This window comes from Ischnura elegans, chromosome 8 (genome assembly GCF_921293095.1).
Source record: "Ischnura elegans chromosome 8, ioIscEleg1.1, whole genome shotgun sequence".
Taxonomy (NCBI): domain Eukaryota; kingdom Metazoa; phylum Arthropoda; class Insecta; order Odonata; family Coenagrionidae; genus Ischnura; species Ischnura elegans.
This window is the reverse complement of record NC_060253.1, coordinates 84,580,108-85,011,920: the sequence shown is the minus strand read 5'-3', so window position 1 is coordinate 85,011,920 and position 431,813 is coordinate 84,580,108. Positions and strand designations below refer to the sequence as shown.

At 39.0% G+C, this 431,813-nt stretch overlaps 1 protein-coding gene across 1 annotated transcript; it reads left to right on the top strand.

Annotated features, from left to right (window-relative positions):
- Nucleotides 1–3,526: 3,526 nt before the first annotated feature.
- On the top strand, nt 3,527–411,928 carry LOC124164103. The gene is made up of 12 exons (XM_046541275.1): nt 3,527–3,599; nt 46,198–46,597; nt 50,901–51,446; nt 365,305–365,411; nt 366,475–366,517; nt 368,500–368,959; nt 370,643–370,736; nt 378,802–379,082; nt 390,173–391,645; nt 395,054–395,380; nt 405,640–406,008; nt 409,436–411,928. Exons 4-12 carry the CDS (start codon nt 365,378–365,380, stop codon nt 409,805–409,807), a joined length of 3,453 nt encoding a protein of 1,150 aa, XP_046397231.1. The 5' UTR covers nt 3,527–3,599; nt 46,198–46,597; nt 50,901–51,446; nt 365,305–365,377; the 3' UTR covers nt 409,808–411,928.
- Nucleotides 411,929–431,813: the final 19,885 nt, after the last annotated feature.

Sequence of the window (431,813 nt, the reverse complement as noted above, 5' to 3'; positions counted from 1 at the left end):
GCCCAGAAATTGATTAAAAGTGCAATGAAGTCCTTAAGGTTTTCCTGGTATGAATTTAAAAGGTTGTGATTTACATTAGCTGCCATTTGAACATAATCACAGTTGACATTTACAGTTTATTTGATTCATTGGATAACGAATAGCCTTCCCTCTTCTATTATTGATCAGCCGTTAATGTTAACGAGAAATACTCGTCTTTTATTGCAGCCATTTGGCATCCTTTTATTTGAAATACTTTGACGTATCCTCTTGCTAAAAAAATACTTGATATCCTTCCCATTTAGCCCGAACTTTACAAGAGATATCGCTATCGCAGATATGGTTCGATTGCAACCGATGTTCGAGAGACAAGTAAAAGCATTATAACATGGTCGACATTTACTGTCTTGACGTAGCATAGCTGTGCCTTACGGAATCTCCTCTGATATACGTTCCATTTTTGGCACCCTGGTGATAAAAATTGTCGTGGTAATATATGTGAAGTACATCGTCCTGTGAATCACACGCTTGGAAATAGTGTCCCGTATCGGAGAAGGAGTTGATGAACTGTGTACGGAGTGACCAAGGAATGCTGAAATCCCTTGGGGTGGTAGAGATGTCAGTGAGTTGGTAAAGGGTTATAATACATCTAGAAGAAAGAGCTTGTGCTCCTTAGATTGCTACACATTGTCTAACTTATGCTGAAATTTAGTTCAATAGGCGTCAGAGAATATAAATTGTGTCTAATTTTTATCGCATGAAAAAACGTATTTTTGGGAAGCTCAGTGGCAGATTATGGAATATCTAATCGCGGCAATCTCTGGAAAAAATTTACTATGAACCTTCCCAATATTGAATGTATATGTTCAAATAAGATTTTAAAAATATAGGTATGGGTGCTCAGTCAATGAAATATTTTCTTTTATGCAGTATTCAATTGGCATACACTCCTTTCATGAATGCAGTGCGTACCGTTTAGATGATTAGAGATTTTTTCCTGGTATTTCAACATTTATTTAGCAGTGTTGCATAAATGTGCGCCAAACCGAGTTCATTTAACCCATTTACTAATAAACTGGGCTAATGTCTCCTTCTACCAACCTAAAGGTCGTGGGTTCGAATCCGGCTTGGGTGGATTTACCACCATCAGGACATGGATGATTGTGATTTTCAAAGAAGTAAATTTTAAGAAAAGACCATCTACTGCTCTACTATATGATCATCTACACTAAATTTGCTTGTAATAAAGACGACGTCATTATTAGGATGGATTTCGCCTACACAACACTTGCACAAAGCAGATGAGGTCGTTTTTCTTCGTGAATTCGAGAATATTTCGTCGGTGACTCAGTTTCTGTTAAAATCTACTAAATCTTGATTTACTTTGTGGTATTCCATTATAAGTTTCCCTGGATATCAGACAATTACCTATACCACTTATTTTTTATCAGAGCGCGACCTGGGTTTCAATGAATTATCATCATCAGGCGCAAATTATGATTTGTTTATCTTGTTATTTTTACCTAATTACTTTTTCAATTAAGTTTTTTAATTTTTTAGTTAAGTAATTTTAAAACGGACGCCAGAATAGGGTAAAAGGATGGATAGAGAAATTCATTTATAGTCTCCCAGTTTCTGATACTTATCTGAATAAAACTGTTAAAATTGCTTTAAAAATTTTAGTTTTCCTTCGTGTGTTATTGTTGGTGAGAGTGATGTACCACGGAACATGTTTTCAACTTTTTTTTAAATAAATCAATATATTTAATGAAGATTCAGTCTAATATTAACAATTCAATCCATCAGGATTACTTCACATAAGTTTACACTTTTATACTTGTGCCTTTACTATTAACGGATCCAATTAGAATTTCTAAATGTGATTGCAATTGTTCCTAGGTGTACATGATGTTCATGTACCTCGGAATACTACCTATTGTACCAAGAAACACAAGTTAGATTGGAGGGAACAGCAACGAAATTCGTGAATAATGACATCAATTTGTATTATGTTTATTAAATTTGAAAGTAAATTAAAATTTTGCATAAAGAAAATTAATGTAGTTGGTAAAAACCCTCCTTAACTCCTCTCAAGAACAAGAACATATATCTTCCGTTGAAGGTGTCGATTATTAATATATGGTGGCATAAAGTCGTCGTCTGTGAATACACCACGATACAGGGGGAAAATTCCAGGAGTCTTAAATCCACTGATATTGTATTTGATTGTATATGTAACAGATACATCCCATGAAAATATTCTCCTCATGTGCTTGGGTCCCTTGATACAAGAGGTAGCCATTTTGAATTCCGGCTGATTTTCCAGGTTAATATTACGTATAAAATACCAAATAAGTAACTAATCTTACTCACCATTTTATATCAATATCACTTGTGATACGATAACTACTGCTGGTGTGATAGATTTTTGGTAAAACAATTCGATATGCCGATATTCGATAGCGGGAACCAGAACGACGTCACGCGGGCTTTTCCCAGCATTCATACTTAGCCGTCGCGTTTTCGCGCGCTTGAAAATTTTCACTTTTCATTGAATCGCGAAAAATAGGTATCGTCATTAAAAAATCTAAAAGCGTGAAATACGTACTTCAGGAGTAATAATCTTTCATAAAAAAATAGAAGGAAACCACCCTATTGACGAAGAATCGCCAAATTCAGCGGCCTGCTGCCTCTTCTCCTCCCGTCTTTCTTACGCCTGAAAACGCTATCCCTTCTCTCGCATTTCATTCCTCTCGTGTGTCACCTCATCATCATCTTTCCCCCCTCCTCTCCTCCCCGCTTGCGGACGAGCTGGAAGCAGAAAAAAGTTGAGCGTCGCGCTCCGCATGTCTCGCGAGATTTCTCGAGCCTTAGCTCTTCAGAGTCGCTTAAAGTTTCCAGCGCGCGTTGCGTCAGTGTCCCTCAGGGCATTGTGCTGGCGCTTCTTTCCTCCTGTCTTGGCTTCCCGTTCGTTTTCCGCGCGGTCTTCGGCGGTCAAGTTGGGAAGACTCCGCGGTAAAATACGAGTTGGGGGCTTGTTTTTAAATATTCGTGAATATTTACCGTAAGGGGCCGTATCTCACCGCCTTCGCGTGTATTATGACTAGTGGAGAGCAGTGTCATCTCCGGCGGTGATATAGCTTTTTTAGGAGGGCTAGAGAAAAACTTAAAAAGAGACGTATCCAGATGAGTTTTATTGGTAACGGACGATTTGGGGTATCTTTATTATTCATGAACCTTTACCGTAAGTGGCCGTATCTCAATGACCTCCCTTATATCATGACCCGTGGGAAAAAGTGTCGTCTCCGGCGGTGATAAGCTCTTTAGAGAAGTCTAGAGAAAGATATAAAAAAGACGAATCCAGAGAAGCTTTTTTATGCTCCTATCTTTCGGATGGAATAGGTCATTGTGCCACTTGGATGTTGAAGAAGTGTGTGGAGTCGCCAGTGTTGTGGTCCACCTTTATTCGCTAACACTGTAATAGCCCTTTCACCTTTCTGGAGACTTGCCTTTGAAGGGCGGTGCTGCTTCTCCAAGCCGTTGACGGGTGCGTGTGAATCTCGATTCGAAAGACATCGCTTTCCTTCACACCCAAGCTGCAGGACGAGACATAGGAACGGGTAAGCGAATTGAGTTCGTTTTTTTTCTTTTGGTTGTAGATATTTCGCCGTGAATCTGTCCTAATTTTGTGAATGGAACTGAAAAAATTGCTAAAAATATTAAGTTTTCTAATTAGTCATTAAATTTTCTTCTTGAAAATTAATGTAAAAATTTGATCTCCAAACTTAGTTAGCATTACTAAATAATGCTCCTTTTACTTGTGACGTTCTGTGATGTTAATAGTCAATGCTTGGCTGTTTGCCATGCGGATTATTCAGTTAATAAATTTCCAGTTGATTGAATAGAATGCACGATATTACCTTTTAACTTTTGCATTTCTCCCTAGATGCGATTCTAATATCCAACGATTCTTAAAAAAAAAGCAGTCAGGTACCCATGTTGTATCTTTCGTTATAAATCTAATGACACGACGTACTTCTGCAATCAGTTATTTTGATCAAATTACATCATATACGTACAAATATTACAGATTAATGTTGTTATTGATATTTATCGCTGACAAGTATTATTATGTTTTTTGTCTTTCTATTTTTTAATTAATTTCCGAAAAAATGAAGACTGGAAAGAAATTAAAATTATTTTCCTCAATATTTCGGCGGGAACTCCATGATATAAAGTTTCTTTTTTCGAAAAGCACTTGAACGAAACTTGCTGTTTTACATGACATCTACGTCTCTGTTTTATCAACCAGTGCGTAAGGAATCATCAGTAATCCAGTATGTAAAAAGAAGTATGGAAAGTTGTAATGAATTCAGTGGTCAAATGATTTATGCCATTTTCTTTGAAAGTTTTTTTAATAGATAGTTTGGAGTTGAAAAGAAATAGTAACAGAAATAGCGATGTGCTGGAAAACACTCAGAGCATTAATTTCTTGAGGTATCACATAGCTGAATAAAATAGATAATTTGTAAAAATATTCCTTATGCGCACGAAATTGCTTATATCACTGTGCTGAAGTTCATTCATATTGTGTTGTAATTGTTATTTTTTAAATGAGGCAATTTGATACTTGGTGAGTGAAATGGATTTAATGAATATTTATGAATTATACCCAGGATTACATTCGATGAAGAATATTGCTTACCTATTTATGTTTTACTGGCGTTAATACTATGTATTCAGGACGCAAAGGAAAAGAATGCGTTTGTATTAAAATATAAGCTGATTTGAGAATTAAGTGGCTAAATTATAAATGTAGCTTATTTTAGGCAAAAAAAAATTTTTGACCTAAATTTTTCCAATAACAGATCTAACTTTCCTGGTTGGAGATTGATCTTCAGATTATGTAGAAGTCGGTGAAAAATTAGGCAGCTTCAAAATTAGGTACCATTGGTTTTTCAATAACGTTCTGGTCACCAATGGACACGTTGAAGAACATTTTCGTCTGGTGAATTTGAGAGCCTAGGGACATTTATTTAGTTTTTAGCCTTGTAATGGCCTCACGTACCGATTCCCCAGGTTCCGTGAAGCAACAGTTAGCTTATGATTCATCTCGCTTTTAAGTCTCTTATGCGGCTTCGTTTTTTATTGGAGGACTTTACTCTCTGCCCTCATTCTTCTATTTTCCTAGCGCGTAGATGAATAATGTGCGAGGCGGTATAGGATGAAAACGTCATAGATTTTAGACACTGTTTGCGTTTCAATTAATGCTATATTCTGTGCGCTTTGCCTCCAGTGATGTATTCGCAGCCACGCTCTTCTTTAAAGGAAATAAATCTCAATATAAAGAGGATAATATTTGTGGGATATAATATATCGAACCACGTCTCCGAAAAAAAGGGTCACTTTGCTGGTCGTAGTATTAAAGTTTTTAAAAGCTATATTTACGAAATGCGTTATAGAGAACAGCGGAGTTTCGACAACGTGTTGGAGACGTAGATAATCTAACGATTGTTTTAAATTATTTTTTCCTATAGGATATATTATTTTTCCCTATAAAATCATATATAATTCCATTTTTCTCCTGCTGTCACGTTAGTAATCGTGTCGTTGGTGAATATTTTAATCGTCAAAGCTTGATTTCGATTATTAATCTATGGAGGACATTGAACCTTCCTCATATTTCGATTTTCATTTGGAGATTTTGATGGTTCATGGTTATGGTACCTCTTAGGACGTGTCATTTAATATTTTTAGCCATTTTACTTTAATGAGATCGAATTACTGCCTAAAGAATGGACGCATCTTTTCGAATTTGTTGAATCAAAGGGGTGTTGATATTTGTAACAGTAGTTTTCTCCTATTGGTTTATTGGGGAAATGGAAAACCAGAAACTTAATAGACTCAGAGACTCATTAGCTGGTTGTTTGAAGCCATTTCAAACATTTCTTTTATATTTTAGCGGTCTAAGTTCTCCATTTAAGCTCACTCTAGTGACATACGTTAAGCAATCGGCGACTGTCATCCCTTGACTTGTAAAAAAACAATTTTAGAATCGTAACCATCGCATTCCTCTGTAGTTAACTGCCTACCATCTTTATTTTTTCCGTCGCGTCGCCTTGGCTCAGTTCTAGTCTTAGCCTTGGCGTTGCCTGATCCTTCACTTAAACAAAGTAATTTCTATCTATTTGATTAAAGAAATGAAGTTATTATTTTGTGTTCTGTTCGTTTTTGTAACATGAGCCACGATATGAATCATCGTATGAACCATCATATATCTTGGAATGTGCTTACAATAAAAAAAATAACATTAAAATATATTGTGATGCGTTTAAATATTAATTCGTGAATGTTGCTACCGTTATGATGGTATAAGTATTTTATATACTTACCTTTTCCTGTAATAAATTTAATCCACCATCAGTAATTTTGCCCTTTCTAAGGCTATTCATTTGGATTTAATGCTTTAGCGCACCTTAATGTAACTCATGTCAACTTGATGTAATGCATTTCAAGGGTGATTGTTGATTATTGGTATTGCTTATCGCATCAACTTCGATCGTTAAAAGAACCATTCTGACCGAGGTGGAATCTATTGGCTGGCATATGGATCATAGTGAAGGTTTCTGTGACTGGGGCCAGATTACATGATCTCTTTGCCCGATCTCCCGCCTTGAATTTGAGATTGATTGTGGATGCTCAAAGCGACTTGTCAGAGGAAATCTTTTGAATTAACCCCGAGCGTCACGTGTGACCCAGGGATGAGCTGATGTCGTGGTTTGTGGCGTACGCCAAGAATTACCTTATCCCTTGCATTCCCTCATTCGTATTCTGCATGTATTCGTGTGTAGTAAACCTCCAGTCTCAATTTACTTCATCGCCTTCGCCCAGTTTTAGTCGCAGCCGCAGCGTTGCCAGATTGCTCACTAACAGCAAGGTGATCTCCCTTATATCGACTTATGAGTGAGCATATTAAAGTTGTTGTTGCTTTGGAAGAATTAACTACGACATCAGCAGTTAGTTTTCCGTGGAATTCTGGATTCATGGATTCTTCTATGTTTCGGGTTTTTAGCCGCGTTGGGTGTCAGGAGTTGACGACGGCTTCATGTGTGGAGTCAAGAGTAGGGAATAGAACTTAGTATGATGCAATTCGCGGCGGTATATTCCTCACGTAGATCGTCCTACTATCCTTGTGCATACATCAAAAATGGTGTCAACACAAAGGCGGCAGATGAAGAGAAGTATCTGGGAGTTATGATAACTTCAAACCTACCATGGAGAACACATCAAAGAAATATTTCGCGAGGGTCGAACATTTCACCAGGCGTCGTCAACCTCTTACAAACAACGCGGCGAGAACCCGGAAGTTGGAGATCCACGAATTAGCCGCGATATCACATAATATTTCATTAAGACCCGGTTTTATAAGGTCTGATTAACGTTAACCATTAGATGATACAGCCTTCAACTTTACGTGACGGTAGCTGAAATTTTTTGATAGCTTGAAGGCTAATCATGTACAGAAGCTAACCTGAACATAAAACCTCCTTTAGTTAAAGCTTAAGGCTTTATCATGTTATGGTTAGCGTTAACCAGACGTTTTATTACCGGCCCTAAGGTTCTTGTGATGTCCACTGGTTTGAATTCCTAATCTCCATGTTTAGGAACGCCAGGGACATTGATCCCATTGTAGGTAGGATGGCCAACTTAGCTTAAGTACAGAAGAGCCGTCATGAACAATGCGAAGTGTCGAATGATATGGTTAATGTATCCGTCTCCTATATGCGTCACTATGGCGAGTGGCTGGAGCAGTGGCAAAGCGAGGGGGGAGGGGATTTGGGGAATAAATCCACCCCCCCCAGAATTCAGAGAAATTTTTAAGTCAAATCCATTTTACTTAATTGGATTAATATTACTAATTTTATAGTGTAAGGATTAATAAAATACCCCTCAGAAAGCCGTAAAACTCACCACTTTGAACCATTCATCTTACAATTTATCTGGTAGAGGACCCCTGCATCTCGCGCTAACCCTGGTGGGTATTCCGTACCTCTTAGGCCCCCAGTATTAGTTGCTTCTAAAACCCCCACAGCCTTAACTTCCAGCTGCGTCTGTGGGCTGGAGGCATCCAAAGATTTTGTGGTCGTGAGGAGAATTTATAAATTTGGAACGAAAATCGTAAGCACAATCCCGCCGCTACTACCGTTGTTCCAAACTGATTGTAGAGAATACTCCATTCGGTTCCAAAAATCGTTTATCGCGCAACGCAGAAAGATTTCACTGGGGCTCCTCAAGATGTTTTCAGAAAATATCGGGAATTTCAGTTTTAAAAAATTTAGTCGTCTACATTAATTTTTTCGTCTTAAAAATAGTCCCCGATACAAAATTATGAACTTGTACCTGAGCTTCATCCAATCCTGGATAAGTACTTCTCAAACTCGATCTTTGGGATAGCCTTTAGCACTGTCAGCGGTTTCTTTCACTGTCATCCATGTCTGTGAAGCGACGGGTTCTTTAAAGTTCTAGGAATTTTTGTAAAATAGAAATATTCACACGGAGTTATGTCTGGCGAATATGGAGGCTGGGACATCGTTTCATTGTTGCTTTTGGCAAAATATTCACAAGAAAAAGCAATGAAGTACTAGCCGAAAATCGCCGAGCTCATAAAAACACGTCTAACCTCAGCGGCTTACACAGACAAAATAAACGATAAATGCAACTGTAAATTTTATAATACTTAAGAGGTTTGTATACCAAAATAATAAAGAAAATTGACTGCCCTACTCCCGAAACGCGTGAGAAATTTAAAATTTCCCGTTATTTTCGGAACACTCCTCGTACTTCCCGAAGCAATCCTGCCCCGCTTACCACATTATAATTATTCTGAACAGTTATGCAGTTTTCCTCGCTGTGTTCCACTGCGTTTTCAACGAAATACGCGAACATGGCCGGTGATGAACTTCTGCGGTTTCAACTCTTTTTTTTAATGCTATTTTATTGTGCATATTTTTGTAGTAGAATCTGAGTTTTTCCCGGCGTATGCTCTGCAGGAATATTTCTCGGGTTTCCCACCGGGTGTCGTATCGGGTTGTAGTTCCCAACGTTTCCATGACTAAGTCCGTCATCGTCATCAGGGGTTAATGTTGAGACAAGTTTTTCTTGCGGTGGCAGCGCATTGCCTGGACCTCTGTCACCGAGTAGATTTTAAAAGTACCAAAGTGCTATGCCGCACAGACAACTACTGGGATCGAATTGTCAAAGAAGCCATACAAATCTACATACACCAAAAGAACCTAATCAGAGACAAAGGATTCCAGTTAAGTAGTACGTTGAAGTCAGTGATCAATCACTATAAATCACCCCAATTCAGAAAGGACCAATCAGGGCCCACTTGAACGGCCCTCATGAGTATAAATACCGGAGAAAAACTTGGCTCAACATTAACCCCTGATGACGATGACGGACTTAGTCATGGAGACGTTGGGAAACTACAACCCGATACGACACCCGGTGGGAAACCCGGGAAATATTCCTACATATTTTTGTTTTTTATCCTTTTATATTTTATTTTTATTTAGAATTTATTCAAGTGAATACATGGAGATGGAATCCAATGAACTCATTTGATTTTAAAACTGCTCGACGCCACCAAGTTTTTTCAATGGCCTCTTCCATCGCGCGGTTCGTGCTTCTTTCTTTTTAGTCGACTTTATTTGCGAATGCCGATCGGAAATTTCCTCGCGTTGGCTCGCCCGAGTGGGGAATTGACTCAATTGGTATTTATGCGCCTCGCTTGCCTGTCCGAATCCGTCTTGTCTTGTGCGGCAGCGATGCCTCATCTCGGAAAAATGAGAGACATTGATCCGTCGGATGAAGAACGCAGAATGGGGGTCAAATGCAGTTTGAGTTTTGAACCCTCAAAAGGGGCCCCATTAAACACACACAGCCGGTGGGGCTGCGTGCACTTTTCCCTCCCCGCCATGTGTGCTGAATTGAATAAAAAGCGGCGAATTGATGAAAATAATTTTGTGCTGATCAGACGTAGCAAAGGAGGGGGTTTATACCAGGTTGTACAGCGACCGGGAAAACCTGGACAAGCGTGAAGTTTTTGTCCCGGGATTATCTATAAATTATTCTTGATTTTTTTTCACCAACCTTGCATTTCATAATCTTTTATTTCAAATCCATTTCACAATAATTTTTTTCCAGTACAGTACCCAATTTCCGGCATTAAATGTTTTTGTCGTAATTTTAAGTGCAGTATCTTAGTGGAAGTTTTACAGCCGCATCGAAACGTGGCTTGTCAGACAAGACAACGGAATTGAAATGTCACACTCAAATGTTCAAACTCCTCAGCACCAGAAATTTGTCTGGGGTTGTTTGTACTTCACCACACTTCATCCAACCGGTAGTAAAGGCTTTCTTTCACTGATTGGATGACTTTGCAAGAGTCAACTTTCGACTTATAGGTAATGGTTATAATTTAATGAAAATTTTTTCACCCAGTATTTAGGTATTTTCATTTTATACAACATTTTAGTGAAAACTTAAGGTATTATCAGTGTTTGAGCGAAAAAATATCTTTGTAACTCGAGAGTCGCTTGTCAGAAATGTATAAATTCATGGCATGATACTTTGTTTCAATTGTTATTGGTAGATGTTATAATTCGAAACTGCTTTTATTTTTTCATGCGTGTTGGTTTTCCCTTGAAGTATTCTTTCCACGTGCATGAAACGAGTCCAGACTCCGTCCGCTTGAAAATAATGCTGGAAGGGAAAATTGCCAAGTAATGGGTCGCGTATGAGCCATAATTATTGCGTTATGATCAATCGTTGGATGAGGCGTGTTAAATACGGAGATGTTGGCTACGTTGAAGCGGCCTTTTAATTTGCCGATGCTTTTAAAAGAACACACTCTGCAGCCAGCCATCAAGATGATTCAGGACTGCCGAGTGGTATTGCTTGATCATAAAATGCAGTTACCTCTTGTGGGGAAGGTCCACTTATTTATGTGTGCGTTCATGGCATTAAAGTTTCATATCCTACGACTTTCTGGAAGGGCGTCTTCAAGTTTATCTATTCGTGTGTAGTCGTGCATAACAACGTTTTCTCAGAATGTACCCTATGGAGCGTGAATCGTAGGTGTATGGAGATATTATTTTTCTTTTATTACCATCTCCTATAGTATAACGGTTGCGTATTTTAATTTTCTTATCATTATCTGCGGTTGAAATCATATGTATAAATATTTTTGTAAAAAGCACTGGAAATGATGGAGACAAAAGTTGATGTATTTGAACTTGGGGTCCATTCAGTATAATTCCAATCTATCAATCACTTTTCGATACATCTGCAAAGCTACAGAAACCATTATTTCGAAGTATGCCGTTGAAAATATTAATTACTATGTTGAATATCTACGAAAAATGAATGACTAATTACTATGTTGAATATCTACGAAAAATGAATGACTAATTACTATGTTGAATATCTAGAAAAAAATCGCTAACTAAGATAAGCTAAACTAAGCGCCAATGGTGAACAATGAAAATGTTAATTCCGAATCCCTGCCAAGTTTTCTGTTACAGTTTTGAAACTGGCTCCAAATGTTTGACTGGAATGCTAAAAGCCTACTTTGCTCAATATGTATCATATTAATCTACCTCCATCGCAATTTTACCTATTCACTCTCCAAGAATCTAAATTGCACGGTATATCCTCCGTGTTTATATCCCCGTTTGTATTTTTGTGAGCACTCATTTGCAAGCGCTTCGAGTGTATTCCCGTCCTCTTTCATCTGAATTTTACAATAATTCCTCGTACTACGCGATTATCCATAAATTAGTGCATTGTTAATATTTTGTTTTCATTAACATTTCTTTCTTTCACATATTTTGAAGATAGTATTTAAGGATGAAGAAAAATAATAACCATTAGTGCAATGTTAATATTTTCTTTTCATATTAAAAAGCACGTTTACTTTTGCAAAACTTTATCTCCGAAATCATCTCTGGAAGTTTAAAATATTCCTATAAACTCGAAAGAAATAGGAAATATATGCACGTAGGCGGTATTTTTTCAAACATATATTCCGTTAACTTGAAATAGTAGTATTTGAGAGAGGGTAAGGAGCATCACTAGGCTATTTCCAAATCTTATGCTCAGTGTATGTTGTCGTGACTTACTTTATGGGAGAAAAGTTTTCCATTCTGTGCCAAATACTTCGTGGGTCAAAATGATTCACGCCCGTTTAATGGGCTGGGAGACATTCCCGTCTTCATTGGGTAAAAGCGTTGGAGTGATTCGTCCTCAAGGATTCGGTGCGAATTTCTGGGGGTAATGGGTTCGTGTCAGTTGAGGGCAAGTGGTGTACTAAGTATTTTGTGGAGTTTTCGCTATTCACAAATCTATAGGATGTTTCAGGAGGAATCTGCAATACTTCAGGATGTGGTATGGGATACCATTTTAAGCATTACTTGTCCGTAAACATGGTGTCGCAACTCCTTAGTTGCCGAGCTATGGCAACGCAACGCATTGTTTTGGATGCACTGTGCAGTTACCATGGAAACGGTGTTTCCATGGTAACTGCACATTTAACTTCTTTGTAATTTAACTTTTAATTTAACTTCTCACTAAAGTAATTTAATAGTATTAGTTTAATTTAAAGTAGTTTAACTTCTTTGGTCAAAACAGAAAAACACCCTATTTATGCATAAATTTTCTTATATTTAGGCTGTGATAGTTGCCAAGTCGTCTGTGCCACCTAGTGATTAAATTAGGTCGTTTATAATGATTTAAGAATCACGTCTCCCTGAACGGTGTTTCCATGGTAACTGCACCTAAATGCAAAAATGCTTAAATTTGTCTCCCCTATCACCGCCTGCAGTAGTATCGCAGATTCCTCCTGAAACACCATGTATAAGCTTCCTGACTGCGTGATTGTTTTATTTCTTAAATTATTGAATGCTGGCTGTATCCAATTTTAATACTCTCTTCGCTAACATGTAATTGTGATCGTACATTTTCGTCTAAGCATCATAGTTTGATATTCTTAAAAATCCAGAGTATTAAATAAAATGTCTAAAAGGCTTGAAACCCTAGAAACACCGTTTTCATGGTAATTGTGAAGTTCATAAAAAAATGTTTTCGTTGCCATTGTTCGGTAACTAAAAACTTGTGACCCCATGTTTATGGACAAAAAATGGTTGAAATTGTCTCCCCTGCCACCTCTTAATGTATTGCAGATGCCTCCAGAAACACCCTGTATAAAAGGGGATTTTGAAAAAACCGAGATCAAAATACTCTGACACTATTCCACCCATCGTCATGGAAATTGGCATAATTACGCATTTTTTCAAGGATAAGTCTTTTATTCTAGCTACTTAATCGTATACAACTTTCTCGGAAGGCTCCCTCGGTCGGTTCATGTTCAGAATTGGGTTAATTCCATTGATTCAATGTTTTGAAGCTTTTATAGTTTTTTCGCTCTCGAACGAAAAAAAAATGTTTTCGTTGTCATAGCTCAGTAACTAAGGAGTTGCGACCCCATTTTTATGGACAAAAATTCTTAAATTTGTCTCCCCTATCATCGCCTGTAGTAGTATTGCAGATTACTCACATGAAACACCATGTATAAGCTTCCTGACTGCGCGATTGTTTCATTTCTTAAATTGTGTTTCAGGAGGAATCTGCCTTACTTCAGGATGTGGTACGGGAGACCATTTTAAGCATTATTTGTCTTGTGAACATGGAGTCGCAACTCCTTAGTTACCGAGCTATGGCAACGCAAACATTTATGGATCCTCTGTGCAGTTGCCATGGAAACGGTGTTTCTTGGCTTTCCAGCCTTTTCTAATTTTTTTTAATAATCGGGATTTTATAGACATTAAATAATTGAGTTCAAGTTTTTTCACTCGTACTCTATATGCATTGCATATAGAGTATTAGTGAAAAATGGTGGCTGTATCTAATTTTAATCCTCTCTTCGCTTACGTAATGTCGCCTACCTTCACACGTGACTTCACTCTGGTAACTCTTTGCCTCTCTGCTTGACGGGTTTTCCCGCGTTTAACGGAGTACCTATGTCGTGTAATTTCCCCCGTTCTGCTTTGGAATTACCTCATGGTCAACTACCAACTCGCTGTTGGTATTCTGTTGGCTTGGGAATATACCATTGCCTCAACGGAAATTTGGTGGAGAAATCAAACGTTATAAATCTCAATAAATATCTTTGATATTGACGGTATTGTGTTCGGAAAATAACGGAAATTTTTGATGAAAAAAATTATTTATTTATTCGTCTTCATCAATGCTGTCGTCTTCGAAATGGTCCCCATTAGATATTATGCACTTGTGCAAATGCTTCTTCCAATCCTCGAAACACTTCTCAAAATCGATATTTGGGGTAGCCTTTAAGCTCTGCCAGCGATTTCTCTTAATGTCGTGAATGCTTATGAAACGACGGTCCTTAAAGGATATCTTTATTTTTGGAAACAATAAAAGTCACACGGAGCCATGTCTGGGGAATACAGAGGCTGAGATATCGTTACAATATTATTTTATTACAAAACATGAACGAGCAAGCAATGAAGAGTGAGCCGAAAATCGCTGAGCTCATAAAAACACTTCTAACCTTATTGGCTGCCATAGGCGGATATAGGGGGGGGGGGGGGGCACGTGCTCCCCCAGACGCTCAAAACATATACAATATTTTTAATTCCGGCTATCATTACACCCGTTTTACTTTGTGTATCACGGAGCCTAAATCATTTAATTTAATATTAATGACTTTCATATCAAAATAAAGAGGATATTACCTAAAGTAATTGTTGTATTTTGTTTTCAATCTTAAATATGAGAAGGCCTGTCAGACACTTGTGCCCTCCTGAAAAAAATCCTGGATCCGCACCTGGTGGCTGCCATGGACAAAGTAAACAATGAAGACATCAAAATTTTATCGTACTTGAGGGGCATGTATAAAAACGTGATAAAATAAAATTTGACAATCGGACTCTCAAAATTCGCGTTTTGAATTTCAGATTTGCCCGAAAAATGTTGTATTTGACCCAGATGTATTGAACTCTGATCTATGTGGTAGGTGTAGTTATACGTTTTTAGAAATGATAGAGAAATTATCTCCAATTCAGAAAAAATGTTGAAATATGGCCGGGGGCAGGGTATTATTGCCAGAAAAAGTTGTAAATGGTGAATATTAAGAGGTGAAATAGCAATAATTGGCTTACTGTGTACGAAAGGTGGCTAGAATACTTTCAAAATTTTGCGGCACTTAAGGAAAAGTTCTGGAAAGTTAATAACTGTCTGTGGTCGATGCAGTTGGTCCCTGCCTGGGAATTCTATAGAATTATCAGAAGAATTCCTTAATTCCATTCAAGTATGGAAACATATTTTATTGTAGTATAAAATCCACATATGTCAATACTTTTCTCGCGAACTAAGTTGACTCTCTAAGGGAGACTTTTCGGTTTATAAGGATTTATGAGGTCCAAGCAAATTCCCGTCGTTCATTAGAAAATATGTTAGGGTTATCTGCGCTTCGGGGAAGACAAATATGGAAGGGACAACAATGGTGTTTCTTTTCTTGGCGCGATTAAGATCCTTTGCCATGCTTTATTCTTCATGTGTGTTGAATGAGATCTCATTTTAATGAAGATACCTACTTTCATTTTCATTGGCTTTCACTCGTTTTTTTATTTAGTTGCAAATCTTTTCGGTGTAAGCGCAGTCTTTTGAAGACAATTTTTGCCGTGACATTGAAGCGAAGGTTGCAAATTTTTCGGGAACGTACGATAACAGTTCTGAGATAGGAGGAATGTATGATAACCGATGGGTGACATGGATAATAATCCGCATTTTTTCCCACCCACGAGAATGGGTGGACAAGAAAAGCGGTGAAATAAATATGAGTTCTATTAATCTCAATTGTCCTTTATTCAATCATGATGCCCTCACACATCGGGTTATAGGGTGAAAAGAAGTTTCAGTGGGTTACTTGTGCTGCGAAGACAAAATGCATGTCAGTTATCCCTCATGGTTTGCTGCAGTCCATACCGAATAACACATTTTCATATATATTTTGCTTGATACATTTCCATATTCACTCACTCAATATGTCTCTAATGGTTCGTGTACAATGATTGATTTATGGTAAATTATCGTGGTTGCTTTTGCGTAACCATTTTCAGTATTTTATTCTGAGTTTATAACTGATATAATTCCAGTTATTATAAAAATTGAATAATTAAGGGCATGGTTGAAGAGATGAGAGTATTTGTTTATAAGCATGCGCTCTGAAGTGTTAAAAAATGTTGGTAATACGTTTTCGACACCCTTAATGATAGAGGAATTACTGTGGAACACAGTATATGCGCGGCCATCGTTTGAAATGCTTCGGTGAAGATGTCGAAATTGTAGGCTTCGCTTAAGAAGCTATGCCGACCTTGGACTCGACGGTTGAAACGGACGCTGAGTTCCCTGTTGATTTGCCCGTCTCTAATTGGCCGCAGGGAGCAACTCTTCATAAATCTTGTCTCATTTGGAAGAGTTTCCTTATCCCATCCTGCATGTCGCTTCTTCTACTTATTAGCCATCAGTGCCAATATTTCGCAATCTTATTTGGCAGTGATCACTCGCGATTTTTTTAATGGTGATTTTTTTGTCATACTTTCTATTTGCTACTAATTGTTTTCGGTGAATACGGCTCAAGTATTGGAGAAATTTAAATTATATATTTATGGTACATACTGTGTATACTTTCCGAAATCAGATCACTATGGTTTTCAGTATGCTATAAATAGTCATGATTATTCAAATTTAATTATTTCTCAGATTTAGAATTTAGAGGCACAGCCTGGGTATTAGGCTGGGAACTGAGTCAGAATTCGTCGTAAATTTTTCTTCGCTTCTTTTCGTAATATCGATCAGAATTTAAGCTGGAATTTGTCCTAAGAAGTCAGTCAGTTTATCTCGCGATTAAAAATTTGCTTTGCCAGATAGCTTTTTTTCTCATACCTGCCAATTTATTTCGTTAAAAAAATGGGAAATACAATGGAAGAAATTTTAATGAAATATTGTTGGTAATTTACCAATGTTAACTTCGCTTTTTCTTCAGCGTTTCTACCCGTAGGTCGTGTGATATCACACAGTAATGGTGGGATGGGTGTTCCTTTCGATGGCCAAGCTTGCTATTCGATTACTTTTTTGCTTATTTAATACAACTTCGCTTATTCTCCATTAAAAAAAAATCAATCCTCCCTTAGACATATTTTCACATCGTTTATCATTCAAACAGTAATAAGCACCGTGTACACTTATTGGTTATAGTTTTTTGTAGTCTTTACCTCACGTGGCACTAATTTCTTCACTATCTTAATGTGTAAAAGATTTATTGGGGAAGCTTGGTCACACGAGCTGTGGAAAATGTGATTTTGCTGACGGATGTATGTAATCAATTAAAAAAAAATGGTTTCTTGGTTGGAAGATATTTATCCACTTTAAAAGGAATCCATGCTGCACTTTGCATAAATCTTTGGAGTTTCAGCTTTTGCCTCATTGCGTTGTCGTAATTAGATCGTTTCCTTTTTCTTGCTCCCTTGAGGGCAGTTGAAGTTTGACCGCACCAGAGATAGTGGCATGTTAATAATTATTGAGTGTGAGCAAGCGCGTTTGGAGGAGGAGAGAGTATTTGTGCCAAGTCAAGAGGAGTTTTTTAATCGCCTAACTTCTGCTCGCAGATCCCTCTATCGTGCGATGCGTAAATTATCTCGTTGGCGGGGTCACGTCAGATGGCGAACTCTGCACGGATAAGCGTATGTTATGTATGTGCGCTCAGTATCGCTTGTTTCACGGTGATAATTCGGAGCTGGCAGAACTGCATAACTTCTGTCGTTAGGGTTTACATAATATAATCAGAAACCCCTATAAATCTTGAAAGCAATGCAATATATGAAATACCATGCCTTGACTTAATAGAGGACAGACATCTTAATAATTCATGAACAGAATTTCCTAACTTGAATCATCTTAAGAAAAGAACAAAAAAATGTGCCCTTAAAACCACTGTATAAACAATAGGCATACTTTCGACGTTGAAAATGCCAACATTTATGTACTGGAAATATTTTATCCAAAAGATTATTTTAAGAAATTCTACATATTTCCGAGACCAAAAGTAGTTGTAGCTAAACATCAGACAGTTATTCAATCAATCAAAATTGTTAGGCAACCATGATTTGTGTTAGCTTAGCAACCATTAATGATGAGCATTGCAGAAAATGTAGGTGTTCTTCTTTTTTCTTAATGTACTACCGATTAAAAACATCGTTGTAGCCCTTTATTTTTTAAATATTCAAATATTATGTATCCATTTCCATTTCAAGCCCTGATAAAGGTTACATATAAACCGAAATGTTTGCAAAAATGCTTCTCAACGTTTTCAAGATCTACACTCCAAGATTCAAATTTAATATAAAATATAGGGGTTGAGAAAATGAAAAAAAAACTCATTTGAGTTTTCTGTTATGTAGTATTTTACTTTAGCGTAGTTTGATATCATAATGGATAGAGCTTTGGCTCTCTTGCAGAAGGATCTTGGGTTAAAATCGCGGACCTTTGGTCACCCTCCAAAAGAGGGAATTCTCGAGGTGGCCCCAAGATTATAACTGGTAGCCTCTGCTCCGCAGGTGGTGAAATTCACCCGCCTATGGCTTATTGCGGGGTGAGCTCTGCCATTATCTTCTACCCGCAAAAACCCTCGCGTTGAATCACTGAGTGACTCTAACCTTTAAAGTCTCTTGTCATCATTTTTTTGCCGCGTTTTCTTATGCTCGCATTCTTGTTTGTTCTTCCGGGCAAAATCTTGCAACTCATATTTCGACCGCTACCTGATTAACTAGAGCCCTGAAATTTTCAGGATAGCTAAGAACTGGATGACAATGCAATATTCTTGCACTTTTATCACGATTGAATGAGTACCTCGAGTAATATTCAGAAGTAAAAATTAAATATGGAGTTACTAAAAACGCCACTTAAATCCAATGGAGGCGCTGCAATCACAGTAGGTGCAGAGTCCTCTAGATTGCTCTCTCAACATTACTAACTCGTAGTTATTATATGGCAATATAGAGGACTCTGAGTAGGTGCAGTGAAGTATCTAATTATAAAGCGTTAAGTACCTGTATATTTTTTCTGTTGTTTACCTTCAATACAAGCCTGCGATTTACCATTCCTTTTATGTCTTCGTTTGTATGAATGTACACATTCTTTCATGCGCTCCACGTTTTTCGTATCTGATAAACGAAATGTTCTTCTAAAACATATTTTACTTCCTCATCAATCATATTTTAAATTTTCGATAAATTAAGTTATTTTCTCCATTTTAACAAAACGTGGATTTTATAAAAATGTTATTTTTATACTTTAATGTTATTAAAAACTAGTTATACATTTTTGTCGACGACCTAAATCTGAAATTCTTACATCTTTCCGTTAATTACATTGTAATATATTTAAGTTGTATTATTTCCTCAAATCTTCAGTCCTCAAATATTGTATCAATCTTCTAGTTTTTTTCCTTGGGAATGTCTTTGCAACCTAATTGCGACATTCAGTCTTCCGGAATATTTTGTGAGTCAATGCGTGTGCATGTTTGCAAAAGGCGTATAGAAAAGAAAATTTAATCGGGTTAACGTGTTTTTCGCAAATTTTCGGGCTAGTGGAGGCGTCTTTGTTCCATAATTTGTGATATTTATGCGCTTGTGGCTAAGTGCGGTGTTAGCTCTACCTTGTACTGCATAAACCAGCTTTCGGGTTAAATCATTGAGTGTGTGAAATAATAATTGACACCATTTCCATCGTCGTTTTATTATTGCATGCATTCATCCAGGCTAGCGCTTATCTTGCGAAGAGAACAGCGCTGATGTGTATTCATGCTAGGTTAGGGTGAGTGCCATGCGGTTGCCAAGGGAACGAAGTAACACGGCGGATGTTTGAAAACAGATGCAGATGTAGGTGTGGAACAGGATACGCACGGAGCATACCATTGCAACCAATTAGGGATCACTGCTAAATTCGCGAGCCTAGGAAGATTTTGGTACTGAAAATGTCATTCAAAACCAAAACATCCGAAAAGAATTAGAATTTACTCACATTCAAATTCGCGAGCTCAGGAAGATTACGGTACTGAAAATGTAGTTCAAAACCATAACATCCGAAAAGAATTAGAATTCACTACAATTCTAGCTAAACTCAAATCTGCTCTGGAAAATTCTTTCCTTCAATTCCTCCCTGCCATTTCATTCAATAGAACTGATAATGAAATTTTGAAAAACCTCTAAACTGTCAGCCTCTAAAAAAACCTTAACACCGCGTACCTAAATGTGCCTTTGACTCATCCCATATCTCTATTCCTTAACCCCTCTTCAGTTTTTAAAATGCCATGACTCAAAATCATAAAAATATGATAAAATATTTGCACCTGAAACGGTATTATAACGAACCGCTCAGGAGACAGCTGAAGCAACTTGTAACTGCGGCATTTAGAACAGTCACATCTACTTGGTCTTGGCTGTAGAAAATGGTGTCCGCTGGAGGTAGCGAACTCCTTAGCTTAGCAGTCAATCCTGAGTAGCGCTATCCGCTAGCACAGCGCTAGCCTGGACGAACGCTCCCATTGAAATACCTTTTTCATATGTCAATCTATTTTGAACTCAAATTTCAAGTTTCTCCCATGACTGTAATCATACCCTGCCACCATTTGTCCCCTTTAAGTTCGATGATTGTTACACATTTTGTGGAATTTGCGTGAGTTGGTGCAACTCAAATGAATATGATATTGTTTTGTTATTTTTTTTAAATGAATACCCCTTGAGTCGTAGTGGGGTAGGATAGAATTTCTCTGCCCTTTTCTTGCTATGCAAATTTTAGCAAGCGGATGCGAATATAACCCTCGTTGCCATGTCGTTGTGTAGCTCTATTCTCATTCTAGTACTTACATCTATAAATATCTGCATACATTCCTGTTTCAAATGCACTCGGAGATAATTTAAACAACTTTTCAACTCGCTGGGGATTTTCTCATTTATATCTTGTATTGAGGTACTTGTTCGCCCATGTTTATAATGCTGCTACGTATTTAATTATTTTTTATCTCCTCTCGATTCTATGGTGAGAAGGCATTGTCTTATTTCTCATTAATGATGCGTATTTTTGTTAAATTATTTTTCCTGGTAAGCCACTGTGTAATTTTTTCTTGAGGAGCACCGTAACGCTACAAGCTCTCGCAAACTCGTATTTTTTTGTTTAATCCCCAGGCATTAACTTTGTGCGCCAGTGAAAATCGATTTCAGTTTTTTTAGATCTTCTTGGTGGTTAGAACTTGTACTTGGAAGGTAGCAAAAAATTCCGTTCTTCACTGTAACATATTCCAGGAGTGGTGACCGAATACGGTGTGGTGTGCTATATTTTATATTATGTGCTATATAAACTATATTTTTGTTATGACACTCCAAATGGTGATAAACATTACATCTCCTGGGTATATGACAGTGCGTAAATGTCGATGGTGAACAAAACTTATCAGTAGTCTGTGTATGATGGGTATCTTCGTTAGTATCAAAAATTCAACTAACAATTTTACCAAATTATCAAGTCTGCTTAGATACCTTGGCCATTCTATTTTTATTCCCATAGGTACGGAATTCATTTTTTGTATGTAGTTTATAGCGTATATATTATACAAGTTATTGTGGATTTTTTCCACTTTCTCAATTACGTCATTTAATGATGTATAATTTTTACTCTGGCGATGCTGAAGTTAATTAGCGAAACTTAAGCGCAAGGAAAGATATAATAATTTATATTGACCAACCCTCCATAAAAAATACCAGCTGTATTAATATTTTATTATTATTCCATACCAATATTTGTACTCGCACGCAGCTTTAGTGGAAGAAATATTTATACCTACTCCTTTTTGGCGGTAATAGATTGAAGTATCAGTTAAATATTTATTATGAATCCAAAATTGCTCTCAATTTGCTTTTAGGATGAAGCCTTTGTGTTTTACTCTCTGTTGTTGTTGCTTGGCGATCTATTTTGTCATCTGTGCGTCTATAAAAAAACTGTTGCAACCGTATTTGATGTTTCCGCTTGCCTTCATTCGCGCGTTTTGAAAAAAAAAAGAAGGTTCACTTGCTTTTTTTTCTTCACGCCCGCACCGTTGTTACAACGCCGCGAAAAAATTGTAATTGTTCGCTTTTATTCCATGGCGCTTGAGCCCATTGTTCTCTTCTTTCCATTTTTTGACACTCTGCCCTTTCGAGGAAACTTGGCCATTAAGGTCGACGCTACCCTCCCCTTCTTCTTTTTTTTCGTCTTTCGATTCAGCTGGTTCGTGTTCCTCCCGAATAATTGATGGCCCAAAAATGCCTGGCGCTCCCATAGTGTGCGGAACAATTTGAGGAAGGAAGGAAAGAAAGTCGATGGTTAAAGTCACGAAATGTCCTCCATAGTTTCTGCCCTACGGTATTGTGATTTCAAATTTATTATTATTGTGGGAACAGCTGTATTATTTTTAAACACGCTTACCATCTAGTTTTTAAAACTGTACATTCTCTCTTTGAATTGTACTTACCTATTTTTTAATATTCAAATTAATTATAAATGTATCAAAACTGTTTGCGTTTTTTACGTATAATTTGCAAGATTTTTAAACAGTACAATCTATCTTTTAATTTTACTCACCTATTTTACCATAGTCAAATTAATTATAAATGTATCAAAACTGTATTATTGAAAAAAATACGTTTGACATGAAAGTTTTAAAACGGTACAATCTCCCTTTTTAACGTACGAGCGTGATGCGCCCGCTCCCAGCGGGCTTCCCCCGCTCTTTTCAATGCAGGTCCACAGAGGGATAGGCGCGTTTCTAATTTTAAATGTAGAAAAATAAGGCAGGGTCTTATGTACAAATTTAATTGGAATGTTCATTTACAAATTGAGGTCAGAGGACCTCTTTAAACACAACATTGGAAGTAATTACACTATCCTCTGTTAAACGCACATGATGACTGATACTTACGTATCAACAGGAGACTTGAATGCGGAGTCAGTCGCATTTTGATAAAAGTTATTTAAAATGCGAGATATTGTTGCAAATGAACAAATGTATCAGTTTGTGCGCAGTTAACGCCAGGAATATATACCGGTTTTTGTTTTCTTTTTTGTTTTTTTTTAATTATTTAAAAACCAATTTTAGGAAACAATAGCAATATTTAGGAAGTGTAAGGTATGCCGTCGCATGTTTTCTGATAAATTCTGTGCATTTTGGTTCCTCATTTGTGGAGTTTGGTTGCGTATGCGTCGAGAAAAAGGTATCTATACAGTAGAAATAATATAGAAAATTTACCAGTGTGGCGACCGTAAATAGTGCCATCATCTCTTATATTGTTTCCAAGGGGGCTTTGCTGATTTTTTTATGTATCTAAGATTGAGTCATGGACTGAGATTGTAAAAATGCTTTGCGCTCCCATTGTGTGCGGGTGAACATCAATTTGAGGAATGATGGAAGTTTACTCCTTAAGGTCGCGAAAAACCCCCCGTAGTGTCCTCCCCCCAGTATACTTATTTCATATCAAATATTATCACATAAAAACTGTATTATTTTTGTAAACATTTAGCATGCAAATTTTTAAAAGGTGGTACAATCTCTCTTTTAATTGCGCTTATTTCAGACCTTCATTTCACCGCCTTTAGAACTATTACATACCGTCAATCCTTCCTGGCCAAATCCACCACATTATAGAATTCCTTCCCCGAAAAGCTGATATTATGCAGTAACTTATTTAAAAACCACACAGTGAATCATTTTAGTAATAAAAATAATTATGCGATTCAGCATTAAAAAGAAAAATCTTTAAGATTGTTAATTTTTTTCTGTTGTGGTTATTTAATACGTCTTTGTTGTTTTTTTAATTGTCCATTTTAGATACCTTTATGCTATAGGTTTAAATTGGTACTCATAGGGGTACTATACCGTGAAGTAGCCGTAATATTTTTATTATTCCCTTTTTTCTCTTTTGCCTAAAAGCAGCGTCATCGCGATTTTTTCTCCGGTTCCGCGCGCATCACATTTTTTTCCTAAGACAGCCATTCAAGTGCTGATCTGCGAAGGCATTTCTTATGCATAATATGACACCTACCCTTTGGTTTAAATTCCATTAGCACTTCCAGTGATTACCTGCTACTCCGCGGGCTCCTCGTGTCGTTCATTGATTTTCTATTTTAATGTCAACTTTTTAGGCCAATTTTCTGGTCTAGGGATTCTTTAACGCCCTTGAGCACTTCTTTCCATCTGCTTACCCCAAGGATGCGAAATCACTGTGAAAAAGTATCCTATTCCACCCTGTCGTTTACCGTGGCGTTGGTTTGGTACAGATTTCCACTTTTTGATCCTAGCGCCTTATTTCCTCTTGTCTTACTAGAAAATTTCGTTTTTTCCGTCTCTCATCATTTACTCCGTGTACTATGAGGAGGAAGAGGTATCAGGGTTCCCACTCAGCCGTGAAAACCTTAAAACCGTGAAGAAGCCGTGAATGCCGTCTACCGTGAAAAAAAACCTGGAAAAAGCCGTGAAATTCTTCGTAAAACCTTTAAAACCTCTCAAACTTGATTGTAGATCTGCGATTGAAGGATAGAAAGAAAAATGGATATGTCGATCATATTTTGCCGGCCTCGGTGGCGGAGGGGTAACGTCCTCGCCTGCCAAACTAAAGGTCGCGGGTTCGAGTCCCGCCTGGGCAGGTTTCCCCTGTCCAGGGCATGGTTGTTCGTGAACTTTTACTTGTTAAAGTTGTTGAATACCCCGATTTAAAATGGCCAATGTGAGCTGTATTCGGTGGATTGAGAATAAAATAAAATAAAATAAATAAAATATTTTAAGGTCAGTCACTCGCAGACACTGTCCACGCCTTTATCTGCACGTGTATATTCGAAGCGCAAATATTGGTCCGTGTGCCATGGGCCTTAGGGCTGTGATTGGAAGACAGTTAACCAAAGTGATCATTAACCCTGGGGAGAAATCAGACACCTCTTTACTTTTTAATGTAATTGTTCCGATAGATTTCTCCATCAATGACCTGGGTGTTACTTTCGACCCCAAACTAACTTTTCTTCCGCACCTAACCAAAACTAAATCCAAAGCCATGTCAGTCGTGGGAGTTCTTTATCGACTTACCACTGTTACCGATCCAATCGCCATGAGAGCTATTTTCACCAGTTGCGTTCTCCCAATCCTCGAGTTCTGCTCCGTTATTTACTCCACTGCCTGTCCCTACAACCTTAAAATTCTTGAACACCCAGTTAATTTCTTTATTTCAGTAGTCCGACACCGTGTTCCTCCCCTCCGTAATTCTTCTCGCTCGACGTCATAAGAGCACTTTCATTGCTGCGTTTTGTATCCCTGACGTTTTACGCGTTTGCTATATTTTTAGTCAACGTGTGGCCTGTGATTGTTATGTGATCAATATTTCTTCCTAAAATGGCTCATCAACAGACCGTGAATTTGACGCAAAGTAGAACATGAAATCCTGGAAAAAAACTTGAATTTTATAATTTAGCTAAGAGTGGGAACTGTGGGTATCCTCAGCTGAGTAGTGAAAAATAAGTATGTGATTCAGCATTAAAAAGAAAGGATCTTTCATGATGATACTTTTTGTTACTTGATTTTATTGAGTATCTTTAGTGTTTTTTAATGTTTAATTTTAGCCCGCAATGTTTTCGGTCGAATTCTATTTCGACAGCAAAGTTTTTATGCAAACCGTTTACTCTGCTTAACTTTTTGGCTACAAAAGCTATCACCTAAACTTCTCCACTCTAATAGATACATTATTGTCATGTGAAGTATTCTACCGGTTAATCTAGGTTTATGTGTTACCTTTGAGAGTTAGCTCTGCGCATAACCCTTCATAACTTAACCATGTCGCCTATTAATTTTTGATGGAAATTTTGGGTCTAAATCTCTTTAGTTATTTATTTTTCTTAAAGGGTTCATTTGCATATCTTTTATTAATATGAAATTTTGTGACAAGATTCATATGTTTATTATTTATTATTTATAAGAGGATAATTTTATTATTTTAGGTACGTAATATTTTAAAGTATACCGGGACTAGCCGCGGTGATAAATTTTACGGGAGTCACCCGCAATGCACAATCGTGCGAAAGATCCACACAGAGAAAAAAATCATTCGCCTTGACCGGGATTCGAACCCGGATCCCCCGATTTCCGGTCGAGTGCTTTAGCCAGTTAGGTAAATATACATTTATTTCAACTTTCAAGCAGCAAAGTACAATTCTCCACAACACACATTAATATCTTTCTTCTAACACTAATCAGTGTCCAGTGGTTCTTTTAACACAAATCAGTGTCCAGTGGTTCTTTTAACACAAATCAGTGTCCAGTGGTTCTTTTAACACAAATCAGCTTCCAGAAGCTGGCTCCTCTCCCGCCAGTGACGACGATGACACAGCATCCGCACCATCCTCCGCCAGTGCTTTGCGGAAGACAGAAGCGAGGAAAGAGCGCACCTCGGCTGGCGCACCATGCACCGAAATGCTATCAATGAAGCAGAGGAGTCCTTTCCCTACTGCCTTATGTTTTAATTTCAAAAAAATATATTTTGATATTAATGTGGAAAGTATTACATTCTTAAAATTGGGAAAGAGCTTAAAATTTAACATAATCAAGTTTTCATTCGTGATGGCACCACCACCAAAGGCATCCCAGGTACGATAAATGTTTCTAATGGCTCCCCACACTCTCCCACCATCACCGCAGCCGAGAATGTAATGAGGAGCGGAGTCAACCCGACCGCATGCGACGCAAGCAGAAGAATCGGCAAGCCTCATTCTCGACATCACCTCGCGCGTAGGAAGGAGGCGAGCAATAGTGTCAAACATGGCGCTCGCCGCCCCCGCGTCCCCCCGGCACGCAGCCCAGTTTCTCCATGGGTTAATGATAGAAGTGGGAGGATACTTCTCCCTCTCGATGAGCCTCCGGTAAACAGTCTTTACTACAAATGTTTCTCCTGTTCGCAGGCATTCCGTTATTTTTCGGCATTCCTGAATGCATCTCCTAAACGGCGTACTTTTAAAGCTGGCTTCCGTCCACGCGGAGTGGAGGAGACCCCGCCTGGCCTCATCAACCCCCCCCAAAATTTTGGTGGATACTTTCGAGAAAATAACATTGGCTTTTAAAGCAATATTCGTTAAGTTCAAACCACCTCTTGTCGGAGGGTTGTAAAGCTGTTGCCTTGGAGCCTTTCTCAAATAACCATACCAGAGGAAAGAATTAGTGTCCCTAACCATCTTTGCATGCACTTCTTTTGGCAAAGGCCATACATGAGCGAGGTACCAAATTTTTGGGAATATTACCTGATCGAGGAGGCGGACCCGAGCGGTGAGAGGGAGGGAGGGGAGCTTGTAGCGACCCGAACCCCCCGATACTGCGCCCCTAACCTCCCCCCAGTTCTTCTCAAGAGACTGTTTCACATCGGAGCCCCACCATAATCCTAGAATTTTTACAGGTGGGTTGCCTAATTCCCACACGTTAGAGGCTATATCACCCTTTAGAACTCTCAATTTTGATTTAGTTTTATTCACTTCTAAACCACCGGGAGCATAGGATTGAATTAAGTCATTGGCCAAGAGTAGTTGGCTTGGATGCCCAATGAATAAAGTCAAATCGTCAGCGTATACAATATTTGAATAAGTGATTCCTTGTCTAGCTATGCCAACTCCGGCAGCTTCAAGTGCCCTTGTAATAGGGTCCATTGCGACGGCAAATAGAGCCATAGATAGGGGACATCCTTGCCTTACAGAATTCTTGATAAGAAATTCATGTGAAGTTTTCCAACCTATCCTTATGCATGCTTTTGCTTCATTGTATAGATTTTGAATTGCCCGAAGAAAGATGAGGGGGAAAGCCATTTTTTTAAGAATATATAAAATATATTCAATACGAATATAATCAAACGCTTTTGTAAAATCTACGGGTAAAATGGCAAAAAAATCTTCGGAAGGAGGAGACGGAGTCAAAAAAATATCCCGTAATAATACTGAAGCGTCTGGAATATTTCGTTTTTTCGAAACCGCGTACTGTGTTACAGATAATGTGGATTCCAGAGAATCCGTAAAACGAGATTTTAATATACGCGTAAAGATTTTATAGTCTGAATTCAATAAAGCAATAGGCCTGAAATCATTTAAGGACTGAGGCCGATTTACCTTTGGTAAAAGCGAGATAATTGCGGTATATTGACTTGAAGTCAGTGCCTCGCCTTGGCAGAAAATCTGGTTGAAAATAGCTAATAAAGTCGGGGTCAGAAGATCACCACAAATGGAGTAAAATTCATAAGATATACCATCTGACCCTGGGGCCTTGCCTTTTGGGAGGAGGCGAAGAATTTCCTCTACCTCCTCTCCTCTTATCTCACCAGCAAGCAATTCAGCGTCTTGTGGCGAGAGAGTGGGTAAATTAGGAAACGGAGGGAGATCGTCTTCGTTCCAGACCCCGTATCGAGCAAATATTCTCTGAAAATGCCGTGAAGCAGTATCAAGGAGATCACCATCAGCGCATTCTGCCGGCGGTAAAGTGGTTGACATGTCTTTGCGGAGTCTGATCACCCTCCGGAGCTCAGAGAGTGTGAAAGGGCCCCACGTGTCAGGATTCAGTTCTCTCTGCCACCGACTTGGAGCGTAACGCTTCATTTCATGCATTAAAATGGTGTTTTTCAAAAGGGCTGTCTCCTCATAAAAATTTTTTGGACGGGGATTGAGATTTAGTAATTCTCTTAAGGCGGTTCGGTAGAACATGATTGTGGCATCCATGTCCCTCCGCCACTCATATGTTGAGCGTCGTAAAAAGGATTTAATCTTTGGTTTAAAAGTAAATTCCCACCTGGTTAGAGCATCGGTGCCCGGACGACGCATGGAGATAAGATCCGCCACCCGTCGCCGGACAGCGCAACGAAAATCCTCGTCTTGAAAGGGTCTAGTGTCCATCCTCCACATGGTTGTTTCAGGGCGGTGGGAGTGAGGGGTGGAAGGAAGCGAGAGGTCAAGAAGGAGGGCACAATGATCAGAAAGAGAAACCGGTATAGTATGAGTGGTGTAAGGGATTTGTTTAAGTAATCGGGAGAGAAATATAAAGTCAATGCGTGTTCTAGAACTTGGACCAACACGCGTGAAAGGGGCGGGGCCCAAAGTGCTGCGTAAAACAGCGTCAGTTGCACAAAGCGCATCAATTAGAAAAGATAAGGCTCGGCTCGGTCGGTATGAAATTCTTTGATTGTTGGATTCCGAGTCCTCCCTTCTATAAATTGCATTGAAATCTCCAGTTAAAATTGCTTTCCCAGTGAAAGAAGTCACGTAAGGTAAAACAGTTTCCGAATAAAATGTTTCCCTGTCTACTCTATTTCTCTCACCCGGCGGCGCATATATGTTGATAATATTAATTTCGCCATAAATAGTTAGGCTAGTTATCCTACCTGAGGCGTGAAATCGTACATTAGAGACTGGGATACCTTTCTTTACGAGTATAGTGGTGCCCGCACGCGACCCTCCGCAATTTGCAAAGGCTCGATAAATAGAATTAGGCCAAATGATTCCCTCTGTTGTTTCTTGAAGGCAGACGACATCTGCCCCGTAATTTCTAAAAAGTGCCAAAAACAGGTTAATCTTAAGTGGGCTAGAAGACCCGGCAATATTTAAAGAAAACAGGATCATGATTGAAGTAGTGGGATAGGGCTTAACTTGAGTCTTTCCTCTTAGATGCTCCACCGTGGCTCTTCTTCCTGTGTCCGCCCCTTTGTTTACCCGGTCGACTGCCCCGGCGTTGAGACCCCCGGACTGCCATGACCGGTTGCCAGTCGTCGTCCTTGGCGTCCAAATGGCTGGAATGGTTATCAGATGACTCTCCGTCTTCGTCACTCTCTGATTGTGGAAGCGATAAGGTGAAGGTGCTGGGGATTACCTCCATGAGGCGAGGGGAGGGAAGGGAGAGAGTTTCAGGGGAAACTTTTGACTCGGAGACGGATCCAGCCGTCAGCAGTGATGTTTCTTTGACGTCGCAGGTAGGAGGTTTCGGAGTCAGGGAGGTGATATGTGCGAGGGCCTCGGAGGGTAAACACTCCGTATCCATAGCCGCAGAAACATCCCCTTCCCCGATTGCACTCTCGTCTTCACCAGTCAAAATAGCTCTCGTTTCCTCTCTCTTTCCCTGCTTAGGCGTCACCTCCTCTCGCCTTCGCTGATGTTCTATCTCCTCTGCGACCTTCACTATGGGATTCTCCATGTCCTCGGTGCTTCCGGCGATGAAAGTGTCAACTGCAGTTCCCTCAGTCTTCCCTTTTTTCTTAGGAGTTTCCTCTTCTCCACTCGAATGGCGGCGTGCTTTTTCTTGATGGCCAAGGGTGTTTAGTAGAGGTGGGAGGGGTGGGGATAATGGCGGGGGCGGTGGTCGGGGGATGGTAGGGGAGGCTCCAGGGTATATCCCTCCTTGGGAGATACGCTGCTCAGGGGCGGTCGCGGACTGCGTGGTTCCTTCGAGTCCAAGAGGAGTGAGGCCACACTCCTCATCCACGGCCTCGCTCAATTCGACTGTTTCTCCTGAGGTCGCCTGGGCGTAGCTCCTACTAGCGTAATTACGTGGGCACAAACGTCTTTCATGACCCTCCTCTCCACAACGGGCACAGGTTCTTCGTTGTCCGTCATAAATAATAATGGCTCTATTCCCTGCTATATTTACATAGCTAGGTATATTTTTCTCAACCACCATTCGGGCAATTCTCGTGCCGGTTAGTACGCCGAACAACTGATTTCCTGACCACTTGTCATCTGACATTCTTATAACTTTCCCATAGCGAGATAAATGATCACGGATGTCCTCTTTACTAACCTCAGGTGGTAGACATGAAATTTTCACATTCACTGGGGAGCCGGAGGTCCTTTCTAAAGTTATGTATCCCCTTTTCGTGTCCTCAGATGGGAAGGGGAGACGTTTCGGGTGTTTCTCGATAATTTTTTCCACAAGGCTTTCATTCGTCAGCTTCGCGAAGATGTCCTTCCGGTTCAAGCCAAACTGGATGGCAACGACATCCTCTGCCGCGAGGCCCAACAATCGAATAAACGAGTGGACTTCGAGCGGCGTTGCGTTTTTCACTTCTTCTTCTAGTTGAATCAGTAAAGTATTAATCCTTTGCACCGCCATTTTAGGTGAACGGGAAGATCAATACAAAGGGATATGGAGATATAGGGGTCAGGGGTCACTTAGTTCTCGGAACCGCATACAGACCACTAAATTAACACCGGTGGAACAGCTAAAAAAGTAAATTAACGGCCGCATAGCGGCCGCTAACTAAGTCAGACAACTAGAAAACTGCCTCTCCACCTATGCAAGATTTCACTTCACACACACGAAAAATAAACACGGGACTTCGTCGTCCCAACTCCCGGCAAGGAGAGGCTTCTCCGGCCGGCAAAAATTCAGCCTTGGGGCTCACTCGCAGCGATCGAGAAACACGTCCGCTCAGTTAAGCTACCGAGGCGTCATTCTTCCCTGTGGATATTTTTCGGACACTACGGGACAATGTGTTACGGAAATCGGGGGATCCGGGTTCGAATCCCGGTCAAGGCGAATGATTTTTTCTCTGTGGATCTTTCGCACGATTGTGCATTGCGGGTGACTACCGTAAAAGTTATCACCGCGGCTAGTCCCGGTATACTTTAAACTAGTCTAGAGCGAACACCTCTATGTGTTCTATGTGCGGGTCTGCTCTCCGGCTGTGGCGCTGTGCGCACGATTTGGACTGCTTGTGGCATCATATGCTCAGCAGTCCAGTAACACCTTGTCCGGTAGTGTCCGAAAAATATCGACAGGGAAGAATGACGCTTCGGTAGTTTAACTGGCTAAAGCACTCGATCGGAAATCGGGGGTTCCGGGTTCGAATCTCGGTCAAGGCGAATGATTTTTTTCTCTGTGGATCTTTCGTACGTAATATTTATTTTTAGCATAAAATTAATTTTAAAATGCTAAACAATTTTAATATGTAGCAATTAAACCATGCTATCGGCGGTTCGATGGCTTCTTACCGTAAGGAAAATCGATGTAGGCCGGCGAATCGCCAGCTATAAACCCGAATGTGTTAAACTTCTCCATTAAAGTCACACATTTTAGTCTGTCTGCCACATGGTGACTTAAGGCAATGTTTCAAACGGTCATAGTCAACAAATGGCAATATTTGTGGGATGAGACTGATAAAAATAAGCTCCGAGGTATAAAAGCGATAGTATCAGCATGAGCCTCTTCCATCTGGAGTAATCGGAGAGAAGAAGTCTTAATCACACGCCTTAGGGTTGGGCACACTACTCTCACGTACTCATACCTCTTTACAGAAGAGAAGAACCCACTTTGGTGTGAAGAATGCTATTCACATTTGTGTGTGGAACACATCCTGGCGGAGTGCGATCTATATCGATTCCCTCAAGACAAGCACAAGGGGAGCGGCACCTTAAATCATACCCTTGGTGACAGGGTTGATAAAAATCATGATAAAAAAAAAAATCATTTTTGTTGATTTTTAAAATTTAAATCGGATTTTGTTGATTTAAATAAGATTTTTATGATTTCTCCATTCATCAAAAATTTAGTTATTTGCAAAACTAACTATTTGGGCAGCATATTGGAGAATGATCGTTTGCAGAAACAACAAGAGGCAACATACTCTAAACTCAGTACAACATTTAGTCAATCAGGGGAGAGAACTATGGAAATGCCAATGGTATCAAATTAAAAATTACACCAGCAAAATATAAAATTGCCATTGGAAGTATCAAATGTACTATATTCTGCGGTTCTAAAGCATATGAAGTTTAGAAAAATTCTGTAATTGCAACTTTGTATGGTGCCTACGCTTAGAATTCAAATCAGAAAACATTTTTTTTTCAACGGATACACTAGTATTCTAACCAAAGCCATTTTTTTAAATTTTCATGTTACATGCATTCCTACAGTATCATTTATATTTAAGAGCCACCATTGTGCTGATAACTGTCGATTCATCGTATTAATTAAGAAATAAAAATCAAAATTATGCACTTACAGCTTCCTTTTCTTGACTCTTTAAAAATCAAACATATAGATCACATTATGATTTAAATCAATCAACCCTGCTTGGTGATCCTCTGGAGCGTTTGTAACGAGTAATTGCCTTTTTAAACGAAATCAGTTCTTATAAATAACTGTAAATTAATTTTAACAGATACACACATATCTTTTATTTTCAATATTAATACCCTTAGTAATTTGTCATTAAACACTTAAAATTTGCTTTACACAAGGTCGGTTGTGGTGCAAAATGACCTTTGCTGTCGACATACCCCAAAAAGCAAACTAACTAACAAACTTATGTATATCAATCCTGTTCTGCTGTCTCCTCCGTATCTAGTCTACAAGTCTATCCACCCTTTCCTCACACACCTTGTCCAGCACTTCGTCGTTGCTCTTCATTGTAGAATTCATTTGTAGAAAAAACTCAAATCAGCGGATTTATTAACCTCATTAGCATAATAACTTAACATGCCATATTCCTACCTATGGAATCGTGCCCCTTTCGAAATTGTGGATTCAGTCATCAGTACAAGCATAATTAATCTACTTCGGGAAAAGGTAGGACGTCCCTATTAATGCCGCCTCTGTCACCTGAATGGTAAAACATTAAATATTAGAGATGTAATAAGTAAGCACTACTTCCCACGAAAGGTTGGCTTTAATTATATTGGTGAGGGGAGAGCCCTACACGGAATAAGCCAAAGTCTCGTGAAATTCACTCATTCAGGTCAGGAGAGACTTATTATCACTAGGCCACCTCGCACCTTGACGGCTTGCGTAGCTTTCAAGATTTGCGGGGAAATATGTTTGTCGCAAAACTTTTTGCTATATTTTCTGCTTTTGGAATTCAATGCTTAAATTTTTCCGAACTATATTCAACCGGCGCGGATGAGTTGTGTGCTAATACACCGAACCTCTTATAAAAAAGCTGCACAGAATCTTAGTCTTGTGTTAGTAAGTTTTATGAAATTCAGACTGTTCTTTTTTAAACTAACTCCAATGTAGACTCAGGTAATTAAATTAATGTTGTCATAATAATAGTTTCATGAAAGCTCTGAAAAATGTCCAAAATACCTCTTTGGTGGCGAAATAATAAATAATCGTCCTTATGGCAAACTGAAGAAGTTCTTGTGAAAACCGGGTGGTTAGTAAAAAGTTCCTTTTAATCCAATCCAATATTCTGGCGGATCATTTTGTTTGTTACGATAAAAATAGTTGAGGATTCTCTTCCTCTCGTATCCAATGCGGAGATTGGTTGACAGCATCCTGACTGGCCGGCATTCCTTATGTTTCTCCGCCTTCCATCTCATTTCCTCGCAGCTCCTGCATCCGACATCCTTCATTATATAATATGTACATTGGAGCCGTGTCTTCTTCCTGGGCCTTTTTCCGATAGCTTGGCCGTCCAGGACTGTCTGTCCTCCAATGCCTCAATTTATGCCCCATCGTTTGGACTCTACTGCTTTCGACCGTTTTCCTTCCATAAGCGTCTGTTGTCACTCATTTTAACATGAATTAAACGAGGTCAAGATAAGGAAAAAATAATTTATTTGTTTCTTCTTCATTCGGTATTCCGCATCGGGAAGACTATGGCGTTAAAACAGTTGTAGGAAATAGATAAACCAGCCAAACGAAGTAGTGAAAATTAAGAAAGAGAGGAAAAAAAACATTAGACTTTACTAACAGTATAATCAAACATGTCAGAAATCAACAAATGGTGAATGAAAATCAATCCCAAAAAGTAATATGAAGTGAAATGTAATGAGGTAGTGGGCTAATTATAAAATTTTATAGGATTAAATATAAACTTGTGTTAATATTCTGGAATGAAATATTTTGACATAAATAAAAAATAGAGATTGATGTAGATTTTAATTACAATAATAGTGTTGCTTTCAGTAAAAAGAACCTTCCAACTGACTTTTTTTGTCGTTTATCCAAGTAATAGCAAACTTTGGTCCTTCACCTTCAATGGAAAACATTAATCATTGCTGCATATATATATTTTTGCTATAATATCTTTTATAGATTACATGTAACGAGTTTCTACCTTCATTTTCTAAGGCTTAAGTATAACAAACGTCCTAATAAGGTACCTTTATCCTTCATTTCATTCAGTATTTCATCATTTTATATATTCTTTCCTTCCGCTCAATTTTTAGCGTAAATTGATAACACATCAGTTCAAATGAGCGTAGTCATATAGAGGAGGCACGTGTTAAGATATTAGCATCATGTTCAATAGCATTATCATTCGACTGAGTTCCACGTGCTTGGCAGTTAAAACGATTTGGCTGTGCACTCCTCGCGGCCACGATTCCGACAAAAATTATTCAGAACTACCCTTCTTCACGCAGCACCAGTTCATTGGCTATGCGATCCATCAATTTGATATTCAACATCCTACTTAAGCTCCTTATTTCACTGGAGGAAACTGTATAATTTCAGTGGCGTACCGTTGGGTTGAATCAGCATTACAAAAGTGCTGGGCGAGGTAGGAAAACGGGACCAGCTGTCAGCGGCACTTGCAATCCGTTTAACTTGTGGATGGATGTTGCGAAGGTTTCTTAAGGCCGTTTTACACGGGGCACGGAATTGCGCAGGTTATAACTGCATTAATTTCTAAAATGGCGTGGAATTGCGTGAATGCATGAACGAAATTGGAACAGGAGCCATTTTGCCATCTCACGTCCACGCATTCTCGCATGTGTTCTAGCAATTCATCGCTTGAAGGCCGTTTTACACGGTACACGGAATTACGCAGTCTGACGTACGTGTGAAGGCGCAATCAAAATTGCGTCGTGTAAAGCGGTGAATTGCTAGAACATATGCGAGAATGCGTGGATGCGATACGGCAAAATAGCCTCTGTTCTAATTTCGTTCATGCATTCGCGCAATTCCACGCCATTTTAGAAATTAATGCAGCTGTAACCTGCGCAATTCCGTGTACCGTGTAAAACGGCTTTTACACGACGCAGTTTTGACTGCGCCTACGAGCACACGTCAGATTGTGCAAGTACGTGCCTCTTGTAAAACGGCCTTCAGAATCGTTTTTTTGGCCCAGGAAGAAACCGGAGGAAATGCAACGACATATCCTTTAATTTTTGGGCTCGTTAGGTTCGATTGGGTTCGTCTTTTTTTATGATTGTACACGAACAGAACAGTTCGACGAAAAACAGGATCCACCATTTTGTATCGTATCGACGATAAATATCGCAAGGAAGTGAAGGAATTGGGTTGTATGAAATAAAAAAAAAATTGGGACTTATACATTACAGCTTTTATACAATTAATGTGCTTGAAAAGATTCAATTTCCAGCATCCGTTGAGGACGATATTCCCCGTGGCCAACAGCGAGCTGCGGACTGTGCCACAGGTTCGAAAATCGATCTTAATTTCGGCGTCGCGGACGGTCGCATTTCATCTTTAGGTGTACCTCTTTACAATCTTTGTTGTATATCTGGTGTAAATACCTCGAGATAACTTAGTGATCGTTTTTTTATAATCCTACATAAACACCAAATATCGATGAAAAACAGGGTCCGCCATTTTGTATCGTATAGGTCTTAAATACTACAACTAAGTCGTGAAAGTAGATGAAAATTAACAATAACAGGCATTTTAATAATCTTGTGAATTTTTGTTGCTATTGAATCACTACAAAAAGCGTGGCATTAGTATTAACATGCTGAATTTAAAAAAAATTCAATGCTGGCAATTTTTGCGAAATATGTTCAACTTTGAGGCTCTGTCATTTTGTTCAAAAAAGCATTCTATGAAAAACGGTTACGTCAAAAAATGCAGTCATGTATTGCCAAAAACAGTGCAAATTTTCGAATCCTTTACTCAAAAAAACCAATTTTGAGGTTTTGTACAGTTTTTTTTTCGATTTCTGCCCACAGTGGGCCGGTTTGATAATGACTATCTAAGTTTCTCCAGAGCATGTAAATCAGAGATAACGATGTCGTCCACTTTAGATAATCTGTTTATCTAATCTTAGTTCTGAACTACTTTTCTAAAATTATACTGTCATAAAGTTTACATTACCACTATATCATGTTCCATTTAACGCGAACTAGACGTTATATAACCGGCCCTGAATTGCATACAATCTGGCTCAGTAGCTACATAATACTGTGACAAACGGAAATCGAGGTTAAGGGTAAGGTATTGCATTTTGTTTAAAATGTTTTAGTAATCGAAGATCTAAATCGAAGGTACTGCTATCTAAATCGGGATATTAGTGTGCAAGACTACGAAAATTACTTGGAAGCATTGATAAAATTTTGAAATCGATCACAAAATTACAGCCGAAGTTAGTGCACGAAGAAAATCCTAAGCACAATCCCGCCTGGTTTATTCTTCGACCCGCGACTACCAGTTTCCAGGGATTAGCCTATTCCAATCCATAAATAATGCACTCTTATCCGTAAATCATGCACGTAAATCATGTAAATCTTCACTAGAACTGTAATCGGTAATCTTCCTTCTGACTCCTTTACTCATGCTCTCTTCGGTAATGGACGTCTAAAGCATTTTAATAGAATAGAAAACAAATTTATTGTTCAAGGCAAAACCTATGGAACATGCATCCAATACACAAAGAAAAAAAACAAGCTCTGTGGTATTACAAGAGATATATGCAAGTCACCTTGCTATAACAACAGGATCATTGAAACACAAACATAATATGAAATCAAATACAATGACAGAATTTACCAAGGAAATATCAAGCCAATTCAATAGAATAAACAAAAAAAAACGCACAAAAACCTTTAATGAAATTAACGTAGATTCTTTGAAAGGAAGAAAAAAAATCAATAAATGATTGAACGGTAGAGGTACACGCTCAATCACCATAACATTCATTAATCAGGTACGCAAACATTTTTATTTTGAATTGATTTATAGTTTTAGCTTTCGATATGTAGTCAGGAATATCATTCCACACCCATATACATGAATTAATGGTGGACAATTGGTATACAGTTGTTCTACATTTAGGAACTTTGAATCGTTTTCTGACTCTAATAGATCTATTTAATACATTGATTAGGTTTGCAATTACCTTTTCATAGAGAATTCAACATAGTTTGTAATTTATTTAGTAAAGCATTTGGTATTGATGTTGAATACGTGGCTATGAATATAAATGACCGATATCTGTTACACTATTGATTTTTAAGGTGGAAATCTTAAAACTCAAGTGGTCGTTAACTGAAGAAATACATGTACTTTTTGATGCTTGCTGTTGCTTTTGAATCCGTGAAATAATGTGAATTAAGTTTTTCAACGTGTGCTTTCCTCTACTGGTAGATTAAATCTTTTTACATCTTTCCCCTTGAATGAATGGCCACTTCCATTTTAATGCAGCAAGGATGTCTTGTAAGAGCTCGCATCTGTTTCACTCGACTGGCCATGTTTTATTTTTTTCGTGACGTTTTGGTGGCTAGGGAACGATATGGGATGACAATCAACACGGAAGCATTTCGTTGTAGATTTACGCTATCATGTTGAAGTTTTCACTTTTCAGGTTATGTAAAGTTGGAAATATATTGGATAAAAGGTTCAGTTTCCGGCTTCAATACGTGAAAATTAGTAATATTTAACATAATGAAATCACTTACTTTCGTTACCTCACTCTTTTATTTCGATCGACCAAGGTTTCAGCACAAAATCCCGCTGTCAACGTGAATCTTTGACAACAGCATATATAGAATTTCAAAGGGCGGGGGATGGGTTGAGTTTGAGGGAAGAGGCTTAATGGATTTGTGAGATGAGGAAAAGGGATAGGGGAGGGGATTTACTGTGAAGGGTTTTCGTTGGTATTGTGGGAATGAGGGAAGCGAATCCATTCCTTCACCGAAACTCTACCTCCACCCCTTGCCCATTGAAACGTGTATGCAGGCTGTCATCAAAGGATCCTTGATCCTTGGACCTTGAAAATGGCACTTTGTGCTGAAACCCATTCGGTCGAAATAAAAAGTGTGGAAGAAGGACTTCATGATTCCATTATGTCAAATTGAAAACTTTTGCCTCCATCTCAAATAGGGCATATTTTCATCTCATAGTATACAGGATGTCCCATTTATCTTGACCACCCGAAATAACTTTTTGTTCAGATGCAAATTCCAAAATGTGTCAAGCAAATGTTCATTAGCCGTCAGGGGGACATTAATCAGCGTGATAGTCTTCCTTGTAGCTTTGTTGTTTACAAAGATATGAACAGCGGTATGTCTTTTTTAAAGGGCACCCTATATTTTTTATTCGGTAATTCATTTCCTCTCCTGAAGACTTTTTCAAAAATGTAGCACAGTGGACCATTAACATAAACACAAAGTTATGAAAACATAAGCAACTCGTCTACTTACTGTGGACGAGTTTATTATGACTGGTGTGCATTTTACTATGTTTTCATTTGTTCACCGTCAACGTCTGCAAGTGGAGTAGTTCCAATACCCGCGTACATGCACTAAGCGCTAGAGAGTCAGTCATTTTTCATAACACTGAGTGAATGAAAAGAGTAATTTTGCAAACGCTTAATATGCAACTGCCATAGGAGCGATTTTAAAATGAATATTTTAAAATTTTGCTATGACCGCCGTGTACTGGACTCTGAGGGAGCAGTTAGAAATTTTAAAAATTATTGAAAGTCAGGAGAGTACTCTTATAAATGAATATCTCTACCCATTTTTTTCCCCTATTCTGGTGTCCGTTTTAAAATTCATCAAGAAACTAGGTAACAATAATAAGATAAACAAATCATAATATGCGCCTGAAGATGATGATAATTCATTGAAGCCCGGGTCGCGCTCTGATAAAAAATAAGTGGTATAAGTAATTGTCTGATATCCAGGAAACTTATCTATCCTATTTAACTCATCGGAGGCCGTCCCTTTCCCTTCTTCCCTTCCACCTGTCTTTCTGCGATTGTGTTCTTCCGGCCATCATGTGTCATAATGTGACCAAGTAAAGGCCGTATCACACTAGCGACTGCGGCCGGCGCTGCGGCTGCGACCGCGACTGCGACTAGCCCGTCGACCAATCAGAGCGAGGCAGTCGACGTTGCGACTGCAACTCCGAAGAATAACCGACCGGCTATTCTTTTGAGTCACAGTCGCAGCCAATCAGAGAGCTCAATTTCAATCTCGCGCGCTTACGGCAGACGTGTTTGTTTGTTTTGCTTACCGTAGCGAGGGAAGTTCAAGAAGGTTATGAGATAACGCTGAGATAATTTCTGTTTTTTAAAGTGAAGATATTGCACCCGAGTACACAGGTGAATGAAAATGAAGTACGTTTTAACATATTTTATTAGGAACATTTTCAACAATTGCTGCTCTCTATCTATTCTTTGGGCTTTCGTAAACAAACAAGCCACAAGCAGAAACGTTCATACGTGCGCATGCGCGATCGTGGCGTCGGCCGCAATGTGTGATGGGGTGTAGTCGCAGCCGCAGTCGCGGTCGCAGCGGCGGTCGCAGTCGCTAGTGTGATACGGCCTTTAAGTGGTCCCATATTCTCATTGAGGTTTTTAGAAGAATTTTCTTTTCTGCTACTCTTCGTAGCATTTCCTCAATACTTTCCAATTCTCTTTCTCCCACTCTTCTTAGCACGTTATCAATACTTTCTCGATCAATCCATTATCATCTTCATCATTCTTCGGTAGCACCACATTTCGAATGCTTCCACTCTTGACTTCTCTGCTGCTGTCTACGTCCAAGCCTCGCTTCCTTTGAGAAACATACTCCATGTATACCATCTGCTGAATTATTTCCTTACTTCTATGCTTGTTATCTCAGCTGTAAAAAGGTCCTTCTTATTGTAGAAAGCCCTTTTCGCCTGCGCTATTATACTGACTAGTTCTTTCTTGCTGCGTCCATCGTTGGTAATTCGGCTTCCCAGATAAGAGAACTCTTTCACCTCTTCAAGCTTTCCTAGGTTAATGTTAGTCTTAGCCTCCTTTCTTTTGCTGCAAACTAATATCTTAGTCTTCTTTTTGTTGATTTTCAGCTGATAACTGGCCATTGTCCTTTCCATATCTGTCAAAGTCTTCTTCAAATCCTCCTCTGTCTTGGCTATGAGTGCTATGTCGTCAGCACATCGCAGTAAACCAAGGATTTATTATATAATATTTTTTTGTTTTATTGTCATCTAAATACTTCTCGAATGTGATGAGTTCAAACAGAAACGACTATAACCAAATTCTTCACGAGACTCTTATTAGATCTGAGACGCGAATGTGTGGGGCCATCATGAAGCGGACGGAACGAGAGATCGCATCGGAATGAAAAATAGGACGAACTCTTCGGAAAAAAATCCACAAAGAAGATGTAAAGGGGACACACAGCGACGCAAACAAACGTACCCAAACACAGTGCGGCCAAGTCGGCTAACCTGATTACAAGATCAGTGAGTTCTGGAAATCGAGTTACACAGCAGAAACCTACCAGTCCCTAAAATAGATTCTCTCGTCTCCAAAAGGCGAAAAAGCTTTGAAACGGACACCCTTGGGAGGACACGGTTTCATGAGTGCGGAAAATCATCACCGAGGATAAATGGGAATTGGCGTGACTTCTTCACTTCTAAACTTATCCAGAAAAATGAGAAGCCAACGTCTGGCACGATGGTTCTTTGATGGTAATTGTCTGTAAATTTTTCGGAAATATGGAACTCGGAGACCTTTGAAGTCACGAATAGCTACGTCATTTTTGTACTTAAAAGCCAGTACATGCTCTTGCAATGTTTCAACGATAGGCGAAATGACCGAACGTCGATTATTTGGGCTATTATTATTAAACTAATATAGCTTATTCCAGTAGAGTAACTAGGAATAAATAAATAGTTAAACGAGTGTATAGGAAAAATAAATAAGTTGAATAAATAAATTTAGAAACCTGAAACTATAGCATGGGTTTAAATCATGATAAAATTTTAAAAATTAAAACAAGAGGGAAGGATAATATGGTTCTGCCATATTTTAAGAGGGTATGAGGAGTGTGCGGGGAATTGAATATAGGAGGGAAGAGAACTAGAGGTTGGCCAAAGGGAAGATGAAGAAAATGTGTCTTCAATGAATTGAGGGAGAAGGGCTTGACTGAAAGGCGATACCCAGGATCGAATGACTCGGAGGCGAAAGGATAGGAACAGCGACCCCTAGCGGGAATTTGGGATATTGACAAATTTTGACATATATCTACCCTATCACCACTTGAGTGACTCAACCGCAAGGTTGGTTTGTATTGGTGAGGGTGGAGCTCACTCCAGACTTGGGCACAGGCGCGTGAGTATCACACGTTCAGGGTAGGGTTCCTTTCCCTCTGCCGCCATACGCTCTGCGAATGGCCACCTAAGTAAACCCCTGCGCGGTGGGTGATAATTCAAATAAAGGCCGACCTGAGAATCCTCTCTTGTCATATTTGTGAAAGAAACAATGTATTCGGGTCACTGAAATGGAGTGATCGTCTCAAGTAAGAGCCTTTTATTTGGAGGCCAGTTCGGTTCACTCAACCGTACTTCCTCTCCGGACTGGTACAGTAACCCTTTCCATACACAATTCTCGAGACGTTATTCCAAAGCTTGGAATAATTCTGCATTTGGCAGATAATCCTCCGCCTATAGCACTTAATAAAACCATTGAAATCTCTCTTCCATGGTTTGAGATAGTTGATCATATCAATAAGCGTTTTCATATACGTATTCTCGATGCCATGAATTCTGTTTTTATGTTATAAATAAACAATTATCATGTAGTGAATGCACATGGAAATTTATAGGCAAATTTAAAATTTTAGCATGAATGGCACCCTGAAAAAAACGCTTTATTTCACTAATGCACGTTGATCAAAAAATAATTGTAAAAGAATGGAGGTAAATATTAATCTGCATCTATGCATGTTAAATAAAATGATATTAATATAAAACATAATATTTCCCCTTTCAAATACTTAGTCATTTACAGTGTTTTTCGTATGACGGTCATCTTTGTGGAATCTAGTGTTTATTGATTCATGTTAATGGAGTAAATTCAATTTCTCGGATTTTGCCAATTTGTGGCATACTTTTCACTGTTGGTGTTACCGGGTGGATTATTTAAATTTAACCATGTAATTGTCGTATTTACCTGGCTACTGGTGTTGGGATACCGCGCCTAAGCCACAGTTACGGTTAATGTTTGTTAAATTACCTTCACGAATTCACTAATTTGAGTAGTGTCAATAATTGTTTCAGGAGTTTTTTTAGTAGGTAATTACATTTTTTAACGTACAGACATCACAAATTACTCTTGCATTCACCAATGAGTGTCTATTGGCTAAAGACCAAAAGATTATTTGCATCGTGTGTCTTGTACATTTTTTTGGAGACGGTATTTTTTCAATTCATACCTTTCAGTGTATTTCATAGTTCCTGGAGATAGTTGTGGGTGGAGATAGTTGTGGGTGGAGATAATTGTGGGTGGGTTGATATTGAACGTATCCTGCGGGCGCTTGGAATTATCATTGTTAGGTATTACGACTATGGCCTTGGCAATGAAATCGACCTGGTTGCAGGGGATAGGTAGGTAACCCTTAAGGGATAAGTGAACGGCCGGTTGCAGCAAGTGCAGGATAGGTTGTGGATAAGTCGCCTGAGAGCGACCCTTGGGGTGTAATGTTCAATTTAAAATTAGGGCTCGTGTATTTGTACTTATAACTAATTTTTGAGAAATATTTTTATTTCATTCACTAATTACGGTATAGTTTTCATTTCTAAAAATGCGCAAATTCGTTTTCACAGACTTAACCGTGTAGATACTTTTAATATTTTTTACGCAACTAGGCATTATTCTCGACTAAACCCGATGCCTAAATTGCATTACTCAACGTATTTTATTGCTCTTTTATTGCTTAGAAAGTAATAATTATTAAGGTTTAACATCACACCAACTTTTAGGCAAGTATTGTCTGACGGGAATAACTCATAATTTGGCTCTTGTTTAGCTACTTTCGCGTTTTTATATTTGAATTACCTCCATTATTTCTCAAATGGCCGCCAGTTATCATAGTTATTATTTTAGGAGCGAAGTAAAATCTGGCTTTTAATTGCAGACTGAGGAATATTAATGTCGACATTGTTTTATACTATTCGGAAGAATGTTATTACTAGATATTTCTCTCACATTACCGATTAAATAAAATGAAGGTTGTCCATGCATGACACACTAATTTAAAGTATCCCGAAATGGACATTATTTCCGCGCTTCATATGTTTTAGAATTGATTTAGCAAAGGAGAAATCCGAGTTTATGAAGAGCTAGATTTTTATTTTCACGATCAAAAGCTTCGTTCTAGACCAAATTGAGGGCTTTAGAATCCTCTTGTTATCCCATAAACGCATTTGTTTCAAACACTAGAGAATTATGCAATCCTGGGTATCGTTGGATTTTAAGTGTCAACCTCGCCGGCGGGTGGTTCTAGATATTGCTTGTTTACTGATTTTTTTCCGAAGAAGTGATAAAATGGAAGTAGTACTTAGATAACCTTTGCCACGATGAGCCGCGACTTTGGTTATATAGAATTGTGAACGCTAAGGATTTCTTTTGTTTATCGAGACGGGATTATCTCGATTTATTGCTGCCTCTATAGAAGGTCGGTAGAATTTTCACAGGAGCCAATCGCCTCATTCTTCTGAATCTGGTGTGAACGTGGACGTTTGCATGGCTAGGCCGTGAAAGAGTTTGATTGGAAAGACACCACCGCCCCGCCGAAATTAATAACAAAATAATGCCAGCGTTTTTCATTTTACATGGGCATATTCCTCTTCCTGAGATTATTGGCCAGGTTATAGTGATAATTAGTTAATGATTCATTCAAATACTTACGAGGAAATATTCTTCCTGCTCAAATGGTATATTTGTCAAATGTGAAAAATTGAAAATAATATCACTTCTGAAAATTGATAAATAGTGATAGTTTCATATTTCATCACTATATTTATTGTGTTTCATACGTATTTTTTTCAAATCAAAGCGAAGGAAGTTCTGATAAAATTCTTCTAAATACATATTATGACCCATAAAAGCTCGTATCAATGAAATTTAAGACGTGAAAGGTTGTCATTTAATGAAACTTTTTGGGATAACCCGCGTCTTATTGCTTAAAAGTCAACGTTTCTTCCACTATACCGGGGACCTCTTAAGGAATAATGCCCTGTTCTGAAGAGGTCCCCGACAGAGGGAAAGAAATGTTGATTTATAAGCCTCAAGACGGGGTTAACCCAAAAGTTTTATTAATCGACAGCAAATGGACTGCGAAAGTTTAAAAAACTCCACATGAAAGGTCGTTAAGGAAACGAGTTTTCATTTTGTTTTGCGGCAAAATTTTTGAATTATTGACTATCGTATTCCCCAAGGTAGTGTGTTACTCCTAAAGGGGATCGGGTTGGTGCGGTAGCTAGAGTGTTGGCTTCCCACTCCATGGGTTCGGGTTCAAATCCTGGCGATGACAGAGAATTTTCAGACTGTCCAATCCCTGCTTGAATGTTGTGTGGAGGATATTTCAAGCGCAACAATCCGTCCGTTGGATGGGACGTTAAGCTGTGGTCCCCTTGGTGCCTTTCGTTAAGAGCAGGCTAATGTCCACGCTGGGTTTCTCTCCACCCTTCCTTCCATACCCTTCTCTCAAAGCGCAAATGACCTCAGCTGTCGGTCGCCTCCTCCTTGAAGATTAACTTTAAAGAGAAAAATGTGGTGGATAGGAGATAGGAGTGCGATATTCAGAAAAGAAATTGAAGGGGGAGGGTTTAGGGTAGACTGTCCGATCGCTGCTTGAATGTTGTGTGGAGGACATTTCACTTGCAACACTCCATCCGTCTGATGGGACGTTAAGCCGTGGTCCCCTTGGTGCCTTTCATTTAGAGTAGCCTAATTCCTATGCAGGGTTACTCTCCACCCTTCCTTCCATACCCTTTCCGTCGGTCGCCTCCTTCAAATACCATACCATACCTTTTACTCCTAAATATGAGTGATAGCGTGTTAATCCTATTCGTTTTCCTCTTTGCAGAGCCCCAACGCGAGGCCTCCGCCGCCTCGGCCGGCGCCACAAATGAGGAGCAGTGCCCTACGCCTCCGCCACAGGGCCCTCCCGCAGAAGACCTTCCGTCCCGGCTGCAGTCGATCGTTCGCACCCTCCAGGCGTCCCCCCGGGCCTTCCGAAGGGCCATCGACGCCCGCCTGCGTCTCGGCGACGCCTCTTCCGTCGGCGGATCGTCCTCCTCTCCGGGCTCTCCGTCGCTGGGTCGCCGTCTCATCTCCCGCCTATTGCCCGCCTCAGTCGCCGCCACGCCGTCCTCGGTGGCCTCGAGTGGGGCCGAGGAGGAGAGTGGAGGGCCCTACTCATCCTCCTCCGCCTCCTCAGCGCCCACATCCTCGGGACCGCACCACCACGCCACCGCCAGAGATGGGTGAGTTCGGAGCGTTATATATATATATAAATTTTCAAGCGCGCGAAAACGCGACGGCTAAGTATGAATGCTGGGAAAAGCCCGTGTGACGTATTTCTGGTTCCAGCTGTCGCCGTGTGAGGTGACCTTGGAGCGAGGCTTTGAGCGCTGATACGATGCAGGGTGCTACCAGGTAGCAGAGTACCATGGTAGCTGGTAGCGCTTGGCTTAAATAAGGATTATTATTGCCCTATCAAGCGAAGGAAACTTTCTGACCTTAAGCAATTTTAATAAGTGATTATTAAGAGATGTTTCCCTGAGCTCTGTGCCTCATACGTGCATTGGTAATCTCAGACGATGTAAAACTCATATCCTCTCGTGTAGAAACTAGGTCCCTATGACGTCACGTAGAGTGGCATCGCATGGGCGCCAATCTGGCCTTTTTCAAATGAGGTTAAAATTGACCTTTAACATTCGCCTAAGTTGGGATTTCTAAAACCAAATAATTTGTATATTATGAATACACTAATGGTGGGTAACGAATCGCAATCAATGCCTTTCGTTTTCTTTGATGAAGGGTACTACCCTATTACTAGCGATGTTTTGTTCGAATAAGCATTTAATACGCATACAATAATATCTTAATAAGCATCAAATAGAGTAGAAATTGAAGCAAGAATCCAAGCTGCCAATGCAGCATCATATGCTTCAAAACCATTGTTAAGCTACAGAAACTTGTAGTCAAGCGCCGCGATTGGCCGTGAGTTCGCCCTGTTGCCGGATTTTCTGAACAACTCATGACTTGGAATGCTTTGCCTGCCGGAGATGGCGATACATCCAAGGCATATGGCAACAGGGCAAGCTCGCGGCCATCTGAGCGCTTGTTTAAAGTTTCTGTTTTGTTTAAAAATTGTGTGTTTTCGACCTAAAAATCATACGTAAATTTGGTTAATGCTGTCATCGGGTATCCGAGATTAAAATTTCGTGACTAAGCTTTTCTCCATCCCTTATGTCTTGGTATAATACTATCCGAAGAAGCATCAAATGGAGTTAAATTAAAGCAAGAATCCAAGCTGCCAGTGGGTCATTCCATTTCAGATCAACACAGAAAATTACAATTTCCAACCTGACCCTCTTCAATTTTCATGAAATTTGGTGTGTTCATTACACATGACTAGAGAATGAAAAATATCTTTAATTAATTATAATTAATTTATATCTTCTGATTCCATGGTCATCCCAACTTGAATTTTTACTATCTTGTAAAGAGTATCATGAAGAACCAAATATATTTTTTCATAAATTTTGGAGGTGACATGTTTTGAGATATTCGAGGTCAAAGTTCAAGGTCTCTGTCCTTAACTACGAGATTTCCTCTAAATATGGCAAAATTGAGTATCATTGCAAAGATTGTTTCCAGACCTTTCCAAAATTATCTGGTTCACCGTTCTATCATTATTATAACTGTCAACAGCCGTTTATGTCATGGGTGTTGGCCAAATTTTTCGCACATTTTTAGTACTTCAAGTGGCCATTACTCTTATGATACTTGTGATAAAATTCTGTAATTTGGTATTTTTCATTATCTTGTCATGTGTAATGAACACACCAAATTTCATGAAAATCGAAGAGGGTCAGGTTGGCAGCTGTGTTTATTTCAAATGGAATGACTCCAATACAGCATTATATGCTCTGAACGGTAACCTGAATGTGTCACATGCTGGCAGTGCCGAAAGTGCGAATGATCAATCTGTACCGGTGAGTCAGTCTCACCTCAACCAATCAGAAAGCAGAGGTACAAAGAGGTGACTTGTGCATATGTTCTGTTGTCGTCTGTATTGTTGTTCGTGTGAAGATGAATCTTAAAAACTAAAAAAAGTTGAGGAATTTGAACTCATGAAGAGACATTAAAGAAAATCTTCCTCTCTTTTATTTATTATCATTATTTTTTGTGTTGAGACAACTAATAGTATGACTGTACAAGTCACCAATTCCCCCTGTAGTTCCTTATGGCTGACAAAGCTGGATCACAAGAAAACAAGACTTGAATAAACTATTAGTTTGTAAGAGGCGGATGTGTAGAAAAATGTATGATCGAATTAAAAGGACCAATTAACAGGATCAGGACAATGGGATAATACCCGTGCCATTTACCACCCTCGTATATTGAGCTGAAGCTGAGCCGATGTTTAATAGGAAAGGTTTACGGTTTTTGAACCCCATATAATTAGGATAACTGGCATGTATAGATTAGTATCTATCTTCTCCTAAAGTGACTCACGGCATTGAAGTGACATTATAACTGATCTTTTAGCTTGTAATTTCTATCCAACGAGTAATATTTAGGCAGACAGGCTTATGTTTACGACTGAATGGGAAGCAATTTCCCGGGAAGACCTGGAGATTTTTCAATTCAATTCAGTGGACACCCCGAATTAATCAATAATTTTAAATATCCCTAATTTATAATTTGATACGAAAGTAAATTTTATGACATCAATCGGTGCATAAAAATTTGTTTTTAATAGATCAATCCTAAAAATTGGGAAATTTTTCTAAATTTCACCATCATTCTATCGTGTTGAGGGCCTTGAAAACGAGTATTTAAAAAAAATACCTCTCTTGAATGAAGAAATCTGCCGTGTATATTGAAACCTTTATTTTGTCGGAAGAGAAATGTACGGCTTTGCGCTAGTAGCTACGCAATTGTTTTGACGTCATTTTTTTAACATCGTTTTAGCCGGGGCGGATTAGAGACGGGCAGTCTAAAGCCATATGAAAGCAACGATGAATGAATCGACGTCAGGGGAAAGAAGGGAACAGTTTTTGCTGGCTATTGAATTTGCATTTTTTTCAACAAATGAAGACCTGGAAACAATATTGACGTAAGGAGACGCCAGAGTCTTTGGAAAATCATAGCATGAAGTTCGAATAGCTGAAGAACAGGATGATTGTTTGGTTTCGTTGGTGCTGAAAGTGGCAATAAATAAGGCAAATCCTGTATCACCAGGTGATTCACCCTACCCTGAACCAGCTTTAACATTGTTAATATCCCCGTGAAGTTTTGATATCTCTATACTCAGCGTGGAAAGTGGCGTCTGTTTGAACTAATTTAGGTGCCCGTTGGATGAATACACGTGTAATGGATGACTGAAGAACAGGCTCTTTCACTAACTTTTCTTTTAAATTTGTCAATTGCAATAGAGTTTGAAAAGTGATGAGACCCATGTTTTTCCACCTCTCGATCCGCCGCCTATTTCTCGAGTTATTCACGACTAAAATAATGACGTCCTCAGCCCTTTAGTTAAGTTGATGACGTCACAAACTCTTGCCGAGTGTGTCTCGTCCTCGCGTGGTTCATTGTCGTTGAAACTGTGGTAGTGACTCTTTCTTTTGATCTCAATGAATAGCTCACTCCGAAAGAGTGGAATGAGCCAAAAACTCCAATGACGTCACCAACTCGTGAAAAGTGGGCGGCAACTTTGCCACTTTCCTATTTGACACTCAGGAGCGAATGACTGAATGGGAAGGATGTATTTTTTACACGTTTTTCCTAACTTGCTTCGTCTGACTGTTTCATCAATGTAATCTTGTAATTGACCCCCTTCCCGTTGTCGGATGGGCTTGAAGTTTTGCGCCCTTGCTTGTTTCGTATGGGAGTACAATGTGCAGTAATCAGACGTATGGATTTTTTCCATTGTGATCCAATTGATTCACTTAATTTTCGTTGGGAAAAATTGTTTAAATCTTCTCAGCTTTCTCTAGTGGCATTATTTACATTTTTTTGGCAGAAATTTCTATAGCTGCTCTGGGTTTACATGATTCTCCATTGAAAAATTCGAAAAAAAAATTATAAATATACGCTTTTCCAAGAAGATATAAAATGCACTAAAAAGTAAAAAAAATAAGGAGAATTTACATCCCTCGGAGAATAAAGTGTGGGCGCTGATTGTGTTTAGAAATTAATATAACTTTCACTTACTGGCAGCGCCCTAGGCACTAATGTATGAACTCTACCCAATCACACCTCAATCAGTCAGATGGCAGAAATACAAAAAAAAGGCTTGCGCATATATACTGTTTGTATCTGAAGTGTTGCACCTATGATTTATTCTCCAAGTGATGACAATCTTATATTTTTAATTAGCGATTTTTTTTGGTAAAGCGTGTTTTTTATTGTATTATTTTATTTTTGTTTTAATGATTTTTTCTTCTATCTAACCAATTATTTTTGTCTATTTCGATATCTGGTGAACGAACCCATTCTACGCACATTCTGTTACATTCGTTCTGATAATACTGAGCGGTATTTTTGTTTTCCCAGTGGTCCCTCACCACCCGGGACATCGCGGCCGGGACCTCCCCGCGACCTGAGCCTCGACTCCCCGGCCGCACCCCAGTCTTCCTCCGGCTCCCCGACCCACCTTTTACCGGTCCCGGAGATCGTCTTGCAGGCACCGGAGGCCGGCTCTTCCGTCGGCGGCGGCGGTGGCGGCGATGATGAAGGCGGCGACGGCAAGGTGGGAGTGGCGCCCTCCCCGCCTCCCCGCCCCACCGGCTTCTCGGAGGCGGTTACGTCCTCGACGGCCTTATCCGCCTCCTCGCAAGCCAAGCTGTTGACCCTCGTGGTTTGCGGAGGAGGAGGCGGTGGTGGGGGCAGCGGGGGCAGTTCCACGGTGGTGGACGGGGGCGGAGGGGTCGGAGGCGACGGCGGGGAGGCTGGGGGTGGTCCGGAGATTAGCGTGGTGCCGGCCGCTCGCAAGTCGCCCGTCACCGTCCAGGAGTGGGTTGATTCGCTGCCTCAGAGCGCCCCGTCGCAGCACGGAGAGGAGGAGGCCAGCCGCCCAGAGGACCCGCTGCTTCTCTGCAGGTGAGTGAGTGAGTGAGTCAGTGGGGAAAGCCGCTCTACGGTGCCCGCCGAGGGAAAAGTCACCGTCCACTCGCCGCCGATATCTCCGCGGCCGTTATAGTGGCCGTGGACGGTGTTTGTCGACGGATTTGGGGTTGATGTGGAAGGCTGGGGGCTGGGGAGGGGCTCTCCTCTTCCGTGTATATTTGACAAGTGAACAAAAATACCATTTTTATCAAGTGTAAATTGGATACCGGATTGGATTGGTTACCCCTCTCTGCATTCGCCACTTGTGAAAGGTATCATCAAAATTTATTTAACACGCAAAGTGGATTCGCAAGTCGAGTTTCACATCAGGTGCAAGTAAATGTAACCATGCAAGAACGCAGATGTAAATACGAATTCTAGGAGTCGCGCAATGCGGTGTTTTGCTCCGATATCGCCGCGGCCGGTGTGGTGGCCGTTGCGCTGTAGTCGACGAATTGAATACCTAAAGGGGGCATTATTCTCATTCAGTGCACACACTTCCAGTAGGGAAATCATCAACCGTCACTACTTCCGCGATATCGTGCAGCGAATATCCATCTTATTTAGTACTTGAATACGACACAGGAGTACATCATCTGAGGTGAAATCGTTACGCTGGAGCGGGCTTCACCGGGGACACTAGCGCAAACACAAAGCTCCCCTTAGTTCACTGAGTTGGACATCAGGTGCAACACCATGTAATCGCGCAAGAACGCAGGTATAAATACGAATACTTGGAGTCGCTGAATGCGGTATTTTACGCCCATTCCTCCGCGACCTTTGTGCTGTTACCGGCGGTGTTTATCGACGGATTTGTGCCTGATGTAGTGGAAGGTATCCACAAAATTTGTGCAAAACACAGCATTTCGACGCGCCGAGTTTAACATTAGGTGTAAGACAATGTAATCACACAAGAACGCCGATGTAAATACGAAATCTAGGAGTCGAGTAAAGCGGTGTGTGCTCTTTGTCACGTTGCCAAACTGGCTGGATCTTAAGCGCAAGATAGCGCGGCGTTCGTTTATGTGCGAATGGTAGATTTCCATTACGTGTGTGTATCTACGATGATTTTCGATGTGACTTGGTGAAATGGTTTCGAGGAAGTTCGGAGGATTCTGGATTTGATGTTAGCAAACGTAGCATCACCATTACTAATTAAGCAAAAACTCTTTTACCTATTCCACAAAAAAAAACTTTAATTTGAACAGAGGTTTCGCTTACTGTAGACCTGACGATGCTGTAACAAGCAAACCCCGGCCAAGGGTACCGCGGCTTCAACGTCCCATCCGGCGGACGATGTGCCCTCCTCAAGGCACTCAGTCAAGGATCTGGCGGCCTCTGAATAATCTCTGCCACCGCTCATGAGCCTTATCGGCAATTTGTAGGGGTCTATGCACGTTTTTGCTGCTCTTGTTGTATTAAAAAAAACTTCTACCATATTTTGTGTAAAGTTACCAACTGGATTCTCTTTCTGGAACAGAAAAGCTAAGGATTCGACTTTGGCAGTTCCCGTCACCTCGATTGTAACGCGAGAGATCCTTCCATACCTATTCTAAACCTGGGACATCGTCGTGTTCATCACGGCGGTTCCTCTTCCCTCTTATCCTTCCCGAAATATAAATCTAGATCCTCCTTCAAACGTGTAGATCCTCCCAGGATATACATCTGTGGACGCACTCTAAAAAGTGAAATTAAATAACATTTTTTTAGAAAGAGTGCTTATCTAAAAACATTATAAAATGCACTTAAAAGTTAAAAAAATAAGCATTTCATCTCTAGGAGAATGAAACTAGAGTTCTGATTAGGGTTTATTAGAAGTGAGTGTAGACGAGCCTAGAAGAGTGAAGGTAAGAAAGAATTGGCTCCCACTCTTTATTATCCGGGTGAGGAAAAGCTTATTTTTTTTTACTTTTCAGTGAATTTTACACTTTTTAGAAAAGCATGTTTTTGTAATTAGTTATTTGATTTTTATTATTATTTTTTACTAATAAATAGTTGTGAATTATAAAAAATATCAAAATTTTGGTATGGATTTGACTTGAACTCGTTGCCTCCGACCACTTTCTGTGACGTAACGATACCTCCACTGCACAAACTCTCAACAATCGCTCACCGGGTCAAATCCACTCATCTAGGAACCTAACAATAGGAGTACGCTCAGCTGGCAGTTGCCGGAGTGCAAACACTCTCCTCCGATACTAGTAGAATTGGAGGTGAGCGTTTGTGCTCCGGCTACTGCCAGCTGAACGCATACGTATTACGTAATAATACGTATACGAACGTATTGTTAGGTTCCTTGATGAGTGAATTTGATCTGGTGGGCGATTGTTGAGCGTTTGTGCAGTGGAGGTATAGCTAAGTTCTTGAGGAAATGAACACCATCTATTGCCAAAACTTAAGAATATTTTTCCATATGGAAATTTTTGTAGATTAATTACCAAATTATTAGAAATACCGTAATGGATCAAAATTCCAAATGTCTGATAGTTTAATATTGTATTGTAAGCAGAAGTAAGCAGTTGTGCAAATTTTTGAACCGATCCGACAATGAGGAGTGGGGTTCAATCACAAGATTCTATCGAAGAAACAGAAAAACGGACGGACGAAGGAAGTTAAGAAGAAGCAGCGTATAAAAAGTCCGTTTTTTGGTAGATCCTGTGTCTGAAGAGCAACCCGCGAAGTCGGAATACTTTATGGTTTCCGTCGTCCTCATTGGTGCTGCGAGCGAGCCCCGGGAGGGCGTGTTGATTTCTCCTCCGCCCCGAGATAGTGTGCTGTTTTCACCGCGGATGGCGGTGGTCGTGTCGGTGCTGTGTCGCGTTTTAATCGGTGTCACGCTGCGCACGGGAAATACCAGTGCTTGGATGACTGCGGTCGCCTATCCACTTGCGTTCGTTGCGGCTAAGTCCCAGTGATCCCTACACCTCACCTGTGATATATATGTAGTTATAATATCGACGCCATGTACCATACGGATATCTCCTCGAGATTGTGCATCGTATCCAGATAGTGTTGTGACAGTGACCACATTAAAGAAGATCTATGGAAACGGATTATTTCCATTGTTGGATTTCGGGGCAGATCTTCTGTTGGTGACTAAGAGGACAGATGTCCGGGTGTCTCTGTTTCCGGCCTCGAAAGCGTTGTTCCTCGCTACGGTGAATACCTACTCTTGTTTTAAGTTTTACTCGTTACTACTCTTGTTCAGAAAAATCCTTCATTCTCCCTCACTTATGGGCCAAACTTCTCTCTGTTCACCCAGTGCAACCTGGAAGTTGAGGTGGATTGGTGTGGGTAAAGCTCACCGTGGAGAAAGCCAGAGTATCTCGTATAATCAGTGGCCAAGCCTTACTCGGTTCACACAATCACTCTGTGAGCGCTACAATCTAAAATTCGCGTTGCATAATGGGCGTAGAGCTCACCTCACTATAGACTTGCGTATTCCGTACGTTCAGGGTAAGGTGGAAGGTTCATTTTCACATCGCACTTAGCGAAGATTTTTGTTTTGAGGCTTACAGTGCTTCCCCCAGATTTCACCCTGGGACTTTTCAATCAGGAACCAAATGTGCAGGCTTATGGAGATTAAATAAAAGATTTTCGTGTGTAGTTTGTTGTCGACACGAGCATATGTGCTTAAATGGAAACTTCGATCGCCTCTGTACCCATTCGTCGTACGAAACACCGTCTGTAACTATGTACCCAGATTCGTTACCTACCAGTTTCTTACTGGTGTTTCTACTGTTTAAAGTGGATTTGTATCACCATGTTTCAATCTTTCGGCGTAGTAAAGTCTGGGTGTATAAGCATCCAGCTTCGAAAGCGAATTTCTAATCTGTGAAATTTCATTCATCTCTGCTCCGTGTTACGTATATTGAAAATGCTGAGGGAGGCTGATGGACCCCGAAATCATATCTGCCTGGCTCCATGTAACATTCAAGTTGGGAGCATTCGAATTTGTTTCGTTGTGTCCTTGTAGCTTTACGTGTTTGTGTGGAAGGATAAAACTTTCATTAACCTTATTCACATATCGTGTTCGAACAAAAGTAATACGTTGTGGGCCTAGTTTAATATTCCATCGTTTAATTTTTGTGGTAGGTGGTCTCTTCGGAAATATAATCGCAATTTGAAGTGTTGAACTTTCGTGTTCGTGTTGAGAATTAAAGTGGTGGAATCGGTAGTTTCGCATGGGGCCTGTGAAGTAAATTATTTGGTAAAATGGAAGTCAATTTCTACGTAATACTTTATTTTGCACTGTCGATTTAACAGAGGGAGGAATTGCAGTTTACCGATGCGTGAAAAATCTTTTGCATTGGCTAGAATTGCCATCTGGTTTTCATGTGGCGAGTTAATAATTTTCTCTCGCTTCTCCCGTGGCGCCGGTCGTGTGGAGTCACGTCGTCGTCACAATGAAAGCGAACTCGACTTTCGTTTCTTAGCAGCCGCCCTTTCCCATTCCAACCTCGCCGGAAACGGGTAAGTTTTGAGTGCCAGTTCCAGGATTATATACATAAACATACATGCGTGAGAATGCCGTGCTTGGGTTTCGCGTTGGGGAAATGACGACGCGTGGTGGTAGCCACGTTCGATTATTGTTTTCTTGAAAGTGGAGCATAGCGACGGGGTCATCGAAAGTGAGATCATTCAAGAGTGAAGTCCTGATTTCCTACCTTAAGAGGACGCACCACTCCCTATCGGCTGGTTGTTTTTTTTGTGAAGAATCTACGGAGGATTCCTTTCCATTATTAGCCTGTATCTCAAATCTTAAAATATAACGTCAATTTCTGCTCAGATGAAATATTTCTGAACCGACTGTACCAATGATCGTTTGTCTGTTTTGATCTCAAATTTTAAACACTCAATATCGTGGGATTTTGATGAAATTTGGCACGTGGATAAAAAACGGTTGTAAGATTTGTTTGACTTGAATTTTTTTTTTATAATTTTGACCTTTAGACGTCATAATTTGTTCCCGAACGCAAGATTTGATTTCGCCTTTTGAGGTTTCTACGTTAAAAATTTGGAGACACTAAAAGGTTCAATTTTCTTGGTGAAAATGTGATTTCGTCGGTTTATGGACGAGGAAAAAACAAAAGAATTACTTTTATTATCACGAAATCCAACCTTGACCCTTGGTGGGTAATATGGGTGATCGCCGCCATGGTCAAAGGTGTGACAAAAGAGAAGTTTGTCTACCAAGGTGTCGAACCTTAGGTTTTCAAGGGTGGCCGAGTCAATGCGCAATCCACGTCATGCGGGAGTCAAAAATCGCTGAGGCTTCTTCCGCATTATCTGAGGCTTCATCGCTGAGGCTTATTCCACAACTATCATACCTGAAGTTAAGGTTTTAAAGTTGTCAAAGTACACATATTCCTCTTGTCAACCAGTTGACCTCCACGTTTTAAGATAGCAAAGCGTCACGAATTGAGGCAAAATTTGCCCGTTGGAGCTAGAAGATTGCGCTTTTTTGAAAGTTATCTGCCATTATTGAATAGGGCTCATATAAATGCCTGGATTGAAAGCTTTGTTGCTGCGGGCTTAAATCGTTTCATTTTAAGTTCATTACATAACTTTGGCCGTGGTGCGCTTAAGTTTTTCATCATACGCTAAGGTATGAATGGATTTTTGCAGTAATTTCAAGACATATTTCATATTTAGCGTGTACATGAAGGAGAAATCGCCTTCAAATTAAAAGTTTCCTGCGCAAATTCATTCATTTTGGCACAAAAATGTAGCATCACTGAGGAATTCATACATTGGTCCTTTATCGTTTACTGTAAACAGAATACATTGTTTCCTTTATGAATTATGAACTGCATTACTGAAAACACTCGCGAATATTTCGATATTTATCGCTGATGCTTGCGCGGCGTTATCAGCATAACTTCGAACATGTATCAGTGAATCTACTACTTTGCATTTATATAAGGTATAAGTGCAGTTTTGTATAGAGTTTCAACGAATAAATTGATGGTCAATCGCAATATTAAACTTCGATCGTAAAGCTTTCCACCGAAGTAGTTTGCTCCTTGAGAAAAGATGCTAAACCAGTCCCATTCATACACGCAAACCATACTTTTGTCACGACTTGTTTTAGGTTAGTCGCGTACTGCTTCATTGAAAGTGTGCTTAAACTCACAAATAGGCATTTTTTGTTAGATTTAAAGCGTTTTCTTTAGAAGCCCAGCGTTCTTTTCGCGTGAGAATTTGTGTTTAGACACGGTAATGTAATCTAAAGCGCTACTTCGTGCCGATGGTCGAGTAGCCTGGCCCCAGGCGTTGGAGTGATGCAATTGGCGACTAATCTGTTGGATGTTGGCCTTAGTCCTTGGAGGAAGTGATGTATATTCCGTGTTCACGGACGGTGAAACAAGATTGCTTCATTTCGTCGACACTTTTTTTTCTATTCCAGCTGTCGCATTAGCGTCGTGAACAAAGTTTTGTTTGTCGATTTAAAAACCTTCGTTATTGATTGGGGAATCCAGGATCTTTGTTAACTGATTCGTCGAAATGAATGGCAAAATTAGATTGACGCCCAGTTATGAATGGCTGGTAACAATACTTTACGAATTAGCGAATAAATTATGTATTAATATTTTGCTCGAATTCACTATTTAATCTGCAACAATATCTTGTTCAGGTCATGCGTCATGTAACGAGACTTTTGTGATGGATTTTTTTTTCAACCTATTCCTTTCCTCATTTTAAAGTGAACTCATTGCTACATATATGTATTGGATCCCACGGTCTGGAAGTTGTGGACGCAAAGTTCGACTTTTTCCTTTCGGTTTCCCCAAAAAAAACTCGATAGTGTGCTTTCTAATATTTTATACTGTTCATGAAATTCATAAATATATTACATACGCTGCGTAGTATTTTCATGCAAAGGAAGAGCGCGATTCGCAGCTACTACTTTACAAGCTTTACGATCCAAGCCGAGGTTGTGATCTCTGAATCTGAATTGCAGCAACCAGTAGAATTTGTTGTTAAGAGGTTAAAAAACACTGTAATTATTCACGTTTAAAGTTTATTCACCTTCATCGGTTTCACCCGGTTAGCTTGCCCTTTTAATAAATGTTTCAGCTTATTAATATTAAGTTTTTAAAATCTCCGATCTCCCAGTAAACTCCATAGATACCTTTTACTGTTTCATATTTTCCCGGGTGGTTGTTAGGTTTTTTATACCTCAAGGGCGATGATCAATTAATGCCTAGGGGAATTTTATTTCCATGCGACTAACTGACCGCCTCGTATTCGCTGTAGGTCACATGTTTATTCAGTTAAAGGGCATCTAGACGAGTAAAAAAAAGACTAGATCTTCGAGGTTAGTCCTTCAGCCTTACCGTTTGTTAGGATCTTGATTGCCTTGGCTTAGCTGCACATTAGCTCTGTAGCACCGATTCAAAATCTTTGGAAAATGTAACGCTAATAGCAAGGAGTAGTGAATGTAACGCGGTGTTGGTAAATTAGGTCAGGAGGCTTTAATATTGCAACCTTTTTCTCCTCAATAAATACTTGCTATTATTTTTTCATTTCGTCGTTTTTAATCGGCAAATATTATTAGTTATTTGTGTGAGCTTGTCTGAATCTCATCCTATTTGAATGATCATTATAGCTAGTTCTGTATCAATGTATTTCATGAGTAATGATTGAAAGTCAAATGATTATCATGTTCAACGTAGGTTACCCTTAATGTAGTAGTTCTACTGTGAAAGGTAAATTCCGGAACAGAGATGCACGTTTCTTGTGTGTACATTAGAATAATTGTGTAATAAAACTAATTTTTGCTTCCCCGCTGTTCAAAAGCGGATTTACAGAATCTTTCCATGCATTATTCTACATTAGGGTGGATAATAAAATAAATGTATGAATAACTTGAATTGTATTATGTGAGTATCGTCTTGAATAGAATTATTGTTAGAAGTATTAACTGCTGGAAATAGTCCTATATTCGGCCACTTGTCTCCATAGTTCATTTGCTTTGTCCAGGATTTGATTAAATGTCACAACTATCGAGTATTTATTAAGAATCAAACACCCAGCCTCATGTACTGATTTTGGATAATCCTCGCTCGAAATTTCTTAGATATGGTTGAATTTCAAAAAAATATTTCAGGTGATTATGTAAATATCTACAAATACAGAACTGTCTGAAATTTTTCCTATGGATATCGGCGCTTTTGATCTGCTGTCTCGTTGAATTATTTTGCGTTATTATTTTGCGTAAATCTTTATCTTATGAGGATTAATGCTAATAGCTATTTATTTACACCGAAAATTTTCATGTTCCCCAACTCTCTCGTTGAAAATCCACAATAAGTCGTGTTGTTATAAATGAAATGTGTGTATGAAGCACATGAATATATGTATGCTTTTGTCGCGAAAAGTCTAAATCCGGGATCGTAAAAACGTAATGAGATGAATAGTTTAGTGTGCCTCTTCTCCAGTAGATACTAAGCACTACGCAGGTTGCTAACACCAACGGGAATTTCACCGTCTCTTCCAATTTGCGTACGGGGATGTTACATAAAATAGCCTTAAAAAGGGAGGGAAGGGCACTCTCTCATTTCCCGTTTCTCTTCGAGCCTCTACTCGAATCGGATGAAGTGGGGACGAAAATAAACTCGATTTGGTTCTGCGGCGGAACGTGTATGCATAAGGAGGGGAGTTCGCCATGGCTAATGCTCGCTTGGAGAGTGTTCGCGTTCCTTGGAGGTCTTCAAAAGCGGTAAAGGGGTCTTAACCTCTGTTTTTACTATTTTTATCTCCTCCACGGGACTTTTCATTTTACCTCTCGGTAGTGTGTACACGTGTGCGTGGGCGATATATCGAAGTATCGGATAATATCGTGATATAATGTATCCTTACTCCTTGGTAGTGTGTACACGTGTGCTTGGGCGATATATCGAAGTATCGGATAATATCGCGATATTTAAATGTATCCATACTCCTTGGTAGTGTGTACACGTGTGCTTGGGCGATATATCGAAGTATCGGAGAATATCGCGATATATTCAAATGAATCCTTACCCCTTGGTAGTGTAAGCGGTAAAGGGGTCTTAACCTCACTTTTTACTACCTATTTTTATCTCCTCCGCGAGCCTTTTCATTTTACTTCTCGGTAGTGTGTACACGGGTTCGTGGGCGATATACCGAAGTATCGGATAATATCGCGATATAATGTATCCTTACTCCTTGGTAGTGTGTACACGTGTGCGTGGGAGATACATCGAAGTATCGGATAATATCGCGATATTTAAATGTATCCATACTCCTTGGTAGTGTGTACACGTGTGCTTGGGCGATATATTGAAGTATCGGATAATATCGCGATATATTCAAATGAATCCTTACCCCTTGGTAGTGTGTATACGTGTGCGTGGGAGATATTTATTTTTATTTATTTCAAAAGATTATATATCGAAGTATCGGATAATATCACGATATTTAAATGTATCCTTACTCCTTGGTAGCGTGTAGGTACACGTGTGCTTGGGCGATATATCGAAGTATTGGGTAATATCACGATATTTAAATGTATCTTGAATCCGATGTTGAGTTTTCAGCATTGAAGATAAGTGGTTGACCGTAAAACATCGTGATAAATATCGCCCGTTCGGAAAAAAATCAAAATATCGCGCCCTTTTAAATAAATATCAAAACTTCGGAAATACGATGATAAGTTTTGACCATTGAAGGTAAATTGGATGAGTCTAAAACATCGTGATACATATATCAACAATCATCATATCAAGAAAACAGGGTTCCCACTCAACCGTGAAAACCTTAAAACCGTGAATAAGCCGTGAATTTCGTCAACCGTGAAAAAACCTGGACATAGCCGTGAAATTCATCATGAAACGTTAAAAACGTCTCAAACTTGATTTTAGATCTACGATTGACGGATCAAAAGAAAAATAGGTCAGTCACTCGCAGATACTGTACACGAATTTATCTGCACATGTATATTCGAAGCGCAAATATTGGTCCGTGTGTCATGCCGACACAGACCTTAAGGCTGTGATTGGACGACCTTTAACCAAAGTGATCATTAACCCTGGCGAGAAATCAGACACATCTTCACTTCCCTGTCACCCTCCATTTTCCCACTCACAACCTTTAGCCGGCCCTAAATTTTGCTAACGATAGGAGACGTCATAAGAGCACTTTCATTGCTTCGTTTTGCATTCCCGGCGTTTATCGCGTTTGCTAAATTTTTAGATAACGTGCGGCCAGTGATTTTTAAGAGATTAATATTTCTTCCTAAAATGGCTTATCAAACAGACCGTGAATTTGACAACATTTAGACCGTGAAAACCTGGAAAAAAACTTGAATTTTATAATTTAGTTAAAGTGGGAACCCTGAGATATCAAAGAATAAAAATATCACGTTCTATAAAATAAATATCACGATAAATTTGAAAATAAAATATCGTGATTTATATTAGGTACAATAAAAAATTGGCGCCCGATAAAATGTCGCAATATAGCATCCGATGAATGTCTAATATCACGATATGTAATTTTATGCATGGTGATACATACTTTGATCTAGAAACGATATTTATCGTGCGAAACATCACCGTATTTTATCGTGACATTTTTATCGGGCCCGATAAGACTATGATTGTGGTCCCGAAATTGACTGTCGTAATCCTCTGTTATCGATGTTAAAAAAATCGTCGTTTTCCGATGTTGAGTTTTCATTGTTGGCAAGGCTTTCGTTGCCCGCATGGTGGCGAGGGGAGGAAATTGTAATGAGGAGGGAAAAGTGAGCCTTGCGTGTCGTAACACCCACGTTTCGTGTGCGTGCGCGCGTGATTGAAATTCCGGTACACCGACGGCCTTTTACTCTCCTGGGGCCCGTGCACGTCCGTATGTGAAAGGTGGTTCACCCACCGCCGTGTTGGTGCGAGCGAAAGAGTGGGTGATTACATATGCTGATATTGGCCGAGATGTAACAGCAAGGTTTCATGCACCGTCTTCTGTATATTCTTGCATAGCGGAGTGACTATCTTGAACTATTGTACCTTCATGGTACGCGCTAATTTTAGGTTTCTGAAGAACTTCGACTACCTACCTAAATGGATATCTCAATACGTTTCCCTCGATGCTGTATACTCTGGTCCCAAGAAATTCGATTTCCTACCTAAATAGATACATCCATACATGCCTTCCTTCAACGCTTTAGTGTCTAGTCCTATCTTCTGCTCCAGTTTTAGACATCACTCTGTTGCTATTCACGCACTGTTGTTATTTATGTTTGAAACTCGTCATCTCCGTGTTTGAATACTTCTTTTTCAGCGTGGGAAACATTTCACAACATTTAATATTTATTGTCACAAACATATATTTATATGCTCCCAGATGAAGTCTCATTTAGTTCCTTAGAGACGATGCAAGCCGACATAAAAGTCTGTTGACCATGATTTTTACCCATATTATTAAGTTGAAAGCACCTCATGAAACCTCTTTTATTTTCGGTGTGATGTCGGTACGAAAATTCGAAACGCATCTAGCCTTGGATTGGTAGTCAATCCCGTATAATTTGCTTTTTTTGATAATTGTGGCAGCAATTTAAAAATTCACTTGATGAAGTGAACTTTTTAAAATTCCTATCGTTATTAAATATACAAATTAGTCTCTTCCAAAGAATACTTTAGGTACGTACTGAACAAAAAATGGTAATGAGGGATCTACCCTTGAGGCAGAAGAAATAGAGTCATTGATTGATAGGAGGCTGTGATTTATCAGGTGACTACGAATGATACTAGGTCATTGACAACATATGTCATTATTTTTTTACTTGGGACGAATCCGATTGAATGCGAATAAATACAAACATACCTAATCTCTAAGGATCAATCTCTGAGAAGCCCTACAACTCTATGCGCCTGATAAACCACTTAGGTTTTGATGTTTCCCCCCAGAAACCAAAGTGGTAATGACTGCCTACAATTAACTCCACATTTGTTGGAAAATTTTAAGTCCGAGTTGGATATTTTCTGTTCCACCCCATACATACGTATGTTTACAACCATAAATATAGGTCAAAAAATGTTTTGGTGCTTAAGCGTGTTTTTTTTCCCTTTGGATTCTGCATTTGGGGTCTAACCTCAATCTTTATGTGATTACTTACCTATCATACGTAATTTATGGCATTGAGATAAATATTTAGAACGTTGCAGCCGTTTGAAATATCTTGAAACATATTAGGGTCATAATAAAACTACCTACACCATTCACCGGAATTCAAAAACAAATATCTCACCCTCTAAAAGCAGTAAGAGCATTTTGAGTCGTTCGCTTGGCCATTTTATTTGTGTAGTCGTCTAGCGTAGTAAAATCGTATATGGCTGTTTGCGAAAGTCCTAAATCACTATTTTATTTTCTTAATTTTCATCCCGATAGATTTCACATCGCAAAAGTTTCTAATTACCTATCATACGTAATTTATGGCATTATTTGCTAATTTATTAATTTAATTATTTACTAATCGTATACGAAAGTTTTACGCAAAAGTTATTATTATTGGGTTGATACTTTTGGAGACTCGTTATTGACATAAAAGTTTCCCCTTGCCAACTGCTTCTATACGATTAGGGTAAAAAATTAGCGGTGAAATTTAAAACTGTTCTTTGATTCATTGAATGGCAGATATTAAGTTACGCAAGCAAATGACGTTCACAATATCAGAAGAGATGATCAGTTAACTTAGTGAGTATGTTTACATTAATACTACAGTTTTGTAGTAAAGGCTTGCTTGCCTTGAGACATCTTTTTATTTACAAGGTTTTACGTCGATTTTTCATGAGAAGTGGAAATATTAAATAAATTATTATACAACCGTCCATCCTTCAACCTACGAAGACCACGCATTACTTTACCAAGGCCTAATCTTACGTTGTGTAAACGTTGTTTCTTGTTTATAGGCCCAAAAGTGTACAACTTATTACTTGATTCATGTCTGAAAGCAGAAAATAATATCGTAATAATGTTTCAATATTATTACAAGTTAAAATCGGGTCATTCATTTTGGGACTCACTGTACTCTTCTATCCTTCTTCGCACTCGTATTTAATCATAAATCGGGTCTGAAACTCATCTACGTGTTGGCGCCTCTGCTTGAACGCAAAACGGTCATATTTTTTGGTGAAATATCGTATGCGAGAGTTTTAATTAGCTGAAGTGTCCGATTTACGAGATACATTAACGTCTCGTGGACATGATAATACTACTACAATTGATCGGTCGCTGGATTTGATGTCCAAATGATTTCGCATTGACAATTTTTCTCACCACGGATAAACTCAATGCACATCGGTCAGAGGATCGGGTTGGTGTAGTGGCTTGAGTGTCGGCTTCCCACCCCATGGGCTGGGGTTCAAATCCCGGCGGTGGCAGAGAAATTATCAGAGACTGCCCGATCCCTGCTTGAATGTTGTGTGGAGGACATTTAAAGTGCAACACTCCGTCCGTCGGATGGGACGTTAAGCCGTGGTCCCCTTGGCGCCTTTCCTTAAAGGTAGGTTAATGCCGACGCCGGGTTTCTCTCCACCCTTCCTTCCATACCCTTCCCTCAAGGCGCAAATGACTTCAGCTGTCGGTCGCCTCCTCCAAATACCATACCATACCATGCTCATCGGTCTATACGGACTGATTTTGTCGCAAGCAAAGTCGATTTAATATCCCAGCTCATCATTATTCATTACCATCGATCGCCGAAAACGGCATTTGCACTTAATTTCAGTTTTATCCCTTTTTTTCCGATCGTTCATGGCATATTTACATCTCATACCTATAACGAACGCTGCTTGGATTTTAAGTAATTTGTAAACGTGCAAAGTGTGTTTACCATAAGCTGATTTAATTTGTGAGCATTGAACTGGAAATATGGAAAGTGAGGTTTCCGTCCGAAAACCAGGCTTCCCGGAACTTACATTCAAATCAGCTGTCGGTATTTTTTGAATGTAGGGAAACGGTATATTTTATTTTGATTGAATCGATTGGAAAAATTAAAAACGACCAAATGATAATGGAATGTTTTCTGAGGAGCCATAATTTCAGCTGTGATTGTTGGTGGGGTGGGTAATAGTTCTTATTAAATTAAGGGGATTGACCATTTGGGAAAAAAGCTATTCTCTCAGTATTTCTCATGTCGTTGGTTAACTTTTATAATGGTACACGGTAATGTTTCTGTACATGTATTATTACATTAAGGATGAGTTTTTTCAATCATTTCGAGAAATTTTTCATTTTAGTGTTGACATCGAGGGAAAATAAACTTAAACCTAATGTTCTCAACCAGTTTCCCAGCATAAAATTTCGGCAGTATCGACCCCAAAAATGAAGAACTCAAGTAATTGCTGAAAACGTTGATCCTGTATCGTCGAATAAAAAAAGTATGCATGACTTAATTTATGAATAAAAGCTACGCAATATAACATGCTCAGGGGTTTATTGAAATATTTCACTCATATCAGCAAGGCGTTACCTTAAGGAAAACTCCAAATATAAATTACTTTCTACTATAACTGCTTCTATTATTTTTCATGCTTTCTGAAGAGGTAGTGTGCTCCCTTTACAAAAACAAAATAAATTCAATCAATTGATGCGTGATGCAGTTGATGTTCGACGTATTAAAATGACACGCGTGCCTTTCTTTCATCCTGACCATTCTATTCTTCTCCACTCTTGGCATTCCTCTACTCCCCGATTTTTTTTCCCGTATCGTTATTCTACAACTATTACTGGAGTCCTCTTTCTACCCCTGTTTTTTCCTTATTACCTTGGTTGAATTCTTTCTCACTGTCTCCACACTCTACGTCTACGAGGGTGGTTTTTTTAACCTCTGATTGCTCATCAAAAACACCATGCAAGTGACAGGCGCAGGTAGGGTAATATGGTAGTTTTTTTTACTGCCTTAATCGAAAGATTATTACTCCTGGAGTACGTATTTAACGCTAATAGATTATTAAATGGCGATATATTTTTTTCGCGATTAAATGAAAAGTGATTTCATTTTAGTCTCGGTAGCTTGGCTAAAGCACTCGGCCGGAAATCGAGGGATCCGGGTTCGAATCTCGGTCTAGGCGAATAATATTTTCCTCTGTGGATGATTTTTCCTCGTCTGCCAAACCGATGGTCGCGGGTTCTACTCCCGGCTGGGCATGTTGCCTAATTATATCAAAATGATCGTTATTGGGGAACCTGTGATCATTACAGGCATTATTGTTTTTCTTATTATTATTTTTTTTGATAAAATAGTCATAATAATAGGAAAATGGCCTTAACGAGTGTTATTATCAAGAGCAGTTGCGAAGCTGTAATTTCCTCAAATTTATTATTTTATTTTATTTAATTAAAAATTAAGTCACAATTTACCAGAAGACGTACCCCATCACTGAACATATTACCCCTACCTTTTCGTGCTTATTCCCCATTGCTTGTTTACATGCCTTCTCTCTCGTCTCTGCGGTGAATCAATTAGACCCCTCTGCTTTTCGGCGCGAATTAGTGTCACGCGGGTGTTGTCTGTTGAGTCCTTTTTCCTCGTGAAAAGGGACCGAGTGTCTCGTGCTAACACGACCATCTTTTGGTACCAGTGTCGCCGCCGCTCGTGCTAAGGAGTTTAATGAAGTCGTTCGATCGAGGTTTTCGCCACTCAAAATAGAAGCCCAATTTCTTCAATATCCACATGTCTGTCTACATGTATTATTTGAAAAGTTTTTAAGGAAGAATACGAAACGACTTGTTTTAATCTGGCCATCATGACTCATTGTTAGAGATGCGTGAAAATCGCAAATGCGATAAATGCGAAACAGATGCGATGTGCTCAAATAAATGCGACATAGATGCGATGACTGGGCTTTTATGATATTTTTACGCAAATTTGCCTTTTCGACGGCAAAATTCGTACATTTTGTCCCGAGCGCAGTTTAAATGCTCCCCCGACACTCACCGCTTGAAGCATGTGAGCGACTGGCCAGCAGCTAGTTGGCTGGGACTCTACGTGGCCGCGAACTACAACTTGGCGCGGGCAAACTACACCTCCGCCACTATATGTCTTATTCCTTAATTTTTTATTGTTCTGCAACATAATTATTTAAAATATTCTGTATTTTGTCATATAACTGTGTTTCATTACATTTTATCGTCATCTACCATATCATTAAAATAAAAAATAGACGCTACAAAGTGCGATAAACTGTTGTTATTGAAAGTGCGATAAAATAAAAATGAAAGTGCGATTTTCACGTATCTCTACTCATTGTGTTTACAAGTTTTCTCGTCTTTTCTTTAAGTTTTTTTTTGGAAAACTTCTCTTTCCTCCAACTCTTCTAAGCACTTTCTCAGTACTTACTCGGCTCATAATTATTCGGTTGCCCACATTTCGAATTCTTCCACTCTTTACTTGTCTTCTTGTAACTGTCAACTTCCAAGCCTCATTTTTGAAACGAATTCTTCGTTTAAAACTTCTAAATCATATTGACGGTTTCAGGTTATAACTAGTGGACCCTCACTGAAAAGTTCTTTGAAAATTCTCTCTTGAGAATTACAGGGAAGTGTTGAAATCAGTTGGACAATGAAGTTTTTTCGGTGCTAAGGACTTCCACAAAGTCACCTCTAATGTATACGTGTAATGTGTTATTCTATTGAAATAAATGATGGAGGCTGATACTCTGTGGAAGCTATTGTAATGATAAAATCCACTTTTCCGCATAAATATTTACCTAACCCCTAGGAAGGTGGCAGGTTACACCGAAAATTTATTTAGTTTTGTGAGTCTTTTTATTTTTAATAGTGTCTTTTACTTTGTGTACCCAACCTGGGATATTTTCGTGTTGTACACCTCATCGAGGAACTTCCTGAAGTACCTATCTATTTATTAATTTAATCCCAAGTCCTGATGATGCTGCCGTTCAGTCAAGCACGTTGACTCATTTTAAAATAAATATTTATGTGGAAAAGTGCAAGGTATCTTTGGTATTCGAGTTTTTATATCAGATTTCTCTTAATTGGCAGCTTAAGTCGGTTAATGGTATGGTAACTCGCGAATCTTGGCAGAGATTGGACTCGAAAAGAAAAAGAAAATCAGCGAGTCGAGGGATTGAGGAAGGCGAAAGTTGGCCAATGTTCTCTTAGTTGCCCGATGATTGGGTGGCCATTCACCTTTCTTCGTACACATTCAAGTCATGAAAATACTCTCTGTTGAGGTACGCTCAACGCTGAGTGAACGACTTTCGTGGAGAACACAGCCTTCGGCGTTGCTGTGCCGACTGACACACTAAAGGGTCGTCGAACGATCAAATAGCGGACGGCTGAGGAGGGGAGGGGAGGGAGAGGAGAAGTGGAAGGGGAGTTTAGTGACTGACTCGTCGACGTCGTGTTTAGACCTTTGCCTGGCCGTGCGTGTCCGTGGAAACGTAAACAAGGCGACTTTTACGACATGGCACTTTCTTGCTCTTCCTCTCCTGTGTTACTGGAGGACGATTGAAAATTCTATAATGCGGGTCTACTTACACTTACCATTTGTTTAACATTAAATATTTGAATTGTAATTATGGAATACATTTAATTATGGATCACGTGGTCAATTCGAATATCGTGTTTAATTAAAAAAAACAAATTATCATTACAATTTTTTTCTTCTTATCTTGACCTCATTTAATTAATGATAAAATAATTCTTGGAGTATAGGTCAAATAAAAAAATAAATAAAAATAAAATAAAAATATTAATATCAATAAATATGTGCAAATGTAAGCCCTGATGATGGTTTTTAATAAACTGAAACGTCGGCTAACAACTTTTTTTTGCATTATATACATTTGACCTATACTGCAAGAATTATTTTATCATCGATTATCATTTTATCACCGGCTTATTTTATACAGTTGCTGCATCCATTGTTTTTCCTGTGAAATGTTCATTTGATTTTTATTAAAAGTATTATCTTCCTTTTTTTTAAACCTTGTTTTCATTTTTATCATCGATTACGGACGATTGAAAATTCTAAAATGCGGGTCTACTTACACTTACCATTTGTTTAACAGTTAATTTTTGAATTGTAATTATGGCATGAATTAGCGTATCACCTGGTTGATTCGAATATTGTGTTAAATTAAAAAAAAACATTATCAATACATCAACGGCGTATTTTCTGCAGTTGCTGCATCCATTGCTTTTTTTCTTGTGAAATGTTCAAGTGATTTTTAATAAAAGCCTTATCTTCCTTTTTTAAGCCTTGTTTTCATTTTTTATGATCGTACGTATTTAGTCATCGTTGCTCATTATCGTTATTTTAGTTTGAGTAGTTTGACTAATTCCTATTTATAATTTCATTGCAGAATAATCAATATATTTCTACACCAAAGCTTCTGAGAATGTATTGCTATCTATCAGGACTGTGAAATGTAAACTAAGTTGACTAACAGGGTGAAACAGCTACTTTACCTTAGAACTTTCGAAGTGACAAATTATTGTCCTTCCCTGATTTTAGTGGACGGTATAATTAGTGTATTGCACAGGCATACGGCCTTACTAGTGAAGCCATTGGTTCAAGGTACCGCATTGATGTGGATAATTATAATTAGCTGTTACGCGATAAATCTCACGTTATGACTGACCTCCTGAGGCCTTCCTCATCCAAGGTATCCCATGTTCTTATGCCTTGCAGTTCGCGGAATTTTAGCCACGGAACCAGTTGAAAGTTGCCGCTAAAAAACTTTCTCGCGTAACCGTTCGTTGGTCTTGCCGTGTCGTATTAATTTCTGTGCTCTCTTTCCATTTTTCATTCGCCATCAGTCCATTAGCAAGTTTTCATCCAATTTGTCAATTTGTGTTGTCACCGTTAGTTCATTAGCAAGTTTCCATGCAATTTTTCAATTAGTGTCGTCACCATTCGTCCATTAGCAAGTTTTCATGCAACTGTTTAACGTGTATTGTTACCGTTAGTTCATTAGCAAGCTTTCATGCAATTTTGAAATGCGTGTTGTCTCCGTTTGTCGATTGGCAAGTTTTCCTGCAATTTTTCAATGTGTGTTATCACCGTTTGTTTATTAGCAAATTTTCATGCGATTTTTCTATTTTGTTGTCGCCGTTAGTCCAGTAGCAAGTTTTCATGCAATTTTGCAATTTTTGTTGTCACCGTTACTTGTCGCAATATACAGGTTGTCGCAACTACTTAAAACTTAGATAATATGCCGAGGAAAACTTATATTATACCGCCTCTTTATTGCATTACTGGCTGCGTGATTGCCAGGTGTGTTGGGCTACTGATCAAAGTTTCCTGGGATTGAATCCTTGAGGCACCCTTAACAAAAATCCTCGAAGTGCGCGGTGGACCAGGGAAAGGAACTACTCTGCTCCGAACATTTGAATGAATTCCACATTGCTGTGGCCTAATCTAGGGTGAGCTCTACCCTGGCGTATCCGAAACAACCTTTGCTTTGAATCACTAGGTGAATGATATAGCCAAGGAGACAGCATATAGGAGGCTCAATTCCATTCCGTAGAAGACTGATTTCAGCAGCCACTTCGGTCGTATTTTAATCGGCTTTCAAAAATACCCTTGTTTGTAATTGTGAGGAATAGTGTTGAAGAGTATAAATTTGGTAAATAATGTCATGATGAATGTAAATTTCGGTTGACGCCCCGTAATTATAACTTATTTCCCCGTGAAGCTCGGATCAATTTGTCCGTCAGCGACGCGAGTGGCGACTTCTGTAAACCCATTTAGATACGCGGTGGTCGACAACTTATTATGAGGCCGACTTGAGGATTAACAATTGATTGTTCAATATTTTGATTTTTCATTCGGAATGCAATTACACGACGAAAGGACTACAAGGCGAACTTAATTTGAAGTTTCCATGGAAATGTATTTGACTTCGTTAGTTGATGGGGTGGAATTTTTCCATATTGAAATAAATACTTGCGATTTTCCACCATTAGTATGAAATTTATTACGTCCAATGTTTCATTGCTACTAACATCACCTTCAAGGTTAGTACTCCTACACCATTTGTACCGTGTCTACGCCTTTTTTACTCTGAAATGGTGTATTAGAATTGAAAACTTGGCCGTAATGAATTTTATAATCGTGGAAAATTGTAAGTATGTATTTCAATTTTGTCAAATGATCTCCCAATCTCCTTTTTTATTTTACTCAATTTATATTTTCATTGTTTATTCCATGCTCTCAATTCTTATTCAAATTAATTGTTTATTAGTGGTTTCTGTTTTTATATATTTATGTTGGATCCCACCGAGGTCCGATCAATCACTTTTTTTATCTTAGTAGAATTAATTATTCGTCCTCAAGTGGCCTTTTTACCGAATCAGTGCTTTTTTCGGTGCTAGCGAGCTCCTTGGTGTGCCTTTTTATGGTTAATACCTTGATATCTTGATCTTTTGCCTTCTCTGTTGGACCTTCCCTTGTGCACTGTTCTGAAACATCTATTTTATCGCTGTATGAACTTATTTCCTTAAAGTCTATGCCCGTGTCCTTCATGTCTTCCACGCGCCGTTCTACATCCTCGTTTTTACTTTCTCTGCGGTCAGGCGGACATTTCTGCGGAGAGGTAGTGGTCTTGATCTTTTTTATAAAGGCACACAATTTTTCTTTGCACTGTTGCATTTAAAGGTGATGATAGATAGCTCCTTCATATATTTTACTGTATTTTCTCAGGCCTTGCACTATCCTCGCGATTTTTCAAATATCGTTAATTTCAATTTGAAAATATCATGAGTTTCAATTTTTTAAAACTTTTTATTTGTGATTTAATTGCCCAAATATCATAATTTCAGTCAGTTTAATCACAACGCCATACCTTCAGAAGTGCCTATTCTTGGAAACAACGGGTGTATATTTGTTACAGGAAAATTACGTTATTGAATGTGTGCTAAATAATACGTCATCATGGTAATAGATTACGTCATTATGTGTAGTAATAAATACAAATAAACATTTTATGGTACATTAGACTTATTTGTGGTGATCCGATGACAACGATAAACAAATAAGATACCATAGAGAAAGAAACAAAGGCATAGTGGTACATTGTTGTGGCCAAACTGGTGTAACTTTCCTTTTTATGAGAACTACCACATTAGCGATTTACTTCATATTATGTCACCTGGTTTTACATCTAATTGTTGCGTTCAGAAAATAACGGTAACTTAATTTGTTAAATTTCTCGTGAGTTTGGAGAATCCGATTGGCAAATTATTTTTTTATGTCGGTACCTATGCCAATGAAGTATAATATAGTTTTTCAACTGTCTTCATTGTTTTCTTTGTCTTTGGCAGCCGCTAAGGCTAGACGTTTTTTTGTACGAGGTCGACGATTTTCGGCTAACACTTCATTGCTTATTCGTGCATTTTTGGTCAAAAACAATATAGTAACAATGCCTTAGCCACAGTATTCGCCAGACATGTCTCTGCGTGACTTTCCCCTATTTCCAAAAATGAAGAGAATCTTAAAATTGCTGTCTTTGACAAGCTTAGATGACATTAAAAGAAATCGCTGTCAGGGCTAAGGGCTATCCCAAAGATCGAATTTGAGAAGTGTTTCGGGGACTGGAAGGAGCGCTAGTAAAAGTGCATAATATATGATGGGAATTAATTTGAAAGATACACTTATATAAACGAATAAGAAAATATTTTTTTTCCCAAAAAACTAAAATCCCGTTATTTTTTAGGGCACCTACTTATACAAACTGATCACTCTTCATTTTCTGTTCTAATAACTTATATATTCTTCATTCTTATTTCCCTTCCGTTGAGAAACGAGGTAATTCAGATGATTTTGTGAAAAAAAATTTTTGGGCTCACGCATTGACTCCACTCACAGTTTTCACGATACAGTCATATCTCGTATCATTTGGGCCCAGTATTGGACACAACGAGATAAATTAATAGTGCTTTGACTCCATTCCCTGAAAACCAACAAAAAGAAGACTGAAATATTAATATGAAGAAAAAGATTGTAGGCGAGGACAAACCTTTAACTAGGAAACAAAAGCTTGAAGATGTGAAAGAGTTTTGTTTCCTAGGAAGCCGAATTACCTGCGATGGACCGAGTGAGAAAGAAATAAACAGTAGAATAGTTCAGGCAAGGAAGGCTTTCTACAAAAAATAGGATCTACTTGCAGCTGAGAAAACAAGTGCAGAAGTGAGGAAACAATCAGATGCTACATATGGAGCATGTTTCCTTATGGAAGCGAGGCTTGAACATCGGCAGCATCGGACAAGTCAAGAGTGGAAACATTCGGAATGTGATTCTATCGAATAATGATGAATATGTAATGAATCGACCGTTTAAGTATGAGGAAGTGCTGATTAGAGTGGGCGAAATGAGAAGTCTCATAAAAACCTTAGGGAGAATACGGAACAACTTAGTTGAACACATTCTGATTGTGATATATGATGGCGTGATGAAAACAATCGTAGAATGACAGGTGGAAGAGAAGAAGGGCAATGAACGGCCCCGAATGAGTTACATAGGGTAGGTTATAAAGGATGTGGAAGAGAATAAATACGTCACTATGAAAAGGCTATTGGATAGGAGAAAGGGATAGGGAGCTGCGTTAAGTCAATCTTGGGATTTTTGACTTATGATTATGTCGATAAGTGTATTAGTATGTGGCTTCAACTTTCTCCGAATAAATTACCTTGATTTTCCAGTTTCTTTCCAAATACTTAAACTCACTCTCAGTAAAATTTAACCACAGTTTTTGTTAATTTTTATATATTCCGTTTTCTTTTTTGACGAGAATATAACCATATTCCACAATGTTACCCATATATTGTTAGAGGTAACTCCGCTACATTTTTTTTTGTATTCCGAAGTAGTTTTTTTCCGTTCGTATTATAATTCCGTTGGTAGTTAATCTTCCGTATTCTTTTTTCGACGGGAATCTTATATATTATTTCTAATACTTTATAGATACCTTTTTCTCAACTTATGCGCAACCAAACTCTACAAATGAGGTACCAAAATGCACAGAATTTATCAGAGATCATGCGACGGCATATCTTACATCCTAGATATTGCTATTGTTTCCTAAAATTGGTTTTTAAATAATAAAAAAAAAACAAAAAATAAAGCAAAAACCGGTAAATATTCCTGACGTTAACGACGCACAAACTAATACATATGTTCATTTGCAACTATATCTCGCATTCTTTAAATAACTTTATCAAAATGCGGCTGATTCCGCATTCAAGTCTCCTGTTGATACGTAAGTATGAGTCATGTGCGTTTAACAGAGGATAGTGTAATTACTTCCAATGTTGTGTTTAAAGAGGTCCTCTGACCTCCATTTATCCATGAACATTATAATTAAATTTCTACATAAGACCCTGCCTTTTTTTCATTTTAAAATTAGAAACGCGCCTATCCCTCTCTGGATCTGCATTGAACAGAGCGGGGGAAGACCGCTGGGAGCGGGCGCAGCACGCTCGTTTAGCCATATTCCTCAAAGTTAGCCTTATAGTCTTTATTATTATATGTATTGATATGGTGATCTCACTTGACTACATGAGAACCCTTCACCCGGAACTAGATACATTTAAATCGGAGAGGGCGTGATGGATATGAAAGTTTATGAGCGGCGGCAGAGTCACGTGGGTAGCTTGCGTTCATTGGTCACCTTGTGTCAGATCAGTTGTGATAGGTGGAAGGGAAGAAGGGCAAGGGACGGCCCCGAATGAGTTACATAGGACAGGTTATAAAGGATGTAAAAGAGAAGAAATACTTCGCTATGAAAAGGTTTGCGGATAGGAGAGGGGAATAAAGTGCTTCTTCAAGACAATCTTAGGATCGTTGGCTAATGATCACTTTGATCCGTTTATTTAACCTATTCTTGTACATATAAATATTTTTCCTATCATCCAGGTTTCTCTTCGCATCGGCAGCTGTTTTCTTTTTAGCCGTTTCTTTTTTAAAAAGGTATCTTAATATGAATATTGGAGTAAGGATTGAGTGTTGGATTCGATGATCTCTTGGTGGCCCGTAAATCCCTCTTTCCTCCCCATATCACGAGGCTTTTATTGCCAACTCGAGGGAGAGAGGGCCATCAACATCTCTCCTCGGCCTCTTTAAAGGGAATAAGACTACGACGATGTCCGAATGAGCGCTCTAGAAGACGTTATCTCGGGGACGCGCGTGTGTGTGGGTGCGTGCGGATGGATGGCTTCATTTGAGTTTCTGCCATTCGTTTTTCTCCACCCGCATTTTGGAACCTTTCCCTTTCTGTATTCTTTTGAGTCTTAAGGAGGACGCTTATCGAATTTTCACTTTCTCTCGACGGGGCGAATTTATGCATACCATAACATACTATTTATTGATTACGGATGTCATCGTGAAAAGTGCAAGATTTTCCCCGTAAGGTTCCGATGCACTTCAGATAAATCGTATTTCCCCTTACGTTGTGATTCGCATCAAATGGAGCTTACGGAGTTTTTTGATGTGGTGCCGTAAAATTGGCTTCAAACAGGCAGTAGTACATTGATCTTATAGACAATAATTAGGCTACCTATTATGCAGGTTTGCGATAGAAATATTTTTCAGTGAACCCGTTTTTCCAATACTTCGATCCGTCTATCTCTTGAATCATTATGGCTTATATTACGCCGTAAAATGAATTGAATAAAGGATGTGATATATGTCTACATTAATGCTTTCACGCACTACAAATTTCAACTAGTGAAAACAGTTTAGTGGACATATGCTGCATCCTTGACGTATTTTACATCCTTATGTTCCACAATATCTGGAGTCACACCGTTGATTGCAGTGACGCCGCTAATTTGGCAATAACTCACAATTTAGCATGATGAGGTTGTCCCTCGTGTATCTTTTTTTATCATAATTCTCATATTTTTATGCATCTCATATTATTTTCTTGCCGAAACAGCATTAATATTCCGGCAGTAATGTGCTTATCATACGCTTAGACTAGCGTCTCCATGAAAACTCGTAGTAGTTTCGTGATTTTCGTCCGCTATGGTATGGTATGGAAGTGAAACCTGGCATGCTGGGAAACCCCACGAGAAGAAAATGGTTGTGGCGGAGATGAGAATGCTGAGATGCATGATGGGAAAAACAGGAAGAGATAGGATTAGGAATAAGACGATAAGAGATATGGCAGGAGTCGTTGAGATCTCAAGAAAGGTGCAAAAGGGAAGGAGGCGCAGGATCGTGTAACTGGGAGGCGACCAGCTAGAAACAGCGACCCCTAACGGGAAACAAGCTGCCGATAAAGAAGAAAGGAAATAAATAAAAATCTTTAGTTTTTTTCATATTTTTAATCGAAAGAGCGCCACTGGAAGACGATATTTTGAAATTGCAATGAAAGTGACAGTTTTCTCGTTTCTCGATCCAACCTCCATGGAGGTTGTAGGGCGGATTAAAATTCGACGTAAATGTATCCAACGAAAATTTCAAAGTATCTCGTATTCATCGCTCTATTTCGTTTTCCTTAAAATGGAATTTGAGAGCCCTGATATAATTTTTGGAAATCAGGTTTGAAAGCTCTCAAATTTTTGTATACATATAGGCCAGTGGCATAGCCAGGAATTTAATTCGGGGGGTGTCCGAAACCAGGAGGGGGATTTTTTGAAAAACAGGGTACTAATTAGAGGGTTTTAAACTAATTTAAACACTTTTCATTATCAAAAAAACTTTATTTTTTAAAGAAATCTTTTGTAAATTCATGATTTTTCAAATATTTTGTTTTCTTTTATGAGAAAAGTGTATGTGTTTATATATTACGGGGAGTCCGGACCCCCTGAACCCCCTCCCCTTCGCTACGCCACTGAGATAGGCAGTATCACGAGTTATTTACCAAGGCGTTTTTCTGTGAATCACTGCGCGTCTAGATGTTTTAGTGTATACCTAGGTACGCTTTACCCCCACTACAGAGGCAAATAGCAGTACTGTAACGCAAGTGAACCTATATTTTTGTGATTTTATTTGGTTACCAGTGAGACGAAAACCATGCAAGAAATATAGCATGAATCGTCGTTGTAATGAAAGATGTTAATTGCAAAACATCGCAATCTAATAAGCGATTTTTTATGCAAATAGCTTTATCTCTGTATTCTCGAAGCTACTAAAGCGATAACTTGAACTTTTCCCCATATGTTAATGTTTATGCTTCCCATTCATCGCTAAAAATTGAAAACACAGCCATAGTAGTACCAAATATTTACGTAATAACTGTTCATCAGAGATTCGTGCGTGGTGGACTTGCGACATTTTGTATATCATGGCAACAATTTCTTACGGGACTAAGCTTCAATTCAATTCTGGCACATTCTCAATGGAAGCTTAACTATCTTTTTTATGATTCATAAAGTTGATATCCTTTTCAGTTTTCGAGGTAGTTTTCATACCTTCTTTGGGAAGGGGAATACTTTCTACGTTCTCGCTTGGTAACTATCAAGGCTGAAGAAATCTGTAGTTAATATATCTCAGACGTTTCCCCTTTATTCCTCGAGAATGCGATGATATTCTCGGAAAGTTTCCTATGGCATTTTCTTACATTTTTTCGCGAATAAAAGTGTCGCCGCAGGCTCACGAAGGAGAATAGTCATTTAGTTGTCTCCATCTTGTGTCACTCGTCTTAATTGAAAGACGTCGCCGGCTCCTTGAAAAAAGTTTCCGTCCTCTTCCATCTCCGGAGTAATTACTTTTTCCGTCTCGGATGCTGCGAGTGTGGTCGTCGAGATATTGCGAGAATAACAGTCTGGTCGTTGAAGATGGGAAGACGGTAGTCGAGGTTCTTGGAAAGGTCTTGTTCCATACGTTACCGTAGACTGAAGTCGGCCGACGCGACGACTTTGTCCTAGAAGAAACGTCATTCTTTCGTCATAATCTTATCCTTAAGACTTGAATCCAGTTCCATGCGTTAGATTTGCCGTATTTTCTTCTAGAAATTTTCGATGCCTTTCTTACTGAATTTGTAAATTAAACGTAGAACTTCGGGCCAGAGCCGGCCTTAGGGCGGGGCGACCGGGGCGACTGCCCCGGGCCCCGCGTTCGTGAAAAAAATTAAAATATACGATAGTTTGAAAACGCATTTTCAACTATTACTGTATTGTTAAGTCCGTGCTAGACAAAAAATAATATTATTAAAAAGGAATAATAATGCAGTAATTTAAAGTAAAAAGCGCGCTTTTTATGTTTATTTTACGTTATAATTTTATGAATAAATATAATTATAAATTTAATTTGCATTATACTATTTTGAACTCAACTGCGTGATGGTATCATAACGGCGTAATTACGAAGTCTGAATTTGGGAGGGGAACACATACTTAGCCAGAGAGTGGTAGGGATTCAAAATGCTCGAGTTTGTACATGGGGTATAGAGTTTAATATTTTAAGTGAAGGGCCCCGCACTGAAGGTTCGCCCCTAGCCCCGCACCTGCTAGCGCCGTCACTGCTTCGGGCTTTACTTGGAAGCACATTAAGGCACTGACGAAAATCAACCTCTGTTTCAGTATATGTCTGTAAATTTCACCTGTACTTTACTTTCCTAAGAATCATAGACGCTTTATATACCGCATGTGTAACGGACTTTAAATATTATCCGGGATAATCTCAACGCCGTCAAGAAGGCGACGTTAACTACCAAGAGCGAAACTGAATTTGATGTGCCCTGAGAAATGAAAGACTAGTAAAGTAATTTTGCTAAACACTTAATATGCAACTGGTATAGGAGCGATTTTAAAATTTTGCAATGACTGCCGTGAATTGGACTTTGGAAAAAAGTTAGAAATTTTAAAAATTATTGAAAGTCAGAACAGTACTGTTGTAAATGAATATCTTTACACATCCTTTTACCCTATTCTGGCGTCCGTTTTAAAATTTATCGAGTAACTAGCTAACAATAATAAGATAAACAAATCATAATTTGCGCCTGAAGATGATGATAATTAATTGAAACCCGGGTCGCGCTTTGTAAAAAAGAAGTGGTATAAGTAACTGTGTGACATCCAGGAAAACTTGCAATGCAATACCACAAAGTTAATCAAGAGTTAGTGAAATGGAAGACTATTTCGTAAAGGAGATTAACCCCGAGATTTTTCTCTTCATAATGAAATGTAATTGCTATAGGTAATAAAATTAAATTGGTGAGCGAGCCCGCTGTGGAACATGTAAATGTTATTGCATTATTTCATCATGCCGCGTTTCCTCCGTGTGACGCCACGAATTATCGATTTTAATCTATGTTACCATAAAATTTTAAGGAGAAAACATTGTCATTATAATAGGTTATCGGTTTTGACCATCATCATTGTCATCTGCAGCTCTACAACTCTGTGTGGGCCTTGCATTCCTTTATTAAATGCCTCCATGTAGTTCTTCTTGCTTTTTCCCTCCATCATGTGACTCCCATTGCCTTCAAATTATCCTCCACACCCTGTAACCATGGCTTCCGTGGTGTACCTCTTCTTCAGACCCCTTCCATCCTACTATTAAATGTTAAGAATTGAGTTAAGAATTCAATCCTTTTCCATCCTCTCTACATACCCCAACCATTTTTTAAAAGTATACTGGGACTAGCCACGGTGATAACTTTTACGGGAGTCAACCGCAATGGGCAAATTGTGCGAAAAATCCACAGAGAAAAAATTATTCGCCTTTATGCGGATGCTTGAAGGCGAATGATTTTTTTCTCTGTGGGTTTTACCCCAACCATGCCAGCAGATGTGACTTGGCAAAGCTATCTCCTCCTTATTAGTAAAATTAGACATTTCAATATTTCCACTGAATTTTATGACACTACGCGTTTCGTCGTTACAAACAACATTATCAAGTGTAACACTACACTATTACACTTGATAATTTTGTTTGTAACGACGAAACGCGTAGTGTCATAATAAAACTCAGTGGAAATATTGAAATGTCTAATTTTAATAATATAAAGAACTTCCACCATATCGTGCCTTACATCATGCTAGACTATCTCCTTCTCTTATATGTTTCACTTTTCTCCATATTCTCTCAAATTCTCCATTGCTCTCCTTCTCTAATTCTCCGCAGATTCTCCTAATGATCTGTCTTTCAAATTTTCTAAAGGTTTCTTCATTCTGATTATTCTTCATAATGTCCATGTTTCAGCTCCATAAGTTACAGCTGATCTAATGAGAGTTTTATAAAACTTCAACTTTGTACCGCTTGATATTAGAGTTGATTTGAGTAGTGTTACACAAGTAAGGAGTGTTCCGTTAGGATATGATGGCAAAATGCGATCAAATGTTGCGTTCTCATATTTCCGAAAACATATTATTATTTGTATGATCTTAGGTTTTCCCGACGTATCAGTTGGAGAAAGGTTTCTCGGGTTTTCCACCGGTTGATGTCGTCCATGTTTCCCGACGTTTCGATCCGCGACTTGCTGTTCATAATCAGGGGAACTGTCGAATCACTTCAAAAGATCCCCTGAGGATGATTAGCAAGTCGCGGATCGAAACGTCGGTAGACATGGACGTCATCAACCGGTGGAAAACCTTTCTGCATATTATTATTTCCTCCCCGAGATCGACCACGCCCCCCCTGATCCCCTCAGTTGAAGTTGAAAGCCTTCTCCTCGCTGCTTCGTCGAGAGAAGCACCTCGCCTCAGTCGTCAGTCGCGCGCCCCGCATGGCCAGGCGAAAGGAAACGGACTCAGACTCAGGGGAAGGTGTGTGATTGGAAGAGTGGAGGGGAGGAACGGGGGCGAGGCCATTTGGGAAGAGGGGGGGCGTGCCGTCGCACGGCTCCGTGAATTGGCAGAAAACGTGTCAAGACTCCCTCTGGTGGAGATGAGACCGTAATCAAGCGGTGGCTGGAAGGTGTTTACTTCTTTGCTTTTTAAGCGTTTTTAATTCTTCGTCTGTTAAATAAAATCGATACCACCACTGCAAAAATGCTCAAAAATCGCCCACCGATTCAAATCCGCTCGTATAGTAGCCGAACAATACGAATCCGCTCAGCTGGCAGTGTCCGTAGCATAGACGCTCATCTCGTATTCTCCAAGCTTGGATGTGAGCGTTTATGCTCCGGACACTGTCAGCTAAGCGGATTCGTATTGTTGGGCTACTAGATGAGCGGATTTGATTCGGTGGGCGATTGTTGAGCGTTTTTGTAGTAGTGGTATCGAAATATTCGACTGAAAACGCTAAATAGAAGACATTCCGCCCGCTATGGAGGCCGAGCGGTATAAGGCGCTTGTTGAACCTATTATAACCCAGTTTTGCTTCTAAGCAACACCCAAACTGTGTATATTTTCAGCTACATTTAGGAAATATCTAAACTACGTATTATTTTGTGGTGTAAATTCTAATAACAAAATATTTATCAGCAACGATAATTATGATTGAGTGCAAAATATTCAAGAAAAATTTTCAAATTTGATATCTAATAAAAGCAGCTCTGGGTTAGAAAGGATTAAGGCGCTGGTTTATGGCGATTGTTTAAGGTACTTGCTTAACGCTAAAGTTTCTTCGGAGGCGTAGATTCGAATCGCACCACTATCTTATATTTTTATTTCTCTCTTACCTTTTATATTATTCTGTCGCATCCCGCGGTTTCTTTGTTATTTTGATGGTTCCGTTTTAAAATTAGTTAACTGATGATATTGTGATTATTTTGATGATGACACGTTTTTTCTTAACTTGGCTTCGTCTGTCTGTCTGTGTGACCGAAGGCATCTTGTGCTTTATTTTTAGCCCACATCCCATTGTAAGATCGGATTGAAATTTGGAATATTTGCTTGCCTCGGATGACAATACAATATTCAATAATGAGGCAGGATAGGGCAATGAGGGTAGAGCTCACTCCGAACTAAGCCTCAGGCGCGTGTATATTACATATTCAGGGTAGCGGGGAAATTCTTTTCTCAGGGTCACTTAATAAGTAGAGGATTTTTTATTTGGGTCGTTCGATGTGATATTCTTTCAAAAATTACTATCAATAATAGGCATTATGATTGAAGGCAATCAACCCTTAATTTTACTTCTCTAATTTAAAGAGATATTATCCTCTCCTACGTAGAACTGGGAATGCACTAAGAAAGCAATGTCAATGGTGGCAAAAACCCTTGAGTTTTCTCCCTTGCCTTGCTGTAATGCATATTTCTTATACTTCCCGTAATTTGATCCATGGGAAAAATTCGCGACTTGACGAACAATACTTCCTCCCTTAAATTCTGTTATTGTTATTTTAGCTGCAAGGCTAAAGAGGTAATTGCAATTTAATGTAGTTGGTATATTTGGATGCTGAATAACAAAGTTTAACTCTTCGAATGAAATACTGTAAACATATTATTTTATTTGATTTCATTCCTGTGATATGGTGATAAATGTTATCTTTTGTGTGCTTTAAAATACTTTTTGCATTTTTTTAAATGATTTTACACTTCCCTAGCGTAAAATATAGATGAAATTGCTTCTGATTCGTCATCGGGTTAGAAATTTGAAATCAGCCGACGTTTCGGGCTCCGACTCGTCTCGCTTTCTTTAGGCTGCTATAGTTACCGAAAATAAGATATTAAAGGTATACCGGGTGCTGGATATTGTAGCAGAACTGAGCTAAAATTAATTGTTGTATCATTTGGAAAATGATAACGGGAAATCATAGAAATTAAGTCAAGAGTTGGCTTCGGGTGATCAAGACAAGGATTAATAGAGAAAACGTTGACTATAATGAAATAAAAGGTAGTTGAACTTTTCCACAATTTTTTTAATCCGTACGAAACGTTTCGGCTCAAAGAGTCATTATATGGTAATATATTAATGGCTCTGTGAGCCGAAACGCGTCGTACGTATTGAAATAATTGAGTAAAAGTGCAACTAACTTTTATTTCATATATATATGACGAACTTTAATTATATCACGCATGAATCGGTTGACTAAATTCTTCACCCCATGGCAAGCCTTAGGAGATTTCCCTTACACTTGTTACATTAATTAAATCTTAAGATGTAAAATTCATGGAGTGCATGAATGTTAAATGAATGGATAGGATGTGAAGCCTTTGCATAGACTTATTTCTGTTCATTCGTGACCTGAGGCTATATTAAGGCTTCGTAATTTCAACGCGCCCTTCCCTCAGCAATGCCCTATTTTTTACGATAAAAAATATTTTTTCTTACTTATTTTCTTGCGCAGATCCAAGTTTTTTTTGCAAGGTGACACGGTGGAGGATATTGATTTTTTCCGCACAAAGGGACTCCTTCCGATGTGCGAGCCAAAGTCTTCGCCCCGGATTCTCAATGAAGACGAGGAGATTAGTTTGACCTACGCTGCTGCTTTCAATACTGAAAATACAACTCCAGCCTAGAAATTCTTCGGTCATATTCGGATTTCCATAGAATGTGAGTTGAAAGATTTCTTGATAATATGCAGATTTATGTGTAAGTTCGTACCCGTATTGTACTTACGATATCCCAGGATAAAATCGAATATAAACTACACTCAGTTTTTACTTACGTTAGTTTTATGGATGTTCAATCGAGTTTTCATACTTAATGTTGTGGAGAATAACGTTATTGTCTCGATAAATCAATTATAAAAGTACAAATCTACTTCTAAAGTATAAATTAGGGGTCAAATATGACTGCAAAGGATCCTAAGGGAGATAAAGGAACCTTGAGCCTTAAATATCAAGAAAAAACACGTTTTTTGATAGTCATTCATGCTGACGTCACGGCCCAGATGTCAGTCAAATTATGTTTTAAAGATGATGTAAATTGCAGATGAAATTCCTTCGTGGCTTTCACTGCTGCGATATCAATATGTCTCACATTCTATTTATCTATCCTTACGTGCAACTAGGAGCTTGTATTTAATGAACTTACCGGTGTAATTGAACCTTCAGAGGCCAGAGATTAGAACTTAAATCGCCTTTAATCGACGCGTGGATAGTGTGTAGATAGTTTGTTTACATTGTGTGCGCCCAATCGTTTCTGCCAATGTGGCCTCTAATAAAATGAAAAGATGAATGTTTTTTTTCGCGATATATATGATAAAAAACATTTTAAAGGGATATTTAACGAGCAAAGTTTCTTGATGTTGCTTAAAATTCTTCATAATAATACTTCCCCTTTTTATTCATCCCTTACCAGTAGATTTGTACATTTTATAATTGATTTATCGAGTAATTTATATTAATCTCCATAGCATTGAGCGTGAAAACTCGATTGAACCTTTATAAAACTGACGCAAGTTAGTAAAAAATAAAGTATAGTTCATTCCCGTTTTTATCCTGGGTAGTTTTCAAATACACACGTGTGAGAACATTCATTTAAAGCTGCGCGTGATTAAGAAATCGTTCCAGCCACCTTCAATGGAACTTTGAATGTGGCCGGCGAATTAGTAGACAGGAGACATTCAACGTAATATTAATGGAGGTTTTCGGAAAAAGATGACTGTATGTATCTTTCGAATTACCGGGATGCCGGTGTATTTATTAAAGTTTTTATATATCCATTTGTAAAAGGTTTTCGAGAAGTACTCGAATTTTTATTTTTAATGTAATTTTAGGATATATATTTAAGTCACCCTTTATTCATACATATAGATTCAATTTTACATTTTTGCATAACAGGAGAATCCCGTGAAGAAATAAGTCATTTATATTAATAATAATGAGAAATATATACGGATATGAAAACAATATGAGACTATCTTTTTTATGTAGATCTCATATTTTATTCGTTCCAAAGGCAGCAACGGTGTTGGCAGCCTTTGGAACGAATAAGTAATACTGACCAGTGGCGGCTATATGGGGGGCTAAGGGTGCCTCCCCTTGGATATCCAATTTACCCTAGAATGAATGGTAATTTCGTTCGGACCCCCACTACTGCTGGGAGGTTACCCCATACTCAGCCCCCCCTGTTGTCACTATCCTGGATCCGCCACTGATACTGGGCGTACACTACGTAAAGAAAACTTTGATCTCTCAAGGTTAGAAACGTTACAAAGGTAAGGTTTCTTGGTTTATTTTTACCCATCCTTTTCCCCTATTTTGGCGTCCGTTTCAAAATTCATCCGTTGGGTAACTATTATCGCAGCGTTTATCGTATTTTTGATTTGTTTTAAGTAAGAGGAACAATATAAAAATTTCCCTACGTGAAAAGTGTAGAAATATTTTTTACATGTAGAATACATAACTTCAATATTCATGTCCTCTTCTTAACGCCAGAAATTGAAATCTATCTTTCGGTCATTTAAGGAATTCAAGGAATGGGTAAAATTTAATTTTAAAAAGCTATTTGTAATGCGAAGATGTCGTTCTCTCTATGAAATATACAATGAAATGCACCAATAAAATATTTTTCCCGTGACGAAATGAAGAAGACGATCGTTTCGCCGTTTTCATAGTTTTTCGCGTGTTCTTCTTCACTCTTTCGACCGTATAAGCTAAACGTTTACGTTCAAGCGATGTTTAATGATTCATTGTCGTAGTCGAATAAACTATGAGTAAAACGATATATGACACGACCCTATGGAGCTTCGGCAGAATTTCATATAAATGCTTTAAGTTCAGCGTTCTACCTTTTTTGCGCCGATAGTAGGTTACAATCTTCTATATTATTTCTACTGTATAGATACCTTTTTCTCAACTTATACGCAACCAAACTCTACAAATGAGGTACCAAAATGCACAGAATTTATCAGAGGACATGGGACGGCATATTTTACTTCCTAAATATTGCTATTGTTTTCTAAAATTGGTTTTTAAATAATTAAAAAAAAAAACAAAAAAAAAAACAAAAACTAAAACAAAAACCGGTAAATATTCCTGACGTTAACGGCGCACAAACTGATACATTTGTTCATTTGCAGCAATATCTCGCATTCTTTCAATAACTTTTATCACAATGCTGCTGATTCCACATTCAAGTCTCCTCTTGATACGTAAGTATGAGTCATCATGTGCGTATAACTGAGGATAGTGTAATTACTTCCAATGTTGTGTTTAAAGAGGTCCTCTGACCTCAATTTGTACATGAACATTCCAATTAAATTTGTACATAAGACCCTGCCTTTTTTTCTACATTTTAAAATTACAAACGTGCCTATTCCTCTGTGGACCTGCATTGAAAAGAGCGGGGGAAGCCCGCTGGCAGCACGCTCGTAGTAATATAATTGCATAATAATTTACCCCTGATGGTGACGATTTCTCATCGAAATCCGGGTCGCTTTTTGTAAAAAAATTAGTGGTATAAGTAAAAGTTAACTTACCAGGAAATCTTATAATGGAATACCTCACAGTTATGAATGAGTAAGTGAATATTGTTTTTCAAAGAATACCAACGTGTAATGGTCCCATACGTTGTCTGAATCTCTCGACGAGAAATACGAACGAGAGAATTCTCAGTTGTCCTCGTTCGAAACCTTTTTCTCGATAAGATGAATGACCATCCGGAATGGAAGTTGATGATTCACCGGTCAGTTCCTTGCATTGAACGGCCTTTGGCCCGTAGACTTTCCAGCCGCACGTCGGAAGTGCCTTAACCCGTGAGAGCTTTATGAAAATGTCCTTGCTCAAACCCTCGCAGAAGCAGGAAACGCTCTGTATCAGCTGTTGAGTATGCTAATTTACCTTACAGCCATTTTCATAGGTTAACCTCCGTATACGTTTCTCTGAGGATGTATTACTCCCGCTAGACCCGTCATTTTTCCTGACGGTTACTCTTTCTCGGTCTATCTATCATGTAGCAACTTTCCCGATGCGTAGAGTGGGCTTTTTAAAAAACATTTTCCTCGATGCCACATTTGCAAATTTACCCTAAGTATTTTCGCAATTATAATATATTTCATGTTTGAGATGCAATGAAATAGCTTAAAAGTGGTCTTTTTCTTTTGAAACTTTCATTGTGCTAACGTTAGTTAAAAGTTAAGTTTTAAATGAGGAATTCGTCGCGAACGCGACAAAATACGAAAAGTCGTAAAGGAGCTATAAAGGCCAGTAGACGGTAAAATATTGTATTCTACGAATTTTTTAAAATATGCCTTCGAGTGATGCCCGTGGTATGCGTATTGACGACCCTTTATTTCTTCTAAAGTTTTTTTTTTATTCATTCCGCCGAAATGCCCGACGAAAGTTCATATTTTGAGTATAAGCTATGGGGTAGAGAAAGAGATTATTGGTGAATTGTTAAAAAATGAATCATGAGTAAGTACCTGTGCGATTTTTTTGGACTTGAATGGAAATTTACATATGCACATGGGTGCTAAATCAATAGTTTCGTTTGCATTAATGTTTTAATATATACATATGTAAGAGATTTTGTGGAAGTATTCAAGTGTTTATTTTTCAATGTAACTATGAGGAAACCGTCTCAAAGTCGCCCTTTTTTCCACAAAAATCAATTAGGCCGTACATCTTTGCAAAGTAGGAGAATTTCATGAGGAAATATGCCATTTGTTTAGTTAAGAAAGAGAGAGATGTACGGAGAAGAAGACATATAATTATTAAATGTATAAATATACCTGCTTGCCACGTCCTCTTTTCCTCAACTTCTCATATCGTTGCTGTCATTGTAGATGATCTGTCGATCTTATGCTTTGATAGATACACCGCATTATGCACTTCGTAATTAAGGCAGTTGGTCTGAAGACGTGGTTGGACTTTTGACGTTATGCTAAATAAATATTCACCCGAGGTGTCATTCACGGCATGACGACCCTTTTCAATATGGGTGTGAATCTGGTATTTGGAAAATTAACGACGGAAAATACGACCGGCAAAGAGGGAGTGAGGCGTCCCCTTAAGCAGTTCTAATTGAGGACGCTTGTCGAAAATTTGAAATTGTATTTTCAAGGGGTTCCCCATCTTCTCAGGTCAACAATCCTAAGATTCGTTCGACGCAGCCCTCCTATCCGCCAGCCTTTTCATGGTGACGTATTTCCTCTCTTCTACGTCCTTCACAAACCGTCGTATTTAGCTCATTTGAACCTTCCCTTGTATTTCTTCCCTCCCACCTGATTAATCAATACATTTGTGGGAAAAGTGCCATCTCTATTTTTCATTGACTTAGAATGATATTCTGCGCTAAATATCGACTGTCTCATTTATTTTAATGCAAACTTAAGTTTTAATCGAGTGAATCGTCGCAAAAAAGGCAAATTACGGTCAGTTACCTCGGTCACTGCCTGCACTTACCAGTTGAGCTTAAGGGTGTTCTATACCTCCGCGAAAAACGGCTCTGCAGACTTCAGGTTGCTCGCCATTTGCTCGCTTATTATACACTCTGGAGAGAACTTGTTTTGGATATGGTTTAAGCTAAGATTATTGTTCTCGGCAAGCGAAAAAAAAAATCTGAAAAGCATTTGTTAATTAGTTATTGGCGTTGAAAAACACTATAAAACGCCTGTTTTCTAGATGTAATTCTACCACGTAGAAAGCGCGATTTGAATTTTTTTTTTGGGAAATGAGAACATTCTCCCTTCTTCTTGGAAATCAGATACGTTTCATCAATGTGATCTTTGTAATAACCACGCTATAGCCCAATTTCCCGAGCGTGTTTTCTCAACGTCAAGCGCCTACGATCTTTTCTTCCATGGCGCTGCTGTATGACCCCCCACTCTCGGTGAAAGAGCTTCTCACCCCACAGCAGTCTCTCTCACTACCTCCCCTCCATCGTCTCTTGGGTCCCCTCCATCTGTTTTTTTTCCTCTATGCTTTCCTCGACCTAAGAAGCCCGTCTGACCCAGCAGGCCAACAGTTTTCTTTTCGTTATTATCCGAAGCCCTGTGTTCTTGTGTTGCGAGCGGCATGTTTGAAACGGGGCTATGGCGAGTTTTCAAGTTTTCTGTTCTTATGCATGGAAAGTGAAAGGAATTCAAAGAGGAAGCATATCTTATGTGGGAAGGTGTAAAAGAAGTACTAGGAATAATGGTGAATATATAAATCCTTTTGAAGTGTGCTTCATTAATAATAATTTGTATATCTTTAGACATGTATTTTCATCCACTTAAAATCTCTAATAACGTGATGCAGCTAATAAATAGACTATCAAATTATTTTAACCATTTTAGTCATTACAAACCTGCAACAATAGATGTTATTTACACTGCAGAAGGAGAAACTGCTTTTAAGTAAGTACATCTCGATAATGAATTGGCTATGACTATAATATATTAATTTTTTGTAACCAAGCATTGAAAATAAGATGAATATAGAGAATATACTGCACATTATCAATTAGATTATAGGTTACACCATTGCCTTTTAAGTTCTCGCAGACGATAATCAAGAATAAATATTTCACCGAGTAGGTAATATAACGTGCATATCTTCATTTCGTGTCTAAATATTTTCAAAAGTAACCGTTATGTCATCAAAACACGATATGAAAAGTATCACGCTGGTTTATTTGTCTTGCATTTCCGACATATATGTTTCTCGATAACTTGCAACCGAGGGGGAAAACTTCGAAAAGTTATTTTCTTATAAAAATATTCTTATCATTAAAATTACTATTACTAATTATTACGTGAGTCACCCAAAAGAAAGAATTTGAACTGGAACCACCGTATCACTAAGCAGGGGTTGATGTTTGGTCGATGTAATACAGCGATGACGTCAAGATAACCGAATTTAATCGTTAACTATCTCCTATTTACGTAAATGTGCTTGTTGTATGCAAAAAATAGATACTCGAGAACCTGCCTGCGAACCAGTATTACAAGTATAAGGCAAGAATTTTACTTGTGTAGCAGGAATGACGAGGAAACAAACAATACACACGGATAAAACTTGAATGTGTGATATTTATTTCGCTCGAGTGAAGTTATGCAAACTAACTTCGCGGTATATCTCTCACCAACAACCTGTTTCACGTGCTGCTTACACTCTTCTGAGCTATTGATTCTCTCAATGAATGGTTCTCACTACAGGTCGTAATGAACCGAAACTCTGATGATGAATGCAACATTTCTCGGAAGTGGGCGGCAACTTCCGCGATTTTTCAATTCTAATTTTTGTGAGAATGACTGAACGAGGTAGTTAGTTTTTTTGCCCATCCATCGACCGAATTATTAACTAAAATTACGATTTCGTGTCAGAGTAAACGACCACATTGCGATATAAATATGCGAGACTTCATATAAAATACTAGTGCACAGGATCAGGTAGACTCATTATATTTAACTGTTGAAATTCTTCGGCATAATAATGCGTCTAGAAATTTATGACAAATAAATGTAATTTCATTAAAAATTCTTCAGTTTATAATGATACTAACATCACCGCAGCGCGGTTGTAGTCTATGGGAAGAAACTAAAATTTCTCAGGAGCATTACCCGATCAATTTTTCTCTACCCCTCAGTACACTGTATGACCCTTCCGGGATGGAACCCTGCATTGAAGTTAGGTCTTCTACTTGATATGTTTCCCATTTTATTAATTCCGAAGGGAATTTTAGTTCTTATACTCCACTATTATTTAACATGAATGAGAATACATATATACCAAGACTGTTATTTGCCACGAAAAAAACATTTCGCTTAGCCGCGATTCAAACCCAGATCCTCCCGATTTCCGGTCAGCTACATTACCAAGTAATTTTTTCTAGGCGAATCTTAGACACAAGTAAAAGGAGAATTTCATATTCAAGGAAAAAGGTTGCTTCGAGGTATAATTGGTAGCATATTTGACCGGCCATCGGGGATATCCGGGTTCGAATCCCAGGTTAGTCAAATGATTTTTTCATGTCGATTATCATACTTATTTAACTATGCACTAGTGTATTTAACTATGCACTCGTGCGCGTGACTGCGTACAAAGTTGCTTTTTCGACGCAGTACTTTGTATGAATGAGAGCACAAAACCTTTTGCATGTGACGCAGGAGTATCCTCTTTCACAAATAACTGTAACCACTGTACGATAGATAATATTTAGTTGCCGTTCCATGCTTAACAACTTCATTTGGTAGAATGATTAATGATTTTCAAACGCTCTACATAAAAACATATACTTAATTCAACTTACAAATAAAATCCGAAGATTCAAACGTTATGGAGCGGAATTTTTCCATATTGAAACAAACACTTGCAATTTTCCACGATTATAAGAAAAGTTATTGTGACCTAGATTTCAATGATATAACAACATCTTCAACGTACAAATGGCGTGTTATTCATTCAATGTATCTTCTTGGGACTAAGTTATGTCTGATTCCGAACTAATGGATTCGACTTTGCCAATATTTGGCCCGCTTTAATTTCGTAGGGGATAAATTATTTCTAATGGCTTTACTAATTTACTTTGAAAAATTGCGAGAAATATTCCTCCTTCCGTTAATTATGTAAAAGATAAGGAGCATACGATAGAAATTCAGGGAAAAAGGTTCTGCCCAAAATAAAAGGATAATTATGGTAAAGCTAGAGACTAAGCCGGTAGATACCGTAGTGGTACATGTTAACATACCTACGACGGACTACTAGGATGAAGAAGTTTAAGGCATCTATGAAGATATCACCGCAGTAATCAAACAGGTAAGACGTGAAGAAAACCTTATAATTTTAGGTGATTGGAAGGAGAAGGGTTTGGGTGTCAATATTGACTGAGAAAAATAGTATTCTATGATTCGCTGACGACATAGCAATCATAGCCGAGACAGAGAAGAATTTTAAGAAGACTTTGACAAATATAGAAAGGAAAATGGCCAGATATCAGTTGAAAATCAACAAAAGGAAGACTAAGATATTAGTATGTAGTAAAAGAGAGGAGGCTAGGACAAACATTAAGGTAAGAAATCAAAAGCTAGAAGAGATTTTCTTACCTGGGAAGCCGAATTACCAACGATGGACGAAGCAAGAAAGAAATAGTCAGTAGAATAGCGCTGGCGAAGAGGGCTTACTACAAAAAGATGAATCTTCTCACATATGAGAATACAAGCATAGAAGTAAGGAAGCAATTCATCATACGCTACATATGGAGTGTGATTCTCTAGGGAAGTGAGGCTTGGACGTTGATAGCAGCAGAGAAGTCAATGATTGGAAGCATTCGAAATGTGGTGCCACCGAAGAATGATGAAGATAAAATTGATCGAATGAGTAAGTAATGAAGGAGTGCTAAGAAAGTGGGAATTAAAATAAGTCTTCTAAAAACCTAAAAGAATTTCTTCCTTGGTTTTAGCCTCACTAAGACAAGGAATTTTAGTTAAAAATTGAAATTCAGCTCCTGTCTTGTCGATTGCTTTCACAAAGTATTCCATCTGTCCTAGTTTTATGTGCAATGGTGGCAAGTGAATATTTTCTGTCGGAACCAGGGAAACATGGGTGAGATTTTCATAACCATGAGTGAAGCTTTCTCGCAGAGGCCATTTCCGTAAGATGTAATGTTTTCTCGGGCGCGGCTGTTTTATTCAAGGGAGCAGCAGTATTTCGTGAAGCCTGATTGCAGTCCCGTGAGTAGAGCGACAACTTTCAGATTAGCGCAAACTTACCAATTATAATCACGATAATTAGTATTCTCAAGGATTCAACTGATATATCGGTACGTCTCCTTCATATCAGCAGAGTATGCAGATAGGATAGAAGGTAACTCATTCCCATTGGCCAACAGGACCACTTCAAAGCTTGTCTTTGACGAATTCATAAACAGTCTCCATTTTTCTGGGTCACATGGCATCATAATTTCTATCAACAATGCATTTAATTACAGTAAAAAAAACCAAGCCTTCATCTTACGTAGAAATTAATTTCAGTGTTGGCGCTCTTGTCCTACTGGAAAAGATTTTTATGCCCTTTTGTAAGAGATTGGCATCCATATAGGCGCAACTTCGTACCATATGTTACATTAGTTTCTCCAAGTATTTGGTCAAATTACTGTAACAAGTGGTGCAGCAAACACTTGGAGCTTAATCCTAGCCCTGACCGCCAATTTGGCAGCCAGAGAAAAATTTATAAGCAGTTTAAAGAATTAAAGAAAGATATTATTGTTGCGATGTTTTAGTCAATTCACCGCAAACATAGCAGAAGCGATGACGATGATTTTACACACGTGTAATTTAATTACATATTAAATCACGGTAATATTCACAACTCAAGCCCACATACTGACATTCAACTGGAAAAAGCCGGAGTAAAACATTTTTTACTGTTTTGCACTATTTAAATTACTTGGAAAAAAAGGATCCTTGTCCAGAACACCGAAAGAGTTGACTCTGCGATCGCTAGAGGTATACCGAGGGAAGATGATGACAACTTCAATATACATAATTGATTTTAGAGGCTGATACTTTGCGGAATTCCATGATTAAGGAGAAAGAATACTTTTTTAATCCAATGAAATTATAAAATCTCAGTTTTACATTCTTCGTGGAACTAAAAAGTATTACTTTTCTTTATTTAGCTGCGAAATCAAGAAAATTGCCGTCCAAGCCTGAGCGGGAGAGGCACTGCGAGGGCCAGAGTAGTAAAGTGAATCTTCCGAGCTATTGCTACATATTTTAATTATTGCTGCTATGCTAAACAGCAAAATATTTTTATTAATACTGCTGTTTCTTGCTGCTTTGTATTATTATCTTTCGGGGAGGATGATGTGAAATAGAAGCTGGAAATATTTTTAAATACGTGAAAATTTGCGAAAAAATGGCAAAATTGGTCATTTTCAATGCGTTTTTACACAATTGACGGAGACTAATTCCCCTCAAATCTACATCTTTACCATTAATATTATTTTTTCAGAATTTTGCACCCCTCAAAACCCCTAGAAAAAATTTAAATGCTAAAATAATCCTTTTAATTTCTCCAAATGACCGAAAATTGGTAAAAATTGGAGGCTCTTCCGAAAATGGTGGGTGATGGAGAAAAACAGAGTTAATATTCGGATTTAGGAGGTCATTTTAAAAACGAAATAGCAGGAATGGTATCAGGGCCGATTTTCATGCCGTCCAGCGATAATTTAAGCAAAGCTGATCATTTGAATCCACACCCCCTTGATAGTATTGTAAAATGATATAAAGCCAGGAAGCATTTTGTTACCACTTGAGGCAGTAATACTTGCGTCATGGATAATGGCAGAAATAAATACTACTTACATGGATTTTATTGAAACGTAGGTATTACAACGCGGAAATGTCGGGAGTAAAGCAAAAAGGGAAGGATGTAAGACAAGGGCATACCCAGGGTCATAACTAGGGGGGGCAAGCCATAGTCTAGAAGGGGGCGCAAGCCAAGTTGTGACATTTTAGCATGGAAAAGGTGGATGAAAAAAATATTTTAAGAAAATTATAACAGCGCATTATTAGTTTCTGATATCATTTCATAGAAAAAATATTTTTATTTTAGTTAAGTATATATCTTATACCTACTAATGCACATCATTTTTCGTGGGTTTAAAGGAAATTTGTTTAATACTTTCGTTTCAATTCAGTACCGATTTTGCTTAAGGACTTCTGCGATTTTTGCTTCTGGAGGGGGTGCAATTGCCCCCCCCCCCCTGCCCCTCGCCTATGATGTAAGGTTCTATTTTTTCTTGGGGGAGATTCAGGAGGAACGTCTGCTTTGTTCTTACTCATCGTCCTTACCATATTCAATCTTTTTTTGATAAAGTTCTACTGTTAAAGGCATGCTGGTACACCAACTGTCACTGGTAATATTTCTTCCTCTGCAGTCAATGTGCTCTGCTAAGCGTTTGACAATTTCATGAGGTGAATTGGATTCTTTGAAAGGGCATCTGGCTACCTGCCCATATAAATTTCAATTTTTAGGTAAAATTTCCCAGCATCCACCACAGCAATGACTTCAATAACATATTTCTTTGGCTTTTTGATAGATACTGCGTTCAAGGACATCGGCCTCGAAATGGTATAAGCTGCTCAAGGATCGTGATGCACTCTGATGGTGTATTTGCAAATTCAAATTTGTTGGATATTTTATTAATGAACTCAGTAACTGCAGCTTACTAGTCACTTTTCTTACTTTCTAGTCTAGTGCTGAGGTCATAAAAACTAATGCACCGTAGAAAAAAAATCCGATAGTTCAGTGTACGGGAAAAAATTTGATAGACTTCTTTGCTCCAAATCTCCCTAATATCGACATGGGAAATTTTATACGCACCTGAGAGAAAAAGGAGACTAATAAGAGCCAGTTATTCATCTTCACTGAACTGCTTGTATCACGATCTCTTGCATAATTTCCAGAAACAGAATTAAAGTAGAGATTTGTGATTTTCACAATTATATCTAATAATTCTGCGCAAAAAGAGGCGAAATGCTGATGATTCATTATACACACTTTGCACATGGGTGTATTCCAGGAAGATGAGTCATCGGCGATTTCATCAAGCCAAATTCGAGCGAATGAATTTTAATCGTCTCCACGATGGATCGGTAGCGAGAATAAATTGTAGCACTTTCGGTCGCATCGGGTCAAAACGTCGGTTGCAGCAAAACTAGGGAACACTTTGAATATTAAACGTTACTTCAGTCAGAATTACAAGAAATTAGAGACCAGAAAAACTCTAGTTCGAACGGCATCATTTTGTTAAAAAAAACATCCAAGAAAAAGTCAATATTACCCGATGCGATATATTCAGGGTTATTGGCTTTATTAAAGCTGTATGTGATGTCTAATGCAATATGCAATTTATGATGTTCTTACCATATAAATCAATAAATATTAAAGATGATTGAAAATCAATTTTCGTTCATTCATTATTTGTCATATTTCTCATTAGTGTTCTCCCTGTAGCGCTATGATTACTGAATAAACATGTTTCGGAAAGTAACTGTATTGAATACACGTTTTCAAATGTACGTGGGTGATTACTATTTCATTCATACTGAGGAATAACGTAAAAATGTAAAGTTGTACGTTAAAAAAAAGTTTCACGAAGTACGCGCATTTCGGTTAGCGTAATCGACTTTTACGATGCTTTGAAGAACACTTAACAATTTTGAGATGAGAACGTTGACCAGCTCTCCCGTTCGAGGGGGAGTCGAATAAGGAGAGAACAATGCAAGTAATCGCCTTTCTTCATAGAAGCCGGCCGTACTTACCAGCCTCGTCGAGAGCGTGCGTATTTGGATTCCTTCAAGAAACGTCAACCGAGTGGCTGAGATGGGACTAATGCCACCAGAGAGCAAAAATCAACCTCCGAATCCCGACCACTCTCAATATCGCACCTCCGCAGTGAAATTTGATACAGCGCTGGGTGTTTTTTTCGGTCGGAGCGAAGCTCGACCCCTCGTCTTTTCCTTTTTTTTCCTTCGGTCAGCGACTACTCCCCTCCGCCCAAGGAGGTTTCCCATTCCACTGGCCGTTGCGGCCGACTTCGCAACTAAAATCCGGCGACGGTTGAATTTGGATTTTTGAATTAGGATAGAACACCCTTAATAGTCGACTGTTAGAGCTGTCAAATTCGGAGTGTAAAACATGATTTAGTTCTTATTGAGATTTCGGTAACTGCACCAAAATGGCAACAGCTGTCATGTCAAGCGAACATATTCCGAAAGACCATGGATCTGTGTGTGCCAACTGCCGAAATTTTCACTGAAATGAAGAAAAATAATTGATGATATTTTTAAAATTTCTAGTTTTTCACGTTAAATTTTGAAAGTGAATTTTTTTCTCATCGAGGGTTTGGTAGCCACAATAAAATGTCGACAACTAGCTGTACTACCTAATCATACCGAAAAGTCATGGAATTCAAGTGTGCCGACTGACGAAATCTTTACTGAGGCGAAGAAAAGTAATTGGTGAATATTTTTCATTTCATTTTTCTACTTTTTTACGCTGCATTAAAAAAATGGAATTTAAAAACATTTTTTATAAAGCAAAGAAAAGAATGCCAGTATTTATTTCTTTGTAGCCAAGGAAAAAAATGTTCGTGTAGCGTTTGCGAATAAGTTGAGTTAGTCTTTCGTCTTTTTTCTTCGCGTTTTGTGAGTTATAAGCGGAATTATTCATCTCTCCGATAAAGGAAATTTGCCGAATCACTCAAAAAAAAGGATGATTTTCCTGTATTACTCTTAAAGCGCTTTGCGTGTTTTTCTACCGTGATTTTTCGCTATCGAGTGGCTTATCGGCAAGAGAGATTCCCTTCAAATCGATCCCCCAGTCGTTTGTATCTTCTTGCTTCTGTGGAGCGATTTAAGTGACGATATGACTAAAAGGTATAAAATTTAAGCTTACGTGAGAGATTAAAAAAAGTAATGGCTTGATAGAATGGAGGCCATTCCAATCCCGTTAGTTGTCTAAAACGGTTTTTATCGTATTATTGCCCCCGCGTATGTGTTTTATTATTATTATACATTGCTGCAAGTAGGCTATTGCCTGGTGGCAGCATTAGATGTACATGAATAACAAATTCTGAACAATACATAGAAACAGAATAGATATCCATGGTAAAAATAATACACTAATTATAATCTCATACAACTAAGAATTTAACATTATCCCAATAAACCAATTTAAAAAAATCCATTAAATACATTAATTTGAATATAATACAACTAAAAAATGAACATTGACCCAATTTCACACTCTCCCTTTTAAACCATTATGTAATTAGTCAATTAGTGATGAAGTTATCAATCAACGAATCAACAAATCAACGAATGTTAGAATAGGCGTCGTACTTTGGGCAGAATTTTTCACACTTTGCCGTGGGGAAAATCCTTGATTGCATTTCAAGGCACCGATTTTTTCTTACCTTTGGTTTTGCGGAAACGACAGCGACATCATAATTTCTCACTCCGGCGTTTCAATTTTGGGACTCTCTCACTGAGGGGTTACCGCTGACGGGCTCCATCTATGCATTCGAAAATGAATCATGCAATCATGAATCATGCTCTACGCAAACGAGAGCAAAGTTGAACTTATTTAATCAGAGCCTACATGTAAAGAATGTTATAAAATTAAATTCTTTATTTCCTTCTTATTTTTCTTCATTTTTGTATCATACGTCTATATCTATTTTTGCTTTGATCAAGAGCTATTTCTTTTTAATTTTTCATGTACCTAGCGAGCTTTTTTAGTGCGGCATTATTATAAATTGTTTTTGCTCCGAAGGTGATTCCCAGAGTACCATAAATATATATTCTATTCTATTCATGTTCCTGCATACGATGATATTTTTTCTGCGACGTAATACTCTTTCAACTTGCGCTATGAAATTGAAAACTTGAGGGTATATGTAGTCAAACCTACTCAACATTTGCCTGTATCCCAAATGCAAAAGTTAAATATTTTAGACTTAGTGAAAGTGTTCATAATTGAGGTTTAGGTTAATGTTATATACGGTCCCCTTTAAGCAATGTTAAAAAAATACAGATGATCACCCGAGTATTAAGTTTCGTTGCAAAAACAGATCGGTCAAACGAGAGCGATGCGTCGCCTTAATTCCCATTGTAAATTCATTTAGAAACTTGTCACTCATATTCCTTGCGTAGGTATCGTTTGATAAACCGCAAGGGTATAAAATCTATTATAGGACACTTCAATATAATTGCCATCATAATTAAGATACCTGTATTGTTTATTTCGAAGTGGACAGTACAGTGTTTCGATTACGTAACTCGGCTACGCATCACATGTCCATCAGCGTGTAATCCTAGAGTTCAAAAAGTTGTTTGCAAATTCATCGCAAGGCCTGTTGCGTTGATATTGTATTAATGAACGGTAATTCCCCAAATTAGTGTATAGTTACAGGAAAACTATATCACCCCGGCTTAATTATGAGTAGAGAGTAGTGTTCCGTTCCCAATACGTATATGCTTACTAGCTGTATTTCAGTGGCTATTCGCCAAATAACTGCTTATTATTACCAATGTATTAGACAATATCCTCTTCAGGCTAATAAACGTATGACTGAAAACAACTATGATTTAATACCCTTATGTGAAACGTTTTGTCCATTTACATGTGTTTCTATTAAACGCTTTCATTAGGTGAGATTCAAAAACTTTGGTGGGGCTTTTTGTTCATTCATAAGTTTATCATAGATTTATCATTCACTTTGGCTCTTAATTGATATCTTTAGACTTTCCTAAGTTCTCATATGTATTATTTTTTGTATCCGCTTATCAATGACATGATATTAATGATTATTTTCTTTCCTCCGCAGGTAAGCCCCGTCAATCAGCTGTGCGGTAGAGGAGTAACAAATAGCCGTGATACGGTTGTTGAAGGTTCCATCGTATTAGTATTAAATCCTTGTATCACCGGGGTGAAGGTAGGGTATCTTCTTTCTGTCACTTTGGTGGTCATTAATTTTAATACGTTGGTTAACCGTCCCAAGATGGGCAATGAAATATCATTTGGAAACATAACATAATTTTGGAACGCGTTCCTGCTGCAGGATACTGAAAAATATTTTAAGTTTTAAGTACAATTTATGTAAAGTCAAGTTTTGATGGTAAATTAGTTTTCAGAGACAAAGAGTAGTCTAAGAAGGACATATTGTGACTCTTTAACCCAAGTAACACTAATTTCGTTTGCCGTTGGTGCCCCCTTAAAAGTGTAATTACACGGTACAGCCGAGGTAAACAGTATTGCTAGTAATTAAGTGGCGCACTTTTTCCGCAGTACGGAAATGGAGTTTCGGTATTTTCTCTAGTACAAGTAGGAGGAAAATCTCAATAGCATTCCCATCTTCCGCAATATTTTTATCACTACTTCAGTAATGGGAAATGTATGCGGGATACGTGCTATGTATAATACGACTTGATCTGTGTAGCTCAAGGTAGATGATAAATGCATCTCCAGAACTTCAATTTACTTTCTTTCATAATTTGACTGAGCCGTCCAAGTATATTTTCTTACAATTAACGCTGTAGCCTTTTGATGTAAGGTAATGAAGGTAAAATTACTAATAGTTACGTCGCAACATCACTGCAAATAATGACACTGCGTGTTGAAATTCATTTTGGTTTATTTACACTAGAAGACTGGTTCTTTTCCGCGCGTGACTTAGGAAAAATCGTAACGAGACGCCTATGGAATCAGTGGGTGAGTTGGCATAGTGGTAAAGCAGCGGATATTGCATTGTAATGGGGTAGTTTCCTTCATCAAAGAAATCGAAATGCATTGATTGCGATTCCTTACCCACCATTACTGTATTCATAATATACAAATTATTTGATTTTAGAAATCCCAGTTTAGGCGAATGGCAATGGTCAATTTTTATCCTCATTTGAAAAAAGCCAGATTAGCACCCATGCGATGCCACTCCATGTGACGTCACAGGGACTTAGTTTCTATACAAGTAGATAGGAGTTTTACATCGTCTGAGGTTACCAATGCATGTAAGAGGCACAGAGCTCGGGGAAACATGTCTTAATAATCACCTATTAAAACTGGCTATAGTCGGAAAGTTTCCTTCGTTTGATAAGGTATTAATAATCCATAATTAAGCCAAGCGCTACCTACTAGTAGGGCACTCTGCTACCTGCTAGCAGCCTGCATCGCGGCGGCGCACACATACTCGCCCCAAGGTCACCTCACTTTGCGGCAGCGGGAACCAGAATGACGTCTCACGGGCTTTTCCCAGCATTCATACTTAGCCGTCGCGTTATCGCGCGCTTGAAAATTTTCACTTTTCATTTAATTGCAAAAAATAGATATCGTCATTTAAAAATCTAAAAGTATGAAATGCGTACTCCAGGAGTAGTAATCTTTCGATTTAGGCAATAAAAAAATAAAAGGAAACCACCCTTTTTTGAAGGCCTGGCCAAATGGTTACATGCTGATCTCCGCCTCTATTTCAAGTCTCCCCTGTTTGTGTGGGGTAGTAGTCTGGAATGAAAATCTTTCCTCTTTCCCCCCCCCCTCCCTGCAGGGGCTCTTTTATTTTTGTATTATCCTGATTGCGGAAAGTGCTCAAAAACTCATCTAATCTGAGTTCGCAATTTCCTAGCCAATCGCGTTATCGCTGTAGAGAAGGACGCCTCGATAGGCCTAAGACTTCCTTCATATGCTGTACAAGATCATCTTCCGTTTCCTCCTTGATATTGTCCCACTCCCTGGAAATGAATCTTCTTTTGAAGAAAGGTCTTTTTACGTCATACCGCATATGCTCCGTTAATACTGAACCCACAGTGATAGATGAGGTATCTTTTTTAACGTTGAATCATCGTCTTCTGACGAAAATTACAATCACAATCTCAAATTTCACGATTTGACCCATAATCTGACTTAAAAGTTTAAATTGTTGCATGTCGTTTACTCGCTCGAGGTATATCGAATCCACTAATTTCTTTATTCTGAACTAAAAATACAAGGTTTAAAAACCCATTAAATCCATAACTGAACCAAAGACACATAACATAAGCGGGCAAAAATATTTAGAATGGAATCTAAGAAGTATGAAGGGCAGATTCTTCAGAGAGCTGGATTGTACTTGTTAGAACCAGGTTTTTCCGCACGGACGGTTGTGTGTTGCGTTTTCTCGAGTTCGCTCTTTCCGTGATTTTTATGTTTGTGTTAAAGGAAACTCGTAGCCAAAAAGTTACGTACGACAACATTGTTACTTCTTACATTGTCTCTACAGAAGTTTTGTAAATTTCGTGCCATTATTCTGTTACAGGCGTCATGATTGTTCTAACTGGTACCAATCTCTCGTGCACGCATTTCATTCATATGTTTTGCATATTTTTTCAAGAAGTAAAGAATAAAGAAAGTACTTTATGATACACTTTCTTCACTATTTGAAACCCAATTACACCGTTCCCATAACATACTTATTCCCTGATAGAGTGAAAGCGTGGAATTTTCGCAGGGGTTACCTGGTTTTAAATAGGGCAGTTTCCTTCATCAAAGAAAACGATAGGCATTGATTGCGATTCGTTATCCAGTTGTACTCGTCTGAGTTATTCGTGTACTCGTCTGAGATTACCAATTCATGCATGAGGCACAGAGCTCAGGGAAACTTCTCTATCACCTATTAAAATTGCCTATGGTCGGAAATTCCCATAGTTTGATAGAATATTAATAATCCTTATTTAAGACAAGATCTACATAATAGTACAAGTCTGCATAGTAGCGGCGCTCATCGCCTCGCACCAAGGTGGCCTCACACAGCGACAGCCAGAAGCATAATGACGTCAGACGGGCTTTTCCCTGCATTGATACTTAGACGTCGAGTTTTCGCGCGCTTGAAAATTTTCACTTTTCATTTTATCGCGAAAAAAAGATATCGTAATTTAAAAATCTAACAGCGTGAAATACTCCTGGAATAATAACATCTTTCGATTTAGGCAATTAAAAAAATACGAAGCCACCCTATGAAAAGGGATTAAGGTCTGCAGAATTTGAAGGCCTGGCCAATGGTTCTACGTGCTGATTCTCCGTCTCGATTTCAATTCTTCCCTGTGTTTGTCTTGTTAGTGTAACTGACCTCTTAGATAAACTCGTATGGGAATCTCTGTCGGACCGTAGATTGAAAAATAGACTAAACCTTTTAGATAAATTCAAGAGCAGTGTCTTTTCTGACGAAGTTAACCATATCTTGCGGACGCCAACGTACTACGGAAGATCAGATCATATAAATAAAATAAGAGAGATAGATTGCAGAACAGACAGATTCCGAATGTCATTTTTTCCACGATCAATAAGAGATTATAACGGCTGCAATAGAACTCGTAAATAGATTGCATGACTTGTAGTGTAGCCTACTAACCTATGTAAAACTGAATGCATGTTTCTGAATTTCTATTCTATATTCTATTTCTAACAGCATATAGTAGTGTAGTTTGTTATTATACGGGACGTTTTTTGGACGGTGTGGTGTGCATGTGGGAGTCCAAATGCATGCTGCATGCTGGTGATTGATCACCCCCTGCCAAATACCCTAGAGGTGGCTCGCAGGGTATTATGTAGATGTAGATGTGTATGGGGTAGTAGTCTGGAATGAAAATCTCTTCCCCACCCCCTCAGGGACAACCTAGGTTCTAGAAAGGAATCTTTTCTCTTGGTAAATCTACTTTTTTCTTTCTATTATCCTAATTGGGGAAAGTGCGCAAAAAAACTCATCTGAGTTCGCCATGTCCGAGCCAATCGCGTTATCGCGATAGAGAATGACGCCTATATGGGTCTGAGTTTTCCTGGATGTACACAATTACTTATACCACTTACTTTTTATCAGAGCGCTACCCGGGTTGCAATGAATTATCGTCATCTTCAGGCGCTTGAAGATGATGATAATTCATTGAAACCCGGGTCGCGCTCTGATAAAAAATAAGTGGTATGAGTAATTGTTTATATCCTGGAAAACTTATAATGGAATACTACAAAGTAAATTAAGGAGAAGTGAATTTTATATAGGTCTGCCCAGACTTCCTATACGTGCGATACGAGATCATCTTCCGTTTTCTCCTCGATATTGTCCCACTCCCTAAAGATGAATCACCGTACATTTTCAATTAATAGGGATCAAGATCCTGAGAATTTGAAGGCCAGGCCAATGGTTCTACGTGCTGATTCTTCACGAAGAGCCTCTTTGTAAAGCCTTCCATTAGTATGGGGCATCAGACCGGCGCTTATTTAAAAAAAAAGATCCGATTTAAGAATCCGTGCGCCCACCGCACGCCCCCCGCCTCCCTGCCACCAGCCTTGCCACGCGTTTCTTGCTTCGCACGACACTCGTCATTCCCGTCATGTTTCCTCCTTCCCCTTATGCCTCGTTCACATTACGATTGTCGAAGCGATCGTCCTAACGATAGTTGGCCGAACTAGCCGAGTGAATGCATGTCCTGACAATAGTTGACGTAGTTCCGAACGTTGCCACTTTACGATGGTTAGGCGCTGGGAGACCGGAAACGGAAGCGACAAGAGATAGACGAAAAGCTCGTGATGCTCTATTTTTTCATGGATTTGCCCTAGGAAGGAAGAATATGGGCGGAAGAAAAATTATTAGGTAAATACACGTTGAACACAGTAATATATTGTCCCTGCATACCCCAACAGCTTGGCTAACCGTCAATTTCCCGTTCACTTTAGATGTCAGCACTAGAGGGCAGCACAGGTATTAACAATCGTCGTGTGAATACGCGATAGTTCCGACAATGGCTGGAACAATCGTAATGAGAATGAGGCGTTACATTAGGCATGAGAAGAAACGGGATCTCATCCAGTCGTGTCTACGTATTTACCTCGTGAAAATCCTAGTTTTCCTCATCCTTTCCGCTCAAAGTGTATACTTTTTTATGAAATTGCATTGACCAATGAATCATATTGCAGTGGCGGCTCGCCCATAAGGACTCTCGGGCGCCTCCCTCCCAAAGATTTGAAAAAGGAAATAAAATAAATACCCTGCAATTCAACTGCAATTATGCATCTAATAACCAAGGTGTTATTTTCAATCGCGTGCATCGAAAATGTTGGAAAAACACGCAAAAATAACGCGAGAAGTTCGCATTTGTAGCCGCGGGGCGCTGGCCAGAACGTCCCAATCCATCACCATGCAGTTACATGAAGAGTGGTAGTGGTGGGGGCTGCTGGTGCTATGACGCGTCTAAGCTTGTGCCTCATGGAAGTCTTGGGACGCCGCCCGAACATGCGCAGAACGAGTGAGTTGACATCGCCGCGCCGGCCGGCGGCCATATAATCTTGGTGTTGCAGCGTTGCAGATAACCTTGTTCTGGTGACCAGTTTAGTTATTGTGTGTAAATTGTTTTAATATATATAGGCCTAGTTGTAGTTGAGTTAATCGAGTTATACATATAATGTTGGTGTTTTGGTGTTAGTGATTGTTTTGTGCATTAGTGGTCTCTAGATTGCCTGAAAAACTCACTAAAATACTAAAAATATTCGAAAATTTTGACCCCCCGGTGGAGTGTGCCCCTCCCAGCATTTGACTCACAAGCCGCCACTTTCTTACTGTCCCCGATTTGTCATTATTACTCACTCTAGATCCAGTCGGCAAGCATGTAAGGGGAAGGAGGGGAGATCCGCGGGAATAAGTGTGGCGCGCGAATCAAGAAACGTGCTGCGCGATTGGTGGGAGGGAGGCGCCTTTGAGGCAGAGTTTCGGCATGAACGAATCGAGATACGGAAAAACCGTTTAAATTTTTGCCTGGAGTATTATAAAATATCTATTTTACTCTCGAAAACACTTTATAAGAGGTTGAAAAACGCAACATTAAAAATATTTGCATTTAGGCCCTTGAGGTGCCTCAGGCCCGGCTATCCGACCTCGCGCGAACCTGGAACTTAATTATAATTTTTCTCACCGATTCGCGCATTTTGAGAGCACGAAATCTAGAATCGGATCATTTTTGCGAAAAATAAGCGCCGGCATATTGGGGAAGTTGTCTGAAATAAAAATCACTTCCTCCACCTCGGGGACAAACTAGGATGGGTAAAATAATGAAAATTTTCTCTAAAATGCGAAGAACCTTGTCTGATACTTGGGGAGGGGGAATTGAGAGTACAGGGAGGAGGTATGAGGTTTGGAAATCGGAACGCAATCTGTGTTCCTATCCCTCCCACCCATCCATCTCCCCTACCCCTCCGCCTTTTTTTTACCGTCTCGACGACTGCCTCAAGATTGCCATTTCGCCGTCTTATCGCAAACACCTTCATACTTTTCCTCCCCCCTCCCATCCCATTATCTTCCTTATCGCTGTTTTGCATCGTCTCTTATAAACGGTCTCGGCACACTCCACACAGTTGGTTTCGTCGACTCTCGCGTGACGCGAGTGAATTGTTTCCGGGCGTCTTCTGGATATAGTCTTCTTTTTTTTACCGTGTGACACGTTGTGCTCGTTCGTTCTCTTCGTGTGCTCCTGGAATTATAACCTGCCCGGATTGACGTGATGATGTTGCCGATCGTCGTGATTCAGTCATCGGAAGATACCTCGTAAGTATCACAGGCGTGTGTGAAATGAAAACTCCGTGTGATTTCAGTCCGTTTCTACGAAATCGTGGAAGGATGCTTAATTTTTGTTGACTCGACACTCTCGGAGTGGTTGCTAAGCGATCGGATACTTACGCGGTGCTAGTTCCCATTACAACCATCTTGTCATCTTGATTCTCATCGTGAAAATTCAGGAATACACTAGGTACAACGCTATGCACAAGTATTCTACAACCTTAATATGCAACCTTAAGGAAAAGACGGGAAAATTTTTTTGTCCACAGTTTTTTACGGCCACTGTTTATTTTTACGGGAAGCTTATCACAAGTTTGAACTTATCGTTAAATTATTTTACTGCTGTATTGCTTGAGTTTTCATCATTCAACTACTTACGTCCATAAATTCTTAAGGTCACCCTTATCCCTGAAAAGAATTACTTACATATCCAGAAACGTTAGCAAACGTTGAACTTGCTTTCGAAATAATTTAACTTCATTATTTATATTAATCTATTTCTATAAAACTGAGTTAAAAGTAACGAGGAAATGCTAAGAAGAATTGTAGAAAAGAGTAATCATTTAAAAACTTAAGGAGAAGACGGGCCAATTTAGTTGGCCACATCATGATGCATGATATCCTGATAACACAATCGTCTAAGGATAGGTGGAAGGGAAGTAGGGCAAGGGTTGGCCCCGAATGAGTTACTTATCGGACAGGTTATCAAGGATGTAGAAGAGAGAAATACGGCACTACGAAATGGCTACTGGATAGGACACCGGAACGGAGAGCCAAAACTATCTTAGGATTGTGTACTTCTGATGATGATGTACAGTATCTGTCCTCCTAAGTTACAATGATTATCCCAGATTATAATATACAATATCTCCCATCTCCTAATATTGTAATTCACCTTATCTTCTATCTCCCATCACCTATCCTAAGCTCACCCTGGACCCATCCACATCTGATTGAATCGCGATGTTGAAATTCACGCTTTCGTGACAGGGAGCTAGTTCCTTTACCTGGGTCACCTCTAGATTGTACGTAGGCTTATCGGGATTTGAACCCGGTACTTCTCGATCAGTGGCCCAACCCTCTACTCCTTAGCCACCTATCTCGTAAGTTAATAGTAAGTTGTATTAATTGCGTGCATTATGTGAATCTTAGAGGTATTAACAGCGTAATCGTCGAAAAATCTACCTGTCTCTATTATCCTGTGATTATATTGCATTTTGTAAATTAGAAATTATCGCCTTGTACTGTGTAAACTTTGCGAAGACAAACTTAGGTTGAAAAATCAATGCTCTTTATATGGGGAACTATCGACGCTTTGTGGTTTTTTAGTTGGTACTAAGGTACCATTCCAACGTAATCTATGATCGTCTATTGTAATCTTGTAATATGTGCTATTTTCTCCCGTTGTTTAAAACCTTATCGGGACATAGGGATGTGGAAAAGATATTATGATTCCTCTAAGTTTTTTTCGCGTATTTTTTTTATTTTCGGTGCGAACCGCGTCTTGCTGATTCAGAAATTTTATTAATAACTCTTTTTTTCCTTTGCGGTGCCATTTGACGTCAAATTTAATTTGACTGCTGCATTTAAATGCTCTTTGTCGAGTTTTCCTCGAGTTCTTACATTCATTTATGGCGTCATAGTTATTGACGTCAAATTTATTTTATTGCTACATTTGCATGCTGCTTGACGTTAAAAAATATTTAAATTTTTGGTTAAGTAGTAGGTACTGAATTATTATGAACGGTTTGTTTTTCAGAAATGCTCATCTGCCGGATTTTATTTATGAATTGATTTTGAATGTTAATGTTTAAATGCTTTAACTGGTGTTAGTTGATATCGCATAGCATCAAAGTGTCCTTTTACTGTAGTTATGGTGAAATGGGGTTGATTACTATATTTTAACAGCGCTATTTGTAGGAGATTATTTGTTTATTTATACCAACGAGACAAATAAACAAAGAATCTAGTAGGCACTCTTCGTGCCTTTTAGGCTATATTCCTTGTCCTTGTAGAAATTAAATGTGCAATCATCTGATTGCCGCTTCACGATAACCTTTGAAAGCATGTGGTAAGTCTCAAGCGTGTACTTTTTCATTGCTCAGCTGTCGAATCCTTTGTATTTTCTATGCGGAAGTCTAGCGACCGAAGAATAAACAATAAACCATGGCCAGTGGCCAAGTATTTTAGTCTGCTGAACTAACACATTCTTAGTTATGCTGTTTTTGTTTGTAGCACGGACTATTGCTAGTTATAGCCACCCGTTATTGTCACGTGCTTGAGGTTGTGTCGACAGTGAAGTCATCAGAAAGGCATTCAGTTACCCATCTTTTACATTAAAATATCGCATTTTTTTAAATGTTCATCCCATATGACTTTAACACCCCCTCTCCTGTAGTTTCAGACTAAGCATAATTGATCAACTTGGCAAGTGAGTTCTCATATTTTATTTTTTCCACTAAGAATATTTTTCATGGATAATTTTATAAAAATATTTTTCTCAGAAGTGTTATTTTCCATTATAATAGGGTAGTTTCCTTCATCAAAGAAAACGAAATGAATTGATTGCTATTCGTTACCCAACATTAGGGTTTTCAAAATATACAAATTATTTGGTTTTAGAAATATCAGTTTAGACGAACGGGAATGGTCAATTTTAACCTCATTTGGAAAAGGCCTGATTGGCGCCCATGCGATTCCACTCCACGTGACGTCACAGGGACCTAGTTTCTACACGAGAGGATATGAGTTATACATCGTCTGAGATTACCAATGCATGCATGCGTCACAGAGCTCAGGGAAACATCTCTTAATAATCACTTATTAAAATTGTCTAAGGTCGGAAAGTTTCCTTCGTTTGATAAGGTAGTAATAATCCATAATTAAGCCGAGCGCTACCTGGTAGCAGGGTACTCTGCTACCTGCTAGCAGCCTGCGTCGTATCAGCGCTCAAGCCTCGCCTCAAGGTCACCTCACAGGGCGGCAGCGGGAACCATAAATACGTCACACGGACTTTTTCCCATCACTCCTACGTAGCCGTCGCGTTTTCGCGCGCTTGAAAATTTTCACTTTTCGTTTAATCGCGAAAAATAGATGTCGTCATTAGAAAATCTAAGAGCGTGAAATGCGTACTCCAAGAGTACTCGATATAGGCAAGAAAAAAGTAAGAGGATACCACCATATTGTAAAATCTTGCACTTACCCAATATATGAGTCTGTATTTAACGGAAAAGTCATTGGTAATTTCTGGGATCTTTTGCATATTAAAATATTTGTAATGACGCTTTAGTTTTTTTCATCGAATAAATTTATATTTTGGGCACTCCTTTCTGTAAATAAATTAAAGTAGTAGTTTTACGAAAAGCATATCACAAGTTAGAACTTATCGTTACATTATTTTACTGTTGTGTTGCTTGTGGACACCCCCGAATGAGTTACAAAGGAATGGTTATACAGGACTTAAAAGAGAAGAAATACGTCGCTATGAAAAGGCTAGCGGATATTAGAGAGGAATGGAGAGCTGCTTCAAACCAATCTTACGTTTGTTGACTAGTGATGATGATGATAAGTGTATTTATTATGAGGCCTCTACTTTCTCCGAATAAATTACTTTGATTTTCCAGGATTTTTTCCCCTAGTATTTAATACCATCCTTGAAAGAGTTTGACTGCAGTTTTTATCTGTTTTTTATCCCGTTTTTTTTTTCTTTTTTTCGACGAGAATATAACCATATTCCACAAAGTTATATGTACTTCGTCAATACAATTTAATAATTTATGATTACGAATATAACCATATTACACTAATTTATGTATAGGTACTCATAATTCCTCTAAAGTTTTTTGGAAGTTTTGTATTCCGTTGTATTTTTTGGACGAGAATATAACCATATTCCACGAATTTTAATTGTTTCTTCATAATTTTTATAGTTTATAATTAAGAATGTAACCATATTACTCAGAGTTGTGTATTTTTATGATTTATGATTGAGAATATAACCGTATTACACAGAGTCATATATAGGCTAGTTATTATTCTTCTACTGTTTCGGAAGAATTGTATTCCGTTTTCTTTTTTCCACGAGAATATAACCATATTCCACGAAGTTAAGCCTTATAGGCCTTATGATTTAGCGATATGGTGATCTCACTTGGCTGCATGCCCCCTCATCCGTAACAAGGTTCCTTCAAATCGGAGAGGGCGTGATGAATATGAATGTAGGAGCGGCGGCATCGTCACGTGGGCAGCGTGCGTTCATTGGTCACCTTGTGTCAGATCAGTTGTGACAGGTGGAAGGGAAGAAGGGCAAGGGACGGCCCCGAATGAGTTACATAGGACAGGATGTAAAAGAGAAGAAATACGTCGCTATGAAAAGGTTTGCGGATAGGAGGGGGAAATTATTCCACTAAGTTATTTATATTTAGCTATAATTAATATAACTTATAATTAAGCATGTAACCATATTCCACAATGTTATCTATATATAGTTAGAGATAAATCCGCTACATTTGTTTGTATTCCGAAATAGTTTTTTTCCGTTCGCATTATAATTCCGTTGGTAGTTAACATTCCGTATTCTTTTTTCGACGAGAATATAACCATATTCCTTAAAGTTAGCCTAATAGTCTTATGTATTGATATGGTGATCTCACTTGGCTACATGAGAACCCTTCAACCGGAACTAGGTACATTCAAATCGGAGAGGGCGTGATGAATATGAATGTATGAGCGGCGGCAGAGTCACGTGGGCAGCGTGCGTTCATTGGTCACCTTGTGTCAGATCGCGCCCTTGACCTCATTTTCCCTCTCCGAGAAACGCGTTGCCGTGCCCTGGCACAGATCGTGAGCCCAGCCCTTTTCATTGCCATATTTCTCGGAACACGACGTGGAATTACGTAGGCTCCATCGTAAACTACAATGTATAGCAAAAAATCAGTGCGATAATATATTGTAAATACTATAATTGTCTCAGGCTCAACTTTGTGGAAGTTCATTCTGAGAAAATTAAAAGAAAAAACTTTTCACTTTTCCAACCAATATATTTTCAAGGTAGGGGAGAGCGGGGCAATACCGTGCACCATAAATTTTTGATCCGCTGGAGTATGTAGCGAGCACTGGGAAGTGCTGCTGGGTAGCGGAAGGAAAGCGAAACCGATTAAGACAATCTGGGAGCTTCTGCATTGTAACTTTTCTTTACTTGTTCTGGGCTACCAAATCCATCACTTCGATTTTTCTCCCGTAAATAATCATTTTACTATGTGTTATATCCATTGATTTAAGAGATAGTTGAAGAAAAGCTTTGTTATGCATGCCTTTTGCAACAATCAAAATGCGTTGTAGTTCGAGAGAAATCGATTCGCAAATTAATTGTATTTTCTGTCACTTCCAACCGGTTATCTTTCTAAGCATTTCTTTTTGTATAACTTTTATTCATCCTTGCCATGGCGATCGCGGGATCAATGTTTTCTGGTGCTAAAGTTGAGAATTTTTATGAGTCATGGGCTTTATTGCTCCTAATCGTTTTTGTGACCTGTGATCTCCTCCTTTGTGTGGAATGAGCATGAGCACTTTGTTCGCGGATTCATGGAATGAAACTTTTTAATCGACTGTTAGGTCAACACATAGCATTGGAAAATGAAAAAAAAACAGACATACGTTGTCGCACATTCATCAAATTATTATTATTATTATTATTATTAAATTGTTACGAGTAGGCCATTGGCCTGGTGGTAACATGTACATATGATGCAAAAACAAAAGAAAACATTATAAAAAGGCCTTGGTCCCTACTTTTGGAACCGCTTTTTAAAACTATGTAAATTTTTCTGGAAGGGCTCAAATTGTTTTGCTGGTAGGTCGTTCCAGTCCCTTATGGTCCTATTCAAGATGGAGAACTGCTTCGCATTTGTCCTTTGTAATCGGCACTTTATCTTGAACTGGTGATAATTTTTTCCAACAAAGCTGGGTTTTGAAATGTCCTTCCCAAATTCTTTCCATGCTTTTTCCCCACTCATTATTCTGAACATGCCACATGCTTTTCAATGAAATTATAATTTATTTTCCTTAGGAATACTAATTTAATTTCTGAGTCTGACTTTAATTTGGTATTTGGCCGTAGGATGAAACATTGATATTGGAATTAATACACACGTTTAACTGTGAATTGAAACACATTTTGGTCAATCTCTCTATAAATGCAACACTAGCTGTTGTAGCTTGTATGCTTATTCGATTGGTGTTGTGAGTGTTTTTCCCATGAATTAATAGGTTATAAATTGTGAGTTGATCGGTGTACAATTAAAAATTGTGCATCGACTCCATGGGTTGAAAGAATATTACAACGACGTCGTGCTCTGTTTGCTTTCTTGAGCGTTCTTGATGGGGTAAGGTTTTTACCAAATTCTACGCGCTTAGCTTAATTAACGCAGACTAGAATGAAACATGTTGCTATGGTGAATGATCCCTATTTCAGCTTGATTTGAGGCATACGTGACAGAATGTATTGAATGTAGAAGTAATGAATGAGGAAGTGCAATGGAAGAATAACTGGCGAATAACTTTTGACTTTTCGATAAAATGCTGCTGTAGTAGTCTGCGGACTATCTAACCAATTCTTTGTAATTCGATGCACTGAATTGTTGAGACCTTTACTTTGTAGAATTCCATATTTTATGGTTGGAAGGAAATTTCTTAGCTTTTCTACAAAAACACACACTTTATTGCCGACTAGTTTCGGTTGCACTGTACCATTTTCAAGACTAGTCTTACTACTAGTCTCACTAGTCTTGAAAATGGTACAGTGTAACCGAAACTAGTCGGCAATAAAGTGTGTGTTTTTGTAGAAAAGCTAAGAAATTTCCTTCCAACCATATAATCTTTGTAACTCTGTTGCTACTGCAAACCTCTCACGTCATCTAAGAAAAAATGCTTGAAGTATGTTTTCTCTTTTTTTTAAACATTTTAACAGTTATCTTCTCAAGAGTCGAGTAATGGACTCTCCTCTGAGTTTATGAAAAAAAATGTCTGCCTTGAATTTACTTAGCAAGGTCAGCCTAAACATAACCCTTCGCTCGATATCTTCGAACGACTTCCAATAACTCGCGACGCTGAACACCCTGTTAATCGTTGCAAATCCTCAATAGTGTATCCGGTTTCCTCATTGAACTCTCTGTTTCTTGCCGTCTGCCTATTTCTTTCTTAACTTCTTCAAGAAGTTGCACTTGGCCTATTTTTCCGTCTCTGGATGACTGAGAACATTCTAGCCATATTTTAAGTCATGCTTATTCGATCGCTCCAAGGTGAAGCGAGGTGTGAATAATGTTGCGGTCGTAGAGAACCTGAGTATCTCTATTATTCTATATGCAGGCTCCAAGTAATTGTGAGATTAGGGATGGATAAATTGATTTCGATCAAAATCGGAGATCTAGTTTTAATAGTTAAAGGTAATCAAGAAAGCAGCTCATTCTATTGATATTCCTTAAAAATTTTAAGGAAGCCAAATGGTTCTTAGCGATCATCCCAAAAATACTTCTAATAATTCAAGCATTTATTCTATGTAGATTTTTTTCCTGCTACAAAAATGTGTATTTTACTGTTTTTGGGATGAATAATAAATATGTCTTTCTACAGACTATTTTTTATAGAATCTTGGATTTTTTAGATCAATCGATCTTTTGGTTCAACTTTCGATTTTTGTTGAAAAGTCGAGCTTTTCATTTCGATTAAAAATCGATTGTTCGAAAACTCGATTTCGACCGAAATGTTTCCATCAAGGTTGTAGACTTATTTCTTGGCAGCAGTTTAATCATCGGCGACGGTTCTGTGTTCTTTCGGTTCGTCATCATCTGTTTGCCTGACCTTGATACTCGCGTCGAGGTTCTACGGCTGGAGAAAGAGTTTACAACCTGTGTTGAGCCGACTCAAATGTATCCTTAGACTCTATTCCCAACCTTGTTATTCAAAAACTGCTACGAATGAGCCGAGAGCGTTACAAAAGCCTTAACCCTTAGGCCCAGCGCACACGGAGCGACTATTTTGAGACCACAGTTGGGAATCAGTTGCTTCTGAAACCAGTTTGCAACTGAAACAAAACTTCTGTCCGCACACGGGTGTAATGACAAAGGGCTGGTTGTAAATCAGTTTCGTCCATTGTGCAATCAGTGAAGGGTTTATTTAGTGTGGTACGTGTTGTTTTTTAGCCCTAGCCTTGGCCGTCAGCGCTTCCTATCACTGAGTCAGGCGAATAAGACGCTGTGAACTATTATCAATACCAAAGACGTTAAATAGTTTGTACTTTTTCAGGACGTCATGCTTCTCTACTGCTCCAACGAGCTTCATGTTGACTTCTTGATCATTCATTTTGAGATCGACACTATACGGCCGTCAAAATACCGCCAAAACACCACGTGGTCTCGTGCAACTGAAGTCTGCAACGCAACTGCAACCGCGGGCCCACGGTTGCATGTGACTGGTTTCGGACTGTTTTGAGATAGTCAAAAACCAGTCGCGTCGTATGCGCCTCCCCACTCAAATACATTGTCGAGGTCACAAAACGGTTGCGCGCGCGCAGTCTGAAACCAATCACATGCAACCGTGGGCCCGCGGTTGCAGTTGCGTTGCAGGCTTCAGTTGCACGGGACCACGTGGTGTTTTGGTGGTATTCTGACGGCCGTATAGTGTCGATCTCAAAATGAATGATCAAGAAGTCAACATGAAGCTCGTTGGAGCAGTAGAGAAGCATGACGTCCTGAAAAAGTACAAACTATTTAACGTCTTTGGTATTGATAATAGTTCACAGCGTCTTATTCGCCTGACTCAGTGATAGGAAGCGCTGACGGCCAAGGCTAGGGCTAAAAAACAACACGTACCACACTAAATAAACCCTTCACTGATTGCACAATGGACGAAACTGATTTACAACCAGCCCTTTGTCATTACACCCGTGTGCGGACAGAAGTTTTGTTTCAGTTGCAAACTGGTTGCAGACGCAACTGATTCCCAACTGAGGTTACAAAAAAGTCGCTCCGTGTGCGCTGGGCCTTAACCAGTGACGTGAAATATTTGCTACACTACCAGTGGCCTGCGGTCTTGGAGACCGCAATAAATCAAATATTCATGAAATGTTGCGACGGCATTTTGTTTGCTTAAGTTTATGTTTGTTTACCTTCTTAACTATTCCCAACTTTATATTTTATGCGTCACCAATACGAATCAATTTTTCGGCAAAAAAAAAATTTAAAACAAGATCGAAAAACTGATATGAAACACACTTGTGATATTGTTATCGTTTTTAAAGCGTCAATATCTCGCCATTGTTCAAAATAACGCCTTAAATTTCAAAGAAATATGGCTAACTAATAGGAAAATGTTGAATATATCTCGTTTATTCCTTTTCTTGGCGCATTCTGCAGGCGTGACGTGAGGTCTCTCAGATCGCTAATCGAATTTATTTGTAAATTTACGGAATTAAATAATAAAAACGTATAATTTTAATAGTGTTATATCCTTATTGTACAAAAATTCGAAGCTAACGATGATTTTAGATATTTAAAAACAGCCAATTTGAAAATATTCATAATCTTAAAAAAATACAGAGGTCTCTCAGACCGTACGTCACCGGTTGAGGGTTAACACAAATTAGGCTAGGAGTCACTATAGACTCGAAGAATATTCACCTGGCTGAAGTATATTTCTGGAGAAGTACATAATGGGCAAGGAGATCATCCACTAAGAACCACAATGTGTTTCCGGGTGTGACAGTAGCGTTAAAATGAGATAATACTGTGCCGGATGGTTAAGTTCAGGAATTCCCCTGGACAGTAATGGACTAATGGTGTAAATGCTAGAAATAATTGAAGCTGTTCAATACCAATAATTTTGTTGTCTCTGACGGTTTAACGGCCGATGACGTACCGCCGCCTGATGCATGCATTTTGAATCATGCCAAAAATATTTTTAATGTTGAGTATTATATTTTCGTATTCCTAGGGAACCGTAAACATTTTTTTACGGTTGTACTCTGGGGAAAATAAATGTAAATATAGTCGTTTCAGCTATAAACTGGTGGAGTATCATAATTATACTGTACAAATTTGACCAATCGGGAAGGATTTTAAATGTAGATGAGTGAAATTTATATAGGAATTAGTAGATTCCAACGGAAATGTGTCATTATTGGCGGAATTCAATCTTGGATAACGTAGCGTCACCTGGCTTTTGACAATGTGTTGTTGATGTCGACAAGTTGCTGATATCTTGACGTCTGTAAAAATCGTGGGATTTGCTTTGAAGTACTTGTTGACAGGTTGGTACTTTTTCTAGAAAAGCACGCAGCAACGGACTGCCAAGTCTCGGATAAAGCTGGTTCAAAGTCGATTGGATATTTAATGCCTCTTCTCGACTAATCCGTCATTTTTTTGTGGTGTTTTCGGGTTGCCATATGGTTTTGGCATTTCTCTTTATCTGTCGATGGTTATGCGATTCACGCGCTCAAAAAGTGCTGAACTCCGAACGATCGTCCTCGATTTTTTAATGCGGCCATTCCTCGTGTTATGAGATGGGGAGGCAGAGGTTGAGAGGAAGAATTTATTGTCTAAGTATTTTTCCTTTAACTTTATTGATACCATTGCATGCATTTTTATCGTGATTTTATTTTTTAAATATTCCCCTTGAACCATCTTTTTTATTTTTTTAAAATTATGCTTCTAATAAAAAATTAAATAATTAAGTATACAATAAAAAAATTAAGCATTTGAAAATATTTTTAGCAATGAATACCGTGATGACGTGTAATTTGACTATATCTATGTAAATGATCAATGGCCAAATAAAAAGCAATTGCTTTTAATTGCACGACCGTCCAAGGTTTTTGATACTCAATGCCACTATCGATAGTGCATAAATTGCCATAAAATGCGGTATTCTCTAGTATTTGGCGAGGAAATCGAAATTTTAATTAGTAAAATCTTCCTTGAGTATAAAATCAGAGGCAAATGTTCGTGTTTCTTTACCTTTATATGTATTTGTGGAAACAAAAGGATCTAATGTGCGACACAATTATTTTTTAGGAAGAAAGCTACGATGCCTGAGTGAAGTTACCTGAATTTGAATTTTGGAAGAAATTTGGAAGGCTAACATATCCTGAAAGTTAAAATAGTCGTAAAAAAAGTGAGTCGAAGAATTTTCAAACGTTTCGATTTTTTTCAAGGATGCCGAATGCTTGGTCGGTCAAGTAATATAAATTTGTGAGGATATTTTCCTTAGGCTTTTAGTTTTGACGTGGATATTGAACTCGAAATGAGCTTTTACGTAGTCCAACTCAGAGCAGAAACGATTGGTTTAATGTTTAATTGAATATTATTAATATTAATTATAAAATTGAAAGTTTTTTTTTGAGAAAAATGAAAATAGGATTTTTTTTCCATTTCTATTCGAAGTTTTCAATGTGAATGCCGTTAAAAATAAGTCGCTGATAAGTCAAATCTCTCCACATCATCAATATTGGACCATCGCGTGTTGGAAGGCGATGATGAGCATAAAAAAAGTAAAAATAAAACAGCTCCTTCAACTTCGCCAGATTTCCTTTTCCAATTCTCCCTTTCGTTGAATTAAAGGGATCCTTATCTCGGAGCGGAACTGCCAGAATTATCGACCGGGCCGTGTTCGGTGGTGGAAGAGTCGGAGAAATGAATAGCCCACCTGCCCCCGTCTGTTTTCAGCCACCACGAATATTTCAATCGAGGATCCCTAAGTCGGCCTCTAGATGTACTGCAACCCATTTAAATGGGTTGACTAATGCCACCACTCGCGTCGCTGACGGGCAGAGCGATCCGAATATTACGGAGAAATAAGCTTTGACGAGCGTGCTGCGCCCGCTCCCAACGGGCTTCCCCCGCTCTTTTCAATGCGGGTCCACAGAGGGATAGGCGCGTTTCTAATTTTAAAATGTAGAAAAAAAGGCAGGGTTTTATGTAAAATTTAATTGGAATGTTCATGTACAAATTGAGGTAAGAGGACCTCTTTAAACACAACATTGGAAGTAATTACACTATCCTCTGTTAAACGCACATGACTCATACTTAAGTATCAACAGGAGACTTGAATGCAGAATCAGCCGCATTTTGATAAAGTTATTTAAAGAATGCGAGATATTGTTGCAAATGAACATATGTATCAGTTTGTGCGTCGTTAACGTCAGGAATATTTACCGGTTTTAGTTTTATTTTTTGTTTTTTTTTTAATTATTTAAAAACCAATTTTAGGAAACAATAGCAATATTTAGGAAGTAAGATATGCCGTCGCATGTTCTCTGATAAATTCTGTGCATTTTGGTACCTCATTTGTAGAGTTTGGTTGCGTATAAGTTGAGAAAAAGGTATCTATACAGTAGAAATAATATAGAAGATTATTACTTTGGGTAAACTCTTTTCGGTATTTCCACCGGGTTAAATTCTCCATTTGGCCAACGTTTTAATCAAACAAAAAAACGAAATTATGCAGACCTGAGTATGATCCCCGAATCGGACCTTCAAACGTTGGCTAAAATGGAGACTTCAACCCGGTGGGAATCTCTATGAGAGTTTATCCGCATTATTCGCCGGGGAAGCATCAAATCTTACTTAATTAGGACTGTTATCCGGAATTTATGCAGAGAAGAGAAAAATTGTGTCACCAATTTTAAACCCTGGATAGCTGATGCCTTGAGGAACCAAAATTATAAGTGACGCTGAGGTCGAAAACGCTCAAACTTTTAACACGCACTAATTATTTTTAAACTACAGAAACTTTAGCTTCTCATGACTTCGAATGCTTTACCGGCATTTGCTTTTGCCTTTGTCGAGGGAATCCGGCAACAGGACAAACTGGCGGCCTATCGGAGCGCTTGGCTCGAAGTTTCTGTTGTTTAAAAATGATGCGTTTTCGACCTACACTTCATTGGTGATTTTGGTTCCTACTGGCATCAGTTATCCAGGGTTACAATTTTGGGACCCAATTTTTCTCCTCCCTATAGAATCCTCTATTGTCAAGGAGGTTGTGAATATCAGGAGGCGCTGTTTCCAATTTTTATGGCGTGGTCAAAGTTCCTCCATCTTGGTTTGACTGTTTTTAGACTTAGTCTCCGAATGATATTTTGAGGTGGCTAAGTTTTGTTCTGAAAATGAACTAAATTAAGTGAAAAATGCTACCATAATCATTAGTATTTCGCCGGTGATCGTCATAAGATTTTTCTCATTATTCGGGATACTTCCATGTACAAACTTCGTGTCTGTTACCCGCTTTATTGGTGGGGATATCGTTGAAAATATACTTTGTTACTGTAATTTTTAGATTTCCGTTGGCTATAATAAGATTAAATACCAGCGTTTGTGCAAGTAAATGGCTAGTTTACTCTCGTAAAATTTTGTTTTCAGCTGAGCTGGTTGTAGAACGTAACCGTGGTGATTGATAATAATGAGAAAAGGTTTAAATTTTGGGTTCCATAGGTTATTTTTATGTATTAACGAGTAATGACAAAACATTTCACCAAATAGTAAGCATTGACCCTTATGGGATTGTTAATGTTGTGGTCAAAGTGGGCGTGGCTTGTCCTACCCAAGCACCCCCATTCCGGCAACACTTCTCTCCACGCTCGAAACCAGTGGTGTCCCCTCCAGATACTTACAACCTCCTTGTCTATTGTACTTAATGTATTTACTCAGTATAACTAATAACTTCAGGCTTTACTTTGTGAAACTTTTCCTTATTGGAAGTAAGGAAATAAAACTTTGTAAACTTAAATAACAGTGAACCTTACAAAGTTTTATTTCCTTACTTCCAGTATTTATTCAGGTGTCAAGGGAGGTTGTATGGTCTAAGCAAGAGAGGAAAAAAAGATGAGCATCGAGAAGCGACACCAACGCTCGGAAAGTGGAATGAGAGGAGGAAGAGGGTGAAGCGAGATCATGGCGATGAGCGCACAAAATTGAATACCCGCACACTTTCACTTTCCTTTTTTTTTTCGTCGGAAAAAAGGATTGATGGCGAGGTTGAACGGCAGTCTGCCCCCCCTGTATCCCACGACCTCCCGCGGCGATATTGTGCTCCGCGATTTTCCTGCACGGTTAACCTTGAGATATGGGTGCCGGAGGAAAAAAAATCGCGAGGCCGAAAGAAAGTCTCGAGTGACGATGAATAAAACATATTTTTGCCCAAAATTTGGGATTCCCCGTAAAACGTCGCGCATCGAAGTGAATGAGTGTTTATACTGTCTGGAAAGAAAATAGTCAGAAGAGACTCTGACAGAAGTTATAAGCAGGGAAAATAATTGAGAAAATATTTCTACCAATCGTCTGCTTTTTTCTTACCACTGGTGATTACTCCTTCAGATATACCGTTCCGAAATTTATCCGATGAAGAGAGATTACAAGAGTGAGAAATTCCCATAGCCCATCCTTGCCTACCTGAAGCCAAAAAAATACAATTATGTCGTGGATGGTTTTTCGGGATTTCCACCGGGTCAAGTCCTCCATCACGGCCGACGTTTCGATTGATAGCGAATGGATGATAATGGGCAATGAATAGGGTGGTTTCCATTTATTTTTTTATTGTCTAAATCGAAAGATTATTGCTCCTGGAGTACGTATTTCACGCTTTTAGATTTTTAAAATTACGATATCTATTTTTAGTGATTAAATGAAAATTGAAACTTTTCAGGCGCGCGAAAACGCGACGGCCAAGTATGAATGCTAGGAAAACGCCGTGTGACGTCATTCTGGTTCCCGCTGTCGGCGTGTGAGGTGACCTTGGGGCGAGGCTTTGAGGGCTGATACTATGCAGGTTGCTAGCAGGTAGCAGAGTATCCTGCTAGCAGTAGCGCTTGGCTTAAATAAGGATTATTAATAACCTATCAAACGAAGGAAACTTTCCAACCTTGGGCAGTTTTAATAGGTGATTATTAAGACATGTTTCCCTGAGCTCTGTACCTCATGCATGCATTGGTAATCTCAGACGATGTAAAACTCCTTACTACTCGTATAGCATCTAGGTCCCTGTGACGTCACGTGGAGTCATCGTATGGGCGCCAATCTGGCCTTTTTCAAATGAGGTTAAAATTGACCATTAACATTCGTCTAAACTGGGAATCATAAAACCAAATAATTTTTAAATTATAAATACACTAATTGCGGGTAACGAATCGCAATCAATGCTTTTCGTTTTCTTTGATGAAGGAAACTACCCTATTATGTCGTAGACAGGAAAAATCAACATGGCATCCCCTGTTGATAATGGTCGACTCGATCTTCGAAGCATCGTCCGCGATGAACCTGACTCGGTGGAAATCCCGAATAACCTTTCATTAAAAACTTTGCATCTTATGACAGGAGGCTAATTTCTGGAATAGCTCTCGGTTTTTCCATCGGGTTATTGTTTTGGTTGCCTTGAACCAACGTTTCCACTGCTATGTCTGCCATCGTTTGCATGGTGACATATTCTACCCCTCAAGAAGATGGTATACGTAGCTGTTGAAATGTTGAGATCATGTGCCCAAAAAAAAAAAAAACCGGTGGGAAAGTGGAGAGCGATTCCTGCAGATCATATGCCGGGAAAAGGATTAAATCCTACATGAGAGTAATGGATTTGGATTTGTGTTAGAAATTGCCTATCCTCAGAATTGTTCGTAATTACATATCATCAACATAATTAGTCGTCATTTCGAAGGTTTTCTTGATTCAGCTCTCCGCTCAATTTTCCCATCAAGCCGTAGTTTCTTATTTATTTTAATTGACGTCCTCAATAACCTGTCCTATGTCACGCCTTCTGGTTCTACTTTTGCCGTTCTTTCCTTCGACTTATCCTTCCACGATTGTCTTCATCAGGCCTTCATGCCTCAGAATATGGGTGATTGAGTTTTACCGTTTTCTTTAAACATCACTGTTTTACTTCTATTCTGAAGACTTTGTCATTCGACCGATCCATTTTATTTCCAACATTTTTCTGTGGCATCGCATTTGCCCATTTTCAAAATATTTATCTTCCTGTAACCGATGCAATCGCAATCGACTTTAGGCGATCAATTCTCGATTACGATTCAGTGACAGAGAATCGCCAGAATCGAGAGTTGACGTTTATTATCGACTCATCCCTTGTTGTAAAGTTCTCTAAAAATGTGGATCCAAATTTGTCCGTGTTACAATGGCTTTAGCGAATGTAATATTGAACACTTTATTCCTCTCTCCTGGACTGGAGAGAAACCGAGAGAATGTCAATGAATGGCACGCAAGGACAAGGTTGGATAGTGGTGGCTGTCGACGTCACATCAATTCCGGCGAATCTACACGCCGCGCGTCGCGAGCGCTGCCTTGTGGGCTGCGCGTGACTCACAGAGGTCCGCTTGTTTCCGTTTGTCGAAGTTTTCCTGCTTAAGGCGTCTAACCCCCTTAATATTACCATCACGCCTCCCCTCCTGACCCAGCAGCGAGCTAAAAAAAAAAACAGATTTCGTAATTCATTCGAGGGAGATGCAAGGTGAGGCTCTAACACGCAAAGGGATTGACTAAAATATTATAGAGAAAGGCAAGTGACTACAACTAAGAGGTATCGTATTAGCCACCACACAGAATTTGTGTAGTGATGGAAAAATCGATTTCGATTACTCATAGAAAATCGAGTTTTAGTTGTCAAAGATAGAGGAAATCGAGGTCCAACCATGATCTTCGAGTTTCGATCCGAACTCGACTTCAACTTTTTCAACTTCGATCTTGAATATTTCGTTTGATCCCAGCAACGTCACTGCCGACTTACTAATAACGTCATCCGTACCTAGTGAAAAGCTTTTCTCCAAGGCCGTTACAATTGGAAAGGCACGCCTTCGATCTTCAAAATAGCATCTCATTCAGTTGATCTTCCTTAAAAATTTTTGGGAAGCCGAATGTTTCTAATCGGTGATCTTAAAACTAAATGAGCGTGCATTTGTAATTTTGTATTGTTAATAATTCAAACAATTATCACGAGTAGACTTTTTGGGATTATTTTTATGCTCCTCAAATGTGTATTAATATCGATTAATCGATCCTTCGGTTCAAATTTCGATTTTTTTAAGTATTGCTTTTTATTTCGATTAAATAACGATTGGTCGAAAAATCGACATTTTTACATCACCATATGTGTGGTACGGGGTGATTGCTCAACAGACATGCGGTCATACCGGAAACTAGGAGAGTGCTAAGGACAAGAACATGCTACCATGTAAAAGGAAGGACTCGAATCATGCTACCATGTAAAAGGAAGATTCGAAAGGACTAGTAGGCGAACGGAATTACCTGGTATATGAGGAACCCTTTAGGGTTATTTATTTACTCTAGAACCCACTTCCGACCACTGACTTATTGATTCATACAAATTTTTAGGGTGAACGAGGCGATGTAGGGCACTTAAGTCAATAATTGTTTTGGCCATAAATTCACGAGCAACCAATGAAGTGCTAGCAGAACATCTCAGAGCTCATAAAAACACCTATTATAACCTTAGCGACTGTCAAAGATAAAGTTAACATTAAATAGAACTGACATTTTTATGATACTTTAAGGGCACGTATACCAACATTTTAAAAAATTTGACAATCGAACTCTCCAAACCTGCGAAACGTAAAATTTCCCGTTGTTTTCTTTACTCGCGTCGTATGTCGGTACCAAAGTAGGGACGTCACGCGCCCTCAACTTCGAGATGCGACTATAAGTCAAAGAATCGACTTCTCCCTCTAAAATATTCTGAAACCCGTGAAAAAATTGCCGAAAAACTAAATTTTTTTATCTATTACAGTGTTTCCAACTGCCTCTTTGCCACTAATTTTTGGGGACATTTAGGGGTGAAAAAAAAATCGACGTAATGAAGAATTTGAACATCGCGGAGAAGATTGTTAATGGCAACAAAGTCATTGTGCCGGCCTTTAGTCCTCACCTTGCAATATTCGGAAAGCCTGGAAGATTATTCCTAGAATTCAATTTAAGTAGGTCAGATATCTCCGAAAAAAATTTAAAAAAAAATCCTTTAGGAACAAACGGCAGACAAAAAGTGTAAGAACAGGCAGTGTGACCAGAAAAGGCCTCAGGCCTTTCCCGGTCCTCTGCCCCCCTATCGAGCGGAAGAGAGTTATCGTATAAAATGGACCAGCTGAGGACGAAAAGAGGCCAACCTTGGTGTCCAATAGCTGAAGGTCGTAGTGGTCGGAAACGGTGGATGAACTTGGTTTTATTGAATCGATTTAATATTACCTTCGCTTATAAAATCGGGCGGGTGTTGTGGTTCAGGGGTTTGAGATTTGGGTTAAAGTAGGGTACTGGGTTCGAATCTTGGGTGGTATTTGTGGACAACCTTAAGTTTGAGTCCTCGAAGTGCGGGTTGGCCGAGGGAAAAGAGTTGGCCTCCGAAACCCGAATGTTTGAATTTACGCGACTGTATTTTAGTTTGGGGTAAGCTTTACTCTCACCTATAAAAACCAATCTTGTTTCAAATTTTGCCTTCGAATCTTGCTTAAAAGATAATAACTTCCCTCTCTCAAACGGTCCTTGGAATTTCTATCATTACCCGCGTTTTTCGTAAAACTACACAAAAAAATACCCTCTCTGAAGAATCTCCATTTATTTACTGGGAAACGTCTTTGGAAACTGTAGTTATACCTATTGTATTTGATTTGTAGCATGATGTGGAGGAATTCTTAATTGACTACATTTGACATTCCATAATATTTGCATTACATTTATCTCCGCACGACGCGTATGTTTGTGCATTGTAACATTCTCAAGTCATTTTCGAGTTGAGAATATTATAGTGTACAACAGAACGCTTTGTGCAAATCAAATGCTATGGAATTATTGTGGAGTGTCTAATTTAATGAATGTAAAATTGTGCACTCCGAATACTTAATAAATCTAAAGTGGTATCAAGAATTACATGGGCATGATTATCAACGTCTGGTCTATTACTTCGGCCCTCGAAATGTTAAAAACAGATTGTATAAAATTAATTACCATGTGGGTATTCCCGACTTTCCCAAATGAAAAAAATCTTATTTCCATTGAATTTACATCCTTCCTAAAATTGTAATCATTCACGTATAAAGTGTAGCAGGTAACGTAAGGTAAAAATAATGGAAGTACCTATGTTTAAATTAATTTTAATGTGACTTTCGCCTGGCTGCTGTTATTTTCTTTTCCAATCGTAGTTTTGTAATACGCAATATTCAGTATGTAAGCCACTGTACGGTGCAATTCCTTATTGCATGATCAATTGAGGAATTTTAATTTCCATCTGGAACCTTTTTACTCTTTTGTGGGGAATAGTAGTGTGTTTCCATTGATCAAAGGGTGCTTGACAGTTGATTAATTGGTATTTTCGTTCGTAGTTAACCATCTGCCCAGCAGGACATGGTATCAAATTCAATTTGGAGGAAAAATGGATTTTTTTGCCCGTATCATCGCACGGATGAGGTTTTTTTTTATTTCCTTCGTTGGTTGCCAGGAAGCGTATGAAATGACAGGTCGTTATATGGTTGATGAGGCGAGATTGGCTCTCTTTCCAACGATGTAATTTTGGGAGATATGGATTTTTCGCTGAGTTTTTTTTATCGTTTCCATGGACTGTCCTTTCCGCTGCCTGCCTCTGCAGTTCACGTCTACTTTTTTCCGTCATAATTTCTATCGATTGACCTGTCTTCCATCTATCTGAGCAAAATGCATTTTATATCATGAGCTGTATACCTACTGCAGTATTCTACAGTATACCCACTCATCCTAATAACTTGTAAAAAAAAGCTGTAAGATTTACGTCAGTTTAGCCTAAATACTACGCTAATTTTTCGTTTTATATTGATAACTGATAGTTTTATTTGTATTGTAGCATATTCATGTCTTTAGCACTCTCCTAGTTTCTGGTCTGACCGCGTGTCGTTGTCCTATGTGCCTAGCCTTTGTCCGGCAAGCGAATCTGCGTTTCTGATTAAGGCTAGGATGATTGCTTCATGCTTAGCGGTGAACCACCCCATGCCACATACCCAGAGGTGGCTTGAATGGTACCCTGCAGGTGTAGATGAAGTAAACGTAATGCTCAAAAACTTTACTAAGGGAGGCATGAAGTTTCTATTTTTTAGTGTTTTTCGCATTTCTGCTGTGCGTTAAAACATTTTGTTTCTCGCTGTTACTACGCTGTGACGTAATATTATTGTTAGTGTCTTATTCAATGTATTGCAAAACGAGTTTCTTATGCTTAAATTTTAATAGTCTGGGAGCATGCTAAAGTTAATTCTGTTTTCAATTTTGATGTCAGTGGACTCCTCCATTTTTAATGAATCAATTTCAATTGTGAATTGTGACAAATAAGTGAAAAAAAAAACGATTTTCGAGTTGTTTCATTTTCATTTCATCTCACACAAGAAAAACTTTCGTTTGAAAGAAAATATATCGCGACATCTTTTTAACCAGCCGGTGAGCTTTTTATACGGCAAGTTGTTTTACACTTGGTGGCCTCGAGGTAGACTAGGAATGTTCTGCGATATCATTTTTTGAGTTTTTTCCTCATTTTTAATCGTTTCCGCTGCGCGTCCTTATGTCGCCCGTGGCTCTCTCTCCCAAACATCTCTCCCTTTCACTTTATTCTTCCTCTCCCTTTCTCTCTACATCATCATCATCTTGTCCCTCTCTCTTCTCTTTCCGTTTCCCCATTTCCTGGCCGGAAACACGAGAGAACCTGTGAGGCTCTATCGCGCGAGGCTGCGGCGGGGTGAGATTTCACAGGGTCCCGGGTGGGGTGGAGTGCGTAGCCGGAGCTCCTGCCGACGGGATTTCCCCGTCCTGGAATTTATCCCTGGGATTTAAAGGTGCTGCTCCCAGCTGTGAATGCTCCCTCCCTGTGAAGCTGCGAGGATGCGGTCGTTTCGCCCGAAACCACGGGTTGAGACCATTAATTCACTCTACCGCACTATATGGAGATATCGTATGGTAAACCACGTGATTTTTAAGTGATCGTTATTCCAGTCCGTTGAAATAATAGTGGCCCCTGGATATTGGAAGGTTACTCGGGAATTCCACCGGGTCAGGTTCTCCAACTCCATCTCGGCCGACGTTTCGATGTACGAGTTGTCTATCTTCATCAGGGCATGTCGAATATAAACCAATCTAGACACATGACTGTATGAAATAATAATAACAACTTTATTTCACCGTCCTACGTTGATAACAAACTACAAAATATAATTTCATTACCCGCCATTCCATTTTAATAGAACTACAGAAAAAAATAGGGGATTGGGTTGCTGTGGTGGCTGGAGTGTTGGCTTACCACCCGGCCGGCCCGGGTTCAAATCCCGTCAGTGGCAGTGAATTTTCAGAGACTGCCCGATCCCTGCTTGAATGTTGTGTGGAGCAGGGGCGCCGACTTATAAAAATTATTGGGGGGGCCCATATCGGAGGTCTTTCCCCGGGAAGAGGTTAAATCCAAAGTGTGTCGCAGCACCGAAACACCACCATGATTCACTCTACTTGATTCAGTTAACCTGCTTAACCTTATAATTATTTGTTTCAACACACATTGTTGAATTTATTTAAAAGGTAACTATCGTCAAACATGGGAAATAAAAATTAACAATATATTTTTGTGATTTCACAAAGCATAATATAACTTAATTATTTTCCTGAATTATTGAGGGGGCTCCGCCCCCCCAAACGAATCTTTGAGGGGGCTCGGGCCCCCTCAAGCCCCATGGAGTCGGCGCCACTGGTGTGGAGGACATTTCAAGCGCAACACTCCTTCCGTCGGATGGGACTTTAAGCCGTGGTCCCCTTGGTGCCTTTGATTAAGAGCACGCTAATGCTAACGCCCGTTTTCTCTCCATCCTCCCTTCCATACCCTTCTCTCATGGCGCAAATGACCTCAGCTGTCGGTCGCCTTGTAGATTGTATCCTTAGATCCCTGTAGATTTACTTTACAGAAAAGATATATAGTGGATAGGAGCACGATATTCAGGAAAGAAATTGAAGTGTAAGTGGTTAGGGGTAGATTTGTGCGAGGTGAATAATTCCAATTGTAGCACAAGAGAAAAAAAATGTAGAATTGTTGAAGACATAAATTATGCTTCAAAATGAAATTGACGCATACCAATTTAAATGATAAGCTCGCATTTTGTTTTACGAATTTGCGCATTCGGAGCTTTTGTTGTGCAATGGTGGATTCGCATGGACAAAATTTAATTCGATAGCACCATGCTTTCACCCTGTCATTTACTCTACCGTATATAGTAAAGATGTCGTGTGGAAAACCACGTGATTTCAAGGGGGCGTCATTCCTGCCCGATGAAAAAAAAGTGGCCCCGTGGATGATTAGAGCCTTAAGAGTGGCTTCATGCAAGTTGAATAGTCCCAATCATAGCTTAAAAATTAGCGACATAAAAATGTTTAAATATGTACTTGCAATTTTCCACGATTATAATCGTGAAAATCTGAAATATAATCGTGGAAAAATTCCACTCCATTACGCTTGAATCTGTTGGATTGTACATATGAGCATTATAAAAGTTACAAAATGTTGAAAAATGAAACTCTCGCATGCCTTTTTAAATGTCAAGGAGGTGACAAATGTGCGCATTCGTAACTCTTGTCGTTGAATGGCGGGTTCGCGTTCGAAAAAAACTATCACTTTTTTATTCGATCGCACTATGTTTTTAACCAGTCATTCACTGTATCGTCAATTAGTGTATATCATGGAAAACATTTTTCTGTTTATGTCACCGGAACGTTAATCAGGTCCGTCAAAACGTATAGTGAATGACTGTGTGAATGAGTGAATTTGGATGACTAGATCGTGATGGGGAGAGGTAAATGAGAATTGGAGTAGTGCAAACCTTTTTTTACATTTTGAAAATTTCTAGTCCGTGCCTCATATACAAGATGAAGGCTATCATCTCGAAGTTTTTATATCATGTACAGTAGGCCTTCTTAGGAATTTGGGCGTATTTGAAGTTAAAAAAATATACCTTAGAACGTACTGAAGTAAAAGTTTCATATTTTACGTACAGGCAAATGTTGATTATGATCTACTTAATGCGTCCTGGAAATTTTTATGTGATATCATTACATTTTAACCAGTAATACGCCACAAATAGAGAGAGATAGTTGTCGTGAGGAATGTTAACTTTATGGTACTTTAAAAAGTGGATTTTTTGTATGCCTTATTAAATGAAAATCAGACATTCGTAACAACAATTTTGCTCATTCGTATATGTTGTTGTTGATTTTTGGGTGGTGAATTGTGCATAATTATATGGCAACAGCCCAATATGTTTCGTTTTCATTTGAAATATAAAAAAGAAATAAGTTCGGGTGTTCGTTGTTGACTTTGGCTTTTGGTTCTACCTTGAGCGTTTCTTTGTCAAAATATGCGCTGATAGTGGGTGATCTTTAGTTTGAGAAATTGATATCTCGTCTTTTTGTGGCTTCTGGTGTCCGTAGTAACTGAATGGAGAAATCACCTCCGATCCGTGTTGCCTCGTCTGCGCGTGTTTTTCCGACTCGTCCGAGTGAGTCTGGCTTCCTACAGACATGATACGCGAGGTGAAAGTTTTTTTTCGGGCCGTCGACCTTGTGGTCCAATGCTCAGCTCGTTCTCCACTTCTCTCGAACATTCCCTAATGGACGTGGAACAGTACGCGTATGTATAAAACGATCCATCCACTATGGAGCGTTACGAAAGGATTTTCTGCTTGCGTGCCGACGCAAATTTTTCTGCGATCACTTCCCTCAATTTATGCTGAATTCGGTAGCAGGTTAAATCCGGCGTTTGTATCCATACTGATTCATAAATATTCAAAGGAAATCGATAATTTAAATTGAGCTATCGATTATGAATTTAGAGGACGCGTTACACCCACTCGGCGTCGTATTTTGTCATTTTTGGTGAAGTATCACTCGCTAATAACTTAACGTTGACATTATTAGTTAAATAAGACATTGAAATACAGCGTATTTCAGGAGGAAATAGCTATACTTCAGTAGGTGGTAGGGGAGACAATTTTAACACGTTGCTTACCGGGGTATTTAAAGTCCTTGGAACGCCGATTTCGAAATATATGAGCCTATTAGGGCGTAATGCCTTTGGTTTAAACATTGTTAAAAAGCTAATGTTTAGAATATAACTTTACCCAATCAAAGGTTATGATGCATCAATTCATTATGAATAACGAGCAACAACTGAAAACGTACTAACGAATACGTATTTTACGCTTTAAAATTGTTTAGGTTGACGCGACTAATTGACGAGAATCATCGTAATCCGTCCGGAGCGCTCGGGGAAGAAAATGACAAGAAATCTCGCCATCCGTACGCACATGTTAAGCATTTTTGTTAGTAAACGTGGGGTCGGCAGCTCCTTAGTTAAATATCAAACATTTTGTTGGATGCTCTATGCCGTTTCCATTTAAATACATTTTTTTAATAATCTCGAATTTTAAGTACATGAATTAAATAAGGTAAAACGAAAATCTGCTGGTATAATTCTCAGAAATAATTAATCTCTTAGCTTCATTAATCGAGAGCTTTGAACGAGTATCAACTATACGATTGCACAATATCACCCATTTTGAGATTGCTCGTTTCATGTAATTATAATCGCACATTTTCGTACAACCTTAATCATTTAAAGTCTTTTAAATTCGGAGTATTTAATAGAATGTGGACAAGGCTGGATATCCCAGAAAAACCGTTTTCATGGATTATCCAAGAAAATTTTTGCGTTGACATAGCTCAGTAACTTAAGCCCTTGTGATACTTGCCAATTTATTGGCCAATCCGTTGTATATTGGATTGTGTGGTCCTACTGACACACACCAATTTATAGTCCAATATCCTTTTCACAATATTGGACACGATTTCTCGCCCAATTTGGAATTTAGAACATGTTTTATTTTCCCGCGGCCACCCTCCAATCAAAAGTCAGTTTTGTTGACTAAAGGAAGTGCTATATCGCTCTGAAATAAAGTCTACAATGGTCGAGTGGCAGGAGACAGAAGCGATTCATTATTAGTGATTCATTCTTATGTAACATGTTACACAGTGTAAACGCATCTGAAGGAACACAAGAGGAAGAGATATGAACACAGCATCATATCGTCAGCTGAAGACGATGGCGAACAAACCAGCCCCATGGCTGCTGACTGAAGAAGTCTTCAGCTTGAATAAAAGTATTTTCATTATTATCTCAAGCCATGTGCTTCCAATATTAGCCTCGGTTTTGGAATATTACGCAGTCCAGTTAAGCTAGCATTCTGTTATGCAGATATTTACTCGAAATTAAGCGATGTGCGACGAACAGTAAGTCTGCGTAACGTTTGCATGCCTTAAATGGCCTATTAAGATCGCGTGAGAGCAGAATGAGTCATTAAATGATCGATTCCCCTAGTCACCGTCTCTTGTGTGAGGAGACACGTGGCCCATGCTCATGCCTATGAATATATCATCCTCACTCATCCTTGCAGAATGATCCTACTCATTTTCTCAAGTGCACTAAGTGATGCGCGATTTACCGCTCGTTCACATAAATCTTTAGTAAAAATGTTACTTTGCGTACATGTATTAAAAATCCACCCTGGAGGTGGCTCGCAGGGTATTATGTAGATGTACTAACCGTTGGCAATTTTTCCTTTGCATGGATGTGGACGTATATTTTTATTATACGTAATATTTCATGACCGTGTGGTGTTCATGTGGGTATCGTCCATTATGCTGCATGGTGGTGATTGATCACCCCCTGCCAAACACCCTACATGTGGCTCGCAGGGTATTATGTAGATGTACTAACCGTTGGCAATTTTTCCTTTGCATGGATGTGGACGTATATTTTTTATTTTACGTAATATTTCATGACCGTGTGGTGTTCATGTGGGTATCGTCAATTATGCTGCGTGCTGGTGATTGATCACCCCCCTGCCAAACACCTACAGGTGGCTCGCAGGGTATTATGTAGATGTTGACGTACTAACCGCTGGCAATTTTTCCTTTACATGAACGCGTACGTATTTTTTTATTATGCGTAATATTTCATGACCGTGTGGTGTTCATGTGGGTATCTTCTATTATGCTGCGTGCTGGTGATTGATCACCCCCTACAAAAACAACCCTACAGGTGGCTCGCAGGGTATTATGTAGATGTAGATGCCGACACCTGTTTTCTCTCCACCCTTCCTCACCTACCCTTCACTCATGGCGCAAATGACCTCAGCTGTCGGCCGCCTCCTACGAATACCATACCATACCTTTCGATCACTGGATCACAAATGATTTTCCTATCGAGTGCACTTGAGCGTAATTGCTCGTTCAGGTGTGAGGCATCATTTCCCTGAGTACGTGGAGCGTGTCAACTCGCCCTTGCGGCGTATGTGTCGTGTCCCATTGTCTTCCTAGACTCCCCGAGGCTGACTCCTAGGATGTTATTGAACGACATGCTTTGGCAACAAACTCCCTCAGGCGTGTGTGAATTTGTGATGACTAAGGCTGGTCGTACATTGGAAGCGAATTTGTAGAAAACAATTAACCGTGCGATACCGATGTTATGAAGAGAAGAGTAGTGAGAAGTGGTGACCCGATCGATTTAAGTTCGTGACGTCATTGGAAGTAAGGAAATAAAACTTTGTAAGGTTCACTGTTAGGTTAACTGTTATGTAAATTAAATAACAGTGAACCTTACAAAGTTTTATTTCCTTACTTCCAATATGGAGAGGTTTCACAAAGTAAAGCCTGAAGTTATTAGTTATATCGTGACGTCATCATCGTATCTACAAAATCGCTATTTATTGAAAGAATTCGCTCGACGAAACGGAAAGGTAAAAGGCAACAATAAATCACCCTCATTCAGCCATTCTCTCGTGAGTTTGATATTAGTGGATACCAAAGTTGCCACCCTCTGTATAAAAATAGGTATATAAGTACGCATGAGTATTCTCTGTTCAGGATGAGTAACGAAAGAGCACATACTTCCTAGAATGGATGGACAAAAATCTCCTTTTCAGCCCGAGAATTTTACCCCCTCGCGCAAGGAGTTTGCAAGGCAAGGCGAGAAGTCTGGCTCAGTGGCGCCATTATATTCTTTCTTAAGATCAAAACCATGGAGCACCCTTCAAAATTAAGATAAGAACATAAATGATTGTATCATTAAATTAACTTTTTAGTTTTCTTGAAATTTGATACGCAGCATACAGGGACCTACGACGTAAGAAACGTGAGTGAGTAGGCGACTACTTTTTACCTAACAAAAATCCAAAATTTTCTTGTCCTATAGGGTGTTACCTCGGTATAACAACATTTGTGTTCAATAACCGTGCAATTGGTGAAGTCCTTTAAGAGACCATAGTTCGAAGAATTTAGCGTAGAAGATCCAATACAATGTAACCACCAGTTTGGCGACAATTGCGAGAAGAAGATAAAGTAAAAAATACACTCTTGTAAAGTAACTTAAAGGAAATGTTTTTTTATAGCCTTTTCAATAATTTTTATGTAAAATCTATCGACACCAATTAATGCAGCGTCTCTTTCTACATTAGAGTACACTGTTAAACAGTGCATAGCGCAGTATTAATTTTTATGCTGTTATTGACAACACCGCGCTCCCGGCCATATGGATATTAATGAACATGGGAACGAATATCCATAAGAACCCATACTGTCAACCTAATGTGCAACGCACTATAGTTGGTTACGTCATTTCAACAGTTCTACTTGATTTACTTGTTCTGCAGGGACCATTCATTAAGAAAAGGAATTTCTTGTAAGGGTGTAGGCAGCTACGGACCAAACTATACCGATGCGATGAAGAGAAAGGTGTTCGACATAATTCGACATAAGTTCGACCCGATCGACATAATCTCGTGACTTCATCATCTTATCTGTTGAAGGCCTTCTTTAAAGAATTTTCTTTGTGTTTGGCTCGTTTAGTAAGCGAGGAATCGGATACTGGAAAAGTACGGTTGTTTGTATTTTTAAAACTCTCCCAATATCGAAAGTTAGGAAGAGCTGGTGATCGAGACCAGTCTTGCTAGAAACCTGAATTATATAATTTTTATCTTGAAAAAAATATCGAGGTCATATGGGCAAACGTCTATGACTGTCGAGTCGCGACCCGGGCAAATCGTCCTCCTGAGTCATGTGGTACCTCCCCCCTTTCACAGATGGCTCTGTCACCGGAACCGCTCCTGGGTGATGCAAATAGTCGCATGGTGTCTCTCTCTGTCTCGGAGACAGTCAAAGCAATCGAGATGCGTTGCGACATCAAGGACGCTTTATCGCGAACTCCAAGCGCGCGTGGGGCAGCGCACGAAAAAAAATGGAAAGGCTGTAAGCGAAGAAGAAATTTATGGTGCTCGTCTCCCACAGGACAATGGCATTCGGCAGTGAATGCATTTCTTCCCTTATCACGAAAACCTTACGAGCATAAGGAAGAAAATTGAAACCAAAAGTAGCCCGAGTCCACTTTGCGCGAATTTGGGATGATTGTATGTAGGCATTCGTTTTTTTTTTTTAAAGATCACGTGTATTGAGGTTGCGATCTCAGGATTGTTGCCGATGTTGAAAATCAGTGACTAGTCTGGGGATTTGAATTGGGAGTATAATTGCATGGAAAAGTCGGAGACTTTCATCCATGGCATCAGGGAAAATTTACTTAATTTATATTTTAAAACAATGGTATGTTTTATCCACTCTTGATTTTCAAAAGTTATATCGAATGATCGAAAGCGGAGTGTGACAAAAAGTAAAGATTTTTGTCTTGTATTGGTCAGAAATTTTGAATTTAGGAATCTTATAACAAACCTGAAACTAAAATGTCGTGAATTATTTGCGGCTTTCGTGTTTTCTTTTGTTTTGTTTCTTTAAATTATTATGTCATGGAATAAAGTTTGTATGAAAGGTGGAAGTAATGGCTTTGGAAGCTTTTAAGATGTGCTGAGGAAATGGTTGGACTCAAAACTTAGCTGAATGAATTTGTGCTGCTTTGGAATTCACGGTGGTGATTTATAGGAAGTTTTCTGTATTGAGGAAAGTAGGTACCGGCGTAAATGACATGTACTTAATGTTTAAAAAAATTTGCCTTATTCTCGAACAGTTTGGATTGAATTTTAAATAGCAGTTAACTCAGTGCTTCAATTGGAAGGTAGACTTGAATAGGTAGAGCTCACCTCATATATAAATCGGTCTCATTTTCTCACATTTATATTAAGGAACGCAGATGTAGAGAAGATGGATTGAATGAACGGAAGACAAATAACAAATAAGAATGACACATTAAAATAGGGAAGACAGTAGTGATAAGCGAGTCAATAACAGCTTTTACATGAAGGTTGGCTTTATTATAGGTGAGGGTAGAGCTCGGTCCTAAATTAGTCAGAGGCTCATGAATGTCATACATTCTAGGTTGGGAAGACGGATTCTTTCCCTTTGCGGCCTCGCATCGCAAGTATTTTTTGTTAAGGATCCCATAGGCCTCAATTGATATTAGTTTGGTTTTGGTTTTGCAGTACCCTGCGGTATTAAACGCATTCTATCATTAACCACGATGCCACTGCGCTCTTTAATTAGTAAGTATGATCATATTTACTAGTAAGTAAGATCAATTTAGTCATATTCGGTTAAGTTTTAGGAAATTTCAGATTATAAATTATGAAAATTTCGTGAAAAAAGGCTTTTAAACCGCTCATTGCTCAATAGAGTAAGAATGAAAAGAAACAAGTTAAATTGAATGGAAATAATGGAAATACCACGAGAAATTACGCGATAATCGTGTGTTGCTGAGACAATTTACGTTGACTCAAATCGCACCGTAAAAATTTCGATGAAATGTTAATACAGTGACATCTTGACATACTAATTAATTATGATATGTGTTGAAAACGTGAATTCGAAGCATAAGATTCTGATACATAAACATGTGTTGAGTTGAGCGGAAATTTTAGACGTAGGCTTGGAAATGTTCAGCTTATCACGAAAAAAAATAAAACTATTATGGGTCATCCTGCGGCACTTTGGACTCGATTTGACCTTTGACCTATCGTATTTTGATGAAAATGTCTGATATTATATTCCGGTCTTTTCGAAAAATAAACATGTTCGACTAATCGGCAAAAACGGAGAAATGATCTCAAGAAGCTATTTTCACACCCTATTCAGTTTTTTAATGGTACGCTAAATTTTCATTCCATTGTATCTATAAATGAAATTGTTAGTCGGAAAATTGTGCCGTTCTCAGGACCATACTATCTTCAAGCACCAAGCTTTCAGCAGTTTAGTTGAAAAAATTTATTTAGTTTTGTGTAAAATTCAACCATTTGGATGGATGTATCTATATTAGTGTGGAAATCACGTAGTCAATATATCAGACCGGCTAATGAAGTGGAAGGTTTCGGATTGGTGTGGTTATTTAATCTAGCAGAATAAAATTCGAATATCCAACCGTGATAGAGCGGAATTTTTCCACATTGAATAAACACTTGCAATTTCCTTGGTCATACTACTTCTAGATTTCCATTGTAATAGTGGAAAATTGCAAGCGTTTATTTCAATATAATTGAGCAGAGACTAAATGTTCCTACTATGGTATAACTTTGATTTAGAGGATAAATATTTAATATAAAATTTTTCCTTCAATTGGTTAGTCTTTCCCTTTCTAAATTCCTAATTAATTCATTTACTTAAGGCAATAGAGGGCATGTATGTGGTAATTTAGCCCATCCTAAGTCTATCTTTGCCTTTAGTCGCGAATATGATTTCCACCCTTCGTGTCTGCCTTCGTCTGAGCCCTTAATGGTCTCTGACGGATACAATGTTTACCCATTAGGTAATCAACGCTCAAATATTCCGGCTTGAACCTCTTTTTGCTTTAATGAAGCATGGGAAATTAATGGCCGGCCTCGCCTTTTTGACTCTTGCATATTCAAAACCTTTCCCTTTATGCAAATACCATCTGGCTGTCGAAAGAAATAACCTTTTCTGTGTTTACTTATAACTATGTCGATATTGTCCGAATTCCGCCTACGGTTTCGATAGAAAGTGTTATTCTTTGCTCAGGTCACGTTGTGATAAGTTCTTTAATCAATGAAGATTTTTTTCGGGTTTTGTCAGGAAATTTGAATCTAGGAATCTTGTAACAAGCCCGAAAATACATTTTTCTGCGTGTGGACGTTTTTCTTTTTTATTGTGGACGGATCTCTTATCTATTCACACTTCCTTATTCTATAAACTACTGTTCAAAATGTGTTACAAATTTTGAATTTTTTTTTCATCCCTCAAATTTTGATCTTTTTATCATCCCTCAAATTTTGATCGTTTTTTTCATCCCTCCTCCGTCTTCCACCATCTCCAGAGATTCAAATCGTAATTTTCCCCCTACTCCTCGCACCACCCTATGAAGTCGACCATTCTTTGTTATTTATTTGTAAATGCTGTTGAATATCATTTTGTTCATTGTTGGTTACGTTTTGCTCAATATCAGTTAGTTGTTTTCTTTGTTATTTGAGTCCTCTGTAATTCGCGTCTTGCTGTTTTGGACTGTATTAAATAATTAAATTATCCCTGTAAAAGAATCTTAAAGAATGTATACATCTCAAGGCAATTTTTATATCAGAAATGAGGGTTTGAGAAGCTTAGGGGTACACGTGATTTTTTTTCTCAACAGAGTTAGGAAAAGTTAATTGTTGGAGTAAATGCAAAAAAACTTGGTTGCCAAAGGATACGTGTGAGTATCTATTCTGCGTTGACAGTTTGTCTGCGACGACAAAGTGAGAGAAATTAGCTACTTTTCCCTCGTTAGACCACATTTGGAATACGCTGCCCTTGTTTGGGACCCTCATGAAAAAGGCTTAATAACAGAGTTAGAACGCGTGCAAAGAAGAGCTGCCAGGTATGTGAAAGGTCGTTACGATAGTCTTGTTAGTTTAACTGACCTCTTAGATAAACTCGGATGGGAATCTCTGTCCGACCGTAGATTGAAAAATAGACTAAACCTTTTAGATAAATTCAAGAGCAGTGTCTTTTCTGACGAAGTTAACCATATCTTGCGGACGCCAACGTACTACGGAAGATCAGATCGTATAAATAAAATAAGAGAGATAGATTGCAGAACAGACAGATTCCGAATGTCATTTTTTCCACGATCGATAAGAGATTATAACGGCAGTGATAGAACTCATAAATAGATTGCATGACTTGTAGTGTAGCCTACTAACCTATGTAAAACTTAATGCATGTTTCTTAATTTTATTACATTTCTAACAGCATATAGTAGTACAGTTTGTTAGTATACGGGATGTTTTTTGGACATGTGTGTGTGTGCATGTGGGAGTCCAAATGCATGCTGCATGCTGGTGATTGATCACCCCCTCCCAAACACCCTAGAGGTGGCTCACAGGGTATTATGTAGATGTAGACATCTAGTGGAAAATCAAATGCACTCTTAAACATCTAAAAGATATCGTTTGCTTTCTTTACCTAATTTCTGTGCCTAACTCTTGTATTTGATATGTAATAAACTACATCGTGTAATATACCATATTCTTGGAGTATTTAGTCCTATGAAGTAGTAATTTGGAGTGTTAATATCTCCAAAACATTCACCGAAACAAGTACCTGCTGCAAATGCAAAAGTGTCTGTGTAGAAAAAAGAAACCACTTCTACCTCTTGGCTTCCAACACACTCAAATATCATAGCAAGCTTTTTGGCCGGCAATCGTTGAAATACAATTTAGATGTGGGGTATATTTTGACAATTGACGTTCACCTAGTTTCTCAGTGGAACTTCTTTAACCTTAAAAATATTCTGCCCCATGCTGTGGGATTCGTAATTGGTTGATTTTGGTCAAGATCGTTCACTTTTATAAACTGCCTCCATTCCGACGCCTGTCCATTCCATTTCTTTTTTTTTCATCCTTTCCCTGCGCCAGAGGGGCTTTTGTAGGACAACGGAGATCAAACTCCTTAGCTTCCCCGTGTTTCCGTTACCGTCCTTGCCGCAAGGTCGAATTCATTTCACGGTCGCGACTTCGTGAAAGTATAAAAAAAGAAACGGTTGTGCAAAAGCGTGAGCGAGGAAACGAATTCATTCCTTCAGGCTTCGCTTTCATATATTTAACCCTATCTAACCCAGAGCTTCTTCTGGGAGAAGTCAAATTTCAAGACTTTTCTTCTTGAAAACGTGAAAATTTTGCAATCAATCATAAATATCGTGGTAGGTGACTATTTCGTCATAAAAATTTCCACCACAAAATAATGCGTAGTTTATATATTTCCTAAATAGAGGTGAAAATTTGTATATTTTTGATGTTGCTTAGAAGCAACACTGGGCTATAATGGGTTAAAAACAGATTTTTTCGATCCTTCCGCAATGGTGATGGAAAAATCGATTTAGACTAAAACGAAACTCGAGTTTTAATAGTCTGCTGGCAGGCCACCAGGCGTTGCTCGGGAAGGAATGTACCCAGAGAAGTGGAAAACTTAGAATACATGGTCACATGGCAGGATTTTTAAGTAAAGGAACAAAGCAGGTATGATAGTGATGATGGGTCATATTTTGAAAAATGACGTTCATACGTAACAGAAAACAATAAAAAAAAACGATGTCCGTAAACCGCACACGGGGTCAGCTTATACCCGGTTCCACAACAACGATCATTACGTGTATCCTTATGCGTGTATACAAAGAACGTAGTGTGAAAGCATACCCCAGCAAAAACGTTTGCACCTAGACTATTAATGCATAGTTAAGTGTAGCATCTTTTGAGTTATAATTTCCCTTTTTAGCGTATCAATAGGTGTGCCAACCCGTTTTGTGGGCTGGCTGTTTTTGGTCCGTTTGTGCACGTTTTTTTACCTCAACTTTATGCAATGCGTAAAGAGCAACAATCTTCAAATAACTTTATGCAATGTAGAGCTACATCGCTGGGACCAAGTCTAAAATGTGCGTGTAGAGATTCTGCATCGTACTTAACCTAACCCCATCCTTGTAGCACGTGATGCGACTGAGGTGTACCCTCAAAGTGTGACCGCGCAAATTGCAGACAGACTGACGCGCTACAAACTCAATATATGTATAGAAGATCGATGAAATCAAAATCGAGGCATGACCTTAGAGTTTCGATCCAAACTCGATTTTTCAACTTCGATCGTGACCATTTCGTTGGATCTCAACAGCGTCACTATCGGTCTCCGATAACGTCATCTGTCCCGCGTGAAAGACTTATCCCTAAGGCCGGTAAAATTGGAAAGCCACGCCCTCGATCATCAAGAAAGCATCTCGATAAATTTATCTTTCTTAAAAGCTATTTTAGTGGAGCCGAATGCGTTCAAGCGACTATCCCAAAAATTGAATGTACTTGCATTCGTAAATTTTCACTATTAAGAATTCAATCGTGCATTCTCAGAAGATGCTATGGGATTTTTTTTCTACTGCTCACATGCGTATTTTGAGTGTTTTTCAAATTATTTGTAATTTTCATTTGTTAACTTGTTTTTTTTTTTTGTAATAATCTTCGAGTTTTTAGATCAATCGATCTTTTGGTTCCAATTTCAATTTTTGTAGAAGAGTCGAGCTTTTCATTTCGATTGAAATTGATTGCTCGTAAAATCGATATTGACCGAGATTTTTGCATCACTGCTTTTTGAATTAAAATGGAATATGTTTCCCTGTGATCCTTCTCCGTGGCATTGTGTTGCCGCTTATGTGCGGTTCGGCTCTTCCATATCGGTGTACGCCGAGTCATTAGCCATCCCAGACTCTTCTTAATGAGCTTGAATGTTAGAGTTTGAGTAGAAGTTGATGGCCTTTCAGTGCAAACAATATATTTTTTTGGAATTCCATTTCTGGAGATAGAGGTTACTGAATGCTATTATTTTCCTCTAGGACCTGTTATAGTTGCTGAAAATATTTTCGCAAATTGGTGTAAAATACCTTCTCCTGGAAACACAGTCCATCAATCTAGTTACCCAATTCTCATCGTATCTATTCGTATAATTTGATTTAATCGTGAAATGAGTTTATTTAGGCTTTTAAATTATTTTAGATTGAACTGAGAATATACGGACAATCTGGAGGGACACGCATGGATTCTTTTCCCGAAGTAGAGTACGAAATTTCATAACTCAATTAAGTCGTGAAATAATTCTTGCTATCAAAATTTTTGATAAGGTTTTGGACGTTTTGAGCTCAGTTTGAATGCGAATATAAAAATAGGTAATATGCACAGGTTAATAGTTGATTTAATTGCCATCTCTTGATGTATCTCTAATTTTGTCCGTTATATTTTATATTTTTGTCAAAAAGTTCTTTCGCGATGTTTTGACTGGGCGCGAATTTGTATTTTAAGTTGCTTTCGGGGTGTTAAAATTTAACCACTCCCTAAAACGCAGCTGCAGTGGCGCCGACTCCATGGGGCCTGAGGGGGCCCAAGCCCCCTCAAAAATTCATTATGGGTGTGAGGGAAAAATGTGTCAGGCTTGTCGATTTTCCCTGTAGTGTTCAAATATCGGGATTCGAGTTATCAGGGTTCTAAAGTTGATCATATAACTCTTCTAAAATGCTTAAAAAACTTAAAACTCACTACTTGTAAAATTTCGCGGGCAAGATTCCCACGTTTGGGCCCCCCCAATATTTTTTGTAAGTCGGCATCCCTGCGCAGCTGTGATCTTTACCCAGGTTTTTCAAGCATCCATCCTTAACATTATTCAAATCTCGCTTTTAATGATACCGTGAGATGTTCGTTGTCAACAATGTATTATTTTCTCTGGTGTTTTAAAACTGTGGTTCAGTGAAATAGTTGCCATACCCCGATGATTTTTGGAGATGCTTATCAAACCTCACGATGCAGTGAGGTGTGTTTCATATGGCATTGTGTATTCTCCTTGAAGAGTTGTTTATCAACCTTTCGTATGAAATTATCCCTTCCTTTTCGCTTAATCCGATTACTCCAAACATGTATTTTAGGAGATTGTGATTTGTGGAAAACCGAATATCATGCGACCCCCAGCTTTCTGTGGGAACTCAATGCCACGCCTGATTGGTGGTGCCTCCGGGGAAATCTGTGGAATTAAGGCGCCCATGAAGTAGACCGCTGTATCTGCAATTTGATCGTTATCGACTGGCCAAGTAAAGTGTTCCTTGTTGCCCTGCTATACTTGTCCTTCATTTTCATATCGCCGTAAGTTGTTAGAGAGGGGATATTTATGCATTACCACTGGATCATTTAACAAAGTCTTAAGGCCGTTTTACACGGTATACGGAATTGCGCAATCTGACGTGCGTGCGAAGGCGCAATCAAAATTGCGTCGTGTAAAGCCGTGAATTTTTACAACACATGCGAGAATGCGTGGATGCGAGACGGCAAAATAGCCCCTGTTCTAATTTCGTTCATGCATTCGCGCAATTCCACGCCATTTTAGAAATAAACGCAGCTCTAACCTGCGCAATTCCATGCCTTTACCAAAATATGTCGCAACAGTCGTCTTATTTTTGAATTCTTCATGTTAAATATGGACGTTATTCATTATCCCGTGTATATGAATTAGCTGCATCAACATAGTATCAAATAAATGGACAAAAATTTCCTTTGTTACCATAAAAAACCTGCTGAATCGGTCGCAACTAATTTTTCGCCCATGTACCTCCAATCCTTGAAGTCTAACATTAAATTTTATCTGGAATTTACAGTTACTTTAATTAGAAAAAAACATGAATTTAATTGGTTGGGAAAAGCATTAAATTCTGTTTAAGTCTACCAATTTCGCTTGTATTTCCCCCCTTTAAGTAGAGAGTTGCGTCATTCATTGTTACGTAGAAAATGATGTTGCCCTTTATATTTTCTTCATATTGCCATCACAGAAAAAACTTTCTACATTGCACTAGTTATATTTTTTAAAAGTATTAATCTGCATTCATTTATTACTCATTGTTTACAATTTTAACGATATTTTGCACCTGAGAATTGACCAAAATTGCATCTTTCGACGAAAATTCCCGTACCCACTCGCCTATTAATTTTTCATGGAAAATTTGAGCCTAAATCCCTTTATTTATTTTTCTTAAAGGTTTCATTTGCATATCGTTTGTATATAATATGAAATTTCATGATGAGTTTCATATATTTGTTTATGAGAGGATAATTTTAGTCTTTTTGATACATAATATTTATTTTTAGCATGAAAATAATGTAATAGTGTTAAAAATTTTTAATATGCAACGAATAAAACCATGCTAACGGCGGTTCACTGGCTCTTTACCATAAGGAAAATCGATGCAGGCCGGCGAATCGCCGGCTATATACCCGAATGGGTTAACCGTGAGATTACCTTCCTTAGACTAGAGAGTATATATGTTTTCCTAAACATAGGACCCAATCGTCATTTTGAACGCTCACTGCGAGATTGGTTCTCTCATTAACCACGATCCTCAGGAAAACTGCCTTAAACAATTTCTGCTCATCGATGCTTCCTATCCGAGCCGCGTGGTGGAGCGCGGATCAAGAGGACTTACAAAACCGCCGAACTGGCGAGAGCGTCTGTGGGAATGTTCCCAGCTGTTTAGCTCTTGCTAAGGAGCTTTGTGTTTCTGAGCGTGTATAATTTAGCGCCGTGTTAACGATATTAAGCTCGTGTGTTCTTATCGGATCGTTAATGAAAAAAGCTTTTTCTATTAAGAAAGATGCCGCTTAATTATGGCTAATGTAGGCGTCTTAGGCTAATTTAATCTGGAACAGAATGGGAAAACTTAAAGAAGAAAATTTTCGTGAAATTTTTTTTTCTGTCAAATGTTCAATTTGTTCTTGTGGTCGGAAACCATTTGGAATAGGAGATTGACAGGCTATAGAGCTTGCATGGATACTGACAAAAAATTTATATGCAGCATGTTTTTCTAAAAAAAGGGTTTAATTTCCATATATTTTATTCAAAGTCTTCTTTCACTCATTCTTGCCATTTTATTTGTCTATCAACGATTGCCTTAATCGGGCCATCATGCTTCAAGTTATAGCCGATTAGCTTGTTTTGTCTGTATATGTTTTCATAGGCTTTTTCACAGGCTTCCTTCTCGCCTACTATTCTTTACTTTTTGCTCACTTGGCCTATCCATCTGATTTTCATCACTTTAATGTTAAACCACATTTCGGATGCTTCTACTCCTGGTGGCTGACTTCGTCCATCCTGAAAATTTTAAGCATATAGCATAAGTTTTAAATCATAAATACTTCGCGAGAAAAATCATCGGTCATTGCTTCTTCTGTAAGGCTTCAGTATCTTTTGAAAGTTTTGGTCATTCCATAGAGTTACTTTGCATATGTTAATTTTCTATTTTTAGTGCCTAATTTCCTAAAAAAAATGTGGAAGAATATCCAAGGATGATGAAAATATTTAATCGTCGAGTATTTCCTTCAGGTGCACAGGTTTGCCCTAGTGTGATGATTAGAGATGCGAGAAAATCGCAAATGCGATATAGATGCGGTGTGCGCAAATAAATGCGACACAGATGAGATGACTGGACTTTTATGATATTTTAACGCAAATTTCCCTTTTCGACGGAAAAATTCGTACATTTTGTGCCGAGCACAGTTAAAATTCTCCGCCGACACTCATCGCTTAAAGCATGTGAGCGACTGGCCAGCTGCTAGTTGGCTGCGACTCTACGTGGCCGCGAACTACAAGAGGGCGCGGGCAAGCTATACTTCCGCCACTATATGTCTTATTCCTTAATTTATTATTGTTCTACAACATAATAGGGTAGTTTCCTTCATCAAAGAAAACGAAAGGCATTGATTGCGATTCGTTACCCACCATTAGTGTATTCATAATACACAAATTATTTGGTTTTTGAAATACCGGTTTAGACGAATGGCAAGGGTCAAATTTTATCCTCATTTGAAAAAGGCCAGATTGGTGCATATGCGATTCCACTCCACGTGACGTCACAGGGACCTAGTTTCTACACGAGAGGATAGGAGTTATACATCGTCTGAGGTTACCAATGCATGCATGAGGCACAGAGCTCAGGGAAACATGTGTTAATAATCACCTACTAAAACTGGCTAAGGTCGGAAAGTTTTCTTCGTTTGATAAGGTATTAATAAACCTTTTTTAAGCTAAGCGCTACCTTTCAGCAAGGTACTCAGCTACCCGCTGGCAGCCTGCGACGTATCAGCGCTAAGCCTCGCCTCAAGGTCACCTCGCCGGGCGGAAGGGGGAACCAGAAATACGACGTACGGAGATATTTCCCGGCATTCATACTTAAGCGTCGCGTTTTCGCGCGCTTGAAAATTTTCACTTTTCATTTAATCGCGAAAAATAGATATTGTCATATAAAAATCTAAAAGCGTGAAATACGTACTCCAGGAGTAATAATCTTTCGATTAAGGCAATAAAAAAATAATAGGAAACCACCCTATTATTTAAAATATATTATAGACGCTACAAAATGCGATAGACTTTTATTGAAAGTGCGATAAAATAAAAATGAAAATGCGATTTTCACGTATCTCTAGTGATTATTATCTGCTACTCATCCACCATGGTACATTATTGTCTTTATTTTGAGCGCATTGAATTAAATTGTACTGTCCGCAACAAGGTTTACGCCCTCTAGTTGCGCGAAATATGTAGGATATGCTGGGAAAGAGGGAAGGTGCGGTTGGATAAATGAGCTCTTGCAAAGGAGAAGGGTCGAAGGTGCAATTCGTTCCTCCAGAGACCAACGCTTTTAGAGTATATGCTCCTCCAGCCTATTGTCATGTACTACTTAAAGGCTCTAGCGTTGTGTTTTGTCAAGGAACAAAAGAATTATCGCTCGACGTTTTCTGAGTCAGACGCAGGGATGGCAAGTGAAACGAAACGAAAATATTTCGTTTCGACCCGGAGGGAAACGAAAATACGAGGCCTAGCTTTAGTTTCGTTCCCGCACGAAATCAAAATAACCAAGGACTTTAGTTTCGTATTCTTCGTACTTGATGTGTGGGTCGAAACTTAACTTGTTCGAGGTCGAAGCACGTGTTTCCTCCGGTGTGAAACATTATCTGCGTATCTTGTCGTCCCAGAGTTTTACTTTAGTTTTGCACCGAAGTAGTTTTGACTCCGATTTCGTGTCTATCCTGAGTTTAGCTCCCCGGGATTAAATCCATTCCGTTTCCTTTCTACATTTCGCTCCTGGGTACGAAATTGTTGAAATTTTATTAGTCTTGACTTTCGTTTGGTTTCTGTGGCCATCCCTGGACCCACGGTCATTCCCACCGTCCCATCTTCCATCCCTTGTTTTGTATCTGTCCGACTTTGCAATGATCATACGACTAAAATCCAAGCGTGGCGTTGCATTCGCTGTTAGCGGCCGATCGTTCTGATTGGCAGAAAGACGGTACCAGCGATGGATTCAGTGACGGAAAAAAGGACGTGCCGAGCGATGGAGAGAGAGAGATGAAACTTCCTATCATTGGAGCCATCGCTGAATATGATCGCGTTAAATGATCGTTTTTCAGCCTGGATATCTGGAGCTATCGCTTAAAAGGGAAGGAATAAATAGTTATCTGTTTCAGGTTTACCAAAGTGTTAAAAGTCGCGATGCAATTATCCCTTCAAATAAATCAAATCGTATTTCCATTTTTTTATGCATCAGAACCTCGAGGTGTTTGCGGAAGGAACTTTCCTATTACCAGAGACGATCCCAACTATCTCCATATATCCCATTATAGGTCCACAACCTTTCAAAAATCATTTACTGTTGCCGTTTCACAAATATGGAATAGCCTCCCTATAACACTCGAAGAATCTTCATGCCTGCAAATATTCCGATATAAACTATAGTTAATATTAATCAGCTCATCTTAATTGACTACTTATACACTACATAAACATGTTTTGTATGTCCTGCATTGTTGTTTGTATATTTTTCTTCCGTTGTATTTGATTAACTTGAAAATTTTGTAAATGTTCATTTCTGTTAATTGTTTCAAATTATTTTATTCTATTGTAGTAGATTAACCAGAAATTTTAGCATATGTTAATTTTTGTAAATTGGTTCAAATTATTTTCTTCTGTTGTATTTGATTATCTTGAAATTTTTGTATATGCTCATTTTTGTTAATTGTTTCAAATGATTATTATAGTTGTTAAACTGATTGCTGAGCTATAAACTGTTTATATAAAAATGTTCCATCGGATGCAAAATCTGAGAACGATAAATTATATTATATTATATATTATATTATGAAAACATCGGATATATTTCCGTTTTCCTCTATTTTTATCTCCAAAGATGGTTGATAATGAAGTTATATCTGTCGTCTGTTTTCCTCCGTTTATCTACCTTTAAAAGATCCTATCTCGTATCTTATCTATAAATCTTATATGTATTCTAAAAGTTAATCTAAAAAAATATCTTCAATCGTGTCAGGCGAAACATCCTCCCATGGAACTCCTTCATGATGTATCAGAAAGGAAAGGCAATGGCAGGTTCCACAATTTATTTATACTGCGACCGGTTTCGATTACATAGTATCATCGCGTAACAACGAAACGTGTCAAAAATAAAACTCAGTAGAAATATTGCGATGTCCAATTTTTCTTATGTTTATGAAAAAAAATTGTCTTAAAAGTTTATCTAATCAATCTTATCAATCGCTCGGGAGGGAAGGAAAAATGATCGTGAGATTCAGGCCTAATATTCGCACGCCTTTAGTTAAGCCTCGATTGAGGTCTATTCTCGCCTATCTATGACAGCCGGCATTACAATTTCTTTCATGTGGATCCCGGGGCATGAAGAAGGCACTTAGTAAAACCAACATCGATTTTGATATGATCTCCTCCGACGATCTTAAGAGCCGCACTGAATAGAATATGCACGGAGCAATGGCAAGAGGTGTGGAATAATATCGCTGGCAATAAACTGAGAAACATCAAAGTGGAGATGACCGCTTAGTCCATCTCAGCCGGGAATAGTCGTAGGGAAGAGGTCGCCCTCACTAGGCTTATAATTGGTCGTACCGCGCTCACACATGCATATCTCTTCACCGAAGAGAAGCAACCTCCCCACTGTGATAGCTGTGATTGCCTCCTTACTGTGAGACACGTTCTGGAGGAATGCACAAAATACTCCCTTGAACGTGGGAAACTTGTTGGAAACCAAGATATACGAACTGCTCTGTGTAATAATCTGGATAATATCAATAATGTAATGCAATATATCATCTTCACAGGCATAATTAAACTCTTGTGACTTCATACAATAGGAGACCCCTTTATATTGAAAGCGCTTAGTAGAAATCAATAAGCTTCCTTAATGTGAAGGAACTATGAGCGGTGCAAATGACCCTGTTGTCCACGTACCCCTAAAAAACGCATCTCTACTACTACTAAACCAGCCTTCTGGTGGATGCTCTTGAGTGAGTGTGCAACGTCACAAGCATGGTGGAATATAGATGAAAAGAGGCCCAAGCCTATTCCAGTTATGACGATTATACCCTTTCACTTCCAATACGGTGGTTTCCTAATATTTTTTTATTGCCTAAATCGAAAGATTAATACTCCTGGAGAACGTATTTCACGCTTTTAGATTTTTAAATGACGATATATATTTTTCGCGATTGAATGAAAAGTGAAAATTTTCAAGGGCGCGAAAACGCGACGGCCAAGTATGAATGCTGGGAAAACCCCGTGTGCCGTCATTCTGGTTCCCGCTGTCGCCGTGTGAGGTGACTTTGGGGCGAGGCTTTCAGCGCTGATACAATGCAGGCTGCTAGCTGGTATACCCTGCTAGGAGGTAGCGCTTGGCTTAAATAAGGATTATTAATACCCTATCAAACGAAGAAAACTTTCTGACCTTAGGCAGTTTTAATAGGTGATTATTAAGGCGTGTTTCCCTGAGCTCTGTGCCTCACGCATGCATTGGTAATCTCAGACGAATCTAAAACTCCTATGTACTCGTATAGAAACTAGGTCCCTGTGACGTCACGTGGAGTGGTATCGCATGGGCGCCAATCTGGCCTTTTTCAAATGAGGTTTAAATAGACCATTAAAATTCGTCTAAACTGGGATTTCTAAAACCAAATAATTTGTATATTATGAATACATTAATGGTGGGTAACGAATCGCAATCAATGCCTTTCGTTTTCTTTGATGAAGGAAACTACCCTATTTTAACTTGTGCGAAAAATCCGCAGAGAAAAAAGTCATCAAAAAAATCATAAATTCGCCTTGACGGGGATTTTAACCCCGGATCTCTCGAATTTTTGGTCTAGTGCTTTAGCCAGTTAACCTACGGAGGCGTCCTTTTGTGCATTGCGGGTGACTCCGTAAAGTTATCATCGCGGCTAGTCCTGGTATACTTAAATGAGGGAAGAGCGAACACTTGTATGTGTTCAAAGTTCGGGCTTTGCTCTCTGACTGTGGCGCTGTGCGCACGATTTGGACTGCTTGTTGAATCATATGCTAAGCAGTCCATGCCACCTTGTCCTGTATAACCCTCAAATTTACTCTGAAGAGAATGACGCCTCGGTAGCTTCACTGGTTAAAGTATTCTACCGGAAATTGGGAGATCCGGGTTCGAATCCCGGTCAAGGCGAATGATTTTTTTTCTCTGTTGATTTTTCGCACGATTTGTGCTATGCGGTTGACTCCATAAAGTTATCACCGTGGCTAGTTCCGGTATATTTAAATTCCTATATTTAAGTTTGTAAATTACTTGAGAGATGATGGAGTTCATCATTACTTTGATATTTATAGAAATATATTAAATTAAAAATGTTGTATTGGCACTTACCTATATTTGCCATCGCAATCAGTGAACCTATGAACTACACTTGGATGCTATCTAGCATACACGTACTAACAGACCCAATGAGTCAAACACGTTGATTTTCAGAAATATACTTTTATGTTAGTTGATAATTTCTCCTTGTTTTCGGTTCTATGTTTTAGTGTTCACTGTTTTTAGAATAATATAATTTTAATTTTTGCTAACAATTAAGATATGGTTGATCTTGATCTTGAGGCTTAAGCCTATTCTTAAGAAAGATAGCTATCAAATGCCATTATTTCATATGTGAAATGTGAAATACTTTACCTCCTTAGAAATAAGAACTCGCACGCTCCGCGCGCTCGTTAAGGGGCTCCGCCCCTTAAAAACCCCGGTTCCGGCTTCGCCGTCTATATTTGTGTTCGCTCGAAGACTTTTTAAGTTCGAATAATCTCACCACAGCTAGGGGCCGGCTTCGCCGGCCAGGGGGTAGGGAGGCGCCCCACTCATTCCTCGGAACGGCTTCGCCGTTCCTCGCTGAAGGGTGGCTTCGCCGCCCAGGGGTTCAGTGTGCCCCCCCGGGGCTTCCCCGCTTAATACTCGGAACGGCTTCGCCGTTCCTCGTCTAAGGTCGCCATAGCCGCCCAGAGGACGAAGGCATTTCGGAGCTGTTTCACCGTTTTTCGTTTGAGGGGAGTCCACAGCTTCTGCGCCGCTTGAACATCGGGGCGGCTTCGCCGCCCGAGGGTTACTGAAGCTCCTCCTCGCCTACGCCAGTTACTCCTCGGAACGGCTTCGCCGTTCCTCGTTCTTGGGCGGCTTCGCCGCCTTGGAATTGAGGATTTTTTTGGGTGATGTTCCAGGAGGTGATCGGGGGTTTTCTGGTATTTTTCCCGTATGGTTTACGGTGGGTCGCCCTCACCAAATATTCCGGATCTAGATCTCAGAGGGGACGGGAAGTGCGGCGTAATGTTTGAGAGAAGTTCCCAAATGGGAGACTTAATGGCACATTTTACATTTGGGGGGTATTTCAGGGGGACTCCGGGGGTTTATGTGTGTATTCCAGGTGGTCACCATCCGTTCAAATAATTTCCGTGGGGATGAATCGTTGGGGGCGGTGGTATACTCACGAAAAGTACCCAAAAATTAGAATAATATGCAAAATTTTATTTTTAGGGAGGTGTATGTGGGTTTACCGGGGGTTTATAGGTTTGTCCTACCAGGGATCATCAGTCGTCGACATCAATACCGTAGTGATGAGTGGCAAGGCTTGGGATAGTGGCGGAATCGTGACGAAAAATACCCGAAAAGGCTTCTTATATGCAAATTTTAATTTGTAGAGGGTTTCGGGGGGTTTAAATATGACGATACCATATGGTCACATTTATTTTCTGTCATATCTAACATTAGTGTGCCCTATGAACTCCATATTTCAGGAGTAATAAAAAAAAAGGAAACCAGTCCCCGAAAAAAGTGAGTAGTGCCCGCCATTTTTATTTTTTCGCGTTTAAATCCATTAAATCATTTCCTAGATGTTTATGTTTTCTGAAAGACAATTCATAGTTGTATGTAACTACAAAGTTTGAAAGAAATCAGTCGGGTAGAAATTGACAAAACCTTGTGTTAATCTTTTGGAAATCGTAATTTTCGGTGATTTTCGGAATACTTAAATTTTTTTCTGAGTAACCAAGCACGATGAAAGAAAATTGTTACCTACATTTCATAGACGAAGTGATGAGCATATATAATAATCATTTTCGTTATCCAACACCTTAAATTAAGTCGAGGGGAGGGGAAAGTTTGATATTTTTTTCGAAAAATCAATTTTTGGACGCCATTTTAGCTGTAACTTTCTCAAATGGAGACTAATAAATTTACTTAATTACGTGCCTACGTTCATCAGCTTTCAAAAAATGCATTAACGACTCGTGTGGCACGCACGGTTCGCGTGCAGTAAAATAAAAACCGAAAGACGGTCCCCGGAAAAAGCGCGATTTCGGCCATTTTGTCGTCCTAGCGGCGACACGTGGCGGAAACTTCCGGTTTTCGGATTTTTCCTCCGGATCATTTCGGGTTCCCCGCACGCGTGCCAAATTTCAGCTCTCCAGCACTTCTAGAAGTGGTCGGGAATTTGTATCCATCAGTCAGTCAGTCACCACAAGGGCTGTATATAGATAGGACTCGCACGCTCCGCGCGCTCGTTAAGGGGCTCCGCCCCTTAAAAAACCCCGGTTCCGGCTTCGCCGTCTACATTTGTGGTCGCTCGAAGACTTTTAAAGTTCGAATAATCGCACCTCAGCTAGGGGCCGGCTTCGCCGGCCAGGGGAAGGGAGGCGCCCCACTTATTCTTAGAAACGGCTTCGCCGTTCCTCCCTGAAAGGCGGCTTCGCCGCCCAGGGTTTAGTGTGAGTTGAGATGGAGGGAGTCTACAGCGGCTGCGACGCTTGAACATCGGGGCGGCTTCGCCGCCCGAGGGTTGCTGAAGCTCCTCCTAGCCTACGCCAGTTACTCCTCGGAACTGCTTTGCCGTTCCTCGTTGTGGGGCGGCTTCGCCGCCTTGGGGTTGAGGAGCCCCCCGCGGCTGCTCCGCTTAGTCCTCATTAATGCTCTTCTCCACCGAGAGGGGTGCCTAGGGGGATTCGGGGGTTTTAATGTGTTATGCATGCGGTCACTAATCGTCCACAGTGATCACGTAGCGATGATTGTAAAGGGTAGTGCAATGCGGAGTAATAGTGGCGACAAGTACCCATAAAAGAAGACTTAATGGCAAGTTTTTCATTTTTTGCTGGGGGTTCCAACGGAATACCGGGAGTTTTATACTTGTTTTAAGCAGTGGTCACAAATCGTTCTCATAAATTCCGTGCCGATAAGTCCTAGGGGTCCGGAACAGTGGTCTGACGATTCTTTTACCTGGAGAGGCGATTTATTACAGATTTTTTGGGAGATTTCACGGGGTTATCGGGGGTTTTAATAAGTGGTAGGGGCACCGGTTAAATTGTGACGAAAACTATTCGGAAAGGCGACTTTAAATTTTTTTATTTTTTTTCGGCGATGTTCCAGGAGGTGATCGGGGGTTTTCTGGTATTTTTTCCTGTATGGTTTACGGTGGCTTGCCCTCACCAAATAATCCGAATCTAGAGCTCAGAGGGGACGGGTAGTGCTGCGTAATGTTTGCGAGAAGTTCCCAAATAGGAGACTAAATGACACATTTTACATTTGGGGGGATTTCAGGGGGATACCAAGGTTTAAATGTGTGTACTCCTGGCGGTCACCATCCATTCACATAAATTCCGTGGGGATGAGTCGTTGGGGGCGGTGGAATAGTCACGAAAAGTACCCAAAAAGTAGACTTATATGATTTTCTTTATTTTTTGGGGGGTCTATGTGGGTTTACCGGGGGTTTATAGGTTTGTACTGCCAGGGGTCATCAATCGTCCACATTAATTCCGTAGCGATGAGTGGGATAACTTGGGAAAGCGGCGGAATTGTGACGTAAAGTACCCGAAAAGGGTATTTATGTGCAAATTTTAATTTTTTAGGGGGTTTCGGGGGGTTTGAAGATGACAATACTATATGGTCACATTCATTTTACTGTCATATCTAACAGAAGTGTGCCCTATGACATCCATATTTCGAGAGTAATACAATAAAAAGCAAACCAGTCCGAAAAAAGTGAGTAGTGCCCGCCATTTTTATTTATTCGCGGTTAAATCCATTGAATCATTTATTGAACGTTCATGTTTTCTGAAAGACAATAAAGAAGTGTATGTAACTACAAAGTTTAAAAGAAATTGGTCAGGTTAAAATTGATAAAACCTTGTTTTAATATTATGGAAATCGTAATTTTCGGTGATTTTCGGAATACTTTAATTTTTTTCTGAGTAACCAAGGACGACGAAAGAAAATTGTTACCTACATTTCGTAGTCGATGTTATGAGCATATATAATAATCATTTTCGTTATCCAACACCTAAAATTAAGTCGAGGGGAGGGGAAGGTATGAAAGTTTTTTTCGAAAAATCAGTTTTCACGCCATTTTGGCTGCATTTTTCTCAAATGGAAACTAATAAATTTACTTAATTACGTGCCCACATTTATCAGCTTTCAAAAAATGCATTAAATATCCGTATGGCACGCACGGTTCGCGCGCAGTAAAATAAAAACCGAAAGACGGTCCCCGGAAAAAGCGCGATTTCGGCCATTTTGTCATCCTAGCGACGACACGTGGCGGAACACATTTTACATTTGGGAGGATTTCAGGGGGGTAACCGGGGGTTTATATGTGTGTACCCCTGGCGGTCACCATCCGATTCCATAAATTCCGTAGGGATGAGTCGTTTGGGTAAGAACCAGCGGTGGAATAGTCACGGAAAGTACCCAAAAAGTTTTTTATACGAGAAATTTTTTTTATGGGGGGTGTATATGGGCTTACCGGGGGTTTATAGGTTTCTAAATCCAGGGGTCATCAATCGTTCACATCAATTCCGTAGCGATGAGTGGAAAGGCTTGGAAAAGCGGCGGAATTGTGACGAAAAGTACCCGAAAAGGCTACTTATATACAAATTTTAATTATTAGGGGGTTTCGGGGGGTTTAAGGATGACCTTATCATATGGTCACATGCCTAAGAGAAGTTGCCCCTATGACATCCATATTTCGATAGAAGTACAATAAAAAGTAAACTTCTCCCCGGAAAAAATTAGTAGTGTCCGCCATTTTTATTTTGTCGCAGTTATATCGACTGCAACAGTTATTAAATTCTTACATTTTCGGAAACCATATGCTCAGATGTATGTAATTGTGGAGTTTAAAAGACATCGGTCGGGAAAACATTGAAGAAATCTTGTGTCAATCTTTTGAAAATCGTAATTTTCGGTGATTTTGGGAACGTTTTTATTTTTTTCTGGAAAACCATGGACGACGAAAGAAAATTGTTACCTAGATATCGTAGACGATGTTATAAGCATATATAATAATCATTTTCAGTATCCTACAACTGCCATTACGACGAGGGGAGAGGGAGTTATGAAATTTGTTTCGAAAAAAACATTTTCGGACGCCATTTGTGCAGCAATTTATTTTAAAATTATCTAAGACCATTACATATTTACGTGACTACATTCATCAGCTTTCAAAACGTACATAAACTATCCACGTGGCACACACCGTTCACGCGAAGTAAAATAAAAACCGAAAGACCGTCCCCGGAAAAGGCGCGATTTCGGCCATTTTGTCGTCCTAGCCACGACACGTGGCGGAAACTTCCGGTTTTCGGATTTTTCCTTCGGAGGTTTCCTGGTATATTTTCCCGTATGGTTTACGGTGGCCCGCCCTCATCAAATATTCCGTATCTAAATCTCATAGGGTACGGGTAGTGCGGCATATTGTTTGCGAGAAGTTACCAAATAGGAGACATAATGGCACATTTTACAGTTAGGGGGGATTTCAGGGGGATACCGGGGGTTTATATGCGTGTACTCCTGGCGGTCACCAACCGTTCACATAAATTCCGTGGGGATGAGTCGTTGGGGGCGGTTGTTTAGTCACGAAAAGTACCCAAAAAGTAGACTTTTATGAAATTTTTTATTTTTTGGGGGGTGTATGTGGGTTTACCGGGGGTTTATAGGTTTGCACTACCAGGGGTCATCAATCGTCCACATCAATTCCGTAGCGTGAGTGGTAAGGATTGGAAAAGCGGCGGAATTGTGACGAAAAGTACCCGAAAAGGCTACTTATGTGCAAATTTTAATTTTTTAGGGGGTTTCGGGGGGTTTAAAGATGACGATACTATATGGTCACATTCATTTACTGTCATATCTAACAGAAGTGTGCCCTATGACATCCATATTTCGAGAGTAATACAATAAAAAGCAAGCCAGTCCCCGAAAAAAGTCAGTAGTGCCCACCATTTTTATTTTTTTAAGGTTAAACACATTGAATCATTTATTAAATGTTCATGTTTTCTGAAAGACAATAAATAAGTGTATGTAACTGCAAAGTTTGAAAGAAATCGGTCAGGTTAAAATTGACATAATCTTGTGTTAATCTTTCGGAAATCGTAATTTTCCGTGATTTTCGGAATATTTTAATTTTTTTATGAGTAACCAAGGACGACGAAAGAAAATTGTTACCTATATTTCGTAGACGATGTTATGAGCATATATAATAATCATTTTCGTTATCATACACTTGAAATTAAGTCGAGGGGAGCGGAAGGGATGAAATTATTTTCGAAAAACCAATTTTTGGACGCCATTTTGGCTACAAGTTTCTTTAACAGAAACTAAAACCATTACAGCATTACGTGCACACGTTTATTAGCTTTCAAAAACTGCATTTACTATGCATGTGGCACGTAAGGTTCGCGCGCAGTAAAATAAAAACCGAAAGACGGTCCCCGGAAAAAGCGCGATTTCGGCCATTTTGTCGACCTAGCGAAGAGACGTGGCGGAAACTTCCGGTTTTCGGATTTTTCCTCCGGATCATTTCGGGTTCCCCGCACGCGTGCCAAATTTCAGCTCTCCAGCACTTCTACAAGTGGTCGGGAATTTGTATCCATCAGTCAGTCAGTTACCCCAAGCGCTGTATATAATAGAGACTCGCACGCTCCGCGCGCTCGTTAAGGGGCTCCGCCCCTTAAAAACCCCGGTTCCGGCTTCGCCGTCTACATTTGTGGTCGCTCGAAGACTTTTAAAGTTCGAATAATCGCACCTCAGCTAGGGGCCGGCTTCGCCGGCCAGGGGAAGGGAGGCGCCCCACTTATTCTTAGAAACGGCTTCGCCGTTCCTCCCTGAAAGGCGGCTTCGCCGCCCAGGGTTTAGTGTGAGTTGAGATGGAGGGAGTCTACAGCGGCTGCGACGCTTGAACATCGGGGCGGCTTCGCCGCCCGAGGGTTGCTGAAGCTCCTCCTAGCCTACGCCAGTTACTCTTCGGAACTGCTTTGCCGTTCCTCGTTGTGGGGCGGCTTCGCCGCCTTGGGGTTGAGGAGCCCCCCGCGGCTGCTCCGCTTAGTCCTCATTAATGCTCTTCTCCACCGAGAGGGGTGCCTAGGGGGATTCGGGGGTTTTAATGTGTTATGCATGCGGTCACTAATCGTCCACAGTGATCACGTAGCGATGATTGTAAAGGGTAGTGCAATGCGGAGTAATAGTGGCGACAAGTACCCATAAAAGAAGACTTAATGGCAAGTTTTTCATTTTTTGCTGGGGGTTCCAACGGAATACCGGGAGTTTTATACTTGTTTTAAGCAGTGGTCACAAATCGTTCTCATAAATTCCGTGCCGATAAGTCCTAGGGGTCCGGAACAGTGGTCTGACGATTCTTTTACCTGGAGAGGCGATTTATTACAGATTTTTTGGGAGATTTCACGGGGTTATCGGGGGTTTTAATAAGTGGTAGGGGCACCGGTTAAATTGTGACGAAAACTATTCGGAAAGGCGACTTTAAATTTTTTTATTTTTTTTCGGCGATGTTCCAGGAGGTGATCGGGGGTTTTCTGGTATTTTTTCCTGTATGGTTTACGGTGGCTTGCCCTCACCAAATAATCCGAATCTAGAGCTCAGAGGGGACGGGTAGTGCTGCGTAATGTTTGCGAGAAGTTCCCAAATAGGAGACTAAATGACACATTTTACATTTGGGGGGATTTCAGGGGGATACCAAGGTTTAAATGTGTGTACTCCTGGCGGTCACCATCCATTCACATAAATTCCGTGGGGATGAGTCGTTGGGGGCGGTGGAATAGTCACGAAAAGTACCCAAAAAGTAGACTTATATGATTTTTTTTATTTTTTGGGGGGTCTATGTGGGTTTACCGGGGGTTTATAGGTTTGTACTGCCAGGGGTCATCAATCGTCCACATTAATTCCGTAGCGATGAGTGGGATAACTTGGGAAAGCGGCGGAATTGTGACGTAAAGTACCCGAAAAGGGTATTTATGTGCAAATTTTAATTTTTTAGGGGGTTTCGGGGGGTTTGAAGATGACAATACTATATGGTCACATTCATTTTACTGTCATATCTAACAGAAGTGTGCCCTATGACATCCATATTTCGAGAGTAATACAATAAAAAGCAAACCAGTCCGAAAAAAGTGAGTAGTGCCCGCCATTTTTATTTATTCGCGGTTAAATCCATTGAATCATTTATTGAACGTTCATGTTTTCTGAAAGACAATAAAGAAGTGTATGTAACTACAAAGTTTAAAAGAAATTGGTCAGGTTAAAATTGATAAAACCTTGTTTTAATATTATGGAAATCGTAATTTTCGGTGATTTTCGGAATACTTTAATTTTTTTCTGAGTAACCAAGGACGACGAAAGAAAATTGTTACCTACATTTCGTAGTCGATGTTATGAGCATATATAATAATCATTTTCGTTATCCAACACCTAAAATTAAGTCGAGGGGAGGGGAAGGTATGAAAGTTTTTTTCGAAAAATCAGTTTTCACGCCATTTTGGCTGCATTTTTCTCAAATGGAAACTAATAAATTTACTTAATTACGTGCCCACATTTATCAGCTTTCAAAAAATGCATTAAATATCCGTATGGCACGCACGGTTCGCGCGCAGTAAAATAAAAACCGAAAGACGGTCCCCGGAAAAAGCGCGATTTCGGCCATTTTGTCATCCTAGCGACGACACGTGGCGGAACACATTTTACATTTGGGAGGATTTCAGGGGGGTAACCGGGGGTTTATATGTGTGTACCCCTGGCGGTCACCATCCGATTCCATAAATTCCGTAGGGATGAGTCGTTTGGGTAAGAACCAGCGGTGGAATAGTCACGGAAAGTACCCAAAAAGTTTTTTATACGAGAAATTTTTTTTATGGGGGGTGTATATGGGCTTACCGGGGGTTTATAGGTTTCTAAATCCAGGGGTCATCAATCGTTCACATCAATTCCGTAGCGATGAGTGGAAAGGCTTGGAAAAGCGGCGGAATTGTGACGAAAAGTACCCGAAAAGGCTACTTATATACAAATTTTAATTATTAGGGGGTTTCGGGGGGTTTAAGGATGACCTTATCATATGGTCACATGCCTAAGAGAAGTTGCCCCTATTACATCCATATTTCGATAGAAGTACAATAAAAAGTAAACTTCTCCCCGGAAAAAATTAGTAGTGTCCGCCATTTTTATTTTGTCGCAGTTATATCGACTGCAACAGTTATTAAATTCTTACATTTTCGGAAACCATATGCTCAGATGTATGTAATTGTGGAGTTTAAAAGACATCGGTCGGGAAAACATTGAAGAAATCTTGTGTCAATCTTTTGAAAATCGTAATTTTCGGTGATTTTGGGAACGTTTTTATTTTTTTCTGGAAAACCATGGACGACGAAAGAAAATTGTTACCTAGATATCGTAGACGATGTTATAAGCATATATAATAATCATTTTCAGTATCCTACAACTGCCATTACGACGAGGGGAGAGGGAGTTATGAAATTTGTTTCGAAAAAAACATTTTCGGACGCCATTTGTGCAGCAATTTATTTTAAAATTATCTAAGACCATTACATATTTACGTGACTACATTCATCAGCTTTCAAAACGTACATAAACTATCCACGTGGCACACACCGTTCACGCGAAGTAAAATAAAAACCGAAAGACCGTCCCCGGAAAAGGCGCGATTTCGGCCATTTTGTCGTCCTAGCCACGACACGTGGCGGAAACTTCCGGTTTTCGGATTTTTCCTTCGGAGGTTTCCTGGTATATTTTCCCGTATGGTTTACGGTGGCCCGCCCTCATCAAATATTCCGTATCTAAATCTCATAGGGTACGGGTAGTGCGGCATATTGTTTGCGAGAAGTTACCAAATAGGAGACATAATGGCACATTTTACAGTTAGGGGGGATTTCAGGGGGATACCGGGGGTTTATATGCGTGTACTCCTGGCGGTCACCAACCGTTCACATAAATTCCGTGGGGATGAGTCGTTGGGGGCGGTTGTTTAGTCACGAAAAGTACCCAAAAAGTAGACTTTTATGACATTTTTTATTTTTTGGGGGGTGTATGTGGGTTTACCGGGGGTTTATAGGTTTGCACTACCAGGGGTCATCAATCGTCCACATCAATTCCGTAGCGTGAGTGGTAAGGATTGGAAAAGCGGCGGAATTGTGACGAAAAGTACCCGAAAAGGCTACTTATGTGCAAATTTTAATTTTTTAGGGGGTTTCGGGGGGTTTAAAGATGACGATACTATATGGTCACATTCATTTACTGTCATATCTAACAGAAGTGTGCCCTATGACATCCATATTTCGAGAGTAATACAATAAAAAGCAAGCCAGTCCCCGAAAAAAGTCAGTAGTGCCCACCATTTTTATTTTTTTAAGGTTAAACACATTGAATCATTTATTAAATGTTCATGTTTTCTGAAAGACAATAAATAAGTGTATGTAACTACAAAGTTTGAAAGAAATCGGTCAGGTTAAAATTGACATAATCTTGTGTTAATCTTTCGGAAATCGTAATTTTCCGTGATTTTCGGAATATTTTAATTTTTTTATGAGTAACCAAGGACGACGAAAGAAAATTGTTACCTACATTTCGTAGACGATGTTATGAGAATATATAATAATCATTTTCGTTATCATACACTTGAAATTAAGTCGAGGGGAGCGGAAGGGATGAAATTATTTTCGAAAAACCAATTTTTGGACGCCATTTTGGCTACAAGTTTCTTTAACAGAAACTAAAACCATTACAGCATTACGTGCACACGTTTATTAGCTTTCAAAAACTGCATTTACTATGCATGTGGCACGTAAGGTTCGCGCGCAGTAAAATAAAAACCGAAAGACGGTCCCCGGAAAAAGCGCGATTTCGGCCATTTTGTCGACCTAGCGAAGACACGTGGCGGAAACTTCCGGTTTTCGGATTTTTCCTCCGGATCATTTCGGGTTCCCCGCACGCGTGCCAAATTTCAGCTCTCCAGCACTTCTAGAAGTGGTCGGGAATTTGTATCCATCAGTCAGTCAGTTACCCCAAGCGCTGTATATAATAGAGACTCGCTGTAGCTCGCTAGGGGGCTCCGCCCCCTTAGAACCCCCGGATCCGGCTTCGCCGTCTAATTTTGTGTGTGTTTGGTGAATTTTTTTTTACGAATAATCTCACCGCGAATGAAGAACGAGAGCCAACCCTCGGCTACGCCACTGCCGGTTTCGGCGTCGCAATCTTCGCAACGGCCTCTTGATTCGTCGAAGTTCTTTCCATTTAGTTCAAAAACCCCTTTTCCGTCCAGGGGGAACGTTAGCTCCCGCTTGAGCCGCCTTCGTAAGCACTCGTTCGGCCGAAAGTACAATATATGTTTTCCGAATCTTTTATTTATCGAAATTTATGTGATTTTTGGAATTGTTCTACTTACATCTCTGTAGCAAAGGGAGATTCAAACAATCTGTTGCCAACATCCGGTTGAAGATATTGCCAGCATGTATGGTAATCATTTTCATTATTCAACCCACGAAAATAAGTCGAGGGCAATGGAACGTATTCACTTTTTCCGTAAAAGGTATTCACAAACGGATTATCTGCCGGCTTCGCAGAAACACCACTTGGAAGCTCAGTTCCCAAAATTACCGGGTTAGAGAAGGGCGCGGGTAAGGAAAACGCACCCTCTACAACGCTACGGTCTGCTTCACCGGCAATTTCTTCGGAACGGCTTTGTCATTCCTCGAATCTCTGTGCACAAAGTCCTCGGGGCCGTATTCGCCGTCCAGTGAGGAAGGATAGCGCACACCGACCCACCTCCTCCAGCACACTCCTTGGAACGGATCGCCGTTCCTTGTATCTTGTCCATATAGTTCTAGGTACCGGATCCGCCGGCCATTGGGTAGGGTTAGCACCCGCCACGTCCGTCGTGGCCAGCGAACTCCTAGTAACGGCTTTGCCGTTTCCTGATCCTCCGCTCCCAAATCCCCGCTGATCAGAGCGGAAGGGGGAGGGGCGCGGCTAAGTTGACTTATTCCGAACTGTAATGCATACTTTCATGTAACTGCAAGCTTTGTAAGAGATCGGTCGTACGATAGGCGTCAATTTTTAATATAGAATCCCCTTGTTCGGCCTCGCCGTCTTAGTTGGTGGTTGTCCGAAGAATTTCTATTCGAATAATATGACCAAAAATTGAGAGGCACCGTCTTCGCCGGCCAGGGGGTAGGGAAGCGGACCCTTGGCTGCTTCACCACAGGCATCGTCGGCAAAGTCTTCGGAACGTTATCGCTCATTCTCCTACCGCTGTCCACAAAGTCCTCGGGGGATATAGGGCTCGAACCTGAAGAACCCACTTCGCGGCCAGCTTGGTCGGCCGCCTCCCCGAACGGCTTCACCGTTCCCTGCCACGGTCAGTCGGAGGGAAGAGTCGTTAACCGCGGCTGCGCTTCGTAAGGAATCCCCCAAAGCTGCGCTGCCTAGACCTCTAGACGGCTTCGGCATTCCTCATTGTGGGCACCACGCCGCCCGGAGATTAAAGCAGTCTAACCGGGGCTGCCGCGCTCATTCCCCTGGACGGGTTCGCAGTTCCTCGCTTAGTGGGGGCCCCGCCACACCCGGGGGTTGAGCGTGCCCACCCGGGGGTTGAGCGTGCCCCCCCGGGGGTACCCCGATTAGTCATCGTAACTGTTTCGCCGTTATTCGTTAAGAAGCGGCTTCGCCGCCCAGGGGGGGTAGAAGCCCCCACCGGTGCGCCACTTCTTCTTCCGGATGCCTTCGCAGTTTCTAGTAAAGGGTGGCTTCGCCGCCCGGGGGTTACTGACGCCCCCCGCGCCCACCTCTGTTAGTCCTCGTAACGGCCGTCGCCGTCTAATTTTGTGGGTGTTTGAAGAATTTTCATTCGAGTAATGTGACCGAAAAGTGCTTGTGCAGAGAGGAGGGAAGCGGACCCTTGGATGTGCCACGACCGCCATCGACGGTGAACTCCTCGGAACGCCGTTCCTCGTACGTCTATCCACTAAGTCCCAGGGACCAATTTTACCGGCCAGGGGAAAGTAAAGCGCCCGCCGCAGCCAGCTTCGCCAGCACACTCCGAAATGACGTATAGTTGTACGCGGTACAAAATGCGTGAAATGAAATATTTCGTGAATTATAATAATGTCTGGATAGTATTATACTGCGTTACGTTAAATTGTAAGTTATCCAAACAATGATCATAGTGTACATACACGGAATTGCCGTTCTTGGAACGTAAAGTATGGCTTAAGTGTTTGTATTTAAAATGCGGGTTTAACGCAAGATTCCAAATACAAATATACGTAAATAGAAGGTGATAAGAGTTATTCATTTAATGTAAGCTGTACAGTGATTCCGAAAATGTTGGTGTTCTTTTACCTCAAAAATGCGACTAAACATGACAATATAGAGAAATACTGCATTTTCTCCCGTTATGTGTACGATTCGAAAGCTTTTCGAAATGTCTTACTTAAAAAACGAGTAAAGTAAATTGAAGAGAGCCTGAAAACATTCATTAACTTTCCTAGTAAACTGTAACCACCCGTATAGTATCCCAAGGTCGGGAGTATGAAATTAATAGCATGCGTATTTTCGGAAAATAGTAAAATTCAAAGATGGTTTAATTCTTTTCACTGGAACAAAGGTTGACGGAAAGAAATTGTTATTCATGTTAAGTGGAGAACATTTTAGGAATGCATAAGGTATTACTTTACTTCGTCTTACTGTCACAAATACGAGGAAGGGAGCACAAAGTATTGTAAAAAGTACAAATTCTGCGTTTGAATGATGCTATGTAAATTAATTTTCTGTCGAAATAATAATAACGCTGCTGCGTGCATCTGCATAAGGCATAATTTTATAGGCCGTAATAACTTCAATTCCATTTCCATGACAGATTAACTTCCACAGATGTATTTGATTATGCAGCCTACTATTTGGCTATAGGAACGCGGAATAAAGTGAAACAGAAATATCACCAGACCTGTAAGTTTAATGTTTTCTAACATCTTTAAAATTAGCAATTCTAAAACTTTTTCTTCTACGTTATGCGAGACATGGCAATAGGAACGCGACTTATCGAGACAAAAAAACTATCACCAGGCATGTAAGTTATTTTCATTAACATTATAAATAAAAATAGGTATTCTAAAATATGTTTTTATTTCTTACGGGATGCATGGCTTCACGAACGCAAATCAGCGTTAGACTTTAGTAACAACCAGTTGCGCAAGTTATTTTCACTATTATTATCCATAAAAATTTAAATTCCAAAACATGTTCATTACTGTTACGCGAGAGAGGGCAACATTAAGGAAAATCAGCGTTAGATGACACCCATAACCACTAACTAAAGATTTTTCACAAACATTTTCCGCATAAATTTACATTCAAAACAACATTCATCACTGCTACGCGAGAGATTGTGCCAGGAAGGTAAAGCAAAGTACATGGGTGCGACAACCAGGAGGGTTATTTTTCTACAATATTAACAATAATAATTTTAATTCAAACCATTTTCATCGCCGTAGCGCGAAATATTGTGGTCGAAATTGGTCGCTTAGGCTTTCTGTTATGTAATAATGCGTGAAACAAATAGGCAGTTATTCTGGTTGAAACAAAAGAGTGCATATTGCATTGAAATCAGTGTGTTATTTACCTACTTTAGTTGAATTAAGTTATTTAAACTCACCTCGAAAAGTTACATCGCTACATCAAAGTCGCTTTCACTTCCACTCCATGGTTGTAATCGATCGCTTGCCTGAGCGTAGAGGTACCGTCAACAAAGAATACCATACGTTTCCTGTGGCTCCATTAATAATCGGTTCAGTCTCCGGGATTCCTGTACCCCAAACACTCTTCCCTAACTCCTACGCATGAGTGCACGGAGGGTACCTTTCACCACCGCTTACGCTTTCCAGATTGGTCATTTTGCATTGTTGCTATGACGTAAGGCGTTGCATAAATAAATAAATAAATAAAAATAAATAAAGAGTTATTCGGGACGAAACAACAATAGAGTGCAAATTGCATTGAATTCAGTGTGTATTCAACTCTTTTATTTTAATTGAGTTATTAAAACTCCCCTAAGATCCCTTAAGTATATATTTTGAGAATGTATTGAAAACAGTACATGCTTGCATTCGTATCTTTCCTTGTTTACTATAGCTGTCGATCTGATCTTTCATCTGCCAAGATTCGCCATATTCATTAACCGCATGATTGCTGGCAGGGGCGCAGCTACGAAATAAGGCTAGGAGGGGTTTCAGGCACAACTAATACTGGGGGGTTTGGAGGTATATTGCATTACCACCAGGGTAAGCGGGAGGTGCGGAGGCCTTCCGCCGGAAAAAAAATTAAGGTAAAAGGCTCAAAATGGTGATTTTTACGGCTTTGTGAGGGATATTTTTATTAATTCTAGCACTATTCCGAAAGTTATATTAACCCAAGTAAGTAAAATATATTTAACTTATTTAGAGCCTTGAACCTATCCCACATAACCTCTCCCCCTCGCTGCGCCACTGGCATTCATAGCAGTACATATTTGCATTCATATCTTTCCCTGTACAGTATAGCTTTTGATCTTATCTTTCTTTTGCCTAGATTCGCCAAAATGGAACCCAGTAAAGAAGAGTTCACTGGTTTCTCATTGACCTTCTTGGGCCTATGAGGCCCTGGAAAGGGTCCGGAGTCGTTTCCATAAGAAATGCAGATAAAGCTACTTTTTAATACCTGCAGACGTTTTTACTTTTGCATATTTCGAAACGAGATTCGGCGAAGCCGCGGCGCAACCGCGGGTAGCGACTGTCCCCTACGACCGACCTCGTCAAGTCAAATCTATTAGTAATGGTTGAGGGGCGGCTTCGCCTCCTCGGTGGTTAGACGGGTCTCCTCCTCCGACAGGGGCTCCAGAGGAATGTAGGGGTTTTAATGTGTGTTATACGTGCGGATAACAAAAATCCACATTAATTCTGTTGCGATGATTGGAAAGGGTAGGGCAATGTGGCGTAGTGGCGGCGACAAGTACCCATCAAAGAAAAACCTATTAGGAAATTTTAATTTTTAAGGGGAGGTTTCAACAAAATACCGGGGGTTTCATATTTGTGGTCAACCAGTGGTAATAAATCGATCTCATAAATTCCGTGCCGATAGTCGTAGGGATCCGGAACAGTGGCGGAATTCTGGAGATAAATACCCAAATAGGCGACCTTTACTAAAAATTTTTTTTGGGAAGTTTAACGGGGTTGTCGGGGGTTTTAATAACTCGTAGGTTTAGGGAACACTGATGAATGGTGAGGAAAACTACCCGTAAAGGCGACCTTAAAAAATTAAAATTTCCTGGGGGGTTCCAGGAGGTCATCGAGGGTTTTCAGGTTTTTTTCCCGTATGGTTTACGGTGGCCCTTTATTGGCAAATATTCCATATCTAGAGCTGTGACGGGACGGGCAGTGCGGCGTAATGTCGGCCAGAAAGTCCCAAAAAGGAGAGTTAATGTCACATTTTACATTTTTGAGAGTTTCAGGGGGATACCTGGGGTTTATATGGGTGTACTGCTTGCGGTCACCAGTATTTCACGTGACCTCCGTAGGGATGATTCGTGGGGGTAGGGATCAGCGGTGAAATTGTGACGAAAAGTACCCAAAAAGTAGACTTCAAAATGAAAAATTCAACTTTTTTCGGGGTGTATTGGGGAAACGGGGTCACCAATCGTCCACATAATTTCCGTGACATGGTAGGGGTTGGAAAATTGGGGTAATTTTAACGAAAAGTACCCGAAAAGGAGACATATATGCATGATATAATTGTTGTTGGTGTTTCCGGGGTTCGAAGATATATGGTCACATTTATTTACTACCATGTGTAAGAGAGGATGCCCATATGGCATTCATATTTTGAGAGTAATACAGTAAAAAGTAAGACATTCCCGGGAAACAAATTAGTAGTGTCCACCATTTTTATTTTTTCGCGGATATATCGATTGAAATATTTCTGAAACGATTGCCTTTCCTAAAATCATTTGCATAGTTGTATATTATTGAAGAGTTTTAACTATATAGCCAGGAATAAGTTCAGGAAATCTTGTGTTAATCCTTTGTAAATCGTAATTTTCTGTGATTTTCGGAATATTTTAATTTTTTCTGAGTAATCAACGACGTTGAAAGAAACTGTTAACTTCATTTCGTAGAACATGTTATGAGGAAATATCATTTTCGTTATCCTTCACCTGAGATTACGTAACGGGGATCGGGAGTTATGATTAAGAAGAGTTGATTGGTTTCTTATTGAGCTTCTTGGGCTCATGAGTCCCTGGAATGTGCCATGAGTCATTTCCATAAGAAATACATGTAAATTAAATTTTTAATGCCTGCAGACGTTTTTGTGTTTGCACATTAAAATTAGTGGAAATGGTCACATTAAGTTAAGCCACATATCATTCGAAAGGAAAAGAATTGCACTTTCTTAATGCTGCAGTTCCATTTCGTTTTATACCTGATTTACTCTGAATTTAGAAATAAACATCCAAAAAAGGTTCAAGTTTAGCGTGTTTCGCTTACTGTCCCCTTGACGACCGTCAATATTGTTTATGCCGTTTGAAATATCTTTCTATCACACAAAATTATAAATGGCATGTTCCAAGGAAATATATTACTACCACGAATCCCTATTATTCCGACAGATGTGCCAATTGAATACATACGGGTTCAATTTCTAATTAGATTGGCAATCGCAATGACAATAAATAAGACCAAAGTATGTCTGTTTGTGGCTTATATATTGGAAAACTTTGTTTTTCACGCAGACACAATTTTACGTGGCATGTTTTATCGCGTGCGGTATAACATCCAGTTTATTTGTGTTGGCTAGAGATTGAAATACTATAAATATCGTACATTTCATCGCACTAATAGACAAAAATTTCGGTCAGGTACGGTTTATATGGTAGGAGAAAATGTCACCGACTGATATAACTTCATATCGATACATCTTGATAACAGGATGTAGTTCTGCAAAATACTTAATATGTATGAATACTACCTTGCCTTCAATCATACCATTAAAAGCCTTATCGCAGCCAATACAGTAACAGGTCTGCAAAAGCGATGTATAAAACGCACAATTTTTTCGATTAAAACTTCAACTGTAACTGCTGCATTACTTTTCTTTAACTTTTATCTCGTTTTGTACCTTATTTTTATCTACCAACTAGAGTTTCAGTCCCTTACCTAAATAAATAAAACAGATATAAGGGAGAAATACCTGCTGTGTATCTATTAATCTTATTCATAGCCCTGATTATTATTTAAAATAATTCGAAACGTTGGCTATAACTTGGTGACATAAATAGGCTGTTATTCTGGTCGGAACGACAATAGAGTGCACATTTCATTTAAATGAGTGTGTCATTTAACTACTTTATTTGAATTAAGTTAATTAAACTCCCCGCGAAGAGTTATATCGTTGATACAAAGTCACTTTCACTCCCGCTCGATGGTAAAAATCGAACGCTTGGTCAGGAATAGTTTCACGAAATGTTGTGTTAATCCTTTGTAAATCGTAATTTTCTGAGTATCGGAATATTTTAATTTTTTCTGAGTAATCAACGACGATGTAAGAAACTGTTAACTTCATTTCGTAGAACATGTTATGAGGAAATATCATTTTCGTTATCCTTCACCTGATATTACGTAACGGGGATCGGGAGTTATGATTAAGAAGAAATGATTGGTTTCTTATTGAGCTTCTTGGGCTTATGAGTCCCTGGAATGTGCCATGAGTCATTTCCATAAGAAATACATGTAAATCAAATTTTTAATGCCTGCAGACGTATTTGTATTTGCACATTAAAATTAGTGGAAATGGTCACATTAAGTTAAACCATATATCATTCGAAAGGAAAAGAATTGCACCTTCTTAATGCTGCAGATCCATTTCGTTTTATACCTGATTTACACTGAATTTAGAAATAAACATCCAAGAAAGGTTCAAGTTTAGCGTGTTTCGCTTACCTTTCCCTTGACGACCGTCAATATTGTTTATGCCGTTTGAAATATTTTCCCATCACACTAAGATATAAATAGCATGTTCCAAGGAGATGTATTACTGCCACGAATCCCTATTATTCCGACAGATGTGCCAAATGAATACATACGGGTTCAATTTCTAATTAGATTGGCAATCGCAATGACAATAAATAAGACCAAAGTATCTCTGTTCGTGGTTTAAATATGGGAAAACCGTGTTTTTTTACAACGAAACAATTTTACGTGACATCTTTTATCGCGTGAGTAAACCATCCAGTTTTGTTTCTGTTGGCTGAAGATGGCCTTAATATAAATACCGTACTAAAAGACGAAAATATGGGGTAGGTACGGTTAATATGCTAGGAGAAAATGACACTTATCGATATAATTTCATATCGACATATCTTGAAAAGGGTATGTACTTCTGCAAAATATTTTATATGTATGAATCGTAAGTTACCTTCTAGCATACCGTTAAAAGTCTTATCCCAGCAACTATAGTAAAAGGTCTGCAAAAGGAATCTCTACAGTACACAATTTTATCGAACATAACGTCAACTATAACGACTGCATTAGTTTATTGAAACTTTTATCTTGTTTTGTACCATTCTTTATCTACCGGTAAGAGTTTAAGTCCCTTTCATAATTAAATAAAAAAATATGTAAGCGACAAATCGAATTCCAGCATTTTAGATTCGATTTTTCTTGTTGGAAAACGGGTAGAGCGGGATGTTCATCATTGCTAAATGTGACCTCTATGGTAAGGATCATGTACTTATATTTTTATTAATCTCGCAAAAGAGGAAACTCGTATAAAACGATATCGATATATCCCCATTTACTTAACATTGAAAATATATTTCGCCATAAAGTTAAAACTATGGTTTTCCACGGAGACCAAAAGATAACAGAAATCTTATATCACCAATCACGTACTATCCTAAAAATTTCAGACATCTACATTCAATAACAAAGGAGAAAATGAGGCATATCGATATTATTTCATTTCGATATATCTTCATTATGAATCATTACTCATCAAAATATGTTACATGTACGTATAGTACGTTGCTGTCTAAGCAAATAATTAAAAATTGTATCCCCGTAACTATGTAAACAAGTCTGAAAAAGACATGTATCGAATGCACCCTTGGATCGATTATAACTTCGCTTCTAATTATTCGATCCGCATGATTTAACTTTTTCCAGATGGAGCACGTCAACTTTGGTATTGCATTTGAATTACGATTTCATATCTTGAATAACAAAAAAGTTATTAGCGAAGAAAGCGTATCCAAGGAGATTGGTATCGATATAACTCACACATTAATCGATCGAGTGGAATGGTTATCATTGCAAAAGTTGTCCTTTTTGATTATAGTATTACCCTGAAAATTTCATTCATCTAACTTGAACGGTTGCCAAGTTATTCAAGATCGTGTGCTTGTGAGGAAACTTGTATAAAACGATTTAGATATATCCCCATTTACTTTACATTGAAAATATATTTCGGCATAAAGTTGAAACTATGGTTGCCATGGAGACCAAAATATAACAGAAATCTTATATCACCAATCACGTACTATCCTAAAAATTTCGGACATCTACGGTCAATAACAAAGGAGAAAATTAGACCTATCGAAATTATTTCATTTCGATATATCTTCCAAAGGAATCATTACTCAACAAAATATTTTACATGTACGTATAGTACGTTGCTGTCCAAGCAAATAATTAAAAATTTTATCCCCGTAACTATGTAAACAAGTCTGAAAAAGACATGTATCGAATGCACCCTTGGATCGATTATAACTTCGCTTCTAATTATTCGATCCGCATGATTTAACTTTTTCCAGATTGAGCACGTCAACTTTGGTATTGCATTTGAATAACGATTTCATATCTTGAATAACAAAATAGTTATTAGCGAAGAAAGCGTATCCAAGGAGATTGGTATCGATATAACTCACACATTAATTTATCGAGAGAATTGGTTATCATTGCAAAAGTTGTCCTTTTTGATAATAGTATTACCCTGAAAATTTCATTCATCTAACTTGAACGGTTGCCAAGTTATTCAAGATCGTGTGCTTGTGAGGAAACTTGTATAAAACGATTTAGATATATCCCCATTTACTTTACATTGAAAATATATTTCGGCATAAAGTTGAAACTATGGTTGCCATGGAGACCAAAATATAACAGAAATCTTATATCACCAATCACGTACTATCCTAAAAATGTCGGACATCTACGGTCAATAACAAAGAAGAAAATTAGACCTATCGAAATTATTTCATTTCGATATATCTTCCAAAGGAATCATTACTCAACAAAATATTTTACATGTACGTATAGTACGTGGCTGTCTTAGAATATAATTATAATTTTTATCCCCGTAACTATGTAAACAAGTCTGAAAAAGACATATATCGAATGCACCCTATGATCGATTATAACTTCGCTTCTAATAATTTGATCCGCCTGAATTAACTTTTGGCAGATTAAGCACGTCAACTTTAGTATTATATTTGAATTTCGTATTCATACTTCGAATAACGAGAAAGTTATTAGCGAATAAAGCGTATCCAAGGAGATTGGTATCGATATAACTCTCACATGAATCGATCGAGTGGAATGGTTATCATTTCAAAAGTTGTTCTTTTTGATAATAGTATTACCCTGAAAATTTCATTCCTCTAACTTGAACGGTTGCCAAGTTATTCAAGATCGTGTGCTTCACAAAATAATGGCGACAATGATTTTCTCACGTGCAGGATATTTTTCGGAATTTTATTATGAATTAACCAAGAGGGTTATCGGAAAAACAGGCTAGGGCGTGAGGGTACGGAGTACCCTCTAAGGGTTTTCACGGAGATTCCAAATTTTCATATGCCGAAGTCTCAAAGCCGAAATCCGAAATTTAATATTCGTCTCCTCGACAATGGAAAATCGAAAATCGTTTATTCCTCGGAATTCTTTCGACTTGTGAATATTCCAAGATAGCCGAAAAATCAAGCAAAAAATCTTGTATCTTGCGTTTCAAGGAATTTGTCCTACCATTATTGTAAGTTGGTCAAAAAAAATTCCAAAGTTAGTCCCGTAAGAAAAGCATTGGAAATTTTTAAAAAAATGATAAAAAATAGTAAATATAAATACACCGTTATGACAACCGTACCAAAAAATCAATCAAAAAATCTTGTTTATGTCCATTGAATATCATGTTCCTACCACGTTTCAAAATACGAAATAAAACCGAAAAAGTTTTAGTCCCATAAGGCTCCCATGTTAATTCAAGTCGATATATCTGGAAAACTAATCGACTTTTTCGAGTTTTCAGATTTTTCCTCCCGATGAATTTTTTTTTACTTTTACGTCCAATAAGTCAAATCTCCACGACTATCACAGTTTTGGCTGTGAATTTGTATCCATGAGTGAGTGAGTATGTCACACATCCCGCTGTATATATAAGAGATGTATATAGACGGGACTCGCTGTAGCTCGCTAGGGGGCTCCGCCCCCTTAGAACCCCCGGATCCGGCTTCGCCGTCTAATTTTGTGTGTGTTTGGTGAATTTTTTTTACGAATAATCTCACCGCGAATGAAGAACGAGAGCCAACCCTCGGCTACGCCACTGCCGGTTTCGGCGTCGCAATCTTCGCAACGGCCTCTTGATTCGTCGAAGTTCTTTCCATTTAGTTCAAAAACCCCTTTTCCGTCCAGGGGGAACGTTAGCTCCCGCTTGAGCCGCCGTCGTAAGGACTCGGTCGGCCGAAAGTACGATATATGTTTTCCGAATCTTTCATTTATCGAAATTTATGTGATTTTTGGAATTGTTCTGCTTACATCTCTGTAGCAAAGGGAGATTAAAACAATCTGTTGCCAACATCCGGTTGAAGATATTGCCAGCATGTATGGTAATCATTTTCATTATTCAACCCACGAAAATAAGTCGAGGGCAATGGAACGTATTCTTTTTTTCCGTAAAAGGTATTCACAAACGGATTATCTGCCGGCTTCGCAGAAACACCACTTGGAAGCTCAGTTCCCAAAATTACCGGGTTAGAGAAGGGCGTGGGTAAGGAAAACGCACCCTCTACAACGCTACGGTCTGCTTCACCGGCAATTTCTTCGGAACGGCTTTGTCATTCCTCGAATCTCTGTGCACAAAGTCCTCGGGGCCGTATTCGCCGTCCAGTGAGGAAGGATAGCGCACACCGACCCACCTTCTCCAGCACACTCCTTGGAACGGATCGCCGTTCCTTGTATCTTGTCCATATAGTTCTAGGTACCGGATCCGCCGGCCATTGGGTAGGGTTAGCACCCGCCACGTCCGTCGTGGCCAGCGAACTCCTAGTAACGGCTTCGCCGTTTCCTGATCCTCCGCTCCCAAATCCCCGCTGATCAGAGCGGAAGGGGGAGGGGCGCGGCTAAGTTGACTTATTCCGAACTGTAATGCATACTTTCATGTAACTGTAAGCTTTGTAAGAGATCGGTCGTACGATAGGCGTCAATTTTTAATATAGAATCCCCTTGTTCGGCTTCGCCGTCTTAGTTGGTGGTTGTCCGAAGAATTTCTATTCGAATAATATGACCAAAAATTGAGAGGCACCGTCTTCGCCGGCCAGGGGGTAGGGGAGCGGACCCTTGGCTGCTTCACCACAGGCATCGTCGGCAAAGTCTTCGGAACGTTATCGCTCATTCTCCTACCGCTGTCCACAAAGTCCTCGGGGGATATAGGGCTCGAACCTGAAGAACCCACTTCGCGGCCAGCTTGGTCGGCCGCCTTCCCGAACGGCTTCACCGTTCCCTGCCACGGTCAGTCGGAGGGAAGAGTCGTTAACCGCGGCTGCGCTTCGTAAGGAATCCCCCAAAGCTGCGCTGCCTAGACCTCTAGACGGCTTCGGCATTCCTCATTGTGGGCACCACGCCGCCCGGAGATTAAAGCAGTCTAACCGGGGCTGCCGCGCTCATTCCCCTGGACAGGTTCGCAGTTCCTCGCTTAGTGGGGGCTTCGCCACACCCGGGGGTTGAGCGTGCCCCCCCCGGGTGTACCCCGATTAGTCATCGTAACTGTTTCGCCGTTATTCGTTAAGAAGCGGCTTCGCCGCCCAGGGGGGGTAGAAGCCCCCACCGGTGCGCCACTTCTTCTTCCGGATGCCTTCGCAAAGGGTGGCTTCGCCGCCCGGGGACTGACTGACGCCCCCCGCGCCCACCTCTGTTAGTCCTCGTAGCGGCCGTCGCCGTCTAATTTTGTGGGTGTTTGAAGAATTTTCATACGAGTAATGTGACCGAAAAGTGCTTGTGCAGAGGGGAGGGAAGCGGACCCTTGGATGTGCCACGACCGCCATCGACGGTGAACTCCTCGGAACGCCGTTCCTCGTACGTCTATCCACTAAGTCCCAGGGACCAATTTTACCGGCCAGGGGAAAGTAAAGCGCCCGCCGCAGCCAGCTTCGCCAGCACACTCCGAATTGACGTATAGTAGTACGCGGTACAAAATGCGTGAAATGAAATATTTCGTGAATTATAATAATGTCTGGATAGTATTATACTGCGTTACGTTAAATTGTAAGTTATCCAAACAATGATCATAGTGTACATACACGGAATTGCCGTTCTTGGAACGTAAAGTATGGCTTAAGTGTTTGTATTTAAAATGCGGGTTTAACGCAAGATTCCAAATACAAATATACGTAAATAGAAGGTGATAAGAGTTATTCATTTAATGAAAGCTGTACAGTGATTCTGAAAATGTTGGTGTTCTTTTACCTCAAAAATGCGACAAAACATGACAATATAGAGAAATACTGCATTTTCTCCCGTTATGTGTACGATTCGAAAGCTTTTCGAAATGACTTACTTAAAAAACGAGTAAAGTAAATTGAAGAGAGCCTGAAAACATTCATTAACTTTCCTAGTAAACTGTAACCACCCGTATAGTATCCCAAGGTCGGGAGTATGAAATTAATAGCATGCGTATTTTCGGAAAATAGTAAAATTCAAAGATGGTTTAATTCTTTTCACTGGAACAAAGGTTGACGGAAAGAAATTGTTATTCATGTTAAGTGGAGAACATTTTAGGAATGCATAAGGTATTACTTTACTTCGTCTTACTGTCACAAATACGAGGAAGGGAGCACAAAGTATTGTAAAAAGTACAAATTCTGCGTTTGAATGATGCTATGTAAATTAATTTTCTGTCGAAATAATAATAACGCTGCTGCGTGCATCTGCATAAGGCATAATTTTATAGGCCGTAATAACTTCAATTCCATTTCCATGACAGATTAACTTCCACAGATGTATTTGATTATGCAGCCTACTATTTGGCTATAGGAACGCGGAATAAAGTGAAACAGAAATATCACCAGACCTGTAAGTTTAATGTTTTCTAACATCTTTAAAATTAGCAATTCTAAAACTTTTTCTTCTACGTTATGCGAGACATGGCAATAGGAACGCGACTTATCGAGACAAAAAAACTATCACCAGGCATGTAAGTTATTTTCATTAACATTATAAATAAAAATAGGTATTCTAAAATATGTTTTTATTTCTTACGGGATGCATGGCTTCACGAACGCAAATCAGCGTTAGACTTTAGTAACAACCAGTTGCGCAAGGTATTTTCACTATTATTATCCATAAAAATTTAAATTCCAAAACATGCTCATTACTGTTACGCGAGAGAGGGCAACATTAAGGAAAATCAGCGTTAGATGACACCCATAACCACTAACTAAAGATTTTTCACTAACATTTTCTGCATAAATTTACATTCAAAACAACATTCATCACTGCTACGCGAGAGATTGTGCCAGGAAGGTAAAGCAAAGTACATGGGTGCGACAACCAGGAGGGTTATTTTTCTACAATATTAACAATAATAATTTTAATTCAAACCATTTTCATCGCCGCAGCGCGAAATATTGTGGTCGAAATTGGTCGCTTAGGCTTTCTGTTATGTAATAATGCGTGAAATAAATAGGCAGTTATTCTGGTTGAAACAAAAGAGTGCATATTGCATTGAAATCAGTGTGTTATTTACCTACTTTAGTTGAATTAAGTTATTTAAACTCACCTCGAAAAGTTACATCGCTACATCAAAGTCGCTTTCACTTCCACTCCATCGTTGAAATCGATCGCTTGCCTGAGCGTAGAGGTACCGTCAACAAAGAACACCATACGTTTCCTGTGGCTCCATTGATAATCGGTTCAGTCTCCGGGATTCCTGTACCCCAAACACTCTTCCCTAACTCCTACGCATGAGTGCACGGAGGGTACCTTTCACCACCGCTTACGCTTTCCAGATTGGTCATTTTGCATTGTTGCTATGAAGTAAGGCGTTGCATAAATAAATAAATAAATAAAAATAAATAAACAGTTATTCGGGACGGAACAACAATAGAGTGCAAATTGCATTGAATTCAGTGTGTTATTCAACTCTTTTATTTTAATTGAGTTATTAAAACTCCCCTAAGATTCCTTAAGTATATATTTTGAGAATGTATTGAAAACAGTACATGCTTGCATTCGTATCTTTCCTTGTTTACTATAGCTGTCGATCTGATCTTTCATCTGCCGAGATTCGCCATATTCATTAACCGCATGATTGCTGGCAGGGGCGCAGCTACGAAATAAGGCTAGGAGGGGTTTCAGGCACAACTAATACTGGGGGGTTTGGAGGTATATTGCATTACCACCAGGGTAAGCGGGAGGTGCGGAGGCCTTCCGCCGGAAAAAAATTAAGGTAAAAGGCTCAAAATAGTGATTTTTACGGCTTTGTGAGGGATATTTTTATTAATTCTAGCACTATTCCGAAAGTTATATTAACCCAAGTAAGTAAAATATATTTAACTTATTTAGAGCCTTGAACCTATCCCACATAACCTCTCCCCATCGCTGCGCCACTGGCATTCATAGCAGTACATATTTGCATTCATATCTTTCCCTGTACAGTATAGCTTTTGATCTTATCTTTCTTTTGCCTAGATTCGCCAAAATGGAACCCAGTAAAGAAGAGTTCACTGGTTTCTCATTGACCTTCTTGGGCCTATGAGGCCCTGGAAAGGGTCCGGAGTCGTTTCCATAAGAAATGCAGATAAAGCTACTTTTTAATACCTGCAGACGTTTTTACTTTTGCATATTTCGAAACGAGATTCGGCGAAGCCGCGGCGCAACCGCGGGTAGCGACTCTCCCCTACGACCGACCTCGTCAAGTCAAATCTATTAGTAATGGTTGAGGGGCGGCTTCGCCTCCTCGGTGGTTAGACGGGTCTCCTCCTCCGACAGGGGCTCCAGAGGAATGTAGGGGTTTTAATGTGTGTTATACGTGCGGATAACAAAAATCCACATTAATTCTGTTGCGATGATTGGAAAGGGTAGGGCAATGTGGCGTAGTGGCGGCGACAAGTACCCATCAAAGAAAAACCTATTTGGAAATTTTAATTTTTAAGGGGAGGTTTCAACAAAATACCGGGGGTTTCATATTTGTGGTCAACCAGTGGTAATAAATCGATCTCATAAATTCCGTGCCGATAGTCGTAGGGATCCGGAACAGTGGCGGAATTCTGGAGATAAATACCCAAATAGGCGACCTTTACTAAAATTATTTTTTGGGAAGTTTAACGGGGTTGTCGGGGGTTTTAATAACTCGTAGGTTTAGGCAACACTGATGAATGGTGAGGAAAACTACCCGTAAAGGCGACCTTAAAAAATTAAAATTTCCTGGGGGGTTCCAGGAGGTCATCGAGGGTTTTCAGGTTTTTTTCCCGTATGGTTTACGGTGGCCCTTTATTGGCAAATATTCCATATCTAGAGCTGTGACGGGACGGGCAGTGCGGCGTAATGTCGGCCAGAAAGTCCCAAAAAGGAGAGTTAATGTCACATTTTACATTTTTGAGAGTTTCAGGGGGATACCTGGGGTTTATATGGGTGTACTGCTTGCGGTCACCAGTATTTCACGTGACCTCCGTAGGGATGATTCGTGGGGGTAGGGATCAGCGGTGAAATTGTGACGAAAAGTACCCAAAAAGTAGACTTCAAAATGAAAAATTCAACTTTTTTCGGGGTGTATTGGGGAAACGGGGTCACCAATCGTCCACATAATTTCCGTGACATGGTAGGGGTTAGAAAATTGGGGTAATTGTAACGAAAAGTACCCGAAAAGGAGACATATATGCATGATTTAATTTTTGTTGTTTGATTGTTTTGTTTCCGGGGTTCGAAGATTTATGGTCACATTTATTTACTATCATATGTAAGAGAGGATGCCCATATTGCATTCATATTTTGAGAGTAATACAGTAAAAAGTAAGACATTCCCGGGAAACAAATGAGTAGTGTCCACCATTTTTATTTTTTCGCGGATATATCGATTGAAATATTTCTGAAACGATTGCCTTTCCTAAAATCATATGCATAGTTGTATATTATTGAAGAGTTTTAACTATATAGCCAGGAATAAGTTCAGGAAATCTTGTGTTAATCCTTTGTAAATCGTAATTTTCTGTGATTTTCGGAATATTTTAATTTTTTCTGAGTAATCAACGACGTTGAAAGAAACTGTTAACTTCATTTCGTAGAACATGTTATGAGGAAATATCATTTTCGTTATCCTTCACCTGATATTACGTAACGGGGATCGGGAGTTATGATTAAGAAGAGTTGATTGGTTTCTTATTGAGCTTCTTGGGCTCATGAGTCCCTGGAATGTGCCATGAGTCATTTCCATAAGAAATACATGTAAATTAAATTTTTAATGCCTGCAGACGTTTTTGTGTTTGCACATTAAAATTAGTGGAAATGGTCACATTAAGTTAAGCCACATATCATTCGAAAGGAAAAGAATTGCACCTTCTTAATGCTGCAGATCCATTTCGTTTTATACCTGATTTACACTGAATTTAGAAATAAACATCCAAAAAAGGTTCAAGTTTAGCGTGTTTTGCTTACTGTCCCCTTGACGACCGTCAATATTGTTTATGCCGTTTGAAATATCTTTCTATCACACAAAATTATAAATGGCATGTCCCAAGGAAATATATTACTACCACGAATCCCTATTATTCCGACAGATGTGCCAAATGAATACATACGGGTTCAATTTCTAATTAGATTGGCAATCGCAATGACAATAAATAAGACCAAAGTATGTCTGTTTGTGGCTTAGATATTGGAAAACTTGGTTTTTCACATAGACACAATTTTACGTGGCATGTTTTATCGCGTGCGGTATAACATCCAGTTTATTTTTGTTGGCCAGAGATTGAATTACTATAAATATTGTACATTTCATCGCACTAATAGACAAAAATTTCGGTCAGGTACGGTTTATATGGTAGGAGAAAATGTCACCCACTGATATAACTTCATATCGATACATCTTGATAACAGGATGTAGTTCTGCTAAATACTTAATTTGTATGAATACTACCTTGCCTTCAATCATACCATTAAAAGCCTTATCGCAGCAAATACAGTAACAGGTCTGCAAAAGCGATGTATAAAACGCACAATTTTTTCGATTATAACTTCAACTGTAAGTGCTGCATTACTTTTCTTTAACTTTTATCTCGTTTTGTACCTTATTTTTATCTACCAACTAGAGTTTCAGTCCCTAACCTAAATAAATAAAACAGATATAAGGGAGAAATACCTGCTGTGTATCTATTAATCTTATTCATAGCCCTGATTATTATTTAAAATAATTCGAAACGTTGGCTATAACTTGGTGACATAAATAGGCTGTTATTCTGGTCGGAACGACAATAGAGTGCAAATTTCATTTAAATGAGTGTGTTATTCAACTAATTTTATTGAATTAAGTTAATTAAACTCCCCGCGAAGAGTTATATCGTTGATACAAAGTCACTTTCACTCCCGCTCGATGGTAAAAATCGAACGCTTGGTCAGGAATAGTTTCACGAAATGTTGTGTTAATCCTTTGTAAATCTTAATTTTCTGAGTATCGGAATATTTTAATTTTTTCTGAGTAATCAACGACTTTGAAAGAAACTGTTAACTTCATTTCGTAGAACATGTTATGAGGAAATATCATTTTCGTTATCCTTCACCTGATATTACGTAACGGGGATCGGGAGTTATGATTAAGAAGAGTTGATTGGTTTCTTATTGAGCTTCTTGGGCTCATGAGTCCCTGGAATGTGCCATGAGTCATTTCCATAAGAAATACATGTAAATCAAATTTTTAATGCCTGCAGACGTATTTGTATTTGCACATTAAAATTAGTGGAAATGGTCACATTAAGTTAAGCCACATATCATTCGAAAGGAAAAGAATTGCACCTTCCTAATGCTGCAGATCCATTTCGTTTTATACCTGATTTACACTGAATTTAAAAATAAACATCAAAAAAAGGTTCAAGTTTGGCGTGTTTCGCTTACCTTTCCCTTGACGACCGTCAATATTGTTTATGCCGTTTGAAATATTTTCCCATCACACTAACAAGGGGAATACACGACCTTCGCATCGCCGATCGAGCTCAAATTTTGCGATTCGGTAGTTTATGGGTACAAATGTAAAATGCCGAAGCGAGACGACGCACTTCTCGTAAAATTCCGAGAAAAAAGCAATTAAAAATCGTAAAAAATGAAGGTACGATATATAAACTGTTTTGAACACCTACGTTAAACAATTGGGCGGCAGCCCAGTGGATACGGTGTCCGACTGTGGAGGTGAAGGTACCGAGATCGATGCTCGCTCAGGGAGCTTTTTTTGTGTTAATTTTTAAGAATTTTATTGTTTACATTTTTAAAGTTCGTTTTCTTATCTTCGTTACTACTATGGAATATATTTTTAAAAGAGTTTTTTTAAATATTTAAATCAGGAATGGATCAGCTTGGGATTAGGAACTGAGGATGAAGGGTGGATAGAAACCCGGCGTCGGCATTAGCCTGCTCTTAACGAAAGGCGCCAAGGGGACCATGGCTTAACGTCCCATCCGACGGACGGTGTACTGCACAACTAGTGTAATCCACATTACACGCAGGGATTGAATTTAGGAATGCCCCTTAATTCTTTACCGAGATTTGGATGTGGAAGGCCAGTACACTGCCTCACCACTCCAGTTAATCCTTTATTTGCAATTTTCAGGATGGAACTCATCATAAAAACATGCAAAGCAGAGTGATTTGCGGCACCACGAACAAGCAGAAAAGGCGTTTTTTCCACAACTGCAACGACTGTCCATAATTTTTGAAGGAAAACACGCGTCATTTACATTTACGAAAAATTGTCTCGTGCCAGCGAGCTGCGAAGCAAACCATGCATGTTCAATAATTTTCCCGGAAACATACAATGTTATGTGGGTACTTGATTAACCTTTAATAGAATAATTGAATATTTGGGGAAAGTGTTGCAAATTTGTTCCCTTTTTCGCGGCCGATGGGCATGAGCGCAAAGGGGTGTATGTGTATTTATGACCGTAACAACACTTGAGGAAACTCTGCAAAGTGCAGAGACGTTCAGGACGCAGATAAGATCCCTAATCCCCCGTTTCGATGCTGACCTGGTTATTAATACTGACCAAACGGGCTGCCCGTATCAGTCTTCATTTGATAGGTCTCTCGACCTGAAGGGAGTTAAAACGGTTCTGGTGAAGAAAAAAAGCTTGAATAAGTTAACTCACTCGTACACAGCCCAGTATGGCATGACTCTGTCAGGAAAGCTATTACCCAAGGTGTTTTTGTGCCTTCAAGAACCTGACGGAAAATTTGGACCAATAGTGAAAAGAAATGTCGATCATTTGACCGAAAGATTTAAAAATGTGTTTGTAACGTGCTCAAAATCGGGAAAACTGACGACGTGTATTTTTTCAGGCAGGTGAAAATATTTATAAAACATTTACAGAATTCCTCGGTTCTATTGGAGGAAAATCGGGATATTGCGTCAAGAGGAGACGCAATAAAAATACATGCGTTAATTCATAACCAATTAAGTGCTCCGATTTTCCAAAACATGTTAAAATATGCATGGTTTGCTTCGCAGCTCGCTGGCACGAGACAATTTTTCGTAAATGTAAATGACGCGTGTTTTCCTTCAAAAATTATGGACAGTCGTTGCAGTTGTGGAAAAAACGCCTTTTCTGCTTGTTCGTGGTGCCGCAAATCACTCTGCTTTGCATGTCTTTATGATGAGTTCCATCCTGAAAATTGCAAATAAAGGATTAACTGGAGTGGTGAGGCAGTGTACTGGCCTTCCACATCCAAATCTCGGTAAAGAATTAAGGGGCATTCCTAAATTCAATCCCTGCGTGTAATGTGGATTACACTAGTTGTGCAGTACACCGTTCGTCGGATGGGACGTTAAGCCATGGTCCCCTTGGCGCCTTTCGTTAAGAGCAGGCTAATGCCGACGCCGGGTTTCTATCCACCCTTCATCCTCAGTTCCTAATCCCAAGCTGATCCATTCCTGATTTAAATATTTAAAAAAACTCTTTTAAAAATATATTCCATAGTAGTAACGAAGATAAGAAAACGAACTTTAAAAATGTAAACAATAAAATTCTTAAAAATTAACACAAAAAAAGCTCCCTGAGCGAGCAACGATCTCGGTACCTTCATCTCCACAGTCGGACACCGTATCCACTGGGCTGCCGCCCAATTGTTTAACGTAGGTGTTCAAAACAGTTTATATATCGTACCTTCATTTTTTACGATTTTTAATTGCTTTTTTCTCGGAATTTTACGAGAAGTGCGTCGTCTCGCTTCGGCATTTTACATTTGTACCCATAAACTACCGAATCGCAAAATTTGAGCTCGATCGGCGATGCGAAGGTCGTGTATTCCCCTGGTAAGATATAAATAGCATGTTCCAAGGAGATGTATTACTGCCACGAATCCCTATTATTCCGACAGATGTGCCAAATGAATACATACGGGTTCAATTTCTAATTAGATTGGCAATCGCAATGACAATAAATAAGACCAAAGTATCTCTGTTCGTGGCTTAAATATGGGAAAACCGTGTTTTTTACAACGAAATAATTTTACGTGACATCTTTTATCGCGTGAGTAAACCATCCAGTTTTGTTTCTCTTGGCTGAAGATGGCCTTAATATAAATACCGTACTAAAAGACGAAAATATGGGGTAGGTACGGTTAATATGCTAGGAGAAAATGACACTTATCGATATAATTTCATATCGACATATCTTGAAAAGGGGATGTACTTCTGCGAAATATTTTATATGTATGAATCGTAAGTTACCTTCTAGCATACCGTTAAAAGTCTTATCCCAGCAACTATAGTAAAAGGTCTGCAAAAGGAATCTCTACAGTACACAATTTTATCGAACACAACGTCAACTATAACGACTGCATTAGTTTATTGAAACTTTTATCTTGTTTTGTACCTTTCTTTATCTACCGGTAAGAGTTAAGTCCCTTTCATAATTAAATAAAAAAATATGTAAGCGACAAATCGAATTCCAGCATTTTAGATTCGATTTTTCTTGTTGGAAAACGGGTAGAGCGGGATGTTCATCATTGCTAAATGTGACCTCTATGGTAAGGATCATGTCCTTATATTTTTATTAATCTCGCAAAAGAGGAAACTTGTATAAAACGATATCGATATATCCCCATTTACTTAACATTGAAAATATATTTCGCCATAAAGTTAAAACTATGGTTTTCCACGGAAACGAAAAGATAAAAGAAATCTTATATCACCAATCACGTACTATCCTAAAAATTTCAGACATCTACATTCAATAACAAAGGAGAAAATGAGGCATATCGATATTATTTCATTTCGATATATCTTCATTATGAATCATTACTCATCAAAATATGTTACATGTACGTATAGTACGTTGCTGTCTAAGCAAATGATTAAAAATTTTATCCCCGTAACTATGTAAACAAGTCTGAAAAAGACATGGATCGAATGCACCCTTGGATCGATTATATATTCGCTTCTAATTATTCGATTCGCCTGATTTAACTTTTGCCAGATTGAGCACGTCAACTTTGGTATTGCATTTGAATAACGATTTCATATCTTGAAAAACAAAATAGATATTAGCGAAGAAAGCGTATCCAAGGAGATTGGTATCGCTATAACTCACACATTAATCTATCGAGAGAATTGGTTATCATTGCAAAAGTTGTCCTTTTTGATTATAGTATTACCCTGAAAATTTCATTCATCTAACTTGAACGGTTGCCAAGTTATTCAAGATCGTGTGCTTGTGAGGAAACTTGTATAAAACGATTTAGATATATTCCCATTTACTTTACATTGAAGATATATTTCGGAATAAAGTTGAAACTATGGTTGCCATGGAGACCAAAATATAACAGAAATCTTATATCACCAATCACGTACTATCCTAAAAATTTCGGACATCTACGGTCAATAACAAAGGAGAAAATTAGACTTATCGAAATTATTTCATTTCGATATATCTTCCAAAGGAATCATTACTCAACAAAATATTTTACATGTACGTATAGTACGTTGCTGTGTAAGCAAATAATTAAAAATTTTATCCCCGTAACTATGTAAACAAGTCTGAAAAAGACATATATCGAATGCACCATTGGATCGATTATAACTTCGCTTCTAATTATTCGATCCGCTTGATTTAACTTTTGCCAGATTAAACACGTCAACTTTAGTATTACATTTGAATTTCGTATTCATACTTTGAATAACGAGAAAGTTATTAGCGAATAAAGCGTATCCAAGGAGATTGGTATCGATATAACTCTCACATGAATCGATCGAGTGGAATGGTTATCATTTCAAAAGTTGTCTTTTTTGATAATAGTATTACCCTGAAAATTTCATTCCTCTAACTTGAACGGTTGCCAAGTTATTCAAGATCGTGTGCTTCACAAAATAATGGCGACAATGATTTTCTCACGTGCAGGATATTTTTCGGAATTTTATTATGAATTAACCAAGAGGGTTATCGGAAAAACAGGGTAGGACGTGAGGGTACGGAGTACCCTCTAAGGGTTTTCACGGAGATTCCAAATTTTCATATGCCGAAGTCTCAAAGCCGAAATCCGAAATCTAATATTTGTCTCCTCGACAATGGAAAATCGAAAATCGTTTATTCCTCGGAATTCTTTCGACTTGTGAATATTCTAAGATAGCCAAAAAATCAAGCAAAAAATCTAGTATCTTGCGTTTCAAGGAATTTGTCCTACGATTATTGCAAGTTGGTCAAAAAAAATTCCAAAGTTAGTCCCGTAAGAAAAGCATTGGAAATTTTTAAAAAAATGATAAAAAATAGTAAATATAAACACACCGTAATAAAAACCATATCAAAAAATCAATCAAAAAATCTAGTTTATGTCCATTGAATATCATGTTCCTACCACGTTTCAAAATACGAAATAAAAACAAAAAAGTTTTAGTCCCATAAGGCTCCCATGTTAATTCAAGTCGATATATCTCGAAAACTAATCGACTTTTTCGAGTTTTCAGATTTTTCCTCCCGATGAATTTTTTTTTACTTTTACGTCCAATAAGTCAAATGTCCACATCTATCACAGTTTTGGCTGTGAATTTGTATCCATGAGTGAGTGAGTATGTCACACATCCGGCTGTATATATAAGGGACTCGCCGCGCTGCGCGCGCTCGTTAGGGGGCTACGCCCCCTAAAACCCCCCTGCATCCGGCTTCGCCGGCTGCCCCCACCGGACGGCTTCGCCGTCCCACCCACGGCGTCTCGGAACGGCTTCGCCGTTCCTCGTCAGGGGTCGGCTTCGCCGCCCAGGTATCGAGGTAGCCCTGTGACGGAGTTCCGCTTGTTCCTCGGAACGGCTTCGCCGTTCATCGTGGGAGGGCGGCTTCGCCTCACATGGGTTACCCGAGTCCCCCTGAGGCGTCGACTCCTGGTAACGGCATCGCCCTTCCTCGTGATGGGGCGGCTTCGCCGCCCAAGGTTTTCCTATGTCCCCCCGATCCATCGACTTCTCGGAACGGCTTCGCCGTTTCTCGCCCGTGGTCGGCTTCGCCGCCCAAGGTTTACCTGTGGCCCCCCGAGCCGTCGCCTCCACCGGACGGCTTCGCCGTCTCACCCGCGGCGTCTCGGAACGGCTTCGCCGTTCCTCGTCCGGGGTCGGCTTCGCCGCCCAGATATCGAGGTAGCCCTGTGACGGAGACCCTCTTGTACCTCGGAACGGCTTCGCCGGTCATTTTGGGAGGGCGGCTTCGCCGCCCAAGGGTTACCGGAGTCCCCCTGAGGCTCGACTCCTGGTAACGGCATCGCTCTTCCTCGTGATGGGGCGGCTTCGCCGCCCAAGGTTTTCCTGGGTCCCCCCGAGCCATCGACTTCTCGGAACGGCTTCGCCGTTCCTCGCCCGTGGTCGGCTTCGCCGCCCAAGGTTTACCTGTGTCCCCCCGAGCCGTCGCCTCCTCGGAACGGCTTCGCCGTTCCTCGCCTGTGGGCGGCTTCGCCGCCCGAGGGTTATTGGCGACCCGAATCCGGCTTCCCCTGCTGCCCCCGCCGGCCGGCTTCGCCGTCCCACCCCCGACGTCTCGGAACGGCCTCGCCGTTCCTCGTCAGGGGTCGGCTTCGCCGCCCAGATATCGAGGTAGCCCTGTGACGGAGACCCGCTAGTTCCTGGGAACGGCTTCGCCGCACAAGTGTTACCCGAGTCCCCCCGAGGCGTCGGCTCCTGGGAACGGCATCGCCCTTCGTCGTGATGGGGCGGCTTCGCCGCCCAAGGTTTACCTGGGTCCCCCCGCGCCGTCGACTTCTCGGAACGGCTTAGCCGTTCCTCGCCCGTGGTCGGCTTCGCCGCCCAAGGTTTACCTGGGTACCCCCGGGCCATCGACTCCTCGGAACGGCTTTGCCGTTCCTCGCCCGTGGGCGGCTTCGCCGCCCAGGGGGTATCGTCGCCCTCCCCCCTCGTAAGACACACGTTCGGGTGCTCCGCGTGTCGGGGCGGATTCGCTGCCCGAGGGTTTTCGGAGTTTTTCCTCGCCTCTGACTCCTCGGAGTGCGTCCGACGTTCCTGGAGCTGGGGGAGCTTCGCGGCCCGGGTTTTCACTCCTTACCAAGCAGTGAGAACTACCGGCTATCCCCTATCGTTTACGAAGGCTGCCGGGGGATAAAATTGGAGGATGTAGACGCATGCTAGCCGTGATTGTGGCATGTTTTTAATTTATAACGATGTTTTTAAGGCGGTCCTGGGAGTTTCCAGGGTTTTTTTTGTGAGTGTACTGACTACGGTCACAATCATCCTAAGAAATTACTTAGCGATGAGTCATAGGAGAAGGGAATTACTGCTAAAATATGCTAAAACACCAAAGAACATGCTATTTACAGAAAAAAAATAATTTTTTCCCTGGTCTTTAAGGAAGCCACGTAAAATTTAGTGGGGTTTTCTTGCATGAAAGGTCTTTGTCTACCTATAATAAAAATTCCAGCGATCTAGCTGTAGGGAAACAATGAATTTTCCCGTATTATTAATATTTAGATTTCCAATTCTGTGTTCTCCACATAGCGGTGCATAGGCGCTTTAATAAGGCATAACTCCTGTGAATTTCGTAGCCGTACCTTATGAGGAAGTGTTTTAAAAAATTCGCCTTTAGGTGTCCATGTCCATGAGCCCCTTTTATTACTCTACTATTTTGTTAAGAAATGTACATTTAAAAATTTGAAGTTTTATTGCGGGTGAGTAATTGGGGCAGGATAATTGAACATGACGCGTAAATATAGCCGATACAATTCCCATTCGGAATCAATAAAAACGATACACCTGGGATGAATGGTACACGAAATATACGACTTATTAGGTAATTGTTATTTTTTTGGGGGGTTCACAGGGGGTTTTCGGGGGACCTAAAGTGCTTGTTCTGTATAACGCGGCGTCGTTTACCTTGGATAAAAATTTCGGCTCTGTAGCTGTAGTGTAAGCATGCTTTTTCGACGGTGTCATCCGTTTAAATTAAGTATTCTGCGTTCTCCGGGTAGCGGCACGTAGGGGCAACAAAAAGACGTCACTCACGTTAATTTCGTGGCCGTATGTCGTCGGGAAGTGGCAGAAAAAAATTCCGAAAAATTTAAAATCGTGTGTTGAGGGAATGCAAACTTCACGGCGGATGTATTGTAAGTTACCAAACGTTGTAGGAGTCGCAATTTCAATGTAAATTCATAATCGTTAATAACTCGAAATTCGTTCGTCTTAAGGATACATGAAGATAGCCGAAAAATTGAATAAAAAATCTAGTATCTTGCATTTAAGTGAATTTGTCCTACGATTATTGCAAATTGGTGAAAAAAATTCCGAAATTCGGCCCATAAGAAAAGCATTGGAAATTTTAAATTGTTAAAAAAAATACTTTTAAACAAAAAATTGCAAAGGCGACCACACCAAAAAATCAACCAAAAAATCTAGTGTCTCATACGTTAGGGACTTATTCCTACAACGATTATAAGTTGGTTTTAAAAAAATCCAAAGATAGGCCCATAAGAAAAGCATTGGAAATTTAAAAAAATTATAAAAAATACTTTCAATCAAAATATGGGAAAATGTTTCGCATCAAAAAATCGGCCAAAAAATCTAGTTTCCGTCAGTGAAATTTCACGTTCCCGTTACGTTTGCAAGTAGGCGAAAAATGGAAAAAGTTTTAGTCCCATAAGGCTCCAATGTTAATTCGGATCGATATATCTCGAAAACCGATCGACTTTTTCGAGTTTTCGGACTTTTCCCCCCGATGAATATTTTTTCTCCACGACCCGTAAAAATTTCGTCTTCCCAGCACGTCCGGAAGTGGTCGGGAATTTGTATACGTGAATCAGTCAGTGAGCTATCTGTCACACATCGGGTTGTATATAATATAGACTCGCACGCTCCGCGCGCTCGTTAAGGGGCTCCGCCCCTTAAAAACCCCGGTTCCGGCTTCGCCGTCTACATTTGTGGTCGCTCGAAGACTTTTAAAGTTCGAATAATCGCACCTCAGCTAGGGGCCGGCTTCGCCGGCCAGGGGAAGGGAGGCGCCCCACTTATTCTTAGAAACGGCTTCGCCGTTCCTCCCTGAAAGGCGGCTTCGCCGCCCAGGGTTTAGTGTGAGTTGAGATGGAGGGAGTCTACAGCGGCTGCGACGCTTGAACATCGGGGCGGCTTCGCCGCCCGAGGGTTGCTGAAGCTCCTCCTAGCCTACGCCAGTTACTCCTCGGAACTGCTTTGCCGTTCCTCGTTGTGGGGCGGCTTCGCCGCCTTGGGGTTGAGGAGCCCCCCGCGGCTGCTCCGCTTAGTCCTCATTAATGCTCTTCTCCACCGAGAGGGGTGCCTAGGGGGATTCGGGGGTTTTAATGTGTTATGCATGCGGTCACTAATCGTCCACAGTGATCACGTAGCGATGATTGTAAAGGGTAGTGCAATGCGGAGTAATAGTGGCGACAAGTACCCATAAAAGAAGACTTAATGGCAAGTTTTTCATTTTTTGCTGGGGGTTCCAACGGAATACCGGGAGTTTTATACTTGTTTTAAGCAGTGGTCACAAATCGTTCTCATAAATTCCGTGCCGATAAGTCCTAGGGGTCCGGAACAGTGGTCTGACGATTCTTTTACCTGGAGAGGCGATTTATTACAGATTTTTTGGGAGATTTCACGGGGTTATCGGGGGTTTTAATAAGTGGTAGGGGCACCGGTTAAATTGTGACGAAAACTATTCGGAAAGGCGACTTTAAATTTTTTTATTTTTTTTCGGCGATGTTCCAGGAGGTGATCGGGGGTTTTCTGGTATTTTTTCCTGTATGGTTTACGGTGGCTTGCCCTCACCAAATAATCCGAATCTAGAGCTCAGAGGGGACGGGTAGTGCTGCGTAATGTTTGCGAGAAGTTCCCAAATAGGAGACTAAATGACACATTTTACATTTGGGGGGATTTCAGGGGGATACCAAGGTTTAAATGTGTGTACTCCTGGCGGTCACCATCCATTCACATAAATTCCGTGGGGATGAGTCGTTGGGGGCGGTGGAATAGTCACGAAAAGTACCCAAAAAGTAGACTTATATGATTTTTTTTATTTTTTGGGGGGTCTATGTGGGTTTACCGGGGGTTTATAGGTTTGTACTGCCAGGGGTCATCAATCGTCCACATTAATTCCGTAGCGATGAGTGGGATAACTTGGGAAAGCGGCGGAATTGTGACGTAAAGTACCCGAAAAGGGTATTTATGTGCAAATTTTAATTTTTTAGGGGGTTTCGGGGGGTTTGAAGATGACAATACTATATGGTCACATTCATTTTACTGTCATATCTAACAGAAGTGTGCCCTATGACATCCATATTTCGAGAGTAATACAATAAAAAGCAAACCAGTCCGAAAAAAGTGAGTAGTGCCCGCCATTTTTATTTATTCGCGGTTAAATCCATTGAATCATTTATTGAACGTTCATGTTTTCTGAAAGACAATAAAGAAGTGTATGTAACTACAAAGTTTAAAAGAAATTGGTCAGGTTAAAATTGATAAAACCTTGTTTTAATATTATGGAAATCGTAATTTTCGGTGATTTTCGGAATACTTTAATTTTTTTCTGAGTAACCAAGGACGACGAAAGAAAATTGTTACCTACATTTCGTAGTCGATGTTATGAGCATATATAATAATCATTTTCGTTATCCAACACCTAAAATTAAGTCGAGGGGAGGGGAAGGTATGAAAGTTTTTTTCGAAAAATCAGTTTTCACGCCATTTTGGCTGCATTTTTCTCAAATGGAAACTAATAAATTTACTTAATTACGTGCCCACATTTATCAGCTTTCAAAAAATGCATTAAATATCCGTATGGCACGCACGGTTCGCGCGCAGTAAAATAAAAACCGAAAGACGGTCCCCGGAAAAAGCGCGATTTCGGCCATTTTGTCATCCTAGCGACGACACGTGGCGGAACACATTTTACATTTGGGAGGATTTCAGGGGGGTAACCGGGGGTTTATATGTGTGTACCCCTGGCGGTCACCATCCGATTCCATAAATTCCGTAGGGATGAGTCGTTTGGGTAAGAACCAGCGGTGGAATAGTCACGGAAAGTACCCAAAAAGTTTTTTATACGAGAAATTTTTTTTATGGGGGGTGTATATGGGCTTACCGGGGGTTTATAGGTTTCTAAATCCAGGGGTCATCAATCGTTCACATCAATTCCGTAGCGATGAGTGGAAAGGCTTGGAAAAGCGGCGGAATTGTGACGAAAAGTACCCGAAAAGGCTACTTATATACAAATTTTAATTATTAGGGGGTTTCGGGGGGTTTAAGGATGACCTTATCATATGGTCACATGCCTAAGAGAAGTTGCCCCTATTACATCCATATTTCGATAGAAGTACAATAAAAAGTAAACTTCTCCCCGGAAAAAATTAGTAGTGTCCGCCATTTTTATTTTGTCGCAGTTATATCGACTGCAACAGTTATTAAATTCTTACATTTTCGGAAACCATATGCTCAGATGTATGTAATTGTGGAGTTTAAAAGACATCGGTCGGGAAAACATTGAAGAAATCTTGTGTCAATCTTTTGAAAATCGTAATTTTCGGTGATTTTGGGAACGTTTTTATTTTTTTCTGGAAAACCATGGACGACGAAAGAAAATTGTTACCTAGATATCGTAGACGATGTTATAAGCATATATAATAATCATTTTCAGTATCCTACAACTGCCATTACGACGAGGGGAGAGGGAGTTATGAAATTTGTTTCGAAAAAAACATTTTCGGACGCCATTTGTGCAGCAATTTATTTTAAAATTATCTAAGACCATTACATATTTACGTGACTACATTCATCAGCTTTCAAAACGTACATAAACTATCCACGTGGCACACACCGTTCACGCGAAGTAAAATAAAAACCGAAAGACCGTCCCCGGAAAAGGCGCGATTTCGGCCATTTTGTCGTCCTAGCCACGACACGTGGCGGAAACTTCCGGTTTTCGGATTTTTCCTTCGGAGGTTTCCTGGTATATTTTCCCGTATGGTTTACGGTGGCCCGCCCTCATCAAATATTCCGTATCTAAATCTCATAGGGTACGGGTAGTGCGGCATATTGTTTGCGAGAAGTTACCAAATAGGAGACATAATGGCACATTTTACAGTTAGGGGGGATTTCAGGGGGATACCGGGGGTTTATATGCGTGTACTCCTGGCGGTCACCAACCGTTCACATAAATTCCGTGGGGATGAGTCGTTGGGGGCGGTTGTTTAGTCACGAAAAGTACCCAAAAAGTAGACTTTTATGACATTTTTTATTTTTTGGGGGGTGTATGTGGGTTTACCGGGGGTTTATAGGTTTGCACTACCAGGGGTCATCAATCGTCCACATCAATTCCGTAGCGTGAGTGGTAAGGATTGGAAAAGCGGCGGAATTGTGACGAAAAGTACCCGAAAAGGCTACTTATGTGCAAATTTTAATTTTTTAGGGGGTTTCGGGGGGTTTAAAGATGACGATACTATATGGTCACATTCATTTACTGTCATATCTAACAGAAGTGTGCCCTATGACATCCATATTTCGAGAGTAATACAATAAAAAGCAAGCCAGTCCCCGAAAAAAGTCAGTAGTGCCCACCATTTTTATTTTTTTAAGGTTAAACACATTGAATCATTTATTAAATGTTCATGTTTTCTGAAAGACAATAAATAAGTGTATGTAACTACAAAGTTTGAAAGAAATCGGTCAGGTTAAAATTGACATAATCTTGTGTTAATCTTTCGGAAATCGTAATTTTCCGTGATTTTCGGAATATTTTAATTTTTTTATGAGTAACCAAGGACGACGAAAGAAAATTGTTACCTATATTTCGTAGACGATGTTATGAGCATATATAATAATCATTTTCGTTATCATACACTTGAAATTAAGTCGAGGGGAGCGGAAGGGATGAAATTATTTTCGAAAAACCAATTTTTGGACGCCATTTTGGCTACAAGTTTCTTTAACAGAAACTAAAACCATTACAGCATTACGTGCACACGTTTATTAGCTTTCAAAAACTGCATTTACTATGCATGTGGCACGTAAGGTTCGCGCGCAGTAAAATAAAAACCGAAAGACGGTCCCCGGAAAAAGCGCGATTTCGGCCATTTTGTCGACCAGGCGAAGACACGTGGCGGAAACTTCCGGTTTTCGGATTTTTCCTCCGGATCATTTCGGGTTCCCCGCACGCGTGCCAAATTTCAGCTCTCCAGCACTTCTACAAGTGGTCGGGAATTTGTATCCATCAGTCAGTCAGTTACCCCAAGCGCTGTATATAATAGAGACTCGCACGCTCCGCGCGCTCGTTAAGGGGCTCCGCCCCTTAAAAACCCCGGTTCCGGCTTCGCCGTCTACATTTGTGGTCGCTCGAAGACTTTTAAAGTTCGAATAATCGCACCTCAGCTAGGGGCCGGCTTCGCCGGCCAGGGGAAGGGAGGCGCCCCACTTATTCTTAGAAACGGCTTCGCCGTTCCTCCCTGAAAGGCGGCTTCGCCGCCCAGGGTTTAGTGTGAGTTGAGATGGAGGGAGTCTACAGCGGCTGCGACGCTTGAACATCGGGGCGGCTTCGCCGCCCGAGGGTTGCTGAAGCTCCTCCTAGCCTACGCCAGTTACTCCTCGGAACTGCTTTGCCGTTCCTCGTTGTGGGGCGGCTTCGCCGCCTTGGGGTTGAGGAGCCCCCCGCGGCTGCTCCGCTTAGTCCTCATTAATGCTCTTCTCCACCGAGAGGGGTGCCTAGGGGGATTCGGGGGTTTTAATGTGTTATGCATGCGGTCACTAATCGTCCACAGTGATCACGTAGCGATGATTGTAAAGGGTAGTGCAATGCGGAGTAATAGTGGCGACAAGTACCCATAAAAGAAGACTTAATGGCAAGTTTTTCATTTTTTGCTGGGGGTTCCAACGGAATACCGGGAGTTTTATACTTGTTTTAAGCAGTGGTCACAAATCGTTCTCATAAATTCCGTGCCGATAAGTCCTAGGGGTCCGGAACAGTGGTCTGACGATTCTTTTACCTGGAGAGGCGATTTATTACAGATTTTTTGGGAGATTTCACGGGGTTATCGGGGGTTTTAATAAGTGGTAGGGGCACCGGTTAAATTGTGACGAAAACTATTCGGAAAGGCGACTTTAAATTTTTTTATTTTTTTTCGGCGATGTTCCAGGAGGTGATCGGGGGTTTTCTGGTATTTTTTCCTGTATGGTTTACGGTGGCTTGCCCTCACCAAATAATCCGAATCTAGAGCTCAGAGGGGACGGGTAGTGCTGCGTAATGTTTGCGAGAAGTTCCCAAATAGGAGACTAAATGACACATTTTACATTTGGGGGGATTTCAGGGGGATACCAAGGTTTAAATGTGTGTACTCCTGGCGGTCACCATCCATTCACATAAATTCCGTGGGGATGAGTCGTTGGGGGCGGTGGAATAGTCACGAAAAGTACCCAAAAAGTAGACTTATATGATTTTTTTTATTTTTTGGGGGGTCTATGTGGGTTTACCGGGGGTTTATAGGTTTGTACTGCCAGGGGTCATCAATCGTCCACATTAATTCCGTAGCGATGAGTGGGATAACTTGGGAAAGCGGCGGAATTGTGACGTAAAGTACCCGAAAAGGGTATTTATGTGCAAATTTTAATTTTTTAGGGGGTTTCGGGGGGTTTGAAGATGACAATACTATATGGTCACATTCATTTTACTGTCATATCTAACAGAAGTGTGCCCTATGACATCCATATTTCGAGAGTAATACAATAAAAAGCAAACCAGTCCGAAAAAAGTGAGTAGTGCCCGCCATTTTTATTTATTCGCGGTTAAATCCATTGAATCATTTATTGAACGTTCATGTTTTCTGAAAGACAATAAAGAAGTGTATGTAACTACAAAGTTTAAAAGAAATTGGTCAGGTTAAAATTGATAAAACCTTGTTTTAATATTATGGAAATCGTAATTTTCGGTGATTTTCGGAATACTTTAATTTTTTTCTGAGTAACCAAGGACGACGAAAGAAAATTGTTACCTACATTTCGTAGTCGATGTTATGAGCATATATAATAATCATTTTCGTTATCCAACACCTAAAATTAAGTCGAGGGGAGGGGAAGGTATGAAAGTTTTTTTCGAAAAATCAGTTTTCACGCCATTTTGGCTGCATTTTTCTCAAATGGAAACTAATAAATTTACTTAATTACGTGCCCACATTTATCAGCTTTCAAAAAATGCATTAAATATCCGTATGGCACGCACGGTTCGCGCGCAGTAAAATAAAAACCGAAAGACGGTCCCCGGAAAAAGCGCGATTTCGGCCATTTTGTCATCCTAGCGACGACACGTGGCGGAACACATTTTACATTTGGGAGGATTTCAGGGGGGTAACCGGGGGTTTATATGTGTGTACCCCTGGCGGTCACCATCCGATTCCATAAATTCCGTAGGGATGAGTCGTTTGGGTAAGAACCAGCGGTGGAATAGTCACGGAAAGTACCCAAAAAGTTTTTTATACGAGAAATTTTTTTTATGGGGGGTGTATATGGGCTTACCGGGGGTTTATAGGTTTCTAAATCCAGGGGTCATCAATCGTTCACATCAATTCCGTAGCGATGAGTGGAAAGGCTTGGAAAAGCGGCGGAATTGTGACGAAAAGTACCCGAAAAGGCTACTTATATACAAATTTTAATTATTAGGGGGTTTCGGGGGGTTTAAGGATGACCTTATCATATGGTCACATGCCTAAGAGAAGTTGCCCCTATTACATCCATATTTCGATAGAAGTACAATAAAAAGTAAACTTCTCCCCGGAAAAAATTAGTAGTGTCCGCCATTTTTATTTTGTCGCAGTTATATCGACTGCAACAGTTATTAAATTCTTACATTTTCGGAAACCATATGCTCAGATGTATGTAATTGTGGAGTTTAAAAGACATCGGTCGGGAAAACATTGAAGAAATCTTGTGTCAATCTTTTGAAAATCGTAATTTTCGGTGATTTTGGGAACGTTTTTATTTTTTTCTGGAAAACCATGGACGACGAAAGAAAATTGTTACCTAGATATCGTAGACGATGTTATAAGCATATATAATAATCATTTTCAGTATCCTACAACTGCCATTACGACGAGGGGAGAGGGAGTTATGAAATTTGTTTCGAAAAAAACATTTTCGGACGCCATTTGTGCAGCAATTTATTTTAAAATTATCTAAGACCATTACATATTTACGTGACTACATTCATCAGCTTTCAAAACGTACATAAACTATCCACGTGGCACACACCGTTCACGCGAAGTAAAATAAAAACCGAAAGACCGTCCCCGGAAAAGGCGCGATTTCGGCCATTTTGTCGTCCTAGCCACGACACGTGGCGGAAACTTCCGGTTTTCGGATTTTTCCTTCGGAGGTTTCCTGGTATATTTTCCCGTATGGTTTACGGTGGCCCGCCCTCATCAAATATTCCGTATCTAAATCTCATAGGGTACGGGTAGTGCGGCATATTGTTTGCGAGAAGTTACCAAATAGGAGACATAATGGCACATTTTACAGTTAGGGGGGATTTCAGGGGGATACCGGGGGTTTATATGCGTGTACTCCTGGCGGTCACCAACCGTTCACATAAATTCCGTGGGGATGAGTCGTTGGGGGCGGTTGTTTAGTCACGAAAAGTACCCAAAAAGTAGACTTTTATGACATTTTTTATTTTTTGGGGGGTGTATGTGGGTTTACCGGGGGTTTATAGGTTTGCACTACCAGGGGTCATCAATCGTCCACATCAATTCCGTAGCGTGAGTGGTAAGGATTGGAAAAGCGGCGGAATTGTGACGAAAAGTACCCGAAAAGGCTACTTATGTGCAAATTTTAATTTTTTAGGGGGTTTCGGGGGGTTTAAAGATGACGATACTATATGGTCACATTCATTTACTGTCATATCTAACAGAAGTGTGCCCTATGACATCCATATTTCGAGAGTAATACAATAAAAAGCAAGCCAGTCCCCGAAAAAAGTCAGTAGTGCCCACCATTTTTATTTTTTTAAGGTTAAACACATTGAATCATTTATTAAATGTTCATGTTTTCTGAAAGACAATAAATAAGTGTATGTAACTACAAAGTTTGAAAGAAATCGGTCAGGTTAAAATTGACATAATCTTGTGTTAATCTTTCGGAAATCGTAATTTTCCGTGATTTTCGGAATATTTTAATTTTTTTATGAGTAACCAAGGACGACGAAAGAAAATTGTTACCTATATTTCGTAGACGATGTTATGAGCATATATAATAATCATTTTCGTTATCATACACTTGAAATTAAGTCGAGGGGAGCGGAAGGGATGAAATTATTTTCGAAAAACCAATTTTTGGACGCCATTTTGGCTACAAGTTTCTTTAACAGAAACTAAAACCATTACAGCATTACGTGCACACGTTTATTAGCTTTCAAAAACTGCATTTACTATGCATGTGGCACGTAAGGTTCGCGCGCAGTAAAATAAAAACCGAAAGACGGTCCCCGGAAAAAGCGCGATTTCGGCCATTTTGTCGACCTAGCGAAGAGACGTGGCGGAAACTTCCGGTTTTCGGATTTTTCCTCCGGATCATTTCGGGTTCCCCGCACGCGTGCCAAATTTCAGCTCTCCAGCACTTCTACAAGTGGTCGGGAATTTGTATCCATCAGTCAGTCAGTTACCCCAAGCGCTGTATATAATAGAGACTCGCTGTAGCTCGCTAGGGGGCTACGCCCCCTTAGAACCCCCGGATCCGGCTTCGCCGTCTATTTTTGTGTTTCTAGAGAATTTTTTATACCAATCATCTGACCGCAAATGGTGAGCCAAAACGAACCCTCGGCTACGCCACGATCGGCTTCGGCGTCGCAATCTTCGTAATGGCCTCGTTATGCGTCGAAGCTCTGTGCACTAAGTCCAAAACATCCCTTTTCCGTCCAGGGAGTATTGTAGCACCCGTTGTAGCCGCCATTGTAAGGACTCGTTCGCCGAAAGTACTATATATGTTTTATGAATCTTTTATAAATCGAAATTTATGTGATTTTTGGCATTGTTTAACATTTATCTCTTTAACAGGAGGGGATGAAAACAATCTGTTACCAGAAATCAGTTGATGATATGGACAGAATATATTGTAATCATTTTCATTTTTCAACCATCGAAACTACGTCAAGGGTAATGAAACGTATTATATTTTTCCATAAAATGTATTCACAGACGGATTTTCTGCTGGCTTCGCAGAAACACCCATTGGAAGCTCCGTTCCCAAAATTACCGGGTTCGGGAAGGGGGGGAGGGGAGGAAAACGAACCCTATTCTACGCTACGGTCTGCTTCGCCGGCATATTCTTCGGAACGGCTTTGTCGTTCCTCGAAGCTTTGTGCACAAAGTCCTTGGGGCCGTCTTCGCCGTCTGGTGAGGAAGGATAGCGCACACCGCACCCATCTTCTCTAGCACATTCCTCGGAACGGTTTGCCGTTCCTCGTAGCTCAGTCCATATAGTTCTAGGTGTCGGCTTCGGCGGCCGATGGGAAGGGTAGCACCCGCCACGTTCGTCGTCGCCAGTGAACTCCACGTAAAGGCTTCGCCGTTCCTAGAAGCTCCGCTCTTATATATCCAGTGACCAGAGGGAATGGGAGGACCCCGCGGCCAAGTTCACTTTTTTCCGAAATGGAATGCATAATTTTTTGTAAATGCAAACTTCATAAGAAATCGGTCATAAGGTCAGCTTCCATCTTTAACTTAGAATCCCCTGATTCGGCTTCGCTGTCTTAGAATGTGGTTGTCCAAAGAATTTCTATTAGAAAATTCTGACCAAAAAGTGATATGGGCCGGCTTTGCCGGCCAGGGGGTAGAGAAGCGGACCCTTGGCTGCTCCACCACCAGCATCGTCGGCAAAGTCTTCGGAACGTCATCGCCCATCCTCCTACCGCTGTCCACAAAGCCCTCCGGGGCAATAGGGCTCGAACCCCTAGAAGCCCCTTTGCGGCCATCTTGGTTCGCCGCCTCCCTCGACCGCTTCGCCGTTCCCTGCCGTGGACGGTCGGAGGGAAGTGTCACTAACCGCGGCTACGCCCATCCTCGTTTCAGAGATAGCATCGCCGCCCATGGGCAAGGGAATCCCCCGAAGCTGCGCTGCTCAGACCTCTGGACGGCTTCGCCGTTCCTCGTAGGCTGCACCACGCCGCCCGGAGATAAAGGAGTCTTACCGCGGGTGCCACGCTCATTCTTAGGGACGGCGTCGTAGTTCCTCGTTGAGAAGCGGCTTCGTCGCCTCTCAACGAGGTTAAGGTCAGGTTAAGTGTGCCCCCCGGGGGTACCCCGCTTCAAACTCGTAACTGTTTCGCCGTTATTCGTTAAGGTGCGGCTTCACCGCCCAGGGGTGTTAGAAGCCCCAAAGTTCAATGGGCGGCTTCACAGTTTATAGTAAAGGGCGGCTCTGCCGCCCGAGGGTTACATACGCCCCCGCGCCTACGCTAGTTAGTCCTCGTAACGGCCGTCGCCGTCTAATTTTGTGGGTGTTTGAAGAATTTTATAAGAGTAATCTGACCGCGAAGTGCTTGTACAGAGGGGAGGGAAGCGGACCCTTGGATGCGTCACGACCGCCATTCCCGGTTAACTCCTCGTAACAGCTTTGCTGTTCATCGAACGTCTGCCCACTAAGTCCTCGGGTACTCTAGGGCTCGAATCCACTTCGCGGCCAGCTTGGTCGGTCGCCTCCCCGAGCCGCTTCGCCGTTCCCTGCCGCGGACGGTGGGAGGGGAGAGTCGCTACCCGCGGTTGTACCGCGGCTTCGCCGATCCTCGTTTCAGGGATAGCTTCGCCGCCCAGGGACAAGGGAGTCCCCTAGAGCTACAATACTCAGACCTCAACACAGCGTGGTCATTCCTTGTTGGGGGCGCCACGCGCCACGATTAAGGGAGTCCTACCGCGGCTGCCGCTCTCATTCCTTGGAATGGCTTTGCCGTTCCTCGTTAAGAGGTGGCTTCGCCGCCCAGGGGAAGAGTATGCCCCCCAGGGGTACTCCGCTCAGTCCTCGGAGAGGCATCGACTTTGCCATTCCTCTACAGGGGTTGGCTTTGCCGCCTAGAGGGCAGTGACAGTTCAGAATATTTCAGAACTGATAAGGGGGTGGAGGAAGCCACCAGCGGCTGTGCCGCTTGTTCCTTGGGTCGGCTTTACCGTTTCTAGTAAAGGGCGACATCGCCGCCAAAGGGTTACTTACGCCCCCTAGCTTCGCCAGTTCGTTGAAGGGCGGCTTCGCCGCTTCGGTGGTGAGGAGGCCTCCCCGCTGCTGCTCCACTTAGCCCCCATTACGGGTCTCCTCCTCCGAGGGGGGCTCCAGTGGGATGCAGGGGTTTTAATGTGTGTGATTCATGAGGTCAACGATAATCCACATTGATTCTGTAGTGGTGACTGAAAAGGGTAGGGCAATGCGACGTAATTGCGGCGACAAGTACCCATAAAAGAAAACCTAATGACAAATTTCAATTTTTAGGTTTGTGTAATTGGGGAGGTTTCAAAAAAATACTGTGGGTGTCATATTTGTGTTCAACCAGGGGTCACAAATTGATCTCATTAATTCCGTGCCGATAGTCGTAGGGATCCGGAACAGTGGCGGAATTCTGACGATAAATAAAAAACCTTTCAGAAAATAATATTTTGGGAAGTTTCAAGGGGTTGTCGGGGGTTTTAATAACTCATAGGGTTGGGGAACACGGGCTGAATGGTGACGAAAACTACCCGGAAAGGCGACCTTAAAAAATTTAATTTTTCTGGGAGGTTCCAGAATGCGATCGGGGGTTTTCAGGTTTTATCCCGTATGGTTTACGGTGGCCCGCCATTAGCAAATATTCCATATCTAGGGCTGTGAGGGGACGGGCAGTGCGGCGTAATATCGGCCAGAAAGTCCCAAAATGGAGATTTAATGTCACATATTACATTTTTGAGGGGTTTCAGGGGGATGCCTGGGGTTTATATGGGTGTACTGCTAGTTGTCACTAGTCGTTCACATGAATTCCGTAGGGATGAGTCGTGGGGGTAGGGATCAGCGGTGGAATTGTGACAAAAAGTACCCAAAAAGTAGACTTCCAAATGCAAAATTCAATTTTTTTGGGGGTGTATTGGGATTAATAGGTTTCCACTGCCAGTGGTCACCAATCGTGAACATCATTTCCGTGGCGATGAGTGGTAGGGGTTGGAAAAGTTGAGGAATAGTGACGATAAGTACCCGAAAAGGAGACTTATATGCATAATTTAATCTTTTGAGGGTGTTTCAGCGGGTTTGAAGATGACGGTATTATATGGTCCCATTTATTTACTATCATATCTAACTGAGGTCACCCCTATGACATCCATATTTTGAGAATAATACAGTAAAAAGTAAGACATTCGCGGGAAACAAATGAGTAGTGTCCACACTTTTTTTTCTCCATATTTTAACTTTTTCTGAGTAATCAAGGACGTTGAAAGAAACTTAACTTCTATTCGTATAACATGTTATGAGCATATATAAATATCATTTTCGTTATCCTACACCTGATATTACGTCACGGGGATTAGGAGTTATGAAAGTTTTCCAGTAAAGAGGTGTTCATTGGTTTCTCATAGTCCTTCTTGGGCTCATGAGTCCCTGGAATGTGCCATGAGTCATTTAAATAAGAAATACATGTAAATTTAATGTTTATTGCCTGCAGACGTCTTTGCTTTTCGGTATTATGATTACTGATAATGGTCTCATTAAGCTAAGCCACGTATCATTTGAAAGAAAAATAATTGCACTTTCTTATTCCTGCAGTTCCATTTCGTTTTATACCTGATTTACACTGAATTTATAAATAAATATCCAAAAAAGGTTCAATTTGAGCGTGTTTTGCTTACTGTCCCCTTGACGACCATCAATAGTGTTTATGCCGTTTGAAATATCTTTCTATCACACTAAATTATAAATGGCATGTTCCAAATATTGAAAATCTTAGTTTTTCACACATACACAATTTTACGTTACACGTTTTATCACATGGTCAACCATTCAGTTTGTTTGTATTGGCTAAGGATGGATTTACTATAAATACCGTACACTTCATCGCACTAATAGAGAAAAATTTCGGGCAGGTCATGTCCCATGAGTCAATTCCATAAGAAATACATGTAAATTAAATTTTCAATGCCTACAAACGTATTTGTTTTTGCATATTAAATTTAGTGATAATGGTCTCATTAAGTTAAGCCACGTATCATTTGAAAGAAAAAGAATTGCACTTTCTTATTCCTGCAGTACCATTTCGTTTTCTATCTGATTTACACTTAATTTAGAAATAAACATCCATTAAATGTTCAATTTTATCGTGTTTCGCTTACTGTCCCCTTGACGACCGTCAATATTGTTTATGCCGTTTGAAATATCTTTCTATCACACTAAATTATAAATGGCATGTTCCAAGGAGATGTATTACTACCACTTTCTAGCGAAACTAAAATCTGTTCTAGAAAATTTTCCCTTGCATTTGATAAAACAAATAATGCACTGTTAAAAAATCTTTGGGACTACGAACCTCCGCTGAAACAAAAACACCGCCTCCCCAAATGTGCCCTCAACCCTTCCCATATCCCTATCCCCTTATTCCCTGTCCAGTATTATTATGCCATGACTCTTTTAATCTGTTAAACGTGATCAACTAATCTGCCTGCAAGATTACTAAACGAAACGCCCAGGAGACAGCTGCAAAGCTGGGAACTGCGGAAAACAATAACGAGAAAAATACTTGGACTTGGACCTACTACTACCACGAATCCATATTATTCCGACAGATGTGCCAATTGAATAAACACGGGTTCAATTTCTAATTAAATTGGCAATCGCAATGTAAATAAATCTGAAGGAATCTATGGAATGCACACTTTGATCGTTTATTACTTCGACTATATTCAGGCGAGAGGTGGCAATCGGAACGCGAAAAATCCAGACAGAAATTTAAACCTTAAAAATTTTAATTCAAAACCATTTTCATAACCGTAATTTGAAATATTGTGGTCCACTTTGGTTGTTCGGCATTGTTGTCTCTATCATTATCCATAAAAATTTAAATTCCAAAACATATACATCACTGCAAGAGCAGTGTTAGTTAGACCAAACCCGCAACCACTCACTGAAGATTTTTTCATAAACATTTTCCACATAAATTTACATTCAAAACCACATTCACCACTGCTGCGCGGGATATTGTACCAGGAAAGCAAAGCAATATACATGGGTGCGACAACCAGGAGGGCTTTTTTATCTACAACATTAACAATAACAATTTTAATTCAAAACCATTTTCATCACCGTAACGCGGATTATTGTGGTCCAAATTGGTCGTTTGGACTTTCTGTTATGTAGTAATGCGTGGAATAAATACGCAGTTATTCCGGTTGGAACCACAATAGAGTGCACATAGCATTGAAATCAGTGTGTTATTTAACTACTTAATTTGAATTAAGTTATTTAAACTCCCCTCGAAAAGTTTAATCGCTACTTCAAAACCGCTTTCACTTCCACTCCATGGTAAAAATCGAGCGCTTGCCTGAGAGTAGAGGTAGAGTCAACGGAGAGCTCCATACATTTCATGTGTCTTCATTGATAATCGGTTCACTCTCCGAAATTCCTGTACCCCAAACACTCGTCCCTTACTCCTACGCGTGAGTGCACGGAGGGTACCTCTCAGCACCGCTGACGCTTTCCAGATTGGCAGTTTTGCATTGTTGCTATGAAGTAAGGCGTTACATAAATAAACAGTTATTCGGGACGGGACAACAATAGAGTGCACATTGCATTGAATTCAGTGTGTTATTTAGCTCTTTTATTTTAATTGAATGATTAAAACTCCCCTAAGATCTCTGAAGTATATATTAGGAGAATATATTGAAAACAGTACATAGTTGCATTCATATCTTTCCTTGTTCAGCATATCTTTGGATCTTATCTTTCATTTGCCGAGATTCATCATATTTATTAATCGCATGATTTATGGCAGGGGATAGCTAGGAATTAAGGCTAGGGGGGTTTCAGGCACAGTTTATGCTGGGGGGCTTGGTGGTATTGCATACCCGCAGGGTTAGCGGGAGGTGCGTAGGCCTTCCGGCCGTCTCCGCCGGAAAAAATTAAGATAAATGGTTCGAATTGGCGATTTTTACGCCCTTCCGAGGGATAGTTTCTTATTTGTCACACTATTCTATCAGCAATATTAATCCAATTAAGTAAAATAGATTAAATTTAAACATTTCTGTGAGCTCCGGGGTGGGGGATGTTATCCCCCAAAACCACCTCGCTGCGCCTCTGATCGGTGGCACTCCTTGGCAGTGGTATACTGCACTTAATATGCATAAAATAGTATTAGGTACAGTAGTCCACATTTATTCTATAGTGATTATTGGAAAGGGTAGGGCTATGCAGCGTAATGTCGTTGATAAGTACACATAAAAGAAGACCTAATGGCAAATTTCATTTTTATGTTGGGTTTCAACGGAATACCGGGGGTTTTATAATTGTGATCAACCACTGGTCACCAATCGTTCTCATATATTCCGTGCCGATAAGTCGTAGGGATCTGTAACAGTGGGGGAATTCTGACGATAAATACCGAAATAGGCGAGCTTTCAGAAAATAATCTTTTTGGGAAGTTTCACGGGGTTATCGTGGGTTCTAATAACTCGAAGGTTTGAGGAACACGGCCTGAATGGTGACGAAAACTACCCGGAAAGAAGAACTTAATAAATTTTATTTTTCTGGAAGGTCCCGGAGGTGATCGAGTGTTTTCAGTTTTTTTTTCCCGCATGGTTTACAGTGGCCCGCTTTTAGCAAATATACCATATCTAGAGCTGTGAGGGGACGGGAAATGCGGCGTAATGTCGGCCAGAATGTCCTAAAAAGGAGAGTAAACATCACATTTTACATTTTTGAGAATTTCAGGGGGATACCTGGGGTTTATATGGGTGTACTGCTTGCGGTCACCAGTATTTCACGTGACCTCCGTAGGGATGATTCGTGGGGGTAGGGATCAGCGGTGAAATTGTGACGAAAAGTACCCAAAAAGTAGACTTCAAAATGAAAAATTCAACTTTTTTCAGGGTGTATTGGGGAAACGGGGTCACCAATCGTCCACATAATTTCCGTGACATGGTAGGGGTTGGAAAATTGGGGTAATTGTAACGAAAAGTACCCGAAAAGGAGACATATATGCATGATTTAATTTTTGTTGGTGTTTCCGGGGTTCGAAGATATATGGTCACATTTATTTACTATCATATGTAAGAGAGGATGCCCATATGGCATTCATATTTTGAGAGTAATACAGTAAAAAGTAAGACATTCCCGGGAAACAAATGAGTAGTGTCCACCATTTTTATTTTTTCGCGGATATATCGATTGAAATATTTCTGAAACGATTGCCTTTCCTAAAATCATATGCATAGTTGTATATTATTGAAGAGTTTTAACTATATAGCCAGGAATAAGTTCAGGAAATCTTGTGTTAATCCTTTGTAAATCGAAATTTTCTGTGATTTTTGGAATATTTTAATTTTTTCTGAGTAATCAACGACGTTGAAAGAAACTGTTAACTTCATTTCGTAGAACATGTTATGAGGAAATATCATTTTCGTTATCCTTCACCTGATATTACGTAACGGGGATCGGGAGTTATGATTAAGAAGAGTTGATTGGTTTCTTATTGAGCTTCTTGGGCTCATGAGTCCCTGGAATGTGCCATGAGTCATTTCCATAAGAAATACATGTAAATCAAATTTTTAATGCCTGCAGACGTTTTTGTGTTTGCACATTAAAATTAGTGGAAATGGTCACATTAAGTTAAGCCACATATCATTCGAAAGGAAAAGAATTGCACTTTCTTAATGCTGCAGATCCACTTCGTTTTATACCTGATTTACACTGAATTTAGAAATAAACATCCAAAAAAGGTTCAAGTTTAGCGTGTTTCGCTTACTGTCCCCTTGACGACCGTCAATATTGTTTATGCCGTTTGAAATATCTTTCTATCACACAAAATTATAAATGGCATGTTCCAAGGAAATATATTACTACCACGAATCCCTATTATTCCGACAGATGTGCCAATTGAATACATACGGGTTCAATTTCTAATTAGATTGGCAATCGCAATGACAATAAATAAGACCAAAGTATGTCTGTTTGTGGCTTAGATATTGGAAAACTTTGTTTTTCACGCAGACACAATTTTACGTGGCATGTTTTATCGCGTGCGGTATAACATCCAGTTTATTTGTGTTGGCTAGAGATTGAATTACTATTAATATCGTACATTTCATCGCACTAATAGACAAAAATTTCGGTCAGGTACGGTTTATATGGTAGGAGAAAATGTCACCGACTGATATAACTTCATATCGATACATCTTGATAACAGGATGTAGTTCTGCTAAATACTTAATTTGTATGAATACTACCTTGCCTTCAATCACACCATTAAAAGCCTTATCGCAGCAAATACAGTAACAGGTCTGCAGAAGCGATGTATAAAACGCACAATTTTTTCGATTAAAACTTCAACTGTAACTGCTGCATTACTTTTCTTTAACTTTTATCTCGTTTTGTACCTTATTTTTATCTACTAACTAGAGTTTCAGTCCTTAACCTAAATAAATAAAACAGATATAAGGGAGAAATATCTGCTGTGTATCTATTAATCTTATTCACAGCCCTGATTATTATTTAAAATAATTGGAAACGTTGGCTATAACTTGGTGACATAAATAGGCTGTTATTCTGGTCGGAACGACAATAGAGTGCACATTTCATTTAAATGAGTGTGTTATTTAACTACTTTATTTGAATTAAGTTAATTAAACTCCCCGCGAAGAGTTATATCGTTGATACAAAGTCACTTTCACTCCCGCTCGATGGTAAAAATCGAACGCTTGGTCAGGAATAGTTTCACGAAATGTAGTGTTAATCCTTTGTAAATTTCTGAATTTAGAAATAAACATCTGAATTTAGAAATAAACATCCAAAAAAGGTTCAAGTTTGGCGTGTTTCGCTTACCTTTCCCTTGACGACCGTCAATATTGTTTATGCCGTTTGAAATATTTTCCCATCACACTAAGATATAAATAGCATGTTCCAAGGAGATGTATTACTGCCACGAATCCCTATTATTCCGACAGATGTGCCAAAATGAATACATACGGGTTCAATTTCTGATTAGATTGGCAATCGCAATGACAATAAATAAGACCAAAGTATCTCTGTTCGTGGCTTAAATATGGGAAAACCGTGTTTTTTACAACGAAACAATTTTACGTGACATCTTTTATCGCGTGAGTAAACCATCCAGTTTTGTTTCTTTTGGCTGAAGATGGCCTTAATGTAAATACCGTACTAAAAGACGAAAATATGGGGTAGGTACGGTTAATATGCTAGGAGAAAATGACACTTATCGATATAATTTCATATCGACATATCTTGAAAAGGGGATGTACTTCTGCAAAATATTTTATATGTATGAATCGTAAGTTACCTTCTAGCATACCGTTAAAAGTCTTATCCCAGCAACTATAGTAAAAGGTCTGCAAAAGGAATCTCTACAGTACACAATTTTATCGAACATAACGTCAACTATAACGACTGCATTAGTTTATTGAAACTTTTATCTTGTTTTGTACCTTTCTTTATCTACCGGTAAGAGTTTAAGTCCCTTTCATAATTAAATAAAAAAATATGTAAGCGACAAATCGAATTCCAGCATTTTAGATTCGATTTTTCTTGTTGGAAAACGGGTAGAGCGGGATGTTCATCATTGCTAAATGTGACCTCTATGGTAAGGATCATGTCCTTATATTTTTATTAATCTCGCAAAAGAGGAAACTTGTATAAAACGATATCGATATATCCCCATTTACTTAACATTGAAAATATATTTCGGCATAAAGTTGAAACTATGGTTGCCATGGAGACCAAAAGATAACAGAAATCTTATATCACCAATCACGTACTATCCTAAAAATGTCGGACATCTACGGTCAATAACAAAGAAGAAAATTAGACCTATCGAAATTATTTCATTTCGATATATCTTCCAAAGGAATCATTAATCAACAAAATATTTTACATGTACGTATAGTACGTGGCTGTCTTAGAATATAATTATAATTTTTATCCCCGTAACTATGTAAACAAGTCTGAAAAAGACATATATCGAATGCACCCTATGATCGATTATAACTTCGCTTCTAATAATTCGATCCGCCTGAATTAACTTTTGGCAGATTAAGCACGTCAACTTTAGTATAATATTTGAATTTCGTATTCATACTTCGAATAACGAGAAAGTTATTAGCGAAGAAAGCGTAACTAAGGAGATTGGTATGGATATAACTCACACATGAATCGATCGAGAGGATTGGTTATCATGTCAAACGTTGCCCTTTTTGATAATAGTATAACCCTGAAAATTTCATTCCTCTAACTTGAACGGTTGCCAAGTTATTCAAGATCGTGTGCTTCACAAAAAAATGGCGACAATGATTTTCTCACGTGCAGGATATTTTTCGGAATTTTATTATGAATTAACCAAGAGGGTTATCGGAAAAACAGGGTAGGGCGTGAGGGTACGGAGTACCCTCTAAGGGTTTTCACGGAGATTCCAAATTTTCATATGCCGAAGTCTCAAAGCCGAAATCCGAAATTTAATATTTTTCTCCTCGACAATGGAAAATCGAAAATCGTTTATTCCTCGGAATTCTTTCGACTTGTGAATATTCCAAGATAGCCAAAAAATCAAGCAAAAAATCTAGTATCTTGCGTTTCAAGGAATTTGTCCTACGATAATTGCAAATTGGTCAAAAAAAATTCCAAAGTTAGTCCAGTAAGAAAAGCATTGGAAATTTTTAAAAAAATGATAAAAAATAGTAAATATAAATACAACGTTATGACAACCATACCAAAAAATCAATCAAAAAATCTAGTTTACGTCCATTGAATATCATGTTCCTACGACGTTTCAAAATACGAAATAAAAGCGAAAAGGTTTTAGTCCCATAAGGCTCCCATGTTAATTCAAGTCGATATATCTCGAAAACTAATCGACTTTTTCGAGTTTTCAGATTTTTCCTCCCGATGAATTTTTTTTTACTTTTACGTCCAATAAGTCAAATGTCCACACCTATCACAGTTTTGGCTGTGAATTTGTATCCATGAGTAGATCAGTCAGTTACACATCCGGCTGTATATATAAGGGACTCGCACGCTCCGCGCGCTCGTTAAGGGGCTCCGCCCCTTAAAAACCCCGGTTCCGGCTTCGCCGTCTACATTTGTGGTCGCTCGAAGACTTTTAAAGTTCGAATAATCGCACCTCAGCTAGGGGCCGGCTTCGCCGGCCAGGGGAAGGGAGGCGCCCCACTTATTCTTAGAAACGGCTTCGCCGTTCCTCCCTGAAAGGCGGCTTCGCCGCCCAGGGTTTAGTGTGAGTTGAGATGGAGGGAGTCTACAGCGGCTGCGACGCTTGAACATCGGGGCGGCTTCGCCGCCCGAGGGTTGCTGAAGCTCCTCCTAGCCTACGCCAGTTACTCCTCGGAACTGCTTTGCCGTTCCTCGTTGTGGGGCGGCTTCGCCGCCTTGGGGTTGAGGAGCCCCCCGCGGCTGCTCCGCTTAGTCCTCATTAATGCTCTTCTCCACCGAGAGGGGTGCCTAGGGGGATTCGGGGGTTTTAATGTGTTATGCATGCGGTCACTAATCGTCCACAGTGATCACGTAGCGATGATTGTAAAGGGTAGTGCAATGCGGAGTAATAGTGGCGACAAGTACCCATAAAAGAAGACTTAATGGCAAGTTTTTCATTTTTTGCTGGGGGTTCCAACGGAATACCGGGAGTTTTATACTTGTTTTAAGCAGTGGTCACAAATCGTTCTCATAAATTCCGTGCCGATAAGTCCTAGGGGTCCGGAACAGTGGTCTGACGATTCTTTTACCTGGAGAGGCGATTTATTACAGATTTTTTGGGAGATTTCACGGGGTTATCGGGGGTTTTAATAAGTGGTAGGGGCACCGGTTAAATTGTGACGAAAACTATTCGGAAAGGCGACTTTAAATTTTTTTATTTTTTTTCGGCGATGTTCCAGGAGGTGATCGGGGGTTTTCTGGTATTTTTTCCTGTATGGTTTACGGTGGCTTGCCCTCACCAAATAATCCGAATCTAGAGCTCAGAGGGGACGGGTAGTGCTGCGTAATGTTTGCGAGAAGTTCCCAAATAGGAGACTAAATGACACATTTTACATTTGGGGGGATTTCAGGGGGATACCAAGGTTTAAATGTGTGTACTCCTGGCGGTCACCATCCATTCACATAAATTCCGTGGGGATGAGTCGTTGGGGGCGGTGGAATAGTCACGAAAAGTACCCAAAAAGTAGACTTATATGATTTTCTTTATTTTTTGGGGGGTCTATGTGGGTTTACCGGGGGTTTATAGGTTTGTACTGCCAGGGGTCATCAATCGTCCACATTAATTCCGTAGCGATGAGTGGGATAACTTGGGAAAGCGGCGGAATTGTGACGTAAAGTACCCGAAAAGGGTATTTATGTGCAAATTTTAATTTTTTAGGGGGTTTCGGGGGGTTTGAAGATGACAATACTATATGGTCACATTCATTTTACTGTCATATCTAACAGAAGTGTGCCCTATGACATCCATATTTCGAGAGTAATACAATAAAAAGCAAACCAGTCCGAAAAAAGTGAGTAGTGCCCGCCATTTTTATTTATTCGCGGTTAAATCCATTGAATCATTTATTGAACGTTCATGTTTTCTGAAAGACAATAAAGAAGTGTATGTAACTACAAAGTTTAAAAGAAATTGGTCAGGTTAAAATTGATAAAACCTTGTTTTAATATTATGGAAATCGTAATTTTCGGTGATTTTCGGAATACTTTAATTTTTTTCTGAGTAACCAAGGACGACGAAAGAAAATTGTTACCTACATTTCGTAGTCGATGTTATGAGCATATATAATAATCATTTTCGTTATCCAACACCTAAAATTAAGTCGAGGGGAGGGGAAGGTATGAAAGTTTTTTTCGAAAAATCAGTTTTCACGCCATTTTGGCTGCATTTTTCTCAAATGGAAACTAATAAATTTACTTAATTACGTGCCCACATTTATCAGCTTTCAAAAAATGCATTAAATATCCGTATGGCACGCACGGTTCGCGCGCAGTAAAATAAAAACCGAAAGACGGTCCCCGGAAAAAGCGCGATTTCGGCCATTTTGTCATCCTAGCGACGACACGTGGCGGAACACATTTTACATTTGGGAGGATTTCAGGGGGGTAACCGGGGGTTTATATGTGTGTACCCCTGGCGGTCACCATCCGATTCCATAAATTCCGTAGGGATGAGTCGTTTGGGTAAGAACCAGCGGTGGAATAGTCACGGAAAGTACCCAAAAAGTTTTTTATACGAGAAATTTTTTTTATGGGGGGTGTATATGGGCTTACCGGGGGTTTATAGGTTTCTAAATCCAGGGGTCATCAATCGTTCACATCAATTCCGTAGCGATGAGTGGAAAGGCTTGGAAAAGCGGCGGAATTGTGACGAAAAGTACCCGAAAAGGCTACTTATATACAAATTTTAATTATTAGGGGGTTTCGGGGGGTTTAAGGATGACCTTATCATATGGTCACATGCCTAAGAGAAGTTGCCCCTATTACATCCATATTTCGATAGAAGTACAATAAAAAGTAAACTTCTCCCCGGAAAAAATTAGTAGTGTCCGCCATTTTTATTTTGTCGCAGTTATATCGACTGCAACAGTTATTAAATTCTTACATTTTCGGAAACCATATGCTCAGATGTATGTAATTGTGGAGTTTAAAAGACATCGGTCGGGAAAACATTGAAGAAATCTTGTGTCAATCTTTTGAAAATCGTAATTTTCGGTGATTTTGGGAACGTTTTTATTTTTTTCTGGAAAACCATGGACGACGAAAGAAAATTGTTACCTAGATATCGTAGACGATGTTATAAGCATATATAATAATCATTTTCAGTATCCTACAACTGCCATTACGACGAGGGGAGAGGGAGTTATGAAATTTGTTTCGAAAAAAACATTTTCGGACGCCATTTGTGCAGCAATTTATTTTAAAATTATCTAAGACCATTACATATTTACGTGACTACATTCATCAGCTTTCAAAACGTACATAAACTATCCACGTGGCACACACCGTTCACGCGAAGTAAAATAAAAACCGAAAGACCGTCCCCGGAAAAGGCGCGATTTCGGCCATTTTGTCGTCCTAGCCACGACACGTGGCGGAAACTTCCGGTTTTCGGATTTTTCCTTCGGAGGTTTCCTGGTATATTTTCCCGTATGGTTTACGGTGGCCCGCCCTCATCAAATATTCCGTATCTAAATCTCATAGGGTACGGGTAGTGCGGCATATTGTTTGCGAGAAGTTACCAAATAGGAGACATAATGGCACATTTTACAGTTAGGGGGGATTTCAGGGGGATACCGGGGGTTTATATGCGTGTACTCCTGGCGGTCACCAACCGTTCACATAAATTCCGTGGGGATGAGTCGTTGGGGGCGGTTGTTTAGTCACGAAAAGTACCCAAAAAGTAGACTTTTATGACATTTTTTATTTTTTGGGGGGTGTATGTGGGTTTACCGGGGGTTTATAGGTTTGCACTACCAGGGGTCATCAATCGTCCACATCAATTCCGTAGCGTGAGTGGTAAGGATTGGAAAAGCGGCGGAATTGTGACGAAAAGTACCCGAAAAGGCTACTTATGTGCAAATTTTAATTTTTTAGGGGGTTTCGGGGGGTTTAAAGATGACGATACTGTATGGTCACATTCATTTACTGTCATATCTAACAGAAGTGTGCCCTATGACATCCATATTTCGAGAGTAATACAATAAAAAGCAAGCCAGTCCCCGAAAAAAGTCAGTAGTGCCCACCATTTTTATTTTTTTAAGGTTAAACACATTGAATCATTTATTAAATGTTCATGTTTTCTGAAAGACAATAAATAAGTGTATGTAACTACAAAGTTTGAAAGAAATCGGTCAGGTTAAAATTGACATAATCTTGTGTTAATCTTTCGGAAATCGTAATTTTCCGTGATTTTCGGAATATTTTAATTTTTTTATGAGTAACCAAGGACGACGAAAGAAAATTGTTACCTATATTTCGTAGACGATGTTATGAGCATATATAATAATCATTTTCGTTATCATACACTTGAAATTAAGTCGAGGGGAGCGGAAGGGATGAAATTATTTTCGAAAAACCAATTTTTGGACGCCATTTTGGCTACAAGTTTCTTTAACAGAAACTAAAACCATTACAGCATTACGTGCACACGTTTATTAGCTTTCAAAAACTGCATTTACTATGCATGTGGCACGTAAGGTTCGCGCGCAGTAAAATAAAAACCGAAAGACGGTCCCCGGAAAAAGCGCGATTTCGGCCATTTTGTCGACCAGGCGAAGACACGTGGCGGAAACTTCCGGTTTTCGGATTTTTCCTCCGGATCATTTCGGGTTCCCCGCACGCGTGCCAAATTTCAGCTCTCCAGCACTTCTACAAGTGGTCGGGAATTTGTATCCATCAGTCAGTCAGTTACCCCAAGCGCTGTATATAATAGAGACTCGCTGTAGCTCGCTAGGGGGCTACGCCCCCTTAGAACCCCCGGATCCGGCTTCGCCGTCTATTTTTGTGTTTCTAGAGAATTTTTTATACCAATCATCTGACCGCAAATGGTGAGCCAAAACGAACCCTCGGCTACGCCACGATCGGCTTCGGCGTCGCAATCTTCGTAATGGCCTCGTTATGCGTCGAAGCTCTGTGCACTAAGTCCAAAACATCCCTTTTCCGTCCAGGGAGTATTGTAGCACCCGTTGTAGCCGCCATTGTAAGGACTCGTTCGCCGAAAGTACTATATATGTTTTATGAATCTTTTATAAATCGAAATTTATGTGATTTTTGGCATTGTTTAACATTTATCTCTTTAACAGGAGGGGATGAAAACAATCTGTTACCAGAAATCAGTTGATGATATGGACAGAATATATTGTAATCATTTTCATTTTTCAACCATCGAAACTACGTCAAGGGTAATGAAACGTATTATATTTTTCCATAAAATGTATTCACAGACGGATTTTCTGCTGGCTTCGCAGAAACACCCATTGGAAGCTCCGTTCCCAAAATTACCGGGTTCGGGAAGGGGGGGAGGGGAGGAAAACGAACCCTATTCTACGCTACGGTCTGCTTCGCCGGCATATTCTTCGGAACGGCTTTGTCGTTCCTCGAAGCTTTGTGCACAAAGTCCTTGGGGCCGTCTTCGCCGTCTGGTGAGGAAGGATAGCGCACACCGCACCCATCTTCTCTAGCACATTCCTCGGAACGGTTTGCCGTTCCTCGTAGCTCAGTCCATATAGTTCTAGGTGTCGGCTTCGGCGGCCGATGGGAAGGGTAGCACCCGCCACGTTCGTCGTCGCCAGTGAACTCCACGTAAAGGCTTCGCCGTTCCTAGAAGCTCCGCTCTTATATATCCAGTGACCAGAGGGAATGGGAGGACCCCGCGGCCAAGTTCACTTTTTTCCGAAATGGAATGCATAATTTTTTGTAAATGCAAACTTCATAAGAAATCGGTCATAAGGTCAGCTTCCATCTTTAACTTAGAATCCCCTGATTCGGCTTCGCTGTCTTAGAATGTGGTTGTCCAAAGAATTTCTATTAGAAAATTCTGACCAAAAAGTGATATGGGCCGGCTTTGCCGGCCAGGGGGTAGAGAAGCGGACCCTTGGCTGCTCCACCACCAGCATCGTCGGCAAAGTCTTCGGAACGTCATCGCCCATCCTCTTACCGCTGTCCACAAAGCCCTCCGGGGCAATAGGGCTCGAACCCCTAGAAGCCCCTTTGCGGCCATCTTGGTTCGCCGCCTCCCTCGACCGCTTCGCCGTTCCCTGCCGCGGACGGTCGGAGGGAAGTGTCACTAACCGCGGCTACGCCCATCCTCGTTTCAGAGATAGCATCGCCGCCCATGGGCAAGGGAATCCCCCGAAGCTGCGCTGCTCAGACCTCTGGACGGCTTCGCCGTTCCTCGTAGGCTGCACCACGCCGCCCGGAGATAAAGGAGTCTTACCGCGGGTGCCACGCTCATTCTTAGGGACGGCATCGTAGTTCCTCGTTGAGAGGCGGCTTTGTCGCCTCTCAACGAGGTTAAGGTCAGGTTAAGTGTGCCCCCCGGGGGTACCCCGCTTCAAACTCGTAACTGTTTCGCCGTTATTCGTTAAGGTGCGGCTTCACCGCCCAGGGGTGTTAGAAGCCCCAAAGTTCAATGGGCGGCTTCACAGTTTATAGTAAAGGGCGGCTCTGCCGCCCGAGGGTTACATACGCCCCCGCGCCTACGCTAGTTAGTCCTCGTAACGGCCGTCGCCGTCTAATTTTGTGGGTGTTTGAAGAATTTTATAAGAGTAATCTGACCGCGAAGTGCTTGTACAGAGGGGAGGGAAGCGGACCCTTGGATGCGTCACGACCGCCATTCCCGGTTAACTCCTCGTAACAGCTTTGCTGTTCATCGAACGTCTGCCCACTAAGTCCTCGGGTACTCTAGGGCTCGAATCCACTTCGCGGCCAGCTTGGTCGGTCGCCTCCCCGAGCCGCTTCGCCGTTCCCTGCCGCGGACGGTGGGAGGGGAGAGTCGCTACCCGCGGTTGTACCGCGGCTTCGCCGATCCTCGTTTCAGGGATAGCTTCGCCGCCCAGGGACAAGGGAGTCCCCTAGAGCTACAATACTCAGACCTCAACACAGCGTGGTCATTCCTTGTTGGGGGCGCCACGCGCCACGATTAAGGGAGTCCTACCGCGGCTGCCGCTCTCATTCCTTGGAATGGCTTTGCCGTTCCTCGTTAAGAGGTGGGTTCGCCGCCCAGGGGAAGAGTATGCCCCCCAGGGGTACTCCGCTCAGTCCTCGGAGAGGCATCGACTTTGCCATTCCTCTACAGGGGTTGGCTTTGCCGCCTAGAGGGCAGTGACAGTTCAGAATATTTCAGAACTGATAAGGGGGTGGAGGAAGCCACCAGCGGCTGTGCCGCTTGTTCCTTGGGTCGGCTTTACCGTTTCTAGTAAAGGGCGACATCGCCGCCAAAGGGTTACTTACGCCCCCTAGCTTCGCCAGTTCGTTGAAGGGCGGCTTCGCCGCTTCGGTGGTGAGGAGGCCTCCCCGCTGCTGCTCCACTTAGCCCCCATTACGGGTCTCCTCCTCCGAGGGGGGCTCCAGTGGGATGCAGGGGTTTTAATGTGTGTGATTCATGAGGTCAACGATAATCCACATTGATTCTGTAGTGGTGACTGAAAAGGGTAGGGCAATGCGACGTAATTGCGGCGACAAGTACCCATAAAAGAAAACCTAATGACAAATTTCAATTTTTAGGTTTGTGTAATTGGGGAGGTTTCAAAAAAATACTGTGGGTGTCATATTTGTGTTCAACCAGGGGTCACAAATTGATCTCATTAATTCCGTGCCGATAGTCGTAGGGATCCGGAACAGTGGCGGAATTCTGACGATAAATAAAAAACCTTTCAGAAAATAATATTTTGGGAAGTTTCAAGGGGTTGTCGGGGGTTTTAATAACTCATAGGGTTGGGGAACACGGGCTGAATGGTGACGAAAACTACCCGGAAAGGCGACCTTAAAAAATTTAATTTTTCTGGGAGGTTCCAGAATGCGATCGGGGGTTTTCAGGTTTTATCCCGTATGGTTTACGGTGGCCCGCCATTAGCAAATATTCCATATCTAGGGCTGTGAGGGGACGGGCAGTGCGGCGTTATATCGGCCAGAAAGTCCCAAAATGGAGATTTAATGTCACATATTACATTTTTGAGGAGTTTCAGGGGGATGCCTGGGGTTTATATGGGTGTACTGCTAGTTGTCACTAGTCGTTCACATGAATTCCGTAGGGATGAGTCGTGGGGGTAGGGATCAGCGGTGGAATTGTGACAAAAAGTACCCAAAAAGTAGACTTCCAAATGCAAAATTCAATTTTTTTGGGGGTGTATTGGGATTAATAGGTTTCCACTGCCAGTGGTCACCAATCGTGAACATCATTTCCGTGGCGATGAGTGGTAGGGGTTGGAAAAGTTGAGGAATAGTGACGATAAGTACCCGAAAAGGAGACTTATATGCATAATTTAATCTTTTGAGGGTGTTTCAGCGGGTTTGAAGATGACGGTATTATATGGTCCCATTTATTTACTATCATATCTAACTGAGGTCACCCCTATGACATCCATATTTTGAGAATAATACAGTAAAAAGTAAGACATTCGCGGGAAACAAATGAGTAGTGTCCACACTTTTTTTTCTCCATATTTTAACTTTTTCTGAGTAATCAAGGACGTTGAAAGAAACTTAACTTCTATTCGTATAACATGTTATGAGCATATATAAATATCATTTTCGTTATCCTACACCTGATATTACGTCACGGGGATTAGGAGTTATGAAAGTTTTCCAGTAAAGAGGTGTTCATTGGTTTCTCATAGTCCTTCTTGGGCTCATGAGTCCCTGGAATGTGCCATGAGTCATTTAAATAAGAAATACATGTAAATTTAATGTTTATTGCCTGCAGACGTCTTTGCTTTTCGGTATTATGATTACTGATAATGGTCTCATTAAGCTAAGCCACGTATCATTTGAAACAAAAATAATTGCACTTTCTTATTCCTGCAGTTCCATTTCGTTTTATACCTGATTTACACTGAATTTATAAATAAATATCCAAAAAAGGTTCAATTTGAGCGTGTTTTGCTTACTGTCCCCTTGACGACCATCAATAGTGTTTATGCCGTTTGAAATATCTTTCTATCACACTAAATTATAAATGGCATGTTCCAAATATTGAAAATCTTAGTTTTTCACACATACACAATTTTACGTTACACGTTTTATCACATGGTCAACCATTCAGTTTGTTTGTATTGGCTAAGGATGGATTTACTATAAATACCGTACACTTCATCGCACTAATAGAGAAAAATTTCGGGCAGGTCATGTCCCATGAGTCAATTCCATAAGAAATACATGTAAATTAAATTTTCAATGCCTACAAACGTATTTGTTTTTGCATATTAAATTTAGTGATAATGGTCTCATTAAGTTAAGCCACGTATCATTTGAAAGAAAAAGAATTGCACTTTTTTATTCCTGCAGTACCATTTCGTTTTCTATCTGATTTACACTTAATTTAGAAATAAACATCCATTAAATGTTCAATTTTATCGTGTTTCGCTTACTGTCCCCTTGACGACCGTCAATATTGTTTATGCCGTTTGAAATATCTTTCTATCACACTAAATTATAAATGGCATGTTCCAAGGAGATGTATTACTACCACTTTCTAGCGAAACTAAAATCTGTTCTAGAAAATTTTCCCTTGCATTTGATAAAACAAATAATGCACTGTTAAAAAATCTTTGGGACTACGAACCTCCGCTGAAACAAAAACACCGCCTCCCCAAATGTGCCCTCAACCCTTCCCATATCCCTATCCCCTTATTCCCTGTCCAGTATTATTATGCCATGACTCTTTTAATCTGTTAAACGTGATCAACTAATCTGCCTGCAAGATTACTAAACGAAACGCCCAGGAGACAGCTGCAAAGCTGGGAACTGCGGAAAACAATAACGAGAAAAATACTTGGACTTGGACCTACTACTACCACGAATCCATATTATTCCGACAGATGTGCCAATTGAATAAACACGGGTTCAATTTCTAATTAAATTGGCAATCGCAATGTAAATAAATCTGAAGGAATCTATGGAATGCACACTTTGATCGTTTATTACTTCGACTATATTCAGGCGAGAGGTGGCAATCGGAACGCGAAAAATCCAGACAGAAATTTAAACCTTAAAAATTTTAATTCAAAACCATTTTCATAACCGTAATTTGAAATATTGTGGTCCACTTTGGTTGTTCGGCATTGTTGTCTCTATCATTATCCATAAAAATTTAAATTCCAAAACATATACATCACTGCAAGAGCAGTGTTAGTTAGACCAAACCCGCAACCACTCACTGAAGATTTTTTCATAAACATTTTCCACATAAATTTACATTCAAAACCACATTCACCACTGCTGCGCGGGATATTGTACCAGGAAAGCAAAGCAATATACATGGGTGCGACAACCAGGAGGGCTTTTTTATCTACAACATTAACAATAACAATTTTAATTCAAAACCATTTTCATCACCGTAACGCGGATTATTGTGGTCCAAATTGGTCGTTTGGACTTTCTGTTATGTAGTAATGCGTGGAATAAATACGCAGTTATTCCGGTTGGAACCACAATAGAGTGCACATAGCATTGAAATCAGTGTGTTATTTAACTACTTAATTTGAATTAAGTTATTTAAACTCCCCTCGAAAAGTTTAATCGCTACTTCAAAACCGCTTTCACTTCCACTCCATGGTAAAAATCGAGCGCTTGCCTGAGAGTAGAGGTAGAGTCAACGGAGAGCTCCATACATTTCATGTGTCTTCATTGATAATCGGTTCACTCTCCGAAATTCCTGTACCCCAAACACTCGTCCCTTACTCCTACGCGTGAGTGCACGGAGGGTACCTCTCAGCACCGCTGACGCTTTCCAGATTGGCAGTTTTGCATTGTTGCTATGAAGTAAGGCGTTACATAAATAAACAGTTATTCGGGACGGGACAACAATAGAGTGCACATTGCATTGAATTCAGTGTGTTATTTAGCTCTTTTATTTTAATTGAATGATTAAAACTCCCCTAAGATCTCTGAAGTATATATTAGGAGAATATATTGAAAACAGTACATAGTTGCATTCATATCTTTCCTTGTTCAGCATATCTTTGGATCTTATCTTTCATTTGCCGAGATTCATCATATTTATTAATCGCATGATTTATGGCAGGGGATAGCTAGGAATTAAGGCTAGGGGGGTTTCAGGCACAGTTTATGCTGGGGGGCTTGGTGGTATTGCATACCCGCAGGGTTAGCGGGAGGTGCGTAGGCCTTCCGGCCGTCTCCGCCGGAAAAAATTAAGATAAATGGTTCGAATTGGCGATTTTTACGCCCTTCCGAGGGATAGTTTCTTATTTGTCACACTATTCTATCAGCAATATTAATCCAATTAAGTAAAATAGATTAAATTTAAACATTTCTGTGAGCTCCGGGGTGGGGGATGTTATCCCCCAAAACCACCTCGCTGCGCCTCTGATCGGTGGCACTCCTTGGCAGTGGTATACTGCACTTAATATGCATAAAATAGTATTAGGTACAGTAGTCCACATTTATTCTATAGTGATTATTGGAAAGGGTAGGGCTATGCAGCGTAATGTCGTTGATAAGTACACATAAAAGAAGACCTAATGGCAAATTTCATTTTTATGTTGGGTTTCAACGGAATACCGGGGGTTTTATAATTGTGATCAACCACTGGTCACCAATCGTTCTCATATATTCCGTGCCGATAAGTCGTAGGGATCTGTAACAGTGGGGGAATTCTGACGATAAATACCGAAATAGGCGAGCTTTCAGAAAATAATCTTTTTGGGAAGTTTCACGGGGTTATCGTGGGTTCTAATAACTCGAAGGTTTGAGGAACACGGCCTGAATGGTGACGAAAACTACCCGGAAAGAAGAACTTAATAAATTTTATTTTTCTGGAAGGTCCCGGAGGTGATCGAGTGTTTTCAGTTTTTTTTTCCCGCATGGTTTACAGTGGCCCGCTTTTAGCAAATATACCATATCTAGAGCTGTGAGGGGACGGGAAATGCGGCGTAATGTCGGCCAGAATGTCCTAAAAAGGAGAGTAAACATCACATTTTACATTTTTGAGAATTTCAGGGGGATACCTGGGGTTTATATGGGTGTACTGCTTGCGGTCACCAGTATTTCACGTGACCTCCGTAGGGATGATTCGTGGGGGTAGGGATCAGCGGTGAAATTGTGACGAAAAGTACCCAAAAAGTAGACTTCAAAATGAAAAATTCAACTTTTTTCAGGGTGTATTGGGGAAACGGGGTCACCAATCGTCCACATAATTTCCGTGACATGGTAGGGGTTGGAAAATTGGGGTAATTGTAACGAAAAGTACCCGAAAAGGAGACATATATGCATGATTTAATTTTTGTTGGTGTTTCCGGGGTTCGAAGATATATGGTCACATTTATTTACTATCATATGTAAGAGAGGATGCCCATATGGCATTCATATTTTGAGAGTAATACAGTAAAAAGTAAGACATTCCCGGGAAACAAATGAGTAGTGTCCACCATTTTTATTTTTTCGCGGATATATCGATTGAAATATTTCTGAAACGATTGCCTTTCCTAAAATCATATGCATAGTTGTATATTATTGAAGAGTTTTAACTATATAGCCAGGAATAAGTTCAGGAAATCTTGTGTTAATCCTTTGTAAATCGAAATTTTCTGTGATTTTCGGAATATTTTAATTTTTTCTGAGTAATCAACGACGTTGAAAGAAACTGTTAACTTCATTTCGTAGAACATGTTATGAGGAAATATCATTTTCGTTATCCTTCACCTGATATTACGTAACGGGGATCGGGAGTTATGATTAAGAAGAGTTGATTGGTTTCTTATTGAGCTTCTTGGGCTCATGAGTCCCTGGAATGTGCCATGAGTCATTTCCATAAGAAATACATGTAAATCAAATTTTTAATGCCTGCAGACGTTTTTGTGTTTGCACATTAAAATTAGTGGAAATGGTCACATTAAGTTAAGCCACATATCATTCGAAAGGAAAAGAATTGCACTTTCTTAATGCTGCAGATCCACTTCGTTTTATACCTGATTTACACTGAATTTAGAAATAAACATCCAAAAAAGGTTCAAGTTTAGCGTGTTTCGCTTACTGTCCCCTTGACGACCGTCAATATTGTTTATGCCGTTTGAAATATCTTTCTATCACACAAAATTATAAATGGCATGTTCCAAGGAAATATATTACTACCACGAATCCCTATTATTCCGACAGATGTGCCAATTGAATACATACGGGTTCAATTTCTAATTAGATTGGCAATCGCAATGACAATAAATAAGACCAAAGTATGTCTGTTTGTGGCTTAGATATTGGAAAACTTTGTTTTTCACGCAGACACAATTTTACGTGGCATGTTTTATCGCGTGCGGTATAACATCCAGTTTATTTGTGTTGGCTAGAGATTGAATTACTATTAATATCGTACATTTCATCGCACTAATAGACAAAAATTTCGGTCAGGTACGGTTTATATGGTAGGAGAAAATGTCACCGACTGATATAACTTCATATCGATACATCTTGATAACAGGATGTAGTTCTGCTAAATACTTAATTTGTATGAATACTACCTTGCCTTCAATCACACCATTAAAAGCCTTATCGCAGCAAATACAGTAACAGGTCTGCAAAAGCGATGTATAAAACGCACAATTTTTTCGATTAAAACTTCAACTGTAACTGCTGCATTACTTTTCTTTAACTTTTATCTCGTTTTGTACCTTATTTTTATCTACTAACTAGAGTTTCAGTCCTTAACCTAAATAAATAAAACAGATATAAGGGAGAAATATCTGCTGTGTATCTATTAATCTTATTCACAGCCCTGATTATTATTTAAAATAATTGGAAACGTTGGCTATAACTTGGTGACATAAATAGGCTGTTATTCTGGTCGGAACGACAATAGAGTGCACATTTCATTTAAATGAGTGTGTTATTTAACTACTTTATTTGAATTAAGTTAATTAAACTCCCCGCGAAGAGTTATATCGTTGATACAAAGTCACTTTCACTCCCGCTCGATGGTAAAAATCGAACGCTTGGTCAGGAATAGTTTCACGAAATGTAGTGTTAATCCTTTGTAAATTTCTGAATTTAGAAATAAACATCTGAATTTAGAAATAAACATCCAAAAAAGGTTCAAGTTTGGCGTGTTTCGCTTACCTTTCCCTTGACGACCGTCAATATTGTTTATGCCGTTTGAAATATTTTCCCATCACACTAAGATATAAATAGCATGTTCCAAGGAGATGTATTACTGCCACGAATCCCTATTATTCCGACAGATGTGCCAAAATGAATACATACGGGTTCAATTTCTGATTAGATTGGCAATCGCAATGACAATAAATAAGACCAAAGTATCTCTGTTCGTGGCTTAAATATGGGAAAACCGTGTTTTTTACAACGAAACAATTTTACGTGACATCTTTTATCGCGTGAGTAAACCATCCAGTTTTGTTTCTTTTGGCTGAAGATGGCCTTAATGTAAATACCGTACTAAAAGACGAAAATATGGGGTAGGTACGGTTAATATGCTAGGAGAAAATGACACTTATCGATATAATTTCATATCGACATATCTTGAAAAGGGGATGTACTTCTGCAAAATATTTTATATGTATGAATCGTAAGTTACCTTCTAGCATACCGTTAAAAGTCTTATCCCAGCAACTATAGTAAAAGGTCTGCAAAAGGAATCTCTACAGTACACAATTTTATCGAACATAACGTCAACTATAACGACTGCATTAGTTTATTGAAACTTTTATCTTGTTTTGTACCTTTCTTTATCTACCGGTAAGAGTTTAAGTCCCTTTCATAATTAAATAAAAAAATATGTAAGCGACAAATCGAATTCCAGCATTTTAGATTCGATTTTTCTTGTTGGAAAACGGGTAGAGCGGGATGTTCATCATTGCTAAATGTGACCTCTATGGTAAGGATCATGTCCTTATATTTTTATTAATCTCGCAAAAGAGGAAACTCGTATAAAACGATATCGATATATCCCCATTTACTTAACATTGAAAATATATTTCGGCATAAAGTTGAAACTATGGTTGCCATGGAGACCAAAATATAACAGAAATCTTATATCACCAATCACGTACTATCCTAAAAATGTCGGACATCTACGGTCAATAACAAAGAAGAAAATTAGACCTATCGAAATTATTTCATTTCGATATATCTTCCAAAGGAATCATTAATCAACAAAATATTTTACATGTACGTATAGTACGTGGCTGTCTTAGAATATAATTATAATTTTTATCCCCGTAACTATGTAAACAAGTCTGAAAAAGACATATATCGAATGCACCCTATGATCGATTATAACTTCGCTTCTAATAATTCGATCCGCCTGAATTAACTTTTGGCAGATTAAGCACGTCAACTTTAGTATAATATTTGAATTTCGTATTCATACTTCGAATAACGAGAAAGTTATTAGCGAAGAAAGCGTAACTAAGGAGATTGGTATGGATATAACTAACACATGAATCGATCGAGAGGATTGGTTATCATGTCAAACGTTGCCCTTTTTGATAATAGTATAACCCTGAAAATTTCATTCCTCTAACTTGAACGGTTGCCAAGTTATTCAAGATCGTGTGCTTCACAAAAAAATGGCGACAATGATTTTCTCACGTGCAGGATATTTTTCGGAATTTTATTATGAATTAACCAAGAGGGTTATCGGAAAAACAGGGTAGGGCGTGAGGGTACGGAGTACCCTCTAAGGGTTTTCACGGAGATTCCAAATTTTCATATGCCGAAGTCTCAAAGCCGAAATCCGAAATTTAATATTTTTCTCCTCGACAATGGAAAATCGAAAATCGTTTATTCCTCGGAATTCTTTCGACTTGTGAATATTCCAAGATAGCCAAAAAATCAAGCAAAAAATCTAGTATCTTGCGTTTCAAGGAATTTGTCCTACGATAATTGCAAATTGGTCAAAAAAAATTCCAAAGTTAGTCCAGTAAGAAAAGCATTGGAAATTTTTAAAAAAATGATAAAAAATAGTAAATATAAATACAACGTTATGACAACCATACCAAAAAATCAATCAAAAAATCTAGTTTACGTCCATTGAATATCATGTTCCTACGACGTTTCAAAATACGAAATAAAAGCGAAAAGGTTTTAGTCCCATAAGGCTCCCATGTTAATTCAAGTCGATATATCTCGAAAACTAATCGACTTTTTCGAGTTTTCAGATTTTTCCTCCCGATGAATTTTTTTTTACTTTTACGTCCAATAAGTCAAATGTCCACACCTATCACAGTTTTGGCTGTGAATTTGTATCCATGAGTAGATCAGTCAGTTACACATCCGGCTGTATATATAAGGGACTCGCTGTAGCTCGCTAGGGGGCTACGCCCCCTTAGAACCCCCGGATCCGGCTTCGCCGTCTATTTTTGTGTTTCTAGAGAATTTTTTATACCAATCATCTGACCGCAAATGGTGAGCCAAAACGAACCCTCGGCTACGCCACGATCGGCTTCGGCGTCGCAATCTTCGTAATGGCCTCGTTATGCGTCGAAGCTCTGTGCACTAAGTCCAAAACATCCCTTTTCCGTCCAGGGAGTATTGTAGCACCCGTTGTAGCCGCCATTGTAAGGACTCGTTCGCCGAAAGTACTATATATGTTTTATGAATCTTTTATAAATCGAAATTTATGTGATTTTTGGCATTGTTTAACATTTATCTCTTTAACAGGAGGGGATGAAAACAATCTGTTACCAGAAATCAGTTGATGATATGGACAGAATATATTGTAATCATTTTCATTTTTCAACCATCGAAACTACGTCAAGGGTAATGAAACGTATTATATTTTTCCATAAAATGTATTCACAGACGGATTTTCTGCTGGCTTCGCAGAAACACCCATTGGAAGCTCCGTTCCCAAAATTACCGGGTTCGGGAAGGGGGGGAGGGGAGGAAAACGAACCCTATTCTACGCTACGGTCTGCTTCGCCGGCATATTCTTCGGAACGGCTTTGTCGTTCCTCGAAGCTTTGTGCACAAAGTCCTTGGGGCCGTCTTCGCCGTCTGGTGAGGAAGGATAGCGCACACCGCACCCATCTTCTCTAGCACATTCCTCGGAACGGTTTGCCGTTCCTCGTAGCTCAGTCCATATAGTTCTAGGTGTCGGCTTCGGCGGCCGATGGGAAGGGTAGCACCCGCCACGTTCGTCGTCGCCAGTGAACTCCACGTAAAGGCTTCGCCGTTCCTAGAAGCTCCGCTCTTATATATCCAGTGACCAGAGGGAATGGGAGGACCCCGCGGCCAAGTTCACTTTTTTCCGAAATGGAATGCATAATTTTTTGTAAATGCAAACTTCATAAGAAATCGGTCATAAGGTCAGCTTCCATCTTTAACTTAGAATCCCCTGATTCGGCTTCGCTGTCTTAGAATGTGGTTGTCCAAAGAATTTCTATTAGAAAATTCTGACCAAAAAGTGATATGGGCCGGCTTTGCCGGCCAGGGGGTAGAGAAGCGGACCCTTGGCTGCTCCACCACCAGCATCGTCGGCAAAGTCTTCGGAACGTCATCGCCCATCCTCTTACCGCTGTCCACAAAGCCCTCCGGGGCAATAGGGCTCGAACCCCTAGAAGCCCCTTTGCGGCCATCTTGGTTCGCCGCCTCCCTCGACCGCTTCGCCGTTCCCTGCCGCGGACGGTCGGAGGGAAGTGTCACTAACCGCGGCTACGCCCATCCTCGTTTCAGAGATAGCATCGCCGCCCATGGGCAAGGGAATCCCCCGAAGCTGCGCTGCTCAGACCTCTGGACGGCTTCGCCGTTCCTCGTAGGCTGCACCACGCCGCCCGGAGATAAAGGAGTCTTACCGCGGGTGCCACGCTCATTCTTAGGGACGGCATCGTAGTTCCTCGTTGAGAGGCGGCTTTGTCGCCTCTCAACGAGGTTAAGGTCAGGTTAAGTGTGCCCCCCGGGGGTACCCCGCTTCAAACTCGTAACTGTTTCGCCGTTATTCGTTAAGGTGCGGCTTCACCGCCCAGGGGTGTTAGAAGCCCCAAAGTTCAATGGGCGGCTTCACAGTTTATAGTAAAGGGCGGCTCTGCCGCCCGAGGGTTACATACGCCCCCGCGCCTACGCCAGTTAGTCCTCGTAATGGCCGTCGCCGTCTAATTTTGTGGGTGTTTGAAGAATTTTATAAGAGTAATCTGACCGCGAAGTGCTTGTACAGAGGGGAGGGAAGCGGACCCTTGGATGCGTCACGACCGCCATTCCCGGTTAACTCCTCGTAACAGCTTTGCTGTTCATCGAACGTCTGCCCACTAAGTCCTCGGGTACTCTAGGGCTCGAATCCACTTCGCGGCCAGCTTGGTCGGTCGCCTCCCCGAGCCGCTTCGCCGTTCCCTGCCGCGGACGGTGGGAGGGGAGAGTCGCTACCCGCGGTTGTACCGCGGCTTCGCCGATCCTCGTTTCAGGGATAGCTTCGCCGCCCAGGGACAAGGGAGTCCCCTAGAGCTACAATACTCAGACCTCAACACAGCGTGGTCATTCCTTGTTGGGGGCGCCACGCGCCACGATTAAGGGAGTCCTACCGCGGCTGCCGCTCTCATTCCTCGGAATGGCTTTGCCGTTCCTCGTTAAGAGGTGGCTTCGCCGCCCAGGGGAAGAGTATGCCCCCCAGGGGTACTCCGCTCAGTCCTCGGAGAGGCATCGACTTTGCCATTCCTCTACAGGGGTTGGCTTTGCCGCCTAGAGGGCAGTGACAGTTCAGAATATTTCAGAACTGATAAGGGGGTGGAGGAAGCCACCAGCGGCTGTGCCGCTTGTTCCTTGGGTCGGCTTTACCGTTTCTAGTAAAGGGCGACATCGCCGCCAAAGGGTTACTTACGCCCCCTAGCTTCGCCAGTTCGTTGAAGGGCGGCTTCGCCGCTTCGGTGGTGAGGAGGCCTCCCCGCTGCTGCTCCACTTAGCCCCCATTACGGGTCTCCTCCTCCGAGGGGGGCTCCAGTGGGATGCAGGGGTTTTAATGTGTGTGATTCATGAGGTCAACGATAATCCACATTGATTCTGTAGTGGTGACTGAAAAGGGTAGGGCAATGCGACGTAATTGCGGCGACAAGTACCCATAAAAGAAAACCTAATGACAAATTTCAATTTTTAGGTTTGTGTAATTGGGGAGGTTTCAAAAAAATACTGTGGGTGTCATATTTGTGTTCAACCAGGGGTCACAAATTGATCTCATTAATTCCGTGCCGATAGTCGTAGGGATCCGGAACAGTGGCGGAATTCTGACGATAAATAAAAAACCTTTCAGAAAATAATATTTTGGGAAGTTTCAAGGGGTTGTCGGGGGTTTTAATAACTCATAGGGTTGGGGAACACGGGCTGAATGGTGACGAAAACTACCCGGAAAGGCGACCTTAAAAAATTTAATTTTTCTGGGAGGTTCCAGAATGCGATCGGGGGTTTTCAGGTTTTATCCCGTATGGTTTACGGTGGCCCGCCATTAGCAAATATTCCATATCTAGGGCTGTGAGGGGACGGGCAGTGCGGCGTTATATCGGCCAGAAAGTCCCAAAATGGAGATTTAATGTCACATATTACATTTTTGAGGAGTTTCAGGGGGATGCCTGGGGTTTATATGGGTGTACTGCTAGTTGTCACTAGTCGTTCACATGAATTCCGTAGGGATGAGTCGTGGGGGTAGGGATCAGCGGTGGAATTGTGACAAAAAGTACCCAAAAAGTAGACTTCCAAATGCAAAATTCAATTTTTTTGGGGGTGTATTGGGATTAATAGGTTTCCACTGCCAGTGGTCACCAATCGTGAACATCATTTCCGTGGCGATGAGTGGTAGGGGTTGGAAAAGTTGAGGAATAGTGACGATAAGTACCCGAAAAGGAGACTTATATGCATAATTTAATCTTTTGAGGGTGTTTCAGCGGGTTTGAAGATGACGGTATTATATGGTCCCATTTATTTACTATCATATCTAACTGAGGTCACCCCTATGACATCCATATTTTGAGAATAATACAGTAAAAAGTAAGACATTCGCGGGAAACAAATGAGTAGTGTCCACACTTTTTTTTCTCCATATTTTAACTTTTTCTGAGTAATCAAGGACGTTGAAAGAAACTTAACTTCTATTCGTATAACATGTTATGAGCATATATAAATATCATTTTCGTTATCCTACACCTGATATTACGTCACGGGGATTAGGAGTTATGAAAGTTTTCCAGTAAAGAGGTGTTCATTGGTTTCTCATAGTCCTTCTTGGGCTCATGAGTCCCTGGAATGTGCCATGAGTCATTTAAATAAGAAATACATGTAAATTTAATGTTTATTGCCTGCAGACGTCTTTGCTTTTCGGTATTATGATTACTGATAATGGTCTCATTAAGCTAAGCCACGTATCATTTGAAACAAAAATAATTGCACTTTCTTATTCCTGCAGTTCCATTTCGTTTTATACCTGATTTACACTGAATTTATAAATAAATATCCAAAAAAGGTTCAATTTGAGCGTGTTTTGCTTACTGTCCCCTTGACGACCATCAATAGTGTTTATGCCGTTTGAAATATCTTTCTATCACACTAAATTATAAATGGCATGTTCCAAATATTGAAAATCTTAGTTTTTCACACATACACAATTTTACGTTACACGTTTTATCACATGGTCAACCATTCAGTTTGTTTGTATTGGCTAAGGATGGATTTACTATAAATACCGTACACTTCATCGCACTAATAGAGAAAAATTTCGGGCAGGTCATGTCCCATGAGTCAATTCCATAAGAAATACATGTAAATTAAATTTTCAATGCCTACAAACGTATTTGTTTTTGCATATTAAATTTAGTGATAATGGTCTCATTAAGTTAAGCCACGTATCATTTGAAAGAAAAAGAATTGCACTTTTTTATTCCTGCAGTACCATTTCGTTTTCTATCTGATTTACACTTAATTTAGAAATAAACATCCATTAAATGTTCAATTTTATCGTGTTTCGCTTACTGTCCCCTTGACGACCGTCAATATTGTTTATGCCGTTTGAAATATCTTTCTATCACACTAAATTATAAATGGCATGTTCCAAGGAGATGTATTACTACCACTTTCTAGCGAAACTAAAATCTGTTCTAGAAAATTTTCCCTTGCATTTGATAAAACAAATAATGCACTGTTAAAAAATCTTTGGGACTACGAACCTCCGCTGAAACAAAAACACCGCCTCCCCAAATGTGCCCTCAACCCTTCCCATATCCCTATCCCCTTATTCCCTGTCCAGTATTATTATGCCATGACTCTTTTAATCTGTTAAACGTGATCAACTAATCTGCCTGCAAGATTACTAAACGAAACGCCCAGGAGACAGCTGCAAAGCTGGGAACTGCGGAAAACAATAACGAGAAAAATACTTGGACTTGGACCTACTACTACCACGAATCCATATTATTCCGACAGATGTGCCAATTGAATAAACACGGGTTCAATTTCTAATTAAATTGGCAATCGCAATGTAAATAAATCTGAAGGAATCTATGGAATGCACACTTTGATCGTTTATTACTTCGACTATATTCAGGCGAGAGGTGGCAATCGGAACGCGAAAAATCCAGACAGAAATTTAAACCTTAAAAATTTTAATTCAAAACCATTTTCATAACCGTAATTTGAAATATTGTGGTCCACTTTGGTTGTTCGGCATTGTTGTCTCTATCATTATCCATAAAAATTTAAATTCCAAAACATATACATCACTGCAAGAGCAGTGTTAGTTAGACCAAACCCGCAACCACTCACTGAAGATTTTTTCATAAACATTTTCCACATAAATTTACATTCAAAACCACATTCACCACTGCTGCGCGGGATATTGTACCAGGAAAGCAAAGCAATATACATGGGTGCGACAACCAGGAGGGCTTTTTTATCTACAACATTAACAATAACAATTTTAATTCAAAACCATTTTCATCACCGTAACGCGGATTATTGTGGTCCAAATTGGTCGTTTGGACTTTCTGTTATGTAGTAATGCGTGGAATAAATACGCAGTTATTCCGGTTGGAACCACAATAGAGTGCACATAGCATTGAAATCAGTGTGTTATTTAACTACTTAATTTGAATTAAGTTATTTAAACTCCCCTCGAAAAGTTTAATCGCTACTTCAAAACCGCTTTCACTTCCACTCCATGGTAAAAATCGAGCGCTTGCCTGAGAGTAGAGGTAGAGTCAACGGAGAGCTCCATACATTTCATGTGTCTTCATTGATAATCGGTTCACTCTCCGAAATTCCTGTACCCCAAACACTCGTCCCTTACTCCTACGCGTGAGTGCACGGAGGGTACCTCTCAGCACCGCTGACGCTTTCCAGATTGGCAGTTTTGCATTGTTGCTATGAAGTAAGGCGTTACATAAATAAACAGTTATTCGGGACGGGACAACAATAGAGTGCACATTGCATTGAATTCAGTGTGTTATTTAGCTCTTTTATTTTAATTGAATGATTAAAACTCCCCTAAGATCTCTGAAGTATATATTAGGAGAATATATTGAAAACAGTACATAGTTGCATTCATATCTTTCCTTGTTCAGCATATCTTTGGATCTTATCTTTCATTTGCCGAGATTCATCATATTTATTAATCGCATGATTTATGGCAGGGGATAGCTAGGAATTAAGGCTAGGGGGGTTTCAGGCACAGTTTATGCTGGGGGGCTTGGTGGTATTGCATACCCGCAGGGTTAGCGGGAGGTGCGTAGGCCTTCCGGCCGTCTCCGCCGGAAAAAATTAAGATAAATGGTTCGAATTGGCGATTTTTACGCCCTTCCGAGGGATAGTTTCTTATTTGTCACACTATTCTATCAGCAATATTAATCCAATTAAGTAAAATAGATTAAATTTAAACATTTCTGTGAGCTCCGGGGTGGGGGATGTTATCCCCCAAAACCACCTCGCTGCGCCTCTGATCGGTGGCACTCCTTGGCAGTGGTATACTGCACTTAATATGCATAAAATAGTATTAGGTACAGTAGTCCACATTTATTCTATAGTGATTATTGGAAAGGGTAGGGCTATGCAGCGTAATGTCGTTGATAAGTACACATAAAAGAAGACCTAATGGCAAATTTCATTTTTATGTTGGGTTTCAACGGAATACCGGGGGTTTTATAATTGTGATCAACCACTGGTCACCAATCGTTCTCATATATTCCGTGCCGATAAGTCGTAGGGATCTGTAACAGTGGGGGAATTCTGACGATAAATACCGAAATAGGCGAGCTTTCAGAAAATAATCTTTTTGGGAAGTTTCACGGGGTTATCGTGGGTTCTAATAACTCGAAGGTTTGAGGAACACGGCCTGAATGGTGACGAAAACTACCCGGAAAGAAGAACTTAATAAATTTTATTTTTCTGGAAGGTCCCGGAGGTGATCGAGTGTTTTCAGTTTTTTTTTCCCGCATGGTTTACAGTGGCCCGCTTTTAGCAAATATACCATATCTAGAGCTGTGAGGGGACGGGAAATGCGGCGTAATGTCGGCCAGAATGTCCTAAAAAGGAGAGTAAACATCACATTTTACATTTTTGAGAATTTCAGGGGGATACCTGGGGTTTATATGGGTGTACTGCTTGCGGTCACCAGTATCTCACGTGACCTCCGTAGGGATGATTCGTGGGGGTAGGGATCAGCGGTGAAATTGTGACGAAAAGTACCCAAAAAGTAGACTTCAAAATGAAAAATTCAACTTTTTTCAGGGTGTATTGGGGAAACGGGGTCACCAATCGTCCACATAATTTCCGTGACATGGTAGGGGTTGGAAAATTGGGGTAATTGTAACGAAAAGTACCCGAAAAGGAGACATATATGCATGATTTAATTTTTGTTGGTGTTTCCGGGGTTCGAAGATATATGGTCACATTTATTTACTATCATATGTAAGAGAGGATGCCCATATGGCATTCATATTTTGAGAGTAATACAGTAAAAAGTAAGACATTCCCGGGAAACAAATGAGTAGTGTCCACCATTTTTATTTTTTCGCGGATATATCGATTGAAATATTTCTGAAACGATTGCCTTTCCTAAAATCATATGCATAGTTGTATATTATTGAAGAGTTTTAACTATATAGCCAGGAATAAGTTCAGGAAATCTTGTGTTAATCCTTTGTAAATCGAAATTTTCTGTGATTTTTGGAATATTTTAATTTTTTCTGAGTAATCAACGACGTTGAAAGAAACTGTTAACTTCATTTCGTAGAACATGTTATGAGGAAATATCATTTTCGTTATCCTTCACCTGATATTACGTAACGGGGATCGGGAGTTATGATTAAGAAGAGTTGATTGGTTTCTTATTGAGCTTCTTGGGCTCATGAGTCCCTGGAATGTGCCATGAGTCATTTCCATAAGAAATACATGTAAATCAAATTTTTAATGCCTGCAGACGTTTTTGTGTTTGCACATTAAAATTAGTGGAAATGGTCACATTAAGTTAAGCCACATATCATTCGAAAGGAAAAGAATTGCACTTTCTTAATGCTGCAGATCCACTTCGTTTTATACCTGATTTACACTGAATTTAGAAATAAACATCCAAAAAAGGTTCAAGTTTAGCGTGTTTCGCTTACTGTCCCCTTGACGACCGTCAATATTGTTTATGCCGTTTGAAATATCTTTCTATCACACAAAATTATAAATGGCATGTTCCAAGGAAATATATTACTACCACGAATCCCTATTATTCCGACAGATGTGCCAATTGAATACATACGGGTTCAATTTCTAATTAGATTGGCAATCGCAATGACAATAAATAAGACCAAAGTATGTCTGTTTGTGGCTTAGATATTGGAAAACTTTGTTTTTCACGCAGACACAATTTTACGTGGCATGTTTTATCGCGTGCGGTATAACATCCAGTTTATTTGTGTTGGCTAGAGATTGAATTACTATTAATATCGTACATTTCATCGCACTAATAGACAAAAATTTCGGTCAGGTACGGTTTATATGGTAGGAGAAAATGTCACCGACTGATATAACTTCATATCGATACATCTTGATAACAGGATGTAGTTCTGCTAAATACTTAATTTGTATGAATACTACCTTGCCTTCAATCACACCATTAAAAGCCTTATCGCAGCAAATACAGTAACAGGTCTGCAAAAGCGATGTATAAAACGCACAATTTTTTCGATTAAAACTTCAACTGTAACTGCTGCATTACTTTTCTTTAACTTTTATCTCGTTTTGTACCTTATTTTTATCTACTAACTAGAGTTTCAGTCCTTAACCTAAATAAATAAAACAGATATAAGGGAGAAATATCTGCTGTGTATCTATTAATCTTATTCACAGCCCTGATTATTATTTAAAATAATTGGAAACGTTGGCTATAACTTGGTGACATAAATAGGCTGTTATTCTGGTCGGAACGACAATAGAGTGCACATTTCATTTAAATGAGTGTGTTATTTAACTACTTTATTTGAATTAAGTTAATTAAACTCCCCGCGAAGAGTTATATCGTTGATACAAAGTCACTTTCACTCCCGCTCGATGGTAAAAATCGAACGCTTGGTCAGGAATAGTTTCACGAAATGTAGTGTTAATCCTTTGTAAATTTCTGAATTTAGAAATAAACATCTGAATTTAGAAATAAACATCCAAAAAAGGTTCAAGTTTGGCGTGTTTCGCTTACCTTTCCCTTGACGACCGTCAATATTGTTTATGCCGTTTGAAATATTTTCCCATCACACTAAGATATAAATAGCATGTTCCAAGGAGATGTATTACTGCCACGAATCCCTATTATTCCGACAGATGTGCCAAAATGAATACATACGGGTTCAATTTCTGATTAGATTGGCAATCGCAATGACAATAAATAAGACCAAAGTATCTCTGTTCGTGGCTTAAATATGGGAAAACCGTGTTTTTTACAACGAAACAATTTTACGTGACATCTTTTATCGCGTGAGTAAACCATCCAGTTTTGTTTCTTTTGGCTGAAGATGGCCTTAATGTAAATACCGTACTAAAAGACGAAAATATGGGGTAGGTACGGTTAATATGCTAGGAGAAAATGACACTTATCGATATAATTTCATATCGACATATCTTGAAAAGGGGATGTACTTCTGCAAAATATTTTATATGTATGAATCGTAAGTTACCTTCTAGCATACCGTTAAAAGTCTTATCCCAGCAACTATAGTAAAAGGTCTGCAAAAGGAATCTCTACAGTACACAATTTTATCGAACATAACGTCAACTATAACGACTGCATTAGTTTATTGAAACTTTTATCTTGTTTTGTACCTTTCTTTATCTACCGGTAAGAGTTTAAGTCCCTTTCATAATTAAATAAAAAAATATGTAAGCGACAAATCGAATTCCAGCATTTTAGATTCGATTTTTCTTGTTGGAAAACGGGTAGAGCGGGATGTTCATCATTGCTAAATGTGACCTCTATGGTAAGGATCATGTCCTTATATTTTTATTAATCTCGCAAAAGAGGAAACTCGTATAAAACGATATCGATATATCCCCATTTACTTAACATTGAAAATATATTTCGGCATAAAGTTGAAACTATGGTTGCCATGGAGACCAAAATATAACAGAAATCTTATATCACCAATCACGTACTATCCTAAAAATGTCGGACATCTACGGTCAATAACAAAGAAGAAAATTAGACCTATCGAAATTATTTCATTTCGATATATCTTCCAAAGGAATCATTAATCAACAAAATATTTTACATGTACGTATAGTACGTGGCTGTCTTAGAATATAATTATAATTTTTATCCCCGTAACTATGTAAACAAGTCTGAAAAAGACATATATCGAATGCACCCTATGATCGATTATAACTTCGCTTCTAATAATTCGATCCGCCTGAATTAACTTTTGGCAGATTAAGCACGTCAACTTTAGTATAATATTTGAATTTCGTATTCATACTTCGAATAACGAGAAAGTTATTAGCGAAGAAAGCGTAACTAAGGAGATTGGTATGGATATAACTCACACATGAATCGATCGAGAGGATTGGTTATCATGTCAAACGTTGCCCTTTTTGATAATAGTATAACCCTGAAAATTTCATTCCTCTAACTTGAACGGTTGCCAAGTTATTCAAGATCGTGTGCTTCACAAAAAAATGGCGACAATGATTTTCTCACGTGCAGGATATTTTTCGGAATTTTATTATGAATTAACCAAGAGGGTTATCGGAAAAACAGGGTAGGGCGTGAGGGTACGGAGTACCCTCTAAGGGTTTTCACGGAGATTCCAAATTTTCATATGCCGAAGTCTCAAAGCCGAAATCCGAAATTTAATATTTTTCTCCTCGACAATGGAAAATCGAAAATCGTTTATTCCTCGGAATTCTTTCGACTTGTGAATATTCCAAGATAGCCAAAAAATCAAGCAAAAAATCTAGTATCTTGCGTTTCAAGGAATTTGTCCTACGATAATTGCAAATTGGTCAAAAAAAATTCCAAAGTTAGTCCAGTAAGAAAAGCATTGGAAATTTTTAAAAAAATGATAAAAAACAGTAAATATAAATACAACGTTATGACAACCATACCAAAAAATCAATCAAAAAATCTAGTTTACGTCCATTGAATATCATGTTCCTACGACGTTTCAAAATACGAAATAAAAGCGAAAAGGTTTTAGTCCCATAAGGCTCCCATGTTAATTCAAGTCGATATATCTCGAAAACTAATCGACTTTTTCGAGTTTTCAGATTTTTCCTCCCGATGAATTTTTTTTTACTTTTACGTCCAATAAGTCAAATGTCCACACCTATCACAGTTTTGGCTGTGAATTTGTATCCATGAGTAGATCAGTCAGTTACACATCCGGCTGTATATATAAGGGACTCGCCGCGCTGCGCGCGCTCGTTAGGGGGCTACGCCCCCTAAAACCCCCCCGCATCCGGCTTCGCCGGCTGCCCCCACCGGACGGCTTCGCCGTCCCACCCGCGGCGTCTCGGAACGGCTTCGCCGTTCCTCGTCAGGGGTCGGCTTCGCCGCCCAGATATCGAGGTAGCCCTGCGACGGAGACCCGCTTGTTCCTCGGAACGGCTTCGCCGTTCACCGTGGGAGGGCGGCTTCGCCGCACATGGGTTACCCGAGTCCCCCCGAGGCGTCCACTCCTGGTAACGGCATCGCCCTTCCTCTTGATGGGGCGGCTTCGCCGCCCAAGGTTTTCCTATGTCCCCCCGAGCCATCGACTTCTCGGAACGGCTTCGCCGTTCCTCGCCCGTGGTCGGCTTCGCCGCCCAAGGTTTACCTGTGTCCCCCCGAGCCGTCGCCTCCACCGGACGGCTTCGCCGTCCCACCCGCGGCGTCTCGGAACGGCTTCGCCGTTCCTCGTCAGGGGTCGGCTTCGCCGCCCAGATATCGAGGTAGCCGTGTGACGGAGACCCTCTTGTACCTCGGAACGGCTTCGCCGGTCATCGTGGGAGGGCGGCTACGCCGCCCAAGTGTTACCCGAGTCCCCCCGAGGCTCGACTCCTGGTAACGGCATCGCTCTTCCTCGTGATGGGGCGGCTTCGCCGCCCAAGGTTTGCCTGGGTCCCCCCGAGCCATCGACTTCTCGGAACGGCTTCGCCGTTCCTCGCCCGTGGACGGCTTCGCCGCCCAAGGTTTACCTGTGTCCCCCCGAGCCGTCGCCTCCTCGGAACGGCTTCGCCGTTCCTCGCCTGTGGGCGGCTTCGCCGCCCGAGGGTTATCGGCGACCCGAATCCGGCTTCGCCGGCTGCCCCCACCGGACAGCTTCGCCGTCCCACCCCCGACGTCTCGGAACGGCTTCGCCGTTCCTCGTCAGGGGTCGGCTTCGCCGCCCAGGTATCGAGGTAGCCCTGTGACGGAGACCCGCTAGTTCCTGGGAACGGCTTCGCCGTTCCTCGTGGGAGGGCGGCTTCGCCGCACAAGTGTTACCCGAGTCCCCCCGAGGCGTCGGCTCCTGGGAACGGCATCGCCCTTCGTCGTGATGGGGCGGCTTCGCCGCCCAAGGTTTACCTGGGTCCCTCCGCGCCGTCGACTTCTCGGAACGGCTTGGCCGTTCCTCGCCCGTGGTCGGCTTCGCCGCCCAAGGTTTACCTGTGTACCCCCGGGCCATCGACTCCTCGGAACGGCTTCGCCGTTCCTCGCCCGTGGGCGGCTTCGCCGCCCAGGGGGTATCGTCGCCCTCCCCCCTCGTAAGACACACGTTCGGGTGCTCCGCGTGTCGGGGCGGATTCGCCGCCCGAGGGTTCTCGGAGTTTTTCCTCGCCTCTGACTCCTCGGAGTGCGTCCGACGTTCCTGGAGCTGGGGGAGCTTCGCCGCCCGGGTTTTCACTCCTTACCAAGCAGTGAGAACTACCGGCTATCCCCTATCGTTTACGAAGGCTGCCGGGGGATAATATTGGAGGATGTAGACGCATGCTAGCCGTGATTGTGGCATCTTTTTAATTTATAACGATGTTTTTAAGGCGGTCCTGGGAGTTTCCAGGGTTTTTTTGTGAGTGTACTGACTACGGTCACAATCATCCTAAGAAATTACTTAGCGATGAGTCATAGGAGAAGGGAATTACTGCTAAATTATGCTAAAACACCAAAGAACATACTATTTACAGAAAAAAAATAATTTTTTCCCTGGTCTTCTTGGAAGCCACGTGAAATTTAGAGGGGTTTTCTTGCATAAAAGGTCTTTGTCTACCTACAATAAAAATTCCAGCGATCTAGCTGTAGGGAAACAATGAATTTTCCCGTATTATTAATATTTAGATTTCCAATTCTGTATTATCCACATAGCGGTGCATAGGCGCTTTAATAAGGCATAACTCCTGTGAATTTCGTAGCCGTACCTTATGGGGAAGTGGTTGAAAAAATTCGCCTTTAGGTGTCCATGTCCATGAGCCCCTTTTATTACTCTACTATTTTGTTAAGAAATGTACATTTAAAAATTTGAAGTTTTATTGCGGGTGAGTAATTGGGGCAGGATAATTGAACATGACGCGTAAATATAGCCGACACAATTCCCATTCGGAATCAATAAAAACGATACACCTGGGATGAATGGTACACGAAATATACGACTTATTAGGTAATTTTTATTTTTTTGGGGGGTTCACAGGGGGTTTTCGGGGGACCTAAAGTGCTTGTTCTGTATAACGCGGCATCGTTTACCTTGGATAAAAATTTCGGCTCTGTAGCTGTAGTGTAAGCATGCTTTTTCGACGGTGTCATCCGTTTAAATTAAGTATTCTGCGTTCTCCGGGTAGCGGCAAGTAGGGGCAACAAAAAGACGTCACTCACGTTCATTTCGTGGCCGTATGTCGTCGGGAAGTGGCAGAAAAAAATTCCGAAAAATTTAAAATCGTGTGTTGAGGGAATGCAAACTTCACGGCGGATGTATTGTAAGTTACCAAACGTTGTAGGAGTCGCAATTTCAATGGAAATACATAATCGTTAATAACTCGAAATTCGTTCGTTATAAGGATACATGAAGATAGCCGAAAAATTGAATAAAAAATCTAGTATCATGCATTTAAGTGAATTTGTCCTACGATTATTGCAAATTGGTGAAAAAAATTCCGAAATTCGGCCCATAAGAAAAGCATTGAAAATTTGAAAAAGTTAAAAAAAATACTTTTAATCAAAATATTGCAAAGGAAACGACACAAGAAAATCAACCGAAAAATCTAGTACCTCATACGTTAAGGACTTATTCCTACAACGATTATAAGTTGGTTTTAAAAAAATCCAAAGATAGGCCCATAAGAAAAGCATTGGAAATTTTAAAAAATTATAAAAAATACTTTCAATCAAAATACGGCTAAATGGTTCACATCAAAAAATCGGCCAAAAAATCTAGTTTCCGTCAGTGAAATTTCACGTTCCAGTGACGTTTGCAAGTAGGCGAAGAATGGAAAAAGTTTTAGTCCCATAAGGCTCCAATGTTAATTCGGATCGATATATCTCGAAAACCGATCGACTTTTTCGAGTTTTCAGATTTTTCCCGCCGATGAATATTTTTTCTCCACGACCTGTAAAAATTTCGTCTTCCCAGCACGTCCGGAAGCGGTCGGGAATTTGTATACGTGAATGAGTCAGTGAGCTATCTGTCACACATCGGGTTGTATATATTATAGACTCGCTGTAGCTCGCTAGGGGGCTCCGCCCCCTTAGAACCCCCGGATCCGGCTTCGCCGTCTATTTTTGTTGGTGTCCGAAGAATTTTCTTTACGAATAATCTGACCGCAAATGGTGAACGAAAACGAACCTACGGCTACGCCACGGTGTGCTTCGGCGTCGCAATCTTCGTAACGGCCTCGTAATGCGTCGAAGCTCTGTCCACTAACTCCAAAACACCCGTTTTCCGTCCAGGAAGAATGTTGGCACCCGCCGCGGCCGCCTTCGTTAGGACTCGGTCGGTCGAAAGTACTAGATATGTTTTGTGCATCTTTTATAAATAGAAATTTATGTGATTTTTGGCAGTTTTACTTTTATCTCTATAACATAGGGAGATGGAAACAATCTGTTGCCAACATCCGGTTGAAGATATTGACAGTATATATGGTAATCATTTTCATTATTCAACCCACGAAACTACGCCAAGGGCAATGGAACGTATTATATTTTTCCATAAAATGTATTCACAGACGAATTTTCCGCCGGCTTCGCAGAAAAACCCCTTGGATGCTCCGTTCCCAAAATTACAGGGGTCGGGAAGGGGGGTAGGGGAGGAAAACGAACCCTCTGTTACACTACGGTCTGCTTCGCCGGCATATTCTTCGGAACGGCTTCGTCGTTCCTCGAAGCTCTGTGCAAAAAGTCCTCGGGGCCGTATTTGCCGTCCAGTGAGGAAGGATAGCGCACCCCGCACCAACCTTCTCCAGCACACTCCTCGGAACGGTTTGCCGTTCCTCGTAGCTCAGTCCATATAGTTCTAGGCGTCGGCTTCGACGGCCATTGGGTAAGGGTAGCACCCGCCACGTACGTTGTCGCCAGCGAACCCCTCGCGACGGCTTCGCCGTTCCTAGAAGCTCCGCTCCCAAGTTACCAATGACCAGAGGGGAAGGGAGGCCCCCCGCGGCTAAGTTTACTTTTTCCTAACTGTAATGCATAATTTCTTGTAAGTGCAAGCTTCGTAAGAAATCGGTCGTACGATCGGCGTCCATTTATAACTTAGAATCCTCTGGTTCGGCTTCGCCATCTTGGTGTTTGTCCGAAGAATTTCTATTCGAAAATTCTGACCCAAAAGTGATAGGGGCCGGCTTTGCCGGCCAGTGAGTTAGGAAGAGGACCCTTGGCTGCTCCACCTCCGGCATCATCGGCAAAGTCTTCGGAACGTCATCGCCCATCCTCCTGTCGCTGCCCACAAGGTCCTTCGGGGCAGTAGGGCTCGAACCCCTGGAAGCCCCTTTGCGGCTAGCTTGATCGGCTGCCTCCCTGGACCTCTTCGCCATTCCCTGCCGCGGACGGTAGGAGGGAAGAGTCACTAACCGCGACCACACCGATATTCGTTTCAGGGATGGCATCGCCGCCCAGGGGCAAGGGAATCCACCGAAGCTGCGATGCTCAGATCTCTGGACGGCTTCGCCATTCCTCGTACGGGGCACCACGCCGCCCGGATATAAAGGAGTCTAACCGCGGCCGCCACGCTCATTCCTCGGGACGGCTTCGCAGTTACTCGTTTACTGGGTACTTCGCCACCCAGGGGTTGAGTCCCCCCCCCGGGGGTACCCCGATTAGTCCTCGTAACTGTTTCGCCGTTATTCGTTAAGAAGCGGCTCCGCCGCCCAGGGAGGGTAAAAGCCCAAAGCGGCTGTGCCGCTAGTTCTTCGGTACTCCTTCGCTGTTTCTAGTAAAGGGTGGCTTCGCCACCCGGGGGTTACTGACGCCCCCAGCTCCTACGTCAGTAAGTCCTCGTAATGGCCGTCGCCGTCTAATTTCGTGGGTGTTTGAAGAGTTTTCATACAAGTAATCTGACCGAAAAGTGCTAGTACAGAGGGGAGGGAAGCGGACCGTTGGATGAGCCACGACCGACATCGCCGGTAAACTCCTCGGAACGCCGTTCCTCGTACGTCTGTCCGCTAAGTCCCAGGGGCCGATTTTTCCGGCCAGGGAGAAAGTGTAGCGCCCGCCGCAGCCAGCTTCGCCAGCACACTCCGAAATGACGTATAGAAGTACGCGGTACAAAATGCGTGAAATAAAATATTTTATTAATTACAATAATGTCTTGATAGTATTATACTGCGATACGTTACATTGTAAGTTATCCAAACCATAATCTTAGTGTATATACAGGCAATGAACTTTCTAGGAGCGTTAAGTATGGCTAAAGTGCTGGTATTTACATTGCGGGTTCTATCCACGATTCCAAATATAAATATACGTAAATGGAATTTGATAAGAGTTATTCATTTAATAAAAGCTGTAGAGTGATGTGGAAATTGTTGGCGTTCTTTTTTCTCAAAAATACGTCTAAACATGGAGACACAATATGGAGAAATACTGCAATTTCTCTCGTTACGATTCAAAAGCTTTTCGAAATAACTTACATGAAAAACGAGTAAAATAAATTGCAGAGAGCCTGAAAACATTCATTAGCTTTCCTAGTAAACTCTAACCACCCGTTTAGCATCCCAAGGTCGGGATTATGAAATTAATAGCATGCGTCCCTTCCGAAAATGGTAAAATTCAGAGATGGTTTAATTTATTTCACTGCAACAAAGTTTGACGGAAAGAAATTGTTAGGAATGCATAATGTATTATTTTACTTCGTCTTATTGTCACAAGTACGGGGAGGGGAGCACAAAGTATTGTAAAAAGTACAAATTCTACGTTTGAATGATGCTATGTAAATTTATCTTATGCAGATATAATACTAACGCTGCTGCGTGCATCTGTATAAGGCATTATTTTATAGGTCGTAATAACTTCAATTCCATTCCCAAGACTGATTAACTTCAACAGATGTATTTGATTATGTAGCCTACTATTTGGCTACACGAACGCGGAATAAAGTTAACCAGAGATATCACCAGACCTGTATGTTTTATTCTTATGTATGGTTCTTCTACGTTAGGCGAGAGATGGCAATAGGAAGGCGAAAAATCGAGAAAGAAAACTATCACTAGACATGTAAATTATTTTCATTAATATTATACATAAGAATAGCTATTCTGAAATATGTTTTAACTGTTACGGGATGCATGGCTTCACGAACGCAAATCAGCGTTTAACGATTGTCACAAGGTATTTTCACCATCGTTATCCACTAAAATTTAAATCCCAAAACATGTTGAATACTGTTACGCGAGAGAGGGCATCATTAAGGAAAAACAACGTTATACGGAACCCGCAACCACTCACTAAAGATTTGTTCACAAAATTTTTCCACTGAAATTTTCTTTCAACAAAACATTCAACACTGCTACGCGGGAGATTGTACTAGGAAGGCAAAGGAAAGTACATGCGTGCGACAACAAGGAGGGTTATTTTTCTACAACATTAACAATAAAAATTATAGTTCAAACCATTTTCATCACCGCAGCGCGAAATATTGTGGTCTAAATTGGTCGTTTGGGGTTTCTGTTATATAGTAATGCGTGGAATAAAATGCTGTTATTCTGGTCGGAACAAAATAAGAGTGTATATTGCATTGAAATCAGTGTGTAATTTACCTACTTAAGTTTACTTAAGTTATTAAAACTCACCATTAAAAGTTACATCGCTACTTCAAAGTCGCTTTCACTTCCACTCCATGGCAAAAATCGAGCGCTAGCCTGAGCGTATAGGTGACGTCAACGGAGAACTCCATACGTTTCGTGTGGCTTAATTGATAATCTGTTCACTCTCCGAAATTCCTGTACCCCAAACACTCTTCCCTAACTCCTACGCGTGAGTGCACGGGGGGTACCTTTCAGCACCGCTTACGCTTTCCAGACTGGTCCTTTTGCATTGTTGCTATGAAGTAAGGCGTGGTATAAATAAATAAACAGTTATTCCAGACGGAACAACAATAGATTGCAAATTGCATTGAATTCAGTGTGTTATAGAACTCTTTTATTTTAATTGAGTGGTTAAAACTCCCCTGAGTAAAAATTAGGAGATTGTATTGAAAACAATAGATAGTTGCATTCATATCTTTCCTTGTACAGTACAGCTTTCGATCTAATCTTTCATTTGCCGAGATTAGCCATATTCATTAATTGCATGATTGGTGGTAGGGGCGCAGCTAGAAATTAAGGCAAAGGGGGGGGGGGTTTCAGGATCAACTAATACTGGGGGATTTGGAGGTATTGCATGCCCGCCAGGGTAAGCGGGAGGTGCAGAGGCCTTCCGGCTGCCTTTGCCGAAAAAAATTAAGATAAATGGTTGGAAATGGTGATTTTTACGGCCTTCTGAGGGATATTTTCTTATTTATCACACATTTCTATAAGCAATATTAATCCAATTAAGTAAAATAGATAAAACTTAAAAATTTCTGTGAGCTCCTGGGTGGGGGATGTTATCCCCCAAAACCACCTTGCTGCGCCACTGATCGGTGGCACTCCTTGGCAGTGGTATACTCCACTTAATATGCATAAAATAGTATTAGGTACAGTAGTCCAAATTGATTCTATAGTGATTATTGGAAAGGGTAGGGCAATGCAGCGTAATGGCGTCGACAAGTACCCTACAAAGAAGACCTAATGGCAAATTTTATTTTTATGGGGGGTTTCAACGGAATACCGGGGGTTTTATATTTGCGATCAACCAGTGGTCACCAATCGTTGTCATATATTCCGTGCCGATAAGTCGTAGGGGTCTGGAACAGTGGGGGAATCCTGACGATAAATACCGAAATAGGCGAGCTTTCAGAAAATAATCTTTTTGGGAAATTTCACGGGGTTATCGGGGGTTTTAATAACTCGAAGGTTTGAGGAATATGGGCTGAATGGTGACGAAAACTACCCGGAAAGGCGGCCTTAAAAGTTGTATTTTTCTGGGAGGTTCCGGAAGGTGATCGAGGGTTTTCAGGTTTTTTCCCCCCGCATGGTTAACGGTGGCCCGCTATTAGCAAATATTCCATATCTAGAGCTGTGAGGGGACGGGCAATGCGGCGTAATGTCGGCCAGAATGTCCCAAAAAGGTGAGTTTATGTCACATTTTACATTTTTTAGGGGTTTCGGGGGGATGCCTGGGGTTTATATGGGTGTACTGCTGGCGGTCATCAGTCGTTCACATGAATTCCGTAGGGATGAGTCGTGAGGGTAGGGATCAGCGGTGGAATTGTGACGAAAAATACCCAAAAAGTAGACATCAAAATGCACAATTCTTTTTTTTGAGGTGTAAGGGGGAAACCGGAGTTTAATAGATTTGCACTGCTAGGAGTCACCAATCGTCCACATCAATTCCGTGGTGATGAGTGGTAGGGGTTGGAAAAGCGGCGGAATTGTAACGAAAGGTACCTGAAAAGGAGTTATATGTATAATTTAATTTTTTCGAGGATGTTTCTGTGGGTTCAAAGATGGCGGTATTATACTGTCACATCCATTTACAAACATATCTAAGAGAGGTTACCCCTGTGTCATCCATATTTTGAGAGTAATACAGTAACAAATAAGAATTTCCCGGGAAACAAATGTGTAGTGTTCACCATTTTTACTTTTTCGCGGATATATCGATTGAAATATTTCTGAAACGATTCCCTTTTCTAAAACCATATGCATAGTTGTATATTATTGATGAGTTTTCACTACATCGTTCAGGAATAAGTTCACGAAATCTTGTGTTAACCTTTTGTGAATCGTAATTTTCTGTGATTTTAGGAATATTTTACGTTTTTCTGAGTAATCTAGGACGTTGAAAGAATCTGTTAACTTCATTTCGTAGAACATGTTATGAGCATATATAAATGAAATATTTGTTATCCTAAACCTGATATTACGTCGCGGGGTTAGGGAGTTATGAAATTGTTCCAGTAAAGAAGAGTTGATTGGTTTCTTATTGACCTTCTTGGGCTCATGAGTCCCTGGAATGTGCCATGAGTCATTTCCATAAGAAATACATGTAAATTTAGTTTTTAATGCCTGCGGACGTTTTTGCTTTTGCATATTTAAATTAGTGATAATGGTCACATTAAGTTAAGACACATATCATTCGAAAGAAAAAGAATTGCAATTTCTTTTTCCTGCAGTTTCATTTCGTTTTATACCTGATTTACACTGAATTTAGAAATAAACATCCAAAAAATGTTCAATTTTAGCGTGTTTCGCTTACTGTCCCCTTGGCGACCGTCAATATTGTTTATGCCGTTTGAAATATCTTTCTATCACACTAAATTATACATGGCATGTTCCAAGGAGATATATTACTACCACGAATCCCTATTATTCCGACAGATGTGCCAATTGAATACATACGGGTTCAATTTCTAATTAGATTGGCAATCGCAATGACAATAAATAAGACTAAAGTATGTCCTTTTGTGGCTTAGATATTGGAAAACTTAGTTTTTCACACAGACACAATTTTGCGTGACAGGTTTTATCGCATGGTAAACCATTCAGTTTGTTTGTGTTGGCTGAGGATGGATTTACTATAAATATCGTACATTTCATCGCAGTAATAGACAAAAAATTGGGGCAGGTACGGTTTATATGGTAGGAGAAAATAACACCTACTGATATAACTTCATATCGATATATCTTGATAAGAGGATGTAGTTCTGCATTGAATTCAGTGTGCTATTTAACTCTTGTATTTTAATTGAGTGATTAAAATTCCCCTAACAACCCTTAAGCATATGCTTATTACTTACGCCCCCTAGCTTCGCCAGTTATTTGAAAGGCGGCTTCGCCGCCTCGGTGGTGAGGAGGCCCCCCCGCTGCTGCTCCACTTAGCCCCCTTTACGGGTCTCCTCCTCCGAGGGGGGCTCCAGTGGGATGCAGGGGTTTTAATGTGTGTGATTCATGAGGTCAACGATAATCCACATTGATTCTGTAGTGGTGATTGAAAAGGGTAGGGCAATGCGACGTAATTGCGGCGACCAGTACCCATAAAAGAAAACCTAATGATAAATTTCAATTTTTAGGTTTGTGTAATTGGGGAGGTTTAAAAAAAATACTGTGGGTGTCATATTTGCGTTCAACCAGGGGTCACAAATTGATCTCATTAATTCCGTGCCGATAGTCGTAGGGATCCGGAACAGTGGCGGAATTCTGACGATAAATACCCAAATAGGTGACCTTTCAGAAAATAATATTTTGGGAAGTTTCAAGGGGTTGTCGGGGGTTTTAATAACTCATAGGGTTGGGGAACACGGGCTGAATGGTGACGAATCTTACCCGGAAAGGCGACCTTAAAAAATTTAAATTTTCTGGGAGGTTCCAGAATGTGATCGGGGGTTTACAGGTTTTATCCCGTATGGTTTACGGTGGCCGGCCATTAGCAAATATTCCATATCTAGGGCTGTGAGGGGACGGGCAGTGCGGCGTAATATCGGCCAGAAAGTCCCAAAATGGAGATTTAATGTCACATATTACATTTTTGAGGGGTTTCAGGGGGATGCCTGGGGATTATATGGGTGTACTGCTAGTTGTCACTAGTCGTTCACATGAATTCCGTAGGGATGAGTCGTGGGGGTAGGGATCAGCGGTGGAATTGTGACAAAAAGTACCCAAAAAGTAGACTTCCAAATGCAAAATTCAATTTTTTTGGGGGTGTATTGGGATTAATAGGTTTCCACTGCCAGTGGTCACCAATCGTGAACATCATTTCCGTGGCGATGAGTGGTAGGGGTTGGAAAAGTTGAGGAATAGTGACGATAAGTACCCGAAAAGGAGACTTATATGCATAATTTAATCTTTTGAGGGTGTTTCAGCGGGTTTGAAGATGACGGTATTATATGGTCCCATTTATTTACTATCATATCTAACTGAGGTCACCCCTATGCCATCCATATTTTGAGAGTAATACAGTCAAAAGTAAGACATTCGCGGGAAACAAATGAAAAGTGTCCACACTTTTTTTTCTCCATATTTTAACTTTTTGTGAGCAATCAAGGACGTTGAAAGAAACTTAACTTCTATTCGTATAACATGTTATGAGCATATATAAATATCATTTTCGTTATCCTACACCTGATATTACGTCAAGGGAATTAGGAGTTATGAAAGTTTTCCAGTAAAGAGGTGTTCATTGGTTTCTCATTGACCTTCTTGCGCTCATGAGTCCCTGGAATGTGCCATGAGTCATTTAAATTAGAAATACATGTAACTTTAATGTTTATTGCCTGCAGACGTCTTTGCTTTTCGGTATTATGATTACTGATAATGGTCTCATTAAGCTAAGCCACGTATCATTTGAAAGAAAAAGAATTGCACTTTCTTATTCCTGCAGTTCCATTTCGTTTTATACCTGATTTACACTGAATATATAAATAAATATCCAAAAAAGGTTCAATTTGAGCGTGTTTTGCTTACTATCCCCTTGACGACCATCAATACTGTTTATGCCGTTTGAAATATCTTTCTATCACACTAAATTATAAATGGCATGTTCCAAATATTGAAAAACTTTGTTTTTCACTCATACACACTTTTAAGTTACACGTTTTATCACATGGTAAACCATTCAGTTTGTTTGTATTGGCTAAGGATGGATTTACTATAAATACCGTACACTTCATCGCACTAATAGAGAAAAATTTCGGGCAGGTAATGTCCCATGAGTCAATTCCATAAGAAATACATGTAAATTAAATTTTTAATGCCTGCAAACGTATTTGTTTTTGCATATTAAATTTAGTGATAATGGTCTCATTAAGTTAAGCCACGTATCATTTGAAAGATAAAGAATTGCACTTTCTTATTCCAGCAGTACCATTTCGTTTTCTATTTCATTTACACTTAATTTAGAAATAAACATCCAATAAATATTCAATTTTATCGTGTTTCGCTTACTGTCCCCTTGACGACCGTCAATATTGTTTATGCCGTTTGAAATATCTTTCTATCACACTAAATTATAAATGGCATGTTCCAAGGAGATGTATTACTACCACTTTCTAGCGAAACTAAAATCTGCTCTAGAAAAATTTTCCCTTACATTTGATAAAACAAATAATGCACTGTTAAAAAATCTTTGGGACTACGAACCTCCGCTGAAACCAAAACACCGCCTCCCCAAATGTGCCCTCAACCCTTCCCATATCCCTATCCCCTTATTCCCTGTCCAGTATTATTATGCCATGACTCTTTTAATCTGTAAAACGTGATCAACTAATCTGCCTGCAAGATTACTAAACGAAACGCCCAGGAGACAGCTGCAAAGCTGGGAACTGCGGAAAACAATAACGAGAAAAATACTTGGACTTGGACCTACTACTTCCACGAATCCATATTATTCCGACAGATGTGCCAATTGAATAAACACGGGTTCAATTTCTGATTAAATTGGCAATCGCAATGTAAATAAATCTGAAGGAATCTATGGAATGCACACTTTGATCGTTAATTACTTCGACTACATTCAGGCGAGAGGTGGCAATAGGAACGCGAAAAATCCAGACAGAAATTTAAACCTTAAAAATTTTAATTCAAAACCATTTTCATAACCGTAATTTGAAATATTGTGGTCCACTTTGGTTGTTCGGCATTGTTGTCTATCATTATCCATAAAAATTTAAATTCCAAAACATATACATCACTGCAAGAGCAGTGTTAGTTAGACCAAACCCGCAACCACTCACTGAAGATTTTTTCATAAACATTTTTCAAATAAATTTACATTCAAAACCACATTCACCACTGCTGCGCGGGATATTGTACCAGGAAAGCAAAGCAATATACATGGGTGCGACAACCAGGAGGGCTTTTTTATCTACAACATTAACAATAACAATTTTAATTCAAAATCATTTTCATCACCGTCACGCGGATTATTGTGGTCCAAAATGGTCGTTTGGACTTTCTGTTATGTAGTAATGCGTGGAATAAATACGCAGTTATTCCGGTTGGAACAACAATAGAGTGCACATAGCATTGAAATCAGTGTGTTATTTATACTTAATTTGAATTAAGTTATTTAAACTCCCCTCGAAAAGTTATATCGCTACTTCAAAACCGCGTTCACTTCCACTCCATGGTAAAAATAGAGCGCTTGCCTGAAAGTAGAGGTAGAGTCAACGGAGAGCTCCATACATTTCATGTGTCTTCATTGATAATCGGTTCACTCTCCGAAATTCCTGTACCCCAAACACTCGTCCCTAACTCCTACGCGTGAGTGCACGGAGGATACCTCTCAGCACCGCTGACGCTTTCCAGATTGGCAGTTTTGCATTGTTGCTATGAAGTAAGGCGTTACATATATAAACAGTTATTCGGGACGGGACAACAAAAGAGTGCACATTGCATTGAATTCAGTGTGTTATTTAACTCTTTTATTTCAATTGAATGATTAAAAGTCCCCTAAGATCTCTGAAGTATATATTAGGAGAATATATTGAAAACAGTACATAGTTGCATTCATATCTTTCCTTGTTCAGCATATCTTTCGATCTAATCTTTCATTTGCCGAGATTCATCATATTTATTAATCGCATGATTTATGGCAGGGGGTAGCTAGGAATTAAGGCTAGGGGGGGTTTCAGGCACAGATTATGCTGGGGGGCTTGGTGGTATTGCATACCCGCAGAGTTAGCTGGAGGTGCGTAGGCTTTCCGGCCGCCTCCGCCGGAAAAAATTAAGATAAATGGTTCGAATTGGCGATTTTTACGCCCTTCCGAGGGATAGTTTCTTATTTGTCACACTATTCTATCAGCAATATTAATCCAATTAAGTAAAATAGATTAAACTTAAACATTTCTGTGAGCTCCGGGGTGGGGGATGTTATCCCCCAAAACCACCTCGCTGCGCCTCTGATCGGTGGCACTCCTTGGCAGTGGTATACTGCACTTAATATGCATAAAATAGTATTAGGTACAGTAGTCCACATTTATTCTATAGTGATTATTGGAAAGGGTAGGGCTATGCAGCGTAATGTCGTTGACAAGTACACATAAAAGAAGACCTAATGGCAAATTTCATTTTTATGGGGGGTTTCAACGGAATACCGGGGGTTTTATATTTGTGATCAACCAGTGGTCACCAATCGTTCTCATATATTCCGTGCCGATAAGTCGTAGGGATCTGGAACAGTGGGGGAATTCTGACGATAAATACCGAAATAGGCGAGCTTTCAGAAAATAATCTTTTTGGGAAGTTTCACGGGGTTATCGTGGGTTCTAATAACTCAAAGGTTTGATGAACACGGCCTGAATGGTGACGAAAACTACCCGGAAAGAAGAACTTAATAAATTTTATTTTTCTGGAAGGTCCCGGAGGTGATCGAGTGTTTTCAGGTTTTTTTCCCCGCATGGTTTACAGTGGCCCGCTGTTAGCAAATTTACCATATCTAGAGCTGTGAGGGGACGGGCAATGCGGCGTAATGTCGGCCAGAATGTCCTAAAAAGGAGAGAAAATATCACATTTTACATTTTTTAGGGGTTTCAGGGGGATGCCTGGGGTTTATATGGGTGTACTGCTAGCGGTCATCAGTCGTTCATTATGAGCATATAGAAATGCAAATATTCTTTATCCTAAACCTGATATTACGTCGCGGGGATAGGGAGTTATGAAATTTTCCAGTAAAGAAGACTTGATTGGTTTCTTATTGACCTTCTTGGGCTCATGATTTCCTGGAAGTTCCAAGGAGATATTTTACTACCACGAATCCCTATTATTCCGACAGATGTGCCAATTGAATACATATGGGTTCAATTTCTAATTAGATTGACATTCGCTATGTCAATAAAAAAGACCAAAGTACGTCTGTTTGTGGCTTAGATATTGGAAAAAGATAACGTATAAGCAAATCATTAAAAATTCTATCCTCGTAACTATGTAAATAAGTATGAAAAAGACATGTATCGAATGCACACTTCGATAGCTAATACCTTCGCCTCTAATTATTTGACCCGCTTGATTTAACTTTTGTCTGATTAAAAACGTCAATTTTAGTATTATATTTTAATTTTATATTCATACCATGAATAACAAAAAAGTTATTAGCGAATAAAGCGTAACCAAGAAGATTAGTATCGATATAACTCTCACATGAATCGATCGAGTGGGATGGTTATCCTTGAAGAAGTTGTCCTTTTAGATAATAGTATTACCCTGAAAGTTTCATTGATCTAACTTAAACGGTTGCCAAGTTATTCAAGATCGTGTGCTTGTGAGGATACTTGTATAAAACGATTTTGATATATCTCCATTTACTTTACATTGAAAATATATTTCGCCATAAAGTTGAAACTATGGTTGCCATGGAGACCAAAATATCACAGAAATCTTATATCACCAATCACGTACTATCCTTAAAATTTCGGGCATCTACGGTCAATAACAAAGGAGAAAATTAGACCTATCGAAATTATTTCATTTCGATATATCTTCCAAAGGAATCATTACTCAACAAAATATTTTACATGTACGTATAGTACGTTGCTGTCTAAGCAAATAATTAAAAATTTTATCCCCGTAACTATGTAAACAAGTCTGAAAAAGACATATATCGAATGCACCATTGGATCGATTATAACTTCGCTTCTAATTATTCGATCCGCTTGATTTAACTTTTGGCAGATTAAGCACGTCAACTTTAGTATTACATTTGAATTTCGTATTCATACTTCGAATAACGAGAAAGTTATTAGCGAATAAAGCGTATCCAAGGAGATTGGTATCGATATAACTCTCACATGAATCGATCGAGTGGAATGGTTATCATTTCAAAAGTTGTCTTTTTTGATAATAGTATTACCCTGAAAATTTCATTCCTCTAACTTGAACGGTTGCCAAGTTATTCAAGATCGTGTGCTTCACAAAATAATGGCGACAATGATTTTCTCACGTGCAGGATATTTTTCGGAATTTTATTATGAATTAACCAAGAGGGTAATCGGAAAAACAGGGTAGGGCGTGAGGGTACGAAGTACCCTCTAAGGGTTTTCACGGAGATTCCAAATTTTCATATGCCGAAGTCTCAAAGCCGAAATCCGAAATTTAATATTCGTATTCTCGACAATGGAAAATCGAAAATCGTTTATTCCTCGGAATTCTTTCGACTTGTGAATATTTCAAGATAGCCAAAAAATCAAGCAAAAAATCTAGTATCTTGCATTTCAGGGAATTAGTCCTACAATTATTGCAAATTGGTCAAAAAAAATTCCAAAGTTAGGCCCGTAAGAAAAGCATGGGAAAGTTTCAAAAAATCATAAAAAATACTAAATATCAAAACGTCGTAATGACAACCGCACTAAAAAATCGACCAAAAAATCTAGTTTATGGCCATTGAATATCATGTTCCTCAAACGTTTAAAAGTACAAATTAAATGCGAAAAAGTTTTAGTCCCATAAGGCTCCCATGTTAATTCAAGTCGATATATCTCGAAAACTAATCGACTTTTTCGAGTTTTCAGATTTTTCCTCCGGATGAATTTTTTTTTACTTTTACGTCCAATAAGCCAAATGTCCACACCTATCACCGGTTTGGCTGTGAATTTGTATCCATGAGTCAGTGAGTAGATGAGTCAGTTACACATCGGGTTGTATATATAAGAGACTCGCTGTAGCTCGCTAGGGGGCTCCGCCCCCTTAGAACCCCCGGATCCGGCTTCGCCGTCTAATTTTGTGTGTGTTTGGTGAATTTTTTTTACGAATAATCTCACCGCGAATGAAGAACGAGAGCCAACCCTCGGCTACGCCACTGCCGGTTTCGGCGTCGCAATCTTCGCAACGGCCTCTTGATTCGTCGAAGTTCTTTCCATTTAGTTCAAAAACCCCTTTTCCGTCCAGGGGGAACGTTAGCTCCCGCTTGAGCCGCCGTCGTAAGGACTCGGTCGGCCGAAAGTACGATATATGTTTTCCGAATCTTTCATTTATCGAAATTTATGTGATTTTTGGAATTGTTCTGCTTACATCTCTGTAGCAAAGGGAGATTAAAACAATCTGTTGCCAACATCCGGTTGAAGATATTGCCAGCATGTATGGTAATCATTTTCATTATTCAACCCACGAAAATAAGTCGAGGGCAATGGAACGTATTCTTTTTTTCCGTAAAAGGTATTCACAAACGGATTATCTGCCGGCTTCGCAGAAACACCACTTGGAAGCTCAGTTCCCAAAATTACCGGGTTAGAGAAGGGCGTGGGTAAGGAAAACGCACCCTCTACAACGCTACGGTCTGCTTCACCGGCAATTTCTTCGGAACGGCTTTGTCATTCCTCGAATCTCTGTGCACAAAGTCCTCGGGGCCGTATTCGCCGTCCAGTGAGGAAGGATAGCGCACACCGACCCACCTTCTCCAGCACACTCCTTGGAACGGATCGCCGTTCCTTGTATCTTGTCCATATAGTTCTAGGTACCGGATCCGCCGGCCATTGGGTAGGGTTAGCACCCGCCACGTCCGTCGTGGCCAGCGAACTCCTAGTAACGGCTTCGCCGTTTCCTGATCCTCCGCTCCCAAATCCCCGCTGATCAGAGCGGAAGGGGGAGGGGCGCGGCTAAGTTGACTTATTCCGAACTGTAATGCATACTTTCATGTAACTGTAAGCTTTGTAAGAGATCGGTCGTACGATAGGCGTCAATTTTTAATATAGAATCCCCTTGTTCGGCTTCGCCGTCTTAGTTGGTGGTTGTCCGAAGAATTTCTATTCGAATAATATGACCAAAAATTGAGAGGCACCGTCTTCGCCGGCCAGGGGGTAGGGGAGCGGACCCTTGGCTGCTTCACCACAGGCATCGTCGGCAAAGTCTTCGGAACGTTATCGCTCATTCTCCTACCGCTGTCCACAAAGTCCTCGGGGGATATAGGGCTCGAACCTGAAGAACCCACTTCGCGGCCAGCTTGGTCGGCCGCCTTCCCGAACGGCTTCACCGTTCCCTGCCACGGTCAGTCGGAGGGAAGAGTCGTTAACCGCGGCTGCGCTTCGTAAGGAATCCCCCAAAGCTGCGCTGCCTAGACCTCTAGACGGCTTCGGCATTCCTCATTGTGGGCACCACGCCGCCCGGAGATTAAAGCAGTCTAACCGGGGCTGCCGCGCTCATTCCCCTGGACAGGTTCGCAGTTCCTCGCTTAGTGGGGGCTTCGCCACACCCGGGGGTTGAGCGTGCCCCCCCCGGGTGTACCCCGATTAGTCATCGTAACTGTTTCGCCGTTATTCGTTAAGAAGCGGCTTCGCCGCCCAGGGGGGGTAGAAGCCCCCACCGGTGCGCCACTTCTTCTTCCGGATGCCTTCGCAAAGGGTGGCTTCGCCGCCCGGGGACTGACTGACGCCCCCCGCGCCCACCTCTGTTAGTCCTCGTAGCGGCCGTCGCCGTCTAATTTTGTGGGTGTTTGAAGAATTTTCATACGAGTAATGTGACCGAAAAGTGCTTGTGCAGAGGGGAGGGAAGCGGACCCTTGGATGTGCCACGACCGCCATCGACGGTGAACTCCTCGGAACGCCGTTCCTCGTACGTCTATCCACTAAGTCCCAGGGACCAATTTTACCGGCCAGGGGAAAGTAAAGCGCCCGCCGCAGCCAGCTTCGCCAGCACACTCCGAATTGACGTATAGTAGTACGCGGTACAAAATGCGTGAAATGAAATATTTCGTGAATTATAATAATGTCTGGATAGTATTATACTGCGTTACGTTAAATTGTAAGTTATCCAAACAATGATCATAGTGTACATACACGGAATTGCCGTTCTTGGAACGTAAAGTATGGCTTAAGTGTTTGTATTTAAAATGCGGGTTTAACGCAAGATTCCAAATACAAATATACGTAAATAGAAGGTGATAAGAGTTATTCATTTAATGAAAGCTGTACAGTGATTCTGAAAATGTTGGTGTTCTTTTACCTCAAAAATGCGACAAAACATGACAATATAGAGAAATACTGCATTTTCTCCCGTTATGTGTACGATTCGAAAGCTTTTCGAAATGACTTACTTAAAAAACGAGTAAAGTAAATTGAAGAGAGCCTGAAAACATTCATTAACTTTCCTAGTAAACTGTAACCACCCGTATAGTATCCCAAGGTCGGGAGTATGAAATTAATAGCATGCGTATTTTCGGAAAATAGTAAAATTCAAAGATGGTTTAATTCTTTTCACTGGAACAAAGGTTGACGGAAAGAAATTGTTATTCATGTTAAGTGGAGAACATTTTAGGAATGCATAAGGTATTACTTTACTTCGTCTTACTGTCACAAATACGAGGAAGGGAGCACAAAGTATTGTAAAAAGTACAAATTCTGCGTTTGAATGATGCTATGTAAATTAATTTTCTGTCGAAATAATAATAACGCTGCTGCGTGCATCTGCATAAGGCATAATTTTATAGGCCGTAATAACTTCAATTCCATTTCCATGACAGATTAACTTCCACAGATGTATTTGATTATGCAGCCTACTATTTGGCTATAGGAACGCGGAATAAAGTGAAACAGAAATATCACCAGACCTGTAAGTTTAATGTTTTCTAACATCTTTAAAATTAGCAATTCTAAAACTTTTTCTTCTACGTTATGCGAGACATGGCAATAGGAACGCGACTTATCGAGACAAAAAAACTATCACCAGGCATGTAAGTTATTTTCATTAACATTATAAATAAAAATAGGTATTCTAAAATATGTTTTTATTTCTTACGGGATGCATGGCTTCACGAACGCAAATCAGCGTTAGACTTTAGTAACAACCAGTTGCGCAAGGTATTTTCACTATTATTATCCATAAAAATTTAAATTCCAAAACATGCTCATTACTGTTACGCGAGAGAGGGCAACATTAAGGAAAATCAGCGTTAGATGACACCCATAACCACTAACTAAAGATTTTTCACTAACATTTTCTGCATAAATTTACATTCAAAACAACATTCATCACTGCTACGCGAGAGATTGTGCCAGGAAGGTAAAGCAAAGTACATGGGTGCGACAACCAGGAGGGTTATTTTTCTACAATATTAACAATAATAATTTTAATTCAAACCATTTTCATCGCCGCAGCGCGAAATATTGTGGTCGAAATTGGTCGCTTAGGCTTTCTGTTATGTAATAATGCGTGAAATAAATAGGCAGTTATTCTGGTTGAAACAAAAGAGTGCATATTGCATTGAAATCAGTGTGTTATTTACCTACTTTAGTTGAATTAAGTTATTTAAACTCACCTCGAAAAGTTACATCGCTACATCAAAGTCGCTTTCACTTCCACTCCATCGTTGAAATCGATCGCTTGCCTGAGCGTAGAGGTACCGTCAACAAAGAACACCATACGTTTCCTGTGGCTCCATTGATAATCGGTTCAGTCTCCGGGATTCCTGTACCCCAAACACTCTTCCCTAACTCCTACGCATGAGTGCACGGAGGGTACCTTTCACCACCGCTTACGCTTTCCAGATTGGTCATTTTGCATTGTTGCTATGAAGTAAGGCGTTGCATAAATAAATAAATAAATAAAAATAAATAAACAGTTATTCGGGACGGAACAACAATAGAGTGCAAATTGCATTGAATTCAGTGTGTTATTCAACTCTTTTATTTTAATTGAGTTATTAAAACTCCCCTAAGATTCCTTAAGTATATATTTTGAGAATGTATTGAAAACAGTACATGCTTGCATTCGTATCTTTCCTTGTTTACTATAGCTGTCGATCTGATCTTTCATCTGCCGAGATTCGCCATATTCATTAACCGCATGATTGCTGGCAGGGGCGCAGCTACGAAATAAGGCTAGGAGGGGTTTCAGGCACAACTAATACTGGGGGGTTTGGAGGTATATTGCATTACCACCAGGGTAAGCGGGAGGTGCGGAGGCCTTCCGCCGGAAAAAAATTAAGGTAAAAGGCTCAAAATAGTGATTTTTACGGCTTTGTGAGGGATATTTTTATTAATTCTAGCACTATTCCGAAAGTTATATTAACCCAAGTAAGTAAAATATATTTAACTTATTTAGAGCCTTGAACCTATCCCACATAACCTCTCCCCATCGCTGCGCCACTGGCATTCATAGCAGTACATATTTGCATTCATATCTTTCCCTGTACAGTATAGCTTTTGATCTTATCTTTCTTTTGCCTAGATTCGCCAAAATGGAACCCAGTAAAGAAGAGTTCACTGGTTTCTCATTGACCTTCTTGGGCCTATGAGGCCCTGGAAAGGGTCCGGAGTCGTTTCCATAAGAAATGCAGATAAAGCTACTTTTTAATACCTGCAGACGTTTTTATTTTTGCATATTTCGAAACGAGATTCGGCGAAGCCGCGGCGCAACCGCGGGTAGCGACTCTCCCCTACGACCGACCTCGTCAAGTCAAATCTATTAGTAATGGTTGAGGGGCGGCTTCGCCTCCTCGGTGGTTAGACGGGTCTCCTCCTCCGACAGGGGCTCCAGAGGAATGTAGGGGTTTTAATGTGTGTTATACGTGCGGATAACAAAAATCCACATTAATTCTGTTGCGATGATTGGAAAGGGTAGGGCAATGTGGCGTAGTGGCGGCGACAAGTACCCATCAAAGAAAAACCTATTTGGAAATTTTAATTTTTAAGGGGAGGTTTCAACAAAATACCGGGGGTTTCATATTTGTGGTCAACCAGTGGTAATAAATCGATCTCATAAATTCCGTGCCGATAGTCGTAGGGATCCGGAACAGTGGCGGAATTCTGGAGATAAATACCCAAATAGGCGACCTTTACTAAAATTATTTTTTGGGAAGTTTAACGGGGTTGTCGGGGGTTTTAATAACTCGTAGGTTTAGGCAACACTGATGAATGGTGAGGAAAACTACCCGTAAAGGCGACCTTAAAAAATTAAAATTTCCTGGGGGGTTCCAGGAGGTCATCGAGGGTTTTCAGGTTTTTTTCCCGTATGGTTTACGGTGGCCCTTTATTGGCAAATATTCCATATCTAGAGCTGTGACGGGACGGGCAGTGCGGCGTAATGTCGGCCAGAAAGTCCCAAAAAGGAGAGTTAATGTCACATTTTACATTTTTGAGAGTTTCAGGGGGATACCTGGGGTTTATATGGGTGTACTGCTTGCGGTCACCAGTATTTCACGTGACCTCCGTAGGGATGATTCGTGGGGGTAGGGATCAGCGGTGAAATTGTGACGAAAAGTACCCAAAAAGTAGACTTCAAAATGAAAAATTCAACTTTTTTCGGGGTGTATTGGGGAAACGGGGTCACCAATCGTCCACATAATTTCCGTGACATGGTAGGGGTTAGAAAATTGGGGTAATTGTAACGAAAAGTACCCGAAAAGGAGACATATATGCATGATTTAATTTTTGTTGTTTGATTGTTTTGTTTCCGGGGTTCGAAGATTTATGGTCACATTTATTTACTATCATATGTAAGAGAGGATGCCCATATTGCATTCATATTTTGAGAGTAATACAGTAAAAAGTAAGACATTCCCGGGAAACAAATGAGTAGTGTCCACCATTTTTATTTTTTCGCGGATATATCGATTGAAATATTTCTGAAACGATTGCCTTTCCTAAAATCATATGCATAGTTGTATATTATTGAAGAGTTTTAACTATATAGCCAGGAATAAGTTCAGGAAATCTTGTGTTAATCCTTTGTAAATCGTAATTTTCTGTGATTTTCGGAATATTTTAATTTTTTCTGAGTAATCAACGACGTTGAAAGAAACTGTTAACTTCATTTCGTAGAACATGTTATGAGGAAATATCATTTTCGTTATCCTTCACCTGATATTACGTAACGGGGATCGGGAGTTATGATTAAGAAGAGTTGATTGGTTTCTTATTGAGCTTCTTGGGCTCATGAGTCCCTGGAATGTGCCATGAGTCATTTCCATAAGAAATACATGTAAATTAAATTTTTAATGCCTGCAGACGTTTTTGTGTTTGCACATTAAAATTAGTGGAAATGGTCACATTAAGTTAAGCCACATATCATTCGAAAGGAAAAGAATTGCACCTTCTTAATGCTGCAGATCCATTTCGTTTTATACCTGATTTACACTGAATTTAGAAATAAACATCCAAAAAAGGTTCAAGTTTAGCGTGTTTTGCTTACTGTCCCCTTGACGACCGTCAATATTGTTTATGCCGTTTGAAATATCTTTCTATCACACAAAATTATAAATGGCATGTCCCAAGGAAATATATTACTACCACGAATCCCTATTATTCCGACAGATGTGCCAAATGAATACATACGGGTTCAATTTCTAATTAGATTGGCAATCGCAATGACAATAAATAAGACCAAAGTATGTCTGTTTGTGGCTTAGATATTGGAAAACTTGGTTTTTCACATAGACACAATTTTACGTGGCATGTTTTATCGCGTGCGGTATAACATCCAGTTTATTTTTGTTGGCCAGAGATTGAATTACTATAAATATTGTACATTTCATCGCACTAATAGACAAAAATTTCGGTCAGGTACGGTTTATATGGTAGGAGAAAATGTCACCCACTGATATAACTTCATATCGATACATCTTGATAACAGGATGTAGTTCTGCTAAATACTTAATTTGTATGAATACTACCTTGCCTTCAATCATACCATTAAAAGCCTTATCGCAGCAAATACAGTAACAGGTCTGCAAAAGCGATGTATAAAACGCACAATTTTTTCGATTATAACTTCAACTGTAAGTGCTGCATTACTTTTCTTTAACTTTTATCTCGTTTTGTACCTTATTTTTATCTACCAACTAGAGTTTCAGTCCCTAACCTAAATAAATAAAACAGATATAAGGGAGAAATACCTGCTGTGTATCTATTAATCTTATTCATAGCCCTGATTATTATTTAAAATAATTCGAAACGTTGGCTATAACTTGGTGACATAAATAGGCTGTTATTCTGGTCGGAACGACAATAGAGTGCAAATTTCATTTAAATGAGTGTGTTATTCAACTAATTTTATTGAATTAAGTTAATTAAACTCCCCGCGAAGAGTTATATCGTTGATACAAAGTCACTTTCACTCCCGCTCGATGGTAAAAATCGAACGCTTGGTCAGGAATAGTTTCACGAAATGTTGTGTTAATCCTTTGTAAATCTTAATTTTCTGAGTATCGGAATATTTTAATTTTTTCTGAGTAATCAACGACTTTGAAAGAAACTGTTAACTTCATTTCGTAGAACATGTTATGAGGAAATATCATTTTCGTTATCCTTCACCTGATATTACGTAACGGGGATCGGGAGTTATGATTAAGAAGAGTTGATTGGTTTCTTATTGAGCTTCTTGGGCTCATGAGTCCCTGGAATGTGCCATGAGTCATTTCCATAAGAAATACATGTAAATCAAATTTTTAATGCCTGCAGACGTATTTGTATTTGCACATTAAAATTAGTGGAAATGGTCACATTAAGTTAAGCCACATATCATTCGAAAGGAAAAGAATTGCACCTTCCTAATGCTGCAGATCCATTTCGTTTTATACCTGATTTACACTGAATTTAAAAATAAACATCAAAAAAAGGTTCAAGTTTGGCGTGTTTCGCTTACCTTTCCCTTGACGACCGTCAATATTGTTTATGCCGTTTGAAATATTTTCCCATCACACTAACAAGGGGAATACACGACCTTCGCATCGCCGATCGAGCTCAAATTTTGCGATTCGGTAGTTTATGGGTACAAATGTAAAATGCCGAAGCGAGACGACGCACTTCTCGTAAAATTCCGAGAAAAAAGCAATTAAAAATCGTAAAAAATGAAGGTACGATATATAAACTGTTTTGAACACCTACGTTAAACAATTGGGCGGCAGCCCAGTGGATACGGTGTCCGACTGTGGAGGTGAAGGTACCGAGATCGATGCTCGCTCAGGGAGCTTTTTTTGTGTTAATTTTTAAGAATTTTATTGTTTACATTTTTAAAGTTCGTTTTCTTATCTTCGTTACTACTATGGAATATATTTTTAAAAGAGTTTTTTTAAATATTTAAATCAGGAATGGATCAGCTTGGGATTAGGAACTGAGGATGAAGGGTGGATAGAAACCCGGCGTCGGCATTAGCCTGCTCTTAACGAAAGGCGCCAAGGGGACCATGGCTTAACGTCCCATCCGACGGACGGTGTACTGCACAACTAGTGTAATCCACATTACACGCAGGGATTGAATTTAGGAATGCCCCTTAATTCTTTACCGAGATTTGGATGTGGAAGGCCAGTACACTGCCTCACCACTCCAGTTAATCCTTTATTTGCAATTTTCAGGATGGAACTCATCATAAAAACATGCAAAGCAGAGTGATTTGCGGCACCACGAACAAGCAGAAAAGGCGTTTTTTCCACAAATGCAACGACTGTCCATAATTTTTGAAGGAAAACACGCGTCATTTACATTTACGAAAAATTGTCTCGTGCCAGCGAGCTGCGAAGCAAACCATGCATGTTCAATAATTTTCCCGGAAACATACAATGTTATGTGGGTACTTGATTAACCTTTAATAGAATAATTGAATATTTGGGGAAAGTGTTGCAAATTTGTTCCCTTTTTCGCGGCCGATGGGCATGAGCGCAAAGGGGTGTATGTGTATTTATGACCGTAACAACACTTGAGGAAACTCTGCAAAGTGCAGAGACGTTCAGGACGCAGATAAGATCCCTAATCCCCCGTTTCGATGCTGACCTGGTTATTAATACTGACCAAACGGGCTGCCCGTATCAGTCTTCATTTGATAGGTCTCTCGACCTGAAGGGAGTTAAAACGGTTCTGGTGAAGAAAAAAAGCTTGAATAAGTTAACTCACTCGTACACAGCCCAGTATGGCATGACTCTGTCAGGAAAGCTATTACCCAAGGTGTTTTTGTGCCTTCAAGAACCTGACGGAAAATTTGGACCAATAGTGAAAAGAAATGTCGATCATTTGACCGAAAGATTTAAAAATGTGTTTGTAACGTGCTCAAAATCGGGAAAACTGACGACGTGTATTTTTTCAGGCAGGTGAAAATATTTATAAAACATTTACAGAATTCCTCGGTTCTATTGGAGGAAAATCGGGATATTGCGTCAAGAGGAGACGCAATAAAAATACATGCGTTAATTCATAACCAATTAAGTGCTCCGATTTTCCAAAACATGTTAAAATATGCATGGTTTGCTTCGCAGCTCGCTGGCACGAGACAATTTTTCGTAAATGTAAATGACGCGTGTTTTCCTTCAAAAATTATGGACAGTCGTTGCAGTTGTGGAAAAAACGCCTTTTCTGCTTGTTCGTGGTGCCGCAAATCACTCTGCTTTGCATGTCTTTATGATGAGTTCCATCCTGAAAATTGCAAATAAAGGATTAACTGGAGTGGTGAGGCAGTGTACTGGCCTTCCACATCCAAATCTCGGTAAAGAATTAAGGGGCATTCCTAAATTCAATCCCTGCGTGTAATGTGGATTACACTAGTTGTGCAGTACACCGTCCGTCGGATGGGACGTTAAGCCATGGTCCCCTTGGCGCCTTTCGTTAAGAGCAGGCTAATGCCGACGCCGGGTTTCTATCCACCCTTCATCCTCAGTTCCTAATCCCAAGCTGATCCATTCCTGATTTAAATATTTAAAAAAACTCTTTTAAAAATATATTCCATAGTAGTAACGAAGATAAGAAAACGAACTTTAAAAATGTAAACAATAAAATTCTTAAAAATTAACACAAAAAAAGCTCCCTGAGCGAGCATCGATCTCGGTACCTTCACCTCCACAGTCGGACACCGTATCCACTGGGCTGCCGCCCAATTGTTTAACGTAGGTGTTCAAAACAGTTTATATATCGTACCTTCATTTTTTACGATTTTTAATTGCTTTTTTCTCGGAATTTTACGAGAAGTGCGTCGTCTCGCTTCGGCATTTTACATTTGTACCCATAAACTACCGAATCGCAAAATTTGAGCTCGATCGGCGATGCGAAGGTCGTGTATTCCCCTGGTAAGATATAAATAGCATGTTCCAAGGAGATGTATTACTGCCACGAATCCCTATTATTCCGACAGATGTGCCAAATGAATACATACGGGTTCAATTTCTAATTAGATTGGCAATCGCAATGACAATAAATAAGACCAAAGTATCTCTGTTCGTGGCTTAAATATGGGAAAACCGTGTTTTTTACAACGAAATAATTTTACGTGACATCTTTTATCGCGTGAGTAAACCATCCAGTTTTGTTTCTCTTGGCTGAAGATGGCCTTAATATAAATACCGTACTAAAAGACGAAAATATGGGGTAGGTACGGTTAATATGCTAGGAGAAAATGACACTTATCGATATAATTTCATATCGACATATCTTGAAAAGGGGATGTACTTCTGCGAAATATTTTATATGTATGAATCGTAAGTTACCTTCTAGCATACCGTTAAAAGTCTTATCCCAGCAACTATAGTAAAAGGTCTGCAAAAGGAATCTCTACAGTACACAATTTTATCGAACACAACGTCAACTATAACGACTGCATTAGTTTATTGAAACTTTTATCTTGTTTTGTACCTTTCTTTATCTACCGGTAAGAGTTAAGTCCCTTTCATAATTAAATAAAAAAATATGTAAGCGACAAATCGAATTCCAGCATTTTAGATTCGATTTTTCTTGTTGGAAAACGGGTAGAGCGGGATGTTCATCATTGCTAAATGTGACCTCTATGGTAAGGATCATGTCCTTATATTTTTATTAATCTCGCAAAAGAGGAAACTTGTATAAAACGATATCGATATATCCCCATTTACTTAACATTGAAAATATATTTCGCCATAAAGTTAAAACTATGGTTTTCCACGGAAACGAAAAGATAAAAGAAATCTTATATCACCAATCACGTACTATCCTAAAAATTTCAGACATCTACATTCAATAACAAAGGAGAAAATGAGGCATATCGATATTATTTCATTTCGATATATCTTCATTATGAATCATTACTCATCAAAATATGTTACATGTACGTATAGTACGTTGCTGTCTAAGCAAATGATTAAAAATTTTATCCCCGTAACTATGTAAACAAGTCTGAAAAAGACATGGATCGAATGCACCCTTGGATCGATTATATATTCGCTTCTAATTATTCGATTCGCCTGATTTAACTTTTGCCAGATTGAGCACGTCAACTTTGGTATTGCATTTGAATAACGATTTCATATCTTGAAAAACAAAATAGATATTAGCGAAGAAAGCGTATCCAAGGAGATTGGTATCGCTATAACTCACACATTAATCTATCGAGAGAATTGGTTATCATTGCAAAAGTTGTCCTTTTTGATTATAGTATTACCCTGAAAATTTCATTCATCTAACTTGAACGGTTGCCAAGTTATTCAAGATCGTGTGCTTGTGAGGAAACTTGTATAAAACGATTTAGATATATTCCCATTTACTTTACATTGAAGATATATTTCGGAATAAAGTTGAAACTATGGTTGCCATGGAGACCAAAATATAACAGAAATCTTATATCACCAATCACGTACTATCCTAAAAATTTCGGACATCTACGGTCAATAACAAAGGAGAAAATTAGACTTATCGAAATTATTTCATTTCGATATATCTTCCAAAGGAATCATTACTCAACAAAATATTTTACATGTACGTATAGTACGTTGCTGTGTAAGCAAATAATTAAAAATTTTATCCCCGTAACTATGTAAACAAGTCTGAAAAAGACATATATCGAATGCACCATTGGATCGATTATAACTTCGCTTCTAATTATTCGATCCGCTTGATTTAACTTTTGCCAGATTAAACACGTCAACTTTAGTATTACATTTGAATTTCGTATTCATACTTTGAATAACGAGAAAGTTATTAGCGAATAAAGCGTATCCAAGGAGATTGGTATCGATATAACTCTCACATGAATCGATCGAGTGGAATGGTTATCATTTCAAAAGTTGTCTTTTTTGATAATAGTATTACCCTGAAAATTTCATTCCTCTAACTTGAACGGTTGCCAAGTTATTCAAGATCGTGTGCTTCACAAAATAATGGCGACAATGATTTTCTCACGTGCAGGATATTTTTCGGAATTTTATTATGAATTAACCAAGAGGGTTATCGGAAAAACAGGGTAGGACGTGAGGGTACGGAGTACCCTCTAAGGGTTTTCACGGAGATTCCAAATTTTCATATGCCGAAGTCTCAAAGCCGAAATCCGAAATCTAATATTTGTCTCCTCGACAATGGAAAATCGAAAATCGTTTATTCCTCGGAATTCTTTCGACTTGTGAATATTCTAAGATAGCCAAAAAATCAAGCAAAAAATCTAGTATCTTGCGTTTCAAGGAATTTGTCCTACGATTATTGCAAGTTGGTCAAAAAAAATTCCAAAGTTAGTCCCGTAAGAAAAGCATTGGAAATTTTTAAAAAAATGATAAAAAATAGTAAATATAAACACACCGTAATAAAAACCATATCAAAAAATCAATCAAAAAATCTAGTTTATGTCCATTGAATATCATGTTCCTACCACGTTTCAAAATACGAAATAAAAACAAAAAAGTTTTAGTCCCATAAGGCTCCCATGTTAATTCAAGTCGATATATCTCGAAAACTAATCGACTTTTTCGAGTTTTCAGATTTTTCCTCCCGATGAATTTTTTTTTACTTTTACGTCCAATAAGTCAAATGTCCACATCTATCACAGTTTTGGCTGTGAATTTGTATCCATGAGTGAGTGAGTATGTCACACATCCGGCTGTATATATAAGGGACTCGCTGTAGCTCGCTAGGGGGCTCCGCCCCCTTAGAACCCCCGGATCCGGCTTCGCCGTCTATTTTTGTGTTTCTAGAGAATTTCTTATATCAATCATCTGACCGCAAATGGTGAGCCAAAACGAGCCCTCGTCTACGCCACGATCGTCTTCGGCGTCGCAATCTTCGTAATGGCTTCGTTATGCGTCGAAGCTCTGTGCACTATGTCCTAAACATCCATTTTCCGTCCAGGGAAAATGGTAGCACCCGTTGTAGCCACCTTCGAAAGGACTCGTTCGCCGAAAGTACTATATATGTTTTGTGAATCTTTTATAAATCGAAATTATGTGATTTTTGGCATTGTTTAACATTTATCTCTTTAACAGGAGGGGATGAAAACAATCTGCTGCCAGAAATCAGTTGATGATATTGACAGTATATATAGTAATCATTTTCATTATTCAACCCACGAAACTACGTCAAGGGCAATGAAACGTATTATATTTTTCCATAAAATGTATTCACAGACGGATTTTCTGCTGGCTTCGCAGAAACACCCATTGGAAGCTCCGTTCCCAAAATTACCGGGTTCGGGAAGGGGGGGAGGGGAGGAAAACGAACCCTATTCTACGCTACGGTCTGCTTCGCCGGCATATTCTTCGGAACGGCTTTGTCGTTCCTCGAAGCTTTGTGCACAAAGTCCTCGGGGCCGTCTTCGCCGTCTGGTGAGGAAGGATAGCGCACATAGCACCCACCTTCTCCAGCACACTCCTTGGAACGGATCGCCGTTCCTTGTATCTTGTCCATATAGTTTTAGGTACCGGATCCGCCGGCCATTGGGTAGGGTTAGCACCCGCCACGTCCGTCGTCGCCAGCGAACTCCTAGTAACGGCTTCGCCGTTTCCTGATCCTCCGCTCCCAAATCCCCGCTGATCAGAGCGGAAGGGGGAGGGGCGCGGCTAAGTTGACCTATTCCGAACTGTAATGCATACTTTCATGTAACTGCAAGCTTTGTAAGAGATCGGTCGTACGATAGGCGTCAATTTTTAATATAGAATCCCCTTGTTCGGCTTCGCCGTCTTAGTTGGTGGTTGTCCGAAGAATTTCTATTCGAATAATATGACCAAAAATTGAGAGGCACCGTCTTCGCCGGCCAGGGGGTAGGGAAGCGGACCCTTGGCTGCTTCACCACAGGCATCGTCGGCAAAGTCTTCGGAACGTTATCGCTCATTCTCCTACCGCTGTCCACAAAGTCCTCGGGGGATATAGGGCTCGAACCTGAAGAACCCACTTCGCGGCCAGCTTGGTCGGCCGCCTCCCCGAACGGCTTCACCGTTCCCTGCCACGGTCAGTCGGAGGGAAGAGTCGTTAACCGCGGCTGCGCTTCGTAAGGAATCCCCCAAAGCTGCGCTGCCTAGACCTCTAGACGGCTTCGGCATTCCTCATTGTGGGCACCACGCCGCCCGGAGATTAAAGCAGTCTAACCGGGGCTGCCGCGCTCATTCCCCTGGACGGGTTCGCAGTTCCTCGCTTAGTGGGGGCTTCACCACACCCGGGGGTTGAGCGTGCCCCCCCGGGTGTACCCCGATTAGTCATCGTAACTGTTTCGCCGTTATTCGTTAAGAAGCGGCTTCGCCTCCCAGAGGGGGTAGGCCCCCACCGGTGCGCCACTTCTTCTTCCGGATGCCTTCGCAGTTTCTAGTAAAGGGTGGCTTCGCCGCCCGGGGGTTACTGACGCCCCCCGCGCCCACCTCAGTTAGTCCTCGTAACGGCCGTCGCCGTCTAATTTTGTGGGTGTTTGAAGAATTTTCATACGAGTAATGTGACCGAAAAGTGCTTGTGCAGAGGGGAGGGAAGCGGACCCTTGGTTGTGCCACGACCGCCATCGACGGTGAACTCCTCGGAACGCCGTTCCTCGTACGTCTATCCACTAAGTCCCAGGGACCAATTTTACCGGCCAGGGGAAAGTAAAGCGCCCGCCGCAGCCAGCTTCGCCAGCACACTCCGAAATGACGTATAGTAGTACGCGGTACAAAATGCGTGAAATGAAATATTTCGTGAATTATAATAATGTCTGGATAGTATTATACTGCGTTACGTTAAATTGTAAGTTATCCAAACAATGATCATAGTGTACATACACGGAATTGCCGTTCTTGGAACGTAAAGTATGGCTTAAGTGTTTGTATTTAAAATGCGGGTTTAACGCAAGATTCCAAATACAAATATACGTAAATAGAAGGTGATAAGAGTTATTCATTTAATGAAAGCTGTACAGTGATTCCGAAAATGTTGGTGTTCTTTTACCTCAAAAATGCGACTAAACATGACAATATAGAGAAATACTGCATTTTCTCCCGTTATGTGTACGATTCGAAAGCTTTTCGAAATGACTTACTTAAAAAACGAGTAAAGTAAATTGAAGAGAGCCTGAAAACATTCATTAACTTTCCTAGTAAACTGTAACCTCCCGTATAGTATCCCAAGGTCGGGAGCATGAAATTAATAGCATGCGTATTTTCGGAAAATAGTAAAATTCAAAGATGGTTTAATTCTTTTCAGTGGAACAAAGGTTGACGGAAAGAAATTGTTATTCGTGTTAAGTGGAGAACATTTTAGGAATGCATAAGGTATTACTTTACTTCGTCTTACTGTCACAAATACGAGGAAAGGAGCACAAAGTATTGTAAAAAGTACAAATTCTGCGTTTGAATGATGCTATGTAAATTAATCTTCTGTCGAAATAATAATAACGCTGCTGCGTGCATCTGCATAAGGCATAATTTTATAGGCCGTAATAACTTCAATTCCATTTCCATGACAGATAAACTTCCACAGATGTATTTGATTATGCAGCCTACTATTTGGCTATAGGAACGCGGAATAAAGTGAAACAGAAATATCACCAGACCTGTAAGTCTAATGTTTTCTAACATCTTTAAAATTAGCAATTCTAAAACTTTTTCTTCTACGTTATGCGAGACATGGCAATAGGAACGCGACTTATCGAGACAAAAAAACTATCACCAGGCATGTAAGTTATTTTCATTAACATTATAAATAAAAATAGGTATTCTAAAATATGTTTTTATTTCTTACGGGATGCATGGCTTCACGAACGCAAATCAGCGTTAGACTTTAGTAACAACCAGTTGCGCAAGGTATTTTCACTATTATTATCCATAAAAATTTAAATTCCAAAACATGTTCATTACTGTTACGCGAGAGAGGGCAATATTAAGGAAAATCAGCGTTAGATGACACCCATAACCACTAACTAAAGATTTTTCACAAACATTTTCCGCATAAATTTACATTCAAAACAACATTCATCACTGCTACGCGAGAGATTGTGCCAGGAAGGTAAAGCAAAGTACATGGGTGCGACAACCAGGAGGGTTATTTTTCTACAATATTAACAATAATAATTTTAATTCAAACCATTTTCATCGCCGCAGCGCGAAATATTGTGGTCGAAATTGGTCGCTTAGGCTTTCTGTTATGTAATAATGCGTGAAATAAATAGGCAGTTATTCTGGTTGAAACAAAAGAGTGCATATTGCATTGAAATCAGTGTGTTATTTACCTACTTTAGTTGAATTAAGTTATTTAAACTCACCTCGAAAAGTTACATCGCTACATCAAAGTCGCTTTCACTTCCACTCCATGGTTGAAATCGATCGCTTGCCTGAGCGTAGAGGTACCGTCAACAAAGAACACCATACGTTTCCTGTGGCTCCATTGATAATCGGTTCAGTCTCCGGGATTCCTGTACCCCAAACACTCTTCCCTAACTCCTACGCATGAGTGCACGGAGAGTACCTTTCACCACCGCTTACGCTTTCCAGATTGGTCATTTTGCATTGTTGCTATGAAGTAAGGCGTTGCATAAATAAATAAATAAATAAAAATAAATAAACAGTTATTCGGGACGGAACAACAATAGAGTGCAAATTGCATTGAATTCAGTGTGTTATTCAACTCTTTTATTTTAATTGAGTTATTAAAACTCCCCTAAGATCCCTTAAGTATATATTTTGAGAATGTATTGAAAACAGTACATGCTTCCATTCGTATCTTTCCTTGTTAGCTGTCGATCTGATCTTTCATCTGCCGAGATTCGCCATATACATTAACCGCATGATTGCTGGCAGGGGCGCAGCTACGAAATAAGGCTAGGAGGGGTTTCAGGCACAACTAATACTGGGGGGTTTGGAGGTATATTGCATTACCACCAGGGTAAGCGGGAGGTGCGGAGGCCTTCCGCCGGAAAAAAATTAAGGTAAAAGGCTCAAAATGGTGATTTTTACGGCTTTGTGAGGGATATTTTTATTAATTCTAGCACTATTCCGAAAGTTATATTAACCCAAGTAAGTAAAATATATTTAACTTATTTAGAGCCTTGAACCTATCCCACATAACCTCTCCCCCTCGCTGCGCCACTGGCATTCATAGCAGTACATATTTGCATTCATATCTTTCCCTGTACAGTATAGCTTTTGATCTTATCTTTCTTTTGCCTAGATTCGCCAAAATGGAACCCAGTAAAGAAGAGTTCACTGGTTTCTCATTGACCTTCTTGGGCCTATGAGGCCCTGGAAAGGGTCCGGAGTCGTTTCCATAAGAAATGCAGATAAAGCTACTTTTTAATACCTGCAGACGTTTTTACTTTTGTATATTTCGAAACGAGATTCGGCGAAGCCGCGGCGCAACCGCGGGTAGCGACTCTCCCCTACGACCGACCTCGTCAAGTCAAATCTATTAGTAATGGTTGAGGGGCGGCTTCGCCTCCTCGGTGGTTAGACGGGTCTCCTCCTCCGACAGGGGCTCCAGAGGAATGTAGGGGTTTTAATGTGTGTTATACGTGCGGATAACAAAAATCCACATTAATTCTGTTGCGATGATTGGAAAGGGTAGGGCAATGTGGCGTAGTGGCGGCGACAAGTACCCATCAAAGAAAAACCTATTTGGAAATTTTAATTTTTAAGGGGAGGTTTCAACAAAATACCGGGGGTTTCATATTTGTGGTCAACCAGTGGTAATAAATTGATCTCATAAATTCCGTGCCGATAGTCGTAGGGATCCGGAACAGTGGCGGAATTCTGGAGATAAATACCCAAATAGGCGACCTTTACTAAAATTATTTTTTGGGAAGTTTAACGGGGTTGTCGGGGGTTTTAATAACTCGTTGGTTTAGGGAACACTGATGAATGGTGAGGAAAACTACCCGTAAAGGCGACCTTAAAAAATTAAAATTTCCTGGGGGGTTCCAGGAGGTCATCGAGGGTTTTCAGGTTTTTTTCCCGTATGGTTTACGGTGGCCCTTTATTGGCAAATATTCCATATCTAGAGCTGTGACGGGACGGGCAGTGCGGCGTAATGTCGGCCAGAAAGTCCCAAAAAGGAGAGTTAATGTCACATTTTACATTTTTGAGAGTTTCAGGGGGATACCTGGGGTTTATATGGGTGTACTGCTTGCGGTCACCAGTATTTCACGTGACCTCCGTAGGGATGATTCGTGGGGGTAGGGATCAGTGGTGAAATTGTGACGAAAAGTACCCAAAAAGTAGACTTCAAAATGAAAAATTCAACTTTTTTCGGGGTGTATTGGGGAAACGGGGTCACCATTCGTCCACATAATTTCCGTGACATGGTAGGGGTTGGAAAATTGGGGTAATTGTAACGAAAAGTACCCGAAAAGGAGACATATATGCATGATTTAATTTTTGTTGGTGTTTCCGGGGTTCGAAGATATACGGTCACATTTATTTACTATCATATGTAAGAGAGGATGCCCATATGGCATTCATATTTTGAGAGTAATACAGTAAAAAGTAAGACATTCCCGGGAAACAAATGAGTAGTGTCCACCATTTTTATTTTTTCGCGGATATATCGATTGAAATATTTCTGAAACGATTGCCTTTCCTAAAATCATATGCATAGTTGTATATTATTGAAGAGTTTTAACTATATAGCCAGGAATAAGTTCAGGAAATCTTGTGTTAATCCTTTGTAAATCGTAATTTTCTGTGATTTTCGGAATATTTTAATTTTTTCTGAGTAATCAACGACGTTGAAAGAAACTGTTAACTTCATTTCGTAGAACATGTTATGAGGAAATATCATTTTCGTTATCCTTCACCTGATATTACGTAACGGGGATCGGGAGTTATGATTAAGAAGAGTTGATTGGTTTCTTATTGAGCTTCTTGGGCTCATGAGTCCCTGGAATGTGCCATGAGTCATTTCCATAAGAAATACATGTAAATTAAATTTTTAATGCCTGCAGACGTTTTTGTGTTTGCACATTAAAATTAGTGGAAATGGTCACATTAGGTTAAGCCACATATCATTCGAAAGGAAAAGAATTGCACTTTCTTAATGCTGCAGATCCACTTCATTTTATACCTGATTTACACTGAATTTAGAAGTAAACATCCAAAAAAGGTTCAAGTTTAGCGTGTTTCGCTTACTGTCCCCTTGACGACCGTCAATATTGTTTATGCCGTTTGAAATATCTTTCTATCACACAAAATTATAAATGGCATGTCCCAAGGAAATATATTACTACCACGAATCCCTATTATTCCGACACATGTGCCAATTGAATACATACGGGTTCAATTTCTAATTAGATTGGCAATCGCAATGACAATAAATAAGACCAAAGTATGTCTGTTTGTGGCTTAGATATTGGAAAACTTTGTTTTTCACATAGACACAATTTTACGTGGCATGTTTTATCGCGTGCGGTATAACATCCAGTTAATTTGTGTTGCCTAGAGATTGAATTACTATAAATATCGTACATTTCATCGCGGTAATAGACAAAAATTTCGGTCAGGTACGGTTTATATGGTAGGAGAAAATGTCACCGACTGATATAACTTCATATCGATACATCTTGATAACAGGATGTAGTTCTGCTAAATACTTAATTTGTATGAATACTACCTTGCCTTCAATCATACCATTAAAAGCCTTATCGCAGCAAATACAGTAACAGGTCTGCAAAAGCGATGCATAAAACGCACAATTTTTTCGATTATAACTTCAACTGTAACTGCTGCATTACTTTTCTTTAACTTTTATCTCGTTTTGTACCTTATTTTTATCTACCAACTAGAGTTTCAGTCCCTAACCTAAATAAATAAAACAGATATAAGGGAGAAATACCTGCTGTGTATCTATTAATCTTATTCATAGCCCTGATTATTATTTAAAATAATTCGAAACGTTGGCTATAACTTGGTGACATAAATAGGCTGTTATTCTGGTCGGAACGTCAATAGAGTGCACATTTCATTTAAATGAGTGTGTTATTTAACTACTTTATTTGAATTAAGTTAATTAAACTCCCCGCGAAGAGTTATATCGTTGATACAAAGTCACTTTCACTCCCGCTCGATGGTAAAAATCGAACGCTTGGTCAGGAATAGTTTCACGAAATGTTGTGTTAATCCTTTGTAAATCGTAATTTTCTGAGTATCGGAATATTTTAATTTTTTCTGAGTAATCAACGACGCTGTAAGAAACTGTTAACTTCATTTCGTAGAACATGATATGAGGAAATATCATTTTCGTTATCCTTCACCTGATATTACGTAACGGGGATCGGAAGTTATGATTAAGAAGAGTTGATTGGTTTCTTATTGAGCTTCTTGGGCTCATGAGTCCCTGGAATGTGCCATGAGTCATTTCCATAAGAAATACATGTAAATCAAATTTTTAATGCCTGCAGACGTATTTGTATTTGCACATTAAAATTAGTGGAAATGGTCACATTAAGTTAAGCCATTTATCATTGGAAAGGAAAAGAATTGCACCTTCTTAATGCTGCAGATCCATTTCGTTTTATACCTGATTTACACTGAATTTAGATATAAACATCCAAAAAAGGTTCAAGTTTAGCGTGTTTCGCTTACCTTTCCCTTGACGACCGTCAATATTGTTTATGCCGTTTGAAATATTTTCCCACACTAAGATATAAATAGCATGTTCCAAGGAGATGTATTACTGCCACGAATCCCTATTATTCCGACAGATGTGCCAAATGAATACATACGGGTTCAATTTCTAATTAGATTGGCAATCGCAATGACAATAAATAAGACCAAAGTATCTCTGTTCGTGGCTTAAATATGGGAAAACCGTGTTTTTTACAACGAAACAATTTTACGTGACATCTTTTATCGCGTGAGTAAACCATCCAGTTTTGTTTCTGTTGGCTGAAGATGGCCTTAATATAAATACCGTACTAAAAGACAAAAATATGGGGTAGGTACGGTTAATATGCTAGGAGAAAATGACACTTATCGATATAATTTCATATCGACATATCTTGAAAAGGGGATGTACTTCTGCAAAATATTTTATATGTATGAATCGTAAGTTACCTTCTAGCATACCGCTAAAAGTCTTATCCCAGCAACTATAGTAAAAGGTCTGCAAAAGGAATCTCTACAGTACACAATTTTATCGAACATAACGTCAACTATAACGACTGCATTAGTTTATTGAAACTTTTATCTTGTTTTGTACCTTTCTTTATCTACCGGTAGAGTTTAAGTCCCTTTCATAATTAAATAAAAAAATATGTAAGCGACAAATCGAATTCCAGCATTTTAGATTCGATTTTTCTTGTTGGAAAACGGGTAGAGCGGAATGTTCATCATTGCTAAATGTGACCTCTATGGTAAGGATCATGTCCTTATATTTTTATTAATCTCGCAAAAGAGGAAACTTGTATAAAACGATATCGATATATCCCCATTTACTTAACATTGAAAATATATTTCGCCATAAAGTTAAAACTATGGTTTTCCACGGAGACCAAAAGATAACAGAAATCTTATATCACCAATCACGTACTATCCTAAAAATTTCAGACATCTACATTCAATAACAAAGGAGAAAATGAGGCATATCGATATTATTTCATTTCGATATATCTTCATTATGAATCATTACTCATCAAAATATGTTACATGTACGTATAGTACGTTGCTGTCTAAGAAAATAATTAAAAATTTTATCCCCGTAACTATGTAAACAAGTCTGAAAAAGACATATATCGAATGCACCCTTGGATCGATTATAACTTCGCTTCTAATTATTCGATCCGCCTGATTTAACTTTTGGCAGATTAAACACGTCAACTTTGGTATTGCATTTGAATTACGATTTCATATCTTGAATAACAAAATAGTTATTAGCGAAGAAAGCGTATCCAAGGAGATTGGTATCGATATAACTCACACATTAATTTATCGAGAGAATTGGTTATCATTGCAAAAGTTGTCCTTTTTGATAATAGTATTACCCTGAAAATTTCATTCATCTAACTTGAACGGTTGCCAAGTTATTCAAGATCGTGTGCTTGTGAGGAAACTTGTATAAAACGATTTAGATATATCCCCATTTACTTTACATTGAAAATATATTTCGGCATAAAGTTGAAACTATGGTTGCCATGGAGACCAAAATATAACAGAAATCTTATATCACCAATCACGTACTATCCTAAAAATGTCGGACATCTACGGTCAATAACAAAGGAGAAAATTAGACCTACCGAAATTATTTCATTTCGATATATCTTCCAAAGGAATCATTACTCAACAAAATATTTTACATGTACGTATAGTACGTGGCTGTCTTAGAATATAAGTATAATTTTTATCCCCGTAACTATGTAAACAAGTCTGAAAAAGACATATATCGAATGCACCCTATGATCGATTATAACTTCGCTTCTAATAATTCGATCCGCCTGAATTAACTTTTGGCAGATTAAGCACGTCAACTTTAGTATTATATTTGAATTTCGTATTCATACTTCGAATAACGAGAAAGTTATTAGCGAATAAAGCGTATCCAAGGAGATTGGTATCGATATAACTCACACATGAATCGATCGAGAGGATTGGTTATCATGTCAAAAGTTGCCCTTTTTGATAATAGTATAACCCTGAAAATTTCATTCCTCTAACTTGAACGGTTGCCAAGTTATTCAAGATCGTGTGCTTCACAAAAAAATGGCGACAATGATTTTCTCACGTGCAGGATATTTTTCGGAATTTTATTATGAATTAACCAAGAGGGTTATCGGAAAAACAGGGTAGGACGTGAGGGTACGGAGTACCCTCTAAGGGTTTTCACGGAGATTCCAAATTTTCATATGCCGAAGTCTCAAAGCCGAAATCCGAAATTTAATATTCGTCTCCTCGACAATGGAAAATCGAAAATCGTTTATTCCTCGGAATTCTTTCGACTTGTGAATATTCCAAGATAGCCAAAAAATCAAGCAAAAAATCTAGTATCTTGCGTTTCAAGGAATTTGTCCTACCATTATTGCAAGTTGGTCAAAAAAAATTCCAAAGTTAGTCCCGTAAGAAAAGCATTGGAAATTTTTAAAAAAATGATAAAAAATAGTAAATATAAATACACCGTTATGACAACCATACCAAAAAATCAATCAAAAAATCTAGTTTACGTCCATTGAATATCATGTTCCTAAGACGTTTAAAAATACGAAATAAAACCGAAAAAGTTTTAGTACCATAAGGCTCCCATGTTAATTCAAGTCGATATATCTCGAAAAATAATCGACTTTTTCGAGTTTTCAGATTTTTCCTCCCGATGAATTTTTTTTTACTTTTACGTCCAATAAGTCAAATGTCCACACTAATCACAGTTTTGGCTGTGATTTTGTATCCATGAGTAGATGAGTCAGTCACACATCCCGCTGTATATAGACGGGACTCGCTGTAGCTCGCTAGGGGGCTCCGCCCCCTTAGAACCCCCGGATCCGGCTTCGCCGTCTATTTTTTTGTGTCTAGAGAATTTTTTATTCCAATCATCTGACCGCAAATGGTGAACGAAAACGAACCCTCGGCTACGCCACGATCGTCTTCGGCGTCGCAATCTTCGTAATGGCCTCGTTATGCGTCGAAGCTCTGTGCACTAAGTCCTAAACATCCATTTTCCGTCCAGGGAAAATGGTAGCACCCGTTGTAGCCACCTTCGTAAGGACTCGTTCGCCGAAAGTACTATATATGTTTTGTGAATCTTTTATAAATCGAAATTATGTGATTTTTTGCATTGTTTAACATTTATCTCTTTAACAGGAGGGTATGAAAACAATCTGTTGCCAGAAATCAGTTGATGACATTGACAGTATATGTAGTAATCATTTTCATTATTCAACCCACGAAACTACGTCAAGGGCAATGAAACGTATTATATTTTTCCATAAAATGTATTCACAGATGGATTTTCTGCTGGCTTCGCAGAAACACCCATTGGAAGCTCCGTTCCCAAAATTACCGGGTTCGGGAATGGGGGGAGGGGAGGAAAACGAACCCTCTTCTACGCTACGGTCTGCTTCGCCGGCATATTCTTCGGAACGGCTTTGTCGTTACTCGAAGCTTTGTGCACAAAGTCCTCGGGGCCGTCTTCGCCGTCTAGTGAGGAAGGATAGCGCACACCGCACTCACCTTCTCAAGCACATTCCTCGGAACGGTTTGATGTTCCTCGTAGCTCAGTCCATATAGTTCTAGGTGTCGGCTTCAGCGGCCAATGGGAAAGATAGCACCCGCCACGTTCGTCGTCGCCAGTGAACTTCACGTAACGGCTTCGCCGTTCCTAGAAGCTCCGCTCTTATTAATCCAGTGACCAGAGGGGATGGGAGGACCCCGCGGCCAAGTTCACTCTTTTCCGAAATGGAATGCATATTTTTTTGTAAATGCAAACTTCATAAGAAATCGGTCGTAAGGTCAGCTTCCATCCTTAACTTAGAATCCCCTGATTCGGCTTCGCTCTCTTAGAATGTGGTTGTCCAAAGAATTTCTATTAGAAAATTCTGACCAAAAAGTGATATGGGCCGGCTTTGCCGGCCAGGGGGTAGAGAAGCGGACCCTTGGCTGCTCCACCACCAGCATCGTCGGCAAAGTCTTCGGAACGTCATCGCCCATCCTCCTACCGCTGCCCACAAAGCCCTCCGGGGCAAAAGGGATCGAACCCCTAGAAACCCCTTTGCGGCCACCTTGGTTCGCCGCCCCCCTCGACCGCATCGCCGTTCCCTGCCGCGGACGGTCGGAGGGAAGAATCACTAACCGCGGCTACGCCCATCCTCGTTTCAGAGATAGCATCGCCGCCCATGGGCAAGGGAATCCCCCGAAGCTGCGCTGCTCAGACCTCTGGACGGCGTCGCCGTTCCTCGTAGGCTGCACCACGCCGCCCGGAGATAAAGGAGTCTTACCGCGGGTGCCACGCTCATTCCTCGGGACGGCGTCGTAGTTCCTCGTTGAGAGGCGGCTTTGTCGCCTCTCAACGAGGTTAAGGTCAGGTTAAGTGTGCCCCCCGGGGGTACCCCGCTTCAAACTCGTAACTGTTTCGCCGTTATTCGTTAAGGTGCGGCTTCACCGCCCAGGGGTGTTAGAAGCCTGAAAGTTCAATGGGCGGCTTCACAGTATATAGTAAAGGGCGGCTCTGCCGCCCGAGGGTTACTGACGCCCCCGCGCCTACGCCAGTTAGTCCTCGTAACGGCCGTCGCCGTCTAATTTTGTGGGTGTTTGAAGAATTTTATAAGAGTAATCTGACCGCGAAGTGCTTGTACAGAGGGGAGGGAAGCGGACCCTTGGATGCGTCACGACCGCCATTCCCGGTTAACTCCTCGTAACAGCTTTGCTGTTCATCGAACGTCTGCCCACTAAGTCTCCGGGGACTCTAGGGCTCGAACCCACTTCGCGGCCAGCTTGGTCGGTCGCCTCCCCGAGCCGCTTCGCCGTTCCCTGCCGCGGTCGGTGGGAGGGGATGGTCGCTACCCGCGGTTGTACCGCGGCTTCGCCGATCCTCGTTTCAGGGATAGCTTCGCTGCCCAGGGACAAGGGAGTCCCCTAGAGCTACAATACACAGACCTCAACACAGCGTGGTCATTCCTTGTTGGGGGCGCCACGCGCCACGATTAAGGGAGTCCTACCGCGGCTGCCGCTCTCATTCCTCGGAATAGCTTTGCCGTTCCTCGTTAAGCGGTGGCTTCGCCGCCAAGGGGAAGAGTATGCCCCCCCAGGGGTACTCCCCTCAGTCCTCGGAGAGGCATCGACTTTGCCATTCCTCTACAGGGGTTGGCTTTGCCGCCTAGAGGGCAGTGACAGTTCAGAATAGTTCAGAACTGAAAAGGGGGTGGAGGAAGCCACCAGCGGCTGCGCCGCTTGTTCCTTGGGTCGGCTTTACCGTTTCTAGTAAAGGGCGGCATCGCCGCCAAAGGGTTACTTACGCCCCCTAGCTTCGCCAGTTAGTTGAAGGGCGGCTTCGCCGCCTCGGTGGTGAGGAGCCCCCCCCGCTGCTGCTCCACTTAGCCCCCATTACGGGTCTCCTCCTCCGAGGGGGGCTCCAGTTGGATGCAGGGGTTTTAATGTGTGTGATTCATGAGGTCAACGATAATCCACATTGATTCTGTAGTGATGATTGAAAAGGGTAGGGCAATGCGACGTAATTGCGGCGACCAGTACCCATAAAAGAAAACCTAATGACAAATTTCAATTTTTAGGTTTGTGTAATTGGGGAGGTTTAAAAAAATATTGTGGGTGTCATATTTGTTTTCAACCAGGGGTCACAAATTGATCTCATTAATTCCGTGCCGATAGTCGTAGGGATCCGGAACAGTGGCGGAATTCTGACGATAAATACCCAAATAGGTGACCTTTCAGAAAATAATATTTAGGGATGTTTCAAGGGGTTGTCGGGGGTTTTAATAACTCATAGGGTTGGGGAACACGGGCTGAATGGTGACGAAAACTACCCGGAAAGCCGACTTTAAAAAATTTAATTTTTCTGGGAGGTTCCAGAATGTGATCGGGGGTTTTCAGGTTTTTTCCCGTATGGTTTACGGTGGCCCGCCATTAGCAAATATTCCAAATCTAGGGCTATGAGGGGACGGGCAGTACGGCGTTATATCGGCCAGAAAGTCCCAAAATGGAGAGTTAATGTCGCATATTACATTTTTGAGGGGTTTCAGGGGGATGCCTGGGGTTTATATGGGTGTACTGCTAGTTGTCACTAGTCGTTCACATGAATTCCGTAGGGATGAGTCGTGAGGGTAGGGATCAGCGGTGGAATTGTGACAAAAAGTACCCAAAAAGTAGACTTCCAAATACAAAATTCAATTTTTTTGGAGGTGTATTGGGATAAATAGGTTTCCACTGCCAGTGATCACCAATCGTGAACATCATTTCCGTGGCGATGAGTGGTAGGGGTTGGAAAAGCTGCGGAATAGTGACGATAAGTACCCGAAAAGGAGACTTATATGCATTATTTAATCTTTTGAGGGTGTTTCAGCGGGTTTGAAGATGACGGTATTATATGGTCCCATTTATTTACTATCGTATCTAACTGAGGTCACCCCTATGACATCCATATTTTGAGAGTAATACAGTAAAAAGTGAGACAGTCGCGGGAAACAAATGAGTAGTGTCCACACTTTTTTCCATATTTTAACTTTTTCTGAGTAATCAAGGACGTTGAAAGAAACTTAACTTCTATTCGTATAACATGTTATTAGCATATATAAATATCATTTTCGTTATCCTACACCTGATATTACGTCACGGGGATTAGGAGTTATGAAAGTTTTCCAGTAAAGAGGTGTTCATTGGTTTCTCATTGACCTTCTTGCGCTCACGAATCCCTGGAATGTGCCATGAGTCATTTAAATAAGAAATAAATGTAATTTTAATGTTTATTGCCTTCAGACGTCTTTGCTTTTCGGTATTATGAGTACTGATAATGGTCTCATTAAGTCAAGCCACGTATCATTTGAAAGAAAAAGAATTGCACTTTCTTATTCCTGCAGTTCCATTTCGTTTTATACCTTATTTACCCTGAATTTATAAATAAATATCCAAACAAGGTTCAATTTGTGCGTTTTTTGCTTACTGTCCCCTTGACGACCATCAATACTGTTTATGCCGTTTTAATCATCTTTATATCACACTAAATTATAAATGGCATGTTCCAAATATTGGAAAACTTTGTTTTTCACATACAAACAATTTTACGTTACACGTTTTATCACATGGTAAACCATTCAGTTTGTTTGTGTTGGCTAAGGATGGATTTACTATAAATACCGTACACTTCATCGCACTAATAGAGAAAAATTTCGGGCAGGTAATGTCCCATGAGTCAATTCCATAAGAAATACATGTAAATTAAATTTTTAATGCCTACAAACGTATTTGTTTTTGCATATTAAATTTAGTGTTAATAGTCACATTAAACTAAGCCACATGTCATTTGAAAGAAAAACAATTGCACTTTCTTATTCCTGCAGTACCATTTCCTTTTCTATCTGATTTACACTTAATTTAGAAATAAACATCCAATAAATGTTCAATTTTATCGTGTTTCGCTTACTGTCCCCTTGACGACCGTCAATATTGTTTATGCCGTTTGAAATATCTTTCTATCACACTAAATTATAAATGGCATGTTCCAAGGAGATGTATTACTACCACTTTCTAGCGAAACTAAAATCTGCTCTAGAAAAATTTTCCCTTATATTTGATAAAACAAATAATGCACTGTTCAAAAATCTTTGGGACTACGAACCTATCCCTATCCCCTTATTCCCTGTCCAGTATAATTATGCCATGACTCTTTTAATCTGTAAAACGTGATCAACTAATCTGCCTGCAACATAACTAATCGAAACGTCCAGGAGACAGCTGCAAAGCTGGGAACTGCGGAAAACAATAACGAGAAAAATACTTGGACTTGGACCTACTACTACCACGAATCCATATTATTCCGACAGATATGCCAATTGAATAAACACGGGTTCAATTTCTAATTAAATTGGCAATCGCAATGTAAATAAATCTGAAGGAATCTATGGAATGCACACTTTGATCGTTAATTACTTCGACTATATTCAGGTGAGAGGTGGCAATAGGAACGCGAAAAATCCAGACAGAAATTTAAACCTTAAAAATTTTAATTCAAAACCATTTTCATAACCGTAATTTGAAATATTGTGGTCCACTTTGGTTGTTCGGCATTGTTGTCTCTATCATTATCCATAAAAATTTAAATTCCAAAACATATACATATCTGAAAGAGCAGTGTTAGTTAGACCAAACCCGCAACCACTCACTGAAGATTTTTTCATAAACATTTTTCAAATAAATTTACATTCAAAACCACATTCACCACTGCTGCGCGGGATATTGTACTAGGAAAGCAAAGCAATAGACAAGGGTGCGACAACCAGGAGGGCTTTTTTATCTACAACATTAACAATAACAATTTTAATTCAAAATCATTTTCATCACCGTAACGCGGATTATTGTGGTCCAAATTGGTCGTTTGGACTTTCTGTTATGTAGTAATGCGTGCAATAAATACGCAGTTATTCCGGTTGGAACAATAAATAGAATGCATATAGCATTGAAATCAGTGTGTTATTTAACTACTTAATTTGAATTAAGTTATTTAAACTCCCCTCGAAAAGTTATATCGCTACTTCAACACCGCTTTCACTTCCACTCCATGGTAAAAATCGAGCGCTTGCCTGAGTGTAGAGGTAGAGTCAACGGAGAGCTCCATACATTTCATGTGTCTTCATTGATAATCGGTTCACTCTCCGAAATTCCTGTACCCCAAACACGCGTCCCTAACTCCTACGCGTGAGTGCACGGAGGGTACCTCTCAGCACCGCTGACGCTATCCAGATTGGCAGTTTTGCATTGTTGCTATGAAGTAAGGCGTTACATAAATAAACAGTCATTCGGGACGTGACAACAATAAAGTGCACATTGCATTGATTTCAGTGTGTTATTTAGCTCTTTTATTTTAATTGAATGATTAAAACTCCCCTAAGATCTCTGAAGTATATGTTAGGAGAATATATTGAAAACAGTACATTGTTGCATTCATATCTTTCCTTGTTCAGCATATCTTTCGATCTAATCTTTCATTTGCCGAGATTCATCATATTTATTAATCGCATGATTTATGGCAGGGGATAGCTAGGAATTAAGGCTAGGGGGGTTTCAGGCACAGTTTATGCTGGGGGGCTTGGTGGTATTGCATACCCGCAGGGTTAGCGGGAGGTGCGTAGGCCTTCCGGCCGCCTCCGCCGGAAAAAATTAAGATAAATGGTTCGAATTGGCGATTTTTACGCCCTTCCAAGGGATAGTTTCTTATTTGTCACACTATTCTATCAGCAATATTAATCCAATTAAGTAAAATAGATTAAACTTAAACATTTCTGTGAGCTCCGGGGTGGGGGATGTTATCCCCCAAAACCACCTCGCTGCGCCTCTGATCGGTGGCACTCCTTGGCAGTGGTATACTGCACTTAACCCTTTAAGGTCCATAAGAAATGTAGCCATAATATTAAAACAAAAATTGCATTTTTAGGCTAATATTGGTGCGTAGATTCCAAAAATATCAATTTCAAAGTGATATCTCTAATAGTTTATGAGATATCGTCTGGGACATATATGTCCCTATGGACGGTAAGGGTAAAATTCGTTCAAAATGAAAAAATCATGTGTGTTGATTAGGAAATGGTTTATTTTCATAATTTTGGCGAGTGAATTATGTTATCCTGTATTTTAAATAAAGTCTTATTCTAAATCTTAACATTTTATACTTATTGCAACATAAATTTCGTCCAAAAATTATTAAAAATAACAAATAAACAAAAAGAAAAACAGAATAAATGAGAATTCAGAAGCTTTTCAGGGCATCAATCAACATCCAACATATTAAAATTTCCATTATATTGTTCTTATTAATGAGATTAAGAAAATTGTTTTATACATATTTTTGTTGATAGATAAACATGTCAAAAATACAAAAAAAATAATGCATCATTTTTGCGACTGTGTCCCCCTACACACAGTGGTAACTGATAAAACAATTTCTATCTGTTGTATAACACAAATAAACATGGCATATTCCACACATATTTGCTGTTCGATTTTCAATTTTATTTTTTGCGCATTCTGCGCACCTTTTCCGGCTTGGCATTTTCACCAATTTATGTTCAGGCTGTGGTGCAGGCATACTGTTCCTACTACTAAGGACAGGGCCAGCCGGGACACCTCTCTTTCTATTAGAATAGTTTCCTATGAGGAACCTCGCAATGATTTGTCTGTATTGAAGAGGCGAAATTGCCTTTTAATCAGGATTTGCGCCCTCATTAAGTTGCGTGTATAAACAATGTGCGTTATTCACTGCAATGTCCAATAGATCGAAAAATATTCTCAAGTAGAACTTAATTTTTGCTTTCCTGTCAATTTCATACGTAATTTTTTTTGATCCATTAGATCGACCCCACCCATGAACTTGTTATATGCTATTATTATCTCCGGACAAGGAATTTGTATCTTTTCTGCAATTTTTTGTTGTCTCCTGGAGACAGTGCTCGACTTATTTGAATTAATGAAATTTGACAACATTATTACTGATCTGTTGTCCATCCACCACGGAACCACATGATACCCCATCACGGAATTCATCCCCAAAAACGCGCTAATCTCTTCGGCAGTGGTATGAAAAGATATCCCCTTTTGTTTCATATAAAGTTCACTTTGTTGAACGATCAGAGCAACCAGTTCGTCAAAACCGCAAGCTTTCCTAAATACATCATAAGCACTGGGTTCTAAACTCAAGTCTACATCTAGGTTTACCGCTCCATATTCATAATCAATTTTTTTCATTTGGAAATGTGATTTACGGGGCTTCCAGGTGAATTTAATGTCTTTGCTTGGGAATATTTTTGAATGGCGTTTGCTTCGTTTTGCTTCAGGTGGGTCGTCAGGTGATGGCAAAGTTGAAATGATAGCAGGTGGGACAGAAGTCGGTATCAATTTTGATTTCACAGATGAGAATGGTTGCGGCGTAGAAGAGGGACCAGCAAGTGATAATTCTGGAATTAGGCGATCGATGATTATTTCAACGCCCACGTTATCAGAATCTTCACCAAGGAAGCCTAAATCTTCTTCGTCAATCGGAAGATTGTCTTCATCATCGCTCTCATCAGCAAGCAGAATATGCTCGATAGCATTGTCAGATACGGCGAATAAGCGATCAATTATCGGCATTCTATTCAGTTGGCTAACCACTGCAACGAAGCAGTCCACAAGCGTATTAGCACCGCAATCATTGTAAAATGTATGAACTACATTCGCAAAAGGGGATAAATACTTAAAGTATATTTACTCACCTTGTTACTCTCAGTATCAGGCCACAGCAACACGAAGAGAATCATTCAACCAGCAGATGCTGTTGCGTCGTAGGAAGGTATTCTATGCACAGAACTGCATCAAAACACAGCAGGGGGCAGACTAAAAGTCGAGAACCTTGACCGTCCCACTAGAGTGGGAGGAGAACTATTGACACAGAAGAAAAGGGGGATTCGGCACCAGCAAAGCGGTATGGTGTACCTTTTCTTCAGAGGAACCCCAAGCCCCTGTTACAATGTACTTTTTTTACCCTCCCTCTATTTCTCGCTCCTTATACCAGGCCTAATGCGTTATTTGGTCGAATGTGTCTTTCCCAAACTACGTCATAGCGCTTACAAAGTAAGAAAAAACACGAGATTCACTGTATACCTTCTAGAAGGCGAACACAGCCACAACCTCGAGGGTCTTTACCCCCGTTGGAATGGCGCAGAAGTTCTGCACCACGGAGGATAGTTGGGGTCAGCGCCGGCAAGTCAGTATAGCATACATCTATTTTTCTAAGGGGCAACGTCTAGACTTTTATTAATAGTAATACTATCTACGCCATGAAATAAAACATGGAAATATATATATATATATATATATAATACAAGGCGTTTCCCTTCTGCCAGCGAATATGATGCCGAGAGGAGTTTATAATAATACATACCAGCGACAGTCGAAATACTTGAAAACAATACTTCTTATTTGGGACACAGCAAACAAGTTTCCATATCCAGAACAGTAAAAAATCAAAAATTAAAACCCTTCTCCATATGTGGAGCATTGTGTTCAACCTCAGTTACCGTTCAGGGGGTGCTAACATCGTTAGCCATTCAGTTACTATATACTGGTTTTCATGAAAGAATACCAAGTCTCGCTCCCTTATAATCCATAGGGGCTCCCTTATGGTCCATAGGGACATATATGTCCCATTGCATAAAAACACTAATTTTGTCAAAACTAAAGCACAAATGCGAAGTTTTTGGCTATAGTTCCACAGACCAGATACATATAAAGGATAAACCGAAAGTCCTTTTCCAATTCATCTCATCATTAATTTTTTATAAAATATCAAATTTCCGTTTCGTAAACAGCATTTCAAGTGAAAGTTTATAACAATGTGAAAAGTGCAATATCTAAAGGATCTCAAAAAAATAATATAAAACTTGAAGCCAAGATCCTATTCTTCAATAATTCCAATCCATACAATAATAGACCGTATCAATTGGATTTGAGAGAATTTCAAACATTTGGGACATATATGTCCCTTGGACGTTAAGGGGTTAATATGCATAAAATAGTATTAGGTACAGTAGTCCACATTTATTCTATAGTGATTATTGGAAAGGGTAGGGCTATGCAGCGTAATGTCGTTGATAAGTACACATAAAAGAAGACCTAATGGCAAATTTCATTTTTATGTTGGGTTTCAACGGAATACCGGGGGTTTTATATTTGTGATCAACCACTGGTCACCAATCGTTCTCATATATTCCGTGCCGATAAGTCGTAGGGATCTGGAACAGTGGGGGAATTCTGACAATAAATACCGAAATAGGCGAGCTTTCAGAAAATAATCTTTTTGGGAAGTTTCACGGGGTTATCGTGGGTTCTAATAACTCGAAGGTTTGAGGAACACGGCCTGAATGGTGACGAAAACTACCCGGAAAGAAGAACTTAATAAATTTTATTTTTCTGGAAGGTCCCGGAGGTGATCGAGTGTTTTCAGGTTTATTTTCCCGCATGGTTTACAGTGGCCCGCTTTTAGCAAATATACCATATCTAGAGCTGTGAGGGGACGGGAAATGCGGCGTAATGTCGGCCAGAATGTCCTAAAAAGGAGAGTAAACATCACATTTTACATTTTTGAGAATTTCAGGGGGATACCTGGGGTTTATATGGGTGTACCGCTTGCGGTCACCAGTATTTCACGTGACCTCCGTAGGTAGGATTCGTGGGGGTAGGGATCAGCGGTGAAATTGTGACGAAAAGTACCTAAAAAGTAGACTTCAAAATGAAAAATTCAACTTTTTTCGGGGTGTATTGGGGAAACGGGGTCACCAATCGTCCACATAATTTCCGTGACATGGTAGGGGTTGGAAAATTGGGGTAATTGTAACGAACAGTACCCGAAAAGGAGACATATATGCATGATTTAATTTTTGTTGGTGTTTCCGGGGTTCGAAGATATATGGTCACATTTATTTACTATCATATGTAAGAGAGGATGCCCATATGGCATTCATATTTTGAGAGTAATACAGTAAAAAGTAAGACATTCCCGGGAAACAAATGAGTAGTGTCCACCATTTTTATTTTTTCGCGGATATATCGATTGAAATGTTTCTGAAACGATTGCCTTTCCTAAAATCATATGCATAGTGGTATATTATTGAAGAGTTTTAACTATATAGCCAGGAATAAGTTCAGGAAATCTTGTGTTAATCCTTTGTAAATCGTAATTTTCTGTGATTTTCGGAATATTTTAATTTTTTCTGAGTAATCAATGACGCTGTAAGAAACTGTTAACTTCATTTCGTAGAACATGTTATGAGGAAATATCATTTTCGTTATTTTTCACCTGATATTACGTAACGGGGATCGGGAGTTATGATTAAGAAGAGTTGATTGGTTTCTTATTGAGCTTCTTGGGCTCATGAGTCCCTGGAATGTGCCATGAGTCATTTCCATAAGAATTACATGTAAATCAAATTTTTAATGCCTGCAGACGTATTTGTATTTGCACATTAAAATTAGTGGAAATGGTCACATTAAGTTAAGCCATATATCATTCGAAAGGAAAAGAATTGCACCTTCTTAATGCTGAAGATCCACTTCGTTTTATACCTGATTTACACTGAATTTAGAAATAAACATCCAAAAAAGTTCAAGTTTAGCGTGTTTCGCTTACTGTCCCCTTGACGACCGTCAATATTGTTTATGCCGTTTGAAATATCTTTCTTTCACACAAAATTATAAATGGCATGTCCCAAGGAAATATATTACTACCACGAATCCCTATTATTCCGACAGATGTGCCAATTGAATACATACGGGTTCAATTTCTAATTAGATTGGCAATCGCAATGACAATAAATAAGACCAAAGTATGTCTGTTTGTGGCTTAGATATTGGAAAACTTTGTTTTTCACATAGACACAATTTTACGTGGCATGTTTTATCGCGTGCGGTATAACATCCAGTTTATTTGTGTTGGCTAGAGATTGAATTACTATAAATATCGTACATTTCATCGCAGTAATAGACAAAAATTTCGGTCAGGTACGGTTTATATGGTAGGAGAAAATTACACCGACTGATATAACTTCATATCGATACATCTTGATAACAGGATGTAGTTCTGCGAAATACTTAATTTGTATGAATACTACCTTGCCTTCAATCATACCATTAAAAGCCTTATCGCAGCAAATACAGTAACAGGTCTGCAAAAGCGATGTATAAAACGCACAATTTTTTCGATTGAAACTTCAACTGTAACTGCTGCATTACTTTTCTTTAACTTTTATCTCGTTTTGTACCTTATTTTTATCTACCAACTAGAGTTTCAGTCCTTAACCTAAATAAATAAAACAGATATAAGGGAGAAATACCTGCTGTGTATCTATTAATCTTATTCACAGCCCTGATTATTATTTAAAATAATTCGAAACGTTGGCTATAACTTGGTGACATAAATAGGCTGTTATTCTGGTCGGAACGACAATAGAGTGCACATTTCATTTAAATGAGTGTGTTATTTAACTACTTTATTTGAATTAAGTTAATTAAACTCCCCGCGAAGAGTTATATCGTTGATACAAAGTCACTTTCACTCCCGCTCGATGGTAAAAATCGAACGCTTGGTCAGGAATAGTTTCACGAAATGTTGTGTTAATCCTTTGTAAATCGTAATTTTCTGAGTATCGGAATATTTTAATTTTTTCTGAGTAATCAACGACGCTGTAAGAAACTGTTAACTTCATTTCTCAGAACATGTTATGAGGAAATATCATTTTCGTTATCCTTCACCTGATATTACGTAACGGGGATCGGGAGTTATGATTAAGAAGAGTTGATTGGTTTCTTATTAACCTTCTTGGGCTCATGAGTCCCTGGAATGTGCCATTAGTCATTTCCATAAGAATTACATGTAAATCAAATTTTTAATGCCTGCAGACGTATTTGTATTTGCACATTAAAATTAGTGGAAATGGTCACATTAAGTTAAGCCATATATCATTCGAAAGGAAAAGAATTGCACCTTCTTAATGCTGCAGATCCACTTCGTTTTATACCTGATTTACACTGAATTTAGAAATAAACATCCAAAAAAGGTTCAAGTTTGGCGTGTTTCGCTTACCTTTCCCTTGACGACCGTCAATATTGTTTATGCCGTTTGAAATATTTTCCCATCACACTAAGATATAAATAGCATGTTCCAAGGAGATGTATTACTGCCACGAATCCCTATTATTCCAACAGATGTGCCAAATGAATACATACGGGTTCAATTTCTGATTAGATTGGCAATCGCAATGACAATAAATAAGATCAAAGTATCTCTGTTCGTGGCTTAAATATGGGAAAACCGTGTTTTTTACAACGAAACAATTTTACGTGACATCTTTTATCGCGTGAGTAAACCATCCAGTTTTGTTTCTGTTGGCTGAAGATGGCCTTTATATAAATACCGTACTAAAAGACGAAAATATGGGGTAGGTACGGTTAATATGCTAGGAGAAAATGACACTTATCGATATAATTTCATATCGACATATCTTGAAAAGGGGATGTACTTCTGCAAAATATTTTATATGTATGAATCGTAAGTTACCTTCTAGCATACCGTTAAAAGTCTTATCCCAGCAACTATAGTAAAAGGTCTGCAAAAGGAATCTCTACAGTACACAATTTTATCGAACACAACGTCAACTATAACGACTGCATTAGTCTATTGAAACTTTTATCTTGTTTTGTACCTTTCTTTATCAACCGGTAAGAGTTAAGTCCCTTTCATAATTAAATAAAAAAATATGTAAGCGACAAATCGAATTCCAGCATTTTAGATTCGATTTTACTTGTTGGAAAACGGGTAGAGCGGGATGTTCATCATTGCTAAATGTGACCTCTATGGTAAGGATCATGTCCTTATATTTTTATTAATCTCGCAAAAGAGGAAACTTGTATAAAACGATATCGATATATCCCCATTTACTTAACATTGAAAATATATTTCGCCATAAAGTTAAAACTATGGTTTTCCACGGAGACCAAAAGATAACAGAAATTTTATATCACCAATCACGTACTATCCTAAAAATTTCAGACATCTGCATTCAATAACAAAGGAGAAAATGAGGCATATCGATATTATTTCATTTCGATATATCTTCATTATGAATCATTACTCATCAAAATATGTTACATGTACGTATAGTACGTTGCTGTCTAAGCAAATAATTAAAAATTTTATCCCCGTAACTATGTAAACAAGTCTGAAAAAGACATGTATCGAATGCACCCTTGGATCGATTATAACTTCGCTTCTAATAATTCGATCCGCCTGATTTAACTTTTGCCAGATTGAGCACGTCAACTTTGGTATTGCATTTGAATAACGATTTCATATCTTGAATAACAAAATAGTTATTAGCGAAGAAAGCGTATCCAAGGAGATTGGTATCGATATAACTCACACATTAATCTATCGAGAGAATTGGTTATCATTGCAAAAGTTGTCCTTTTTGATATTAGTATTACCCTGAAAATTTCGTTTGTCTAACTTGAACGGTTGCCAAGTTATTCAAGATCGTGTGCTTGTGAGGATATTTGTATAAAACGATTTTGATATATCCCCATTTACTTTACATTGAAAATATATTTCGGCATAAAGTTGAAACTATGGTTGCCATGGAGACCAAAATATCACAGAAATCTTATATCACCAATCACGTACTATCCTAAAAATTTCGGACATTTACGGTCAATAACAAAGGAGAAAATTAGACCTATCGAAATTATTTCATTTCGATATATCTTCCAAAGGAATCATTACTCAACAAAATATTTTACATGTACGTATAGTACGTTGCTGTCCAAGCAAATAATTAAAAATTTTATCCCCGTAACTATGTAAACAAGTCTGAAAAAGACATATATCGAATGCACCCTTGGATCGATTATAACTTCGCTTCTAATTATTCGATCCGCTTGATTTAACTTTTGGCAGATTAAACACGTAAGTTTAGGTATTACATTTGAATTTCGTATTCATACCTTGAATAACGAAAAAGTTATTAGCGAATAAAGCGTAACTAAGGAGATTAGTATCGATATAACTCTCACATGAATCGACCGAGTGGAATGCTTATCATTTCAAAAGTTGTCCTTTTTGATAATAGTATTACCCTGAAAATTTCATTCCTCTAACTTGAACGGTTGCCAAGTTATTCAAGATCGTGTGCTTCACAAAATAATGGCGACAATGATTTTCTCACGTGCAGGATATTTTTCGGAATTTTATTATGAATTAACCAAGAGGGTTATCGGAAAAACAGGGTAGGGCGTGAGGGTACGGAGTACCCTCTAAGGGTTTTCACGGAGATTCCAAATTTTCATATGCCGAAGTCTCAAAGCCGAAATCCGAAATTTAATATTCGTCTCCTCGACAATGGAAAATCGAAAATCGTTTATTCCTCGGAATTCTTTCGACTTGTGAATATTCCAAGATAGCCAAAAAATCAATCAAAAAATCTAGTATCTTGCGTTTCAAGGAATTTGTCCTACGATTATTGCAAATTGGTCAAAAAAAATTCCAAAGATAGTCCCGTAAGAAAAGCATTGGAAATTTTTCAAAAAATGATAAAAAATAGTAAATATAAATACACCGTAATGAAAACCGTACCAAAAAATCAATCAAAAAATCTTGTTTATGTCCATTGAATATCATGTTCCTACCACGTTTCAAAATACGAAATAAAAGCAAAAATGTTTTAGTCCCATAAGGCTCCCATGTTAATTCAAGTCGATATATCTCGAAAACTAATCGTTTTTTTCGAGTTTTCAGATTTTTCCTCCCGATGAATTTTTTTTTACTTTTACGTCCAATAAGTCAAATGTCCACATCTATCACAGTTTTGGCTGTGATTTTGTATCCATGAGTAGATGAGTCAGTCACACATCCCGCTGTATATAGACGGGACTCGCTGTAGCTCGCTAGGGGGCTCCGCCCCCTTAGAACCCCCGGATCCGGCTTCGCCGTCTAATTTTGTGTGTGTTTGGTGAATTTTTTTTTACGAATAATCTCACCGCGAATGAAGAACGAGAGCCAACCCTCGGCTATGCCACTGCCGGTTTCGGCGTCGCAATCTTCGCAACGGCCTCTTGATTCGTCGAAGTTCTTTCCATTTAGTTCAAAAACCCCTTTTCCGTCCAGGGGGAACGTTAGCTCCCGCTTGAGCCGCCGTCGTAAGGACTCGGTCGGCCGAAAGTACGATATATGTTTTCCGAATCTTTTATTTATCGAAATTTATGTGATATTTGGAATTGTTCTACTTACATCTCTGTAGCAAAGGGAGATTAAAACAATCTGGTACCAACATCCGGTTGAAGATATTGCCAGCATGTATGGTAATCATTTTCATTATTCAACCCACGAAAATAAGTCGAGGGCAATGGAACGTATTCTTTTTTTCCGTAAAAGGTATTCACAAACGGATTATCTGCCGGCTTCGCAGAAACACCACTTGGAAGCTCAGTTCCCAAAATTACCGGGTTAAATAAGGGCGTGGGTAAGGAAAACGCACCCTCTACAACGCTACGGTCTGCTTCACCGGCAATTTCTTCGGAACGGCTTTGTCATTCCTCGAATCTCTGTGCACAAAGTCCTCGGGGCCGTATTCGCCGTCCAGTGAGGAAGGATAGCGCACACCGACCCACCTCCTCCAGCACACTCCTTGGAACGGATCGCCGTTCATTGTATCTTGTCCATATAGTTCTAGGTACCGGATCCGCCGGCCATTGGGTAGGGTTAGCACCCGCCACGTCCGTCGTGGCCAGCGAACTCCTAGTAACGGCTTCGCCGTTTCCTGATCCTCCGCTCCCAAATCCCCGCTGATCAGAGCGGAAGGGGGAGGGGCGCGGCTAAGTTGACTTATTCCGAACTGTAATGCATACTTTCATGTAACTGCAAGCTTTGTAAGAGATCGGTCGTACGATAGGCGTCAATTTTTAATATAGAATCCCCTTGTTCGGCTTCGCCGTCTTAGTTGGTGGTTGTCCGAAGAATTTCTATTCGAATAATATGACCAAAAATTAAAGGGCACCGTCTTCGCCGGCCAGGGGGTAGGGAAGCGGACCCTTGGCTGCTTCACCACAGGCATCGTCGGCAAAGTCTTCGGAACGTTATCGCTCATTCTCCTACCGCTGTCCACAAAGTCCTCGGGGGATATAGGGCTCGAACCTGAAGAACCCACTTCGCGGCCAGCTTGGTCGGCCGCCTCCCCGAACGGCTTCACCGTTCCCTGCCACGGTCAGTCGGAGGGAAGAGTCGTTAACCGCGGCTGCGCTTCGTAAGGAATCCCCCAAAGCTGCGCTGCCTAGACCTCTAGACGGCTTCGGCATTCCTCATTGTGGGCACCACGCCGCCCGGAGATTAAAGCAGTCTAACCGGGGCTGCCGCGCTCATTCCCCTGGACAGGTATGCAGTTCCTCGCTTAGTGGGGGCTTCGCCACACCCGGGGGTTGAGCGTGCCCCCCCGGGTGTACCCCGATTAGTCATCGTAACTGTTTCGCCGTTATTCGTTAAGAAGCGGCTTCGCCGCCCAGGGGGGGTAGAAGCCCCCACCGGTGCGCCACTTCTTCTTCCGGATGCCTTCGCAGTTTCTAGTAAAGGGTGGCTTCGCCGCCCGGGGGTTACTGACGCCCCCCGCGCCCACCTCTGTTAGTCCTCGTAACGGCCGTCGCCGTCTAATTTTGTGGGTGTTTGAAGAACTTTCATACGAGTAATGTGACCGAAAAGTGCTTGTGCAGAGGGGAGGGAAGCGGACCCTTGGATGTGCCACGACCGCCATCGACGGTGAACTCCTCGGAACGCCGTTCCTCGTACGTCTATCCACTAAGTCCCAGGGACCAATTTTACCGGCCAGGGGAAAGTAAAGCGCCCGCCGCAGCCAGCTTCGCCAGCACACTCCGAAATGACGTATAGTAGTACGCGGTACAAAATGCGTGAAATGAAATATTTCGTGAATTATAATAATGTCTGGATAGTATTATACTGCGTTACGTTAAATTGTAATTTATCCAAACAATAATCATAGTGTACATACACGGAATTGCCGTTCTTGGAACGTAAAGTATGGCTTAAGTGTTTGTATTTAAAATGCGGGTTTAACGCAAGATTCCAAATACAAATATACGTAAATAGAAGGTGATAAGAGTTATTCATTTAATGAAAGCTGTACAGTGATTCCGAAAATGTTGGTGTTCTTTTACCTCAAAAATGCGACAAAACATGACAATATAGAGAAATACTGCATTTTCTCCCGTTATGTGTACGATTCGAAAGCTTTTCGAAATGACTTACTTAAAAAACGAGTAAAGTAAATTGAAGAGAGCCTGAAAACATTCATTAACTTTCCTAGTAAACTGTAACCACCCGTATAGTATCCCAAGGTCGGGAGTATGAAATTAATAGCATGCGTATTTTCGGAAAATAGTAAAATTCAAAGATGGTTTAATTCTTTTCACTGGAACAAAGGTTGACGGAAAGAAATTGTTATTCATGTTAAGTGGAGAACATTTTAGGAATGCATAAGGTATAACTTTACTTCGTCTTACTGTCACAAGTACGAGGAAGGGAGCACAAAGTATTGTAAAAAGTACAAATTCTGCGTTTGAATGATGCTATGTAAATTAATTTTCTGTCTAATTGCATAATTTTATAGGCCGTAATAACTTCAATTCCATTTCCATGACAGATTAACTTCCACAGATGTATTTGATTATGCAGCCTACTATTTGGCTATAGGAACGCGGAATAAAGTGAAACAGAAATATCACCAGACCTGTAAGTTTAATGTTTTCTAACATCTTTAAAATTAGCAATTCTAAAACTTTTTCTTCTACGTTATGCGAGACATGGCAATAGTAACGCGACTTATCGAGACAAAAAAACTATCACCAGGCATGTAAGTTATTTTCATTAACATTATAAATAAAAATAGGTATTCTAAAATATGTTTTTATTTCTTACGGGATGCATGGCTTCACGAACGCAAATCAGCGTTAGACTTTAGTAACAACCAGTTGCGCAAAGTATTTTCACTATTATTATCCATAAAAATTTAAATTCCAAAACATGTTCATTACTGTTACGCGAGAGAGGGCAACATTAAGGAAAATCAGGGTTAGATGACACCCATAACCACTAACTAAAGATTTTTCACAAACATTTTCCGCATAAATTTACATTCAAAACAACATTCATCACTGCTACGCGAGAGATTGTGCCAGGAAGGTAAAGCAAAGTACATGGGTGCGACAACCAGGAGGGTTATTTTTCTACAATATTAACAATTATAATTTAAATTCAAACCATTTTCATCGCCGCAGCGCGAAATATTGTGGTCGAAATTGGTCGCTTAGGCTTTCTGTTATGTAATAATGCGTGAAATAAATAGGCAGTTATTCTGGTTGAAACAAAAGAGTGCATATTGCATTGAAATCAGTGTGTTATTTACCTACTTTAGTTGAATTAAGTTATTTAAACTCACCTCGAAAAGTTACATCGCTACATCAAAGTCGCTTTCACTTCCACTCCATGGTTGAAATCGATCGCTTGCCTGAGCGTAGAGGTACCGTCAACAAAGAACACCATACGTTTCCTGTGGCTCCATTGATAATCGGTTCAGTCTCCGGGATTCCTGTACCCCAAACACTCTTCCCTAACTCCTACGCATGAGTGCACGGAGGGTACCTTTCACCACCGCTTACGCTTTCCAGATTGGTCATTTTGCATTGTTGCTATGAAGTAAGGCGTTGCATAAATAAATAAATAAATAAAAATAAATAAACAGTTATTCGGGACGGAACAACAATAGAGTGCAAATTGCATTGAATTCAGTGTGTTATTCAACTCTTTTATTTTAATAGAATTATTAAAACTCCCCTAAGATCCCTTAAGTATATATTTTGAGAATGTATTGAAAATAGTACATGCTTGCATTCGTATCTTTCCTTGTTTATTATAGCTGTCGATCTGATCTTTCATCTGCCGAGATTCGCCATATTCATTAACCGCATGATTGGTGGCAGGGGCGCAGCTACGAAATAAGGCTAGGAGGGGTTTCAGGCACAACTATTACTGGGGGGTTTGGAGGTATATTGCATTACCACCAGGGTAAGCGGGAGGTGCGGAGGCCTTCCGCCGGAAAAAAAATTAAGGTAAAAGGCTCAAAATGGTGATTTTTACGGCTTTGTGAGGGATATTTTTTATTAATTCTAGCACTATTCCGAAAGTTATATTAACCCAAGTAAGTAAAATATATTTAACTTACTTAGAGCCTTGAACCTATCCCACATAACCTCTCCCCCTCGCTGCGCCACTGGCATTCATAGCAGTACATATTTGCATTCATATCTTTCCCTGTACAGCATAGCTTTTGATCTTATCTTTCTTTTGCCTAGATTCGCCAAAATGGAACCCAGTAAAGAAGAGTTCACTGGTTTCTCATTGACCTTCTTGGGCCTATGAGGCCCTGGAAAGGGTCCGGAGTCGTTTCCATAAGAAATGCAGATAAAGCTACTTTTTAATACCTGCAGACGTTTTTACTTTTGCATATTTCGAATCGAGATTCGGCGAAGCCGCGGCGCAACCGCGGGTAGCGACTGTCCCCTACGACCGACCTCGTCAAGTCAAATCTATTAGTAATGGTTGAGGGGCGGCTTCGCCTCCTCGGTGGTTAGACGGGTCTCCTCCTCCGACAGGGGCTCCAGAGGTATGTAGGGGTTTTAATGTGTGTTATACGTGCGGATAACAAAAATCCACATTAATTCTGTTGCGATGATTGGAAAGGGTAGGGCAATGTGGCGTAGTGGCGGCGACAAGTACCCATCAAAGAAAAACCTATTTGGAAATTTTAATTTTTAAGGGGAGGTTTCAACAAAATACCGGGGGTTTCATATTTGTGGTCAACCAGTGGTAATAAATCGATCTCATAAATTCCGTGCCGATAGTCGTAGGGATCCGGAACAGTGGCGGAATTCTGAAGATAAATACCCAAATAGGCGACCTTTACTAAAATTATTTTTTGGGAAGTTTAACGGGGTTGTCGAGGGTTTTAATAACTCGTAGGTTTAGGGAACACTGATGAATGGTGAGGAAAACTACCCGTAAAGGCGACCTTAAAAAATTAAAATTTCCTTGGGGGTTCCAGGAGGTCATCGAGGGTTTTCAGGTTTTTTTCCCGTATGGTTTACGGTGGCCCTTTATTGGCAAATATTCCATATCTAGAGCTGTGACGGGACGGGCAGTGCGGCGTAATGTCGGCCAGAAAGTCCCAAAAAGGAGAGTTAATGTCACATTTTACATTTTTGAGAGTTTCAGGGGGATACCTGGGGTTTATATGGGTGTACTGCTTGCGGTCACCAGTATTTCACGTGACCTCCGTAGGGATGATTCGTGGGGGTAGGGATCAGCGGTGAAATTGTGACGAAAAGTACCCAAAAAGTAGACTTCAAAATGAAAAATTCAACTTTTTTCGGGGTGTATTGGGGAAACGGGGTCACCAATCGTCCACATAATTTCCGTGACATGGTAGAGGTTGGAAAATTGGGGTAATTGTAACGAAAAGTACCCGAAAAGGAGACATATATGCATGATTTAATTTTTGTTGGTGTTTCCGGGGTTCGAAGATATATGGTCACATTTATTTACTATCATATTTAAGAGAGGATGCCCTTATGGCATTCATATTTTGAGAGTAATACAGTAAAAAGTAAGACATTCCCGGGAAACAAATGAGTAGTGTCCACTATTTTTATTTTTTCGCGGATATATCGAATGAAATATTTCTGAAACGATTGCCTTTCCTAAAATCATATGCATAGTTGTATATTATTGAAGAGTTTGAACTATATAGCCAGGAATAAGTTCAGGAAATCTTGTGTTAATCCTTTGTAAATCGTAATTTTCTGTGATTTTCGGAAAATTTTAATTTTTTCTGAGTAATCAACGGCGTTGAAAGAAACTGTTAACTTCATTTCGTAGAACATGTTATGAGGAAATATCATTTTCGTTATCCTTCACCTGATATTACGTAATGGGGATCGGGAGTTATGATTAAGAAAAGTTGATTGGTTTCTTATTGAGCTTCTTGGGCTCATGAGTCCCTGGAATGTGCCATGAGTCATTTCCATAAGAAATACATGTAAATTAAATTTTTAATGCCTGCAGACGTTTTTGTGTTTGCACATTAAAATTAGTGGAAATGGTCACATTAAGTTAAGCCATATATCATTCGAAAGGAAAAGAATTGCACCTTCTTAATGCTGCCGAATTATTTCGTTTTATACCTGATTTACACTGAATTTAGAAATAAACATCCAAAAAAGGTTCAAGTTTAGTGTGTTTCGCTTACTGTCCCCTTGACGACCGTCAATATTGTTTATGCCGTTTGCAATATCTTTCTATCACACAAAATTATAAATGGCATGTTCCAAGGAAATATATTACTACCACGAATCCCTATTATTCCGACAGATGTGCCAATTGAATACATACGGGTTCAATTTCTAATTAGATTTGCAATCGCAATGACAATAAATAAGACCAAAGTATGTCTCTTTGTGTCTTAGATATTGGAAAACTTTGTTTTTCACGCAGACACAATTTTACGTGGCATGTTTTATCGTGTGAGGTATAACATCCAGTTTATTTGTGTTGGCTAGAGATTGAATTACTATAAATATCGTACATTTCATCGCACTAATAGACAAAAATTTCGGTCAGGTACGGTTTATATGGTAGGAGAAAATGTCACCGACTGATATAACTTCATATCGATACATCTTGATAACAGGATGTAGTTCTGCTAAATACTTAATTTGTATGAATACTACCTTGCCTTCAATCATACCATTAAAAGCCTTATCGCAGCAAATACAGTAACAGGTCTGCAAAAGCGATGTATAAAACGCACAATTTTTTCGATTAAAACTTCAACTGTAACTGCTGCATTACTTTTCTTTAACTTTTATCTCGTTTTGTACCTTATTTTTACCTACCAACTAGAGTTTCAGTCCCTAACCTAAATAAATAAAACAGATATAAGGGAGAAATACCTGCTGTGTATCTATTAATCTTATTCATAGCCCTGATTATTATTAAAAATAATTCGAAACGTTGGCTATAACTTGGTGACATAAATAGGCTGTTATTCTGGTCGGAACGACAATAGAGTGCACATTTCATTTAAATGAGTGGGTTATTTAACTACTTTATTTGAATTAAGTTAATTAAACTCCCCGCGAAGAGTTATATCGTTGATACAAAGTCACTTTCACTCCCGCTCGATGGTAAAAATCGAACGCTTGGTCAGGAATAGTTTCACGAAATGTTGTGTTAATCCTTTGTAAATCGTAATTTTCTGAGTATCGGAATATTTTAATTTTTTCTGAGTAATCAACGACGCTGTAAGAAACTGTTAACTTCATTTCGTAGAACATGTTATGAGGAAATATCATTTTCTTTATCCTTCACCTGATATTACGTAACGGGGATCGGGAGTTATGATTAAGAAGAGTTGATTGGTTTCTTATTGAGCTTCTTGGGCTCATGAGTCCCTGGAATGTGCCATGAGTCATTTCCATAAGAAATACATGTAAATCAAATTTTTAATGCCTGCAGACGTATTTGTATTTGCACATTAAAATTAGTGGAAATGGTCACATTAAGTTAAGCCATATATCATTCGAAAGGAAAATAATTGCACCTTCTTAATGCTGCAGATCCATTTCGTTTTATACCTGATTTACACTGAATTTAGAAATAAACATCCAAAAAAGGTTCAAGTTTAGCGTGTTTCGCTTACCTTTCCCTTGACGACCGTCAATATTGTTTATGCCGTTTGAAATATTTTCCCATCACACTAAGATATAAATAGCATGTTCCAAGGAGATGTATTACTGCCACGAATCCCTATTATTCCGACAGATGTGCCAAATGAATACATACGGGTTCAATTTCTAATTAGATTGGCAATCGCAATGACAATAAATAAGACCAAAGTATCTCTGTTCGTGGCTTAAATATGGGAAAACCGTGTTTTTTACAACGAAACAATTTTACGTGACATCTTTTATCGCGTGAGTAAACCATCCAGTTTTGTTTCTGTTGGCTGAAGATGGCCTTAATATAAATACCGTACTAAAAGACGAAAATATGGGGTAGGTACGGTTAATATGCTAGGAGAAAATGACACTTATCGATATAATTTCATATCGACATATCTTGAAAGGGGGATGTACTTCTGCAAAATATTTTATATGTATGAATCGTAAGTTACCTTCTAGCATACCGTTAAAAGTCTTATCCCAGCAACTATAGTAAAAGGTCTGCAAAAGGAATCTCTACAGTACACAATTTTATCGAACATAACGTCAACTATAACGACTGCATTAGTTTATTGAAACTTTTATCTTGTTTTGTACCTTAATTTATCTACTGGTAAGAGTTTAAGTCCCTTTCATAATTAAATAAAAAAATATGTAAGCGACAAATCGAATTCCAGCATTTTAGATTCGATTTTTCTTGTTGGAAAACGGGTAGAGCGGGATGTTCATCATTGCTAAATGTGACCTCTATGGTAAGGATCATGTCCTTATATTTTTATAAATCTCGCAAAAGAGGAAACTTGTATAAAATGATATCGATATATCCCCAGTTACTTAACATTGAAAATATATTTCGCCATAAAGTTAAAACTATGGTTTTCCACGGAGACCAAAAGATAACAGAAATCTTATATCACCAATCACGTACTATCCTAAAAATTTCAGACATCTACATTCAATAACAAAGGAGAAAATGAGGCATATCGATATTATTTCATTTCGATATATCTTCATTATGAATCATTACTCATCAAAATATGTTACATGTACGTGTAGTACGTTGCTGTCTAAGCAAATAATTAAAAATTTTATCCCCGTAACTATGTAAACAAGTCTGAAAAAGACATGTATCGAATGCACCCTTGGATCGATTATAACTTCGCTTCTAATTATTCGATCCGCCTGATTTAACTTTTGCCAGATTGAGCACGTCATCTTTGGTATTGCATTTGAATTACGATTTCATATCTTGAATAACAAAATAGTTATTAGCGAAGAAAGCGTATCCAAGGAGATTGGTATCGATATAACTCACACATTAATCTATCGAGAGAATTGGTTATCATTGCAAAAGTTGTCCTTTTTGATATTAGTATTACCCTGAAAATTTCGTTTGTCTAACTTGAACGGTTGCCAAGTTATTCAAGATCGTGTGCTTGTGAGGATATTTGTATAAAACGATTTTGATATATCCCCATTTACTTTACATTGAAAATATATTTCGGCATAAAGTTGAAACTATGGTTGCCATGGAGACCAAAATATCTCAGAAATCTTATATCACCAATCACGTACTATCCTAAAAATTTCGGACATCTACGGTCAATAACAAAGGAGAAATTTAGACCTATCGATATAATTTCATTTCGATATAACTTTATTATGAATCACTACTCATGAAAATATTTTACATGTACGTATAGTACGTTGCTGTCCAAGCAAATTATTAAAAATTTTATCCCCGTAACTATGTAAACAAGTCTGAAAAAGACATATATCGAATGCACCCTTGGATCGATTATAACTTCGCTTCTAATTATTCGATCCGCGTGATTTAACTTTTGCCAGATTGAGCACGTCAACTTTGGTATTGCATTTGAATTACGATTTCATATCTTGAATAACAAAATAGTTATTAGCGAAGAAAGCGTATCCAAGGAGATTGGTATCGATATAACTCACACATTAATCGATCGAGTGGAATGGTTATCATTTCAAAAGTTGTCCTTTTCGATAATAGTATTACCCTGAAAATTTCATTCCTCTAACTTGAACGGTCGTGTGCTTCACAAAATAATGGCGACAATGATTTTCTCACGTGCAGGATATTTTTCGGAATTTTATTATGAATTAACCAAGAGGGTTATCGGAAAAACAGGGTAGGGCGTGAGGGTACGAAGTACCCTCTAAGGGTTTTCACGGAGATTCCAAATTTTCATATGCCGAAGTCTCAAAGCCGAAATCCGAAATTTAATATTCGTCTCCTCGACAATGGAAAATCGAAAATCGTTTATTCCTCGGAATTCTTTCGACTTGTGAATATTCCAAGATAGCCAAAAAATCAAGCAAAAAATCTAGTATCTTGCGTTTCAAGGAATTTGTCCTACAATTATTGCAAGTTGGTCAAAAAAAATTCCAAAGTTAGTCCCGTAAGAAAAGCATTGGAAATTTAAAAAAAAATGATAAAAAATAGTAAATATAAATACACCGTTATGACAACCGTACCAAAAAATCGATCAAAAAATCTAGTTTATGTCCATTGAATATCATGTTCCTACCACGTTTCAAAATACGAAATAAAACCGAAAATGTTTTAGTCCCATAAGGCTCCCATGTTAATTCAAGTCGATATATCTCGAAAACTAATCGACTTTTTCGAGTTGTCAGATTTTTCCTCCCGATGAATTTTTTTTTACTTTTACGTCCAATAGGTCAAATGTCCACATCTATCACAGTTTTGGCTGTGAATTTGTATCCATGAGTAGATGAGTCAGTTACACATCCGGCTGTATATATAAGGGACTCGCTGTAGCTCGCTAGGGGGCTCCGCCCCCTTAGAACCCCCGGATCCGGCTTCGCCGTCTATTTTTGTTGGTGTCCGAAGAATTTTCTTTACGAATAATCTGACCGCAAATGGTGAACGAAAACGAACCTACGGCTACGCCACGGTGTGCTTCGGCGTCGCAATCTTCGTAACGGCCTCGTAATGCGTCGAAGCTCTGTCCACTAACTCCAAAACACCCGTTTTCCGTCCAGGAAGAATGTTGGCACCCGCCGCGGCCGCCTTCGTTAGGACTCGGTCGGTCGAAAGTACTAGATATGTTTTGTGCATCTTTTATAAATAGAAATTTATGTGATTTTTGGCAGTTTTACTTTTATCTCTATAACATAGGGAGATGGAAACAATCTGTTGCCAACATCCGGTTGAAGATATTGACAGTATATATGGTAATCATTTTCATTATTCAACCCACGAAACTACGCCAAGGGCAATGGAACGTATTATATTTTTCCATAAAATGTATTCACAGACGAATTTTCCGCCGGCTTCGCAGAAAAACCCCTTGGATGCTCCGTTCCCAAAATTACAGGGGTCGGGAAGGGGGGTAGGGGAGGAAAACGAACCCTCTGTTACACTACGGTCTGCTTCGCCGGCATATTCTTCGGAACGGCTTCGTCGTTCCTCGAAGCTCTGTGCAAAAAGTCCTCGGGGCCGTATTTGCCGTCCAGTGAGGAAGGATAGCGCACCCCGCACCAACCTTCTCCAGCACACTCCTCGGAACGGTTTGCCGTTCCTCGTAGCTCAGTCCATATAGTTCTAGGCGTCGGCTTCGACGGCCATTGGGTAAGGGTAGCACCCGCCACGTACGTTGTCGCCAGCGAACCCCTCGCGACGGCTTCGCCGTTCCTAGAAGCTCCGCTCCCAAGTTACCAATGACCAGAGGGGAAGGGAGGCCCCCCGCGGCTAAGTTTACTTTTTCCTAACTGTAATGCATAATTTCTTGTAAGTGCAAGCTTCGTAAGAAATCGGTCGTACGATCGGCGTCCATTTATAACTTAGAATCCTCTGGTTCGGCTTCGCCATCTTGGTGTTTGTCCGAAGAATTTCTATTCGAAAATTCTGACCCAAAAGTGATAGGGGCCGGCTTTGCCGGCCAGTGAGTTAGGAAGAGGACCCTTGGCTGCTCCACCTCCGGCATCATCGGCAAAGTCTTCGGAACGTCATCGCCCATCCTCCTGTCGCTGCCCACAAGGTCCTTCGGGGCAGTAGGGCTCGAACCCCTGGAAGCCCCTTTGCGGCTAGCTTGATCGGCTGCCTCCCTGGACCTCTTCGCCATTCCCTGCCGCGGACGGTAGGAGGGAAGAGTCACTAACCGCGACCACACCGATATTCGTTTCAGGGATGGCATCGCCGCCCAGGGGCAAGGGAATCCACCGAAGCTGCGATGCTCAGATCTCTGGACGGCTTCGCCATTCCTCGTACGGGGCACCACGCCGCCCGGATATAAAGGAGTCTAACCGCGGCCGCCACGCTCATTCCTCGGGACGGCTTCGCAGTTACTCGTTTACTGGGTACTTCGCCACCCAGGGGTTGAGTCCCCCCCCCGGGGGTACCCCGATTAGTCCTCGTAACTGTTTCGCCGTTATTCGTTAAGAAGCGGCTCCGCCGCCCAGGGAGGGTAAAAGCCCAAAGCGGCTGTGCCGCTAGTTCTTCGGTACTCCTTCGCTGTTTCTAGTAAAGGGTGGCTTCGCCACCCGGGGGTTACTGACGCCCCCAGCTCCTACGTCAGTAAGTCCTCGTAATGGCCGTCGCCGTCTAATTTCGTGGGTGTTTGAAGAGTTTTCATACAAGTAATCTGACCGAAAAGTGCTAGTACAGAGGGGAGGGAAGCGGACCGTTGGATGAGCCACGACCGACATCGCCGGTAAACTCCTCGGAACGCCGTTCCTCGTACGTCTGTCCGCTAAGTCCCAGGGGCCGATTTTTCCGGCCAGGGAGAAAGTGTAGCGCCCGCCGCAGCCAGCTTCGCCAGCACACTCCGAAATGACGTATAGAAGTACGCGGTACAAAATGCGTGAAATAAAATATTTTATTAATTACAATAATGTCTTGATAGTATTATACTGCGATACGTTACATTGTAAGTTATCCAAACCATAATCTTAGTGTATATACAGGCAATGAACTTTCTAGGAGCGTTAAGTATGGCTAAAGTGCTGGTATTTACATTGCGGGTTCTATCCACGATTCCAAATATAAATATACGTAAATGGAATTTGATAAGAGTTATTCATTTAATAAAAGCTGTAGAGTGATGTGGAAATTGTTGGCGTTCTTTTTTCTCAAAAATACGTCTAAACATGGAGACACAATATGGAGAAATACTGCAATTTCTCTCGTTACGATTCAAAAGCTTTTCGAAATAACTTACATGAAAAACGAGTAAAATAAATTGCAGAGAGCCTGAAAACATTCATTAGCTTTCCTAGTAAACTCTAACCACCCGTTTAGCATCCCAAGGTCGGGATTATGAAATTAATAGCATGCGTCCCTTCCGAAAATGGTAAAATTCAGAGATGGTTTAATTTATTTCACTGCAACAAAGTTTGACGGAAAGAAATTGTTAGGAATGCATAATGTATTATTTTACTTCGTCTTATTGTCACAAGTACGGGGAGGGGAGCACAAAGTATTGTAAAAAGTACAAATTCTACGTTTGAATGATGCTATGTAAATTTATCTTATGCAGATATAATACTAACGCTGCTGCGTGCATCTGTATAAGGCATTATTTTATAGGTCGTAATAACTTCAATTCCATTCCCAAGACTGATTAACTTCAACAGATGTATTTGATTATGTAGCCTACTATTTGGCTACACGAACGCGGAATAAAGTTAACCAGAGATATCACCAGACCTGTATGTTTTATTCTTATGTATGGTTCTTCTACGTTAGGCGAGAGATGGCAATAGGAAGGCGAAAAATCGAGAAAGAAAACTATCACTAGACATGTAAATTATTTTCATTAATATTATACATAAGAATAGCTATTCTGAAATATGTTTTAACTGTTACGGGATGCATGGCTTCACGAACGCAAATCAGCGTTTAACGATTGTCACAAGGTATTTTCACCATCGTTATCCACTAAAATTTAAATCCCAAAACATGTTGAATACTGTTACGCGAGAGAGGGCATCATTAAGGAAAAACAACGTTATACGGAACCCGCAACCACTCACTAAAGATTTGTTCACAAAATTTTTCCACTGAAATTTTCTTTCAACAAAACATTCAACACTGCTACGCGGGAGATTGTACTAGGAAGGCAAAGGAAAGTACATGCGTGCGACAACAAGGAGGGTTATTTTTCTACAACATTAACAATAAAAATTATAGTTCAAACCATTTTCATCACCGCAGCGCGAAATATTGTGGTCTAAATTGGTCGTTTGGGGTTTCTGTTATATAGTAATGCGTGGAATAAAATGCTGTTATTCTGGTCGGAACAAAATAAGAGTGTATATTGCATTGAAATCAGTGTGTAATTTACCTACTTAAGTTTACTTAAGTTATTAAAACTCACCATTAAAAGTTACATCGCTACTTCAAAGTCGCTTTCACTTCCACTCCATGGCAAAAATCGAGCGCTAGCCTGAGCGTATAGGTGACGTCAACGGAGAACTCCATACGTTTCGTGTGGCTTAATTGATAATCTGTTCACTCTCCGAAATTCCTGTACCCCAAACACTCTTCCCTAACTCCTACGCGTGAGTGCACGGGGGGTACCTTTCAGCACCGCTTACGCTTTCCAGACTGGTCCTTTTGCATTGTTGCTATGAAGTAAGGCGTGGTATAAATAAATAAACAGTTATTCCAGACGGAACAACAATAGATTGCAAATTGCATTGAATTCAGTGTGTTATAGAACTCTTTTATTTTAATTGAGTGGTTAAAACTCCCCTGAGTAAAAATTAGGAGATTGTATTGAAAACAATAGATAGTTGCATTCATATCTTTCCTTGTACAGTACAGCTTTCGATCTAATCTTTCATTTGCCGAGATTAGCCATATTCATTAATTGCATGATTGGTGGTAGGGGCGCAGCTAGAAATTAAGGCAAAGGGGGGGGGGGTTTCAGGATCAACTAATACTGGGGGATTTGGAGGTATTGCATGCCCGCCAGGGTAAGCGGGAGGTGCAGAGGCCTTCCGGCTGCCTTTGCCGAAAAAAATTAAGATAAATGGTTGGAAATGGTGATTTTTACGGCCTTCTGAGGGATATTTTCTTATTTATCACACATTTCTATAAGCAATATTAATCCAATTAAGTAAAATAGATAAAACTTAAAAATTTCTGTGAGCTCCTGGGTGGGGGATGTTATCCCCCAAAACCACCTTGCTGCGCCACTGATCGGTGGCACTCCTTGGCAGTGGTATACTCCACTTAATATGCATAAAATAGTATTAGGTACAGTAGTCCAAATTGATTCTATAGTGATTATTGGAAAGGGTAGGGCAATGCAGCGTAATGGCGTCGACAAGTACCCTACAAAGAAGACCTAATGGCAAATTTTATTTTTATGGGGGGTTTCAACGGAATACCGGGGGTTTTATATTTGCGATCAACCAGTGGTCACCAATCGTTGTCATATATTCCGTGCCGATAAGTCGTAGGGGTCTGGAACAGTGGGGGAATCCTGACGATAAATACCGAAATAGGCGAGCTTTCAGAAAATAATCTTTTTGGGAAATTTCACGGGGTTATCGGGGGTTTTAATAACTCGAAGGTTTGAGGAATATGGGCTGAATGGTGACGAAAACTACCCGGAAAGGCGGCCTTAAAAGTTGTATTTTTCTGGGAGGTTCCGGAAGGTGATCGAGGGTTTTCAGGTTTTTTCCCCCCGCATGGTTAACGGTGGCCCGCTATTAGCAAATATTCCATATCTAGAGCTGTGAGGGGACGGGCAATGCGGCGTAATGTCGGCCAGAATGTCCCAAAAAGGTGAGTTTATGTCACATTTTACATTTTTTAGGGGTTTCGGGGGGATGCCTGGGGTTTATATGGGTGTACTGCTGGCGGTCATCAGTCGTTCACATGAATTCCGTAGGGATGAGTCGTGAGGGTAGGGATCAGCGGTGGAATTGTGACGAAAAATACCCAAAAAGTAGACATCAAAATGCACAATTCTTTTTTTTGAGGTGTAAGGGGGAAACCGGAGTTTAATAGATTTGCACTGCTAGGAGTCACCAATCGTCCACATCAATTCCGTGGTGATGAGTGGTAGGGGTTGGAAAAGCGGCGGAATTGTAACGAAAGGTACCTGAAAAGGAGTTATATGTATAATTTAATTTTTTCGAGGATGTTTCTGTGGGTTCAAAGATGGCGGTATTATACTGTCACATCCATTTACAAACATATCTAAGAGAGGTTACCCCTGTGTCATCCATATTTTGAGAGTAATACAGTAACAAATAAGAATTTCCCGGGAAACAAATGTGTAGTGTTCACCATTTTTACTTTTTCGCGGATATATCGATTGAAATATTTCTGAAACGATTCCCTTTTCTAAAACCATATGCATAGTTGTATATTATTGATGAGTTTTCACTACATCGTTCAGGAATAAGTTCACGAAATCTTGTGTTAACCTTTTGTGAATCGTAATTTTCTGTGATTTTAGGAATATTTTACGTTTTTCTGAGTAATCTAGGACGTTGAAAGAATCTGTTAACTTCATTTCGTAGAACATGTTATGAGCATATATAAATGAAATATTTGTTATCCTAAACCTGATATTACGTCGCGGGGTTAGGGAGTTATGAAATTGTTCCAGTAAAGAAGAGTTGATTGGTTTCTTATTGACCTTCTTGGGCTCATGAGTCCCTGGAATGTGCCATGAGTCATTTCCATAAGAAATACATGTAAATTTAGTTTTTAATGCCTGCGGACGTTTTTGCTTTTGCATATTTAAATTAGTGATAATGGTCACATTAAGTTAAGACACATATCATTCGAAAGAAAAAGAATTGCAATTTCTTTTTCCTGCAGTTTCATTTCGTTTTATACCTGATTTACACTGAATTTAGAAATAAACATCCAAAAAATGTTCAATTTTAGCGTGTTTCGCTTACTGTCCCCTTGGCGACCGTCAATATTGTTTATGCCGTTTGAAATATCTTTCTATCACACTAAATTATACATGGCATGTTCCAAGGAGATATATTACTACCACGAATCCCTATTATTCCGACAGATGTGCCAATTGAATACATACGGGTTCAATTTCTAATTAGATTGGCAATCGCAATGACAATAAATAAGACTAAAGTATGTCCTTTTGTGGCTTAGATATTGGAAAACTTAGTTTTTCACACAGACACAATTTTGCGTGACAGGTTTTATCGCATGGTAAACCATTCAGTTTGTTTGTGTTGGCTGAGGATGGATTTACTATAAATATCGTACATTTCATCGCAGTAATAGACAAAAAATTGGGGCAGGTACGGTTTATATGGTAGGAGAAAATAACACCTACTGATATAACTTCATATCGATATATCTTGATAAGAGGATGTAGTTCTGCATTGAATTCAGTGTGCTATTTAACTCTTGTATTTTAATTGAGTGATTAAAATTCCCCTAACAACCCTTAAGCATATGCTTATTACTTACGCCCCCTAGCTTCGCCAGTTATTTGAAAGGCGGCTTCGCCGCCTCGGTGGTGAGGAGGCCCCCCCGCTGCTGCTCCACTTAGCCCCCTTTACGGGTCTCCTCCTCCGAGGGGGGCTCCAGTGGGATGCAGGGGTTTTAATGTGTGTGATTCATGAGGTCAACGATAATCCACATTGATTCTGTAGTGGTGATTGAAAAGGGTAGGGCAATGCGACGTAATTGCGGCGACCAGTACCCATAAAAGAAAACCTAATGATAAATTTCAATTTTTAGGTTTGTGTAATTGGGGAGGTTTAAAAAAAATACTGTGGGTGTCATATTTGCGTTCAACCAGGGGTCACAAATTGATCTCATTAATTCCGTGCCGATAGTCGTAGGGATCCGGAACAGTGGCGGAATTCTGACGATAAATACCCAAATAGGTGACCTTTCAGAAAATAATATTTTGGGAAGTTTCAAGGGGTTGTCGGGGGTTTTAATAACTCATAGGGTTGGGGAACACGGGCTGAATGGTGACGAATCTTACCCGGAAAGGCGACCTTAAAAAATTTAAATTTTCTGGGAGGTTCCAGAATGTGATCGGGGGTTTACAGGTTTTATCCCGTATGGTTTACGGTGGCCGGCCATTAGCAAATATTCCATATCTAGGGCTGTGAGGGGACGGGCAGTGCGGCGTAATATCGGCCAGAAAGTCCCAAAATGGAGATTTAATGTCACATATTACATTTTTGAGGGGTTTCAGGGGGATGCCTGGGGATTATATGGGTGTACTGCTAGTTGTCACTAGTCGTTCACATGAATTCCGTAGGGATGAGTCGTGGGGGTAGGGATCAGCGGTGGAATTGTGACAAAAAGTACCCAAAAAGTAGACTTCCAAATGCAAAATTCAATTTTTTTGGGGGTGTATTGGGATTAATAGGTTTCCACTGCCAGTGGTCACCAATCGTGAACATCATTTCCGTGGCGATGAGTGGTAGGGGTTGGAAAAGTTGAGGAATAGTGACGATAAGTACCCGAAAAGGAGACTTATATGCATAATTTAATCTTTTGAGGGTGTTTCAGCGGGTTTGAAGATGACGGTATTATATGGTCCCATTTATTTACTATCATATCTAACTGAGGTCACCCCTATGCCATCCATATTTTGAGAGTAATACAGTCAAAAGTAAGACATTCGCGGGAAACAAATGAAAAGTGTCCACACTTTTTTTTCTCCATATTTTAACTTTTTGTGAGCAATCAAGGACGTTGAAAGAAACTTAACTTCTATTCGTATAACATGTTATGAGCATATATAAATATCATTTTCGTTATCCTACACCTGATATTACGTCAAGGGAATTAGGAGTTATGAAAGTTTTCCAGTAAAGAGGTGTTCATTGGTTTCTCATTGACCTTCTTGCGCTCATGAGTCCCTGGAATGTGCCATGAGTCATTTAAATTAGAAATACATGTAACTTTAATGTTCATTGCCTGCAGACGTCTTTGCTTTTCGGTATTATGATTACTGATAATGGTCTCATTAAGCTAAGCCACGTATCATTTGAAAGAAAAAGAATTTCACTTTCTTATTCCTGCAGTTCCATTTCGTTTTATACCTGATTTACACTGAATATATAAATAAATATCCAAAAAAGGTTCAATTTGAGCGTGTTTTGCTTACTATCCCCTTGACGACCATCAATACTGTTTATGCCGTTTGAAATATCTTTCTATCACACTAAATTATAAATGGCATGTTCCAAATATTGAAAAACTTTGTTTTTCACTCATACACACTTTTAAGTTACACGTTTTATCACATGGTAAACCATTCAGTTTGTTTGTATTGGCTAAGGATGGATTTACTATAAATACCGTACACTTCATCGCACTAATAGAGAAAAATTTCGGGCAGGTAATGTCCCATGAGTCAATTCCATAAGAAATACATGTAAATTAAATTTTTAATGCCTGCAAACGTATTTGTTTTTGCATATTAAATTTAGTGATAATTGTCTCATTAAGTTAAGCCACGTATCATTTGAAAGATAAAGAATTGCACTTTCTTATTCCAGCAGTACCATTTCGTTTTCTATTTCATTTACACTTAATTTAGAAATAAACATCCAATAAATATTCAATTTTATCGTGTTTCGCTTACTGTCCCCTTGACGACCGTCAATATTGTTTATGCCGTTTGAAATATCTTTCTATCACACTAAATTATAAATGGCATGTTCCAAGGAGATGTATTACTACCACTTTCTAGCGAAACTAAAATCTGCTCTAGAAAAATTTTCCCTTACATTTGATAAAACAAATAATGCACTGTTAAAAAATCTTTGGGACTACGAACCTCCGCTGAAACCAAAACACCGCCTCCCCAAATGTGCCCTCAACCCTTCCCATATCCCTATCCCCTTATTCCCTGTCCAGTATTATTATGCCATGACTCTTTTAATCTGTAAAACGTGATCAACTAATCTGCCTGCAAGATTACTAAACGAAACGCCCAGGAGACAGCTGCAAAGCTGGGAACTGCGGAAAACAATAACGAGAAAAATACTTGGACTTGGACCTACTACTTCCACGAATCCATATTATTCCGACAGATGTGCCAATTGAATAAACACGGGTTCAATTTCTGATTAAATTGGCAATCGCAATGTAAATAAATCTGAAGGAATCTATGGAATGCACACTTTGATCGTTAATTACTTCGACTACATTCAGGCGAGAGGTGGCAATAGGAACGCGAAAAATCCAGACAGAAATTTAAACCTTAAAAATTTTAATTCAAAACCATTTTCATAACCGTAATTTGAAATATTGTGGTCCACTTTGGTTGTTCGGCATTGTTGTCTATCATTATCCATAAAAATTTAAATTCCAAAACATATACATCACTGCAAGAGCAGTGTTAGTTAGACCAAACCCGCAACCACTCACTGAAGATTTTTTCATAAACATTTTTCAAATAAATTTACATTCAAAACCACATTCACCACTGCTGCGCGGGATATTGTACCAGGAAAGCAAAGCAATATACATGGGTGCGACAACCAGGAGGGCTTTTTTATCTACAACATTAACAATAACAATTTTAATTCAAAATCATTTTCATCACCGTCACGCGGATTATTGTGGTCCAAAATGGTCGTTTGGACTTTCTGTTATGTAGTAATGCGTGGAATAAATACGCAGTTATTCCGGTTGGAACAACAATAGAGTGCACATAGCATTGAAATCAGTGTGTTATTTATACTTAATTTGAATTAAGTTATTTAAACTCCCCTCGAAAAGTTATATCGCTACTTCAAAACCGCGTTCACTTCCACTCCATGGTAAAAATAGAGCGCTTGCCTGAAAGTAGAGGTAGAGTCAACGGAGAGCTCCATACATTTCATGTGTCTTCATTGATAATCGGTTCACTCTCCGAAATTCCTGTACCCCAAACACTCGTCCCTAACTCCTACGCGTGAGTGCACGGAGGATACCTCTCAGCACCGCTGACGCTTTCCAGATTGGCAGTTTTGCATTGTTGCTATGAAGTAAGGCGTTACATATATAAACAGTTATTCGGGACGGGACAACAAAAGAGTGCACATTGCATTGAATTCAGTGTGTTATTTAACTCTTTTATTTCAATTGAATGATTAAAAGTCCCCTAAGATCTCTGAAGTATATATTAGGAGAATATATTGAAAACAGTACATAGTTGCATTCATATCTTTCCTTGTTCAGCATATCTTTCGATCTAATCTTTCATTTGCCGAGATTCATCATATTTATTAATCGCATGATTTATGGCAGGGGGTAGCTAGGAATTAAGGCTAGGGGGGGTTTCAGGCACAGATTATGCTGGGGGGCTTGGTGGTATTGCATACCCGCAGAGTTAGCTGGAGGTGCGTAGGCTTTCCGGCCGCCTCCGCCGGAAAAAATTAAGATAAATGGTTCGAATTGGCGATTTTTACGCCCTTCCGAGGGATAGTTTCTTATTTGTCACACTATTCTATCAGCAATATTAATCCAATTAAGTAAAATAGATTAAACTTAAACATTTCTGTGAGCTCCGGGGTGGGGGATGTTATCCCCCAAAACCACCTCGCTGCGCCTCTGATCGGTGGCACTCCTTGGCAGTGGTATACTGCACTTAATATGCATAAAATAGTATTAGGTACAGTAGTCCACATTTATTCTATAGTGATTATTGGAAAGGGTAGGGCTATGCAGCGTAATGTCGTTGACAAGTACACATAAAAGAAGACCTAATGGCAAATTTCATTTTTATGGGGGGTTTCAACGGAATACCGGGGGTTTTATATTTGTGATCAACCAGTGGTCACCAATCGTTCTCATATATTCCGTGCCGATAAGTCGTAGGGATCTGGAACAGTGGGGGAATTCTGACGATAAATACCGAAATAGGCGAGCTTTCAGAAAATAATCTTTTTGGGAAGTTTCACGGGGTTATCGTGGGTTCTAATAACTCAAAGGTTTGATGAACACGGCCTGAATGGTGACGAAAACTACCCGGAAAGAAGAACTTAATAAATTTTATTTTTCTGGAAGGTCCCGGAGGTGATCGAGTGTTTTCAGGTTTTTTTCCCCGCATGGTTTACAGTGGCCCGCTGTTAGCAAATTTACCATATCTAGAGCTGTGAGGGGACGGGCAATGCGGCGTAATGTCGGCCAGAATGTCCTAAAAAGGAGAGAAAATATCACATTTTACATTTTTTAGGGGTTTCAGGGGGATGCCTGGGGTTTATATGGGTGTACTGCTAGCGGTCATCAGTCGTTCATTATGAGCATATAGAAATGCAAATATTCTTTATCCTAAACCTGATATTACGTCGCGGGGATAGGGAGTTATGAAATTTTCCAGTAAAGAAGACTTGATTGGTTTCTTATTGACCTTCTTGGGCTCATGATTTCCTGGAAGTTCCAAGGAGATATTTTACTACCACGAATCCCTATTATTCCGACAGATGTGCCAATTGAATACATATGGGTTCAATTTCTAATTAGATTGACATTCGCTATGTCAATAAAAAAGACCAAAGTACGTCTGTTTGTGGCTTAGATATTGGAAAAAGATAACGTATAAGCAAATCATTAAAAATTCTATCCTCGTAACTATGTAAATAAGTATGAAAAAGACATGTATCGAATGCACACTTCGATAGCTAATACCTTCGCCTCTAATTATTTGACCCGCTTGATTTAACTTTTGTCTGATTAAAAACGTCAATTTTAGTATTATATTTTAATTTTATATTCATACCATGAATAACAAAAAAGTTATTAGCGAATAAAGCGTAACCAAGAAGATTAGTATCGATATAACTCTCACATGAATCGATCGAGTGGGATGGTTATCCTTGAAGAAGTTGTCCTTTTAGATAATAGTATTACCCTGAAAGTTTCATTGATCTAACTTAAACGGTTGCCAAGTTATTCAAGATCGTGTGCTTGTGAGGATACTTGTATAAAACGATTTTGATATATCTCCATTTACTTTACATTGAAAATATATTTCGCCATAAAGTTGAAACTATGGTTGCCATGGAGACCAAAATATCACAGAAATCTTATATCACCAATCACGTACTATCCTTAAAATTTCGGGCATCTACGGTCAATAACAAAGGAGAAAATTAGACCTATCGAAATTATTTCATTTCGATATATCTTCCAAAGGAATCATTACTCAACAAAATATTTTACATGTACGTATAGTACGTTGCTGTCTAAGCAAATAATTAAAAATTTTATCCCCGTAACTATGTAAACAAGTCTGAAAAAGACATATATCGAATGCACCATTGGATCGATTATAACTTCGCTTCTAATTATTCGATCCGCTTGATTTAACTTTTGGCAGATTAAGCACGTCAACTTTAGTATTACATTTGAATTTCGTATTCATACTTCGAATAACGAGAAAGTTATTAGCGAATAAAGCGTATCCAAGGAGATTGGTATCGATATAACTCTCACATGAATCGATCGAGTGGAATGGTTATCATTTCAAAGGTTGTCTTTTTTGATAATAGTATTACCCTGAAAATTTCATTCCTCTAACTTGAACGGTTGCCAAGTTATTCAAGATCGTGTGCTTCACAAAATAATGGCGACAATGATTTTCTCACGTGCAGGATATTTTTCGGAATTTTATTATGAATTAACCAAGAGGGTAATCGGAAAAACAGGGTAGGGCGTGAGGGTACGAAGTACCCTCTAAGGGTTTTCACGGAGATTCCAAATTTTCATATGCCGAAGTCTCAAAGCCGAAATCCGAAATTTAATATTCGTATTCTCGACAATGGAAAATCGAAAATCGTTTATTCCTCGGAATTCTTTCGACTTGTGAATATTTCAAGATAGCCAAAAAATCAAGCAAAAAATCTAGTATCTTGCATTTCAGGGAATTAGTCCTACAATTATTGCAAATTGGTCAAAAAAAATTCCAAAGTTAGGCCCGTAAGAAAAGCATGGGAAAGTTTCAAAAAATCATAACAAATACTAAATATCAAAACGTCGTAATGACAACCGCACTAAAAAATCGACCAAAAAATCTAGTTTATGGCCATTGAATATCATGTTCCTCAAACGTTTAAAAGTACAAATTAAATGCGAAAAAGTTTTAGTCCCATAAGGCTCCCATGTTAATTCAAGTCGATATATCTCGAAAACTAATCGACTTTTTCGAGTTTTCAGATTTTTCCTCCGGATGAATTTTTTTTTACTTTTACGTCCAATAAGCCAAATGTCCACACCTATCACCGGTTTGGCTGTGAATTTGTATCCATGAGTCAGTGAGTAGATGAGTCAGTTACACATCGGGTTGTATATATAAGAGATTAAAATATAACAATATATGGATCGCTTTCAACTCATCAGCACACTGCGGACATTATTGAAAACCGTGGAGAATGCGCCCGATGTGGCGATAAAAATAAGTCATCAACGGATAGAGTAGATCAATAGAATAGGCTTAAGCCTAGGTAGCCTGTAGGAAAATCCGTCCCAGACCATAAGCCTTGGCGGGTGAGTATACGAAGAAGAAGTATTGGGGGGAAAAGGCGTGAGGTGTTCGTAATAGGCGCGTTCAGCTTCTTTCAGTTGATCGTGAACGGTTGGAGGGGGGAAGGACACAGCTGAGGGACCTTGACACCGTTGCAAAAAACATCTCGCCTCTCCCTTACCCCTCCTCCCACTCATCCCACTTCCTCCGACGCGACAACACCGCCCAAGAGGACTGCATAGAGGAGGCATCAGTCCGTCCCGTTGAAGCCTTATTTTTATTACCACTTCGGGCGCTTTCTCATCGGTTTTCAATAATGTCCGCAGTGCGGTGATGAGGTGAGAGCGATCCATATTTTGTTATTTTTTTAATTCTTATTTCTTAGGAAGTAAAGTTTTTGAAACTTACATTTAAAATAATGGCATGGCATTTGACAGCTATCTTTCTTGAGAGAGAGAGAATTGGCTACCTTTACTTCCTACTCAACTTACATCTACATAATACCCTGCGAGCCACCTCTGGGGTGTTTGGCAGGGGGTGATCAATCACCAGCATGGAGCATGCAATTGGACTCCCACTTGCACACCACACAGTCCAAAAAACGTCACGTATGCTAACAAATTATACTACCATATGCTTTTAGAAATAATAATAAAATTAAGAAATATGCATTAAGTTTTACCTAGGTTAGTAGGCTAAATTACAAATCATGCAAGTTCTGTCGCTGCCGTTATAATCTCTTATTGATCGTGGAAAAAAAGACATTCTGAATCTGTCTGTTCTACAATCTATCTCTCTTATTTTATTTATATGATCTTATCTTCCGTAGTATGCTGGCGTTCGTAAGATATGGTTAACATCGTTAGAAAAGACACTCCTATTGAATTTATCTAAAAGGTTTAGTCTATTTTTCAATCTGCGGGAGTTCTACATCGCCTGAGATTACCAATGCATGCACGAGGCTCAGGGAAACATCTCTTAATAATCACCTATTAAAATTGCCTTAATAATCAGCTATTAAAATTGCCTATGGTCGGAAAATTTCCTTCGTTTGTTAGGGTATTAATAATCCTTATTTAAGCCAAGCGTTACCTGCTAGCAGGGTACTCCACGCTACCGCCATGCTCGGCAGCAAGCAGCCTGCATCGCAGTGGCGTACATAGCCTCGCACCCAGGTGGCCTCACACAGCAGCAGCCGGAACCATAATGACGCCACGCGGGCTTTTTCCAGCATTCTTACTTAGCCGTCGCGTTTTCGCGCGATTGAAAATTTTCGCTTTTCATTTAATCGCGAAAAATACATATCGTCATTTAAAAATTGAAAAGCGTGAAATACGTACCCTAGGAGTACGTATTCGATTTAGGCAATTTAAAAAAATAGGAAACCACCCTATTGAGAAACGGAAGGAAATATGTCTCTTCAATTTTCAAAATGTATCAGAATGGATTTTGAAATTAGAAATTGTCGATCGAGACCATTATTGATATATCTACCACGTGACTTGAAGGGTGGGAAATAGAATTACCAATATCTTCTACCAGCGCCATTACTCGAGGGTCTGGAGGTTTATTCTGCATTTACGAACTTGGGCTCAAATTCGGTTTGCGTCTCAGATATATCCAAGTGAGGGAATTGTCCGGAATTTCAATAAGTTTTCTTGTACAGTTCACTTTTACCTATACCACTACTTGGATAAGTTGTTTTGAATTTACAAATACTAATCGCATTCTTATCGCATGTTAGATCAGTGATTTCGACGGCTCGCGTGTAAATCTGCGTGCGGAATACCCGCGGTGTATATTGCGGGCCATGTCCCATCAATCGTTGGATAGATAGGATAGGTTTATAACCCTAAGACCGAAGGCCCATGGTACATAAAATGCATGGAAAACGTTGGTATTAATTTATGCATTTAAAAAAAATGTACTTGCATTAATTTGACTAATTTTTTTCAAACTTTTTCGTGAAAAAACATGGAAATACAGAAAATTATCGCGGTTGATTCGGATTGGAAATTTTAAATTTATTTAGTATTTGCTAATACACTATTATTCCCGGATAAATTTTATTGATTCTGGAAGTGCTAGATTTTAGAATCACGCGATTCGTTTAAGATGGCAATTCAAAGGAGAAGGGATAACAAAGGTGTTACAATCAACTGGACAACATAGTAGTGGCATAAGTAAAAGTGAACTGTCCAAGAAGCCTTATTATGGAATACCACACAGTTAAGAATGAGTTAGTGAATTTCAATAAGTTGCAGCCTGCGCGCGAGGGAATGACTCATTGAAATGAATGAATGACTGAATGATTAAAAAATGAATTACTCATTGAACGATCAATATGAAGGGCCAAAAGCACTCTGAATATGGTCATTTTAATTCGGAAATGAAGACAATCTTCCCTGGTTTCCTTGAAATACGAGGGTGTATTGAAAAGTAAGGTCTCCAACGACGCCATTTCCGAACACGAGCCCGCGCCACGCGGCGGGAGAGTGGTACGACGCCGGTATTAAAAAGCTGGTTAAAAGGATGCAAAAAGTAATTGATCATCAAGGCAAATACGAGATAAAAATATGTAGAAAAATAGTTAAATGATCAGCCTTTCAAATTATGTACGCAAATGTGAGAATAAATTTATTTTCCATTAAAAAAAATAGGAGACCTTAATTTTCAATACCCCATCGTATTTTCATTCAAAGGAAATATGGGTTTCCGAACGTTTATTTCCATCGTGTCGTGTGGTTGTTGCCTCAAGACGTGAATGACCCATTGAAAGATTCATTTGGAGGTCCAACAGCTCTCCCATTTTGGCCATTTTCATTCGTTAATACAGAAAAACCCCTCTGGTTTCCATCGAATATTTTCCGCTCATAGTTGAAGACTCGCGACTCAAGGGACTCCCAGATGAAGGGTTAAGAGGTGGTGCTTGTTGCAAAATAGCCTTTCTCTCTCCTCTTTCCCGCTTAATTGATCAAAATTGCGATAGTCGTGTGGTATATTCATACGGACGCCTTCTTTGGTCACCGACGACCTTGGCTTGGGACTAATATGGAAGATTCGCGCACCGCTAATTTTAGCCGCATAGCTAATCGCATGTTGGATCAGTGATTTCGACGGCACGCGTGTCAGTCTACGTGCAGATAACCTGCGCTGAATATTGCGAGCCATATTCCATCAATGGATGGATGGATAGAATAGGTGTATAACCCTAGGACGGCTGGTCGTTTGGGACGTTAAGTGCATAGTAAAAGTTGATATTAGTTCATGTTAACTTATTTAATTCACTCACGTTAAATTGACTTGATTTTTAATTCAATCATTAATCTAAAAAATGTATGAACGTGAGAATGAACGCCAAAATGCACCGTGTAACCACCCAACTTGTACGAATGCATGCACAGAAAATAGAATCTGTTCTAATTTGGTTCATGCATTCGTACATGTTCCGTTCCGGTCCACAAAAGTCATTCACGCAAATAGACATTAACTTGTACGCGCTAATGTATCGTGTAACCAGGTCTTCTGACTTTTTCGTGGAAAACCAATCTTTCTGGATGTGCAAATAAAGTAAATGATTACGGTTGTGTCTCGGTTTGAAAATTTTTCTAGTAATTCGGCGAAACGCATGTCATTCAGCGTGGAATGCCTGCGTAGAATTCTGCGTGCAATGTCATTTCTTATGATAAATAGGACCGTGGGTCCTTTAACACATATATGCGTAACACAAGTTGATATTTATGTATCTTAAAGTTTTTAACTTACCTACATTAATTAAACTCAAATTTTTCCAAAGGTTTTTCTTGGAAATGCAGTCTTTGTGTGATAGGTGATGTAGAAAATGATCATGGTTGTCTAGAGATGAAAAGTTTGCTACTAATTAGATGAAACGCGTGTCAGTCGGTGTTGAATACCTGCTATAAAATGCTGTTCGCAGTGTTCTCGTTAGATAGCTAGTTGGAAAAGGTTAATTACCCTGGGACTGCATGTCCTTTAGGACATAAAACCCCTGACGAATTTGGTATTAATTTATGTTAAATTTCTTATTTACTTGCATTAATTTTTTCTTAACATTTTTTTTGGTAAGGGTGGTTTGTGTACAAAAAATGATCACGATTGTCTTGTTTTGAAAATTTTGCTAATAATTCGACGAAACGCTTGTGAGTCAGCATGTTACACCTGCGGTGAATGCTGCCGGAATAATCCCTTGTTATATGGATAGATAGAATAGTTTTATCCGAATTTTTTCCAAGCACGAAGAATCTGAAATCGTGCTTGGGTATTGTCGAAATCTTGTCACTTGGAGAGTCTACCTCATTAGAAGATTATTTCCAATAAATTATTTTTGAATATGGCTTTTTATAAATAAATTTAATAATTAAATATCGCTCTAAAGGTGATATCAAATTTATACCCCTAAACTAAAAGTACTGTGTAAAACAATTCATCCTTGGTGTATATTAACTCTTAAACTCCTTTTTCGAAGTTACTTGAAATCTCTTACTTTTTCTTACAATTTTTACTATTTTCAGGAAAAACGTGTTTTTTAACTTTTTTATTTTATCTTTAAACACTTGTAAAATTGGTGAAAAATTTGTAAAGGACGTTGTTTCTAATTGTCTGCGCCAGTTACTTTAACAGGTGGATTTTGAGCGAATAGCGTCCAATGTATTCCAAAAATTTCCAAATGTAAATAGAAGAGATTCGAGTGTCATAAAACATGTGCCGTGTAGCTTTTGAAAAACGTAAATTTGACGATATTGGTCTCTATTCTATTGAATGAGCCTGTAATATTTGGATGAGAAGATTTGTTGGATGGTGTGACGAATTCCTTATTCGTACTCCAACATAAATGATGACCACTTAGTATGCATTATATTTATCATTTATTAGTGGTTATGATTTTCAGTAACTAATAAACTATGCTTCTATTTTCAGGTAAGTGCAATCCACGTCCCTTCCAATGTTGGTTGAAGATTTCCTCTGCTGGGGAGTTTGAAAAATCTGTGAGTAAAATAAACGTCGTGCAACGGAGAGGGACATTTAAAACGATAAAAATCGATTCGGCATGTGTCATTAATATTTACGATCAATCTATTTTCAAATATTCGCCTTTCCGCCCACTTTCGCTTCGAACTACCTGCCACCGTGTCGAAAAAATTAAAGTTCCTCATGATAAAAAACAAATATTCCATCGTTTTATTCCATCCAAATTTTTACAAGGTTCATCTCCTCGTTTACACCCTTAAAATTTCGAGGTGATGAATTTTTTTTTAAACTATAAACACGTCACGAAGAATGACAAAGTAAGACTGGTTGATTTGGCTTTTCCTTTGGAGCTGTAACTCACGATGATTTTTCGGTGCTTTGAAATGATAATACATTGAATTATCAATATTTCTTCCCTGTAATGAGTTCATGTTCACAAACTCGCATTAAATGTTGCTAGTTCTCCAGAGGACTGTTCTACGCATATTACTAACCTGTTCCCTCTGTCGTTATTTCTGTGTTCGTTTCCTATCAACTGCCTGGTGAGCCATGCAAAAAAGTTAATGGTCTCCAATTGGTGGAGCAGTTTCTCTTTCAAATCTCACGTTGTATTTTCCGGCGTAGGTGATGATTAACGGTGATAGAGTTTTTCAGATGCCGCCTGAAAAAATTTCTGAATATAAGATTGTCTTCAATGATCCCAAGGAGTCACTGATCTTTTAGAGTGACAGCATAGAGCTTAGGAGCTGGAAAGTGTGAACGATTTACTCCCGTTAAAAAATGTTTCGCGGGGTTTTGTTTTTTTTCATCTAGTGTTTGTATTTCCAGTTGTTCTCCCTGGAATTTCTCGAATCGCAGATTTTTTTTAGAGTTCATAAGGGATATCGCAGGGTAAGGGTTACTTTTTGTCGAATTTACATCTACACATGTACATAATACCCTATGAGCCACCTCTAGGGGGTTTGGCAAGGGACGATCAATCACCAGCGGACAATATGATTCCCACATGCGCACCACACAGTCCAAAAAAACTTTTCGCATAATAAAAAAATATGCTACCACATTCATGCCAAGGCCAACTACTCATTAAGGTAATCTGCCAATGAACCTAGCACGCACTAAACATGCTATTAGAAACAATAAGAAAATTCAGAAACATTCATTAAGGTATACACAAGTTAGTAGGCTACACTACAAGTCGTCTGACCTATTTGTGAGTTAAGTCTATTTTTCAGTCTATGGTCTGACAGAGATTCCCATCCGAGGTTATCTAAGAAGCCAGTAACACTAAAACACAATCGTAACGACTTTTCTCGTACTTGGAAAATTTAATCGCATGTATCGCAGAGATTTTTTATCTTTGGCCGTTTTGGGATTTTTAACTATGTTCAGAATTACTTAACTTGGCGTAACTTAGTAACGTTGTGTCCCGTCTCCAACAGGTAAACTTGGCGTAACTTGAATTATTATGTACCAGTGTGATTATCAGTGTGATGCATTTTTTTAATAACAGCTTTACTAATAGGGCATCAATCGTGAAATCGATGTTAGAGTTCTTACGATAAGTTTTTGGATCTCCATATCTGTCTATATTCCTTGCCACTGGATAATTTTTGCCGAAATTTTGAACAATTTGTCACAAATTATCATTCAAATTCTATTTCCTCATAGTTGCTGTATAATTCGTTAAATTCCAAATTCAAATGTAAACAAATTAAAGCTAATACTATTGTTGCAGTCAGCCAATCCGGTCCGCTGGGTGATCTTGAATTTTGCAGTTCCCATTTAGCTCGAATGCAAGGGGACATGGGCGTACCCAGCGGAGGGCAGGAGGGGGCAACTGCCCCCCCTCTAGAAGCAAAAGTAAATTTAATTCAAAACGAAATTTTTGAACAAATTTTCTTTAAATCCAAGGAAAGTGATATTATTATATAACATGTAATTAAAGTGAAAATATTTTTTCCCGAAAAGTAACTATAGAAACTAATGAATCGCTGTTATAATTTTCTTGAAATGTTGGTTTCATGACCTTTTCATATTACAACTAGAACGACCACGGCTTTGCCACCCCTCTTAGTTTTGATCCTGGGTACGCCAATGCAAGGGAACTTCATTGAGGAGGCGTCTGTTCGTCCCTTCAAGCCTTTTTCATGTTACCACTCCACTCGTTTGTTTAATCGGTTTTTAAAAATGTTCGCAGCTCGGTGACCGGTGTGGAGCGATCCATTTATCCCCAATGTTTGCAATGAATTATTTGCACTCACGAGTACAATTACATCTACGATGTACCGTGCAAGCCACCATTAGGGTGTGTGGCACGGGATGATTCCACACCAGACATGTAGCACGCATCCCAGCCGTAATCAAACACGTAATCGCTTACCGGAAACAGGCCACTGGTCAGCGAGATGCGGTCAGGCCAGAAACTAGGAGAGTTCCAATGACACGAACATGCTACCATGCGAATAAATCTATTTGTTAGTTATAGAAAACGAAGGGTGACAGTATGTAACGTTATGAATTCCGTATATTAACTTACGTCGCGTATGAAATTCGGTCAGAAGCCATAATTATGGTTTACTTCCCCGTGAAATTCTGATTGTTTTACCGTCAGCGTCATGAGTGGCGAGTTTTGTATACACTTGTAAATTCGCGGTGGCGGCAAATTGTGACGTCTCAATTATTGGTGGCATGGCGAATGCTCTATTTTTACATGATCGTGGCTGAATCATCGCTCTTGTGCATATTTACTCTGACAATCCAGCGAAAGAGAATGAAATTTCACGTTGATGAATGTGCAGATAGCGTCATGTTCGCTATAATAACTCGTGCTTGGAAATTTTCCAACAATGACTGCCGGGCGTCAGGGTTACGGGGTGGTTCGGCCCGTTGGAGACCTTGAGCCAATGGCCATCGGCGGGGTGGGGGGGGGGTCGCAGATAGGATCGGGGAAGTACCTCCACCCCCTTAATGTCTGAGGCGCGGTGGACTTCCCCGCAACCAGCATATTGCCCGAGACTCAGTCTATACACATCCGCGTGCCCGTCCTGCTGACATACGTATGTCTCTTTTATTTCCTGGAATCAAAAGCGGCTCGCGCGCGCCTCATAATGGATGCGCTTATATTGTTGTGGGTTCCCTGGGTCAGCAAGCGGCATTTGACTCATAGTTCACTTCTCCCTCCGAGTGTGGCCGTAACTGATATCGGGGGTGCCTCTTCAGGTGTTCTCAGTCTGTTCATGACCGATGACGAGGATTGCAGTCTTCCCACTGTCTGAGGCAATAATTATTTCAAAGCTGTTATGTCGCGCATGTAAAGTTTGTTCCTTCCAAAGTGTTGTCACGTGAAGAGTCAATCGTTAAGTAGTGAAAGTTTCAAGTGTACCTGCAGTGTGTTTAAAACTTGTTTGTCCCTGTGGGGACTTTGGTTTCGGGTATGTGCGAGTATATTTTGAAGAAGTGTCGCTACGCGGGGGTATATGTTTGAATCGCCATTTTTACTTCAAAATTGCCTCCCCTCAGAAGTTCTGTGCGTTCAGGAGCCACCGAGTTTTGGACCGGACTGTCAATTGTTTCAGCGAATGTGGATTGTAGCAAGTGAGTTTTTAAGTGGTTCCCTATAGGTAATTGGATACTGCTGTGTATTTAATTTCGAGGTGTAGTGAAAGTGATGGTGAGAATGTGCGCAAATCAATCATGTGTGTGCTGTACAACGCGGAGGATTTAAACTAACATGTGTGAGTAAAAAATCTTTGATTAATATATTTGGTGCGAATTTTTTTACGTAGCGAATCTCATTTCCTCAGTTATGACAGCGTTATCTCAGCTTCACGCAAGTGCAGATACAAAGTCAAGTACCATTTTGACTGCCAAGCTATCATCTGTGTATATTGAGCACTGGAATGTGTTAATGGTAATAGGCAGTGGCGTAACTAGGCATTTGCTTTGGGGGGGATTTGATGGCCTGGAGTGGCGACCCACCCCCCCCCCCCCCAGGCAACAGGTGTTCCGGGAAAATTTTTGAAGAACGACTTGCCTGGAAATACATTTTACCTCATTTTGGCGCTTAAAATGTAACTTTGAGCAGATTCAGTTATTATGTGTCAAAACTAGACAATAGTGTTTAATTACTTTTTTATTTGTCTGAGGCTTTGGAGAAACGGGGAAGATCTATCCCCTCATCCCCCATCGTTTCGCCGCTGGTAATAGGTGTTTATGGTTGAGCTATTTATGACTCAAACCAGCGACAGAAGACTGTTGAAAACGTATAGAGTAATATGTTTTATCTTTTTTAATTTCGAACCCCTTGCTCACGGAACTGGTTTTTCTTGCAGACAGCATACAAGCTAGATTTGTGGAAAGCTTCTATATAGGCAAAATTTGATCTGATGCGTTGTCAACACTAACTCAGAAGTGTCGCCTAATGTTCCTTGTTAATAATACAAAGCATCTTCTGGTTTTAATTAGAATACGCCTCTTGCATTTAGGGATCTTAGTATGTGAGAAAATATAGATATGGTTGATTTGTGAAGAACAAGTAATCGTTACGAATGTACTTCGCAATCAGTTATTATCAAAATGTAACTAGAATGTTTTTTTGTCAAGCAACGAGTATTATGCTTGAAATATATGAGTACTGTAGTCGCGGGTGGGAAGTAGTGCAGGCTATCTCTAGTGTACTATTTTATTTCCATTATTGAAATGTATTTGCCTTCAGTTAATTTCAATGCGACCCGGCTACTCGCTGCAGTTCGTATTTTTGGGGGGGGCGTTGTGTTTTGTTTGACGGAACGGGCTGAAGGACCACGGGCGAGTGTCTGCACTATGTTTCATCTCTCCACTTGGAGTCAAATTGTCCAATACGACCAGCGATTCCATTTTAACCCAATTTTAGTGCAATGTTTGCCATTCAGCCTGCCTTTTCCCTATCCGTTTCTTTCGCTTACCCCACCCACTATTTTCCCTAGCCCTCCCAGTCTGCGCTTCTCTATATCATAAAACCCACTTCCTGCCACTGACTGACTGATTGATTCATACAAATTTTTGGGGGAAAGAAATGAAATGCGGCAAAAAAAGTCGTAGAATCGACCCATTTCAAAAATCGTCGGAAATCCTAGGAAATTTTTTTCGAAACACTGCATTTTCTATTTATTAATGTTGCCAACTGTCCCTATGCCCCTCTACTGCTTGGGAGCATTTGGGGTGTCAAAAAATCGATGATACTGAGGAAAAAAATTAGCTACATAGCTAGAAATTTGATGCAAATTTTTAATTCTAAGTAAATCCCATTGAAAAATGCTAATTATAATTAAGAACAATAAAGCATGGGTAGCAATACCTTCTGCGGGAAATGACCACTCTTTAGTATCTATTAGCCTCTGTTGATTTCCATTAATATAAGATGATAACATGCGAATTTCCCGTATGAAAATTATGCATTTTAATGTTTTCATTATGTTACATTATGTGTAAATAATTTTGTGGTTTCTACTTTAGTTTGAAGTTGTTGTGGCTAAAGAACACCATGGACGGGTGACTGGGGCCTAACATCACAGCGCGTGTGCTATCATTGATGGCGGTAATCAATATCGTGCATTAAATTATGTATTCAAAGAAGAAAGATATCTGTAAGTTCGTAAGTTCTGCAAAGCGCTCTCTGACGACAAACTTTGCTTTCCAATCCGTGTGACGATGACAGCGAAGAACGGTGGAACTGGTTGGTGAGAAATACCACGCGAGATGTGCACTATTTTACTGAGAATAGTAAAAGAATAACTCGGATGATATTTTCCTTTGGCAAGACCATAACATTCTTAAATGTTAATATTTTGCGGTTATTTATCCCCTTTTCATTTTAAAATAATGGGGGCGAGTTATTAATTAAGATAATTAATAATGTATAGTATTTTTACGTCAATTTTTTGCCCATCATCATTTCGCCGGCCTCGGTCTCCGGGGTCAAGTCCTCGCCAGCCAAACCAAAGGTCGCGGGTTCGAGTCCCGCCGGGGTAAGTTATCCTTGTCCGGGGCATGGATGTTTGTGAACGCATTGTGATTGTTAAATGTTATCAACCCCGCTGTTAAGGCAGAACAGTGCTTTTTTCAGTGGTATGCGAAATAAATAAATGATTGTAAGTTACTCAATACCCAATACCCAGTTTAAATTTAGATTGACGTAAGAATTCGCGATTACCGTGCGGCGGTAAACGATCAAAAATGTAGTTTAAGATTCGTACATGCGAACGTGATATCGTGGAAAGTCGTTCCTTTTTTTCGATTTTTTGGGAAATCATGCAGTATTTGTGGGAAAACAAAAATTAAAATTAAGGAAACAGTCCTCGACATACCAGGCGCGTAAATAAACAGGGTTCTCACTCAACCGTGAAAACCTTAAAACCGTGAATAAGCCGTGAATTTCGTCTACCGTGAAAAAACCTGGAAATAGCCGTGAAATTCGTCGTAAAACCTTAAAAACCTCTCAAACTTGATTTTAGATCTACGATTGACGGATCAAAAGAAAAATAGGTCAGTCACTCCCAGATACTGTACACGCATTTATATTCACACGTATATTCGAAGCGCAAATATTGGTCCGTGTGCCATGACGACACACAGACCTTTAGGCTGTGATCGGAAGACCTTTAACCAAAGTGATCATTATCCCTGGCGAGAAATCAGTCACCTCTTCACTTCCCTGCTACCCTCCAGTTTCTCACTCACAACCTTTAGCAGGCCCTAAATTTTGCTAAAGATAGGCGACGTTATAAGAGCACTTTCATTGCTGCGTTTTGCATTCCCGGCGTTTATCGCGTTTGCTGTATTTTTAGTTAACGTGCGGCCAGTGATTTTTATGGGATCAATATTTCTACCTAAAATGTCTAATCAAACAAACCGTGAATTTGACGCCATTTAGACCGTGAAAACCTTGAAAAAAACCGTGAATTTTGTAATTTGGTTATAGTGGGAACCCTGATAAAATACTTTCGCACAGAATCCTACCCTATCGGGACGAGTCAGTCACTCCGAGAGTTCATGTGTCACCTCGAGAGTTCTTTCCTTTTTGTTCTTCCCTCGCCCATTGATCCACGTGAATCCGGCTCGCAACATGCATCCCCGGGGGATACGCCTTCCGGATTGGAGAGACGCACCAGTTTAGAGCAGCATCTTTCATTCGTTCCCCTGTAGGGTTGCCTTGGAAAGGATTTAAGGGATCGGAAAGGTTGTCAATCGATACAAAGGGATGTACATTAGGGCGGATCGGAAAAATCGATTTTTTTCAAATCCATCTGGCCCAATGAAAAAAAGTTGTGGGACCGATCAAAAATAAGGCCTGAAAAATTTGAGACCTGTACGTGAACCCCTGACCCTCGCTCAAATGCGGTGTAGGGGGGGAAGGTCGAAAATCAAAAAATATAATATTTTATGGTCATTCTCTATAGATTTTGCCGGTTACTTTCCTTCCAGACCAAAAATGTCGTGCATTTTGACGTATCTGCCACCGTTTAACCACAAAATGCCTAATTTAAGTCCGCGTCCGCGAAGAAAATATTCCAACGCCCGCGCAGCGTCGCGGATACAAGAGCCGCAGGCCGATCCCTTCCCCTTCCCGCTCGCTTCTCCCCCTCCCACGCCTCGAGTGCAGCAAAATTCATCCCGCGTGTGCTTCTAGCAGGGCGTTCATCTTGGATAATGTAAATCGGAAGATGGTAGAAAGTAAAAAAGGATGCGTCGTGAGACGACTTGTTCCTTATTTGGCGCCTCGTCGGCGTTAAACAAATCGATATTACCAACACTTAGAGAAGTGATGAAATATTTTTAGATCCGAGAACGCAGGAAAGGAGCCTACGGTCTATGAAGAGGCCTCTCGAGTGGCTGTGAAGGTGTGCGAACTTCGGATGTTTTTAACGCTTACCGTGCTGACTTCAGTACTGTAGATCTGTACCCCTTTGCTGATACCATTTTCAATATTTCTGTGTTATTTCGTAACAACCAACCTATGATTCGAGTTATAGGTGTTTGGTGTCATTTTAAGGAATGAATTTTGCTTTTCTATTTTTTTCATATGTAGTGCCTCTTTGTTAAAAAAATGTTAGTACCACTTTGTTAGTGAAAAAAAAGGTCAGCTATGATTTTTGTCCACTCTTCTTGCTGTAAAAAATTCAAAATGTTAGCGTAAATTTTACGCGAGTAATCCTCTACCACAATAGACCTTCGGAGAGGGAGTATTCGAAATCTTAAGGGATATTTATCTATTTTTTATTTTAATATTCAACTGCACATAATAACACTTTTGTTTTAATTTAAGGACAATATTTCGTAAATTAAATGTTGTTAAATAGTCTGATAAATTGTGGAAAAACTGTAGAGTGAGGTGTGGCGTATTTTTAAAATTTCTCCGATTCTCATTAATTGTACGTACATATAAACTATGCCAAGTGGACTGAATAGACATGCTTAAGTGATCAGGTTGCTTGTTTAGCATTTAGAGGTAGGTAGCTAATAAATCCTAAATGCAACAACAATTAATATTCTCAAATGGAGACTATAATAAGCATCATCTTCGCGGATAAGAATCAACTTGACTGTTTTTGAGGGCCAAGATTCTCTGCCTTTTTATATCTGAGTAATCGTTGTCGATGAATTAAATTATTTAGCGTGGAATGTGAGCTTTTACTTCCGTTCTAAACGGCGTTTATGGTTCTCGCGAGCCACTGCTGCGGTCAGCTGAGTGATGGAATGTCTGGGTTAATCTGAGAATTTCAGTTTTGAGTGGGAAATATGCTTTAACATCGCTTACGATTCTTTTAAATAAGTATATTTTCATATAAAGCCTGAGGTTACGTGGAAGAATAACCACTCGAGTGTAGCTTGTGCTACCGAGTGATTACCGTGACATTATTTTATGTTTCGTTATAGCCGCAATAAACTAGAGACAAAATAAATCGTAGTCGCTGAAAAGTTAGGTGCATTTTTTTATGTATCCCCTTCAGTTCCAATTAAACTTTGGAAATTGCTGGAGGACATAGGCCTAAGGAGCTATTTTTATTTTAATTTTAAAATTTGAACGCGATCCTCAATGACGAGGTTGTTAATAGATTGGCGCATTCAATTTGCGTTTTTTATCCTCGCTAAAGGACATGATATGTTCCGGACAGTAATTAACGAAATGAATAAAAAATAACATTCAGTACGCGTAGCAGTGACGAAAGTGACTTTTTGACCTTTTGATGTATTAAATAGACCGTATTGATTATTAACTTTGCGATATTCTCACAATATTATATTGCATGCTATTTTGTTGAATCACCTTCATGGCGTGATTCTGTTTGAAGCATGGTCAATGAGGTTTTATGAAATTTTTATTTCCAAAAATTAAGTGTGTTCGATACAATGTAGATGTATGTCAATGCAGTGTAGTATTCGGACTACAATTAAAGAAATGTACTCGGTCCTTGTTCAGCTATAGCAATTATAATTCTAATACCAATTGTGATAGTATTTCAACTTCAATTTTTAATGGACTGTGTGGCTGTCAACAGGGGGATAAACTTTGTTTTCGTTTACAATACACAAAATATGTTTTCGATTTTCCTCTCAACGGCTTATTTTGACGTTTTAAAGATCTTGTCTTTGGGTCCTTCAACACTAATTCGGGAGCATTTTTTCTGTCAAAGTCTTATTTTCGCATTGTGACATAATTATTCCAGAGAACTTTCGTTCTTCCAAGATGCCAGACCCGTCAATTGTGCCGTCATTAAAACCCACGTTTGAATTATTCACGCGGATGGAAATAATTCTCTCGCTTCTTTGAACCCCTTAGCTTTGTAATTAGTTTTATTTCCTTCCCTTTCCCGAAGTTTTCCCATGCATTAGTTAACTTCGTCTTTTCTCCATTAAGGGGGAGACTTCCTCGGTAGAGTTTTTGTTTCCTCTGCGTGAAACTAATTAATTTCCCTTTCCTCGCCTCTTCCGACTCTCCTTCGCCCCTCTAAAAGTTTTTGTAATATTTTCTCAGCGAGCATTTTTTTTTGCTGTGTCCTTTGTCATCCTGGCGACATGTTGTCAGATGCCTTTCATCTTTGAAGTTGTGGGTTGACAAATTACATGTTACGGCCTTGCCTCGTATTCCTTCGCGATAAACGCCGACTGTTTATGAAACCTGTTGCTTTGTTATTTTTAATTATCTCAGTCTATCGTCCTTCTTTTTTTAATACGATTAATGTGTCGCTATAACCAATTGCAAACAGTAGATGCGTTTGTGTTGTTGAGTGGTCAGAGCAATATCTCATACTAACGCTGTGATGATCTGCTATTGTAAGGTGGCGTGCTCTATGGGTTGCTGATGTTACTACAGCATGTGATTGTTGCCTCGGAGTAAATTTATTTACATCTCTGTGATTGTTGCTTGTTATCTTGTGTGCGCATATGGCTGTGGTGGCTTCCGTAATATTGTATAGAGTGTAATATAATGCATAAAAGCGTGTCCTTTTCATTTCTCCAACTGACCCTTAACCAGAGTTTCTATATGGTCAAACATAAGTACTAAAATTAAAACTATTCACAATAGGATTACCTGGACCACTGACGTCATATGCAGAGCCAGATTCAGCATCGTAATTGGTTGGGTGGGGGTCATGACTTGGTTTCGGGAAGTATGGAATACCTGCGTAAGATATTCCCAATTCATGCTCTCTTTTGGGTTAGTCAGCTAAATTTTAGGTACCCAAATCCATGCTCCCTAATCCCTAACGAGTGGGACACAGCTTATTTTATTTTTGGCTTATTTGCACAGCTTGGTTTTTACAGTAGTAAGTGCTACGCTCTTCTCCATGTACAACTCGGACTTCTCTCACGTTTGGAACTTGCAGCCCTTTTCCCTTGGGTTATAGCGCTGTACATATAACGCGCTGTTTATTTGGGTAGCGCGGTGCATAGCACTCCCTTTGCTCTTTTACAAAAATACAAAAATATCAAGGTAATAAATATTAAATATTTTTTATAAAATCTAGGGAGTGGGGTCATGACCCCTGTGCTTCCCCTAAATCCGCCACTGGCCACAATCCTCATTAGCGGCGATATGCATGCGCAAACTCAATACCTCAAAACTATGTCCTGAATGGGGTGAACATTTTACGTAGTGACGTCAGTGATCCGTGTTTACGCTGCGACCATTGGCAACGCAATTAAAGGCGCGAATATATGTACGCAAGCTAATGACCAAAGTTTTTCATCTTTTCATCCGCTGTAGTCCTCATGTTTCGTAATGAGATTTTTTGGGTCGAGAGAGATTGGAGAAAAAAGCCGTTAGATGCGCCACGCGTGGAATTCCCCTAATTTAAAATAAAAGAAGATCGAACCGCACCGCCATTTCCATCACGCTCGTGGGGGGGATCAGACGTGACTTGTGTGTCAAAAATCCCTCTCGCACAATCCGATGTGATGGAGGCAGGCTGAGGTCAGAGGATTTCCTCTCGCAAAATTGTTAACTGTGGTTTGAATGCGTCCGTTGCCGCGTATTAAGAGCATTACTCCTTTTCGAAACGTCGTATTTTGTTGTTTTTTTCGGGAAGGATTGCTCGTTTAGATCTTTCTCAACCATCTTGAAATTTTCCGAGTACTTACGAGGTATGGTCGTGAAAATAACAGGAATTAAATTTCTCGCGACTGTGGAGAGTCCGATTGTCAAATGATTTTATTATGATGGTTTACATGCCAACCTCTATTTCCATGCCAACAATATAAGTTCTATATTGTTGGTATATATAGAATGAATCAGTCAGTCAGTGAATCGAATTGCCGCTTTATGTTGATTTATATCGATAGCTAAGTTCTTACAACAGGTGTCTCAAAATTTGGCCGGTCTGAGTTAATACTGCTAATACTGTTAATAAAAAATCAAATTCAAGCAAAAAACGTTATATTCTTTTGCAAACGTATGCTTCTTTTTCAGTTGTATGTATTTTTGGTTTTTAATTTCAATTAATATTATGTACAATTAAAAATATAAATCGTGTTTTTGCTCTCTTGAAAAGTTGTTATTTTTGAGATGTGTTGTTAGCTTGGCTATCGATATTCGCCAGGCATGGCTCAGTGAAACTTATTTCCAAAAATGAAGAGAAACTTAAAGGGTCATTGTTTTACAAGCATAGATTACCTTTAATAAGTCGCTGGCTGAGCTAAATCCTATCCCAAAGATTAGTTTTGAGAAGCGTTTCGAGGATTGAAATAAGCGCTGGCACCAGTGCATAATATCTAATGGGGACTACTTTGATGACAACAACAATAATGTAGGCAAATAAATAAATATTTTCATTAAAAAATTTATAGGAATTGCTCGTTTAGATCTTACGTATTGAAATTTGTTAAGTACGTACGAGTTGTTTTCAGGAAATTACGAGAACTAAGTTTTTAAATTTATTTGTACAGTCCGATTGTCAATTTTATTTATTATGTTGGTATCCATGGCCCTGAAGTATGATAAAATTTTCAACTGTATTCATTGCTGACTTTATCTGTGGCAGCCGCTAAGGTTAGACGTGTATGAGCTCAGCGATTTTCGGCTCAAAATTCATTTCTTTATCGAGAATGAGCTTTCATTGTTTCCAGATGATGGCTCTGTGATCCGGATCGCGTTATACGCATTAGCATAACTATTTAAAAGTGCAACTACCTTCAATGTCAATACGTCGAACTTCCACTATATCACCTCCGAATCGGTTGAATTTATTAGTGGTATCACTTCGTGATGAAAGTAATTGTCCATTCGTAGGTTTGATAAAGAATTTAGGATCCGCAAATCCATTTTCAAACGGAAACATTCGAGAGAACTTGGAAAAATACTATCTTTTGTAAGGCGTGTTGTTAATAATCGTATCTTACTACGATATCACCGAGCATGCTGGCGTGACGGTTTATTTTATACGAAAATTTATGTGTGTCAGCCTGTTCTTTTTAAATAAAAAATTCGTTATTTAGCTTATGCCGTGAAGTTCCTCAATTTTTATGATATTTAAGAGAACATTCCTTTGAATGGTTTCTTTGGAATCGTGGATGATTACAAAGCTATCTAGTCGAATACGCTTTTTTTGGTTTTTGGTTTTACCTCCCGCAAATGGCTTTACCAGACTCAGAAGTCAATGCGTAATGTATTCCTGTGGTTTTAGATTGTCGTTCCATTATTCCATCTGTTTTGATGGCTTATTATGACTTGGGACAATGGGCATAGGATACAGAAATTTCTCGGGGCTTCTATCCTTTGGATGATTTCATTGGAAACGTGAATGATTATGGATCTAAAGTCAATTACCCTGTATTGGTATGGTATTTGGCGGAGGTGACCGAGAGCTGAGGTTATTTGCGCCATGAAGGAAGGGGTAGGTGTAAAGGAAGGGTGGAGAGAAACCCGTCGTCGGCATTAGCCTGCTCTGAACGAAAGGCGCCAAGGGGACCACGGACGGACGGAGTGTTTCGCTTGAAATGTTCTCCACACAACATTCAAGCAAGGATCTGGGAGTCTTTGAATATCCTCTGCAATTGCCGGGATTTGAACCCGAGCCCGCCGGGTGGGAAGCCAACACACTAGCCATCACGCCTACCCGATCCCTTTCTATATTGGTTTTTGATTTAACGTATCGCAAACGACTTTGTTGCCCTCATAAGTCCATGAATAATGTATTTCGTTAGTTTCGTGTCTCTGTTGTTCATTATTCCATCTGTTTTGATGAGTAATTATGACTTGGACAATTGAAAACGGATTTGGAAATTTCATGGGGCTTCTATGTTGAGACCTTGGGTTATGGGCTTAAATTATGCTATGGAGTAAGAGAGGATTTTCAGTTTCCAGTTCGGCTGGCAAAATTTGTATCTCTATCGCACGTTTAAAAAATTATCCATAAATTAGTAGTGAGTAATGGAGAGAACCTACGTAGAAGTTGGACAAATCATTTATTCTGAAAATATTCATGGGCATGTTGTAATAGATCGAAATTGCAAAATATCATTTGTACGTATTATTAATTCATTGATTTTCATTTAAAATTATTTTGCCGTTCTCGATGACGGCGCGGCGGGGCAAGTCCTCGCCTGCCTTTGCAAAGGTCACAGGTTCGAGTTCCGCCTTGGTTTGTTGTTTCTATACTGAGCATTGGTTTTGGTGATCGCCTTAAGTTTTCATTCTGTATAATCTCTATGTAGATAATACCTTAAATATGCTGTTTTCGGGGCGATGAAGATTAATTTATAATAATAAATTAAATAGAATGGAATAGACAGGATATGAAATACAAAAGGCAAAAATAATCTCCATAACAGCCTATGTACTGTTGATTCTTTAATACAATCCCCAAAAAGATTTGAGAGTATGTAAGATTACTGTTTTAATCGATTGTCAAAAGAAAAATCTACAGTACAGAACCTATTGAGAAATTGACTTCCTTTTTTTTTCTGGTTATAAGTGAAATAAAGTCGTTTAGGCAGTTTATATTTCGGTGGTGTTTGGCACAATCCATCCCAATTCTTTAAGGGACATGTACAATTTTTTAACTCCAGAAACCAATTCCATTCACTCTCCCTATCCGCTGACGATGAGCTAATATTGTGCATTTATCCTATTTCATCGCCTCTATTACCGTTGCTTGAGCCATAAACACGGTTCACCGTACATGGAGTCCGAGTGAAATATGTAGATATGATATTAAATAAAATTTTAAATCTGATCGCTGAATTTTAGATTAAAGAATATGATTCAGTTATGCTGTCGCAATTATAGTGAAATTCATAGATAATAAGACGAAAATGCGTGTTCATCCTCAAACAGTCCTGTGTGTTATAATTCAACATGTATATGTATATCCATATTTACGGAATTCTTCGGTTAAATGGGACTGCCGACAATTGGGGCGAAGAATGCCGGAACCGATGTGTTAATTTTACTAGAAATAACCGTATTTGAGAAGTATAGCTGATGCGTATTTATCCAACCGTGAGGTGAGAATTTCTCCTCTTTAGATGGGATGTGTGTGGTGTTATATCTCCTTTGTGAATGTGACCTCCATCGTCGTCCAAGGCGATAACCTCCCTTTCGACCTCAGCAGCAATCTTCCAAGTCCCTCCTATCCAATCTTCTCGCCTCGGGGACATCTCGCAAAGTTAGACCGCTCCTTTTTATATTGATCTTTTTTTGTAATTTTCCTCCTGCTGGGCTTACTCTAAGTTTTTGTGTTGGTGTTTTCTCCAGCATCCACGATAGTGATCTTGGAAGATTATGTGGACTCCCTCAGTGCTGTAGTTGGGAAAAAATTTAGGCAGTTCTGACCATAATTTGCCAACAGCTGAACATGTATTATACATCCGGCCGCGATTGAAATGTCAAACTCCAACTCTTATATTAGTTCCAAGTTGTGCCACGAGATAACTCTGAACAAGTAAGTCATCATTTTCGGTGTTTCTTCCTGAAATCTATTGGAAATAATAATAATGTAATTGGTCCCGTTGGTTTGCGTTTCAAACATAAGGCAAATCGAACTATTAATATCGATACATACTTCACATGTACAATATGAAACATAATCTAATATATAAAACTACAGTAGAACGAAAGAGATAAAATGGGTTATGTGTAATGGCTGAAAGAGATGGTTCACTTACAATAAATACTCTTCTAATGAATAGTAGGGTTGTTGCAGAAGGCATTTTTTACTCTTAACTTGTAAGATATTTAAATTTTTAATATTTTTTAAATCAGACGTCAATTTATTGTAAATGTACATGATAGTATGGACTTGTGATCGGTGAGATGTTTATTTCTTTTTTAGTATGTATAGGTATGTTGACGTGTGTAATGATTATGTTCCTGATTGTTTAGGGTAAATTTACGGTAGATAATTTACTGTAGGGATATTTTTTTTCAGATTTAAAAGGGTAGTTTAACCGGTACGTTTATAAAGAGTTTGGATTTTAGGGGGTACGCCGTACCGGCCCAGCTACAGCACTGAAACTCTCTCTACCTGTCTTACTGTCAACGCAAAGGCGACAAAGGTGAAGTACCTGGGTGTTACCATAACTGAGAACCTATCGCGGGGAACACATGTTAGAAACTCGCTTTTGCCTTTGATGCACCAGCTCACGGATGGCATTGCACATTAAAAAGGGCATTAACGGAAAAAAGAACATTAAAAAAAATAAAAAGTTATCGCCATCACAAACAATGAAAATAAAATCATTTTTAACCTACCTATATTTTATGGAATTCTTGTTTAAAAGCATTTCTACTACAATTGTGTACCGCCAACAAGACACAAACTACAGTCAATAGTACGAATCGTCTTTTAGAAATGGCATTATGTGCACTTGTTATTAATAACCACCACACTCTCGATGTAATATGCCAAAAACAGTAAGTAATTTCCTACCTTACATTTCTCCGCTTTTCGTTTGAATACGCTTTGATGTAAACAAATGTTTGTTCATGTGGAAAGAAGACATAAAGAAATCGGCTTTTCAAAAATTACTTTCAAAATTTCCTACCTTATCTTTAACAGTTTTTCGTTTAAATTCTTTTATCTCCTTCTCCAATTTAGCTTCTCTTGCTTGCATAAACAAAGGTGTTGCTATGATTATTTTTTTCTATGATCGCCGCGCTGCCATTGGATTTTGGTGGCCATTTTTTGAACTAATCCCCATACTCAATTTTATATGAATAGACAGATAAATAATTGGAAATTTGGTGTTTTTATAAATTTTCCTGGGGCTTCAGACAATTTTAGAGGGGGTCTTCATAAGACTTTCTGCCGTATCTCGTCTCGTTCACCCCAAACATTTGTATGAGTGAGTAAGTGAGTGATCGTTAAGGGGCCTTATAGTATATAGATATTTGTGGCAGAGTCATGAAGATACTAGGATTCGTCAAGTGCGTCGTGGGTAGATTTCGAATGACAAAGTGAAAGAGAGAGGCTATTTTGAACTCGCACGGCAACGCCAGCGAGTATCCAGCAAGCATATAGGATCCGGCGCGCCGGATATTAAATTTAAACTGTTTGCTAAGTGATTTCACATTTGTGTTCTCTCAGAAAAAATGTTTACACAAAGGTCAACTGTCAATTGACTACCGATGAATCTACCGATTCGATCGATAGATTTTTCTTCCTCATAGGAAAATCGTTTTATCCCTACTCCCATTTCCTTCCAGCCCTTTCCCTTCCCTGGAGGCGTCGGCGGGCTCCGATCGCGACGGCGTCTCCATCCTTTTTCCTTCCCGTCCAGCCCCTCCCCGGGTGATCGGGCGAATAAGCCACGGGCTTGGGTCCCGGCCCCGGTGGTTGTAACCCCAAGAGGGTTCGCCTTGAACCCTCGCAATTCCTGTCAATTGACTACTTATCTAACTATTTGATCGTTGGATTATTCTTCCTCATAGGGTAATCCTCCAAAATTGTTAGAATAGCAATGGCTGATGCCTGGTTTCGCTGATGGTAGGACCCGCCCGCCTTTGTGACGGTGCGGGATTCCTCGTCCCCTCCCTTCCCTATTCCGTCCCAGGAGGCGTCGTCGGTCTCCTATCGCGGCGGCGCCTCCTTCCTTTCTCCTTCCTGTGCTCCCCCTTCTGGGTGCAGATGTAAAAAGCTCGCGCTTACAGACCCTGCCCCTGGGAGTGTGTCCTCGCGAGCCCGCCCTAGGAGTCTCGTTCCCACTGTCAATTGACTATATATCATTAATAATATTTAAAAAATTATTTCACGCATTTCATGTGAAGTTTTTTATTTAAATAATTAAATTTATTGTTAAACTTCTTATTTTTCATTGCTAACTATTGTTTTCAGTGAAATGTGCCATCTCTACTGAAGCGGTCCGGATAGTCGCTTTTTGGATTTTTTCAGTCTCCGCGAATTGGTTTAAAAAACTCCCGCGGTAAATTTTTCGGCAAAATGTCATTAGATTCATGTTATATAGCCTAAACAAAAATAGGTGGAAACATTTCATCGAGATACTTATGGCAATATGGAAGATATGATTTTTGGCCAGCTTTTTTCGATTCCAGCCCACTGTGCGGCGCAGGAAGACTTAATTCGGGAACTCAAAAAAATCAAAGGAAAAATGTGCGATTCGTCAAAAACTGCCACGGGCTTACGGACAGCGTTACCCAGATGTTAAGTGAATTAGGCTGGGAGCCGCTAGACTCGCTAGGCTTATGCCTCGTTCAACATTACGATTGTCGGAGCGATCGTCCTAACGATAATTGGCAGAACTAGCCGTGTGAATGCATGTCCTGACAATAGTTCACGTAGTTCCGAACGTTGCCACTTTACGATGGTTAGGCGCTGGGAGACCGGAAGAGGAAAAGACAAGAGAAAGACGAAAAGTTCGCGTGGCTCCCTTCGCTCTATTTTTTTCATGGATTTGTGCTAGGAAGGAAGAATATGGGTGGAAGAAAAATTATTCGGTAAATACACGTTGAACACAGTAATATCTTGACCCTGCATTCCTCAACAGCTTTGCTCACCGTCAATTTCCCGTTCACTTTAGATGTCAGCACTAGAGGGCAGCACAGGTTTTAACCATCGTCGTGTGAATGCACGATAGTTCCGACAATCGCTGGAACAATCGTTAGGTGAATGAGGCATTATATAGCTTAATTTTCTCGTGCGAAGCCCTCGGACACCCTCAAATGGACATATCGCACCCTCCTCCCTTTCCTGAATACGTGATATTTACACTCCTGTGTCTTACTTTGGGGTTAGCTCTATCCTCGCCAAGCGAACCAACCAAGGGTCGAATTTCTGAGCGAAGTATAAATAAGTCAAGTGGGAAGACATGGAAGTATGACGACTTCACGAAGCGGAAGTTATCGACTGCGCAAACGGGCTTGGTGACGGCTTGAAGGAAGTCGATATCCTTGCTCACGCAAAGCGATGAATAACTCACAGACAGGTAGCTGCTTGGGGGCGTTAGGCCTGCGTTCCATCGGCCGTGGTTAATTATGTGCTCCGAATTCCCCCAGACAGCAAGTTGGCAGCCAGAACAGGGAGCCAGTGAAAAGAAACTTTGCCGTAACCATCTTGGACCAGCTTATTTATGTACGAATATCGTATACATGCAGCTACTACCCAATCTGTAGATATGTATGATGGGATATTCCTATAAAAAGTTCATCTTCTGGAATACCTGGTGTGGGGGAAAAATTTAATAATTATGACATATTCTCGGCTGTAGTTCGTCATAGGAATGATTCAGTATGCAAATGCCTCTCCCTGGATTAAATTCTTGGCTTTATTCATTTTTTTCAGCGCAGGAAGTCCAGCGGTAATGGATTTTAGATTAACCTGCACAAGCCGTGTTGAAAAAATGCTCGTTTTAGATTTTAGCCTGTAACTAATGTTTTCATAGTAAATTTTTTCATCGAAGTAGCACAGGTGCCTAGCAAGTGAAAGTCTTCGTATAAAATATGCTCGTCGATAAATAAGCAGAAATCTGATATTGATTTTGACCATCGATAGCAAATAAGTCTAACTGATATAGATCACTGCTATCGCTGTCATGTGTGGAACAAAACACTGGAGACAGTGCATTTTTAATTACAGTGTAAAATTTGTTAGTATAGATACTCAATTTACTTGACGGCTGTGGATCATAAAGAAACTACATTTTTAATTCTCTAAATTAGAGATTCTCTCGTACAGTAACACCTCAATTGGTTACGATCAGAAGCCTTCCATGGGCGAAGTGAATTCCGTCTTGTTCACGTGCCAGCCAACATTGTTTTTATTGACTATAGGTAAACATTATGTTCACCCACATTCCAATATAATTTCATTTTATTATTTTCAGTTTGTAATTATTCAACAATAGTAATGTCGGCGCAAAAAGACGTAGAACGTTGAAATTTAAGCATATAAACAGAACTGCCGAAGCTCTTGTCGTATATCGTTTTATTCATTTTTTTATTCGACTACAACAATGAATCATTAAAAATTGTTTAGACGTAAACGTTTAGCTTCTACGGTCGAAAGAGTGAAGAAGAACACGCGAAATATTATGAGAATGACGAAGCGGTCGTCTTCTTCATCTCGTCACCTGAAAAATATTTGATTGGTGCATTACATTGTATATTTTATAGAGAGAACGACATTTTCGCATTACAAATAGCTTTTTAAAATTAAATTTTACCCATCCTTTGATTTTTAAAATGGCAGAAAGGTAGATTTCAATTTCCGAGGTGTAGAAAAGAAAATGAATATCGCAGTTACGTATGTAATATGTAAAAAATATAAAGTTTTCATGTAAGGAAATGGTTATATTGTTCCTCCTGCTTAAAATAAACCAAAAAAACGAAAATCGTAATTTTGTTAGATCGCATAGCTAGTTGCTTACATATTTCTACACCGACAGTAAATTTATGGTTTATATTTATTTCGTTATCCCCTACTTGTGTTTATTCCACTGGTTAATGTGCGTTATACTGGGGTTCTGAGTAAGGCCGAAACTATGAGTGAACTTATAATTCGATCATGTTGCCGCATTATCGAAAAGTTAAGCCTCCTTTTACTTTTTTTTGCGTGTGAAAAGCATTGAGAACGACTCGGAACATAGTTTTTGAAAAAGTTGTGTGCAAAAAACCCGCGTTTCGTCTCTGCTTATATCAGGGAGAAAAATTGTTGTATCGTTTATGTGCTGCGTTAGCGAAGCGTGCTCAGTGAGGGTTGCGACATGTGTCGAAGCAGTTAGCCTCAGCCGAATTAAATACGGGATAATTGAGCAGTTGTGAAATTACTGTGGACTAAAATGGTAGGTACTTAAAAAGGCTTCGTATGTTTCTGTGAGCGAAAGCTTATAATCTCGCTCTGAGGAAGAAGTGAGGACTGCCCTTCAGCGAATTTTTTATGTGGAATTGGTCGTCAGATGTTAGACTCACGCTTTAATGTGTGGCAAAATGAATCACCATTAGTGCATAACTTTAGCAGAACCAATTTTTCAGGCCGATGAAATATTTCATTGTTAAAAAAAACACGTTCAAAAGTATCTATAATGTCACATTTATATGCCAGTGAACATTTTAAAAGGTCATTGTTAATAGTGGGAATTATCAATTTAGGATACGTTTGATTCAAAAATATTTTTGCGGACGGTCAAATGGAACTCTAGTTAAACACACCGTTAGGATTCATTTGTGAGGTTTAGTTGTGAAGCATGGCACAATTCATGTCTATTCTAAACAATGAGTGGATGATTTTGAAAATTTTTTTCGTTTCATGGTGCTGCCGATGTATCTAACGGTTGAAAAATCACTTCCATGTATGCGGTTTTCTGTGAGGTAATTAATTAATATTTCAGAATTCGTCGTGATTTGTCGTTACCTTTGTAAAAATATGCATGAATACTAAATTTTGAGTGAAATATTCTGTTCTATGTTTTTTGAATGTTATTTTATCGATTGAAGAGCAATGGTAATTAGTTATGTGACCATAAAGAAGTTTTTCGCCGTTTTTCGTGCGCATTCTTAGCGCGTGTTCTTTCGTGACGTGTGGGCAAGAATGAAATTCTGTCCATCAACTCGGTTCAGCAAGTGCTGCCTTGCAGTTCCACTTTTCATTCCAACCGACCGCGAGGAATCATTTGCGTGAGCCTGCTTTTCTACATTTGTTATAATTTTCTCCCTAAGATAGTGCCCCCTTCTTCCCAGGGGTGGCAATAGAAACTAACCGAAAGTCAAAGTAGCAAAATTTCACAAAAGTTTCGTTTCGGGAAGCGAAATGTAGATACGAAATGGATTTAAACCCTGGGAGCTAAACTCAGGGTCGAAACGAAATCTGGTGCAAAACTACTTCGGTTCGAAACTTAACTAAAACTCTGGGACGAAAGGTAACGCAGATAACGTGTCGCACCGGATGGACTGTGATGTCGCAACCTTTTTTCTTCTAGACAATAATAATCATTTATAATCTTTAGAGCGTTATTTCCTCTCCTCCATCCAAAATGGCTCTCTTACTAACAATCCCCTGTTTACTCCCCCATCACCATAGTGCCCTCAACACCAAAACACCAATATAAACACAAATATAAACACAAATACGCATACAAATAAAAATACAATTCAAGCATCAATGCATAATCAATCACGCCGAACATCATGGACACGACGTTACAGGGACCACGTGCTTCACATTCGAACGGTTTAGTTTCGACCCACACACCGAGTACGAGGTATGACTGAATGAAGAGATTCGGCCCACCGCCATTAGATGCATGGGGCACTCATATTTTTACCGCTAACAGGAGAACGGTGTACGCAAAATGGCCATTCGATTTTCAAGTTCAATGTTTTAACCTCTCCACAAGTATTTCAAATGAAATGGGTCGAAACTATTCCCTCTTATCCCCCTCCAATTAAAATTGTCCCACTCAACTTCTGGGATCGAAACATATTTATGAACAGCGGAGTTTCGATTACTTTAGTTTTATTCTCGGGAGTAAAGTTTCGTCTCGGATTGAAACTAAAGTCCTCGGTGACTTTAATTTCGTGCGGGAACGGAAGTAAACCTAGCCCTCGTAATTTCGTTTCGTTTCAATTGCCATCCCCGCTTAATGGGCCTCATTCAATATCAATGATATCGACGAACCAATCTTTTAATTATCATCTGTTCGCTCCGCTAGTTTCATTAAACCCAGGCCTCGTATTTTCGTTTCTCTCCCGATCGAAATAAAACATTTTCGTTTCGATTCACTTTCCATCCCTCCCTCTTCCTAATGTATTCTTTATTGTCTTTTCAGCAAAGTCGCCTCCTCTAAGTGGCGGAAAGTGATGTAATATGTGGTTAAAACTAAGGAAAAAAGATTTTTTTAAATCCGGATAACCTTAATACATGGTAAAACGCGGTGGAAAAATTCAGAAACGCAATATTAGTCTCCACAGAAGTAAATAATACTCAAGTCTGAGGTAAGTGACGGGAATATTTTTAAAAGTGCCTTATTCCTGGAATGAATAGACTGATCCATATACCCCAGGTGCGAGGTCTATTATGTAAAAGATCGTCGGAAAAAAATATTTCTTTCGACTCCTGTTACTTCCCCTTCCAGCGTCATAAATGCGTGATATGATGTGTAAGTAAAGGTTCATTTCATGTACAGCGATTTAAATTTTAGCTTGAAGCCCGGAAGTCAAAATAAAAAATAAAGAAAGTGCGATGGGCGTGTTATGATTTTTATCGAAACTAATGGAATGAGCAGATTTATAGAATTCATCGCTGTCAGTCGTGAACCAGATATGGTGGGTCATAAACTTTAATGGGACAGAACACCCAATTTCGGATCCAAGCTCGTTTCCAAAAGTTCTCTCCAACGTATAACATCCGGATTTTATTGGCTCGTTCGTGCTTCGGGAAAAAGCGAGGGGAGGGTTTAAAAATATAGATGTAATTATAGATTTATTCGAAAGGGGTGTGCATTGAGGCTGCCTGATTCCACCTCATAGAAGGCTGATTTCTGTTGCCACTTCGGTCGCATTTTAATCGGTTTTCAAAATTCTCAGCGGCGCGGTGATGAGTGCAATGCGATCTACTTTTTTCGTATATTTTACACCATAATAGGGTGGTTTCCTATTATTTTTTATTGCCTGAATCGAAAGACTATTACTCCTGGAGTACATATTTCACGATTTTAGATTTTTAAAGGACGATTTCTATTTTTCGCGATTAAATGAAAAGTGAAAATTTTCAAGCGCGCGGGAACGCGACGGCTAGGTAGGAATGATGGGAAAACTCCGTGTCACGTCGTTCTGGTTCCCGCTGCCGCAAAGTGAGGTGACCGTGGGGCGAGGACATGTGCGCCGCTAGGCGTAGGCTGCTGATACAAGCTGCTAGCAGGTAACAGAGTACCCTGTTAGCAGGTAGCGCTTGGCTTGAATAAGTATTATTAATACCCTATCAAACGAAGGAAACTTTCCTACCATAAGGAATTTTAATATGTGATTATTAAGAGATGTTTCCCTGAGCTCATGTGCCTCATACGTGCATTGGTAACCTCAGACGATGTTAAACTCCTATCTACTCGTATGGAAACTAGGTCCCTCTGACGTCACGTGGAGCGGCATCGCATGGGCGCCAATCTGGCCTTTTTCAAATGAGGATGAAATTGACTGTTGCCATTCGTCTAAACCGGTATTTCTAAAACCAAATAATTTGTATATTATGAATACACTAATGGTGGGTAACGAATCGCAATCAATGCCTTTCGTTTTCTTTGATGAAGGAAACTACCATATTGCGAGAAATAGCATCGATAAGTTAAGAATTTAGCAGATCATCTCAAGAGCAATATAAATTTTAATCAACAGCCTTTATCACAGCTCATTCACAGCTTGTTTAGTCCTGGGTAATCTTTCTTCTAGATAATTAATATAAAATGCGCTATGATGCATATCTCTCATAAAATGCTCTCAATTCCACTATAGACTGCCCTGAATTGCTCTCAATAAAAGATACAGTGTCCGGCGTGATGCGGTGGAAATCTTTGATATTCAGCTTATTAAAACAACTTGTCTGTTTCCACACTATTTTATTTTTACCGACCATGGTTTCGGCAGCTTGTGCCATTGTCAAGGGCATTGTGCCTAAAATGTAAAAAAAATGTAATTCCATAATGATGTAAATCACTTTGGCTTAAAGCAAGTGGGCACTTTTGTGAACCCATTAACATGGGCGGTCGGTGACAACTTATTTAGAGGCAGACTTGAGGATTATCTTTAATATTATTCGCGTTTGTTCGATTCCGTCAGATGTTTCCAGTGAACGGTGCTGTTTTTTCTTTTCCGCCTTGCCCGCAGGTGTTCACGATGGAAGAAAAACTCGAATCCTTGCGCTTTGATGGCGTTACAATATAATTGATCTCAAAACGAGAATTTCCGGTAATCGTGCGCTTGGTGATACGATTCCTCAATTATCTCTCTCCTACGGTTGACCGATATTCTCCTCAAGTCAACCACGCCTCCAAGTTTAAACTCGATACAGCCTGGGCGCGACTTGATAAGTTTTTCTCGCCAGATTTCCGTAATCGGAGCGATTGAATATTCATCGTGATTTAGTCGAAAGACTTTCTTCCCTGCAGGTATTATTTTCCTCAGCCATTATTACTTCCCTTTTGGGAGATCACGTTGAATCGCAATGGACATGAGGTAAAGAAAAATACGGTCCCTTCAGTTAGTCCAGGATACTACTGCACTTTAATAGGTTCTGCCTATTATCAATGACAAACACTTACTTACTTACGCAGAATATTTATAAAAAATCCTATTTATGACCGGTTTCGACTATTACACCATTATCAAATATAGAAAATATTATTTCATATTGTATATAACAGTATTTGATAATGGTGTAATAGCCGAAACCGGTCATAAATAGGAATTTTTACTAATATTTTGTGTAAGTAAGTAAGTGTTTGTCACTGACCGGTTTCGGCTCTTACGCCATTATCAAATACAGTTATATACAATATGAAATAATATTTTCTATATTTCATAATGGTGTAATAGTCGAAACCGGTCATAAATAGAATTATTATGAATATTTTGTGGAAGTAACAAAGTGTTTGTTGTTGATAAAATGGAGCCCTTCCACCACGTACTAGCTTCAAGTTTCGATTTAATTCGGTTATACCTATCGATAAATTTTTTATGAAACATTAATCGCTGTTATACAACTATTTTGATGGTTGTAAGAAAATAGGAGTTTTAATACTAAATTCTTAGGAGAAAACAATAGCTTTGGAAATGGAATGGTATTAAAGCCGCTATACACGGTGAGAGATCAAGTGAATCATCATGCTGAATGTTCATGCGAATGAAATCATTCTCCGTGTATAGCGGATAAATTCGCGAATAAACCGTCGTGCGCATGATCACACAGTGAAAATTAGAACATATTCTATTTTGCTCGCATTATCCTGTGATTATCACGTGATCATTAAGCATGATCATTCGCATGTTCATGCACCATGTATCGAGGCCTTAAGAAATTCTCGTTTTCTGATAATTTATATTTAACGCCACCTAGTAGCCGGATTTGGATTCTTTTGCACAGAATCCACTGGCGATGCTTGTATCTTTATAAAAAATAAAATTACTGGTGAAATCTTACGGTACCGGTAGATGATATGCTGAGTATAAAAAAAGAGCTATAAGGTGTGTCATTACACGGTAGTCTCTATAAAAAAATCATGGCCTTACTACTTACTGAATAATTTTCGATGAAATGTTTTAAACGCAGTTAAGCTCTATTCGCTTTGTTAATGCGGTAATTAAGTAATAATTCGTCAGTAGAAAGATGACCGCGTTTCAGTAGCCGTAATATGTTGGAGAAGGTATTATTAGAATGATAAATTCATCGACCCCAAATGGTTTGTTTGAATGTATGCTCCTCGAATATTATGAAATAGGATCCTCAAGTTGGCACACAGAAGTGTAATCACGCCCGGTGCATTTTAATGGGATTGCATAAAAAGCCACTCGCGTCGCTAACGGGCAATGCGATCCAGATGTCACGGAGAAATAAGCCGTGATAAAGGCTATCAACAGGAATGCCGACTTACACAAAATATTGGGGGGCCCAAACCGGGGATCTTGCCGCGGAAAATTTTATAAGTAGTGAGTTTTAAGTTTCTTAAGCATTTCATATGAGTCATATGATCAACATTAGAACCCTGATAACACGAATCTCGATATCTGGACACTCCGGGGAAAATCGACAAGCCTGACAAATTTTTCCTCACACCCATAACGAATTTTTGATGGGGCTCGGGCCCCCTCATGCCCCATGGAGTCGGCGCCACTGGCTATCAATCAAATTTTATATTCCTTTTGATAAGATCCAACAAATTCTTAACTTTTCAGTGCTATTCATCTCATTGCAGAAACTTCAACTTCACAATATTGTTGAAAGGTGGATCGCACTGCATTAATGGTCGTGCTGCGAACACTTTTTAAAAACCGATTACAAAGCGCCGTAAATGGCAAAGTGATCAACTCAAACTTCTATGGGATGAAATGCGGCTTCAACTTTATTGTTACCTTGGTCGTTCGGTGTTCATTGAACCGTCCTCATGTAACTAAAATTCATTTTTTGTTACTATTTTTTGATGGCTAAATATTTTTTTAATCCAGTCACTGAAGATTCCTCTACCAAAGCGTCGCAGGTCTTTTTAATTTTAAATATTTTCTGACATTGTATTGAGATGAAAATTACATAATTCTTTCATTTGTTAGTTTATCTCACACGAAGTACACTTTATCGGGCAAAAATTAAATTAATATTTTGCTCATAAATATGACCGAGTGAATTGGAACGCCAATATCGTCATGTTCATTTTATTGTCTCAGAGTATTATATTTTTAAGATCATATTATCTTATCGTATTACATCTTGGGAGTAAAGATAAAGATCTCCTCAATGATAGGATGAATGTTGTTATTCATTTGTTATACATTGCGAAGTATAAATTCCATTAATTGTTGTGGTGGTAATTCCAGTATTTCTTCCCCGTAGGATCTCTTATTTATTTCGAAACCATATCCTCATTTTTAAATCTAAAACTCTTTCCACACTCACTTTTCAAGCAAAAATAAACGACCATTTACCCTGGATGTGCTCTTTGGATTTATGAACATTAACACGTGACGTGTGCCCGTGGTAATAAAATTGTAAGTGCAATTCGTACATTACCTTTGACGGATTGCTTCCATTTAATTGAGATCGAATCTTTACGATACGTTGACTCTGCTGCTGTTTTATATATTCGAATCCACACACCCCTTCAAATTATTAATAGACGTGAGAAACCGGTTACGATAGGTTATGGTGGAATCGGGAATGTGCGCCACTTTCGCAAGCACGTGCTGTCTGTCTTTCAAGATTCCGTCCTTTTTCTCGGCGTGCATGTCTAACTTCTCTTCATCCAGTCCACGAATATTACTAAAGAGGATTCACAATTTGTCCTCTAAATGTGTTTTCATTCGACGCGCATTCAAATGAGCTTACATAAATCGCCACTCGCGTCGCTGACGGACAAACTGCTCCTAATTTCACTTGGAAATAAGGTACAATTAAGGTTGTTAACCGATATTTATGTGCATAATAATGTGATATATCAAATGCATAACTTTTGTATGCTATTCCCCGGAATTGAAAACATTATAATGGAAAAAATTTGAAAGAAAGTAGATCGTATTGCACTCATCACCGCGCCGCGGACATTTATGAAAACCGATTAAAATACGACCGAAGTGGCAACAGAAATGAGCCTTCTATGAGATGGAATTGTGTCTCCTCTATGCAGTTCCCGCGATCAAATCCATTAACCTTTACTACCTTCTACGCGTAAACATTTTTAACGTTACTATCAGCAGTTAAATGGTTGAATTCGTGTTTGGATGAGAGATGGTGCAAACAAAGGCGATGCCGTTACGCGAAGAAAATTTGTCATAAAGTATTTTACATTAAATATCTTGATTAATATTTCCCCAGGACCGGGAATCGAACCACGTTCATTTGTCCCTCCGGGCTATGTGCGGACCAATAAGCTATCCAGGTTCCTGTGGCAATAGGGTAGTTTTCTTCATCAAAGAAAACGTAAGGCATTGATTGCGAAACGTTACCCACCATTAGTGTATTCATAATATACAAATTATTTTGTTTTAGAAATCCCAGTTAAGACGTGTTAATGTTCAATTTTAACCTCATTTGAAAAAGGCCATATTGGCGCCCGTGCGATTCCACTCCACGTGACGTCACAGGGACCTAGTTTCTATACGAGTAGATAGGAATTTTACATTTTCTGAGATTACCAATTCATGCATGTGGCACAGAGCTCAGGGAAACATCTCTTTATAACCACCCATTAAAATTGCCTAAGTTCGGAAAGTTTTCTTCGTTTGATAGGGTAATAATAATCCTTATTAAAGCCAAGCGCTACCTGCTAGCAAGGTACTCAGATACCTGCTAGCAGCCGGCGTCGTATCAGCGCTTAAAGCATCGCCCCAAGGTCACCTCACTTTGCGGCAGCGGGAACCAGAAATACGCCACACGGGCTTTTCCCATTCTTCCTACTTAGCCGTCGCGTTTTCGCGCGCTTGAAAATTTTCACTTTTTGTTTAATCGCGAAAAATAGATATCGTCATTTAAAAATCTAAGAGCGTGTAATGCGTACTCCAGGAGTAATATTCTTTCGATTTAGGCAATAAAAATATAACAGGAAACCACCCTATTGCATCGAGGCTGATGGTGTCAGGTGACCAGAATTCTGGAACCTGGATAGCTTAGTGGTCTGCGCAGTGAATCGGAAAGCCGTAAGTCCTTGATTCGATTCCCGGCCCAACAGATTCTTTTCTCATAGCTTTTCATGTAAATTTCACTGCCGTTCACGGTTTATCTAACGATTTGATCGTTGGATTATTCTTCCTCATAGAATAATCCTCCAAGATCGTTAGAACATTAATGGCTTGCCAGGTTTCGCTGATAGTAGGGCCCTCTTCGCTTCTATAGCGTTGAGGTGTTTTTTCCCGTCCCGCTCCTTCCGCTCCTATCCTATCCCAGAGGCGTCGTCGGGTTCCTATCGCGGCGGCGCCTCTTTCCTTTTCCCTTCCTTTCCTCCCCCTCCCCGGGTGATCGGGCGTATAAACCACGGGCTTGGTTCCCGGCCCCGGTGTGTTGTATCCCTGAAGGGATACTTTATTGAATCCTCATACTCTTTGCCGTTCACGGGATAGACACGAAATATTACACATTAGTCCCATCTTGTTTGAGCTGTTCTCGCACTCGCTTTTCAAAATTGCTCCCATATTTCAGATAATAGTTTCTAGTTTATCTTAAGCCTAGCAAGTTTGAGGCTGGTTTTTTCTAATTTCTTTCTAGTTTGGGTGATAGTGAGGGTTATTTAAAAAAATGTTTTGTATCATTTTAAAATCTCGCACAGTTATGACTGAGCGTCATTATCACCTCATATTACATGCTATACTTATTTCTTTAGTTAGTCTTCACATTAATTTTTATTATATTCTAAATCATATTTTTAAAACATGAAATTATTTAGTATGAATATGTAACTATACGGAACCACCCGCAATGTGAAAATATGAAATGCAACACTTAAGGCCCATGGTTGACGTGCATCTTCAGTTATTAGTTATCTTGCGTATGATTGTTGTAGTTGTGTATTCGTACGAATACAGATCAACAAAGCTCATGTCTCTTAAAGTGGTCACTTGTGCTTCCTTTTGTTTTGAATCTAAGTTCGTGTTTCACTTCCCTCGCTTTTAGACTATCTCCCTTGCTTGGTGACAAGGAAAGTTGGAAGATAATTGTTCAGGAAATGCTAAGCTCTTCCAGCTCTCCTGCTTCATTTCATGAACTTCGTCACTCTGTCGAGGTTATAGAAATGGATCAATACCCTGCAAGTAATTTCCGCTCAATTTTGTGATAAGCCCTCCTCTCCCTGTTGTGTGACGAAAATTCGTTATTTTTATGGTCGTTTATAGGGCTTTTTTTATGTGCCGGGGAAGATGATTGAAGGCTAAAAGAGTTATTTGATAATTTGGAATTATGGCTTGGGAGTAAAAGTGAATAGCTCCTGAAATTGAGGATGTATGGCGTTTCTTATTTATTTTACGTTTAGAAATACTAACAATTGTCGTGATAGTAAATCCAATATTTTAGTCTCGTGGGATAATTAGAAAGGACAAAGACAGCGGCAAATCAGAGGAAAAAATCAGGAAAATTGACAATGGATAGTTGGTAAAGCCGCTATATCTTATTAGGTACCTATATATTATCATATGATATTCATTAACGGCTATCCTGCTCCTTTTGTGTTCAACACCATAAGATCTGTCTTCGAATAATTTTCGCTAATGTGTATCAGGATAAGTGATACCGAAAACGTAGATTAGTGTCATGGACATCGCGTGCTGTAAAATAACGCAATGAGCATTGGAGCCAATTATGGGTCCCCACTTTCCATGGGGTGATAGGCGCGACTTGGAGTTTCCTTACCAATTCGTTAAACTTACGTTGAATTATCAATATTTTAAAGTTATTCATTTTCTGATAGGATTTATAACTGCTCTAAAAATTAAGCGAGTCTATTTTCTCTAGGGGTCTTGCAGAAATCTCCTTTTTATTATATCGTGCAATTCATTTTTATCTCGTCGTATGCATAGTTAACGGCATTCTTGAAACCAAAAAAATAGAAGAATATGATAATGTCGCCGTGTTCGGAATAGCGATGAAAGGTGCGTTCCCCACGCTTGAAAGAAGTAATTTTCATGTCAGGACAATGTTTAACACTCAATCTCTAATAAGTGCGGTATAAAAGAATGTTTCGTCATAAATTCGCAGAATCTATCAATGATCCAGAGTTTCAAATCTTTTAGCCTTCAAATGAATTCAAATTTTTAGTCATTAACATTTAAATTATTCTGTGAAGTACACAAATCAGCATTCCTTTCAATGAAACGGAGTGGAGTGGACAGGGGAGTTTTCGTGAGTCATTTTAATCCGGAACTTTCCTCGATCGTTTCATTTTTTTCCCGCTCCCCTCTCGCGGCGCCGCCGTCGCTCTTTTCATCTTTCCTGCCCCGAGGCCGTTCGGCAGTTAAGGGATTTCTCGATGAAAAGTGTTTGATATGAGGCGCCTCTAATAGTTTCCACTTTCCCGTCACTCTCGAGCCTTGCTAACGGCTTAGGAAAGCCATTAATGGTTGGCTTTATTTCGTCGAACTAGAGCCTGGAGGCACGTGCTGGTGAGTCCTCAGTGGGAATTGTAGATGGGCGAAAATAATTCATTTACATGCAATGATAAATGTGGGTCATTTCACCTATATTTATCAAGCGTGTGGCTCATACGGTTTCCGATTTTGATCAACATTTTTGTATGGGTTTACATTTACTCCAAAATAAATACCCGGATAACTTTTATGGATAAGGTTTTTTTGTGAGTTGCAAGCGCATTTAAATATTTTTATTAAAAAAGCCTGCATTGAATCATAAAATGTCTTCTATTTCTCCACAAAATTGTCCTAACAGTCATGATTTTTATTTTTAAGCGGAGACTTGTCGTTAGACTTTAAATTAGTAAAAAGTAGATCGAAAGTCGAAATATTTTAAAATGCCCCTTCCTATTATTTTTATATTCAAGTATTTTAAAAAATGTCAAATAACTTCCGCAATATTTTCCGCCCCCACAAATAGGATATACGATCGTATATATAATGGGAACATTTCTCATTATGTAAACATATATGTCTAAGTGTACCAAAAATAAAATTTAGAGGCGAGTCGTGCATTAATTTAAAAAAAATATATTGTACGCTAAAATTTATCTCCTGATCTGCGTTCTAGCTCCCCCCATTCGAAAAACATACGGTAGGCTAATAATGCAAGTCCACGGATGCGATGACTACTCCAGACCGTAATAGTGTAATTTAATACAGCCTCAGCGTAAAACTATCAACGCCGCCAAAATATTTTACCTATGTTATTAATAGTACGCTCCCGTCGTGCTTTATGCAGGATCTGAATTTTTGTGCATCCGAAATAGGGTGAGTAGTTAGTTTCGCCATTCATTGCTATCATCTATTCCCCCCTTTATTATCTGCTCTACTTGAACGAGCAAATGAACCACAAATCTAATGACGTCACTTACTCATGAGAGATGGGCGGCAACTTTCGCGGTGTTTTATTTTAAAATCACGTGGAAATGGCTGAATGCGGAGGACTTAAATGTCGTCGCAAAATGTATTTCCCTTCTATCTACCGAAATTTTTATGTAATTGCCATTTCTGTCAATGACCTAATTATTTCAAGTTAATGACCTAATTATTTCGATCTATTTTAATTGAGTCGGTTGGAAGCTGACTTTTTTTCAACAGAGTTAGGTAAAGTTAATTGTTAGAATAAATACACAAAAACATGGTAGCCAAGGGAAACGAGTGAGTCTCTGTTCTGTGCCTACATCGAGTGGAAAATCAAATCTAAGTATCTATCTTGACGGATCCTATACATGTATTACATATCTCGTGGTACCAATAAATATATTATTATTATTATTGATCTCGCTTGTTTTCTATACGTAATTTCTGTATCTAACTCTGTATAGAGAAGAGAAATCACTTGTACCCCTTGGCTTCCAACCAACTCAATTTAATTACGATTGTTCTATTCCGAGTGGGTGGGGATACGATCGGAGTTTAGAATTTAGTATTACGACGACTTATTACTAGGGCTTATCTCGTACTTGGAATGTAAAACAAAATGCGATCGGGAGTGATGCGTCTTCTTAAAGCAGTATAGGATGAGCCACCTAGCACTCTCGTATTTCCTCCTCCTTTGGCTTGCGGTCGGCAGATGGTGACTAGAACCCGCGAAGTCATCGGGAGAAATCGTGTCCGATAGTTGGGTGACGACCGCAAAGCACGCGCCGAAACAGTTGACTCACGCCGGGCGATCAATTATCCTACCCTGCCACCGTAAACCGCACCTTGGGCCTTCATTCTCATGTTATGGCGGACCACGTGGTACTCCTCTTAAATTCACATCTTTTACCCGCAACGCTCTTCCGTGGCGCAAAACTCGTTACATTTATTACAGTTTTTGCAAGTTTTATAGGACACGTGTAACTAAATTATCACTTCCGGTTAAGACCGGAAGTGGCATGGGCGCACTGAAAAAGACCTTCAATTTCAATGAAGGAATATTACTTGATAAACGAAGTTGATTTGAGTCTGAACCGTTGTATTTTCTTGGAAAATTACTTCCGTTCAGATTACAGGTGTGTTGCTCTGCAGCTATTGCATCGATGGAAGCGAACGAGTTACTGCTTAAATCTCGAAATGCTTTTGGCTTTATGTTACTAAAAGGTAACTTACAGTTCAAACCGGATTAGGCATGTAGCAGCTCAGTCATTATACTGATCGTTATGAGCGAGGTAACGTTGAATTCGCAATCGACGACCGCTAAGCACGCGCTCCCCGTTGTTACGTTCCCCGTGATGATAACGAAGTTTTTTCACGACCAATACAGCACGGAGAAACACAAAATACGACCGGTGGATCGGTAGTTATTATCATTGATTGCATTCTCTTTATAATAACTTCTAATTTTTAGGTATGCGAATGATTTTTGACCTTTTTAACGTTCGAATAAATTAAGGAAAAAAAAGAATCAACATCTTGAATTTCGCATATCCGATTCCATTTATAAAAAATCAAAACATAATTAAATACCATTTTGGTTTAAAAATATAAAAATACGTTGGAAAGGGAATAAAAAGTAAATCGCCAGTTACAATCACACGTCTTTTTTTAATAATTAATCAACTGCAATTAATTAATGTCACTATATTTTATGCAAATTTTTATTGTTCAATTGTCAAATTGTTAAATATTTAAGTTTTCTTTTTCACACAAACCACACTTGATGCCACCAACGCATAAATATGTCCTAACTATTCATTGTGCTTTTAAAGTGGCTGGTTGAGGTGTGCCACTGGACTCACCGGCTTGGCAACAACAAACCCGCCTTCGGCGCGGGCATGGAATCGTAAGTGTACTGTTTTTCCCGGTATTATCCGAATAGTTGTGAGTTCGCGTTTGCTATGGGGCATCAATGGAGAGAGTGTAAGATATTTTGCTCTACCTAACCATCCAGAGGTCAAGATATCACCCCTTATCCCCCGGTAATCGGCTCCACTTTTACCTCTTGAGGACCTCATTTAGCGGTTGAATGCGGAACGTTTGCAGGCCACTCGAGAGAAAGGCGAGACCTCACCCCACTCCTCCATTATCTCCTCTTCATCCCCCCCCCCCACCAACACCACCATCTCCCCCGTAACCTTTGACGACGGCCGTCCCATTGTTAGGCATTCATCGAATGGGGTCGAGTTGAATTGCGGCGTCTTTTTGAGTGGATAATAACGACCCAATGAGGAACCGTGGTGATGGTCGTCGTTCCGTGGAGACCTTTTAACCAAGACTATTTTCAGGCGCTTTACGGATTCATACTTTTCGCATATACCGTCTTACAATGGGAGCGTCCAGAATGCGTGTCTCAGAATTCAATCAAACCTTGCAGTGTCATGGCCCATCGGGCGATTTCCTCGAATCACTCTCCATTAGGGGTTATATAACCAATATTTTAAACACAAACGCGTTTTAGCAATTAAACTTGATATGCATTCCGTCTATAACGTCAAGAATTTATAAGCTACCGTAGTCGAGTGTTTGCGACACGGACGTAACATAATTCAAAGGAAGCTTCCGCGTGAAAAAATGGGAAAATATCAGACGCCACATTTGAATGAAAAAACATTTCCTCGCGCAGAAAGAAAATTTTCAGTGAAAGCGGGTTTTAAAAAAATAAAATGCAAAAAGAATTTATGGAAAAAAATTATTGCTTACGAGAGTTCATCAAGAAACGGTGGCATGGTAATCGAATACCTTAATCACTGAGCACGTTAACATATAGCTTCGTGATGTTCTAGAGGGCACATTTCGCTGGTATGGAGTCTAGAGAGTGCGATTGTCAATTTTTTTAAATGTTGTGGTATACATGCCCCTGGAGTACGATAAAAGTGTCAAATGTGTTCATTGTTTACTTTGTCTATGGAAGCCGCTAAGGTTAAGCGTGTGATCTCGGCGATTTTCGGCTCACACCTCACAGCTTGTTCGTGAATGTTTGGCCAATAATAGTATCGTTACAATGCCCCAGCTTCCGTATTCGCCAGACATGGTTCCGTGTGACTTTTTCGTAATTCAAAAAAATTAAGAGAGCATTAAAGGGTCGTTGTTTTCCAAGCACATATATATGACTAAAAAGAATTCGCTGTCGGAGCTAAAGGTTATCCCAAAGATCGTGTTTGAAAAAGTGTTTCAAGGATTGTAAGAAGTGCAAGCACAAGTTCATGATGCCTAGTAAGGAAGAAAAATTACCTATATAATATTAATTAGTAGTAATAATAAAATAGCATATAATAATAATTAGTATATAATAATAGTACTTTTGAAGGCAAAAAGCATTAACTTGGACGAATAAATGAATATTTTTTCAAAAAACTAAATTTTATTGTAATTTTTGAACACGCCTCGTATCATGGAAAAAAACGATTGCGCAAGTATTAAACAAGTCGTTCGTCAGGTAAGGCGAGTGATGCATCCACTTTGTTTTTAATGAATATTGAGTGGTGTGAAAGACGCTTCAGACATTAGTCGACAAACCGGCTTTCATTCCCGGATATAACAGTCTGAAGCGTTATAGACTCAACGAAACCCCTCTTAATTTTTCGCTTTCGTTTCCGTTCGCCAAGTGGTGGTGCTATGTTGACCTTGGTTCGCGATCGACAATCATTTGCCAAGGGCAGCCTAAATGGATAGCCTTAGGCCGCCTGGAGTAATGACAGCAAGGTCGATATCCTCATTCATTTCTCCTTCATACTGGCTGTCCTATATCATCCTATACTTTTTTATCCCGTGGATATACAATGATTTAATGTTTGTTATGCATGAACTAGATATATGCGGGGATGTCCCCTTATTTCGATATTTTCTTTAAAAAAATATACATCTCTTTCTTTTTGAGTATTTTTTCATTATTCATGGTGAAACAAAAACACAGTACTATTCCACAAACTTTATTTTAGCTGTCAACTAGTTTCGACGTTTACACCGTCATTATCAAGACTAACTTAGTTGCTAGTCTTGATAATGACGGTGTAAACGTCGAAACTAGTGACAGCCAAAATAAATTTTGTGGAATAGTACTGTGTTTCTGTTTCACCATGAAAATTTCTTCGTTCCACCAAGTAACGCCCAAATCAGTTGATTTTATTTTTTCATTATGTTAACCTAATGCTTAGCAGTATAGCGTGGCAACCTCGTGTGTAGAGCACTTGGCTATCGAACAGAGAGTTCTGGCTTCAAATTCCAAGTGAAACTGCAATTTTAATCTGCGAAGTGCGAAGTACTGGGACAGGCCCAAATGAATATGCGCCGCTCGAGGTACAAATATTTTATTCGTTAGTTTTATTCAATTTAATTTTTTTGAAAAATCGCGTAAACACCCATAGGCGGATCCAGGGGGGGGGGGCACGGGGGCACGTGCCCCCCCCAGACCCTCAAAAATATGCAATATTTTTAATAAGGTCCCATTATCATTGTGTTCGTTTTGTATTACGAGGTATCCTTGTGCCCCACCCAGAACAAAATCCTGGATACGGCCTTGCTCGTGCCCCTCCCAGAAAAAAATCCTGGATCCGCCCCTGTAAACACCTCTGAGGGTATCCACGTTCAGTTAAAAACCTATTGAACTTAATAGTAAAATAGAGGATAAGTATGATTCGGCTTGCAGTTCGTTGATTTCTAGCCATTATGATCATTTTTTACAAATTTTCAGGTCCCTATTTCGTAAAACATCATTTTACATTATTGCTCGCATTTTTTTCGATTGCAGCCCACTGTGTCTCCTGACGAAGTTTTTAGCGTTACGCTTTACTCGATTTTGGGACTGGAATATTTTTCTTGAAACCGGTTCTCTCGGGTGTAGGGATAGCACCAACTGACTCTTTTTTTTTTGCGATTTTCGTTACCAACCTTGGAATTTGTGACATGATTTCAATGAATTTGAATTCTCCCAGCTATTCGCCGCGGTATGATATTAAAGTTTTCCCAAGTTTGTGTAACGCCAGTCAGATATAATATAATGCAGTGTCTTTTCGCGTTTGCATTTTTTGACGTACCCAGTATCATGGGATCTTTAACCTCGTTTTCCCGCGTAGAGAAACATAATACTATGGATAATTTTTTATATTGTACCCTAACACATGAATACAACAGTAATGTGAGCTTCTCATCAGGCCTTTTTGGGTAATTGCGCACAAATTCGTTTGTCAAATGGATTTTTTTAAAGAAACAGTCCAAAAATTGTTGAAAAAATAAATTCGGAAGCAGTCCTTGGTAATATCAATTTTGAATCTTAGAGTATTGGTCTTAAAATTGAAATGCAAGTTTTTACGACGTTTCGGTTCATTTACAAACAATCATCTCGGCCTGAAATGAAAATGAGTTTTACATTTTGATACATGAACATAATAAATGGTTACAACAAAGTTTTTTCAATTACATAATCAAAAAAGAAACAGTTGTAATTAAGAAAAGGAGGGACTAGAATTTTGATATAACATTTTGCAATGTTTATTGATTGTATCTAAGGTAGCATAATTCGTTGTCACCTGTCAATTTTGATAAATTTAATATGTAATGATATATTGTTTATGTCTTATCTTTTATTACAACAATTTTCGGTTTTGGAATTATGCACGATTTATTTAAATAATGTTCTTGTTAAATTATTTTCAGTATCTAAAATTTTGCTGTTTTCAAAGTCGAAATTATGGCCCTCGTTTAAACTATACCTAGTTTGCGAGGGCGCAGTTATGTTATTTTTTACCGATGATTTATGTCAGGAAATTCAGTTCAACAAAAATATTGTGATGTCTGTCCTATGTAGTTTGTGTTACAGTCGAGTCCTCGGTTATAGCATTCAGCCCTTTATAAGTGCGATTTTTATATTACCCTGGGGACCTCGAGCATGAGCATCCATTAATTATACGTTACGTGGAGTTAACTGGGGGAATAACGTAATTTTTTCCGCAAGGAACAGTGTAAAATTGCATTCTTAGTAATCCTAAATACTAGTCTAAATTAATTTATTTTGGTATAAATTCAACGCAATTAAGCATAGATTAACGTATTTACCCTGAAAATACGTAGTTTGAACTATCTCACGTTAGATTAGAGGGAGGGGGTCCTACCAAATCTCACGATATCTCACCAAGGGGGGATGAGAGGGTCCAAAAATGACTAAATCACCTCACGTAATCAATGGATGCCCCCTTATCTGTGGTGTAATTAAGTCTTTCCTTTCGCTTGTGGAATGTAGCTTATTATTGGTCATCGAAGGAGGCAGCGGGGTTTGTCTCGTCTCCGTGGGTCGAACCCTGGATTGTCCAAGGGGGTGAGAGGGACATCAAGGGGGCTTTATGAAGTGATGGCCATCGATCGTGGCCTTTCAGGGCGCCCTATATGAAGAGGGGCACCCTTCTCCGCCCCTATTCCCCCCAGGGTACAATTCCTCTTACGTGCCTCCCATTGCATCGTCATAATGGGATAGTGCTCCGACCAGTGACTGGAGAAATGGGATAGGCCGAGTGAGGTCGATAACTGAGATCCAATATCGCGATCCATTGAAATAATAAATTACGGCGAAAAGTTATCTTATAAATTCATCCAATCTCCCATTTTAAGTTGAAAACTGATGAAGCGCGAAAATTTCCGCTCACTTTTTCATGGGTTGGTGGCGTCATTATGTTGAAATTTATGGGTTGCTAAGGGATACCAATCGCCCTCCTAATGAATCACATCACCTCGTCCATGTTGAAGAACACACAGGCAGTGAGGTTTTTTTTTTTTTTTTAATTTGCCCAAAATTTCAAATATAGGAAACAAAGAAGACTCACTAAATGATTTTCGGCGGGATTGACTCAAACAGAAGGAAAAAGTAACTCATTATACAGTTTTTTTTCTCATTTACTCGTTCAGTTTTAACTTCACATTGAGGGAAGCAATCATGCACGAGAGTGAAAGCGGTCATGAACCGCTCGAAGCGTATCGATACCTCCAATGCATAAACGCTCAGAAATCGCCCACCGAATCTAATCCGCTCATCGAAATAGCCCTTACAGTACTAGATGAGCCGATTGGATTCGGTGGGCGATTGCTGTGCGTTTATGCAGTGGAGGTATCGTTTTGTGCATTGTGCTAGGCCAAAGGGTGGCTGAGAAGCAGCGACGTGATCGGTATATATCCGTGACGTCATCAACTCATTTGCAATAGGGTTAAGGACTTCGAATGGCTCGAGAAGTAAACTGTGGAAAAACATCTCTCTTTATATTTCAACCTCAACTACAGTCGGCAACAAATTAAAATTGGTGAAGGAGTCAATTCCTCAAACAATATTTTTTATAATCCTCCGCCTAAGCAAACCATGCCGGGACGTAAAATCAGGAAGCAAAATTTAGCGATCTAAAAATCATTTGATGATAAATAAAATGAAATGCAGAATTACTTACGAATGTGAGGGTGATAATCCCCCCTTGTAATCGTCAAAGAAAAGAAAAATGGTTGTATTTTAAGTTGTTTTATTTATCATATATCATGTTTTATGTTCGCCCAACATATACATAATTATATATTATATATTTTCCCCCGTGTAATACAATAATTTTTCCCAAGTTTTAACTACTTATACCAATCACGCATAATATAGGTAAATTCTCAGTCGTTTCTAGTTAGTGTTTTATTGATATTATTTATTCCTTTGAGATTCTTTCGAAGAAAAAAAAATAGTCGAACGTGTTGCCTACCCTTCAGGCGCTGAGGAAACCCTTATTTGCCTACGTTTTTCTCACCCTCCCCCCTTTCCCTCCCCAAGAGAACGACTTCTATTTGATTCTGAATGCAACGTAATCATCATCCTTCAAGTTTCATTGGATTTGCAGTCTTCGCACAGATATCATATAAACTAATCTTTTCCGTCTAATAAAGAATACAAGCGTGCTGCGCCCGCTCCCAGCGGGCTTCCCCCGCTCTTTTCAATGCAGGTCCACAGAGGGATAGGCGCGTTTCTAATTTTAAAATGTAGAAAAAAAAGGCAGGGTCTTATGTACAAATTTAATTGGTAAGTTCATGTACAAATTGAGGCCAGAGGACCTCTTTAAACACAACATTGGAAGTAATTACACTATCCTCTGTTAAACGCACATGATGACTCATACTTGTATCAACAGGAGACTTGAATGTGGAATCAACCGCATTTTGATAAAAGTTATTTAAAGAATGCAAGATATTGTTGCAAATGAACAAATGTATCAGTTTGTGCGCCGTTAACGTCAGGAATATTTACCTTTTGTTTGTTTTTTTTTTGTTTTTTAAATTATTTAAAAACCAATTTTATGAAACAATAGCAATATTTAGGAAGTAAGATATGCTGTCGCATGTTTTCTGATAAATTCTGTGCATTTTGGTACCTCATTTGTGGAGTTTGGTTGCGTATAAGTTGAGAAAAAGGTATCTGTACAGTAGAAATAATATAGAAGATTCATCACCTGCTCCATAATAAGAGTACCTGTCCAATTCAAGGTGTTCCTTGCTGTTCTTTCTGTCCAAATTTCTACCAACGATTGTCTTCATCCTACCAAAATGGGACATATCAATAATAATCTGTCAAAAAAAGCTGTTGCCTTGGGTCCTCCTCTCTTCTTCCAAACTCCTGCCTTCGATGTCCCCAGCTGCTTATGGAGTTTAAAATAGTTTTTTTTTTTTTGGAATTGTAAGGTCTCTTTCAGAAGATTTCGGTCTCGGTGGCTGTAGGATAACGCCTTGTCTGCTAGCCCAACTGTCATGGGTTCGAAACCTGTATGGGTAGTTTATTCCACTGCACAGGACATGGATGTGGGTTTTTGTCCGAGGTGCTCACTGTGTGAGAGAAAATGATAGTCCAACTACAGTTAAAATGCACGAAGAAGAAAGTAATAGAAATTCATTGGCATTATTTAAAAAAAATAATAGAAATTCTACACGAGGAGATGCTCAGCTTTCGCGCTTTAGCAACAATTTTCACACACTACTACTCGGCCCTCATTTTGAGTTTTTGAAGTATAAATTTCAAAGGCACCAATTTACAATTGCTTCACAACTATTTGAAATCAATCCCTCATGAGTTTAACCTATTGGAGAAACTCTGATCAGTGTCAAACTCACAGCATCATGGTTCTATTTAACCCAGAAGAGGGCGCACAGCAAAATATAACGTTAGAAAGTGCATGGGTGTCATCAACTCCCCAAAAAAAACATTTTTTTTCTCTTTCCTTGAAATGATACAGTTATGTTGTGTTCTTTATTGAATAGGTCCACCGAATTTTATTTATACTAAATATTTACTTTTACATTTCTACTATAAAATTGATAATGGGAGAAATGTATTCAACTGAAGTTCTCTATATACGCTATTTGACATTTGGCAACATATTTGATGTTAACTTTACAACTTAGGGTTTCAAGGCGTGAAATATCTTTTTAAACATCATATATGTAATGTTCTACATGCTAAGAGAGAAAAAAATAATTATCTCTCATGAAAGGGAAAAGCTCAGGGGAAGTCCTGAGCTCGGAAGAGGAACGTGGAAGGGTGCTTGGGATGTAGGTGACACCCCAGGACTCTTTAACTCGTTCCGATTCCGAAGCGGAATGAAAATTTTATGGGATACTGGCAGTATTTTGTCAAAATGTATGAGACTTAAAGGTATAAGAACTAACTACACTGTAGGTACCACGATGTATGTACGATGGGTCAAAGAATGCATCATGATCGGTATATATCATTTGCGATAAGGTTAAGGACTTTGAATGGCTCGAGAAGTAAACGGTGGAAAAACATCTCTCTTTATATTTCAACCTCAACTACAGTCGGTAACAAATTAAAATTGGTGAATGAGTCCATTCTGGGGCATTGGTCGCCTCAAACAATATTTTTTATAATCTTCCCCTCAAGCAAACCATGCCGTGACGTAAAATCAGGATGCAAAATTTAACGATCTAATAATCATTTGATGATAAATAAAATGAAATGCCAAATATCATTAACACCCTATATGTCCTTTATTGTCATATTGCCTTGGGTCCTCTCTTCTTCCAAACTCCTGCCTTCGATGTCCCCAGCTGCTTATGGAGTTCAAATAGCTTTCTTTTACTCATGTAGGGTTAATGTAACCAAGGGTTATGCATTAACTCCTTTTTTACTGTAACAAAGAAATGTACCTGTAATTTTTTTTCGATTCTCGTTACAGGAGTGAAGACGAGGAGGGAGAAGAAAGAACGGGACTAACTGGAGAGGGGGCTTCTGCTGTCCACAGAGATAGTATGGTGGAAGACGGACTTGGCCTTGGAGCTGAAGGTATGATTGAACTTTGGCCATTTAAGTAGGGCAATGTGAGAATCATGACGTGTGTGGTTACCTCACTCAAATATTTTTCTCCATATCTTCAATTTTCTTTGTAACTAAATAGTTGCTATCACACCTACTGCTCAAGCTCCTTGACGTACAAAATGTATTCTTTATTCAAGTATTCTGAATTTAGCAATCTATTATGTTGATGAACTGATTTGGTATAATTGAGCCTTTATAGCAAAAATATTACACTTGTTTCTTTCCCTGATTGTCAACTGAAAACCACAATTTGTTTTGACTGTCCGAGGTCATTTTGAAGTAAATATATGTGAAGCACCGAGTTTTTTTCCATTTTACATCATGTAGGCCTCCTATTGGAGGGTTAATGTAACCAAGGGTTATTTCTCAAAATAATATATTTGTAGAACTACAAGAGTGATTTGCAAATTTTGAAAAGGAAGGGTACCCAAGAAAAACCATATTCATGGTAACTGCTGAGTGCATTAAACAAAATGTTTGCATTGCCATAGCTCAGTAATTAAGGAGTTAGGATCCCTTGTCAATGGACAAAAAGATACTTAAAATTTGCTCCCCTAACAAATCCTCAAGTATTGCAGATTATTCCTAAAACACCCTCTATAGTTTTGAATAATTTTTCTTTTAAACCCAAGAGAAATGGCACTAGTTTAAGACAAGTAACCAGTGTAAAAATAAGTTTATTTCAAGCAAATAATTGTATTAGCTCAATTTTCAAGCACTACTATTATTGTATGCAATTTCGTCAAAATTTTGGTTTCATTCACCTTTTTCCATGCTGACAAAATGATCCAAAACCTGATTGATTGGAGCTTTCCCCTCCCTCCTGCCCCCTCAGTTTTGATCCTGGATACGCCTTTGGTGCGGAGTAGGTATTTTTTATTCATAGAATGTCCTGATTTTTTAATGTTGCTAAGGTTAGTTACATAGTTACATAATTGCATTGAATTTATGCACCTGACTATTCCTATTTTAAATTTCCCACTATCCTTTTTATAATTTGCTTAATCATTGCTGCTTATTCTTATTTTAGCTGGTCATCTCTACTCTGCTTGTGTGCCTGAGGAAGTTATGTGGTAAGTTTATCAATCGCCATTAGCATATACAGGGTGTCCTATTTATCTTGACCACCCGAAATAACTTTACTATGTTTTCATATGTTCACTGTCAACGTCAGCAAGTGGAGTAGTTCCAATACCCTCGTACCTGCACTAAGCGCTAGTGAGTCAGCCATTTTTCATAGCACTGTGTTTATGTTAATGGTCCACTGTGCTACATTTTTTAATAGCTCTTTAGGAGAGGAAATGAATTGCCGAATAAAAAATATAGGGTGCCATTTTAAAAAAGACATACCGCTGTTCATATCTTTGCAAAAAACAAAGCTACAAGGAAGGCAATCATGCTGATTAATGTCCTTCTGACAGCTAATGAACATTTGCTTGACACATTTTTGAATTTGCATCTGGACAAAAAGTTATTACGGGTGGTCAAGATAAATGGGACACCCTGTATGTACCCTTAGAAAAATAGGAAATTAGTGTAAAATGCTATCACTCAATTATAGTTAATTGCTAATCCTTCAATGCTACCTTAAAGGAGAAGTATTTATCATCATTCTTCACTTTAAATCATAGCTTCTCTCCTCATTGGACTATATCATTAGGTTCTTATTGGAGTTAAACAATTGGGATGAAGCCAATATCTTAAGCTATGGGGCTATCCCTCATGTAACGAATGAATGACTATTTATGCTCTAAAGTTTCCAAATTGGTCCGGACTATAAACTACATTTTTATTTTATTCTGCTAAAAATAAATGATGAATGGCTTATAATTATTAGGCATAAGTAAAAGCAGTGTACAAGGTGTGTTCAGAAAATAATGGGAATTTTAGTTTTCAGAAAAAATATTTGTTTTTTTTTTGTCTACATTAATTTTGTCGCCTTCAAAATAGTCCCCATTAGATATTATGCACCTGTGCCAATATATTGTCTCATCGTCAAAACTCTTCTCAAACTCAATTCGTGGTATAGCCTTTGCTCTTTATGATTAGCTTTGTTATCGATTTCTTTTAATGTCATCTATGTTAATTGAACACACCTGGTAAATATTTAGAAAAAAAAATGGAAAATTCAAATGAAAAAGTCAAACAAATCATCATGAACCGTTATCCTGAGAGGAGGTTCTACTAAGAAAAAATGAAATTATTAAAAAAAACTTCAATAGAACTATTCATGGGGTGATTTTTTGTAACTTTTCTTTTGGTGATTGTTGGGATGGTGATAATTTGGTATTTATGGTATGGGAATTCCAAAATTCAGAGAAATTAATTGGAAAGGAGTTTAAACAAATGATCTTGTTGGACATGAAGGATTTGTATAAGCAGGGTTCCCACTCAACCGTGAAAACTTAAAAATCGTGAATTAGCCGTGAATTTCGTCATAAAACCTTAGAAATCTCTCAAACTTGATAGTAGAACACCGATAGACGGGTTAAAAGAAAAAAACGATATTTCAATCATGTTTCAAAGGTCACTCACGTGCAGGCAATGCCCATGCATTTACCTGCACACGTGTATTCGAAAGCGCAACTATTAATTGGTCCGTGTGTGCCATGACAGCACATTGACCTTAAGCCTGCGATTGGAAGACCTTAATCCTGGCAAAAAATCAGGCACTTCTTCACTTCCCTGCTACCCTGCTCTCTTCATTTTCCCACTCACACCCTTTTAGCCGGACATGAATTTTGCTAACGATAGGTGACGTCATGAGAGATAGCACTGTCATTGCTGCGTTTGCATTCAAGGCATCTGTTGCGTTTGTTACATTTTTAGTTAACGTGCGGCCAATGATTGTTAGGTGATCAATATTTCTGCCTAAAATGCCCTATCTACAAACCGTGAATTTGATGATATTTAGACCGTGAAAACCTGGAAAAAACCGTGAATTTTATAATTTCGTTAGAGTGGGAACCCTGATAAGGTTGGGATTGAATCACAGTCGAGTTTGTGGTTACCATGCATCAGTGCAGTTTTCTTTTTACCGTTTCCGGCCCTGCAGTCCCCGTCAGCCGTCATCGGAGCCATCTCCGCCAACTCCTGCCTCGCACACATCCAGAAGGGAGCGATCAGGGGGTGGGTCGTCGTCGGCCACAGCAAAGCGCAGGGAGGCCTTTGCGGGCAGGAGGAGGGATGGGGAGGGGGTGACGGATGCTGCTGGGGGTGGGGGTTCGTTTCAATCGGACGGACATTCGCCTGCATCCCACTCCAGCATCGACTCCTTGCTGGAATCCCGCAGGCCGGATCCGGAGGAGATGCTGTTTGGTCTGGGTTTTGGAGGGCACCCCGGTGGCGCATCCCTTCCGAGTCAGGGGTCTGGGGGTGGGGGCGGAGGCCCTGGGTCGGTCTCCGGCTCCCAGCGGGGTGCACCCAGTCCGTTTCCGTTTGGAGGTTGCGGCGCGGACGGAGGGAGTGATGACGAGGTTTCACGCATTCCTAGGAGGTTTTTACAGCCGTCAAAGGTTAGTGGCCAATTATTTATCCCATGTTTAATACTGTATTTGCAATAAAGAAAAACTATATTTTGTGATATGCATTAGGACTTGTGGAAAAACATGAATTCGCATCGCAAATAGTGACACAGTTTTCAGCTCTTAATGTATTGCATCGTGCTTCACATGGGTATCACAGGACGGGAGTGCAGCTAGGAATTAAGGCTGGGGGGGCTTAGGTGCAACTAATACCAGGGTGTGTGGGGGTGTGGAATACCCACCAGGATAAGCGGTAGGTGCGAGATTAATAAATTGCGGAATTTTTAGATAAACGGTTCAAAGTGGTGAGTGTTACGGCTTTCTGAAGGATATTTTATTAATTCTTACACTATGCTGTTAGTAATATCAATCCAATTAAGTAAAATGCATTTAACTTAAGCATTTCTCTGAGCTCTGGGGGGGGGGGGGGTTTAACCCCAAAACCCCCCCTTGCTGCGCCACTGTTACAGGAATTGTGATTACTATTTAGTGCTTGTATTCTATAAGCTTTTTAAGATTCGTATTCACATGCTGGTAATAGGAATATTTTTTTAATGTTTATAAGAAATTGTGGGGGATTTTTAAAATGAATATTTTGCACCTGTGGGGGAAATTTGTTGCTTTCTGGAGAGGGGATGCTCTATTAGCCTTGTGGGGGATGAAAATCATGTTACCGGCTGGTGAAGTTCTAGGAGGAAATTGTTTTGGAATTGAATTCATCTTAGATTAGTGCAAGTATGGGTATTCCTTGCTTAACAATAGAGATATGTTCCCAAAAGTATCTTGTCACTTTGCTAGCTATGGATGTAATATTGCGTCCTAGCAAGCGTTTTAGAGATTGCCCTGGATATAGTATTACATCCTTCTATTTCATTTCTGTATTATTCCTAAGGCTGTAATATTCACCCAGTGGACCTTTTCTAGATCTCTACTCAGAGATTCTGTTATGTTTTTTATCATCCACTAAATGGAAAAGGAATAAAATCCGAAGATGAATGAAGATGAGGTCATCTCCTTGAAGATGAGGTTATTTCCTTGAAGATGATGTAGTAACATTGAAACCTAGGATGTAATACATTTTAAAATAATGGGAAATTGCAAATATGTATTTATTTCAAAATGGAAAAAGCTTCCACTGAATGTGTGGTTGACGATATATTATGTGCAACCTCAGGCAACAATGGGTCACAACAATATCCCTCCATTGGGCCCAGCGGCAAGTGATTCCTGTTGCTACAATCTCACAAAATTCTGCCATCTTATCAGTGGGGTAGTTGGATTAAGTGAATCAATACCATGTTTTGCAATTTCATGTTAAGTGAAAACCATGTTTTGCAATTTCATGTTAAGTGAGGGATACCAGAACATCATTTACTTTTTATTACATATAGTATTCACTCTTGGAAAATAGCGCTGGCAATTAATTCTTCTGTGAAGACATGAAGGAAAGGTCTGGAGAAATTTGATAGAACAACAATTTGATAGACAGTACAACTTCTTTTGGGTATGAGCTTCCCTCTTTATTGCATCAGATGTTCTTGAAAACTGTTGCCCTTACATGAAACATAAACATGAGATGTAAGATTGTAATACAGTACCCGTTTTAAGCATCCACTGTGAAGTCACCTTTTCGTGCTTAATTCTAAAATGTGTACATATATTATTTTCTTGCAGGTGAAAGGAGTTGCAATAAATGACTTTTTCAAGTACCAGCAGGACCTTATGGAAACATTTGAGTCTGGCTTTTGTGGATATAGAGGATTAACTGGTGAGTAATAAACAGTAATGTAATCAGTTATTTACTAACAAGAGTAAGTAGAGCTAGAAATTCACTAGGGGTGAGAATTCAATTGACATAACCCATACTGTTAAGGGTTAGGCTTGATAGAAACCAATGGTTAGGTATTTTTCTGTAAGCTGAAATTTTTTTTCCCAGTATGAATTGGAATGAATGTAATCCAAAATTGAGATAATTGTCCAACTTATAGCTTGTCTCAATCTTTGATCATGTACAAAATCAGGTACCTCCGCATACCCTTTGCCATTCAGGCAGTTGGTCTCAATGTCAACTGGGACCACTGACGTTCCAATATCTATATTTTTAACTGGGGAGCCAATTCAGGAAATGGTCTCAGATGGTTGTATCGTACTGTACAAGGGCAGCATGATCTATGAAGCATATGTCACTGGTGGTCCAGAGGAAGCACATGATGCATGATAAGCTTTGATGCTGGGACCAATATTTTGCACCAGCAAGGAATCTACTTTTTCATGATTGGTAGAATTATTACAATATATTGTACGTCTTTTTCTAATGTGTAAATGCTGATTGATCATTGTGTGTCTGCTAAGTTTACGTCCTTTTTCCCCACCTAACGTTTATTACTCCAGGTATGGCTCAAGCTTTGGCAAGGGTGCAGAGGCGTGGAGATAACAGGATACCCATGACTGCGGTGCTGTGGTCCTTCATGAACAATCGTGGTGGACCCAGCATCCCCCTGCGTTTCCTTCCGAGTCTCTTGTCCCAAGCTCGTGCCGTTACAACCCGTTCCCCTTCCCCCTACGAGACCACGAGGTCCCCGCGACACTTCCTCCTCCCCCCGAGCATTGGTCCCCTTCCGAGACCGTCTGCTCGGCTGCTCTCGGTCAAATTCCGCAGTCCCGCCCCCTCTGTTATCGGTGAGGAGGTGGAATTGCAGAGTAGATTTGAGTCTGAGTGGGGAAGCGAAGAAGACGACGAAGATACGAAAGCGGAGCTAGTCTCGTACGTTTAAGGACCATAAAATTTATAGTTTGAGGCATGCGTGACTTGGTGAAATTGCTTCATGCTGGACAAAAAAAAACACTTTTAAATTTCACATAAACCGTTTTAACACGTTGCGTACTGGGGTATATAAATTCCTAGGAACGCCGATTCTGGGTGGAGGTGTTGAGATTGGAAATATGCCTTTGGTTTAAACATGGTTAAGAAGCTAATGTTTAGAATATGACTTTAACCAATCAAACGTAATGATGCATCAATTCATTATGAATAACGTACAACAACTGAAAACGTACTAACGAATAGGTATTGTACGCTTTAAAATTGTTTAGGTTGACGTGCCTAAATGACGAGAATCTTCGTCATCCGTCCGGAACGTTCGGGAAAAAAATGACAAGAAATCTCGCCATATGTACGCAACGTGTTAATGTCAACCAGTTTTGTAGCTGTGTGACTTGGTCAGGTGCAATGACGAAACTGGTCAATATTAAAATCCTTTATGTGAAATTTACTAGGTTTTTCTTGATTCAACATTTAAGGACCATATTTGTTATGTCTATGTATATTATAGTCATTTTTTAACCAATGGGTAATTGAAAGGAAGTGCTCTGTTTTTGTGGTTCCCCAGTTCATTTACGGGGATTGTGCTTCCCAGCAACATTGCGCACATTGATCATGGCTGGTGTTTGTAAATTTTTCAATCCATCCAATATGTATAAACTTAAATCATTGAAGCTTGTATATTTTTCAGCTCTATTTGATTGAGAAATGGTTTCATCTTTGACATGTATTCTTTATTTATTTGGGTAGGTAATTGGTTGAGTCATGGTACCTCAGTTAACTCCTTGCAAATCATGTACTTTGGCCATTTTGACTTAATTTATTGTGATTTGTAATTTATCAGGTTTATAATTCATTATAAACCTGATAAATTATAAATCACATTGGCCAAATATTTATATAAATCACAGTGGCCAGTAATGTATGACAAGTGTACATTTTATTACATTATCAATTCAAAAGTTTGTTGAATTCCATGATTTTATCCCAAAATGTTGGGTGATACTGCTGAGTTTGCTATTTTCTATTCATGGTTTTAAAATTCACACTTTGTGCATTGTGCAAATTTATTTTTCATGAAGGGAGCATGAAATTGCAGGTAACTCTTTGAATTTTCTTTTATACTCTCATTTGAAGTGTGTTCATTTTAAATTAGGGAAGATGTTAATTCTTCAGTAGTAGTTGAGAAACCCGCGGGTGCATTTTTGTGGAGAAAATGTTTACTAGTAGAATCAGGTGATATTTCTTAATGAGGTGTATCAAAGATGCCTAATCAAAAGAAAAAAAGTACCTCTTTCTATACAACATACATACTGGCTATCTACATATGTATTGAAATTGTCATTAAACAGGTATGGTAAATTTTGTCTGCAGTTGCACAGAATCCTAATAGATGATTTTGAAATAATTATACTTCAAGGAAGTGATGTAAATAAGCATTTCTTATGCATTTATATTTATTAGTATATCATTCATTATTAAACTCTGTGAACATATTTTGTGAAAGATAAACCAATCCTAAAGGAGAGGTTATAGTATGCTATAGCTCAATGAATGTGTTGGCTATTCCAATCAACTGTGAACTCAAAGAAAAAACTGCCATTGGATTGTATTACAACTGGTAGACACTCTTTCTAGGAATTTTACACCTTTTACGGTAACCATAAGAGGAAGGTTTTTGTGCGCTATTAAGAAGGATAAGTCGAGGTCATTTTGACCCATGAAGTATTTTAGCTTCGAATAGAGAATGTTTCTCTCTGAACCTTGAGTTCTTAAAAAATGTCAAAAAAGATCTTTATATTTTCAGCTTCTGAAATAATTGTATTTGTTAATTGTTAATAATTTTGGTTGCCCTTGTTTATTAAATTCTATCGTTTCCGTCGTTCCTCTTGGTTACTAGAGGATGATAAAATTAGGAAGTTTTGAGGCGCTTATGTATGTTATTGCAGATAAAGGGACAGTTCTGTTTTTTGTTTACTTTGATAAGAATGAATTGAATGAAATAGCATGATTGAAATGATAGCATAGAGGAACTTAATTTGTTGATCTGGTTTGCCTGCTCCTCCCTTTCTGTGGATATAGAATCAATTTGAAATGAGTTTTTTAATGCCATAAATATAAAGATTCCCAGATATGAGGGTGGTTACATTGTATTATAGGTAGGTGCTAGGTTTATTCTTACAGGCAATGAACATAATGAAAACTGAAGTATCCCTTGTGCTTATTGGTGGTGCTCATGGTGGGAAATGAAAGTACGGTACGCATGAAAGTCGAGTAGAAATTAGGTAGAGGTATTCATAGTTAATTTTAATGGTGCCAAAGATGTGGGCATGAATATACAAGTGGCATACCAGAAATTTCACAAATTATTTTTCTCAAGACGTTATATTTCTACTTCAAAATTTTTATTGAATGAAATATCTCTCTGTATTTTTCTTCGTTTTCCAGTTTTTTTTTTTATTCTAAATGAACTGGGTAAATTTTTTATATCAATGATGCAAATCACGTAGGCTTTATATACCTATTTAATGTGGCAAACATACACTTCTTTGCTCAATTTCATCGATCTTAAGAGCTTAGTAATTGGGATCAACCTTGAGTGAGTGCTAAACCTTTCAGGTAATTGAAATGTGGTGATTTGGTGGTTGCCATGTATGGGGAGGGGATCCTCAGCAATCACTATGGTATTAAAATGGGCTTTAAATGTAAATATTTTTCAAAGTAGTGGCTATGACATAATAATTCCCTCGGTAGGATACAATTTTGAAAATTGATGTTTCTGTTTTTTTATATAAATCATTGAAATTTTGTAAAAAATGTAAGTGAGACAAACAGAATTTTGTGGCATATCATGTGAAATTATGACAAGGAAACCTATTTGTAGTAAGCAATTCTATGCTTCACTAGGCGGATATTTCTCTTAGGAAGTACTCTGTAGTTCTTTTCATAAAAGGTCCTAGAAAATACTTTTCATATTCCAAAATGGATGAGAGCTATCCAAAATAAGGGGAAAAGCTATGAGGAGTTCCATGTCAATGATATCTTAAACCCATCACGTAAAATCATATTTTACTAGCTCATATTTTATTGTTTGGAGACATATTTAGCTGCAATTTTTCTCACCATATTGAGTGAACTGTCATTTAATTGTGTTTTTTAATAGGTGTAAGAGTTTCTCTGTGTTCCATTTCAATTTCTAGGCAGTAACGTTTATAATTAATTGTTGTCATTTTGCACAAATTTTTATTCTTTATCTTTCAAAATATCCATCCGCAAAACAAATCCTTATGACTCTCCAATCACTGATTATGTTATATTTTATTGTTACTGGTTATATTGCGTACATATTTTATCAATGGCTGTGATCATGTATTGGTATAACATCAAGCCATTCAGTGGGGTATCATAAAAAAAATATATAAATGATAAAATGTATTTGATATATAATCAAGGTTAAAATTTTGAAACCGACCATTGTCTGTAAATAATACAGAGGGCTCCTTCCAGATTGGAGTATTATTTATTGAGTGAAGAAAATTTGTGCTACAAAATTTTAACCCTGAATAGATGATGCCGGTAGCAACCAAGACTATTCATGATGTTTGGTTGGTAAATGCACCATTTTTAAACTCTAGAAAATTTGAGCGAAGCACTTTGATTCGCTGCGAGCTTGCCCTGTTGCCGATTGTCTTGGATACATCTCTGTCGAACAAAGCATTCGAAGGCAAGTGTTGTTCAGAGCATTTGTCAACCTGGCAAACTCGCAACCAATCAGAGTGCTTGGCTCAAAGTTTCTGTTGCTTAAAAATGGTGCGTTTAGACCCAAATATCATTAGTAATTTTGGTTCCTAATGGCATCAGCTATCCAGGATTAAAATTTTGTGACACAATTTTTTTAAGGTGGTCGCGAATGCATTGCTGGAGTCCTATGGTTTTTGGACCTAAAATTGTATGCTTTGTGCTCAAAGTGTTGAAGCTCTTGACTTGTGTTTGCTGGCTACAATCTTGTATCATCAGCCATGTCAGTATGCATACATAGTTGGATGTCAATCTTGAACTTGAAAATTATTATGTACTGAAGAAGAGTGCAATTTGAATAAATACGGCTGTAAAATTTTAAACATGTGTTTAATGTTATTGTAGTTGAAATGACTTAAATATATGTACAGCAGACTCTAGATTATCCGGCTGTGGTTTATCCGGGTTGTGGATTATCCGGCGCATGATTTTCACTCTTGCTCAATTTTTTCCGTGACCTTTATTAAAAAAATAAAATCAGACGCAAAATCATCTGAATGACCGCATTAATGCTAGGTTACACCTCACTCATCATTTCATTCAGAATCCTCTTTGTAACACGGAAGCGATCGCACGCTAGCTGCATTCACGGGAGTACCATGTTTGTGTTCTCCAAGCCTCGCAGTGCGCGACTGTGCTCCGTGATCACGGATACTCTTCTGGCAGTAGTTGCAACCCGGGCAACTTGTGCGAGACGTGACTGACAATGTAGTTTCTGACGTCGAGCAATGGTTTTCAAGCATTCGTGCAAACCACTTTTCTGGATCCGCGATCACACAGCCACGGATGTGTGGTTTTCGAAACGAGGCCTTACATGGAGCATTAATAATATGAGTACCACCATGTTATCGCCGCTAATAAGATCGTGAACTGGCAAAGAAAGCTCTCGTTGAGTCTGGGAAGCACTCTAAAATAACAGAATAACTGCATAAATAATAGGTAATATGTATATTGTTGGTTTTACGTAAATTATGAACATTGCAAGACATTTAAGTGACAGTCTGGGTTATCTGTGTTTTCCGATTATTGGTGCCGTCCCTCCCCATCATTAGCCCGGATAATCGGGAGTCTACTGTATATTGTTTTTAAGAAGTATATAGGCCATAAGGGTATATAATTCAGTATTATGTAATTCTGAATGAGTGAAAAATATTCATTTTTCATTAGATCAATTGCTTACATCAATAAAAGGGTTGAATTTTTTGTCATGAGAATCATAGATTTCATTCCGGCTGCAGTTGGTCAAAACTACTCGCAAGGCAAGTGATTGCTAAAAGCATTCCTCTCCGTATTTTTGTTGTTGTTATGATGCATGTATTTATAAGGTTTATGATACATTTTGGGTACTGAATTCTTTAATATCAAGTACTTTCTGTGTTCTTCGAGCGTTATTGTGTGTAGACATTAATACATGTTTATATTTTTTTGTTAAAACACGAAATTTTCCTCATTTGGAGCATGTTTTTTGTACTTCTCTTCATTATGTATTTACTTTTTGAATGAATGTTATAGCTATGTGATTTAGTTTTTAATGCAAATGCTACACATACCTACTTATTTATTTTTTTCTTAGCATTTTATTGGTTTGCTAAAGTTAGTTTTCCTCATTTCTGTGTAAGATGTATTGATTTACCTTCGGCACTCTCTGCTGAAAATTTTTATAATATTTATCCCCGTGGTTTCCAATCGATTATGCCAATATCTGTGCTGTGGCATGACATGAATGTATGTCTTCAATTTCTTGCTCCTAATTATTTTCACATTAACTTCAAGTGGATTGTTAAAGGCTCTAGTCATTCTTTGCTGATGATATTTTGTATCTGTGAATTTTTTCATGGAGTTAACTATAGTAATTTTATGGCTTTCAGTAATTTCTCTCTGCCCTAATGTGTCTTAAGCATTTTTGTGTAAATGAACTTGAAGATACAGTAAAACCTGCTGGTGCGGCTACCACTATTTAGGAGTTACTTATAAGTATGTAATTTGGTACTTTTTTCCACTGCCAAATTTACTTATTAGTAATTCATGTTAATTTCCCTCCTTCAGTATCTATATTTTGGTCAATTGGTATGATCCGTTTAAAGACAGTAGCCAGAAAAATGTTTTGGGAGTGGTTCATCTGGAAATGGAACACTTAAGACCATACCTCCCAAATCTTTTGGGGCTGTTTGGACCTCGTGACCTCCCTGCTTGCTACAGCCTTGGTCTGTGTCAATTCATGACTAAGTGGTGATGATCTTATGCATGATAATTATGTAATCTGTAAGTTCTATTCCTCACTAATGATAGTTGAGAGTTCTTGATATGTTTATGTTGGTGTGCATTTTTTAATCGTTTGCTATTTTTTGTTTTGACATTGGCATTTTTTGACATTTCACACACTCACTACATTTGATGGCAAAAAAAATGTATTCGAGCATCAGCAGCCTGTAACCACTTCAGTTGGGCACTACATTCAGGATGAAGATGTGCAAAGATTTTTATCAGTGTTTATATATGTGCAATGCTGTAATCTCTTGATTTTTTAGCTGCAGTGTGATCTAATTGCCATCAAATTTGGTTTTGAATAACACCTGTGGTAGATGAAGTCCTTTATCTTTTCATTTGTATTTTTTGCTTTGTTTTTATCTCTGTATGATTTGAAATCTTTTAGCTACCCTCATTAACCTTTGTTCCTCTCCCAGAATTGTTTGGAAGTGCCTGTTGCTGTAATATTTCATGATTTGTGTGCCATTTTGCCTGTTTTACATGAGACACAGAATCGCACATATCTTCCAGTTGCATCTTTTTTCTCTGTTGGGCGTACAATCATTTTCGAATGTAAGCTGGGGCTATTTTGCCTCCTTTCATTCATGTAGTTGCACATGCTTTCAAGCAATTGCACATCATTCTTGCACTTGCGCAGGCATTTGTGCAATTTGTGCCTGCACGTGATGCAAATATTTTTAAATCCATGTTTGTGCATACTTGGCTGTGCAGTTACGTATCTCATTTAAAATGGGCTTTAGAATTTATCATTTTGCATTTTGTTTAAATTTGGGTAAATCTCTTTTTTATTAGTTCAATAAGGCATCGCAATATTTCCTTGTACCAACGAAACATGTCGTGTTCGAATGAATCCTGTGGAAATATTGCAATGTCTCATTGTACTAATATCAAGAGCTTCCACCACATCCTGCCGCATATCATACGAGACAAATCTCTTCTGTTGCAGGTCCATCGCACACTGTCCCTTCCGTTATTGTTGCGAAGATAATGGAGAAACTGCGGGAGCATGAAAGGGAGAACAGCTCGCGAGGGTCGGTTTGCTCTTTCGGCACGGGCCCCAACTGCCACAGCCCCTCTCCCCCTCCCACCCCACCCTTCCTCCCCTCCAGCCCCATGGTCTGTTCACCCCTCGATGACGAGCGCCTGCACTTCCTGCAGCCCACCTCCCCCAGCTCTCCCATCTTATCCCCGGTAGAATCTCAACCTACCACAACAAAGTTCTCCAAGGTATGTGGATTTGTATTTGTTCCTCGAGTTTCTGTCTCTCTCTCTTTGTCCAGTCGAACTGTACGCTCTGTGATGTAAATCACGAATCAATAGGAGACTTTGGTCAGGTTTACAAGAGGATTTTGAAATGAAATCCTCTTGAAAACGTAACAAAAGTTTTTTACAACATTTGAAAACCATGAGTAACCTTTTCTGCGTGGGTAATAAAATCCAAGAGCACCAATGTTTCAGGTTCCCTCTCGTGAATGGGGGATGAGATGGAACCCGAAACGTTAAATGTTAAATAAACTTTTCTCGGGTTTCTGTGCGAGTTAGAAAATCTAAGAGCACCACCGTTTCAGGTTCCATCTTGTGAATGGGTGGTGATTTGGAACCCGAAGGGTTGGCGCTCTTAGATTTTCTTACCCGCACAGAAACCCGAGAAATGTTTATTCATTCTATTCGCCGGGAAGTGTTAAATGGTACATTTGAAAACCATTTTAAAATTCAACATTTCTGGTTACTACCGCGTTGATTACTGGCACTACTGCCAATTGGTTCACAATTTTCGCCCATATTTCATTGTAAAGGGCCCTGTACCCGCCAGTTCTTGCAGCTGCTGTCCCATTGGTCCACAAGACGCTGGCAGTAGTGCCAGCAAAACTGTTATTGTCTCCACAGCAACAGATGGGGTAGTAACCGGAAGTGAAGAACTTCAATACACACCGTGGAAATCTCCTTTCTCACACCCCAATGCAATGCTTACATTGAAAACATCTGGGATTGGAAGTTGAAACTTCTTTGGAAGTTTCTGAGACCCTTGTTAAAATCCTCTTCCAATCAACTGTTGGGAAACCTCCACAAATACTGTTGATAACCTCTATTTAGCATTCGCTATTCGTAACCAATTCATATTGATAAGGTACAACATAAAACCTCGGGCAAATCTCTTGGAAACTTATATGGAGGTATTTAAGGCCTTCTTTACTATCTTCTCCTAATTGAAATCTGTGAAACCTCGGTAGAAACTGTTGAAAACCTCATCATAGCATTAGAGAAATTTAGTTCATAATCATATTGCAAGGTTGTGTAGAAAATTGTAACCAGGGTCATTCCACCTCAATTCAACAAACGTTTGTCCCGTTAGGATTCAGATTTTGATGAAAATTACTGTAAGAGTCTATATCTACCTAAAAACAAATACCTGAAGACCATTTTGCAAAAAGTATATCTTTACTGCGTTATGTGCATTTTAATTTTTTGACATATTTGCCCAAATGAGTGCCTTGAATAATATTATACCTTCTATTTCACCACCAAATTGTCCTAGAGGCTTATTTTTAAGCAAAGACTTTGCATAAGACACTGAGTAATTAAACTATTCATAACATGCCCTTTCCTGTTATAGTTATATTTAAATGTTCCAAAAAGTTTTTATTAAATTTTCCTAAATACTCAATCTCAGAATTTGTCCAAAATATTATTTTATAATCTAGACTCATCTACCTTAATATTCCAAAACTAAAATCAAGTGACTTGGATTATCATAAATGGATTTTTACAACATATTTAAGCATTTAAATTTTTCTTCTGCATGGTGTTCTGGCTCCACTATTGAAAATACATACTGTAGGCGTACAATAGGTACTGGTCTTTGGGTGTAATAACTGGTGCAGACCATAGCAATATGATCTACAGCTTCAGTTATAAACTATCAATTCTGCCATTATTGTTATCTATTTTACCTAGTTACTGCAGTGTGCTTTTTACAACATTTTTGTGGGAGCTGTGCTGAAGATTTAGATTTATCAAGCAGCTAGTATGAATTAATTTTCAAGTTTACTCATTTCATAATGGTTAAGCATGAAATTATTATTTTTAGATAAGACAAGATGTTATTTAAACAAATTTTTTTTAACATTGTCAGTATTACAGAAATTTTCATTGAAATCCGAGACTCATATGGACTTTTACTTTGTTGCATTAAGCTGGACTGACGCACCATAATCTTGGAACTCTCTCAGAAATCACTGGCTCAGAAAACCTTTAACGTCTATAAAATCTTCCTTTTAAATTCTGTGGAAATCCCCTGGAAAACACAATAGTGTTACAATTGGTTCATTAGAATGCCTCCATTGAGATTTTCCTTGAGATTGGCAAAATTTCTTATATCTTTGAATAGAAATTTTCAGAAACCTCTTGAATCTACTCATTTCTCTCATGGTAGCTGTGCCCAATATTGGCTCAACTATATTTCCTTGTGAATAATGTGGTGAATACAGCCATTGGGGATAGATGTGTGTGTTCAGTTTATTATTGGTGTAATAACTGTTCTATCTGAATAATACATGTACATAATGTGTAGCTTTCTTATGGTTGGAGCATTGGTTGCATGTATCAAAAACATTTATCAATTATTTCCCTTCATATTTTACAGATCAATTGATTTAGCCCTTTCAAGTGTCAGCTATTATCACATATATGTTTTTGCCATTGCTGTGGAAAAGCTTTAGTTTATTTTATGATATCAGATACCATTAACTCCTAATTATCCGGGCTAATGATAGGTAGAGGCAGCACAAATAATTGGAAAACACGAATAATCCACAATTTCCCTGACTACTGTTTTTTTATCGGCTGACTGATGTTTTTTTTATTTAAAAGGATTAAAAAATCAATTGCAAACATTAAATAACTATTTACTTCTAAAATCGATGAGATATTTGCTGGGCTGAAAAAGATTTCCAAATATTTTTCCTTCTTGAGAATTTTTATTCTATAAGCCTTCTTTCTCTGTTTGAATGGATGATGAAGTTAATTTTGAAATGGTCTTTGCAGATAATGGGAAAGGAAATACTTGATTAGCCCATATTTACATTAATCCAAGCCCATTTTTTTGTTTTCTTACGGTTTATAGGTAGTAACTTTCAGCTTTAACATTCTCATTCATGTGAACATGCAAATTTAACTCTCTTTCTGAAATTAATCATTTACTAACTAGCTTTCTTGAACTACTCATGATACTTTGAATTATCCTCTTCAAGTGGTGGTACATTGGTTCTAAACTATGCTCAGGCTAAGCAAAATAGTGAAATTAACTAAATACCTCATTCCTTTAAGCTTCATTAAGCTTTCCTGGAGTTGCATTACTCACTCAAATTATTTGACCTAACTTATTAAAGTGACTTACTGAAAATCAGAAGATGTTATAGCTACCCTGGTCAAGGCTTTATAGGGTTCATTGTGAACTAAGTGGGGAGCGCGTACGAGGTATTAATGTCATATCAACTACAGCAAGTTGTTTTGAAATAATATAGTATTTTAATGTGAGAGACCAAAGGAAGATAAATTAGGACTGTTTTCAACTTGAAGTATCTTGAGCCTTAATCCTTAATAGTAATGTAAAATAATAAACATACATTTCTATTAGACATATGATATGCCTCTCATTTCTCCAGATCAAACTTATGGTTAAAAATTTTTCTGGGTACCTGATAATTATGCCATTTTAAAAGCCTTGCAGAGACGTATCTTATAGACATGTTTACAAATTGTTTTAGACTGGATGAAAATATGTATGAATTCTACATTGAGCAACCTACTGTATGAAAAGCATCATCAACCCCTTGTAGTCCTCAGCATGAGAAATCTTTGGGTCACTGTATTAACCAAACCATAAGTTACATATCAGCTCTTTAGCATAGAAGCATGGAGAAGCTTTGTTATTACAAAATTTAACAAAAGTTGAAGGCTGAAAATGTGGTCAATTTTATATGTCATTTCGAATTATTAATTCTTTTTCATTTCCCTTCCTAAATTAATCAAATTTTGTAATCTAATTACCTATAAAGTGCAACAGATCTGTGCTTTTGGTGATTCTCGTATATATCATATCATCACTAATGTGAGTGAAGTTTAGGTCATCAGTAGCTTAGAGGTTCCTTTAGCACCAGGTGTTATGTGTCAAAAGAGGAACGGGAGTGCGTGGTGGTCACTTCTCCCAATTTTTGACAAGATGTCTATATGGCAGCTAGGCGACACACTATGAATCATACATTAGTCACTCCCGAATGGCGATGAATTGAGGGGAGGGTGCACTTGGAGGACAAAACTGGGAGAGGAACCGTCTGGCTCAGAGATGGGCCAGTTAGGTTCCACTGCTTCTTGAGATAAGAACTGCAATTGAAGCTGATGCTGGAAAGAATTGGAACTGAAATAATGTGTGCCCAAAATCCAATTTGAAGACTTCTCTAGAGTATTTATTTGCTTCACATGATTTAGCCTTTTGTCAGGCGCAATATTGGAGTTGCTGAGTTCAGGTGCAATGTGCGTGACAGGCACAGATGTGAAAAACATTATTTACTTTTATCATGGCTCAGTGGTACACCTTCAAAGTTTAAACCACCATTATTAGTATAAACGAACGCTCAAATGATGCCTTATTTGCTGTGCATACACTCCTTTACACGCAGTCATACAGACCCAGACTGATCCAGCAAAGTGCGATTTGACGAGCTTTAGACTGTCAAGTATTTTTATATGTAATGCATTTTAGCATGTGAATTCCAGGAGATCAGTTTTTCATTTGCTAATTTTGTTTAGCTAATGATGCTTTAATTTTGCGTTATTGTGGCATTATTTTACTTGAATATGCTAAATAATCTGCAAATGGTCTGTAGGTATAATGCGATAAGCAAAAGGCTGCATAGAGCATGTCAAAACAAAGAGCTACACTGAGCAAAAAGGGTCTATGCCACCTAAAGGAACCGAGAAGTGAAATAAACACTCGCGCTGTGCCTGTTAGATCTATTGCGCACGATGGAAGGTTAAATAGAATGATTTTATGGATGCAATCACTTTTGAGATATATAATTTGATGAGTTAATTTTGGAATTGTCAATATTCCCTAACAAGAATTATTCATAGCTTTAGAAAATTATTCAATGGAAATGATGCACATGATTAAGAACTGGAACTTGGAACTGACCCAATGAGGTCAAAAAGAAATTCTACATCTCAGACATTAGTTTTGTATCAGCTCTGGATAATATTTTCTCAGATGAAGAATCTGTCTCGTAAGATAGGTACCAAGAATGAAAATTATATTGTTAGCGATAGGCAAAATATTTTCATTGGAGTTATTGTGCCAGTTTGGATATGCATTTTATTCTGTGAACCATCGCACTGAATCAAATAAACTCAACTACACTGATCAAGTGTCTTAGCAAAACTGAATGATTGCCCTGCCAGTTAGTGCCAATTATTTTTTCTGAACCATTTTTGAATATTTATTAACCATAACCTGTCACAAAAGCTTGTGTGCCTGGGTTAAGCGTATAACTACGCTTTCATGCTCTTGGAATAATGGCTTGCCCACATTGTGTGGATTCAACTCTGGAGCAAACTTGCTTGTATGCAAGTGTAGTCCAGGGACCAAAGAAGAAGATTTTAATCATAAAAGCAATGCTCCCCCTTTATTTTAGAAGGGTTGAATCTTCTCTATAACACAATGTTGGAATGATCTAATGAGAAATGTTTTAGCATTTGAGGGCCTTTGGCTTTTAAAGGTGCAGTGGCGTAGTGAGAGGGGGAGGTCTGGGGGGTCTGGACCCCTCCCCCCACAAAAATATAGAAGCACACTTACTTTTCATCACAAGAGAAAACAAAATATTGAAATATCATGAATTTACGAAAGATTTCTTTGAAAAATAAGGTTTTTTTCGATCATGGAAAGTGTGAAAATTAGTTTAAAACCCTCTACTTATAATTAGTACCCTGTTTTTCAATAATTTTCCTTCCTAGTTTTGTCTCCACCCCCTCCCCCCTCCCGTACAAAATTCCTGGCTACACCTCTGTAAAGGTGTATTTTTTTTTTAAACCATATCGGAATTTAACTTATATATCATTTTGTCTTCATACTTCAACAGTTTAATGTCCATTAGCTTTTTGAAGATACTTGTAAATTCTTAGGTATCCATAAAATGCTGTTCCACCGTAGGCCTGTCGCATAGGCTGAGGTTTTGGGTATTAACCTTTGTGAAAGCATGCTTTATTACCAGCTTTGCTAGAATTTGACCTCTTTCCGTTACCTCTCTGGTACCAAATCTCTAATCGGTCAATGCACATGCCTGATTTTCCATGCTCATAATTATTCTTAAAATTTTCGTAATTATTCATGCCAATATAACTTATGGAAGGATAAACTAGGTGAAATATTTTCCACGTATCTGTTGTTTCACTCGTTTGATATTTTGTAACATACTGAACCTAAGTACTGTTTGTCTTCTGCCACAATGAGGACTCCACCGTCCGCGGCACATGACTGCGACATCGTTCTGAATAATGAGAGGTTGCTGTTGTGGTGAGGACCGAGTATGGATGAGAAATGGCCTGTTGAGCATTACTGGTAATGTAATTTCCTTTTCCATCCGTGCAACAATTGGTGAGATTCAATTGGCAATGAATGTGCTGTATGTACCAAATTGTATTTTTCAAATCCTAGGATGAATTTTAGTTCCATACAGCATGCATGTCAATTCAAATTACTCGGTTGTTATCCTTTGTAAGTGCATACATAATGTGTGTTTCAGATAATGGCGTTATTCCCCACCATCCTCAGCGAAGCTTAAGACCCTAGCCACCATAAGCGTGTCTATTATGGGTTTTATAGGTGCCGTGGCACCCGCATGCAATCTTTATGGGATGCAAAAGTAGGTTTGAAAACCCAAATGGTCTAGTGTAGAATGTACGCTTTGATTCAGAAAACCCAAGACAAGAATAAAATCTTAAGATTCAAGCGTGATGGAGTTCAATTTTTTCATATTGAAATGAATACTTGTAATTTTCCATAGTAATAAAATTTATTATGACCTGGGTTTCAATTTTACTACATCTTGCAAATGAAGAATGAAGATGATGAAGGTGACTGACTCAATGTAGCAAGGACTGCATGTAACAATTGCTTTCCAAGATGATGAGGTCACCTTGAAGATGATGTAGAGACATTGAAAACTAGGTGGTAATGAATTTTATGGCTGTGGACGATTACAATTATTTATTTCAATGCCAAAGATAAGAAATAAGGAGAAACCATAATTTTAAAGTTGTAGATAATAAACTCTCAAACCACTATTACCTCGAGGCCCAAATAAGTATAGACTTTGATTCTTAACCCACAAGATCGAAAAATGCTAACTTGATATCTCTTACTTAACACGTTGCGAACGGATGGTGAGAATTCTCGTCTTTTTTTTCCGAATATTCCAGACGGATGACGAAGATTCTCGTCATTTAGGCGCGTCAACCTAAACAATTTCAAAGCATACAATACGTATTCATTAGTACGTTTTCAGTTGTTGTACGTTGTTAAAATGAATTGATGCATCCTAACATTTGATTGGTTAAAGTTATATTCTAAACATTAGCTTTTAAACCATGTTTAAACCAAAGGCATATTTCCAATCTCAACACCTCCACCCAGAATCGGCATTCCTAGGAATTTAAATACCCCGGTACACAACGTGTTAAAAAACCTCAGAGGTGGTATCGACACTTTCTTCGTAATCATTCATATTTCGCTGGTTAAGTATACCATGGGAAGGGGGGGGGGGCACGTTTAACCATTCTTGGAACCCACACCAATTATTCCTGAACATGCCTATGCTAGCCACATCGACATACCTTAGATGATAGTAGTGGGGCCTGGATTAAGGTTGGATGGATCATCATTCATATACGTATTAACTGTGATGCTCTTGTCTTTTGTCTAACAATGTTCAGCTGGTTAAATATGGGATTGACTCAATGAATCAAGCACTGCATGTGAGAATTTGTTTCCAAGTCATACTTTTCTATATTTTGCTCCAACCCCACCGAAAAACCAGTTGTTTTGAGGTGTAGAAGGGTATGAATGATAGAATAGGGGTGTAGGAAATTGGGGCAATGTTTGTAGGGACAGTTTAGGAAAGTGATGCAGATTTGAGCAATCGATCGAAACAGAAAAATAAAAAAGGAGATGATGTTGGCTTTACTGCATTTGAACTTTTTTGTGGTTAATGGTGGTTTGGTGATGAAGCTGGTATCACACCTGATCAGAAATGAAGAGATCAGAATTCAAGTCGTGTTCAAAACATATAGGTAATTTCATCTGAGCAAATCTCTTCCTGTGGGATCGAGTGGAGTTGTAAATACTAGCAATCGCTTTTGATACCACCCAGTAACTCTAGAAATTTACTATTCTACCTGCACTGTGAGGGTTGAGGAGGTTACTCCGAGAAACAAAATAAATTTAATTTTCCCAAACATTCTAAGGCCGTTTCCTAAGTGTCGATTGGCCGCATCAAGTTACCTTGGTTTTGATTTCATTTCAAACTCTAGGGAAGCATTTCATGGTACACTTTCAAAGGAGGTATGTATTTATCGACTACAGTGGAGACATTATGCAATCATCACCGTGTTAAATAAATGATTATCAAAATGCCAATAGTTCCATAGTGGTGGTCCATGGATATTTGAATTTGTTTTTCTAATCACCAAGCAAAAGATCATAGCATTGACAAAAGACCAGTGGAAGTTCTTATGTACTAATCATGTCCCACAAGTCATGCAGTATTTATCTTCTTTCTTGGATATTTTTTGAGGCAATATACTCCAGAAGTTAACCCAGTTTTGTGTTTGTGGATCTGAGTTCAGAGATTATTTTGCAATGAAAGAAGCTTGAATAATAGATGACTAATACTTCCCTTGCCTACAGCAATGGCTGTGATTTTGGAAACTGTTATTGAATGGATGAGAAATTATGATGGGACGAGGCTCAGAATCTCATGGCAGTTGCTTTGAAATTTTGGATCGAAATCTTTCAGCTCTGCAAATGTTAACATACCTTTTGATCAGCCATATTTTTCCATTAATCATTTAACTTGGATTGGATGTAAATACGTATCTGAAGTTTAATTTTTATAAGTTTAAAACTTATGTTTCCCTTATTTTCAGGAGTTCATAACCTTTTACTCATAAAATTTGAGATAGTTAAGAATAAGTTTAGGTTTTTCTGTGTAACATTCAAACATCCCTTTGTATGCTTAGGAATTCCAAATACATGGAACTGGACCTCAGGTGGATGAATGCTGATTTCCATGGAATTATAAAGTGACATGTTGGGTGTGTTCTTCAGTTATATGCATGATCTAAGCTGCACTTGCTGCGTCAGAGCATTTTTCATGACTATAGAAAATAGCTGATTTCCTGAACAATTCTGCAAATTAGCTTCTCGCATTTATAGTCCTGAGGGAAATCAATTTCAAGATAGTTTAAAATTCTTTTTTTCTTTGAATCTTTTCTTTTGCGAACACTAAATAGCTCTCTTTAATATTTTCTTCAGCACCGAATTAGCTCATAGGTACTAGAAGGATTTCTCAGTTTTGTTTAAACTTTCTTTAGTTTTTGATGCAATTGAGGAAATACTGTGCGAAAAATGTAACATTTTCATTGCTGATGGAATCTGTTCTTTATCACATTTGATAATTTCTGGAGGAGAAAATTGACCTTATGCGTATACAAGCAGTTGTTTAAGATAGCTCAGAATTAGGTGAATCAAGGTGAGCTGTTAATTGGCATTAAGTATGAATGTAAAAAAATATCTTGGCTAGGTTTCATGACTCAATCTGGATGTAACTTATTCATCAAACTTACTCATGAGTTTATGTAATTTTTCTCTTTGAATGATGATGCCAGTATGAGCCAAAAAGCAAGTGTATGTTTTTGGTTCACTCTTCCTAAATTTTTCTGATAAATTTACAATCTTCTGATTTTCTGTTGATGGTATGTAAGCAGTCTAATTGGAAATTCAATCTATGCAATACACTAATACATTCAATTATTGTTTATTTCAGCGGTGGTATTTCAGAATCCCATCGGTAAATCTCTTTTGCATTGGCTAGGTTTTTCCAATAGATTTCCTTTGTATCGATTATTAGTCTTTGAAAAAATTTTTTTGTGGCATTTAAACTCCCTAATACAGCAATGAAAATAGCTCTCCACAAATTTCAAGCAGTCTATTACTTTATCTGATAATCTTCTCCTGAAAAGACTACTGATATTCGTAGAAAATTTAGAATCGCATTATAGAGCATCTTAATTTAGTCATAATTTTGGCTGATAAAGTTAGCTGCTTAGCTTTTATAGTTAGCTTACCATAAAAAAAAACTCAAGTTTGGAGTATGAAAATTTTTTTGGAAGTGGTAATGATGGATTTTGTTGTGCCTACATGTACATATATATAATTCAATACACATATTTGTACAATTAGTGCTTTGGTGTCTTGGGTAGTTGTCCTTCAAATCCTTTTCTTTTGGGCCGCTTTTTGATCAGTTCTGTTCTTGGAGGGTGGGCCATTAAGTACATACATAAAATTGGCATTTTGGAGAGTAGTGGCTGTCTTTTTATGTATTTTTTCATTAATTTATCATTGACATAGGTGCTTTCTTTTTCTGACAACTGGCCTCAGAAGTGGCAGGGTTAAGTAGTTGCCTTACAACCTTGAGACCACCCGAAACCATCTCATCTGAGTGGGTGTTTCACCATCTTGGCCATGGTTGACTGTCATTCTCCACCTTATTAGTTGATACTTAGGGATGTATTCTGTCCATTAATAATTTGTGAGGATAAAGAAGTAATGTAGTGGTAAATAGTTTGTGGTATGTATCACTGTTTGGAGAGCTAATTTCCTTGGTACTGTTTTCTGTGCAAGTTGGCAGGAAAGCTTCTGGAAGATTCATTCTCAAATGGTTTGCTAGAGTGGTGTGGTGTGAAATATCTTCTTATTTCTATAACATCTTTCTTCCTCTATGATGTCATTGTTTTGGCCCACCCTGTATGTGGCTATAGTTTAGCTTCAGGCTTTGTCATGTGCTTAATTATTGTCTCAATTTTTGAAGTGCGTTGATTAGGAGGAAAACTTAATTGCATGGGTTGTATAAAGTTGTGTGTTAAACTGAGAAATGCACACCTGCCTCTAATGGAGCCTGAATGCCCTCTGAGCTATTTAGAGAAGCATCTTTCCTTCCTCGTTCAAGCACCATTTCCTTAAAACACTTTTGCCTACATTTTCTCAGGTGGCACGCAATGTGATGCATCGAACAAGCATCCTGACAAGGATGAGCAGCGCAGGTGGCGACTCGGTCGCCTCCACGGATGATGGCTCCGGGATTGCTTGCAGCCCTTCGAGCAGAGCTTCGTTGAGCGTCCTCACGCCCGACAACCGAAAGTTTTTGGATTCGCAGGGCAGCAAGTCACCCGAGATGCCACGCAGGAGGATGATCATAGGGCAGAGGTCTTTCACCTTTGACACCGACGGTGACCTGATTGAGGACCTGACCCCCAAAAAGGAGACTGTGACGAGCCCAACGTTGCCCCCAAAGCCCCCTCTTGTGCACAAAGACTCAATCATCTCATCTGTTACTAGTCTGACGAGTTGTGATAGCGATAGTGATACCGATTCTGCCCCAAACTTGAGGCGGAGTACTTCTGCAAGGTCGTCGGGTGGTAGGGTCGCCCAGACGAAAGTGCGCGGGAGTGGGAGTGCCGACTCTTTGACGGGCCCGTGGCCCCTCGGGAAGAGGACGAGTATGACGAGCTTGAGTAGCTGGGAGGAGATGGGGGACGAGCCTGGCTCGAGCTCTCATTTCACGCCCACTCGAGGGCAGAGGCCGAGGTTCTTATCAATCGACGAGGGGGACAACGAGTGTGCGGAAGGACTGGAGGAAGGGGGCAAGAATAACTGGATAATCGGGAGTGTGGAGGACAGTGGGCGGGGATGGATGTCTCCCGACGACAAGCAGGGGTATGCGGGAGACGAGGCGGAAACAGGTTCGAGGGGTGGTGACTCTCCGGTGCTTGGATCCGAGAAGGGGGAGGAGTCGTGCCGAGTTGGGGAGTCAAGTCAGGTCGGTGAGAATTCAGTGAACGAAGGATTGTGGGAATTAGAGCTCGACCAAAACGATATGGAGGAAAAGTCGAGTGCTCCTCCGGTAGATGCTCCGAAAATGATTGTTCCTACTGTTTCGAATCCACCGGAAGAAATTGGTGGTGGGGAAAGTGTGGTGGAAAGTCAGCCCAAAACAGTAATTTCTTCAAGCAGTGCCTTTGCAGTGGTTGGAAAGGATAGTGCCATAGTGGAGAGTGTGGTCGGTAACAGGGCGACGGAAACTTTGGAAAGAAAGGGAGGGGAAGTGCCGACGGGAGAACCTGTTTCTGTGGAGGATCATTTGCCCTCAACCTCCAGTCAGTCAAATTTTTCATCTTGCTCTTCTGCCCACGAATCGAGCACCTCTTCGCTTAGTGCAAGGAGGGGAAGCCTCAAGCGTCAGACCAAGATTGAAGTGGAGGAGGAGGTCACGGTGGTGAGCGCTTCTCCTGTAGATATGGCTGTGGATGCACTCAATGAAACGCCACGAGCTACTACTCCAAATAGTCAGTCGGAGGAAGTCTCGGTGGCTGGGCCTTTACAGCAGGTCAGTGAGGTGTCCTCAGTGGTTGCGGAGCCTGTTTATACCAACCACTCATCCTCAGCTGTGAAATTCGAAGAGGTAAGTGAACCATAATGAAATGCAAATGCAAAACATGCAAAATGAAATTTCTGCTTCCATCACTTTTTAACCCAGTCACTGCTGTGAACATACCTTTACATCCACCCAGTTATGCACTCAGTGCTTATGATGGGTAGATTATCAGAGGGTTGGCCGCGGCGAAAGGGTTAATTTTGAGAGTATTGAATAATTTTTTTCTTTTCTCTCACATAAATGGTGATGGTTCACTCTAAAACCTTGGATCATATCATAATAAATAAGTTTTTTCTCCAGATATTATTTTTGAACATGGATGCATGTTAACCCTTTCCTGCCAGCACCTACAATAGGAAAACGTTTTCCATGCCACGAGTAATATAAGAACATTTGAAACCTCTCTGTGCGGAGCTCTTTTATGGGGGGGAGTTACCCTGGTATTTTCATCCCTCAGATTTGGAACCCAATGCAGCGGGGCACCCATCCCTTACCCCGGCCACTGGACTAGACCCCCTAACCCTATCTTAGCACGAATCTACGGTCAACTTATTGCGTTACCAGTATTTTTACAACCTAATATTGCGTTTGATTTTCAATAATTTACTCTTCTTATAGAGTTACTAACATTTTTAAAAATCATTTTCGAATTTTAAACTGTTTTCTAGTGTTAAAGCAACAAAGTTAGCAAACACATGGTACTAACACAATAAGTCCAGAAGTTTGTTGCTTTTAGTGCTAAAATTTTGTTTAAAAATAGCTTACGCACAGAAGAAAAAACAAAGAATTCATTTTAAAGACTACATATAAAAAATTGTAGTATGCAACAAAATACATCATTGCAAAAACAATTGACAATATTACCACTTCACAATGGATTCCTGTGGTGAGGATGATCATAAATGAGTGGGAGGGTTGGGCTTAATTGCCGAGGAGTGGCCCAAAGGTCTCGCTAAGCTGGGTCTCAGGATGGACCTGAATACATCATGCAATTGCTACCTCAGCAGTCACTTCCCTTCCTTGCATTGGCTAGAGCCAACGTCCGGTCGTTTGTGTTGAAAAATCCATGACAGCTATATGCGATGTTAGGTCTTCTGCGTATGCGAAATGCCTGTCGGCTCCATCCGATGTGGAGAGCAAAATGGTTAAACATCTTGCTGGAAAAGATGTGAATGTTCTATAAGATTCCCAAGGAATGCAAGGAAATGTATAAATTGCTGAAAACATTCTTCATTAATTTTTCTTGTCATGACTCATAAATGTGATCTTTCTCACTAGAAAATTAATGAAAATTATCTGTACATGTACTGTCATTCATGCGTCCATGTTCATCTCTTCTGTTGGTGACTGGTGAGGTGCACCAGTGCCATCTATAGTGGGCCAAAGCATAAAGGGGGTTTTATGTGCGTTAATCTTGGGCCGAAATTGTGGTAAATTTATGTGTTCTAGAAAAGCAACAGGTAGAGTACTCTACCAGTTGCACTACCAGAACAGTTGAACTACCGGTAAGGAAGAGGTTCTGGGTTTGAGTCCTAGACTGGCTGCATTTTTACCCATTTGATTTCGGGCTTTTTCCATCTACCTCAGTATCATTGTCCTCATCCTTTAAGGTGCGTCCATTAATTGTGAGAGGTGATTATGGTGATTTTTGGATCTCCCCTCCCCTCTCAGTAAGATATCGTAAGATTTGGCTAGATCCCTTCCCTCTAATCTCACGTTAGATTGTTTAAAATGCATATATTCAGTGTAAATACTGTGTAAATCTATGCCTCATTGTGTTGGAATTGTAAAAGAAATGATTTGTTGAACCATTTTTATTAAAGAACAGTTAACACTAGTATTTCAGATTGCTAAGTACAGTAAAACCTCCTTATATCTTAATGGAGGGAACCAAAATTTGGGCATTTTGATGCATGGAGATTCACTATAGAGAGGTTTCAGTGATAGGCACCATTTTTTCATATACTTCGGAAAGGGAAGGCACTTCTGTCTATTAAACCATTATATTTATGTGTTTAAACAAACATGCATGCATTAGTGAACATATATTTATTACCTATATACAGTGCAACCTCGATATAACGACACCCCACGGTGCACTAATAAACACTCGCTATAACGAATTGTCGCTTTACCGGAGGTGGAGCAAATAATAGCCAATATACCTGTTGCGAACAGATATACAGGAACAGGAGTGGTGCGGCGACAGATAAACATCTATCCGATAAACGTAAGCGTAAATCCAGACGAAAGGCGATGTTTTTTTGCATCACTAAATTTCCTTACTCAAATAACGACTAACTATTCAAACAATTTATAAGTGCCGCACTGAATAAAAATCATGCAAAGCATTGTTTCGTCAATCATTACATTTATCGAACGACAGTTTACCACATAAATTTGAGACTGAGCACTCCATTAACTTCATTTCTAACAGATCGCTAGCAATTACAGAGGTTAAGGAGTCTTGATGAAAGTCTTCCGGCAGTGAAACCCTCGCTATAGCGAGAGCCAACACCGAAAGGGTCTCGTAAAAACGAATTTTTTAACACGCCTATTATAGGGTCAATTGACGGTTCATCGGCTATCTCTCGTAATAGCGGGGGTGTCGCTATAGCCCGTACTCGCTTTAACGAGGTTCCACTGTAATAATTACAGAAAGTGAGCGCTATCGCATGATTTTTACTATGATTTGAGAAAAAACGATGTGATCACTTTTAATTCAACAGTCACTTAAAATGATTAGGATAGTTGTATACCTTTTTTCTTTTTTACTCTTAGGTATGCTCTCATATGGAATAAAATGGCCATAACTACATAATGATTAACGTGAAAATTACAGCATATTAAAGGTGTATAAGAAAAAAAAAGGGTGAAACATTTATCGCTGTAAATGTCATTCCATGTACATAATTGCGGCTGCATTAATGGTATCTAGTTGTCTTGGTACGATTTGCAAAGGTAGTTAGGCCGTCACGAGGGTGTCTCATTGGTATGATAAGTGGAGGTTTTATGAGATAAAAAGGTTCTCTACGAAGGGGTTTGCCCATAAATTTACATGTAAATCTAATGGCACCGTAGGAGTGGTATGAAGTATGGAGGTTTAAGGTGTAAAGAGGTTCACTACATAGAGCTTTTACTGTATTTAAGATTACTGTGTTGCTTGCAGAAAAAAGGTATGTGATACTTGCCAGGACCTCTCCCCCCTCCCTTTACCCAGCGTGTGATTGGGTGAGAATCAGTTTGACCCACTCTCCCCCAAATACCTCACCTAATTAATGGATAACCCCTTTTCTTTTATGTGTTCCTATCCCTTTCTATCCTATCTAGTGAATTTATTTGTATGAGCATAAAATTTGTGTACGTTCGTTGTGGGCCATTAGCATTGGCTCCAATGGCAGTTATGGGGGCTGATATTTGAACTTTTATCATCAGGTGCCTTGTGTTTCGAAACGGGAGGGAGAGTCGAAGACAGTGAAAGAGGAAGAAAGGCAGCGACGAGCCTTGTCACCCCATGGTCGCTCGGGGAGCGCTCACTCGGACAGCAGTGGTTTCCTCGAGTGGGAGCCCCCGGGGTCTAAGGCTACGGCAGCTGTGCCCCTGAGGCCTGTGCCCCCATCTTGCACCCTTGGAGGCAGCAGTAATAAAGGCCACGAGTGGATGGTTACTGAAGAGAGCGGTGGTCAGTTGCAATCCGAAGACGGCACCTCCGTAGGCTCATCTGCGTACTATGGTGTTGATGGACTCTCGTCAGAAATGACGGTAGGTGAAGTGATCTATGCACCAATGAGTGATATTTGTCAATGCTTTTGAAATTGTGTGAAGGATGCTCATGATGACGGGAGGTTTATCAAAGATCCGTTTGGTCGCCTTGTCACTGCTCGGTGGGAGGAGAATGTCTTATTTTGATTTGAATTTGTTGGGACGGAGGAGGTGATAAGATTGCCTTGTTGTTGGGTGGTGGACGAAGTTTGACGTGGAGGTGGACTTTGCTTTTTGGCTCATGCATTGACTTTTTCTTGTGACATTTGTAGTTCCAGAGTATGTTTGTGTATTTATAATGCATGTTTTTGAGATTTGCACTCAAAATTTTTGGAGGACTACCACTTTTGCACTGCACATAATGCATTTTAGAGGTTGCAGTATAACTTGCATGGCATCTTTTCATTGAAGAAATTTGATTTTATGACTAGAATTCGAATATAATTGTGATTTTCATTGTAAGCAATGTCTGCTTAGCTTATAAGCTGTCAATATTGGAGTATTCAAAGTAATTCATTTCTTTTTGTCTTAAGAATTGTGGTATTTGTTTATAATACATTTAAGTTTTTTAATATCATGGATAGGTTATGTTTAATTTTGCTTAAACATTATGATAAGATCTTTGAAAAATACTCTCACCTTGATGGCAGTACCTAAATGCTACCTTTAAATGGTTGTCTTCAGTAACTAGGTATTGCATTTTTTGCAATTGTGTGTGTCAACTGTGTAGGATATTATAAGCTTTTAATGCAGAATTTCAAGTTAATTCCAATATAAGCATACACAATTATAATTTTCTTTGACTCCCTTTGCCGTTCATTGTGTAATAAAGTGTGAAGGTGCATATCGTAATTGTTATTTTACTTATTCAGAGTGCTTTGGTGGGTGCAAGAAACTGAAATGAAAGACATTTTTTGCATGGAATTTCTGTGGAGAGACTGGGAGACAAGAATTGAACTTTTAAGGAATTTTATGAACCCAAATGGAATGTGGGATAAATTTACGTACCTATGTAGCATTGAACCATTTCGTATTGCAGTTTTTGGAAACAAATTTTTTGATGCATTAATCATAAAAACTCTGCTGCAATTATTGTCAGTATTGAATTATTGCTTAAGAAACCTCAAATTTTCTGGGAATTGCAAGTTTCTTCAAAACAAGGAATTTAGTTCCATGGGCTCGTAGTGTGGATGGACTCACGTCAGAAATTACTGTGCAATCCGCAAATGGGCGAAGAATGATGTACGCTTATTACTCTTTTGATGATGGTTTTTCGTATCAGTGTTATTTCACTGAGATATAAGATCTGTATCGGATTTTAATGGAATATTCATTTATATTTTTGTAATTAAAATCTCACAAAATAAATATTTTTGCTCATCTCTATAAACCAAGTATCCGTTTCTACTGTAATTTAATAGTAATAATAATAATAATTTATTTCACCGATTGGCAAGAGTACAATTGCATGGCTACGTCATAAAAAAGCTAATAATAGGTAATATAAAATAAAAATACAATGATGATGTGTCATCAAGATTACAATTTACATAGAAACAATAAAAATAATTTTTCTAAATACATACATAAGAATTGATGAAATAAATAAATACAATACAACAGTATGGACAAAATAAGATGTCACAGCTAGCATCATGGAGATCATCATATTTACAAATTATCTTCCATATATTCGGAAATTCTGAAATAGCACTTTTTAGAGAGAAGAAGTTTCAGCTTGTTCTTAAATACATAAATTGAGGTGCAATCTTTTATTTCGCCAGGGATTTTGTTAAATATATGGGATGGATGGATAATGATTTACGTTTAGAGTGGAAGCTATGTTTTAGAGTTTGCCAAATACGTATGCTATATAATTTAAGAATTTAATCATGTTTGCCACATTTTTTTATGTCTGATGAAGGCAGTGTCACTGGTAATCCCACCAGCTTCTTCCGGGCAGATTTGTTCTGATGGGCCAAAGTCAAGTTTGGATTTTGAGAGTGGGTTCTGTGAAAGATCTTGGAGAAGGCACTTTTTACTTGGAGGTACTGGAGGCATTGCCAATGAAACTGACTCTATAATACATCCAACAACCTTGAAAAAGTCCAGAAAAAAATGATCACACTGATTACTCACTGCAAAAGCCTTCATAAGAGCTAATTGAAGAAGTTGGGAAGGTCGTATGGAAAGCTTAAATTACTGCCTTACATATTTTATACTTTTGATAATGCTGGAGAAATATGCTGATGGTGAACTTGTTTATGTATATTCTACGGAAATTAGCTTTGTGACGGTGTAATTTAAGAAATTTATTATTTAAAATAAAAAATAAGTATGTATTATGAATTTAATCTTAATTAAGTGGCAAGAACATATTAGAGTAATTAGTAGTAGATAAGGCAACCATTGATTTGTGCAATCTGCAGGAAGAATGATTTACGTTTTGAATGGAAGCTATGTTTTAGAGTTTGCCAAATACGTATCCAGGAAATTGTTCACTATATCAGGAGCTTGTTACATCCAAAGGTGAAGGGTAAAGCTCCTATTCCCATTTTCATCCTTACCCTTTATTCTGGCGTATTGTAATGCTTTTTAACCCTGGAAAATCCTCTTTAAAGGCATAGATCATCTTTTACAGCTGGTCTGGTCTCATAGTGCTGGTTTTCATACTTAGGTGCCAAAATACAGATTCTACAGTTGCCTCATAGGGCTGGGAGAGCTCAAAAGGGCCGCATCTATACCTCCACGGTGTATGGCCACCGTATATGAAAGCAGCAAGGGCAGTGCTAAAAAAAAACAATAATGTTAAAACATGGATTTGCAATTCCATGTTACTAGGACAGTAGAAGAAAATTTAACACCTGAGGGGTTAAAATTAGGGATATTCTAGCATACCTTGTCATCATATATGCTGAAATAAACCGAAAGAAAAGTAAATGCTTTATTTTTGTTTTTGTGTTATTTCACCGAGATAGAAGATCTGCGTGCACTTAAAGGAGTATTTATTTAGAATTTTGTAAATGAAATTTCACTAAATTAATATTTTTGCTCATCTCCATAAATCATCTGTTGCTACGTGATGAATGATTTGGAGTGATGTAATCACTGACACAGGGTCGTTCAGGATAGGAAGGAATGTAGACAAAATATCATTTCCACCAGGGTGATAAACATATAAATAATACCTTATATTTTAGTGAAACTAACTCAAAATATAATGAACCAACATTTTTACATGGGATTAATCACAGGGCCAATATATCAGCAACTTGAGCGAAATATGTTGGTTGGCACCTTGAGCATCTAAGGATGAACGACGCAAGATTCTTCTGTCCTTCTCTGTTCCTACTCAGGAGGCATTGTCAGGCTCATATAGCAGCAGTGCATCTTTCATTTTTTCCTTCCCATTCCTCCTGAAGTGCTCTGTGGAAGTTTCAGACTTTCATACCTGAGTATATCCTCATTATATCCTGTTAGAATCTCAACCCTGTTTACCTGTGCGTCTGCATATATTTATTTAGCCTGAGAGATCATTCTGGTACCTATGCTGTGGATTTATAGTGCATTTATAGTTTAGTAGTTGGAGATAGATTACTTAGAATTTTACTTCAAGAAATTAGTTGTGGAAAACAAAATTAAGATGAGTTGATTTTGTATCACAATCTGGCCTTCAATGGTATAGAGCGGTGGCAGTCTTGTTAGAGCTGGCAGCGTTCTTACTTGTAGTTGACTAACAATACTGCTAAAAAACACGTCTTTATGGCAAAATATGTGAACGGTGTTATTTTCCATGATAAAAACTCATGCTAGTCATTAGAATAATTAGTATACCTGAATATTTGGTTCTAGGGTGAATAGCATGAGCTGATCCATCTACTCTTGCGGGTTACTGCTATGTATCAGGTTGTGTCGAAACACTTTCTAGCTGGAATTTTCATTCAGAATGGAATCATTGGTTTTATTTGGGATTTAGCTAAGCCATCTATACCCACCTAGGGTGGAGTGAAAAGAATCATACCAAAACATTGATGTTGTTTTTTGCGATGAACTTAGCTCTTTTTGTATCCAAAGGAGAACTATGGAGTGCATGCATGAAGTTGTGATATAGGTATACATATTTGCTTGATATAGTAGGTATCAGTGTGGAATATTCTCTAGTAATTTCTCTGAAATAGTTCAATGTATAGTTAGTGTGGATTTTACTGTAAATTTGTGGAAATAATTGTGCCTCGGTCTTAGACCTCTGATGCTGGAGGAAGTATCCCCTAGATTGCTAGACTGAATTCATTACTTTATGAACTTGCGTAATTATTTCATGCCTTAAAATTTGTGAAAACCTGACTTTTTTGTCCTAATCTTAATGTAAGAAATTGTGGATATTAACATGCATGTAATTACTCTTAAGATCTACTCTTCTAGCATATCTCTTAATGATATCTCTTAATAGTTAACCCATGGAATCCAAGTCTATTCCATGTATATGTTATCAATTATGCTAGTTGGATACCTTTTCAGATAGTGCCTCATAATTTACGTGGGTCAATTTGATAGACTGGACTCAGGAAATGAGATAATATTTTGTTATGATGCTGTGGGCTTTCCATGGATTTTTTTCTCCTTTCGTCGCTGTAGCCTTTCATTTTGTCTGTGGTCATGTGCATTTTACACAGCCTTGCAAGGCGACTTTGTTTTTCATTGTACAACTGGTCATGTTAGAAAAAACCCCTTAAATGTAATGATTTGTAAAGTAAGGCTGGAAAATGACGAATTTGTTTAAGAGGCAACTTTCTAATTTGCCTGCAATTAATAAAAGTAGTTAAATATTTAAAAGGTCTATGTTAAGGCTGGATTGGATCCAATTTTAGTTCAGTACCTGGCATCAATTCTCGGTTCTGGTTCTCAGTTGTGGTTCTTAATTAATTAATTTCATTTTCCTTCTAGAGGTGATGACGGTTTTATGTGGGGTTTTTGATCCAAAGAACCAATCCAACCCATCCCTTTTTATTATGTTACTTATATATGCAATTCCTGAAAAATTGTTTTTTTTACCAAATTTTATCAAGTTCTTTTTTACCATCTGGTTTTTTAAATTGGTAAGTAAAAAGTGAGGTATCCTTCTTCTTTTGTTCTCATCTGAATTTTTAAATTATACACTTCTAATTCTTTCTGTCATTTATCATGTTAGTCACCTATCATTCGAGCCTCTTGTAAATAGTACTTTTTAATATCCAAAATTGTTTAAATAAACCTCTTGTAGGACCATCCTTTCACTTGTGGCTAAAATGAATGAGCAACTACTTTGATGCTATGCCACTGTACCTAGTAGTACATGACACAATAAGTAATAAGGAGTAATTCAATGACTCATCTTAATGCATACGTATATGTATTTCAAGTCATAACTTTCCTGAGCACCTGCAAATAAATTTAATTTTGAATCTTCATATTAGTAAAATTAGACGTTGCAATATTTCCACTGAGTTTTATTATGACACTACACGTTTCGTCATTACAAACACATCATAATGCGTTTCGTCGTTACAAACAACATTATTAAGTGTTTGTAACGATGAAACACGTAGCATCATAATAAAACTCAGTGGAAGTATTGTAATGTCTAATTTTACTAATATTAAGACCTTCCACCATATCGTGCCCAACATCATACAAGATATTAATCTTGAATCTTCACTCGTGATTTGATTATCATCTTTATCATTTTCATGTGGCAAATATTGCAAACCCTCAAAAATGATATGATATGAGGAAGGAACAAAATGTTTGCCGTTAAAGTGGGAATCAACTTTTATTTGTAAACAAATGAAATTTCATAGTGACTAAAGGTCAAAAAGGTCCTGGTTATCCTTAACTGCCTATTTTTTCACAGTGTATCTTTATTTGTACCTTTTCCTTATTCTTTTCCATTCATACCATCAATCTTCATTATATTTTCATTCTTCCTTTTGTATTTTGTGGATAATCTTAAACCCTATGACTAAATTTCTTAACTTATTGATTTTATAGGATATATTTTTATAGGATACTGGGAGAAGTTTCCTCCTGAGTAATACTTCAAAGACGTTTTTAACCAGTATGCTTAAGCCTTATATATAACTGCTGCTGTGTATAATGAAGAGCCTTGCTTTGTGCATGCTTGATATCCTGTCCGTCGTCTGCTAAGTTTTGGATGGCCTGGTGTTTGTTGTGTTTGTCTGACAGCTTTTGCGGCCTCAATCTGCCATCACCTCTGTTTCCAGGTGAGGGACTTAACATCTTACCTTTGACGGTGACTTAACACTTTGGAGATCCAAAGAGGTAAGGAATGGAGGAATATATAGCTGTTACACATTCAAATGCATCTTTTTTTGTGGATCCTTAACTAATTTTGCACCCATATATTAAGATACAAGTATGTATCTGTAACAGTGGTGTAGGAAAGGGGGGGGGGGGGGTCCGAACTCCCCCAAAAAATGCATGAAACACTATTAATTTGCTTCATCACAAAAGAAAAAAAAACTCGAAAAAATCATGAATTTACAAAAGATATCCTCTAAAAATGATTTTTTTCGACTTCTAGTTACGATTAGTTCCCTATTTTTTTTTTAATTTTCCTGTGGTCCCTCTGAACGAAATTCCTTGCTATGCCACTGATTTGGTGATGTCTTACATATTCAGTGCAGTAAATAGGCATAATTTATTTTGAAGGGTCCTTCCAAAAAATGAGTAAACTACATATGATTCACTTTAAATATGACTAATTGTTGTAATATTGGAATGTAGGTGTTGAATTGAACCTTATTTTTTTCTAATTTGTCTTGATAATCACCAGAGAATGCCTATTCAGACTCTTTTTAATATGATATGACTGGCATTTGGTCTAAGCATTAACTGTATCTTTTTAATTTCTTTTTTTTTACCTTTAAATGTTTCTGTTATTAGTGTGTTCTGTAACAGCTTGCTGTGGTGGGTAAAATTCTTCGGCATGATGTGTTTGTCATTCCTTTTTAATATGATATGCTATTTTAAACCTGCTAATCTCATTTTCTTCTTATCCTAATTCACTGCAAGGCCTTCACAGTTCACTTCTGTAATTTTTATGAATGCATAATATTATTTAATGGCATGAAAAGCAGTTAAATAATGTTACTGGGGCAGGCACTTGTTATGTGCTCATGCAGAGGAATTTATTGTGTTTCCATTATATGATTATAACTTTGTAGAGATGGGGAAGAAATGTTTAAGTAATCCTGAGTTATGAACTCCTGATAAAAGCCAATTTGAGTGACTTTTTTCCCTATTGGTACAGTTTGATTATAATTCATATTTGCTCACTTATGACTCTTCTTCCATGTAAATACATCTACATCTATAACTCCACGAGCTGAATCAATGGGTGAAGTTGAAACATTAGCACCACAACATTAACCGGTATCATCATCACTGGTCAACAATCCTAGGATTGGTTTGACGCAGCTCTCCACTCAGTTCTCCTATCAGCTAATCTTTTCACTCCTACGTATTTCTTCTCTTTCACATCTCTCTTTACTTGTTCCATATATTTTGTTTGAGGTCTTCCTTTTCCATTCTTGCCTTCCACTTGTCCTTCAACGATTGTCTTCATCAGGCCATCATGTCTCAAGATGTGGCCTATAAGGTTGTTCCGTCTTCTTATTAAGGTTTTCATGAGGCTTCTCTTCTCTCCTACCCTTCTCAGGACTTCCTCGTTACTAACTCGGTCGATCCATTTGATTTCATTCACCGGTATAAGAAAACAAAAAATGTTAGGCATCATTGAGAGAGGTTTGATTGCCCGGGTTCAACCTATCATTGATTGAAATCCCATATTATTTGGGGGAAAAATGAATTCTTTTACTTAATCATTAGGGTAAATAACTCTAATTATATTGCTTCTGATGGAACTAGAAATATACATACTGCCGTTTAATATTGCTCTTGTAGTCATTCTGAAAGATACATACATATTTATTTATTTTTTACTCAATCAGTCTAAACTTTTCACATAATCTCTAGCAACTCCAAACCTTATACGTACACATGTACTACATGAAAATCTGTGTATTGCTCTCTGTTCGCTTTTAGGTGTGTTTTTGATGGGTCACTCAGCGTAATGAGATGAGTGAATAGGGTGGTTTCCTATTATTTGTTCATTGCATAAATTGAAAGGTTATTACTCCTGGAGTACACATTTCACGCTTTTAGATTTTTAAATGACAATATCTATTTTTCACGATTAAATGAAAAGTGCAAATTTTCAAGCACGTGAAAAAGCGGCGGCTAAGTATGAATGCTGGGAAAAGCTCGTGTGACGTCATTCTGGTTCCCGCTGTCGCCGTGTGAGGTGATCTTGGGGCGAGGTTTTGAGTGCTGATACAATGCAGGCTGCTAGCAGGTAACAGAGTACCCTGCTAGCAGGCAGCGCTTGGCTTAAATAAGGATTATTAATACCCTATCAAACGAAGGAAACTATCCGACCATAAGCAGTCTTAGTAGGTGATTATTAAGAGATGTTTCCCTGTAGTCTGTGCCTCATGCATGCATTGGTAATCTCAGATGATGTAAAACTCCTATCTACTCGTATAGAAACTAGGTCCCTGTGACGTCACGTGGAGTGGCATCTCATGGGCGCCAATCTGGGCTTTTTCAAATGCGGTTAAAATTGATCATTGCCATTCAACTAAATTGGGATTTCTAAAGCAAAATAATTTGTGTATTATGAATGCACTAATGATGGGTAACGAATTGCAATCAATACCTTTCGTTTTCATTAATGAAGGAAACTACCCTATTGGATGGTATTTTTCACACATACCCCTCATGCAATAGGCCAGCTGGCACTTAAAGGGCTAAGTAAATCTTTTAACTCTGGGTTATAAAGAGGGACTTTTAACACAGTTATACATGTACGATGGGGACCCAAAAATAACCGGACGTATTGCTGTATGCGTTGCACTTATATTTTGGGCTTCTACCGCTACATGGGTGTTATTTTATCATTTCTGTGTCAGTATGTGAAATGGTGTGGATATAGATGGTTGCAGCGAGCCACTGTTAAAGTTTACATTCAAAGACTTTTTTGACCTCTTCGATTTTCGAAATGGCTGATATTTGAGAATGTCGTGCAGAGTTGAAATTTTGATCTCTGTTCAGTAAAATTGAGCTAGATACGGTTATTATGTTCATTACAGCTTATAAAGAATACGCTTTAAAAATAACTCAAATTCACGAGTGGTAATAGCAATTCAAACATGGCAACATGTCGATTGAAGAAATTCAACGCCTGGACTGCCCTTCCAGGTCCAGAACTGATGAAAATGTGGAAGAAAAACTCTTACCCTTGTGTACGATGTGTATAAGAAGCGTAGTGGATAAAAAGCGTGGATAGGAAGTTGTGGATAAGAAGCGTACTATTGACAGACTCGCTGAACAATCTGGTCATTTGTGAAGTTCATTACTGTGAATTTTAGCTGAAGATTAGCAATTGAGACGAATTGCTTTTTGCCTCCTGATCAAAAGCGACACGTGTGGCTGATTACCGGGACTTGAGTTTTTAGTAAAAAATTGCATGATACTGCTTCCTCACCCACCCTACTCACCAGATCTCGCACCTTTTGGGTTCTATTTGTTCAACCGTATGAAAATGGTGATGAAAAGGAAAATTTAAACCTATCACCGTAAATGGGGAGTTCTTTAAAGGTGACTAGCATTTGTAAGACAAAAAATTAAATTTTGAATTTTTTTCTTAAATTATATCCAGTTATTTATGGGTTCCCCCTCACGTTGTTTCCGGTGGAACTGGAAATATATTGCAGTTCTATATTGCTCTTGTAGTCATTCTGAAAGATACATATTTGTTCTTTTTTGCTCTAGCAGTCTAAACCTAGCATGTAATCTCTAGCAACTCCCAACCTTATACATGCACATATATATGCACATGAAACTCTGTCCAATGCTCTCTGTTTGTTTGTAGCCGTTTTTGATTTATCACTCAGCTTAATGAGATGAATTCGGTAGTGTTCTTCACACATACCCCTCTTGCAGATAAATAGGCCAGCTGGCAGGTAAAGGGTCAAGTAAAACTTTTAAAGAGGGGTAAAATTTTAAAGAGGTTATAAAGAGGGATTTTGAACATGGTTATACACATACACAGTCAAAACACCAGTTTGTCCCTAATTTTATGAAACCCTAGCACACAATCTGTGACCTCTATTTCATTTCAATTCCATTTCTCTAAATAGGGACAACAACTCCAAACTTCAGATTCCGTGGAACTGGCATTGAGAGCACTGAGGAGGACCTTAGGGGGCGAAGCAGACAGTGGCGATGACAGTGTTGGTCGCGAGGTTGCCATTGGCGGTGGCAACTGGCAGGAGTCTGGCCTGACGAGCATGGGTGGAGCGTCGAGGGAAGGAGTGGGAGAGGATACGCTGCAGCAGACGCACCAGGAGCTGGCGTTTGTGCGCGAGATGAGGTGCTGCGTCTCAGAAGGGATGGATCGGGTGATGCAGTTCATTGGGACGTGGGGGAAGCATCGACACAGCCCTCGTCACTCGCAAATGGGAGAGTTGGAAGGGGATGCCGTCAAGGTGTCCTCCATCATGAGTCAGGTCATTATACAATCTAAGGGGACTGCATTGAGCAGGCCCCAAACCCTTCCTGTAGAAGTTTGATTTATGCTGTGACTTTTCTTACCTTTTCTATCACTAGAAGGACCAGACCTACTTTCGGCATCAAAATGATGTGCTGCTGTACTTTGGAAATTTATATCTGGACTTCAGTGCATGCCATAATAATGAATTAGACTTCATTTTAAAGGAAATTTTAATTTCAATTCTAATTTATTTTTGTTTTATGAAAAATTCAAAAATCAAGACACACGAGTGCAATAAATGACTCCGCGCACCATAAAATTAGCTGTTTTGTCAACTTCATGAACTTTGTAGCTCAACCTAGGGAACATTACTTCGTCTACAGCATTCATCTTCCACAGTAAGTGGCAAACATTGATGTAGATGAATAAAATGGCTTTTGTGTATTTTTGGAACGCTCATTTTGTTGTAAAATAACAAAAATGTTTAAAAACTATCTAGTCTTACAGTTTACTCCAAAAGAAAAAATAAAATTGGTATAAACACTTTTTAATTTTTTTGAAATTTTTCTATGATCCGAAAATACATGATTTTTATGTATTATTGATTATATATGGGCACTAAAAAAATATGCTGTGTTGCCACATCTTGCGCACGAAATTTTGCTTCCTGGTAACTGTTACTGGCCCAGTGCGGCCCCGTTTGGCAACATGGTATTAATAGTAGTTATTAACATTCACAAATATCAATATTTTTTATAGGTTATGGATCATAGAAAAATTGAAAATTGCAACTTATTTGAAATTTATTGCAACTTATTGCGGAAGATGAATGTTGTAACTTCGTAATAACATTATAGTTGCCTTCAAGTGTTAAAGTAGACTCTCGTTAATACGAACAACGTTATTACGAAGTTCTCATTATTACGAAGCAATTAGTTGGTCCCGACGAAAAGGCCTATCCAATCTACAGTAAAAGAAACGTTATTACAAAATTACGAACGTCAGTCCTGGTCCCGGCTGTTAAAAAATGAACTTTATTACGAAGTTCCATGAAATTGCTACAGCATTTAGGTGGATGTACCCTTTGCTACGATATCATCATTGATCTACGTTTAAGTTATCTTCTTGTACTGTGTCCAAGAGCATCAATTTTGGTTCTCTCTTAAGTAGGAGATACAGTGGAACTTGTTTAGTACGTTTCTGAAGGGACCACAAAAAATGAACATATTAACCAGGAAAACGTACTAACGAGGAAAGTAAATAATAGCAGTCGGGGTAATGGCAATCTGTGGAAAAGTCGTCATAATTACAATTACTATCGGCAGTTCTCATAGGAAACGCCTTCGAGATCGCCTTCCTGAACCCTTTTCACATTTAAAATCAAGAAAATGAGCGCTACATTGAAAAACAATACCATGTGAATAAAAATCACAATGTTTCATAGATTTCCTGAAGACAATACCTTGAAAACGGCGTCTATCCCCCGTGATTTATCCTATATATATTTATAAAAAGAGGACAAGTGATGCTAAGTCATTTCTTCTTTCTCACAGCGTTCTCAGAGAATATAACAACAACCCTGAGTATGTCAACTGGTTGTTCTTAAACATCATAAAAATTGGACAAAATATATGACCTTAAAATTACGGCAACAGCCGTACACATTCGCTTCTGGAGTGATACCATATCGATTGTTGTATCGATCAATATATCGATTGATAACACGCAGGATTATTAGATTACGACGTAATTACAAGAAGATTTTATATTATACAGTTGAAATCTACTTTCAAAATTTGTCTAATGTCGTCTGCTTTTGTTCCGAGATCAAGTATTTTTAAGCTAAGCTTCGCGTGGAGATCCAGAGCATCGTCTGCTCCCACAACGGTAGTCAAGAAAATACGCACGTACTCGACGTCGAGTTTACGGAGTACGTGCAGTACTGCTTTAGATAAAGTGGGAATTGGATAAGACTCATTTCTTCATCATGATAGCTCGTGCAATAGCAACAATTGAGCACTCGCGAAATTTGTGCACAGCAGCGGGCACTCCAAAGGCAACAGATGGTGAGGAGCTAGGGGTGGGGAAAATTGGGGCTTCTCATTGGCTGTGGTTTTTCATAGAGACATTCCCGAAAAATTACCGCATTTTATTATTCACCACGTCACAAGAATTGAGAAATGCATTTGGATAAATCACGGTCAAAGAAAGAGATGTGTTAATGGCTAATAATAATAAATTAAATCATAGAATTCGGAGGTTTACGACCCTTAAGAAGATACTAGAGAACGAATTGCGGGTTGCGTCACGGCAAGCAATTGAGCGTACTAACCAGGAAAGCGCAATTTTTTCAAACGTACTAACCAAATAATTTTACCTGTATTTTGTTCGGATGGTACCGGGACCGAGAGAAATCGCCGTACTAAGGAGGAAAACGTACTAAAGAGGAACGTACTAACCAAGTTCCACTGTACTTCAATATGCACTCAACATTATATAATATTATTCATTCCTGTGGAATTTTGGTGACCCACTCATTAAGGCTCGTAAATTGGATGTACAGTAAGTCCTCTTCCCATGCACTTTGGATTTATGAACTTTCAGACATACGAACATTCGAAAAATTCAAGTGCGCCCGAAATTTCAAATTTGGTGCCTTCAGAGTTTGCCAATGCGACACTACGTGGCGGAGAGGAACTCGCACTTTGAGCATAATCTGAACAAGGTATCATTTAATCCAGTGTGAAGTCAGGAACTGTTCAGCGTTTTGCCCATTCTTTCTTCCCACGGACAGCGATTTTTTTCGACTCCTGCAACGTTTCAAGTTAGATCAGTTCGTCAAAATTGTGAGTTAACGCAAGATTGTATTGCAGTGTTGCATTCTACATGATTATCACTCTCCTCAATGCCTTGTACATGTTTATCAACTAACGAGCAAGGTCTCACAAAGCATCTTTTTCGTATATCGAGTACTTGTGCATGATTTAGTCGCGTATATTACACACTTGACTCTGAAGATTATAAATAGGGGAGATGTATGTATGTTTTTTTTCTTTTGATGATTACAAAAAAAAACATTCATGCGAAGTTCGTTATTACGAACCTCCGGTTTTTTGGTCCTGTGAACTTCATAATATTGAGAGTCCTCTGTAATACTTAGATGCTCAAGGTATATATTAGCTTATTATATTAGCTTTTGGTTTTCCCCTTAAAATTCTCAAGGTGCCGATACATATATTGGTTCTGTTTCTCATCCCTGTGCTGTGAAAATTTCTGTTTATTACAATTTGTTGTTGTTTCACTTTTTTACTGGTGAATATGTATGAAAGTTTATAAATCCTGAGGAAATGATTTTACTTTTCAGTATTTTGTGAGTTTATTATGATGTTTCATCTTTCGGAATGTCTGACAAATGATTTTAAAGCTTGATATTCTTTTCACAGATGACATTCTTGTTGAAGCAGCAGAGTAAGTTATGCTACGAAATGGAGCAGCTGAGCATGCAAAGGATACTGAATGGACAGATCTTAGGAGCACCTGGTCGCGAAAAAATGTCGGAGGTCAAAAGTGGCCCTCCCATGCTCGGGATCAGAGGTGAAGAACGTGGTGGGACCGTGGTGATTCACGGCAAGGGTGTGGTGAAGGGAAACTTTCAAAGTCAGCCAACGTCACCTCAGTGTTCCGTGGAGAGTGGTGCTAACAGCAGGGAAGTATACTTGGAAGGAGTCGTCGAGCAAAATGCTCGTGAATTAGCCGAACTCAAGTTATTGTTGAAGGCAGTGCTCACCCCTAACAATTCGAACGGCCGCAGTTGACATTTTTAAACTTCGAAATCAAGGATGGGTCCATTCTTAATTTTTGTCTGTTCTGATTCCAGTTTGATTATTGGTCCTAGTTCTCGTTTGCAGTTCTGATGACTGGTTCTTAGTCACAGTTATTGGTCCCAGTTCCATCAGGCTAGCCATTACATTAAACGTAAGTCAATTAAAATATCTGTGAAAGCTCATGTAATTAATATTGTGGAAATGAAAAAGTATTTTACAAATTTGTAAAAGTAGTAACCAGTGATGGGTCGATCCCAAAACTTTAGCGATTCTGGTTCTGACATTTTGATTCCAATTCTAATAATACCGAATCTGTCGATTCTGATGGTATAGGCTCCAAGAAAAAATATCATGTAATTCTGGGCAACAAAACAACCACGTAAAAAAAATTATTAACCTGTGAAAGAATCAGTTAATTAAAGCATCACTCATATCATCACTATTTAATTGCATTCAATTAATATAATCACATTGGTTTAAATACTGCAACACGAACAAGCGATTTGTGTGCCTCAGAGCAGACCTATTCAAGTAGTATAAACCTCTATAAACATAGAAAGATGGAAAAACTAGAAAAGTAAATGCAAAAGGCAAAACAGTCCATGTTCAGGGATTACAATATAATTTAGAGTAAAATATAAAAACTATGGCTACAGAAATGCTGATAATACCCACAAAAATATTTTGTCTGTTTCTTAGCAAAAATCAATTTTTTTTAGTAAAACATATAGGTAGGAGTTGCACTAGATATGATAAAATACCTAAAAATGACAGAAAAAATAAGTTCATTAAAGCATCACTCATCACATTTATTATATCACAAATCACAATATATATATTACATCACAATTAAAATATGATTCCTAAAAATCAGAACCGAACTTATGTATCTTTAACATCACTACAGGACTGTGGCATGGAAGAACTGTCATTACGCTGATTGGAATGTTTTGTTTTTACGATTATATGGTGCAAAAATTCAAATGACTGTTAGAAGCGGGGTCATATATAAATTTGTGGTTTGAATTTATATTGGGATCGTAATCTATTTTTCACCTTGGTATAAAATCATTAACAATTCCGATTCTTGGAATTGAATCAAAGAATCGAGGAATCAAATTGACCCGTAACTAGTAATAACACAATAATTCCACCATTTTCTGCCTCTTCCAACCCATAAGAATGCAAGTAAAGTGAAGCGTTCTTAATAAAGTGTTCCAATTGCATTGCTTTATTTTCAAAAGCCATCAGTGACTTACGAAGCTATGAAAAGCTCCTTGATACAATCAGTAGTTTGAAGTTTCATTGTTGAATCAATAGTTTATATAAAATTGCTTCATGTTATTCATACATGAAATTTACAAAGTTTTTTATCTAAGCTCCTTCGCATCTTCTGATGATTATATTTAGTTGCTTCATATTTTTTGCCTTTTTCATGATCTTTGGTAATCATAGTGTTCTTTTTAATGATCTTTTGTGTAATTTTGTTGGGTGTTTGGACTTTAATAGCGCGCTCAAAAACTGCTAGCCATTATGGGATCACCAAAATTGGCATTTCCTGAAAGCGAGGCCGTTAATAATTTGTCATGCAGTAATTGTGTACACTGCCTGAATTAAGCATCAAGTTATTTCCGTAGTGGTTGAGTCTATAATATCATCTAATAAGTGCAATAATGTAAGTAATGCTCTAGCACATATTTTGGCATTGGGATTTGCACAAATTACTGCGTTACTCTCAGTATCCTTTTTGGTTGAAATTTCCAATTTCATTACGGAGCCGTGGAACTGGTGGAATCTAGAAAATATCTAAAATGACCCATCCTTATTTGAAATAAATTTCGTGCTTGCCTTAGAATTATGTATTTCCAAGTGGATGAGGGGAGCCCATAAAAGGTGATGTCAGTGTAGCTTTTGAACCAATGGACTGTGGACTCATAACCCATCGTGATTTTTCTGTTCACAACTCAACATTTATTGTTTATTGTAGCGATAGAATGGAATGAATGAATGCCTGTGTATTTCAATTGATATTTTTACGAGAAAGAGTCAAATGATGAGATTATATATTGTTGAAATTGTTGCTTTGAAATAAAGCCTCGTTTTTTTGAATAACTGTTGAAATATTCTTTTCCTCAAATTAGTAATCTTGCTAAATAATGAAATGAATTGCTTCAATTACTTCTTTTATTTACTAATATGCAATTACTTCTTTAGTATGTTTGCATGTTTACGGCCACAAGGGCATGAATTTGTGGCACTACCGAGCCTCTTTGATGGTAACTCTGCCAAGCACTGCAGCGGCAGCTTATGCAACTTACAATTAGATGCCAACAGAGCCACCATTCACTGGAGTGGCATAATCATGAAGCTCATTATATGTTTTCTGGCATGAGGCAAGAAAGTCATTGTATTAAGATAGTTCTTCAATTGACCTTTTTGTTTACATACAGTTAAAAATAAATCATCGTTGCTCAATGTGATTCTTTTGCATTCTTGTCGTTCATCTACTTCGTTTCGCAAAGTGTAGTTTATGTATTGTAGCCGAAGAGCTCGTGTCAGCTCTGTTTTGCTCTCGGTGTAATGGAAGAATCGCAGAGTCACGTTTAAGCTATTGCTTCATGATTATTACATGATTCCTTTTTGCAAGTTTCACGAGGGCGAGCTTCACGTGATGTTAGCTAACCTAAAGCTATGTCCTTTGTAACCCTTATGAACCAAATCTTCATGGAGGAAAATTCCTGTACTTTTGAGTCCCTCGAAAATTTTTGGCACTCCCCTGTACAAAGCTCTCTCGCATCAACGGAAAGCAGAAGAGGAACCATAAACGCAAAACAATGGCAAAAATATAAATATTATTTTACCAGGGTTTCCACTCAACCGTGAAAACCTTAAAACCGTGAATAAGCCGTGAATTTCGTCTACCGTGAAAGAACCGGGAAAAAACCGTGAATTTCGCCATGAAATCTTAAAAATATCTCAATCTTGATAATGATACTACGATTTACTGATCAAATTTGTTATGTTAAGGGCGATTCCACGCGTCACGGACTGACCGTCACAATGCGTTTTTGAACTTTTAAGAACACAAGTAATGCGAACGGACTGACATACAAAACTTTTGCAACTTCCAAATTGCTGCACAATGGTGTGAAGTTTAACTTTGGTTGATACACTACTTTGTCTTGAAAAATACAGGACTTACGTGACTTAAAATTCACTGTCACGGACTGACAAAAATGAAACGAACTTTCAGCTCAGAGGAAAACCTCTAAGGCTTGCTCTATAACAAAGAGTGATCAGAGTTTCAGTAAACTACATCTCAGAACACCAAATGCAAATTTCATAATGCTGCAAAGCCCATTACAATAACTGATTTTACAGAGGAGTAATTCCTCCTGAAAAGCATCGTCACGGACTGACCAGAAATGTCACGGACTGACTTTTGTGATTCCCTTCTGGTATAAATTATTCACTGCCAAAAAATTTACAAAATAACTTCTTTAATTCAAAATAAACAAAACAAATTTGTGCAAAAACCCTTAAAATCATTCAAAATAATTAACGAACCTCAAAATAGAAAAAAATTATTATGTAATACAGTGGCCATAAAAATCAATTAGCGAAACAGATGTTTTTGCGCGTAGATGACTCATTAAATTTAGTATGTGGCTAAAAACTGTGGTGAGCACATAAAAAATTTCTCTTATCAGAGACACGCGCGACTCATGCTAGTGTTAGCACTAAATAACGAAAGTCTAGACTTTATAGCACAAATTTTGATCCATATCAGAGCCTCCAACCACTTTTTTTATTGGACCAGTCAGTATGACATTTACGTGGAATTGCTCTTAATCATGTTTCATGGTCAGGCACGCGCAGACTCTTAGTCTTCACGTTTCTCTACACATGAATATTCGAAGTGTAGTAATTGGTCCGTACTATATGACGACACATTGACCGATATTTTCCATTTTAATGGTGGAAGTCTGTTATTTACTCTAAGCGTTTCAATTTCAGTGATAGCTTGGGATGGACTTGTATTCGAAAAAGGACGAATTGAATAACTTGTATTTCTAATGGACCCAGAATGAACCATTTACGAAAATTATCTGATTTGTAACTTGAAGTTCGGTTCCCACACGAAATTAGGGTACATACCATATGCTTAGAAATATGAGTTTGCCATTGGAATTTTACTTAAAGAAACATTTCTACGGCAAATAGGCTTTCAATTTATGGCAATAGCTCTCAATAGACTACGCTTACCTCGTTTGGATCGTTCAAAGATCGCGGTCCCGTCGTATAATTTTCCCGCATCCATCGTTTAACGAAAATGAGACGAAGTGTTTACAAAGTGTTTTTTGTGGCTAATAATGACAGACACCCCCAGGAGATTGAATTACTATGGGGAGAAGCTGAGTGCCATGGGATAGTAACATTAGCGCATTTCCCAAGATCCGCTATCCACCTCCACTCAGAACTCGCCTCCCTCCTCTGAAGCTTTCCTCTTCTACGAAATAAAAAAAAAGGTCTCAGTTCGCGCAGGGATCGTATTACGAAGACCTTAGCTTCGAAAAAAATATCAGGTCACACGAGAAAAATAGAAACGTGTTTCGCGCCCCCCCCTTTTCTCACCCACTGACCTTTTTCAGCCTAACTGCTTCAAAGTTCCCAGTTTATGGAGGTCAACTGCTGCATGAATCACCTATTAGCTCAAAAGGTGTCTAACAATGAATTTCGGCAATTGGCATTATACTTTTATTAGATTGATATATTTGTAAAGTGCATGTAATTCTTAAAAGAATGAGACCAAACATGACGTATTTCTAACGTTATTTAAGCATTTAAAACAAGAAAATGGTTGGAAAAATACAATGATGATTTCTGGCGAAACTCGACATCCTGTAGCTGAGCTAGCTCGTAGCTGAGCTCGTCAGTTAATGTGGCATTTTTCCAAAAACAGGATATCAGGTTATTATCAGTTATGTAAGCACTAAGCTTATAGGAAGAGCCAGGTTCGTAGAAGACAGAATGAGATGACAAGTCTGGTTCCACACGTTTAATTGTCACTAGCACAAGTACAAACTCCCCCTCCGAGATACAGCGTACAGCGTGTCTATTCCCTCCAAGAGGCTTCCTCCCGTGTCGCGTCCGTCCCGTGACCCCCTCGGCATCTTCCTATTGGCCGGAAAAGGCCGCAAGATCATGCACATCATACGCCTTCCCACACCAAGATACTGCAACGTTTTACTGCGTAAAGTGTTGGAGAAAATACGTGGAGACCAATTCCCACGAGAGAGCAAGTTGCAAGTTGTTAATCGGAGTAGGGTGTCAGAGTCATGCACGAGGGTGGATTCCACGCGAGAGGTTTTAACGTGTTATGAGTTACAGATACTGGACCCATCACTCGAACGTGACTCTGCGATTCTTCCATTACACTGAGAGCAAAACCAAGCTGACACGAGATGGCGAGCGACACCCTTACAGTTATCAATTTATGAGTTATACTATAAGTGTCAGTTGTAAGAGTTACTGAGGAAGGGATATCTTCTCAAGATATTTTGTTTCTCCCTACTAACAATCGGGATTCATCTACTCATCTGGCGCTACGATAATTAGAAAAGAATGTGTAAGTTGCCTTCTCTTTAGAACAAAAAATTTCATGGCGCAGTCATATGTTTATGCTTCACCCTCTGCAATATGTTCTGTGTAAGACGTACGCGATAGCATCAGTTCTGAACTTCACGTCGCACGAGTGGTTCCATACTTTCTAGGGTGGGTTGACTTCAAACTAGCGAGTGTTTTTCGTTTGGGTCAAATAAAGTAAGGTTTCATTTTTTTAGTTTTATTTTTATCCGTCTTCGGACCATCGCCCTTCCGAAAAAACAAGTGAGTACTTCAAAATATGGACTGAAAATAATTGAATATGAAGAAAAGCATCCAGGATAGAAGTGCGTGAATATTGGAGAACGCCTCGGCTGTCCGCTAGCACACGACGGGAGGGGTGGGGGTAGAGCGAGCTACCAGGTGAAAACAAGAAGTGGGATGAAGCTGAGGTCCAGGCGGGCGTGCCGCTGACGATTAACGCAACATTGTTCACGCTTTACGCATGGCCTAAATTACACGAAAAATATATTTATTAGACAGGAGCATTACAAATAATTAACTATTTTTGGCCTGTATGATCTATCTCACAACCAATCACTGTGCCGGCAAAAGCGCTTGTTTTAGTCATAACATGCACATTGCTCTCGTGAATACGTGTACTGGAAATGGCGTTTCATGGATTTTTACATCAGAGAGAAATCCATAAAAGCAGGGTTATTGCCGAGTGGAGAGCAAATACTTTAAGTGAGGTGGCGTGTTCCTTTAGGATATTTGAAAGAGATATTATTTGAATCAACAATATAACTTAAATGTCTCAATAAAGTACTAGTATTCCTATAATTGGCTAAAATCTTTTTTGAATCCTTTAACAAATATCATAATTACGTGCCAAAATCCTGCGTTTCCTGGGGCATATGCAACCTATCCAAACATTCCCGCATCGATTGTTTTCCTGCATTCATCGTTTTTTTCGTCCATCCCCCTGAAAAATGATAGATCGAGATAGAATTTGTATTTCTCACTGTTTATATGAAATTGATTTTTTGATTTATTACGTTCTATAAACAATTTTAATAAATATTTTTGGCGATCTCAGAAAGAATGGGTAATGGAAATTTGGTTATTGTGCTGTAATAACAACGTGCGTGTTGGAGTTCCGTCGTATGCCGGCAGTTATCCTGATTTCAAGAGGCGGCGTCGCCAGGACCGTCCTGGAGTTCCACCAGGACACCACAATGTGAGCCCCAAGTACTTGCACCGCCTGAAAATGGTCGTGTTGAGTTATGCCTCGGTATGGTATGGTGTCAATAAGGGAATGGGGTATGTTTTCCGAGTTCCGGCGTGTCACACGTGCCAGTCATTTCGCATTTGCTTGTTCTCCAACCTAAATATTCATTTTCATAGCATGCTTAGTCTGTTTCCCTGTTAATGAAAGTAATTAAATTGCATAATTGTTTTTTAATTATTAAAATTAAATGCTGTTATAAATACTGTGTTATGCAGTATAAATTGATTATCTATCCCTAAATTGGTATTTTTCTCACACTAAAACTGTATTCTGTAATATAAATTCCATTTCTATTCGTCATTTCGAAAATTTCTCATGTCCACAATAAATCTATGCTCTGTGTTATAAATTATATTTTTATGTGTCAATTTGTATTTTTCTCATTTCCACTCTAAAACTATGATCTGTAATATAAATTCATTTTCTCTCCGCCATTTCATATTTTTTCAAATCCACAATAAACCTGTGTTCTATTAATATAAAGCGTCAATTCGTATTCTTCTCATATCCATACTATAAATGAGTTCTGTAATATAAATACATTTTCTACACGTCGATTTGTATTTTTCTCATCTGCTCACTAAAACTGTGTTCTGGTATATAAATTTCCATTTCTACGTGTAAATTCCAATTTTTCTCTTCTACACAATAAAACTCTGTTCTGTATTATAAATTTAATGTCTATGCATCAATGCTTATTTTTCTGTTCCCTAAAATAAAACTGTGTTCTGTAATATATTTTTGAATTATATACGTCAATTCGTATTTTTATATCTCCACACTAAAACTGTGTCCTGTAATATGAATTCAAATTCTATGCCTCAATTTATATTTTACTAATCTCAACACTAAAACTGTGATCTGTAATAAAAATTCAACTTCTATGTGTTAATTCATATTTTTACATCCTCTCATCAAAACCGTGTCCTGTCGTAAAAACTCTATTTTTGTGTATCAATTTGTTTTTTTTTTCACCTAAAACTAAAACTGTGTTCTGTAATTAAAATTCAATTTCTATCCATCAATTCGTATTTTTCTGAACTCAAATCTAAAACTGTGTTGTGTGATAAAAAATTCAATTTCTATGCATCAAGTCGTATTTTTATCATCTCTGCTCTAAAACTGTGTTCTGTAATTAAAATTCAATTTCTATCCGTCAAATCGTATTTTTCTGAACTCCACACTAAAACTGTGTTGTGTGATAAAAATTCAATGTCTACGCGTCAAGTCGCAACCTTATCATCTCCGCACTAAAACTTTGTTCTGTAATAAAAATTCAATTTCTATGTTTCAATTCATATTTTTTTTAATCTCCACTCTAAAACTGTGTCCTTTAATTAAAAAATTAAATTTATACGCATCAAAACCAATTTTTATCACCTCACATGAAAACTGTGTTCTGTAATAAAAATTCAATTTCTATGCGTCAATTCCTATTTTTCTCATATCCACAGTAAAACTGTGTTCTGCAATAAAACTTAAATTTCTATGTGTTAATTCAAATTTTTATGACCTCACATCAAAACTGTGTCCTGTCATAAAAATTCAATTTCTGTGTGTCAATTTGTTTTTTTATCACCTCAAACTAAAACTGTGTTCTGTAATTAAAATTCAATTTCTATCCATCAATTCTTATTTTTCTGAACTCCACACTAGAACTGTTCTGTGATAAAAATTCAATTTCTATGAGTCAATTGGTATTTTTCTAATCTCCACACAAAAACTGTATTCTTACCACCTCATACGAAAACTGTTCTGAAATAAAAAATCAATTTTTGTGTAATTTCAATTTTTATAATCTCCACATTGAAATTGCATTCTTTAAATAAAAATTTAATTTCTGCGTGTCAATTCTTATTTTTCTTATCTTCACACTATATTCTATCATAACAATATAATCTATACTACGTTCTGTAATAAAAAATTAAAAATTTGATGTAACAATTCGTAGTTTCATCACCTCACACTAAAACTGTGTTCTGTAATTGTAATTCAATTTCTATTTATCAATTCGTATTTTTTTCATCTCCAACCAAAAATGTGTCTGTAATAAAAATTCAACTTCTAATCTTCAATTCATATTTTTCTCATCTGCACATCAAAACAGTGTTCTGTAATAAACATTCAATATCTCTGTGTCAATTTGTATTAGTCCCATCTCCACACTAAAACTGTTCTAAATTAAAAATTCAATTTCCATCCGTCAAGTGGTATTTTTATCATCTCCACACTAAAACTGTTTTCTAATAAAAATTCAATTTCTATGAGTCAATTTGTATTTTTCTCATGTCCAAACTATAACTGTGTTCTGTAGTGAAAATTCAATTTCAATGTCCCAACTCCCATTTTTATCATCTCCACATTAAAACTGTTCTGTAATTAAAATTCAATTTTTGTGTGTCACTTCGTATTTTTATCACCTCACACTATAACTGTGTTTTTTCATAAAATTTCAATTTCTATGTGTCATTTCTTTTTGTAATCACCTCACACTAAAACCCTGTTCAGTATTTAAAATTCTATTTTTATGCCTCAAATCATATATTTCTTAACTCCACACTCAAACTTTGTTCTGCAATAAAAATTCAATTTCAATGCGTCAATTCGAATTTTTATCATATCCACACTAAAACTGTGTTCTGTAATACAAATTCAATTAGTATGTGGCAATTTTCATTTTCCTGTCTCCACGAAAACTTTTTTCTGTAATAAAAATTAAATTTCTTTGATTCATGCGATTGCAATTGGTTTTTTTATCACCCCACATTAAAACTCAGTTCTGAAATAAAAAGGAATTTCTGCATGTCATTTCGTATCTGTCTCATTACCACACTAAAACTGTGTTCTGTAATTAAAATTCAATGTCCATGCGTCAATTCGTATTATTTTCATTTCGACACTAAACCTGTTCCGTTGTAAAAATTCAACATCTAAGTGTTCGTTCGTATTTTTATCATCTTCACACTAAAACTGTGTTCTGTGATAAAAATTCAATTTCGATGTGTCAATTCGCATTTTTATCCTCTCCATGCTAAAACTGTGTTTGGTAATGTAAATTCAATTTCTATTCGTCAAGTCGTATTTTCCTCATCTCTACACTAAAACTTTGTTCTGTGATAAAAATAAAATTTCTGTGTGTCAATTCGTATATTTTTCATCCCCAAACTATAACTGTGTTATATAATTAGAATTCAATGTCCTTGTGTCAATTGGTATTTTTTCATCTCCACACGAAAATTGTGTTCTGTAATATATATCGTGTTTATAGAAGAATTTTTACTACAGGAATTTCATTTCGAATTTTTATTACTTCATTCTGAAACTGCGTTTATAGCAAGAATTTTTTTCATGAGAGTGTAATGTTTTTTTTTGTAATGTTAGTTTTCCTATTTTTAACTTCGTTCTTAAATCTCCATTTTAGCAAGAATTTTTACTTTACGGAGGTAATATCGCATTTTTTAAATTCGTCCTGAAATTTTGTTTGTAGATAATGATTTAACTTCAAGAATGTCAATTCGCATATATTACACTTCGTTCTGAAATCGTCTATATACAAGAAATTTTAATTTATTAGTGTCATTTCGCAATTTTTTCCTTCCTTATGAAATGGAGTTTGTAGCAACAATTTTCAATTTGGGAGGTTCATTTCGCATTTTTTTTGGCTTCGTTCTGAAATCGTGTTTTTAGCAAGAATTTTCACTTTTTGAGAGTCATTTCGCATTTACCAGTATGTCATTTTGCATTTTTATTACTTCGTTCTGAAATCGTGTTAATAGAAAGAATTTTCACTGCCGTAGTGTCATTTCGCATTTTTTAAATTTCGTTTTGAAATCGTTGTTATAGCAAGATTTTCACGGGCAGAGTTTCATTACTCATTTTTCTCATTTTGTTCTGAATTCGTGTTATTGTAAGAATTTTTAATTTAAGCGTGCGATTTTGCATTTTTATAACTTAGTTCTGAAATCGGGTTTACATCAAGAATTTTCAGTACCAGAGGATGATTTTGCATTCTTATAGAACCTCGTTAACAAATCGTGTTTGTAGCAAGAATTTTTACTGTCGTAATGTCATTTGCATTTTTATTACTTGTTTCTGAAATTGTGTTTTAAGCAAGAATTTTCACTTTAAGAGTGATTTTTCATTTTTGCAACTTCGTTCTGGAATCGTGTTTATACCAAGAATTATAACAGCCGTAGTGTCATTTTGCATTTTATTACTTCGTTCTGAAACCGTGTTTATAGCAAGAATTTTTTTCATAAGAGTTTAATGTTTTTTTTGTAATATTAGCTTTCCATTTTTAATGCAATTTCAAGAAATGAAAATGCAATTTTGGAATTTCATTGTGCAATTCTCTTACATCGCACTAAAATCGTGTTTATAGCAATAAAATGCAATTTTGGAATTTCATTGTGCATTTCTCTTACATCGCACTAAAATCGTGCTTATAGCAATAAAATGCAATTTTGGAATTTCATTGTGCATTTCTCTAACATCGCACTAAAATCGTGCTTATAGCAACAAAATTCATTTCTGGAGTGTCATTTCGCTTTTTTTCTTACATCGCACTAAAATCGTGTTTATAGCAAAATAAAACAATTTTGGAATTTCAGTGTGCATTTCTCTTACATCGCACTAAAATCGTGCTTATAGAAACTAAATTCATTTCTGGAATGTCATTTCGCTTTTTTTCTTACATCGCCCTAAAATCGTGTTTATAGCAATAAAATGCAATTTTGGAATTTTATTGTGCATTTCTCTTACATCGCACTGAAATAGTGCTTATAGCAACAAAATTCATTTCTGGAGTGTCATTTGGCTTTTTTTCTTACATCGCACTAAAATCTTGTTTATAGCAATAAAATGCAATTTTGGAATTTCATTGTGCATTTCTCTTACATCGCACTAAAATCGTGTTTATAGCAATAAAATGCAATTTTGGAATTTCATTGTGCATTTCTCGTACATCGCACTAAAATCGTGCTTATAGCAACAAAATTCATTTCTGGAGTGTCATTTCTCTTTTTCTCTTACATCGCACTAAAATCTTGTTTATAGCAATAAAATGCAATTTTAAATTTCATTGTGCATTTCTCTTACATCGCACTAAAATCGTGCTTATAGCAACAAAATTCATTTCTGGAGTGTCATTTCGCTTTTTTTCTTGCATCGCACTAAATTCGTATTTAAAGCAATAAAATGCAATTTTGAAATTTTATTGTGCATTTCTCTTACATCGCACTAAAATCGTGCATATAGCAACAAAATTCATTTCTGGAGTGTCATTTCGCTTTTTTTCTTACATCGCACTAAAATCGTGTTTATAGCAATAAAATGCAATTTTGGAATTTCATTGTGCATTTCTCTTACATCGCACTAAAATCGTGCTTATAGCAACAAAATTCATTTCTGGAGTGTCATTTCGCTTTTTTTCTTACATCGCACTAAAATCGTGTTTATAGCAATAAAATGCCATTTTGAAATTTTATTGTGCATTTCTCTTACATCGCAATAAAATCGTGCTTATAGCAACAAAATTCATTTCTGGAGTGTCATTTCGCTTTTTTTCTTACATCGCACTAAAATCGTGTTTATAGCAATAAAATGCAATTTTGGAATTTCATTGTGCATTTCTCTTACATCGCACTAAAATCGTGCTTATAGCAACAAAATTCATTTCTGGAGTGTCATTTCGCTTTTTTTCTTACATCGCACTAAAATCGTGTTTATAGCAATAAAATGCAATTTTGGAATTTTATTGTGCATTTCTCTTACATCGCACTAAAATCGTGCTTATAGCAACCAAATTCATTTCTGGAGTGTCATTTGGCTTTTTTTCTTACATCGCACTAAAATCTTGTTTATAGCAATAAAATGCAATTTTGGAATTTCATTGTGCATTTCTCTTACATTTCACCTTAATCACGGTTATTGCAATAAAATGCAATTTTGGAATTACATTGTGCATTTCTCTTACATCGCACTAAAATCGTGCTTTTAGCAACAAAATTCATTTCTGGAGTGTCATTTCGCTTTTTTTCTTACATCGCACTAAAATCATGTTTATAGCAATTAAATGCAATTTTGGAATTTTATTGTGCATTTCTCTTACATCGCACTAAAATCGTGCTTATAGCAACAAAATTCATTTCTGGAGTGTCATTTCACTTTTTTTCTTACGTCGCACTAAAATCGTGTTTATAGCAATAAAATGCAATTTTGGAATATTATTGTGCATTTCTCATACATCGCACTAAAATCGTGTTTATAGCAACAAAATGCAATTTCGAAATTTCATTGTGCATTTCTCTTACATCGCACTGAAATCGCGCTTATAGCAACAAAATTCATTTCTGGAGTGTCATTTCGCTTTTTTTCTTACATCGCACTAAAATCGTGTTTATAGCAATAAAATGCAATTTTGGAATTTTATTGTGCATTTCTCTTACATCGCACTGAAATCGTGCTTATAGCAAAAAAATTCATTTCTGGAGTGTCATTCCGCTTTTTTTCTTACATCGCACTAAAATCATGTTTATAGGAATAAAATGCAATTTTGAAATTTTATTGTGCATTTCTCTTACATCGCACGAAAATCGTGCTTATAGCAAAAAAATTCATTTCTGGAGTGTCATTTCGTTTTTTTTTTTACATCGCACTAAAATCGTGTTTATAGCAATAAAATGCAATTTTGGAATTTCATTGTGCATTTCTCTTGCCTCGCACTGAAATCGTGCTTATAGCAAAAAAATTCATTTCTGGAGTGTCATTTCGCTTTTTTTCTTACATCGCACTAAAATCGTGTTTATAGGAATAAAATGCAATTTTGAAATTTTATTGTGCATTTCTCTTACATCGCACTAAAATCGTGCCTATAGCAAAAAAATTCATTTCTGGAGTGTCATTTCGCTTTTTTTCTTACAACGCACTAAAATCGTGTTTATAGCAATAAAATGCAATTTTGGAATTTCATTGTGCATTTCTCTTACATCGTACTAAAATCGTGCTAATAGAACATAATTTATTTCTGGAGTGTCATTTAATTTTTTTCTTACATCGCATTAAAATCGTGTTTATAGTAATAAATTGCAATTTTGGAATTTCATTGTATATTTCTCTTAGATTGCATTAAAATCGTGTTTTTAGCAACAAAATTCATTTCTGGAGTGACAGTTCGCTTTTTTTCTTACATCGCACTAAAATCGTGTTTATAGCAATAAAATGCAATTTTGTAATTTCATTGTGCAATTCTCTTACATCGCACTAAAATCGTGCTAAAAGCAACAAAATTCATTTCTGGAGTGTCATTTCGCTTTTTTTCTTACATCGCACTAAAGTCGTGTTTATAGCAATAAAATGCAATTTTGGAATATCATTGTGGATTTCTCTTACATCGCACTAAAATCGTGCTTATAGCAAAAATTTTCATTTCTGGAGTGTCATTTCGCTTTTTTTCTTACATCGCACTAAAATCGTGTTTATGGCATTAAAATGCAATTGTGGATTTTCATTGTGCAATTCCCTTACATCGCACTAAAATCGTACCTATAGCAATAAAATGCATTTTTGGAATTAAATTGTGCATTTCTCTTACATCGCACTAAATTCTTGTCTATAGCAATAAAATGCAATTTTGAAATTTCATTGTGCATTTCTCTTACATCGCACTAAAATCGTGCTTTTAGCAAAAAAATTCATTTCTGGAGTGTCATTTCGCTTTTTTTTTTACATCGCACTAAAATCTTGCTAATAGCAATAAAATGCAATTTTGGAATTTCATTGCGCATTTCTCTTACAGCGCACTAAAATCGTGCTTATAGCAACAAAATTCATTGCTGGAGTGTCATTTGGCTTTTTTTCTTACATCGCACTAAAATCTTGTTTATAGCAATAAAATGCAATTTTGGAATTTCATTGCGGATTTCTCTTACATCGTACTAAAATCGTGTTTATAGCAAAAAAATTCATTTCTGGAGTGGCATTTCGCTTTTTTTCTTACATCGCACTAAAATCGTGTTTATAGCAATAAAATGCAATCGTGGATTTTCATTCTGCAATTCTCTCACATCGCACTAAAATCGTACCTATAGCAATAAAATGCATTTTTGGAATTTAATTGTGCATTTCTCTTACATCGCACTAAATTCTTGTCTATAGCAATAAAATGCAATTTTGAAATTTCATTGTGCATTTCTCTTACATCGCACTAAAATCGTGCTTTTAGCAACAAAATTCATTTCTGGAGTGTCATTTCGCTTTTTTTCTTACATCGCACTAAAATTGTGTTTATAGCATTAAAATGCAATTTTGGAATTTCATTGTGCATTTCTCTTACATCGAACTAAAATCGTGCTTATAGCAACAAAATTCATTTCTGGAGTGTCATTTCGCTTTTTTTTTTCATCGCACTAAAATCTTGCTAATAGCAATAAAATGCAATTTTGGAATTTCATTGCGCATTTCTCTTTAAGCGCACTAAAATCGTGCTTATAGCAACAAAATTCATTTCTGGAGTGTCATATCGCTTTTTTTCTTACATCGCACTAAAGTCGTGTTTATAGCAATAAAATGCAATTTTGGAATGTCATTGTGCATTTCTCTTACATCGCACTAAAATCGTGCTTTTAGAAACAAAATTCATTTCTGGAGTGTCATTTCGCTTTTATTCTTACATCGCACTAAAATCGTGTTTATAGCAATAAAATGCAATTTTGGAATTTCATTGTGCATTTCTCTTACATCGTACTAAAATCGTGCTAATAGAACATAATTTATTTCTGGAGTGTCATTTCGCTTTTTTTCTTACATCGCACTAAATACGTGTTTATAGCAATAAAATGCAATTTTGGAATTTCATTGTGCATTTGTCTTACATCGCAATAAAATCGTGCTTATAGCAATAAATTCATTTCTGGAGTGTCATTTCGCTTTTTTCTTACATCGCACTAAAATCGTGTTTATAGTAATAAATTGCAATTTTGGAATTTCATTGTGCATTTCTCTTACATCGCAATAAAATCGTGTTTTTAGCAACAAAATTCATTTCTGGAGTGACAGTTCGCTTTTTTTCTTACATCGCACTGAAACCGTTTTTATAGCAATAAAATGCAATTTTGGAATTTCATTGTGCAATTCTCTTACATCGCACTAAAATCGTGCTTATAGCAACAAAATTCATTTCTGGAGTGTCATTTCGCTTTTTTTCTTACATCGCACTAAAGTCGTGTTTACAGCAATAAAATGCAATTTTGGAATATCATTGTGGATTTCTCTTACATCGTACTAAAATCGTGCTTATAGAAAAAAAATTCATTTCTGGAGTGTCATTTCGCTTTTTTTCTTACATCGCACTAAAATCGTGTTTATAGCAATTAAATGCAATTTTGGAATTTTATTGTGCATTTCTCTTACATCGCACTAAAATCGTGCTTATAGCAACAAAATTCATTTCTGGAGTGTCATTTCACTTTTTTTCTTACGTCGCACTAAAATCGTGTTTATAGCAATAAAATGCAATTTTGGAATATTATTGTGCATTTCTCATACATCGCACTAAAATCGTGTTTATAGCAACAAAATGCAATTTCGCAATTTCATTGTGCATTTCTCTTACATCGCACTGAAATCGCGCTTATAGCAACAAAATTCATTTCTGGAGTGTCATTTCGCTTTTTTTCTTACATCGCACTAAATACGTGTTTATAGCAATAAAATGCAATTTTGGAATTTTATTGTGCATATCTCTTACATCGCACTGAAATCGTGATTATAGCAAAAAAATTCAATTCTGGAGTGTCATTCCGCTTTTTTTCTTACATCGCACTAAAATCGTGTTTATAGGAATAAAATGCAATTTTGAAATTTTATTGTGCATTTCTCTTACATCTCACTAAAATCGTGCTAATAGCAAAAAAAATTCATTTCTGGAGTGTCATTTCGCTTTTTTTTCTTTTATTGCACTAAAATCGTGTTTATAGCAATAAAATGCAATTTTGGAATTTCATTGTGCATTTCTCTTGCCTCGCACTGAAATCGTGCTTATAGCAAAAAAAATTCATTTCTGGAGTGTCATTTCGCTTTTTTTCTTACATCGCACTAAAATCGTGTTTATAGGAATAAAATGCAATTTTGAAATTTTATTGTGCATTTCTCTTACATCGCATTAAAATCGTGTTTTTTAGCAACAAAATTCATTTCTGGAGTGTCATTTCGCTTTTTTTCTTACATCGCACAAAAATCGTGTTTATAGCAAGAAAATGCAATTTTGTAATTTCATTGTGCAATTCTCTTACATCGCACTAAAATCGTGCTAAAAGCAACAAAATTCATTTCTGGAGTGTCATTTCGCTTTTTTTCTTACATCGCACTAAAGTCGTGTTTATAGCAATAAAATGCAATTTTGGAATATCATTGTGGATTTCTCTTACATCGCACTAAAATCGTGCTTATAGCAAAAATTTTCATTTCTGGAGTGTCATTTCGCTTTTTTTCTTACATCGCACTAAAATCGCGTTTATGGCATTAAAATGCAATTGTGGATTTTCATTGTGCAATTCTCTTACATCGCACTAAAGTCGTACCTATAGCAATAAAATGCATTTTTGGAATTTAATTGTGCATTTCTCTTACATCGCACTAAATTCTTGTCTATAGCAATAAAATGCAATTTTGAAATTTCATTGTGCATTTCTCTTACATCGCACTAAAATCGTGCTTTTGGCAAAAAAATTCATTTCTGGAGTGTCATTTCGCCTTTTTTTTTTTACATCGCACTAAAATCTTGCTAATAGCAATAAAATGCAATTTTGGAATTTCATTGCGCATTTCTCTTACAGCGCACTAAAATCGTGCTTATAACAACAAAATTCATTGCTGGAGTGTCATTTGGCTTTTTTTCTTACATCGCACTAAAATCTTGTTTATAGCAATAAAATGCAATTTTGGAATTTCATTGCGCATTTCTCTTACATCGTACTAAAATCGTGCTTATAGCAAAAAAAATTCATTTCTGGAGTGTCATTTCGCTTTTTTTCTTACATCGCACTAAAATCGTGTTTATAGCAATAAAATGCAATTTTGGAATTTCATTGCGCATTTCTCTTGCCTCGCACTGAAATCGTGCTTATAGCAACAAAATTCATTTCTGGAGTGTCATTTCGTTTATTTTATTACATCGCACTAAAATCGTGTTTATAGCATATTAATGAAATTTTGAAATTTCATTGTGCATTTCTCTTACATCGCACTAAAATCGTGCTTATAGCAACAAAATTCATTTCTGAAGTGTCATTTCGCTTTTTTTCTTACATCGCACTTAAATCTTGCTTATAGCAATAAAATGCAATTTTGGAATTTCATTGTGCCTTTCTCTAACATCGCACAAAAATCGTGCTTATAGCAAAAAAATTCATTTCTGGAGTGTCATTTCGCTTTTTTTTACATCGCACTAAAATCTTGCTAATAGCATTAAAATGCAATTTTGGAATTTCATTGCGCATTTCTCTTACAGCGCACTAAAATCGTGCTTATAGCAACAAAATTCATTTCTAGAGTGTCATTTCGCTTTTTTTCTTACATCGCACTAAAGTCGTGTTTATAGCAATAAAATGCAATTTTGGAATTTCATTGTGCATTTCTCTTACATCGCATTAAAATCGTGTTTTTAGCAACAAAATTCATTTCTGGAGTGACAGTTCGCGTTTTTTCTTACATCGCACTAAAATCGTGTTTATAGCAATAAAATGCAATTTTGGAATTTCATTGTGCATTTCTCTTACATCGCACTGAAATCGCGCTTATAGTAACAAAATTCATTTCTGGAGTGTCATTTCGCTTTTTTTCTTACATCGCACTAAAATCGTGTTTATAGGAATAAAATGCAATTTTAAAATTTTATTGTGCATTTCTCTTACATCGCACTAAAATCGTGCCTATAGCAAAAAAATTCATTTCTGGAGTGACATTTTGCTTTTTTTCTTACATCGCACTAAAATCGGGTTTATAGCATAAAAATGCAATTTTGGAATTTCATTGTGCATTTCTCGTACATCGCACTAAAATCGTTCTAATAGCAATAATATTCAATTTTGCAATTTCATTGTGCATTTCTCTTACATCGCACTAATATCGTGCTTATAGGAATAAAATGCAATTTTGGAATTTTATTATGCATATCTCTTACATCGCTCTAAAATCATGCTTATAGCAAAAAAATTCATTAATGGAGTGTCATTTCTATTTTTTTCGTACATCGCACTTAAATCGTGTTTATAGCAATAAAATGCAACTTTGGAATTTCATTGTGCATTTCTCTTACATCGCACTAAAATCGTGCTTATAGCAATAAAATTCATATCTGGAGTGTCATTTCGCTTTTTTTCTTACATCGCTCTAAAATCATGCTTATAGCAATAAAATGCAATTTTGGAATTTTATTGTGCATTTCTCGTGCATCGCAATAAAATCGTGCTTGTAGCAACAAAATTCATTTCTGGAGTGTCATCATGTTTTTTTCTAATTTCGCACTAAAATCGTGCTTATAGCAAAAATATGTAATTTTGGAATTTTATTGTGCATATCTCTTACATCGCACTGAAATCGTGATTATAGCAAAAAAATTCAATTCTGGAGTGTCATTCCGCTTTTTTTCTTACATCGCACTAAAATCGTGTTTATAGGAATAAAATGCAATTTTGAAATTTTATAGTGCATTTCTCTTACATCTCACTAAAATCGTGCTAATAGCAAAAAAATTCATTTCTGGAGTGTCATTTCGTTTTTTTTTTACATCGCACTAAAAACGTGTTTATAGCAATAAAATGCAATTTTGGAATTTCATTGTGCATTTCTCTTGCCTCGCACTGAAATCGTGCTTATAGCAACCAAATTCATTTCTGGAGTGTCATTTCGCTTTTTTTCTTACATCGCACTAAAATCGTGTTTATAGGAATAAAATGCAATTTTGAAATTTTATTGTGCATTTCTCTTACATCGCATTAAAATCGTGTTTTTAGCAACAAAATTCATTTCTGGAGTGACAGTACGCTTTTTTTCTTACATCGCACTAAAATCGTGTTTATAGCAAGAAAATGCAATTTGTAATTTTCATTGTGCAATTCTCTTACATCGCACTAAAATCGTGCTAAAAGCAACAAAATTCATTCTGGAGTGTCATTTCGCTTTTTTTCTTACATCGCACTAAAGTCGTGTTTATAGCAATAAAATGCAATTTTGGAATATCATTGTGGATTTCTCTTACATCGCACTAAAATCGTGCTTATAGCATAAATTTTCATTTCTGGAGTGTCATTTCGCTTTTTTTCTTACATCGCACTAAAATCGTGTTTATGGCATTAAAATGCAATTGTGGATTTTCATTGTGCAATTCTCTTACATCGCACTAAAGTCGTACCTATAGCAAAAAAATGCATTTTTGGAATTTAATTGATCATTTCTCTTACATCGCACTAAATTCTTGTCTATAGCAATAAAATGCAATTTTGAAATTTCATTTTGCATTTCTCTTACATCGAGCTAAAATCGTGCTTTTGGCAAAAAAATTCATTTCTGGAGTGTCATTTCGCCTTTTTTTTTTACATCGCACTAAAATCTTGCTAATAGCAATAAAATGCAATTTTGGAATTTCATTGCGCATTTCTCTTACAGCGCACTAAAATCGTGCTTATAGCAACAAAATTCATTTCTGGAGTGTCATTTCGCTTTTTTTCTTACATCGCACTAAAATCGTGTTTATAGCAATAAAATGCAATTTTGGAATTTCATTGCGCATTTCTCTTACATCGCAATAAAATCGTGCTTATAGCAACAAAATTCATTTCTGGAGTGTCATTTCGTTTATTTTATTACATCGCACTAAAATCGTGTTTATAGCATATTAATGAAATTTTGGAATTTCATTGTTTATTTCTCTTACATCGCACTAAAATCGTGCTTATAGCAACAAAATTCATTTCTGGAGTGTCATTTCGCATTTTTTCTTACATCGCACTAAAATCGTGTTTATAGCAATAAATTGCAATTTTGGAATTTCATTGTGCATTTCTCTTACATCGCATTAAAATCGTGTTTTTAGCAACAAAATTCATTTCTGGAGTGACAGTTCGCTTTTTTTCTTACATCGCACTGAAACCGTTTTTATAGCAATAAAATGCAATTTTGGAATTTCATTGTGCAATTCTCTTACATCGCACTAAAATCGTGCTTAAAGCAACAAAATTCATTTCTGGAGTGTCATTTCGCTTTTTTCTTACATCGCACTAAAGTCGTGTTTATAGCAATAAAATGCAATTTTGGAATATCATTGTGGATTTCTCTTACATCGCACTAAAATCGTGCTTATAGAAAAAAAAAATTCATTTCTGGAGTGTCATTTCGCTTTTTTTCTTACATCGCACTAAAATCGTGTTTATAGCAATAAAATGCAATCGTGGATTTTTTTTCTGCAATTCTCTCACATCGCACTAATATCGTACCTATAGCAATAAAATGCATTTTTGGAATTTAATTGTGCATTTCTCTTACATCGCACTAAATTCTTGTCTATAGCAATTAAATGCAATTTTGAAATTTCATTGTGCATTTCTCTTACATCGCACTAATATCGTGCTTTTAGCAACAAAATTCATTTCTGGAGTGTCATTTCGCTTTTTTTTTTACATTGCACTAAAATTGTGTTTATAGCATTAAAATGCAATTTTTGAATTTCATTGTGCAATTCTCTTACATCGCACTAAAATCGTGCTTATAGCAACAAAATTCATTTCTGGAGTGTCATTTCGCTTTTTTTCTTACATCGCACTAAAGTCGTGTTTACAGCAATAAAATGCAATTTTGGAATATCATTGTGGATTTCGCTTACATCGTTATAAAATCGTGCTTATAGAAAAAAAATTCATTTCTGGAGTGTCATTTCGCTTTTTTTCTAACATCGCACTAAAATCGTGTTTATAGCAATAAAATGCAATTGTGGATTTTCATTATGCAATTCTCTTACATCGCACTAAAATCGTACCTATAGCAATAAAATGCATTTTTGGAATTTAATTGTGCATTTCTCTTACATCGCACTAAATTCTTGTCTATAGC

What these genes read in the sequence shown, in the direction of transcription:
- LOC124164103 (XM_046541275.1), top strand. Translation starts at nt 365,378, where the DNA reads ATGGTGGAAGACGGACTTGGCCTTGGAGCTGAAG. An exon ending in ACTTGGCCTTGGAGCTGAAG is followed by an intron (nt 365,412 to 366,474) that starts GTATGATTGAAC and finishes TTCTTATTTTAG; the next exon opens with CTGGTCATCTCTACTCTGCT. An exon ending in CCACAACAAAGTTCTCCAAG is followed by an intron (nt 379,083 to 390,172) that starts GTATGTGGATTT and finishes ACATTTTCTCAG; the next exon opens with GTGGCACGCAATGTGATGCA.